General features: G+C 38.3%; 2 protein-coding genes across 3 annotated transcripts; one reads left to right on the plus strand and one right to left on the minus strand.

Moving 5' to 3' along the window:
• The first annotated feature begins 64,803 nt into the window (after positions 1-64,803).
• LOC119821440 (type 2 phosphatidylinositol 4,5-bisphosphate 4-phosphatase-like) lies at positions 64,804-65,617 on the plus strand. The gene is given in 2 exon segments (XM_038340444.1): positions 64,804-65,360; positions 65,363-65,617. Coding segments are annotated over 2 exon segments (774 nt in total). The 5' UTR covers positions 64,804-64,829; the 3' UTR covers positions 65,606-65,617.
• Positions 65,618-196,260: 130,643 nt separating this feature from the next.
• Positions 196,261-449,007, minus strand: Nyap2 (neuronal tyrosine-phosphorylated phosphoinositide-3-kinase adaptor 2). 2 transcript variants are annotated; one of them, XM_038340643.1, is made up of 6 exons: positions 448,787-449,007; positions 344,458-344,759; positions 292,128-293,213; positions 260,087-260,296; positions 232,719-232,822; positions 196,261-196,488 (listed from the first exon to the last, which is right to left on the minus strand). In XM_038340643.1, exons 1-6 carry the CDS (start codon positions 449,005-449,007, stop codon positions 196,261-196,263), a joined length of 2,151 nt encoding a protein of 716 aa, XP_038196571.1. The 2 variants fall into 2 exon arrangements, with proteins under 2 accessions (XP_038196571.1, XP_038196572.1); XM_038340644.1 differs by lacking the exon at positions 196,261-196,488 and having other exon boundaries at positions 232,689-232,822; positions 344,362-344,759.
• Positions 449,008-576,716: the final 127,709 nt, after the last annotated feature.

Consider the following 576,716-nt stretch of genomic DNA (forward strand, 5'->3'; position numbering starts at 1 on the left):
GGGCAAGAAAATATTCTTGCCTCGACTGATTAGACAAGCAGGACACAAAAGAAAGGGCTGACAAACATTGTCAAGACAAGGAGGGTCAGCCCTTCAAACTACCTACCTCACAGAAAAGTCCGTTGGATATGCTAAGCCTGTAGGCCAAAGACAGATGCCAGAACATTGCAGAGGAACTTTGGGTTACTGTCCAGGCAACCGGCTGTTCTTGTCATTACTCATAATTTTATGGAAGTCACTTCCTTGTACTTCCTGCTTACTCAGTTAATAATGTGTCCTTCTTGGGTGTTTGAAGGAGTTGAAGGCTACATAGTTATAGTTTTCCTTGTTTGCCAGATGCAGAAAGCAAGTTGTAATAGAAAATAAATTACATACAAGACATTGGGCTTATTAAGATAGGATAGATACGGAGTATTTTCTCTGAATTTGTCAAATGAAAATGGACTAGACTTTATTGATGTACTTATTGCTTGTATATCTTATATATAGTTAATTGTACTTACTGTATATAGATTTTCTAATATTAGTTATATTCTTTTTTATTTTAGACAAAAAGAAGAAATATAGTGATATTTTATTTCTGTTTTAATAAATAAAATTGCAAAAAAATCAGAATGGCAAAGCTAAGCCACTAGAGGTCAAACAACGGTGGCATACACCTTTAATCCCAGGATTTGAAATACAGAAGCAGATGGATCTCTGTGAGTTCAAGGCTAACCTGGGCTACACAAGATCAATGCAGAAACAAATCCAGGTTGTGGTGGCTCACACATTTAGTCCAAATACTAGGGAGTTATGTTTTTAATCCAAGATCTATAAGGAATATAAAATGGGAGGAGAAAGAGGCTTAGTCTTCTTTGTCTGTGGTCATCCAGCCTTGGTAGAGGTAAGACTTCTCTAGTGGCTTGGCTGCTTTGCTTTTCTGGTTTTCAGATTGAACCCCAATATCTACCTCTGGATTTTTATTATTCATGCTACAAACATTTAATTGGGGAGGGTCCCTTTAAGTTTCAGAGGTTTAGTCCATTATCACTAAGGTGGGGAGCATGGTGGCCTGTAGGCAGACACGGTGCAATAGCTGAGACTGCAGTACCTTGACTCAGAGGCAGAAGGAAGTCGACTAAAAGTCATACTGAGACAAGTCCTTTGAACAGGAGAACTCAGTGCCTGCCCCCACAGTGAAATGCTTCCTCCAACAAGGCCATGACTCCTAAAGCTGCCACTCCCTTTGGGGCCCATTTTTTCTCAAACTACCACAACATGAAAGGAGCATTCTTTCAAAAATTTCTCTTCTGGCTCCCTTTCTCTCTTTTCTGCCTCTATAATTTGCATGTTCAAGAGAAGTTTCTTATTTTCCATTTAGTCCAACATGAAAACTTACTATTCTGAAGCTACAAAGGAGAGAATAATCTATTCTATAAAGATATCAGAAACAAAACAGACACTTTTGGTAGTAAATGATAAGAGTAAGAAAACTTGATAGGTCATTCTAGGTGCAATAAACTACTGAATTCTCAACAGTTGTTCAAGAACATGATTTTACCCACCAGAATAAGGAAAGCAAAGATCTAGAAAATAGGATTACCACAATCCTAAAGTCAAGTCAGAGAACTCCCTTTGTCTGTTTATTGACTTCCATGTCCTCTATATCCTGAATTTTAACCCTCAGAGTTCACTGAGCAATTCGTTTAGCCTAAAGACTTCCCTTAAGGCACAATTTGAAATACTCCTTCCTTACAGAAAAACATTGTCCCTGGCTATGACGCTAAAATCTGGTATCCCTGGTGACCATTATCCCTACTCTGTCTCCACACTGCTAGATACTTCAGGCAAGCTATTTGGAACATCTGTTCTCAAGGACTGTTCTGGTCATTTCCTCTGTCTGAAACACTTTCTCTACTATGTCTGGACCTCCCAGGAATTCATTTTCATAACTATTTCATTAAACATTTTTTCATAATTTACTTTCCCTATTCACATTGCTGGTCAGCTTACTCATACCACTGAGAAATTTCATTTTCTATTTTGTAAAGTCATTGTTTGAAGAATAAAGTCAAAAGAAGATTTTACATTAATTTAAATAATCTAAGTGGACAGTGGTTAATTTTGTATTTAATATATTTTATATTGGAAGGTGATTTCCAGATAGTTGGTTGAATGATGTTTCTGAATATGTTTTTAAGTTTGTTTTTAAGGTTATATCCAGAAGAAATTATTCATGACTTTATACTGAAAAAAAATCTTATGACCTTTCCCAAAGGAATGGGGCAGCATCTGATCCATTACAGATCTAAATAGAACAGAAAACCAAAGAAAATGAACTCAGGATGCCTCACAGCTTGAACATGGATACAACTCCTCCTGGCCTTAGTTTTTCCTAAATGCAGACTATTAGGTGGACACTGGAGCCTATGGCAGCCTCTTTAGATTTTATACCTTTGGATGACACTATTTACTTTCCTCAGTAGCCATATTACAGAAGACAAGAGAGTGTAGAGTAGTAGTAGAGGCTGTCTGTCTATCTATCTATCTATCTATCTATCTATCTATCTATCTATCTATCTATCTATGTATCTATCTATGTCAATCTTTTATTTAATATTTCTCATGTGTACACTCTGAGTTCTCTTTATTGAAAAAATACAGTTTAATATTCCCTCAACATTTCTTCTTCTCTGTCTAGAAAAGAAATAATTATCAAAATAAACATTTTTCCATGTCTGTATTGAACTTTTCCTCTCTAAAATTATAGATGTGTTGACAATCTGAATATCTGAAAGTCTCTGATTCAGGGAAATTGATGGTGTAATTGTCATCCTGAGAATCTAGGGTAGGGGTGGAGTTGGTACAAATCCAAATGTCAGCAAGCCTGAAATTCTGAAGTCCACAGACAGGAGAGAGGCAGTGAATCCCAGCTCCAGTGGGAACAGAAGGAAGATGCTTTGGAGGATGCTCTCCCACGTTGAAGACAGAGTTTTCACTGTCTTCCACTCAGCCCATGTACATCCCTAAAACAGTCATCCCTGTATCAATCACTATCACAAGCACATCCCCAAATAATACCTAAAAGATTCTCCCAGAGTTCTTTAATTCATCAAGAGGACACCCAAAATCAACCAAAAGCAAGACTACCTGAACTTCATTAGTGTAGAAGTAAAAAAAAAAAAAAAAAAAAAAAAAAAAGATATAAAAACATCTCAACCGACTTACAAAGGTCAGGCCATAAAAGCGGATGAGACCAATAGAACCAGGAGGATGTTAGTGTGAATATATGTAATCCCCAAACAATTCTTGGCTCATTCTCACTTTGAATTCCTCTTTTCTAGGGTCTATAGGTGATACTAAGCATGTAGGAGGTAAAAATCTCTTGGCAGGCTATTCTAACCCACTTCTCTCTTTCTCTTTTGTCTTCCTTTAAATACAAGCCTTAATTAATTTAAATTTTGCTTTCAATACAGGATCATACCTCTTTTGTAGAGACATTAGAGTGTTTCAAGAACTACAGTGGCCAGGTGCTGTTTTCTGTTACTATGGGTTCCTGGTTTCACCTTTAAACATATTTTCTTTCTACTTTAACAACTTATTCCTCACTAATTACCCTATTCCCTGTCCCTCTGACTCACACATTACAATTGATGCTTTTTCCAAATATATTTACTTTTACTCCAGATTTAACCGATACTTCCTCAAAGTCATTATGTTCTTTCAAACTCCCCTTCCAAGGGCTGCTGTTATGGGCATGAATCATGATGCCTTGGTATTAGTAAACTTCCTTCTAATAGTAAAGGAAAAACAAAGACTACTGTTTATGTGACTCATTGGTCTAAATAAAACTTCAGTATAGAATATATTTTAAAATATATCATTAGTAGCCTGTGTGATGATTCAGCCTCCAATCTTAGTCTGCAGGAGGTAGAAACAGGAGTATGATTATAAATTCAAGATCATCTTTCTTTACTTTGTAAGTCCTAGGCCAGCCATATATATATACCAAAACGTAATGAATAACAAAAATGAAAAATTTATGAAGAAAATGACTGAGCCCCACATTGGAGCACCGGACTGAGCTCCCAAGGTCCTGATGAAGAGCAGAAGGAAGTAGAACATGAGAAAGAAAGTCAGGACCATGAGGGGTGTGTTCACCCATGGAGACGGTGGGACAGAACTAACGGGAGATCACAAACTCTAGTTGGAATGGGACTGATGGAACAGGGGACCAAACCGGACTCTCTGAATGTGGCCAACGGTGGAGGCTGACTGAGAAGCCAAGGACAATGGCGCTGGGCTTTGATTCTCCTGCATGGACGGGCTCTGTGGGAGCCTTGTCAGCTTGGTTGATCACCTTCCTGGACCTGGGGGGAGGTGGGAGGACCTTGGAATTAACATATAGTAGGGAACCCTGATGGCTCCTTGGCCTGGAGAGGGAGGGAGGGGAAGGGGAAGAGATGGAAATTTTTAAATAAAAAAAAAACCATGAAAAAAATTTATTTGTAGCGTTAAATGTCTTAGTCTATCAATATTTCTGAGAACATAATTGAGTCACAATGGTACACGTTAGTACATTAGTCCTTTCAAATGTGTTCTTTAACAATATTTGTCTAACCGCCATTGATATTTTAACTTATTGAACTCAGATTATGTGCAGCAAGGCAAGATCCTGTCAGATAGCGTGCATAAGAAACAGGAACAAATGGTTCTTCCGGTTACACAGAATTAGCCTTTTATGACCTTGCAATGAAATTCAATCTGAATCCAGAGCTACTGGCATTTTTCTATTTAATGATCTTTACAGTAATATAGCTGCAACGGATTCTTTTAAAGGATGGACAGTGTCTTCTGAAAATTTCTATTGTTATAGATGGTTATTTAATAGTGTAATATGGTAGTCAATGGTATGGACTGGGCAAAGAGACAGACCCACATTTAAGCCATTTCTTTAGGACCTCACTTAAAAAGGTATTATCCTCTTCAAAGTCTGCTCTGGTCACCTTACCCACAGTTCAAACCAGCTTACCCTTCTTACTATTTCTACCCATTCATCTTTCTCTTTAGTATCTTCCTTGCCAGTTAACATCTGGCATATTTTATGAGCCACACTCCACAAACCCACTAGAGTGGCTACCAGGAATTATGATCCCTTTTATTTATCACTCTTCTATTGCTTTGCTGTGCAATCTTTGGCACACGGGAGCAATAGATCCCATCTGTGAGTGGGATCCTGCTTCCTCCTCTCACTAGCCATGTGCTCAGGAGTTACTGAAGTGCCCAGTCTACAGTTACTACCATTCAGCACTGAAGGCATTAGTGCTCACCCTGTCATCATTTTATTAGAACTGATGGGAAATCATTCATCCAAAGTATTTTGCATAATCCCTGGTCCCATTCAGAACATATATACTTCATTTGCTGGCTACCGGCTTATAGCATCGCTGGCCCTAATAATCCCAAACTAGAAATTAGGCAATTGTCCAACAGTAGGCTGTGTACAGACATTTTGGTGCATTTGTATGTTAATACAATTAGGCATCAGCTTAATAATGGCACAGACTTGTATACTAATATGGATGAAAGTCACATTTAAACAAATATTTAGTTAAAGACATAAAACAGATGTATTGTCTATGGTATAAGAATTTAGCTTATTTTAAATCCTATGGAAAGGTAGAAATGCTATGTTGAGAAGCATGAAAATACTATTACATTTTATCATTATCACTGTCATTTAAAAATAAAACAAAGTACATTTATTCAGCAACAATATGCTACTAAAAAACAAGTTTCTCAGTGTTTTCAAATACCTGGCATGTTACTCTTTGAGATTCAAGGTCAATAAGTAAGTCTTCTCAGAAATTTTAAAATGGTGATTATTTTAAACATACCTTTCTAACAAACTTCACCTTATTGTTTGGATAGCTAAAACTGTATATTTAAAGAATAAAACACAATGACAAAGATAAAATATACTTCATGAAGATCTACAGCCTACAGAAGTGCTTAAATGATAAAACGTGGATCTCCAAGTAAGGAAACAGCTGCCCTCAGAAGCACATGTGGGAACTGTCCATGAAGAACTTACTTCGCTGCACTGAGAAGACAATATGGCTGGAGAGAGCATCCCAAGGTCTTACATGAAATATACTATGGATGAGAACACTTCAGTAATCATTTTTCTTGTTTTTAAAGTCCTTGTTTTGTCCCCCTTTCTAAATGTTTCTATGCCAATACATGATGTTGTTTTCTTAAATCCATGAGTACTTCATGTTTTAAATTTTGAACCAGGGTCTTAGAGTGGAGCTAAGGCTGGCCTGGAACTCACTATATAGCTTAGAGTACCCTGGGACTTTCAATTCTCTAAAATCCTTATTCAGTCTGAACAATGGTTGCACAGTGAAGTCATTAAAAAAAATCACTGACTTTTATATGACTCTATTCACATTTTTTATGTACAATGTATTATGGTAATATGAAATTTGTCTTGAAAAATATTAAAGCACAGTCTTAAACAACCCAAGATTTCTTTCACCTCTCATGTTGCCATAGATATCAGATGCTTTCCAACTCAGTTTTTCTCAAGAATGTCCCCTCTGAAGTGTGTTTTATTCAGAATAAGCTGTTTCTGTTTTGTTGCCATAGTGAAGACGCTTGTTCAAGTAATTTTTGCTACATTTAAATACCAGTTTTTAATGCTGAGATTTTTTTTCTAATGTCAAAACCATAATAACAGCAGATAATAAAACAGACATATTACTAATGCAAGCAAATATATTACCAAATGAAATAGACAAAAGTCCTATCCTAGGAAGAAATCTGAAATATTTATGACTCCATATGTTACCAGAGTTTACAAATATAAAACAACATTCCATTAAATTTTAATCTGACTAAACCATTCTTATTTTTTTTGTTATTTGTATGATAAGCCTCTGCCATATAACTTTTCATTTACATTCCTATGGCTACATGTAAATTTTATTTTGTAAAAGAGTTTAAGATTATAACCCTGCAAATACTGTTCCTGGCATCGGACCTTTATCTGCCCTTAGTAGCCATAGATTTCCAGGTGTGTAGCAGTTTGAGTGATAGATAGAAGGCAATAGAGAAATTTTATCTTATGTAACAAGCCACATTATCTTTTAGAAGCAAAATAAGTTATATGAATGCCACACTGCGATGAAATGTCTCCAATGCTTGCCCAGGACAGACAGCAATCCTTACCTGAAGATTCCCTCTGAGTCTGAATCTCTTGTCTGATTATCTAACTGCATCCTCTCTTTGGTCTAATCCAATCTTACTAAGTTTTTCCTTTCTTTTGATTAAGCACACAAGAGAAAAAATTCACTTACTATTTAATAAACCTCAAATGGTCTTCCTGTTTCTGTATGCCTGGCTACTTACCAATGAAGACATGCCACCCAAAACACTTCTTCATCTGAGAGGGACATCTCAACAACTAACCAGAAGTGTCTCCTTTTCCCACTCAACAAATATGGCTTTATTTCATTCTTCAAGAAGGAAAAATCTTCACCCCCACTTTGACAATGTGGCTATGATAAGAAGGACCTTATCATGGGTCTGTATCAACTCTAGGTTAGTGTAACAGGAAGGCCACTCATTTGTTTCTGGCTGTTTAGCCCCCACATCATCACACAGAAACTGTATTCATTAAATTACTGCTTGGCCCATTAGCTCTAGCTTCCTAATGGCTAACTCCTACATCTTAATTTAACCCATTTCCATTAATCTATGCATCACCATGAGGTTGTGGTCTACCAGCAAAGTTGCAGCATGTCTATCTCCAGCGGCAGATACAGGGTGTCTCTCTGGCTCTGCCTGCTTCCTCCCAGAATCCAGTTTTGTCTTCCCTGCCTACCTAAGTTTTGCTCTATCAATAGGCCAGGGAAGTTTCTTTATTCATTAACCAATGAAAGCAACACATAGACAGAAGGACCTCCCACACCAGGTTAGTGCTAAAACATTTAGCAGAAACTTAACAGGTTTAATGAAAGGATAGTAGTGTTTGCCCAATGCAACATAGAAAATTCTGAACTCATTAAATAATTTGGCTCATGATTCTTTGCAGAGTTTAATGAACACTAACCTTGAATGTATTTCTACTCCTTTCTGTATCTCTCTGCCCATATTTGTATGATAGAAGCAATTATAGTATTGTCTGTTGTTTCTTTTTTTTTTTTAAATATTTATTTATTTATTTATTTATTTATTATGTATACAATATTATGTCTGTGTGTATGCCTGCACGCCAGAAGAGGGCACCAGACCCCATTACAGATGGTTGTGAGCCACCATGTGGTTGCTGGGAATCGAACTCAGGACCTTTGGAAGAGCAGGCAATGCTCTTAACCTCTGAGCCATCTCTCCAGCCCCTTGTCTGTTGTTTCTAAAAGGTGATATGAGGATTAAGTAATGGACATTAAAGTGTTCGCACTATATACACAATAACTCACACTGTGACTTCCCTATAACCTCAGACTTTAAAAAGATGTTGCAATTATTCTTAAAAATCACTGCACTATCTTTCATGATTTTCCATAATTTTTCTGGATCCATTATTAAAGATAGAGTGACTAAGATGACATATTATGCTCCAAACATGCATATGCTAGGTTAGCAGTTTCTGATCTACAATTCTAAGTACTGTTTTGGGACAGAGATAGATATAACCCTGCTGGTGAAAGGAGATGTTGTTCACATTTTAAACACAGAGCCAAAGTAACCAAAGAAATTATTACATCAACATTATCTCTATAGTGATCAAAAGTTGTTGTTGTCACATGGGTCAAAGTGTCTTGCTAGTGGTTAAGCCACTCATTTCCTGGCACTGATGGTGACCTTTTATGCTGGAAGAGAGCCTTCCCTTGTGTCAGCCTCTGGTGACAGAATGTGACCCGGGATATTACCCTTGTTGCATCATGTGGAATGTGAGACAAGATAATTTAAGGGCTGCACCTGCTATGGAATCTTTAGTCACCACTGACTGCTAATTTGGTCTCAGGTTCACAGCCGCACATCTATTTGCGAATATGTAAATACAAAAATTTAACAGGCAAAGGACAAAGCTTACGTAAGTTGAACCACACATGACTTTCTATTGCGTATTAGTATCCTGAATTATAAAATAAGTGGCTATGACCCGATTGTTAGATTCCTTCAGTTCTGAGGTTCTCTGGATCTATTAAGATATGGAGAAATGTGTTGACTACAGAATAATTGATTAATTGATGACAACAATATTATATGGGTTTTCAACTATAATTATTCAGTGCATACAGGGGTCAATAAAAAGCATATTACGCAAAAATAGTTATAATTAGTATGATAATATTTTCCAAATTGACAAAATCAAAATAAAATAAGTCTTAACAAACTTCTTCAAAAAATTGATATGTGCATCAGCTACATATTGGAGAGCACTTAGTATTTTTCAGGTAAAAAAGACTTTCTAGACAGTTGCAATTTTAGATACTAGAAGCAAATACCAACTAGATTTTTTTTTTTTTTTTTTTTTTTTTTTTTTTGGTTTTTCGAGACAGGGTTTCTCTGTAGCTTTGGAGCCTGTCCTGGAACTAGCTCTTGTAGACCAGGCTGGTCTCGAACTCACAGAGATCCGCCTGCCTCTGCCTCCCGAGTGCTGGGATTAAAGGCGTGCGCCAAAATATCAAAAGCATACTCACAATTTTCTATCACTAAAGTTCTTACCCTCCATGTCTTCACCAAGAGTCATCAAACTTTGTCTGACCAGCGTCATAATAGTATTGTCTCAGGGCCAAACTCAAAGAGTCATTGTGCTAGAGGATGTAGCTTTTTGGTAGACATAGCTTGAGTCACACATCTGCCTTGTTTCTGAGTCCCAGTACTATTTCTTTGTTCCTTCTTTCCTATTTTTTTCATTTATTTTTTATTTATTTTACATTCCAACCACAGATTCCCCTCCAACCCATCCTCTTGTTCCCCCTCACCTTTTTCCCCAACCTATCTCCTTTAACTCCTCCCATGGGGAGTCAAAAAACCCCTGGCACATTAAGTTAAGCCAAGACCAAGCCCCTCCCCACTGCAACAAGTCTGAGTACAGCATCCCACTTTGGAATGGGCTCCAAAAATCTAGCTCATGCACCAGGGATAGATCTTGGTCTCACTGCCAGGGGCCCCTCAGATTAACCAAGATACACAACTGTCTCCCATATTCAAAAGACCTAGTTTAGTTCCATGAAGGCTTAACTGCTTCCAGTCTAGAGTTCATGAGTTCCCACAAGTTTGATTCAGCTGTCTCTGTGGATTAATAGTAGTTTTTTATGTAAGGACAATAGGCCAGGCACTGTCCTGGGTGCTGAAATGAGTCATTAAGTGACTCAGTCTTTCTTGCTCAGAAACCGCTGCAGCATGTCCTTCTGTATGCTGTAAATATGTGTTGCTTTTATTGGTTGATGAATAAATATGATATGGTTTATGGCAGGACAGAATATATCTAGGCAGAAAAGTCAAACTAAATGCAGAGAGAAAGAAGGCAGGATCAAGAGAAACATCAACAGTCAATGAAGGAGTAAGAAGCCAGATGCCAGATATTACTGGTAAGTCATGGGCCATGTGTCGATACAAAGATGACTAGAAATGGTTAATTTATATGTAAAAGCTATCTAATAATAAGCCTGAGCCATCCACTAAGTAATTATAGTTAATAATAAGCCTCTGAGTGACTAATGTGTCTCCTGGACTGGGCAAGATGAACAAAAGCTTCTAGTGACAGAAACCCACGTGCCAACAGGTGAAGAAAGAAATGATAAAGCACAACACTACAGTTTGCTGAGTATTGATGAGTACCATAAAATATTAAGGTGACTAACAGATAAGAGAGAGCTTGTTCTTTCATTTGTTTCTCTTGCATTGAATTATTGCTACCATCCTCCCCAAAAGATATTTTTTAGACAAAACATTTAAAGATGCAAGGAAGCAACCACATGATTACAGGAATGAGGGCATTGCAGAAGCAGAGAATGGCCAGTATAAAGGTCCCATGTAGAGGCAGCATGACTAGAAGGTGGGCAGTGAAGCAGACTGAGAAGACACACTTTTGGAGATGGATGGGGATACGATTTTGTAAGAAGGTCAAGGATGTTTTTTTTCATTTCTTAAAAATTATTATTGTTATTACAAATTTTAACCTCCTCCCCTCCTCCCATTTCCCTCCCCCTCCCCACATTCCCCCTCCCTCCCCTCTCCAGACAAAAGAGCAGTCAGGGTTCCCTGCCCTGTGGGAAGTCCAAGGCTTTCTTCCCTCCATCCAGGTCTAGGAAGGTGAGGATCCAAACAGAATAGTACACGCAGTAGAATCAAAACTCAGTGCCATTGTCCTTGGCCTCTCAGTCTCCCTCCTTGGATGGAGATAGAGACAGAAACCCATACTGGAGCATTGGACTGAGCTCCCAAGGTCTAAATGAGGAGCTGAAGGAGGGAGAACATGAGCAAGGAAGTCAGGACCACCAGGGGTGCGCCTACCCACTGTGACGGTGGGGCTGATCTAATGGGAGTTCACCAAGGCCAGCTAGACTGGGACTGATGGAACATGTGATCAAACTGGACTATCTGAATGTGGCTGACAAGGATGCTTTTTAAGATGCTTAAATTTCATTCTTAATGGGCTGGTTGAAGTGATTTTCAAATAGGAAATAAAGCTCTTAAAGAGAAGGGGTATAGTACTTTCTGGGCCTTTGATCTGTAATTCTTCTCCTTCTTCTACCCCTATTATTCTTAGGTTTAGCAAGAGACTTCACTCTAGCGGGGTTCCCAGGTATCCATGGAGATGTCCCCAGCTAGTTCCTTGGGCAGCTGAGGAGAGGGAGCCTGAAATGGCCCTTTCCTGTAGCCATACTGATGAATATCTCCTATATCACCATAGAAGCTTCATCTGGCGATGGATGGAGATAGAGACAGAGACCCACATTGGAACACAGCACTGAGGCCCAAATGAGGATCTGAAGGAGGGAGAACATGAGCAAGGAAGTCAGGACTGTGAGGAGTGCACCCACCCACTGAGATGGTGGGGCTGGTCTAATGGGAGCTCACCAAGGCCAGCTCGACTGGGACTGAAAAAGCATGGGATCAAACCTGACTCTCTGATCATGGCAGACAATGAGGGCTGACTGAGAAGCCAAGGATAATGGCACTCGGTTTTGATCCTACTGCATGTACTGACTTTGGGGGAGCCTAGTCTGTTTAGATGCACACCTTCCTGGACCTGGATGGAATGGGGAGGACTTTGGACTTCCCACAGGGCAAAGAACCTTGACTGCTCCCTGGATTGGAGAAGGAGAGGGAGGGGAGTGGAGGGAGGGAGTGGGAAATGGAAGGTGGGGAGGAGGCAGAAATTTTTAATAATAATAATAATGATAAAAAAGATGAAAAAAAGAGAAGGGGTATATTTAGACATGAAAGCAATGTTTTTGTTCCAGTGATAACTATGAGTTTCTACTAAACACATGGAAAAAGATTAAATATGGCACTGCAGTACAATTCAATGTAGTTAAAAAACTATTGATATATAAGAAAATAAATTCACTATTATGTAACACAATTCTACATTTCCTCTTTTGTGTAATTTAACCAGGTTTCTGCAATCTTCTGCAACTTATCATAGATTGTCAATGTTGTTGTCAAGTTTTATGAGGAGATTCTCTGCCACTGAATCATTTTGGAAGAGTCTAAGCACATTTATACTAATATAAATATAATTTTTCTTTCAAAATACTTCTCTAAGAATGATTTCCTGTCCCCTTTTTCTTAATATCTTCATATAATTATAGGAAAAGTTTCAGTCAGGACACTGTGCTCAAATATTTTCTACTTCTTTCATTACTGGATATATGCAGTATGTATACTGGTTCATATAGAATATTATAGGTTGTAAGATTATAATATACACAAGCCAAAGGAAGTGTTCAGTCTTCAGCAGCTTGTTAGAGGTGAACAATTCACTGTTGAATTTTAATTTTGTAGAATAGTTTTTTTAAACTTTTGTAATGGAAAAAGTATAATCCATCTGCCAAGGGAGTAGATAATTAGGCCAACACAGACATAGGTCTGAGAAAGTAAGTTAAAGGGAGATTAGGAAACAAGAAACAGGTATTATTTGATTCTACAAAGGTAAAGATAGCCTGCCCTTGGATTTCTGCTTGAGGCAACACTTTCTTTTCTTTCTTATGGTTCATCTTATCTAAGTTTGGAATCCTCAGCCTCAGTTGTAAAAGTTCCCATATAGAGATTCAGAAGATGGATGGAAAAATTTAGTGGGAGGAAGTTTCCAAAACTCAAGGGAACATGTCACTTGTTAGTGAGATGAAGCCTCTGAGAAAGGACAGTATTAGGAGAAGAGATACAGAGAAATAAGGGAATAAAATATAAAACAAATCTTATTCTGATAAGGTCATGCTTAAGTACGGGTTTAGCTGTGAAAACTCACAGAACTGGTCTCTTTTCTTATTTATCAAATAATCAAGTTTAACTGTGTTTTTCTGTATCAGCATAAAGAAAAGAGCTAGTTTGGACTGAAGAGATGGACCAGAGATAGACCCTGTCAGTGCATGCAGGAGGCTCTGGGTTCAACCCTTAGTCTCAAACTAAACAACAAAATCCAAAGGGAAACACAAAAGAAGCAAATGATACAATATATTGGATCTTTTTTTTTTCTGGAACAAGTTTCTGCTTGGCTTCATATCTAGTTTTATGAGCTGAGAATTGCATGCAAACATCTAGAGTCTACCATAAAGAGTGACTTGGTTGCCCTGCCTATTAGATATTACTCAAAGCATTACTTAATTGAGTTTTAAAGTTATTTTTCAATTCTAGATTTGAATCTAATAGAAATATTTTGGATTTCTATATTATAATTGCTTTGTAAAATTTAAACTGTATACATAGCCATGGTGGAGTATTTGATCTTTTAAAATTAATTTCCTGAAGGCTTTTTATCATACTAAATTTAATTTTAAAGTATTAGATAACCTATAGGTACAGAGAACATCATTGCTGGTATTAAACTGCCTTCACATATTGCAATGGTTTATAGCTGACACGTGTCATTTATGCAGGAGGGAAATTAGAGTATAAATTCAGTGTATTTGCTGTTTTACTCACATCCCAGCTGACTGCACAAAAAGCTACAGCAGGTTCTACCATTTTTAGTGACTGGAAGAGCTAATTTAGTGTAATTTAGTGTTAAATTTCGAACTCACAGAGACTGAGTTCTAGAAGTAGAATAAGTACCGAAGTCTAACCCTTTCTAGTAACAATGTTGTGATAATATTTCCACTCAGTGGCTTCTTTCTCGGGTACTCCTTTCCACTTAGGCAAAAAAACAAAACAAAAAAACCCCAAAAAACAAAAGCAAAACTGCTTTAACAACAAAATATTCTTTCAGGTGTGATAAATATAAATTCTGAGGACATTTAGTCACCACTGTGTATATTATCACACATATATACTCTGACATTTCTTTTTAAAATAGCATTTATTTATTTACTTAGTGTGTGTGAGAGAGAAACACATACACACACAGAGAGAAAGAGAAGAGAGAGAGAGAGACAGAGAGAGAGAGAGAGAGAGAGAGAGAGAGAGAGAGAGAGAGAGAGAACAATGGTTGGTTCTTTTCTTCCATCATGAGGTATCTAGGGATTGAACTCAGGTCATCAAACTTAGCAACAGCAGCGTTCTCACCTACTGAGCCAATTTCCTGGTCTTGCATTGAGATATTTCTAAATCCTAATGTAACAGATTAAAGAAAACCAGAAATTAGTCCGTAATGACCTCTTCCAGTTCCAATTAGCAAGTTTTGCATGGCCCCAATGTCAAAGGATGAACTGATTAAAATTCCATAAAAATCTTAATGATCATCACTTAGTGCCCACAATCCTTTTAAGACACCAATTGAACTTCTTCAGCAGTCTCTCACTTTATTTTGCTGTGTTTGTCTTTCCCCACCACAAGAGTTTTAGGTGACCTGAAAATGATCCGTCTCCAGTGCCCTTTGTAAGCATTTGGATTTCCTCCAAAGAATTTTGCTCTGAATAAATCATTCCCATTCACAGGTAGATGAATGCTCTGACTTCACAAAGTATACTTCAGAGTGGTTGGATTCAGTGCTTGCCTTTCTCACGGCTGTCACGCTGGGAAATGTAGAAGGCTCCAGAAGCTTTGGTGACTGATGTTGTTTTGCTTAACACACAGCGAGAATGTTGTAAACATGAAACTTTATATAATAACGGAGCCGAAGCTGGAACGAAGTGATGGTGGAAGCTTTCTCACTGGTTTGCATTTACACATCACCTAAAGGATGATGCACAAGTAACAAGACCAATAATTTTATAAAGTAGAAAGAAATAAAGTATATGCGTAAATAACAATCTGTCATCAGCTAGAGCTTACAAAGCAAGAAACCCAGCATCAGAGTCCAGCCTGATTGAGTTGACAAATTTATCATCTGCCTCAGTATTAAATAACATTCTCTGCTCAGGACCTGACCCATCTAAGGGGTGAACTTTATGGTTTGACATTTAGCAATTCTTGCTGGTTATGATTTATTCTTTTTCAGTAGGAAACTTGTGAGCACAGAAGGATTCAAAAGAGACCATCTTTCTTTACATTGTTCCAGACAGTGCTGTTTCTTAGCAAAACAGAGCTCAGGAAATACCCAGACTGTTCTCACAGCAATTTGATTCTGATTCCCCAAACACTGTGGTCTGGAGCAGGAAGCTCATGTCTAATAAAATTCCCATCAGAGCCCCTCACTTTACTGTTACTATGAATATTTAGTTGGTGGGAGAAATGAAAGCAGTGGCCATAATCTTTGTAATACCTCTTGAACCCTGATGGAATATTACCCATTTGCTTTATTGCTACATACTGTTAAAATGTTAGTAAATAGGCATGGGTATTAAGAGATAAACTCACCACCTCTTGTTCTTGAAAGCTAAAAATTCAAAATGGGTCTCTGTGGCACAAAGTCCTGGTATCATGAGGGCGACATTCCTTTTCAGAGCCATAGAGGGAATCCATTCCTACCTTCTAAAGGGCATCTGCATTCCTGGGCTCATAGCTTTTTTGGTCTATGTCTACAGACATCAAGGTCAAATTGAACCATTTTCACATTGTAGCACTGTTAAACTGACTCTTCTATGCCCTCTTTAGTGTGTAATGAAATATATAAGCTCAAGTTGTGAGCACCATTATTTTTCTTCTTCGGAAGGGGGGCAGAGAATTATTCTAAAAGCTGAGTTGGAGCATGTTCATTTTCTTTCCACCCAGAAACACAGGCAAATATGCCCACAAGGGGATACAAATTCAACAGTAAATTTAAGGAAAAATGATTTTGAAAATGCTTCCCATACTTCTAGTCAATTTCAAAATGTCAGTATTTCTACCTAAGAGAGACTGAGGAAAAAGACAATGAGAGTATCCATGAGTTCATATCAGGTTTCTGCTTCTATTGTCACATCAGACTTTTCTTCTGGACATGTGTGACAAAATATTAAGACAGGTCAAATTCATGACAAAATAGTATCAAGTGACACACAAATTTGCTGTTCAACACTCCCATCTCTCCTGTCCTTTGTAGATAGCTCTTCCAAGTAGAAAGACTCATAAAATGAAAAAAAAAAAAACTCTCAAAAAATAGTAGGCCTATTAAAACATATTCTTCTCAGGAGAGGTCATTTTGATTTTAAAAACGTGTTACTTTTAGATAAATTATTAAATGGACATAATGTTAATGTGAAAACATGAGTTCTATTAAAAGCTCTAAGGACTGCTGGCATGGAGTGAATTCCTTTCGTCTAAATTTGTCCCGACCCCATCCCCCACAAAATGAGGTATTCAAACTTTACCTCCTCAGTTTCTACTCACATTCTCCAGTTAACTGCGCTACTTTGTCATTAAATTGGCTAGTTATACTATATATACTATACTATGTATGATATATATATATATATATATATATATATATATATATATATATATATATATACACACACACACACTATAGAATATAGACACAGGCCGGGCAGCGGTGGCGCACGCCTTTAATCCCAGCACTCGGGAGGCAGAGGCAGGCGGATCTCTGTGAGTTCAAGACCAGCCTGGTCTACAAGAGCTAGCTCCAGGACAGGCTCTAAAGCTGCAGAGAAACCCTGTCTCGAAAAACCAAAAAAAAAAAAAAAAAAAAAAGAATATAGACACAGTATAGGGCATAACTTAACAAATGTCTATTTATGTGATTTAGAAGAGTGTTGTCAACACAGCATTTGAAGTACTAATTTTTACACCTCTTGTGCATATTACAAACCTTATAAAGATGAACGCTTCTGTGTTTGAAACAACTTCTTGAACCTTGGTCCCATGATTTTATTTTTTTTTTTGATACTTAGTTTTTGCCCTTGCTTCTAAAAAGCTTTTATTTGAAAGATATAAGGGTAAGATCATGTAAATGCCTAGATGGTTCTGTGTTAGTCTTTACTTGGAAATATCATGAATACCATATTGACCAACTCAGTTAGAGTGGCAAAGAAATATCAGGTAACAATGACAAAATATCTCAGTGGGCTAAAACCACACAAAGGCTGGTTTCTTAGTGATGGGGAGATTTTCTTCTATGTAATGACCTGGCAATTAATGATTCTTCTGACCATAGTTCTGCCACTAAAATCTGAGGCTTCACTCATTACCATTAGAGGCAGGAGGGGAAGTATAGATGGAGATGGTGGATGGGGGTGAGGGCTTTTATTCACAATTAAGAACCTGTGTTTTCTTAGCCCAGAATAAATCTGTAGCCCCTCATTTCCTGTGGAAACAAAAGCAAAACCTCTTCTCCAAAGTAACATATCTTTTGTTTTCAATTTTGAAGTCAAGGCATTTATAAAATATTTAATTTTATTAATCCAGCAGCATTTATATTCAAATGTCTTTTAGCAGCTGTTGCTTCTTCCTCAGCTGTCAAGTATTTCAAAGACAACATAATAATATATAGTATCCAGACTCTCTGTGTATTTTCCATCTTTACGTGGCTTTACTTTAAATTCTATTTCTTTTATTTTTACTTTTACTTTTTGGCTTTTTGAGACAGGGTTTCTCTGTGTATGTTTGGCTATCCTTGAATTCATTCTGTAGACCAGGTTTCCCTGAACTCACAGAGATCTGTCTGCCTCTACCTCCCAAGTGCTGGGATTAAAGGTATTTACCATCACAATCTCCGATAGGAACAGATGGTCCAGATGTCTAAGTTCTACATCCAGAACAGCCTCAAGACTGCTGGATGAGATGATCAAGCCTCACAGGATGCTCCAGTCATGACTAGATCATAATTCTAAATTTTCTTTAGGTCCCCAATTATCAGCACCCCAATTCAGCAGGCAGTAGCCTGGAAAACTATGACCACATTCCTAAAAAATGGACTATGGATATTTCCCTTCGTTTAGAATATTGATTACAAGTTGTTATAGATAATGATCAGGAGAAAAGCCACACAAAGAATATTAGAGTCAGAGTTCTTGTTCTTTAAGAAAAAAGGGGGGGGGATTGCTGTGGGACAATGGTTTTACCTGTTAAACATCTGTTTCTTGTTTAATAAAATGCTGATTGGCCAGTAGCCAGGCAGGGAGTAGAAGCAGGGCAACAAGAACAGGAGAATTCTTAAAAGAGGATTCTGCAGTCTGCATTTGTGATCCAGACACAGAGCTAGCAAGATGTGACTGCCATGTGGCTACAATAGAAAAGAATAATGGGCTAATATAAATTATAAGAGTTAATAAGAAGACTGAGCTAATGGGTCAATCAATTTATAAGTAATGCAAAAAAATGGAATGTTTGTTTATAAATGGCATGTGTTTCCTTTGGCCTCAGGTTCTTTTTTTCATTTTTGCTTTTGCTTTTGTTTTGTTTTGTTTTTCAAAACAGGTTTTCTCTCAGTAGCTGTCCTGGAACTTGCTCTGTAAATACCTCAAATTCAGAGATTCACCTGCCTCTGCCTCTTGAGTTCTAGGATTAATCGCATGTGCCACCACCACCTGACTGGTCTCAGGATTTTAATCTATCCATTTTTTAGCAATGCCTAGTACAAGCGTGAGAAACCAAATCATTCTGGGAACTAGAGAAAGGGAAAGGAATAAATATGTATGGGGGGGGGGGATACAGCTTTACCATATCCATCAGAGGTCAAGCAGAGCTAATCTACATATGTATCAAATGTTGCTTTAATTTTTATCTTTTTCCACATGCAATAAAGATTGTTGTGTTGAAGCCAGTCTTTTAGTAAGTCATTGAATCAATTTTCCTTTTTAAAAACGTCATAAACCCTTTCTATCTGCTTTGTAGAATAGTATATCAGTGTAATTTATAGTAAAAATGTTTTTGATTTATTGAATTATCTACTTAATTCCCATTTAGTCTGTAAAAACAACCATCATTTGAAACAACTGACACACACATTCATATGTACATTGACATATGTATTCATATACACACAATGATTTCTCCAAATTCATGGTCTCACTACTATTTCAAGCAATGAAAAATAACACTTTCCTAAATGTTGTCTTTTATGAGGCAATAATTTATTGGAACTTTTCTGATAGGGTTCGTGAGAAATATTAACATTTGCATGTCCAACATGAAATTAATAAATAATTTTTTCTTGTGTACCTTTTATATGTAGTGAACTTATTTGTACAAGCAAAGAAATACTTAAGGGAGGGAGCATGTAAATATTACTGCTGATTTTTCTAGTACAAACAGATTATCCCAATATTAAGTTCACATATTTCATCTGAGAAGTCAAGTCTGCTGCACAGTGGCTTCTATTGTGAGTTTGGGTACATGGACAGATCACACATGTAGTTTTTCTCAGGACCAAACGTCTCCTACATTCTCTCTACTTCCAACAACCTGCTCCTAGTGAATTATTTTCTTCATTTCTGAAATGCATTTTCTTGACAATTATTTTCAATGATGTAAGACCACCTTCTGGCCTGAAGCACATTTGTAGAGTCCTGAAATTAATGCCTCTGCCTTTATCTTCATGTTCTGTGGAGCACTGAGAAAATAAAGCTGAGGTCCATGAGCCCTTTTCAGAGGACGGGAGAGACGACACCCACAAATAGTGCATTGTACCATTTCAGCATGCCGAACCTCCTGGGGTGTCTCACTGTCATCCCCAGCAGAGCCTATCTTCCCCAGGACACGTATGTGGCTCTGAAACCTGAATAACTTGGCTTATGTGCATTTACCTAGTTATCACCTCTTTACAGTGTCCTGTGTATTTCCTAACAGTAGATACATGTTGGGCTGGGAAAAACACTAACGAATTTCCACATCCCGTCAGATTTCAATGCTCATGACAATGAGGAAGACCCACCTGTTAGGACACGGCCCTGGATGCCTTCTCCCAGGAACTGTGCAAGTTCTGTAAACATTCTCAATCATCCTCACCATGAAAAAAAAAGACTTATGGTAACAGAATACTTATTTGTCTTCGTAAGTGCTTGTCTGTAATTTAGTTTAATGACGCTACACTTTCTTGTGGTCTCTTTAGCCCTCCAGGGCCATTTGTATTGATTTAGCCATTCGGTTTGTCTCAGTAACAAACAGCCACATAAAACACAGCCTAGAAGAAGAGGAGCCTTCCTGGAGTGGGAAAATCACATTTATCAGCGAGCAGAACTGTGGGTTCTGGGAGACTTCTAGGAAACTCTTCTACATCTCTAAGTTTGTACATTGATGGCCATGCTCAATAAAAGTGTCTCAACCTTGTAAACAAATGCTTTACCTTTTCAGATTCAACAACCAACTTCTCTTGATTATACGAGCATGTGCAATTAGTTTGCCCTGTCAAACCAGGACGGTTCATAATATTTTGTTACTTAAGGTTAATACAAAGAAGAGAGTAGAGAAAAATATGGAGTAAGACCAAGTAACACAAAGAAGTTTTACAAAGGCATTGGAAATCAGCTAACAGGGACTCTCCAGATGGCTCTTCATGTTTTTTTTTATATGTAAACAATAATTTTCCTATTTTGACATAAACCAAAATGATACTTTTAGTTTAGGGCATTGATTATCATAGAGACTATGGTGATGGCATTTTTAGTTGGAGGTATCATCCTTAACTTAATTAACTATATAACTCAAATCCAAGGGAACTGGAATTTGAAATCACAGAAAGCCTGTCACTTTAAGAGCTCAGACACTCCATTGCAGCTTATTATCCATGACAGGTTTTTTCATTACATTTTAAGGGGTTGAAATATTAAAACATTCATTTGTATCCAGGTATCTAGTCAAAAAATGAGCTCAGCTACCAATCATGAATAATCCCCACATGAGTGCTACACTGCAATGTGAGGATAGGACCAGAAACTAAGATTCAGCAAATTCATGGCATATCATGTACAGAGAAGATGGGCAGAAAGACCCACATGCATGGAATAAGAAAATCATCTTGTGCTTATTGCAAATGGCCAAAGAATCATTTGGCATTGATTAAAACTATTAGAAGCACTGATAACGATTCAAATTAAAGACACTAAACTCAATAATCACTTACACAATATCTATGTATCCAGAATAGTGCAAGTACCCCTGAACTGAACAAAATGTGGCATTTTTATTTGGAGGCTTGAATTCTATTGGGAGAAACAGATGCACCATGAACCCTAATACTCTCTTGCCATGTGGGGACCAACAGATTTCACTGTTAGTTTACCAAACCAGTGTGTTGTTTGTCTCAACAAAACAGCCAACTGTTCCCCTTTTCCACCATCCAGATTCCTTGAAAATGCATGCTGTAGATTCTGGACACCTTCCCAAAATATGAGTTTCCAAGAGGTTATACACATGAACAACAAGTGTAGAAGCATAACTAAGTAAATTTACCCTACAGTAAATACAGTCATTTTCTTGTGCTATTCTGTTAAGCTAATCATTCAAAATTACAAATCACAACATATAGAAGTACCATGGTCCAAAAAAAGAAAATTAAAAAGTAAATAATTAAATAAGCAGAATTAGATGTGATTTTTAAAATCTTTAATCATGGTTTTCTGTAAACACTGAGCATAGTATTTTTGTTATTGATAGCCAAAATGTGTTTTCATTTTCCTTCTCTTTGTTTTTGGTAGGGATGATATCAGTAAAATAATTTCATTTAAAATTCTCAAATAAAAATTCCTGGAAGGATTTATGATTCCAGGCAATAAAGGAAATGAAATGGTGTCTCCATTAATCAAAGGTCAACTTGTATAGCCACAGTATGAAACTAGTATCAGGAATGATAAAAGAGCCTTGAAAATTATTCAGGATGGTTCCATGTTCCTGATTGCCATACAACATTCATAAGTTCATCAAACCATATGTGAAATGGTATGTATTTGAAATTCATTTATTAAGTTTTGTCTTAAGTCCACAATTAAAATACATAGACATTTCTGTAGATGAGAAGAAATGAAGTACTAGGATTTCAGTTTATTTTCTTGATATATGACAAGATATACTGGCCAATGACTTAACAGAATATAGCCAGGGTAAAACAGATGATAGATAGATAGATAGATAGATAGATAGATAGATAGATAGATAGATAGATAGATAGATAGATAGATAGGTAGGTAGGTAGATAGATAGATAGATAGATAGATAGATAGATAGATAGATTGATAGAAAGATAGATGGATAGAAACAGTAGGCAGAGTCAAGGAGAAACCATGTAGTCCTGCCAGAGACAGACACACTGGAACCTTGCCTGCAGGATACAAGCTTTGTGGTAAAATATAAAATAATAAAAGTAGGTTAATTTAAGATATAAGGGCAAGTTAGAAATATACTTAACTATTGGCCAAACAGTATGGCAAATAATAAGTTTTCTGTGAGTCTGGCAGCCAGGAATGAACAAGCAGCCTCTCACAACAATATATGACCTTAGCAAAAAACATCGTACTGAGTGTCAACCAGAGAGAAAGCAGCTAAAGAAATGAGCACCAGCACCCATGTAACATCTTCCTGCCTCTATTTCCTTCTCCCTGTCTCAATGGAGGCCATGCATCCTCTTCAGGAGAAGATAATTATTTCCACTTCTAGACATTCTGCCTTCCCTTCTTATCCTCTTTGGCTTTATTACATTTTTCCATCATTATACATCAAATTTTCCCCAGTGTTATGAACAGACTTCTGCAGCAAATGGTATAGCCTTAATCTTGGGAATTTTTTCAAGCTATGAGATGAATATATAAAAACAGCCTCATGTTTATATTTTAGACTGTGCTTAGCATGATTTTCATGATTGATTATGTAGCTTTTATAGATCATATGCTTAAAATTCTTAAAAATATATTTGTATTCTGTCTTCAAATTTTCCCGAATCATATATACATATGAGCATATACATATATACATATATACATATATATACATATATATATACATATATATGTATATATACATATATATATATATAAGCATAAATTCATCCTACACGATGAACCCTGGTATAAAAGAAAACGGCAAGTTCTCTGTGAAAATCACACAGTGAGAAACTGTTTCAGTGTTACATGCAACGGACTTGTGCCTGGTCCTGTAGATGAACCACCCAGCATCTTGGAACCAGAGGAGGGTTCAGTAGACTGCAGAGTAGAAAAGGATCATTTATTTGCTTGCATAAATACGTATTCATTCAGTCTGTTTGTGCATGAGCTACTTCTAGTCCCACCTCCAAAGACAAGATCAAACCCAACAGATTGCATGTTTTACAAAAACCACACACATCTAATTTCATTTTTACTAAAGCTCAGCTAAATTCCCTTTCCTCAGTTAAATTTCCTTCAGTTATGGATCCACGTAGTCCTCCCTATTTTCGGGAATACAGAGGAAATAGCATGAGTTGATTTAAGTGCAGTGTTGAAGAAAAAGTGACCTTTGTGTGAAATCCAGGTTTATGAATGTGCTTTGTTTCGTGTGAGCCGAAAACCAGCAATAAATACAGTATTAACATAAGGGGTTGCAAAGAACATTCAAAGCTTTAACAGGGGGAACATTTGAAATCACTTAGAGCTGATAAATAGCACTGTGAGCTATTCATTTGGCAATTTGTGATAAACCACAAAATTTTAAGAGAAACAGAAATCCTTCTACATGGGGATTACACTAGAGTCCTAGTAATTCACCTGGGGTCTCAGAAGCCTGTTTTAAGAAGGGGACATTTACCATGGCTAGCAAGAAAGCCACCTCAGTAAACAGCGCAATATATATGTCTGTTAGTTTGGGCATGGAACTAGGATCTGCATTCATGGATAGAAGTTTGCCTTGCCGTCCCCAAAATTCAAGTCTGTAAATGCGGAAAGGAGCCTGAATCAAGGACAAAAATCTTTGTGAAGGCTTTATCCCTTAGAAAGGGAGGTTTATAAAGATGTTTTAGAATTAAATGGAATTAAGAAATATTATAAATATACTCCATGGCAACGATTGTGTACTTTAATATGATCAATTCAATACTATGAGTATTTCACCCAGAAAGAAATCAGTGTGGGTTTCAGGTCACATTCAAATCTTAAGCTGTTAGATGTGAACCTTAACCCTCTGAGTTACCCTTGCCAGCACTGTCTCTGACCCATTTCCCAAAAGGAAGCCATAGGGTTGGTAGGGGCAAGGAGTACTCAAGAGTAATTGTGCTCCTCAAAAGGAGAAGATGATATAATATCTTTGTTTCTACATGGACACATGTCCTGTACATGATATACCACAAGGAGCTTGAGACACGATAAGCATCATGGGTTGGGATGAGTATACAAGTTTTATGATGTTTGAGGTTTTTATACCATGAGAGGATTTTTGTTTTGTTTTTTTAAATTAAATGCTATATCATTGAAAACACTTATTCACACCTAAATCAGAAAATTATAGAGTTTAAAATAATAAACTCATAAAATGTAACCCATATACTGAAATGAGTCTTTTTTTTTACAAGATTTATATACTCCCTGATCATCTCCTCAGAAAAAATAAAATTGGAAAAAAGTTTTGTTATTTTAAAGAGTCTGTTAGTATTTGAAGTCACTTTATGGTTTTTATTTTTAATCTTTTATGGCATATTGCTTTACTTTATTTTTTTACTGCTGTGGTAAACATCATGACCAAAGCAATTTACAGAAGGAAGGGTTTATTTGGGTTTGTGATTCCAAAGGGATAAAAAATATATAATGTCGTAGAATCGTGGCAGCAAGCAGCAGGCACAGTGACAGGTACAGGAAGTCAAGAGCTCACAAGCTTGAAACAGAGAGAATGAACTGGGAATGGTGGCTGAGCTATGAAGCCACAACGCCATACCCAGTGACATACTACCTCTAGCAACGCCATACCTCTTATTATACCCTAAACAGAGCTACTAACTGGGGCCCAGTTATTCAAACATCTGAGTCTACAGGGGACATTCTTGTTCAAACCATCACACATGTAAAACGCAATGTCATATTTGAAGACTTGGACCTTTCCTAAGTATCTTTTCTGAGTGTTCATGACTCCAGAAAGTTCGGACTTCAGAGAGTTCATGACCCCACTTTTTAAGGTTTGTCCTGCATGGAAGAGTAATTAGCCGTCTTGTGTTTGTTATGTCACCGTGCAGCAATTTGTATAAAATCATGAATATTTTTGTGTATTATCCATATCTGTTTAATAATTAGAGCAACAAAGAGATCCAAGAAACTAATAGGTATATTTTTTAAACTTGTATCCATTTTGCTCAAAGAATTATTACTTTTGGTATAATGTAAGTATATTTTGCCTACATTTTTATTTGGAACATGAAAATAACTCTTAACTTTTTCTCATTGCTGGTCTTTATTATAATTTCTCTTTCAAAATAATTTACTTTTATCAGAATTTTCATTCAACTCCTTAATAAATGAATTTAATTTTGGCCCAAAAAAGATCTATCGCACACATCCAACCCACACAAGTCCAATTTCTGTGAGCTCTCTTCAACTCCTTTTTAAATAGGTATCAAATGATATGTTTAAACTTTATTAAATATTCTATTTGCATTAAAATTCGTTATGCATTTGAATGGAATCTAAGGTTTTGCTAAAATCATTCCTAAGACTATAAAAATCCTTTGTCTTTGATTAGGCAATAAAGAGAAATATATGCTCTACTTATAACTTTACACTTCTCCCTTGGTAAAGATTTTTTTTGAGTCTACTGTCAATATACATTTTAAGAAATGTTTTCTTCCTTTCATTTCCATAAGACCCCATAGTGGGTTTCCAAGCATATCATTCTTAATGCCATGGGGGTCCTGGTTTGTGTGGCCTTAGCAGAAGAATGGGCTCATAAAAGTGAAGAATTCTTGAGAATTCATCCCCGCTGCTGCACAGAAGTGATCAGGACCCTTAAAATACTTGTCTTTAAATATTTTTAGATAACTAAACAAAACAGCATGGTCAAATAAAGTAGAGGAAAGATGAAGGGAGAGTGGCAGCTCTTTGAATGATAAATAAACTGTACTAGTTTTGCAAAAGTTATGTGAACATGTGCACACATGAACACACATACAGAGTCTTTCCTAGAGTGAAGGGAAATTGCTACAAATGGTTTTGAAGCTTTCTGTTCATTTTACGGTAAATTTGATTCTGGCACATATACTTCTCAAATGGTTTTCTCAATGTTTTACGTCACTGGTCTATACTCCCTTTACGTAATTAGTATACAATCAATGTTATGCTATGAAGAGATATGACAGCTATAATGAAGGTTATAAGTCAGTGACTCTTGAGACGGAAAGGTTCCTGGGTAGACCTGAGATGATTGCAAGGGCTCTTTAAAAGCAGAGACCTTTAAAAAGCACAGAGGAGAAGTCAGGCAGTTTTGAACTGGTTATTCGAAGAAGAAGCAAATGTTTCTATAGAGTAAACTTGACAAGGAACTGCAGGAGTCTACAGTTTGCTGGCTGCTGTGGCTGGTCAACATCAGAAGAATAAGGGCTATGGGGTGCTGCCTTTTCTCTCCAAACTTTAGTGAAACAATTTCTGTTGTCAATGACTTTGGAGTAAGACTCCAAATTCAGTTCCCCTCCTGATGAGGAAATAAAATCTACATCCTTAGTGAGGTCCTGAGCAGAGAGTTTAGGTACAATATCCCTAGATCTCATACCTCGTGGAGGAGAATTGTAATAAATATGTTATTTTAAGTTGCTGAATTTAAGGATAATTAAAAAATACTTCTTTTAGTAAAAGTTAAATACATGGTACAGATTGAAGATATCTATTCATGCATGCAAAACCAAGGTGACAGACATGATGCATGAATGAGGCTCAGGCATATTTGTTTCTTATCAGGGGTTTGGTATGGAGAAGCTATCTGTAAGGAAAAGCTTCAGTATGAATGACCTCATATTTCCTTGGCTGTTTGATCTGCTGAAAGAGAATCAAAGGGAAGTTCTGGATTCCAGAGGTCAGGAGCTCGGTGCAACAACACATCCCCCCATGGAGAAATTTTGAAGAGCATAAAAATAATGTCACAATGAATAGTGATTTTCCTTGTAATTCTTTCCTAGTTTTCACAATTTTGTAAGACAATCTATATTGCTTTAAGGTAAAGCCCCGTCCTGTGGGTGAAGAGGACAGAAATTGGCACCAGCTTTGGTGTTACGATGAGACTGAGGAGCGAACTGCACTGGGATTAGCGAACGTCCTTGATTTTTAAGCAGACATGTTTAGAATCAGCTCACTTGAATCATGACCTCAAATTGAGAGTGTAAAAGAGCTGAGTAAAATATTCATGACAAACACGTGTAGCTGTAGATGTGAGAAAAAGGGAGCCATGCTGCGTGATCCGATCAGAGTTGTCATCAGGGAAACAAGGTGACATTTGCTTTGATGTGTTCTCCAAGGCTCGGTGTTGGGATTCTGCTTTCATCTCCATAGTGTGATGAATTTGGCAAAGAAGAGGGCACGTGTCTCTGAGGAGCAACAGAGGAGAGACTGATGCAGTAACAGTAATCAAGTGTCCATCCCGAAACGATGCACAAGCATGCAAATTTCCAAGGAGATAAGTAATGTCAAGAGCACTGGGATATTTGGTTGATATGGTCAGCACTGTTGCCACAGGCAGATCTCTATAGAAAGCCTGCAGTCAAACGAGGATGCTTTTACTACCCTGAAGTGAGAGAACAAGGTGGAATTGCTGAAGCATGTAGTGTTTGGTGGCCGCTAACACTAACACCTTCACAACAAGGATGAATTAGTCTTCCACCTAGAGTTAGACTGTCTGCCACTTCTCCTGCAGAGGTGGCCAACTTTTGGGTTTCCTAGAACACATTAAAGAAGGAGTTACCTTGGGCCAAAGCTTAAAATACATCACCAGAAAGGACTACCAATAAGCACCAACAGCACAAACACTCTGTATTTAATTTTCATGGTATATACCACCATCAATAAGCAAAAATGCACTCCCGTAATAGGGGATTGGATACCCCTGTCAGAGTTATGTATTTCTATCCCGAATCTTTCAAGGTAAATCAGTGGTGCTGGTATTTGGAGAAACTCTCATTCTGACACTATCCCTCATTGTAATTTATCCTGTGAGGCACTCAGCACAACATTAAATGACAGGGTGCATATACACCATAAATTCATTTAGGCAGAGGCTCACTCTTACCAGTCTTATAATCCAAGCTACTAGAGGACTCCGTGACACATTTGCAGATATTCAATAAATACTTGGGAATGAATTAACTGATGATGAAGGATAAATAATAAATTAGATATATGGGAGATATTTTGTGTATATAATAACTCTTTGTTCTGCCTATTATATTCCGACTCCTATCTGGCCTGGTATGCCTCATTTCCTTTCTAATAAAACAGGGGAAAAGTTTGTATCCTTGGAGATTCTGTCAGTGTCTTCAGCAGCTTCTCATTTCAAAGACAATTAAACAGCTTGGTTCTGGAATACTCCGTCTTAACCGTCAGTTTTCTTTTCAACATTTGAGTATCTTCTCTAACGATATCCTGATGATATACGCTTCTATTCTTGAAGCATTTTTAAGGAGATGGAGTGCAATTAGGACCCTATTAGTATATAAATAAAATAAATATCAATACTAATAGGAAATATTTTTTCTGTAAATCTTAAAGTACTTTATAAGTTTCTAAAATAGCAATTATGCTAAAGTTTTGGTCATTGCACCATTTTTAAAAAAGTATCTTAGGAAAAGCAGTTCATTGCTCAGCCATCCATTACAATTATCTGCATGGAATAGTTACAAAATTATCATTTTGATGATAATTTTTATTTTTATCAAACCAATTTGACAAGATCAGCCAATCATTTTCCCAAAGTTACTGCCAAACTTCTGAAGGAACCTCGTTTTCTTTTCCAGTTACATAGGGTAAAAAAGAGAAAAGAATGAGGCATATGCTAGTATGAGTGCAGGGCAAACCTATGTATCCTCTGGGAGTTCCTAGTCTAGTCAATCAAAGAATTTTTAAGAATGAGCTCAGATTGAAGCTCAAGGACAATTTTCTTAGGGTATAAAACAAAACAGGCAAGCAAGGTGTCAGTATCAGCAGCTACCTGGTAAAGAAAAAAAAATGAAAGAGAGATGGAAAAAAGTCACGATTTTTAACCTGGCATGGAGGTAGAGATAGAGGAAGGACTTAGGTTCTGGCAGCATGTCCCTCCAAAAGACAGAAAAAAAAAAAAAAGAAAAGAAAAGAAAGGGAAAAGGAAAAGCTGTATTTTCTGACTTCAGTCTCAGGAAGGCTACCAGTCTCAGCCGAAGCTCAAATGGCCCGTGGAGACTATGAAGTAGGTTAGGAGTTCTGAGGATTGCAGTATCTCATTAAAAAAGAATTATTTTATCTGTGTCATAATGTGGCTGAGGGCGAGCCTGCCTTGCTCGGTCCGTCTGGTAGCCAGGTGATTGCCCTTCCCAACTGGAATGTTAGGTCTCTGCCAAGGCCAGATTCTATTCTCTTGACTAGGAGATTTTCCGTGAAAGGTTTACCCTAGCATTATCTTCCCTTTAAGGTGACATTTATACAGGATACTTAGCATTCTCAGTGGCTATATGTAGTACCTTGAGCATTTGATCCACTGATATTTAAAAATGTAGAATATCTATAATATTAGATCATTAGAAAACTATAAATATAAACCAGACTTTGGAAAAAAATTCAGAATTCTATAAACACAAGAGCATTTTGACTCAGTCAAAATGTATATCTATTTACTGATATCACTCAGGATATTGGAAAATTAAGACATTTTCAGAATAAGCAAGTTTATGGCTCTGGGTCCTCACTGAAGGGAATATTAAAGAATGCATTCTGTAGGGAGCTGAGTGGCGAGGAGCATGACTCCAGAGAAAGAAGCAATCTGCTGGTCTTAAGCAACCCCTATGAAAGGGGGATTCAACCCCCAAAAGCATCTTGACCCACAAGTTGAGAGCCACTGCTCTATGTAAAGGTGAAATACAAAATTTATGTGCAAACATTTTATTGATTTGTACTCATTATGCATACATAAGATTAAGATTCATAAAATAATTTTCTACAACTGTATCAAGTACACATATTTTGACATATTACATATTTCCCCTGACTCTCTTGTCTTTTTCCTCCTCCAATCTCATTTCTGTTTTTAGTTCACAAACCAGAATGTATACATATGTATGTATATATATGTGTGTGTGTGATATATATGTATGTGTGATATAATATCTATGCATTATTTGATGTACTAATAAAAATCCAGCAATAACTACAAATGGAAGATGCATTATATTTTTATTTTGAGTCTCACTTATTTTACTTATTTTAATTGCAATTATTTCCTAAGAAATAACCAATTTCTTTTTATGACTGAGTAAAATACACACACACACACACACACACACACACACACACACAAAAGATTGTTTTGTATATATTGATCTCTGACAGACATCTAGTCTGTTCCCCTAATTTGTTAAAAGAACATTGAGATAACAATGGTCTAAAAGTTTGTGTGTAGTATGTTGCCTAAAAATCTTTAGATATTTTTCTCAGAAATGGTATGGCAAGGCCACATGGTAATTCCAGCTTTAGATTTCTCTCTAGGAACCACCATACTGATTTCCATTAATGACTGAACTAATTCTCACTCCTCCCACCAGTTTATAAAGGGTTCCCTTTCCCTACATCCTCGCCAGCATATTTTATTACTTATTTTCTTTATGGCAATCATTCTGAGGGAGGAATGTCAGTGTAGTTTTAATTTTTATTTTCTTTCCAGCTAATGATATTGAATATTTTTCATGCTCATTGGCTATCTGGATTTTATCTTTTAAGATATGTCTGTGGGGGGCTGAGGTAATGGCTCAGTAGATAAGAGCACTGACTGCTCTTCCAGAGGAACCGGGTTCAATTCCCAGCACCTACATGACAGCTCACAACTGTCCATAACTCTAATTCCAGGGGATCTGATGCTCTCATATAGACCAACTTGCAGGCAATACAACATACATGAAATAAAGATAATTAAAAAAATAATTGCCTGTGGTATAGGAGGTCCTTCTGTTTATGTGTTGCTTTCATTGTTTAATCAATAAAGAAATTGCTTGGCTTGATAGGGCAGAACTTAGGTAGGCGGAGAAGACAGAACTGAATTCTGGGAGGAAGAAAGCAGAGTCAGAGAGCCACCATGGAACTGCCGGGTCAGACATGCTGAATCTTTCCAGGTAAGCCAGAACCTCATGGTGACATACAGATTAATAGAAATGGGTTAAATCGAGATGTGAGAGTTGGCTGATAGGAGGCTAGAGATAATGGGCCAGGCAGTGATTTAATTAATACAATTTCTGTGTGGTTATTTTGGTTGTAAGCTAACCAGGAGGCAGAGACAAACAAAGAAACCCTCTCTCCATCAACATGTCTGTTCATTTTATTAGGCATTTATTAATTGGATTATTTATAATTTTGAAGTTTTAAATTTTTTTTTTTTTTTGCGTATTTGTCCTCTGTTGAATATCCAACTAGCATAAATCTTTCTCCTATTCTTGGGAGTTTGTTTTTGTTTTTTCAAGACAGGGTTTCTCTGTGTAGTTCTGACAGGCCTGGAACTCATTCTCTATTTCAGGTGGCCTCAGACTCACAGAGATCTGCCTGCCTCTGCCTCTTGAGTGCTGGGATTAAGGGCACGCACCACTAGACCTGGTCTTTATCCCTCTCTTTATACTGTCTTTTCACTTGATCATTTATTTTATTTTGTGGTCAGAAGTTTTTAAATTTGTCAATTCTTGGTATTATTTCTACTAGAGTTCTTTTCAGAAAATCCTTATTTATGTCAATATGTTTAATTATGTCCTGTTTTTTTTCCTTCTGACAATTTCAAATTTCAAATTTTTCAGTCAGGTCTTTCATCCATTTTGATTAGATTTTTGTTCCTGTAGGTAAACTGTTGGAAACATGGATTTAGTTTCATTCTTAAAGACAGGGATATTCGGTTTGTCCAACACTATTTGGTAGGGACGCTGTCTTTTTTTTCAATGTGTGTTTGAACATCTTTGATTAAAACTCAGGTGACCATGGCTTTATTGACTTAATTTTTTTGTATTCTTTTCAGATTGCATTGTTTTTGTTCAGGAGCACCATTGTTCAGAAGAGACATCATGACCATGGAAACTCTTATGACGAAAATCACTTAATTAGAACTGGCTTACAGGTTTGGAAATTTAGTTCATTAGCATCATGGTAAGATGCACGGTGTAATGCAGGAAGACATGGTGTTGGAGAAGGAGCCCAGAGTCCTACATCTGGATCAGCAGACAGCAGGAAGAGAGAGACACTGATCCTGGCTTGAACTTATGGAACCCTAAAGCCCATCCCCAATAATACACTTCTTTCAACATGGCCACACCTACTCTAAAAGGTCACATGTCCTAATCTTTTCAAATGGTGTCATTCCTTATGAGCCTATTGGAAGGCGTTTTCATTTAAACCACCTCATACATGCTTGTTTTGTGCCACCATTATCTTGTTTTTGTTACTAAGGCTCTGCATTGTAACTTAAAATCAATTCCTATGGATTTTTGTTTGTTTGTTTGTTTTGTTCAAGGTTGCTTTGGCCATCTGGGGTCTTCTGTATTTCCACACTGATTTTCAAAACTGTTTCTTTATTTTTGTGACAATGTCATTAAAGTTTTAATAGGGATCTGACTGATTTTATAGATAGCCTTTGGTAAGGCAACCATTCTTGCTGTATTAATTCTACCAATCTGTGAGCATTGAAAATCCATTTTCTCTTCTATAGCATCTTGTTTTATTTTATTTTTCTCTGGTGTCTTAAATTTTTTTGTTGGAGAGCTGTATGATTGTCTTGGCTCAGTTTACTCCTAACCAAGTATTTTTCAAACTCTTATGAATGGGATTGTTTTCCTGTTTCCTTTCTCAGCATGTTCATTATTTCGTAGACAAGCTACTGACATTTATATGACAAAAATCAGTCCTTCTACTGGGCTGAAAGTGCATAGTACTTCTAAAAGAGTTTCGTTGGAACCTTTAAGATTGTATGTGATCTTATTGTCTATAAAAGGAGTAATTTAATCTTTTTAATCTTTCCTTTCTATTTGTGTGTCTCTTACCTCCTTCTCTTATATTATTGCCTTAGATAAGACTCCATGGGTCATACTGAATTATAATAGAGAATGTAACCACCCTTGACTAATTCCTAATTTTCGTGGAATGTTTTGAGTATTACTTCACTTGGTTTAATATCGGCTAAAGGTTATTAATATAATCATTATTATGTTGGTGGATTTGTTTTCTATTTTGATGTTCTAGTTACTGTTCTATTGCTGTGAATAGACACTATGTCCTAGAAGACTCTTCTAGCAGAAAGCACTTAGTTGGGGTCTTGCTTACAGCTTCGGAGGTTTAGACCATTGTCATCATGGCAGAAAGCACACCAGTGGCAGCATACAGATAGGAGCTGGAACAGGAGGAGGGAGCTGAATCTTGATCTATAAGCCAAAAGACAGAGAGAGAAACTGGTCCTTGCATGGGCTTTTGAAACCTCAACACTCAGTCCCAATGGCACATTTTCTCCAACAAGAATAAATCACCTAATCCTTCTAATAATATGAGAGTCTCACTTCCTAGTGACTAAACATTCAAATATCTGAACCTATGAAGGCCATCTTTATTCAAACCACCACATCTGAGTTTCTTCAAATTTTTATACTTAGTTTATATTAAACTTTGCCATCTTTTTGGCATCTCTTGAGATGATCACATGATCTCTGTCCTTTAGTTTATCTATTAATGCAATATTTTACCTTTATTGATGTACTTATTTTGAATCACCCTTATTTAGCTAGAATTATCCCCATTTTATATTGGTGAATGCTCATTTTTATGTGTAGTTCAATTTTTGTTTGCATGTATTTTATTAATAGATATTTTATTGAAAATTTTATTTGCATCCATGTCTATTAGGATGCTTAACCTATAATTTTTTGGTGTGTTTTTATCTGGTTTTCATATGAGGGTAACATTATAGAATGCGTTTGATATCATTCTTTCTATTTCTGTTTTTTGCTTAGTTTGAGGAACATTGATTTTATTTTATTTTTTAAATCAGGTAGAATGTGGCAGTGAATCCATTTAGGGCTGCATTTTAGTTAGTTGAGAGACCTTGTATTATTGTTTTAATCTTCTTGCCTAGTGTAGATCTATTTAAGTACTTTATATACTCTTTGTTTAATTTCTGTAAGCCATATGTATCTAGCAAAGTATGCAATTTCACCTTAATTTCCCTTTGTATTGAGACATTGTTTTTTAAGGTATGTCATAATGATCTCCTGAATTTCAGCAGTATATGTTGTAATGTCTCCCTTCTTATTTCAAATTTTCTTATTTGAAAAAACACACAACTCAGTATTTATATAGGTTTTCTTTTCTTTTTTTTCTTTTAAGGCTAGTCACTCTTCTTTATCTTTAAAAGATCTGAATCTTCATTTTTCATTGTGTTGTTATTTTTTCATTTTATTCCATTAATTTCTGCTCTGATCTTTATTATTTCTGCCCACTCCATAACTTTTCACTTAGTTTCTTCTTTCTCTAAGATATTGATATTCATCATTATACTAATTATGGAGTAATTTGTAAATTTTATAATATGGGCATTTGCAGCTATAAACTTCCTCTTAAAACCACTTTCATTTAACAGAAAAGCAGCTTCAACTATACTGTGCTTTAATTTTCATTTAATTCTAGGATAATTTTTTTGCTTTTCTCATGAAGTTTTTGAAATTTTATTTTATTTTTAATTATGTGTATACATTTGTCTATGTGGGCATATGTGTGCATGAGGGCCATTACTGGGAACCAGAGGTGTGGGATCCCTTTGGGGTTGAACTACAAGATATAGGTGTTGGGTGCTGAACTCGAGTCAGTTTGCTCATTTGTATATTTTTGAGTTAGTCTTTGTGTGTTTTCGGTTGGACTTAAACTTCCTTTGTAGCCGAAGCTGGCCCTGGCTGATCCTCCTGTCCCAACTTGCAGAATGGTAGGATGGTATGTGTGAACTCCATGCTCCACTTAGTTTTTGTTTTATTTTCTTTTCTCCAAAAGGGAAACTTTCAGAAGACCACTTCCACAAAATGGTGCTTCATTTTCTTTACTATGTTTGGTCTCCAGGATGATTCAAAACTGACTCTGTCATCCCAGATATTCCTTACATTTTAACATAAGCATTTGAAAATAATAGAGTTCTTCGCAATTCAGTACTATAGGAACCTACATGATTTACCCCCAGTTTCACTGAAAGCAGGTTAGCATCCTTTCCTGAGGTTGCAGTGAGGATTACCTGGCTCATTCACCTCTATGACTTCTTTATGGATGATTTGAATAGCTCTGAAATAGAAGAGCTAGAGAGTTACTGAACAAAACCCTATCTTTGAGTACTTTCTACATGTGGTTTCTCCAGCATGATAGCCTAAGGATGGTTTTAACTCATTTGTGTTTGTTCATGACCCCAAAGATTTCCATCTTTGGGGAATGGGAGGAATTGGTGGTAGAAGGGAAGGACAAAGGAAAGGATAGGAAAGCAAAGGAAAGGAAAGAGCTAGATATAAATGTAGTTGTGGTGCTGGAGACTGAACTCAGATCCTCTACATGAGGGCTATGTACTCTTAACTGTGAACCACGTCTTCAGCTCTTACTGATTCCCTTTCTCCAATTTATTCACCTTTCTGTTTTCCTGATTCTGGTAGGATGAAAGCTGGCTGACTACTCTGGTCTGCATCTGCTATACACACTCCCTGACCCAGTGGTTCCCCTCCTAGAAATATATGCAGCAGAAACACACACACACATATGATGGCAGACTGAGCATCCTGTTGGAAAATACAAGCAGTGCTGTGCTTAACCCATTCTCTCAATCCACATGGCCTTAGTTACCTACAAAGAGGATAGAAAGAAGAAGCAAGAAGATCTGTGTTGCATCTCATAGAAGTGACCTTAGGGGCCCCTTATAAGACTCTTTCACATAGCACCGAGGTGCTGGGCTTTGGGGCTTCATAAAGCCTCTCTTTATTAATTGTTTGCTTTCTGCCTCTGAGTGATGACACTCATAAAAAGAAGTAGCCTGCAAAGCAGCGTCCCTGTTTGCACTCACTGTAGAAACATTGTGGAGAACGCTATCCATCACATCAATATGCTCCGTGGAAAACTTCTCATGAGTTATCTTTTCTACATTTAACACCAGCAAGAAAGTTCTCTCCATTTAGGCACTGGCAGGCTTCCTTCTCTCTAATGAGAGCTGTGCCATTTATCATGTTGTCTCTTCTTCTTGCATGCCAGGGGATTCGGAGCCAACTGTGAAATGTAACCATAGTGACTGCAGCTAACCAGTCGCTAAGGTTAGCACACTATGCCTTTCTGTTTTCAATATTCCTAATTCATCATTCATGTTTATTAGCCCCCTTGGTACATGATTTGATGTAAGGAGTCATTTATAGATAAATTCAATACAAAGTAAATGTAAATTGAAATATTATTCTGCAATAAATAAAGAACGAAGCCAAATTTGATTCTCCATTATGCTGAGTGATGAAGGCCACTTGTCTGATAAAATGCATGATTCCATTTCTAAAACCTCCTTGCAGTAAAAAGCCATATACATTCAAGCAACAGATTACTGGGTATCAGAGGCTATAACTATGTAGGGAAGATCTAGCATGAGTGAGCTATTCTGGGGGGGAAATCTTGATTTTAGGAGAGCTTTAAGGTCGATCACCTTCCTGGACCTGGGGGGAGTTGGGAGGACCTTGGTCTTAGCATAGAGTGGGGAACCCTGATGGCTCCTTGGCCTTGAGAGGGAGGGAGGGGAGGTATGGGTGGAGGGGAGGGGAGGGAAGGGGGAGAAGGAGGGGAGAGAAAGGGGAGAAGGAGGGGAGGGAGGGGGGGAGGAGGAGGGAAGGAGATGGAAATTTTTAAATATAAAAAAAAATAAACCATGAGGAAAAAAAAAAAAAAAACTAAATAGAGTCTACAGTGGTACTCACAGTAATGTCACTTTTAATTTCTATACTGTATCATAATTGCACAAGAATTAACTACCCAGTAAAAGCTGATAAAGAACATGGTATATTCTAGATTTGCAACTTCCAAGAAATCTATATGTTTTACAAAATTAAGAAACATTTAGAAAGTTATCATCACTGTGCTTCCTGTCTCTACAGATGCATAGTTTCTCTCTGGATCAGTATCTCTACCAGAAGGTTACCTTGGTTACAGTGAGGAGCCATGAGGGAAACCATGGTGCACCATGCTCAGTTTCAGTCCAAAAGAAACAGTTCTGATATATCATCGACCAATGACTTTGATATGAGAATTTCAATGTGTGGATATTATACTGGAAATAATATTGATTTCACAATATTAGATATTAGCCAACTACATATGGAACCGACTATTTATATTTATCTGCTCTTGCGAGAACTCTGAGTGTGAATTACTTAAAAAATACTAGTAAGTAGTGTCCAGTTTGGTTGGACAAGTCATTGTAGAAAAATGTCTACAGATATTTATACTTAGGGGATGGAAAAACAACTTAGTGGGTCAGAGTACTTTCTTTACAAGTATGAAAACATGAGTTTGAACATCTAAACTTGACTTCAACTATAAGTCATTACTCAAACACACTGAGCGGCAGAGACAGGAGGGTCACTGGCACCTGTTGGCTGCCAGCTGAGGTCCAGGCTCAGTGAAAGAGCTGTCTAGAGAAAACAAGGCAGAGAAGGACACAGCAGGACACCCATTGTCCTCTTCTGACCTCCACAAGTGTACACAAGGCACAGGCATCTGCACACACAGGTGTAAATCTGCTTTGCACACACCACACACTCTCTCACACACACACATCCAAAAGAAAAAAAGACATATATTCAGCCTTGTGTAAATGACTATAGTATGAAAGGTATGAAGTATATGCTACGTGAATCCAATGGGGTTTACCATCGATTCCAGTTCTATTCAGAGAACGACAGATGTGCCTATGAGCAGAAGGGAATTCTCTCAGGGTGAACTCAAAATGTTCATATGGAAAGTCAACAGGACCAATGCCAAAATTGAGGCAAAGAAATATGGGTGGACACATTTTTTTCTGGCTCCCCAGTCCATGCAGGCATGCACGGACAGCATGGTAATAATTGCAGTGGCTTGGGCAAAACTCCGCCTATCTATCTCACCTGTGGTAGATTGGACTCTGTGTGGGTGGAGTATGACAGATCTGCCCCGTGCCTGGATGCAGGGGTTGGTATTTGAGATGCTTGTGACCAGATTCTTTCTCCACTGTAATGATCAGGAAAGGCATCTGATGAGAAGCTAAAAAGAACTTTTCAAGCCATCAAGAGCCGCGGTCCTGAGACCCTTCTTGCTAGCAGGCTGTTTGGAGACGTTCCTGAAGCATCGGAGAACTAGCTTCACATCTGCTGCTGGTCAGAGTTGATGCATCAGAACCTGAGCTACTTGGTCCTGTGTGGTTCTTTTAGAAACTGTTCAGTTAGATCCAGTAAAGCCATGGCGGCCTGGTTTGGTTCATATTGACCAGACTTTGGCAGCACAGAAATAGAAACTGTCTTCTCAGGGCACAGTCTCAGGGCCCTAGGATATTCAAGATCAGAAAGATATCTCTGAACGAGCCCTGTTGATTCTCAAGACGTAGGAAATACCTTTCATCTGCCACCAGGACACTGTTTACACTGGTAATGATGGGTGTCACATAATAGGAAGCACCAGATTGATCAAGATGACCTTATCTCTGGAATTTTATTGGCTATTTTATGTTGTGAATGTTACAAATGCAGTAGCCGTTTGCTCCCCCCAAATATCTGGAAATAGAACACAGGAGCTGAAAGCAGAAGCTGCAGCCAGGGGCCTGGAACTTTCACAGTGGGAGCAGTTGGCTCCTGGATGACATAGCATTGCTAGATTCTGAAAAATCTTTGAAGTGCACATGGCTCCGAAGAAACTAATAATGTAATCCTAGATGTCTGCATTTGTTTCCTTAGATACACAACACTGCACAAACAGCTCGGTTGAAGTTTTAGGCCAGTTGTGTGTAGCAACTTGGTTAAATTAAGGGGCTTTTGGAGAATCAAGAGATGGGCTGATAGCCCTTAAAGATTTAAGAAAGAACCACAATTGAAAATTATAACCTAGCCTGCTTACAAAGATATTTTTAGCTTGTTCTTCCCCTTGTAAACACAGTTCCCTATATTATTACTATAATATATTTTTCCTGATGACAGAGACTTCTCTTCCAGCAATGCTAGCATGAAGCTTTCCTGAGACCAAAGGCCCTCATAACATGTCAAAGCGGACAAAAGTGCAATAAAGAGTTAGGAGTAGTGTGTCACTCAGGACGAGGGTCTTTAAAGTGTCTACAGGAAAATGCTACGAATTTTCTTCAAATCTGCCCTTTCCAGAGAAACCTTTAGTGTCTGCAATCAAACGAGCTAACCCTGGGTGGAAAGGGAAAAGGGCCTGAGCCATGAAATTCAAGGCAAGTAATCAAGGAAAGTTGGAACACGCTGATGAATGGCTGTGTATTCTCACAGGGTGAGGTCATACATTTTTCCCCATGAATAGTGATCTCCCTTTTTACTATTGACTACATCACCCACTTTATTTGGGATTATTTTGTTTGGGTGTCAGGGATATTTGTTCCCGTGACCACCCTTCCCCCATAGAAACCAACATTTTATCTATAAACACAAGACGCCGTATCCTTTGAAGCAGGTAGCCCCAGAGCTGCTCAGCTGTTGCCCTTGACCTTAAGAGAACTTCTATTTTTTTATCTTTCTGTTTCTCCACCCAGATTCTATTTTTCTGCCAACCTTACACTGTGGCCGTTCTCATGAAGGGCTTGCCGCTTGTGCTGAATTGGCTAAATCGTACCGAATATTTGACATGTATTTAATAAATGTCATGTTGAACTGTAAGGAATTACTTTTGCTGCATGCATTACCCTTGGTTGAGCAGGCAGCTTCATCTAAGTCAGAGGAGAGATGTGTAGCAGTGTGTGTATATTTATGGATGTGAAATTAAAAAGCGAATAAACTGGAAAGTCTTATCTTATTTTCATTTTAGCTTTAGCTTTAAAATAGACACAAAATAAAACACGACAGTTTCTGGTTGGTTTGCATTTAGTTATTTGCCCCAATTTTGTTCTTCAACTGTTTTAGTTTTTAAAATTTCAGTAATAGAGTTTATATAAAAAAATAAATTTCCTAACACTTGGAATCTTGCTCCTTTACAATCTGGGGATAAGAAAGATACAAAGAGAAGTAAGAGGAAATGGTATGATCATAATCACATGTGGCCACGAAGCAATGCTGACCATGGCCTTTTCTAATATTAACTACATGCTAGTTTTATTGCAGTCACTTCGGTGGAGTTTTGGTCTGTGTGCACGAACCTCTGGTGTTATGAAAATCACAGGATCTGCTTGTTCTGCGACATAAAATGAACCAGAGAAAACTGGTTGGTGTTGCAGATGACACAAAAGCTTCTTTGGTGCCTCCTTGCTTTTCTCTCAACATGTTTGCCATGATTACTACACTTTATATTCAGTGATGTAAAATCTGAGAAAACTGGCATTAAGTATTCATAAGGTAAACTAACTAATTATTGATAAACAGTGTCCTCTCTGTGATGTATAAACATCGTTTAGTAAGAAAACTCCAGGTTTTTCCATTGCTCCAGAAACCAGAATATCTAACTTTACAATCTAAAGTTAGAAAATCGATTTAAAAAAAAAAATAGAAACCAGTGTAGTGTTGAGGACTGGACAACATAATAAAATTCTATGTAAAAAGCCAAGTAAATAAATGTTGATATATTAATATAATATATTAATAAAATGTTTTTTAACATTAGCCAATTTTGTAATATAAATCTATCTATCCAAATTAACAAAAGTTGTGTGTATTCATTATGATTAGAGGATTAAATTTAATGTATTCACATTGATTTCCAAAGTTGGTTATTAAAGCATCACACCTTAAAGAGTGATGCCCGAAGTCCAGCGTAAAATCTCAAAATTGTCAGAGACCAAGAGAATGTAGATGGACCATCCAAAACTACAATGTTCAAAACTAATACATTTTTCAGTCTCACAGCCAAAGACAGCACCTTGATTTTTTAACGTGGTTTCTTGGGTAATTCCAGCTGCTTAGTGTCCGGGCTCTCAGGACACAAATCTACATGCCACCTATGACTCAGGTCAAAGGGGTCACGGAAGCTGCTAGGGTATCATATAGAGTAAGGGTAGGGCTCCAGGACAGTGGTGTTGATTTCCCCTCCATGTTTCTTACATTCTACACCGCTCGCTCAGCCTTGGTAGATCTCCGGCTGGAAAAACAGACGTTAATTGTAAGTGTCTCTCCAGTGAACCGCAGGAACTGAGCAATGGATGTCAAGATAAGGTGGGGATAAGACAGAAGATCTCAGGTAGAGCATTTTCAGACACAAAGGAACGTCCATTATTATTCTTATTTATTCTCTCCCTCACTCTTCCCTTTTCTGTTGCTTCTGTAGCTCACTGATACCCTTGTCTTTTCTTTCTCTAACTTCTCAGAGCCCCACTTTCTCTCTTCTCACTGGTGTCTTCTCATTAGCATCTTTTCAGAACTGGACCATCCTTTATTTTTCCTGGGACAGCACGGGCTGTATTTGCTCCTTTAATGGGCAGGCTGTCAAGTGCCATTCATTTCCTTGAAATTGTGTTGAATCCAGGTAGCATGCTTAAAATAAGTCATATTTACTAACCTTGGTGATGTGCTAATTTAGACAGAGGTGTGGTTGGTGTTCATGCAGGAATTTAATTAGATCATGTCTACCTCAGTGAAGCAATAAAACAGTTAGGTCATTTTTCAATTGAACAGTGAGTTTTTGACAATAGATATTAATAGGAAGGGGCTTAAGAATTATATTTACAGTTGCTAGAGGCAGAACACACTTGGTAAAGAGCATGAGCTACACTATGGAGAATTATAAAATCTAACTTAAAGATTCATAACTTAGTAAGTACATAGCGATGTTACTTTAAAAATTAAATGAAATAGTGAAATATTTGGTTAAAAATATTCTCTTTCTTTCTCACTCTCTGTATATGTGTGAGCACACATGCATGTGCTCACTGTATAATCCAAATTCACCTAATCAGCTAAAGAAAAACTTACTTTCTCAAAATCAAACTGAGAAACACAAGCAATGCATGGTGCTTTCAAAAAAAGTTTTTTAGGGTCCTACCAAACATATATTGAGAACCAGTTTTTACTAACTCTGTTTCTGATTTGATGTCAGTCAGAATAAATGGCAACAGTCATGAAACAAACATATTAAAAGGCAAGGAGACTAGTCAAGAAGAAAACATCTGCAAAGAAAGAAAATGTTTTTGTCAGTAGGCTGGAGAATAAAGAGATTCCATTTCACGTTCCTTTGTACCTTGGTTTGAGTACACGTGCATTTGCTGCATTCTGCAGGACAACTTCCGAGAATGGATAGGTATCCTACTGCCTTCACTGCAGAGAAATCAGACTTTGGGCTCCAAGCACAGCACACCCCAACATGGAAATTATCATGCTCATTGAAGTAGTTGCAGCAACACCTGAATCAGTATATTATTTCTAAACCACCAAATTAATGTATTGTCAGATCTTCCACATACATTCAATATTAATACAGTATCTGAATACAGAGTAAGTTCTTATTTCTATACTATAGTACATTCAGAAATATTTTACTAATAAGAAACTATTTACTAATTCTTACTTTGGCCCATCAAAGAGCATTTCAAATTCTCCTAAGAAATACAATTGTTTCTTTGGTTACTACCTTATTTTATAGAGTCATTTCCCTTGGGTTAAATCACTATTATATTTGAAAAAGCATATCACAAACACATATTAAGATGTTGAATCTCATACTTCATCAGCTTGGATGTGAGTGATGGGAATATTTTCCAAGTGAAAAATGTTAAGAAGATCCAGTGAACATTATCTTAAATATCACTTCTCTCATATCAAGGGTTACACCTGGAAACTGTTCATCATCACAGAAGAGGCAGGGCTTCTTGGGATGTGGCTCATCAGAATGACTAATACAAAGTTATTTTTCTCATAAATCTGCTATTCTCCCAACCATCTGCTATTTTCATTTTTCCAGAAATCTAAAAAATACTGATGGAATGTTTTAATCCAAGTGTAGTTAAATTCGTATGATTTATTCCTTGGTCCCAAGATGACATTTCAGCCAAGCCTATAGTTGGTGTATTGCATCAGGTCGTTTTCTGCAATGAGAATCTCGGTGAGACATCTAGAGGCCGAAGACAGAACTGTTCAAGAATTCCATTACCGGTGGGGGTTCTCTTTCCAACACGTCAGGCCTGAGAACATAATTTTTAGATTTATAATAAATTACTAGAATGTTCTCTAGAGATTTTATGCTTAAAGCATCAAAAAATGTCCTTACAGGAAAGACAGTGTTCTTTGTGATTGACCATATATTTCGACATCTGGAATAAGAAAAAAACACATTGAGAGATTTTTTTATATTTGTATTTATTTTAGAACAATCTTTTCTTATTTTACATACCTATCCCAGTTTTCTCTCCCTCTCTTCCTCCCACCTCCCCACCTTTCACCCATCCCCTCCCCATTGATTCTTTAGAGATGGCAAGGCTTCCCATGGCAAGTCGACAAAGGCTGGCACATCACTTTGAGGCAGGGCCAAGACCCTCCCCTCTGTATCTAGGTTGAGCAAGGCAGCCCTCCAAAGGGAATGGGCTCGAAAAAGCTAGTTCAAGCAGTAGAAATAAATCTTGGTCCCACTGCCAGTGGTGCCACAGACTGCCCTAGCCACACAACTGTCACCCGCATTCAGAAGGCCTAGATAGGTCCTACGCAGGTATCCATGCTATCAGTCCGGAGTCAGTGAGCACCCACTAGCTCAGGACAGCTGCTCCTGTGGCTGTCCCCATCGTTGTCTTTACCGATTTACTCGTATTATCACTCCTCCATCTCTTTGACTGGACTTTGAGTGTTTGGCCCACTGCTTCACTGTAGATCTCTGCATCTGCTTCATTCAGTTGCTGGATGAAGTTTCTATAAGGGCAATTAAGTCAGTCATCAATCTGATTGCAGGAGAAGGCCAGTAAAGGTACCCTCTCTACTATCAGTTAGGGTCTTAGCTGGTGCTATCCTTGCGAATTGCTGGGAAATTTCTCGCTAGCCTCATAACGGTTCCCTCAATCAAAGTATCTCTTTCCTTGCTCCCCCTCTTTGCCTTTTCCCCATCTCAGTCATCGTGTCCCCTCATGCTCTCTTCACCACTTCCATTTTTCCCTTCCCCTCCCCTCTGCCCTCCCTTCTCCCCACCACACACACTCCCAAATTTCTCAGAGATCGTCTCTTTTTCCCCTCTCCAGGGGGATCAATGTATGTCCTTCTTCAGGTCCTCCTTATTACCTAGCTTCTCTGGGGTCATGGACTATAGGTTCATTATCCTTTGCTTTATGTCTAATATTTATTTATGAGTGAATACATAGGGTGCTTGTCTTTCTGGGTAAGAGCTACCTCACTTAGGAAGGTTTATTCTAGTTCCATCTATTTGTCTTCAAGTTTCAAGATGTCATTGTTTTTTGTTTTTGTTTCTGTTTTTGTTTTTTTCTGCTGAGTAACACTCCATTGTGTAAATGTATCAGATTTTCTTTATCCATTCTTTGGTTAAGGGGCATCTAGGTTATTTCCAGGTTCTGGCTATTGTGAATAATGCTGCTATGAACACACCTGAGAAAATGTCCTAGTGGTATCAGTATGCATCTTTTGGGTATATGACCAAGATTGGTATTGTTGTCTTGAGGTAGATTGATTCCTAATTTTCTATGAAATCATCATACTGATTTCCAAAGTTTGTACTATCACCAGCAATGGAGAAGTGTTCCCCTTACTCCACATCCTCTCCATCATAAGCTAGCTTCAGCATTTTTGATCTTAGCCAATCTGACCTGTGTAAAAGGGGTCTCAGAGTCATTTCGATTTGCATTTCCCTGACGGGTAAGGGGGTTGAGCAATTTCCTAAGTGTCTTTCAGCCATTTGAGATTCTTCTGTTGAGAATTCTGTTTAGATATGTATGCCATTTTTTAAAACTGAATTATTTGGTATTTTGATGCCTAGTTTCTTGAGTTCTTTATATATTTTGGAGATCAGTTCTTTGTCTGATGTGGGGTTGGTGAAGATCTTTTTCCCATTCAGTTGGCTGCCATTTTATCTTATTGACATTGTCATTTGCCGTACAGAAGCTTCTCGGTTTCAGGAAGTTCCATTTATTTATTGTTGCTCTCAGTGACTATGCTACTGGTGTTATGTTTAGGAAGTGGTCTCCTGTGCCAATGCATTCAGGGCTGCTTCCAATTTTCTCTTCTAAGAGGTTCAGTGTACATGGATTTATGTTGAGGTCTTTAATCCATTTAAACTTGAGTTTTGTGCATGGAGCTAGATATGGATCTCTTTGCATTCTTCCACATGTTGACATAAAGTTATGGCAGCACAATTTTTTGAAGATGCTTTCTTTTTTCATTGTATAATTTTAGCTTCTTTGTCAAAAATCAGGTGTTCGTAGATGTGTGGATTAATATCGGGATCTTCGATTCTATTCCATTTGTCCACCTGTCTGTTGTTATGCAAATACCAAGCTGTTTCATTACTGTAGTTCTATAATAAACGCTGATGTCAGGGATGCTGATGCCTCTGGATGTTTATTTATTCAGGATGTTTTGGTTATTCTGGTTTTTTTTCCATATGAAGTTGAGTATTGTTCTTTCAAGGTCTGTGAAGAATTGTGCTGGAATTTTGATGGGAATTGCATTGAATCTGTAAATTGCTTTTGGAAAGATTGGAAGTTTTATTATGTTGATCTTACCTAGCCAAGATGATGGGACATCTTTCTATTTTCTTATATCTTCTTCAAAGACTTAAAGTTCTTATAATATAGGTCTTTCACTATTTTGATTAGCATTACCCCAAGATATTTTATGTTATTTCTGGCTATTATAAATGGTGACGCTTCCCTGATTTCTTTCTCAGCTCTTTTATCATTTGTATATAGGAGGACTACTGACGTTTTTTTGAGTTGATCTTGTATGCTGTCACATCACTGAGGGTGTTTATCAGCTATAGGAGTTCCCTGGTGGAATTTTTGGGGTCACTTATGCATACTATCAAATCATCTGCAAATAGCAAAAGTTTGACTTCTTTCTTTCTAATTTGTACCCCCTTGAACTCCTTTTGTTGTCTTATTGCTCTATCTAAAACTTTGAGTACTATATTGAATAGATAGGGAGACCAGACAGCCTTGTCTTTAATGGAATTGCTTTTTCTCTCCATTTAATTTAATGTTGGCTGTCATCTTGCTGTACATTGCTTTTATTATGTTTAAATATGTTCTTTATATCACTGATCTTTACAAGAGATCATGAAGATCTCCAAGAGATGTCCTTCTTTATCAACAGAGGTGTTGGATTTTGTCAAATGCTCTTTCAGCATCTAATGAGATGATCATAAGGGATTTTTTTAAGTTTATTTATATAGTGGGTTACATTGGGTTACATTGACTGATTTTCTTATATTGAACATTCCTGCATCTCTGGGATGAAGCCAACTTGATCATGATGGATGATTATTTTTTGATGTGTTCTTGAATTCAGTTTGCAATTATTTTATTGAGCATTTTTGCATCAATGTTCATGAGGGAGATTGCTCTGTATTTCTCCTTCTTATTTAAATCTTTATGTGGTTTGGGTATCAGGGTAACTATAGCCATGAAAAAAGAGTATAATTATGTTTATTCTGTTTTTAATGTATCAAACAATGTGAGTATAGGCATTAATTCTTTTTTGAAGTTCTGGTAGAATTCTGCACTGAAACAATCCAGCCGTGGCCTTTTTTGAGGGGAGACTTTTGATGACTACTTTTATTTCCTTAAGAGTTATAGGTCTCCTTAAGGTATCCACCCGGTCTTGATTTGATTTTGGTATGTGGTACCTATCCAGAAAATTGTCCATTTCTTTTACAGTTTATCAATTTTTTTTCATTACAGGTTTTTGTTCTATGGCCTACATGGTGTCTGTTGTTATGTCTCCTTTTCATTTCTGATTTGGTTAATTTGGATGTTCTCTTTCTGTGTTTTGGTTAGTTTTGATAAGGCTTTGTCCATCTTGTTGGTTTTCTCAAAGAACCAGTTCTTTGTTTCACTGATTCTTTGAATTGTTATCTTTTTTTCTATTTTATTGATTTCAACCTTCAATTTGATTGTTTCCTGTCATCTACTCCTCCTGGGTGAGTCTGCTTCTTTTTGTTCTAGAGTTTTCAGGTGTGCTGTTTAGTTGCTAGCGTGATCTTTCTCCACTTTCTTTATGTAGGTACTTAGTGCTATGAACTTTCCTCTTATCACTGCTTTCATAGTGTCCCATTGGTTTGGATATCTTATGCATTCATTTTCACTGTATTCTAGGAAGTTTTGATTCCTTTCTTTATTTCTTCCTTGACCCAGCAATGATTCCACTGAGCACTGTTCAATTTCCATAAGTGTGTAGGTTTTTTTGCAATTAGTGTTGTTAGAAAAACTCTAACTTTAAGCCATGGTGATCTGGTAAGATACAAGGGGTTACTCCAATTTTTTTGTATCTGTTGAGATTTGCTTTGTTATCGAGTATGTGGTCAGTTTTAGTGGAAATTCCATGAGATGCTTAGAAGAAAGTATATTTGGTGTGGGACTATTGTCTGTATTCTGTCAATTATATTTTAAATAAATGCTGATTGGCCAGTCACTAGGCAGAAAGTATAAGTGGGACAACCAGACAGGATGTAGAGGCGGGCCAATGAGAACAGGAAAATTCTGGGGAAAAGGAAGCTTATTCTGCAGTTGTGAGCCTGCCACAGAAGAAGCAAGATGTGGCTGCCTCGCTGAAAAAGGTACTGAGCCATGTGGCTAACATAAATAAGAATAATGGACTAATATAAGTGGTAAGAAATCATCTGATTGATTTTAACTGAAATGTATTTTATTAGATATTAATATAGTTATATCTACTTGTTTCTTAGGTTCATTTGATTGGAAAGTCTTTTCTGAACCCTTACTCTGAGGTAATGACTGTCTTTGAGGTTGAGATGTATTTCTTGTATTCAGCAAAAGGATAGATCTATTCTGTTAGCCTATGTCTTTTTATAGGAAAATTGAGTCCATTGACATTAAGAGATATTAATGACCAGTGATTGTTGATTACTGTTACTTTTGGTGGTAGTGTGTGTTTCCCTTCTTTGGGGTTTTCTGGTGTGAGGTTATCTGTTGCATGTTTTTTTGTGGGTGCTACTAACTTCCTTGGGTTGGAGTTTTCCTTCTATTCCTTTCTGTAAGGCTGGATTTGTGGGTAGGTATTGTTTAAATCTGTGTATTTCATGAAATATCTTGTGGAAATCTATGGTGATTGAATGTTTTACTGGGTATGGTATGATGGAGGAGTGTCTATGTGTTACTTTCATTACTAATAAAGAAAACTGCCTTGGCCCTTTAAGAGAACAGAAAATTAGGTAGGCGGAGTAGACAGAACAGAATTGTGGGAACAAGGAAGCAGAGTTGGGGAGACGCTTCAGGCATTCGCCATAGTGAGACTCCATGCTGCTCCTCTCCGAGATGGACGCAGGTTAAGATCTCTCCTGGTAAGCCACACGTCGTGGTACTACCCAGATTACTAAATATGGGTTAAAGAAAGATGTGAGAATTAGCCAATAAGAGGCTGAAACTATGGGCCAGGCAGTGTTTTAAAAGAATACAGTTTCCGTGTAATTATTTCGGGTGTAAAGCTAGCCGGCGACTGGGCGGCGGGAACGCAGCCCGCCGCTTCACACTACAGATTGGCGCTCCAACGTGGTGACTAAATCCACTCAGGTTTTTAACCTGAAAAAGCTTTAAATAAAGGAGAGAGAGAGTTTAACACGGCTTTTTGCTGTTTGCCTGGACATGCTGTAGAGAGATCTCCTGTTTCCGCAATAGCGGCACAAAAAAAAAAAAAAAAAAGCTGAGTCATTTTAAAACGCAGCTTCCTGCGCTGTGCCGCCAGTGCAAACTCTGGCTATAAAGCATTTCAGTGGCTTTTATGGACTGGATGTTTGTGTGCCCGCTGGGGATCGGAAAGAAGGTTCTCTGAGACCATGCTCTGAGGCAGGAGTGGCTCTGGCTCTGCTCCGCCACGCTGAATTGTGCTGACCTCAGGCAGGAACTATCGTAATTACCATGATAACAGCGCAGTTAAGGTTTGGACTTGGCTGTAAACAGGCGGTACCGTATTACCCCTACCTGGCGCAACTTAAGTTTTTAAGAAGTGGTTAACCTTTTAAGAAATGCTCCTGGATAGTAAAAAATTACAGATTCACAATAGAAAAGATTCAGACATAGAAGGCCTTTAAATGGCTCACGTAGGCTTAAAAGAGAGAAAAAGAAAATATAGAGAATAAAGTTAATGCCTTAAAAAAAAAAGGTTAAAGTCTTTAAAGAGACAGAGTACAGATAGTTATAGATTAAAAGAAGTAAAGTGATAGAGTAAAAATAAGCCACGTAAAAATGGAAAATTCACAGAGAGTCTGGATTATGTATTTTGTTGTGTTTTCTTTGATTTTTTTGACTGTAAAGGAGCTAAGTACAGAGAGACATTTCATTATATGGGCTGCCAGTCTAGACCAGAATGGACATCTTTACGGTATGACTTCAGGATTTGGATCTAAGAACATGATGCTTTGGAAAAGAGTTTCTTCTTTTGTTTTCACAGAGGACGAGACTCTGTGGATTGCTTCTATCCCAATATGGTATGATAGACCACGCCCTCCTGAAAGGTTGCTGTGAACATCTTCAAAAAATTACTTCACTCAACTGCCAACTGAGAGGAACCTAGCACACAGGTTACACCATAAAAGACCTAAATAACAGCGCCCCCATTCAGCAGGAAGCAGTTTGGAGAGAAAAAACTGCGCCCATTTTCCCAAATATTGTTTATAAATGTTATTTTACATTTAAAGGGGGAGATGATATAGATATGAATAATTTGCATTGGTATGGATTTTAAGGTCAATTTGTTATATGTATATGTATTTCTGATCTTGATTAAGCTATTGTGGTTGTAGTTCATTTTAAAAACTGTAATGTATAATTAGGAAATATAGGTTGTTAATGGATAATCATTGATAATAGTTAAGCTTGTAGTCATGTTATTAGATTTTCTAGATATGTAGAGATATATTTCAGTTAGATAGACATTCTTCATATCTTTCAAAGACTGCAGAATATGGCATTTAATGTTTTAATAACTTAGGGTTTTTCATGACAATGAGACACGTCTGCTCCTGGCAGCACCAATCTACTTCGAGAGGAAGATGGGCATCGAAGAGGCTACTTATGGAGTTTGTTAGCCATTTGGGCAAGAAACTGCTCTTGCCTGGACTGCTACATAAACTGGACACAAAGAACCCGCAGAGAGAGGATTGCTGAACTTGCCTAAAGGTGAGATGGTCTTTTGGGGTTCCTGATTCGTGAGAGTCTGCGAGACGTTCTGCAGGACACAGCAGAAAGTGACTGAACTGTCTTTGGAATTTCCTGCTTCATGAAAATGTCTGCTGGATACTTATGGGCCTGTAGGCTGAAGATGGATGCCCCAACGGTACAGAGGAACTTTGGGTGACTGTCCAGGCAGCGAGTTGTCTCTGTCATTTCTAGAGTTTGAAAGTTGCATATGACTTGTTTACTTAGGTAATATTATATCCTTCTGGAGTCTTTGATGGAGTTGAAGAATAAATAGTTATAGCTTTCCTTAGTTATGATAAAAGATAAAATAGATCTAAATATTGTAACTGTAATTCTTGCTTGATAACTATTTTGTTACATGTAATTTTACTATGTTAAAGCCTTTCTTTTCTGTTTAAACAGAAAAAGGGGAAATGATGGAGGAGTGTCTATGTGTTACTTTCATTACTAATAAAGAAAACTGCCTTGGCCCTTTAAGAGAACAGAAAATTAGGTAGGCGGAGTAGACAGAACAGAATTGTGGGAACAAGGAAGCAGAGTTGGGGAGACGCTTCAGGCATTCGCCATAGTGAGACTCCATGCTGCTCCTCTCCGAGATGGACGCAGGTTAAGATCTCTCCTGGTAAGCCACACGTCGTGGTACTACCCAGATTACTAAATATGGGTTAAAGAAAGATGTGAGAATTAGCCAATAAGAGGCTGAAACTATGGGCCAGGCAGTGTTTTAAAAGAATACAGTTTCCGTGTAATTATTTCGGGTGTAAAGCTAGCCGGCGACTGGGCGGCGGGAACGCAGCCCGCCGCTTCACACTACAATGGTAGTCTGAACTTGCATCTGTGGTCTTAGTGTCTACAGCACATCTGTCCAGGACCTTCTTGCTTAGGAAGTCAGGACCACGAGGGGTGCACCCACCCACTGAGATGGTGGGGCTGATCTAATGGGAGCTCACCAAGGCCAGCTGGACTGGGACTGAAAAAGCATGGGATAAAACCGAACTCCCTGAACATGACAGAGAATGAGGGCTGCTGAGAAGCCAAAGACAATGGCACTTGGTTTTGATCCTACTGCATGTACTGGCTTTGGGGGGGGGGGGGGGCTAGCCTGTTTGGAAGCTCACCTTCCTAGACCTGGATGAAGGGGGGAGGACCTTGGACTTCCCACAGGGCAGGGAACCCTTACTGCTCTTTGGACTGGAGAGGGAAGGGGAGGGGAGTAGGTAAGGGGAGGGAAATAAGAGGCAGAGAGGAGGCAGAAATTTTTAATAAAAATAATAATAAAAACCTTTAATCCCAGCACTCGGGAGGCAGAGGCAGGCGGATCTCTGTGAGTTTGAGGCCAGCCTGGTCTACAAGAGCTAGTTCCAGGACAGGCTCTAAAAAAGCTGCAGAGAAACCCTGTCTCGAAAAACCAAAAAAAAAAAAAAGAAAAGAAAAAAAATAATAATAATAAAAAAAGAAAAACTGAATGTAATTCTGATAGATCTGACTTTGTATGTTACTTGGTCTTTATCCTTGGCAGCTCTTAATATTATTTCTTTTTTCTGTATGTTTCATGTTTAACTATTATATGGTGGAGGGACATTTTTGTTTGGTCCAGTCTATTTGGTGTTCTGTAAACTTCTTGTACCTTCATAGGCATATCCATCTTTAGGTTGGGAAAGTTTTTTTCTATGATTTTATTGAATATATTTTCTGTGCTTCTGAGCTGGAATTCTTCTAGTCCTATTATTCTTAGGTTTGGTCTTTTCATGGTATTACAGATTTTTCGAAATGTTTTGTATTAAGGATTTGTTGAATTTAACAGGTTCTTTGACTGATTAATCTATTTCCTCTAACATTTCTTCAGTGTCTGAAAGTCTCTCTTCCCTCAATTTGTGTTTTCTTTATTGCCTCTATTTCAGTTTTCAAGTCTTGAACTGTTTGCTTCACCTGCTTGATTAGGGTTTTTGTTTTGATTTGTTTTCTTAGATTATTAAAAGATGTATTGATTTGTTCCAAGTTTTTGTGTCTTTTCCTCGTTTTCTTTAAGGAATTTTTCATTTCCTTTTTATATGTCTCTATCATCTACATAAAGTTATATTTAAGGTCATTTTCTTCTACTTCTTGGTTAAAATCTTCAGGTCTTCCTGTTGGAGGACCACTAGAGTCTAGTGTTTCTATGTTGGCTTTTTAGTGTTTTTTTTTTTTAAATGTATTCTTGCTTTGATGCCTACCCATCTCTTCCTCCAATTGGTGCAGGCAATTTGTCTTTGTCTCTTGGTCCAAGCCCTGCATTAGGTGTCTGTGTCTCAGGGATTCTCTCTTGGACTGATTGTTGCAGCTACTGTTTGTGTCATAGGGAGCCACTCTTGGTCTGCCCTGTGCAGTTGCTATCTGTGTCTCAGGGAGGCACTGAGGTATCCAATGATGGATGGGTTTGGAGCTGGAGTTAGACTTGTAGACCAGAGGATCTGATGAGGAGAGGGTTAGGGCAGCCTGTCTGCAGGAGGCTTGCTGGATGACCAGCTAGTGCAACTGAGGAAGCTGTGGGAGGGTTCCAAGGTTGTGCCATGGGACCTAGGGCCTAAAGACTGTGTTGTTCAGCTGCGGGCTGGTCATTCACATCTTGCTCCACTCTGTGCAGTCACAGTCTATCCACACTCAGAGTTTTATATCTAGATATCGTTTTGTTCAAATTAAATATTATTCATCCTGTAGTGCATAATGTATTCTTTTAGTTGTGTCTTATAATGTGAAAAAATGCAAAGATAATCCTTGTTTTCATAAATATTATAGTTAAATGTGAAAAAAATTTCCTCTCAATGTGCTGGTGTATGTGTGTGTACTTATGAGAATAAAGGCAAGTGTATATGATATAGTGATAAGTATGTCAGAGTATACTCTCAAGTGCTGTTCCTTGCTTATACATTGTTTGAGGCAGGATCAGTCTCTCTGCTTGCCACTGAGAGTCCCAGGCTGACTAACCCATATACTTTTATCTCCACCTCTTATTTCTCCACAGGACCATTGAGTTAGAAATGAGTCTCCACATCTAGCTGTCTAGAAAGATAGCCCAGATGGTTAAGAATATGCAATGCTCTTCCAGAGGATCTGAAACTGGTTTCCAGCACCCATTTTAGAATGCTTATAACTGCCTATAACTCTGGTACTAGGGCACCTGACATTTTTGGCCTCTATGGGCATCTCTGTTTATGTGTATATACTCATTCATATATGAATATATATGAATATATATATATATATATATTTGAAAAATAAAAGCCATCTTAAAATCATTACATATATTATGTGGTTACAAGGTAAATCTGTAATTCATCTGATATGTCCTGTTGTAAGAAAAAGTACCACACATGAGAGATAGATGTCATGTTAGTGAGAGGAAAAGGAGCTTCTCACAATTTATGTGAGTTAAGTCTTAATGGTTCCTTACCCCGTCAGCTTGCATATAGTTTATCTCAGTAATAACTCACTCCTTTATTGTTAGGGAATCTCTTCCTGTTGACCCATGAGGTCTGGTCCAGACTCCATATTTCACAGTGATGTAAACAGGTGTAGAATGAATGCGACATTGTGCGGAAAAGGTAGAAGTTGACAGATGAAGATATCTAGTGTAAGGCATGAGTGTCCACTCTCCCCCACTACAGTTCAGTGTAGCACTAAAAGTCCTGTCCATATAACTAGAACCAAGTATTTAGAAAATCAAATCAAAATATCTCAGTGACTTAAATGTAACAGCCAAAACTTTGAAATGAGTAGAGGAAAACATATAAGAAAAACCTTCATGGTAGCGGTATCCATGATGTTTGGCGAAGTCTTCAATATTGTAAACACCAAATGTAAAGTAGGAGAAAGGTATTTATCTCTACCTTGAAACTCATACACAACAAAGAAGAATAAATAATGGAGAGAATGAGAGAAAATACTTACACTCTCTTTACCTGGACATAAATCGTATCTAGACTAGATATATGATTCATATACTTATCAGCAAAATGGCCACATTTAAAGGTGAGAAATTTATCTGAGCAGCCTTTTCTCAAGAAGATATGCAAATGCTGTCAAGTACATGAAAAAGGTCAACATTACTTATCACCAGCATGTGTTCAAGCCCTTCTTGGTATTTCCAATAAGTACTGGTGCTCTAGCTTCCGGAGGGAGGTATACTTCTGTCCTCTCAGCATGATATACATTTTTTCATATTGACCTAAATCATGAAAACCTGAGGACATGTGTAAGGGAGATGGTATTTCTTACCAATGGTACGTAAAATTAGGGATTGAAATTAGCTCAGACAGCTGCCAAAACGAATGATTCAATTTTGGAGTATCTCTATCCTTTATGAACTCACATTAAATCTTCCAAATGCTTGAAAATACATTTATCACAGGCAAAGAAATTTAAAAAAAAAACCCAGAGTGTTTAATGTGTTTATTGTTTTACACTCCCAATAGATTTCTGACTTGTCAGTGGTCCTCCCAGTCAAGGTTTTGTTTTGTTTTCCCTCACAGAGTAACTCAAAGGTGATTTGTGATGTCTTTGCAAAGCATATTGTTATTACAGACTTGTTTTCAATTTCATAATTAGAAGGTTCAATGGAAACATGAAATTCTCACGTTTCTATGGGAAAAGTCAGTTTCAATATTCTGAGATCACCCAGCAGGAAGAACTGGTCATTTAAAAAAAAATTCAGCTAAGTCATAGATCAGCAATAAGGACCACAAGAAATGCTTTGAATCTATAATAAAAACTTGAAATTATAACTAACGGTTGAGCCTCGTTGTGAGGAAACATTAAGTACAGAGACATATTAGACCTAAACCTCATAGCATCATTACGTATGATAAACAATACTGAGTTATGGTGTAGAGTAATGGATACAGAAGAAGACAGTTTGAGTAGGACGGATTCCTATAGGTAAAATCCAATCCTTATATTCAGTTGCTTGGCAGTGTTTTACAAAGCAAAGCAAACACACACACACATACAGGGGTGCTTTTGATTGTTGGAGGGGGCTTATAAGTTAATGTACTTCCTGAAGGAAATGTTTTATGAAGTTTAAGGTGATAAGAATCAGCATAACACTGATGGTGACCGGTGACAGCAAAACTCAGAAACTGAAAATGATAAGGAGTGTTTATTACGATCTTTCTTTCTAATACATTTGGTAACCCTAAGCAGGTCAAGCTCTTTAACTTGACATCAAGAGGCAGTGTCTTGTCCTTATTCTGTGGACAGCACATCTGCAGCCCAGCTGGCAATCCTGAAGTCACACAGCTGCTGTTGTGGTGGCAGGGTCTTATTTAAATCCAGGCTTACTCACCTCAAGAGTTTGACTATGTGCACCTGCATTTTGGTTTCATACCTTTGTCTAATTAATGTTCCCTCTTTCTTCTCTATGTGACCTACAACTAAATCCTCTAACGAAAGGAGCCTGGTGTGACTAGTCATGGCATAAGTCTTGAGTCTAGCACTCTGAATAAGGTTATGCTAATGTGCATAACCTACTGAATCTAGAAAATATGCCCAAAGACAGACATCTTACAAAAATCCAATTACTCAGCCAACAGAATGATCTCATAAGCTTCTAGAATCCCTATATCAGTTAGGAAATTTCTTCAAGTGGTGGTAGCAAACTTATCAATGTTTTCTGCTTCTCTTAACAGCTGCCAAGCATGGTTTCTGCTCTAAGTCAGAGGAATTTAGGGCTGGAGATTGTAAGTGTTTTAACAAATGGACTTAGTTCAGTTAGCTTTGCAGGATTAAGGAGAAGGTCTAAGAAAAACAACTCTATGTTCTCAAAGGTCATGAAACTTACATTCATTGGAAGTGCAAAGTTAAAGGATACATCTTGAATTTTTGTCAGGTGTTGTCTGTATCAATCCTGCAATTTTTAGAGTTAAAAATTCCTTTGTTCTGACTACAGCAAGTTGGGTGTTTTTCTTGGGAAATTTTATTTTGAGCAATAACCTAGAAATAAATCTCCTGATAGTTTGCCTAGAGATTTTTATTATTAAAAATGTAAAAATAAATGTGTTTATCAGTCAAAGGATTTAATCAAAATTAAATCTACAGGCTGTCATGTATAACTACAATGTTTACCTTATATTTTTCTTTGACAATGTTAAAGACAGATGACTCTCCACTCTCTGAAGACCACTTCCCACAAGGAGGAACCATATTTATTGATCACTGAAACTTGAAGCTTCCTGATATTGAGGTGTTATTTTTTATGAGACTATTTCTTTATCATTTAATTATTTCAGCTCTGAATTTGCCTCTGGGCTCTTTGAGTCGCTACAAAACAGCTGGTACATGACAAGTTGCCAGAGTTAACAGCCGCCCGTCACACTCCACTGCCAGCCATGACACCAATGATGAACGCAATCCTAGTTCTAAATGGGCACATTTTTTAACATCAAAAAACTATTCTTATGACACTGGGCTGTCAAGTAGCAAAGAACACACACACAATAACCTGTATCTAACTCACCATTTCTTTAATGCTTGCCACCTTAATATTGTCACTTAGTGATAACCAAAAGATCATTCATACTAAAAATACAGTTTTGAGCAACATATGTAGGGAAAAAAGCATGTTTTAGGAACCACTTAAACAATATGGCAAATGATAAGAAAATAACAAACAATAGATATACCATATAACACACCCAAGGACAATGAAGAATTTTAGTAAATTAAGAAAATAGTGTATTTGTGTATTACAAGAGCACTTGTAAAGAGCTATGGGAAAAAGACACAGATTTGATGGAAACATATCATATTCATTTTCTTTAAGTTAAGTATAGCCACACCCAATATCTTCACTAAAAATAAAAAAATAAAAACTCATCCTTATGGGTCAAAAAGTCTAATACTCTTAACCCTGCTATGGCTGGTGGTATGGACCATGTGGATGCTCAAGGTCCATGCTGTCCCTAGAAACCACGTGAAAGTCCACTTTCTGTGTGCCCACTGACTCTAAAGTTCAAAGAAGCTACTTTTGCAGTGCTATCAATGACATAGACTCACAATTGAGAAAGAGGGACACAGAAGACTTCTGTGACAAACCCTACCTCCACCCCACAAAAAATAACAGGCCAGACAAGAAAATCACTGAAAAGAACACTTAAAAATTTTGATAAGGATGATGAACTGTGACTCTGCATAAGTGAGGGCTTCTTGCAGAGGTGCAGGAGGGGAAAGCCTCAGTTTTCTTTTAGGGGCAGTATGAGGCCGAAAAATGTTAGCCTATTTCTAATTTGTCTGATGATGGTTGCTCAAAGTGGCTGACAAAAATAGTCGCAAGTCCCAACTCAGGATGTGATTACTTGATTCTTTTGGTATTAAGATAGCTCATAAAAGGAGCTCCATTCAATCCTGACTGGTGGTCAAGATATGCAAATGTGCTTCTGCTCCTTCTATTGTAACTATGAGGTCACCTGGAGAGTGACTGCCTTCAGGATATGTGGTCTAGAGCAGCTTCAAAGCCTAAACAACAGAATATATCTGTCTCAAAGTCTTAAAGTGATTAAATGTTTGAGTTGTCCTTTGTATCATGTTAATAAAGCCTTATGTAACATTCTCCCAACACCCCATTTATATTTCCGTATAAAAACATATGGAAAAATATACATGGGTGATTTCAGTATTCACTAAAATGTCCTCTTTGTACTTTCTATTGTTTCAGTTTTATTATTTTTATGTGTGTCCATATTCTTTACTTATATTTCAAAAACCCCACAACCTTACCCTAGAAAGAAGTGTTTTTGTTGAGGCTGGTCCACAACAGGGCTGACTACTGGGAATTTGATTATGCTGCAGTATATGTATGGGCAACACAAATTGGAGGTGTGTTTTTTGTTTGTTGCTGTCGTTTCCTCCTCCTCCTCCTCCTCTTCCTCCTCCTCCTCCTCCTCCTCCTCTTCCTCCTCCTCCTCCTCCTCTTGCTCCTGTTCATCCTCCTCCTCCTCCTGCTCCTCCTCCTCCTCCTGTTCCTCTTCCTCCTCCTCCTCCTCCTCCTCCTCTTGCTCCTCCTCCTCCTCCTGTTCCTCTTCCTCCTCCTCCTCTTCCTCCTGTTCCTCCTCCTTCTCCTCCTCCTCCTCCTGCTCCTCCTCCTCCTCTTCCCTCTTCCTCTTTTTCCTCCTTTTCCTCCTCCTTTTTCTTCTTTTTTTTAGAGGAGTCACAAGGGTGGAGAGTAGACCTAGAAGACTGAGAATGAGTATGATTGGGTACACAATGTGAAATTCTCAAATAATCAATAAAAATATTATATTGGGAAAACATTTTTTTTTCAAAAGGAAAGAATAAATAAAAACCACATTGAAGGATTTGGAAAGTCTGCATTGTTAAGTTAGCCATTATCCTTAAATTATCCTATAGGTTACATGAAATCTCAATAAAAGTCTCAGCATATTTTGCTGAAAAGGAATTAAGGTTATATTTTATATTTGGAAACCTAAATATCTCAACCTGTTGGGTTGGCTTCCTTTTTATGCTTTTAAAGTTCAAATCCCTACTTCCAAGGACAAGAAATCTATGAGGAAGAAGAGGTGAATAGATTGTAAAAGTCGGAGGTCAACACAAAACAGACCCCATGCTTTATTTATTTATCTATCATTTATTTATTTAAGATTTTGTGGGCTTTCTGTTTTATTCTGTTTTTTTTCCCCTTTATGTTTTGTTTCTTTTGGTTTTAATGTTTTCCTTTTGTTGTTTGCCTATCTGTTGAAAGAGTTAGAAAAATGTGAAGCTGGGTAGGTAGAAAGGAGAGAAAGATCTGGGAGGGTCTGGGAGGGAAGAAAACATGATCATAATTTACTGTATGAAAAAATATTAAATATAAAGTTCACTCTGTATGAATGTGGTATGCGTGAGTGTGTGTGTGTATATGTGTGTCTCTGTGTAAGAGAGAGAGCTGCATGAATGCATGAATGTGTGTGTTTTGTGAATGTGGTATGTGTGTGAGAGAGAGTGCGTGATTGTGTGTGTGTGAATGTGTTATGTATGAGTGAGAGAGAGAGAGTGTGTATATGTGTGTGCATGAACATGTGTATATGAAGAGAAAGGAAAACCTCAACCATCTGTCCCCTCTTTCCACCTTGTTCAGTGCTACTTACTCTATGTTAGCTGACATAAAACATATACAGATTCTACTGTCTCTACTTCCCCGAGAAGCACTGGGATTATAATGATTACTGATGATTTGATAATCACTTATCGATGATTTCTTTTCCTGGTTCCCCATGCCCAGATAAGTTCCTGCAGTACTTCCTCAGCAGGTTCTGAAAAGAGCTATTGTAAGGTGTACTCAGAACAGGCAACACATCCTGTCCTTCACCCTGCCCCAGGAAGGTATTTCCAAAGGCCTCCTCTATGGCAGTGCGCTTAGTCTCAGAAACCCTTAGGACCTTGATAACTCCTGATTCTGCATCACCTTTGGTCTTCCTGCCAATGTAGGTTTTCCTATAGTCAGAATGAGCAAAGGAGAGCCTGAGAAGGTAGGGCAGTGCAGTGGTAGAGGACGAGTCAGCATCCCCAGTACAAACAAAAAGTGTGACCTTGCCTTTCCTGTGCTCTGCATTTCATTGCCAATGTGCTCCAATTACCATATTTTTAGTGGATAAACTAGAAGCCTCACCCCACCACAATGAGCTGGTCTTTTTACATTGTATATTTCAAATGCCATATATTTATTGTTTTTTTTCTCCTCATTTTTTTTATTAAAGATTTCCATTTCCTTCCCTCCTCCTCCCCCTTCCCTCCCCTCCCTTCCACCCATACCCCCACTCCACTCCTCTCCAAGACAAAGAGCTATCAGGGTTCCCTTCACTATGTTAAGTCCAAGGTCCTCCCAGCTCCCCCTAAGTCCAGGAAGGTGAGCAACCAAACTGACAAGGCTCACAGTGAGCACATCCATGCTGTAGAGTTCATGCTCATTGCCGTTGTCCTTGGTTTCTCAGTCCTCCTCCACCGTCAGCCACATTCAGAGAGTCCGGTTTGGTCCCCCGTTCCATCAGTCCCATTCCAACTGGACTTGGTGATCTCCCGTTAGTTCTGTCCCACCGTCTCAATGGGTAAACGCACTCCTCACGGTCCTGACTTCCTTGCTCATGATCTCCCTCCTTTTGCTCCTCATCAGGACCTTGGGAGCTCAGTCCGGTGCTCCTATGTGGGGCTCTGTCATTTTCTCCATCCAATGCCAGGTAAAGGTTCTATGGTGATATGCAAGATATTCATGAGTATGGCAATAGGATCTGTACATTTCTGGCACCCTCTCCTCAGCTGCCCAAGGACCTAGCTGGGGGCGTCTTCCTGGACACCTGGGAACCCCTCTAGAGTCAAGTCTCTGCCAACCCTAGAATGGCTCCCTTAAGTAAAATATATAATTCCTTGTATATTTATTGTTTTAATTGTCTTCCCCAGTTGACTAAAAACTAGAGGCTTACAGTTTTGTTTACTATATCTGAAATCCCCTGGAACACAGTAGAGATTTGGTAATTATTGATTATGGAAGGAAGGAAGGAAAGAAGGAAGGGAAGGAGGGAGGGAGAGAGGGAGGGAGGGAGGGAGGGAGGGAGGGAGGGAGGAAGGGAGGGAGGGAGGAAGGAAAGAAAGAAGGAAAAAGGGAAGAATGGAAGGAAGGAAAGAAGAAAGAAAGGAAAGATGGGAAGAAATAAAATGAATTGGTGAAAGATTTTTTTTCAACACCCCCCCCCCCCCCCCCGGAACAAGAGAAAATTTCCAGCTTCCACATAAAACTAATGATTGACATTTTCCATAATATTTTTGCACTTTTTTTTAACCACAATTAAATTTGTTTCACATTTGAGTGTCTTTCTGAATACTCACCTAAAAAGAAATCAAAAGTAAATTACTTCTATCATTGAGATCTGTTTACTCTTCGGAAGCAATCAGTTTCCTTTTTATGAGGTTCATGTATGCTTTCAAAGAAAATCTCAGAAAGAAACAAATTGACTTGAAACACCATAATTATTGGTATTTTCCTGCCAGATGCCTAAGTCTGCTTTCTTATATCCTCCCTTATTCACACACACACTTTGGATTGGAATTCATGAATGCGAGTCTGTTATAAAAAAAGCACATTGGCTCTGTGCAAAAGGCTAGTGAAGCCCATGGTATCTCACAAATAGCCATCAGGTCAGGTTTTCAATTTAATTTTCAATAAGATGTGATTAATTGGTGTGTTTTGTAACCACACAAGAGGTCATGGAAAGTTAAATTTTTGAGATTTGTGTATTAGAACATCTCTCAGAGAATAATAAATGTGTCATTATAGCTATTTATTTTCACAGTAGATTTACCTGTTTAATTCATGGCAAGATATGTTCAGAGGACAACTTTTTGGAGATAGTTCTTTCTTTCTGCCATGTAGGTCCTACAGATTAAACTCAGGTCTCTTGGCTTGCAAGTACCTTAACCCACTGAACTATTTCACTGACTCTATGTACTTTGTAAAATGATTAAATGAGCTTCATTAGTATCATTATTATTATCTAATTTTATTAGACAGTAAGTAATTGGTTTCTTTTGGAATTATCTTAAGGCATTTTTTTTCATTATTTGATGCTTATTTAGAGAGCAAGAAACACATCATTATACAAAGTCCTTTCTATTCATGTACTTAGTCAACTTATAACCATATTACATAAAATGATTTCCTAAGTTAATAATTAGTTAAGAAAATAAAATGAGAAAAATGACTGGTGTAATAATCATATGTAGACTCACAGGAGATGGGATAACAGCCTTACCTACCTCCACATGAACACCATAGATGAGCTACTACTTAACTGCACCCACTTAGTCCTGAGCGGAGATCCCAAATGAGTTGTGTCTGGACATATGCATTTCAGAGGCACTGCATGAGAGACATTGCAGACGGCCGCAATGAACTAACACACACTGCCTATGGCTACCCGCTTTCTATGCAGATCATGCCTTGTGAACTCAGAGATGTTTGAGCAATTTGGCAAAAAAAAAAAAAAAAAAAAAAATCAGTGACAGTTTTACAGATTTTTCAAGAGTGGATTTTTCATGACATTTGGCATACCATTTTGTGGCTGTAAGGCTGAGACACTCACAATGATCTATCACATTGTTTGCACAGCCAGACAAGTTGAGTGTGCGCCTGTTTCTACTCCTCAGTACCTCAGAGAAAGCCTGATCGACTCTCGCCGATGCATGTAATCTTCTTTCTTTGGACCGCATGAGCATCAGCTGAATAAGAGTAACAGTCCAACTGTGCAAATCATTTCACCTTTGCTATATTCTAATGGCTAGAAGTAAAGGGCAGGGGTTGCCCATAGCCAAGCGGGGAGGGGGGGGATTTATACAAAGAGGTGTGTTTTAATCATTTTAAATTACATTCACTTATCCACAGATGTACTTGTTAATAAGATGTACCTAAGAGAACCATTTGGAATCTACAACCCCAAAGTGATCAAAGTGTGTTTCTAGCTTTCTTATCTGGAAATCTATGTCTTCTCTGGCCAGCTAGTGCTTATTTTAGCCCATCCATTCCAAATGGTTTTGCCTTATAAAGTGTTCTTAATTGTAGCTAATTCCTATTCTTGAATTCTTTGCTAGCAAAAAGGTCTGTGTCAAGTTTTTCACACAGAATTTGATATTTTTGTTAGTATACCTTCTGCTAAAAATTTCAGAGATGTTCATATAAAAAGGGATGTGCATCTTGTTCAAAATCTCTCTCTCCTCTCTGTCTGTCTCTCTGTGTCTGTCTGTCTCCACATCCTTGCTTTATAGCCTTGGATAGCCCTTGACTCAGAACCTATGGCATGCCTCAGCCTCCAGAATACTGGGACAACAGCCTTCCCATTCTCTTAATTTGAGTTTTCATTTTGGTTTTGTTTGTCATTATTTTCAGAAGCATACTTTATGATGAATCTGGACAATGGGCCAGTTTCAAGAGTAACCTTGTAAGCTGATGCAGGAGACAAATGTTAGTTGAATAAACACACACAAAGAAAGTTAAATCGTTACTGAAAACAGTGGGAGACAAGCCCACAGCTCCGTATCTGACAAGAGAGTGAGACAGGCTACCTTATTTCCTAAGTAACGCATACTTGGAGCAGATCTGAATGAGGAAGAAAAAGCCAATGCAAGATGGTAGAAAAAAGAGACAAATGAATACCAAGGGTTTCTACAGACAGGTTAATACATTGAGCACTTTCAAATATTTTTTTTGTTCTTTAGAATGGTTGTTGAACCAAATCAATCAGTGTCAGAGCTCAATAATCTAAGGGGTTGAATGTTACAGCGTGACACGCTCTGAACACCTGCAGATTACCATTTCAAACTCAGATCCTGATGCTGAAGAGGTGGTTCAGGGATTATAAGAGCATGCATTTCGTAGAAGACCAGAGTTCTGATTTTAGCACCCATGTAAGGTGGCTCATAAGCAACAGTAACTCCAGCTCCTGGGGATCTGACACCATCTCCTTCTAGCTTTTGCCAGCATGCACTCACACAAACACAAATGTCTACACATACACAAAATAAAATAAAAAAAAAAAATGCAGATCTAGGAGGCCCTAGCCGCGGCTCGGCGGCGGCAGCGCCGGCCACCACCTCCTCCCGAGCCGCAGCCCAGCTCAGCCTGCGGCTGCCCTGCTCTTGCTGCTGCAGCTGCTGCAGTCATGGCTGCTGACGGGGTGGACGAGCGTTCGCCTCTGCTGTCAGCATCCCACTCGGGAAATGTCACTCCCACAGCCCCGCCTTACTTGCAAGAAAGCAGCCCAAGAGCTGAACTGCCTCCTCCGTACACCGCCATCGCCAGTCCAGGGACCAGTGGTGTTCCTGTAATCAACTGTCGCATGTGCCAATCGCTAATCAACTTGGACGGTAAACTTCACCAGCATGTGGTTAAGTGCACGGTTTGCAATGAAGCTACGCCAATCAAAACCCCCCCGACAGGGAAGAAATATGTTAGATGCCCTTGTAATTGTCTCCTCATATGTAAGGACACATCTCGGCGAATAGGATGCCCGAGACCCAACTGTCGACGCATAATTAACCTTGGCCCTGTAATGCTCATTTGTGAGGAACAGCCCATCCAGCCTGCAGTGCCAGTCCAGCCAGAAGGTACAAGGGTGGTGTGTAGGCACTGCGGAAACACATTCCTGTGGATGGAACTGAGGTTCAACACTCTGGCAAAATGTTCACACTGCAAAAAAAAATCTCTTCGGTTGGTAGTGCACTTCCCCGGAGACGCTGCTGTGCCTATATCACCATTGGAATGATACGTATTTTCATTGGAGTTGGATTAACGGTTGGCACACAAGACTTTTCGAGGCGATTTCATGCAACCTACGTGTCTTGGGCAGTTGCTTATCTCTTAGGTTTGATTTGCCTTATCCAAGCTTGTTACTGGGGTGCAATAAGAGTCAGTTATCCAGAACACAGTTTTGCTTAAATCAACCCCGAATCCTTGGGTCTCGGGCATCCTATTCGCCGAGATGTGTCCTTACATATGAGTTCCAGGTGAGAGTGTCCAGTAGTTCTTGATAAGCTCTTCAAATCATTTATCCTCGTGGATTCCATCCTGCTTTATATAGTAGTTTCAAGACTTTGAGTCTTTTCTGAACAGATGCTCACTACAGTACATTATATGCAAGTTCATTTTGCTGCTAGGTTATCAGACTTGGAAGAATAAAGTGCGTCTTTGTTCTTTTAAATCATTTAGAGGTATTTCTGTGTTTGTCATCACATGTTAATCTAACACCAGTCTTTTATTATGTTTAAACCAGTAATGTCATTACTTGCTGATCTGTGACTATTCCCAAGAAGTGTTTATAAATGTTTCTACAATAGGTTCACATTTGTACTTACATTTTCAACAGGATTGCTTGCTTTAAAAATCTAAGCAATATGCTTTTTTGCTTGAACTGCTTACTGTAATTTTAACCTAAGATTATAGTTACCTTATTCAGGAAAAAAAATTGAGTGTACTTTCAAAAACTTGACATTCTTGTCAGAGAAACATTTCTAGATATTATATGCTTGTTTTTTGTTGTTTGTAGAAAGGTACAATATTTTGGTAGTAAATTAAAATACTTAGGATGAACATGCTTGTCCACAGTTGGATATGTTGGATAAATGTCTTTTCTCTAAGATTAGAGAACCTTTTGCCTTTCATTTTTGTCTTTTTATCTAGCATTTACAAAAATCTGGTTTATGGAACTTAGTGTTAGTCTGCTGGATGTATTCCTTTGTAGACTGGAGGAGGTATTGGGGAAAACATGCATTATAAGGCTTCATCATCTCATCACAGATACATTTACACTGGGCTGCATTCCCTCTCCTTAGATCATGGCAAACTTTTCTTTGTGAGATCCCTGTGTGCACATTTCCCTGTGCAGAGAACCTATGGCATTTTGCCTTAGCTGAAACACTAAAGTTAAAGATTCTCTTACTGTCTCTCAGCTGACCAGATAAAGAATGAGTCAGCTTACTCCAGGAAATGGATCAGAGGTAACGAGCTTCACGGCTTTCTAAGACGTCACCCGGGGTCTGTGGAGTCAGCTCGTGCACTGCCCACGTCTGCAGCCTCGAAGTACTTGAGAGTTAATGGCTTAAACTCTTTCAAATTGTTGATCAGACTATTGAGTGACCTGAGTAAATTAGTAGGTGATTCTGAGGGACACAACTAATATTTTAAGTTATTTACGTTCCTGATTAATATAAAAATGCACTTACTGCAAAGTTTGAAGTGAAATACATGTAAACCTCAAAGAGAAAATGATAAATGTATAAATGCAGTAGCTCAGGATTATATGTATCTTTGAAAATACACTAATAAAGATGATTATTCAAGAGTGAAAAAAAAATGCAGATCTACCTGACTTTAGTCCATGACAGCAACACTGGAAAAATAAGGCAGCAAACGAGGAGTGCTTCTTGGCTAGTCTGGCACCCGTTTTTCTGCTTATTGATTGTGTCTGGTACAAGGCTCAATGTGCTCACAAACAAGTGATGACAAAGAGATTGTACGTCATTGAAAGCTTGGGCACGTGCTAGCCAAAGAATAATACAGTTTGTACCTTAGTGACTCCTGAGAGGGAACATGCCAGGTGCCAGATGGTCATTATGGAAATCGTGCTTGCTCTCTATGCTATGACTATACTCTCTCAAATTCTAATGTTTTGTTTATTTTTATTCCTCTCCGTGGTTAGCAGTAAAATTTCCAATCTCCTATTAATAACTACTTGTTAGGGTGATCATCTATCATCTTAGAAAAAGAAAAATCGCCGGGCGGTGGTGGCGCACGCCTTTAATCCCAGCACTAGGGAGGCAGAGGCAGGCGGATCTCTGTGAGTTCGAGACCAGCCTGGTCTACAAGAGCTAGTTCCAGGACAGGCTCTAAAAAAGCTGCAGAGAAACCCTGTCTCAAAAAAAACCAAAAAAAAGAAAAAAAAAAGAAAAAGAAAAATCAAAAGTCCTTTGGGAGGTGGTAATTCCACAGATCCATATATATATGTGTGTGTGTGTGTGTGTGTGTATATATATATATATATATATATACATACATACATACATATATATACATATATACATATATATGTGATTCAATTGCAGAAACATACAAACTTATGATTTCTAACAAGGTCATGAAAAGAAGGCAACATCTAGAAAAAATGGGTGAGTGTGTCAAATCTAGGTGAAGGATACAGGGATTTGTCAGAGTGTGATGATTTATATAGGAAAGGCCCCCATAGGCTCATAAATTTGAATGCTTGGTTATTAGGGAGTGGAGCTACCTGACAAGGATTAGAAGATGTGGCCTTGCTTGAGTAGGTGTGGTCTTGGTAGAGGAAACATGTCATTGAGGGTGGGCTTTGGGGTTATAAATGCTCAAGCTAGACCCAGGGTCTCTCTCTCTCTCTCTCTTACTGCTATCTTTGGACCAAGTTGAAGAACTCTCCGTTACCATGTCTGCCCGTGAGCCACCATGCACAAAAGACCATAAGAATGCCTAGGGTCTGGGCCACCACCTTGGCCTTTTGGTGTCTGAGGGCCATTCCACTGCTGGAGACAAGCCAATCTGAGTGGCCGGTGTTGTCACCCAGGGACATGGCGATGTTGAAGCCAAGGCTAGGGCTGAGTTCCATGTCAGTGTCTATGGTCTATGGTCCTACTTAGGGTCTGAGCTGATATCTATGGTTCCTGTTACTATCAAAGGCCTTGCAGATACCTGAGACCATGTTGGTGCCTGAGAGCCTTGCTGCCATCAGGGCCATACTGATCTGGGTGACCTGTGCTGCCACCAAGGCCATGGTGACATCTGAGCCCAAGCTGCTACTGACATCCATGTCTGGATCCATGGTCCTGTTATAGCTGGGATCTGTGTTGATGCCCATGGCCAGTGTCTCCTTGGGTAGTTATAGAAACCATACCTGTTGAAATCTGAAGGCCGTGCTGAACTGACCCTGCCCTTCATTCGCCCTGTACTATCTGGCTATATCTCTCATGGGAGAGTGTGCCATCACACACACACTGTGGATAGATGACCCCACCCCCATCATAGGCATGGGTGAGCTGTCCCAGAGGCCCAGACTGACCTATTCAGCTACAGCCCAGACCATACTCTGGGTCTTAGGTTAGCTCATCCTACCATCTACCGTCGAGATAGGTAAATCATATATTTGACCATGAAAGGACTTACTGACTTTTATTATTTTAATATAATTGAGATTTCCAATCTAAGCACATGACCTAAAACACCCAATATTTTACCTAGACATTAAAAAATTCTCCCAGTTATCTATAGACATAACTGTCTATAGATATCTATTTTTAGAAGGGATAAGAGTTGCTTCTGCTAGATTTTATTAGACCTTGATAAAACACACAAATAACTCTTCAATTGAAGATTTATTATTTTTTCCATCCCCATGCATTACTTTTTCCTTAGGAAAATCTCTTTCCTCAATGAGAGATACCACTGGTTAGGCAATGTTGCCTTACCAACATCCATAGATGTTGCCTGGATGCCAAAACATGTGGCAGACCGTAATATATAGAACAGTAGTGAGCAAGGTATTTGAGACACTTGGATCTCTTTCTAAAATTCTCCTTTCTATCCTTTCTACTCTTGACCAAACTACTCCTTTTCCTCAAGTGTATCATTTATTATGTTGTTATTAAAAAACTTTGTGACATTTTCCCATTTGCCAATTCTTCTGTAACTCTCTACATGGTGAACCTTTGGTTAATGCCTAGCAAAGCCCCCATGCTTCCTAGGGTATTATCTTTTAAACCAATATTTGGATGGCATCTCTTTCTCTTGACTCCCAAACTACTTTAGATATCAATTGAATGAATTGTGGACATTCTTTGCTTCCCATGGACCAGTGGGTTTAAAATGTCAATAATATTTATGTAAATTGAGTAACATTACTTTAACATAGGGCTAGCTAATCAAACATAATAATGAGTTCTTTAATAGGCGCTGGCCCCATGTGACCAAGTTCTTAAGAAAATATTTCATGACCCACAATGCTAAGCTAGTATATTTAATGTTAGAATAATGTTCAGATTGAAATCCAGAAGTGATCAACTTCCAGGGGAATTTTTGATGGACAGATTTCAGTAAGGAGTAAAGTTGCGTATTCAAATATTATCTCGGAGTACCAAGTTCAAAAGCATATGGAGCTTTCTAGAAGAGTAGCTCCAATAGTCTCTATGGTATTCTAATTTGTAGTCTTTTTCCACCCAGGCATATTAATGGCATAAATGTTATAGTCAGCAAAAAAAGAAAAATATTCACTTCCTTGAGTAAATTAGGAAATGCTGCTCTTTGTACTTCACCCTGCTGACAGATTGAATCAATTAGGCCAAACCAATAAAATCTCCATTATCTTTAGTCAAAAATAATCTAGATTCATTAAAGACACATGGTCCGAAGCAATGCGTTTCTCCTGATTCTAAATCATGCCGGGACAGTTAAACTGAAGTTTCTTCTCGTTTCATTTTACTATGGGCAACATCCTTTCACCATGAAGACTTGTTTCTCTTGCTCTCCAACCAGTTAGCGACAGATGTACACATCATAAGACATGGGGATTCTTCTTGCAGACGGTGAATGGCACCATTTACTGTCTATTTCTACTAATTTTAAATAGAAAGTCTTGCTTTCTTGAATATGGGCCCATGGCTTCAGAAGCATTAGTAAAACTAGAGTAACCTGTCTAAGTATGATATAATGACTCTCTTTAGAGAACTCTCACATATACTTTCTTGTCTGTAAAAGTATTATAAAGGTTTAATATTATATCTAACCATGAGACACAATAGCGCTTTGTGCAGTGATGCAGACATAGATGGGTGTCCACATACTACAGTGTTTTTTTTTTCATTTTGCATACCAACCACAGTTCCCCTTCCCTCCCCTCTTCCCGCTCCTCACAACTCCTCTCAATTCACCTCCATCCACTCCTCAGAAACGGTAAGGCCTCCAATGGGAAGTCAACAAAGCCTGGAGCATTCAGTAGAGGCAGGACCAAGCCCTGCCCCAACCTCCCCCCATCAAGCCTGAGTAGGCATCGCACCTTTTGAAATGGACTTCAAAAAGCAAGCTCATGCACTGGGCACAGATCCTGGTCCCACTGCCAAAGGTCCCACCACTGCCAGGGGTCCCATAAACAAACTACTACAAAACTGTTGTTCACAAGCAAAGGGACAAGTTTGGTCTCATGCAGGCACCTCAGCTGTTGTCTTGAGTCCATGAGCTCTCACAAATTCCAGTCAACTGTCTCTGTGGGTTTCTGCATCATGATCTTGAACCCCTCACTTGCTCATATAATCCCTCCCCTCTCTTCAACTGGAAACCTGTAGCTCAGCCTGGTGCTTGGATGTGGATCTCTGCATCTACTGCCATCATTTACTGGTACATTTTTTTAAGTTTTGTTTCATTTTAATAAATTATCAAATACAGCTCTCTCCGATTAAATGGAATTTTAAACATATGGCAGTCTCATAACAAAGATGCTAAAGATGAAGCTGTAGGTAGTTTTTGGTATAGTTATCCAACATGTTGGTGTCACTAATGTTTTAACTGTGCATCTACCCAGAAACCTTGAAATATTTATAATATTAAGTGATAAACTTTATTGCTTCAGGTTGGGCTTTCAGTATATGCCACCTAGAATATTAGCACACAGAACACGTTAACACTTAGAGATTTTCTCTTTCTGTTTTTCCTTCCCTTCCTCCTTAGAAACCCTTGGCACAAGAGCTTTGGTGTGTTTTCTGTTGGTAATAACCACAGGCTGAAAAGTGATGGCAAAGTTTATGTAAGCAAGTCAGTCGGCTGAAAGAACAAGGCGTCCTAAGTCACATCTGAGGGAAAACAAACAAATAAGACCTCAGAGCACAGTCTTAATTACAGTGCAAATACACAAGTTGCCCATAATATTCCTGGGGTTTATAGGCTATACCAGCTCTTTTTGAGGCCCTTATATTTAAGAGTTTAAAGAAAATTTGTAATAAGAAAATTTGAAAATTAGTTTTAGAATTGCATAAAACTTGAGAACAGCTATTTCCCACAGATTCCTGCAGCTAGTTTCCATGTTATTAACATCTTGAATAAATACAATACATTTATAGGTAACTAACTCATTTATCTATTACTATAAGCAGAAATTTATGTTTTACTCAATTCTGTCCAGTTTTTTACCTTAGGGCAACATCATATCCACGGTGCCTATGGGATTCAGTTGTCATGCTATTTAGGCTTCCTTTATTCCATGTTTTTTTTTTTTAACTTTCCTTGTTCTTGATGGTATTGTGAGGAGTTACTTTAGTTATTTATTTTGGTGTACATCCCTCAGTTGGAGGTAGTCTGTTGTTTTTCATATGATTCTGTTACTATCTCTAGGGAATTAGAGCATAAAGTTATAATGATGTTGCTTTGACTTCCCACATATGAGTTAACTCTGATCAAAATTATACACACATTTAGTTATATACAGTTATATATATACATCTATATATAGTTATATATACATTTAATTATATATAGTTAGCTATATTTAAATTTTTTGCAAGAGAAACAACTCATTCTCTGGTCTCTAGTACTTTAGACACCTCTCTCTTTGAAACTTCTGCATATCTATAATAATTTTAAAATTAAAGTTTGATAGGGAAGTTGTTTTACTTCGTTCCATTACTTACTTAAGTTTTATTATTAACCAGTGAAGCGGGAGACTTTCCAGTGGGTAAAGCCTAGTTTCGCTCCCATGGGAAGTTGATTCTAGGTGGAGATATGTAAACTGAGCAGATAAACCTAAACCTGATTGACTCAGCAATAGAAGCTGCTCAGGGGAAATGTGCCAGAGTAATGGAATGAAAGGATGAAAGTTGTGAGCCAAATCTACACAACATCATCAGGAAAATCCAAACTCCATATGAATACATCAGGCGTGAATTACTGCTGAGAAATTTTCCTAGACATGCAGAAACAACAGGCCTTATTTGAGGAAAAATGTATTATACAAAATAGGATGAATGGACAACAAATTTATTTATTTCTTAAAAATAATTTTATTTCCCAAGATTATAATATAATTACGTAATTTCCACCTTTCCTCCCTCCAAAGCTTCCCCAATATACCTCTTCTTCCTTTATTTAAAATTCATAACCTCCTTTTGCTCTAAGTTTTGAGTAGCCAAATTGATTGCAGTATTATAACTTTAATCCACATTACACAGAAACATTACAAATTTGTAGGAGACAGGCTACTATGAATTGATTGAGAGTAACACAAGCCAAAGATAACTTAAACCAGTGCGAACATTACAAGAAAAATACGAAACATTTCTCAGAATAAAAAGAAAAAAAACTAAAATTCAATCTGTCCTCAAAGGGAACATGAAATCGATCCCTTGTTCCAGGTCCAAGTCATTAAATTTAAAGGATATTCTTGAAAAGACTTAGATTTTGAGAGAAGTCCATCCCTCGGTGGTTGAGTGAGGTTGGGGTGTAGTCAGGAAAGAGGGCGGTGAAGGCAGACATTCCCGTTCCTTGGGTTTGCTGGACTCCAGGCCACTTCTCAGCAGTCCCCAGTGAAGGAAAAAGATTATGTGCACCTTGGCATGTACTTTAGACTTATTTATGTCACATCAGTAGCTTTCCATTGCGTTCTGATTCATCTTTCACCAGACCCATGTCTCAGTCCATTTAGACTTACTAAATAGACCCCATTATTCAACAAAATCACAAGACTGTTTAGTCTTACCACACACTTAGATGTCTCAAGAGTCTGGCCTACCAGGAAAACCTACAAGGATTTAACCTATTGCCAAATAAAACTAAGGCTTATTTGAAAACCTTATCCAAACCATTTTTTGACATCTGTTACATGCAAACTAAATATTATATTCAGAAGCTTAGATTTTTTGGTTCAGATGATATAATCGTGTAATGAACTCAACAGATGTGTCCTGTAGTATATTACATGGTGATGTTGAAACTCCTTCATGTATTACCTTTTTCAGTATAGCATATATCTGTAATGAAAGAGAGACTAGATAGCTATTCCCTCAACCCATCTAGTTCCTCACTCCTCTTGGGCAAAGATCTAGGCAACACTTCTCACACAGAACCCTGTACATTGCCATGACTCTGTGAATAGGTTCTGTGTGCCACTTAAAACATAGCTGATACCTCACAGGATCCCCGTCTAGCTCTGCCTTCATATGTGGGCAGACTGTGTGGCCTGAGATCGCATTCTAACCATGCATATTCTAACCAAGCTACTTCAATCCCTGAATGACTGGGTGGAGTAATGGCTTCTCTTGCTCCAAGCGACCACTGATAATATTTCATGTGAGAGTGGCACTGGGATTTGTCTCTACTGCATTTACTGGCTTTTTGGGATCTTATTCTCTTTGGATGTATACCTTGCTCAGCCTAGATGTAGTGGGGAGGGCCTTGGACTTTCCGCAGAGCAGGGTGCCTTGCCCTCTCTTAGGATTGGAAGGGCGTGAGGTGGGAGAGAGTGGGAGGAGAGAGGGAGTGGGAAATTTGGATTGGTATTTTTTAAAGTAGTAAAATAAAATATAAAAAATAGAATACTATTCAGCTCTAAAGGAAAAATGTGATCACAAAATTTGCAGAAAATGGGTGGCCTTAGAATATGTAATATTATATAATATATAATATAATATTAAGTGAGAAACTCCTATGTGGACTCTAACACAAACAAATGCACATATGAATACAGTACAGCATGCAGAAAACAGAACAAGAAGGACTAAATGTTGAAGAATGGATGCAAGGAATGTGGACAAATTACAAAAGAGGATAGAAAAGGCTATTTCTTTAAAAGGGCATTGTTTCTCTGGTTCTAAGTCTGTTGTGGACTTCATGTTTGGGGTGATGGATGAGTGCATAGCAGCATATTTGTTAGAATCAGATCCAACATGAGTTCCACGGCTTCCATTGAATGATCGCTCTGCCTTTATTGAGTTCATACTTGGGTCTGGTTCATTTTGATGTTGATTTTTTTTATAACGATGAAGGGTTTTTATTTGGTGTAATAATAAAAAAAACTCCACTGTGGGAAAAATATTTCATGTGAATGAAAAATATGCTGCTTTTAAGGTATTAAAATTTTGTGATTTTCTTTTATAGCAGCTTTTTAAAAAATAAACATGAATCTCTACACACAAGGTTATCATAAAGGCCAAATGAAATAGTATATACAAAGTGTACACTAAAGTTGCCACAGAGAGTAAGACCCGCAAGAAACATGAATTGCTACAACGGACTAAGCTGTTCTCAATGTCAAAAGATGAACACAAATCAGACCAATTGGAGTCCCAGTTTCATTTTAACTTTTGAAAAGTGTTTTCCATTTTAGGTCAATGCTTGATTTTATGAATAGTATGCAGTTTTAAAAGTCATATTATCAAACTTGGCAGAAGCTCTTCTTTTTGTGGCAAATACGAACAAGCATTACTGTTCATCTATAACATCAGTGTTTCCAAGAGCAGTTTGTACCTTGCTTTCTTTTTTTCTGACTGTAATCAAATAATAGATCCAGGGAGGGATGGATAACCCAATTTTAAATGGAAGTGGCAGTGCACATCGATTGTAGAAAGTCATCCTGGTCATTTGCAGTTTATGTTCATGACATGAGTGCTCTTCTAAAAGGCACAATACAAATACCTTTTATATCACCAACACACACACACATACACACACACACACACACACACACGCACACACACACACACCTCACTAAGAAAATCTGTAAGCCCAAATTCCTTATTAGTCACCAAGAGTTCCAAATGGCTCACAATTTGAATAATGTTTTCCCTGCCTTTACTTTGCATTATCTAATATCAGGCACTGGGAAGGGAAGTGGTCTGGAAGGATAGCTCAGTCAGTAAAGTTCTTGTCTTGTCATCATGAGAACTTGAATTCTACACCCAAAACTTATGTAAAGATCTTGGCATAGTGGTTGTGGGTAAGATGGGAGATGTAAGCAGATATATCCCTGCAACTTGCTGGTCAGCTTGCCTAGCTTACATGGTAAAGTTCTAGAACAATTAGAGACCTTGTCTCAAACAAAATGTGGAAGGTGCCTAAGGAGCACTCTGCTCTGACTTCCATCCACATCTTCAACACATATGTTTTCATGCACCTATACATACATGTGCATCCACACACACATATGAATATAAATAAATAGATGTATATCCTTGCTCAGAATGTTGGCTTCAGTTGAACAATCCATTTTGCTTGAATGCATATAAAAACTGATTCTCAAGTGACTTATAGTATTTAAAAGTGAATAGATTTAAATTTCTAATCAAAGTTACATGTCTGAGAAATACAAATTTAATTTCCATAAAAGGAAGATGAAAGTTGATATAACTCAACAGTTTAAAGTGTCAAAGTCAGAATAACAGCTGTGTTCTGCCTCATTCTGTAGGTTTACCGTGTGGGTCAACCTTGTAACTTCGTTAATTAGTTCAGTACGCACCCATAGCCCTTGTCCTGCTCACTTCTTTGATGCTTTGATAAACACTGACCAACACCAACTTGTTTATAAAGGCTTTATTTTACCTCGTAAGTATAGTCCACCACCAAAAATCTCTCAAGGCAGTGATCCAAAGCAGGAATCTGGAGTCACGGACTGATGAAGAGACCACGAAGAACCTCTGCTTATTGGCTTGTTTCCCCTGGCTTGCTCAGCTTCCTTTCTTACACAACCCAGGCGCACTGTCTAAGAATGGCACCACACATAAAGGGCTGGGCCTTCTTACATCAATTAACAATGAAAAAAATATCCCACAGATATACCACAGGCTAATATGATGGAAATAATTCTTCACGTGAGAGTTCCTCTACTCAGGTATATCTAAATGTATATCCAGATGACAAAAACTAATTAAATCCTGAAGGATCTTATATAGAGAGCATATAAATAAATTAATCAAAGTTGTGCTGCTTATAATTTTCTATACATGTACAATTCCCTGCACTTATTTAGGGTGTTTCTCATATCCTAAACTGTATAGTTGAGAACATCTAGACAACAGGCTTGTATTTTGTTCGTCTATTACCAGCAATGTCCTAACCCAGGGCCAAAATGTTTTCTAGCACAATGTTTATTTCTTGAAAGAGAGAAAGACAATGAAGTGTTTCACAGAAACTGTTGACTGCAGAATGTGGGGCTCTCCATGAAACATGATCTTTATTTGTTAGAAAGAATCTAGTATTACCTAGTAACAAGTTAACACTGGAAATGAAAAGATTCCTTTGCCAATACTCTGATTTTCTTTACTGTCGTTATGTCTGAAACTAAGAGGATCATGGAAAGTTGTTGGCATACTGCCATGTATTTGTCACCATTGGTAACACTAAAAATCAAATGGCTGATGGCGCTCTTGTGCTCCTAAGCCTTCTCATGAACATTAATCCACTTCATTAAAGGGGAACACAATCGGATCTTTTTTGTTCTTTTCTTATGCCCAGTCTTTCACAGGGGATAGAATCATAAGCTAATGTACTTTATGAGATCATGTGGAACAACATCTTAGTTCTTCAGGACACTGTGTTCTCTGTAAGGTCACAGTGACATGAACAAAGGCAGCCTACATGACTAATAGAGAAATCTTCGCTGTCTCCACGCAGATACTTCAACGTGGATGTGACATTGGAATTCAAAACAAAATATGTTTCTGATTAGAAACGATTAAAATACTTCCTTTTTGTTTCAGGTACAAAGCCATTCCGCAAATCCTTCCTCAGCTTTGCTTTCTCCACAAGATAAGCCTTTGTGTTTGTAGAGGATGGCTTTAAAAAATTAAATCACATACCACAATTTTCTAGGTAATTAAGCAAAGAAACAAACCCAGTAAAGAAATGATAAAGCTAAAATTGTCAAAACTCTCTGTCGTTTCTACTTAGTTATGTGCATTCTAAAGAAAACCGTATTTTAAAAGTTAATCTACACTGAACACTAATTTGCACTTGAGTGATGGATAGCTAGCAATGCATTCACCTTGAGATGTTGTATTTTCTAAGTTGTAATTTCACCAATGCCATAAGTTTTCTAGTAGTCCAAAGCTAGATTTCAGAGCAAGGTTGTCACTTTCTCAGCTATCCTGAAAGCCTGGCATTTTGCCCTCCCTTTGACAGAAGATGTCAAGAGACTAATTCTTCCATCACATGGAACACTGAAATTTGGCTCCTAAATTCTCAATGTCATGTTCATGGTGCTTATGAAAATGCTTAAATAATTTTATGTCTGTAAATATGAAGTTGTGGTCAACAATGCATTTGTACATAATGGAGTATCATTTTAAACAACTACTTCCCACCTCTCTTACTCTGTGAATCTACCACTCTTTCTCATTGTCCTTCATGCTGCTATGTACAACATAGAAAATAGTCTTTGGGAGGTTAAGAGCACTGACTGCTCTTACTGAGAACTTGAGTTCAATTCCCAGAACCCTCATGCCAGCTCAAAACTGTCTGTAATTACAGTTCGAGGGAATCTGGTACCTGTCCACTGACACACATGCAGGCAAAACACAAATGCACATAAAACTAAATAAAAATATTCAAAAAGATGTTATCAAGTAATCATTTTAATCAGACCTGAATGTATTGTGTATAATATTCATAGAGATATGGGACTCTGATCATAGATTTTAATAAAAATAGCAAGCCTGATGGTCATATTTTGGGTTTTTTTCTTCCTTGGTGAATAGAACTTAATTGAAATATCAGTGTTACCTGATTTGCAGTGAGTGGCAAGATAGGTAGAGGCAACAGGGCTCTAGCCTAGTGGGAAGACGTGGCCAACAGGACTGGGCAGAAATTCCAGCTGCAGATTGTATTAGTACCAACCGTCTGCTACTCGGATGGACTTTCCACAGACAATAAGCCCCTCCATTGCCTTCATACAAGTGCACTTTCTTCATTCCTTGTCCCTCTGTCTACTCCAGACACAATGTGACTGTGCAGTGCAAATTCTTTGCTTGTAGCAGCTACGTACTTCAAGACATGCATATCTGAAGCCTTCTGTTGAATTTTCTCTAGTTTGCTTGTGAACTCCTTTTTATAAGAATAGCTATCAACTTTAGCACTGTCTTCACAGGGAACTACAGGGTTTGGTTGTGGATGTCTGCAATGTGCTTTTCTCTGAATATTTCTTTGTCCTGGCAGACAGCCTAATGCTTGTATCTAACTCGAGACCAAGTGTCCTTGTCCCTGCCAGTGTTTATACTAGTAGATGTCCTTGTGGCTCTTTGATAATCTAGGTTCTATTTATCCCTACTAAGATAGCTACTAAAACAGAAATCGGATCCCATGAAGTCTAAATCTGAGAAGAGACACAGATGAGGTAAAACAACAGAACATAGAAACTCATACAACTTACTATTAACAGATTCAAAGAGAAGAAAGCATACCATGGAGACTGATGGAAAGTAGCAAGCTATTGGTAATGGCACATTCAACTCTTAGGGGAAAGCCAGACAAGGAATGGATATGTGGATTGAGTGTGGATGTGACCGAACAACTTCGTTAAAGGAGTTAACTTGGCTAGTTTGGAGCAACATAAAGACGTGCTCAGTGGAACTAGATTCTACCTTTTACCATTCATTTATTAATTCCGTAGATATTCAGCATGAGACAGGGCAAAACTTTTCATAGAAAAGATCTAAAAGGATTGAAAGAGTTAATGAACAGACGTTATTTTTACATGGAAAATTGCTAATGTGCCTGATAGATTCCTTATATTTTTGAAGAAATGAGATACCTTTTTATAATCTGGAGGTAGCATGCAAACTCAGAAACCGGAGGCAAATGTGGAAATGTAAAACCATCAAAAGTCTGTGCAAAAAAGGACGGCATGAAGGTTGGTGAAGAGAAGTCTCCTTACCAGCCTTCCGTGTTCACATACCTGTAGTCCTAAAGTTCGGCAAACTGAGACTCTGCATGACTGAACTCAGCTTGTCAGTCTCAGCAGCAATGCGCTCCTATGTTGTCATTGGTCCCAGACCCACTGCGAGCACCACTTTTGACCTCCTGATTCTGACACTTGTAGAAATGACTTAACTGGGATTACAGGGTTGGAGTCAAGAATTATGCTGTAATATCACTGAGTAGACGCTTAAGTGGTGACTGTGTTTCCCAAGGAAAATCTTGGTGAACCCTGTGCATGTGTCTTGATCTCTCCAACCGCAATATTTGTTAATATGCCACATGTGACAGAACTAGTTTCTTCTCTGCCTTGCTGAGCCTCTCCACCAGCACAAAATAACTCCAATTAGACCAGATTAGACCAAAGCAAAGATGCCCACATTTAATGAATGCAGCGCTCTCCAGTGGCCAGGAGCATGGTGGAGAAAAGACAGAGAGGGAGAGCACACACAAAACCCACAACCACACGCTCCTTTTTCTGGTGCAAGCCTAAATAGCCTGACCCTCCATGGAGAAGGGTCAGCACTTGGTGGGCTTCTTGGAGGTGGTCCTGATCCTCACTGGGGAGGGGCCAGTGTTTGGCAGGCTTTCTTGGAGGTGGAGTCTGGGCTAAGGCAACTCCCATGGGGAGGTGCTTGGGTGACGCTTCCAACTCAATATTATGTTCCAGACTCTTTGGATATAAGAGTGTTAGAGTGCTATGGTCTCACTTTTGACCAAACACCCCAAAATCTGTGGCTATAGAAGCATCAGCTTGTCTAGCTACTTCCTGTGTGCATGGGGTGACATGGGAGAAGGGAGAGTTGGGAGTTGGTGTGCTCACACTAAGCACGAGGTGTGCATGGAGTGGCATGTGTTTTGCTGTCATCCTGGAGTCTTCAGGCAGGTGGCTAGGAGAAAAAAGAAAAATATATTATTATTGGCCCTATGAAATGGGGCTAAGCATGGGATGAGACACAATAGCAGATAAAACCATATTTTACTTGGCAGGTATCCTTGATCTAGTAGAGTTGGTACCAATGGTGAAGTCCCAGGAAACTTCATAAATGAAAGCAATGAGCTACCAGTACCTTCAAATGCTATTAGAGAGATCTGGGAGGGATAAATGAGCAAAAAATGAGACAGCTTTTTTTTTCTATGCAGGCAATCCCAAATCCTCTTCTTGGATTTTGGAGAACACCAGTTGTAGAAGCAATCCTTGCCATTAGCTGCTGAGTACAAGAGGCCCAAAGATTTTTCCTGGGGTGGGGGAGGAAGATTTAGTCTACCTGTCTTGGCAGGATGAGAAGAGAGAGTCCCCAAGTGAAGCATCCAGGAAGCTGAGGAGGTGGAAGGCCACTTTTTGCTGTGTGGGTAGCTATGCCAAACCCAAAGGCAAAGTCAGAGGCAGAAGAAACCGTGTGTCTTCTTGGAAGAGCTAAAGGGTGTTGTGGAAGCTGGCATGTCTGTGTTAGAAGCTTTTTTGTTAAATGCCATATTCTCAGATCTGCAAAGGCACTTGAGAATTAGGTACTGTTTCCTGTTACTTTAAACTGGGCATATAAGCTAAATTTAGGCATGTATTTTATCCAATAAGTTACAGTTTACCAATGCTAGTAAAGAAGATTAAAAGCAATATTTTAATAAGTCAAAGAATATTAGTACTCATGGGTACTCTTACTCCAAGATGGCGCTGAGATCAAAATGGTGGCTACCCACATGTTTGTATTTTTCTGGAGCTGTTATACTCTGGAGTTATAAGTTTTACTGATCTTAACATAAGCACACATGCATACAGAAACTTAAATTGAGCACATCATGAAAACACATTTACACACTTACACAGATATACCGTGGCCACATTATCCTTACAAACAAAACACTTAGAAACCTGTGTCAGCTGACAAACTTAAAATCCTGGTGGAGTTTAGTAGAGTGAGACAGCTAGAGGGGGAAGGGAAAGGCATCCAGAGTGAGACAACAGCAAACAGCGAGAGGAGGAAGAGGGAAGGTGGGGAGGGAAGAAGCAGGAGCATGTGGCAGAAACCATGGGCTTTTGGAGCCTTGTTTACTTAAGATGTGAGAAAGCCCCAATTTAAAAGGGTTTTTGTAAATGGCCGCCTAACAACATTTTAGGAATCAACTTGGAATTGCAAGAAAGAAACCATTAGAAAAAGCACATGCCTGTGAAACTCAAGTCTGTCACCGTGTGTCCACTGGGACAAACCTTGAGCCAAAAACTGGGCATTTTCCAGCATGCGGCCCTGTGCCCACAGGAAAAAAAACGAACCCTTTCTGTGGAAAGCCTCCATCTGTTAGGAAAAATCTTAAGAGCCTCTCAGCCAACACAAAATAACTCCAATTCGACCAGATTAGACCAAATCAAAGGTCCCACATTTAATGAATGCAGCGCTCTTAGGTGGCCAGGAGCATGAGGGGGTGATAAAGAGGGAGAGCACAAGCAACCCCCCCGACCACTTGTTCCTTTTTCTGGATTGAGGCTAAATACTCTATGGGAGTGGTTCTGACCCTCCCTGGTGAGGGATCAGCACTTGGCAGACTTCTTGAAGGTGGTCCTGGCCCTCTCTGGGTAGGGGTTAGTGTTTGGTGGGCTTTCCCAGAGGTGGAGTCTGGGCCAAGACAACTCACAAAGGGGGGGGGGGTGCTCTGTTGATGCTTTCAACTCAGTATTACAGATCTCGGTTAATTATGATGGTTAACCTTCCAGAAAGAGGCTCTTCTGAAAATGACTCTGTACCTTCTATGGTGTCAGCTTGATTCATGGATGATATTTTCTGTTGTTGAATGCACAGACCACTCTTTCTTTTTCTTTTCTTTTTTTTTTTAAGACAGGGTTTCTCTGGGTAACCTTAGCTATCCTTGAACTTATTCTGTAGACCAGGCTTGCCTTGAACTCACAGAGTTTTATCTGCCTCTGCCTATGGAATGCTGGGATTAAAGGCCTGCCTTTCCATTATCCAGCTGTTCAGACTACTCTTAACTCAGACTTCTGATGCTGCCTGTAGAGACCAAATGTTTTAAAAATAAATGTCTATGGGCATACCAGGCATCCATCTGCAGGAAAACAGCATGGATCTGCACTTTAGGCTAATTTAAGGGGTCTTTCGACTCTACTTCAGATTCCATGGCTACATTCCACTACTGCGTGTCTTAGGCAGTTTATCTATTAAGGGATGAACAAGATGGAGCCCGAAAAAGTTGACTGTAAGAATTAATACTTCGCTATTCTCCAAAGAGTTCATAAAAATATCTTCACTTTTCACTAGGCAGTGATGGCACACACCTTTAATCCCAGCACTTGGGAGACAGAGACAGGCAGATCTCTGTGAGTTTGAGACCAGTCTGGTCTACAAATATGTTCCAGGACAGCCAGAGACAAACAGTAAAACCCTGTCTGGAGAAAATATCTTCATTTTTCAACTAAAGTGGTTGGGAAATAATTGAAAGAATTTAGCTGTCTGTAACACAAAGACAACTGGGACTATTTAAATAAGCGGAAACTTGATTATTTCAAATAGTATGTAAAGGGGGTATTCTGAGATTGATAATGCAGCTCTACATATGACTTAGGATCTAGTTTCTGTCCAGTTCCCAAGTTTTAGATATATAATTAGCCTAGTTATGGAGGCTCAAGCATCTCCTTGGAATGTGGAGGTAATTATAATTTATTGGTCTTGTAGTGGAGGACCAAAACAGAAGCTGGGAAGAGAGACAGTTTATATTGCAATAAATACAGATGGTGCATGTGTTAAATGGTTGAAGATGAAAGAAAATTAGAGTTTGGAAACAATAGTTTAAATATAAACTTTTACAGAAAATTGAACTGCTTTTACAGAGAAAATGAAGTACAAATTTTGACATCGTATCATTTTTTCTTTTTATTTATTCTTTCTCATAAAATACATCCCATCCACGGTCTTCCCTCATTCTTCCCAGCACCCCTCCCTTCTCTTCCAGATGCACTGTTCTGCTTCCCTTCAGAATAAAAGCAGACCTCTCAACGACGTCAACTGGGCATGACATAAGGAGATGCAATAAGACTAAGTACAAACCCTCATATCAAGGCTGGAAAAGGCAACCCAGTAAGAGGAAAAGGGTACCAAGCATAGGCAAAAAAGTCAGAGATAACCGTGTTCCCATTGTTAGGAGTCTGACAAAGCGAAACAACCACAGTACATATGCAGAGGACCTAACATAGACCCATGCAAGCTCCGTGATTGCCACTTCAGTCTCTGTGAGCCCTGTGAGCCCTGCTTGGTTGATCCTGTGGTTTGGGTTCTCGTAGACACTGTATAATTTTTAAAACTTTACTGAGATGTCACAAATATCCAAAATAAAACATATAATATTAATATGCTTGAACAGTTTTGGAACACACTCTGAGCAATATGATTTCAAAGCTGCTCAGAAAATACCTACATGCTCCTTTCCTATCCAACCTACAGTTGGCACCAAGGCTCCTATTATGATTTCCTTCTCATGGCTTAGTTTACATGTGCTGGAGAGGTCATATAATTGAAATAACCCAGGATGTGCTCTTTGTGTCCTCTTTCTTTTGGCTGGCAAGCCCATAGTTTGCTCATTAGTATTCCTCAAGGCTCTTCTGTTTCATATGAGTGAGCCTTTGTGGGCACACAGTGGTTTATTTCCAGTTGTAGACTGTGATGGACATTTTGTTTGTGCTTTAACAAATATAGCTTGCCTGAGGATCAGAGTGTGAATCTAGCCACACTGGTTAGCCATAGAGGTCAGGTAGAGGTGGCACACACTTTTAATCCTAGCACTAGGGAGAGAGAGGCAGAAGGATCTCTGTGAGTTCAAGGCCAGCCTGGACTACATGAGCTTGAATCAGTCTTAAAGAAACAGAGCTCACACCTTTGATCCTAACACTTGGGGTCATATGCATTTAATCTCAGTACTAGGGAGGTAGAGACAGGAATAATAAGGCTGGGCAGAGAGAGGATTATAAGGTGGGAGGAGACAGCTTAAGGCATTTAGTCTGATGATTCATGAAGACAGGATCTTGCCCACTTTGATTTGAGGATTCAGTAGAGGTAAAAAGTTTCTCTAGTGGCTGGCTCCTTTACTTCTCTGATCTTTCAGCATTTACCCTGGTATCTGATTCTGGGTTTTTATAAAGACCAATTAGAAATTGTGCAGCAGTAGACAATGCGTATGATGTTGCTGTGAACTCCCTTTTATCTCTTTATTGGTGGGATGCCCTTTAAAATATTTTAAATATTAGTTCAAGTATTAAACATGGGATCTCACACAGGCAAGATGAATCCTCTATCAGCATGTACTGCCCAGAGCCTTCTGGTTTTTTTTTTTCTACAGCCTACTTTTTCATTTTTAATCGTGATATTTGCTCTATATAAAAGTTTAGCTTTGGCGCACTCGGGAGGAAGAGGCAGGCAGATCTCTGTGAGTTCGAGGCCAGCCTGGTCTACAAGAGCTAGTTCCAGGACAGGCTCTAAAAAAAGCTGCAGAGAAACCCTGTCTCGAAAAAACAAAACAAAACAAAAAAAAAAAAAAAGGAAAAAAAAAGGAAAAAAGTTTAGCTTTGGGTATGCTTCAATTGCATATTCTTCAATTTGGGTATCCATATCCATATTGGAGTGTCTTATCAGATTTGTAAAGTTTTGGGAAAATATACCATCCATATTTCTGGTCTTTTAAAACTCTCTAGAACATACATTTAATAATTTTGTGCTGCTTCACACATTAGGTTCCTCTTATTTTGCTGTTGAGAACTAATCCATGTAACAACAATATAAATCTAGCAGAGTAAAAACACAACCAAATTATTTGTTCCTTCTAATTTTCATGGATTTTGCATTGACTAGAGTTAGCTAGCTGGGTCCCATTACATACCACACTACTTAGGCAATAACTTTAGGTGGAATTACTTGCAAAAAAAACCAAAACTTTTTTGTTCATGTGCTGCTGGATGACACAGGTTATCAGCCAGAACACGTGCAAGTCCTTTGTACTCAGACTTGAGCTTCTTCATAGCATAGTGGTGTAATTTCAAAGATAGGTAATGGGGAGAAGAAAGTGAGATAACCTTGGCTAACCTAGACAGAGAAGTCTTGAATCCATCCCATTAACTACACTGTATTTATCAAGGAAACTACAGAGTTTCTCCTTGATGGAAAAGTAACATTAAAAAGATTGTGAGTGTATTTTAAGTTATCCATTTCTTTGTTCACTCCTTTCCTTAGGTTTTAGTTACCTATTTCCTACTGACTAGTTTTCAAGGTCATCGACCCATTATTATACTCTAGACAATCTCCTGCTAAACAAATGCATTATACGTTTGATTTTGTGTTTTGCATTTCTACCATTTCCATTTGGTTCTCTACTCTTTCCATGAACATTGGCTGCCCTTCTCCTATGTCATTTACTATATATCTAGACTCCTATTTTACAGACACTCTCTTAGAATCCCAATCTCTTCATAATTCCAGGGTCCACTTTACTTGACTCTTTTATTTCTTTATTGAGATTCATATTGCATGCTGTTATGAAATTTACACATGTTTGACTCCAGAGAGAGTCCCACTCTTTTTCAGTTAGATGAAGAGGACTACTAAGTGATATTGGTGAAGAATTTAACTCTTTACTTGGATGTTGCTCATTAGACAGTGTTCATCAGTCAGTATGATGCCTATGAACAGAGTCAGATTCTTTCCGGTGATAACATTATGTGTTTTACAAAAGCCAGCTCCATTTTTCAGTACCAGGGGAATTCTCTTTCCTTTCGCTTCTTATGCTAATATTTGGCTTAAAGTCTTGCAGACACACACATTTTAATTCAAGAATGCTCAGAACTCCTTAAGTTTTTTTCCGATCCTCTTTTTCCAGTTCCTGACCTTGCTAGTTAAAAGCCCGAGTGTATCAAGTTGCATCCTATGAACTTTCTTTACCTGGTCTTTCTACTACTTACAAGTAGTAGGGGGATTGAGTGTTTCAGTTGGATTCCTCTGGGGTTTTGGCTATATCTTTCTGTGCACATGCAGGGAATTATCATCCAGCACATAGGGGACACTCAATACACTAACTTAGGAGGACATCTGTATTTATTTTGCCTTACCTCCTATCTTAGGGCTTTTAATGATGTGAAGAGAAATCATAACCATGGCAACTGTTATAAAGGAAAACATTTAACAGAGGTGGGTGGCTTACAGTTTAGAGATTTTGTACATTATCATCATTATGGGAAGCAAGGCAGCATCTAGGCAGATTAGTGCTAGAGAAGGAGCTGAGAGTTCTTAGATCTTGACTCACAGGCTACAGGAAGTGCTATGAGATACTGGTGTGAAGTTTTTTTTTTTTTTTTTTTTTTTTTTTTTTTTGCCTGATAAGCCTCTCCACTGATTCAATAATCCAAATTCGACCAAATTAAACCAATTTTTTTTAAAAAAGGGCCAGGTTTAATGGATGCCAGCGCTCCCGGGTGGAACTCTGGGAAAACATGGGGGGGGGGGAGGAAAACCGAAAAAAGCCATGTGTTCATTCTGGGGGGGGGGTCAGTTTAATTAGCCTGTAGGAGTGGTCTTGGCAATCTCTGGGGAGGGGTCACTGTTTGGCGGGCTTTCTCAGAGGTGGAGTTTGGACTGAGGCAACATCCAGGGAAGTCTTGAAATGGAACTTTACTTTCCACCCTACATTCCAAAATGCATGTCAGGTGCTGAGGTGATACACCCAACCAATCTTCCAAGACTCTTTGGATAAAGGATGCCAGGGGCTGAGGTGATACTCCTAACCAAGCAACTGGGTGTGGCTTAAGCATATATGATACCTCAAAGCCCGCCTCCACAGTGACACACTTCCTCCAACAAGGCCACACCCACTCCAACAAAGTCACATCTAATAATGCTATTTCCTTTGGGGACCATTTTCTTTTAAACCACCACACTATTAATTTTAGTTTATTGGCCCCTATTTATTGTGGAAAATTCATAGGGAAAATTAATCCATGGGTACTGGACTCCTCAAAATTCTAATCCACAAGAAGCTGCTAAGGTTAAAAGGTTCCAACATTCGAGTTAATCATCAGTGTGATAGTGGGACAAGGCCAGTTCAGGTGCCCTCTACTCTGCTGCCCAAGGACCTAGCTGGGGACATCCCCGTGGACACCTGGGATCCCCTCTAGATCCAAGTCTCTTGCCAACCCTAAAATGGCTCCCTTAATGTAGATATCTTCTTCCCTGCTCCAATATCCGCTCTTTCTCCATCTCCATCCTCCCATGCCCCCAAGCACTCTCCAGTCTTTCTTTTTTCCCTTCTCTCTCCCCCTCTCCCCTTCCCCTACCCTCACTTCCACTCCCATGCTCCCTCATCAGAGCAACAGAATGAGCCCCCAAGGTCCAGTTGAAGAGCAGAAGGAGGGAGAAGATGAGCAAGGATGTCTGGACCGCAAGGGGTCGGTCCACCCACTGAGACAGTGTGCCTGTTCTAATGGGAGCCCACCAAATCCAGCTGGACCAGGACTGAATGAGCATGCGATCAACCTGGACTCTTTTAATGTGGCTGAAAATGGGGGCTGACTGAGAAGCCATTGATAAAGGCACTGTGACTTGTTTCTACTGCATGTACTGGCTTTTTGGGACCCTAGTCTATTTGAATGCAAAGCTTTCTAGGCCTGGATGTGGGTGGGGGGGGCTTGGACTTCCCACAAGGTAGGGTTCCCTGCCCTCTCTTAAGGAGGGAGGGAAAGGGAGGAGGAGGAGTAGGGAAGAGGGAGGGGAATGGGAGGAGGGGAGGAAGTGTAAATTGTTTAATGGAAAAAGTAAATAAATAAATAAGTAAATAGATAGATAGATGATAGATAGATAGATAGATGATAGATAGATGATAGATAGATGATAGATAGATAATAGATAGATAGATAGATAGATAGATAGATAGATAGATAGATAAACTTCCAATATTAGTTACTCTGGTTTAGAAAGAATTCTTTTTCTCTCTTCCATCCAGATGGCTGTAAGTCTCTTTTCTTCCATGAAGGGTTTGTCACTACTTTGAATTTAGTCACTCTTGTTTCTAACACAAATTTACACGTGTTTCTTTTATAGTCACTACTTCTCATTTTATTCCAGTTTTCTCCTTTTTATTTTTCTTTGTTTAGGACAATGTCTTTTTATTTCATCAAGGTGGACCTAGAACTCATTTTGCAGTGCAGGCTTATCTCAATCAGGAGATTACCCTGAACCTGACTATTAATGTTAGCATTGCAGGTGTGTGCCAACATGTTTGAATATTTCTCATGATTAGCATTTAATTATTTTTGTTTTGATATCTTCTTTTTTTGCATCGCCTATTATTTTCTCAAAAGACGTGGGTTTCCACCTTCATCTGGGGTGGTGCACTGACTCTTTTTCCCCAGGAAAAAGCTTGTTTTATAAGTTCAGATGATATATCTTCTCTCAGCTATACTCCTTACACCCTTTAAGGAAACACCGGTTGTATCGGTCTCTATATCCTTGACAGCATGGGATGCATCCAAATATACAATGAATCCAAGATTTGAAGAAATATACCCTGCTTAAAGTATTATCTGTTGTGACTTGCCTAAGAGATAGCATTGCTGGAGACTAAACCACGTGGCTGAATGTGGACTTCTCAGTCTTGATGCCAGATGGACAAGACCGATGCTCCATAAAATATAAATTAGGGACAGATGTCAGTAAAATGAACTGCACAGTTACTATCAAAGAGGTATGGCCTTCAGAACTGCCAGTAAAATAATCAAAATGGTCAAATTACTTCCTGTTTTTTTTTTGTAAGATGGATTTTTTTGTTTTAAATTTTGTTGTTTCAATACAAATAATTTTCTTAAAATAAAGGTAACTAAAAACATCGTCTCCAATTGGAAATTTTTAACCAGTTATTTTAAGCTAACATGAATAATTTCTCTGGTCACTATACCTTTCTTAATTATTCATTTATTAAATATAATATAATAATTATTATATAATTATATTTTATAAGTTTTGGAGGTAGTGGTGGTTAATTTTAATAGTCAAATCAATAGGATTTAGGATCTCCATGGGAAAAAAAAAACTTTGGGCATGTTTGTGAAGGATTATCTAAATTAGGGTAATTGAAGTGGGAAGGTCCATTGTATATGTGTTTCCAACCATTCCATGGGCTGGACTCTGGATGAATAGGAGAAAGACTGATGAACACAATCATTCATCAGTATTTGCTTTCTGATAGTGGTTGCAATATAACTGGCTATCTCAAGTTCCTGCCACTATGACTTCCTAAGTGTGATGGACTATATCCTGGAAATATCTCCTTAAGTTTCCTCAAGTTACTTTCTTACGATGTTTTGTTGCAAAACTTTTGATCTATAATCTGTCCTGCCTGTTAGTATTCAGGCATCTGTACTGGCCTCCCTTGGGATTTTAACAGGATACATCCTCACCTGTAGCCACTAAGAGCACCTCCTGTGCATGCTCACTGCATTCCCTGCTCTCCTCCCAGCTCTCGCTCTCTCTCTCTCTCTCTCTCTCTCTCTCTCTCTCTCTCTCTCTCTCTCTCTCTTTCTCTCTTTCTCTCTCTCTCTCTCCTCTGTTTCTCAACTTATTTATCTTTCTGTCTGAGCCCCATTTCTCTGCTTGTTTCTCTGTCTCTCCCCCACCTCTGCCTCTCTCTTCTCTTCTGCTGTTCCTGTTCCCAGAGACCGCTCTCCTGCTCCCCTTCCCTCTTTTTACGTTCCCTTCCCGCTATTAAAAAAAAAAATCCCTCCATAAGATTTCTTTCGCATGGTGTCTTTTTCTCTTACACAGTGACTTTTTAAATTACAGCACTGGCTGCAGAATATTCTAGGACAATGGTGCCACAAACCTTATATGAAAACCAACTGATGTCTGATTTGACTTAAAGTTCATTCCATTAGATGGAACCCATACCTGGCACTGCTTGAGTGACCAAGAACCAGTCTAGATAGCCCAGAGAGCTAGGATAAAACCAAATACTACTGGTCTAGAAAGAAAAAGTAGCAATAAAATGACTCCTAATGTCATTCTGCTATACCATAAGTTGGAGCCTTTTTCAGTCAGCTTAAGAGAGGCTTCCTCCTTCAGTGATGGGAACAAATCACAGACCCATGGCAAGACATTCTGCACAGGGAGAGACCTTGAAACACACAAATCCATCAAATTTCTCCCTTCAGTGATCAGGGAACCCATCCATGAGAAGAGGCAGAAGGAGTGGGGGAAAACAGAATAGAAAGGACCCAAAGAGAACAAGGTCCCCTAAAACAACTGAGCCAAACTCATAAGAACTCACAGAGACTGAAGCAAGATGCATAAGCCTATAGTTGTCTGTACCAGGCCTTCTGCATATATATTATATCTTTCATTTTAGTACTTTTATGGGATTCCAGAATGTGTATATGAGTGGGGTCTCTGTTGCCCTCTTGCTGCCTTCTGCCTTCTCTTGAGCTCTTTTATTTTTCTGATGGTTTGTTTTGTCTAAATTTGATATGATGATTTTCATTTTATCTTATATTTTATCTTGTTGCATTTTGTTGTTATCTTCTAGATGTCTCTTCTTTTCTAATGGGAGGCTTTAGAAAGGGAGTTGATTCAGATGGGAGAGGAGGTGAGGAGGAACAGGGAGGAATAGAGAGAGGGAACTGTATTCATCTTATATTATATGAGAAAAGAATCTATGTTTAATAAAAGGGGAATGCTTTTTAAAAGATGGTTGGTTGCAGCTAAGTAAACACTACAGATATCTAGTTTCTTCTTAATTAAAACAATGTTGTATTGTAGACAGCAAGGGCTTCAGCCTAAGATCAATAGATTGTGTGATTTATAGAGTCTGGGAGGTGAGGATGAAAGATTTTTCTAGAGAAAAAATAGATAACTTTCAAAAATGTTCATTGAGATAGGCATACCACTCAAAAATATTTCACAAATGCTCAGTGTATTTGAATGCTAGAGTGTTCCATTGTCATTTCGTAGTGGATGGTACTGGCTTAGAGAAAAGAACTCTGCAGACCTCCATCGCCTCTATGTGTTGAAGGCATCCCATGGCCCAGCAACTCTACATGTGTCAACCTCATGTCACCTTCATAATAAGATTAAGGTCGGTTGTAGCATTCTTCTTTAATGAAGGAATAATTTGAGGCTCAGAGATGTCGAGTTCCTTTCCACAGTCTTCATGTTTTTAAGTTCTGATGCCAGAATCTGAGGTCACCTTGCTCCAAACAGAAACTCTTCTTACATTGCCTAAGAAGCCTAGAAAGAACACGCTGCAACACGAAATAGGAGAAAGTAGAGGGTCACAAGTAACTGCAGACCTGTCAGCAATTGGCAGGAAAGGCAAAGTATTAGAGTAGTCTAATGTCATCAGGAGGCCACAAAGCTTGTTTACTCAGAAAACACTCAGTTCCATTGAAAAGCACTTTAATCTGTGATTTTTCCCCATTGTGAACCATTTCTATGAATTTCTCTCCATGTGGCAATACTCACTCATTATGAGCTTCTTGCTGCCAGCCAAACGCTAGATATTAATGGTCCTACAGGGTGCTGTGGGTGGGCTAGGAGTGTCTTTATAATATTAAAGCAATGAAAGGAAGGATAGTGACGCTGGGGCAGTAGGTATTAAAAGTAGTCTATAATGCAGAACAGAGATACTCATGGAAGATTCTGTGATGGACAGTAAGGGATGGGAGGGCTTATAGTCAGAAGAGCTACCGAGGGTGTTATAAATTGACATAGTAAAATCCTTTCAGAAAGCAATTCGGAAACTTGTCTGAAAGGCTATAAAACTTTTATTCCTTCTGACCCAGTAATATCTCTCCTGTGTATTTATCCTAAGGAAATTATTCAAAAGAGGAATACAATTGCATCCATAAAATTATTAATTACAACATTAACTATACCAGTACTAACTAGAAACCACCTCAATGTTCTGCAATCTGATAGTAAATTATGAATCTTTAAATTAAAAAGAATTATCTAGTTCTTAGAATTGTAATGAGGAATATGGGAGCCACATTATACATGCAATAGAGTTAATGAAAGTATAGACTAACATGTACTGTTATTTAATAATTGAGCTTTTTTTGGTTTTTCGAGACAGGGTTTCCTTGTAGTTTCTAGAGCCTGTCCTGGAACTAGCTCTTGTAGACCAGGCTGTCCTCGAACTCAGAGATCCACCTGCCTCTGCCTCCTGAGTGCTGGGATTAAAGGCATGTGCCACCACCGCCCGGCCATAATTGAGCTTTTCTACAAAAAAAAAAAAAAATAAACATGGGTAAGACTTTATAAGATATAGAAGAAAATTAAAGCATTTTGTAACACCTGATGGGGGACCTGACAGAATCAGTTTTCTATTGGTATATTGCCTCTCAGTGACACTAGCATCAGTATTCAAAGATAAACAAACAAACAAAAAGACACATAAAAGGTCTGTTATGTTCATTCTTTTTCCATTGTACTTATATTATATATATAATATAAGTACAATATAATATAATAATATATTATATTATATTGTTCTTATAGACAGACCTAATAGACACTAATGTTCATTACATGCTTATTTTATATTTTATTGCATTTAAATTTTCTGTGGTTCTGGCAATAATAATTCATGGATATTCTCTGCTAGTCAAGTGCTGTGTCACTGAGCCACATTACGAACCCCACACTGATAGGTTAAAACTTTCCTTCTCTGATGAGCCCACTTTGAATTCATTATGATTTTTTAACAATATGTGTATAGATCACTTTTCACTTTTCCTACTAGATTATTAGTTAATTTCCCTAATACTATTACAGTTTTCTTTTCCCGGTCAACATGGATTCTGTGAAAATAAAAATGAAGTATATACACTTGCTTTTAAAATTATTTATTTAATATGTAAGTTGACCAGACTACTCTAATCCATTACTACAGTTTTGGGAGAAAATCTCTTAGATTTTAGCTCTCTTCCTTTGTGCAGTCATGAAGCAATCCTTGCTGGTCACTCTGCACTACTTGTACTTTCTCGTATCTGTGTGTTTTGATTTAATAATTTGTACAACCCCAGTTGTGTGTCTCTAAATGTTCAAGTTTGCTTGTCAAGACCAACTAAAGCCCTTCTTCCAGAAAATTCGACCCCAGTTGACTAAGTCATTTTGGGAAATTCAGAACAATGTCACTTGATATTACTTAGCTGCAAGTTTTTGATACTATTTTACTCACAGGAATATACTTCTATAAACTTTGCTTCTTTATTTTAATAACAAGATACTTTTATCTTTAAGTAAATGAAAGAAATCTGAGTAAGATTAATAAGTTAGAGAAATTTAGGCAACTAATGAGGATGCTAACTGAAATGTTACCTGTGGTGGGTTTGTGATATGTGGCACACGAGACTGAGCATTTATTTATTCCTGGGTGGCACCAAATACTGTCTCATATTCCCACTGTAATAATCTGTGCATAAATGCCAAAGCTGTTGTGTAGAATTCCTTAGTCCTTATCTCTGTCCAGGAGATAGTATTACTAGACAAAGAGCCCCCCTCTAAGCACCTAAACTTCTTTATAAAGTTGAAGCTGAGGATAAATTTTTTATACACTTGTTAGAGGGAAGTTTGTTGATTAATATTTGCTGAATGCATACATCAGTTAACTTTTTTCGATGTATTACTGGTATGTATTGACATTTAAAACTCTGAATACTCTCCTTTTGAAATACTGTTTAGAAATCAAAAGATAGTCTATGTTGCTGTGTGTGTGTGTGTGTGTGTGTGTGTGTGTGTGTGTGTGTGTGTGTGTGTGCAGGAAAAGAAGAAATATAATTTCCTCATCTCTACTTTGTGCCTAGTTAGATGACTAAATATAAGGTATTTCTAAGGTATTTGTTTCTTTACTCATAATGATTCTTACAGTTTTTTTTTTTTTTTTGAGCATTGAATGTGAGATGAAAACTTCTGTCCGGGATTTTCAGGTATAGAATTCTCTTTGACATACACAGAATCACATTAAACTTCAGATTTTAAGGATATACTGGTTATTTATTCTTCTTTTTAGATACTATAGACAACTAATTACATCAGAATGTTTGAAAGTTCTCATGTTCAGTGAATAAAAATCTATATTCCACCTAGTATTTTTGCAAACAGACAAATATATTTGTGTTTTAGGTTTAAAATTATACCCATAAGATTAGGTATCCAGATATATTCAAAACCACCATTATAATGGTAACTATGATGCCTGTGGTCAGGAATATTCTATTAGTTTAAATGTATATGAAAAGAAATTAGTAACCACACGGCCATTCAGTTCCTGACTAAAAGATGCTGAAAGTTCAGCTTCTACCCTAAAGTGATGTTGTGGTTATATATCCTCTGGGTAAAAGGCTTAGAATTTATATGAACTCAACTGTTTTATTTAAAAAATCAGTAAGCATAAAAAATGTCATCCCTCTAAAAGAAATGTCATGCATTAACTAAGAAAAGGGTGTTTACTGATATTTTGGGGATAGTATTTCACGTTCCATTAAGGTCTTAGATAAACAATATCTTTGTCTGATTTGCCCTGGAAGCAAACTCAGCACTGTTTACTCAGGAAAAAGTAAATATGAAAGTCATAATATTAAAAAGGAGGATTCATGATTTCTCATTTCTATGCTACTTCCAATTGCCTTCTTCAGATCTTGGAAGATACGGCAGCTAGAAGGGAAAGTGAAAAAGATAATCCTAATACATGTAACTGCAGGAAAGAGATAGCAAATTCCATGGTTAGATGTGTCCAATTGTCAATTAAAATTTTACTTGACTTAGAAAACACTTACATGCTATTAGGCACTGTCACAAGCATTTGACTAGTGCTAATGAATATAATAAACTTGCCCATATTGGTTGTCATGGTTTTATGATGAGGATGACTGATGAGGTGTCTTCCTCAACTCAGACCATAAAACCTAATGAGGACTAGCTCAACAGAAACACCTGGGTTAAAGTCCCAGAATCTGACAGTACCCCAGTATTTCAATGTCCTAAGCATAGGACAAAAGGTGCTTCTCTCTTAAAGTTGAAAGAGGGGAGGGGAACTAATAGAAATGGACAGGAAAGGAACTTCCAAAAGGAGTCACCACAGCAGGGACCTGGAACATGAGAACACTCAACACAGTCAGGGGAACAGGCTTGTTCATCTATGATCTCAGTCGCTTCGGGTAGGGTGTTATTGGATTAGCAGAAACGCATTGGACAGGAACATAAGAACTTGAAGTAAATATACAAAGATATAAACTCAGATGGAGAGGGAAAACACACAGCAGGTGTAGCTTTAGTAATATCCAGTTCGACCCAAAAATGCATGCTCGAATACAGACCTATAAAAGACTGAATTATTACAGTCAAATTTCAGACAATGACATATCTGGTAACTATCAGACAGGTATATGTGCCAATAGCGGAAGCAGAAGAGGATGTCATCAACAGTTTCTATGCATCCTATGGAATGAGGTCAACAGGATGCATAAGAGAGGACAGAAGGGGAGAGGGGAGGAAATAGGGAAGTAGAGAAATTGTATAACTCAATAAAACCATAAGACAAGAAAAAAAGAATGGCATACTAATGTTTATAGGTGTCTTCAATGCAAGAGTGAGATCGGAGAAAGATCTAGAGTGTCATGAGAACATATGGATTTGGACAAAAAATGATAGAGGGCAATGACTGCTCGACCTCTGTTATGCAGATGATTTGGACAGATCTAACACAAAGTTCAAGTAGGCCAAACCACCAAGATGCTGGATGTGGGAATCTCCTAACAAATGCACGTACAGCCAAACTGACCATTCTGGTCATTAGGAAACACTTATCCAGCATCCAAAATAGTCTACCATTTCCTAATGCTCACTTAGGGTCAGATCATCAACTTGTTGTTATGGCCAACATTCAACTGAAATTTAGGAGAGGCACTCCAGGCAAGATGAATCAGAAGATCAATTGTAAACAACTGACGAATGCAGCTGTAAGTAGAGAGTAGAAGAAACTGCTGAAAACAAGATGAGGGAAATCGCTAAGCAGCCTTTTACAAATATAGAAAGCAAATGGGAGAAAATCAAAAAGACTATAGAGGAGGCTTCAAAGGAAATGCTTTGTTATGCATAAAGAGTAACACCAGTAGAATGGCTCTCTGTAGAGGCTATCAACCTGGAGGAAGAAAGAAGGAAGCGGAAGAGCAGACAAAGGGGTAATCCTTAGGCAGCAAAACATCACAACTATCTGTGCAGAGAAGTCAAAAGAAAAGTGAAGAAGGATAGAAAATTGATTAGATAAGGTATATGCAAAGAGGTCAAAGAGGCTAGACTCCATTAAAACACATCTTGTGTATAAAGCTATCAGATGGATAACTGCCAGATAAGCTCCTTAGATTCAAATTAAAGATGGACAAGGTCATTTATTAACAGAACCAGGGGAAGTAAAGCAAAGATGGAGATAATACTTTGACACCCTATACAATGATCCTAATGCTGTCAATGTATGTTACAAAGAGAAACACTTTGGCAGTCACTCGAACACCAAAGACAATGAAGAAATATTAAATATTGATAGGAGCAAGATAGAGGAAGCTATGAAGAAAGTGCAATGCAGGAAGGCTCCAGGAGTGGATGGCATCATGGTGGAGGGGTTGTATGTGGCTACAATAGGTTCAAGGGCCAAGGCGCTTCTCAGACTCTTCAGAGAGATACAGGAACAAGAAGTGATTATCACAGAATGGAAGCCCTTAGTCATCATTCCCATATAAGGAGAAGAACAAGCTGGACTGATCAAATTACAGGGGCTTTTATTTGTTGTGCCATAGCAGTAAGATATTCTCCTTTATTGTCTTGCAAAGGATCAAGGGCAGAACAGAAGAAATCCTAGCAGAGGCCCAGGGTAGATTCAAAACTAACAGGAGCACAATTGATCAGATCTTCACTTTGAGACAACTGGCAGAAAAAAGAAAAGACTTGTGTATCTGTTACATTGACTTCAGGAAGACATTTGATAGCATTTGTAGGAAATGACTTTGGGAAACAATGATGTTCTACAAGTACCTAGAGAAAATCATAAGAATACTAGAAAATGCCTATAAAGATACATTTGCATCAGTCAAAGTCTGGAGAACTAGGTGATCAGTTTAAGACAACTGTAGGAGAGTTGCATGGATGCCTCCACTCACCACTACACATAATATATTTCTGGAATTAATAATAGTAGCAGCTCTGGAGGATGAGGAGATAGGTGTGCAGATAAGTTGTGTGAAAATCAATAACTCATGTTTTGCCAAAAATACAATACTACTTGCTGAAAGTCGAGCTGCAGGCCATGGTAAATAGAGTGGTGGAAGTCAGTGAAAATATTGGTATATGAAAGTAAACATCGAGAAGACTGAGATACAATACACATGGGAAGGGCACACAAGGATTTTAACATTGTAATAAAGAACAGAATCTCAAGCAAACAGCCAACTTTGTCTTCTGGGAGGAAATCTCAGTTCAAAGGAGAGAACTATTCCAGATGTCAAGAGGCAGATAGAGAAAGCTAGGGCTGCATTCCAGGCACTAGAAAAGGTTTGGACAACAAGAGACATAACGACAACAACAAAGTTTCAAGTATATGAAACACCTGTCTTGAGCTTCCTTCTTTACAACCCAGAAACCCGGACAATAAAGCACTCCTCAGAACAGCAACTGAATGTGTTTGAGATGGCATGTTTCAGGAGGATTCTAGGTGTCACACAAAGAGATAGGGTACACAACAATGATAATAAGAAACACCTCCATTTACAGAAGGATACAGGAACAGCACTTAAGATACTTCAGTCATGTTATAAGAATGAATGACAGCAGATACCTGAAGATAGCACTGCTTGGAGGAGTTCATGGGAAAAGGCAAAGCAGAAGGCACAAAAAATGATGGATAGATAGCATAAAGGAAGACTCTGGAACCTTGAATATGACAAGAACACAAGCATGTAGAACTTCTCAGGATAGGAACAACTGAAGAACTGCCATAAACAGGCTGCCCGTGCATGCTTAAGCATTGCCAGGGCATAAATGAATGAATGAATCAATATAATTTTTAGAGTAATTGTCGTGGTTAGCTTTATGTCAATTAGACACAAACTGGAGTCATCTGTAAGGAGACAACCTCCTCCATAAAATCCATCTATAGGACATTTAAATTAATTATTGATGTAGGAGGACTCAACCCACTGTAAGTGCTGCCTCTACTGGTGGTCCATGCTTCTAGAAGAAAATGAGCTGAGTAAACCATGATGAGCAATCCAGCAAGCAAAACCCCTCCATGGCCTCTGCATCAGTTCTTACCTACAGGTTCTTGTCCTTTTTGAGTTTCCGTCCTGGCTTCCTGCAGTGATGGAATATAATGGTGGATGTATAAGTCCAGTAAACCCCTTCTTCCCCAACTTGCATTTTTTTTAGCCACACAGTTTCATTACAGCAATAGAAAAGCTAAATAAGTGCTGCTATGAACATAATTGAACAAATGCTTTTGTAGTATGATAGGGCATCTCTTCGGCATATTCCCAAAAGTGGAATTGCTGGATCCTGAGGTAGGTTGACTCCCAGTTTCCTGAGAAACCGCCACACTAATTTCCAAAGTGGTTGCACAAGTTTGTATTCCCACCAACAATGGATGAGTGTTCCCCTTACTCCACATCCTCTCCAGCATAGGCTATCATTGGTGTTTTTGATTTTAGCCAATCTGACAGGTGTAAGATAGTATCTCAAAGTTGTTTTGATTTGCATTTCCCTGATCACTAAGGAGGTGGAGCATGACCTTAAGTGCCTTTTGGCCATTTGAACTTCTTCTGTTGAGAATTCTCTGTTCAGTTCAGTACCCCATTTTTTTAATTGGGTTAATTAGAGTTTTAATGTCTAGTTTCTTGAGTTCTTTATATATTTTGGAAATCAGACCTTTGTCTGATGTAGGGTTGGTGAAGATCTTTTCCCATTCAGTAGGTTGCCTTGTTGTCTTAATGACAGTGTCCTTTGCATTACAGAAGCTTCTCAGTTTCAGGAGGCCCCATTTATTCATTGTTGCTCTTATTGCCTGTGCTACTGGGGTTACACATAGGAAATGTTCTCCTGTGCCCATGTGTTGCAGACTACTTCCCACTTTCTCTTCTATCAGGATCAATGTGGTCAGATTTATATTGAGGTCTTTAATCCATTTGGACTTGAGTTTTATGCATGGTCATAGATATGGACCTATTTTCATTCTTCTATGGGTTGACATCCAGTTATGCCAGGACCATTTGTTAAGGATAGTTTCTTTCTTCCATTGTATAATTTTAGCTTCTTTGTCTAAAATCAGCCAGAACCTGGAAACAACCTAGGTGCCCCTCAATAGAAGAATGGATAAAGAAAGTGTGGCACATATACACTTAAGAGTTCTACTCAGTGGTAAAAAAAAAAAAATGACATCTTGAATTTTGCATGGAAATGGATGGAAATCGAAAACACTTTACTGAGTGAGATAACCCAGACCCAAAAAGATGAATATGGTATGTACTCGCTCATAAGTGGATTCTAGCCATAAACAAAGGACATTGAGTTTATAATTCGTAATCCTAGATAAGCTAAATAAGAAGGTGAACCCAAAGAAAAGCATATATTTATCCCCCTGGATATTGGAAGTAGACAAGATCACCAGCCAAAAGTTAGGAGCACAGAGGTGGGGATGGGGTGAGGGGGAAAGGGAGATGGGGAGAGAGAAGGGAGAAGGGGAGGATTGGAGAGATCTTGGGACAATGGGATGGTTGAGATGGAGGAAGGGTGGATATGGGAACAGAGAAGAAGATATCTTAATTAAGGGAGCCATTTTAGGGTTGGCAAGAGACTTGGATATAGAGGGGTTCCCAAGTATCCTAGGAAATGTCCCCAGCTAAGTCCTTGGGCAGCAGAGGAGAGGGTGCCTGAACTGGCCTTATCCCATAGCCACACTGATGAATATCTTGCATATCACCATAGAACCTTCATCTGGCGATGGATGGGGATAGAGACAGAGAACCACAATGGAGCACTGGACTGAGCTCCTAAGGTCCAGATGAAGAGCAGAAAGAGAGAGAACATGAGCAAGGAAGTCAGGACCACGAGGGGTGCATCCACCCACAGAGGTGATGGGACTGATCTAATGGAAGCTCATCAAAACCAGCTGGACTGAGACTGTGAAGGAGCATGTAATCAAACTGGACTCTCTGAATGTGGCTGACAATGAGGGTTGACTGAGAAGCCAATGATAATGGCACTGGGTTTTGATTCTACTGCATGTACTGGCTTTTTGGGAGCCTAGTCTGTTCGGATGTACACCTTCCTAGACCTTGATGGGGGGGACCTTTGACTTCCCACAGTGCAGGGCACCCTGACTTCTCTTAAGACTAGAGAGGGAAGGGGAGGGGGAGGGAAAAGAGGGAGCAGAAGGAAAATGGGAGAAGAGGAGGTGGAAATTTTTAATAAGTAAATAAATTTTAAAAAAGAAATGCTAAATAAGATGAGTTGGTACTAGGAGTGGGGTATTACTATGACTGAATTGCCCATGTTATCTGGAGAGTATTGATGGTGGACTTTGTCACTTTGGACTAGAAAAGTCATTGAGTATTGAGAGTTCAGTTCGGTGTTCTTTAGGATCTTGTGAATAAGAATGTCAACAGCAGTACAGAAGACAAAGGTCTGACGTGTGAAGTTTCAGAAGTGAGCAAAATACTATCCTGGGTCAGTTGTGTTAGAAATGTGTGATTCTTGTTAGCTATGGCTGAAGAATAGACCATGATTAACAAGATACCAGAACCACTAAAGTGAAACCTTTGCTTTGCTGGGACAATAGGTGCTAATCAACTGGGACTGAAGAATAGCTATAATTAAGAATAGACCAGCATTGTTGAGGTGAAGTCTTCTGGGAAGTGTTTCCACAGGTCAGTATACGAAAGCTATGTTCCAGAGTAGCCAAGGTTGTACATCCTGTTGACAGTCAAACTTGGTGCTTTAAGAGTCACTAGGGGATACTGGTTTTGAAGCCTGAAAGGGGCATGGAGAAGAGCTGAGGCTTGGCACTGTGTGACAGGGCTAGAGTCCGTGAAGTAAGCCCAGGAGGGACTATTAGTGAAAGTGCAGTCCTGTTGCAGTAGGAGACTCCAGTATTTTGGAGATGCTAGTACCATGGAATGACCACCTAGACACATCAGGTTTGGAATGGGACCAGCTTGAGTCTAGAAGACAATCGTTGTGTATGTTGTAGAGGACAGAGCCACAGAAGTGATCCAGCTCCTCTGGAGGAGCCAGCCCAGAAGATAATGAGTGTATCCTAGATAATTCGACATTGAGGTATTTATAATTTTAAAGATTACTTTGTTCAGATTGTTACTATGCCCTCTTAAAGTAAGAAGGTATTTAGCTTATTTTTTTATTATACAGGAGTCTACAATTGTATGACTGAATTTAAAAAGAGACTTTGGATTTTTTTAAAGAAAATGAGTTTTAATATGTTTGATTTTGTAGTGATGGTAGGACTCAATATTTGTAAAATGCTTCATATTTTGATTTGATATTAGTATGTATGTGATTTTGGGAATGAACAAGAAAAGAAAGATTAAGGGTTGGCAGTGGTGTGTTTTTGTGTCAAGTTGATAAAGGGTAAATTGTTTGGGTTATTTCTTTGTCAACTTGATACAAGCTAGAATCATCTGAAAGGAGAAAACCTCAACTGAGAAAATCCCTCCAAATGACCCATCTATAAGGCATTTTCTTAAGTAGTTACTGATGCTTGTGTGTGTTGGGGGGTGTTCAGCACATTATGAGTGGTGCCAATCCTGACCTGGCATTCCACAGTTCTATAAGAAAACAGAGAAAGGAAACCATGTAGCAAAGTCAGTAATCAGCACTCTTCCTTGACATATACACTAGGTGCTGCTTCCAGGTTCCTGCCTGTATAAGTTCTCATCCTGGTTATCTTCAATGATGTACTCCTATGTCTAAGTGTAATTCAATGACAGGCTGGTATGTACAACCTACAGTTTTCATTAGGATGCAAGCATTTCTTTCTGATCATGCTGTGCCCTAGAACTGTCTTTCCTGCAAAGATCTGCTTCATTCCAATACTACCATACCTTGTCTGTGTTTGAGCTGGATCTCTTCACCATATTTTCAACCCCCAGTCACATATATATTTAAGGATATACACTTAGCATTATTGAAGTTAATATTTAATGATAGTTAGATAGCAATGTATTGAATCTAAGATATATCCTAATCATTTTTCTATTTGTTTTGTATCTTTCCTATTAACTTGGCATCAAAGTAGGATATGAGAGTGTGCTTGACCTAGGTTTACCATCTTCCCACCACCTAAAGGGAGGCTAAAAATTCCAGAGGTACAACTATAAAAAGGTCAATGAATGATTATTTTCCAAGTTTTCTAAAATTACATCAGCAATATGTTCTGATAAATGCAATTTTCTTAATATGCATCCTACAATAATGTTAGCAATTTCAAGGTACAACAATAATAATAATGAGAAATGAACCAAATGATTTATAAGATAAAGTTAAGATTATGCGTATGGACAAACAAAAGCTGTTGATAAAATTGCTGTCATTAATGTTCCTATTGGTATCTGTTCCCTTTGAGAAGAAATGTGATTTCTGAGTTTTGTGCTAAGATTGTAGAAAAAATAGAGGAATAATATTTAACATAACAAAAATAATACCCCCACTCACAGAAATATCAAAATGAAAGTCACATAATAAGATGTCTATGTGACATTCCCAAACAACCAGACATCCATGAGCGGCATTAGAGTCTTCTCATGTGGAGGCTGACACCTCTTCAGGGTGTCAGATGTCATTATCAAGCACCTTAACCAAATGCATGTCACATTTAATTGCATTTAGCACACACAGTTTTCATGAACAGGCTCTGCCCAAAAGTGCTGAACAAGGACATTACCAACAGATATGTGACATGGAAGGGGAGAGTTTACAAGACCTCCATCCTAGACAGAGGATTACAGACAACTATAAAACACTGAGAGTGGGTGGCAAGAACCACCAATTAGTTATCCAATATCACAAGGTTAGGCCTGGATGTTAATGGACTGCTTCTTTGTTCCCATCAACCCAGACCTGAATAATCACACAGAAAATGTATTAATTGCAACACTATTTGGCCAATAGTTTAGGCATATTTCTAGTTAACTCTTACATTTCTATTTCATTTCTATTCATCTGTGTATTGCCACAAGACTTTGGCTTACCTGAAAGGATCTAGTGGTGTCTTTCTCCTTCAGTAGCTACATGGTGTCTCCTTGATTCTGTCTACTTTCTATATATACATCTATTCTAGCCTGGCTATATTCTGTCAAGTCATTGGCCAAAATAGCTTTGTTCATCAATTAATAAAAGCAGCACATATACAGAATGACATCCCACATTATCTCCCCTTTTCTGTCTAAATAAAAACTAAGGTTTTTAGCTTTAATATAGTAAAATTACATGTAACAAAACAGGTATCATGCAAGAATTGTACTTACAATATTTAGTCTATTTGTATCTGAAAAGCTTCATTTCAAATTTATCTTTTATCATAATTGAGGAAAACTATAAATCTAACTATCTGTATTCACTCTTCAAAGACCCAGAAGGATATAATATTACCTAAGTTAACAGGAAGTACACTGTAAGCAATTTCTAAAACTTTAGAATTGACTGAGACATCTCACTTCTTGGACAGTCACCTAAAGTTCTTCTGTAACATTGGGGCATCCATATTCATCCTCCAGGCCCACAGTATCTGGTAAACTTTTACATGAAGCAGGAAATTTGAAGATTTATTCTGCCTTGTACTAATAAAGTCTATCAATTGCTTTCTTCTGTATCCTGTAGAATATCTGGCAGTTTCCTCTGTGAAGCAGGAATCCTGAAGGACATTCCCATCTTTTGGAAAGTTTAACAGTCACTTTTCTGTAGGTCCTGCATGCCTAGTTCTATAGCCTATCACCAAGCAGTATAGGCAAGAACAGTTTCTTGCACAAATGGCAAGCCTTGTCACATTGAAGGCAAATTCCATAACACATTTCTTTGATGCCCATCAACCTCTTGAAGTAGATTTGTGCTGCTAATGCAGATATGTCTCACTGTTTAGAAAAGTCAAAGTTCTTATAACATTTTAAATGCTATATTCTATGGGTCTTTGAAATGTTGAAAATTATCTATCTAACTTATCTAATTGAAATATATCTCTGTACTAGAAAACCTAACTAACATGACTACAAATTTGACTATTATAAAGGACTATCTATCAATCTCTAATTCTTAATTATCATTACATTTTAAATGAGCTGCACAAACACAATACATTAAACAAGTCCAGAAATACATATACACAGTGTAATAAATCAGATTTAAATTTGTATCAATAGACCAAGAGCTATACCAATGCAAAGTATTCATCTTGATATCATATCTTCTGCCTCTTTTAAGAAAAAGATTGACTGTGACCATTTAACCATTTATAATAAACCTCCTTTAAATGAAAAAAAAATTTATAAACAATTATTTTGAGAATTGAGGCGATGTTTTCTCTAAACTGCTTCCTGCTGTTTGTTGGGCAAAGTATTTTTAGGGTTTATGGAGTCTATGGAGGGTCTTGTTCCATCAAACCATATTAGTCTGGAAGGAATCCACATGTTCTCATTTTCTGTGGAAACAAAAGCTGAATCTCTTTTCCAAAGTAATATATCCTTAGACACAAGGATATGTTTTTTGAAGTCAAGATACTTTTATGTTGGTTTAACTTAGCAGCCCCCATAATAAAATGTCTCTCTTCAGTCAAAAATTTAAAGAAAACACAATAATATACATAATATAGACTCTGTGTATATTGCATTATTTTGTGGCCTTTTAAAACTTTTACTCCTTTAATCTATGTTTGTCTGTACTCTTTTATATTACTTTTACTGTTTTTTAAAGACTTTTATTTTTTAAATTATTTACTCCTTTTTATAACTGTTTATACTCTTTTTCTCTTTGTCAAACCTACATATGTGCTTTAAACACGGCATGTTTCATTTAGAAGTCTTTTATGTCTGAATCTGTCCTTACTGTATATCTGTAATCATTTTCTGACCAGGAGCACCTTTTTTTAAAAAATGCTAAGCAAGCATGGCTAGGACTAGTTCTATGTCCTGCCTGATGGCTCCACCCCATTTAACATGGCCACAGTATGTTCACCACCTCTCCTAGCCTTGCTCACCATTCCAGCTCCAGGAACACAGCAGGTCTATGTTGCCATTAAGCAACTAGCAACATGTTACTCACAAACCCAATTTAAGTGCAGGACTTTCCAAAGGAAACAGAGGCATTCATGCTAAGAGCATGAACCAGGAAGCTTTCGCTTAAAGAAGCCATACAGGTTTTGCTGTTTGCAGAGTCAGGAAGCCATCCCTTAAAGGAGCTGCACCTCTGTTTTCTGGCAACAAACATAGCCAACTGAAAAAAATATAGCTACTAAGAAGCTTCAAATGACTCCCATTTTGTGGGTTTAGAAGTCTTCTTTCTTTTAAAGCTTTTTTAGGTCTCACATGGATCACTGCCCCAGATGGTGGGTGCCATTGTAAACAGAGACTGTTCTTTTGTTCCCAGCTGCCTAGACCTGAATAATCACACAGAAACTGCATTAATTCCAACACTGTTTGGCCAATAGCTTAGGGATATTTCTAGCTAGCTCTTACATCTTAAATTAACCCATTTCTATTAATCTGGGTATCACCACAAGGCTGTGGTTTACTGGAAAGGATCATTCTAGAAAGGATTTAGTGGGGTCTTTCTCCTTTGGTAGCTACATGGTGTCTCCTTGATTCCACCTACTCTCTCTGTATATCTCTTCCAGTCTGGCTATATCCTTCCAAGCCATTGGTCAAAACAGCTTTACTCATCAACCAATAACAGCAACACATATACAGATGGACATCCCATATCACCTGGAAGCATACACATGCAAGTAACATTAAATGAAGAAGATTATAATTTTATATTTAAGAATATTTTTATATATCTTTATTCATATACATATAAACAATAAAATAGTTAAGAAAAATACCATGAATTTAAGAGAGAATAAGGGGGCTACATATGAAAGGTTGGAGAGAGGAAAGGGAAGGGGGAAAATTATTTAATTATACTATCATTTCAAAAAATAAAAAGTTATCATAAAAATGATCATAGATAGATTCCACATAGGAAAGTCATCATAAAGATCTTTGGATTTTCTTGTGACTTCTTTTTTTCTACAATGTTAATTCATATGCAAATCAAAATTAAACTTTATGGATTTTTCTGGTAAGAGATTTTAGGGGAAAATCCAAGTTTTTAATTTTTTCTTAATGTGGAAAATTTTAAATTTATTCATTTGTATCTAATGAGATGGATATATAGAACTGTAGAGAAATTGAAATTCTTGTATAAAAATGGGCCCAAGGAAACAATAAAAAGATAAATGTATGTGTTTTTAATTATTTATAGGTGGGAGAATAACTTATATATAATAAGCAGTCAGACTTCTAAGCACCTGTTCAAGTTTGTGCCGATTACCTACAAGTCAGCTCTCTTCTTGTAGGTCCTGAGCCTGCTACAGGAGGCACCCCAGTTGAACAAGGGCAGCTGTTGCTAAAGGACAGGTGTGACCTCTTGGTTGCTGTCTGTGGTATGACATAATCTTTCCAGATGAAAGAAAAGAATCATCAAACATTTGCTTCTTAGATACTGTTTGTTCATGCATGGATCTAAAATAAAAAGCATACTCTAGGAAATTTAATTGAGTTATATCAAGCCTAAACAATATTAGTGGGTTTTTTTTGTTTTGTTTTGGATATTTTGTTATTTTTTATTTGCTTTGGTAATCTGTCTTTTCTAAACAAGGTTTCTCTGTGTAAAAACTCTGTCTGTCCTGGAACTTGCTCTGAGACCAGGCTGACCTTGAACTCACAGAAATCTGCCTCTCTCTCCCAAGTACTAGGATGGTATGTGTCCCCACCTCCCAGCGACAATAGTTGTTCTTAAAGAAAATTAAAAAGAAAAAAACATGTGGCAAAATGTCTACAAAACGTCTACAAAGATACCATGTGAATACTTTTGTTTTTGTGTTGGCCTTATATTGCTGAGCATGGGGCTTCCCTTATGTATGGTTCATTTACTTGGTGAAACTTCATTGGAGAGTACTAGTTTCTCCTGTGCAACTAGTTGTCTATTAGAGATAGCTTCTTGGAAAAGGATGAGAGCTAGTGTCCAGTTCCCCAACTCTGTCTGGGACCTCATTTGAACTGAACCTGTATAGGGCCTGCTCTGTTTAGGCATTTTTAAATTTTTGTCTTACTTTTATTTTTTCCTTGTATATGATGGCTTCTAATTTTATGTTTTTATATATGTGTGTGCACATATGTGTGTTTCTTGTGTATTTTTCTTTTTTAGAAATTTTAGACTCATTGTTTCTTATCTTTTCTTTGCCTATTTAATTTCTAAAGAAAGAGAGAAAGAAAGAATGGAGTTGGATGAGTAAGAAGGTTGGAAAGATCTTGGAGGAGTTTCAGGAGGGGAAATCATGATCAGAATATATTACCTAAACATTATTTTCAATAAAAAAAGACATATGAGAATCTGGGAAGCTGGCTCAGTTGGTGAAGTGTTTATCACACAAACATGCAAACCTGACTTTGGATTCCCACCCTAGATGTAACCAAAAACCTCCTCATTGGTTTGGATCTGTAATCCCAGAACTGGGAATGTGGAAACCTGTGTATCCCTGAAGCTCACTGATTTGTGGCCCCAGTTGTATCAGGAGTTTCAGATTCAGTGAGAGATCCTGTTTCAGAAAATAAGGTACATGGCCTCTGAGGAAGACAAACATTGTCCTGTGTGGCCTCTACAAAACATGTGCACACGTGTTCATTCATACCTACATATAGATGCAAATACCCACAAGAACAATTATACATATCACATACACGTTACACACACACACACACACACACACACACACACACACACACACACATATATATATGCATACTTGCAAATAGAAAAGCAACTTGGATTACTAGTTTCACAAGGAGAAGACCTCAGAGATGGGATTATACAAGGTACAGACATTCATTGACCATACCCTTGTGGTTATAGCTTCACTTTCCAGTGTAAGATTAATAATAGAATAAGACAAAATACATTTCCTATCACTATCTCCACACTGACATGAAACCCCCCACTTCAGGGGGAAGAGTCCACATTGTAACTCTTAATAAATTGTAACCTTAATAAAAAATCAAGTCAGTAATGATACACAGCAGCTGTTCTTTCACTCAAATTACAGACATGAAGTCCAATCACCAGCTCTTTACATTTCTTACTATAGACACTTGATCTAGACTTCATACTTCCCTTAAATGTCCCACTGTCAAACCCATTAAGTATTGAAAAGACTTGCTGACCTAGGTAAGCTGGGTAAGGACCCCAAGGCAGGGGCATTGATTCAAATAGGAGACATAAGAAGAAGATAACAGCCCAGACTTCAGGGAACATATTTTTTCTTAATGTTTATCCAAAAATACCTTCAAAAATGAAGGAGAAAAATATATTGTGAGAACAAAGGTTGATAGATTTAAAATTGGGAACTAAGTCTTAGTCTTGTCCCTGTAACTACTACAAATAGAGAATGAATCTAGAAACTCTAATGTTCTTGTACATTAAATGATATGCATGTCATGTCAAATTTTATAACGGATTGCAACTCATTTTAAGACAACACAGGGATTTTCACACAACTAAATAACTGGTTCTTGACACTGAAGATATCAAACAGAAAGACCAAAAAATGGCAGGCTTACAGACAGGGTAGTAGAACAAACTTGATTATTCCTGCCAAGCTGTGTAACTAAATCAGCTTTATTTTTTTTATTTTTTATTTTTTTTTTTTCGAGACAGGGTTTCTCTGTAGCTTTGGAGCCTGTCCTGGAACTAGCTCTTGTAGACCAGGCTGGCCTCGAACTCACAGAGATCTGCCTGCCTCTGCCTCCCGAGTGCTGGGATTAAAGGCGTGCGCCACCGCCGCCTGGCAATCAGCTTTATTTTTAAGGCATCTTGAAATAAAATCTACACAAGAACATGCTAGAAATATGTCTCCTCGGGTAACTCAGTATAAATAAAATATTATGCAGAGATTGTGATCTTTTCTACATGGGAATATCCTGAATTATCCTTGCAACAGTTACTGGAAGAGCTTAGATTATCACAGTGAAGCAACAGTTCAGTGTCTCACATGACAGTTCTTAGTGAAACCAAGCATACACTCAGAAAAGATTCGAAGTATTCTTTTCTCTGACACATTTTTATTTTACGATCTTAATGTTTTAACAACAGTATGGTTTTATAATTTCATCTTTTAAGAGCCTCGATGCCCTTAGGTTATTGTTTTTATTCATTATTTTTGTTTCCTTTTTCTTCTTCTCCCCCTTCCCTTTAGCATTCCTTCTTTCATTTTTCTCTCCCATTTATCTTACATATTTTTCATGGTCCTGCAATGTGGTTTAATTGATGCCTTCCAATCTCAACTCTTCAACCTCAGATATAATCTCTACCTTAAATATAAAGTTTTCCAGACAGAGCCTGCAAATAGCTAATCTCTTAGTTTGGAACGTTCTTCTCCAAGCCTTCCTCAGTCTCATCAAAACTATTCTGTGTAACCACATATCAGTAACCATTCAGATTAAGATAGGACTGGTTGCTCCAAATCCCTGCCAAAATTTGGCCTGGCAAGTCACCTAAAAAAATAGCTTCTGGAGCAAATCTTTTAAAAGGCTTTTTCTCACAACTATTTATGTAGCCCTGCTAACCATTTCAACTGACCCAATAATTCTCCCCATTAATAAATATCCCCTTTAACACTTCTGGGAATCAACACTTCTTTTATCAATTTATTTATTGCACATTGAACATTTCTGTTTTCTTCTAAACCAGTGTGTCTTGGTTGTTTTTTAGCTTTCTCTGCCCTATACTAAGATATCTAACTTGGAATTTATATTATCTTACACTTGCAGTGGCTCATAGAAGACTCTTCATAAATCGTTCTTAAACAAAGGAAAGTGCAAGTGCAAGCAGATAAATTAGTGAAGACATTCTAAAAAATCAAATTGCCCTTTTTCCTTATCTTGATCTCCAGCATCTTTCAACATAATAAAATCTAGCCTTCATATAGCAGTGTAATCACCCAGCAATTATGTGACATATTTTTGGTTCTTTAATATTTTTAAGATTCAATTGTATCAGTGGAGCACAATTTATCTGCTAATGCTACTTCTTACTTTTATTTAAAGTGTGTGTGTGTGTGTGTGTGTGTGTGTGTGTGTCTGTGCTTTGTTTGATTTGATCTTTTTAGGACAGTGTCTAATTCTGTGGGGCAGGTTGGCAGGGAACTAACTCTTTGTTGAAGCCCGTGTTGCTCCAACACAGAAAATTATCTTCCCTGACTAGACTGGTACGGAGACACAAGGAATAATCAGACACAACTTACACAGTCATCATTGAATGGCATCTCGGTCTTTTCTCCTGACGATCTCCTGACTATCTCCCCACATTTATTCCCCAAACAACTTATATCCCATCACATCAATTGAGCAGGAAAATACATTAGGTTGTCTCCTAGGCAACCAGGTGAATGGCCTTTTGTCAAGTCCACATTTACCTGTTAGCGAGCATGCTAGCTGTCACTTAGGCCTGAATTAGCATCTCTATAAGATTTCCTCCAAATTACAAAGGAAGGAGCACCAAACCTCCTGACCATTAAGTCATCAGCTTTAGCCAACACCTCTCCCCGGGTGATCTACATTTATTACAAAAGAGAAAGGAGTAGCATATCTTGGCTATTGTTAGGCACAGACAGCTTGTCTGCAGAGCTACGTGACCACCTCAAATCGGGACTATGGCTATTATGCCATACAGCAATATGGGCCTACAACTCTTCAGCTGAATATGGCTTCAAACTAGTGGCAGTCCTCCTGCCTCAGCCTCCCAAGTTGTGGGATTTCCAGGCATGGGCAACCATATGGTATATTTCTTTTTTAGGGTAAATTGTACTGTTCAACAACAGTTGTCATTCAAATACAGAACTTTCATCCCAGAGGAATGAAATCACTCTGATTTTATGCTGATTGAAAGTGGTGGAATTCAGGAGATGGTATTCCACCGCATTTTAAAATGTGACTAACATACTATTTAACCACATAAACTGTGCTAATAAAATAAAAACACTTGGATTTCCAAATACTATCTGCTCAAATCAGGGATATCTAACAGAGTTTATCTGCTAGATAATATTGGCAAACATGAGTATCTTGCAATAAAATCTACAAATACTGGAGTAGTTTGCAGAAGTTGGGTAGAAATTGGGAGCTGGGACACAGGGAACTTCTATCCTTCATTCTTTCTCCATTAGATGCAAACTGTGTAGCCAAGTAGCCTAAAGTCTCTGGTGGGTCATACAGGCTACTATGAATACTATTTAGTTTATGAAACACATCCATTTTACGCATCACATTTTCCAGGAATCTAAACTTTATAAGTGTCTCTTTATATGTTGTATGTTAATTAGTTATAAACAATATACAGAGACAGCCCATTAAGAACGTTCCATAGATATAGACTCTCCCTAAGATATGTTATTAGTCCATTTATCTGAAGGTCTAGCTATCACACTGATGAGGCAATTAGATAAGATAATTTGCCTTCTTTCTTTTCCCGGAGTACGTTCCCATTAAACAATGAATGGATTGTAGAGAGGTTGACTTAACTTTTTCTTGCATACCAAATAAAACAAATGGAAACAGATATCAAATATATACACAAGTGCAGACATCAGAATGTTAGCTTTCTCTTTGTAAATTGAGTTCACTAAGGCTGAGTTTTCACACCTCCCCCAAATTCTGCCCTGCAGTAGAGCTTTTCCATGATTAGTCTTATCTTGGCCAGCTGGTTTGTTTTATTGTTAGAACACGGGCTTCATACTGAGGCATGAAGATCCACAATGTTGTTTACTCTTTCACCGACTCTTGACATGTAAAAATGCTTGAGCTGTCTTCCTAGACGATGAGAGAACAAATGAAGATTTTATATATATATATATATATACACCTTGCTGAGGCTATTCTAAATTATCATTCCACATCAAGATGAAGACTGGCTTGTATTGGAAGGGATTATCTGGCCGATGCTCCCTTTCAAGCTATGGTAGCTTCCTTAATCCTTAGCTTTTCCTTAGATCAATGGCCAAGATCAAAAACACTGATGACACATTATGCTGGATAAGATGTGAGATAAAGGGAACAAAAGTGCATTGCTGGTGGGAGGGCAAATTGGTACAGCCCTTTTGGATATCAGTATGGCGATTACTCAGAAAATTAGGAAACAACCTTTCTCAAGACCCAGCAATACCACTTTTGGACATATACCCAAAGAAAGGATGCTCAATCACACCACAGGACATGTTCTCAATTATGTTCATAGTAGTATTGTCTGTCATAGCCAGAATCTGGAAACAACTTAAATGCCCCTCGACCAAAGGATGGATAAGGAAAATGTGGTACATTTACACAATGAAATACTAGCAGAAAAAAATATGACATCTTAAAATTTGTAGGAAAAGAGATGAATCTAGAAAACACCAAATTGGGTGAGGTAACCCAAACCCAAAAAGACAAATATTATATGTAATCACTCATAAGTGGCTTTTAGACATAAAGCAAAGCAAACCAGCCTACAATTCACAACCACAGAGAATCTAAACAATGAGGACTCTAAGAGAGACATACATAGATCTGAACTATATGGGAAGTAGAAAAACACAAGATCTCCTGAGTAAATTGGGAGCATGGGGACCATGGGAGAGGGTTGAATGGGAGGGGAAGAGAGGAGAGCAGAGAAAAATGTATAACTCAATAAAATCAATAATAATATTTAAAAAGCTGCATCTCTCTAATATCTGCCTATGTTTCGCATAGCTGTGTGTGACAGCTCACCTCACCTGTATGTTTCCTTACGACATTTATCTTCCTTGAAGGATACCTGTTTGTTATCAAGTGTCTTAACAAATCCTAAATCCAGGATAATTTCATCTCAAGATCTCTAAATACATTTCCAAAGCATGCGTATTTCCAAATAAGCTCTCATTCCAAAAAGTCCTAGACATAAATTTTGTGACATACTACCCAGGAAGACAACTGATCAAACAAATCTACCTTTGGTGTGATGTTAAAATGGGCTTTCTACTACCTTCTGATGTCTAGACATCTGCATCTGCATATGTCTCTACCACAAGAACTAAATCTCTTTGGTGAAAAACCTAGATCCAAGAAAGTGAAGGATGCTGAGGGCCTAGCCTCTCTACTTACCTTTAAAATGGAGGTTTTCAACCTTAACTCACAGGCACGAGGGTCAAGAGCAAATGACCCTTACAGTCTGATATGAAGGAGGCAGCCTCAGAGAAAGTGACAGACATTGATCCAGTTCTTCCTTCAGGGGTCATGAGAAAGCTGAAATGGTGATGTCATTTTTGTATAATATAGACTGACTGGCATCACAAAAGAAATGAGAGAACATTCTTCACCTATTGTGGAGAAATAGGTTCATATCTGGATATTAGAAAAAAAATAACAGTACAGTTACCTGAAAGGATGAGAAGATGGCTGAAGAAAAATAAAAACAGAAATAACCACTCACATTGAAGGTTTAATAAAAGAAAGACAAGCAAAAAAAAAAAAATGAAGAGTGACTGTCAATGTAATCTGCTCATCAAACTTTTATAAGATTACTTCAGTGCCAAAGAGGATTACCATTATAATAATCATCGTTATAGATAATAAGATCTTGCTAAACCAAACAGTACCCTTAGCACATGTGAACAAACATTCACTGAGAGTTTTAGAACAAGAGTTGAGTCTTTTGCTCGGCACAGTACATGCAGTTATTAAACACAGAAAACAGGTGTTAGCATCTAGGTGTGCTGTAGGAATTCCTACAGCCATTAGCCTTTAAGTTACCCGCCCACTTGGGTGTGGCTGCTTATACTATAAATGCCTACGTAAAGTGTACGCTCTTCCAGCTGCTGGATTCAGTTCCTGTTCCCCATTCGTGCAGAGGACCGTAGTCTGTGAGTCTACCCCTAAATAAATAACCCTTTATTATACTCAGTTCTGAGCTAGTATGGGATTTCTTTTTTAGAGTCCATCGTCACAGGTATATCTGCTGACTCAGGAATTTTCACACTCACTTTGGAAAATGTCAACCTTAATTTGGAGCTTAGAATTCATATTTGCAAAGATACTATTTAAACTTCTTTGGGTTTCTGTTAGCAATGCTTTGCAAAAATAATTACTATGAGCTTGAAAAAACACCATGAAATTAATGAATTATTGAAGAGTATTCTGGAAAATACTCTTCCAGCAAATGCTGGTACAAATATCTTATTTGCTTAAACAGACTAAGTTATGTGAGAAAATCAATATTTTAATGTTAGTGAAGCCTCAAGTAATCCCATTTAGTTCATAGAGCCTTTGACATGTGGTTATCACCTTTTCAGAATGTGACACACATCAGACTCTTTGGCGTCTGTATTGTTTAGGGTAAGTGTATGGTTATTGTAAATGGCTCCCCTAATAACACTGATATAAGCAACCCAGTTTGTTTCTCTCCCAGAAAATTATCCTTCTATGATTCTGTGGCTTATGTGGTCAATCTGTGATGAAGAGAAAGTTATCTTTTGCTCTAATTACCTAGAAGCCACTAAGCATAGCCATAACCTCAAGATTCAAAGCAACTCATTGATATTTGAGGAAGCAGGAGGAGAACATGTCCTCGTTTTATTTGTATATAATATTTTTGTTTTGAAATTATAATGTAATTACATCATTTCTTCCTTCCTTTTTCTCTTTACAACCCCTCCCCCGCACCCTACTTCTCTTTCCTTCCTTCCTTCTTTCTTTCTTTCTTTCTTTCTTTCTTTCTAAGTCATGATCACCTTTTCTTTAATATGTGTTTACCACACACACACACATATATACATATATATACATATATATATATATATTCCAAAATGCATAAATACAACCTTCTTAGTCTGTACAATGATACCTGTAAGTATATAATCTCATGACTGACTCCCACTTAGTATTGGATAACCAATTTGAGGGTTCGTCTCTGACTCCCACTTAGTATTGGATAACCAATTTGAGGGTTCGTCTCTGACTCCCACTTAGTATTGGATAACCAGTTTGAGGGTTCGTCTCTGAGGAAGACTATTTCTTCTGTTTTCTGCATTTCTTATTGCCCATAGTATTTTGTATAGGGTTAAGGTTCCATAAGCTTTTCCCTTTCCATATTAACGTGTCAGTTGGTGTACTTATTCGGGTTTTATTTAGGCAGCCATGTTGATTACGTTTCCTGGATGTAGCCTCTTATATTTCTGGAAGACTCAATCTCGCTTCCTGTTCCTCTGCTTCTTACAATCTATCTGCCCGCTCTCCCCCTGTTACCCCTGAGGCTTATATGCAGAAATGTTGTAGATGTTTCTGTCATGCCTGGCTGCTGGAGGAAGTCTTACAGCGAGTGGTTACCCACCCACTGGGGTGTGGTCTCATACTGTATTTGTCAATGTAGAGCCTGTGTCCGCTCTCTTTTCTGGCCTCTTGGTTCCAGTTGTGGATTTTGGTTTCTGATCTCCGTTCAAGTAGAGGATTCTGATTTGTAAGTCTACCTTTTAATAAATAACCATCTATTTCTCAGTTCTACGCTAGTGTGGGATTTCTTTTAAGTGTCCTTTTTCATTTGGTGCTCAACATGGGGTGCCAACCTGTAGTGGGGAAGCCTGCTGATGATTCCCATTTGCTTGGCTAGATCAGCCCAAAATAACTACACAGAAACTGTATTAATTAAATCACTGCTTGGCCCTTTAGCTATAGTTTTTTTTACTGGCTAACTCTTACTTATTAATTTAACCCATTTCTATTAATCTGTATATCACTACAAGATCGTGGTCTACCAGCAAAGTCTCAGCATGTCTATCTCCAGTGGTGGCTCCATATTGTCTCTCTGACTCTGCCCTTCTTTCTCCCAACATTCAGTTCTGTCTTCTCCACCTACCTAAGTTCTGCCCCATCAAACAGGCCAAGGCAGTTTCTTTATTCATTAATAAAAATCACAGCACACAGAGGAGACTCTCACATCACTTTACTACATGTGTTGTAGATGTTTCTCTCATGCCTGGCTACCAGCACAATCTCTTGTTCTCTGCATTTTGATCATTTGTGGTTTTCTTCAATGGTCTCTGTACAAAGAAAGTTTTCTCTGATGAAGGGTGATATCTACACTTATTTGTAGGCATAAGGAGAAATATTTAGAATGTAGGTAGAGGTCATGCTGGCTTAGGAAAGCAGTGGTTGTAGGCTCTGCTCCAAGATCCATGACTACTAGTCCCAGGCAGTTTGCTAGGTTTTAAGCACTTTTTTGTGCGGGTCTTAAGTTCAGTTAGAGAGGTTTTGGTTACTGCTAAAGTATGGGTGTGACTGTTGCATACTTAGGGTTATCAGGCCATGTTGGTTGTTGATGTGTTCCATGGGTGTCATAGCTGGGTAGGACTGTTGGTTTCTTTCCTTACTTGGAAGCTTTCACAGAGACTTCTGGTACTAAGAAAGCTAGTTCTCAGGAAGGAAGCTTTCAGATAGATCAGGACCAACCCATGTCCTCTGGGCTCTGTGGCCAAAGGACATGGTATCTTCAGCAATTACTTTTCACTTCTGGGAGGCAAACAAGGAGCGCACTCCTTTGAAAAGATGTGATTTTGTTCTGTTTTTGTTGCATGTAAGGCATGAGAAAGCTTGTCGGTACATGGTTGCCTGAGCACCCAAGGAGTTGATTACTATGAAAAAGAGAAAGAGTCGGAGAATTAGAAGACCAGCAACCACTACTGTTAGAGTCTGGAGGGACCAGCTCACCATAAGGAAAGTTTCACTGTCAAAATTGGCAGTTTAGAACTGATAGAACTTTGTGGCTTGTCACTCAGAAAGAGGACATGAAGTTGGGAAAGGAATGTGCAAATGAATGTGGGGGGCAGAGAGAAGAAATGGGGTAAATTTGTTTATAATTTATTGTATCGTGCATGAAATTATCAAAGAATAATAAGACCATTTTAATGAAAAAAGGTGACTAGTATTTTATAACATCAAATAGAAAAATTTTTAATGTAGACAACAATTAAATAATATGCGTAGAAGAGAATTTATATAATTCTAGTACTTATAAAATTAAGAACATGCATTTACTGCTGAAAAAGTACATAAGAAATTGGAGTAAAGAAAAGAAAACATTAAACAATCACTAGTGATTAATATAGTATGGACATACATGATCAAACACACTAGTTAAAAAGCAAATTTAAGGAATAAAATATTGCTAAACTCTCATTATATTAAAATTAAATAAATGCTTTATACTTATTCTTTCAAACACCTGGGAAAATATACTCAATTGCTACTGGAAAAAGAGATACTGTTGCAAGTTTTGAAAATAAGTCTGGTAGCAAGTGGAAATTGTACGGTTTGTATTCCTTTTCATTTCATACCTAGGATTCTATTACATATTAACAAGAACCAGTTGAGAAACCCATGTGTGGTAAGGTACTCAACACAGTTATATTTGTAATGGTGGAGCCTGTAAAACAAGCAGTTGATGCTCTTTGGTGACTAGGTGAATAAATTACCAATCACTTATACCTAAAATGCTATATTGATGATAAAGCTGTAGTTCTAGCCTTTTAAGAACTTCAGTGAGGAATCTGTTCAGCAAATATGATGCAGCATATGGGACATATATTCTGTAAATGTATTTCCTTGATTCCTCCAGAAATATATGTTCAATTCCAATTCCTGAAATGGATGAATGTGGCATGTTAGGAACTGGATCATTGCAAATTCATGAAGTTAAGAAGAAGTTGTCTGAATTAGAGACTTGGTGTGGCAGGCACCTTACTCCAGGAGTGTAAGATCCACACAGCAGGGAATACCGTGTTAGGGTGGTGGCAGAGGCTGGAGGGAGGTGTCTGCTATAGAAGTGATTCCCAGAAATCCTGGAAGTTGAGAAGAAAGAATCAGACAAGCATGAAACAGGGTTTTCTGCCTCCAGAACAGGAAGAACATACATGTTTTGTGTTAAATCCTAAGCCCAAGAAAGCCAATATTGCATCCATGTTTTTCCACATAAACAAAAGAAAGCATGCAAAGAAAGAACAAATGGAGACTACAGCAAAATTCTGAAATTCAAGCAGAATTTAGAAAAGCAAAACAAGTCATCTTAGATGAACATGTATAACTATAATTATTTAAACATAAGTAACTTAAACACAAACAAGTATGTGAATTTTACTTTCAAACATTGATGTTTGCCTATAATTCTGACACGTTCATCTGAATTTATTGCTTTTTCTTCTTTGTTTCCAGTATGAGGAGTGAAAACTAGAATCTTATGCTTAAGAGAAAAAAATTCACCTACTGAGCTACATTTCCCGTTCCTAGCATGGCTTTCATTATGTGATAAAGTGTGCTACACTACATTACATTTTTAATTGAAACAAATATAAATGGATATGGATGAAAATTATTTCAAAAGTTAAACTTAAAGATTTCAGCATTCAAAGCCTTTATATAAATATGACAATAGTTTGCTCTTTAAAATACTTGACTATACAGTTTTTTTTTCTAGACAGGGTTTCCCTGTAGTTTCTAGAGCCTGTCCTGAAACTAGCTCTTGTAGATCAGGCTGGCCTCGAACTCAGAGATCCGCCTGCCTCTGCCTCCCGAGTGCTGGGATTAAAGGCGTGCGCCACCACCGCCCGGCTTGACTATAGAGTTTGTATATGGAGGTGTGTATAAATCTTACTACAATTATAAAATAAGTAACTAATAAACTTGAATAAATAAAGTAGTAATAAGAAACACTTTTAACAGTTGCTAAATATATTACTATATGTATTACAGATTAATACATCAAAATACTTTCCATATTTTCAAACAATTTTCATATTTTCCCTCTGATTTAGTGGAATGAGTATTCATTACACATTGTTACCACTTAGTAACTGATCCAACAAATTCTGAAAGAATAGATTTACTATTCACAGGTAAACAGGGAGGATGGTTGTGGTAGTGACTGAGCATTTTCCAATAATAAACTTTACGTCATCTTAGAATGCAAAGAGACACCACTAAATCATACAGACAGATACTGCAGATATCTAGACCAATTAGTTTTCTTATAAAGCTAGTGGCAGAGAACAGTCACCAAAGTTAATGCGTGTGTCATTATATCAGCCCAACTGTTGAGAGACGGTGCATAGATTTCCCAGGATATTTTATGTTGAACATCTTTTACTACATCAAGATGTCAATTCCATCCAGCAGGAAAGACATATCTACTGTGTGTTCAATTCTTAAACACAAGACACATCAGCCCTAAGAAGTAATAACCTAAAAGCAAAAGACTTAGATGATCTGACAGTTTTACCAATATGCAGAGTGATCGAGGTGCCCCTACAGTGAAGTAAAAATATTTTAATGGAAGTGTAATAATTGATCAAAGAGACACTCAAGCCTCCTGAGTCTGCTGTGAGGCCCTTCCAAGTCCTTAAATCTGCCATAAAGCTCTAATGGACACCGGGGGTGGGGGGGGCACTTCAAACAATTTATTTTACTTTAAGTGAATTATAGGATCTTAAATTACTATAGAGAGAGCCCAGTCACTTGCAATATTAGCCTGTGTTTTCTGGTTTTGATTGCATTATTGATTAAACTCAAGTTTTTCATTGTTAATAATTTTATGATAAGCAACAAACAGCTAACAGACATGTCAGTGAATAATTCCACCAGTAAGCAATGCTTGTTTATGAGCAGACTTGAAATTTTAGCATGCACATGGCATTTATAAACATTGGTTTCAGCTCTCAAAATGTTTTCTTGTTGTATCTTAAAGATTATCTCAAACTGGCTTTAAAATAATCTGACACATATATACTAGTGATGCTAATATAGACTATTCACCCACCACAAATTTAAGCCAACATGCTGGCATTTGAACAGAAACTGATAATTATGGAAATCTCTGAAAAGTTATTCTAGTTTCTTAGGAAACCTCAAATAGCCATTAACAAAGTAAATCTTTTGCTTTGGATAATATGGAGAGGTTACTTCCAGTTAGACTATTCAAATATGCAAATGGCTTCAAACTGCACCTCGACCAGACTCTTGGGAGAGACCTTCCATTAGCTACTATCAAAATATAGAAGACTATACTTAAACTTATTTATTAATGGATATTATTTATTAAATCAATCTACTTAATATTATTACTAATTATTATTGTATCTCTGTGTAGCATGCATGTGTGTTTGAGTGCATGTATGTCGTGCTACATATGACCATGTACAGAGGACAACTTGCAAGAGTCAGTGTTTCCTTCATTCCTGGGTTCCAGGATGATCTGAGTTGGCACCAAGCTGCCAGACCAGCTGAGTCATCTCTCTGGCTTTGAAGTCTATTTTTCCCCCCAGTCAGCATTTCTTTGTAGCTTTGTAGCTTAAAAGTCCATTTTTAAAACGGCAAGATGATGGAGAGGGAGGTATATCATAGGTGGTGGGGATGTGGAGCAGGGAACAGGCAAGGAGAGAAGGGAAACTGTGATCGGTATGTAAAAATAAATGAAAAGTTTATTTAATTAAAAAATAGTAGGATGAATATGACCAAAATACATTATATGAAATTGTCAAAGAACTAATAAATATTGGATAAAAAGAAAAGTAAAATAAAATTAGAAACTCAATCTCTTTCTTTTTAGGGGGGATGGGGTGGTGTTTTCAAGACAGGGTTTCTCTGTAGCTTTGGAGCCTGTCCCGGAACTTGCTCTGTAGACCATATGGCCTCGAACTCACAGAGATCTGCCAGTCTCTGCCCTCTGAATACTGGTATTAACGGTGTGTGTCACTACTGCACTTCAGCATTCAAACTTTTTTTTTGGTTCAAATGTTTATTGTATTAATCCTTACTTCCTTCATTTCAAATTTGACTTTTTTGAGATATCCAACTTCTTAAGAATCATATGATATTCTTATTTGTGAATTTTACAGAATCTCACACTAAGGTACATTATAGATCAACAGAGAAGCACTTGTCTCGTAAGTCCAGGGTTTGATCTCTAGGAATGCAATATGTATATAATGCATTATACATAATGCAATATATATGAGTTTATTTATGTATATGTGCCCAAAATTATATGCCATACAAAGTAAATTCACTTTAATTATCTACACATATTATAATATATATATATACATATATATATATTATTGCTTTTAAGTCTCCCACTTGATAAATCTCTGTCAGTCTACATGGATTTGATGTCATTCCCACAGTCAGGATACTGAAATACATCACTTGCGAAATTCCTTTTGTACCCAGGTCAAATTAATCTGCCCCCACATCACTCTTTCCTGGAAAACATAGATATGTGTGTAAATGAGAGTAATAGCTGTATAATAAAGAGAAGTGGAATGGAAAGCCATGGTCAAAGAGGTATATCCCTCTCGGGACACAGCTGATGCTTCTGAGGACTCATATTTTTTTTAATGTTTAAGTGTAGGGGCTATAGTCATACAGGGTAATTGATGACTTCTAGCTTCACATATTTGCTTACAAACCTGTTGCTAGTATCCATTAAAATTTACCACTGTCTGATCGGCTTTCGAGACATCTGATGTGGTATCCACAATAGGGCATAATTAATGAAATTATGCTCTCTGGTTCCAGATGCATTCCTAACATAACCTCAAAGGAAATTATTCCAATAAATTCTTTTAATTTGATGTGAACTAGCAGCAATTACAATTTTGATTTCATCCTAAATATCCTTGGAAGAATATTAAAAACTAATTATAAAAAAGGCAAGTGCCATGAGAGGCATTAAAGTGAGCATCAAAGTAAATATGAATTTGAAGAGATCAAAGGCGTTTTCAGCACTTGTACATGTAGTCTGATAACTAAAATATTTCTTACCTTACTTTAGGCAACAACTCTTTCCATTTGAGCAGTGTTTTATAACATTGAAATCCCCTAGTTCAAATGTCATTAAATTTTTAAGAGTATAAAGTCTCAGAAAATTTATTACTAGAGACAAAACTATATGACATACCTAACATATTCATTTTAACTATAAAGACCCTTAAAATATTAAGAAATAGGGAAAAGAAGAGAATATCAGGTCTAAAGAAAATGGAACAGTTGTGCTAACCTTAGACAAATGAGATGTCTAAAAGTTTATCAGAGATACACACAGAAATACATAACTCGATAAAATCCTCTAGTAACACACAACCATAGAGTTACATACCCCTGCAAATGAACATTAATATGTATGCTTTTAGTAAGACAAAAATTGACATCCTCTAAAATGAAATCCAATGATTTTACTGATAGAAATACTAGAAGCAATTATGAATATCCCTCATAAATATGTATGAAAATCTTAAAAGTTAATGGTTGTACACAATGAGGCACCTCTATCAACTTCTCCTCCAAGGCTTAGAGAATGGCAAAGAAGAGGAGGCAGAAAGAAGGTAAGGACTTGGGGGACGGGACTTGAGGACTTGAGGAATGCTCTCAAATTCTCTTTTCTGGATGTGCCATGGCCATTCCTGTCATGAAAACACAGCAGCTGGAGTTACCTACACAAAATCCAAGTTGAGCCAAGAATGAGGCATAGATGGGGAGGCACTCTCCAGGCCCAGCTGCTTGTTAAGGACAATTGGTCATTGATAGTTCCTGTGGGAAGGAAAATTATTCTTCCTAGAGAGTGTGGTCACAGGTTAATTTTCCCATGTTCCAATGTCCACCACCTTCACGTGCACTCCCTCCCCCACATTGGAAGCTGTAATTGAATTTAGAGAATTTTTCAGAAAGAAAGAGAAAGAAAGAAAGAAAGAAAGAAAGAAAGAAAGAAGGAAGGAAGGAAGGAAGGAAGGAAGGAAGGAAGGAAGGAAGGAAGGAAGGAAAAAGGAAGGAAGGAAGGAAGAATGAAATGAAGTAGGAAGGAATCCAAAAAGACAGAAGAAAGAAAGCCCTAAGAAACTCAGAAAGAGCTAAAGGATGGATGGATGGATTGGTTGTTGATGGTGAAGGAGAGAAAACCAAATAGAGAGCAACAAGAATAGGAGAGAGAGAGACAGAGGAAAAAGTGTTTAAATAGTAGTGTGATAGATGTGGAGGGGAGAAATGATGAGTGCCTATGATATTCCACATGTCTTTAAATTCTCAGTAATGAGATATATATATTCCTAAATACAAATGCCTCCATCTGTGTAATGTTTGTTTATAAACATATTGCTGGGTTAACCACCTTGGTATTAAATAACCAGTTTGTTTGTGTTCTTTCCTGGGGAAGACTATTTCTCCTCCTCTCAGCATTCCTTGGTTGTCTGTAGAACTATGTTGACACTTTGTGGATTTGTACCCATCCACTTTGAATACATATCATTCTTGTCCTCAATCAGGCAGTCATACTGGTGAGGCTTTTTGGGTATAGCTTCTAACATTCCTAGGAGACATGATCTTACAGCAAACTCCCTGGTCCTCTGGCTTTTGCTACCTTTCTGTTCCTTCTTCCATGATGCTCCCTGAGTATTAGGAGCAGGAGTGTTTTGCAGCTGCATCCATTGGGACTGTACTCCAGAAGTCTGAATTTTGATTGGTTGTAGTCATCTGTAGTCCTCATCGTTGTAAAAAGATTGGTGAGGGATGAGAACTACACTTATTTGTGGGGATAAGGACAAATGCTTAGACTGTAGTAAGTGATTATTCTGGTTTAGTAAAGTGATAGGTTCCCCTACAACAGCCATGACATCATTGGCCCTAGGTGATTGGCTAGGTTTCTAGAACCATGCATAATTTTTATCTTGACTTAGGCATCAAGTCCAGATTCTTAATGGAACATCTAGATAAAATATTTACTATTCAAATCACAAAATTCTATACTTCTATATCAGTTTCTGTAACCCTACTGAACAAATTTTCATCTTCATTTATCCAAATCTTATACATTGGGGTAAACTGAGTTTATGAAAAAAATTGTAATTGATGTATTGATGTATAGATAATGTAACTGATGCATGATGTGTAGTTAATGTAAATGATGCATTAAATTCAGTGTATACTTATTTACTACATGAAAGTGCAAAAGGACTCCTTAATAAATGAAACTTTAGAATATACTTTGATTTGTAAAATATCAAACTATTCATAATTTATAAAATACGTACACATGTAATTATCAACATGATACATACTAATATAATAACTTTAACCTTAAGTAAATATTTATTTCTGAGTTTTCACAATATGTTGAAGGCAGTAATGATGTTTATGGCCAAACTAGAAATTTCACACCATACATGGGAGTATCTGCCAAGTTTAGCTTCAGAAATAGAAAAATAAATTGTGAGCAGATCTCAATATTTAAATATTTGAGTGTACAGCATCATTTGTTCCAAAGTGTTAATCTCTTATATAATGAGGAAAGATGAGACTCAAAATAGCCATTTCAAACCAACCATAATAAAGTGCTCACGATAGAGCATGTCTTAAAAATTCATGACTTTAAAATCAAATATATTAAAGGAAATAAAGAAGGATTAAAATAAGTCCTAAAATACAATATACTTGAAGGCAGTCAAATACCATGCTGTATATTAATTTTGAATGTGAAAAATCTAATACTGTTTTTGAGTCAGTAGTGATAGTGAGAGGATTTTTTTTTTCAATCACTTTAGTGGGTATTAGGAAATAGTTAAAGTCATTAGTGATTGCACTTTAGTGAGCCCTGAGAAAGAGAGATCTGGTATGAGAAATCCTACCTTTTGTTGTAATCCTGAGCAGATAGCCAGTATCAGTGGCACTCTATGACTTCACTATATATAAGATTTGAATTTTAATTTCAATGTAAATCCATATTTCCTCTGGGTGTATAGACTGTTGTAGTATAGTTCAGATGTATTATGAATATAAGTATTGGTTATCCTAAACAGAGCAGAAATGCTTCATAATAAGTTTATTATGGACCACACGTTCTTTATTGAAAGGAAGGAGGGAGAGAAGGGGAAAGGAAAGAGGGGAATTAAGGAAAATGGAGGTAATGGAAGAAAGGAGGAATAGAAGGATGGAGGGAAGGGGAAAGGGGGTAGGAGGGAAGAGTAAGGGAGGAGTTGGGGTGTTCTTTATGAGAGATTGTGAATTGTCTGAAAACAAAACTCCTGGACACCCAGAAGCAAGAGAACTTTTCTAATTTTAGGGGAGTAGGCTTAGGGTATCTAGGGACTTTGAGATGACTTCGCACCATGACTTATGCTCAACTATCGTGGTTCCTACTTTCTTAGTAATGGTGATGTTGTAGTTGGAGTTACTATTGTGATAAAATCCTATGACCAAAAGCAAGTTAGAGAGGAAAGCATTTTGCTACCTTAACTTCCACATCATAGTCTATCACTAAACAAAGACAGGACAGGAACCAAAGCATAGCTGCAACCTGGAGGCAAAAGCTGATAAAGAGACCATGGACCACCAACCCAGGGATGGTATTAACTAGATTGGGCTTAGCTCTCCCCATCAATCAATAATTAAGAAAATGTCCTACATCTGATCTTAAAGGGACATTTTCCCCAGTTGAGGGTCCCTTCTTTCCGATGACTCCAGCATGTGTCAAGTTGTCAGAAAACTAGCAAGCACAGGTGACTTTTATAACCCTCCTCTCTCACCCACAGCAGGTAATTAGATATCAAAACTGTTTTTCTACCTTATGTTTACAATATTCCTTTAACTTTAAAGAGCCTGAAGGTAAAAGCATAATAAAGACATTCATTAAATTATTTAGTCAAACTGATGGCAACCTAATATAGTATATTTCACACTGCCTTTTCATCTTGGCAGGCAACTAATAAGACAGGTTTTTCTTTCAGTTCTAAGATTAATAAACTCAGTCTTCTGCAAAATAATACCCGAATGTGATTTGCATTGAAATATTTCTGCCTCTCTACCTCTAAAAGTATATATTGACTACTTCAAATCTATTTAAAATAAAAAAGGAGGTATATCGAACGCAAAACTAATTAACAAAACCAAAGGATAAACTTCAGGAATTTAAGTTAATTACCAGCTTTCAATAGGCAAAATAATGTATGTCCCTCCTGGAAGTCAAGAGTTAAACTACATGAGAGATATGGGGAACTTTGTAAGATCTTTGGTGCACATGTAAGAACTAAGTCATTAATAAAACCATGCCCAGTATACAGCTAAGTAAAAGCTTTTCTTTCCTCTTGCTGGCTGATAGATTCTATATGACATGGTAGTGCATTCATTGCTCCCATACCCTGATCTGCTTTGCCCAAAGACAGTGTGCAAGGCAGACTATGTTATAGAAACAAATTATCAGAGATAAAGTGTATTAAGACAAATTGGTACTAAGAATGTAAGGAGAAAATTGTGGGTACTCCTTTACAGTATTGTAGTATGTTCAGCATCTTCATTTACATTATTTCAAAAGCTGTTTGTGTCCATGATGTTATTGGCACAAAGGACCTAAGACAGAGACAATACTTTTGTGGTAAGGGCAATTCCTAATTCCTACTCTCACATTAATAGTGACCTTCATGACAGTCCACTGCTCTAACTCACAGTAGGTTAAAGAAGTTAAGGAGTTGGGTTGATTACTTTGCCTTTTCATTTCAAATTATGTGTGTTTTCAGCTCACTAGAAAGAAGCTTCCAAAAACTGACACAAATACAAATAGCACTGTTTATGAAAGAAACTATGAGCTTTCTGGTACCCCACCTCTCTTGTCCTAATAATAGGTTACCCTTTCCACATCTTGGCTCCACAGCGCATGGGAACATGTTTGCAAATTTGTGTGAACGCACCAACTGTATTGAATAGAAAGGAACGAATGTGTTTCTGATAAGAGGACATGTTTACTGCAAGAAATAAAATCATCTGAAAAAAATGTGAGGGGGACCTGAGAGATGTGGGTAAGAGCACTTGCTGTATGCACATGGAGACCTGAAGATAGATATCCCAGAACCTTATAAACTAGCCAGCCATGGCCATGCCATAAGCCCCCAACACTTTATGTTGATTCAGAACAGAAGGATTAGTGGGGTTTTCTACCTGCCAGCCTAGATCAAGGTACAGTGATGTATCCTGTTCCGGGATACATCCCTTCTCACCCTTGCACATACACACTGGCATGTGGACTTGCTCACACCCATGTGCATACATCAAACAGACATACACACACACACACACACACACACACACACACAAGATGTAAGAGAGATGGATAAGAAACAATTGACTAGAAGGTGTAAGAAGAGATTCTTAATGTGCTGGGAGTCACGTATAGCAGCAGTTCTCAACCTGTGGTTCGAGACACCTTTTGGGGTAGACCAGTCCTTTCATGGGCTCACATATCAGATATCCTGCATATCAAATATTTACAGTTTATGACAGGAGCAAAATTACAGTCATGAAGTAGCAACAAACGTAATTTTATGGTTGGGGATCACCGAAACATGGAGAAACTGTATTAAAAGATGGCAGCATTAGGACGGTTGAGAATCCCTGTCTTAATATTGAGAGCTCTCAGCTCCTTGAATGACAACGCAAAGAAGACAGGTGGCACCTTGTAGAGAAGAAGACAGGAGAAAATTCAAGCATGGTGACGCTACACATGTAATTAATGTTAACACTGGATGGGCTTATACTAGATTTTCAGTTAGAATCCCAACTCACTGCTTCTCAAATGTGAGACCTTGCGAAGATAATTTAGTTTCTCTGAGATTCATTTGCTTTATCTATAGAATATGATAATAACAGTATCTAATTCACCGTAGTCTTATAAGAATAAAACAGGAAAGTATTGTAATCTAACCATTGTATATTCAATAGTTAGAGCTTTTAATGTTATTTTAGGTGAGAGATGTTCATGCCTTTCAAATGGCCAGCTGAAAGGCATTCTTCATAATCAATATGCTAAATGAAAACAAGAATTTATTACACATATATAATCAAACAAACTTTGTTCATAATGCAATTCTAGTTTAAAATCAGATCTTCCAAAAACATTAAGTGAAATAAAACTCAGTGTTTTGACTTTTTTTTCTGTTTGGTCAGTTTGTTTTTTGTTGGTTTTGGGCAAAGTCTTAAGTAGCTCAGTTTAGATGGCACTTTCCCATTTAGCCAAGGATGACCTTAAATTTCTTCCTGCTGCCTCTAGCTCCCAAGTGCAAAGATTGTAAGCATGGGCCACCATACCCAGTGTGTTACTCAGTGCTGAGGACCACAATTAGGACTTTGTGCATGCTAAGCAAATGCTTTACCGAGTGAGACAGGTCCATATCTGGAATTTGGTCTTGCTCTCTCTGTGTTTACTTTGTCCTGCTATTTCTTATTTACTCAGAAACCCTCAAAATGGAGAGAATCAGAAACTGGTAAACATGGGTAAGCAGGAATTTGTGGTTGTTGGAGAATTTGCCTGCCAGTATGAAATTAGACAAATAAGAACACTAAAACCTCATATCTATCTTAGATGCCAGGAAGTTGTTTTAAAATTAAATGCTTTGAGCTTAGTTTGGTGTCCTATGATTTTGAGAGGTGGAGGCAGAAGGCCTGAAACCTAGAGGTTATCCTGATCTACACAGCAAATTCAGAGCCAGAGTAAGCTCTATATTAAGAATATTTCAAAATGCCTTCTGAAACATTCTTATTTAGAGCCATGTTCACATATACGGACTTACTAATTTTGACTTACCAGGATCATCAGGAGGCACTCATAATTATGACACTACTTGACCTTAACACTCAACATAATGTGATGAAACTTAATCAATAAAGATTAGGAAGGAGCTCGCAATTGGACCAGACAAGAAAAACCAACCATCAAGAAAGCAAGGCCAGCAACACACATCATTTTACAATGCCTAGAGTTGAAGGGTAACACATCCACAAAAGCAGGCCAGTCAAAATTCCAACAGGAGTAGAGGAGGGGCTCAGAAAGCCCCACTTTTAGCTGAAGACCTATTGGAAGTTGATAGCTTCTGGGAGAAGGAAAATCATTCCATTTCTGGGATGTGGCCCCTAATAGGTAGCCCATGTTCCAGTTCTTACATCTATGTACATACTGACAGTACTAAATGAACTAAATGGGTTGCTTTTAAAATAGCATATGAAATTGGGAAGTAGAAGGCATGGTTGGCTATGGGACAAAGAGAAAGTGAGGATTGGATTTGTCAAAGCACATTGTATACTTGTATGAAATTGTCAAAGAATGCATTTTTAAGTGTTAAAAAAATGTCTTGTCAAATATTTTCTGCATGATCAGCAGTATGAGGGCAGTGGTCCTATTTTATTTATCCATATCCATTAATATATTGGATAGAGAATCTTGATGGAACTGTAGCTCATACTGTGACAATTTCAGCCTTGAGGAACTCCAGCAACCCAAGTATGTTCTCACTGATTCCATCTAAACTCTCAGATACTGTATACTCAACTTCCCACATGGAACTTGTCCTGGTCTTGTGTTTAATCAAAGAGATGTTGTAAGGACTGGTCTTCACAGATAACCTTCTCTAGAGAAGAGGCTCTTCAGCTGATCCTCTCATTACCTGGTATAATAGGTTGAATTACAACCCTCTGAAAGATGGGTCTACATCCTAATTCCTTGAGTCTGTGAATGAATGCTGCCTTACTTTAGAAAGTCAAATAATCTGCGGAGGAATAGTCAGTCAGTGATGTTGAAATAAATACATCTTTGATTATCTGACTTGTTCTAAATAGAATTTTAAACATCATAAGAGAAGAAGACAGAGATATTTGTGACTGAAGAAACAGGCAGACTCAGAGTACCACAGTGGCAGGTTAAAGATGTATTCAGGAGTGAAGGGGTACCAGCAGTCACCAGAAACTGAGGTCAGAAGACAATAGATTTTTTTTTATAGGAAGGTGCATACCCTGCCAGTATATTCAGTTTCAACCTTGGACCAGAACTATAAAAGATCAGCCTTCTGTTGTTCTAATGTAGCCTGTTCAGAGTAATTTGTCACAGCAACCACAAAATCTTGCCCTCACCCAGCCTCTGTCCCAGAGCCTTTGAGTCTCATGTCCCATCTCAAGTGCATCTAAACTACCTTCACCAAAGCCTGTATTTCTGGCAGTGCTAAGATGGCTTTGTTTTTGCTTGGATTTGTTTAGGAAATAAAGTTTTGACTGGCGTGAGCTCCATGAAACACCCAAGGAGAGAACACTAACTATACTGGATATTCTGACTAGTTTAAAATGTTAACTTTCCACATTCAAGAATCACCTGAGAAGAGGGTCCCAGTTGAGGAATTATCTAGAATAGGTTGGCCTTACAGAATGCTATGGGTGCAGAGAGTCTACTTTCATTGCTAATTGATGTGGAAAGACAGGCTCCCCCACACACACCAGAATACAGACAATACCAAATTATGGGCAGAGTCCTGTACAGCATAAAAGTGAAGACAGCTAGAAGGGGCAGAAAAAAGAGGGCAGCATGAGTGTATCCTTTTCTTTTTACCCTTGACTGTGGATGTGCCATAACCAGTGACCTGCCTCTGTGACCACCTTGGAATGATGAACCAGAGGCTGGGTTTTGAAACTAAGCAAATCTTTGCCTCCTGTGTGTGTGTGTGTGTGTGTGTGTGTGTGTGTGTGTGTGTGTGTGTGTGTGTGTGTGTGTTTTCAGGGTATCTGTCATGGCAACAAATGAAGTAGAGCACTGGAAAATAAATGTGGCTTTGGTTTTTGTTTGCTTTATTTGTTTTTTTTTTTATTTGCTTTTATTTTTGCTGTCATTTATGTTAGTTTGGTCACCTAAAGGGGCCTTCAGTAGTTTGCATGTGATAGCCATACCTCCTCATTCATGTTCATGAGGAGAATTCTAAGCAGTTATTGGATAGTTTTGCTTATATAGCCCTTTGCCTTCTTCTTGATTTGTTTTGCCAATGTGGGTACATACTGGAAGTCTTTATAGCAATGGTACATACACAGGTTAATATATAAAAAAAGATAAATGAAGAATATTTATATAACGTTGACCTCACACAATGAGCATGTATATTTAATAGTCTATGCAAAGCATTTTCATATACATATTAAGAGAGTACCATCCAGTGACCCAATTAAATATGTTCTGTGACCTACAAGTAGTGGAACACCGTCTAACTCACTTTAACTGTCTTTGCCTCAGTGTGTCATTCAAGAAAATGGGATTATAGTAGTTTCTTGGTTTTTACTCTTGGTTCTTTAACTCTTTCGGGACTCTCCACCCAACTTCCAAATTAATCACTTTTATTTTTTTTAACTTATCAATGCCTGGATTTAGCTTGGCTTGTTTCTAGCCTGCTTTCCTTAACTTGAATTATCTCATCTACCTTTCACCTCTGGGCTTTTTCCTTTTTTTATTTCTGTAAATCTTAAATTCACCCTTACTCCATGGCTGGCTAGCTGACTGGCTGACTGGCTCCTGATATCCTCCTCTCCTTCTTTTCTTGTTCTTCCTTGCTTCTTAGATTTCTCCTTCTATTTATATACTCTGCATGTCAGTCCCACCTACCCATTCTCCTGCCTTGCTATTGGCCATTGAGCTTTTTATTAGACAATCAAGTACACTAGACAGGCAAATAATCACAGGTGCACAGAGCTAAACAAATGCACTGCAGACAAAAGCAACACATCTTTACATCATTAAATGTTCCACAGCAAGAACAAGTAACACACCTTAAAATAGTAGTCTACAACAAATTATAATAAACTAATAGTGGAATCATTAGTATATCAAGATCTAAGTATCTCCCTGGGTATTACTCACCAGAATTCATTTTTCTCACATTGTGACTATTTTCTAACTGTGATTTTATATTACAAGACCAACCTTACACACCAGACATAGAATTATATGGTGTAATATCCCATGAGTACAGAAACATTATTTCTTGATATCAAACTGAGTTCTCACCCTCAATCCCTGATTTCTTTTGCTTTCACACTTGTTTAAGAAGATACAAGTTTTGTGAAGAGAAATGTCATATGATTTTTCTTTTGTATTATAATTTCGTATCTCTCTTAATAATGTAGGGTCCTATTTCTAGTAGAGTTTTTAAGGTGCAACTTGAAATGATTGAATTAATGAGACTAAGCCTTCCAGCATGATGCCTTAACACAGTCCAAGGAACTAGCTATAACTTCTTGGACATCCTAGAGGCCAGGCAGTGTGCTGAGTGCTAATGATGGGGTGCGTTTGCCAAGCTTAGTCCTTGCCTGTGTCCCAAAAGAGGGAGTCAGAACTCCTGTGGAAAAGCTTTGAAGTGACAGAATGGCTTGGCCACCATGATTAAAGAGAACTTGTTTACAAAACAAACTTCAGGATTACAGGCAACTGCCTCAGTGACTTCAATGACTTTTTTTTTTTTGTTCTCTTTGAGTCATTGAACCAGATCTTTCCTTTCTCCCATTGAGTGAACCTGACCTAGACCACAATAGAGAAAGTCGCCCTCACAGAGGTGCTTGCCAACTCTGGAGGATACAATTAGTGGGAAACAAATTGTGGTCTCTAAGGAGCAGGTGGGGAATGATCAAAACCGAAATCAGTTTGGTGCCTTATCTCCTTTTTCATTCACCATTCATAATTTCTGTGACTATGTAATTAAAGAGGAGACTTCTTACTTCTCTTTCTATAAATATGGCACTGGCAGTCATGGGGTGTGCTGGCCCCAGTGACGAAACTAGAACTACTAACCCAGGAGGAAGGCCTCTGGGTATCGTGTAATTTTAAGACTTCCTCTCTTGCTTTTGTTATTTTTGTGTTGTTTGGCTTTAAAAATAGGACTGCTTTGTTTCAAAGGAGGCACTTATCACTAAACCACATTCACATTCTCCATTCCTGCAGGGCAGAAAATCTAGTCTCGTCTCAGGGGCAAGTAAGAAAGTTGTCTTGCTCAGCATTGTGTTTTGAGAAAGGAGCCCTCTAGATGAACACTGTAAGAGATAGTAAATAAATGAAATAAAAACAAAACAACAGCAGCAGCAACAACAACAACAACAACAAAAAAAAAAAAACATTAGGGCCACTGGTAAGGTGGCGTTTAAATCCCCAGCATTCATATTAAAGAGCCAGGATAAACACTTTTTAACCCCAGTATTGCAAGGCAGGGATAAGCGAACTCCCAGGGTTGGTTGCATAATTGAGGTTGGTGAACTTCCAGGTCAGTGACTCTAAATCAAGGCAATAGAGAAGAAAGGGATAGACCAAGAAAAGAATCTGATGCTTTGCAGATATGGCCAAATAACCTGCACACACACCTCAACATACACGCATACACGTACACAGAGTTTGTCTTTAAGTTTAATCTATTTTTCCTTCTGCTTTCTCGTAGGATTAATGTAATTCCATTTGCAAAAAGCTATGAACACGTCGGGCGATGGTGGCACACGCCTTTAATCCCAGCACTCGGGAGGCAGAGGCAGGCGGATCTCTGTGAGTTCGAGGCCAGCCTGGTCTACAAGAGCTAGTTCCAGGACAGGCTCCAAAGCCACAGAGAAACCTTGTCTCAAAAAAAAAAAAAAAAAAAAAAAAAAAAACCAAAAAAAAAAAAAAAAAGCTATGAACACATAAGCATATATGCATCCTACCAGCACATGCAGAGTAATAGCTTGGAATGTCTTACTCTTGATTTCCTCCATGGCAAAATTTGCTCTCCACATTCTCCACTATACTTAGTTACTCTTGTATCAGTTATTTTCTTTCTTATCTTTGACACAGGATGTTTTCGAAAGCTGAATGCTTATAGGCTCATGGTTACTTTCATCAGAAGAACGTAAGCACTAGATCTAGACAAGCAGAGACATAGCCTAGATTAGCATGCTGCTAATCTCATAGCAGGAGCTTAGTGAGTACTTGTTAAAAGAAATTATAGCCACACTGATGAATGTCTTGCATATCACCATAGAGCTTTCATCAGGCGATGGATGCATATAGAGACAGAGACCCACATTGGAGAACTGGACTGAGATCCCAAGGCCCAGATAAAGAGCAGAAGGAGGGAGAACATGAGCAAGGAAGTCAGGACAGCGAGGGGTGCGTCCACCCACAGAGACGGTGTGACTGATCTAATGGGAGCTCACCAAGGCCAGCTGGATGAGGACTGAACGAGCATGTGATCAAACCGGACTCTCTGAATGTGGCTGACAATGAGGGCAAACTGAGAAGCCAATGGTAATAACACCAGGTTTTGATTCTACTATATGTACTGGCTTTGTGGGAGCCTAGTCTGTTTGGATGCTCACGTTCCTAGACCTGGATGGAGGGGGGAGGACCTTGGACTTCCCATAGGGCAGAGCACCCTGACTCCTCTTAGGACTGGAGAGGGAAGAGGAGGGGAAGTGGGGGATGGGAGGGAAATGGGAGGATGGGAAGAGGTGGATATTTTTAATAAATAAATATATAAAATAAATTATTGAGCTGGGTGTGGTAGAGCATGCCTATAATCTCAGCACTCAGGGGGCAGAGGCAGGCAGATCAGTGTGAGCTTGAGGTCAAGCTGGCCTGCATACTGAATTCTAGAACAGCCATGGCAATATATACACTTTTGGTCTTATTTTTATAAGGTTTGGGTATGTATGTAAGATATGGGTCTTTGGGGGATGCTATACCAGAGCAGCATAAAGTGTATGACTTATGAACAATACAAATGTATCTTTGTTCTGGAACTCAAAAGAGTCTTCGTGGATTATAGAAGTGGTCTTGTGAAGCCTCACATAATGGAAACACAAAGGAAGCTCTTTGGATGATTTCTCATGAAAGCATGAGCCAGTCCAAACCACCCACCAAATGGCTGACCTCCAAATAACATCACATTGGAGGTAGGCTTAGATCTGTGAATTCTAGGGGAAAGGGACTGTGGGCTGGCTAGTTTTAACTACACCTGACATAGTCAGAACCGCTAGAGAGGAGGGAATCTCAATTGAAAAAAATGTCTTTATTAGGTAAGGATGCAGGGAAGCCTGTAGGGCATTTTCTTACTAGTGATTGATGTAGGCATGCCCAACCCACTGTGCCTGGGTACCAGCCTGTGTGCTATAAGAAAGCAGGCTGAGCAAGACATAGGAAGCAAGGCCAGTGAGCATCACGCCTCTGCATCAGTTCCTGCCTCCAGGTTCCTACTGTGTTTGAGTTCCCATCCTGACTTCTTCAATGGAAAGTAGTTATGGTGAAGTGCCAGCTGAATAACCCCTTTCCTCATCACGTTGCCTTGGTTATGGTGTTTCAGTACCGCAATGATAACCGGAACCAGGACAGAAATTAGTGCCAGGAGAGTGAAGTACGGCTGTGACCTTGTTTGGGGGAGGATTGTGAAACGACTTTGGAACTTTGCGCTAGAATAGTTATTATGTGTTCAAACAGTGGTAGGTTGTTTTGTGGGTGTTTAGAAGATAGGGATGTCGAGCAAAAATGCAGATAATGAAGGGCTAACTTGTGAAATTCTAGAGGAAAGTTTGAGAGTTACGTAAAGTCTCTATTAGGACCATTGCAATGTTTAAATTAAGAATCTGTTGTTCTGGTTATCAAGGATGAAAAATTGGCTATGATTAACAAGACACAAGAACTATTAAGTGAAACCTTTGCTTTGCTGGGGTGCTCATATCTGCCTATCTGTAGCTGAGTAATTAGCAGTGAATAAGACGAGACCAGCATCTTTGAGGAAAAATCTTCTGGGAAGCGTTTCCTCAGAGTTTGAACACAGAAGTCGTGTTCCAGAGGCAGCCGAGGTTGTACCTTGTGAGAACAACCAAATTCGGTAGTTTAAGAGTCACAATGGTGGTTATTGTTTTGAAGAGATGAAGGGGTCATGAAGAAAAGCTGAAGGTTGGCGCTATGCAGCAGGACTAAAGTCCCTGAAGAGAGCCCAAGAGATGCTGTTACAGAAAGTACAGTCCACTTGGAGCAGAAAAGCCCAGAATTTTGGAGATGGTAGTACCATCAGATAATCACCCAAAACCACAGCAGTGAAGGAGAGCCAGTCTGAGCCTAGAAGACAATCTGTGTGGGCTGCAGATAACCCTAACTGGAACTGACAGAATACAGTCTCAAGTTCCTTCCCTCTCCCAACTATTTTCCTCTCACATTGGAAGTACACTATATTTCAACTACCCCCAAAGTCATAATCCAACATCAACTTTTTCAAACATATTTTATTGATAAATTGGAAATTTCACATAATGCATCCCATCACTCTGTTTTCCTGCTGATATTTTGATTGTATTCTCTCTCTCTCTCTCTCTCTCTCTCTCTCTCTCTCTCTCTCTCTCTCTCTCTCACACACACACACACACACACACACACACACACACAAACCTGCTTGGAATCAGAGAGCAGAGCTAGCTACTAGCTGACCAAAATTAATTATAGAAGTTTAGAGGACTGTAGGAAGAGAGGAAACAGGGTTTGAGAGAGTGAGACAGGATCTCTGCCTTTCTGGATGGAGGAACAGAAGAGGTAGGAGGCCGCTGGTGGCTGCTCTCTGCTTCTCAGACTTCAAGAAAGCTTCATTTGTCAGAACCCAATCAAACTATCACAGCACTTCCCATCCCTCCCATGTCTGCTGTCTCATCCTTTTACTCCCCCACCCCAAGAATAAAAGAACATCAAATCCAATTGGTGTTGCCCTATACTCATTGGAGCGCAGTCAAACTCCCAGTGGCCCATCCATCAAGGATGACTGAGTCCTTCCCCACCCCTCTGCCAGAAGTCGTCAACTGTGAAGAGATACACTTCAGCATCTTTATCACAATTTTTAAGGACTCCCTTCAATACCTTCCTGACTGAACTGTCTCTTGGGGGGGTGGGCGTTGGTAACTGGGGAGAGGTTGTCAGAGAAGCCATCAAAGTCTCTCATTCTCACTTGTGAGTCTGTAGTCGTTGATACCAGTACAAAAGAAGCTTCCTTGCCCATAACATTCAGTTTTGGCATGGATCATTATGTCCACCTGCCTTCCAGAGCAGCACAGAACATGAACATCCATAGAGTATCAGGTGACAATATAGATCAGGAACATCAACACAGCCTCACGCAGCAGCACAGGCCACACTGACTTCAATTTTAAGATCTAAAGCATCCCTGCCATTGTGAGACTGGAAGAGCTGACCTAACTGGCTGCAGCACTCAGAAGAGCAGGCCGTGCATCTTGCCTTGGAAGGACAGTAGAACTGACCCTGTTGGCTGTGGTACAGGTGATCAGGTCCCACCAACCTGTGTGGGAGATCTGCCCCCCCCCTGTGGTAGAGTCAGTGAGGGAGAGATGACCCCTAGCCTTCCCCACCCCTAGGATGACCTAGTTGTTAGAGCTGGCATGGCTTCTCAACCACAGCAATCAAGAGAATGGGCCCTGAGCCTCACCTGCCTGGATAAAACAGCAGAGCTGACCCTGGTGGTGTGTGTGTGTGTGCAGGTCAGCCAGCCCCAAGGGCGTGAGAGCAGGAGAAACGGATCTGCTTCTTGCTGCAGGCTGCATTGGATGAGCTAGCTGCAGCAGTTTGGAGAACTTGCTATGGTGGTTGGTGGTGATGATGAGAAAATGGTATGTCCCCACGCCCTGGCAATATCCACGCCATCTATGATTTGCTGCATCATGCTGGACCTGCAGATCTAAAGCTGCAGGATCTCTGGGACATGATGCAATAACTGGATATCAAAGAGGAGTCCCAGTGAGGGTCCCGTTAACGATAGTGTAGCTTAAGTCAGAGGCCTGGGACCTGACTAATGACTCTGTAATGAATACTTATACACAAAAATGTTTGGACTAAAGGGTATACCATGTGACTCACTGAGCCACTACAGCTTCCTTGATAAGATTTTGTTTGCTTGTGTTTCTGCTTTGTTTGGTTTTAGTTTTAGGTTTTTGGTTTTTCCTTAAACATTTGATTCAATGAGTGGGATCAGGATGGATGTCAAAATCCACAAAGAATCAATAAAATCAATAAAAATTTGTAGAAAACCATCTAATGCCTCATCACAATATTGTTGAAGTCAAACATATTTAAATCTTAAGTATAGCCGGGCGGTGGTGGCGCACGCCTTTAATCCCAGCACTCGGGAGGCAGAGGCAGGTGGATCTCTGTGAGTTCGAGGCCAGCCTGGTCTACAAGAGCTAGTTCCAGGACAGGCTCTAAAAAAGCTGCAGAGAAACCCTGTCTCAAAAAACCAAAAAAAAAAAAAAATCTTAAGTATTGACCTTGAAATAAATTTTTATCCAGCTCAAACTATATGAGCAAACAAGTTCACCCATCCAAAAGACAAAGGTTTAATACAAACATCCCATTTCAAAGTGGAAAAACAGGAAAGAAGAAAGGAGCTTTGCATCCCAAGTGCAAACCCAAGCAAACTCTGGGAGACTTTAGTATCATCTCCCTCAGCACACAGCTTCTGATCCTACTGAGGGGGATTTGTGTGTAGGTGGTGTTGCAGGCTATTGGTAAGGAGGCAAAGTTTGAGTTCTCAGAGCTGCAAGCAGATGTCTCCTGGTGTGTTGAAAGACTACTAGTTCCACGCATCCAAGTATTCTGCACCATCAAAACAAACAAAAAATAAACAAAAACTAGAAGAGGGACACATTAATTGCTGAGTCACCTAATGTTATATTCCTTATGTGTTTTTGTTTCAGGTGACTGAGCATGCCAGCAGTCTTACCTAAACTAACTTCCTTTATGGTAAAAGAAACTTTTGTGTCATCTTCTGAACACACTCTCAATTGTTGATGTTAGATTTGCTGGTACTTTGCCAAACTTTGACATTCTAGATCCTTTTTGCCTAACAATTACATCTTTTGTTACTTTTCTACTCCCACATTTTATCAGAAGCAATTTCAATACTTTGCTTTGAAATCACTTTAGATAGAGTATACTCTATGGCCAGCTGGCTTCACCTATCACAAAATGCTGGAACATGAACACAACACAACAAACTTCTGCAACTTGACTTCGGAGAAGTGAGATGTTTTTCATCTAAGACCTGATAAAAATCCCCTGTATTATGCATGTTTCTATCACTACTCTTTCCACTATTACCTAGGCATCTTTAATATGGAGGATTTCTCTACATCTTTCTGTTTTTAAGCTATCATTAGAATCACCTTAAAAGGACTATTTAGAACAAAAATAGCTTTTGCTAGCATGGACTACTAATCTTCCAACCTTGCCTCATTATATACTGCTAAAGCTACTTCAAACTTTCCATTTCCATCTTAGAGCAACAAATCCCTTTTTGTTCAAATTTCTGTCTTCATCAACTTAAACTTTCATAAAAATATCATAGACTAGATGAACATTCAGCATGCACAGACATAAATTTGAAGAATCCTTGACATAATGCTCCAGATAAATATTTGTGTTGTTTCTCAGCTTATATGATGCTATTCATACCCTCAAAGAGATTATATAAAGAAGTTGAATTGTTCATGCATGGCATTAGGCCATTTTATGAATGAAATTTGTACTTTTATAAACAAGACTAGTCTTTGGTCTCACCCCTAGACAAAGATTTTTGGGCAACTAAATGTAGATGCAAGTTTCTCTATCACCAGGTACCATAGCCCTATAGTCCAAGATAAACACACAAACACTTTGGCCTACTGCTCAGGCTTATTACTAACTATTTCTTTCAAATTAAACTAACCAATAATTCTTAGCCACATAGCTTGGTACCTTTCCTTGGTAAGGCATTGTCAACTTGTTCCTCCTGCATCTTGACTCCATCTCTGCCTTTCTTCTTCCAGTGTTCTCCTAGTATAGGTCATCCCATCTATACTTCCTGCCTGGCTAATCAGTGTTTTATTAAACCAGTGAGAGTGACAAATCATTAAAGCACATAAGAGCATTATCTAGCAGCAATTAATGGCTGCTGGGAGAAGGGTGGTCCCTTATTGGTTCTCAAATGCAGAGATGTCAGCCCTGAAGTCATTTACACACCAATTACAAAAAGAGCCTAAGAAGGTCATTTATATGTTTATATTTGTGCATACATATACACATATGTAAAATAAAGAAAAGGAGGCCATCTATTTGAGAGTGGGTGTAAAATAGGAGTGGTTCAGGGAAGGTAGCTGGTAGAAGCTGGAGAGAGGAAAGGAAAGGGAAAGTGATATATTTCAATTAAAGCATCTTTGTTAAAAGAGGAAAATAAAACTTCTTCAGAAAACTGTAAATTAAAGAAGGAGCTGAAGAGGAAGAATGAGACTGAGTTCATTGTAGTAGTTTGAATGTAATTGGCTCCCATGATCTCATAGGGAGTGGTACTATTAGGAGGTGTGGCTTTTTGGAGTGGGTTTGGCCTTGTTGGAGGCAATGTATCACTATGGGTTGGGCTTTGAGGTTTCTGATGAAACCTCATCACATGTTTCAGTCGATGTCCTATTGCAAGGAAGATGTAGGACTTTCAGCTACTTCTCCAGCACTGTTTGCTGGCCTGCCTCCATGCTTCCCACCATGATGATAATGGCCTGAATCTCTGAAACTGTAATAAAGCCACCCCAGCTAAATGATTTCCTTATAAATGTTGCCATGGCCATGGTATATCTTCATAGAAATAGAAACCGTAACTAATACATTCACCAAATTCCTTCTACCACATAAGTAGAAGGAAAATATGGCTATTCCTGAATCAGGAAGATGTGAGTCCTCTTCAGACTGAGTCAATCAGTTCTTATATCTTCTTCATATCTTTAAGACTGAAAGAGAGAAAATCAGTTCTTTATAAGCTTCCCAATCTACAGTATTGCCACAGCATCCCGAGAGGATCAAAACACTGGATTCTGGTACATCAAAATTGCCTATAATGATAACTTTGAATATAGTAGTTATATAAAAGAAAGCTTTCCAATGGTACTGAAATTAAACATCTCTTAAAACCAAAGCTTATGAGCCATTAAGAATATTAGGGCTGGATATTCGAAAAATTTGTAGATAAAAATGAGCTCCTCTTGTCAATAAGCTGCTGGTTGCAACAAGTCCTACTCTTACCGTATCATCTACTTGGTTCTTTCTTCTGAACTTTTCCCCTTAAAACTGCATTTACCTTGATTACATTTTTTCATGTTAATTGTTTTAAGTGATGATACTTTAGTGATATTTTATATAATAACAAAAACTGTATTACATGTTTTAGATAATAAATATGAGTGGTTCCAAAAGAATATTTCGCAGTATTGAAAAATATTCTTTTGTGTCCAATATCATAGTTATTAGACATATGAAAATTTAAGATGTGACTAGTGATTGAGGAAATTAATTTTTAATTGTACTTAAGTTGATTAATTTTAATTTCAGAAAAAAAATATGACTACTAAATAATTAGAATGTAGCTAATGTAAGGAAATTAATTTTTAGCTTTATTAATTTAAATCTGTACTGTGGTAAATTGGTACCATTTTGGACAGTTCATTTATTGATATTAGATTTGAGGTCTATTCTCTGATTTCCTCTCAAATGTACACAGAAAACCAGTTTCCGAGACCAGGCAATGGTAGTTCTTATAGTTTGGGAAGTTAGTCTGGTACAAGGACTAAAAAGATCAACCAACCACCAAGTAGTAGATCATATAACTAAAACCGTATGACATTTCCCAATCACATTTGCCCAGAATCTTATATTTTCTTTACTTTCACAGTACAAGTTAGGCCATGACTACAACCCAAAGGGCCAAAGTGGGGCTGTTTCTCCAGACTGCAGCTGAGAATTCACATGATGCTGATACAAGTGCAAGGTGCCACGTGGAGAGTTCAGGGTCACCAGATGAACAAGGACATGGGAAAGAGCAAAGGAATCAAACAAAATGAAATTCATGAAATAGTTTTACTTAGGCAGTTCAGGAAAAAAAAACATGGTTTTACTCATATGGATTTAATATGTGCAGGAATCTTGCATTAGGAGATACAGTTATTTTTGAAGTTAGTAGAAGATTCTATATAAGAAAAAATAGTACGAGAAATTCAGAACTTCTAAAGATTTGGAAGAAATTTTTAAAATCACAGATATATCTGTTACTTTAGGCTTTTGTAGGTCATAAACCTTGGAATACAGAACATTGTATTTGAAATTTGAGCAACATGAATCCCAACTGGACTATTTTCTTCGATAGCATTACCCATTTACTCTCTTCTTGAATCTGAAGTGGAAATTAAATCATCGGTTTTCCCCACCAGTTTTCAAATGATGTGAATACAAAAGAATTAAACTCACCACATAAGGTGTGACCCCTTCAACTGTGACCTCTCTTTCACCTCTGCCACGTCACAGCCTTAAGTTAAACAGGTTGGCTTGCAACACAGATGACAGCTTTCAAAAAGAAGCACCTTTAAAGGCCATTTTAGAATACATTTAACAAAAGCTTTCTACAAACTCATAAGTGGACTTTGGAACCTAAGTAGTGGAAATAAAGCTGCCTATTATCATAGAATCACAAAATCCCTGGGCACAATCAGAGTGAAGTCATAACCACAGAAAGCAGCTTACTTCATTCTATCACCCTTCATAGGAACCTGACTTGTGTAAAATGTGTGCAATGGAGTCTTGTGGGCTAAAGACAAATAGCGTGTGCTGTGTCTTCCATTTCCATCCAGAAAGAATACAGTAATAAGATATAACTTTTAAAAATGCCTAAAACAAACACCCAAGAAAAAGTAGGCATTTCAAAAGTTGGAGACATAGTACATATTTTAATGTGGAGTCCATTGATGGAGATTGTAGAAGAGACCACCCAGTGTATTATCTAAACGGAGACATTTTTAAGAGACAGTGGTGCAATTTAGAAACTCTCACAGACCAAGCAAAGCCTTTAACCTAAGAATTATATGTGTTTATTTCGGAAGTGACTGAGTTTCTTCTGATACTCTGATTCTTCTCTACTACTTGATACAATCTATAGAAACCATTCCATTCTCACTGTCCTACAAGGGCATTTAGCAATGGATTCAGCTCAGTTAGATTTTTGTTGTCCTCTGAAGTCACGTAGGACTTGTGATACAGTCAACATATCTACATTGCATTTATCATTTGCTAATATTCCTTGTATGTTAATTCTATTTCTATAATTATAAAGTGAATTATTAAAATTAAGAACCTGTCTCCTTTTCAAAAATTCCTCTCTTAATACCCTAGAAAGAATTACTCAAAAAATAGCACACTATTGCCTCATGTTTTGTATTTTCAAATGCCTGTTCATGTCTTTGGCTCCTACAAGGTTTTCAAAGGCCACTCAGCAGTACTGAATGTCTGACACTGAGAGGAATACATAAATCTTTGGCTTCTCAACTAGATGGCAAGGTTACTTATATAGGCCACTATGTCTCAGTACTGAAGTCCCTAAGTGAACTCATACATAGCAATGATAGATAGAACACACCTAACATTGGCCACTCACAGGAATATCATGTTGCATACCATTTTAGAGCAACAGACAGACATGGTATAACACAACCATGGCTAGGAAGATCAGACAAAGAACATAGTGCTTAGATAATATAGAACCTGCCTCAATTTGCATTGTAGACCCAGGTTATTCAGTATAGGGAGGTTAAAGTTTTATCTAGTTATAATTTTATCAATAAAAGTTCAGAAGCCAGATATCAGTGTAAAAACCTGATTGATCAAAGAAGTAGAGAGGAAGTGACCACTGACCTCCTCTCTCTTTCCTCAATCCAAAAGGGCTGAGCATCTCTCTAAGCCCCTCCCTGATACTTCTTGTGTCTCTCTACACTTTCTGGGCCCTCCAAAATATCTATGACTAATTTTGGTCAACTAGTAGGTAGCTCAACCCTCTAATTTAAGGTATACTTTATTGCTAGTCTTGGGAATGTCAGGGTGTGGTCAAAATATCCCACAACATTTACTTCCTTTAAAATAAAAAGGGAATGTTTTTAACTCTGACACACTAAAATTATATACAATAAGAACAATTATGAGGTAATAATTACATTCAAAATGTCTAGGCCACTTACATTTAGCAATAAACCATTATCTATCCTTCCTTGGTGAGTCCAACATTTTGTACCTAATTCACTTTCTATCCTAACATGTTTTGCCAACCCAAAACTATCTTATTAGATCTCCAAACATTTTTTAGATAAACAAATTAACCTTTTTGTTTCTAAATCTTATATACTTTACAATTTTTTTTTGTAAATTTCTTCTATGAATTTGGTAGGAAAGAAAACTGTAACTATAACTATCTAGTCTTCAACCCCATCACAGACCCTAGAAGGTTAATAATGTTACCTGAGTAAACAGGAAATTCAGAGCAAACAATTTATAAATCTATAGAAACAACAGAGAGAGCTAGCTGCCTGGATAGTCACCCAAGATTCCTCTGCAACACGGAGGCATCTATATTCACCCTACAGACCCAGAATATCAGACAGACATTTCTGTGAAGCAGGAAGTTTGAATGACTGTTCTATTTTGTCTTAGCAAAGTTTGTCAATTGCTTTCTTTTATGCTCTGCTGTCATAATACGGTCAACAGTTGAAGCAAGGGTAATTTCTTGTCCAATAGCTAATAAGTTTTCCATAACAAAGGTTAATTATACATAGAGGTTCTTCAATGCCCAACATCCTTTTCTGAAGTAGATCTGTGCCACCAATAGCAGATAGGTTTCACTGTCATGATAAGTCTTATGGTATTAAAACATCTTAAATGCTATATTCTATAGGTCTCTGAAATATTTAAAGATCATATGTCTAAAATGACTCTATTTTTGACCATGAAAACATATCTAACATGGCCATAAATTTTATTGTTAGATGACCAACTATTAACCTGTGGTTCCTAGCTATCCTAAATAGTTTATAATAAGGACTATTAAATGAGTTGCATATGTACAATATCTTAAACAAGAGTGGACTATCCTAAATAGTTTATAATAAGGACTATTAAATGAGTTGCATAGGTACAATATCTTAAACAAGAGTGGAAACATATATAGTATAACAAAAATAACCTTTAATTTGTATCAATATAAAAATCTGTACAAATGTAAATTATTTAAGACTAGTAATTGCTTTTTCAGTTTAATAGATGATCCATTAGTCTTCCCTTTTATCCTATTTTTTTCTATATCCCCGTTTTTCTTTTCAGAATAAGATCCCTAAATTTAATGTCCTTTGCTTAATTCCTCCATGACTATGATGATTAACATGTGTCAAACAACCAGCCTAAATAATAATAACACTCCATAATCACAGAATAACCAAAAACACCCAACCCACCTCTTGGGAATGTAAGTATCATGTTCTTAAATTTACTTTCTGTTGTCTGAGGGTAATGACAACTTTAGGCGTCACTGGGAAAATTGGGGAGCTAACTGTTGTCTAGTCAAGTCTTGGTGTGATTGGAAAGTACAGAGCTTCTCTGGAGTCCTGGTTGGAGTCTATAAAGCTTGACCAAAGCTGATTTTTGGATGGTGTTTGTCAGCTTAATTTTATGATTACAATTCAGGTGGAATCATCATTGTGGAGCCACATCAGCATTTTGGAGACTTCAAAATTCACTATTAGGAATACTTAGAAAACTTAGACATTTTAAATGTCATATGCAGGAGATCTCAGAAAGAATAAAGGAACATTATTTGTTAAGCACATCTAGGGTACACACACTTAATTACTAGTTATCTGCTTCAGACTCAAGCCCAAAATTACATACAGGAAGCTAGGTGAAGACTATTTTGAGAATTAGTTATTGCTCTATATGACCATTGCTCTATATGACCATTAATATCATGACAGAAAACACACACACACACACACACACACACACTTATATGTGTGTGAAAAGTTTTAAAGAGTCAAAATAAAATCAAAAAATTATGAGATTGGTGGCAATAAATAGACCATTAATTTTGGTTTCTCTTCTGTCCTACTCTAGGTGGCTCTTCTGATATGAGACAGAGATTTTGGATTTTTCTTTATCAAGTTTGCTTGTGTTTAAAGAAGAGAGCCACTATCCAACTCCAAAACCAACTTTGATTTTCAATTAAATTGGGACTACAAATAGGCTATTTACTTTATATGTCTGTAGAGAACAGCAGAAACAAGCATTTGGGAAGATTTATGAAATTATATCCTGTTAGAATTGTGCTATACCATTAGACCAATTTACTCATTTTCTTGGGATTTTTTTCCCCTGGATAATTCACCCTTCTTCTTTAGATGTCTCATTTGTCCAGTCATCTTCAGATTCCTTAGTCAAATGCTTTTATTCTCCTGGAAAGACAAAACCAAAATGCTGCCCCAAATCTAACTTGTGAAGTTTCCCATTTTTGCAGAATATATCTGATCAGATGAAAGGCACTTGTTAGTCTTATAAGTAAGCTTAAAATAGAGGGCCACATTGATGAACTATCATCTCTTTTAATCAACAAGTCTTGTCTATTCAATTCTTTATCAAATCTGACCATATCCATAGCTTTATTTCTTTTGTGGAAACAAAAGCAAAATTTTTTCCTCAATGTAATACATACTCTGACTTCCATTCTGAGGTCAATACATCTTTAATGTATAGGGTTATTGATTTAATTTAGCAGTTTTTTCTACTATCCAATATCTTTCAACAGGTTTTGTTTCTTTCTCATTAGCATTTGAAAAATTTAAGTTAGTAAAGAATTGTGTAATATATTTAGGGGGGACTGTATCACTCATTTCTGATTATTAGGCCTACCTTATAAAGAATGATTAGATTTTTCTATAACTGCTTATCCTTTAGTATAATATATCTATAATATGCATAAAACCTTTTTCATTATACTAGAGACATACACTGGAGCATTGTCAGTCTTTAATTTGTATAAGTATTTTCATAATGTCCATAACATTTAATAAATGTGTAGTAGCTACAGAGTAAGCCTTTTAAGAACTCAAAGCAGTTTCTCATTGAAATCCTGAATATGTGTCTAGATTATGGTACATGTACTTCTGCATATTGAGCACCAGTAACTATATTAAGGGGTTATGGAAAATATAATAATAATAATAATAATAATAATAATAATAATAATTCCATAAGAATAACATATAATTCTGACTTTTAAACAGTATCATGGGGCTTTGAGCCATTTTACTTAAATTCTTTGACTTATGACCTGCCTTTCCTGAATTATTTGCCTCAATATATAATGTAGGGGCTTTAGAAATTGGTGTTCCTAGTACACTGTGAGGAAGGATTCAGTTAGTTCTTTTTATAAACAGAAGTCTTTTGCTTCAGTGATAGTTGTTGCTAATCTCTCCCAAGAAATTACTGCAAACTCTTTGCCAGTGTTCACTTTCTTCCCATAATGAGTGTATTTCTGCATTAGTAAATGGTGCCACAATTTCTGTTGGGTCTATTCCTTTTAATTGATAAATTGTTCTTTCAGAATCAATTTAGAAAACTCTTCTACATAGGTCGGTAAACTTTTTTACTCTTTTTATGTGATAAAAGTATCCATTCTAAGATATTATCTTTATTCTAAATAAGAATTCCTGCAGGTGAATGAATAGAAGGTAGCCTGACTGAGATACAATCAAACTCTTTATCCAAGCAATCCCCCATGTGCATTCTGTAATTTCTTTTCTACTAAAGCCAATTCTCTTCCAGCCTCAGCTGGCAATTTTCTTGAACTATTGTGTCTTTATCACCTTGTAAAGTTTGTAATAAATTTCTTTGATTTTGAATTGTCAATCTAATTGCAGGAAATATCCACTTAATATTTGTCAGCAATTTTTGAAAAATCATTGAGTTTGTAATTTATCTCTCCTGATTTGTACTTTCTGTTGTTGAATTTTCTCTAAGCCTAACTTATATCCTAGGTAATTAATATAATTTCCTCTTTATATATTTTTCAAGAACAACTTGTAATACATAACAAGGTAATTTTTTTACCTCTTCAAACATTTTCTCCTAAGGTTTATTATTCTGAATAATAAATGATGTTAGTAAGACATCATCCATATAATGGCAAATTATAGATTGAGACAACTTATGACTTATTTCTAATGACTTGTACAAAGTATTGAAACAAGATGTGGCTGTATTGCACCCAGTGTTGAAGAATTTTCTACTGATATCTTTTAACAGGCTGAGAATTATTAAAAGTAGGCACTGTGGGGACAAATTTTTCTTATTCTATTCTCCTAAAGATAAAGTAAAGAAGCTGTTGTAAAAAGAGCAGCAGGCTGCTTCCCACTGCCTGGCTCCTGGCTCCCAGCTAGCTTTACCTGAAATAATTTTTACAGAAACTGTATTCATTTAAACACTGCCTGTCCCATTATATCTGGCCTCTTCTTGACTAACTCTCACATGTTAATTAACCCATTTCCATGAATGTGTATTGCCACTTGACTGTGGCTTACTGGCATGAGTCTAATCAGCATCCCTCTCGGAGAGGAGAGCCATGGCGTCTGTCTGATTCTGCTTTCTTTCTAAAAGCATACTTTTTTTTACTACTCTGCCTATCTAAGCTGCTGTCCTATCAAAAGGCCAAGGCAGTTTCTTTATTTAACCAATGAAAGCAACACATAGAAAGAAGACCCACCTACACTATTTCCCTTTTTTCTGTTTAAACAAAAAAAGGCTTTAACTTTAACATAGTAAAATTACATATAACAAAACAGTTATTAAGCAAGAATTACAGTTACAATATTTATATCTATTTTATCTTTTATCATATCTAAGGAAAACTATAACTATCTATCTATTCTTCAACTTCATCAAAGACTCCAGAAGGATATAAAATTATGTAAGTAAACAAGAAATAAGCAACTTCCAAAACTCTAGAAATGACAGAGGCATCTCGTTGCCTGGACAGTCACCCAAAGTTTTTTTGTACTGTTGGGGCATCCATCTTTGGCCTTCAGGCCCATAGTATCCAGCAGATATTTCCATGAAGCAGGAAAATTCAAAAACAGTTCAGTCACTTTTTTCTGTGTCCTTCAGAATGTCTCGTAAATTCTTTTATGAAACAGAAACCCCAAAGGATCATCTCACCTTTTGGCAAGTTTAGCAGTCCTCTCTCTGTGGGTTCTTTTTTATCCAGTTTATGCAACAGTCCAGGCAAGAGTAGTTTCTTGCCCAAATGGCTATCAAACTCCATAAGCAGCCTCTGCGATGCTCATCTTCCTTTTGAAGTAGCTGGTGCTACCAGGAGCAGACGTGTCTCATTGTCATGAAAACCCTAAGTTATTAAAATATTTTAAATGCCACATCTGTAGCCTTTGAAAGATATGAAGAATGCCTATCTAACTGAAATATATCTCTATATATCTGGAAAATCTAACTAATATGACTATAAGCTTGATTATTATTGATGATTATCCATTAACAACCTATATTTCTTAATTATACATTACATTTTTAAATGAGTTACACAATCACAATACCTTAATCAAGATTAGAAATATGCATATACATGTAACAAAATTGACCTTAAACTTGTATTAATAAATCAAGATTTATACTAATGCAAATTATTCATATCTATATCATATCCCTTTTTAAATATAAAAAACATTTATTAACAATATTTGGGAATAAGGAGCAGGTAGTAAGGAGCAGGATAATGTGGAAAGCCTGCTTACCACTAGGGACCATGGTGATGTCCAGTCCTAGACTGCTGCCAAGGGCTATGTCTGGGTTCATAGTCCTACAGTAGCCGTGGCCTGTATTGATGTTCATGACTTCTGTCACCACCAAAGGTTATGAGGATGCCTAGGCTCTGGGCTGCCATATGTGACCAGTTGGTGCCCAAGGGCCATGCCACTACAGGAGTCATTTTGATCTGAGTGGCCTGAGCTGCTGCCCAGGGCCATGCAGATATCCAAGCTTGAGCTGCAGTCGAGGGCCATGTCTTGGTCCACGGCCTTACTTGGACAAAAGGGTCAACTGCATGATACACAGAAGCTCCCAATTCAACCAAGACAAATAAAGAAGGTGACAAAGACAGAGGAGCTGAGAGTTTTTTGTTTCTTCTTGCTTCTTTTTATTTAATATTCTTACTTGTATTTTTTATTTGGTTTATTTTTATTACTTTTTTAGTTTTCCTCTGAGGGACAACACTAAAAGTGTTCAGATATGAAGGGATTGAGAAATGAGTAGTATTAGAGTATATTATGTGAAATTCCCAAAATATCAATAAAAAATATGTTAAAATATAATGAAGTCTCAGATGAAAATACATGCCTTCACTAGGTGTTACCTAAAACCTGAATTTATTCAGAAAGTTATAACAAAAAAAAAACATAAACAAGGTGACTTTACCAATGAAAATGCATTTCTTAGAGTTCTGGAGACAAACTGAGAAAGTGAAGTTTATGTTGCTGGTAGAGTCTACGTCTGACAATTATCCTCATTGTTGCCGATAGATGCAGTAGGTTTGCAGTTTCTTAGGTGGCAGGGAGATAAGAAACTGTCTGTAGTCTTTAGAAAACATGTTAGTCCATAACGATCTAGTAACTTCTCAAAAGCCCTTCTGCCATACACTACAATAATGAAGACAACGTAAGTTTGAAGCACAAACTTTTCAACCTGTAAGAAGTACTAAAAGTATCTCACGCTCAGATTTTCTAGCTAATAGACAAAGATAGTAGAGTAGTCATGTAGTAGTCAAAGATTGCCAGAGAAATATAACTGTTGGCTACCCAGATACACAGAAAATAGTAGCAAGTTTGATTTATAAGATTACAATAACTGAGAAATTCATTGTTTACACTCTAGCATCCTGAGACCCATAGCCTATTTATTATTCCTCACTCTGAACACAAAGGTCTCAGATCCAAAAGAGGCAACTGTATGACTCACAGTCCAACCTCAAACACTTGGGAAGTGTGTGTTTATGAATTGGGGAGTCAGGGTGAATTTTGGCATATAAAACTTCCAGAATTCCAGAATTCCTGAGAAAGGGAAGATGGATGCACCTAACCCCACCACACGCACACACACACACACACACACACACGCACACACACACAAGTTCCCATGCTTTTAATATATTTACATTCTCAAAGGATTGGATAATACCCAACCACCTTGGTAAAGGAAGATTAACATCCTCAAAAACCAGACATGGAGAAATGTATTTTACCAGCAATTGGGTCTCTTGGGCCTGTTAAATCGACAAATCCAATCAATGGTCATAGAATACATTTTAAAATTAAATTATAAAATTAATGATACAAATTGTTCTAATCAGAAAGTCCCTATTCAGTCAGTTGTGGTGGCACATACCTTTAATTCCAGCATGTGGGAGGAAGAGGCAGGTGGATCTCTGAGTTCAAGGCCAGCCTGGTCTACAGAGTGAATTTCAGGACAGCGATGGCTACACAGAGAAACCCTGTGTCAAAAAAATAAAAACAAAGGAAGTCTCTCTTCAAAAACTGGTACTCACCATAGCAGTCTTATTTCTCTCCTTCCTAGAGAGGCATAAGACAATATTACAGCATATAGAGCCATGGCCAAGGCTTGTCATACTATTTTATTATCTGGTCAACCATTACAATTTTAACCTCTTTTGCCTGAAAATGAAACAGATTTAGTTAAGGGATATCCAGCACCTCATGCTGTGTCCTCAGTCTCCTTAGTGACTCAGTTTCCTGCCAGTTGACCTTCTCTGAGCTCTAGAATCTTGACCCCAGCTTTTCCCCTCTCGAAAGATAAACGTTCTGTCCTAGTGGTAAATACATCTGAAAGAGTCCCTACTCATCATTGGGGCTGGGGAGATGACTCAGCAGTTAAGACCCCTTGCTGATCTTTCAGAGGAACCAGAATATGGTTCCTATCATCCACACCCACATCAGGCTGTTCATAATTGCTTGTAATTATAGCTTCATGCAATCTGACACCCTCTTTTGACCTCCATGGACTTTGTACAGAGTGTAAAGGCATCCAAGCACAGACTTACAACAAATGAAACAATATGAAAACTGTAAAAATAATGAACTCAGTGGTCATCAAATTCAATTTCAATATGAAGACACTAAGTTTCAGAGAATTAGTAGTAGAAATAAAGACAAAAGCAAATGTCAATTTCTGAGTTGACCTCTGTCTGCCTCAGTTGACAGATTCTAGTTAGTAAAGAGTTTTACCTTTGTCAGTGTTAGAACTTACCATGTTCTGTCTTGCACTTCAGAAGGTGAGAGACTCACCCAAATATCCGAGTAAAGATTGAACATACTATTTTCATGCCCTAATCCATGGTTCTAAACGTGGTAAATACCCAAAGGACTTCTTTTCATTCATGTACCAAGTGTTGTTGAACCACATGGGCTTACAACATCCCAAGCTGCATAGAAGATTAGCATACTTAGATTTCAAGCAGGGTCATCCCCACCCATCATTAGGGGCTCATGCCGCTATCTTTCGTGAACAGGTTTGCTTTCCAGCCACTTGCCACCACATATGGGACGTTCCTTTATAGCTAGGTGACACTATAAGTGTTTCAAGAGGAGACCTCTCATAGTCTTGTGCTAACCCTTTGTTCTAAATTATTTTCTCTCTCCCATACATCTGTAGAACTCTCACAATATTTGCACTGACTTTGCCTGGGATAAATCTTGCTCATAGCTTGCCGGGAATAGGATCCTCTTGAGAGAAATTGGAAAGGACTGTGTATCATTGAAATAACTTCATTGTTGAGTCTAGTGCCCATCAAAATTTTACTGGCATTTTGCTCTGAATCAAGATTTAACAGGTGTTATTAATATTTACAAGAATTCTTATTTTTAAGAGTATCATTTCTTCAAAGTGCTCTGCATAAATGATGCCTCTTCTATGAAGCTACATTTCTTACTGATAGATTTGAAACTATTCTATTCATGTATGCCTGCAGCACATTTTTCTACAGCCTTGAGTAAAAACAGACTGATATTTTTGTTACATGTCCACAACTTCATATACCATATCAGGAGCCTGGCTGTACTCATTTTGATATCATGATATTAGAGAGTCAGGAAAATCTCTGACCAGAAAGGCTACCATAAACATTCAAGGTGAAGAGGAAAGGAGCATGTAACATGACAACAACCTACTACAAAGTAAAGAGCTCTCTGTATGTGATTATGTGGCCAGAAGAATCAGACAAGAATGTAAATGAGAGCCGGGTGGTGGTGGTGCACGCTTTTAATCCCAGCACTCGGGAGGCAGAGGCAGGCGGATCTCTGTGAGTTCGAGACCAGCCTGGTCTACAAGAGCTAGCTCCAGGACAGGCTCTAAAGCTGCAGAGAAACCCTGTCTCGAAAAACCAAAAAAAAAAAAGAATGTAAATGAGAATCTTTGGAGGCTAGTCATCAGTAACATTGTCTTTTCTTTACATAAATGTTTATACACTGTTTACATGTGCTTATTTTTTAAAAATATATGTTGTATTAGACTACAACATGTTTGAAATATAATGAAGTGCACTTTGAATAAATTACACATTTTAAATGACACAAATGTACTACATAAATACTTATTTAGGCAAAGAATGTAATGTTAAGATTTCGAAATACTGTATTATGTACATATGCTTGTATTTGAATGTGTGTGCATTGGCTGGATGCGTATGTGTATGTATGCATTCATCTGTGCAACTGGGTGTATATGTGCATCTCTGTTCATATGTTCCTGTGTCTGTATGTGATACTGAGGATCAGACCCAGGGTCTCACTCATGTCAGCTCCATTGTGTACATGAGCTACAGCCATGTACATGACCCAATATCAGTATAAAGTTTCAGAATGACAGAAATCTTCTCACTCATAATTATGGTACATTTCATCATGTAGGAAGTTTTCAAATTTGTTTGTATTAATTAAAGCAGCAAAGAAAACAAATCTGTTTGGATAGGTTTAGGGAGTTGGCTAAAGGAATGAAATACTACACAACTTCTCTCTGTATTGAGACCCCAGTATCAATTACACAGCACCAAGGCCATTATTTTCCTCTTTTGAACAAAGGTTCTTTATATGCTGCCCCCACAAATGCCCATTTTGCCTAACTCTGAATTTTCCAGTAAGGCTCATTTTGGAACTAGGTGTTAGTCCTGTATTCACAACTTAGGCACTGGACCTTTTTTGCTTATTTAAGGATTTTTTTTATTTTATTAATGTATATGAGTATTTTCCCCACATATATGTATATATACCATGTACATATCTTTTGTCTTCAGAGGCTAAAATAGGGCCTCCGGCCCTTAAAACTGGAATTACAGAGAGTTGTAAGTCACCCTGTGGGTGCTGGGAATCAAACTCGGGTCCTCTACAAGATAACTAATGCTCTTAACCACAGTCATCCCTTCATAAACCAGTTCTAAAAAAATGAGGGTTTAATTAAAACCATTTCAAAAAAATTGTGTTCCTTATTTCAGATGGAATGTTTTTGACATAGGCTGACTCCTCATGCTGCCTGGCTGTACTGAAAGAATGTCATAGTTGGGGTGGACTTCTCTTTTTAGCTTTTCACGGGCTGACCAACCTTCAATCATGTGGGTCTCGCTGGCACTTACTAGATACCTCAAAATAGATTTGTTCTTTTTTTTTTTATCTTGGAAGATCTTTTATAATTATAGCCAAAGAATAATGCTTAGAGTTTATATTTAAAAGAAGTATAGGTTAGGCAAGATTGAAGCTTTACTATAATGACTGTGCCGTCTCCACCCCAAAGGCTTCTTAATCCAACTTTGAAGTTTTCATGTTATACTTCCTTAGATGGTTATTCCAAGGCCTGTGAGAATAAAGAGAAATTCATTGCAAAATTAGGCTGAGAACCCAAGTATTAAGTTGTCACAGTTCAAGGAAATAAATCATGAAAGAACTGATTTTGTGTGCTTTAAAAAATCTCAAAAAGCAAACCGATTTATCTGTAGGGAGTAGTAGTATCTACATATTGGCATTCACTCCAGAAGAGCATAATTGGCAAGAAGAGTCATTTTACATGGTAGATGAATGATTCTTTAATTTTATGAGTAGTCTATCTGATGCTATCTCACAACATTCCCACATACAGTGCCTGAAATTACAGTAATCGAACACATGCCACTGCATTTGATATTGCATGTATGACATGGGTCATGTATCAGTTCATGGATGAGGTTTCTCATTCATGATTTGTATCGTGTGACAAAATATTTCATGATAAAACAATTTTTTCACTCTCACCATCTTTATTATTTAATTTTCTCAAATATTTATTAAGATAATATGGAATGTAAATTCATAGTTAAAAACAAAAGTTCTGGCTTTGGCTTCTGCAAAAAATGGTATAGATATGTGTGCCACATACCGCTGAGGATCATTATAAACCATATATGCATATATATGTTGGTTTTGAGCATAATAAGAAAATATCCACACCCTAACTAAAATCTCATCCATAATAAGAAAATATCTCTATCTCAATGAAAAACCATTTATCATACTAAGAAAAACAAATACTTCCATCTAAATAAAGTGATACAGTCAATACATTCCATCACCAAGAAAATAGAAATAGTAAATCACCTGAAAAATAACTGTAAGTGAGATCTAATTTTTAAAATACTTTAAATGGAAAAAACAAAATTAAGGACATATAAAATTATCTTCAACACAAATTCAAATGCTACAAAAGAAAATGAATTCATAAAGTAGAGCAAGGAGATAAATTTAAGTTTTAAAACAAAATGACAATAATAAAATGTTTAATAATATTTTTCGAAGGGTGTATCTTTTAACTACCCAGGACACTGAGGAGTAAGAGGTTTGGATTAGTGCCCATAGTCATTAAGTTGCTAAGAATCCCAAGTCCTATGATCAAACTTGGTGCAACATCCCCATGAGCTTAGGGAATTTTTCATTCATTGTAGTCTATTCTTTTAATTTATCCACAGAAGGAAACTATTGGTAAATCTCATCCTGCTCCTAGAACTAGGTTGGCAATACATATATAATGCTATATGGCAGATAGAATGCTACTAATATAGAATTGTATGTATGCATAGAAACAAATATGCTTATATGCACTTATACGTAGCATATGTCTAATAGGTATGTGTGTGTATTCAACTAAAATTTACTTTAAAATAGCCTTCACATTTCTCTTAGGTAGCAAATAGAATACAATAGAGTGTTTATTCAAATGGGATCAATGTTTATTTTTCTATGTTTATTCAATATATTTATATGGTAGATTACACTGGAATCTACACGGATGAGCCCAGCTAAGACCCAAAGCAGTAGTGGAGAGGGTGCCTGAATGGCCTTGCCCTATAGTAGATTGATGATGACCTTAAATGCCACCATAGAACCTTCATCCAGCAACTGATGGAAGCAGAGGCAGAGAGTCACAGTGGAGCAAGCACTGGGCTGAGCTCCCAAAGTCCAGTCAAAGAAATGGAGAAGTGATAATATGAGCAAAGAGGTCAAGACCATGATGGGGACACCCACTGAAACAGCTTACATGAGCTAATGGAAGCTCACCAACTCCTTTCCAACAGGGAAGAAACCAGAAGAGGACCAAACCAGGCCCTCTGAATGTGGGTGACAGTTGTATGGCTGGGGCAGACTGTGGGGCCACTGGCATTTATCTCTACTGCACGTACTGGCTTTTATGAAACCTATTCTCTTTGGATGGTTACCTTGCTCAGTCTAGATATAATAGGGATGGCCTTGGACCTTCCCCAAAGCAATGTACCTTACCTTCTCTGAAGAGTAGATGGGGGTAGGGTGGGAAAGTTAGGTGGAGGGAAGGAGAGGGAGTGGGAACTGGGATTGGTATGTAAAATGAAAAGAGTTAGCTTTTTTCTAAATAAAATAAAAAATTTCATTATTAAAATAAATAAAACATTCAATATAATGCCCCATTACTCTGAATTGCATTCTCTGTTCATAAAATTGTAATTAAATCATGTTTATCTGAGAACTGTAAAGGCTAATAAACTCATTTTGGCAACTTAATGCTGTGAAATAAAGCTATATGATTATCTTAATAGATAGTAAAAAGACAGTTAATGCAACGATGACTTAACATGAAAATGGAACTCACAATGTGGCAAAACACTTGGCAGCAGGTTTATATGTAGAATATATATGTATATATACATTTATTTGTTCTTATTGCAGATTTATATACATTAAATTCTCTCAATGAAAGTTTTCCCTGTGGCCATAACTAATTATTCACTTAATTTTATAATTACTGGATAATTTTTATTTTATATTAAAGGACTGGTACCAACATTGTTTATGTCTTTGAATAAATTATGCTCAGCATACTATGAGCAAGAAACTCCAGGACATTAAACTGAAACTCTCGAAGCTGGCATTCCTGTGTAATGCATAGCTATGATGTTTTTCCCTCTTGTGCCATAAAATACACTCTTTTACTTAAAAAAGAAAAGCCTTTGGAATCCTGCCAATATTGTTCTTCTGCTACTACTCATCCCTGAATATAGAAACATGCTAGCAGAAAAAGTCATGGTTCTAATGAACATGGATTACTTTTAAATGTTTGTTCCTTGAAATTTTCATAGATATATTTTATAATATCTATCTTTCACACACTTTTTTGAATACACACAGCACACCTCTTTCCCAACATCCTGTCCTTCCTTTCTTTTTTTTTTTTTTCTTTTTTGAACCTACTGGGTCCAATTAATGCCTCCTATCATATGTGTTTAGATATGCGGTCACCCACTGGAATGTAATCAGCCCAGTAACCCCTAAAGAAAAGTGGCTTTGTTTTCTCCTGCTGCCATCAACTGTCATTACACCATCAGGTAAGTGTGTCACCTCTGTCTTCTCTGTTGGAGTTTTAACTGGCTTGGCATTGTTCAGGTCTTACGCAGGTGCACACGAGTGCTGTGCCTTCCTATGGGCAGTAGCTGTGGCTTGTTCAGAAGACAGCATTGCTGACAGCCCTCTTCTTTTCCTGCCTTTACATTCTTTCTGTTTACTGGTTTTAAAAAATGTTCCCTTTTTTGGAGAGTGGAAGCTAATGCAGAAGTCCCATCTAAAGCTGAGTCCTCACTCTCGCCTATACTGAAGTTTTCCCTAGTTTTGAATTTCCTCGTTGCCCACCATCCACTGAAAAAGAGAAGTTTCTCTGACTGTGGTTGGAAGCAGAAAAAAAAAAAAAACAGTAAGTGCATTAAGCATAAATATTTAGAGGGAAGTTTGGCAATATGATCATTTAGCAAGACAACAGTGGGTTCTTCACTAGGACCCATGACATCCCAAGCCACGAACTTTTGAACAGGGTCACAGGACCAATCAAACATGTGAACTAACTCTCATGTTGCAGACCTCAAATACAATCAGAAAGTTGATGGTTAACCCTATAACTAAGTCATCACACTATAGTACCAGTGAATTGATCTTGCCTGAGAGGTTAGGATTATAGAAATGTCCATGGCAGGGCAAATTCATGGATGACTTTCTCGCCTAGGTGTCGGTTTAACCCTCACTTTGTTCACAAATTTAGGGAATGTGGATTAGCTTCCTAGGGCTGTAATAAAAAGTACCCAAACTGGGTGACTTTACAAAGGTAAAACAAATTCTCTGACAGTTCTGGGAACTAGAGGTACATAATAAAGTACTTAGCACAGCTGTTCTCCTTCCTATACATGAGGAGGATGGTCTTTGTCATTCCTTTCATAAACTCTGATAAATCCCTGGCTTGTGGCAACATGACATTAGCATCTACCTCATTCTTCACTTATCTGCCTATGTGACTTTTTTCCTTCTCTTGTTTTAAAGAATATATCAGTCACGGTGGATTAAAGGGCCACCCTCATTGAGTATGACCTCATCTTAACTAATTATATCTACAGTGAACTCATTTCCAAATAAAGTCACATTCTGGGGTTCCTAGAAGAATTCGAATTTTGGGAGAAACTTTATTCAACTTGAAATACAAGAATTAAATTTTTTAATTAGACTTTCTCATGAAATAATGTGAATAACTTTTTGAGAAAATAAGTTACCAATCTTTCAATTTTTTCACTCAACTACGGCTATCTTTAACTCCTGTGGTAATTCATTTTTGTTTTTTCCTGTCTCTCTATCAGATTACATAGTTGTAATTCTTTTTGCAATTACTGCATTGCTATCTCTGCAAGATTTGGCAGGTCCTCAGACACTAGAGGTTGCTTCAATAAGTGTGTGTGTGTGTGTGTGTGTGTGTGTGTGTGTGTGTGGCATGTTGGGAAAACAGAACAAAAATCCTTGGGGAAATTAGCACTCCTTTATCCTTTTGTTACCCAGGGAAAGAGCACTGCACTAGAGTGAGTGGTGTGACCCCCCAAGTGTCTCAAGAGTAAGTCTCATAACCCCTTGCAACTATTCAAGACTAATAAGCATTGTTCATTCATCTCCACAGAGTAAAAATCAATCTTGAGTCATAACAACCTAAAAGCCATAGGTTTTGTTGGATTTTTTTTTCACCAGGGAAGAAAAAGGAGACTCTTGAAATTTCAGGTAACAGTTTCATTTCCTGACTTCCAGGATTGAAATAATCACACATAGCACCAGTTTTAAAGAGCCAGGCTCTTGGTGTTTCCACAGTGGAGAGGGGCTCCCCTTCTAAAATTATCAGTAAAAACCGTCCACAGCTGAGACCTTCCTTCATTTCTTCATCATGTACCCTCATATACTTCATTTCTCCCAAACAATAAAAGTTGACATTTTAGTGACTCAGAGGCAGTTCTTCTATTAGTGTTTTAATTTATTTAAGCTAGAAGGAAGCCTTTGTTCTTAAGCAGCAGATCCCTTGCATAAACCTCTATGGAGTCCTCAGGCTTCCAGCCAGCTCAGGAGGACTCTGAGTGGCAAGATGACCCCAATATTCTCATGCTGCATTGGGCCTCAGACAACTGACAGATACCCAAGAAAGTCATGCTAGAAAACCGGTAGACTGACATTTGCTGTCATTCCCTATGATATAACTGCCATGGAGTGCTGCTCACTGTACTCAGAAGGGTAAAGGAAAGCTTTGCTGATATAAGAGGATGGCTCCCAAAGATATCAAGATACCGTGCTGTGTAAAATAAACCAGGCAAAAACGTCCCATGTCTGATTCCATTTACATAATGTTCAGGAAACTGATGAGCTTCTGAAACCAAGATGATTCAGTTTAAGATGCAAGTCAAGAAATTTTGGGCTAATTCAGATACTCAAGTTGTAGCCCCAGACATCCTAATTTTTGGGGGAAACTCTGGCAAGTAAATGCTTTAGGTCCTCCCCAGGTGATGTTACAAACCACAACTCCATGCTGCTAATTTTAGAAGCTTGGATACTTACTGCTTTTGCAATTGTATATATTAGTATAGCTTCCCCTTAAGTATTGTTGATATAATAACACCTCTTCGGTTTAAATCAAAGTATAATGAAATTACCCTAACCGAAGTAATACATTGATAGATGTGTAATGCCATTATCACCCAATGTAAGTTTGTTTATGCAAACTTTCTGTGAAGATCATATCGTGTTATTTAAGTTCATTCAGGATCTTGGATAAACACAGGTTACCCCATGTAATTCACGATGGTCTCAGATAAAACCCACAACTTTTTGATCAAACAATTTGGTTTAATTAAGAGTAGTTAATATTTAAATATGAATACTCCAGCAACCACCAAGAGAATTTCAGAGAGCAGGAAGTATACAGACAGTATCTACTATTTAGAAGTCGCCTCTAACCCCTCCTACTCCCAAGGAATTTTTATTATAGTGTTCAAGATGGGTTTTGTCTCACAGAACTATAGCACAGAATAGGTGTGACTTATTACCAACCATATCTATTGCCAGAGAAAGAGATAAAATACCCGCTATCAAGTAATGATTCAATTTGATTTCCCCCTTCTGCTTCTCTGGCATCAAATTCATCCATCACATTAACACCAGATTGAATTTTCTAACGTCTCAATCTCACCCAACTGAAACTATTCAATGATGCCTCTTCACCTATAACGGAGCAATGATGCCTAGTCTTTTTGCATGACATGGGTTATATCTGTTTCAGGATCTTTATCTTACTGCAGGCTGCTTTCTACTCCATCAATGTCCAATTCTCTGAGTCTCGATTTTAATTATTAAATTAGGGATGGGTGTAAAGGAAATCCCGTAGGTATATTGATTGTTTTATTTTTGGGTCATACTATCATGCTACTTGGTATTGGGAACTGTAAGTGTGAGACCCATGGCACAAGCATGAGATCTGTAAAATCACCTGGGTCTGGCTCTGGGATAGATTCTTTGCTTTCTGATTTAATGCTCTAATGTAAAAGCCACACATTTTTTTTTTTTAACAATTCACGTTTCAAGGTGAATTTGGGAGTCCCACGGGACAAAATAGTATACAAATTAGGAGAGGAGAAAATGCTGATGTATTGTACTTTTGTAGGTGTAGTGCAGAAGCTGCTGGAACAAATAAATACAGCCACATAAAAGTTAGCCCTACCTGTTTGCCCCGACACAGCCAAAGTCATGGGCTGCTCTCTTTACCTCTACCATGGTTCCTGCTCTGAATAAAAATGTTTATGTGGTGGTTTGAATGAGAATGCCCCCCATAGCCTCAAATTTTGTTAGAAGGGATTAGAAGGTGTGGGTGTTGGAGATATGTTGTTGTGGGCAGGATTTGAGGTTTCTAAAGCCCACACTAAGCCTGATATCTGTGAACCAGGATGCAAAGCTCTCAGCTACTGCTCCAGCCCATGCCTGCCTGCATGCTGCCACAGTCCGTGACATGATGATAATGATGGACTAACCCTCTGAAGCAAGCCCCCGACTAAACGTTTTCTTCTATAAGTTGCCTTGGCCATGGTATCTCTTAACAGGAATAGAATAGTAACTAAGACAACATGAATATTCTAAGACTCAATCACATCTTTATTTATTTCTACGAAGGCTTTTCCAAATCCTATAAGAATCCATTACTTTCTCTTCTGAGTCCTCTAAGCCTAGCAGGAAACTCTTGCAGAATGGATATTGGATATTACACACGTAGGGCTAAAGCATGTATAATAACTCAGTTGTCAGAATGCTTACCTTGTATACACAACATCCTGGGTTTTATCCACAGCCCTAAACAAACCTTACATGGTGGCAAACACGGTCAGTCCATGAGGTGGAGGTAGGTTCAGTTGGAGGCAGGTTCAAGGACAGTCTAGGATAGAGCCTCGGAGTAATCCCATCTCAAAACCAAGAAAAAGTGGGCTGAGGAAATAGCTAAGCAGTAAAGTGCTGATAATGTAAGAATGATGACCAGCGCCCATGTCCATGCTTGCCAGGTATGATCCAAGCACTCAGAAGCCAGAGGAAGGTGATTTCCACAATAAGTTACCTAGCTAAACTGTCTGAATCTGTGATTACCGGAGTCAAGTGAGATGCTTTTTCAGTATGTAAGGTGGAGAGTGATCAAGAAAGACATCTTTAAAAAAAATATTAATTTATTATGTATACAATATTCTGTCTGTGTATATGCCTGCAGGCCAGAAGAGGGCACCAGACTTCATTACAGATGGTGGTGAGGGCACCATGTGGTTGCCGGGAATTGAACTCAGAACCTTTAGGAAGAGCAGGCAATGCTCTTAACCACTGAGCCATCTCTCCAGCCCCAAGAAAGACATCTTGTATCAACCAGTGACGTCCATTTGCACACACTTGCACATGGGCCACACATATTCAAACACACACATACGCACCACACATTCTTACAGACACAGAAAGAATGTTGCAGAAGTAGTCAAAGATAACTGAGCCCTCACTGAGCGGTAGGTACTTTAAGAAAGGACTTGGGTTATTTTTGACCCTGAGCACAGTGCTCTCCAACATTTTGATTCCTGTTAATGAAAACCAAAAAGCTGTAGGCAAACGAACTTCTTTATAAACGGCAGCCAGAAGAGAAAGTCGGTGTAGCTGGCTTGTTCCAGACTTTCAAGCAATTTGCTGCCATTCATTCTGGTGGGACACAGTCATGCCCACATATCTGAGCCTGTCCTTTTCATCTTCCCGCTCTCCTGGCCTGCCACCTGTTTGCAGTCTCTTTTATGTGAAATTAAACTGTCTTAAATTCACTGGGGAGCAGATTCCTTCCACTTGATTGAATTTAATACTGTTGTGTTTACTTCCTGGCTTTCGGGAGAGTGTTTAAATCCAGGTGTTTATAATATGGGCTTCTTCTTCTGTAATTTCCCTCCTTCCCCAGTGTATTCCTTGAAACAGCTGGTGGCACATGTGTAAACAAAATCAAAATATTTGTTTAAAAATTTCTAGGATTTTAGCTTTACCGGATCTGTTTATTTTCAAATTGCCTATGAATGTTGTAATCAAGATTATATTACCAGAGAATCGTAAAACAATTGAAATGGGGACTATTAAGAAACATCACCTATTAAGGTATATTGCTGTAATTATTGGAATACTATTTAGGAGAGTGAATAAAGCTGAAGGAACATAGCACATTTTATTAACTGCCTTGCATTAGAAAATGAACCGAAACTATGAGAATCTGCTATGCGCTGTGAGAGTTTGCTGAAGCAGACACACATCTTAGGTCAGTGTGTAAGTTAGAAATGATTGAGGCACAGATTATCTAGAACATTCCTAAATTGCTCCTAATTAATGACTCTCATCATGCCTGATTCGTGTAAACTTAATGATCAAGAACTTTCACTAAGAAAGTGACTCAGTAGAAGGATAGGGATAGGGATGGAGGATATGTACTGGTGGGTAGTGGCCATGAGGTCAGTTTTCATGGTCAGTTACTGAACTCAACACAGTAACTATTTGTCATGAACAGCGGATGTTTGGGGCAGAATAAAGGGGGCATAGTTTCGGCCTGTGAGAATATCTAGATATGTATTATGCTGTGAAGGAGAGTAAGAAAATAGGGTGAAAGTCTGCAGTGGAAGGAGCAGGCAGGACATAGAAATGTAACCGAGAACATCAGAGAAAGCAAAAACTCTACATAACAATGGGTCTACGCATTGGGTTAAACTAAAAGCAGTGCTGTTCAGAAGATGGGCTGCCAGGAGATTGGAGGTCTGGACAACATCCTAGTATTTCAGTTTTTATATAAAAAAAAATCAAAGAAGCCTTGGATCTTTAGCAGAGAATCAAACTTGACAGCTAACAGAAAATATCTGTGTAGAAGAGGACAAAAATTAGGGAAAGAAAACAAGAGGAATCTCTGTTTTTCGCAGAGCCTCTCACCAATCCCTAGAGTATAAGTGTAGTAAACAGTGTCAGGACCAAATAGAGACCACACATATGAGCATGTGTGTGCAAACACAAACAATCACACACACCCACAAACACACACACACACACATTATTTTATACACGTACCACATTAAGCTTTTTCATCTAAAGATGTAGACATGATCCGCATCTGCTTGTCCACTGGAGAAAATATCCACACCTACCTCTAAGTGTGACTCTAAGGACAGCAAGGCCAAGGCTCTGTTAGGTCACACAGCTGTTCAGCAGAAGGTTCCTATCCCAGGGGCCACGACCCAAGTGCAAAACTCAAAACCACTTTGGCTGTTCCTTCACTTGCCTTGTGGAGTCTGGCAGCAGTGTGCAAGGATAGGCTAAGAAGGTTCAAGAAGCATCTGTGTGTGTCACGGAATGTATAGAAATAAAAACCAGCCAAGCACTGGCTTAGCCTTTGTAGGCTCTGACCATGGGATTGCACAGCCTTGTGACTGAATAGTTGGGCTTCTTGCTAATCAAAAGCACCTGAGTGGGAGAAACACAGAAGTCATTTCCTAATTGAAAACAGTTTAGGAATCTAACTAAATCTTGGAGTCCTTCCACCCTTACCCTCCCTAATAAAGTATGTGTAGCTCTCCCAGCATATGGAATAAAGATTAGATGGATGATAACATTGTGCTGAGCTATCAAGTATGCTGGGCAGGAAGGGCGCAACTCATCCCTTATTCTGGATTACACAGATATGAAGTCTATCTGGTATTAATTACTAAAAATGCTGGTAATTTGATCATAGAAAATCTTCCTGTAGGGTAAACTGAGTTTTCAGATGTCAACAGTGTTCAATATCTACAATATAATTGCCACATTTATCTACTGAGTTTCTTCATACTTTCAGAGAACACCGAAAGTGACATTCTTTGCTAGGTTCTACAGGCAAAAAGATAAATGAGACAGAGATCTTACCTTTAAGGAACTTCTTAAACGAAGGCAGATACAAATGGTTAGCAAATAGGAATTTTGAAAGAAGAATGACTGATGTTGCAGTACGAAGTGGTGGGGGTCATAGGCCAGCCAAACATGATTGCCTTCCCGTGTCTTCTGATCTCAGTATTCTTTTTTTAAACTTGGATAAGTGACTTTATCTCTAATGACAACCTTAACTTTCAGTAGAGTTCTGTTTGCAAGAACTTCTGAGCAGATCAATGCACACAGTTCTAATTTTTCTGGAAAGTCCACCACGTAAGTTCATTCCAAATGACTTTTTATCTACTATTCCCCCCAAATTGAGAATAGCACATTATCAGACACAAATCTAAACTCATGCTTATAAAAAATAAATTAAAGTAAGCTCCTCATGTATTATGAACTGCGAATCTCTGGCCCACTATCAATTAAGTATTATTGATCGTTGCATTATAATTTAATCATTTATGTAATCACATATGAATATTTTGTTGCTTTCATGTATTGCTTTGTATACAAAACAGATGAATGAAATGATAAATACAAATGATGGTGTTAATAAAAAATCAGTCATCATATAAACATGACTGAAGATGAGAACTTTCTGAAGAAGTTTTAAAAAGCACAGTAGAAGAATCTTTTCATAAATATAAAAAGAATGTGAATAACTTTGATGTAGAGGAATCCAAACAACATACTGTGTGTACATAATATTATATATATATTTCCCTGTGAATGCCTCAAGATTTATTACGTATATCATTTGAAATACATCAAATACATCCTAGTCCAACTTGTTGAACCAATGATTTTTTTATTGAGATCACTAACTTGAGTACATGTGACCGAAGTCTCAAAAAATATTTTGGATATTACCAAAATCCTCAATTCTCTCCATTTTATGATAGCTGCATCCCTGGAGCTCTCTGCACAACCAACCTGCAGCCAGTTCAATGGTACCCAGAGATCTCCTCCCAGTAGTCCATCTGGTCACTCTCCCCTCTCAGCAGTTACTCTTTGCTTCTACAGCACTGGGGAGAGGACCATCCAAATTCTTGTTTCAGCTTTCCCAGGCATGTGAAATTTATCTCTCAGTCTCAGGAGCCTCCCTTCTCCCTCCTGGAAAGTATGCTTCAGTTGGGAGAAAACCGCAACACGAAAGGGCTTCACTAGGACCCTGTGCCCATGGAAACACAGGAAGAAAAAGTGGGCAGATCACTCTCATAGAACTTTCCCACCTCAGTTGAGGTGCAAGACTAACTAGCCATACATCTTTTTACTCTTGATCAGGAAGCAGATGTCTGTTACCCAAGGAGGGGGTGTCTTTCTAGTGGAGTCAGCAAATGACATTGAGGACCTTAGAACTTTTAATTTCCTAAGAGATACCAGGACAGTGGGTCATGTTATGGCTTAAGCCCTTCAAAAGCCCCCCTTTGACACACTTTATATGTTGTTCAAAACAGGCAAACTCGGCCTTTATATTTCATTTCCTGTTATATCTTGAATCTATCATACTCTACAATTTCATAGTGCTGTTTTGGACATATTATGTAGAAAGTACAAGATCTGGTGGAGGGGGCGGTCTTGCTTTCTTCATCTTTGAAAAGGTTTATGTTCAGAGAGAAAATTAGGGTATTATATTCTTTTCTCCCATTCATCCGCTCGGGTATTATGAGTCCCGGACCACATGTAAACCTGAATAATTCAGAGGATGCCCCAGAGCTAAGCTAAGTCAGACCTCAGTGTGCTGCTGTGCCCATCAGGTTAAGCAGCATGTGCTACCAAATCTGTTGTTTCGTGAGATATATGGCCAGTTATGCCAATAAGATTAACCCCTACCAGATTGTCTCTGCTTCCACTCTTTCCCTATTTCCTCTAGTTTTTAATAGTCTTGGTTAAACAGGGATATGCCCACATTTGTCATACCGGTGACAGCATGATTCATTTTCCCAAGATGCTTGCGCCTATATTATCAGCAAGACAGGGATGCTTCAGAATTATGTTTAGAGAGACACCCCATTTCCTTGCTCCCTCACATTTAACTGTCCAGTCATACCCTTAAAGAACCACTCTGTACCACACAATAACGTAAGGCAATGTTTCTTCACCTGTGGGTCATGACCCTCACAGTATTCGCCTATCAAATTCCTGCATATCAGATACTTACATAATGATTCAAAACCGTAGCAAGATCACACTTATAAAGTTACAATGAAATAATTTTATGTTTGAAGATCACCACACATGAGGAACTGTATTAAAAGGGTCGAAGAATTAAGCAAGTTGGGAACCACTGAATTATGGGGAGGTAAGAGAAACATACCTTAGTCAGGGAAGAATTAAGGGATTAAAGGAAACTTGTACGTATGTGTGCCTCTCTCTCTGTCTCTCTCTCTCTCCCTCTGTCTCTCTCTCTCTCTCTCTCTCTCTCTCTCTCTCTCTGTCTCTCTCTCTCTCTCTGTGTGTGTGTGTGTGTGTGTCTGTATGTGTGTGTGTGTGCGTGTGTGTGGAGAGAGAGAGTGAGAAAGAGAGAGACTTAACAAATCTTAACTTAGATTCCCAAGTAGCTTGAATTTATCATTTTCCTGTTTCTAGTAAACACAGGTAAATATTATCAGAAAATGAGACACTCACCAGTTCTTTGCTCTGAAATAGTGTTTTCCCTCTTTAGGCCCTCTTTAAATCAGTGACATGATAGAAGCTGGTGTGTTTGATACAGAAACTATTCTGCAAGTACGAGCAATATCTGTTCACATTTGTTGATGAAATCTACGAGGGTGGCCCAGCTGTAAGCTTTTAAAACTTTTTTTCTTTTGACAGCAATCTTATCGGTTTCTCTGATTAAAGTTTATGCCTATACTTGAATGACTCATGTTCTTTCCTGCTCTGTGAGTCACTTGGAGGGATTTCTGCTGAGTTGGAACATTGCGTGTCAAGGGGCAGAGGTATTAGGCTGTGTGTACATGTAATTGAAGATGACCAGATGCACACGTGAGAACTCTTTGCTCTTTTACAGACCCCTTAGAAGGACCAAGAACATAACACAGGCTTTATAATTTTAGTATCACCCTCAACTTTTAAAATTTCCAAAGAACAAAACAATGTTGTTACAAGTATAGACAGGGAAATAGGATGATAAAAAATGTGGGAAACTTCAGAGGAAGTGGTGCAGAGGAAACCCCACCCAGCTCCTGACAGATCACTACTGTCTGTGAATCCATCTTCAAGGTCTATGTAGGAAATGCAAAGAAAAAAAAAGAATTGGGATCAAGAAATCATTTAGTATTTTAAAAGGTCATATTCCTGTGATGAATCTAAGACAGAGCCAAAAGATTGATAAACAAAATAATTTTTTATTAGTGCTAATAAGATTTTTTGGTCTGAAACATAAGATATATCCCTTTTTTTTCTACACTGAAGTCTTAAGCATACATCGGTATGCCCCTTCCCTTTGCCTTCTGAGCTGGATGTGGGTGTCTACAATGAGAGGGGAAGCAATGGGTGGAGAAGCATAAAAGAGGGAGACAAAATGCTAAATTTTTACACTGTGAAGAAGGGATGCTTTTTAACGATCTGTGTTAACTGCTAGAAAATTATTTTAAAATGATTTATTTTATTTTTTATTCATTTTACATACCAACCACAGTTCCCCCTCTCTCTTCCCCCAAACCCACCCCCGTTTGCACCTCAAAAAGAGTAAGGCCTCCCATGGGGAGTCAACAAAGCCTGGTACATTCAGTTTGTTAATCTCAGTATCACCAAACTTGGATACAGTGCATCCTTTGTGATGGGAACTGAACTGCATGCTGTAGGATGTCTAGGAACATCCCTGAATGCTACCCACTGGATTCCAGTACCCCTTCCCCACTACAAAAATAAATGCTAACTCAAGATAATGTGAAACAGTCTGGAGAAAAGTCACACTCTCCTGAGATCTGTAGGACTCAGTTGACTAGGTTTATTACATGGTTAACTCATCCTGGGTGTGGTGGTGCCCATCCTCTATCCAGCTTTTCTTCCCAGCTCCAAGGAAACTCATTGCAGTAGGACTCCGTCTGGTATCATCTTCATGTTATTGTTATAATGAAGGACTTGGAAAAAAGTTTGACAATGAACAAATTTTTAAACATCTTTACAATGTAGAAATAGATTAATAATAAATACTTTATTCTCTGTACTGCACAAATCCAACAAATAGAAGCACTATGAGCTATTTCCTTTCTCAGTCTCTGATATCCTGTGTGCGCTCTTTCTCTCTCTCTCTTTCTCTCTCTCTCTCTCTCTCTCCCTCTCTCTCTCTCTCTCTCTCTCTCTCTCTTTCTCTCTCCTTCCTTCCTAGGTCATTATTCCCTTTCACCAGTGACATAATACCTCTCAATGTCTTTTCTATGACCACATAATATATACAGGGAATTTCAGCTTAATGTCGCACTTCTGGGCCCCATTTTACAAAATATGTAGATGCTACATAGGTAAAAGATAGATACAGATAGACAGATATATACCATTGGCATTCATACCTTTGTCTTCGTTATACACATATAAGTTGTGTTGAAAGAAAATGAAATATACCATTTATTTTCATTGCTACTAAAATAGCCACAATCTTTTCCTACTATCTGAAGTAACCATTCCTAGCTGTCTTTATCTTCCACCAAATATAGGAACCCAAAGATCTCAGGCTGCTTGACTATGTAAAGGTTTCATTACTACTTAAACCATTTCCATCAAAGCCAGCATCTAAAATTCCAGTTAAATAGTTGTCCAGTTTTCTTCTTCTTAAGATACAAGCATGCTGTCCCTCTGTGGGACAACAGCTCCCTGCAAGGAAAACGGCTGGAGTTGTACGTGATACTAGATGTAAGGGGGAAGAATAACACATAGATTGAAGTGAAGAATCAACACAGTGCAGAAACATTTTCTTCAGTCCACTGGCAACATCTGCTTTATCTATAGTCACAATACTTAGAGCAAACCATGAAAACTGCATTGGGAGGAGAATAGAGTAGGTTGACGTGTTTGGGTGAGGTGCATTGTCTGAACTTGAAGAAAACATATTAATCATTCTCCAAATTTTACCTTTAACATGATTTTATTGAGCAATGTGAAGCCCTTCCCTTTTATAATTACAGACTTTTTCTGGAATTGCACCAATGACTTTATATTATAACCAGCACATCCCAGGGGTTTCTTGTTCTCCTTTAATATATTCAAGTACTTGAGGTATTACTGGCAGCCTCAGCACTGATCATGACTAACTCAAATGAAAAAAATTCAAGGAGTTTGATCACTCTAGACTAAGCCAATGATAAGCCAGATCTTGACACCCATTTGGCTGAGATTAGTGGCACTACTCTGGTTTTATTGCATCTTAAATATAATTTCCTTAGAAATGCTGCAGGACCTGACTGGAAAAACTTTCCACGTTCAAAATAATAAAGTATATCTGCCACAAAAGCATAACTATACGCCAAGATATGTGGGAGTCCCTACACCTTCCCAGGTGCTGTCAGAGCCAAGTTTGGAGCTAATGGTTATTTTATCTTTTCATCAGAAGATTAAGATTATTCTACATCTGTTCTGTAACTTTTGAAGTGCAAGGGATTGGTTCGCTTATGAGAAGTTCAGAGGAATCTAAATTATATACACAAGTAAGCTTTTTCTTAAAAAGATTTTACAGATCAGCCAAGATAGTTACACAATTACACAAGGCATACGTATCCACACAAGTTCATATCTATATCTATGTGTGCATAATTTATACTTCTATGTGTGTTACACATGTGATAGGTAGACCGTGATATTCTCATGGACATACCACAGCAGTGTTTGAATGCACTTAAATCAGAAGTTATACCAATCCACATTCGGTACAGTAAGTAACACCTACATCCATCATCTATCATTGCCTTGCTGGAGGGATGGGTTTGTCTATATGGAGTGTCCAGTAAGAGAGTCTAGCCTAAATAGCCTAGAACTATCAGAAAGGATACCTGTAAAATCTCACTGGTGAGACTGACCAAACAAGGGCGACACTAATGAGCATGTCAAACCGACCTGCACGAAGAACTATAGGTACCAGAGGAAAGATGTGAGTGGAGAGGTGGTCCTTAACAGGGAAGAGCAGAACAGTTGTTTCTCCACTGACAATCAGCCCTGAAAGCATACCTACACGTAACATTATATGAACTGAGTAGGTTATATTTGAGTAATTGTATACACATAGACGTGTATGAATGCAATAACAATTAGCAAAGAAAAAGGCCATTATTTGAAGGTAAGTGGGAGGGCATGTGGGAGGTTTGGAAGGGAGGAAAGGGAAGGGAGAATGTAGTCATTAAATTATAATCTCAAAAATTAAAAAAAAAACTGAACAGGAAGTGTCTTTCTGTTTCTCCTTCCCCCAATTCTATCATTCACCTTCCAATGCAATTTCACAAGAACGTTGTTTATTAACCATACACATTTGAGAAGAACTTATTTTCTCCAAATTTCAAAACTGTGCATCCCAGTGCCAACTGTATCTGGATGCCCTATAGCCATCAATGTGGACTTTCTGAAGCTCTTTCTAACAATATTTCCTCAAAATACCAATAATGTACATCCCTGGAAGCCAACAAAGATGCTGCCATTGTTATACGTACAGAATTTGCTTAATGAGAAGAATAAGTAATTAGCCGTAGTCTGTAAAGCTATGCTAATATCCTGAATATTTTGACAGTTCATCCTTTTCTCAAAGGGAGATTCTGGCCACCTTGTAAATTATTGCATCAGGCTTTCTCCAGTTTCAGGATTGCTCCTTCAGTACATTTTCCATAGGCTGCCAAATACCTATCAAAATATAAAAGTGGAAAGCCAATGCCACTATCTGATTAAACACTGAGTTGTACATTGCTTGGTAGTTTTGGTTCTGTTACATCTAACTAACTCTGTTTTCTTTTCCTAGTATAATTATAGCAGTACCTGACTTGTAGATGGAATTGTTTTATGTTTCCTGTAGCTGGAGAGGGCTGTAAGAGATTTTCCTTAACTGGATTATTTGAAGTAGGAAGATCCATCCTAAGTCTGAATCTTTCAAGGTGGGAAGATCTGCCTTTAATCTGGGCCACATCTTCTGCTAGCAACACATTAAAAAAATTTAAAAAAAAAAAACATGGAAAAGGAAGTGCTTGCTGTTTGCCTGCTTGTCCTCACTCTGCCAGGCAATTTAATTTCCTTCACTGTTGTGAACCTACTTCTTTGAGATTTTGGCATATACTAAAGACCAGCTTACACATTCAGCCCTAAGGACTGAACAATTACTGGATTCGTATACCTTCCATTGGGAAAGAGCCATTATTGGAATAGTTGAACCATAACATGTAAGGTACTCTAAGACATCCTATGTATATATTGGTATTTGGGGTTGGATATATATTCAACACACACACACACACACACACATTCACACACACATTCACACACACACATCCCAACAGAATGGATATATATCACATATATGTATCACACACACATATATGTATATACTATATGTACATACATAGATGTAAATAAATATATATTAATATTCTATCATCAATCAATTCTGTATGTTTAGAGAACCCTGATGAATATAGGGGCTTAACAGAAGAAAGTAGTTCACTCGGGGCAGGCAGCAGGCACCTTATGTTATACCATCCTTGGATAATATATGACTCACTCTGTTTGATTGGTCTCACATACAGGAGACATGTTTTAGCAATGAAGCTATTCTGCCATACTTATCCCACCATGATGAATTAATCCATGGGATTGAAACCATGAACCAAATAAATCCGCCCTCAAGTTAATGCTGTCAAGTATTTTGTCACAGCAATAGCAATAGCTACTAATAGGAGAAACGGGTACCAAGAAGTGGGGTGTGATTGTCATGAACTTGACCTTGTCATCGGTTCAATAGCCCTTGAAATTGGTCCCAAAAGGAATGTGAAAGAGTTCAGGACTTTAAGCCCCAGAAACCTGTTGTGGTTTATGGGTGATTCTGGTGGGGAAGTCGAGGTCAAGCATGGTGATAGAAATAAGCCCAGTAAGGACCACACTCATTAAAATTCACTTGGATTGCATGCAGAAACAGAGTGCAGGTCCTTCGTGTTACATTCTGGCAGAGGAACTGGCCGTGTTCTACTTACATCTTGAAATTTTGAGTGAGAATGAATTTTGAAGTTGTGGGTTGCAAAGCTAAAGCAACAAGCGGTGGCATGATTGGTACTCACTCCTTATCATGATTACAGCAAGAATGCAGGGGAAAGAGCAGAGCAGAAAGATGGAGACGTGCAGTAGCGAGAAGGAAGCACATGTATGTGTGCAAGTTTCTTTCTGTTCATGAGTTTGCATGGCGATGGCTACAGCCATCATCCATGGGCAGCAGACTCTGGCTTCTCTAGCGTTTCAATGAGGATTCAATGCTAGTGGTTCTTAAAGGAATGTCCAGGTCACCAGCTTGGAGATGCTGGGATATCCATCTTCCTTACCTCAGAAGTATTGTGTTCTTTGTTCAGAGATGGCCTTTGTTGGAATACCCAGACCCTGTCAAGCCAGTGAATATAACTTTATCACATATGAATAATGATATATGTATATATTATTGTATATTCATATAATAATACCTATTCTCCTCTACTAGAGAACTCTACTTCACTAGTGTTCAAACTCCATGCCATCATCTGTGTTTTGCTTTTACAAAACATCATCTGTGTTTTGTTTTGTTTTTCTTTTTTCTTTGAAGGAAGAGTGCTATGTTTTGCCACTGTGCCCCATACGCCAATTGCTACCCGTTTGTCCATGTCAGCTTACTTTCTACAAGGATATTTAGCTCACCTTATTTCTTGTTTGATCTCAGAATTTGCCGTGGGACAATGGTCTTGTACCCTGTCACTTATGGTATTTTAAATTGAGTAAGAATGCATTGCATTGTATTTACTGTGGCATTCTTTGTTGAACATTGTCCTTTATAGTAATGTGGCTTAATGTAATCCTATGATTTACACTCAATTGTTTAATTGTGAGATGGAGATTTCCTGTGTGATATCTTGAATCTATGACAAGAGCCTAATCCATACTCCTATATTTTTTTACCATTTATTTTTATTTTTACTATATCATACTTGTATACGATAAACTGTGTTCATACTTTTTTTCATTACCATCAAAGTTAATAGATGGTCAATTTGATATACTGGAAGTCAAGTGGAAATTTGTAAATAAAATGTTACAGTGTTATGACAGTGAACATATTTTACTGTATAAAACGGCATTGTCTTAATAAAATGCTGATTGGTCAGTAGCCAGTCAGGAAGCATAGACAAGGCCACCAGACAGGAATTAGAGGCAGGGCGATGAGAACAGGAGAATCCTGGGAAGAATAATAAGCTAATTTAAGATGTAAAAATTAGTTAATAAGCCTGAGCTAATAGGCCAACCAGTTTATAATTAATGTAGGCCTCTGTGTGTTTCTTTGGGACTGAACAACTGCAGGACCAGGTGGGACAGAAACCTCAGACAACAAGCATTTGTGTGACTTAATCTTCAGGTGTAAACATGCATTTCAATATGCTATAACTTCAAAGATATATGGTATGTTATCCCTTTCAGCAGCTAATCAATAATTCAATACATGTTTGCTAAAAAAAGCAATGCTACATGTATATGCATTTTTATGTCTTTCCCGAATGAATAAATGAGATTTTCCTTTATTTTAAAAAATGTGAATAGAAGAGTCTAACAGAAGAGAACATACTTTCCAGTACTCTAAAATCCTACCATGATGCAGATGTTCTAATGCTAGACTTGGCAAGGAGGCACACCCAGTGATTTCCCAGATACTCCAGACCCATTATGACCTACATCAAAGCCTCCTGAGATACTTTTGTTCTACTTGGATATCTGCCAAATACAACCATAAACAGAATCTTTGCCACACCTGCCTTATCTGGTTTCTAGAGTGTGACTTATATCTTTTGATATTAAAAAATCAGTTGTAAATGAAATTGTGAAAGGTACATTGAGAGACTTCAGGGATATTTGTTCTCAAGTATCTATAGTCAGGGCGTTTGTTCTGATAATCAATGAATCAAAATAGCATCCAGTACACAATCCTTGTGGAAGAATTTTCAAGTTTTATACAACCTAGTATTGATACCAAAGATAATTGTTCATTAATTTTTATTGTGAGTTTACCTTTTATTACTGAGCATTTATGTATTTATGTATTTTAAATTGAGTAAGAACACACTGCATTGTATTCATGGTGGCATCCTTTGTTGAACATTGTTTTTTATAGTAATGTGGCTTAATCTAATCCTATGATTAACACTCAACTGTTTTATTGTGAGATGGAGATTTCCTGTGTAATATTTTGAATCTGTGACGAGAGCCTAATCCATACTCATATTTTTTTACCATTTATTTTTACATTTACTATATCATACTTGTATTTAATGAACTGTGTTCATACTTCTTTCATTACCATCAAAGTCAATAGATGGTCAATTTGATATCCTGGAAGTCAAGTGGATATTTGTAAATAAAATATGTTATGGTGTTATGACAATAAACAAGAATGGATGTGATTATGAATTATGCCATGATTCTCAAGTGCCATCTTTAAAGAACCCCTAATTTCTATTGTGTTTTAGCCTCTGAGATGGTAATTGTGAGCAAACCTGGCAGTAGCCTTGCTCACATGGAGAGCATGAAAAAGACTCTGACTGGTGACTGAGCATGTGGAGAGAAATGCAGGGAGGTACGGGGCAACTCTTGAGGCAGAAGAGAAAGACTGAGAGGTGGGATTCTCACAAAAGGCTGTGAAGGTGCTGCAGCATTCATATCTGAACATGAGCAAACAATGCTTGGCCAGAAACAACCAAAAAAAGGAAATAACAATTCCAAATTCAGCTGAAAAAAATAAATGGCAGATAGGATTACAGCACTGAAATTTCATGGTCACAAACAGGAAGTTATTTTTTTAAACATATTGTGTGTCAAAGGTTACATGAGTGAATTTTAGGCAAGAATGGTATGATCTTATTAAACTGTTCTATAGATAATGTTTTAAAAAGTAGTATGAGTACCCCCCACCACGTGCACATACTACACATACAATATTAAAAATTCAGAGAAATTTTTAAAACAAATTGCATATCAAACAACAATATTCTTTGCATTAGGGCTAGCTTTGTTACTAATTCAAATAATCATGTTTGCCCAGATTACAAGCTTTGGTTATGGTTAGTTTCCAGAAATATTTGTGGGGTTTTGCTGTTGATGTTTTTATTCTCTATCATAATTATCCTTGTGGTATACTTTTTAATGATTTATTTTACTTTTCTGGATTGCAATATAATTACATTATGTCCTTCTTTTCTTTCCTTACTCCATCTAAATACTTCCATAAACCCAACTGCCTTCTCTGCTTCAAATTCATATATCTTTTTAAATAAACGTTGTTGCATGCATATATGCATAAAGACTTAATCTATGTAGCTAAAAATGAATTTTATTTATAGATTTTTTGCATTTCTTTTTATTATAGTCCCAGAATAATATGATCCTTAATATTTTAACTGTGTATAAATTCTCCCTGTCTTGCTTTCCTCTCTCTCCTCTCTCTCTCTCTCTCTCTCTCTCTCTCTCTCTCTCTCTCTCTCTCTCTCTCTCTCTCTCCCTTTTTTTTCCAGTTTTTCTTGCTCCTTGGGTAGCACTTAGCTTGTTACATATGAGCAAACTATATTCAAATCAAGTCAATATAAGCTGTTAAACATTTTATAAAATCTTATAGAGAAGATAGAAACTTGACCTTTCAAATCTCCAAAGTACACACAAAGTAATGGTTAAATAATAACTGTAGTTATTATTTTATATTTAATGTATGCATAATAAAAACTAATTTTTATGATGTTTTGATCAAATTGTGATCACTTTCTGTATTTGTAAGTTTACAGCTAAAATTGTTGTTAGAAGTAAAGGATAGGGAGAAAATAACACAAGTTTGAGGAAGAAATAAAAATATTAGTACATTGGTTCATAACATAGTAACTTAGCGATCTATACCTTTACTTCCTGACTAAAGGCACATCAAATATAGGAAGACATTAGTAGTCAAAGAGAAAAGGTACTAACTTATCTTATGTCTTGGTTTCTTTTCATGGCATGATGATAAAATACAGTGACAGAAGCAACTTCAAGGAGAGAGGATTTGTTCTGGATCACCTTTCGTGTTACAGTCCCTTACTGTTGGGAGTCACATGAGCAGGAAAGTGAGGGAGCTGGACTCACCAAGTCCATAAGCAGAACAAAGAACAATGAACGAGTGATTGATTCTTTCAGTTCCCCTCTTCCACTCATATAGTCCAGGATGCATAGCCCACTGAATTGTTTTGCCCATAGTAAATTGGTCTTCCGACATCAATTAGGAACCAAGAAAAATCCCTGCAAAGGCACGCCCAGAATACCATCTCAAAGGTGATTCTGGATTCTGCTTAGTTGACAACTAACACTTACCAACACACATGCTGTATTCAGCAAATCCCAGAGAAAGATTTACCACAAGGAGTTCATTGACATGACAAAATCTGAGAAGCTTTGAGATGTTCTGAATTCAGGGTGGAGACCTAGATGAAGCAACTGTGTAGTTTCAGTCTAAACATGTCCTCAAAAGAAATAAAGGAAGGAAGGAAGGAAGGGAGGAAGGAAGGAAAGAAGGAAGGAAGGAAGGACAGAAGGAGGGAGTAGGGACAGAAGGAAGAAAGGGAGGGAAGTGGGAGGGAGAGAGGGAGGAAGAGAGGAGGGAGGAAGGGAGAGGTGAAAGAAGATACCCAAGTTCAAAGGAATCTGGAGTTAAGAATTTCTTCTTATTTCCATCAGGGAAGTTTTTAAATGTTTCTCCCTTTAGAAACAAGAAATACATGTTAAATTTCTCAAGATTTCGTGAATCTGTTCATTCAACCATTGCATATGTTATTTATAACTAATTTGGTCACTTCCTCTTCAGTAGTATCATCATTTGTCTCATTACAAAATCATACATTGAGCCCATGGGATTAAAATCTAAAAGACAACATAGCAAATAAATACAAAGATGGTCACAGCCTCCTGACTTGGGGCAGTTAAATTTTATACTGTCTTCTTATAAGTAAATGGGAGACATAAACCCTGTAATTGAAGTGAGATGAACTCAGTTGCTTGCCTACAGTCCAATTGGATTGATGCTATTTATCATCAATCCAACCCATTTCATTCATTTTTAATATCCTCCATCTAAAGCCAAAATAAACATATGTACAACTCTAATCTTGAGCGAATTTCCACTCAAATGGTTATATTATTAAAAGGGCAAGAACAAATAAAGAAAACCTGGACACTTGTTCAATTGAACCAATCAAGCATTAGTCCAGCTCTCCAGGCTGATCCTGGGATTTTCACTCAAACAATTTATTGTTTTGCTTATCTGCATTGTATGAAGTCAAGACTTCCAACAGCTTCTCTCGATGACCTCCTGTAGTTGTGGGATTCACCATCCCACATTAATCCTATCTGCTTTAGTGTGCCCAGAACCCAGCCCATTCTACTTAAGAGAGATCTACCTGCATAACACTCATACTCAGATATGAGAAAACTAAGGCCCTTTACACCTGCTGGAGGGTGAGGATTATGTGTATCATTGCCATGATAAGAACAAATGAAAACCAAAAGAATACTCATGCTTGAGGGTGAATGTCTTTAACAGAGGAACAGAACAAAGAGCTTTTAAATATTAAAGCACAATAGATAAATTAATGAATGTACAATTTTTACTTCAATTTTGCATTTAAATATCTCCTTTTTTCAGAATTCCTAGACATTTAAATGTAAAGGGATTATTAATAATAATAATTATTATTATTACTACTATTAGTTCTGTATTGAGAAAACAAAGTACAACTGGCAGTTTTATTTAATTAAGTGTAGTCAATATACATTTCGGACTCAGAATAAACATACATTATTTCATTCATCTACTTGTTCTCCTATATTAACTCCTTTCACAAATACATATTTAGGAACCAATCTGGGTCAAACTGTAATGTAATCAAACATCCAAACACTCACAAAATAATTTTCATCTCAATAGATTGACTTTATCGATTATCTTTTGTTAGATTTATCAAGGCTATAAAATGTTATCTTTCAGGAATTAAGCAAAAGATATTTGGGTTGATTTATTTTATGTGTATGAGTGTTTTGTTTTGCTTTGCTTCATCTGAATGTATGTATACTACATGCATGCCTGGCATCTGAGGAGGTCAAAAGAGGATGCTGGATCCACGGGAACTGGAGTCACCAACAGTTATAAGCTACCATGTAGGAGCTAGAAAATAAAGAGGATAAATACAGGTCAGGTAGCCTGGGATAAGAAGTTCTAGAAGGAGCCTATTGTATTGAACTATGTGACACATGAGAAGTCTTAACCAGGACCTGAAGTTAGGAGAGGTTGAGGAAGGAACCCACCCACAATGGCTGTATATCACCATCAGCATGTCTATTGAATATGACATGCTAGATATGAATATGAGTCAATAGAACTCTCCAGAGGAGAAGAGGCAATAGAAGCTTGTAAGTCCATGTGTGTAAATATAAATATATGTACACACATACACACACACACACACACACACACACACACACGATTATGAAAGAGAAGTTATCTGACCCACCATCTAGAAAACCAAAAATGCTTCCATAAGATCCAACTGTAAGGCATTTTCACAATTAGTGACCAATTAAGATTACACACACAGACTTATTTTTTTCTTTTTTCCCCCATAGTTTATTTTTTTATATTTAAAAATTTCCATCTCCTCCCCTCTTCCTCCCCCTCCCCTCCCCTCCCCTCCAGCCATACCCTCCTCCCTCCCTCTCCAGGCCAAGGAGCCATCAGGGTTCCCTACTCTATGCTAAGACCAAGGTCCTCCCAATTCCCCCCAGGTCCAGGAAGGTGATCAACCAAGCTGAGAAGGCTCCCACAGAGCCCGTCCATGTAGAAGAATCAAAGCCCAGCGCCATCAAAGAATGATGTTGACCTGCTTTCCACCCTGAAAGCTGGGAGTGGATATTGTTTATGATTGATATTTTGCTATATGTAGGACCAGGCTCTTCCCATATTCCCTAAATTTTTATGTTTGTTTATTGAGACTCTTCCCAACTAGATACTGAGCATTGCTTCTTGGTAGATAAAATCCATTCTTATGAGAGAAGCCCTGCTTTAAAGAAGCCTAGCTACATTCTCTGTTCTCTTAAGGTCACAATCCTGATTCCCACAGGCTATTGCGTTTATCACAATCGTTCTTTCTAGACCCTTATCTTGAGCATTGTTTTGGAGTCAACATTACCTATCTTTATGAAAGATGTTGTATGTTTCCAAAAGGAATAGAATTAGCATTTTTTCTAAAATACTTCTTCTGGCTTAAGGACTGAAAGGTCATATAGAAGAAATGAGAATCCAACTTCTCAAGCAAAATATGTTTTGGGATGAAAGGACTAATATTTCTTGGCCCATTATAAACATAGATAGTGAGGTTTCAGGGGTAGTTTAAAAACTCTATCAGGGCCATTTTTTTAATTTTGAATTAAGGTTCTGTGGTTCTGGTTAGCTGGGGCTGAAGAATCAACCATGATTAACAAGATACTAAAGCAAAACTTTGTTTCCCGGGGATACTTGATGCTGGCCATCTGGAGCTAAAGAATTAGCAGTACTTAAGAAGAGACCAGCATCGCTGAGATAAAATCTGAGAAGTGTTTCCTGAGAACACAGAGAAGCTGTGTTCCGAAGGCTTGTTCATTGAGACCATGAGGAGCACCTGGGCAAAGATTTTGTACCAAACTGGAAGCTACATGTTACTCCTCTTTCCCTAAAGCAAAGTGGTGGGAGAAACATTCCAGAAGGGAATTCATTTCACGTGTAACATTAATGTCATTATACGTATACACATAGTAGTTCATTTAGAAGTTAGTAGTTTAATTAGGAAGAGACTCCTTCCTAACACTCATGCCACTAGATGGTGGGAGCATAGCAAAGTCTTGACGACAAGAACACCTGCATACATGTGGACTCACTTTGTGCGTCTGTGTGCTAAAATGGTGCGCTGTGATTGTCTAGCTTTGAGGGATATTGCCGTCTTCCCTATTGAGTCTGAGGTTTGGCACCACTTACTTCTTGTCAAACAACATTGTTCCCATTGCTTTGGGGATGGGAACCATGGCGTTTTGGAAATGGAAACTTGATTTGATTTCATAGGTTCACAGATGTAGGCAACCTGCCTGCTTGCATCCCTTATGTACATATTAAATATTCATAAGAACCATTAGCAATTAACTTTGTAAGGACTGAAGCTTATGTAAATTTGAGAAAAAAAAAGATTTTTAAAGAAAAGTCATCCACAAAAGTCGTGAATTGTATGAATGACATGGAAATACCCCATCGGTCTAAAATGAACGTTTGTCTATGGACCACTTCTCAGATCTCACAGCCGCTCCAACCTCACCATAGTAAAATAGCCTAGAAGGCAAATGAGAGCCAAAGACATCAGTCCAAGCTGACTGAAGGTAAGACAGGCTATTTCACACACATACACACACACAGAGAGAGAGAGAGGAGAGAGAGAGAGAGAGAGAGAGAGAGAGAGAGAGAGAGAGAGAGAGAGAGAGAGAGAGAGAGAGAGAGAGAGAGAGGAGAGCTTTCAATGTGATAGAGGACACTTTCCAACATCTTAGGCAGTTTCACATGCATGCAGTATGAAATTGGGCTTCAATGGGTGTGTATCATGCTGAATTCAGATGGTTGATTTACTTAACTGAAATCCATTAAAAATTTGTTTATTTCTCTTTACTTTCTTACTTTGTTTCATTTGCTCCATGTTAATTTCATGGCAGATTTAGTTGTTGTGGATTTTCTGTTCATATAATGTTTATCAGTAGCGAGGGCCAAGAATCTCCTATTCAGTGACTACAAGCACCTTTAAAAAATAAACTATTTTATTATTTTGTCTGGATGGGAGTTTGTCCTGTGTTCATGCCTGATGATAAGAGGTATTGGATCCCCTGGAACTGAAGAAAGAAGCTGTTGTGAGCTGCCCTGTGGATGTTGGAAATTTAACCAGGGATTTTTGGAAGAACAGCCTTGTGGCTGCTGGGAATTGAATTAGGGTATTTTGAAAGAACAGCCAGTGCTCTTAATGCCTGAGCCATCTCTCCAGTCTAGATCCATGCATCCTTAAAGTCCCTGTGTACTTTTGAATTTTAGAGACAACAGTATAAGGCTTTCATAACACTTACACAATTAGGCCAGGTCTTCATCCACGACATCGTCATTACAATATCCAGCCAGCTATAGTTCCTCAGTACATTAGGCCCATTATGTTCCAGGGCATTTACAGCCCCTATAAGCATCTGAAAATTCCCCCAGCTCGTTGAATAGTTGAAAGTTTATTTTTCATACCTCACTTTACCTGCTTTCATTTAAGTAACAAATCATTTTTAAGGCAGGAAAAGCAACTGCCATGAGGAATTATTAGAGAATATCAAGGCTAATTTTTGTATTTTTAAACATATTTCTTTGCTTCTTAGAGCTGGCTTTCATCATTTTATGCTGTTCAGGGCAATGTCTTTGACCAAATTCTCCAATGCTTAATTTTGTGAAAACCTAGTATTAATTAGAAAGGTGCTACACATTTAATTAAAAATGAGGAAAAGTTGTTCTGAAGAGTTCAGTATGCAGTCTCTGAGATGAATGGCAATTGCCTTAAAATGATAATCTAAATCCTACTATTTGATTTCATAATTTTCCCGCACTCTTACCTTTACCTGGATTCCTTACCCCTTTATGCACAGTCCCATGTTGAAGGCCATCCTTGTACCTGTCATGGGCCATTGGTGCTAGCTTTGGTTTGTATACTGCCTAATTCAGTGTTTGAAAATAGGAACCCACTTTCACCCAGTACACCCACTCAGGTTCTGAGATTGTTGGAGCATACTGCTGAAATCATCTATTGGGGGGCAGTTTTATATATGAGGAATAAAATTAAGCTTAGCATAATAGTCCATGTCTATAGTCCTAGTATTTTAGGAACGTTAAGGTAGGAGGATTGCTATGAAATCCTGGTCAAGGTGTACTACTCTGTCCCCCTCCGATCCCTGTCACCAGAAAATGATACTGGGTTAACTGGTTTCTATGAAGAAAGAGGGCACTTTCAAACTTGTGTAATGGAAAGAGTATCACAGGCTATGATAATTTAAGGGTAATTTAGAGTAACAAACAATTGAAGGAAAGTCTCGGGGGAAAAAAATCCATAGCTTCCCCAGGCAAGAAGACCATTTAGAATTTTACAGCTAGTCATGTCTAAGGATTTCTGGATTGTTTCCAATGGGCTGCATGATAATCTTCAGAGTCTTTCTCTCATAAGAGGAAGCATATGTGTTTACCGAGGACACCAAATGAGTGGTAAAACCCTTCCTATGGTCTCTGACCCAGAAGTGTCAAGTTCCCAGAGAAGGAGGACAGTTGGCAAAGCAAACCTCTTGTGGAAGAGGCCATAAATTATTACAGCTATTTGAACACTATCTAACTCTGCCACATCTGTGTTTTGTTTATCACACTTTATTATGACTCTTAAGATTTGAATCACGTAGATTAACTTGGTAACACAAATTTCTACCCCAACATGAGTCATTCCTATTATGTAAACTCTAAGAGGAGGAGGAGGGTGTCTATTTCTTGCGAAGGTTCCTACGCCCATCACTGACACTTTTCATGAAATATAAGTGCAATTAGTCATTAAGGGAATGCATTTTGTGCACTAAAACTCATTCCTAGTTGGTTTAATCTCATGTTCTTTGCTTTTTATTCTTGCTAAAGCTCTTACAGATTTCTAATATATCTTTGTTGAATGTATGCATTAATCAAACTACTCTAATAATTTTGACAATAATGTAAGGATTCTATAAATATATAAGAAAATGTATATAAAAATAATTTCCATGAAATACATACACTAATATTGGATTATAAATGACAAAGTATCATAAAAGTCTGACACAGAATTTGTTTTATATAATGAAAGGAGGGCCAGACATCTCCACTTTGAGGAATATTAAATCAGCTAGAATGTAAATTTTATAAGCACACTAATTAGTTTAGTATATCAGAGAATTTTGGTCAAACCTTTAGGGAATCCTTTAGGTCAATAGGCAGTTAGTAGTATATTTGTGTGTAGAAATTGGCTTAGGACTTTTGATGATGTAAGAGTTAAAACAAACAATCCTATATTCCCTTTCTGTAACCTACTATAGAGTATGGAAGACGAACGCTCTAAGAAGTAACCATTTAAGGCTTATAACATCAGGGAAGATATTCAAGTGTGATACTGCTGGAGGTGATGGGAGCTACTGTGAAATGCACATCAGCTCCAATTATGGAAAACCTGGCAAAACCCTAATACTACCATCAGTAATTATTATTGTGAGATGCTAATTGCTGAATACTATTTATGGCACTTTTAAATGTAAACATGTCCTTGTGAAATACAGGTTTTCAAATGGCATATGGATGAAGAATAAGGAATTAATTGCATAATATTTTTTCTTTCAATAGTACTCTTTTCTATGAAGTTCCATAAGTTATATGGATGACATGAAATATGAAAGGGTGAGCTCTTATGCTTGGTTCTGTAGCTGTAGTGTTATTTCTAGAAGAAACCTTATAATATACAATATATGGTATAAAGCAATTCTGTGACTGGCTTTCTCAGTACCACCTTTATATTATAGTTCATTGGGAGACTCTTGGCGAAGAAACAAAGAGAGAAGGAAGAAAAAATTTCTTCTGCTCCTGACTCCAAGCTCATGATAAATTCAGAATCTTTGAGTGTGGACCCTAGAAAGGCAAATCTGCCGGAATGAATGGAACATGTTTTCCCAAGTGAAACCATTATCAGACCATGATAGCCTTTCTCAAACTTCACTGCACATGCAAATCATCGCGATACCTTCCTGAAAGAGGTTCATAGTCCTCAATCCCCAGATCATTTGGGAACAGAGTTCAAGGTTTGCATCTCTAACAATCCCTAGGATCCTGCTTTAATGTGTCCAAGCTTCCATCTGGTTACTGACGCTCTGGAATATCATTTCCAAGATCTTCCTAAACATAGACAAGGAAGCCAGATGCCCAGTTGTGACTGCTCAAATGGGTGGTCTCTGGATGAAAACATCAGTGTATTCTAGAATTTGGACAACGGTGTTAAATCTCAGTCTTTATAATTCCAATACCCCTACTTCTTAGAGACCTCAAGGAAATGAGCACATGCAATGGAGTCTGAGACTCTCTGCTCTTATATTCTGAAACACATTAGAACCACCTGTGGCAATTATTTTTAAGTGGCATATGGACTTACCTCAGGATACTTCCTTTAAAATCTTTTCCCCCTAAGGTTCACAAATTTTTTGAGAATTTTGTACAATGCGTTTTGATCATATTCACCCCCAGTTGTCCCTAGATCCAGCCCCATTTCCCTAACCACCAAACTTTATGACTTTTTTAATGCCATCCCTAAGTCTAATTAGTCCTACCCATATGTTCTTGAATGTGTGACCCTCCACTCTTAAAGAAATCTGGCTCTCCTAGTAGCTAACGACTGTCAATAGTTTCTCAGCTAGGAGTGGGAATTTGTGCCCACCTCCCCTCTCCATGCTGGGATGTTGTCTAGTTTAAGCTTGTAAAGGCCTTGCCAACTATTGAGGGTTCATATGTACAACTACCCACCTGGGTCTTGAAATCACTACTGTTCTTTGTAGACACCCCATACCTACTCTTACTCTTGCGATCTGGCCACTTTTTCTTCCTCAATGATCCCTGAGATCTTTAGAGAGGAGATATGATGTAAGGATTGAGAATTCTGTGGTATCTTATTCTGAGCACCTGCCTTCTTGAGCTTGAGTGTTGTCTTGGTTAGTGTTTTAGTCAACTTGACACCAGTCACAATTATCAGCTAAGAGGGAAACATGACTCAGAAAATGGCCCCATAAGATTGGCCTGTAGACAACTGTTTAGGGACATTTTCTTAATAGTTGATTGATATGAGAGGGCCCAACCACTGTAGGTTGTTCCATCCCTGGGTAGGTGGTCATAAGTTGTATAAGAAAACAAGCTGAACAATCCAGGAGGAGTAAGCCAGAAAGTAGCTTTGCTCTGGGACTTTTGGCTTTGGTTCCTGCATCCAGGTTTCTACTCTGAGTTCTTACTCTGACATCCTTCAGTGATTGTGACCTGAGATCTGTAAACTTTTGGTCATGGTCTTTATCAAAGAAATAAAAACCTTAACTAAGAAATTGTTACCATAATTAGAGTGTTAGTAGGACAGGCCTGGCCATTTTGAGGGGTGTATTATGGAAATACTTTGCAACTTAAGTCTAGAAATGCCATTGAGTATGCATAGCTTAATTATCTTTTAATATTTTATTTTTTATTGAGCTATATGTTTTTCTCTACTTGCCTCTCTTCCTCTCCCTTCCCTTCCACCCTTTCCCATGATCCCATGCTCCCATGTTCCCAATTTATTCAGGAGACCTTGTCTTTTCATTATTGTAGGAACTTAAAAGATAATGCTGATAAAAGTACATACAAAAAAAAACTGGCTTCTGAAGTTTGAGAGGCAAATTTGAAAGTCCCTTACAGATTCTATTGGTGCCATTGAGTATTTTGAATTAAGAATCTGTGGTTCTGGTCGTCTGGGGCTGAAGACTTGTCTCTGATAAATAAGAGAGCAGAACTACTGAAGTAAAGCCTTTGCTTGGCTGAGACAATTAACACTGGTCATCTGGGGCTGAAGAATTAGCTATGACTAAAAAGAGAGCAGCAACATTGAAGGAAAATGGTATAGGAAGTGTTTCCTTAGGGTCAGATTACATAAGCTGTGATCCAAAGGGTGAAGGCTGTATCTTGTGATGTCAGCTGAGTGTGGTAATATGTAAGACTCAGCCAGGTGCTCTTGGCTACATAGGCATGCAGTGGTTATGGAGAGCAGTTGAGGCTTGGCACTGTGAGACTTGAGGAAGGCACAGGTCAGTTGCAACAAGACACCAGCATTTGGGAGATGACAGAAACATGACATAACCATGAAGGACAGCCAAAAATGTAAAGTGGAATGGTCTAAATGCCTTGGAATTGAGGATTATAAGAGGATCTCAGAACTATGGCACTGAAATTATTCTGTTGGAGTTTGGATTTACTTTGATTTGGTTGTGTGTGTACCTGCTTCTTCCTTGGAGTAAGAAGTAGTTAACTTGTTTTTTGATTTTTTTCTTTCTTTTTATTTATTGATTTTTATTGATCTCTACATTTTTCTCTGCTCCCTTCCCTGTCTCTCCCCTCCCCTCAGCCCTTCCCCAAAGTTCCCATGCTCCCAATTTATTCAGGAGATCTTGTCTTTTTCTACTTCCCATGTAGATTAGATCTATGTATGTCTCTCTTAGTGTCCTCATTGTCTTTTGATTTTACAGGAGCCGACAGTTAAGAGACTTTGAATATTATAGTTCTTTTGAAGAAACTTTATTTTTAAAGTGTTTGGATTTTTAAAGTCTATGGGATTTTTTTTAAAAGTTTGGAATATGTTTTATATTGATATTTTGATATTAATATGAGTTAATGGGGACTAACAAGAAAGGAAATGTTATTATTACTAGTGATGTATTTGTGCGTCAAGTTAACAAGGGGTTAAATTGTTCTGTTTTGTCAAATTGAAATAAGCTAGGGTAAACTACAACTGAGAAAATGCATCAATAAGATTGTTTTATAGGCAAACCTGTAGGCATTTTCTCAATTAGTGATTGATCTGGTGTATCTCACCTATTGTAGGTGGTGCCACCTCTGGGCAAGTGGTCTTGAGCTATGTAGGAATGAGCAAGGGTGGAGAGGGTACCTGAACTGGCCTTGCCTTGTATTCAGATTGATGACTCTCTTAAATGTCATCATAGAACATACATCCAGCAACTGATGGAAGCAGATGCAGAGATCCACAGCAGAGCATTGGGCTGAGCTCCTAATGTCCAGTTGAAGAGAGGGAGAAGTGAGAATACTAACAAAAAGGTCAAAAACATGAAAGAAAAACTCTCTGACAAAACTTACTTGGTGGAAGTCTTCCAACTCTGGCCTGACAACAAGGGAACAAGCATAAGACCAAACTAGGCCCTCTGAATGTGAGTGACATTTGTATGATTGGGACAGACTGTGGGGCCACTGGCAGTGAGGCCAGGATTTATCCCTACTACTTCTTCTGACTTTTTGGTACCCATTCTCTCTGAACCCTTGCTTAGCCTAGATATAGGAAGGAGGGCCTTAGTCCTGCCTCAAAGAAATGTGCTAGACTTTGTTGACTTCCGATGGATGTGGGATGGAGGAGTGGATGGGGAGTGGGAGGAAAAAGGTGGAGGGGACAGGAGGAAGGGAGGGAGTGGAATATGGATTTGGGAATGTAAATGAAGGAAAACATGGTTTTTAAAAATAAATAATAAATTATAATTTTCAAAAAAGAAAGAAAGAAAGAAAAATAAGGAAAGCAGATAGAGCAAGCCATGAGGAAACTGTTACTAGTAAGTAACAAACCTCCATAGTCTCTTCTTCAGTTCCTCCCTCTATGTTTCTGCCCTGAGTTCCTGCATTGGCTTCCCTCAGTGATGGGCTGAGATCTGAGAGGTAGAATCTTTTCTCCCTAAGTTGCTCTTGGTAATAAAATATAGATATTCCATAGTAATAGAACTCCTAAAGAAGAGAGGGGTCTTGATTTTCTTTCCAGCAGTATGAGAAAAATATCTCTATACAATATAATTTGAGGCTACAGAGTTTTCTCAGATTCTCCTATTCTAACCTGTTCTGTCACCGCCCATGTATGTGAATATACCTGCATATTAGTAAATATGCCTTGACTACAAATAACCATAAGAGAATGGATTTTGTTTAATAGTAACTCACCTGTTACTCTTAACATAGTCATACTGATGTCTAATTTCACAAAGTAGAGAACAGAGATTTAAAGGAATTTAGGATGATGAAAGCAATCTTTAATTTAAAATATGGACTATGGAGTCGGTTTTTTTTTTATCATAGACTGAGCTGGACATAAGATTGGAGCTTTGGTGGTGAGATGAAAGTGTCACTGGTAATTTCTTATTAAACCAAGAGGCAAATCATCACAATGAGCATTGTAATACCTGGAGGAGCTGAGCTAAACAGTGGCGATAGTTAGTTCCTCTTAAGAAATGTTGGTGGCCAAGTGAAGAAAGTGTCCGCCTTGAAGAGTGCTTGTTGTTCTTATAAACAACCCCTCTCACAGCCATCAGCAACTCCAGTTCCACGGGATCCAATGTTTTCTTCTCACCCAAGGGCATCGGGCAAACAAATATTTTACATATATACATGCAAACAGAATGTCCATACGGATAAAATGAATAAATCTTTTTTTAAAAAAATGAACAGTGGAAATTGTTACTGAGTAACTTTGAAAATATAATCAATTAAATTCACATTAATTTTGGTTATTAGATAAGTGGTTTATGAAGAAGGCATATAGAGACCATTAAAAAATACTACATACTTGTAAAGGATCAATGAGCCCCAAAGTCATGTTTCAGATATTCAGAAGTAGTTTTTATTGACATCCTGCCAACAGTAAACACGGACTCATTATTTTATTTAGGTTACTTCTAGAAGGATCCAAAGGATAAAATATGACTTAATACCATCCCAGTAAATATCTTATCTGAGAGCACGAGCTTAGGGTTACTGGTTCTATTCTTTAATACTCTAGTGTTAGATCTGACTAGTTTTAGGTCAAGTTGGAATAAAATGAAATGTGAAAGTACCTTCAGTAATGTATCATTTTGAGACAAAAACTAAGTCATAAGTAAGAGCAGCATAAGGGGTCACATGACTACAGAGTTAAGGCCTTTAATACTTACCAGTTTCAGTGTCCAGCAATTCATATAGCCTCACCAAGAAATCTAAAAGTTAAAAAGTATGCTTTTCTTTAAGTCTTTTGAAAATTAACATTTATTCTGTAAATTATTAAATGACACTGTGAAAGTCTAATATGTGTATAGAATGTTTAAAACTTATAGGCAACTCAATTGCCCTTTTTAATCTTGCTTCTTGGTGAATAATTATGAGAAACAACAGCCATCTAGTTTAAACTATTGCTTTTATTGTAATTACACGGGAGCACAAATAAATAAGCACAAAATATCATAAAATATTGTCAATGCACTAAAGAGAAATCAATTTGTTTTCAAACAACATCTGGTTACTTCAGTAGTATCAAAGTACATATATAATTACATATTACTAAAAAAATCAAGTACAAAATTAAGAGACATTAAAACATCAGTGTTTATATTATTATGTATATAGAAATGCCTAGGTATACATGAATAGAGAAATCTGTTATCTAATGCTTATTTGCACAAATATCCAGGCACATACCTGACATTGCTAATGAGTTATGAAAAATGCAATATGACATTCAGATTTTTAGATATGGTAAACTTCTTAATGTTGGAATGGATGTTAAATGATTTTCTTTAAAAACCCTGTCTTTTAAAAATGTAGTGTGATTATCCACTAAAAAACAGATTAGTTTATAACATTTTTCATAGCAATTTGTTTCAAATGTTTGAAAAGTCAAGAAAGTAAACATACAATTGCTAAATACGTAAACACGCTTTTAGTGCAAGATAACAAAATGTGACTGTACTGTGCTTTGATTCTTCTTATAATCACAGTGCACTTTACACAAATTGCTACACTATAAATGTTAAGAAGTCCAAACAAAAGAAGTGCATACTAAACATTGTCATATATATTATATACAGTATGCATTCTGTCTCTTGAGTGTGTACATGTTTAAATATAAATGCATGTAGGGTGGGCAAACCCAGTTATATTTGGGAGCAAAACTTTGAAGGAATATTCATATTTTTATTGGAGATCAATTCAGTGATACTTTTTAAAATGTTCTTCCTTAAATCTGTAGCTTCATAATAATAAAAGGAAATGTTACCAGACATTTTTCCAGATTATTATTCCAATAGAATTGACCCAAATATGAGAGGGCTTTAAGCCATCCAAACCCCAAGCCACAATGTCTACATGTAACATGATAAAACAGTGTTATCTTTTACTGATTTACACAGATAGCAGTACATATTGTAATGTACAGGTAGAAGCTTACACATACACATATGCTATACTTAGACATAAATTTAGTATATTTTCATCTTTTATTTTGACTGTACACTTGACCAGAAAACAACAAGAATGCTGCATAAAACCACTTAAAAGCTGCCAAACGTGTGAAATCACGTATAATCCAGTTGGCTTTTTATTTTGAAAATATTAATGATTGCCTAATTGAGTTTCCTAATTTTGAAAACCACATTTATTTCAGTGTTCAATTCCAAGTGCTTCTGAAACTGTCTAATCAAATGATACAGTGAATTTTTAAAGGAATGATGCATTATTAACAAACTTTTCAAATTATGCAATTAGCTAGTTATTATTTTGAACCAGGGAGGTGTTGTAAGTTTCCCTATATACTGTATGTGTCATTTCTCCTTTATTTCCTTTTAAATTTGGGATATAATTCATTAGGGGATCATAGTCTATCCTTTCTACATTCCTTTTCAAACTAAGACTTACAATCCCCCCCCCCAAATTACATACTCCATAAATTATAGGAATATTTGGCTTAATTTCAACCGGAAACATGATTAATTTATAAGATCTCCATTGGGAACCTGACTGAGTTTAGCATGTAAGTGATATAAAATATATCTATAGGAGCATTCTTCTAATGACTTTATTGAAACAGTAACTATCTGGGGCTGTTCCGGTGTGTTAATTTTCCATTTAACTTCTTCAAAGGAAGCCAACCTAATTCTGGGTGTAGATAAGACTACACATATGTCACATAGGTCTGCTTTCTAGAACCATTTGAACAAAATCCTGTTGCTTGACAATGGTTTGAAACTGTCACTATTTTGAAAAGCGATCTTATGTCCAAACAATTATTTTGTATTCAAAGGGTGTATGCATTTTAAAATAACACACTTTACCTCTTGGTGTTTGCTTTTCTTTCTCAATTATTATATAGCTGAAAATTCAATCACTGTTTACCCCAAACTTGCTTCAATAGCATGCAGAGGGAGATATTGGCAGTGTCTCTATAAAGTGTGATTTCTCACGTAGTGCTGGCTTCTGTGATGGGGGAAAACACAGTATTTTACTCTTTCCTCCCATCATTTCTAAGGAAATTCATGTCTTCTCTACTAAGAAGTATTTCACACATAAAGCCGTCTTGCTGACAGCCAATAAAATCCTGTTTCTATAACACCTGCTGTGAAAAGACGATTTGTCATGAGTATAAGTTCTCGTTGCCTGATAACATGCCGTCGTATGATTTGTTCTTTGGCATTGCTAGAAATATGAGCTTTATCGTGACATCATGTGCTGGCTGCAGATTGTCTTCTGACCAGGTGAAGTGTCTGGTTTATTGCCACCAGAGAGTAGCATGGTTTTCTCTAGCTACTAATGATGCTTTTCTCACAACAAAGAGAAACTCTATACAAAAATGAAGTTGACTGTAGAATAGCTAATTGCCACCATGGACAATTATGTATTATATATGCACAGATGACAGATCTGTAGTCAAATCCAGGTGAAGCCATCTTTCCAGATATTCCTACTCTTTCTCATGTAGAAAGAGGTTTTGAGAAATAAATGGAAATGGTTACCTAAGTTCAAATGTTCGAAACAGCTAACTCCTCCAAAAATAACAGGTTTGAAAAAGGAGTATGTGACATGTGGCCCTGGCATGAACTTAACAGAACACCCATGAATGGTTGAGTCCAACTCAAATCATTTTTAGTACCTCTGTTTCCTTCTAGACAAGTGACCAACATTAAAAATTACCTTCTGCCTAATTCAGAGTGATATGTATAAGATCAGCCAGTGACAACACACTTGGAAATATATTTCCTACACTTAAATGCCAAGAGAGGGCTCATCTTTACTGTAATAGCCAAAATGATAAGATCACAGAGATTCTGACAAATGGTGCTTTGTGTTTGATTGATAGGCTTGAATACATGAGGTCATAATAACTTAAGTCAAGATAACAATTTGGGCCAAAACACACTTGATTTTATCTTAAAACATTTTCATCACTCGTATGTCTGTGCTGTATTGATTGCTGGGTTTGAATTATAAATCTACATAGCTGGTAAAGGACAGCAACAGCATTCATTTAAGCAATTTAAGATCTCTCTGTGGTATCCTATATTTGTGACTTTGCCTTTGTCACCTCTTACTTATACAAGCATAACTTACAATTTCAGTAAGCATTTTATATATACAGTTTTCCCACTGATTGTTCACACACACACACACACACACACACACACACAACACACACACACAACACATGCTCCCACTTACCATTTTCCTTATTCTTTCAGAATTATAATTGGACATCAAAATATACATTAATTATAAAACATTAAAAAATTATGTTATAACATTTCAAACTCTCTTCAAGGAACTTTTACTGATAAAGAATTACTAGAACTTTTTTTATCAATATAGATTACAAAAATTCCTTAACTTCTTTTATATTTGGTTTTATTGAACAGCATGGAACTATTGCTGTCAATACCCTTACAAGAAAAACTGCTATAATAATAACTTCAAACACACTTTTTCCTCTCAGAAATATAATACTAAATTGATTGTTAATGAAGAACCACATACTGTCAATTTTAGGAAGCATAAATATTAATTTAAATATACAAAATATATGTGATAGTTTCCTTTGTATTTATCCGTGGCAATATTTATTTTTAACTAACAAGTTACTTTTAAAGATATATACTATTTTTCTTAAATTAAACTTCTTAACTTAAAGTTTACTACCACATAAAATTGAGTCCACCGTATTCTTTCTCTCCTGCATTTCCTTTACTTCCATAAAACAAAACAAAATAAAATAAGATAAAATAAAAAAGTGGCCATAACTCTTTGGTCGTGGTGTCATAATCAGTAAGAATGGATGTGATAGTTATGAACAGAAGATTATGACCCCAAAATGTAATAACTGGCTTAAAATGATTGGCAAGAAGTACTTTTCCATGAATGGACTTAAATTTTGAGGAAGGTTGGCATGGAGTATACTAAAACTTGGAAATTGCTATAGCTGAATGTTTATTTTTCAACTAATTGTGGGAGAATCATGCCCATGAAATGTTACTTAAAAATATCATGCCTATCATGCCTCTGCTCCCATTTCCTTGAAAACAGCTGAGCTCTTAAGGTTTTGTTTTTTTTTTTTTTTTTTTTTTTTTTTTTGTTCCTTCAATTGTCACAGTGAACCCTGGTCTCCTCCAATCAGATCAATGCTGCAAGGACACACACCCCTAAAAGTAATTTCTGAAAGAAAGTTTGCTGCAGGAATTTCCCAATATATCCTACAGCCTTCCATTGTAGTCTGACTAACATACTAAGTGCAAATACCAGGATATGAGACAAATCCTTAGGAAGTCACTGTAGCAAAGATTGTCCACCTCAGGGTAACATGAATGTGCAGACTAATATCATAATTTTGTTGATTTCCCATCAATCCCCTACAAACATAGAAAGCAGCAGACAATCTTTACAAACGTAATATTCAACCTCTGTATTGCTAGCACCAGATCACATTTGATGTGCTTAAATAGGACGTATACCTGTGAGCTCTTCCACAGAAGCCAGATGTGGGCAGGAGGACAAAGACATTCTAAATGCAAAAAATTAATAAGAAAAGGCATCCAGGGGTTACATATAAAAGAGATAACAAACCAGTTAATACCAAATTATATCATCTAGTAAACTTTTCTGTTATTTCTCCAACGTAAATATGTATAAGGAATATTATTTCAGGTGTCACCCATAAACTAGCAAAATATTTACAGTTTAATATTTTCTGGATTCAAAATAATCCACCCTCAGAGAGTGTACCTTAATTGCAAGGACAAACACATTTTTATCTTGGACTTGCCACAGTACCCGCAGATTCCTGTGGTATTCCACATCAACAGAGAATATATGTAACAACTAATTTCACACGACCAAGTCAACCTCCCTTGTATTAAGCAACGCGGAGCACATGCCAGTACACACTCATATGGCAGTATCCCAGAATACCGTTTGCTGTTTAGAATAGGGTGGAGGGCTGTACTTCTTTGTTCCCGCGTTCTTCTTCCAGCTGGGTAGGATGGGCATGCTATCCTGTTTGCAAAGGCCCTTTTCCGTTTTCTGTCTAGCTTTTATTTCTTTGCACAAGCAACGCTTTTTCTCAATCATCTCAAGCATTGTATGGTCTCCATGAAACCACTGCATGCATGCCACCTGGCAAAAAAGAAAGAGTGAATACAGAAGAAAAAGATGGAATGAAAGTGTATCTTTTGCACTGGGCGATAACTGCTAAGAAAACTCTCAGCTATTTCTACACCTACTTCTGAAAAAATTTAAAGGCAAACAAAGCAAAAATGAAGGCATAGTTGCTATAAATAAACATCGCACTTAAATTGGCAAATGTCATGATAAGATTTAGTAACAGTTTGAACATAAATACTTCCCAAAATATTTCTGAAGTACCCAGTAGGGTCAGCGACACGGCAGGGAAAGGAAAGGTGTTTATTTTCAAGCCTGATGACCTGCATTAACTTCCTTGACCGCACCCAGTAGGGGAGAACCAGTTTCCATCAGCGGTCCTCTGACCTCCACAGTTTTTGGTTTGTGCCTCCCCACCCATCTCCCCCCACGGTCTCACACACACACACACACACAATAAATTAGTAAATAAATGTTTTTAAAAAGACCAAATGCAGAAACAAAGTAACTTTATTTTGTAAACAATTTTCCAGATATTTACCAATTTTTAGATTAGTTCCATTGTGTTTTGTTCCCGATATATCTACATTAAAATATAAAAACTATTTTTCAGTGATATATTTTAAAGTTGCTAAGGACCATTTTCATTCTTGAAATATGTTTTAAATACTTGGGTTTGTTTCTAAATAGAATAGAGTAGCACATGTTTGTTGAATAATTCCACCTGCTGAAGTGACTCTGGATGTACATGCTAAGTGTTGGTGGATGCCCAAATATCCTCTGTTGAGCTATTTTTACTGTAGTTCTTGGTATGTCAGCAAACATATGAGATCACTGCCCTCTACAAACATGCTGATAAATACTCTAATTGTTTTTTTTTAATAAAAACTTAGAGAAGACAGTTCGTCAAGTCAGTTAACAAAGAAAGATCAGTATGTAGGTTGAACATACAATGATACGTATATTGCTAGACAGATACACACATCTCCCCTAATATACGTAGTGTTGTGTCTATTCATATTCTTTTGAACTGATTTTGCCACAGAAAGTTAGCAATGAGATAAGCCCATCACTAATCCAAACAAGGAAGCCTACATTTAATTGTTTATTCAAAGATCCCCTCTGATGGAAAGGTTAAAATAAACAAAATGAAGTCACCAAATGTAGGATTATGGCTTTAGGACAATATTTCAAACACATTTTTATCTAATTTTAATTTTACAGCTGAGTCATCATTGTAGTGGTTTAATGACTTAATCCACTTCTTACTTGCAAGAATGATATTTAAAATAAACACAGTACATTACTATGGTCCAGTACATGAAGTCTCAAGGGACAATATTTCCTGTCCATTAAAAAAGAACTAGGTAGTTGGAGATCATACAACTCTATAAGACTGGAAAGTTGCCAATGAAAGACTGCATTGTAAAACACATTTACAAATATATGTAGCCTAATATATAGGATATTCTTATGTTGCATTTGGTATCAATCACCTGATGAAATGAATGACTATTATAGAGTATGGTTGATGTGGAAAGATAAATATCTTTCATATTTATAATTTAAATAGGACATGCTTAGGTTCATGTTTAAATTCTCACATTAAAACCCAGTGCTACTGTTATGGGCATTTAAATATTAAGATCTTCCCCCCAAGTGGTTTTAAATATTATTTTTTACACTGAGATAATGATGTGAGAAAATTGTGTCGTATTAGAGACACAAGTTGTATACTTATCAATTTCATGAACTATGTAAAAATAGTATCTATAAGATATTAAACAACTTTTGTTTTCTTCAATCATAAAATATCTATATCCTGTTAAAAGACAGCATCAAAATAACATTCCATTCCTTTCTATGGATGAAACAGCTTTGGAGATAGAGTGTTAAAATTAATTTATAAGATAAGTCCACCAAAACATTCTCCTAGTTTAGTTATTTAGTTAAGTGACCTTGTTTATTATATACACAGAGAAAATAGTATATATGTTATATGATGGTAATTACATACTAAGAAATAATTATAAAGTAGCTATTTGATAATCATGTTCAATTATAATTGTTCAATTATTATGATTATACAGCTGTGGGACAACAATTCTTTTATTAACATGACTCAAGAGAGGTGGAATAAAATCATGGAATAAAATCAGTGAATTCTCCCACCATAGAGGTGAGTGGAAATGTTCACCTCTGTGTGTGAGCCACACAGTTACAGCGTCATGGTGCAATGGAGAGAGATGCTGGGGGTCACTTCTCATGGAGAAATCTGGTTCCCCATACTGGACCTTAGTTCCGTACCCAAATTCTTCTGTTGAAATCCTAACCTTTACCTTGATGGACTTAAATATGAGAACTTGGCAACAAGTAGCAGAAGTGAGTTCCTGAGTGGGACTTACCAAAGAGGTTCGAGATAGCTTTCTCCTTTAGACACAATGAGAAATGAGCAGACACAAGCTAGCAGAGGGAACTTCTAGTAAGTTCCATGGATGCACCCTGGTGTTGATCCTTCCAACACTTAGAGCTGTGAGAAATACTTTACTTTGTATGTAAATGACTGCGTTTATGGGATTTTGTTTTATTTTCCTATAGAAACCAAAACAGGCAAGGCGTCTGGCAAATTCAATGGTCTGTGGGTGTTTAATAGCTGTGAATGCCATTGCTAGCATGTACCATTGCATTGATAAACCTGGGTACCCGTGTCTTCTGTCTCTCTCCTCCAAGCCCTCAAAATGGATGAGAAAGGCATCAGTTAAACTTCATGTGAGAGAGTGTTTACAAAATACCCAGCAATACTCCTGACACCCTGTCAAGGTCATACAAAAGAAAGAAAGCTCCCCTAGAAACACCTGCTGTCTACACAAGGCTGAAGGGACTTCCTGACTAACTATAATTACTGTGCATTTTTTAGAAGGAGATAGGAAGCAGAAAAGAAATATAAATGCTAAGGAAAACGGAACAAAGGGCAGTCTTTACCTGATTATAATCTCTCAATGCTCATGCATTAGTTGAGTTACATAAGTTACAACGCTACAAGTTGCAAACCATGTGGGAGACAATGAGTATGCATTATTTTGGAGCCCTAAACATGATTCGCAGGTTGTCTTTACATCTAAAATTTACAGGGGTTTTTTTTTTTTTTTAAAGGGGAAAGGCTCTCTTTTCTAACACTAGTTTTAACTGACCTCCCTCCCCTCCAAGATCACATGATATATATTAAAACAAGAAAATTTAAATTACTTGCTTAGGACTTTTCTATTTGTGACATTGAGAAGCAATGTATCTCTGAACGTTCTGTGTGCATTATAAATTAGTATGTAATCCCCTAAAACATGCAGGTGTATAGCATATAATTTATTGGCATATACAGAACTTAACAACAATTAGTCAGTTCCATCTACATTATTTGTGGCTGGGTTGTAGGGATCATAGAATTATTTCCTTTCACTAAGGAATCAGTTCACCTTTTCACCACACTAGTTTTTTTGTTGTTTTGTGTTTTTTTTTTTTTTTTTTTGTTTTTGGAAAGAAAATTAAGTACTTTCTGAAACTAAATACATTTTTGTGAAATAGCAAACAGCAACACTGCCCAATAATAAGTCTCTTATCATATATTTTAAATTTTCCCAAACGCGTAACATAGGAAACTGAAACAGAATTACACTGCAATAAGCATTTGGAGCAATTCAACGTTAAATAAATGGTGTAGGAGGTTCTTCTGCATTTGTGTTGCTTTCATTGGTTATTAAAGAAACTGCCTCGGCCTAGTTAATAAGGCGGAACTTAGATAGGTGGAATTGACAGAACAGAATTCTGGGAAGAAGAGCAGAGTCAGGCAGCTGCCATGAATTTCCTGCCTGAGACAAACGTAGGTTAGAATCTTGCCAGCAAGCCACAAACACGTGGTGATACACAGATTTAATAGAAATGGGTTAATCAAGATGTGAAAGTTAGCCAATAAGAGGCTAGAGCTAATGGGCCAAGCAGTGATTTAATTAATACAATTTCTGTGTGGTTATTTCATTTATAAGCTAGCTGGGCAGCGGGATGCAGCCCGCCATTCCTTACAACAGATAAATGAGAAATAAAATTGATATAAATTATCTTTACTTAAATGTCTTCACTAACTAGCATGGAATAGTTATCAAATACTCGGGAGACAGATGCAATGTTAAGGAAATGCCTTCATGGCTTTGAAATAGAGTTCTACAGTTAGTAGAGACTTGTATATAACACCCAGTTTCTGAAACAGGAGACACCAGCTTGTTTTCAGACAGCCACTGGGAAGATTTTTAACAAATATCATTGGGTTTTTAAACAAAACACAAATGGAAAATATTTGACAGCACATGAAAATTATAAAATAAAATGACAGTATATATGTCAAGCACAAAAACATGATTATCTGTTATTCTACCATCTGTAGAGTGGGGTCACTGTCAGAGAGTTCGTGGCTCACCACGCATATACTAGTTATAATATGGTCATGTGTAGAAATAAAAGATCATTCTAAAAAGGAAAAAATATGACAAATTGATACAACAATAAATAATCACTGTAGTATGAAGAAATCTTAAAAGACCAAGTAAATGTTAAGCTAGACCTGTAGAAGTGGAGAGAGAAATGATTAACAAATGAATTAAACAGAAGAAAACCAGTGGAAAGCCCACATGCCTTTATTGCTTTATTGGTTGGTTACTGGGATCAGATCAAAGGACAGTTTGTTCTCTGGTCACACCTTTCCCTAAAGATTCTTTTGACTTAGTAAATGGTTAGTTGACCTTTAAAATAAGCACGTATTAGAGCTGTCTGGTAGAGGATGGAAAGCAGTGCGCATAGTGGTGTTATAATAGTTGTGAAAGCCTTGATTCAGACTAGCCTACAGTGGTTTTTATATGAATCGGACCCATCCAATAAACCAGAAATGATGAGAAACAGACTTGAAATCACATTGGAGAACTTATTAGGGTGTGTTTGCTGTGCATTTTACTGTCATATCCTTATAAGGAGAAGCAGAGTGTTGGCATTATAAAGTAGCTGGATTTGGACTCTGTATCCATGATTAATGTTAGGTGAGTCCATTCCTCTACTTTTGCAACCAACTACCTCTAATGTGTCACTCTGGTGACAACCTCGAAACAAACACTCAACAGTGATAACCTTTCCCTCTATCTTAGTCAATTATTTTTCATGTCTACTTTTCCAAATATAATTTGGAAGGATGTGCTCAACCCTATAAAGAATAGACAATAACAGAAACCCTCAATAAAACTTGAAATTGACAATAACACAGAGCCCAGAGGGCTGCAATCTTCTGAACTTGTCTGTCTATTCACAGGTAAGACTGCTTTATTTCATCGTTAATGAAACACAAGTCCTTCCAACATTAGAATAAAAAATGAGAATTTATCTATATATCTTCTATAAAGAAACATGCTTTGGAATAATACAGAGGTAACCCAACTTCCTAGGGTTTATGCTAAATATTTGAAAGCTATAGTTAACTTAAAACACCTGACTCCATAGTTGCTTTATGAATATGATACAATTTTCAAAAATATTAACCTGGGAGGGGGAGAGATGGCTCATTGGTTAAGAGCACTTGAAGCTCTTATAGAGAATCTAGGTTCAGTTCTCAAAACACACATGGTGACTCATAATTGTCTAGAACTCTAATTCCAGTGTATCCACTGTTTTCTTCTGACATCCAGAAGCACTAGAAGGACATGTAGTGCCTACACATACATGCAATAAAAATATTAATATACACAAAATAAATCTTTTTAAAAGTATAAATCATAGGACACTAAGATGACTATGGACTAATGGAATTTCTTTTTAATTTCTTGAAGACCAAAGTGAAACTATCTGCATTGATATCATGAGCTTGCACTCCCAAGACAAGGGGATGAATTATTCAATGCTAATGCCTTCAGGCTGACCAGAGGCTTTGATATGCCTTAATCAGTTGTGCACACAAGATATGTGTTGCTTTCTTGCTTGAATTATTATAAGAACTGAAGATGAAATAGAAAAAGTTCCAGCTTTCAGAGTTTGCCTTTTGTTGATGTTATTTTTTCTTTTTAAATAAAATTTTTCTAAGATAGAGTCTTACAGTGTATGCCAGGCTATCCTGGTAATTTCCATGTAACCTAGAATGACTTTGAACTCCTTTCTAAGCCTCCTAGTGCTGGAATTACAGGCATGTAACCAAGTCTGGTTCTTTTTACTTTTTTTTTCTTGTTCTGAGATGCTAGGAACTGAACCTGGGTTTCACACATAGCAGTCAACCTGTTTTTACACTTTGCCTACACAATTTGGTTTTTGTGGGACTCCTAACAGTCAGAGTGGGAGTGTTTCTGACTCATTTGCCAGCTCATGGGACATTTTTCCTACTACTGGATTACCTCGTTCAGCCTTGATATGAGGGTTTATGCCTAGTGTTATGTAATCTTATTATGCCATGTTCAGTTGATACCTCTGAGAGGCCTCCTCGTTTCTGAATGGGAACTGTGGATCTAGGAATGAGGGGAGGCGAGGGAAAACTGGGAGGACGGGACACAGCCAAACTTTTATATGTGTGTCTGTATGTGTCCCCGTGCGTATGTATGTATCTCTGGGTGGGTGTGTCCCTGTGTGTATGTCCCCGTGTGTGTCTGTGTATGTGAATGTAATTCTAATCTATTGACTGTGTACTTTTTAATTATTCCCTCATAGATCTTCCTCTTTTAACAATATGTTGACTCAGAAAATATGTTTAATGAAAGAATAACTGGGCAAGTCTATACCTGAGACATGAACTGGAATTTCATTGTTTATCCCTACCTCTACCCTTAGTTTTGATATATATCTATACTCAAAAAGTAAGAGCCACACCTTCATCTCAAAGTTGTTTTACAACATGAAATCGTGGCTGCACACTAATTTCTACTCTTCTCTATTTTTACATAAACATTCACCTTGATATACAAAGTCAGCTATGTGAGGCAGACAAGATATATTGTATGTTAAACCAAGTGTTTTGTTTGAGTATATATATCTGGGCTTTCATAAATCTCAAAAATAAAACCAATTAAAAAGTAGATATTAATGACTATCAAACTGGCATTGGAGTTTTAAGCTAACAAATGCTACGTATTCTCTCCGCTAGAAAAATGAAGACATTGTTTAACCTTCAGTTTTGTGGTAATACTCTTTAATCAAAAATAATATCACAAGTCACACAGAGTAGTGAAGGTTGCTTTTAACTTTCTCCCAAGCTCTCCTGGCCCAACACGAATTTTTCTTTAAAAATGACTTTTCCATTTCCATCAACCCCATGTGTTTGCTTTTTTGTTTTCATAGCAAATGGTATAAAGTAGATAAGATAAAGAAAATGACATGGTTTTTGAAATCAGAATTTACTATATATGGGACTAGTTGTTTATGTGTTCTATGACAATGTTTCTTTGTAAAACAAAAAGAGGAAGGCCTCATGTCTGTTGAAACAATTGAATTTCTGATATTTACTAAAAAGTAGACACAAATATATACATTATTCTATTTTCTTTAGATTTAGATCTTTGAGTACAGGAACCTTCTTGTTAATTCTTGTATCCTTAACTTCTAGAGAAAGAGAAGTAGCATACAATAAATGCTCTCAAAATTAGTGAATGGATGAACAAATATATAGATAGTTTATAGTGTTTCTGGTTGTTTGCAAGAAGGCCACTTTTGAAGATTTTTGTTTCATGAAATATTTCACTTCACTTTGAATCACTTAAATCCAACAATATCCTTAATTGTACCAAATTTTTAAATATTTTTCTTGGAAGATAGTCTTAAAGACAAATGAATGCAAATAAAATATGCTAAAAGATAACTCTATTTAGCCCAGAGACAGTCTTTGAAGATACAGTCTTGTTGCTCTCACTTCATACTCTGTATACAATATACAAATAAATCATCATCCAAAGGTGGGTAACTGGATTAACTTTTGTCTAAGAAAATTGTTGCTAGTGCCATCCCCCTGTGCTTGGATTTACATGCCTGTATGTGCACTCATGGTTATGTATAAATATCACAAATGGTTGTATTATTGAAGCTCTCTGCAGGCCATTCACTTGCTAAGTTCATGATAAACAAAATGAAAGTAGAAAGGGGGACTCTGGGAAAAAGAAAAAACACACCAACAGCTGGAGGAAGAAAAGTAATGGAGGATAATAATAATAAAAAGACATTATGTTGTAATGAACTTCAATCCTGTCTCTAATTGATATATACTAAAAATTAAATATAATAAAATAAAGGCACAGAAGTACAAGTGAATAGTGAATAAAATATGTACTAATTATGTCACTCAAGGAAAAGTCATAAAGTAAACTCTCCAGCACTGAAATTCTTGATTGACGTAATAAGCTTCAGGGACACAAGTTGGTAAAACTTAGGTCCCTTTGATCATGTGGCATTTGAATGAAGGATTATTGCAATAATAATAATAATTCTAGAACATCAATAATATAATGTAACAGTATTGCAAGGGGGAGTCGCTTGTTCTTCCCGGCTAGCTTAGCCCCAAAATAACCACATAGAAACTGTATTAATTAAATCACTGCTTGGCCCATTATCTCTAGCCTCTTACTGGCTAACTCTTACATTTTGAGTTAACCCATTTCTATTCATCTGTTTATCACCACATGGCAGTGGCTTACCTGGAGAGATTCAGCATGTCTGTTTCTGGCAGCTCCATGGCGTCTCCCCATTCTGCCTTTCTTCCTCCCAGCATTCAGTTCTGTCTTCCCTACCTACCTAAGTTCTGCCCTATCACCTAGGCCATGGCAGTTTCTTTATTCATTAACCAATGAAAGCAACACACAAACAGAAGGACCTCCTACACAATAACAGTACCAGAAATAATTAATTTCTTTTAACCTGTTTGAAGTAGTTGATGGGCACAGAGCCTGTATCAATTCCCTAAAGTATAAAAATTAGGCATGTGCTATTTTCAAATGATCTTGTTAAATTTGTAGTGCTTAAATTACAGAAGCTTCATATCCTTTACAGAAGATAGTATTTGGATTAGAATTCATGGAACAAAGTATAGTAGACACTGGTGCCTCTTCCATTAGTATCACACTACACTTTCTTGGAGCTTGTCATCATTAAAGTAGCCCGCAGCAGCAGCATACACATAGAGAAACACACATACAGTGTTGATGGTACTTATACCTTATACAGCCAATGGCATGGAGAGGTGTACTAAAAGAAGCAGCCGAGTATAAGGCTGAAAAATAACAAGATTTTATAATTAAAAGTACCCTGGAGGAAGGTGAAATGTTGTGCTGTTTCTTATTGTCATATTTCCATCCATCCTTTCATGATCAAGGTCATGAACAAAATTGCAGTACCAAGGCCTCCCAATGGGAACAAATACTACTGTGTCATTACCTTGCCTTCTTCATTCTAGACTCACAATGTTCATGTGATTACCATTATCTAGATGAGAAAATCCAGTTTAGAAGCTCCTAAAGATTATCTGTCCGCCTGTGAAGTAGATTCCACACTGGCAGTGAAGAGGTGGTAGACCCTAGCAGGGAAACAGCCTTTCCTCAGACGATTCTCTCTTCCTGCAGCTCATCACCCTTGCCACTGTCCAGCAGAATGTCCTGTAAAACCTATTGTGTTTGTTGATGGACTTTAGTATCCAAAGGTTATTGAACTTTGCTCTTGGGTGTACCACCTCCAACAGCTGATGTGTTGGCATTGAAAACACTACCTGCACTGGGCACCATACTTATGAAAACCCTGCTGCAAGTATTTTTTTCTTATTTTCTTAGCCATATCACAGTTCATTTCTCAATTTCATAGTAGCAAAAGTAAAAGGGAATTCCCCCATGCATGTTTATGCTTCTCCAAGAAAAATCACAATTGTTGGGGGATGACAGTGTCTTGATCAGTTTTCACAAATGTGCTAGCTGCTTGAAAATGGATTAAGAGACAAAGCCCAAGTTAATTGTTTCATAAGGAAAAAGGCCAGAGACTCATTTTGTAGAAAACTATGTATAAAACATTAATAGTGTTCAGCCATCATTTTACAAATATATTACCAATGCACATTGAGGCTGAAGAGAGCTTTGAGAAGAAGTGATGAGAAAAGTTGATGATGGGTACTAAGTTATGGTTAGGTAGGAGTTGTCTCTTAAACACTGCACAGTAGGGTGACTAAAGATGTGTCTGTTCACAGTATGTCCGAAATGGCTGCAAGAATAAAGGATGTCTGGCCATGAAGAAGTGGTAGATGAGATAATTTGGGAGATAGATCTATTTTTGTTGACTTAAGTAATAAAGCATGAATGTGTATGTTGATACAACATACAATACCCTGCTAATATGTACAATATGTATGCTTAGTTACTAGTTTAAAAACTAGTGTAAATATAACTTTAAAAAATAATATATTTTCTGTGCCTAGATAGAGGGCTCAATGGCTAAGATTACTGGTTACTTTTTCAGTGTACCTGGGCTTGATTCCCAGAATGTACATAGTTGCTCAGAATGGTCTATAACTCCTGCCCCAGGGTACTGCAGGCCTCTGTTGGCTTCTGCAGGCACCAGGGACACACAAGGTGCATGGATATGCATAAAGTCAAAATGCCCAAACACATGAATTAAATTTATTTATTAAATAAAAAGAAAGCTAAATGCTTGTTATGGCTATGGTGTTCTATTGCATATAGACTTTTATCACTTAGGGAAAAAAATTGAAGTGCAAACCGAGAAGTGTAAGTGACTGTATAAGCTTTAATGCACGTTATCTGGTGAAAGGAAATGATCAAATGTACAAGGAACGAATCCACCCAACCATGAGGGTAGGCTACACTCGGAACATCACACCTGAGCACAAAACATAGATACAAATTCAGGAAGCAAGCTACACGTTATAAAGGGAAGAGCACTATGCTGTTATCAAAACATGACGATATTCCAAGAGAGTCAATGTGCTATGCCATTTTCATATGCGCAATCAGTTAACAATTTGCTGCTCTAAAGTTTGAAGGAAGTTCTGAAAACCATCATGTCCAGGCATAGATGATGTGCCACAAGCTGTACTTATCCACAGATGCTATTACCTTCAAATGTGTATGTTTTACAGTTTGATTTGATTACAGGGATTTTAAATTTTTGTCTTTGGGAAGGAAAATGACTATATTTAATATAAAATATACTTTTCCAGTAAAGAAGACCCAACAGGATTCTCAAAAATTGAAACTTGCAATGACTACAGAAATAATTCCAGCTATTAATTAATTAAGCTTATTGTTTATAATAAAGAAAACCCTGAGAAATTTCCAAAATTAATTCATATGTTTTTCAGTGAGTGAGACATTTATCAGAGGAAAACTTTAAAGAGACATTCCCTGAAGGAAAGCGCAGTGTTACACGATAAAATTCAATTACAGGGAATGTATTGATGTTTTCACTAAGTGTATTCTCTTAATCACCTACATTAGCATTAATTGAATTGCAAGTTTAATTTCGTTATAAAATACTGGCTTTTGATAATGGATGTAGGCTGGACCCCCATAGTTGGAAGGAGAAGGCAGTCTTGCTAGGCAGGTCCTTTATGTAGATGGGGGTGGTTTGCAGACCTGCTGTTTACTAGTCCTGAAGGAGCAGACTGAGAATAACAAGTGGACTCTGTAAGACATGCTCATTCTTACAACTTGGAATTGAGCTGTGGAGACACAACATGCCTTTCTCCACTGAGATGCGCTGTCCGTCACAGGGAGATATATGTAGGCTATGGGAAGAGAAGCGAGCAGTAGCATTCACGGCAATCTGCTTTGGAGCCAGATTCACCATTATACTGGTTCTGTATGATTTGATCCACATATCTGAGCCTCAGGATGAAAGAGGCAGAAAGTCTAAGCTGTGGAATACATCAGGCTTGTGGTTTATATAAACTACATAATACTGAAAAATTTTGAACCTACCCAGAAAAACAGTAATTATTTGATAGAGATTCAAGAGAGGAGAAGAAGGTGTTTGGAAGAGGGGGTCAAAGGGAGCCAGGAATACTTAGATTTGAGGTTCTCTGCAGACCAGAGCAGCCAAAAGTCATCAGGAGCCATGCTTGCTGTCTTCCTGAAGAGCTCGATTTTCCCACTCATCGGTGTTGCAAGTTCAGCGCTTGGGCCAAGTGGAGCTACGTTTTCTTTTATTTTCTTGGTGACAAAACTTTTTGTATAGTAGAAAAATATGCGCTTTTGAATTTATCGATGTGAGAGCGTGGCAACTGCCCATTGCCTCTGCGTCAGATGTAGGCATCGATGTCTCTGCTCTGCTGGACACAGCGATAGAATAAAACCAAATGTGTAGCAACAAATTAAAAACTCAGTTCTGAACAGCTTATTGTGGTTCACAATCCACAAGCTGTGTTCAAAGAGGAGCCACCGTCCTTTCCTTCCTCTTCATCTCTTCCCTTCTCAGCTACTTCTGCGTTCCTTACTCAGTATCTCAGAAGACGTATTCAGAGCATCTAAAATCACACATACACACACACACACACACACACACACACACACACACACACGCACGCACACCATCCTGTCCGAGACTGATGCTGTCTGTATGATGGGGAGAGACAGGAAACAGCGGCTTCTACTTCGGTCCTAATTGAAAGGCTTTCAACCTGATTTACAGAATTGAAGGCTCTTATTTCCTGTTAACCTACTCTCATGAGGATGATTTGATGTGGTTTGTTCAAGTACACATGACTGAAAGGAATTTTTTATTAAATGGCAATGACTGTTTCTGGCACGAAGAGTCCAGGCTACCTTAAACATACCTCTTTTAAGTTAATGCTCACACAGAGCTTTTGTAGTTGTGACAAGCAGGGATGTTTGGGCCTGAAAATGATGGAAGTTTTTATGGCAAAAATGTACCTGGCATTCCAGGAACTGTCAGGAACCATCTCTCAAAGGACTCCCTATGAACCATGACTCCATTCTCCTCCAGAAATAAGAACCAAAGCTTTGCTCTCAGTCTTCCTCTAGAACCGTGTCCTGATGTGAAATCAAAGATGGAATTTATCACAGTAAGCTTTGGTTGGGCATTGTTTCAGGAGTGTCCCTGTGCCTTTGTCATATCTTGATTCCCCCTATCAGAAGTCACCTTGGCATTTCCTGTTTCTTGTCTCAGTATATTTCAGTTGAATTCTTCAGAAAGAGGTGTCAACAGAGTCTTAATGCCTGTAGCCATGATAGGAGGAACAGAACATGGAAAACTATAACCACAGAATTTATTCATGAAGCTAGGTGTCTGTCTAGCATTTGCCAAGGACCCTGTGATCAATAATATCACTATTATACAATCGGGTTACCAGGGAGATGATATGGGAACTTCTGCCTTCATAATCCCGTTGCCTACAGTGAGTCGAAGATTCTCCCTTACACACAATCTGAGCTCTGGGATTTGGAGATGGCCCAGGATGTAAGAGAGTTTTCAAATGCAAGAATAGAATTTCAAACTCCAACAGCCTAACAAAAGTGCAGGCATGACGGAGAGTATTTCCGTAACCCCAGTACTGTGTGGGTAGAGATGGGAGAATTGATGAGGACTGAGAACTGCTCACTCCCAGTCTTCTTCCTGGTTTGATGAGGAGGCTGTGTCTCAAGGTAAAACATGACATGGCAGGACACTTTCTATCAGATGCTGGCCTTTGCGTACTACAGATGCACAAAGACACACACGCACACATGCACACACACCCTACACACACATCTGAGTTCTCTCCATCTTCTTGGAAGCCACACCAATTATGGGTCACTCAAAATAAAGTTTCTTTCAGTTGAGACTTCTAGGTCTTCTTCCTAAAGTGCTGACTTATTTTACAAAGAGGAGGGATTCTGTTTGACAGCTGCTTAGCTCAATTTGTAAAACTCCAAGAAAGCGACCAATATAGCTCTGAGGATCATTTTTTCATAAGTAGTGCAATGACAAACCTCTTCCTTCCGGATTCAGACCTAGACAACCCTTCAAAAGAAAATGCAAGTAGGGAAAAGTGAAACTCATGACAAAGGCCTGGACAGGAAGTGAGTGTTTTGTAATCTGTTGTAGCTCCCAGGAGCTGGGTCAGGCCGAGCGCTCCCAGCGCTCCACACTTTAACCAGCTCCTCCTCAGTTTTCCTGATTTCGTCATGGATATTCTAACATTTACCAGAATAATGACAGCTCCAAAAGTATTCACGTATTTATCACATTGTGGTGAGAATGTATACTTTGCTCAGACAAAAAAAAGAACAAAATTACTCATGGCTGTCCTTGGACCATCCAGGAAATGAATTAAAAAGTTTGTATTTAATACTCATATTGTTTTGTCGATTATCTGCCTCAGCGCCAATTTCTGCTAACAATATAAATATACATTATTTTATAAATTGGTCAGGAAAAACATATTCAATCCCAAGTCGGCATTCCTTGGAGTTAGTGCATGATCATGAAGTGTGTTTTCTATCTCTCTTAATATGTCAGGCTTTGTCAGGGTTTAAGGAAGGGAGGCTTGGGGCAAAAACATCCCCTGCCCTGAGCGATTGTCTATCTAACTCCAGGGCAAACAAAGCTTTCCTGCTGCTCCTCCACAAGAAAGTTTCTCAGAGTGTCCCCTCTTCTTTTCCACCCTGCTGTCATCCCAGAACTTATATTAACATCTACAGCCATTATTGACTAGTTATTCCTTACTGTCACATACAGCCTCATTAAAATGATGTCAGTTCTATATTAAAGTTCTGTAGCTACATCTATCATCTCAAAATGTATTGCCATAATATTACTTTGATTAAAAAAAAATCTACTTCTTAAGATTGACCATGAACATGTCTGGAACAACGCCAATCACTGAATCAAGGGACTGTGACCCAGTGGCTGGGAGCTGGCATCCTGAAACTTCCACAGACTCTTGTCAGCGACAGAGTGCAGAGCGGCACCATGCTCAGCAGCTGCAGAAGACAATCGAATGAGGATAAATCACAGCCTGCTGAACAGAATAACCCCCTAACTTCCCACATGCTTGCACACTGACTTGGAATGTTTTTACAAGGCAGGGCATGCAGGACAGAGAACTTCAGACACATTTAGAAGTTTGAGTGGCACGCCTTCACCTCCACCCGGAGACCTCTTTTGCAAACTTGATGGGAACAGAGTTTCAGTGGCCAATTGACATTAGGACTTAAAGCATCAAAGCAAGCAAATGGCTTATCAGATGAATCCACCATCCATGGATGAATCCACACTGGAAATTCCAAGTGAAGGAATAAGTCTCACAATGTGCTAAAGGCTATACCAAATGCTTTCTAGATTACTGCATTTAGTCTAAAATATTAATGGAAACATATTTGCTAAACTGACTCCATTCAATTATAATTGACTTTACCAATAATATTAGCAGTAATTCTTACTGCTCACCTACTTTGGTCTAGTTAAGAACATCTCTCTCTTACAGGTGAAGAAACTGCATTTCCAGAGCTGAGAAAAAAATTTAAAAAAGTGTTAAGCCAAAGCTGACTGATTCTAGAAGCTGCACATCATTTCACATACAAACACATAAAAATATTACTAAAACAATGTACTTCAAAATCATGACCTTAGAAAAACTTAATACTAATAAGTCATGTGTTTCATATCAATTATCTTATGCAGGTAATTCCTTAAAATACTTATTTGTCTGTGCATGTTATGTGTGTTGGGGTCGGCACACAGATATGTCAAGGTGTGCAAATGGATAGAGATTAATTACAATAAAAATCAATGATAAACTGATTTTTTAAAACAAACTTAAGACATTAGAAACTAATATGTAAAAATATATTAGTGTGTTTAGAAATATTTAAATATTCTTTAAAATAGTTTTGATGTATCTTTTTTTAAAAAAAATTTCATGTATACGGGTATTTTGACTGCATGTATGTCTGAGTACCACGTGAATACTGTGCCTAGGGAAGCCAGAAGAAGGCCTTAGATCTGTTAGGACAGGAGTTACATGTGCTAGTGAGCTCCTATGTGAGAATTGGAAATAGAGCCGCGATCCTCTGGAAGAGCAACCAGTGCTCTTAAACCGCTGCATCATCTCTCCAGCCCCTACATAGATTTATATGAAGGTCATATGATTTTTTTTTTGAGCAGTGTATTTAAAAAAATATTTAAGGCAAGCAATGGTGGGTAAAGCTTTTGCCATGCTACATGATGATCCGAGGCCGAATCCCTCAAAACCCAAAGTGCACATGAAGTTGGTTATGGTAGCACACATTTGAATCTTAATAGTCCTGTGGAGTGTGGAGGGGGCCTTTACAGAAACTGAAGAATCCCAAAAATCTTTCAGGCAACGAGGCCTAGTGTAGACAAAGTGTAGGGGTGTGATCGATCGGCAATTATGATTAACCAGACTAGCTTTAATATATAATATTCAGCTTTAATAGAGGAAAGAAAAGGGAACTTACAAAAGCCAAGGTTCCAGCGAGGAGCGCAGGGAAACAAAAAGGGTAAAACCAAACAAACAGGGATCTTTTAAATGTATTTGGAGCCCCGGAGGGGTCACACCCCTCAGACAAGGGATTGGTCAGCTCCCCCATCAAGGAAGCAAGCAAACAAACAAACAAACAAAACAGAAAAGAAAACAAAAGAAAAGAAATAAAAACAAAACCAAACAAACAACAACAAAAACAAAACCAAACCCAGAACTTTGTGAAAATGTTAAGAGCTGAGGACCCACAAGCAAAATTGTCCTCTGACCTCCACCTTGGCACATGTATGCCCACATACAAGCACATATGTACCCATAAATAAATAAAAAGCTTCAGGAATTTCCTGTATAAAATAATATACATATAAAATAATAAATGATATGAAACATATTACTTGTCAGTATTAATTTTTCTAGGTCATAACTTTGAACTTGCTAGTGCTATTAATATTCCCATTTCTACATTTTCCCTTGACATAGAGTGATTGGGTTCTTACAGCATTCCTAAACTGTGAGAACATGCCTCTGAAAGTACTTGTAATCGTGTCCATGCCTGCTGAGCTATATTCCCTGATCAGCACTTGCCAAATTTCTTATACAATATATTCGATATCTTTTTCTACTGTGAAATCAGCACAAAATAATGTATTCATTGTCCTTTGAGTATTAAGCAATGATTAAGAAAACCAATGATAATGTCAACCCACTTTATCATAAGTTACCTTTATCCTACCCTCGTTAGGACTATAATTACAGGCTTCTTAATTACTACCATTTTTCAGACAAGGCACCGGAGTCACAAAGGTTCAATATTTTGTCCCTGAAACTCATCAAGGGGACAATTGAGGCAGGATAAAGCCTCGAGACTGCACATCTGCACATTTATATCTAACCTTGGAGCCTGATGAGAGCCATCTTCCACAAATTGGAATCTCCCAGTTGGCTTCTCTAGCTCCCCTCTCATGCCTTACAATACAGCTCACAAAGAGAACAAGTTCAGGAAAGAAAGAAACTCTATGTTTACTTTTTCTACTCTTTAACAAAATACTATGTAAGCGTATAAGGAGAGGGTGCCTCTTTCCCAGGAAACTACAGAAAATAACAGAAAAGAACTCAACCTCCAAAGACAGGGTCACTAATTTGTTCTAAATTTTCAGGCAGCAATGGAAACACCATCACTGTTAGGAAAAAAATGAATTATGAAGATCCACTGACTACCATGCTTGGGCTGTGGAAGGAGACATATCTTTTCCAAGTTTCATCATGGTAGTCATGGATTATCATTCAGCTTTCAAAATTAAGAATCAATTACTTTTATGGCAGCATATAAAGCTGGGGTTGTGTCCCTCACTTTGCTGAAATATCTTTGATTTCTACAGTCAGTGTGTTATTTGAAATATGACTTCCAAGTTATAGCTATTCTGGGTTTGGGCTGTGCCCCCATGTTAGAGCATTTGCCTTGCATGTATGAGGAACTAAATTATACCCCTTTCCGAATTACACAGTTTTTTTTTTTTTTTAATTCCCTTAATTCCGATGACCTTCACGTACTTGGTGAGTATCAACAAATTCCCATGCTCTTTGGTGACCAAATATAACCTCGGCTTCTCTAGCAACACACTGCTCCCAGGAGAAACTACAAGTAGATTAGATTTAGTGTAGACTGTCAACCTTATGTCCCGGTTTTCAATTGACTAACAGCCAGTCCTGAGGGTCTTCCTGGTCTCAACTAACCAAAGGGAAAGGCTTTGAGAGCTTGAGGTCTTTGGAGATGGAGGGCACATTACAGGTCTCAAGTTTCCCAGCTACTCCGTGTCACCCCATAACACACCAGTTCCCTCTGCAAGGAGCCCAGTCACAGTCTCAAGGGAGCAAAGACAGTCACAGATACTTCCCGGCAGTCACTCCCTGAGCAACATCCCTTCCCACAGCTCAAAGATGCTTCAGATAAAGGGAAACAAACACTTGAGACAGATGCAAAGAAACCGCTGCTATCTTTAAGTTAGCTTTACAAGTCATTTCGTTGAATGACACAGAATACAGCCCTTCTTAACATGACGTCTGGGTACACACTTTAAAGCCACATGTTCAGCCCTTGAATTCAAAGAGCACAAGTGAATATGGATTTATGGCCCCAGACTGTGGGAATTAACCACAATCTTCTCATCAAGTCCCCCTAGGAGAAAGGAAGGCTTAGCCTTATCCTTCCTTGGCTCTACCCAGCAGCTCTCAGCAGACAGCTAATTACCCAACTCCGGAGAATTAGACCCTAAGCCTTCTAGCGCCACCCAGCTCCTCTGCTTTGAATGCGCTCTGTGCACACCGCACACCACGTGGAAAATTCACCAGAGCTTCGCCATGCGGCCCAATTGGACTAGGGACAGAAACCTGCTTGACCTTGGACCCCACACAAACGGGAGACAGAACCATTGTTAGTGACTGCAGAGCAGGTGAAAGATTCCTAGCCTTTTCATCTTTCCACCAAAGAAGAGTCAAGGAAGAGCCAATCTAGTTTTCTAATTCCCAAAGAAGCCTCAGCTTTCTGACTCTCCTGAAGGTCTAATACTCGTTTAGTACTAGAATCCTATAACTGAGATTACTTGACGGTGGGTTTGACTCGCAAGAGGCCATGGTGAAGCCAACACCTCCTATCACTACCTGGGAAAAAATGGCATGTGTCACCGACTCATAATGACTCAAGGGCACCATTCATTTTTCTAAAATCAACGGGGCTTGGGGGTGTTACCAAGAAATTTCAGGAGTGTTGCTCTTTAGCCAGATTTCTGTCATTCTGAAACACGTGATACAGGATTACCGTATGAATTACTGCTTGCTGCTTCTTCCTGAGAAAGTGCTGCAAAACCCACTGCAGTATTTTGGGGAGAAAAGCTGAGCTGGTGGCATGTGAAGGAGGAAATCCTGAGGCAATACTGCCCTCTCGTGGCAAAATAGGAGTTTGTAAATGATGTGGCCATTTTACAACGTTTATCATCATGTGAAGCAGTCCCACTCAGTATGCTGTTTTTAAAACAAAATTTGTTGTTGACTCTCTCTCTCTCTCCCTCTCCAGTCTCTTCTCCCGGCCTCCATGCTCCCCTTGGGCTCGTCAACTCCTGGACGACCCCTTGTAACACTTTCATGACCTGTGTACCCTTCTTTCCTCCCTGAATCCCTCTTATTGCCTTAGAACAATCGCTTATCTAGTTTTATGGAATATACGCTTTCTCGCAACGTTCACACTGTGCATACACAGCCTGCGTGTAAATTGGGCTACTTAGCGATAAGAATCTCCTACAAACTCATGTTGCAAAAACCTGAAGATCCACTATCCCCCCCTTTCAGTTGCCTGGCAGAAAGAAGCCCGCGGATGCAATCTCACCGCTCCAAAAAACTATCAACGGTTTAAAGGCCCTCTGGTGATGGTTCCATGACCTCTCTTTCTGAAACATTTCAGGGTTTGCTCTCACATCTAATGAAAAATGCCACTTACAGTGGCATGGAACCGCTTCCTCTAGTCAAACATGCTTGTTAGTTTGAGGGGAGAAACAGTATCCATCCCCAGTGTTCCTTGATGCTCTTGGACAAGGTCAAAGCCAGAGAGGCAGAATGACAGCAACTGTGGCTGGGGTAGAGGGGCTGCTTGTGATAGATTCATAAAACCTTACAAGTAGGACCAACAAGACCCTATACTCAATCTATGATCAAAATGTGTAAAGCCAATGACTTTCTCTGAAGATCACGTCATTTTCTCACTAAGGCAGTTCCCTGATGCTCTCGTGAGCTTTATACAAACCCATTTCCTCCAGGGGTGTTTCAAGAAGCCAGTGGTTTTGAACAATTTTGTCTATGTATTTGGTCCTTTTCTCTTTGCCAGCCTTACAACTTGTAGAAGGAAGTGAAGTAAGACTGTTCAGTCTTTTTTTTTCTTCCGTCCCTTTAAACTCTCACGTTATTAAGTATTCCACATCTTTAATTATTAATACAGAAGTGGCTTATTGTCTTTAATTTCATTTTAGATTTCCTTTATTTCTGATTTCTGTTGTTTTGATTTTTAAAATTTGTTCTTGTTGCTTTTAATTATGTGTGTGGATTTGTGTCTGTGTGAGGGTATGTTCATGTGAGTGTAGGTGCCTCCAGAGGTCAGAGGCACAAGATCTCCATGAAGCTGTCTTTGCAGGTAGTTGTTTCCCACCTGGAATGAGAATACTATCTATTCTTACTGACGAGCTACATCTTCATTCCTATTTTCAATCAATTTATGTTTTTCAAATATTTTATGGCATCATATGTATGACATTTGCATATATATGTATATATATATATGTACATATTTATGTATGTGAATGTGGGTTCACTCATACCATGGCCCATGTATAGTGATCAGAGGGCAAACTCGGGCATCAATCTGGACCTTCCATCTTGTTTGAGAAAGTGTCTAGTCTATGACCATAACACCCTGAGAGCTTCAAACCTCTCTGATCTCACAAGCTGAGCAGGGTGGCGCTCATTCGAAGGGAGACATAGTCTCTTCGCTGCTCTCTCCAGGCTACATGGCTCAAGAAGTTAGAGGGTATCTATAGTCTCCCACTTCCATTGCTTCCTAGGCATTCTGGGGTTACAGATACTCACACTACATGTCTGGCTAAATGTGGGTTCTGGGGATTCAAACCTGTGGACTCCTCAAGCTTGTGCAAGCATTTTTATTCACTGAGCCTGGTGGTTTTCTGCTGAAAGGCTGTGTTTCCCAGCTTGCCTTGTAGACTATGGAAGTCATTTCTGTTCCTATAAGGGGCAGCATCTTACTTTCCTCTGTGAGGAAAAACATACAAGGTCGTCTGGACCTTGTTATGGATATGTAGGTCACTGCTTTCAGTCTTACAGAGATTTGAATGTCTTTTTGGTGTGAATAATATAGAAAAACTGTTTCTTGATGTTCTACTCTACAGGGCAGGCTGGCACTAGAGGTGGAATTTGCCCTGCCTGCCCTAGTCCCAAGCATGTTTATTTAAAAGTTTCCTTCAAAGTCTCTGTCCTGGGGCAGGCTAATCATCGGAGTCTGTGGCAGCGAGAAAGATAGAAACACAGAAGAGGACAGAAAAATACATTTTTCACTTGAGAACAGTTAAGAAGGAAACTATTTCCTACAGAAGTTACAAATGGAAAGGTGTTTACCACTCTGAATTTCCCCCACTCTATTTTCTTGGTTTTGCTTACTCTCTTTAAAGCTTCTGCTGAAACTTTTCTGTATTTTAGGATTTGCAAGTTCATGGAATTTTGATTCAAAAGGACTATATAGATAATCTTAATCTACTGTAATCTACTGTCTATATAACAGGGATTGCACTCTTGTTCATGAAAAGGGTATGTGCCTGATGAGCCTACCACATAGTTTGTTTTCATCTTCGTTGATTGCTTAACAGTCATGTGGCTTTTGGCCCTCTTTGCATGTGACATCAGCGTGGAAGCATACTATGTGACTTTACTGCCGTCTTGGTTACGATGATCACATGGTATCTCTCTACTTATCATTGTATCCCCTTCTTTCAGACTAAGGATGCAGCACTAGGCCTCCAAGATGCTTTGTTTTATATTAAGGAGGAAGCAACAGGTCTGTAAGACATTTTGGATTAGCATGGACTTTTGTATGATGGCATTTGTCTTTAGAATAAAAAAATAACATTTTTTTTCACAGACAGAAGCATGAACAAGTTCTATGTAACCCGTTCTTTTTACTATATTCATTAAGATTTTGCTATTTGGAAAAACGGAGTCACATAAAAACTGTAGTATTTTGTAAAAGAACATTGTAAAGGATCTGGAAATGGGGTTCCCAATTTCTCTATGGACTATATTTAGGGTTCAAAGTTTACTTTAATACTAAAAGACCTTTAATTCAAGAATTATTATTTTTAAGGCTCAAACTTGATAAGGATAAAATTGTAAAATCTTAATCTTATGAAAGATACCAACTTGTTTTAAACTGTTAAGGGCATTTAAAATATACAAGTTTATGGTCAGTCATGCTCAGTACAAATGTAATTCACTTACAAAGACAAGCTCGGAGGGGGAAGCTAATTTTTATCTCTTATTATGTAGTAAGTTTCTGCATATGTTGTCAAAATTAAGCCTAAAACAAGTAATTCAAAGCAAGTTTAAAGTAATCTTAAAGATTATTTAATGTAGGATGATATTAAAAATCAAGTATATAAAAATGGGCTGTGAAAGATTGGATGCTTGAGGAAGGTGAGGCAAATTTACAATACTCTTGCATGGCAGCCCCTGATTGGATGGAAGAAAGCTTTCAGGTTCTTGTTATGTCCTTATGTAGTAGTGGAATGAAGACACACAGGTAATAAAGTTTCCTTATCCTTCTAAAGAACTCTGGTACATGCTTCAGTCCGTTGTACAATTGCATTTAACTCGTGCCAATCTTCACATAAAAGTTTACATATAACTTTGTCTCTTGAACTTCCTCCACAACATTGTACAGTTATTACCTCCTGACATAAGTTATAGATCTTTGCCAGCTGTTAAGTTTTCTCATGGTCCCTGGGATGGACCCTCTTCTGAGGCACTCTGCTATTCCGCTTGTACCAAGAGATCTATATCCCCCAAAACCCCTAGAAGTAGTTTGGGTGACCTCGAAGAGGAGACAACTGGACCGTGGACCACCCAACTCATCCATCTTCTTGCCACCCCAGACATTGTCTTGGGGACTTGGAGCTAAAACAGCTGGACTGAAGTCTTCTTGCATTAATTAACATCTCTGCATCACCAGCTCAGGTGAGTTTCACATCCCTCAGGATGAGCTTGACTGCTGCAACACTCCAAGAGAAAGGACTAGATCTGACTACTGGGGTGGGCATTTTACTGTCCTCTACGAAGATGCTGCTTCCAGGCCAATACATCCTCACTCATTTGAAATGGGGTCTAGAGACAAGGACCAGAAAAAAAAAATCAACGACAATCCTTCTCCTATGCTTGGGGCTTGAGCTTCCTGTTCCCTCCCACTATGGCTGCCCACTGTGATCACTCTTTCTTCATTATTAGTCTAACATTCTATATCTACCTTGTCTTCTTTTAAATGTTTTACTTGCTGCACTTCACCCTAAACCCAAGCAAGATGTTTCACTCAAGTTCTCCCAGTAGCTCTCACCCTACAGCATCTCCATTTGTTCTTGAAGCCCGTGGGAAAAGACCTTATAAATGCCGTGGGGAAACTGGCTAGAAGGAACCTTCATCCCGTTCACCCCAGCCAGATGCAATTCTTTACATTAGTCCTCTAGTTTTTCCTGCCGTCCTCTTTAATCTTTTTGCATAGTATTTATAGTTCATTATTGCAGAATATACTTGGAACTGCAATTAACAAACAAAAATGGTAGAACACGTAGGGGAAACAGTGGCTTTTTCTTTGTTTTGTTGTTGTTCTTGTTGTTGCTATTTGTGTGTGTAACCACTGAATTGCAATAAACTTGTGGCTGTCAGATGCTCTCTAGTTTAAGCAAAGGCAGTCATGTTAACTTGGACAGTACTCTCTCCCCCTCTAGTGGTGATGAACAGCATAGGAAATTTGCCAAAGGCATTTTCTCTAGTACTCTGGTGGGAAAGATCTGTAGAGGATATAGACAGCCTAGAACATTGCACCAAGAGTGAGAAGAGAGGAGGTTCAGTCCCCAACCTTCTGTTACATGCTTTGTGAACATGAGATTTTGTTTGACTTGCTGCAACTTAATTGCTTCATCTGTTAGAACATCGATTTGGAGAAGTGTCATGGTTGCCATAAGAAAATACACTCATTAGCAAATTTATATAGATGATAACACATGAGAAAATAGGTTACCTTCTTTTTCTATATAAAATTCAAGAGATAAACATATTTAGTCAATGAGTTTGATCTTGTGGTGGACAGGTTCTTAAGAACCTTCGTGTTTGTCCCTTGGTGCTGAGAGAATTTAGAGAAAAGGTCTGAAAAAAACAAAAGAGCCAATTGACATTGTAAGCCTGAGCCCTGGCATCGCTGGGGAAACTACCCATAGGGCCTTCCTGCTAACTAAGGTGAGTTCAAATCTAACTGCAAAGGAATTGTCGGGCAAATCAAATCCAGAGGGGGAAAAAAGCAGGCCCTGGCCTTTAAAAGGTTACTTGTAGAGGTTCTGGGATTCTGTTACCAGCATTCATAAGATTCTCTCCCAATCATCTATACTCCAGTTCCAAGGGTTCAGTGCCCCCTTTTGACTCCAGTGAGCACAATGCACACACAAGATGCACATACACACTTGCAGGCAAGACATGCTTTTCAAGGTTCTTTGGAAAAAAGAATGCTTGCTTGAGGCAGGCGGATCTCTGTGAGTTCGAGGCCAGCCTGGTCTACAAGAGCTAGTTCCAGTACAGGCTCTAAAAAAGCTACAGAGAAACCCTGTCTCGAAAAACCAAAAAAAAAAAAAAGAAAAAAAAAGAAAAAAAACAAGAAAAAACAAACAAACAAACAAAAAAAAAAACAAGAAAAAAACCCCAAAAGAGCAAGGGAATCTATGGGAACAAAAACTAGTTCACACACCAGTATTCGATTCTGGATACTTGAAGGACTTCTAAGATTCAAAAATAAGCTTTAATCAGACCTTAGAATTGAATCTTTATCTGTTAGTTGATATTTTTAGGTTAGTGGAGGGGTTGAAAAGGATATTCTTGACACATTAAAATGTCCAGAGATGAATTATAATGAAAAGAATGTGAGTCTGTCTACTAGCATTCACATTTCCCTAGATTACCAATATTAAAAACAACAACAATAAAAAGCAAAGCAAGCAAATGAATGATCTTAGGAGTCCACCCATTTGGGGCTCTGTTGAGCTAACAGTTTTCCTCTTTAGTCATGTTAATTGTTTAGTTTAAGGCTCTCTTTTATAATCTTCTCATCATCTGATCTTTAAGGATTATGTACAAAGGAATGAGCATTTGAGTTCTAAGGAAGCAACTCGGCAAGTCACTGAAAATCCTAAGCAGGCCTGTTGCTTCATTACCTAGATGGAGAAAGAAGGACTATTCGAATGATTTCTAGGTTTTCAGAACTCAGATGCTCGTTCTTCATCCCTTCATGAGTTACCCCTGGTCTTTCTCTCTTCAGTGTCTGTAACCCTCCTGATGCTGGTGGCATGCTTCTAGCTGCACTGACCAATCACATAGCTTATAGATCTTCACTCCTTTGCAAACCCGATGTTTGCTGTAATGACCTTGTCTCCTCTCTTGTTAAAGTGTCCATCAAATAATGCCACTCCCTCCTTTTCTAAAGCTGCATTTGACCACCTCCAGCGACATCTCCAACAGTGGCAATTAATCCCTCTGTCTTCTGTGTATGTTCTTCTGAATTATACTGAACTGTGAGTGCACACACGTACACATCATCACTGGGCTTGTCACTGGGCTGAAATCTCTCTGAAAATAAGGAGCTGACTCAACTGTTTTGCAACCTAATGTACCTGTAAGACCATATGGTGGCAGCAGCTGAACAATGAGAATCTGCTGACTGAGCACGTGAAAGCCATTTGTAAAGTCCAACAAGCTACTGACCATTAATGCAAAATGTCATTACATCTACACGTGGTGGTTATCAACGATTAATCAGTGGCATGTAGGAAGCTAGGCTAAATAAGGGATAGGGGACCCAAGCAGTAGATAATTTTGCATGAAAATGAATGTTTTTCGCGCACAGGAGTTTAGAATGAGAATCAAAAATAAATAAAATGGCCCCAAATTCCTTTTCTCTCCCCTGCACTCTTGAAGAGTTCTCAGCTGCAGCTTTCCTGTCTGTGTCATAGGAGACTTTGCCATGTGGGTCCCAACGTCCTCCAGGGGCTTGCCAGAGCGCAGTCGAGGGGAAAGAGAAGGGGAAAGGCAAGGCTGGAAAAGGGTATCGCTTCCTTGCTCCCCCTTCTGAGTCTCACTCCACAATCCCATTTCTGAGATGGGGGCTAAAGCTTGTCACTCATGCTGGAACCTGGACAGTTCACGCTTACTCAGAGAGGAGTGGGGTAGGGGCCAAGGGCTGCCCTTTTCTGGGTGTTGGTTAGCATGGCCTCTCAGTGAGTCACTAAGAGCAAGAACGGAACCTGTCTGTAATCAGGTCAGTGGAGCATCAACCCCCAAATTGCCTGCCTCTGTGAATTTTCACTCTTTTTCAACTTTTTGTCTTTAAATTTGACTGCAGAGGTAATCTTTAAAATACTACAAGCACGTAACTGGTGCGTAACCACCCAAGAAGCAAGGATTCATGTGCCCTGGCGCCAGTCCTGTAAGTCTGTGACAGAGTAAAATTAAAAGGGGGGGGGGTAGACTGGGTCAGAATGAGGGAGAGGACAGCAGAAAGAAAAATTGCAGCTTCAGTAAACTTATCTGTATTAAAAGATAATATCTTGCAATGAATTATTAAAGGGAAAGTCCCCGCTCCACTCTGGGACTGGAGAGGTTTCCATACACTTTCATTCACCAGCCATCAGAATTAATGAACTGTCCCCAATACATATTTGTTTCATTTAAATATAGAATGTCTTTCTCTAATGGCACCGGTAACATGCTATCTCCTTTTGTTGACAAAGCTGCTTAAAAATAAACTTCATGTTCAGGAATGAGTTTGATGGAGATTTTTTTCCTCTGTGAATTGCAACATTGTGTTACCTCTCTCAGTGGGCATTGCGTTTCTATTACCTCCCTGGCTTTTCTTGGTCACCGTCAGCAAGCAAATGAACTCCTCCATTTACTAGCTGATGGAGGGATACGTGAGAATTATGAGAGCCACTGTCTGGAGTCTTTGTGCTTCTATTAATCATTATCACAGCATGTTGCAGGCTTATCTGTTATATCTTTATCATGAATCATTTCTTCAGTGAATTCTAATACAACTAGAATGTTCTAACTTGAAATATACATATTCCCTTCCTAAAGGAACCTGCACTCTAATGCAAATACTTATGGCTACTGCATCTCTGGAGTTCAAAAATGACTTTATGGAAAAATGAAAATGCTACTATAGTAATGTGATCTCTCTCCCCCATGCCTCTCCCCCCTCTGTGTGGGTGTCCCCACCCATAAAATATCTGACACATTTCTGTAAATTTAATACTCTTATAGTAAAGAAATTCAGCAAAAATTTCCCGTGTTCTTTGTTTGCATACAAGAACTTAGGTCACATACGTCAGGAGTAGTAGTGGTCTTTGTAACTACTGACACAGTTACCTGTCAGAAATAAAGGAACTGTTCCAAGACTATAAGACTCATGGTCAGACCTTGAGATGGAAAACATTAAAAATGAAGGGTATATTTTATCAGAGGCAACAGAAATGGGACCTAAAAGGGAAAGGGGAGAGTTCTCTTATAAACCTGGAAAGGGGGGCTTCATTAACAGGGACCACTTAAGGAGGACAAGGAGCTACAGCCATCAATGGCAGGATGATGTATATGGGTGGGTGAAAGAACAAAGGGGAACCCTTCAGACAAATCCTCTCAAATAAAAGAAAACATCTGACTCGTATCCTTTGTGGGAGGCAACGTGATTTAATTCAACATACCATACTTGACAGAAAGCATGGAGGAGCCATCAATTAAAAAGTGTTAAGCCAAGGTACATCATGGCTTCTTAACTGCACTCCTCAGGGAAAGGGGAGAGGGGGGAGAGAGGAGGGAGGGAAGGAGATAAGAAGACAGGCAGGCAGACATACAGACAGACGGAGAGAGAGATGAGTGTGGCCTGCTTTCTTCAGGCTTCAGGATTTGGTCTATGAGAGTGACAAGCCTCTTCAATGGATGGGTCTATGATATAAAGTGGCATCCTACAGCCAATGTTTACTACAATCTTTAGTCATTTATGATCATGGAGAAAAGAAGGAAGACACACTTAAGATAGCAGGAACATCTTCCTCGATGGCAGACTGCAGTTGACTCTGACCAGAGGCTGAATGGTTTCTCATATCAAAACTAGGAGAAGGTTCCCAGAAGCAAGGGCTATGCAACCTTTATAAACACCCTGAAGTGTTAACAGCTGAAAAAAGATTGCCTGATAGAGTGTGTGCAGTGGGCACAAGGAGGAGTGGAAGGATATGAATAAGTGGTGAGAAATTTAGCTGAGCAAGACCAGGACTAAGTCACTGAGTTCTTGAAATCCTTTGGGTAGTACATCCTCTGCACTGTAGGTGATGAGCAACTCTTCAGAATGTCACACAGGGAAGAACACATATCACATATAATCACTTTTTTATAGGAGTGAAAACAGATCTGGAATCAAGATTGGAGTGGAAGAAAAGGACTAGATATACTAGTCCTTCCATAAGACTGCACAGCTGTCTTCCAAAATACATCTGGATTCAAGAGAAAGAAATCCAAAGTACAATAGTGGTGTAGTTCGTTCCTCTCCTGACCTCCTGTACTCTTGATGCCTGTACTAAGAAGAGATAATTCCCTTCATTTCTATGCTCAAAAGAAAAATGATCAAGGGAGCCGCATGATGAACAAATGATTGACAGAAAAGATCATTGCTGCTTTCTGTCATCCAAGGCTAAGATGTGCTTTCAAATCCACTAACTTATTGTGTAAGAATTCAGAAATCCAAACGCTTGGGGATTCTACAGACTTGGCAACACCAAGATGGAGTGAATGTCTGAACTCCCCAAGGGTCCCGTTTCATTATTTAGGCTTCTCTTGGTAAATGGCACAGATTGGGGATCTACCCAGAGTTCACTTGAAAGATAAGTAACTTTGGCTCTCTGGGTATCTCTGGAAAGCCGCATTCCCTTTCATATGCAAAGCTGATGGTGTCAGGAAGGATTACTCTTGACACTCAGAGGTCCTTCAAATGATCTTCTCGTTTTCTAGGAACAGAGCTATTAAATGCAGCGTTTCAAATACCAAATACCATCCCTGTCAAAATAGCTGACAACCAGGGATTATTAACCAGCTCTAATGCAGCCTTTACTTCACAAAAACAAATGCTTTGAACTGTCAGTATGGCTATTTTTTCACCCTTTAAAGTGTCTGTTTTTGAGATTGCTGTAGAAACCCACAAATCAGGTAACCCTTAGTGAATACATTAATGTCTGTTGTGTGTTGGGACTAAATCTGTACTCATTCCCCTGCAGCTGATACTTTCAGGTCCAGATGTGAGAGGGGGTACACATTGTTTGCATAATGCGCAGTGTTTTGGGTGTGCTCAAGGTGTAAACTTCAGAGGCATGCACACTCACATACATATGAATGTACACCTATGCACACCCATACCAGAACATGCATACTTATAGACACATATGTCTGCGTGAACCTGGACACACTCTGAAAGCTCACACCCACTTGGATGAGCCCTTAGAAATCCTTTCAACAAGGTCAGAAGTTCCTCCTAACATGGATATGTCCTCCACAAGAGAATGTGACAAACAGTAAGTGACACCTGGCTCTCCTCTAGCTGTCAAGTAATTCATGCGTCAACAGGCTTGGAGATCACAGGGGGTGGATGCCATCCGTATGACCAGCAGCTTGTAAAACTAAGGACTAAACCTACAGAATGGGATTTGAATCATAGCTCTGACCCTGGAAAGGAGGCATGGCATTTGAACTTCTAGAATATTTGTTAACAGGTAACTACCTAGGACCTTACACAATTGCTCTCTAGCCAACAGCTTTCTGATTTCAAGTCCATCATGATCCCCCTTCACAAGAGTCAGTTTAAAAGGGTCTACCAGCTGGCTACTCAGGTAACAAAAATGTCCCAAAAGAAATGCTGCAGGCTCTACAGACTTTAGGGACTGTCTGAAGTCAGCTGTAGTGCTAAGAATAAAATAGCACCCAGAGTGTCAGGTATTTGAATGTTTGGTTCCCAGCTGGTGGCACTGTTTGGGGAGGCTTAGTAGGCATGGCCTTGCTGACAGAAGTATGACACTGGGAACTGAGATTGAGGAGTCAACAGCATGTCCTTCCTAGTCCATTCTCTCTTCTTGCTTGTAGTTCAAGAGGTAAGCACTCGGCAACCTCATCTGACTGGCTGCTGGTTGCTATGCTTCCTTGCCCCAAATAGACTCTTATCCCTCTAGAACCATAAGCCCAAATAAGCCCTTCTTTCTAAACATTGTCTTGGTTATGGTTTTTTTTTATCATTACAATAGAGGAATGACTAATACACCAGCATAAAATACCAATGGTAGCAATGGTCACTGTGGCCATCATTCACGTCATACACTTCCATCCCTTCCTTCTGCAAGAAGCTCTGTCTTTTACACCTAGCTCTTGTGTCTCTCCTGAGTTCTTTCAAGGGTAACACAAGACTGAGGACCCAAAGACAGAGTTACACTGACAACCTCATTTTACTCTCATTTCATTCTTGGGGATTCTAAGTCAAAGGCAGGACCCTACTTGGTTAAAGTCTTGGTGAAATTCTCCCTCTCCTATGGGAAGAAGTGATGATCACTAAGGGCAAGACCAAGAAAATCTGTAGTTTTAGTAAGCAGATGAGCGAAGGAGAGTGTGAAGAACAACTGAGAAAGGAAGTGTAAAGAAGGCAGCTGTGTGGGAGGCCTGGCTAAATTTAATAGAATGGCCTGGGCTTGCACATTGGCAGCATAGTCTAGTCTCGGAAGTTGAACTAACAGAGACCCTCTAGCTTTAGCTTCCCTGCTAATAGAAATACTATGTCTGCTTAATAAATTTAAGAGTACAAAGTACTGATCTTTGATGATATGGATATTGTTGTGGGATAATGGTCTGTATCCTTTCAATTGTATTTTAAATAAATGCTGATTGTCCATTAGCCAGACAGGAAGTATGGGAGGGACCACCAGGCAGGAAGTAGAGGCAGAATGACAACAACAGGAGAATTCTGGGAAGAAGAAAGCTTGATTGGCAGTCGTGACCCAGACACAGAAGAAGCAAGATAAGGTACTGAGCCACGTAGTTAACATACAAGAATAATGGGCTAATATAAGTTATAAGAGTAAATAAGAAACCTGAGCTAATGGGCCAATCAGTTTATAACTAATGTAGATCTCTGTGTGATTTCTTTGGGACTGAACAACTTCAGGAACGGGGCAAGACAGAAACTCCATCAACAGGATATGATAATATAGAATTCTGAGAACGGTGGCCATTGCAGGAAGAATACAAATGTTGCTTGCTTCATTTGGCATTCTGTTTCAACATGAGGGGCCATATTCCTTTGTAGCACAGAATAAAAGGGGATCACTAGAGGTTTCTATGTTTCTTCAGAAAGACATGCAGTGTATGACAGTATTTTTTTTATTCAAATAAAGCAAAATCAGTGGTTCTCAACCTGTGGGTCACGACCCCTTGCGGGGGTCGTCTCATGTCAGATATTTACATTATGATTCATAACAGTGGCAAAATCACAATTATTAAGCAGCAATGAAATAATTTTATGTTTGGGGGTCACCACACCAAGAGGAGCTGTATTAAAGGGTCATAGCATTAGGAAGGTTGAGAAACAGTGAAATAAAGCACAGTACAACTGTGAGCTAGCATCAATGTACAAACCTTTCCTCATGCCCCACTGGTCCCCTAAGTTGGAGGCAAAATTACCCACTAGATAGAAAGAGCTTCTTTTTTAAAAGGAAAAACTCTTAGGCTACTCGTTTCAAAGATATTAGTGGCAGAAAAAATCAGAAAAATATTCTTCCATGTGTTGAATTAAGATTTTGTTTTTAACTGCAATTTATTTCCATCTGTGGGAGTAGGGTAACCTTTTTGTTGAGACTCATTTTAGATAAAGATGATTAGAATGAATGGGAGATGTCATAAATCCAGATGAAATCAGCTTTATTTATTCATAAAGATACATAGCACTCGGGGGACATTAGATGTGACTCCTTACTTTTCCCCTGCTTTAAAGGTGTATTTGAAAGTTAGGCAGTAAATCTCTAATATAAACCTGCTTTGAAGTGCAGGTTGTAGTATACACTTCAGTTGCTAGGGGGAGCCATGTATCCACTTAATTTATTAACTTGCTCCAAGCCATGCAGGCAGATCTGTTGAAGTCCTATTCATTCCAGTTGTTAAATGTGTCTTCTACAACATGCATGATGTTTTTGAAGAGAACAAGATATTCGAAATCACAGAGTGGTAAATTTCAAGGCAAATTCTGACCTTAGCAAAACTGTGTTCCATATTTCTGCGCCCTTTCCCCTACCTATATAGTTGTAGTATTTCCAATGCATCCAGTTACCATTTAATTCAAATAGGACAATAAACAATATTCGATGGCAGGTGAGCTGAAATTACACCCGTGGTTAACTTACACATACTTTGTATCCAAAGCACACTTAAGTACAAGACAAGAAAAGGTACTATTGTCTAGCAAATTTGGAGTGTATAATCTCTCACAGTTCTATATAAGGCTGGTAATACTGGGATAAAGCAAGCAATCACTCTGTGTCTATCATGTTTGTAATACCACTGGTTAGATGTGCTCCTTTTAGAATTTTCCAGCAAGTTGGAAAACTGAATTAGTGGGAGGGTAAAATGATGTAAGGGAAGAAGAGAAAGAACTAATAATTTCCAGCAGTTATTACCTACCTAGGTTCATATATATATATATATATATATATATATATATATATATATAGTATCCATATGTATATATATGAAATCAACAATATTACTAATCAACTAATACTTCCAATTACTTTATAGATATTGAAAAAGGCTCAGAAAAAAATGTGTGACACACTTGAGTGTTCAGATCTAGCATAGGCTCTAGGATCTCATAAGCAAACAAAACCAAACATACAAACAAAAGCCTCTGGAGGGGCTGTGTCCAATGCCTCACACTAGAGCTCAGTTGCTGTGTAGGATAGTAAGGACACCCATTTGAGAGTACACAGAACAGGGATGCTTTGCACATGCCTGTGAGAGTCCTGTGTGCCAGAAGGAGAGATGACAGTGAATGGCACAGGGTTGTGAAAACTCCACCCCAGATCCTCCTGTACCTTCTGGGCTTTTCACACAGTAAAGAATACTCTTCAGTTCCTTTGTAATTTTTCCTGGTTACTTGTATTGACAGATTTGACTTCTGACCGTAAAGGTATAGAGGACACATCCAGTCCCAGAGGACTATAGCGCCAGCTAGCAGACACTCACAGCGTACTTGGTTTTAATTGCCACCTGATGGGTTTAAGTCTTCTCAGATAAAGTTCAAAATCGTGTTACAGTGTTTCATACCCAGAAGCAATAGACAGCAGACTGTTGGGACCAGCATGAGTTTGTTTGTTTTATTTAGCTCAGTAATGGATTTCCTAAGATGCTGCTCATGAGAGATAAACTCAAAAAGTAGCCTCTAACTATCTTTTACTTAAAGCATTCAAATTAGTGACCATGCAATATCTAAATTGTAAATATCCAATGACACAGTGGTTCATAAAATGTAATCAAAATCCCCATCATCTGAATTCCTTGTAGGGATGTAGAAATTAAATAATTGCAACATTTCAAGATCCAGCTGCCATTTAAAGGCAATTTTCCTTTATTTAACTCTGACATTAATTAGTCTAGAGAGCGCTACAGAAAATCAAAGCCTCACATTGTTTTTTAAATCATCAGACAGAACTATTGAGATCATATAGAAGATAGTGGAGATTTTCCTACCTGCAATATGCTAATACACCATCATCACAATGCATGGTTACAGGTTAGTTTATTCACCAGTAGTCCTATGACTAACATTAATTTATTCCATATTTCACAGAGCTAGATATTCCCACATTCAATAAATTTCATTGAAATAAGCCTTATTTCTGTGAGAGGCTCTTTGCTAATAAAATTTCTTTTTCAATTTGAAGTTAGTACAGATAAATACTTCCCCAACACAAGGTGACTTTGTGTAATGTTTGTGACTGTTTTCCATATCCCCTATTTAGGTTTTTCTGTATTTAGAAATACATGTGAACTGACCTCAAGGTACACTAAAATGAATGATAGATACTGTAGGCCAAGTTCCCAGCATGGCCCATAGGAATCTCGGCTGTGAGGGAGCTCGGTGTCTGATAGGAGGTCAGCTTTGGCTGCTGAAAAACCTATTCTCTTTTGGCCATTCTTCTGTTTCCATTTTATTTAACCATAAGCTCACAACCAGACAAATAACCATAAGCCACACATCACCAGACAATTGGGCTACAGAGAGTTTCTTAGCTGCATGTTGGAAGGGACTTATCTATATCACAGTCGTCAATAGTTTTACAAAGTTGGAGAGACAGTAGAGAAGAGGTCCTTCTCTCACACTGTGACTCAGAGGCAAGTGTCCCTGCCCTACATATTCTGTAAACCTTAAAGTAGTTAAGATGGCTCCATTTACTTACTCCATTTACAAAGGCCTTTAGTGGTTTAAATTAAGACACAAGGAACCCTAAATGATACTTGAGATGCACCTGAGAGAGACAAGTGTTTGGAGATATTCATGTATTCATAAAGTAAACACTGTGCATAGTTTAGTCAGACAGTACATAATGCTTCTCATTATAAAAAGTAATTATTATGCTTAGGTGTGACTTTAAAAGATCCTGACATTTAACATATTTGATGAATGTGCAATGAGCTGATCAGTTCTGGGAAGCGTCCTGGAGGGTCTCATCATTAGGTTTATATTGTCCCATTCTGTCAGAGTACCACGAACACAAATACAAGAGCTGAGAAGCAGAACATCTACTCCAAAAGTGGCACTGTCCTGCTTAATACCCATAATACCTCATGGCAAAATAACTAAACCTCACCAAGTAAGTTAAGGTATTGGTTTCCTATTGGCTTAGTCACAAAATGATATTTATGTGTAGTGATTGTCCTTGTCCTGAACTCACATTCACAGCCATTCACACAAATGAACATCATAACAACATGTTATGCTGTAAAGGAATAAATGGTATTTTAGCTTATGCTTTTATTTCTTATGTCTTTTCTCCAAATGATAATGAAGATCTCATTTGCCATGCATAGACACTTATATTCCCTTTTCTGAGAACGTTTCTGGTATCGTTGGTTAAAGAGAGAAATGCCATTTCTTTAAAAGTTGTCCTATTAATCTACAGCTGTTGGTAAATATCTAAGTTATCTGGTTAGCTAATTTGTTTCTATGGCCTAAGAATGAAGAAAGACTAGCTGCCACATTCAATCCAAAGGAGTCAATAAATATATGAATATTTATAAGAACATCAGTATTGACTTGGTCTTACAGTCATGCTTGAAGCTAAATAAAAATCTGAGTAAATTACCACAAATATCACAGCATAGTAGGATAAGAGCTAAAATATATGTACAGATTCATTGACAACATCTGTGCAAATATTGTGGACAAAACATTTAAAAGAAATTTACACAAAAAGTAGATAAATTTATCAAATATTGATAAATTTTCAAAGACAGTATAAAAGTACACAGAACATGGAAAAGAGAACGAATTTTTTTTTAAAGTAGCCACTATGCCCATACATAGAGTGCACATTTACTACAGTTATAATTCAGAATGATGGAAATCAGAGACAAAAACGATTCGGTAACAAACAGCAAAGAAAGTTCCACCAATCACAAAGAAGAAAGACATTCTCTTGGGAGATGAAAACAGAGATGCTGAGCCCCTCCCCTCCCCATCCACACAGAGAGAAATCAAAGCAAACTCAAACGTTGTCTACAGCAACACAGGACAGACAGGTGGGAGGCATTTGGTATGTTGCATCACGGGAAGTCAATCACGATTGGCTAACGATGATGGTACCTGGCTCTGTTGTAGATCACTGGCTTGTCTGAGAGGAGTCACTGAAGGAGGAGGAACTCCTGATGTAGATGCAGAGCGGCCTAGCTTGCAGCTTACTTTAGGTTCTGTGAACAAGGAGGAGACAAAACATTAGCTGAGAAACATTTGAGTTGGTGGGTTGGAGCTCTTCCTACATTCCTGGTTTGCTGCGTGTGGGCATATACAAAATGCTGCTGATATTGTCTAATAATTATGCCAGGGATAAAGATTTTCATAATTACTTGTTATCAAAGGCACTTTATTCAAAGCCGAGTTCCTGTGGAGTAGAGGCAGAACCCCTTCAAGTACAGGCCTTGTTTCCCTGCACAATTAACTACAATTACTTTCCATGGAAGAAAACTACCCCATTCAGGAGTAAAACAAGTGACTCCTTTTTAGTTCATCTTTAGTTTTGGTTCCTAGGAATCCATGACCTCAAAATGTCTTACCTACCCTCTCCAAGTAACTCCTCTCCTTTTTTATTTCTCTCTCTTTTTCCCTCCCTTCTTCCCATTCTTCCTCCCTCCTTTGATCCCCTTTTCTTTTCCCCTTCACCTCTACCTCCCTCCTTTCCCCCTTTCTTATTTCTATAATTATGTTTATCATGCTTTTAATATAACATTGTTTTCAACTTCTCTCCATTTTCTTTCTACAGGCTGACTGATAGATTTAGTGAGTGTGTGAGCGCATGCACATGCATGCGTGTTTGAAGCATGCACGTGGCATGGCGTGTACGTGAGTGGAAGACAGAGAAGACACCTTATAGGAATCAGTTATCAGTTTCTACGTTTGCCAGCAATTTTCTTTCCCACTAGGAAATCTCATAGGCCCTCCATTCATTTTGAGTTTTACAATTATTGTCTGAATCATTTGCAATCTTTTGGGTAATCATTTTATAACTACCATGTAAAAATGAACCAGGCTGAGCACAGTGACCACAATCTTTCTCTTGCCCTGAGAGGGTTTCCATTCTCTTTCAAGGAATGCAGACCCTACAGAGCAATCAAGCATTTGATTCATGACAGCAGTTGTGATGAGTTTCCCGAATGCCTACTGTATACACAGCCTCAAACATGGTGCAAAGAATGTGTAGGGAAGACATTGAGTATCCATACTCTGAGGAACTTCATTCTTTTTCACGGAGGCAAATGCTGCATTTATACTCATTTGGTGGTAGTTTAGAAGGGAATTAGAAAGAAGACACAGCACACTGCCATTCATTGGGTTTATGCCTTCTCGTGGGCACCTGGGAACGAGAGGACCCGATGATGCTGTATAATAAATAGGTGGCACAGTCTAGTGTGAGCAGGACTCGGGAGCTATGGAAGCGAGGCAGAAATTCCATTATTACAGGGTGCATTTCTATACATCCCAAGTAAATAGTAATACGTGAAATGTGCTATTTCTCAGGATATAGATCCTGAAGAATAGAGCTAGCAAGGGAGAAAAACAATATAAGACAGCAATTACTTGTAAAGTTCATAGAAAACACTGGTACTTTAGTTTCTGTTGCTGTGATATAATACTCTGATAAGAACAATTTACAAGGGAATAAAATTTACTCTGGTCCCAGTTAAATAGAGATGGAGGAGAAGCCACTGTCTAAAAAGCTTGAGGCAGTTCATCACATGGTGTTCAGAGTCAAGAAGCAGAGAGTGATGAATACCTGTATTCTACTCACTTTCTCCTTCCTGGACAGCCCAGTATCCCATCCCAGGCACTGCTCCTACCCATGGCAAATGAATCTTCCTAACTCAATTATCCCAGGGAAGAGAATTACCCACCAATATGGCCAAAGTTTGTCTCCAGGTGAATACAGATCTCATTATGCTGAAAATTAGGAATAACCATCACACCTGTATAATACGTGTCCTTGGTAGACACTGGCTTTTATTATCCCTGAACACACAGATGCCCATACATGTACTGCATACATTCATGCTTGCATATGTGTGTACAGTGAATCTTACCTCTATTTCCCTTCTATGTTTAGTGAAACTGACTACATTCCTCTCTCTTCTTTCCATCTACTGCCTACACAACCTCCTCTTTCTTTACCCTGTCCTGATTGCTCTCTCTTTGTCCTTCTATTCTGCACAGGGCAGCATTTCTTGCCTTCTGGCATTTTTTCCTTCAGACGCACACAAGATCTGAAGCTCTGTTCTCTCTATGTGCTCTTGTTTGGTCCTGGGGCTCAGTGCCTCTGCACAGCAGGTCATTCTCATGCCTCTGAAAGAAAAGCCCAGTTCCCTAATGTCTGACACTCACCTCCTGCTCCCCCCCCAGCCCTGGTTTCCCAAAGCATAGCAAGATTATTGCTTCCATTTTCCTGAAAAAATCGTGGACATTTTCAGCTCCTTGCCCCCACCCCACTTTATGTACATGAATAGTCTGGTTAGAACTTTGATTTGACTTTGCAAAATCTCTCGTTTGTCTTATTCTTACCTCTGAGATCTTCGTACTGGCTCCCATCATATCTATGCTCAAAACAACCTTGGAATTCATGTTAGACCGAATTTCCTAGATTGTCATTGGCTTACCTCCCTATTTAAATATTTGCAAAGATTCCATATTAATGTCACAAAATAAAAATTATTTCAGAAATCCTCTGCAATCTGATACCATTTAGTAATGTCTACTCTATAGTCCGTTATTTCCTGCTTTCTAGAACATAGACAATTCTTTCTCTGCTCATGGACGCACCATGATCTGCCTCTATCCTTCCCCTCACATTCTTCCCATGCATCAACTTTTTCATCAAATCAGGTCTCACTGCTTTCTATGACTGTAAACCATCTTTTGATACTGCTTCCATTCCCATCTTCCAAATTTACTTAGTATGTATTCAGTGCTTACGACTTTTGAGCATTTTTCTAGTTGGAAGGGACCATAAAGTAAATGTTTAAAATTATTATATATTTTTCTGTCATAGAAAATACTCTGACTCATCAACATGAGGTCAGCACATCTTCTACAACCAATCAAATAACACAGACTATGTTGTAAGACCTGGATCTGAGGTCTACATCTATCCCACATTAAGGCAATAATTGTCACTCAAGGCGTTACGACCCTCTAGGACTCATATCAGAAAACTTTAGCTTTGTGTGTGTGATTTGAATTGAGGGCACTTGAGTGAGTATATTATACATTGCATATATTATATGAGAACATAGATAAAATGTCACTGTGCTTACAGTCTAACCTAATTTACCAAGAAGCACAAATACTTAGGGAACTACTTAGGGAATATCATTTTTTATCACATGAAATCGCAGATAAAGCCTCCATCAGATTCCTGGTCAATAAGGTCTCTGCAAGAAACCAATGAGTCCCTATATCCCATTAATGGATTAGCATACCTGATGAGAAAGGTCATTATATTTTCCTTATGATAAGATCTTGCATTCTGTTTATTTACTTCAAGGTTTCTTTCATGATTATATTGATAATATTTTCTGATAAAAAGCAACTGTCTGAACTTTTTAACTGTCTAATATAACCTAGGATTAATTTCCGTTGCTGAGGTTTTCAGTCCAGCCTTGATTTAATTACCATCTTCTCAATATAGCCATTGATCGCTCTAGTTTTCAGAGCACATATCAATACCGTCCAAACAAATGCGGGATTTCATTATGAACAGGGAAGCCTTGCTTTGCCCCTGGAAGTCAATCCAGATCATGCTAGGGGTAGTTAGCCCACTTATGCATGTAAACCATCTGCTATCCATTGCTCATAGCAATTTATACTACTTGCCAGACACCCTATGGGCCAACTCTGGAGTCGGGTCACTCAACAGGCAAATGTTTGATACTAGTTTACATCATGTGGGTTATGACTCTACCTGCAGATTTAGACTGAGATTATTCCCATAAATCATTATGTCTGCATGTATACAGGTATATATATATATATATATACACACACACACAGACACACTATTCCTATCACACACACACCAACATACACACACATATGAAGCAACACTCATGCTTTGTTAATGATGTGAGTTTTATCCTTCATTTTGACTCCAATTGATGGCCTATAGCTCCAAATGCACTTGGAGTTTGTTGTGGTGTTTATGAGAGAAGATAGATGCCACAAATGCTTATACATCTGAGATTTCTAGGAAAAGAGAATCATACACCCTGAAAAACCTAGATAATTTTAGTTGTAACTTACCCTTGTAGAGATTGTCTAGGCTAATGACATCAAAATAAAATTGTCCAAAGTTCTAATAGCCAAAAACAAAAGATTCTCTCAGGCTTAAGCAATATATACCCAAGTTTTCTTTCCAATTTGAGTTTTAGGTTTTGGGGGTTCATTTGGGCTTTGGGAGCTCTAAAAAACAATAAACCATGCCTGAGAAGAAACATAACATAATGCTGTCCTGCTTCAAGAACCTTCATTCGGTCAAGAGGTTAATAGTGAGTAGAAGTAGTCTTTTAGTTACCAAGAAAAACGAGCTTTTCCTTTGAAAAGTCTACCGGTAAGGCTCTACAAGAGAAGCAGATGCTGCTTGTGAAATGTCAGTGAAGACCAGGCATGATGAGGAGAAGAGCATTAATCTAATACAGGTGTTCCAAAAAGAGACACAGAAGAAGTCAGGGACTTCAAAAGAGGAAGAAAAGGAAGGAGGTTACAGGTCATAACCACAAGAAGTTTCCAGGTCAATAGTAACCCATTTCCCCCCCTTCAGTTAAGTTCTCGGCGAATTAAAGAACTTGTTATTAGTTCTTTCTATTTTTTAAGTTTCAAAAAAACAAAACACAAACGCAACAGTCATTTCTCATCTTCTCCTTATAACGGGAAATGGATTTCTGCTCTTGACTGTGTCTCTGAGCACTGATATAGGAGAAGCTCTAAGAGGAGGCAGCTGTTCTGTCATGGAATGGTGGTCCATGTTTTCAGAAAGACAAACGACTACCTGCCCTATCTTAAGAGATAAGTACATTCTCTCCAAAATGAATGAATGAATGAATGAATGAATGAATAGATAATAGAAGATCTCACTTTCATCTAGCATCAAAGAAGGGAAACAGTCAAATGTGGGCACCCATCTTCCCTCCACTTTGATGTTCCTTTCAGCGGAGCATGTCCTAACAGAGACATATCCTGGCTCCCTAGTCAGCTCTGCTGCTCAAATCTGCCAATCAAGGGCTCAGAACTGCACTGAAGTTAGACTAGCTTGCCCCCCACTGCATCAAATTGTGTTTACTACAGAGTTTTATTTCTGTATAAGATATAATTATGTAAGTTATTTGAGATAAATTGGCAGCTTAATAACAGTGGGAACCTGTGACATGTTCCAAAGACATTTAAAACTTTGTTACGGATCATGGCAAAAAATATTAAGGTGAGCTGAATCTATGAACTAAATCTGATTTTCACACATGAATGCATGTGCACACACTTATTAATAAATTTTAATAATTTTTTTTTAAATATTGAGTTTCAACTAATCCTATTGACATGTGATTGGCTACTAGACAGGTCCTGAACACATGAGCCACTGATTTCACTGCCCTCAGTTTGAGATATTAAATGTGTGCAACAAACCTAGCATCATACACAAAATTGCTGGAAGAATTGAACAATCTAGTCTAGAGAAACTTTGCCAGCATAATGGCATCTTTTGTTTGTAAATTTAATAACTTCACCCCTTGTAACATTTTGCTTGGTTGTTACATTTTTATTATTGTTAACACATCAGAATTATGTGTGTATGTGTGCATGTGTGTTCATCTGTCTATCCATCCATCCATCCATCCATCCATCCATCCATCCATCCATCCATCCATGTGCACATGAGTATACAGGAGTATGTAATGAATGTGCACATATGTGTATGCATGTGGAAGCCAAAGGACAACCTCACTTGTACCTCAGGTGATTTCCACTTTATTTATTTATTTATTTATTTATTTATTTATTGTCACTAACTGCCCTGGAGGTCACTCATTAGGTCATGCTGGGTGTTCAGGAAACCTTAGAGGTTATCCTCTCTCTACCTCCAAGTTCTGGGATTATATGTGATGACCACTACACGAGCTTTTATTTTGCATGGGTTCTGGGGGTCAAGCTTAAGTCCTGATGCTTATGTGACAGCCGTCTTAATGACTGAGCTAACTTCTAAGTATGCATTTTCTTCTCAATAACAGATATTTTTGTAGATGTCTGAGCAGATGATAGTCCTGAGTGTTATGGCTATGGACCTGAAGAGAGGACAAATCTGAAATTGTTATCATCATTTTTGTGACTATGGAGAATTGGGGGAAAAATCATTGAAATGTAAAAATCTATCATGAAAGAAGATATGTCTCTTCCTAGTTTTCTAAGAAATTTTTCTCCAATGGGACAAGAAAGACATGTGAACGCTTAAATGACTGCCGGTGTCCTGAACCAGCAAGTTGCAGTGTTCTGGGAAGGGCTAAGTAATTCAGTCACTCTACTGAGATGAAATAAGAGTAGAATTTATGCCCTAGCAATGCTGAAGCACGCATGAGCAGCCCGTACATGGCAGTTCTGTTGAACTTGTCCATATTGGGTTTCATAGTCTATGTGGATGAGACTATGAGACTAACCAAGTCTCTTCCTCAAGAGGGCACCAGATCTCATTACAGATGGTTGTGAGCCACGATGTGGTTGCTGGGAATTGAACTCAGGACCTTTGAAAGAGCATGCGGTGCTCTTAACCGCTGAGCCATCTCCCTGGCCCTGTATGGTAATTGTCAGGAGTCTCAGAGACATGATAAAAACCTAAATTCCTAAGAACAGTGATGTGACCACACAGTGTGAGACTCGTGATTTGTAGAGAATGTAGAGAACTATAAGGGCTGTTATATGTAAGAGAAAGAGACTCACATGTATATATATATATATATATATATATATATATATATATATATATATATATATCTTGGTAGAAACATTTATTCCATTCCTTTTTGTGATATGTATGCTCAAGATCCATGGTCTTCATCTTGATATATCTTACAGAGTGAATATAAATCACTCTGTTCCCTGCATGGTGAGGCTCAAGGTGCTGTAGCTTCTTCCAGAGAGGCACGATAGAATGTAGCATGAACGTGTTTTTCTATGTCAGCCACTTTCAGAATAACACCCTAGACATTTACATCTCTTCAAATGGATGCAAAACGTGCTTTCACTTTAAAAAAAAGGTTTATTTACCTTAAATTCTTGAATAAATATGTACCAAACAAGATATGTTATCTATTGAACAAATACAAACTTTAATACTCTTTAAAAATACTATATAAGGCAAATCTTCTAGTTGAGACAAAAGCTCAAACACATATGATGAGTTGAGTCAGAATTGAATATATATTGCCAGGTAGGTAGAAATTTCATTTTGTGTTATGAAATTTAAAATATAATAAGTAAATGAGAAGCCACCTCCATTTCATCTCCTTGATTTTAGGGAAAAAAAAACATTTCTACTATTTAGAAAATATAGTATATTCTTGGTGTGGGAAGTGCTTCTGTTATGTGTTACTTTTATTGGTTAATGAATAAAGCTGTTTTGGCCAGTGGCTTAGTAGAATAGAACTAAACAGGAAAACCAAACTGAATTCTGGGAGAAAGAAGGTGGAGTCAGTGAGACACCATGTAGCTGCCACAAGGGGGAGACACATGCTGAAACTTTGTCATAAGCCATGACCTCATGGTGATGCACAGATTAATGGAGAATCATTAGTTTAGGATATAAGAACTTGCTAAACATATGCTTAAAGGTATTGGCCAAGCAGTGTTTTAAATAATATAGTTACTGTGTGACTATATTATTCTTTATATATAGTTCTTTCAAGTCAGGGCAGCCAGGAAACAAACGAACAACCTCCAATAGCATATTCTGCTACAGAATATCAAAATAGAAGAATGTAATAGGTTTAAATTTTTTATATCACTTAGCTTGCTGATGTTAAAACTTTCTGAAATATTAAAATTAAAATTAGCTGTAATTCTAATGACATTTTCTTTTTATTAGAGTGGATTTTTATTAGAGTGGGTTAATGAGCAAACATGAAAGAGCGAGCAGTTATAAATTTCATGCTCTATTAGAGACATATAAAGGGAAATGGCATGTTATATTTCAGTTGCCTAAGTCTCAATGCTGCTACCTTAATGACTTACAGACATCAACAAAGGTCCATATAGCTGACCAAAATCCATTTGCAGGAGCTCCACTCAACCTGGTTCCTTTAATGCTATTCTTGTTTATTCTGTTGCAGAAGGTCCAGAGACCCTAATATCTTTTAGGTATCAGAGAATAAGGTCCAAACTCATTGTTAATGAAAATATTAAGAATCTTAATTCACTGTGTTGATGGATGCATCGAAATGTCAAACATGATGTTCAAACCTGTTGTTTCTCAAGGCCAGCACAGCAAAGGTACCAAACAGTGCTGGTGCTGCGCTGTTCTCGTCCCACAAGCTTGGGAAGAGACAAATATTTTCTTAAGAATGAATGCAAAGATTCCGTTTGTTCAAAGAAGAAAGCTGATTGTATCTGCTCACAATAATGAGTTCAAGCTTTAGACAAAAATAAATTTGAAACTTGGCCCTATCACCATGAGCTTGAGAACACCCAATATTTGGAAGCTTTTCTTGTGAGATCAGTGTAGGTACTAATGGACGTTTTATATTGATTTTATAATGGGATCTCTCAACATATGGCAGAACGGCACTTAGGATAGTCTTGGTGAACTGATATCTTCTAGGCACGTGAGGTTATAAATCATGGTAAGTTAATGTTGTACATTGCAGGTCGAGAGAAAATGATGGATTTGAACTTGGCAAAAGTAGGGTAAATTTATGGATATGCAAAAAAGTGGTGACTAATATTTAAGACGTTCTTTGAGCTTCAGAAGGACCCTGAGGAGGAGTGTACACAATTATGTCAAAAGTTCATTTAAATCAAGATAATGAGAAACCCATAGAGACAGCTGACCCGAACTTGTGTGAGTTCACGGACTCTGGACTGACAGCTGGGGAACCCGAATGGGACCACAACCAGGCCCTCTGTATGAAGGTGACAGTTTTGTAGCCTGGTCTGTTGAATCCCTGGCAGTGGGACCAGGATCTATCTATCCCAGGTGCATAAACTGGTATTATGAAGCCTATTCCCTACGGTGGGATGCTTTTCTCAGCCTTGATGCATGTTGGGGAGGGGGCTTGGTCCTGCCTCAACTGAATATGCCAGGCTTTGTTAAAGGACTTAACCTTCTGAGGAGTGTGTTGGGGGAAAGGTGGAGAGGGGGAGAAGGGGAGGGAGGGTGAACTGTGGTTGATATGTAAAATGAATAAAAACAGAAAACAAACAAACAAACAAATGCTCTTCCCCCGTTAACTATCTGTCTATCTATGGCTGGATTTCCTTCATCTGTTTTACCCTAACATGATAATGACTGGTCTCTGATAGAAATCCATTGAGTATTTATGTAACAAATCATTTCAAATCATATTTTAAAGGAGTTTATATTTATGAAATTGAATTTTCTTCATTTCTAAAGTTTCCCATTCTTGGGGGAAAGTGCTAAAATACACTGTGCAACTTACAAACTAAAAATACGGAGAGCCTGAGAGAGCAAAAGAGCTTGAGAAGGCAAAGCAGGGAGGGAGAGAAAGAGAAAGGGAGGGTGGAAAAGGGAGAGGGAGGGAGGGAGGGAGGCAAGAGTGATTTGGAGTTTGTAGTTCCTGTTTTGAACAGTAGATGGCAGTGAAAGCATTAAACTTGCTGAAAGTCTCAACACCTAAGGTATATTAGACTGAGCTTTCCCTTTGGGGAAAATGACTGAGCCCCACATTGGAGCACTGGACTGAGCTCCCAAGGTCCTGATGAGGAGCAGAAGGAGCGAGAACATGAGGGAGAAAGTCAGGAACGTGAGGGGTGCGTTCACTCATGGAGACAGTGGGACAGAACTAATGGGAGATCACCAACTCCAGTTGGAATGGGACTGATGGATCATGCGACCAAACCCATCTCTCTGAATGTGGCCAACAGCGGGGGCTGACTGAGAAGCAAAGGACACTGGCGCTGGGCTCTGATTCTTCTGCATGGACGGGCTCTGTGGGAGCCTTCTCAGCTTGGTCGATCACCTTCCTGGACCTGGGGGGAGTTGGGAGGACCTTGGTCTTAGCATAGAGTAGGGAACCCTGATGGCTCCTTGGCCTTGAGAGGGAGGGAGGGGAGGTATGGGTGGAGGGGAGGGGAGGGAAGGGGGAGAAGGAGGGGAGGGAAGGGGGAGGAGGAGGGGAGGGACGGGGGAAGAGGAGGGAAGGAGACGGAAATTTTTAAATATAAAAAAATAAACCATGAGAAAAAAAAAAAGGTAATGTCTGCTGCTGTGGATTTTCAAAGAAACGGCAAGGGTGTTCTTTGTGAGTGGTATTGGTACAGTGGACCCATGGAGTCTTTCCAAAGATAGCCAAGTGCTGCCAATAAGAGGGTATCCCCAGAGGGCCTGGCAAGAGTCATGTGCCAGGCAGGGAAAGACCCCAGTTGCTGGAGTTATAATCAAAACAAAGGCAGCAGCACATTGTTATTCCAATGCTCAGGCAGGTCTGATCAATTACCGAGACAAACGGCAGGTTTAATCTTTTACTGAGACAAATGAAGTAAAGCTACATTCTCTATCAGCTGACCTGTCTACGACCGGTTACTTCTCAAGAGATGCAGTTGGAGAGTAGCTGGAAATCTAAGGTTTCTTCGAAAAGAATGAAATTATTACCAGATTGCATGTTTTTCCTGAAGTGTTCTGAGTCACTCTCTAGTATACAACATCATGTTCTGTGTACGTTTTTCATGGGAATCGAGTTTGGTTTACATTATAAGCCTGGTAAGTTAAGACTCTGGCTTCAAACTCTCTGTGGCTTCAGAGGCAGGTACTCTCACAGACATGTCAATGACACGCAAATCCTTGACTTCATCTGCTCCCGTAAATTTTATTAACACCTTATCTTTACTCCGAATTAAGTTAAAAATATAATTGTTTAAGAAAACTTCTAGAAACCTATTGGATAAACAAAGCCCAGTGTCCCATTTTATTGAATGGAGAGAAGGCAAGGGCAACAATGTTGTTTCTGCCAGCAAATCTTTGGGAAAGCAAGAACAAGTTCCTGGGTATCACACAGCCTCTTCTCGTCACTTCAGGCCCTGTGTGTCTCACAGATGTGTGGGAAGAGTCAGTGTCCAACAGAGTACCTATCACTTTTCTGTTTTGTGTTTTGTAAACATCAAAACACACTTGCGATCTGGTTGCCCACGCTTTCAAGAACAAACATTATAATACGGGGACACAATTACTTGATCAGCCACAACACATCAGTTCGTTTAAAAAACAGCAATTGCGCAGGCCGAAGAGCAAAGAACACATTTCTCCCTTGCTTTTGGAAGGCATGCCATTTGGAACAGGATATTTATCTCCATAATTCTGTTGCCTTTGTTTTAGGAAGATGATAAATTAGAGGCTCCAGTTGACCACATAAGCCTTGGGTTTAAAAAATCCATAAATGGCTTTCTGTCATTTTCAGGTAAGACACAAATAACCAATACAGGCTCTGAGCTGCCCCTCTGCTCTCCTCATGGTCCAGGATGTCCAACATGGAACATAGAATCTTAAAAACATAGCCCTTCCCGGCCTTAATTAGCCTTGAGGCCTTAGGTCTCTGCATCATCAGAATGCCAGATATTGGGCTCCAAAGGAAGTATTAGTTGGATGTCTACCTCCGCCATTAATTTCCCCATCTTCAACACCATTAGCATCTAGTACATACCTAACACTGGGGCACTGAATGAAATATGTGCATGAATGAATGGCTACTGGACATCGAAGTGGAAATAGGGGAATCCTGTCTGATTATTATAAGTCATTAGGTAAGGCCAACACTGAAATTCGAAAACATGAAGTCTATTCCTTGTTTGAAAATAAAACTTACCAAAGAATCCTGAAAATTACACACTGTTGTTTGAGCCTTAGTATTGTTAGAAAAAACATTCAGTAACACCAGCCCATGCATGTGTAGGCATTTGTGAAGCAGATATGACATGATATAAAATTATATAACAAAAATTCTACAGAGGTCAGTGGCTTCAATTCTGTAATGTGGGTTAAATACCATTTGACATAACTTTAAATACATTTTCTAGTTACCTTGGAGTCTATCTTTAGACTAGTATATTGAAGCATTTATTGGAACATATAAAACCTTAGCCTGGTCTACAAGAGCTAGCTCCAGGACAGCAGGACAGGCTCTAAAGCTGCAGTGAAACCCTGTCTCGAAAAACCAAAAAAAAAAAAAAAACCTTATATACAACCATAAGATATCATAGTTTCTACTGTTGTGATAAAACACTTTGACCAAAAGCAACATGTGAAGGAAAGGATTTCTCTCACCTTGCGATTTTCCACTATAGTCCAAAACGGAGGGAAGTCGGGACAGAAACATAAAAGGGTAGTAACCTGGAGGCAGAAACTGCAGCAGAGGCCATGGAGGGGTGCAGCTTATTTGCTTGCTCCTCAAGCCTTATCAGCCCAGTGCTGACATCACCAACAAATGTTAGGTTGACCCTGAAACATCAATTGTCAGTCAAGGAAACACACCACAGGCTTTCCCACAAGCCAGACTTGGAAGCATTTTCTCAATTGATGTTTCCTTTTCCAAAATGACTCTAGCAGGTGTCAAGATGACATAAAACCAGGCGGCACAGAAAACCATGTCATTCTTTTCTGTGCACAAATTGAGTTTCATTTGTCTAAGTCTTTCTATTATATACATCTTAGGCCAAACTTTGGTGTTTTTTTCACCCTGAGAACTGAAAACCATTCAGTTTGGGGCTGCGGAAATGACTCCATAGTTGAGAGCACTTGCTGCTCTTCCAGAGGACTTGAGTTTCGTCCCCAGAATCTAAACCAGGCAGCTCACAACTACCTGTAGTTCCAGAGACCTGAAGCTCCGCCCACCCCAGCTTCTGTATGTACTTGCGAGTAACTTAAATGTCCAAATGGCTTGATTAATGAGGAATTTGAGCATCATTTCAAGACAATGCGTCTCCTTGGCTGTTAGGGAATGTTCCCACCATAAAGGAGTCCAGTGCTGGATGTGCAATCTCTGAGTCCATCAAGGCAGGAGTAGGAGGAAGAGGAGAGATGTCAGAAAGGGTTTATTGACTGCATAGCAGAAGTTGGTTTCTCTCCTCCATGGCTTCAGTACGCATTTAAACTTGAAAATCTCTCTCCTTAGAGTGCTTTTCAAGGCCCACCCGGTGTCTTGGAATGGGTTTTCTACCACCTGGGGAACTCATGGCTTTTCTCTGTGTCTTTGCTTGTTGACCCAGCATTGTTTAGTGTCTTGAACCAAGACTTGAACCTTTGCAGAACCAACAGCGATGTGACCTACACGGCTCCCGAAAGATCAAATATCGTCTATGGAATCACGCTTGTGAAATGTTGTCTTCTAGTCATATTATGCGGTCCCCAGTCTTAATCAAAGTAACTGAAACTACCTCTGGGGACTAGAAAGAGGGTTGGAGAAGGCCCTTAGAGCCGCACCTGAGCATCGGGACACTACTTTCTCATTCTAGACACAGCTCCTCATGCATGCCCCTTGCATCTGTGTGTGATCTTGTCTGAGTTTCATGCTGCCTCAGGAGGTGCTCAAGTGTATAATAGGCGGGTAGTTTATGAAAAGGGGACTCCAACTATACAGCTTTAGGGAGGACATGTTTAGGTGTAATTTTTTGGTGATGCAGCTATTTGGAGATCATTAACAGTCCAGTCATTAACCTCTGTCACGTGATCCTGAGGCAATCCCAATTAATAATTATTTAATTATCTAGTGGATGGGTTCCTTTCTTTATTCTATCACCTGAGGTAAATAGAAGTTTGCTCACTTCTCTCCAAGAAATGCTACACAGCCACACCTTAAACAGACCTTTGGCCCATAGCCAAGAATAACTTCCCAAGCAGCTTTTCGTTCTGTGGATCTAGGCTGACCAGTTAACCTTTCATGGTTTTTTCCTTACTATAGACCCCTATAACTAAAAACAATATCAACTTCTCATTACAGATGGAATTCCCAAATACTTGTACTCTTGCACTGTATACCTTGTCACATACATACAGAATCAACATATTCACAGCCCCTATAGCACAACACATATACTCATTCACATACATAGGCAGGCACATACATACATAATCACACACAGCTACACACAGAATCACAGAAACATACACACACACACACACACACACACACACACACACACACCCTATAGCACATGTAACCAAACACCATCACACTCGATTACATGGTCACATATGTACCATTGATCTCACATATACATATCAATATTGTGACATACAATCACAATAAATCCACACAAGCACAATAACACACTAACACATAATCACCAATCACATGCATATAGTCACACCTCATCACAAGACAATTACATATATACAACCACATATACAAATTATATACAATTACACATAATCACACAAAAGTCATATGCACTTAATTATCGAGGATCTCTCTCTCTCTCTCTCTCTCTCTCACACACACACACATAAACATACACACACATATACACACAATCATGTATGTACAGACCACAACAAATCACACGTGCAAGGGTACAACCACGCACACAAATCACTCTAAAGTCACATCTTAATCACGCTTATGCTACCACACAAATTTTATACATATAAATCACACACAACACCATACAAAAATCACACAACCATCCACACAAAGTCAATCTAAAATCCTGTCTAATACTAGGCTCTGTCTCTGCCTCTAACTGCCTTCTTAGGCTACAGAGGAGGGTTCAGATAAGGACACCAATATTCATTTTGTAAATCTCTTTTGCAAGTTCTTCTGTGGCTTGGCTTTTTATCTTGGGATATGAGACTAATTATCTTATATTATTTTGTAATTAGCTTTTGCGTTTTATACCCTGCTTATTTCCATTCAAACTCTATTAAGAAACACTCTGACCACTTAAACTATTTAACATGCTCCCATTTCTCTCTTTCTGGTTATTTCCCAATGCTGTCTGAACAGTATCAGGAAAAGAAGAAATAATCTGATTTCTCTGATTAACACAAATTATGGAGACATAAGTCACAGTTTTCCACAGAGAAATAGTGGAACCACTGGGGATGTAGTCTCCATGACTCCCCAAAGACGCCACATGAGAAGACGGCCATGTGTTTACTGCTAGAATTCAAAAGGCTAAATTCCAGAGTGAGACAAGAGTGTGAAGAATCAAGCAGCAGAGACAAACAAATGCTTCCCAGGGAAATAACCAAGTGTGGGAACTGGAAAGAGAAGCCTGTGATGAAAGTGTTTTCTGGTGCAGGAGCCCACTGCACAGAATGGCAGCCTGGAGGGCTGTAAACACAAAGCGCACAGCTGTGTGGGGCGGAAGTGGAGGCAGGCAGGAAGCTCGAGGGCTGCCCACAGCCAAGTCCACATTACAGGGAGGTCTGCCAGCGTGCTTTGCTTTTCTTGCTGCAGATTATACGTGAACGAAATGAACTCCCAGGCTGGTCAAATACCATCCTTTGAAGAGAAAGATGATAAGGAGAAATTTGGAAGCGTAGATTTTCGTGTTCTTTACAAATGCGTTAATTAGTATGTTCTAATTTGCTTTATTTTCCCATCTTGTCACACCACAAAATTAAAACACTTCATTTGGGGGAAAGACAGTAAATTCAAATAAATCATGATTTCTTGATCAGTTATCCATGTTTGTCCCCTCAAACTTTGTGATTCACTACTTCATTGTGTTTGTAGTGGGCAGGTTTTTGTTGTTGTTGTTGTTGTGTTTTTTTTTTAAATTTTTTTTTGCTTTGCTTTGATTCTATTGCTCATACAGCTAGTTCTGTGTTTGTGTGTGTTGTGTTGTGTTTGTAGTTTGTGTGTGCTGTGGTTTATGTGGTGTGTGTGTATATTTGTGTGTGTTGTTTTGTGGTTTGTGTGTGTTGTGGTTTGTGTGGTGTGTATGTATATTTGTGTATGTGTTGTTTTATGGTTTGTGTGTATTTATGTGTGTGTTGTGTTTGTAGTTTATGTGTGTTATGGTGTATATGGTGCTGTGTGTGTATTTGTGTGTGGGATTTGTGTGTATTTATGTGTATAATGTGTTTATGGTTTTTATGTGTGTATTTGTGTGTATGTGTGTGTGCACATGCATTGATTTATTTTTTATGTGTCTGGATTGTCTGGTTAAAGGTCAGAAACTTCCGTTTCTCTCTGTTGGTTTCACCTGTCAGCATGTTAGTACAGGGTTACTCATACGCTGTTGGCAGGGTTGGAGAAAATCAGGTGTAAGTTCTCATGCTCCGTGAGACTAGAGCTCTAAAGTCCTGCTCAGTAACTTCCACCCCATTACATTGGTCACAACACATTCAAGGGATGAGAAATGAACCTTGCTTCTTGCTAAGAAGCTATTAATGCAGATATTAATAGTCCTGAATGCAGGACTAGGTATCAACTCCCCTAGTCCTAGCATAGCATGAAGATGCAATGGGGGGAAAGGAAGGGGATGTGGCGTGGACATTGTGACAAAACATTATAACAGTTAACACTAGGTTCTCGAAAATGTTTTTATCAACACTTCTACAAGTGAGCCTTAGGAAAGCAGTCTACCTCCTCGTGGTCATCTGGCTACTATTTATTACTTTGCTCCAAACTTAATAACAAAGTTTCCAGAAGTCCATGGAATTGCCTTCCCTTAGCAAGAGGATATGCCACGTGATTCTCTGGCATCTAAACCTCACATGATACAGAGTAAATACCAAATATTGTTTTCTTACTTAAGAAAAATATGATCTGAAAGAGAGCGAATGAGTACATGTCAAGTAAGAAATTCGTCAAAGAGGATATATGTATTGTATTTATAATATCTTCTTATGCTTAATTTCTTTTCAACAAAGTTTTAAATCCATTTCTTTTTATCATATAGAATAGAAGTAGTGTGATAAACTAAGATTACTTTTCTTAACTTTTTTGTGTGAGTATGTGGATCTCTCTCTCTCTCTCTCTCTGCGCGCGCGCGCATGTGTGTGTGTGTGTGTGTGTGCATGTGTAATGCATGGTTGCAGGAGTGTGCATGCTATGCCATAGGTATGGAGGTCACAGACAATTCTGGGAGTCTATTCTCTCCTGAAAGCTTTTTGGACCTAGGGATCAAATACAAGTTCTTTTAACTCCTGAGCCAAACTGACATTGCAAGATTACTTTTTGACAGCTATGTATAATATATCATGTAAGAACAAACTATAAGTCTTGCTTGCCTGTGATTATGTCTCGTAATCTCTTCTACTGATGCAAACTCAGGTGAATGAAAAATGGTTATGCACATGGTCTATATTTTTTCTGAAGCATACACACACACACACACACACACACACACACACAAACACACACACACACACCTTGGAGTCCTGTAATCAGTGAGTACATATGCGGTTAAGAAAATCTCTTGGATTCTATGTACTGTTCTCTCCAAAGAAATTAATCTGTCTTAATTCTAGGGAGAAAATTCACAGAGCTTTCAAGTCAAGTTGAAAGGGACTTAGACAGCATGGGTCTAGCAGCAACTTCACACAGGCTTCCCATCACAAATTTCCATGCATTTTTAACCCCTTAATGACACAGACAATGAAATTTCCTTTATCTTAGCTTTGAATGAGAGCAGAGTTCCATTATTCCTTCAAGTCACTACCACCAACATAATATTTTATTAATATTGTTGCCTCACATGATTTTCTTCACTGAAAACAGAAAGCAGGAATTATCGTCACAAGTACTGACACAGTCCTCAGTCCCAGGATTTTAAGATAGGGACCTGTTTGCTGCTTGTCTCCACTTGTGCACTTGGGAGTCTTTCTCTGTATAAAGGAGAAAATCAGTACCATCTTTGAGTTATAATATCAGGATATTCATCAGGAGACTTTACAGACCTTCCAGTACCACCAACAGTGACAAAAACATCATCATTTTCAAGAAAAAAAAGCACCTTCCTTACAAATCTATGGATGCAAATTCCATGTTCAAAGGTCATTCTCTTGGAGTTATTATGATTCTAGTCTAGAATCCCAGTTTCTTATTGCTCCGATGAACATGACTCCATTGTCCTAGATTGCTTTCCCACTTTCTGAGCTTCTTGAACAACTCTATCTAGTCTCCCTAATTTCCAAGAAGGTGATTGGAATGCAAATGACAGCTGCAGACACCTTCTGAGCCATGACTTGGCATGCAGAGTGTTGCTGCTGGAGCACTCTGTCTCCCTGAGGACAGCACATTGCCCCTGCCTAGCCACTCTTGTCTTGCTGCCTTTGTCGTCCAAGCCAAATTCCTGTCAGTGAAGACCAATGTCTCATCAGACTTCTTATAGAGAACTTTCCTCCACTGTTCTAAGCTGGTGGTTTTCTTTGCCTTGGAAGGAAGACTGCTGTAATGTTCAACGATCCACATAGGTAATTGCAGCATTTATATAAAATTTATTGTGTTCCAGGAGCTATACTCAGTCTGTTGCATATTTGCCTCAATCAACCCTATCACCTCTTGCATTTAATTTTCCTTTTTCATCTATTTTTATTATTAATTATCATTATCATGATTATTTGATTGTGATCCAAGCCTTTAACATCTGAGACATCTTTACAGCCACTGTCTTTAACTCTCAAAATCATTTGTCTTATAGAGTTAGCATACATCTTTTATAAATAAATCTCAGGAAGATGAAAGAGTCTGCAGTTCCATCACCAATACAAAACAGACTGAGGACTTAAATGCTAAGTTCTGCGAGCAACTACCATTGTAAGTACATATGTATTCAAAATTCATACAAAGTTCATCATACAAATGCGGCTTACAAGAAATAACACATTATCTTACTTTCAATAAAATTAGTTATCTGTCTAGTTTCATTTCTCTGAAATATGAACTCCTTTTGGGTACAGAGTGCAGATTCACTAGTGGAGGTAGACCACACATCCTGACAATGAGTTTTAAAATGGTAAGATTGCCGGACAAAAAAATGGGAACATGGGGGTGGGGTGGAATGGGGGGAGGGGGGGATGGGGAGAGAAAAGTGTTAAGTTGAGGATGGGAAGAGCTTGGGGGAATAGGATGGTTGGGATATAGGAAGGGTGGATATGGGAACAAGGAATTATATATCTTACTTAAGGGAGCCATTCTAGGGTTGGCAGAGACTTGACTCTAGAGGGGTTCCCAGGTGTCCAGGAAGACGCCCCCAGCTAGGTCCTTGGGCAGCTGAGGAGAGGGTGCAAAATAAAAATGGTAATAGCTGTCCTGCAGAGGAGAGTATACAATATTGCCTCTCTAATTCCTGGTTCACTCTGTTTACCACAGCAGAGTCTGTTAGCCAGAACAAAGAGCAAGTTGAAGAACAGAACTCTATGTCTGGAAGGTTGGGAGAACAATAATCTGTAAAGGAAAGTCCTAATGAAAGCTGGAGTCAAAAATTCCCCTTCCCATTCTCCCTGTCTATTCAAAGGTCTTGGTACTTCAGCAGGATTCTGTGAAAGATTTAACTGCCGTTCACTACTCACAAAAATCCTTACCTGCTGTCTTCTATTACATTCTCTAGGGCCACGTCTCACTCATCCCTATTCTTCCTATCATGGCTCTCCTAAATCTCTGTGACTTCTGAAGAATGTAGACTCCGAAGGTGAACTGTCGGTTGGCCCTTCTGGTTCTTTGGGACTCTCTCTGCTGTATGGTCAGACCCATGACTCCAGCCAGCAGTCAACCAGAAAGCTCATACTGACAACGCTCAGATTCTACAAAACTGGAGGGAGAGAGCCATCTGACTCAGAGACTTCTGACTACTATGGTATGTTTAAAACTCGGGAGCTGTTACAGGATCACAACCGAATCTGGAAATTTTGGATGCTCGTTGGCAAAATCAGGTTTGCTTCTGTGCTCTGGACGTTTTTCGTGATCTCTAAGACACCCACATACCTATCTGAGTCCTGAGATGCCTCAACTTGTAATGACTTTTCCTTCTCCCTGAGAAGTGTGCTTTCATTTCTGTGCTTCTAAGAAATGTGGAAATACATATTTCAGACTAATTGGCTTCCTAGTGCAAGAAAAATGATAAAATGATTTCGCCTGTGAGAGTGATACATATGTTTTTCGGCATGCTTCCTATGTGATCAAAATCACATCTGCTTTTATGGAAGGATCCTTTCCTGCTACAACTGCTGATATGCCTGTTTTTTTTTTCTTCTGAGAACATCTTAGCTACCATCACTCCCCTGTCCCCTTCTGTCACTGACCCATCTCATCACAGAGCCAAGCTATCCCTGACCCAACCCAATACTGACCTATCACATTACTGACACATTCCATCACGGACCACCCAGTCACTGACCTACCCCATCCCTGATCTAGCCCACATCTGACCCATGCTATTATCCAATCACTGACCCACTCCATCACTGACCTATCCCTCACTGACGCTCTAGGATGATAAACTCTGAAAGGTGAGGACAAAGAATCAGGGTGTTTTTAAAAGACCATTGCTCCTCTCATTTGTAGGAACTTTATTCTTGTTTAGGCATAAGTTATAGTCTAATAATTCTCCTCTCTCTCTCTCTCTCTCTCTCTCTGTCTGTCTGTCTGTGTGTGTGTGTATGTGTGTATGTGTGTGCATGTGCACAAGGAAGAGAGAGAGATTTTGCTTCCAACTCAAAGTTTTCTGTTTTTACTTCTAAAAATGTTCAAGTCAGGTCAGACCAACAGCACCAAGCTAAAAACCACTCCAAGCTTCAGTTCATGCTTCAGTTCATCTTTGTCTTATGTGCAACATTGTTCTTCACTCAACTGTTGATGACAGTGGTTCTCAGGAAGATCTGAAATCTCTGTGTATGTGTATCCTTTTTTTTTTTTTTTTTTTTTTAGTTTTTCGAGACAGGGTTTCCCTGTAGTTTCTAGAGCCTGTCCTGGAACAAGCTCTTGTAGACCAGGCTGGCCACAAACTCAGAGATCCGCCTGCCTCTGCCTCCCGAGTGGTGGGATTACAGGCGTGCTCCACCACCACCTGGCTTTGTGTATGTGTATCCTATTTAGTCCATCATCATTTGTGAAGTTTGCATCTCTTTACATTCTTAGAATTTTTTTTTTTTTACTATACAAGACTTAAACTAGTTAGGATAGGATAATTATTGCAAATATTTGTTATTATTGTATATTATTATTGTATGTTATATATTGTATGTTATTATTGTATATAATTTTCTATTAGACTTAGAACTCTCTTATTTAAACAAACGGGGGAGGTGCTGTAGGAAGTCTTACAGCTAGTAGTAACCTCCCCACTGGTGCGTGACTTCTTATACTATATATGCTGATGCAGAGCATGCTTCCGGCCTCTTTTCCGGCCTCTTTATGTTCCGGTTGCGGATATCAGTTTCTGTTTCAGCAGAGGATTCTGATTTGTGAGTTTACCCCTAAATAAATAACCATCTATTTCTCAATTCTGAGCTAGTGTGGGGTTTCTTTTAAGTGTCCGTTCCACATTAGATAATCATGAAAATAATGTATTTCAATAAAATTAAATTATGATCAACAATTCTGTGCCATAAAGAGACAGAGGAAGATCCTGGAACACAGAGACTATAGCACATAGACTGTTGTGCATATGTATGAAAATGAGCATGTGTCCACAGAAACAGCATTCAACAGAAGCTATAGAAACTGTAACTGACTGAAGTCTGATATTTTGTTAATAAGGTATTTACTTGTATAACTTCACCCCCACAACCCCTATTATATTCATGAGTATGTGAGTCCCAGTTCTCCACTGCTTTCAAAAATCACCCTCCGGGGATTTTCTGACTTACTAAACAACAGTAGTTTAATAAACTACTGTGGCAACCAGTGGCAATGTTAATTAGAATGGGGATCTCCTGACATGTTTCCTCTACTTCAGCAATTCCTCCATTCCTCAGCGGGGCTGTTAAGAAGAGCCATTCCGAGGAGCTAAACTACTTTGGGTAAAGTAATAGTTCATGTTAATGTGTGTATGTTCAAGCACACGTGCCAAGGTGTGTGTGTGTGTGTGTGTGTGTGTGTGTGTGTGTGTGTGTGTGTGTGTCTTTAAGGGGCACATTAGAGGAAGGAAACTGATGTGAGAGAGGAGCGTGTAACCCTTTCGCCCCTGTGAGGTATGGTATCACCAATAACTAACTATACAAGTGAAGGGAGAAGGTTGTGGATGACTACCCCAGCATTTCTAGCAAGGTAGTAGTGGCTCAACTTCCCAGCAACCCGAAGAAAATATTGAAGTGTGCAGAAGGAGAGGCAGGTAGGAGTGGCTCGTTCTCTTCTCTCCCAAAACAGCAAGTCAAAAAAATTTTTCTCGTGCAGCCAGTTTCCTGTTACAGACTCAGGCCATCTTGTAGGTCCATGAGTGTCAGGTGTTGTCTGGTTTGCTTAAAATGCCAAAGGTGAATGGGCTTTGCTTTCTCTGCATGAAATCACTGATGCAAATGTGTTTTCTAGAACATATCTGGTACATTTGAAACTCTTACTGTTCACAAACGTAAAGCTTAAAGCATAAGAAACACCTTTCCTCTTTTCCATTTCTTTGTCAAAAACAAGCAAAAGCTAACAAACCAGTAGAAGGGAAGACCAAGTCCTTGAGTAATAGCAATAACAACAGCTGTTGGGATCACACTTTCACACACAAAACTCGGAGGAGAGCTGACATTGAATTCATGCCTCTGCATTTGATTCTCCACTGTGGGTTTTTGTTGTTTGCATTTTGTTTTTCTTCTTAAGACAGGCTCTCACTGTGTCGCCCTACTTGGCCCAGAGTTCTTTCACAAACCAGCCTGGCACTGAACTAACAGAGACCTCACCTGGGATTAAAAGCTTGTGCCAGCACCAACTACATTTTGTGTTTTCTAAACTACAAAATCAAATCTTGACACTCCTCCCCCCCTTTTTTTTCCTATCTATGTCTAACTGTCTCAGAACCCAGAAAGGGCATAAGGGACCAAGAACACGTTTTCTATTCCCTCTGGTCAGTAGATAGTTTGTTGCTCTATAATCAGAAGAGGCTTGGAAGGTTGCAAACCACAATAGATGCTTCAGGAGCTTGAGGTGGAAGAGTGGAATGTGGAAGCTTTGCATACATATTTTATTTAAACTCTGAACTTGTTAGAAAGTGCATGCCATAGTGCTAAAGAACATAAGGAATGTGATTGCCAATTTCTGGGTGTAGTGATATTTTATTTATATTTCAATAAATAAAGCTTACCTGATGACCAGAAAGGCAAGCAGCCAGTCACTGGCTCTTACTTCTTCCTCAGTCCGAAAAGTGTGATCCTGCTTCCTGGAATCCTCAGAATGAGACTGAGTCTGTGAATTGTCTCCTCTTGTCTTAGAATCCTCCATAGATCAGAGAGTAAAGCAGCCTCCCTGGTCAGCCTTACAGACCTGGCAGTAATGGCATGCACCTTTAATCCCAGTAGCCACACTAGTTTGCCATAGAAACCAGGCAGTAGTGGTGCATGCCTTTAATTCCACCACTAGAGAGGGATATAAAATGGAAGGAGACAGCTCTCAGGTGCAGTCTCATCCCAAGGATTCTTGGAGGCAGGATCTCCATTTTCAGATTGAGGGAGAGGTAAGAGCCTGTGGCTGGCTACTTTGCCTTTCTGGTCCGGAGGCAAGCTTTGTCTATTAAAATACAAGTGAAAGATCACTACATTTGTGCAGCTTGCTGTGTAGTGAGAGTCGAGTCATTCACCACACAATTCTATCATCTTCATTCATAACAGCCTGAATTGTTTTCTAAAGTTCTAAATTGTAGATTCCTTGGATTCCCATCTCAAATTCCTTCTCTCTCACGTCTCCTCTGTTCTTCATGTATGGTTCATCCAGACTATGCTTGCAACCATTTCTAAGATCTCTAGTCCAGGCCTGCAGTGCTGCTGAATCTTATTCGTTTCAAAACTGCAATTCCCACTGTCTCCTGGCCCCTCGCTTAGATATCCAAGAATGTTTCCAAATTAACAGTCAGACTTCAATCCCCGACTCTCTCGATTATTCCTTGCTCCATATCTCACACACATATCTTTTTTCAGGCAATAGACCTCCTGTCACTCAAACTTAAATTCATCATTGAATGTTCCATAATGTAAAACAAACTACATTAATTTGTAACTTAAAATAAAGACTAGCAAATATTTACTATATAATGTTCAAAATATAACCCTGGTGTGGCAGTTAAGTGCCTATAGGTATGCAAGATTATTTACCAATTATGTCTAGTAGGTAAAAGTTCCCTCCTTTACTAAGGGAAAGAAAGGTCATGCTCCCTCCAGGGAAGGCCCTTTCCACTTCAGTCAGGAGTTGATCTTCTGATCTCAGTTCTGACCAACTGAATGAAATGAAAATTTCAGCCTTCAGTTTTCAGTCCATGGCTGGGAAAAAATAATCTTTTAGGAAAGCAGAACAGAGTCATGAGCAGGATAGATGGCTCTGAGGACAGAGTGGCATCCAAGAGCAGTTGAAGAAAACCTGTAGCCACACACCTGCCGACTCAGCACCAAAAGCACCAATAATATCCACCATGTGGACGACTATTAACTTGTGCTTTATGGTTCAAGTGTTTCTGGTTAATACAGGGTGTCTTTTAGAAAGATGCTCATCTACAATAGTTGATTCCCAGTAAACTGACCTCAGATCTTCACGGTAAATACATCGTGTGTGTGTGTGTGTGTGTGTGTGTGTGTGTGTGTGTGTGTGTGTGTGTGACCTGTAGATTTTCAGGTTTCACCAGAATGTATGCCAATTTCTTTCCCCCATCCTGGTGAGCCTCTAGAAATTATTGTCTTCTAATTTTTCTTCCCAAAGTCAATGTCTCCCAGAGAATTCACTTGTTTCTGCTTCACATCTTATTGCATACAGGAATTTCTGCAAGGTGTGAATAGTTGAATCAACAGAACATGAGCCCCACCACTGTGAGTAAGCATAATGTCATCGAGTGAGGGTCTTAAAGGGAGAAGGACAGATCCTTTCTCTCTTCTTGAGCTTAAACTTAGTAACTTCTACCATGCTTGGACATTGGCACTGTGGTTTTTAATCCTCTCAACTCAGATGATGTTATACTATTGATACTGTGTTTGAACTGCATTGGGCCGTGGGTTTTCCTGGACCATCAGCTTGCAACGTGCAGGTCTGGATCTTTAAAACATACATGATGATTTGAAGATATCTCTCATAATAAATCTCTTTCAGTACATTCATATCTATTGATTGTTTCCCTTTTGACACTATTGACTAAAATAAGCATTATAGCACAGTGGTATACTTGTCTACCAATAGACTATTAAGAACAGATATAAAGATATTTGATTAATCATTATCATCTATGGCCTTAGGATGCTGGTTGTTGCATCACAGGCATTTAGATCACAATTTTGTTTTTATTAAATATATCTGTGTTCTAAACATAACATTACGTACTTTAGATAGAAGTTGTAAAGTTTTAGATGAGTCTATGAAAATAGTGATAATCTCTATAAATTAGTTATCAGTCATAGCTGGTAAACATTGTCTACTATGATTATTTATATATTTTGTTTTTGAAAGTGTATATTCTTAGCTGGTAAATTTTGTCTATTATTATTATTATTATTATTATTATTATTATTTGTGTTTTTAAGTCAGGGTTTTACTGTAGCTTTGGAACTTGCTTTGTAGACCAGTCTGGCTTCAAACTCATAGAGATCCACCTGTCTCTGCCTCCCAAGTGTTGGGATTAAAGTCATGTGCCACCAATGCCTGGCTTATTCTTTTTTTTTTTTTGTTGCCTACTATTTTTACTTATATATTTCGCTTCTTACAGAATGCATAGAGAGTCCTAATTTACTTCTAGTTGTTATTATAAAATACCTTGACAAAAGTCACTTGGAGGGGAAAGAGTTTATTTTAGCTCAGAATACCTGGTTTGCAGAAATGTGAGGCAGAGACAACCAGTCAAGAGAATTTTAATGCATGCATGCTGACTACTTAGCTCACTTGATCTACCCAGGAACTTCTTGGCCCAAATCATGGAATGGTTCTACCTGTAGTGGGTTGAATCTTCCCATATCAATTGATGTAGTCAGGACAATTCCTGGAAGGCATGACCACAAACTAACCTGATCTAGACAATCTCTCAGTGACATCCTTTTTCCGTGATTCTAGAATCTATCCAGTTGGCCTGTGAGACTAGTCAGCATGTATAACTACCAGTATTTTTACTTTAATATAGGAATCATTCAGAATTTTTTGTAGATGCGTAGAACTTTTCTTCTCTTGGTTTTCAATTTGTTCTGTAAGATGAGTTCTTCACTCTGTACGTGGGATGGCTCTACCATCTAGCTTTACATAGTGTTGTAAATCTGGGAAGCTATGGCTGGGTCTTTTTCAAGAAACATCCCTCCCCAAGCCCAGAGATCACTAGCCTCCTCTATGTCAACTGTCCCATGTCAGAGAGTACATAGGCTAACTTCATGTAAATTGCTTTCCTGGATGAATATCAAAGTCGAAAAGAACATGAGAGGATTGGTCTTTTCTTTAGAGACCCAGCACTCTTTAGGAACAGAAACTGAAAGCTGCAGGAGGTTCCTTGATTATTCACTGTTTATTTTAATTGACAGCTCTCTGTGAGTCCAACATGTAGATGATTCAGATCAAAGCAAACTTATGCTGCTTTACAAAATCGATGTTTAATAATACTTATCTGTTAACCATACAGAATGGCATTGCCTATTTTAATCTCGAGACTTGAAATGGAGAGGTACATTAACGTTTTCTCTTTTGTTTTGGGTTTGAGAACTTCATGCCATGTCACGTGTCAATGGACTGTGTGATTCAATTCAGCTTCTCCCTCTAGTGTCTTCAAGTAGTTTTTGGTATATTTCTGTCCTGTGTTTTACTTCTGATCAAATCTCACTAGTTGCTTCAAATAGCTTTTTAAGAAAGAGAGCCGCAAACACTAATTCCCTCAATTCTACAAACTGATGTGGCTTTAGTTCAGGCTTATAGAGCGCAGAGTATTCTCGCTGTACACTGCTGCATGGCAGAGCTTCAAGTAGCACTTTATTCCTTGCCATCCCTGTGAGTCGCTGTCCTGTGGTATGCCGCATGGGTCAACCCTTTATTTATGTGTTTGGGTTTGGAGTCTGAATGGAAGCAGACTGGTGTGAGGTGATGATTGCCTAAGTGATACCTACTTAAGCACAGCCTTTGCATTCACAGAGTCATTTGGAAGACCGGTGTTCTGCTTACCTGAACTGTGGCTTCCTGCCAACAAGGTAGGGCTCACAGAGCATCTGCCCATTCTGCTAGTGACCACAGGTGGACCTGGGGTTCCATCCCATTCTTGAGCTTTCATTGGCTCTCTGGAGGAAGCTGATCCATAATGACCTCTCTCTTTGCTGTCCAACTTTGGTAATGGCTCCGTGCTGTGGCTTCGGACTTTGAGCTCTTCGGTGGATTCTGTGTATTAACAAAATTAATTGTTATTTGAGAATTAAATCCGTCCTGAAATAGTTTTTAGAAACTTGAATGTCATTTTAATGTGCTTGTAAGATACTACTGAAAACAGGGTTGTATTGTAGACCTTGGCTTTAAAATATAACACGGAAATGGGTCCCTTGGGGGATTTTCTTCTTCTCCAAGATGGGGGTATGTTAGTATCACCAGAATGAAAATCATTTTTGATATACAATCTTTTTTAATATACAATACCTCAATGAATCTTGACTCTTCTTTTTGAATCTCCCTTTGGTTTCATCTTTAATGAACTTTCCTAAGGAGTGTATTACCTTTCGTTTGCCTTTCTACTCCCTCGCCTCTCCTTTACTGTGTTGTGTCATGAATCCAAACCATCTATGCTCTAAGCAAATACAGTGGGTTTCATTAGCTGAAACATTTCCCACGATTCCTAGTGACTGGCCAGTCTTCTGCCACTTATTTTCATGTTTTCAATTCTTTCTGTCTCACAGATCCTTCCTTTCCCTGCATTTGCTCTGCGTCAAGCCCCCCTTTCCACGCCACCTGTGATTTTCTTTTTCAATACATCCTTTGCGCACTAGTCATCTCAAAGGCAATAGCTGATACATTGTCCTCACTCACAACAGATCCTTTGTGTTAGTTTTATCCTTCTGGTTTCAAGAAAATCTCATCTAATTTTTAATGATTTCCCAAACTTTTCATCAAAAGATAAGACCTTTCTCTACAGTTTTACATTCCTTATCTAATGAATGCCTTATGGATAGCACAAATTTAACGTTTCAGACACTGTATAGACATTTCTCACTTAACGAGTGGCTCTCCCTGGCCATCCATTTATCCATGTGAAGAGATTGTCTGTTCTTCTCTCTTAACCCAACAGATAAAGCCCAAATTCAAATCCATCAGGCATACAAGTCTACTGACTTTCTGAGCCTTTTATGCACTCTTCCTTACTTGATATCATGTCTACCTCAACCACCCTAGTTCAGACTCTTGAATTGAATTGTGTCTCTTTAATTGGTCACAGCTGGCTTCCTTGACTTCGTCTTTGATATCCAAGGTACGAGTGACAGCATCCCTTTAAAATACACATGTGACCATAATGTACTCCTGACAGGAAGACTTTGAAGAGTGTCCAGTTCACAACACAATAGCTGAGTTCCTTATTAGATCCTCCTTTATTAGCCTTCCCTTTCTCTCTTAACCATTGTACCCAAGGAACAGTGCCAAAATGGTCATAGCTTCTATCATGCTCTTCCACTCCTGAGCAAAACAATGCTGCCTGCTACGACTTCATGCTCTCTGCTCTGACTATCCTAAATCTTGTCTTTGCTCTAGTTGGGCAAGTCAACTGATGCTCAGTGACGTCAGTGACTTCTGAAGTGTCACCACTGCCAGGGTCATGCCTCCTGGTCAGCTGTACAGGAACATGGCATATCTGCTTTCCACATACCTACTTTCCTGCCAAACTCCAAATTCTTGAAAGTCACATGCTTTGGTTTTTCTTTTCTTAGGACTGGTTCCCCTATACGCAAACATCTTGTTTAATTAGTATTTTACTTAATTACTTGGCCTGTTTGTCCACTCTTCAACCATCTTTCTGCTATGTACAGGCAATACAAAATTTGTAATGGAACCAGAGAAGCAGCTGACGATAAATGTTCTAAAGTGGCATGATCTTGGGAATTTTTTTTAAAAAAAAATCTGATCATTTGATAACAATAATATATAACATTCATCGAATTAGAAGTCTAATCCATATAAAGATTTTTTGATAAATTAATAGGAATGATTTAAGACTGTATTTTTGTTTTCTTGTATTTTAATTGAGCTTCAATTGGTTCTCGGCTTTCAACAGGGTTAAACACAAATGTCATGTTTGGTTTCTCATTATCTTGCTGAATGTGAAAAAGAACAGCCTTCTGTGTATCGAGCAGCAATGGTCAGGCTTCTGAGGGCCTCACAGGGCTCTACTTGGCAGTGTTAGCAAGCAGTAATTATAGACAGAAAAAGGACGTGGTAGACAGAAATAGCCCCGTTGGTTATTGGGCCTGTGATTGGCAGCAATGATTGGTCAACACTCTGCTATTTGTTACACAGGGATGCTTTTAAGTAAGGGTGCAGTTTGTTTATGCAGTTAGATTATAGAAAAGCACCTGTGGGCCAGATTTAATTTCACATTTTTGCTGTTTTGCTCTCCGATTCCTCTGCCTGCTGTGAATCTCTGCCAAATGAAAGCCCTGAATAAACAGCCTTTCTGTTCTCATTGGTCTGGTCTTCTTTTATTTTCACACTGCTCTAGCCCCTTGCAGCTCCAAGAAGCCCTGAAGCTATATAAATACTAAAATTACACTTTATGCAACGAATAAATCAGTAAACTAGTCCAATCCAACCGCAATATCAGAAAGAGTTCAGGCCTCTAAAGACACCTGCTATAAAGTTAGATACACCGAACTCAAACATGACAAGTCAAAATATTTTAGTGATAGCATACTTAATCATAATTATTAGGACAAGAACATTTAACCAACACTTGCTATTCAGTGTCCTGAGACAATTAAATCAGGACCATACATGGTCAACATAGGCCACTCCCAAGCTGTTTACTCACAGTCTCAAAGAAAATGCAACTGGACTTCTGAACGCCGCTGCCTCAAATCTAAGGGCCCATATGTTTCTCCCGAATTACTCTTCCACAATCTAACTCAACTGCTTGGGTTTCTGTGCTGTTATCTCTTTATGGAGTAAGACTCCCCTCCTCCCCTCCGTCTCTTCTGTCCTTCTTGTCTCCTTCTGCCACCTTCTCTTTAACAGTTCGACACATACACAAGAGCCTCTGGAGCTGGAACTTGCACAAATATCAATAAAAAGACAAAGAGTTCAAACGCAAAGCTGCGTCCAATACCGCTCTCTCGGATATGTTCGATACAGAGGGAGAAGATTTGTAGAAAGGCATCTCCACCAAAGTTGGTTTCTTCATTCTTACTCACATTACTCTCCCGCAAATATCAGGGCACACTACTAGGCCTCAAGTCTCAACTACTTAAAAGCCCAATACAGCTTTGGGAGCAAGAAGGAACAGGATTTTTCTTCTTTGTCTGTTTCCTGTAAGTTCCAAGGGTTAGTTTCAGTAAATTTTGGCAAGTGTATTTCTAGAAACTTAAACAACAACAACAAAAAAGTGAAGAGTCTTCACTATTCAGGTTCAATTAGAAAGCAGAGACAATATATTAGTAAAAAAATTATCAGGGTGGTGGTGGCACACACCTTTAATCCCAGCCCTCGGGAGGCAGAGGCAGGAAGAACTTTGTGAGGTCGAGGCCAGCCTGGTCTGCAAGATCTAGTTCCAGGAAAGGTTCCAAAGCTACAGAGAAACCCTGTCTTGAAACACAAAAAAAAAAAAAGAAAAAAGAAAAAGAAAATTATAAGCATATTCTAGAGCTTCTGTTTTGTAAAAAATCTTTTCCCCGTGTACATATTTAAGAATTGCTGTCAGACAATTATCACATGTACTCACTCACAGGTTTTTTTTTTTTTTTTTGGTTTTTCAAGATAGGGTTTCTCTGTAGTTTCTAGAGCCTGTCCTGGAACTAGCTCTTGTAGACCAGGCTGGCCTAGGACTCAGAGATCCGCCTGCCTCTGCCTCTAGAGTGCTGGGATTAAAGGCGTGTGCCACCACCGCCCGGCTCACAGGTAGTTTTTAAACATAAAGCAAAGAAAGCCAGCTTACAAACCACAATCCCAGAGAACTAGGACAACAATGAGGACCCTAAGAGAGACATACGTAGATCTAATCTACATGGGAAGTAGAAAAAGACAAGATCTCCTGAGTAAATTGGGAGCATGGGGACCTTGGGGGAGGTTTGAAAGGGGAGGGGAGAGGTTAAGAGGGGAGCAGAGAAAAATGTAGAGCTCACAGAGACCCACATTGGAGCACTGGACTGAGCTCCCAAGGTCTTGATGAGGAGCAGAAGGAGGGAGAACATGAGCAAGAAAGTTAGGACCGTGAGGGGTGCGTTCACCCACTGAGATGGGGACAGATCTAAAGGGAGATCACCAAGACCAGTTGGAATGGGACTGATGGAACATGTGATCAAACCGGACTCTTTGGATGTGGCTGACGGTGGAGGCTGACTGAGAAGCCAAGGACAATGGCGCTGGGCTTTGATTCTATGGCATGGACGGGCTCTGTGAGAGCCTTGTCAGTTTGGATGCTCACCTTCCTGGACCTGGGAGGAGTTGGGAGGACCTTGGACTTCCCATAGTGAAGGGAACCCTGACTGCTCTTTGGCCTGGAGAGGGAGGGAGTGGGGGTATGGGTGGAGGGGAGGGGAGGGAAGTGGGAGGAAGGGAGGAGATGGAAATTTTTAATAAAAATAAAATAAAATAAAATGTGGCAAAAATCAATTAAAAACACTTAAAAGTAAAAAATTGCTTTCAAAACCAAGTAAGTTTTCTCATTAAAATAAAGATAGAACTCTTCAAAATAACTGTCAGGAGATATGTGGTAAGTGGACAACTGAACTAAGAACTAACTGGATTTAGACAATTAAATTAAAAACTACACAATTAAGAAATATTATGGGTTCAAAGAAATCTATTCAGGAAGCAAATACAATTACCCATATCCAAATATTTTGATGTTTAAAATCAGTTGCAACCATTTTTTGTTTCGTTTTGTTTTGTTTTGGTCTTTTGTTTTGTTTTTACTTTTGTTTTAAAATAAATGACTTTTATTTTTTTCCTTGTACATTTCACAGTCAGTTTCTACATAACTTCACACAATCTTAAAAAAAAATTCACATTTGGTAAATAGTCTATACCCCAAGGAGGTTGTAGCTGAAAAGTCACTTCAGTATATGTGCAAGAGTAACTTGTGTGAAATCAATTTTGAATCTTATAACATAAACTAGCCACAAGATCTGGTTGGTGGTGGTGCACAACTTTTATCTTAACACTTGGGAGGCAGAGGCAGGAGGATTTCTGTGAGTTTGAGGCCAACCTGGTCTACAAAAGCTAGTTCCAGGACAGTTAGGGCTATTACACAAAGAAACCCTGTCTCGAGAAAAAGAAAAACCAAAAATGAAAAAGTGTGTGTGGGGGAGATTCTTCTTATACACTGTGTGGACACCTTAAATAGAGTCATGGTGTCTCAGCGCCCTGTGTAGCAGCTCCCATTTGTAGAAAAGCAATGTCTGTGTTCTGCACACCCTGTTCATCCAGTGGATGACCGTGCTAATGGTGATTGGGTGACTGATAAAGAATAGATACTTATTTCTTATATTTCTACAGCCTGAAAGTCCATGACAGGAAGGACACAACTAGCGACAGCCTTCAGTGCGTCGCCATCCCTTCGCAGAAGGTTGACGGGAAAGAGAACAAGCAAGAAAGAGGGAGGGGGAAGTGAAAGGAGGGAGGAAGAGAACACAATGAGAGACGAGGGAAGGACAAAGAGGAATAGAGAAATAAAGAGAAGCAAACACCGTTTTATAGAAAGCACACTCACATGAAACTTAATCCATTCCTGTGACACAGCGTTAATCTATTCACAAGGGAGAAGTTCTCGATGCCTCACCTGTCTATCATCCGTACTGACAGAGGGTTTAGTAAGGGACACATGCCAATCACAGCAGTGTGCTTGTTTCTGAAGCATTCAGAACCAGCTTCTTTCTGTTTATTTAGATAAACACCCTGGTGAATGCACAATGAGTTTGCCTATCTCACCTTGGTCATGTCTTCGTTCTAACACAAATGAACTCCCGTTCTCTCTGTGACCCTAATCTGAACTCTAATTGCATGTTATTGTGTCTTTCCAAACAGTGCTGTGTGGAGCTGATCACTGCCAGACAGAGAGAGTTTACCTCTGAGTCTAGACAACTGTGGGGTCCTTTTGTGACCTCTGTCAGCTCATTTCCTGAATCTCTGGAGGGACAGGGCAACAGCACTCCTGTCTCCACAATCTGAGGGCAGTGGGGTGAGGGGCAAATTTTTATTTCTCATTGTTCCTTCACTCTTGTGTGAACCCTGTCATTTGGGGTCAGTTTTGATATCCTGGAGAGGCCTTCTCTTCAAATGTACATATATATTTGCAGCATTTGAACTATCCAAGCACAGATTTGTAAACATATTAGTGCACATTCCCCCTTCTATAAAAAGCAGTCTAAAAGTAAGTTTGTTGTATTTATTTATGTTTATAAAGAACACCAGCTTAGTCATCTGTGGATCTGATGGTTTTAGATAAATTGGAAACTCCAAGTTTGTTTTAAGAGGGTATAAGATGCCGGTATACAAGAAGAGGCCCATTGAAGCAGAGTTTAGTGTGCCCCAAAGTCTGATGGATTGGTTTTAAAGATTGGGCCTAATGTATCCCAGAGCTGCTCATCAACTTGCCATGTAGCCACAAACGTGGTACTCCTGATGCCTCACCTTTGCCTCTCAGATGCTGGATCTACAGGTGTGTACAATGTTAGGACTTATGAAATGCCGGAGACAGAAAGAACCCACAGCTTCATGCTATGCAAGCACTCCACCGGCGGAGCTCCACTCCTAGCCCAACTCTAACCCTCTGAAGCAGCAAAAACACCTCAAAGTCCTTCTGCCACTTGCCCAAGCTCACAAATGGAAATTGTCAAGATCCTCATAGAGAAGCAGGGTGCTGGTGGCACCGCTGAGCTCAGCACTCTGCAACTCTGCCGCTGATGGAGGAGCCAATTGTTCTTTTCCCCTTGGCACAATGAAATCAATTTAACCATCATGTTTACTTTCCCAGGAAATTTTACTTATCCTTCCACTTAGGACCACATTTGTCCTAAAAAAAATTCTTAGCTGTACAAGCAGATGCTTTAAGCCTGTAACAGATAGAGGGCCATCAACACCACATTACTCGTATCAAAATGTCATATACTAAGTTCACCAAGTAGCACTGAAGGATCGAACCGTTATAGTAAAGCTTGCATCAAGAAAGGCTAACCGTGCTGGGCAGAGAGACAATTTACTCAAAGAATGCCAGTTACAATTGCCTTTGTGGTCACAGTACAATAGCTAAAATGATCTCTGGGTAGAGGCTTCTCACAAAATCCACCTTCCTCTCTTTGTGGCTATCCACTAAATCCACCTCTCCATTACTCCTTGCAACAAGAGAGAATTCTATCACAACACTCTAGCCAGCACTAGGTGGGGGACTGGTGACTGCTCCTTCCAGCTGTGCATATTCAGGTTTTTGCTTCTCCTGCATAATGGAATTTGTTGAGGTATTAAAAGCTGGCAGCGCCTGCACATGGAAACCCGCCATTAACAGAGGCTCGTCTTTCAATCCATTAATTGATTGTCTCCTCTTCTGTGATAAAATCTTGGTCTGGAACATGCATGACCTCAGGACCTGCTGCATTGTATTAAACCATAAATTAGGAGGTTGTTAGTTTTGCAACATTTGAACTATCCAAGCACAGATTTTTAATATATTAAGTAGTTCACATTTTCTCCCTCTATAAAAAGCAGTCTAAATGTAAGATTGTTGAGTTTATAATGAAAGAAGAGGTTTTATACATATAGTGACAGAAAAAGTATTAAGGAACAAAAAGAGGTAGGTTGCCAAATAAATCTCAAAGGTGTTGGCTAGCAAGATGACACTGGCAGCACCAGCCTGGAGGCTGGTTAGAGCCCTAAACCCCAAAGAAATGAAGGAAACTAACTCCCAAATGGTATCCTCTTCCTCTACATACGTGACACGGCACATATGCACAGGCAGTCACACATGCCCTTCCCCCAACGAACAGAAAGCTCAAGTTTTCAGCTTTGTTTTCCTCCTTACGTTAGTTCTGGGAAAACTCCTCTATGAAATGGATAATCTTTAGTGAATATTTAAGAAATAATTTAAATTCTGTGGTTTTAGTAAATTTATAAAAAATATACAATGGATACACTGGAATAATCATCCATCTATTTAACATATATCATTCACATGAATAGGAGTGTTACCACACACCCGAATTTTTTTTTTATAGTTTTCTATTCGGACTAACAACAAAAAATCACATCAGTAAAAAGTTAAAAATGGCTTTTCTGTGGTATCAAAGGTCCATATAAGATTCTTAGAAAATAAAAGAAAAACTGAACAGTTCAACGTGAAAATAATTTGGACATAAGTTACATCTTAAAGACAATTTGATAAGTTAGATTTTCCCAATGCCGCTGTGGGTTTGAGATGATCAGTTGATACTCTGCTCCATTCTGTAACCCCCAGGACTCCAAGAAAGTAACACTGACCATAGTTTTAGATTTCCCAAATAAAAAGACAGGCTTGATGCAAAATGTTTCTAATGATCCTTCTAAGTACCACATGCCCGGACCTCTATCCCAGTTCTTGAGAAAAGTACAATAGGCCACGCTTCCTGCCATAAATCTGCTTTAAAATACACTTCTAAATGTACACGCCTTGCTCCATCTGCCTGAACATTTTCAAGCCAGGCACTCTGATTTTAAGCAATAAGACAATGAACTGTTATCACGAGCGTTGTGCCAAAAGGGCTCTCTAAGACAGAAAGAAACAGTTCTATGACGTAACACAGAAGTCAAGTTCTGATTACATTCACAAGCAGGGATGGTCACTGCAATGTGACTGCATCATCCTCATTTTATTGATGAGGACACCAAAGCCCCACTCTGGTATGTTTCCAAGAAACTGACGGCTGAGCAATCAGGCTTAGATAATCTCTGATGGGGCTGACCGCAAATGTTGTGTTAACTCGGGTGTACCAGCTTTTCTTTCTGGGATTGCATTGCTTGACTTGTGACTGTGCTGCGTCATACCATACTGGACCACTTTCCAAACCTCAAGTGCTATCATGTTTATTTACACTTTACTATTCCTTGGTTTCATTACTTAATTTGAGGCAGCTGTACCCTTCCACCCTCAGCGTTGCCTTATGGGGTCTGACTCCTTTTCCATTGCACCTTCATAATGAAGAGAGAAATATGTCCCGCCAAGAGTCCGTGTCGATCACACTAATGCCCATCTCTTTTCTACACTGCTCCTGCTCTTGCCTGGACCCATAACTTCCTGCATGAACAATTCTCAGATGACTACCAGATCCTTGGCTACATTTTTGCTAGAAAGCCAATGCATCTGAGAATCAATACTCAGATGTACAGAAAGTAGGAGAGTCAAAATAGGGAAATGTCTCGCCTCATCAAACAGGCCAGGCCAGACTTTCAACAGCCAGGTAGAAGTGCAAAGGTTCGGGAATCACAGTATTTACACTTCTTGTTGCAAAGAAGGGTCATGTGGGAAGGAGGGCTAGCTAAACCAAAATATAAAGAAGCTACAGGAGGCACAAATCAATCAAAATGGGGACATGTGGAGTTACCCAAGCCAGAGGTTCGTGATTATGCCTGCTTTATATCTGCTCTCAAAATACCTACAGAACGCTAGGTGTCCCCACACAAACATGAGTGTGCCACCAAGTTCTAACATAGCCTTTGCAAAGGGTTGTGTAGTCCTGATGCCGAGGCTTAACTATGAAATAGTTATTGGTCTTTGATCTATTAAAAGTGTTTGTGTTTAATGCAGGTGAACTTGTGGCTCTCTGCAAAAAGAAGACTTTCTATTTGGAATTAGGATTCATGGGAACCTAAGTCCTTTACAGAAGTCGTGTTTTATGAGCATATCTCCTACTAATGTCCATTGTTTTTCAAACTACATAGCTAAGCCTGTTCTAAAGAGGGTTTTAAAACAATTAAATACTTTCTTGTCATCAATGGAAGATGAGTGCTTTTATAAATAGAATGTCTTTCCTTCCTGAAGCCAAAACAATCCCACACCCAGAGTCTAGAAGAAATGAAGCAAAACCCTGGAAAAACTGACATGAACAGACTTTTTTAATGGCTATAATTTTGGTTATTCTTCAATAATAAATTTAAAAAATTCATCTTCATTTGAATAATTTATACTCAATAATGTCACAAGAAAAATGATACAATAAATATCATTAAAAGGAATTCAAATGACTGATATTTTTGATAAGGAAAAACATAGAATTCTATTGATGCAGCTACCATCTCTGTTTTTGTCTACTTTTAAGTGATCAAAGCAGAAGAATCCTTTGAACAGTAGGAGAAAAGGAAATGACTAGGGGAAGGAAGGACTCTAGTAGAGGGTATTTTAGGAGCCAAAAGGACTTTGGTGATGGAGGATGATTTTATGTATCACCAAGATTGAGTTTCTCTGTATTGGAAATTGCTAGTAAGTATTGATAAATCAAAATCAATGTTCCTCTTCCAGAACCAGTTACCATATAATGTAGAAAAGGCCTAAATACTCTTACAAGATATAAAACTGGTATTAGCAATGCAGAGCCTGAGTTAATACCTGCAGTCTGGGAACGGGGTGCAAAAGGTCCACATCCTTTTGCGTATTTTGATGTGGGGAGTCCCAGCCACAGCGTGATATAGTAATAGTGTTGCAGAATTGTCTTTGGAGTTAAAAGCACTAGAGTACCAGGTAAGAATTAGCCCCTAATTAACTCTCAGGCCTTGGGCAACACTGTTCTCTTCTGAACACTCATGTTCTTATGTGTCAAGAAGACATTTAGACTCCCAAGGGTCGTCAAACCCAGGTGTCCAAGGATAAGTGTTAGGATAGAACCCACATTAGATACTCTGGTTTCTGGCTAAAGGCTTGGGGATAGTTTTTTGTTTTTTTTTTTTTTTTAACTCTTCATGCTTATGCTACAGTTAAATTGAAATTTCTAGACTTGGTCCTCAGTATGGTGTATTTTAAACACTTTCATTACTTCTAATATGAAGAATCAGTACCACTGTTGAATATTACAAAAAATTTTTATCACTGCTTAAAATAATTTGGATTGTTCACTTGGATAGGTCCCTTTTCTTTTATAGTTTTACCCATTTTTAGATGAAATTATCCTAATTATTATTTTTTTTCACAAGCGAAGGGAAAAAGTAAAAAAAAAAAAAACCCACATAGGGACTTAATATATTTTATGTTTTAAAGAATATTTTGGAAAAAAGTTATAGGAAAAGAAAAAAATGAGTACTTCAAAATTGAAGATAATCTCTATAATTTGTTTACTTTCTGTTATGATTAGCCCTCAAATTCTAATATAAGGAAAGATTAGACTGGCATATCTAAGAGCATGCAAAGGCACAGACTGTGAGGATGGTTTCTCATATTTCATTGGCTGCTTCATCTACGCTCTCTCACCAAAGAAAAGGAGGGCAACTGCAAGGAAGACAACTCCGTTAGAACAATGACAATCATCACAAGAGAAAATATGTAGCTGACCTAAGCCAGCCAAGAAAAATGTCACTTAACTTTTCTTAATGTTTTTGGTTCTGTATGCCTATGTATTTTTTTTTAAAAGAAATGTCATAGTTTAATTTCTTTTAATTTTTGAAGAAAAAGAAAGATTTTCAACTGTGAAGTGTGAAGTGTGTGGGCAGTTGAATGGAAGCACAGGTGTGACCAAACTTAATTAAGACTCAAATCATTTTAACAAACAGATGGCAAAACCCTTCACCCTAGAAGGATTAGAAACATTTAAGCTCTAAAAGTATTAATTTATGAGAAGAAAATACCATTTCCATTATTCCTGAAAGATGTGACTCTGAAAACACATCCATAAATGTTTCTGAAAGAAACATTAAATGGTAAGGAGAATGGCACCCCACTATAATCGGTAAGAGGAGCATTTAATATCTGTCAAAGCAAGAAACAACTGGGTGTTACCTGGACACAATTACTATTACAAATGTATGGCCACAGTTGAGGGAGATGGCAGTGACATTCATATGAAAAATGTCACAAAAAAGAAATAATGACTCCTCCAAAGACAATACCACTCATGGGTGCAGGACTGAATGTTCACAGAATGGTTTTTTTGCTGTTGTTAATTTGTTTTGTCTTTGTTTTTTCTGATTTTAATTTACTGATTTTCTAGAAAAAAAAAAAACGGTTGGAAAGAGTCAGGGTGTTTTGCAACCATTGCAAGACAATATAAAATATGTCAGAGGATCTACAGATAGAAATGTACATTTAAATTCAAATAGGGTGTATGTGAACTGGCTTTTGTCTTTCTCCACAAAAGGATATTTTAAATGAAATTGATAATGCGCCCCTAGAACCAGAGAGATACATTGGGAGAAAGAGAATCAGCCTCCTTCCTAAGGTGTTCAGACTTAACTCTGCCTGTCCCCTTTCCCCTGCTTGTTTGCTTAACAGTGATGTTGTCTGCCAGGTTTTCCCTCAGAAAAGTGACATCTCTCTTAAAAATGTAACTCCAATCTTCATTTCATTTTTTAAAATTGCCTTACATTGTGACACTCAAAGAAAACATAAGAGAAAACTATAAATGACAGCTGAAAATGAGTTTTGAATTTAACAACAAAGCATGAGCAACAAAAGCAACAGGAAATAAATTAGAATAGATTGAAACTGGAAAGTGTATGAATCAATGGGTGCAATAAACAGAGTGGTTGTGCAGTCTATGGAATGGGAGGCGATAGCTACAGACCGTGTGTCTAGAATGTATTAATACCACACTAGGAGCTGGGGAGATGACTCAGGGAGTCAGAGCATACAAGCATACACTGTGTAACTTAGAGGACATGAGTTCACATCTCTAGCACTCCTGTAAGACCTTTACATGACCGTGGGTGCCTGTAACTCCAGTGCTGGGAAGCAGAGAAAAGGGACTTTAGAGCTGGACAACCAATTTAACTGAAACAGAGGTTCTGGCTAAATGGAAGGTACTATTTTGAGGGAATAAGAAAGAGAGTGGAAAAGAAAAATACCCTATGTACTCTGCCTTCTGCAATGTATACCTGGATTATATATAGAACCTCCATAACTCAATAGGAACCTCAAGTTCTCAAACCATACAACATTATGGGTAATATTTTGGGTATGTATTCCTCTAAGGATGATATGTCAATGCCTAACAAATGCCTAGAAATCATCAACATTATTGATCATATGGAAATATACATCAAACCTGAAATATAAAACTTCAGGACCATTGGGACTTCTATTTAAAATAAAATAAAAAGAGTTAACAGGAGTGTGGAGGAAGCAGAACTATTGTGCATTACTGGTGAGAATAAAAAAATAGTAGTCACTTCAGAAAAGTCTGGCAGGTCCTCAAAAGTGAAACAAAGAATTTCTACAGACCCAGCAACTACTTCCATATTCAAGAACAGAAACCACAGGTTCAATCAGCTCATTATATACCCATGTTCTTCAGAACACCGGTAACATAATGAAGAGGTGGTAGCATTCCAAGGGAGTACTGATGAATTAATAGAAGTGCTTTATGCATGGTCCTTAAAACAAAAAATTCTGCAGGGTTGAGTCTTAAAGGCATTGAGCTGGGCAAAGTGTTCCAGGCATAGAAGGAAATTATAGTATGCTTGCATTTATGTGAGTTAGCTAAGTAGTCCAAGAAACCACAACAGTAAATGGAATGCCATCAAGACAAGATTAAGAATTATTGTTTTGTGGAAGGGAGTTTCAGTTTGGAAAGAAAAAAAAGAAGAAAGAAAAGGAAAGAGAATGAGAAGACGACGAAGGAGAAGGAGAAGGAGGAGAGGAGAAGAAGAAGAAGAAGAAGAAAAAGAAGAAGAAGAAGGAAGAAGAAGGGGAAGGAAATAACTCTTAACTCATAAGATGTTCAATGGTGATGGCTACATACCGTGGTAGTTTACTATTATTCAACTATATACTTAAAATACTAAAATCATAAGTAGAATGTTACACAAACTTTACCATAGTAAATAAATACTTGTATATGCATTTATCTGGTTCTTAGGATTGGCATGAACAAATGGGAGTAGGAATGCTGATTTCTAACTTTGAAGTTTGTCTTTCACCTTTAATAGAAATTTCTGGGCCTTTGAAGGGCTCCCATGATCAATGTGCCAAGTGACTGAATTTATCCTCTTTTTCCCTTCAGTCTCTCAGTTGAGATTAATGACTGTGACATTTAGCAGGAGGCTGTATTTCTAGGATCTAGGGCCAAGAGTTCACATTAACCCTCTATGTGGATGCACATTAACCCTTGAGGGGTGTCTCCATGCTCCCCCATGGGGATCCCCTGTTCAGAAGCAGATCTCTATGCTCCTCAGTGCAAGAAGAACCAAGACTTCTCCATCTAGCTGGCACTGATCTTGCTCTTACTCTGAAGACCTACACTTGTTAAACAGAAACCACTTCATCTGTAGCTGAACCACAGCCCCCTGGGTACCCAGACCTGTGGTGTGGCTTCACCTCTCTGTCTCCAAATCTACTTTAGCATTCTCTGGTGTTAGACTAACAAGAAAGAAGGGAAGACAGAGGGAGAGGGAAAGGAAGATATAAAAAGAAAGAGGGGGTAATGAAGGGGGAAATAGGAAGGAGAGAAGAAATGATAACTGAAGCCCAGAGAAACATATTTCACACCAACCCAGAGTATGACCTGGCTTCCTTAAATGTCAGCTCCTCGCAGTCTTTTGAAACCCATCATTGATTTCACAGGGAACTAGGTCAGAGCTGCTTTTAACTGGGGAATCTGCGTGCTGCAGGTTTCATTTCACTGTGAGAAATGGGTATTAAAAATTGATGTGTAATGCAAGACTCTGCTTAATTAGCATTTGGATAAAGACTTAGTGAGGAATGCCACGGTAGTTAATAGAACAAGTAATGGATAAGTGTTTCCCCAACTGCTTTTGCATCTGCAGCTTTGCCCTAATAAACATTATTCTGGAAGGCCAGTCGGCATAAAAGCTGTCTCTGTGCCACCTAGATTCTATTTTGGAGTTTAGTATTATCCCTATGCCTTTGTGGTGGCACACATATTTTAAAATAAAATGTGTTTGCTAGCTTTTCTGAGAGGTTTTTGTTTTGTTTTGTTTTCAAATTCCAAGCTTAACATTAGAGTAGGGGAGATTTAATATAATGTTTAATATTTAATAGAATATATATTTAATATATAAAGAAAATAACAATATTCATGATATTTGAAAAACATATAAACAGGTGGGGTTTAGAGACTGGGATACTCCTGGCAGCATGAGGCTTGTACCTGTATATAATGAGGACAGCCTGATTGTCTCGGATGTGCTATTTATAAGGAGAGTCTGTCTATGTGATAGCTCTCCGTTTCCCTCCACCTCCTTTCCCCTCTCTTCAAGTTCCTCTCCTCTCTTCACCTCTTTCCACCTCCTTCTCCACCTCCCCATATCCCCTCCACCCTCTCCACCTCCCCATATCCCCTCCACCCTCTCCACCTCCCTATACCCCCTTCACCCTCTCCACATCCCTATACCCCCTCCACCTTCTTCACCTCCCTATATCCCCCTCCACCCTCTCCACCTCCCCTTTCCATCCTCTCCACCTCCCTATACCCCCTCCACCCTCTCCACCTCCCTATACCCCCTCCACCCTCTCCACCTCCCTATACCCCCTCCACCCTCTCCACATCCCTATATCCCCTCCACCCTCTCCACCTCCCTATACCCCCTCCACCCTCTCCACCTCCCTATACCCCCTCCACCCTCTCCACCTCCCTATACCTCCTCCACCCTCTCCACCTCCCTATACCCCCTCAGCTCTCTCCTCCTCTCTCCATCCTCTCCATCTCCCCCCATCGTCTCCACTCTCTACACCTCCTTCTGCCTCCCTCCATCTTCAAGGTTTAGATTTCATTCAGAATCCTGAAAGCTGCACTGTTCCTACGGGGGCAGGAAATGGCTTAGTGTAGGGCCCGGGTCTGCCCTTGTTCCTGGGGCTCATCTTGAGGACAGTTTCTGGTCAGATGACTAAGCATCCTGTTTGTTCCTGTGCTCCCTCTGCCCCGCCTGGTGATTTGTTGTAGGGCATTGTTGACTCTATTGTTGGTATGGTAATTTCCCACCTGCCTAGGTGGGAGTCCTTGTGCAGCAGTTAGATATGGTAATTTCCCACCTGCCTGGGTGGAATTCCTTGGGCAGGAGTGGGGTATATAAGATTTTCCCCAAGGCTAAATAAACGGCATTCGGCTGATCTCCTTTCGAATGACCCAGGTCTCTTTGTGTGTTCTTTCAATCTCCAGGCCCTTGTCCGACTCGTAAGGTACAGTGGCGCGCGAACTGTACCGAGGGGGTAACACAGAATCGGGTGTTACAATTGGAGGCCCCGCCGGGATCATCAACTACAGTCGGAGACCCATCTGCGATTTCGGGAAGTAGGGATTCCTGAGAGATCGCCCTCGGAAGTCTGGCCAGCAGGTAAGAAATTGAGTGGTGAGGGTGTATTGGTTATGGGTGCAAGTAATTCTGTTCCAGTGTTAAGGGGCCGGTTAACAGGCCAGTTGTTAAGTCTTTTGGAGAAACAAGGCACCGGTATTAAAGTTGAGACAGCACAAGAGATCGTTAAGACGGTTTTAGAGTTTAGTCCCTGGTTTCTACATGCAGGGGGTTTTAATATTACTGATTGGGAGCAGGTAAAGGCTGACCTTCAAAATGCTCTAAAAGAGCGAGGGCCAGAAGAATTCCCCTTAGCAATATTTTTGCTATGGTGCTTAGTCAGAGATGCTCTTCTCAGTGATGATGTTAAAGTAAAAGAGCAATTAGAGAATTTGAACAAAACCCTTGAGGAGATTCAGGAAGTAGAGAATCTGTGAGTTCTATTAAGAGTTTTGAGGAACAGGAAGTTAAGAGTATTAGAAGGGATATAGAACAGGAAGAAGAAATTTTAGAAAAGGAGATCGCACTGATAAAAAGAAGTTAGAAAAAGAGGAAAGGAAGGAAGCAAATAGAGATGTCTCCATGAGACCTCCACCGCAAAATACATTTCTTGACACTTCAAATCCTTATACCAGTGCTTCCGCCCCTATAGACTTAGAGGCAGAAATTCGAGAGATCCAAAACAGATTAAATAATCTAAGTAGAGAGAGGCAGATTTATCCTGTTGTGGAAATTATTGATCCGCAAGGACAGAAGGTCAGGCAGCATAACCCCCTGGCCTTTAAGGATATTAAGCAGTTAAAAGAAGCAGGTATGGACTATGGAGCTCATGCTCCTTTCACTATAGCTTTTTTGGAATCCTTTGCAGAACTCAACCTTATACCCAATGACTGGATGCAGCTTTGCAGGGCTTGTCTTTCAGGGGGAGATTATTTGTTATGGAGAGGTGAAATGCAGGAAAATTGCAAAAAGACTGCACGGAAAAATGCCGAGGCGGGTTTCCCCCAGCATAACCTTGACAAGTTAACTGGTGAAGGACAGTATGCTGGTTTAGCAGCACAGATTGCATATGATCCTTGTCATATGATTTTTGTCAAGAGGTTTTATGCCCCCATAGAGATGGAGATTTAAATGACTTTATCCGGTTAGGCTGGGACATTGATGGCACTCACGTGATGGGTAGGGTAATTGTTTCTGCCCTTAAGGAAGGTCAAAGTGAAGCCAGGTTAAGGAATTGTTTTCAATATGGAAGGTCAGGACACAACAAAAGGAACTGCCCTGCAGGTAAAGGGATGGTTAATCAGCCCAGGAAAAAAGCCAGGTGTAGTGGCACGTGCCTTTAATCCCAGCAACTAGACCCAGCAACTAGAGACAGAGACCAATAGAACTTTATGAGTTTAAGACCAGCCCGGTCTACAGAGTGAGTTCCTAGAACAGCTAGAGGCAGGATGCATAGTGACATCCACTTCTCCTTGGAATACTCTTATCTTTGTTATTAAGAAAAAGTCTAGTAAATGGAGGTTGCTGTAAGATCTTAGAGCAGTAAATAATTATGGACATTCTACAGGGAAATCCAGACCCAACCTCCTTTCGTGAATTGACACCTCAGGAAAGGAAATGTATTACTTTAATTGAGAAAAAGCTTGCCTCTGCTCATACTCATTATATTGACTATAGTCAGCCGTTGCTATTGATAATTTTTCCCTCTCAGCATAGTCCTACTGGAGTTTTTTGGCAGTGAGGACCCATCCAATGGGTACATGAACGCGTGTCACCTTTAAAAATTGTTATCTCGTACCCATCAGCTGTGCTACATGTTATTCAGAAAGGGCATGAACTTAGTTTGCAAACCTTTGGAATGTTACCTGATGAGGTTATTATGCCTTATACCCAGGCAGAAATAACTTGGTTACAAAATTTTGCTGAAGATTGGACCTTGTTTTTATGCACTAATCCCTGCAAGTTTGATAATCATTATCCTTCTGATAAGTTGGTCACCTTTTTCAAAAATCATCCGGTATGTTTCCCTAAAGTTATTTCTTTGCAGCCTCTGGCAGGGGCTCGGAATGTGTTTACTGATGGATCTTCCACAGGGAGAGCTGTGGTAGCCTCCCCTCCTGATTTTGATATTCAGCCTGTTGATACTAAATCTGCTCAGGTGGCTGAATTGATCGCTTTACAAATGGCCTTAAAGAAATATGCTGATATTCCATTTAACCTTTTTACTGATAGTCAGTATATAAGCAAAATTCTTGCACCTTTGGAAACTGCAGCTTATATTGCCTCTGTATCTCGAGTCCAGACGCAGTTATTGGCTATTCAAACTTTGCTTTGGGCCCGGTCTGTTCCCATTTACGTAGGGCATTTACGGGCTCATACTGACCTCCCTGGTCCCTTGAGCGAGGGGAATGCATTGGCTGATCAGCTTACCCGCCAAATTTGTGCGGTTAGTCTAGAATCTTATGAAGCCGCAGAAAAAGCTCATAATCGTTTTCATCTCAATGCTGGGTCGTTAAGATTTCATTTTAAGATATCTCGAGAGCAAGCCACTGACATTGTTAAAAAATGTTCTCTGTGTTCAGAACTTTTAACTGTTCCCCATTTGGGAGTTAATCCTTGTGGGCTTGCTCCTAATCATTTATGGCAAATGGATGTTACCCATGTTCCTTCTTTTGGGCGTTTGCAATATGTTCACGTAACCGTGGATACATATTCTCATCTTATTTTTGCCTCAGCTCATACAGGAGAAAAATTACATGATGTTAAAAGTCACTGTCTCCAGGCCTTTGCCTACATGGGAGTTCCAAAAACTGTAAAAACTGATAATGGGCCAGCCTACACCAGCTCTGGCTTTACTAAATTTTGTTCTGACTTTTTCATTTCCCATAAAACGGGAATACCCTATAATCCTCAATGACAAGCTATAGTGGAACTAGCACATCGTATGCTCAAAGCCTATCTGCATAAAACAAGAAAGGGGGAATATGGTTCCACCCCCAGAGACCATTTGTCTTTTATTTTATACATTTTAAATTTTTTGACTGTTGATGCTCAATGTCATACCGCTGCTGACTGGCACTGGCGGCCAGATTCTTCCGGGATGCCTCATGTTAAATGGAAGAATCTAGCAGATGGCACCTGGTATGGTCCAGATCCTGTACTGGTGTGGGGAAGAGGGGCTGTTTGTGTTTTCCCACAGGATGCTGACAATCCAATATGGGTACCTGAGCGCCTGGTGCGTGCTGTGGATTTTCCCGTCCAGAAGCCTGAAGACAGGACAGAGCCAAGAGATCAAGTAGATACTGGCTTGTCAACTGAAGAGTTGCTGGGATCCTGAGGAGCTAGCTGTTGTGGTCCGAGTGCTAAGGACCTATCTACCCATCCCGTGATAATGCAGCCATTACTGTGGCTGCCAGAGCAGCTAGAGCTGCTGGATTTTCCATTAGTCAGTCAGTTGCTTCTGCTTGCACAATGGATACCCTCTCAGGGCAGGTTGCAAATGCCTTGGCCATTCAAATTGAGCTAAATTTACAAATGTATATTGCAGTTAATTTTGCTACAGTAAAGGCTTATTGCTGTTTTTCATGGACCCTGGAGTATACAATTTACTAATTGGCTCTTGAGATTATTCTAGTTTACTATACCAGGGTTCCTTTCACCAGTGCTGAGACCTTACTTAAAGGACTCCAATTTGGGCAGATTTATTAAGCAGGCACAGTCTCCTAAGGAATGCTTATATGCACTGGAGCATCATCTTCATGGTTTCATGGTGCCAGAGCCAAAGGCAAACTCAGGTCAATGTTGCCATGTGGCAAGTCCTCTTAGCAATTGCCCCAGAGAATCTTTCAGCACAAATCTGGCTGAACTCGGTGATGGGTGACTAGTGAGCCAATGACGGGAAAGGTTTTTGGGGGGCTACCCCAACCTAAGACAGGAAATGTGTTTTGACCTGGATGCTTTCCCATGACGGGTAAGGGGTATTGCCTGATGTCCAATGCCACCCAAGACAGGCCTAGTCATAATTTATATAAAGGGGGGACCTGTAGGGCCCGGGTCTGCCCTTGTTCCTGGGGCTCATCTTGAGGACAGTTTCTGGTCAGATGACTAAGCATCCTGTTTGTTCCTGTGCTCCCTCTGCCCCGCCTGGTGATTTGTTGTAGGGCATTGTTGACTCTATTGTTGGTATGGTAATTTCCCACCTGCCTAGGTGGGAGTCCTTGTGCAGCAGTTAGATATGGTAATTTCCCACCTGCCTGGGTGGAATTCCTTGGGCAGGAGTGGGGTATATAAGATTTTCCCCAAGGCTAAATAAACGGCATTCGGCTGATCTCCTTTCGAATGACCCAGGTCTCTTTGTGTGTTCTTTCAATCTCCAGGCCCTTGTCCAACTCGCGTAAGGTACAGTGGCGTGCAAACTGTACCGAGGGGGTAACACAGAATCGGGTGTTACAGCTTAGTTGTCTGCAGTTCTTTATGTCAGGTACCAGAATTATTCTCTTAAGATGTCAGATCCTTCATCCAGCGCTCACTGAAGAGGAAGACACACAGACAATAGCAAGGATCTCTGGCATCTTCACCCTTTCCCATTTCAGTCTTTTCGAATGAACTGCATATTCTTTCTGGATATATCTAGGGTCCTGTGACCACCCTTCTAAAGTATGTAAAAATTAATGTTTTATAGGATGCTTCCAAAGATACATTTTTTAAAATTGCAACATGTTTTAAGGTAAATTTGGTGGGATAAAAGTCTGTCGCTTTCATTTGTCTTCCCTAAAATAACAAAATTTATCTATTGTCCTGGGCCATTGGACTGATCTTTTACATACATAAAATACACACACACACACACACACACACACACACACACACACACGTATATCCATACCTACAGACACATACACAGTTTGAGTCCCCAAACTATTTTATAGTACATTAAGGAAGTCTTAAAGCTGGTTGACCAAATCTATTCTAAACAAAACTGTGAAAATGGATAGCCATACTTACCTTTTCTTTTTTTCAGTTTTCTAAAATCTCAGCATTAAGCAGGCCATACTCAAAGCCACCTGCAGCCCAGCTAAGCTCACCAACTGTAACGACCACTTCCATCACTCACTGGTGAAGACCTGTGCTTTCTTTTTCATAGAACTTATATCAATACTTACTTGTGCAGAGACAACAAGTATTTGCATTTATTTTTATTGTTGGCTGACTGTTTTCATCTCTCAATATGTAATTATACTGATTCTTCTTTTGGCTAATGCATATCTTCATACTTAAATATGTAAATTACTTGTACATAAAGTATGTATAAATTATGTAAGTCCGAGTCTTCGATGTTTTCTTTTCTTGGATCATTTGGTTCTTAACTATCTTAACTAGTGGTCATCTTGGCTTCCTATGAGTAACTTACGTTATCAGTACTTCATAATCATGATATCTTAGATGGCTATTAAAAAGTTTAGGTTTGAAAAAATCAATAACTCCATCATTATCCACCGATGGTGCAAAATGCACTCATGAGGACTATAAACACAGAATGAGAACAGCATATGACCCTTGTATTCAGAAGCTGTCGTCTAATTCAGAAGGTTAGATATCCACTCATTCATTCAGTCAATGGGGCCAATGCACATTTTAAAGATGCTCCTGATCTGTAAGTATACTAGCTCTACAACAAAACCCACTCACATCACATGCCCTGATCCTGCCTTTACACATGTACCACGTACACATGACGGTGACAACACCATTAGTCCTGGCCAGAGGAACTTGTAGCACATAAAGGAAGAGGGCTCCAACAAAGAAAGAGGGAAGGAGCTCACGAAGGATCCATCCCTACAGAGGATGCTCTGTGGTACAACGGTGACAGAAAAGCCTTTACAAGGAAAACATCACAAGGTCAGCTATGTCAGGAGAAGTGTATTAACTTACTTTCTATTGCACTGACCCAAACCATTTTGGTTTAGGAAAGGTTTATTCATCTCACACTGCTGTGTGTCACAGTCAATTACTGATGGAAATCAGGATGGGAACACAAGCAAATATCATTGAAGAAGGCTACTTACTGGTTCATTTCCTTCTGCTTGCTCTGCTACTTTTAAAAATGGTGCCCACACACATCTTCCTAGGGACAATGCCAACGATAGTGGGCAGGGCCCCCTTATATCAATTAACAGCTACGAAAATGCCCACAGACATACTTTCAGGCCAATGTGATGGAGGCAATTTCTCAACATTTTTGCTTTCTCAGTGACTCTAGTTAGTGTCAAGTTCAGAAAAACTAACCAATGCAAGCCTTAAGGGAATCAAGATGGAAAATAATCTAGAGTCAGAGAACAAGTAGGAAAGCTTATATGATTTTAGGTTGAGTAGAAAGAAACTGAGGTTAAGATACAATAGGACAAAAGGCAAGAGATTTCATTGACAGATAGACTGCTTGATCCCACTGGGCTCACAGTCTTTTTAGGTGTCATCAAGTGATGTTGCCTGTGACTCTGAGTAGAATAAAACAAAAGAAAAACCACAGCTGAGCACATTGTATTAAACCATGGGAAACCAAGAAGTTTGGAAGTCAACCAGGGTTCTAGATCATGAGAAAGAAGCCACAAAAGAACTTCTTTTAGTGTATGAGGAAAGAAAATTACTGTAAACCCGAGAGCCACTCAAAAGTACCCATCAAGAATGAGGGCAAAAGTCCATGCCTGTCAACTGGAACTTATGGAGGTTGAAGCAAGAGGATCCAGGGGTCAAGGCTAGGCTGAGTTACATAGTGAAAAACCATCTTAAGAAAATCAAGAAAAAAAATAAAAAGAATAGGAGAGCCAGGCACTAGTGGCTCACACCTTTAATCCCAGCACTCGAGAGACAGAAACAGGTGGATCTCTGTGAGTTCGAGGCCAGCCTGGTCTACAAGAGCTAGTTCCAGGACAGCCAGGGGTGTTACAGAGAGAAACCCTGATTGAATGGGAGACAAGTTGTAGATGCCACATACAGAACATGCCCTTAAGTAAGGATCATTGCCTAGATGTAGTGAGTCTTTGCTTTTATTGTTTTCTTCCTGAAACATCAGTGGGACCTTTTACTAGTCAATACTAAGCCAAAATGAATTCTTCAACTTTAATAAATTAAAGGAAGATTATTAATAAGCTAGCAGATCACTAAACTAATAAAAGAGCAGTATGCAGTGATTTATTTAAATTTCCTAGGTTTTCAATGTCTCAGGACATTGTGCCATTGACAAGCGTTCAACTTCTGACAGCTCTCTCTGGGTGATAATCACTAACAAATGGCTAATAACCAATCAGTCCAAACATTAAAATTAGTATGCAGCTCTAAAGGCAAATTTGTCATCCAGAATGTGATACTCGAATAAAGCAATCTCTTGCGGGATGCTATCAACTGAATCCTTCTAGCCATTTGGATAGCTTAGTTGTGTCACAAGAACAAAAAGACATTATGGGAGTATTCATTCACAGCACCATGTCTGTGTTAGGCAATAAATGAGTGTCCTGATCTGGTTTATACTTGTTTCAAACTACTATTATTGATTGTTTCATAGTCACATACACACATATGTATATATTGTGCACATTGATTATATTATCCTCTCTCATCTCTACTCCTCATGAATTCCTTTTTTTTTCCAACAAATGCCCTTCTAATCATCGTGGTGTGTGTGTGTCCCATTACATATAATAAATGCTACTTGGACGGCCATGAACGAGGGTTATTTTTATTTGAGCAAGGTGAACTTGAAGAGGCTACCATGAAGGAATATGAATCCCCCTTCTTATCCAACCCTTAACTACCTGGAGCTCTTTAAGGCTGTTGATTCTCTCTTCATTCTCTGCCTTGCTTAGTATTATTAATCCCATTTATAACAGGAAGATGCACGCAGAAAATAGAAAAATGTTATTTCGCTGAATGCAACTAAAATTGGACTAGGAGAAAATGTAGGTTAAGTTTTTTTTCTCTGTTATCCATGGTCAGAAGTAAAGCTCAGCTGTCTCAATTGAAACACCCCCTGCCCCCAACCAGGTCAGTCGTATACCTAGCTAGATAGTATGCATGGATTCAAAATCCATGTCATCTGCACTCCTCCCTCTCCTCTCAAGCACTCGTTAGGATTTTCATTTCGTTCCTTTGGGAATAGCGGTGGCCCAGATTCGCCAGTTGATTGGCTTTTCTACTAGGAGTGGAATGTTTAATTAACCTAACTCCCATCAGCAAGCTACAATAATGAGCTTGCTTCAACCACGAATCACCATGTACTGCTCCATACACCTTATTAAATTTGAAGTTGTTACTCATTTACAAACTTCTGGAGGAAATAATGGTTTTCAAAAAATATGAAAAGCTTTCAAAATATTTTATAAATGAACTCGGTTTCCTCCGAGAATGCACAAACATTCAACCAGCTAGTGGCATCTTAATAGTTCCCTGGGTTTCCGCATGGCTTCTTTTCAGAGAGATTAAATGACGTGCTTGAAAAGGGTTGCATTCTTCTTTCTACTTGTGCTCAATAATGCAGAATGTTTAGCAGATTGGAATTCCTTCTTTAAAGTGTTAAATCGCTCCCTTACTTTTATAAATGCACCTTTTTAATTCTAGACATCCAAAGGGATCAATTTTCACAGCTCTTTCATTGGTACAGGCTCTGATGATGATTTGACATCTACAGAATGGCTTACATTTAAATGCTTCATGGTTATAGTCGTTATATTTTTTTATTCCAGTTAAATATGCCTGGAACAGAATGGTTCTTTAAATCATGCCACTTAAGAGTGTAAGCAATGGATTCAGTATTCAGAATCACTACTCTTTTTGAATGACTATATTGATTTCAATGTGAAATTTTCTAGGTCACAGAAGTCTGTTTTTTATTTTTATTTATTTATTTATTTATTTTTTTGACAGGCGTTAATTATATTTTATTTGGCTTTACATACAGGGCTACATGTTTACTTTTAGAACATGGAATCACACTAAAAAAATTCTTCTACATCATTGTTTAGTTATTAAATAGTTTCCCTAATGGGAAAACAAGTATTTTTTTCCTCATTTATTTTCCTCATTTTTTTTTTCTCATGGTTTATTTTTTTTTATATTTAAAAATTTCCATCTCCTTCCCTCCTCCTCCCCCCTCCCTCCCCTCCTCCAAACTTCATGGTCAAATATTTCTTATATGATTTCTCCTGCTCAAGTTCAATAGTCTTCTCAAGTTATAATGTATATTCACTCAAGTTCAATACACACACATATATTTGTGTGAATACACGCACACACAATATATATATATATATATATATATATATATATATATATATATAGCTTTGACTCTGAGAAACACAGCAGACCAAGGTATTACAAGAATTAAAATAACTAACTGCAAGATATAGCTCTTTTCTTACCTTTCTTTTGTCTTAGTAATGTTTTTGTTTACATTATGAGACATTAGAATAGGTTACAGATCAATCCAAAAGTACAAGCAAAGCACACAAAAGCTAACTATCTATGTAAAATTCTAAGTTGACAGATTCTGGGTAGAGACTCCAGGGTAAAACTGACACTGTTTTATGGACTTTATAGGAATCCATGGAGCAAGTGAAGGCTTCTAACACAAAGACTCAGAGGTTTGTCTGGGGTTCGTCAGGCCACCCAGAAGTCCATAGAAGCACAAAACACATAAGCAGTAGAGAGATGAGAGATGAGTTTTACCACCCAGGATTTTCAACTGTAAGTTGGAAAAGCATGGCATAAAAGCCTTGTCCAAAGTCCCAACACTTTGTGGTAGGCCAAGATGGAAAGTACTTCTCATGGCATCTAGCCTTGTTCTAAATCCCTAGATCATTTAGTTAAGTAGAGGCCACGCCCCAGCCACTATAATATGGCACAAGGAACTTACCTTCTTATTTAAACATAGCAGTTTATTAATTATACTTTTTAAAGATTTCAAAATCCATGATAGTAAATGAAACACAGATAGTAAATTTTCTGTTTCATCTAACTGATGAGGAACAAAAGAAATCAGTTGTAGTATATTCCACTGGTGTGACTTAGGTATGACTGAGAGAGTCTGTTTTTAAATAGAGCACTGTAGTTTGTTTCTGAATCGAAAATGTGACTGGATTTTAGAGTCTAAAGCAGCACGGGTTCTTCTTAACAGAGAGAATTGCTGCTTAAATTGCTGACAAGAAATTGCACTTAAAGATTCAGCAGCCAGTGAATATAAACACTGGGGATAAACATGTCTACTTGAATCAATCAAAGACAGCTGCAGCGTACCCCCAGAAAGGTGAGCAATTATTTATGAAATTATGTTTTCTTCAGTGATTCTGAGCTGTAGTTCTAGGATAAACTGAACAAGGAAAACAGACAGAGTCACTATCCCAATTAATTAGGAGTCACATGAATGTTCAAAATCAAGGAATTTTAGTTATCTTTCACCTAACCTTACCACCCTGAATATGGGGTATTTTAGCTTTAATAGAAGACCGATTAAGCAGACTGGCTCATTCTTAAAGAACTGTATATTTTCTCTCATTTTAAAAGCAAATGTCAGCGTGGACAGACTCACGGGTCTAGGGGACAAAGAAGGTGGGGATGAGAGCATTTACTGAGGGTGTGTTGTTCTTCCTGTGTTCACCTGAGTCAGTGCCTGGTCTTCTGTTGTGGGATGATTGTCATTGCCTTTAGCCGTTTTCTTGTTGCTATTGTTATTGTTTGCATGTGTTTGATATATGTGTGGTGCATGTACGTGTGTGTGTGTGTGTGTGTGTGTGTATGTGTGCGCGCGCTCGCGCACGCACGCAGAGGCCAGAGGAGGAGATTAGGCTCCTCTTTTAGCACTCTGCTTTATTTTTCTGGGACAGGGTCCTCACTGAACCAGGAGGGAGGCTGATAAGCAACACCCTCCCGATATCCTCCTGTGGCTCCTGCTATAGCATTAGCATAAAAGGCACATGAGCACCTATTCCCAGCATTTTATATGGGCGCTGGGATCTGAATTCAGGCTGTCATGCCTGTGTCACAAGTTCTCATAGCTGCTGAGCCACTTCCCTAGCCATAGCTGGGGTTTGGATCAGTGTCTTAATTTCCCTTGGGGTAGTCATGGACTGTCATGCTACTGAACAGTGATGACCATGAGGTCAGCATAGTGGTGACCATGAGGTCAGCACAATGGTGTTCGTGATATCTTCAGTCAAATATACGAATTCTAGATTTCTGAGGTTCATGCTCAGGACTGGAAACCTGACTATCTCTATCAGGTTAGTTTGTGAGCAGGTGTCTGAGAGAATATTTTTTTAAAGATTTTTTTAGTGTGTTTTGCCTGCATGTATGTTGTGTGCCACATGTACACCTGGTGTTCATGGAGGTCAAAAGAGGACACTAGAACTCCTGGAACTAGAATTAGGGATGGTTGTAATATTAATGATAGAAACTGAACTCTTGTACTCTGTAAAAGAAAGAAGCATAGTTTCCATTTCCTCTAAGTATCTTCAGAGTACATATTAGAGTACTACTCAGAGGTAAAACAAATGACATCTTGAATTTTGCATGCAAATGGAGGGAAATAGAAAACACCATCCTGAGTGACACAACCCAGACCCAAAAAGATGAACATGGATGTACTCACTCATAACTGGTTTCTAGCCATAAATAAAGGACATTGAGCCTATAATTCATGATCCTAGAGAAGCTAAATAAGAAGGTGAACCCAAAGAAAAACATAGTTATCTTCCTGGATATTGGAAGGAGATAAGATTGCTGGGAAAAATTGGGAACTTGGGGGTGGGGTGGGATGGGGCTCAGGGGAGATGGGGAAAGAAAAGTGTGAAGGGGAGGATGGGGAGAGCTTGGGGGAATGGGATGGTTGGGATAAAGGAAGGGTGGATATGGGAGCAGGGAAGTATATATCTTAATTAAGGGAGCCATTTTAGGGTTGGCAAGAGACTTGACTCTAGAGGGGTTCCCAGGTGTCCAGGGAGATATCCCCAGCTAGTTCCTTGGGCAGCTGAGGAGAGGGAGCCTGAAATGGCCCGATCCTATAGCCATAATGATGAATATCTTGCATATCACCATAGAACCTTCACCTGGTGATGGATGGAGATAGAGACAGAGCCCCACACTGGAGCACTGGACTGAGCTCCCAAGGTCCAAATGAGGAGCAGACAGAGGAAGAACATGAGCTAGGAAGTCAGGACCGCGAGGGGTGCACCCACCTACTGAGATGGTGGAGCTGATCTAATGGGAGCTCACGAATGCCACCTGGACTGGGACTGAAAAAGCATGGGATAAAACCGGACTCTCTGAGCATGGCGGACATTGAGGGCTGCTGAGAAGCCAAGGACAATGGCACTGGGTTTTGATCCTACTGTATGTACTGGCTTTGGAGGGGCCTAGCCCGTTTGGATGCTCACCTTCCTAGACCTGGATGGAGGGGGGAGGACCGTGGACTTCCCACAGGGCAGGGAACCCTTACTGCTCTTCGGACTGGATACGGAGGGCAAGGAGAGTGGGGGGAGAGAGAGGGAAATGGGAAGCTGGGAGGAGGCGGGGAGGTGGCGGAAATTTTTAATAAAAAATAATAAAAAAGAAAGAAGCATAACTGAGCCATCTTTCCAGCTCTCATGAGGGATTTTCTTGGTCATTAATTGTTCAGAAGGGAACAGCTCACTATGAGTGGCACCAGACCTTAGGAATTGCTCCTGGGTGTATAAGAAAGCTAGCTAAGCATGAACCTTTATGCACGTGAACTAGAAATCGAGCCCAGTCAATACTGTTTCTCCACAGTTTCTAGTGTAGCTTGTTGAACTGAAGGCAGGAATCACAGCCTTATCTCTGACCAGAAAATTCACCTTTCAAATGCATAAAGAGGAAGAAAAAAAACAGATACCAACATCTCTAGAATGTAAAATAATACTTAAATATTACATCAAAAAAACCTAAATGACACTTGAGTCATGAATCTTTCACTACTTTATGTCACTTGTTCTATGTTTATGATGATGTCAACAGGTGCCTACCAATGCTGTCAGGCTGAGATAAAGGAAAGATGTCATGGAAGGTAGTGAAGCAACGATTAGTAGTTAACTTGTATTTATTAGCAATTTGGTTTCTGTGCATCACATAATATTTCTAAGGGTTCTTCTATCTTTTTTAGCATAAACTAATATGTCTATTTTTCTCTATAGCCAAGGACAGTTCAAGTTTTAATTATTCATTCCTATGCTTTATTTCTCTTCCCTCTCATTTATGTAGAATAAAATGTCAGGCCTAATGAAACTCAGCATGACTTTCTCTGAAGTGTTGTAACACAACCAATAGATGATGGAAAAGAACCCAGTCCTTGGCTCCGAAAGCCTGCAAAGGTCCCATGTCACTCCTCCATGCACATGCTTTGTTCTTGAAGAATGCAAAGCCCTTTCAAAGTCAGAGAGTTGTGTTTCTGCTATACGGCACATAGATTGATACTAGCAGATGGATTTCTCCCCTGAAATAACTTCATTAGTTAATTGTTCCTCTATATACAGTTTTTCTAGCTAATTGGTACATCTGCCAGCTGGAGGTGTTAAGGGTTCTCCAAGGAAACTGATAGGTAGGGAGAGAGCCCAAGAGTTTCACCAGTCCAAAGTGAAATGCCTGATAATGTCACGGGGGAATTGGATATTTTAGAAGTAAGTAATTCATTCACATTTTTCTCTTTTATTCTAAAAAATTTACTCACCATGGATCTGCCTTTTAGTGAGTAGTTTTTAATTCTTCTCTATTATCCCAACTTCTGCATTAGACACAGTATCATCCCAGAGAGACAACCAATGGTTTTACTAGACACAGACATTGTCAAACATCCCTACAGGCAAAAACTGTTTGAATTCTGAACAACTGTTCTATAGACAGACTGCTCCTAAGAATTTCGAATGTGTGTATGAGTGATTTGAGATGTTGAGATGTTCTATACATATATAGTTTTGTTTCCTGTATCTAACATGAAATATAGAATCCCCTTAATTTTTAAATTCTTAAAATAATGTAAAGATAAATATATATGTAAATATATTTGCATATATATATGTAACTCAAGAATGTTGAAGGCATTAAACACTACTGCTTAGGCTCATAAAAAGATGTGGGAGAGTATCACTTGATCAACTAATGCATTTATAATTATTTCCTGGTAAAGAAAGGAAAAGCCATTTATAGTTACCAATGATTATGGGTTACTTGAGAATGCCATGGTCATCCCCAGCATAAAAAGTGATAGGGACTTCTTTTCTTCCCCATTTAAACAGTAGAACTACATAAGAAGATAACCAGATTGCATGGTGGACTCATTTGACATATGATGATTAAATCAGTTTAAATGACAAAAGCACGATTAAATCAAAACAAACAAAAAAATTAGTGTGACTAAATTATCTAGGCATGGAGACAACTGACCCGGAACTGCATGGGACTGTTTACAGGCTTGTGGTGTGAGCTATGGAGGACTCATGAAAGAGCTAGTAACTCGGAAACTGAAATTTCTGGTCTTTAAAACTCACTGGCAACAGTTTTTTATACCTTAATTATTTCATATAATACACACATCAATGGATCCAGGAAGAATAACTTAAACATAAGATTTAAATTTTATTTAAGATTCATATTTTGTGTGTGTGTGTGTGTGTGTGTGTGTGTGGTGTGTTGGTGGTGTATGTATGTGTATCCCTGTGTCTGTATGTCTATATGTGTGTGTGTGTGTTTACTATGTGGTGATGTTTGTGGTACTGGTGGAATGTGTAAGTATGTGTGTGTACACGTGTGTGCGGCTATATGTGTGTCTATGTGGTATGTGGTATGCTGGTGGTGCTATTGGAATGTGTGCTATTGGAATGTGTGTGTGTGTGTGTGTGTGTGTGTGTGTGTATGTGTGTGTGCTGCCTGTTTGACCACATGTGTGCAGATACCAGAGTTCCTCCATTAGGAATTAGAAGTAGCTATGAACCAAGCTATGTGCAAGTCCTTTTAGCTGCTGAGCTCTCTCTCCATCCCCTCCCATGGTGTATAGCAGAGAACAAAGTGTTCTCGTTGACAGTGGACGGAAACCTGTGATCATATGAAGTGTGTAGACGGAACCATTCTTTATATGAAAGGAAAAGAAACCTCAAACTTTGTCCAGTTTGCTGTCTTTCCTGCAGGATTTCCTGCAGAAAATCTCCAACAACTGAGTTATAATCTTAGTTTTGTCTTTAACTATTCTGGATGTACATGTTTAGGTTCCTCCAAATCAAACCTTTTGCCTAAGAAATGCATGGTGTTTTCCACTAGACCTTTTGGGGCCATTGTAATAGTTTCAATTTTAGCCTTAAGAAACTCACATCTTTTGGGGAATAGAATATATTACAACTGGGCAGATTGCCATTTTAATATTTGTGGTGAGTGCCCACTCAGAACGCAGTAATTTTTTTAGCGAGTGCCATAAATTTTAAAATGTCATTACATGTTGACATTGAAATTAAAAAGCCTCAGAAGCAAGTCCCCTGAGCTTTGCAGGCATGCACCGATGGGGCCTCATTTTGGTTTTGAGGCCTGTACAAGATAAGATTGCTCAACTTACTCTCTGCAGGCTCTTTGGACCTTCTGCCGCTGGATGACTTCCTCAGCAGGCTACGCCCTGAGGTAAAAAGGCTGGTGAGCTCCTCCAAAGGACTGGTTGGTGTCCGGGACCTGGAGCCACTCTGCGCAGCGCTGTAGGTGTTCACTGCGGCGTTGACCATCTTGGCCCCATCTTGCGACACGGGTCTCGGGGTCGAGTGAGGCACTGAGGGAGAACTTCTTGAGAGGCTGCCAGAATGCACAGCGTCATAGGGGGGAGGCCTCTTGAGACTCAAGGGTGTCAGGGACCTCCCCATGCTGACAGGGGATGGGGAGGTAGAATGACTTTTTGGATAGCCATGAGGAGATTGGGTTCTGTACAGAGTGGATGGAGGCGGAGGAGACGAGGAGAGCACAGGCGCTGCAGGCGCCGGGCCCAGGGCTCCGGTCTGCTCTTTAGTGTGGCTAGAGGTGTGCGATGGCAGGGAGGATGGACATGCTCCAGGTGGCTGCTTCATGTAAGACACGTTTTCCAATACAGGAAGCTTTGTGACCTCCAGAGGGGTCAGTGGAGACTCATCAGAATTGGGGGAGCAGTGCACTGGGGCTGGTGGGAACACCAGCAGGGGTGGTCTATGAGAAAGTAAGTTGGGGAAGGGTGGGGGTATGTCACAGAGAAGACCCTTAGGAGTACATGGTCCTGAAGACTTGAGGAAGTCCAAGTCAGGCACCGTGGGAGTAGCACACTGCGAAGAACAACTGTGATGGTCAAAGTCACATTTGGAATCATGACCGAGGTCGTCGAAAATGGGGTATTTCATCTCTTCATACACAGCCTCACTCTGGTCGTCTTCTTCCTTCCTGAAGTCTCTCAGAATGTTACCCACCATCTCGATGTACACAGGCTCCTCTTCTTCCGGGTCCGCTGCAGGGCTGCAGACCTGGGACAGAGATGAATCTCGTGGGAGCGAGGTCCTTCTTGGCACATGCTTTTTGATGTAGGTTTCATCGAATGACGTGCTAAGCTGAGTGTTGGGATTCCGTTTTGGTTTTGGTGGGGGGATTTTCTTTGAATATTCGTCACTATGGGGTCTTGGCTTGGCGGACACTGAAAGAAAAATAAAAAGGATTGAGAAGTAAAACATGAATATATTGAAAAGCTTTCATATTTGACCTGTGCTTGGGTTTTCTGTAATTCTTTGAGGCAAAGAGTAGTCAACTTCATTACTAATTTGAGTCTTTGATTAAACCGCAAACTCATGGTCAAACATGTCCCATAGAATATCTTAATGGTAGAATTATACCGACTCTTAATTTTGGACTAATTATTATCTAGCTACTCATTCAACACTGATAAAGGCATTAGACCGGGGCAGTAGTTATTACTCTGCCTTGGGATTATCAATGAAAAACTTAAAGGTGAATTTTCTTGGATAACGACATGTAAAAATAAATTTGGAAAAGTGAGACTGAACTAGATGTCGGCAGGGAGAATATGATGTATGTTCACATAAATTTTCACAAAATTAACAGAAATTGAAATATTTTACTGGTGTGCCTGTAACAAATGCCTTCACCTTTTTAGGATAAAAATAAAAACATCACACTTTGTTGAGTTTAATCTCTGTGCTGTCACAAATAAATAGTGCCTATGAAGATGGATCCAAGACTTCAGAGAAACTGCTATGAAAATCTTATGAGTCTAGACGCGTTAATCTCCTGATCCTGCTGCGGTTTAGGGCCCATTCATCTACTTTCCCCAGCAGATATCTTAAGGCATGCCCAATGCTCTCTTTGGGTAAACTTACTAGTGATGTTCCACTCTCAATTCTGAATTCCCTGGAGAGTTTTAAAGAAAAATAACCAAGGGGTAATGAATAAGCTTCAATAACTGATGGAAACTGGGAACTTGTGACAGATGCACTGCTCTACAAATCTTGATAGAGAACAAACTTCTTGACTCCATATTGAAAGGTAGATCCAGGTGAAAATTGTCTGCAATTAAAACTTGTTTTATGAGGAAAGATTCTGGACTCTTGCTACGGATTTATTACCTTGTTGTGTTGATTAATACTTATATGGATTATCTCATGACACAATGTGGCAGACCTAGTGGCTTAAGTAGATGCCAGTACATGAGGTCAGCTGACAGCAGAATTTACAGTTGCCAAACTTGGACAAAGCTAACCAGACTACTCTATGATTTGCAGACTAAGAGGGCTGTCGAGACACCAATAAGGAAACTTTGATTTTCTTCTTTGCTGTTTTCAAATCTCATAGCTTTCGACACAAAAGCCTTTAAAAATTTACTAAAGATAGGAATACTTCTGAGTTCTGAGTATGTGGCTGCTCTGTGCATGCATTGTGTCTTTAAGGCAAAAACAATCAAGTATTCTACTACACACTTCATTTGGCTGGATTTATAATTTCAAGGACTCTCTTCCACTTGTCCATGATGATAACTGTACTCATTGCAATCAGAGGGTTTTTTTGTAATGCATCTAGATTTTTTCTTTAAACCTTTCTACTAAAAACTAGCTGTCATTTCCCAAAAGACTAGCCTAGTGAAACCCTCTATTTCAAAACATTAACAGTCTACAGACATAATTAAGTAGAAACTAGTTAGCTAATTCCTCTTTAGAAATAGCTCTTCTTTTCAGCACCCAACTTGGCATGAATTTTATTATATTAAAAAAATAAAATCAGTTTATGTACACACAACACTTACAAATTAAGATAAAGTAAAGCTATCTATGAACAAGGCTAAGTTAGTACTGGCAGTCTAGCAAAGCTACCCATGAACAAGGCTGATTTTGTGCTGGAAGGATTTTTGAAAGAATGGAAACTTGAATGAAGGAAAATCTACCCAGATCATTCTTTGAAGTTTACTTCCTGTTTTCTTCAACCACAGGGCATTACCTAAACTAATGATGCTGGAAATAAATTTCCTTTGGCTGTTGGGCTCAGAAAGAGTATAAGAGTCAGGGGCCCTGTGGGCCACTGATTAATCGGTGCCTACAGTAAGAATGGTGCTATGAGGTGGGTAACTTCCCTGGGTAGGAACAATCACATTCAGATTAAGATTTTCATTCTTCTCTCTTAAATATTATCCAGATCATTGGGGAAAACAGGATTTGTATGTTGTCCAAAGTACCTGAGTGGACAGAGAAACCTTGAGACAACATCCTTCTTTTCCACACAGATGAGAAGATAACCTTTGGAATAATTGGGATCAATGCCTGCATTTTCCTAAAATTATGAACAAATGACTGTTTTGTTTGCAAAAAGGCACAAAAATGAAATAAAGATCTTTTACACTCATGAAATTAATGAAGAAATTTCCTATTTCAGAAGAATGTATTGTATAACTGAACTAGAATAACCAATTTTAAGAAATATGGACAAGCTCATGATATGAAGTTCATGGAGATAGTTTAATTTTGAACCAATTACAGAGAATTTGTACAAGGAAAACCAAAGATGATACAAGAGTCTCCTGGTATCAGTGAGATGATCAAACCTGGCAGTTTCCATTGATCTTTGATCCTCTAGGACACTCATATATTCTACTAAAGACCACAACAAGTATCATGATACTGGGAGACAGAGCTGTGGTTGACATGTAAGCTTGGCAGAAGTCTTGAGAACAAAGGGCCTTTGTAGTATTGAAAGAGTCTCTTCCCTGCTCCTTACTTGTCATATCAGAACACAGAGGAAAGTCATCCTTCTACAAGCCAGGCAGAAAGCCCTCAGTAGAAGCTAAACACGCCATGTCTTGATCTCAGACTGCTGGTGTTAAAGACTATGGATAATGGAACTTCTGTAATTTAAATCATGCCCCCATTTTGCTGTGTCACCCTGAGGCAGCTAAGATAAAGTATGTATTTATTGATCACTATGTGAATATGTAAGAACCCTTTATAGTTAAATGATAGGTACCTATTTGAATCTTATCCTCTCGTATTAGGATTATATGAGTACCTCTATTATTTTAAAATTTAGTACAGTACATCCCAAGGTAGCATTTAAATTTATTTTCATCCTCTGTCTCACATCATCTTATCTTCTTCAAGACAGCATGTTTTTGCTCCACAAAGCACTATTCAGGACAAATATCCACCCAGGAGCAGGCTTCTACCACCAGGACATTAATCATGGTTCCTTGTGATACAATTCTCCAACCTCTAATTTATGGCCACACATAGACTGCCTAACTCTCACACACTTACTGGAGGTTTGCTGCTTGAATTGACAGTTGTTGCAAGATACCTACATCCTGCACTTCCTTGGGTCATGGCCAGTTCTCTAGCTGATCTTTCCTGGGAAACCCTTGCACACCAAGAGGTAAAGCCTCTTTCTCTTCCCTTCCCTGATGGGTGAAGACTGCCAAAGGCTAGCAGGTTTATCTAACTCTAGTAGTTCTTTCCCCGTTCCTCCAAATTAGCACTGTGCAAAGTTTGAATTGGGAGAATAGGATTATGTAGAGAGTAAATTGTTAAATAAATTACAAATAGTTCAATTCATTCCCTTGATACTGGGGGGGGGGGGGAGGTGATTCCTATATCTTTGTTTCATAACCCCCCAAAATCTCATAATTCATTTTGGGAAGTAAGATCAGAGGCAAACATATTTCCTAGGGATGCAGTTTTTTATTTGTACACATATCACAGGATCGATCAATGACGATATATTTCAACTGTCATATTTTTAAAGTTTATCTATACATGGAAAAGTCTTAAATTCTAGATAACATTATCCCCCAATTTATTTCATGTTTAATCTATTTCTGGTGAATCTAAAAGTAAAGAAAATTATTTCTTAGTATAATTTTTTTCTGAGGCCCTTAAAATAGTCCTGTGCTACATATACAGATATTAAATTGTTGCTAATTAAAGGCACACATACAAAAAGACAATAAGAACTGCACTGCAATTTTCAACATTTAACTGAATCCAACCATTTTAAAAAAGGTGATTTTATAATTTTAAATGAATTTTAAATTGTTTCTAATAAGCCCAAAGATAGAAGCAATAATTCCTGTTCAACTTGAGAACACACATTTTAAGGCTTAAAATAGTATAATGACACTCTCATTGAACAAGCAGAAAGTGACATTTTTGAAATGAAGTACCTGAACACAAAGGTTATGCATGGCTTTCAGTCATGCCTAGATGATCTGTCGTTCACAGTTAATTTTGGAAATTCACCATGTCCTTTGTCAACTTATCCTTCAGAAATACATTTTGTAAAAGAGTAATATAAAAATATGCTTTAGTGTCTGTCAGGGTGCATAACTTGTGAGATAAAAAAGTAACACAGCACAGGTTAGCATTCCTTCTCATGGAAGCACCCTGTGGTAATAGGATTCCAGAGTTTGAAGGACAGTTAGAGACTATTCACTCCAGACACTCATTCATTTAAATTTTGTGTGTGTGTGTGTGTGTGTGTGTGTGTGTGTGTGTGTGTGTTCGTATGTGTTTCTATAGTTGGATTTTAGAAAGTCTCACAGGTCTACATAATGCATAGTGGCCATTCTTACTCTACTCTCTCCATGACCCACCTATCCCCACTCACCTCTCATGTTTGTGTCTATTATTTTACATGACTCACTGAGTTGATCCAGGGCCTTCCCTTAACCATGGGTTTTGAACTATCTTTTAGAGCCTGGCAGTGGGCACACAACCGAAATCAATGTTTCTCTGTCTCCAAGAATCTATCAATAACCACCAGCTCAACAGTAGACATAGGGGCTTCTGAACCCCTCCACTTTCCATATCTGACTGTCGGCAGGGTCAGTCTTCTGTGGACCTGGTGTAGATATTCAGAGTTGTCAAACTCTGTGTGACTACTATAAGTAAATATGTATTTTTGCTTGCAATGTATGTTTTAAGAAAAGAATATTCCAAGTTGCATTTAGCATTCTATACCCTTTGAGACAAGCAAAGCAATAGTGGAAAGCTATATAATTCATCATTTTATCTTTGGTGTGCTGTAATATATCATTTGAAATGGTATTCATCCACATAACAGGCAGAACCAAAGTACTTTAAATCTCATTGTACAGATTTATTCAAGTAATAATTCAACCTGGGAAATAATGTCCACACACTGTGTGATTCTGGAACAGGTTGATTTTGAAGGTGAGAGACACATTTCCCACTTGCGGGGGGAACTGTGCTCACAATAACTCTCTTCACAACTCACAATGCCACAGCTCTGAGAGATATTTTTATTTTCACAGTCACAAGCTCTAAAATACTATCAACAATTTTTAAAAGACGTTTGTTAGGGGATGGAAGCTGCAATGTCCTTGATCTACTTATAGGAGGAAAGAGAAAGCATGATAAAGGTACAGGGTGCATCAAGGATGATGTTGCAGGATGCATGTTACAGCTCCAGACAGGTCACAAAGCAAGCAGAGAACTCAAACTAATGTTCAAGTGGATCAAAAGAAACCAAGCCTACCTACTGGCTTAGCAATGCATTCTGACTTTTAAAGACTGGAAGCTGAGGGAGGCCTGAGGGAACTTTTGCTTAACATTAGAGACAGGATCTTAACCTTCCTGTGATCCATGACACTAGGCACACAAGCTTTAAGACTGTTTTAACTCACACTCATGTTTTCCTTCTCCTTCCCTGCAACACACTTATCTCAACATGTGTGTTTACGCATGCTTTTGCAAAAATTGCTAATTTTTGCTTCACTCTTCAATCTACTGGTTGTAAAATAAATTTACAGACTATAGCTTTCACTTAAAAAATTAGAATAGGTTCGATGATGTGAGCTCACTTTACATGGTGAGGGTCAAGGTTGTTTCTTGAAATCATACTTTTTCTGAGGTATATAGACACTCCCTATATCACACATAATTCTTACAGGTTGTGGTAAGAAATATTTAAAGAATTTTAAATCAGAAACAAATTCTAAAATTTATTATTAAAAGTAATAGTTCCCTTTAGTTCTATGTGTGGAGGTTGTTGTTTCCTAGTCAGTGAAGTCTATTTCCTCCCTGCTTCCAGGAAATCCACCCACCATGTAACATGACTTCTAACCTCTCCAAGATCACTATGCTGGAATAAAGCCCAGGATGACATAGAGAAAAGAAAAAAAAACAATACCAAGAATGAAAATCCAGTTGAATGAGTCCAGTAAAGTTGGTCTGCTCTTCTCCCTCCACATAAAACCTGAGAAAACTTTAAAACAAAAAAGGATTCTAGAGAGAAAAGAATAGAGTCAAGTATGGCTTCTTGGTAGCAGCATTGTCTCAGGTGGGCTCTGTGCGCTAGAATCAAGCAAAGGCACAGCTCCTTTAAAAGAGGCTTCTTTACTCAGTATTAGTAGCAAAAACCTCAGAGCTCTTTTAAAAGACTCTGCCACCAAACACTTAAATGATGTTTATGAGGAGTCAGTGGCAGACTTCTTAGTGGTAGCCTGAACATAGAAAGTTCACAAAGTTTTGTCAATTAATGTGACTCCTACCATTACATCTATCATGAAACTAAACTCCCAAAAAGTTAAGGAATTGGGTGGATCCAGCTGCTAAAACCAAAGATATAATATCGTTCATGTGGTCATGTGGTCAGAAAAAGATCAAGATAAACAGTAAAGACAGAGTCAGATTTAAAAAAAAAACCTCTAAACGGTTTATAGTATATTTTAAAATATGTGTAGGTTTGAAACAGAAAAGAAAAAGAATAGAGAGAGTCCTTAAAAAAGAAATAGAGTAGTTAAGTTAGGTGTAGTGGCATACACCTTTAATCCCAGCACTTAGGAGACAGAGGCAGGTGGATCTCTGTAAGTTCAAGAGCAGCCTGGTCTACAGAGAGAGTTTCAAGATAGCCAAAGATACACAGAGAAACTGTGTCTCAAAAAAACAAAAAAATAAAAATAAAAGAAACAGAGTAAAAAATTAAAGCTATACAAACATGAAAAACACACAGAGAATATGGATATTGTATGTTATTGTGTTGTCTTTGAATTGTTTGACTGCCTAGGAAGGAGAAACAGCTGCTAAAAGACATTTGATTACAAATGCTGCTGGATTAATTCAACCTATACATTTTGAAAATGCTTTGACTTAAAATTTAAGTCAAAAGATATGTTACTTTGGAGATGAGGTTTTGCTTTTGTTTCCACAGGAAATGAGAGGCTGTGGATTCATTCTTAGTTAAGAAAAATAAGGTTTTATCAAGGAAGACACCCTGAAAAATCTCCATTGGGAATGAATGGCCTAGTTGATCCAGTTTCAGAGCACCTCTGCTGCCATTTCTTCTGAGTTCTGTGTCCAAAACAGCTTCAAGGCTGCTAGCTGAGATGATCACGCCTCACAGAATACTTCAGTTAGGACTTGAGCATAATCCTAAATTTTCTTTGAGTCCCCATCAGATTATCAGTACCCACAATCTGTAGGAAGTAGCCTAGAAAACTACACTCACATTCCCCATAAATGGATTATAGATGTTTGTCTTTGTTTGGAGTGTTGGTTGCAAGTTGTTAGGGATAATAGTCAGGAAAAACACTAAACAAAGATTAGATTCAGAGTTTCTCTTTGGAAAAGAAAAAAGGGGGAAGTGCTGTGATATTATGCTCCTGTACCCTGTAAAGATTTGTTACTTGTATTGGTTTAATAACGTGCTGGTTGGCCAGTAGACAGGAAGGAAGTATAAGTAGGGCAACCAGAATAGGAGAATTCTGGGAAGAGGAAAAGATCAGTCTGCAGTCACCAGACAGACACAGAGAAAGCAAGTTAAGATTGCTTCACTGAGTAAGGTGCCAAACCATGTGACTAAACATAGATAAGAATTATGGGTTAATTTAAGTTGTAAGAGCTAGTTAATAATAACTCTGTGCTAATAGGTCCAACAGTTTAAATTTGTTTTAAGCCTCTGTGTGTTTTATTGGGGCTAAACAGTTGTGAGACTGGGCAGTATGAAAACTTACGTCTCCAATAATGAATGCCAATTGATGCTGGTCCAGCCTAAACTAGCTTTGGGACACAGAAGCTGTAGAGGGTTGAAGGACAGTGTGTTGGAAAGCAATACAATTGTTGAGGAAATTGCTACAGAAGGTGAAAAACTGGGAAATTTGTTGCAGGATGGGGAAAAAATAGGATCACTGTCATTTGCCACCACATAGAAACACAAAATATACATCATAAAACTGAGAGATTCAGAAAGATACAGAGGTGTGAATGGGCTTGTTTTAATGACACAGGATAAAGAACAACAGTACTGAAGATATTAAAAAAGGAGTTGCTATATCTTTATGCAGAATTAAAAGGAACTGTGTCTAGTACTGTACTTTGTTTGGAAGCCTACTCCACTCAGCTAAACCTTCTAAAAGAAAAGTGGGTTGAGGCTGAAGTCAAATTGAGAGCCTTGCCAGGAAAATCTGACCATGAAGGGTTAAAAATCTAAATTAGGGCTACACAAGCCATTGCCGAAAACTCTAAAATATGTTAGGTCACAAATACAGGGATTTTAGGACTTTAAGTAATCTATAATAACTCAACCTTATCCTCATGTAGAGAGGGACATAGCTCAGTCTGGTACTTTGCTTTTCATTTAATGAAGTGAAAGCTTATTTGATTTATTGATAGGTCTTTAGAAGTATAAATGTGGTTTACAACCCACATTTGCTGGAAGTAATTGAAAGCTGAAATGAAAGTATACTTTGGGAACAAAAATTTATAAAGACTACAAGTCAACAGAAAACTACTCACTGTAGGTACTAGGCCACCACCTCTTGTGGATAAGAGAAGGTAACTTGGGGAAAGAATTTTAGAAACCAGGAGGCAAATAAAAAGCATAGAGATCATAGACCCTAATCAACAAATATTTTCTGCCCTCAGAGTTTAGACAATAGCTACAGGTTATTTTTGAGATGCTGGGGATCTTTGAATTTTAGCTATCTTGACTTATCATTTTCCTTTGTTGTTGTTGTTTTGTGTTCAAGAGTATATATGGTAGGTTCCTCAATCCTTAAATGCCGGAATGGTGGGTTCATAATAGTAAATATAGCCAGGGAGCTCTCCCCAAGAAGCCATGACAGAGGAGACTCATTTCAAGTCAATGTTATAATACAACAAATATCCCAGGGAAGGCTTGAGAATATTTTATCAGCTGGCACTTTTTAATATAGAAAGAAAATTGTGGGAAACAAACAGTCTTCAATGATAGCCACTCTGAGTTCCTTCCTTCCTATTATGTAGCCCATTTTTCGGTATGTATAGGGTATCTCTTCCTGAATCAAGCTGGGCTTGCACTTCCAATAGAACATGGCAAAATGACTTATGGTGTTTCAGCCTCAAGTACTCTTCATACTTCCAACTTATATTCAGTGACACATAAGTGTGACCAAATGAAAGACCCTAAGTAATGCCACAGAGATCAGAAGAATCATTCTTATAAGCTAAATCAAATTCTGTAATAATGAGAAATAATTCATTATTGTCTTATCATCTATGGCATTTTGGCTCTGCTCACCATATACAGCCATTGATAAATGAAATAATTCAAAATTAATATCCTGTGTGCGTGCAGATATCTCAGAAAAATGCTATTGCCATTTTCAAAGAACTAAGGTACATACTGTTCTCTGAGGATGCAGAAAACATTCTTCCAGAATATAGAAATTAAGGAAGTAATATTGCTTCCTGAATATTATCATATCACCACAGGTTGATTCAGAGAAGCAATATTAAAAGAGGTTACAAACTTTCTGGACCAAAAGCCTAGATTAAAATCAGAGTGAAGGTATTAACATAAAAGGGAAGAGCAAATGAGAATGGAGCTAGTTCTCCATAAATAATGAAAAGCAAAAGACTCACAGAGCATAGTCTGGTGGTCGAACAGAAGTTCCCAGCAGCTCTGGATATATCAAGTATATCTCTGCTATGGGCACAACATGCTGATTTAGATTTAAGTAGGTATCTTCATAATTCTATGGGGCATTTGTTCCTTAACTTGAGATTAGCTTCCGTATATTTTCATAATCTTAATTTCTAACGTGTATGCAGATGCTTTTGATTTAGAAACCAGCATAGTTGAATACTGCCTTCAGATAGCCATTTCTTTTGAGCTTGGTTACCATGGTTCCCACTGACTGTATATGACTTTCCCTCCATCATTAAGTCAAAATACTGTAAGTGAAACTATTGTATCTGAACATGTCTGGCTCCTTTGTGTTATTCAGACCTCAGCTTATAGTCACCTCTTCGGGACCACCCTACTAGCTACCAATGTGAGCTCCGTTTTTTGCTTTCGTGGTTAGTTCAAGTGAGGAAGGGGTGACTATGTAATTAGTCCCTTCATCACACTAAGTTCTACTCTTTATAGGATCATGAGTGTGTATATTAATCTTGGTCTAATCACTACGATAAGTAAGTAGTCTGGAATAATTACAAGCATGTCTGTGGTAAATATTTTTCTACTGTTGAGTAACTGTGAGACCTTTGACATTATTAAAGAAAGCTTTAAGAATTCATGTATTCTCTACTGACCTTAAAAAAGCCATGCATGACCCTAGAGCTTCTTATTTCTTTAGACATTATTTGACTCTATAAACAAGGAGATGCTGAGACCAATGAAGGGCAGTAGCATTTGCAAAGGATTGGTGTAATTTAGGGGGGTGCTTGTAAGGAACACTGAGATTGTACACGTAGCAGAATAAGAGGAATTAAATATTTTATCTGCTGAAAAGGAAGACTGACAAAATGAAAATGTTCCTTTTTCTATCACTATCAGACTCCGAGGAAAAGCCTGCAGCATGAAGAAACAGTAAAAGGGAAACAAGTTGGATTCTGTAGAGTCTATGGGTTTGTTAAGCCTTGTCAAAGACCAGGAATCAGGAATCCAAGTGACGATTTCCTGGAGAAAACTTTCTTTGTTGGTATGAAATTTAACATATCAAAGTTACTACAAACAAGGGCACCAATGTTCTATCTATTCTTTTATAGCTACCATCCCATGTATGACAGTGAGATTTTACTAGAATCTCTGTATAGTAGGAAGAATAATACAGGACATAAGACAGCCAACCTGATCTCTACTTATCCAATAGTACTCCAGACTACAAACTCATCCCTAAGCTGAATTAATATCTTTGTCTTTCCCACTGATATTTTTCATTCTTCATGTGTCCTTCACATGAGCTAAAGTAGGCAGCCATTTTCTCAAGTTTCTCAGCTGTGTGTGTTCATAATCCACTCAGTCATTTTCTTTTCTACTGCCTTCCTGAGATGAAACTGTTTCCCTCTCTAAGGTACAATTCAAAGGACACAACCTCTTCCCTTTCTCCTTATATTACTTACTATTATAATTACTGCTTCTTTATTTTGAAATTTCTCTTCCCAAGCCCCTAGAATATCAGCTTCTCTCTGTTAGGCCTTATGAGCTTTCTGAGAGCAAAATAAACTCCCCTTTTAGTTAATTTTTTTCATTTATTTTATATATCAATGACAGTTTCCCCTATGCCCTCTCTTTCCATTCCCTCCCCCACTTCCCATCTACATCCCTATCCCCATCCACTCGTTTCTCCATTCAGAAAGGGGCAGACCTCCCATTGGAGTCCACACATCACGACACATCAAGCTGAGGCAAGACCAAGCTCCTCTCCCCGCACCATGCGTGGTAAGGCAACCCAGCATGGAAAATTGGTTCCAAAAACCAAGCTCATGCCAGGGAGAGGTCCTGATAAGACAGCAAGGAGCCCCACAAACAAACCAAGCTACACAACTGCCACCGAAATGTAGGTGGCCTAGATAGGGTCCAGGAAAGCTCTCTAGCTGTAGGTACAGAGTCTATGAGCTCAAACTAGTTCCTATTAGTCTCTGTTGGTTCCCCCATCATCATCTTGACCCCCAAGCCTGGCTCATACAATCTCTCCTCCTTCTCCAGAAGGATTCCCAAAACTCCGCACAGTGCTTGGCTGTGGATCTCTGCATCTGTTTCCATCAGTTACTAGATGAAGGCTCTCTGATGACAATTGGGGTAGTCACCAGTGTGATTACAGGGGAAGGTCAGTTCAGGCACCCTCTCCACTATTGCTAGGAGTCTTAGATGGGGTCATCCTGGTAGATTCCTGGGAGTTTTCTTGGCACCAGCTTTTCCCCTAACCCCAAAATGGCCATCTCTATCAATATATATCTTTTGTTTCTCTCCTGCTCCATGCTTCCCAGAATGAATTCAGTTTTAAAAATCCTCTAAACTTAACTTAGACTTGCTTCCAATAGGCAGTTGGTCAATAACTACTAACCAATAATAGTTCACTAGACAGTAAACCACAAATGTATTATTTAAAGTTTTCAATTCCCCTTTGTTATAAATGTTTGTTTTTTCTGCTCCTTTTCAATCTTCAATTTTATAAATGAAATTTATCTTCCAGCAGTTTTTGGAAACAATTTTAACCATGATATATATTTATAAATATTATTTAAATAAATATTGAGACACATTGCTACAGCTTTCCCAACTATGAGTGCTGTAAACAGTTTTTGCTCTTAATACTAATCACCTATGTCCAGGAGCCAACCCAGTACCAGAAACCTCAAGTTAGGCAAAACAACACACAGTGAAAATTTAGGAGTATCTGAGTTATTAAGTCCATTTATTTATTTATTTTTTTGCTTTGACCAAATACTTTTAAGCTATCTACTAGCTATCTTTATAAATCAACAGTAGCTGTCATTTGTTGCATCTCTGCCATCAGTGAAAGAAAGTCACCAAATAAGTTGATTTCCTGTTTTGAGGGGGAAAATAGGATAACATCAAAGTGCCCTTGGGAAATGAATGGTGCTGAGCACCCAATAGACGCTCAGTTAATTTGGATTTCACCCAGGAGGATATTATGTTAAGGGAACGAAAGATGGAAGAGAAATCCGATTAACGATGAGAACATTTCTCCTGTCCCTGGGGCGGCCAACCCTGTAGAAGCCAAGTCCCTGCAGTTCCACAGATAGGGTCTCCTGGGGATTACCCTTTGTAGGTTCATCCTGGTTGTGATATAAAGATAGAAATGTTTGTGATCTCCGTAAGTATGTGAGATCACAGGGAAAGCAGCTTGAATTTCCAAAGCTGCAAAGCATTTTTCAACTTCACTGAAGCTGTGCTGATGTTTGCTAACATCTGTAAAGGAATTATAACTTCAAAGATTATGGCAATATCATTAATACTGCTATCATTACAGAAGTCATATATTTGGTGCCTCATTTCTATCTGATAGTACCCTTTAAGGGGTTATTTCTTGTAATTCTCATCATATCCCAGTACAGCAGACACCACTGCAAACTATTTTCTGTTCTGATATTGAAATTCAGTTCTAAAAAAGTTGACTCACTTTCCCAAGTTCAAAATCTAGTTTTAAATCCAGGTTGTCAAACTCAACTTGTCATATGGTCAAATAATAACTTACCTATAAAGATGATGGTTCATATTAGTTTTATAAATACAAAGATAAGAGTTGTTATGTACATATTTCTTTACAATTAAAACATTCCCTTCTACAGGGTAAATGGTGATGTAATACTTAGAAATAAAACTCATGCAACTTTGAAGACCCGAGGAGCTTAAAAAAATTCAAGACCCAGAAGGATCATCTCCAATGCTATAAGAATCGTAAACAAGAGCTGGGATAAAGGACAGACTCCAAGAGAACTGCCTGTAAGTTGGGCAAAGCACACCAACGATGCCATTTTTTGTGAGTTGTTATGCATGCTGCAGTAGGCTTTGCTGTGAGGTCGCTGCTTCTGAGATGTTTGAGTTCCTGTAAGTATTTTTTTCTTACTTTCATGTTCGTATAAGTGCACTCATTGGTTGACCAAGACGAAACTATTTCTTTGGTCTATAATCTGTGATTAACAGACATTTGTCTGCAACTCCCTAAGAAAAGCTACACAACAGGAAGGTTTTAGCCATAATTAACATAACTCTTTCATGAGTTCGATTAGTCTTAATTTGAATCAATTTTGGCAGTCTATAACCTAGGAAAAGCAAAAAAATAAATTCATTAAGCCTCATTGAACTCAACTGTCAAAAGAGCTAGCAATGTTTCTTTGCATGACCAAGTGATGCTGTTGGAGTCTTTGATGGAGTTGAAGAATAGATAGATAGTTATAGTTTTCCTTAGTTATGATAAAAGATAAAGTAGATATAAATACTGTAACTGTAATTTTTGCATGATAACTGTTTTGTTATATGTAATTTTACTATGTTAAAGTTAAAGCCTTTCCTTTTTGTTTAAACAGAAAAAGGGGAAATGATGGAGACGGGTCTTCTATCAATCTGTTGATTTCATTGGCTAATTAATAAAGAAAACTGCTTGGCCTAAAAAAAAAAAAAAAAAAAAAAAAAAAAAAAAAGATTCTAATTAGAAGGTGTCTGTCATACTGTCTGGGACATAGAAAAGACTGAAATCACAGAAGCAGCACCATTACCAACCATTGCCACTTTTTCTATAAAACTCATTCTGGTTGCATAGGAAACTGTATAATGAGAGCATGTGCTCTTACATACACTACACATTTGTTTAACATGGAGCTATAAAAATTAATTGTGCCAGTATAAAAAAAACACCAGCTCCAGGAAATTGTAAAATGAGTGATTACCTAGCTAAACATAAATTTTATGTTCATCGATCATTCAGATCAATATTCTACTCTCTTCATACAATAGGTTTCAATTTTGTGAGCATCCATATTTTAGAACTCAGTTTGGAATGTTCTTTAGAGACCATTTGCTATCAGAGTGATGTCAGTGTTCCTATCCTTAGTTTTTCTCTTCTTGATGATCTTTCAATAAAATGGAAATTATAATAAAATATTTTTATAAACACTGAAGCACAGATTCTTGGTAAAGATTTATAGAATGGGATATAGCAACAAAATACATATAGAATTCTTTGACAATTTTATATATGTGTAGAATGTATTCTGATTACTAACCCCTTCCCTCTCTTATATTCCTCCACCCCTACCATCTTCCCATCTCCTTCCTGGCCAGTACCTTTCCCATATTCATCACTTTGGTTCTGTTTTGTGACCAATGTAGTTTAACCAGGGGTATCTGTGTTGTCATTGGATTAGGACCACTTATGGAATCTGGACGGTATCACGGGATTATGGGCAATGTAGTCTTTACTCAAATAGTTATGATAGTTGAACAAGTTATCATTTGTTATGAGTTTAAATTCAGGTTTTAAGGAAGGGGATAAAGATGGTGAAAAGTGGGGACAAGGAAAGACTTGGTGACTATGAACTGTCCATGAAGAAGCTGCTTTCAAATCTATGTTCTCATAATTCAAGTAAGAGGGCATGATAAGAAGGTATAGCAGATCATATGTAATATAAAAAAAATGGGGAATAATAGTGGGACCTAAAGGTTTAAGAAGAAATGGGGATGGGGGTTGGGAGAAAAGAGGAGTATAAGGTTGATTGATCAAAACTAAAGATACATGAAGAAGCCTTATGAAACCCTATTACTTTATAATCTAATTAAAATACAGTGTATTTAAAATAAGGATAAATTTGAAAAAAAATCCCATATTAATAATAACATTCATAGGAGACACATATTAAATAAAAAATGAGTGTTCTAGGCAAGGAATACTTCCTAATAGTTATTGGACATAGAAGTCCCAGAGGTACTCAAAACACTACTGGCTATTGCCATTGCTTTTGATTGACAATTATAAGATCCAATGGCCTTATTGCTAAAGACACCACACATTTTGCTTTCAGCGTACAAAGAAATCAATTTCCAACTGACCAGGGAGCTTTCCCTGCTGACTAGACTTCATAGTGCTATAAGGTGTTGTGTAAGTGGCTTCCAGAGAAAAGACAATGATGATCATATCCTACAATAAGCCCCACATATTACAATACAGTCTGCCAGGCAATATTGGTACAATAATAGCATGACTCTTTATGAAGAGGGGACTGGTCTCTTCACTAGATTTGAAGTTTCCTTCATAGTAGAAAATTTGTCCCTAAAACCATAAACATGGGCAAAATACAGGGCTAGGGAAGTTATGGGCTAAAGGGAAGAACCAATTGATGTTGGTTTTCTTAATGGTCATGCTATCAAATTTATATGCATTGATTGGTGATTCCCATAACCTTATTCATTGATGCTTCTTATTGCAGTGGACAGTAGTTAATACAGAGAAGCATTTCTATTCAAAGGGCTGAGACTAAGCAACTGTGAGTGCTCAGCAATACTAGAACATCTATATCAACACATCCCAACCACGGCTAATGAAACAACTTGGAAGAGGGAAATAAAAGAATGCAAAGTTGTTGATCATATATATGATCAAGACATGTAATAGTTCCGGCATGCAGCTGAAGAGAAGAGGGTTGGATCCTGAGACTCCATCCCTAGCTGAAGACCTCTTGGTAGTTCATGGAGGCAGGAGAATCTCTTTTCTTTAGGAGTGTGACCACTGAAGGGTAATGACCTTGCCTGATTTGGTTTCCCATGTACATTTCAGAAGTATTAATTGAACTCATTGTGTTAAAAATAAATTTAAATAAGTATAAAAAGAGGACATGAAGTTAGGAGGGACAGTGATGAGCAATTTCTGGGGAGAGATGGAAGAGAAGGTAAGCAGTGGATATGATGAAGATATGCATGGATTTTCAAAGAATGTCTTAAATAAAAAGACCAGGAAGATGACATGGATACTGAATCTAAATCATAAATAAAAAGAAACTAGGATACTTCTTGCCTTAGTTGGGGTTTCTAGTGCCATGAAGAGACAACATGACCATGGCAACTATTATAAAGGAAACATTTAATTGAGGTAGAGGCTTGCAGTTTTAGAAGTTTAGTTATCATCAGGGAGGTGAGCATGGTGGCTTATAGGCAGACATGGTACTGGAGAAGGAGCTACTATATTCCTGATTCACCGGCAACAGGAAGTAGACTGAAACATTGGCCATGGCTTGAGCATATATGAGACCTCAAAGCCCACCCTCACAATGACACACTTCTTCCAACAAGGCCACACCTGCTCCAACAAACAAAGCCTGACTCCTAATAATACCACCACCTATGAGCTTATGGGGGCCAATGCATTCGAACTATCATACACTTAGTCTACAACAATGTATTCCTTGCAGGGCTTTCCTGAGTCCTTAGTCACATCTTGGACTTCTAACTCAATATCAGGTTTAACTATTATCACAAAACTTTAACTTCACCTTATAGACATTTTAATCAAAGGTGAAAATATAGAGACATGAGGATAAGCTTAATCTGAACATATAATTTCTAAGTCATATATGTGCATATATCTATATCATATATATGCAGAAACATTTTTCTTTTTGTTCATTTAGATATAGAGAACCTTTATAAGATTTTAATTGTCCCATTAAGTTAACTCTGACTCTGTCGGGAACATACTTCTCTATTTCACTCTTGGCAACATCTTGGGCTCAGGTTTGAACCTCTAAAAGCCTATGTGTTAAAGGTCTAGCTATAGACCATGGCTCCATTTTGTGGTGATAGTACTGTTAAGAACTGAGATATAAAGAAAGGAAGTTAGGTCACCCAGAACATGCCCTTGAAGGAGGTATCAGGACTCTGGTCTTCCTCTTTCTTTTGTTTCTTGACTAACACTAATCAAATGACCTTTTCAGCCACATGCTGCCACTTTGATCTACCCTGCTGCTACAGGATCATAGACTTAAATCTCTGCAAATGACAGTGGTGATAAATATTTCTTCCTTTTCAAGTACTCTGTCATGGTGATGGCAGCTGACTGGAACACCTTGGCATAATAGGATGAAGAAGGTTTTCCACTGCCTTCCTAAGCCAAGCATCCCAGCGCTTGCTTCCATGGTAACCCCTCATCAGACTGAAGCTTCTATTTCAGGAAGTCAGACCCCAGAAACACTCCCATTCAGGGATCTCCTGCCAAGTGCTCTTCCAACATCATGTGCTCCTCTTCAGCCTTTCCTTCTTAGCCTTCAAATTCCAGGTTCATTTTTAGTCAAGGATTGCTTCATAAAGGTCATAGAAGAATAATGGTCATTGAGATCCCTTTCTTCTTTTGGTCACCATCTCTAGAGACACATGCATTGTGTTACTGCTTATTTAGTGGCATTGTTGTTCTTTAGATAAACCATCTCTTCCATACCTCTACCATCTTGCTTGATGTATGCTTTAAAATAGGAGTGTAAATTTTATAAAGTGACAAATTGCAAGATAAAAACTTTCATGTTACCCCTTATTTCTGAACATCCTGATATGAATTTCAATTCAACAGTATGGTTTAAGGAGTAGATTGAGTATCTTATATAGTCATCAGGTACTGATACAAACAAATGATTCTCTGTGGTGTGAAAAGCTAAGGAGTTTTTGTCACAACTAAAATAAGGGAAAATATCCAGGCAAAGGACATAGAAGCTAAGCCTGCTTCTTAGGCACAAACTAAACAAAGGTGTGTAGTGTTGGAAAAGTACAGCTTGAGAGGAAATTTCTCTGAGCAGGAACAGGGTATGGGGTGATGCCTTGGGCTGCTCAGCGGGTACAAGCTCCACAGAACAAACGAACACTTGAGGTAATTGGCATCTGTGCTGCCTCTTCCATTTTGGCGACTCTGAATGTTCCCAAGCAAATTTGCCCCAATCATGTTTTCCAAATACCAAAAAGACTCACAGAAGGAAGACAAACTGTTCTCAGCCAATAAGAATGTAGTGTTACCTTGGAGATAGGCTTCCTTGGCAATCAAGTCTTTGTCTTCAAATTCTTCCACAATCACCCCGCAAAGAACACAGAATTTAGAGCCGAGAATAAGAGCATTTCAAAGACACAGCCCAGCAAGTGGCTTGGAACAGTCACAGGACATCCTGATGGTAGGAGATAATGGAGACACTGGGCACATATGGGGAACTAACAGGAAGCCGCAGCCTCTGGATGTCTGAATTTTCTGTGCACTGTTGTAAACAGATTCCACTGGGAAGATTTGATTCTGCTCATTTGTGTATAATTGGTCATACACCCATAGGAGACAATACCAGCAATTGTTCTTTTTCCCACACTGAATTTGGCATTTAGAGGAGAAAACAAAACACTTACAATTGTTTGCGATTCACCAGCGAGTGAAATTCAAAACTGACAATATGAGCATGAAAAGTACTCATGGGTCTGAACTGACACCCCCACCCCCTCTAACCTATTTTGTCCCAAGATTTCTAACAAGCTTCTCTTAATGTTCTAATCCTCTAGCATACAGGCAAGTCCAGAACTTTACAGAAAACAGGAAGTCGGACCTATGTCAAATGATGGAGTTTTCAACAAAGGTTCACGTGCATTTCGGGAGATGGTTGAAAAGCTGTTGTACTAAATTCCAGGACGCAATGCACTAATGCAAGTGGCTGATTAATTTAAAAATAACACCATATTTGCAACAACAGGATGCCATTAACAGCCTACTGAAAGAAAAACCATCTTAGACTTAAAAGAGAGTGATTTTTGCATTATACTCACGTAGATAAATTTTTACCACCTCAGCCCCTTCTAAAGCCCCCTGTTTCCTCCAGAACCACACTAGTATAATAAACTGTAATCTTCCCTGCTCTTTTTGGGGTCTCCTCTGGAATAGTCACAGTGAAAGCTCTGTCTGACTTCCTCTTCCTACTATTCCCAGAGTCTAGCCTGCGGATTGTGACATTTCAGGTGAGCTAACAAACTGTTTAATGGATGGGTGTAGTGGCTCATAATATGTGATTCTGAGTCTTATGTCACTGGGCATGAACTAAACCCCATTTATCAGTCCAATTTTCTCTTCCAAATTCACTATGTCTCAACCACACTGGTCTTCTCCAAGTCTTAAACTGTCAGCCCTGTTCTGGTCTTAGAATCTTTACACTTGAGGGGAGCACTCCCTCTGCCTATAGTTTCTTACTGCTGACATGTACATAGTATCCTCCTTTGCTTCTTTTGAAATTCTGATTAAATGTCACCTAATTATTGAAAGGATTTTGTTTTCCTGATCATTTTATCTAAAAATGGCCACTCCTCAGCCTATCTACCATGCTGCTTGCTCACAGCCACACTGGCTTTTATAGAATCCATCTCTAATTGCCTTCTTATTTATTTATGTTAACTGGCTTCTCTCCACTGAAACATAAATTTCCCAATGGTGGGGACTAGCTTTTAAGCATGACTATATCCCCCAGGCTGGCAGTAGCGCCATCACCTACTAATTGCTCAATAAAATGTTGCTGATGCCAATTTTAGTATATGTGCTGCCACATTGGAGCACCGGACTGAGCTCCCAAGGTCCTGACGTGGAGCAGAAGGAGGGAGAACATGAGAAAGAAAGTCAGGACCGTGAGGGAACCTTCATCTGGCGATGGATGGAGATAAAGACAGAGCCACACATTGGTGCACCGGACTGAGCGCCCAAGGTCCAAATGAGGAGCAGAAGGAAGGAAAACATGAGCAAGGAAGTCTGGACTGCTAGGAGTGCTCCCACCCACTGAGATGGTGGGGCTGATTCATTTGGAGCTTACCAAGCCCAGCGGGACTGGGACTGAAAAAGCATGAGCTAAAACCGGTCTCCCTGAACATGGCAGACAATGAGGGCTGCTGAGAAGCCAAGGACAATGACACTGGATTTGGACCCTACTACACATACTGGCCTTGGGGGTCCTGGCCTGTTTGGATGCTCACCTTCCTAGACCTGGATAGAGGGGGGAGGAACTTCGACTTCCCACAGGGCAGGGAACCCTTACTGCTCTCTGGACAGGAGAGGGAGGGAGAGTGGAGGAGGGAGGGGAGTAATTGGGAGGCAGGGAGGAGGCAGAAATTTTTAATAAAAAAACAAAATAAAATAAAAAAAAAGTTGCTGATAAATTCATGAGGAACAATACATAAAAATGATTTTGAAAGATATGTTGTTGCAGGTATCTCTGACATGTACAGATATTCATATACAGAAGCTAGCTTGAAATATGTGGCCAATTTATAAATAGCATAAAAAAGGGGAATTAGAATGGAACAAAAAATGGTATATATTAAAACCATATCCTCCACTTCTTTATACACACACACACACACACACACACACACACACACACAAACACACACAAACACACACACACAATCCTTATATTTTTGCTGCATCATTATGCTTGCAAAATTCTGATCATATGACAAATCTTTTTCTAAGTGATGTTTGCTCAAAGGGGCCTCTATCCCAACTGAACAATTACCCCCTCTAAAAATACACCAGTCATCTGAATGAAGATGTTACTCAATTGCCCAGAGCCATGCTTTACAATGATAGTGGGTGTTTGAAAGAGACTACAAATGTTAACATACCATTCAGTCTCACATTTCAAATTTCCGACAAAATACGTTGTGTTTGCTTACAAATTGTACCTACAGGCATGCATCTCAAGGAGAGACTCAGCTATGTGTGAAATGATGTCCAAGGCCCTATATCTCAGTCAACTTCATTCTTTCAAAAATAAATTAGAAAACCACAAGTATTGTGTTCTTAAATTATGAGACATAACTAGATAATGATGTATTTTGTAATATAAATGCTGCCATTATAATATGCTAGCTCACATAGAAAAGTGGCCATGACTTGAAAAATTACTAACATGCTTGTGTGCGTGTGAATGTGTGTGTGTGTGCGTGTGTGTGTGTGTGCGTGTGAATGTGTGTGTGTGTGCGTGTGTGTGTGTGTGCGTGTGTGTGCGTGTGTAAGGATGCACAGATAAGTACTGGGGAATGCTGACATTTTCCTATAATAGACAGTGGGCATTGGTTGTTCTTTATGTTCATACTGTAATCTTTATAACACGAGAAGCCTCTATTTTTGAAATGTATGAGTATAGTAATATAAAACAGTAGATAGTGGGTAAGGCATGGCCCTGTAATTCATGCCATACATTCTTAATTAGGGAAAATACTGCACATCAATATTGGTTCTGGAGGTAGTAGTGAAATATTATTTCATGTGTAAAGCAGAAATATAAATATAACACATAGATGGTTATTGGAGAGAATAGATCTTAAAAGGCTCCCCATGGGAATATTAATGACAAAATTTCTAGGGAGTCTTTTCATTTTCTGTTAAAATATTTTAATCTTATGCTTATGGGATTTTTTAAAGTTATTTTTACAATACTAAATTTTCTTCCATTTATTTTCCATTCAATTTTCTTCCTCATTTCTGGTAAGCACAAACTCAAATTCACCAACAGTCTCCAAAGAGTAAGCACGCCTTGTTAAATGCATGAATGTTTCGGAAAATATGTGAAAAAGGAGGTCACCGGACCACAAAGGGCAAGAACTTCAGTTTAAGGAAGGATTAGCTTCAGATACAGTAAGCCACTTCAGCCTCCTCCAAAGCAATCCTTGGAAATACTTCTGGTGTTTTCTAATTGAGGTCAGACAGTGGGAAGCTCTTCCCAGTCCCAGACAGAGCACTTCTCTTGGCCTTTTTGGCATTGAGACAGTGTTTCCAGCCTTTCCTGAAGAGCGCTTGCTCAGTGATAACGAGAACTGGGCTTGGCACATCTTTCTTCCATGGCTCTCATACTTAAGAAAGTCAGGATGGTGCTTTGAGAAGCACGGTATCAAAGACAAGGCCCAGATCAGCTCCCCGGAGCCAAGGCAGCTGAAATTAGAATATTGCTGGAGTTTCCTCCCAGCCAAGAACCATTTTGAATCCATTCAAAGCAGAGAAATACATGATGCTGAAATACACATACACCAGACACACACACACACACACACACACACACAGAGAGAGAGAGAGAGAGAGAGAGAGAGAGAGAGAGAGAGAGAGAGAGAGAGAGAGACAGACAGAGACAGAGAGAAATACACAGGGAGAGACAGAGACAGAGAGAGACAGAGACAGAAACAGAGATAGAAAATTTGAAACAGGTTTATACCTCCTATAATGAAAATTTTCTTCAGTGTATCCTAAAGTGTCCTCAAGATCTGCCTTAAGTTCTAGTCACAAAAGCCCATCCAGATGGAGTTTTCCAGAAGCACCCACCCCCACATTGACCAATTTCTTGCTTGGAAGCTGACATGCGTATATAATCCGACATTGCCAAGCTCTGAAGATGGAGGTCATACATAAATGGTTATGTGTGGTGGGCAGAAGCCAAAGGCATGATAAGGATTCTCCCTGCTGTCTCCAGACACAGCCAGCCATGCTGGCATCTTTATTTTAGTTCAGCAAGACTCACATATACATACATACATACATACATACATACATACATACATACATACACACAGGCAAAACACTCATAAAATAGAAATAAATCTGACAAGAGATTTAAACAATAAGCCATCAAATTTAAAAATTAGATTATGTGACTCATACGAAAGTAATGGCTGTGCACAGAAACACAAGAACAAGCATAAGGGTGTTTAAGGTGGTGGGAGACACACTGTGCTATACTCATTTGACTTCTGCTTATCGTTACAGGAAAAGGAAGAGCAGCATCCTCACCAACCCCCTCCATTCATATTTCTTACCAGCAACCAAGCGAGCTCATTTTGAAATTCATTTTGACAAATTTCTGTTGTCACACAGACATTAAATGCTTTATCCTGTATTTCTAGGGAGAAGAGGAGGAACACTACTCAAGCTTAGTTTTCTGCAGTGGGGATGGCAATCATAGAAGCATTTGTAGGCATCTTGGTTAAGTTCCGAAGGGCATGCTTCTGGATGCTCAGGAAAGCCTCTCCGGTGCTCACTGGCACACAGGCCATGTTTTCCAGTTTAACGTGTATCATGAGCAGTCAGCAGGGAGCACAAGTCTGGAGACTGTAGTTGTCACTATTAAACAATTAGGTGGTGACCAAGACTATGACTCAAAGGTTTGAGAGCTCGGAATCCACGCCTGTGAGGGCGACACTAGGAGAGGCTCTTTGGTTCATTGATTAGCTCGAATTTGACTTTACCTTTTCCACATACAAGTTGCCAAAAAAAAAAAAAAAAAGGGAAAGGAAGCAAATTTAACTCAGGTGTGCATAATATATATTTAACACATGAGAAACAACATGTTTGTCTTTCTACTCCCACCCTATGCTATATTTATTTTGGCTGCTTATATCACCTTCCAAATGTCTGGTAAAAACACAAGTTCTTTGGGGATACAATATGAATATGATTATTTACGACCAGAAATTATCCTGCAGAAATGATTTCAAGGCCAGCACTTTACTTGGAGGTAAGGGCACTTGCCACCAATCCTGATAACTGAAGTATAATTCTTAGGGCCCACGTGATATAAAGAGGACACAGTGAGTTGTCCTCTGACTTGCACATCTGTGCTGTGGCAGGCACACACCCACTCACAAAAAGATACACAAATAAACAAAGTAATTAATCTATAAAGGTAAAAATGCTTAAATGGATTCCAAAAGTATTAGCCTATTTTCTATGGAAAGCAGCTCAAGATGAAAGATAGGGAAGAAAACTGAAAAAAAAAATGCCTACAGTTTCTGTATTCCACTTTGATGTTGGGTTTAGAAAGCTGATTATCTCGCAAATGTAAATCAGAATTCTTCTGATCTGAGCACTAGCTGTAATCAAGGTAAATGTTTTCTGCTGACAGTTTTAGCGTTTTCTTTGGATTGGGGACTTTTTAATATTATTCCAATAGTTCATATTAATGCCATAGTTGAAAGCAAGAAAGAAATGCTTGAGCTACTTTAAAATATATTCTTAGGCTTATTATTTGTAATATCACTTTGAAATAAGAAATACGGAGCACAAAACAAATTAATCATGAAAACAAGAAATAAAATAACCACGGGTTAATAAAATGTCAAAATTATTTTAAGAATTTTGATTCTAGGAGGTACTTTTTGGGTCTTAAATTTTGGCTAAACATTGGTTTTATTTCTTCAAATCTTCATAACCCAGAAATGGAAGGCATGCATACTCTTTGGCATTGGAACTTTGAAAACAATGGCTCTAATAATAAATATAAAAAGTGATAAACACACATGTAGACTTTCATAGACAGTGGTGTCATAGCTAGGGATATGCCATATAAAGTCACCAAGACTTCCCTTTCCTTTTCTTCCCTCTTGATGTCACCGAAGGGACAGAAAATACAATGGTTATAAAGATTGGCCAGGTTTTTAAGAGTTTATTACTAAGGTCCTGTCTTTCCTTTCTGTACTAGACCCTGAAACTCTGGGTTGGCACCTTGAATATCATGCACCTGTTTGTCTATAGTTGTTCAAATAGTTAAGAGAAAGGAGCTTCTCATTTCTCTATGCTGTATTTCTTATTTACTAACAGAAACACCTGCTTCTTTTTTCCAGGATCTTCTGTCAATCTTCAAACAAGTTTCATCACACTTGACAAACAGTGGCAGCATCAGCTTCAGTGAAGTACCTTTCTCCTGAGCTACCTATGCCTGAAATTTCCTCTGGGCTTTTATGGTGAAATAAGCATAATCCTTTGCTTTGAAATGATATGTTAGCTTGACCCGCTGTAATAGAGAACTGCTGGCTGGGTGGCTCATAAACAGCAGAGATTGATTTCTCTCAGTTCTAAAGATAGAAATATGAGATCAGGGTCATGCTTGCAGGCCTCTGTGACAAGGGATATGGGACCTTTGCCTGTTTTCTTCTGGGCTGACTGGACCAATGTTATGGTTCATCAGTAAAGGGTACCACAGAAAACTGTATTAAAAAGGGCTTTATTTTTTTTCACAGTCCCCGCATCTCATTGGCCAGGCACCTAAGGACATACAGGCAGCTTCCCCATGTCTACCTGTAAGTTCTTTGGATTTCTGAAATACCTCAAAAGCCTTAGATACCCACTGACCCAAATTCATCTCTTACTGGAGTGTATCTAGTTTGAAACTTCTGGTTAACAGTCTTCTCCAGCATGGAGACTGGATTTCCAAAGTCTTCTCCAACACTGAGAATGGATTTCCCACAAGTTCTACCTGCATAGCTCCCCCATGGGAGATGCCTTTACAATCTAGGATTGATATTAGTGCCTTCCCAAGATGATCTGGTCCTGAGCCCTGAGCTGGAGGCTGCTCTATTTCAGTCTTGATGCGCATTATGTTTTTATTCCCCACTTTCATTATACTTTGTTCTACTTTCTGCTAATCTCATTCTGCTACTCAATCCTCAGTTGTAGATTCTTTACAGAAAAATTCCCATTTTCATCTCACTTTATTATTCTCATCTCCTGATTTGGCCTTATCTGAATTAATGTCTTTGGTCAAATGTCACATTACAATTACTTTTAGTCTCTCTATTTAAATTCTGCCCTCTCTACTTGTGAATGAATTTTTCTTGTCCTGGATTCTTCCTTTCTACATACAGAGCTTGTATCACCTTCCAGCATACAAACACATTTATAGATTTAATTTTTTTATTTAGTCACTGTTTTACTTCTCATAGAATATGCTCAATAAAATAGCTAGTGGAAGATCACATGAATCATGTTACCTGCTTCTGAAATAAATGATGCCTTTGTTCCAAAAGGAACTTGGGCTTGTTCTTAGTAGTATCTGTATTTTCATGTCCTTTGTGACTGAGAAGGTAGCTAACCCTCTTCTGCTTGTCCTAGACTGATTCAAGAAAGACACAACCTTTTCCTCTCCTGTCAAATGAAAATGTTGTCTCGACACTTCCAAATTCAGTTGACTATTCCATCAAAATAAGCAATTCTGTACTCTGTTGTTTTAGGAATGTGGCAATTAATTTTACATGCAATCTAATTGTATTCATTGTCAAGCTGGTTTGCACATGTTGTTAAAACAATGACTTTTACAAACACTGAAATAGGGTAGTATCTCAAATAAGAAACAAATCTATATTCTGTTAGCTTCTTTGATTTGAAAGCAAATATAGATGGTATATGTTTTCTTTTCCAATGTTTATATTGTGTGTAAATTATCTTGGCTGATTTCCATGGCCAGGCACAATTTGGGAAAATATTTAATTGAAATATATATAAAAATATGAGGCTGGAAAGATGGCTCATAGGTAACAAGCCTGCTGTTTATGTGTGAGGACCTCACTTCAGGTGCTTAGCAACCATGTAAAACCCAGGGTGATCTGGAAAACATCTGTATCCCAATGCTGGTAGGTGGAGGGTGGAGACAGGCATAACCATCGAACACACCATCCAGCTAGTCTACTGAAATCAGTGAGTCCCAAGTTTGGTAAAAGATTATCTCAAAATGTAAATGAAGGAAAATCAAAGAATTATTCAGCTTGATTTCTCATTTTCAATTGTGTGTGTGCACAGATGCTAACACGTGTGCGTGCATGTTCTTACACTAATACACACACACACAGACACACACACACGGCAAAGTCTAGTTTTCGCTTCTCTTGGGAGCACCTACACTTTGTGAATATGTTTACTTTTTGGAATCATCTCTGTGTTTCATCTTTGTGAACTCAATATTCTTTCAATATAGTTTACCTCCATATATTTCATGGAGATGAAAGAACACAAGAGATAAAATAAGTAACTGAACTCTTCAGGTAAAGATCATAGCTGAGAACAGACCTTTGCCTATTTGTAAACGCAGAGCTATAACTCAGTTTGGCTGGCCAGATCTCCTAGGGGATAAGCCTTCCATTCAGTCACACTGGGTTTTTTCCTCTTAAGTATTTTCCTAAAAGCTATTTCTGAAGCATTTTGCCTTCTTATTTTTAATATTTTAAACACTTTCTTTAAGAACTGAGTTCTGATTCTCCTAGTCGGGGCTGGATGTCTTCTATCTGTACTTTGAATATGCCTTTTTTTCTCATCCCAGAACTCTGAACCCTGTTCGTTGTCAATGTATCTTTGTGCTTAGATAGCTTTTGATAACTTTGAGATGAGGGGATTTTTTTTCCCACTGCCTATCATTGTGCCTTATACATTTTAGACCCTCAGTAAATGTTTATTGGATAACAATACTTCCAGGACATCAATGAAAATATTATAGACTTGAGACTAAACTTTTACTAAGAAAAATAAATACCAAATAAAGAAACTAAAATGAATACACTTTAATGTAAGAATAAGTTTGACTTCCCTAAGCATCTCCCCCATCACTAGCTTTTAGCTGTTGAGTTAGATGAAGTTATCAGAAAGCAGAAATTTGTGAAGAGTTCTATATTTCCATGTTCCTCATCACGTGAAAATTTAGTATATATTAATAGCAAAGTATAAACTTAAAAAGGAGCTATTATTAAATTAGCTTCATCCCACTTAAAAAATTAATAGAAATCAATTCATAGTCTAGAAACTCTCAGTACAAGGGTCATAAAGTAAAAGCACTCATTCTACATTAAGTGTTTTCTCTATTGAGGTCAGTTATAAGGAAGATGTGTGCCTGTATATAGTCATTCTGCCTTAGCAACTGGCTTTACACACTCTCCTGAGGTAGGAGTTTAAACTGCTCAAAATCTGGATGCCTATAGAATAGAAAAGATACTTAACTATGCAGAGTCAACCCTGTCTCTAAGAATAATCAGAGAAGCTTCCTCCTGCAGTAGATGAGAACAAACATGGAGACCCACAGCCAGACAATATGCAGAGAATAAGACTTTGGAACACTCAATTATAAATGGAATGTATCCATCAGATTCCTATTTTGGGGGTTCAAGGTAACCTTTGAAAGAAGAGGCAGACAAAGTGTAAGAGCCAGAAGGCATGGAGGGTAGCAAAGAAACAAGGCTCTCTAAGCAAATTTAAATCACAGAGATAGGCAACATGCACAGGGCCTGCATGGATCTGCACCAGATGGAGTACTAGAGCTGAAACAAGTGAACGCACACTCCTTTCCCTAATGCAGGTAGCCTGACTGTGGATCCTCACTTCTCCCCTAACTACTATACCCCTGTCTCACCACCGTCTGTGTGGTAGACCACCTGCTGCAGCCCAGCCCACCATTCCCCCTGTCATCAATTCCAACTTAACACACAGACCCCTACTCATCCTGTTATCAGAGCCCCAAACTCAGCACACATTCCCTGGGACTCCACCAGTCAAGCCTGCAAGAGAAGATAGTAGGCCGGCTAAGCAGGTATGAAAGCTTCATTTCCTTACATTTCCCCCTCTTCTCCAAACTTAATCCCCTGGTCTCATTACCAGCTCTACAGCAGACTACCTGTTGGGACTACTCATCTACCTCTGTCCTCGTTCCCAAGGACTAACAGGTCCTGGTAGAACACCTTGCTTTCTTTCCTCCTGTGAAAACTTTCAGGACCTCCACTTCACTAGTCTATCCCTATTCCAAGTGTCAGCTCCCAATACCTAGAAAAAAATTTATGCAGAACCTCCAGTGGCTACTCCAAGCAGAATCCCAGAAGAATCCCTATCAAGAAACAGACAGCTAACACATACTCCATAACACAGGGAGAGCAGCAGAAATGAGGAACAAAAAAACAACTGAAAGTCAAGACCAGATACAGCATTTAGAATTGCAATCACCCCAAATCCAGATGCTAGATTCTGGTGTTAAAACAGAATTAAAAAGAGCCAGGAAAATATATCTCCACTAGAGGCCAGCAATCCTACCACAATAATCTCTGAAACTCACAACACAGCAGAAGCATAAGACAAAGGATTTAAAATATCCTGTATAGATATGCTAGAGGTCCTTAAAGAAGAAATTAGTGAATCCCTTAAAGAAATCCACTAAAATATAACCAAAGAGTGCAAGGGGAGGAATAAAAAGTTCAAGACCTGAAAGGGGAAATAGAATAAATAAAGAAAACCCAAACCGAAGGAAATCTGGAAAAAAAATTAGAAACTTGAACAGGAACCACGGTGTCAAACTTTACCAACAGAATACAAGAGAGAATCTCAGGCCTTGAAGACAGGATAGAAGAAATATATACCTATGTTAAATCTAAGAATATCCTGGCACAAAACATCCTGGAAATCTGGGACATTGTAAGAAGACACAATCTAAGAACAATAGGACTAGAGAAAGGAGAAGAAACCCAGGTCAAAGGCAAAAAATATTTTTAACAAAATCACAGAAGAAAACTTCCCTAATCTAGAGAAGTAGATGACTAGAAAGGTACAAGAAGTTTGCAGAACACCACATAGATTGAACCAGAAAAGAAATACCCATCTGTAAATAACAATCAAAACACTAAATGAGCAGAACAAAGAAATAACATTAAAAGCTTCAAGGAAAAATACCAAGAAATATTAAAGGCAAAACTATTAGAATAATACTTAATCTTCTCAGTGGAGACTCTTAAAAACTGGAAGACCCTGGAAAGATGTTCTTCAAACTCTAAGAATGAGAGCAGAAGGACAGAGGGAGAAAGGGAGGAGAGCAGAGAAAAATGTATAGCTCAATAAAACAATAAAAAATAGAACTTACCAAGGTCAAATTAAGAAAAGACAAGCAATTTAAACAGGCCTGTAACCCCTAGTAAAATATAAGCAGTCTTTACAATCTACTAACTAAAAAGAAAAAGAAAGAATGAGAAAAAAGAAAGAAAGAGAGAGAGCAAAAGAAAGAAAGAAAGAAAGAAAGAAAGAAAGAAAGAAAGAAAGAAAGAAAGAAAGAAAGAAAAAAGAAAAGGAAAATCCATGGGTCAGATGGGTTTAGTGTAGACATCTACCAGACTTTCAAAGAAGGGTCAACCTCAATTCTCCTCAAAATAGAAAAAGAGGAAGCATTCATTGCTCAATTTCTTTTATAAAGCCACAGTTACTCTGGTACTCAAACTACATAAAAACCCAACATCAAGGAAAGGGAATTTAAAACCAGTTTCCCTCATAAACATAGACACAAAAATTCTGAATAGTACTAGCAATCCAAATCCCAAAACACATCAAAAAGATCATTCACCAAAAAAAAAAAAAAAAAAAAAAGATCATTCACCATGAACAAGTAGGTTTTATTCCAGATATGCAGGGATGGCTCAACATACGTAAATAATATGGATGGCTCAACATATGTAAATAATATATAGAATCAACTACATAAACAACCAGAAAAAAATAATCATTAGACTTAGAAGAAGCCTTTAATCAAATCTTACACCTATTCATGATAAAAAGTCTTGGAGGTATTAGGTATACAAGGGACATTCTTCAGCATAATAATGTCAGTTTATAGCTAGCACATTGCCAACATCAACTTAAGTGCAGAAAAACTCAAAGTCCTTCCACTGAAATCAGGACAAGACAGAATGTCTACTTTTCCCACACCTATTTAATACAGTCCTTGAAGTCTTACCTAGAACAATAGGACAACTGGAAAGCAAAGGGAAATGAATTGGAAAGGCAGAAGTCAAAGTGTCTTTATTTGCAAGCTATATGATGTTATGCATAGAAGACTCCAAAAACTCCATGAGTTAACTCTGCCAGCTGATAAATACTTTCAGCCGAATATCAGTATGCAACATTAACACACACATACATGCACAATCAGTAACTTTCTTATTTACAAATGACAAATGACTGAGAAATAATTCAGGAAACCAATACCTTTCACAATAACCTCAAATCATATAAACTATCTTGGGATTACTCTAATCAAACAAGTAAAAAAACTTGCATAATAAAAATGTTAAGACATTGAAGAAGGTTAGATGATATCAGAAGATGGAAAGCTCTCTTGTGCTCATGGATCTATAGGATTATTATAGTAAAACTGGACAGCCTACCAAAAGCTGTCTACAGATTCAGTGCAATCTCCATCAAAATTCCAATATTATTTTTCATAGATTTTGAAAGGACAATCTTCAGTTTCATATGGAAACGAAAAAAACCCAGGCTAGCTAAAACAATTCTAAATAAGAAAAGAACCTCTGCAGGTATCACCATCCCCATCTTCATATTGTACTACAGAGCTATATTAATAAAAAACTCATAATATTGGCACAAAAGCAAACACATTGATTATAGAATCAAATCGAAGACTCAGATATAAATTCACATAACCTTGGACACCTGTATTTTGGTAAAGAATCCAGAAATATACACTGGAAACCAAATGCAGTATTTTCAATAAGTGGTGCTGAGAAAACTGATGGCTGCATATAGAAGAAAGGCAAAAAAACTCAGCTCCACATGGATGGAAGACCTCAACACAAAACTAGATACACTAAACATAATATAGGAGAAAGCTGGAAATAGCCTTGAACTCTTTGCACAGGAAAAGACTTTCTTAACAGGACACTGTTGGCAAAGGCACTAAGATCAACAATATGACTAATTAGGGACTTGAAGGATAATGTCATTTGGAAAAAAATGGTGGTCTACAGAATGGGAAGATTTTTACCAATTACACATCCAATAGAAGGGCTAATCTCTGAATCGCATAAAGAACTTAAGAGAATATATACTAAATAACCCAATTAAAATGGGGTACAGATCTAATGATAGAATTGTTAAAAGAGGAAACTCAGCTAGATAAGGAACACTAAAAGAAATGTTCAAGATCCTTAGTCATCAGAGAAATGTAAATCAAAACTGCTTTGGGGTTTCATCTTATACCTGTCAGAATCACTAAGATAATTATTTAATATAAATGAATTCTCATGCTGGTAAGGATGTGGAGTAAGAGTACCACTCAACCATTGATGGTGGAATTCCAAACTTGTATAGCCACTCTGCAAATTCAGTGTGTTAGGACCACAAGAAAAGGGAATCGATCTACAAGATCCAGCAATAGCACTTTTGGGCATATATCCACAGGATGTTTATTCTTACCACAAAGACATTTGCTCAGTCATGTTCATTGCTGCTCTATTCATAATAGCTAGAAATTGAAACAACTTAGATGTCTCTCAATAGATGAATAGATGAAGAAAATGTGGTATATTTACACAACATACTCACCCATTAATAAGAATGAAATCCTGAAATTAACAGTAAATAGACAAAACTAGAAAAAAATCATTGCAAGTGACTCAGAAATTAAAATATGGTGTGTATTTGTTCAGATGCAGATTTTAGCTGCCAAGTCAATGGTAAAAAGCCAGAACAATAAAAGTTAGGTTTAGTGTAAAGGGCAAGGGAGGAAAGATATATCTCCCTGGGAAAGGGTAATTGAATAGCTGGTTATGTATGGACAGGGATGAGATGGAATTGGAAAATCCAGTGGGAAATGGAAGGGAAGATGGGAATACAGGAGGAAATTTGGAGAAATACACTTAAAATTAATGGCCCTTTCAGGGGCAGTATGAAATCAAATATAGTAGAAACTTCTGAAAATATATACCTATATGAAGGTAATGTAAAAGAAATTGCCAAATAATGGGTGACAGAGTGCCCCAGTTGGGCATATCTGGTCATAAAATGGAGCATCCCATACCAGGAATGGTACTATAGGTTGTTCTCCACAAAACAATAGCCAAACTCTTTTGCTAAAGACAACATTAACAGAACTCATTGAACATGAATAAGTCAAACTAGTGCCCACATTGAGCCTTAACTCCTACATGCTAGAATGTTCAGTACAGAAAAGTATTGTTCACATTACTAATGGAATATTATAAACAACAATCCAGCTACAAACCCTCTGATCTACATTGGTACCCTACTTTCCAGATATGCTAGAGCAAGGGTGCCACAAGGGTGAGGGAGTAAGTATCCTATTCCACAAGATAGAACTTGTTCTACTAAAAAACAGCAATGAGTTAAATACATATGACATTGTTTTATTCATCGATCTGTTTGTTGCTCAGCCATCATCAGAAAAGCTTTCTTCTGAGGCAGAAAAGAACAAATACAGATCCTCAGCAAGACTAAACACAGAGAATGAGAAACCTTGGAACGTTCAGCACTAAATAAGATGCTTCCATCAAGTTCCCCTCCCCCACCTCAGGGCTCAGAGAACCTTCTGGAAGAGGAGGCAGAGAAGTGTAGTACATAGAGGGATAGGGACACAAAGGAACCAAGGGTTTCTAAACACAACAGGATGGACACACACATGAACTCAAGAGACTGGGAAACATGCAAAAGTTCTTCATGTGTCTGTACCTGATGAGGTCCCAAAGCTGAAAGAAGTGGGCATGTGGCCCTGTTCTTTGTCCAGAAGCTATGTCCCATTAATAACCACTTGGAATGAAAATTTAGTTTTCTCTAAGGGAGTAAGTATCACTATGGAAACAAAACTACTCTGAAAGGTAGGCTGCATGTTCAGTAGTAGGTGGCCAAGAGAAAATAAACTCAATGGTATCTTTAGAGGTTTTTTTGTTGCCTAAAAATCATGTCCTACAAGGAATTAATTATTCATTTATTTTTACTTTTATTTTTTATTTTACTTTATTTATATCCTTTTATCTCTGTTTACCCTACAGTTTTTTAAGTACACATTATAGCTTCCATTAAGTGTTTTTATGAGATTTCTGAGTGTGCCATTGAGTGGATCTCTGAAACAATATCTGTTTCTTGTGTCTCCTTGAAGTTTTCCTTTTCTTTGTTTTGTCCTATTTTCATATGTTAATTTTAGTTTTCTCTAATATTTTATTTTATTTTATTGTATTATTATCTTTTAGGAGCCTGTTTGTTTTCTAATGACAGTGAGAAAGGGGATGGATCCAGATGGGGCAGGGAAGGGGAAGAAGAGCTGGGAGGAAGAGAAGGAGGCGAACCATAATCATCAGGATATATTATGTGAGAAAAAAAATCAATTTTCAATAAAAGAAAAATATTAAAATAAATAAATAAATAATATACTGCCATAGAGCTAAAATGACTCAATAAAATTCTGAAATATAAGTTTTAAAAAAATCAATATTAGCATCTAATTGGCATCTAAGGGAAAGAAGATTCAATTCTGTGTTGCATGTTAATTGAGAAGCACACTTTCCATTTTAGAGATTGTAATAGTACAATTTAAAATTCTTTGATTTGTATCATTCAGTTAAATTAACAGGTACAATGTGAAATAACGTATTATAGCCTGTCAATTGAATCACTTGTTGCTGCCCATATTGAATTTGTGTGTTTAATCGAGATTCAAAACACCCAAAGAAATACAAAGGTCTATATAAACTTAAGAATGAGCAAAACAGTCTCCTCTTTGAAATCATTCTGATGGTTAGTATTTCATAAACAAGGCTGGGGCAAGGACCTGATAGATGCACAGCGAACTAGCTGTCTGAAGATCAGGATTTCTATGCCTTTCCTCACCATGCCTGTGTTCTGTGTACCTTAAGTGCTTGACCTTCTTTCTGTAGTAAAGATGCCTGAGAAAAGGCATCTTCTCCTGGAAGAGGTATTTGTGAAACTGAAAAGAATCAAGAAATAATACCATCGGAATTCCCTGTGAAGCCTTACTGTGTGGCAGGCATGAAAGATGCAAAGAGAAAGAAACAAGAACTCAGTCTCTATAGGCTGTTTATACTCAATAAACTATAAAAGGTAATCAAATATTTTAAATAAACTGAATATTAGATCCAATGGAAAAATACACAAAATAGAGTTTAATCACAGAAAAAATACCTATATAAATGATTACAGAGAAAGTAGCAGTTGGGTTTAGACATTGTAGAAATAAAAATTTCCCAATCAGAGTAATTTATTTAAAAAAAAAAAAACCTCTAAGAAGGGGGAATTTTCCTCATAAGGTAGGAGTAGGATTGGCTTATCTAGAGAAGGCCATACTTTACATCTGGTGTGAGCGTCATGATAATGCTTTGAAGGTACACTGGGATCAGATTACAAAGGTCCATGCTTTTGAATTCACCTCTGGGTGAAGAGCACAGTGACATGATCTAATAACATCATGGGAGTAGCATGTCGAGCGAGGAAAGCCTGGAAAAAGCAAGGAGGGTTCACTTAAGAGGGTCAGACTGTGGGTAGACAGTCTGCCTACAAATGTCCCTGTGAAGAAGGTGGCAACCAGAGACTCATAAGAGATGTAAGTGGATGGGAATGATGAGACTCAGACAGAGGCCAGACAGACGTCAGGGCTGAGGCAAAGAGAACAATCTAATAAAGCTTTATCACTTGAGCATCAAGATGAACAGCATGGAAAAAAATCATGGGGTCAGCGTAGACATGGGCAGTAGGAATCCTTGATGGTACCTCTGAAGAGATACATATGGATATTCAGTTAAGCATCTGGAGGACAAGTGTAATTTATGACTTTATGTATTCAACACAATTAGAATGAGGAATGGGCAGGGGGGCAAAGAGGACAAAAGAGCCTCAGTGTAACACAAACTCTCTTTCTCTATCACACACACACACACACACACACACACACACACACACGTCTATATGCAATGATAATTAATGAAAAATAAACCATGAATTTGAAAGAGAGTAAGGAAAGATATATGGCAAAGTTTGGAGTAAGGAAAGAGAAAGGAAAAATCATTTAATTATTTAACCTCAAAAAGAGATAATATTTTTAAAGTGGTCTGCGACAACAGCAATAGGAAGAAGCCAGTATAAAACCATGAATGATGTACCATGGAGAAATGTGTTTGGGTGAATGGTGAATCACAGTTCTCAGTGCTAAAGGGATATAGCAAAGGGTACAGATGGAGGCAATATCGTGGAGCAGGAAATCGGATGTAGTGATGTAACAGGTGAGAGCTTGCAGTAAGCATACACAGAAACTCTTTCCACAGTCATCTGAGCAAGGAAGAAGGAAGAGATTTGGCATCACAGTTAGCAGAGACCTCCTGGTTAATGAGTTAGCCCAGTCCTAAGGAGGTGGAGGAGAAATGCACTCCGAACCATTAGAAAGATTCCATCTCATTACTGTAGACTATAGGCACAAGACTGAGGGCACTAGCGGACTCAAAAGCCAGCTTCTAACAACGGTGGTTTCAGTTCCTGTGAGGACTCAGGCACCACTGGGAATCTGGAGGAATAGAGGAAAAAGCGGGTGGTTTTGCAGAGATAATGGGGTAAGGAAGTGGATCTCAGTGAAAGACAGAAAGTAATTACCATCATCCCTCCACTTTTCTTATGAAAATGATATTAATTAACAACTCATTTGCTTTCATATCAATGCAAAGAAGATGTAAAGTGTTATCCAAGTCTAATGACAGAAAACTACAGAGACCACGAGGAGATTTAGAGCCCTCTCCATTCACTTCATGCTGCACGGGTCTGATCTTCATTTAGCCCTGATTAAGAACTGATATTTGGAGAGAGATAAGAGTGGGTTAGGGGGATGAGCGTGATCATAGCATGTTCTACACATGCAAGTAGCTGTCAAAAATTAAGAAAAAATGGTGCAATCATTGCAATTGAGAAGTCATATAACAAGATCACAAACTTTCATCATTATCATCAAAATGTTATTGGCAGGCACTCATAGATCAGAAGTCACAAAGCATTGCTTACAAGAAGCAATTCCAAAAGTTCAGTAGTATGGAGTAACCCATGGACCAAAGCAGTATGGAGGACAGTTTCTGCATTCAAATTTGATGCTGGGCCAGCCTTACCTGGTCTGTAGCCATCTGGTGTTTTTAGTTTTTAGTGAGAAGATGACTATCTGGCCAGGTAATATACTTACTCAAGAGATTTGACAGATTAGGGAAGTCAGCAGTGGAAGTTCTCGCAGATTGATGCCTACAGAAACTACAATTGTAATAACTGGTTCATTTTCATCAATGTTATACGGTGTGTTCTAATTCTTAGCCTGATTGCTTCTGAACACAGAAGTATCTTCTAAACAAATCTGAAGCCACTGTTAATAATATTTTCAACTTCCAGGCAATAAAATAATCCAGTTGTTTTGCCACATGGGTGTTTGGTATTATATGGATAAAAAGAAAGGATTTTTCTCAGCAACCCTTTAACTTCTATGGCCATTCTGCAGGCTTGTGGCTTATTTACTGTATTCAAATCTACTTTCCAAATATTGACTTTTAGTATCCAATAATTGGACAGCATGTGTGAAAGCATCACGCATCTACTATCACTGAGCTCTCAAGATTCTCACCCTCAGGGGCATACACCTTGTATGATTTCCTCTCTAAGAAGAAGCTAGGCTGTGACTGTGATGGTACTTTATGCCTATGATTAAGCTACAGGGTATGCAAATCAACAAACTGATTTTTCACTTGTAGCAAAGGTTTCTAGCAAGTTGACTGATTAACCAGCCCTGAATAATCTAGATGCGCCTGTACTATTCAGGTGAGATCTTTCAAAGGGCCAGGTCTTGGGGATGAAAGTAAGGTGTAATGACCTAAGTTTAGATCCTCAGAGTCTGCATAAAACCCAGTGCAGTGGCATATGTGTCTGTAATCTGCCTACTCCTTTGTGAGGCTGTTAGACAAACATGGAAATCTTGGAAGGAGATAGGTCAGATAGCCTGGGAAACAGGAGAGATTCTTCCTCAAATAAGGAGAAAATCAAAGACTGATATCCGAAGTTATCACTCGTCTTTCAGATATGTACATTGGCATGTACACAGCTGTATTTACCCAGAGAGACAGAAAGACAACCAGAAAGACACACACACACACACACACACACACACACACACACACACACACACACCACAGCACTTTAAACATGCACACGCCACAATACATAAACTTAAAAACAACAACAACAACAAAAAGACCAGGTGTCTCTGAAAGGGAAGAATCAGCTGGTTTGGACTTGTCTGTTCCCTTGAACATGCATGTGATTGCATGCTTTAAAACTGCATCAATATAATTTGTAACATAAACTTTAGCAGGAATCATAAGCCTAAGATGAAACCCCAAATCGTGTTGGTATGCTTGATGACAGCACTGAGGGACACTGAGCAGATTTGTCTAATGTATAATGCGAAGTAATAACACTGTGCTGTATTAAGCCATGATATTTGGATGATTTGTTCCCAGCCAGCAATAGAAAATCCTTAAAAATCCATCCCCTCATCACGATAGACCCTCATCATTTGAGCTTGTTGACACATGGAGGAAGAAGTTATTCCTGTCAAGAACACAGATCTTGAACTCTTCTGAGTCTGGGCACTGGGAAATGTTATGTTAGTGGCATACTCAGTAGAAGATAGTGGAGCAGACCATTAATAAGGCAGCTAGTGTTTTGTATTACAGCCCCAGGCACCCAAGAACAGAGAGAAACACACAATGCACAAGGATTTGACATACAAACGATTTCATTCATGAGCCTTGGGGTTCATTTAGAGAGCAATCACATAGAGTAGTTTTACAGTCCCATCTCCATCTGAACAGTGCCTGACTGACAGATGGCTTTTACTCGAGAAAGCCAAGAAGCATGTAATTCTGCCAACCTGGAAAGAGAAAACCAGGAAGGGAGACCTTTCACGAAGAACTCTCCCATGCAAACAGGATGGAGAGCTCTCTACAGGTTTCTTTGTGTTTTATTACTGAAGGCTAAGTGGGACTTAGTGCACTTCTTAGAAGCATGCTGTGAAGGACAGGAGCTTCTTGTTATGTTCAGAAAGACAGTAAGAAGGTCATTGGCAGTTATCCCAAGAAGTTTATCAACAAGTCACAGCTGTATCCTTTACAGGAAAAAACATCCTTGGGAATTCTATAGGCTTTTACACACATTTTTAGTTTTGGTTGACACACTCCCTAATGATGGATATATAGGTAGGTAAGTAGATAGATGGATAGATAGATAGATAGATAGATAGATAGATAGATAGATAGATAGATAGACAGACAGATAGATTGACAGATAGATAGATGGGAAGGTATTAAGTTGGGAAAAAAAGCCTGTGAATCCAGACGAGGCTCAGCAGATACTCTGAAGACTTAATCATCTATATTTTCTGAGGCTATCTCATTTCCTCTGAAAGCTTCACTGGAAAATGATGTGGGATTCCCCTCTGTATGCTATGAATATGCTTTATTACTATTGGTTAATTAAAAAGCTGCTTTGGCCTATGGTGAGACAGAATATAACAAGGCAGGAAATCCAAGCAGAGAGAGAGGAGGAAAGAAGACTGAATTGAAGAGACACCCTACAGCTGCCCAAAAAGCAAGATGTGAGGTAACAAGCCATGACCCTTACTGTACAATATAAAATAATAGAAACTGGTTAATCTAAAATATAAGAGCTAGCTAGTAATATACCTGAGTCTTATGCCAAGCAGTGTTGTAATTAATATAGTTTCTGTGTGATTGTTTGGGTCTAGGCGGCTGGGAAACTAAAACACTGTCTTCATTCACTGGAAAAGCCTAAGAAGTCTTTGTATGAACCAATCTGTGCTATAAACCTAGCTTATTCTGAGGGAAGAAGGGACGCAAGGATATGGAGCACCTAAGATGTGCTATACATGATCCAGGTGCTCCTTGAATGAACACCACCTCATACTTTCTGCCAACAGGTTTGCATTATACCTGATTTTCTGTAGCTAATTAACAAGTCACAGATTTGGCTGTTTTTTTTTTTTTTAAATCAATACTATTTCTTAACTCACCCTGTTACAGATCAGAACCCTGGGGACATTTAGAATCCAAAAGGCTACCCTGCCTGCTCAGAAACAGGGATCTTGGACATTGCCAGCAGCTAAAGAAAAACAAACACATGGATTAAAATGTGAGAAACTATTTCTTCCTTAGCTAAACAATTAACTGCACAGGAAAAATAAATAACTTCTATGGCTGTTAAGGCAGGTTTTCTAGTATCCAGAATCCTTTCTTAATTCATTGCTTGCTCTGTGATCTGAATCAAGTCAAAAAGACTAAGATGAAGAATTAGACACAAGGTTGACTATAAGTAACAGGATTAATTCTTTTAGTGAAATCCCAAATACAACACAGTAGACATATTCTAAGTCTTTATTGAATACATGAAGGTGTTAAAAAAATAACATTATGACGGAGTCCACTTTCCCTTCTCTGACAGCCTTTAAAAAGCATTTTGTTTTGGTTTTTAAGACACTGATGCTACACAGAAGTTCTTACTCATTGCTTCTGAATCAATGATACATTCTAGATCATTAGAGACAACTTGCAAACATTGCAGAAAGTATTGCCATTGCCGAGTGTGGGTCAAAAAATAATAATAATTCCACACTGGGTGTAGAAGCCCATGCCTTTAATTCCAGATGTAGCTGTGTGCCCCTCCCCCCGCCTCATCCTCCTGTCTTTGGCGCCACAAAATCCCACAGCTCAGCCTGTTTGGGCTCTGGGGACCTGGAATTGAGTGCACCCAGGCCGGTGGGAGGTCCCCTCCTACATTGGCCTGCCTGGGGCAAGGTAGGCCTTTGTCAGAGAGCTGCTTGGCCTGCAAGGGGACCTGACAGTCTGCCAGAGGATCCATCATTCTTTGGGGTGAGTGAGGAGTGAGTGCCCGAACCAAGGCAGCTGCCCGGAGAGGGACCACCGACATTCCACAACTCCCCCCCCCCTCCGCCACCTGCACACTTCCTGCTCTTCCTGCAGGGATTATTCTCCCCAGATACTGCCTCTCTCTTCCTGTCCTTTCCCAGCTTGCACCCAGAATCCTTTACCCCCCTCTCCCCCCGCCTCATCCTCCCGTCTTTGGGGCCACAAAATCCCACAGCTCAGCCTGTTTGGGCGCTGGGGAACTGGAATTGAGTGCACCCAGGCCGGTGGGAGGTCCCCTCCTTCATTAGACTGCCTGCAGCAAGGTAGGCCCTTTGTCAGTGAGCTGTTTGGCCTGCAAGGAGACCTGACAGTCTGCCAGAGGATCCATCATTCATTGGGGTGAGTGAATTTAATTCATTGGGGTGAATTGAACTTCTAAAAGAAGACCCAAAGGGGATTATTCAGTGGAACAAATGGGCAGGCGCCAATGCAAGAATTCCTCCAACAATTTGAAAAACAACATGAAAGCACCAGAACCCAGCGAACTTATAACAGGAGGACTTGAACACACTAATCAAGAAGAAGTAGAAAAAATTGACTTTATGAAAGTAATAGAGTCCCTTAAACAGGAGGTGAAAAACTCCCTTAAGGAAATGGACGAGAAGAATAACAAAAAGTTTGAAGAATTGAGTAAATCCGTAAACGATATCCTAGGAAACCAAGAAAAAACAATCAAACAGATAATGGAAACAGTGCAAGACTTGAAAACTGAAATGGAGGCAAGGAAGAAAACACAACCCGAGGGCCAACTGGATTTGGAAAATCTATGTAAACGAACAGAGACTACAGAAACTAGCATAACCAACAGAATACAAGAGATAGAAGAAAGAATCTCAGATTCTGAAGATACCGTAGAGAAAATAAATGCACTGATCAAAGAAAACAGCAAATCCAACAAATCCTCATCACAAAACATTCAGGAAATCTGGGACACAATAAAAAGACCAAACCTAAGAATAATAGGCATAGAAGAAGGAGAAGAAATACAGCTCAATGGTTCAGAAAATATATTTAATAAAATTATAGAAGAAAACTTCCCAAACCTAAAAAAAGATATTCCTATTAAGGTTCAAGAAGCTTACAGAACACCAAATAGACTGGATCAAAAAAAAAACATCCCCTCGCCATATTATAATCAAAACACAAGACATACAGAATAAAGAAAGAATATTAAGAGCTGCAAAGGAAAAAAGTCAAGTAACATATAAAGGTAAACCTATCAGACTAACACCTGACTTCTCTATGGAAACCATGAAAGCCAGAAGGTCCTGGATAGATGTTTTGCAGAAACTAAGAGACCATGGATGCAAGCCCAGATTACTATACCCAGCCAAGCTTTCATTCACTACAAATGGAAAAAAACAAAATATTCCAGGATAAAAACAAATTTAAACAATACATAGCCACAAATCCAGCCTTACAGAAAGTAATAGAAGGAAATTCACAAACAAAGGAGTCCAGTATTGCCCAGATGTAGCTGTGTTTACAAAGGGAGCTCTAGGCCTGCTCAGGTTATAGTAGACATTGACAAAAATTAAATAAATTAAATTAAATTCCACCAATCATTTCTGAAAGAGGGCATCAGAAACTAGTATGATTATAATAATTCAAAAAAATAGTTTCTCAATTGTTTTGTAAAGAAATAGTCCTGAGGGATATGTATTAATACCTAATACCTATACTCCTTAATGTATTTCATAATATAGAAACAGAAGAGTCATTGCCAAATTCCTTTTATGAAGCTACAGTTACCCTGATACCTAAACCACACAAAGACTCAACCAAGAAAGAGAATTACAGGCCAACCTCACTCATGAACATCAACACAAAAATTCTCAATAAAATACTGGCAAACCTAATCCAAGAACACATTCGAAAAATTATCCACTATGATCAAGTAGGCTTCATCCCAGAGATGCAGAGCTGGTTCAACATACGAAAATCTATCAATGTAATCTATCCTATAAATAAACTGAAGGAAAAAAAATATGATCATCTCATTAGATGCTGAAAAACCATTTGACAAATTTCAACACCTCTTTATGATAAAGGTCTTGGAGAGATTAGGGATACAAGGATCATTCCTAAATATAATAAAGGCTATTTACAGCAAGCTGACAGCTAACATCAAATTAAATGGAGAGAAACTCAAAGCCATCCCACTAAATTCAGGAACATGACAAGGCTGTCCACTCTCTCCTTATCTCTTCAATATAGTCCTTGACGTTCTAGCAATAGCAATAAGACAACATAAGGGGATCAAGGGAATTCAAATTGGAAAGGAAGAAGTTAAACTTTCGAAATTTGCAAAGGATATGATAGTGTACATAAGCGACCCCAAAAACTCCACCAAAGAACTCCTACAGTTGATAAACTCCTTTAGTAACGTGGCAGGATACAAGATCAACTCCAAAAAATCAGTTGCCCTCCTATACACAAAGGATAAGGAAGCAGAGGGAAATCAGAGAAGTATCACCTTTCACGATAGCCATAAATAGCATAAAATATCTTGGGGTAACTCTAACCAAGGAAGTGAAAGATCTATCTGACAAGAACTTTAAGTCATTGAAGAAAGAAATTGAAGAGGATACCAGAAAATAGAAGATCTCCCTTGCTCCTGGATTGGGAAGATCAACATAGTAAAAATGGCAATTCTACCAAAGGCAATCTATAGATTCAATGCAATCCCCATCAAGGTCCCATCAAAATTCTTCACAGATCTTGAGAGGACAATAATGAACTTTATATGGAAAAACAAGAAACCCAGGATAGCCAAAACAATCTTATACAATAAAGGAACTTCTGGAGGCATTGCCATCCTGATTTCAAAATCTATTACAGAGCTACAGTATTGAAAACAGCTTGGTATTGGCATAAAAACAGAGAAGTCGAAAAATGGAATTGAATAGAAGACCCAGATCTTAACCCACAAACCTATGAACACCTGATTTTTGATAAAGGAACCAAAAGTACACAATGGAAGAAAGAGGGCATCTTCAACAAATGGTGCTGGCATAACTGGATGTCAACCTGTAGAAGAATGAAAGTAGATCCATATCTATCACCATGCACAAAACTCAAGTCCAAATGGATTAAAGACCTCAATATTAATCTGAACACACTGAGCCTGATAGCGGAGAAAGTGGGAATTACTCTACAACTAATGGGCACAGGAGACCGCTTCCTACGTATAACCCCAGCAGCACAGACATTAAGGGCAACATTGAATAAATGGGACCTCCTGAAGCTGAGCAGCTTCTGTAAAGCAAAGGACATTGTCACAAAGACACAAAGGCAGCCTACTGAGTGGGAAAATATCTTCACCAGCCCCACAAATGACAAAGGTCTGATCTCAAAAATATATAAGGAACTCAAGAGACTAGACTTTAAAATGCTAATTAACCCATTTAAAAAATAGGGCTCTGAACTGAACAGAGAATTCTCAACAGAAGAAGTTCAAATGGCCAAATGACACTTAAGGTCATGCTCAACCTCCTTAGCAATCAAGGAAATGCAAATCAAAACAACTTTGAGATACCATCTTACACCTGTCAGATTGGCTAAAATCAAAAACACCAATGATAGCCTTTGCTGGAGAGGTTGTGGGGTAAGGGGTACACTCATCCATTGCTGGTGGGAATGCACACTTGTGCAACCACTTTGGAAAGCAGTGTGGCGGTTTCTCAGGAAATTCGGGATCAACCTACCCCAGGACCCAGCAATTCTACTCTTGGGAATTTACCCAAGAGATGCCCAATCATACTACAAAAGCATTTGTTCAACTATGTTCATAGCAGCATTATTTGTAATAGCCAGAACCTGGAAACAACCTAGATGCTCTTCAGTGGAAGAATGGATGAAGAAACTGTGGAATATATACATATTAGAGTACTACTCAGTGAGAAAAAACGATGACATCTTGAATTTTGCATGCAAATGGATGGAAATAGAAAACACTATTCTGAGTGAGGTAACCCAGGCCCAAAAAGATAAACATGGGATGTACTCACTCATAATCGGTTTCTAGCCATAAATAAAGGACATCAAGCCTATAATTTGTGATCCTAGAGAAGATAATAAGAAGGTGAACCCAAAGAAAAGCATATAGTTATCCTCCTGGATATTGGAAGTAGACAAGATTGCCAGGCAAATAATGGGAACTTGGGGGTGGGGTTGGATGGGGGCATGGGGAAATGGGGAGAGAAAAGTGTGAAGGGGAGGATTGGGAGAGCTTGGGGGAATGGGATGGTTGGGAGATAGGAAGGGTGGATATGGGAGCAGGGAAGCATATATCTTAATTAAGGGAGCCATCTTAGGGTTGGCAAGAGACTTGACTCTAGAGGGGTTCCCAGGTGTCCAGGGAGATGCCCCCAGCTACTTTCTTGAGCATCTGAGGAGAGGGAGCCCAAAAAGGCCAGATCCTATAGCCACACTGTTGAATATCTTGCATATCACCATAGAACCTTCACCTGGCAATGGATAGAGATAGAGACAGAGCTCCACATTGGAGCACCGGACTGAGCTCCCAAGGTCCTGATGAGGAGCAGAAGGAGGGAGAACATGACCAAGAAAGTCAGGACCGTGAGGGGTCCCTTCACCCTCTGAGACGGTGGGACAGAACTAATGGGAGATCACCATGACCAGTTGGAATGGGACTGATGGAACATAAAATCAAACCAGACTCTCTGAATGTGGCTGGCGGTGGAGGCTGATTGAGAAGTCAAGGACAATGGCGCTGGGCTTTGATTCTATGGCATGGACAGGCTCTGTGGGAGCCTTGTCAGTTTGGATGCTCACCTTCCTGGACCTGGGGGGAGTTGGGAGGACCTTGGACTTAACATAGTGTAGGGAACCCTGATGGCTCTTTGGCCTGGAGAGGGAGGGAGTGGGGGTATGGGTGGAGAGCAGGGGAGGGAAGGGGGAGGAAGGGAGGAGATGGAAATTTTTAATAATATTAGAAAAATTAAATAAAAAAATAAAAAGAAAAAAGAAAAAATAGTGACTTCACTTGTAGCTTTCACTTCCTTTCTAGTTCTTCAAAAAAAAAAGAAAAAAGAAAAAAAAAGAAATAGTCCTGAGGGATATGTATTAATACCTGAGTATTACAAATAGATTATCATTCCAATTTTTATTTATATAGATATTTTTATTTTTATTATTATTATTTTAACATTCGAATTATTTTAGGCCTGGGATTGGAGAGATGAATCAGTAGTTCGGAGTACTGGTTGCTCTTGCAATGGCTCCAGGTTTCTTCCCAGCACCCACGTGGCAACTCATGAATATCTATAACTCGGGTCCAAGTAATCCAGTGCTGTCTTCTTACCGCTATGCCACTGGGAATGCACATGCTATACACACACATATGCAGGCCAAAACTTATAGTCATAAAATGAAAATTGAATGAATAAAAATATTTACACTTTGTCACCTTTACTGTGCATGTTTTTAATATGCCTATATTGTATGATAGCTAAATTGAAATGACTAATTTGGATGGCTTCACATAGCTTTTCATGGTGAAAACATTAACTCTGGGCTGGAGATATGGCTCAGGGTTTAAGAGCATGTGCTGCTCTTGCTGAGAAGCCAGGTTTAGTTTCTTGCACCCACAAATTCACTCACAACCATCCTCATCTCCAGGGAATGCATCCTGTCTTTCCTTTCCATCGTTGTTTGAATATCTGTGACGGAAAAACTATTAATGACATTTAATATTGTATTAAGCTTATATCCCTTTAGCAATTTATTTTCATCATATACATCACTAACATTGACACACCAAGTCATCATAAAGCTATGAGGGAGGAAAGTTAGCATTTGTATTTTGGTACCGTAGATGTTATCTCAAAGTTTACAAAAAGAAATCTTGTTTGGCACTGGCCTCTTGATGCTGTGAGCAATCTCTTGACTGTTTCCAGGCAGTGTTTCGCTTGTGTTTAAAGAGGGATTGGTTCTCTAAAGGCAGGATGATGGCAGAGGGGAAACTAAATAGCTGCTTCTTTGGTTGAATGACTCACAAGAAGCAGCTCATATGACCTGTTGTTCGTCCTAGAGAACTCTTTTTCTTTTATTCCGTGACAAAAACAACCTCCCCAGAGAGACAAAAACAAAAGCAAGCAAGCAAGCAAGCAAACAAGCAAACAAACAAAACACCCCAACCATCTAAATATTTGTCGTTGGATTTAGTTGCCAGTTTATGGTAGCCACTGAAAAAAATCTAGAGGCATTCCTGTGGTAGAAGATCCTTTTCAAATGGCTAATGTATATTTGAATGTGATAGAACAACTTTTAAACACTAACTCTTACTCTTTGCCTCTCTGTGATTTGTGTGTGTTCAAATTTCTTTCCTTTTCTCGATTCTGAAAAGCTACTTTTGCTCAAGTCCACTTCCTTTTACTTTTATTCACAGGGAAGTCATAATCCTCTCTTTAAATAGCAGCTGGTTACCATGGAAATCATTCTAAGGCCCCTGAATCAATATTGTGATTCTGCTGACATTTCAGGTAAGAAGAAAAGACAGGCTAAGATGTATAAAAGTCACATTTTCTTCTGTTAGAATGTTGACAGCACAGAGTTGGTAAAGAAAACATGGGCTCCACAATAAGCCCCAATGAGATCCTGATGATAAAGAACTGAGGATTCATAACACATCAGCCTACATATATAAATAATGTGGGATTTGAGGATGGATATATGTGCACATGCTCCTGGACTCAAGAGTTTCCTCCCATCTCTCAACTAGGCCCGGATTCAATCCTGCCCTTATTATTCTAGTAACATATAGAAGACCATTGGGTGCAAACGGCTTTGCAATTGTTCCTTTCTTATGAGCTCCAAAGAGAACGGTAAATTTGCATAACAAAAGCTGTTTTTGCCATTTATTGGATTTAAAGCATCACGCCCATACAGCTGATGGTTTTCCAGTCTATCTTGAGAGATCTTTTCTGAAGAGAAATATTGAATTTGGGCCTAGTGGTCTTTAAGTCACAGACTCCCTCAAGTAACTTTTACGTCTAACTTTCTGACTTAAGTCCTTACCACAGACACTGAGTCATTTTCTCATGTCTGCCTTAAGAAACAAAAACAATTACTAATGGGCTACTCTCTGCTTGATAACTATCCCTGAGGAGCCCTTGATCCTTAGTGAAGCTACCTGAGAGAGAATGTTGGCTTTCAGGATCTGGTCACTCAGTGCATTACAAGTGGAATTAGATGTGTTCCATTTCAAAGTGATTGACAGTCATCCAGGTATTGCTTCTAAGAGCAGGTGTTCACGACTGTGCCCCTAGTTTCACTCTGTGTATGCCACCTTCCCCTCCTCTTAGCAGGGCTCCTCTGGTGTGTGTGTACTGTGGTCCTTTTGTAGTTGGATGTGTGGCACAGCCCTTTCCATCTCTGCAGCCTAAATTATCTTGAAATTTTCTATTTTCAAAGCTTGATTTGAACTTGGGATCTCCCCATCTAAGTCTCCAAAATGCTATGAATGCACATGCCCTGCTATGTATACCTTTCCTTTAATTTTTGAATCACTCTGGATTATGTTTAGGCCTCATCACTCAGAGATTCCTGTCCTGACTCTTTAATTTTTTTTGGCAAGCAACCTAATATAATCGATTATGTGGTTCTGAAAGTAGAAACATAGGAGAGCTGGATTTAGACATAGGATCACACAGAATAAAGAGAAATGAAAGACATTTGATAAAACTTAGGAACAATGATTAAAATTTGTAAAAGTCCCATCCCCCAGCTCTTATTAATAAAAAAAAAACTGAACATCTGTTGCTTCTAAAAGCATAAACATGCTGTGCACAAGGTGCAGGACACATTTCTTGCTTAGAATCATGAGAAAAAGGATACAAACTCTAGAACTGAACAAACAAAATATTATTAAAGAGGGAAACTGTCTTTTTAAAATTAAAGGATTCGTTCTATTTCCAGGCATTTATCTACATGATTTAACATTTCACTGAGATTATGTTTGGGCAGCGAGAAGGAGAAAGCTGTGAGAAGAGTGGAGGAAAAGATGACATGTTACCCACAGGCATCTTATCTCTCAGACCACATGTGAGCTCCTGGGCCAAGAGGCACGCCAGAACCTTCGGAAAGAACTGGAAATCTCCAGCGAGCTGGACGAGAGCTCAGCCTGTTAAGCGCGCGGGTCCGTGTGATTCTGTCACAGAGCGGTTCTGTGTCCCGTGTTTGTGTGTGTCTGTGTGCTGTGTGCATATCACCATAGAAGCTTCATCTGGCGATGAATGGAGATAGAGACCCAGACTGGAGTGCAGGACTGCGCTCCCAAGGCCCAAATAAGGAGCTGAAGGAGGGAGAACTTGAGCAAGGAAGTCAGGACCATGAGGAGTGCGCCCACCCACTGAGACTGCCGGGCTGGTCTAATGGGAGATCACTAAGGCCAGCTGGAAGGGGACTGAAAAAGCTTGGGATCAAACCGGATTCTCTGAACATGGCGGACAATGAAGGCTGACTGAGAAGCCAAGAACAATGGCACTGGGTTTTGATCTTACCGCATGTACTGGCTTTTGGGGAGCCTAGTCTGTTTAGATGCGCACCTTCCTGGACCTAGATGGAGTGGGTTGGACCTTGGACTTCCCGCAGGGCAGGGAACCCTGACTGCTCCTTGGACTGGAAAGGGAGGGGGAGGAGAATTAACAAAGGGGGAGGGAAATGGGAGGTGGGGAGGAGGCGGGAATTTTTAATAATAATAATAATAATAATAATTAATAATAATAATAATAGAACTGGAAATCTCATCTGGCAAAGAATTATCAGATGAGAAAAAGATGCCATGGTTTCCTCTCGTTACAAACAGACCCATAAGGTGGTACTCTGGTGTTCAGGGAAGCTACAAACTCAGGCATGGGCAGGGTAGAAGAAAGACCACAGGGCTAGGCAGAGGTCTATTGTTGACTCACCACTGGCAGCATTGGAGACCTTGAGGCATGCCTCATAGCTGACACACAAACCCTCAAATGGCTTGAAACAAGGGGCGCAATGCCGTGTTCCCCAAAATTAAAATGTTAAAAACTTAAGCTCAGTGTACTGGTTTTGGGGGAGCTGACATGGTGACTTGGGAAGGTAACAAGGCTCCAAGGTGAGAGCTTTCATAGACAAGATTATTTAATATTCCTAGACTCAGTGCCATGTCATACAAGGCAAGATCAGAGGACAAGATTCCGAAGCCTCGAGGGGAACTCTATTCCAAGATCACATTGGCTCCTGAGCTTTTAAGCAGAGCGAGAGAAATGAATTGCCACTCTTCGTAAAGCAGCCAGCCAAAGGCAATTTGCTCTAACAGCCTGAACTGGGAGAGCTGTGTCAAAGCTCACTTTGTATGCCACTTCAACCAAGAAGCTTTGGGGAAAAGCTCAAGTAAGCCACAGGCTTCCTTATTCAAGAAGAACCAAAAGATTTGTGAGATATTAGGCCAAATTTGTATTCATATATCCACAGTAGCTATGTTTGATTTGTGTATCTCATAGCTGAGGGAAAAATTACTATAAAGGAAGAAATAAAATTTACAAAGCAGAGACTGAAATAATCAGCTGCTACTTATACACAAGGAAGGAAATGATGTAAAAATTGGTTATTTCTGAAAGGCATGATAGTAAATTTTTCTTCATATATTTTCCACTTTAAAATCTCCACCATAAAATATTCCAATAATCACCCAGCATGTCTTTTAACTATGTAAATAGCAAACTAATACAAGCAAGAAAATATAAACAGTAGATATACATCTAGACAAAACTAATTTTTGAATGATTGAAAGCCTTGAAGGGGCCATAATGATGACACATTACCTTGTCCATTTTTGTTTTGTTTTTAGCTGAGGACTGAATTTGGGGCCCCACCCATGCACCTGCAAGCCCTCCACTACTGAACTGCATCACCGGTACTATCTGGGTTTCTCGTTGAGCATGTTAAAAGTACGATCAGGGATCAGGTGTCATTTGACACTACACCCTTAATGTTTCTTTTCTGGGACTCAAGAGAAGGAAACAGGTTCCCGGAAGCTGAAGCCCTTGGAGATGACTGGGAAGTGGGCACAGTGAGTTTACCTTCTGGCCTCTCCAGAGGTCTCCCACTTTTACTGGCTGCAGTGCTGTTGACTGTCTCGGATGAAGTGCTAAGCTTGGTGCTGGGGTCTCGCTTGGGCTTGGGAGGTGGCTGTCTCCGGGATCCACAGCTGCTGTCGTCCTCTGCGCCCCCAACGGAGTGCAGGGACTGAGATCTCACAGTGAATCCGCTGGAGCAGGGATGTGGGAGTCTGTCTTGTGGAGCAGGCATCGTCATGAACCCCATGCGGAAATGCTTGCCCGCGTAGCTGGCGTCCTGGCCTCGCCCTACTTCTCCCCCTATGCTGTAAGAGAAACCAGAGACCACTTGTGAGGAGAAAAACAGCCAGGATATACTTGAAAGCACAGACACCACCAGACCAGCCTTTTCATCAGAATTTTGAGAGGTGAACATTCTCAGTGGTGAAGAAGTACACCATTTTGCAAGGGGTTGACACTTAACCAGTCTTAAATGACATGAAAGCAGTCTATACTTTTAAATTCTGAAAGTAAAACCAAAACAATTTGATTAGATCAGAAAGGTTAACATGTACACCTTTATCTCCCGATGGACTTACTATTCTATGGGAGAAAATCCTACATAACAGAGTTTATCTTCAACCACTCATTTTTTTAAGGACTTGAAGTTGAATCTTGTCTCGTGGCATTAAAAGTAGACAAAAATTTGGTGACTATATTCTCTTGATCAGCTCCTGTTAAATGACTGGTCACCATTCTTTTCTTCAAAACCATTCCTAATTGCCTGCTTAACATGTTGAGAAAAAAATGGCATAAACACAAGCAGACAAGGTTCTGTTAATAAGGACTGGAAAGAGAGCATGAAAAAAGCAAAGGCAAAGACCAGAGAGGATTAATATTGCTGCAGGAAGAAAGAGGGAACAGGGGAGAGAGGAACAAAGGCAGACAGGGTGGAAGAAGGGAAAAGACTAGAAATGAAACCTGAAGATACAGCAAGAAGAGAAGAAGGGAGTGCGGGAGGAAGAAAGGAAAGGAAGAAGGAAGAAGGAAGGAAACATCTAAGAAGGGAGACCGGAGGACAGTTGTACAGAGGAAGACAGGCCAACAAGGGCAGTGGAAGAAGGGGTGAGCAAACAAGTTTCTTTCTTTCTTTCTTTCTTCCTTCCTTCCTTCCTTCCTTCTTTCTTTCTTTCTTTCTTTCTTTCTTTCTTTCTTTCTTTCTTTCTTTCTTTTTGAGACAGGCTTTCTCTGTAGCTTTGGAACTGTCCTGGAACTAGCTCTTGTAGACCAGGCTGGCCTAGAACTCACAGGGATCCACCTGCCTCTGCCTCCCAAGTGCTAGGATTAAAGCTCTGTGCCACCACCGCCCAGCTGAGGAAACAAGTTTCAAACTGAGGACTGAATTGTGTGTCCTTTTGTTCTCTAGAAACATCCCCCCCCTCTCATGATGTTAAAAATGTGGTACCAACAAGCAGCAAGCCCCACCTCATAGAGCAGAAGCATTTAACGAAGTATAAAAAGACTTCATTCTGATGTGACTCTACTTCCTAAATATTGAGTATGTAAAGGCTTTTCAAATTTAATATGTTTTAGGTTTCACTAGGGAAAATACGAAGATTTAGAAAAATGTAGTTTGAAGTTCAGTTAATTACAGAGGAAATACTTCTTAGGGTATTTATACTGTACACAATGGTGACTCTTTATGAAGAAAACACCATGAATATGTATGTGGACTTTTAGAGGAGAGATTTTCCTAGCACTTTCTCTATCTACCAAGATCATCCACTAAAAGGAACAGCTAAAAGAAAAATCATGTATATAGTATTTGTATTTCACTGAAACATGTGAACTTGTGAAGAGAAACTCGGGTTATTCAAATTTTGTAAGCCTGCTGAATCTGCCTTTCTAATATACAGACTTATTTAGAAATAGTAAACTTTGATTTTATCTTGATTTTTGATGCAACTAAAGTAAGATTTGAATTCTATTTATTGTGTTTTTCATACCATTATGATATTCATCAGAAATTTAAGATTTCAGGCTGGCGAGTGTATCTCCATAGTAGAGCACTTCTTTTATATGGAATTTCAACTTCAAACACCAATAAATAAGTAAACAAATGAATAAATCATTTTTGAAAATCAAATTCCAACAGGAACAATATTGAGAACTGAAATGTTTTCCATCTTCAGCCAGGGCAGTGGTCCTTACCCTTCCTCATGCTGCGACCCTTTGATACAGTTCCTCATATGATGATCCCCAACCATAAAATTATTTTCATTGCCACTTCATAACTGTAATTTTGCTACTGTTATGAATCATAATATAAGTATCTAAGTTGCTGAACTCTGGACTTCTGAGACATACATGTACACTGTGGGAAAAGCCAGAAGACCCAACAAGATCCTTACAGTTTGATTCTAGCACTTACAACAATAATTTGCTACTCAAACACAGCTCTTATCTCTGTCATTTCTTGCTTAATATTTTGATTTATTGTTTAGACAGTGCATACGCCATCTTAGTAACATGGATGGCAAGGATAAAGTAGGGCAGTAGACATGCAAGACTCAGGTGGTGTCAGCATGTCAGCTAAGTGGATTTTCATATAGAGACAGGAAACAACCCGTTTAATGTTTCTGTGCATTTTAATTTTGTGTCTGCTTCAAGACCATCAATCAAGACACAAATGAGACACTTGCAGAGAGTGTTTTGTGGAAAAAACCATTAAGAATTTCTGGGAAAATGGGCTTAGTGGTGGGGCGAGGAGTCTTGAGCATATGGGAAGATTTCACTTGGTGATGACATGTCTTTGAAGATGAGATATTTGATTTCATCTAGCTTTGCCCTAAATTATTTCCATCTGCATGTCTCTTCCTCGTTTCCGTTGTTTCACTGAACAAAAGCTGCTTTAAAGATTTATTTAGACAGCTGCTTCTTTGCCAGGAACATGCTCACCTAGGGAGATCTATGCACGTGGTTAATGCACACAGGCCTTTATGAGACAGTTACTAGAAATAATTGTAGCAGCAATTTATCGGTTACCTTTGACCCAAATAGAGCCTGCACCTTTTCCCAGACAGATAATAAGCCCTGCTGCTTGGTGTCAGAATTATCTATTTAACGGCATGAAACAATTTTGTGTAATGCTGCTTTTGCTCATAAATATCCTGTTATGCACAGTAACACTTCTTCCAAGTGAAATACAATGTGTGCTTCAAACAATAGCAGGTATAAAGATGCGAGTTTAGTTCCACCTGGCAGTGCATACCTAATGAAAACAAGACTGAGTGTGAGTAACATGTACAGAGGCCTTTGTTCAAGTCAAGGTTAAGGGCAAACAGTAAGCATAATGACACAGCTGCTTGCAAGGGATTTAGAAGGGTGTTGAGTCTAAAGGACACTGAAGCTTTTAATTAGTTTCTGAATCTGTGTTTTTTTTTTTTTTTTTTTTTTTTTTTTTTTTTTTTTTGCATGGCTATTGCAAGATATCCAATCCTAAGGGTAACAGAATCACAACAGTAGAATTGCATCAGTGTCTGTCAATACGATCTGTGAGTTTGGGCCTTTAGAAATTCATCCATTTATTTCTAATGTTGTCAATCCAGAACCCTAAAAAGGAGGTATCCATCACTGAGAATACCTGCTACAAAGTGTGGGAAGAAATAAACACAAGACAAAAATGCCACAGATTTAGGCAGATCTATTTGGGTTATCATGAAGTCCCAATGGTTTATTAGCTGTAGCTCTAGCCCACATTCTGTCTCCATCCTATAATCAGCCACTTTGGGGTCATGATGTTCTGACATAGAAAAAGCAGCCATGACTAAAACATAAGGACCCCCCTCCCTTAAGACTGTTGTTCATATGTGGTGTGTAAGCTTTGGTTTACATTCTGCTAATTGCAACAAGAGATACATTCTGCAGCAAGAAGATGCTGCAAGTGATACTTCATTGTGTGGGTATGCATGCCTCTTTCTTAAGTAGGGAATTAAGCACCTCATGTGATAGCTACAGTAGTGTGTGGTTGAGATCTTCTTGATGAGAAAACGTACCATGATGGGTGAAGTGTGTTGAGGAAATAACCATTGGTCCCTAGAAGTTTTGGGTGTGTTTCCAATTTGCTGTTGATTGTCTGTGTTCTCGAAAACACACAGATGTTGGAAATGCAATCCTCAATTTAACCGTGTTGGTAAGTAGAGACCAGTCATAGATATTTCATCAGAAAGCATTCGTTCATGTGAAAGGATTTATGCTGATTATAAAAGGGCTGAAGGTTTGCAGTTTAACATCTTATGATCTTTGATCTTTTCTCCTGTGATGCGTTAGACAAAAGCTATAAAGAAACCAGAAAGCCCTCACCATATGCAGCCCTTTGATTTTGGACTTTGCAGTCTTTACAACCGTGAACCAGTCTGAGTAAGCTCCAGAATTAGTGGGAGACTTTGTCTCAAAAAAATGAAAGAGAGAAAGAGAGAGAAAAGAGAGAGAGAAAGAGAGAGAGAGAGAGAGAGAGAGAGAGAGAGAGAGAGAGAGAGAGATGCAATGATAGAGGAGGACCCCAGATATTGACACATGGGCTCCACAGATGCAGGTACAGGTGAATCTGCATAGACATAATGCCACACAAATAAATCAAACAGGAAGCATCCATGTAGTGGACAAGGCTATTGACCTTGAGCATTGGGAGCAGAGAAGATGGCTTTTCCAACCAAGCAGAGAAAAATATACTTGGAACATGGGTAACAGATAGTTTTGGGTATTCCTTTAGAGTTTTGGTTGTGAGTCTTTACCTTTAATAGCTGAGCTATCTTTCCAGCCCTTTGGGTGTCTCTTGATACTCCCTTGCTCACTTGTGACTTTGAGATGTCACATGCAGCAAACTTGGCTCACGGAGGTTGCAGTCACAAGACTTTCCAACTTTTCCTGAAAGAGACTAATCTTGTGACCACCAAGGCCAGAAAATGTATTCACAAGGGTCTGGTTAATTAATGACTATACATGAGGGATTGACTGCGTGTAAGTTGCAGCCTCCATGCTAGCAGCAGTGACTTTGAACACAGTTTATCACACTGACTGCATCCTTTTTGATTGTCCCACAGGAGGACTCAGATGGGAACCAGCAAAGTACTGTTGGGTCACTTGGGCTGCATCTTGGGGACAACAAAAGGCAGCGTTGCAGGTGTATAGTTCAGATATGCTTCAAGAGGAATTCTTAGAGGTGAGCAGCTCCTTCCAAGCATCCGGCTATAATATTCAAACCAAACTGACATGTGAGGTGTGAGAGCTTGCTTCTGCCCCATATGGGGAAATCCATCTCTCTGGGTTCCCATAGCTATAGCATCGTCTCAGGTTCTTTCTGTACAATTGTCTCTCCTTCCTATTCTCCTTTTGTAGATAATGGAAGGGTACCAAGGCCAAGCCTTGCCTCACCATCCCTGTATCTCCTTCATCTCTCTCAGACAGGCTCCTCATTAAACTCAATATAGGCTTCCTTGGGGACTCTGATCTGATATGACATAGTGAAGCCAAACCATCTTCAGACCAGAAGGTTTCACACAAAACTCTACGAAATTACCATATTGCAAAGAAAAAGACAGTTTTGAAAGGAAAAAGACTGGGAACAACTCTGTCTCTATTAAATCAGGCCAATGACAGAAGCACAGAGACACTCCAGTGTGTCTGAAAATGACCTATAGCTCATTATAAAAAAATTAAAAAGAAATAAAGAATTTGATCAATTTAATTTTTGCTATATCAGGGATTAACTGTAAGGCTTTGTTTATGCAAAGTCTGGACTCTACTAATAAGTGGGAGCTGCAGCACTCATTACAATATTAATGCATACATCCCCGGGTGGATATTTAAGATGCTAATGATACATATGACATATGAACTCATATGTAGAACCACGAGTAACAGAGTTTGGGCAGAAAAGCACACACTGGACAGATGAACCTCGAAGCCTGCATACTGCAACATAAAAGCACTGGCACTTTGTACAGCTTTACTATTAGAACCAGTAAACTTTCTTTGTGCTGATCCTCCTCTTTCTTGGATGCATACCTTTTCGTAATAACCTATTTCTCCCTCTGACGCAGCTGTATGATTATTCAGATTCTCAACTGGGGACACAAGAACCTGGAGATCCTCGGAGAGATCTACTGAACAACATTGTCTATCACTGCTAGTAGAACCTGTGAAATTCGGAAGCCAAAAGAGCAACAAATAGAAAACCTACAAACAAATGTAAGGCTCAGAAAGGAGAAATGCTTGTGCAAATAGGGCAGTCCCCTGTTTCAAACTGAACATATAAAATGATGTTGGGCTGGTGAAGAGCCAGCTCTGCTGTAGGACTTCTTGGCTCCAAGTCAAAGCTACGTGGGCTGAAGAAAAAAAGTCATTTGCAGTAAGACACCAGCACTCAAGATAGACTAAGCCTGACACATCTCATGTTATAAAAATAAAAAACAAGTTTCATAATCTTGAATTTAAACAAGTCTGTTTCTTCTCACACAGTGGAAGTAAGGCAACAGGATCAAGTTGTCTTTCATCAGCATGACCACTATAAAACATGGAGAATAAAATGTGACTTTATTTATATAAGATATCAGATTTTTCCATAAATAATGGGTCACATGCATTTAAACTTCTACCTTGTAGCAGTTAATTTTAATTGTCAGCTTGACAGGACTTATAATCACCGTGGAAACAAATCTCTGGGCTTGTCTTTGAGGGAGTGTTTCTTGGCTATGCTGATTGAGGTGGGAAGTCCTACCCTAACATGCGGGCAACACCAGTCCTTGTGTTGGAGTTCCCCAATGAAAAAAAAAAAAAAAGCAGCTGCCTCATGCTACTGCCACCATGACCATGACTTCCTTCCCATCATGCACTGTACTGTGGAATTATGAGCCAATACTTCCTTAAGTAACCAAATATTTTCTTACAGTTATAAGTGACTAATGCATACAATGAAGGAACTATTGACTGATGGACAAACCTGGACATCTGAGTGATATATAGACACACACACATACATGTTTGTGCATATATAAACATAAATATACATACATATATACATACATACATATATATATATATTGTGTGCATGCATTCATTATATATCATAAGATATCTCACTCAGTAACTGAATATCTTTAGGTCCTGAATTTTTACAAAACCCACTTTTTAAAATTTATTAAATGCTAGTATTTGTTCCATACACTCATCACTTATGCCTGTGTACACCTATAAGGACCAGTGGCCTAAACCTGATGTATAGTACATAGTCTATAATCTTAGCTTTAAAGTGCTTTCTTTTAAGCCCCATCCTTCTGAATTATCTTCATAAGATCATTGCTTGCCTGGTAAATCCACATGTGTAAAGTGCAGCATATGGTACCACAGAATGCAAAAAAAAAAACCTTCATGAAATGAAAATCAAAACAAAGTCTTATATTTAACTGCAAGTAGCAAGACTGTCTAGGTAAATAGAGCCCTTCTGTGCAGAACATTCTCAAATATTTGCTTCATTTTCCCAAATCACTTGTTGATTAGGATTGAAAAAGAAACTTGAGTAACAGGAACTTTAAAAATGTTCTGATACACAGGATCACCAAGGTGCTCATCTGCCTGCCTGTCATGATTGCTCTGTTTGAGAAAGGCTGGTTTTCAGATAGAAGCAAAGTCTCCAGAAAGGTGAGTTCCTTAGATCAGACGTCAACTTTAAAAGTGACAAGGGTATGGATTCTGTGCATAATAATTTTGAGGCAAACATTAGCAGTATTTTGCAATAAAAACTTATTTAGGAAGAACTGGGAGAAAGAAAAGAAAGGAATCCTAGTCTCTTTGCCCATGGATCCATGCATTGTTTTTAGTCTATCTAGAAAACCAGTAAGCAAGCAGAAGGACTAGTGAGGGATTTGCTTTCTGCAGGGATTCTGTAGAGCTAGGCTTAGAAGTCATTTTCTGGTACTGATTCCAAGTGTGGTATATTTCTACCTTTGTGAACACCTGAGTCACGGGGGCATTGTTTTCTATGTGTGTCTCTGGTAACAGCGCTAGGACACTTCTGACCAGAAAGTACATGAATCCATTTGAAAGGAAAGAAGCCACAGCTCTATAAAAGACAAGTTTGCCTGGCGGGTAAGTTGATCACTGCCCTAGTTAGCAAGGGCTTCTTTCCCACTAGGTATTTCACTGTGAATGCGTCATGAATGCTAAGGTACCACTTCTCTGACTTCATTTAGGTAAGGATCCTAGAGAGTTTGCATTTGATGCATTCTTCCTCTTTCCTTCTCTCTGTACCCACAAGACTAAAGGCTAATCCTGTTTTTTTTTGTTTTTTTTTTTTTTTTCTTCTGAGTCACTGCCCAGCCCACTCTAACCTGATCAAGAACTGGGTGTCTTCCTGGTGTGATCTACAGCTGCACTGGTCTGTGTTTAGGAAAATTGGACATGGGTAGTGCCATGAGGCTAATAACCTCATATACAGATGGGTAATGCCTCAAATCAAAGTCAGAGAAAAGCAGAAATGGTTAATCATGTCTTCCTCAATGTCTGGCAACTGATAATTGGGTAAACTCATATCTGCATAGTCGGTGTGGCCAGATAGGACTGGTCAGCATGGTGGCTGCTCCCAGTACCTCATCTACAGCTTTGTGAGAGACTCTTCTCATTCATGACTGCAGTTACTAGCTGTCTTAGTTTCTCTTCCCGTTGCCGTGATAGGTTACTGTGAGGAAAGGAACTTCAGGGAGAAAGGATTCATTCTGGCTTCACAACTCCAAGTATGCCCCATTTTCGTGGAGGGGCTAAGGGAGTTGGAACTTGAAGCTTCGGTCTGTAATTAGGAAACAGAGAAAAATGAATGCATATACAGGATCCCCATAGAGAACAGCAAGACCCATAATGAGTGAGTCTTCCCATGGCACTCAATAGAATTCGGACAAAGCCCAAGATATGCCTAGAAGCTAACTCTTAGGTGATTCTAGGTCTCAGAAAGTTCACAACTACAAGTAGCCACCATATTAGTAAATCCTTGCTCAAGGAAGAGAAAAAAAACAATGCAAGAAAGTTTACCTAGAAAAATAGCCAGAAGAAGAGCTTCTAGAGTTAACATATGCCATTTATTTAGAGGGTTAGTATTTTCCCCTCAGGTCAAGTTGGGAGTAGAGCTTCTGGTCACCACAAATGGACTAGGGATTGGCAAATGCTTCATCTTGGGCAAATCATGGTGGACCCCAATCACTCTGTTGGAAGTTACGGACTTTGTTTTGCATCTGGAAGGAAATTAGTGGGATTCCATGATCCAGCATTCTAAAGAGACTGAATCTACTTCTGCTGAAAGACTCTTTAGGCATGCCAACTGCTAAATTTTAGTTCGTTGAAACAATCATATTGAAGTTTCCTAGCGCCTGTGTTGCAGGAAGTCCTAACTGGCCCAAGATGATTTTCTCCAGACAGTTGTCACTAAGGAATGGCTGATAACAGAAAAGGCAACTGGTATCATAAAAGAGCCAGAATGAGAAAAGGCAGAAAAACAACACAGCTACTAATGTATTGTCCAGAAGCATTCTTGCTGTTTTCACACTAAGCACAAAAATAATTAACTGCCTGGTACATTTGCCCTGTATATGTTTTTTAATCATGCAGTCTACTTTGATGTGGAAACTTGGCTCCTGTAAAATTAAGTTGTGCTCATATTTTCTTCCAAATTATTCACTCACCATTACCCATAATATCTTCCCTGAGCCCCACTTGCTCATTCAAAGCTATACTCCGTGGCTTTCTTGCCTTAGGCTCAAACATTCATATCCTCTATGATATCTGTTTTCTGCTTTTTTGCTTCTAATATCTTCACTCTCCTTGGTTCTTTTCCAGACATCAATTTCCTGTGTCTGGCTGTTTGTTGATGCTTTGTGGATGCTTAAGCCAGGTGTTAAAATGAGGTTTTTATATATCATTTCATTCACTGTTGTAATAAGCTATTACAGAAAAGATAAGATAAATCAAGGGAAAAAAAAAACAAAATAAAACAGAAAAAAATGTCACGAAGATAGGAAACTGTTTCCATTAGTTCCAGGTGTATTATTTAACATTATCAAGCATGAAATTTCTTTCTCCTTGCTAGAATATTTCAACTACATGCAAAAATTTTGTATCTTAGAAATAATAAAAAAATGTGCATTCATCTGTCTATTTAATACATATCTAAATTTAGGTAAGAGGTGTGTATTTCTCAATTCTCAATTATTAATACTTATATAATGGTTAGACATTTTCCAGGGTTGTTATGATACATTTAAATGGCACAAGACAATTATGAATTACCTACCAAGGTGTCTGGTATAGGTGCTGGCGAATGAATGTTGTGCCAATCTCAGTCTGCCAAAACTCGTAATCTGATGCTAACCTCCAGACTGAAGCATTTGGAACTGGTGGATAACTGGGTCCAGAGAATGGAGATGTCTTATGTGGGATTAATGTCTTTGTTAAAGAGACCTGAACATCTCTCCCTCAATGCTTCTGCCATGTGAACATGTAGGAATATATAAGCTTTCTGTGGCCCAAGAAACAGGATCTCTGTGAACCAGGAAGCAGGATCTCTGTGGACCAAGACTTCTGTGGACCAGGATGCAGGCCCTCTCTGTGATCTCGGGAGCTCTTTATGAACACTGAATCTACTAGAGGCGTGATGCTGGGTTTCCCAGCCTTCAGTACTGTGCAAAATAAACCCATTTATTTTTTTCTCTTCTTCCTTCCTTCCCTCCTTCTTTTCTCTCTTTTTCTTAGTACCTCAGGAAAACTAAGAGTCTATGCATATCTTATACAAGTCTCTAACATTTCTTTCCCTCATTCAGAACTTCTGAAGAGTCAGGCCGATGATACGGTTCTTATTAAAGGCAGAGAAAATTCCCTGATCGTCTTTAACACTTACTGAAAACATGACAAGTGCTTTTAAGATTAACATATGTAATTACCTATGCCACTTCAGAGTCTAAAATTAAAACATTACTTATTTCCATACACAAATAAGATCTCCATGCTTCTTAAAGTGCTGTAGCTTGGAGAAGAGATGGTACATGGGAAATAATTTGTGTATTCAGTTTAAAAGTTCACACCATAGGAGATCTTTTCCAGCAATTTGACCCAAAATGAGGAAGTTCTAAAAATTGTTGTTTTGTGTAATAAAAACCAACATAAACTTCAAATATGGTTTGAGAACCTGCCAATTTTCTAGAAATAAGCTTATCTAGCCATATGTAGCTTTCTTTTCCATTCTAGAAGCAGAAACTAGACAGAGAAAGTTAATGTAATGGCCTTGAACTTCCTCTGCAGAAGGAATGTTTGAAGTGCTATAATAATTGGCTAGGCTTGCTAGAGTATAATTTTTAATCAAATGGGACATCTCCATTGGAGAACTTATTTCAGTTGTTAACTATTTACCAAAGGAAAATACGAATCCACATCACATTTGGCTGGGCAGCAAACAAAGGTGATTGACCAATAATCTCAGGGAACAACAGACTATAGAACCAGCATGAACTCGGCATCATGTGGCCAGGCATGCTCTTAGAGGAAGGAACATGTACATACAAGGAAAGCAAGCCTTGCGGCCTTAACCACCACTGAGAATCCAGGAAATCCCATGACAGGAAGTGGCTTTTCAGCTCATGCAGAGCATGAATGAGCCTTCTCAGATGCAGACATTGGGTGCTGACACATGGAATCAAGGGAGCTTGAAAAATGTGACATAGCTAGCCAGGCAGAACTTCATGAGACCTGCTGCCTTGTCGTTCTATTGCTGGCACAGAGCTTGGCTAAAATGGACAATTATTAAGGATACACTAAATGGATGAATGAGTATATACATATTTTGGAATAGTCAAAAACAAGTCGTAGGAGTCATAATCAATGAGCTATGTGTTTTTTTTACTTAACAATTTTTTCATTTCTCTCTTTTCCCTCAGTGTCACTTTCTCCATTAATGACCTAGGAGAGAGAAAAATCTTTGAGTGTTCACTCACTGTTCATCTTTTCTCAGAACCAGTGGCTTCACTGCAGAGATGAGCATAATCCCTTCCTCCTCATCCCTCTTGACCCGCTTTGGCTTTTACAGCACTCATCACTCCAGGACAAAATTAATGTCATTGCCACATAGCTGATCTTTCCCTCAGTGATGCCAGATTCATGCTTCCAAATGCAAATTTGCTCATGTCGCTCTAAGTAAGAACCCTTGGAGGGCTTTTCTCTTTCTTTGGCATAAAAATTCACACTTTTCTGTAATATCTGAGGCCTTTTAAGAAATGGAACCTCCATAGAGAACCCATCTTTCCCCTTCTTGCCCCTAAGAATCTTCTAACATAATGCATTTCCACTCGACCACTCTTTCAGCCAGTTAATAGAAAGAACATCCAGGCTCAACCAGTTGTCAGTTTGAGCCAAAACCACAAAAGATCAGGTCATTTATGACCCCAGCAAGCAGTTGCACAGCCCCTCTCTGATGTTCCTTTTGACTAAATTATGCATAAGGTTTTGTCTCAATGTAGTTTCTTTGAGGAAACCTTCCATCTTCAGATGTGTTTCATCAAATCTAAACTCCTTACCTATTCCCTGCTCTGCCAGAGAATTCTGCATCTCCTGTTTGGAGACAGAAACAACCCAACTATCCTTGTATCATTTCCCAAGTTCTCTGTGTCTTAAATGTCAGCACACAACGTCACTTTGTCACCTCCTTAGCTGGTCTCCTCCACTCACCATCCAGCCCTCTGCAAGCATGATTTCAGCAAAAAGACGGGAAGACACAATTCCAGAGGCAAACGGGACTAGTGTCCTCCAAGAAACACACTAGCTATTTTCAGAACCATCCTGGTTTTAAGTTCATTGGTATTGGCACTCTCCAACTGTCATTGAAAAGGAGCAGCGAAGGCTCTGTGAGGCATGCAGGATTAGTTAATCATTATTTTATCATCTGCAAAAGTCATATCTTCAAAGGCTGTTTCCCATATCCCGGTGGCAAATTTGCAAACTTAACGCACCTAAAATTCAAGCTCTGCTACGAACTATCTCTGTGTCCTCGGGGCCATTAATTGTTTTTTTTTTTTTTTCAGTGTTATCTGGAAATGAAGATTGTCAACATATGACTGTCATATGGTTTTTATAGATAATTTAGATGCCTACGATAACACAGTGAAAGCTCTAAACAAATCTTCTCTGAGCCAATCTCTGGAGTGGATCTCATTCTCCTTCAGCTTTGTAAAGTAGATTAATTGACAGCCATGGCATTCCGAGAACAGCAGCCAAGTGTCTGTTCTTTGTTATGCCCACACACTTATGCTCTCGAGATGAAATTGTATGCTTATGAGAGTGAGTTACGCTTGTACTCAAACCTCAATGCAGCTTGTACAAGATCCTTGGCGGAAGAATATAGTTTGCTAATAGTGGTAACATACAAGCAATGTGGTGGATTTGAAAAGAAAATATGAAAGTAGCAGATGTCATGATCTTTAGCACAGTTTCGCTATTCACTATTTCCAAAGTAGTGTCTGTCGCCACCAGTCAATAAGTATCTAGTGACTTTCCAAGCTTAGATCATCATTTGTGACACAGCATTTGACGCACATAAACAAATAAACATTTATTTCCATTATTATTGTTGTTGTTCTTGTAATTGCTTTATGAGAAAAACAAGTAAAATGTCTACTCTATTTTGCAGAATCTGGATTTTCCTTAATCTTGGCCAAAAAAGGATCAGCATGACCCAAAGTTATTTCTGGCTTCAAATTTCACAGCCAGAAAAATGAGTTATCTTGGAATTTGTAAAGCTCCCAATTATACTGCCAGACATTCATTGACCTTCTAGCAGAGAAATGGTATAATTTGCCAAATAAAATCACAGGACTGGAATGAAGCAATCTTTAATGTCAGCTCTGTCTCATACAGAAGGTATCTCTCCTCCTCAAACATTTGTAGGCCCATGGTGACTTGCGATTTAATGAACACTTTAAATTTCTTGGGTGAAAAGCTTAAAGACTACATAGAAGTACCAGAAGATTTAGTGTACTTGAGCATGGTAAAATGTTTCTTGAAAAATCCATTTCTCAGAGCTCAGAAATATTTTTAAAGTTTAGACCAAATTATGATGGGGAGGGAAAAATGTGCCTCAAAATTAAGAAAATCATGGAGATGTATTAAAAAAAACTGTTGAGGACTAAACAATATACCAGCTTCATAAAAAATAATTCAATGTCTTCCTAAAGGATCAGTGTTAAGATCCACCTTGCTTGCAGTTAAGGTATTGCTGTAGATTCAAATGGACACACTTTGTGATGATTGAAATACTGAAGCTCCCCAGGTTTCAGTCATTTGAAGCATGAGTGCTTCAAAATCTATTTCACTGAGAAGATGATGTATTCCGGTGATTTTCATCACTCCGGTACCCGATTCCTCCTATTGTAACTGTGTCTTCTGCAGCACCACGTTGCTCTCATTCATGGAGACTAAAAACTTCCAAGTTCTTGTTCCGTTCCAAGAATTTAATGCCCACACTGTGGCTATATAACCATCACCACCATATAATAAATCTTTCCTCTTCGATCTAGCATTCACACATATGGCCTGTTTTCTAAACTGTTGCCAAGGCATTGTATTTGTCTGCCTGTGCAGAATGTATTGGTTACTTTTCTCATTGCTGTGACCGAATTCAGGACAGGTGGCCACTTAAGAGAAGAAGAGGTTGTTTTACTTTATAATTTAAAGGAACGCAGTTCATCAGAGCAGGGTATGCATGACTGCAGGTACAAGATACGGCTCTTTAAATCATGTCTACAGTCAGGACACAGAAAGTGAGGAATCCTTGGGCTTAGCTCAGCTTTTTCTTTTTATTCAGCTGATGGCCACAGCCCAGGGAATGGAAAATATTTCCCACATTAGGGTAAGTCTTCCTGTCTCAACTCATCTAATTTAGATGATCCTGCACAGAGGTGCCCAGGGACTAGTGTCTTTAGGCATTCTAGACTCTGTCAGGCTGACAGACAATGCAAATCATTGCAGCTAAGCACTTGGACTCTCTCAGTTTTCCCCAGCAATGGTAAAATATTCCTAAGAAAGAAATAGGATAAAATCTTCCTCTGTCTTTAGTGCCTTTGGGCTTATACTTGAGACTGCATAGCTCCTCTGTAAGGCAACTGAGACTTGGTATGACCCAACTCGGTCATCTTTTGCATTTTATTCTCAACTCAAATGATTCCACTGCCCTGGATTCTTAGTTCCTTCTGACTACATCTCCACTTTAGAAAAAAAAGTATCTCTCATTCATCAAAGCCTAGGTTGAATTCCACCCCACCTCTGAAGCTTCTATCAATTATTTCTTTCTTCTTTGGTCTGAATGTCTTATCTATTGTCACTTTGTGTTTTTATGATAGCCATCCTATGCAAATTTAAAATTCTAGAATTCTGTAGGAAGAAGATCAAATACAACCCTTTATCTCTTACATATCCAAAATGCTTCTTTAATATAAAAAGGAACTTTTACATGATCAGGTATTTAAATGAAACCCAGGCCCACATTAAAACAAGTTTATAATTATTATGACTAGTTTCCAGACATATGTTATATTATAGTGTTTCAACTGTCTAAAATGTATCTTCATTAGAATAAATATAACAAGCCAAAATATTGTAAAAATGGAAACATAGCTTAGAAAAAAGCAACAAGGCAAAAATACAGAGAATTGTATGTCATCTTGAAATCTCCAACTTTTAGAGAGAACAATAAAGCCACTCCCTTTCCAGGAAAAACCTTCAAAATGGAAAAGGCAAGTAAATCGTTGGTGACCTGTGTCTGCAGAAAACAGACTATTGATCACACACACACACCATACCCCTTCTATAACATGTATTTTGTCTCCATCCTAGTTAGGAAATTTTGTTTCTAATTCTATTCCTGAACTATGTGTGATGATTAATAAATTTATTTCCAATTCATTTCATTTATCAAATAAGGATAGTAATGTCTTACCCAGTGATCCTTCAGGATACTTGTGGTATTCAAATGAAAATGTAAACAAAGGTCAGACTTTATTCATGAACCATTTTTCCTATTTAAGAACAAAGAGTATTTTGCAAATATTTTTATTGCACACATTGCCATGGTAAACACATGGGTTGAGAAGCATACTTCCTGGCACTTTTGAAGTCGATTAAAAGGTTATTCGTATAACTGTAAAAACAAAACTCTGTCCTTCACTCTTATAATCAATGACATGTAAATATGAATGGTAAGAGATACTGCTTTAAGTGTCAAATATTTATTCATGGATGCTTAGTTCCTGTAAATGGACCAATGACCCATCTTTATGCACAACAGGTTCACATCTACTTAATGCTCCCAAATGGAGTAATGGAATAGGCTGAAATATAGATGTCATAGACTGCCTACTCAGAGGTCAAAAGTCTGGCGGCCTGCTTTACTGGAATGGTTTTCCGGGAACACTGCACTCTCCATGATTAGTTTCCCTTAGACAAAATAATTGAATCTAATGCTCTTGTGTCAATGAAAGCACTTGGATAATCTGCTTTATGTGGGAACCCCTAGGGGCTCCAGGGTCTGGTATTAAAACTTGCCTTTGATTAAACCTATCTTGCCCCATACATTTTTATACATACCAAATTAAAAGCTTTTATCACAGCATATTAGCCACAGTTTTAAGCCCATGATGCTTTTAGAAATAAAAGGAAACAATTCCCTGTTACGATGGGTGTGCTGTCTTTGTTGTCCTCTTTATATTTATCATCTGGTATACGTTACACACAACAGTGCAACAAGCCAGTGCTGACCAAGAGAGAAAGATACATGTAGTAGGAGGCCTCTTGTTTATTCAGATACAAACCCCTCAGGCTTTACAGTGTAGCGAAGAACAAATCTAAATTTAAGATCTAGCCTATTAAAATAAAACCTTCCTATGGACATCGAAAAGGGTCATAAATACGAATTTATGGCTACCTAATTGAAAATGAAATTTCTCATTGACTAAAGCATGGTTCAACTGAAGAAGGACAATTAATTAACTAAGTGAGTCTCCAGAAAAGGGGTTTTAGGTTTGCTTTAGCATGTATAATTGTCATTTGTAGCTATTCGTATCAATTTTCTCTTAAATAGCATTCACAAATCTGGAAATATAGGGACTGAATCTAGCAAGGAATGGCCAAAAGAAATTATCTTTGTATCTTACCTAAAAGAAAAGAGATAAGTTTAAGGTAATTGTGATCTCTGGGATCTGCTGTGTTCTCTACAGAGGACACCTTTGCTTCCTACACTGCCCTCAGCACTGTGATCCTAATGTGAACCTTGTGATTGCCAAAATGTTACCATCGCAAAACTTCAGCTTTCAGCATCTGCAGGGTTGATTCCCAATGCTTTGTCTTTCCCACTCACTTCCTCTCTTTGTCAACTCAACTTTGCAACTCATTTGGAATTCCCATCTCCTCTGTGTTCCTCAAGTATGGCAGCACATGTCTTTCCAGGTCCAGCTTATGTTTTCCAGTCAATTGCTATTGTCCCTGCCTGGCATGTCCTCTTAGTATGCTGTTCTGTGTGCTCCAGTGCCAAGGGATGAGCTGACAATGGTGTCAGCTGCAGAGGTCAAGATTAGCCATTTTTTTTTCTCTGTAGAAAATTCCCTAAAGAAGCCAAAATACTGGATACCTCTAAAATAAAGCATTCCCTTGCCTCAGTCCCAAAGAGCATGTAATTGAAACTGTTTTATTTACATGGCAATGCTATATATATGTTCGTTTTCAATCTCTAACGGTGCTCTTGAAAGATATTATGTGACTGATGACTGAATACCTGGTTGGGTACTTTAATTTGGATTACCTGTGCTAGATAGCATCCTAGGCCATTGTCATTCAACAGCAGTGTACAGGATATACTATCACAAAGGCTTAGAAATGAGGTGAATAAGATTGTCATTGTGAAAAAAACAGTAGCAAGAAAAAAACCATGAGTTTCTCCTCTAAATAGGGAATGATGGGATTGAATAAATGATACACTCTTCTGGTGCTAGGTATCTTTCCATTTTTTTCAACTCTTCTCCTTAAAACACAGAATGCATCTTTCTGCCTATGGGGCTCAGCCTCTCTGAGGATAGCTATTCTATAAATGCTTCCTACTTCCAGAGCTTTTAGACCTGTAAAGAAAACAGATTGTGCCCCGAGTCCTTCATTTCATTGCAAAGTATTAACTTTTGGATCCCAAAGTAAATTTTTTTGATTTTGTTTTCATTTGGTTGTTATGATTTGAGATATGATCAAACTTGGCCTTTAACTTCCAGCTTCAAGGAAAATCTCTTGCCTCAATTTCCTAGTTCTGCCCTTAGTGGAATGCCACCTGCGCTTAAATAATCACTATTGAAGCTGCGAAAGACTAGGTGGCTTTTTTTCCTTACAATTGTTTAGCTCTTGATCATGGGAAACATGATTGAAACAGCATCACTAACTGACCTGTTAATATTTAGCCACTAATTACTAAGTTATGCCCATATGTAAATTTTTACAATAAAGAATCTACATAAACTCTACTAATTTCACTCAGCATGATAGTCAAACCTATTATTTTGACTATATTAAATGAAGTAAGAGTGCATACAATTAATGTTATAGTTTTTAGTATTATTCCTTTTGTACTGAAAATATAATGGACAACATACATAAATAATATCTTGCGTCATCTCTTGTCTTACCTATCACATTTTTGAGAAGACCAAGGAAATAAAAAATAAGATCATCCACAAAAATAAAGATCAAAATCCTACAGAGATGGACACACAAGTTTTGGCAGTAGGTCCCAATCTATTCCACTCCTCCCCACCTAACCCCAACCCCCAAACATCATTAATAGTAACATTCCCCAAAATGATGCCACAAAGTTCAGAACACAATATGAAACCACTACATTCTACCGTGACACAGCAAATGCATACGAAAGATCTGTTTGCAAGCCATCTCTTCCAAATATTTCTCAAACTATAAACATAAATTTCTGGAAGAAATAGAATAACATACCTGGATGCCTGGTATCTTTCCTGAATAAAACAGATCTGCCACGGAGCTAAAATGGATGGTATTTGGGACAAGAGGGTGAACCTTGCAGAGCCAGTGGTCACTTGGGAGTACTGTTTGAACGACTGATCCTGGTCAGATCAGAGGGCTGGATGTGATTAATTGCATCAAGGCAACTGACTCATTCTTGCCTCTGCAAGTCATTTTCAAAGTCAAGGGAAGCGGCACTTCCCATTTCCCTTCAGTACAGTGGCTGTTCAAGGCACATCAGGTGACAGAAACTTTGGTTCACAATCAGCTTTTTGGGGAAGACAGAGCCATTGAGTAATTGTCCAATGCAATGGAAGACCGTGATCTGTGTGTCACATTTTCTCACACGGAAGGAACCGCCAGTGTCCCCACCAACTTGGATTTATAAAATCCTTTCCTTCAGAGTGCTGAATGCTGTCAAGCATCTTATATGATGTATCGCAACTGATGCTTGGCCACTTTACAAATCAAACCACCGAATAGCAAAGAAGGAAAGTAAGTGTTGCAGAACTGACACTAGCAACTTGGAGGTAACTGAAAATCTGAGTTTGATTCATGAGAATGCAAAGACTTGAGTTGGAGTGACTTGCAAAGTCATTAGGAAGATTTCCCAAAGTTTGCCTGAGCTGGATCCTACTGACATGGCGAGGAAATCTGGGTGCCTCTTCCCAGCCAGCTGCAGTGAGACCTTGAAAAAGGCTGCTGTGGAGATAATTATACCATAGACTCCAGCAAAGTCCTCTAATCAGGTCCTTCCTTTTGTCTGTATAAAAGTCATTGGTAAATGCTTTGCCAGCTTTTAACAAACAGTAACATCATGCAACCTGATTTCCAAATGGATAATGGAAGCAGACAGCGAGACCACTGGTGGGGAGCTCAATCAGGAGGCTGCAGCGCTAATTAGCACAATGAAGGCGTAGAGCTGGAGAACACTGGGAGAGACAACAGGGAGTTCCCTTGGAAGTTTCGGGCGAGGTAGACAATTTCACTTGCTCTTTTAGGAAAGTATAAAAATCCTTATGTTTTATATAGTTTATTGTTCAGGCTGTTTGCACTGTACATACAAAGACAAACTAGGCTGGAGGTAAATCTCCCATCCCAGATCTTAAATGATGTCCTGTACCAACTCAGACTTGACACTGAGACAGTGGGTATAGGTGTTGTTCTTTACTGTAATGATGTGTGTTTGTAGGTTGTATTTAAAGTCATTTTTTTAAAGACAAGTCTTATTTCTCCTGAAACTATTCTTTGCAAAATGAACTTTGACATGATGCACCATGTAACTAATACCTAAAGAAAACAACTTACATGTATATGAAATACACTTATTCTTTGTGTGATATGTTTGTTACACAATGTCCTTATGAATATCATGTATAGTATTATTTTACCCATTTATAAAGGATAAAAGGTGTTTTGGTTTATAAGTAAACTGATGGCGTCAATGTTGGAACACTACACCTCTAGGATAATCTATGTCTTTGGGGAGATTCCTGTCATGTATTTGGTTGGAATTCAGAAACAATGATCCCCTATAATTGATTTCATTGTGTAAAATAATGTAGAGATTAAATCATTCATAGAAGTAATAATAGTGATAAAAAACTAAAATTCTCTATAGTTTAGGCACTACCTGATGTATGAACAAACTCTGCACAGGTCTATAACCAAGCAATTATAATTATCCCATTTATCTCAAATGGAGAGATGAATTATAAAGATCCAGTCCCCTGTCCTAAAATCTCACAGCTCACAATTGGGTATTTTCTGAATCACATTTGTTAAACCAACAGCTTTATGATTGGACATAAAAGAATTAAAAAAAACAATACTCTGGGGATAGAATCTCAAAATACAAATGTAGTATTGGATGCCTGAAAGTTTCTAGTCCTATATGATAACCTGTTAGGACAACGTTACCACTGACAGACCTGATTCAGATCTTCCAGTTACTTAACATAGATGCTGTACTATGGCATGTTGGGTGTACAGTGACATTGAATGTGCTCCTGAACTAAGTCTCTCAGAGATATGCCTTTCCTTTTGACTTCTTCTACATGGGTTGTAGACTCAGGTCATACCTCTTTGATCCATTCCACTTCCTTTACTCCAGCTTAACATAAAATAGTTCCAGATTCAGATAGGAAGTAAAGTTCCAGACCTGTATGGTTGGATTAAAGAGAGAGATAGGGTGGGGGCAGAGACAGAGAGAGAGGGGGGAGAGACAGAGACTGAGAGAGAATGTATAGCAAAAATAAAGATAATAAATGGTCAAAGCATGAACTCTTCACAGCTTAGGAAATAGTTCATCTCCTCATAGGAAGTATCCTATAATCAATTATTTTACAGGGGATAAAAATCGTCACTTTGGTAGCCAGCCTACAAGTATCTGCTACTAAGATTCATGGCAAATATCTCTCATGGCCTGAAATAGCAGTAGACATGGGGACAAGATATCTATCAGTCAACTGTAGCAGACAGATTTGGAATGCAAGTGTGGGAAGAAGACAACTAATTCTTTCCAAAGACAGTTCACTGCAGGTTAAAACTATGAAGAACATTTTTCATAAATGCATTATCCTTGCCTGAATTTTCAACATTTTTGAGAGATTGTCAAGGCATAACCACTTACAGTCTGATTTAAAATCCATAATGAAAGAAAAAGTTCAGCAAACACAGAGTGAATGGACAGAGTTCAGCACAAAATGTGATAGCAGATAACATAGAATGACAGACTCCGAAGTCCAGAAAGAAGGTAGATGATCCACTAGCTATAGGATACTTTCTTTCAATACAATCACCGTATATGACTGCTAAGCAGAGTAGGGACCCAATCCTTTGTCCCCCAAACACTGACAGTCAATCCCCCCAGAGAGCAGAAAAGAAATAGGCTAAGAGCAAAAGTACAGATGAGATTATCTTTTCCCAAGTACAATGGGAACTAGACACACTAGTATTATTTTCAGATGGAGATTGTTCCCTGAAAACATACTAAGCCACCCATCCTTGTCGTATAAGGCAGAGCATACTACCATACTAATGATATTAATACCTGTATTGCCTAACGTATATAGGTTCTTCCTGAAGTCTGCATAGCAATAAAGGTGTACCGTCAAGGGCCCAAGGATTCTTTGCCTAGACCACCACTAATGGATGCTTCGGAGAAACTTTGTCAAACTATGGCCACTCTTAGTTGTCCATCCTTGTTGGTCTAGCCACTTCTTGGATATCTGAATTTGTTAGTAAATTAGTTCCCACTGTTGGCTTCTCTGTTAGCACACTCTAAGAGATGTTATGTCTTTCATATCTCTTTAAGGAGCAAGTTCTTCAAAACAGCTTCCTAGATTTCATAAAATGTGCCAGTCATTGTTGTGTAATTAACCTAAAGATAAAATGCTATATGTAATACCCTCCTTCCAGTAGAAATTTTATATAATTCTTTTTTCTTTTTCTTTTTTTAAAAAATTCTATGGTAAGAATTCTTTAGGTATCATTAAGAAAGTACATTGTATAGGTTAGATAATATTTAGGAGACTCCAAATTGTATCCATCATGATTTATACTCTGTCTCCACATCTAATGCTGGGCTAGGAAAATAACCTCTTTCATAAATTACTGGGTAGACAATGGATCATATGAATGATTTCTTAATATCTGCCAAGAGTGTTATGCTCTTTCCAGGAGGAAAAACCCAAGAAGACACAACGTCTCCATCCATCCAACCTGTGGGTACTCAACCCCACTCAAGGTGGTGTCAATTACTGTCAATACTTTGGACAATGTTTTTTAATTCCACATTTGAAAAAAAGGCTGCATCTTACTGGTTATTTATACTAGATACCTCCATCTATTGGACCCATTCCTCTAGACCTCTGCTCAGACTCAGGCCAGCCCAGACCCCCTTTTAGTTGATGGTCTACTGATCCATCAGTGAGGCTCTTTGTCTTGACTAGTAACACCTTGGCTTTAGCCTGTTCATCATTTCTTCCACCCAGGAGGCATATCTGAAGAATAGTAAGCATAACTGGTGATATAGAATTTAAACGAGTCCAACAGATGCATTTACATATACAAGAAAAATCCAGTTTTTTTCCAAAGCTGGTCTGTCTGCTCAATTAGCAGTATCTGTTTTGGACCAATGATTCTGATCATCATCCACAGAGAAGTCTCGGATTTTTCTTCAAAGGATAATGATTATGAGTCTCATGCATCCTTGCTAATGGAGCCGAGCAGGAGCCTTTATGTTGTAAGTAATCAAAAAACTACCTTTGGGATATCACTGCATGCTGAATGCAAAATAACAGAACAGGATGGAATGGAAATGAAGTCTCCAAATTAGACTCTGCCGAGAATCTCTGGAGCATTTGGTTTGATGACTCTCCGAAGTATTCTGGCAAGCCGAAACCCCCGTATTGGTGGAGGCATGAAATACAGCAGCTTCATGGTCAAGTCAGCAGGTTTTCTGGCTGTAAGTCACATGGATTAACAGTATACAGAAATATGGTGTGAAGAGCCAAGAGCCTGTCATAGTTCTTTGTATTTCTTATTGTGTTTTGGCAGGAATCTCATAGAAGAATATTCATCCTCTGGGAAAGGACTAGTTAGTTATTCAGTGGTTCTTACCAATGGCTCTGCATTGTATCAACACAGGGTAACTTTAAAAGGATTTCCTGTAAGATACATCTCCAGAGGGTTTTATCATTTGGTCTATGTCAGGATTCTAAGGTACTAATGTTCAGCCAGTTTTCTAGGATTTTGTTTCAGGATAGTCAGGGTTAAAAAGCTAAATCGTGTGTGAGTCCAAGTCTCATGATTTTAAGAGCATGGCACCTTGTTTTACTGAACATCAGATTTGACTGGAGGACCCTGTTTCTGGGTAAAGAAAAAACTGGGAATTTCTGAGCAAGACACAAGCTAGTACTTATTTATTAAAAGGTAAAGAGGTTATTTGTTATCCTTTTAGTGGACAAATAAGAATCCATTCTCTTATTTGATGTAGAACTATTAACGACTCAAAAACCCCAGAAAGAATTCAAGCAACTTGTAAAAGATGAAAATAGAATTTAGAAAGGCCCAATTATCCTGTGAAGATATGGACTTGTGGTAGGGTTTGCAAGACAGGAAACATGGCCAAGAGCTTCTACTGAGAGAAAAAATTGTCAGTCACCATGCATTCTATAGAAATAGGTATGACAGCTCTTCCCCATGGTTTCTCAACAAGGCAGAGCCAGAAAACATTCATTTCCTTGATTGAGAGGCACACTTCCCTGTCTACTGTATGGTTTTGAGCTGGATTGTTCCTGAGAGGAAGTCCTAGTTTTGCTGTTACTGACAGCACCATATTTAGAGGCCATCATGGTGGAACTGATCTATGACAGTTAAATCCTTTAGTTCTGTAGACTCAAAAGACCCTCGCAAATCAGCCCCGCTAGAGAGAAACAGAAAGTCGGTTGCCTGCTTAGAAAGTTTGAGAAACAAAAGTCCTATCAGAGGAATGAAATTAAAATTCCATTAAGTTTCTATGATTGACTTACAAAGTGAGCAACCTAACTTTTTCCTCTAAATTAAATAAACAAAATCTGCTTATTGTATTTTTAAGGCCAAGGATTATCATCATTTCCTGGCATTTATGGCTTCATTAGACACATGCTGCCGAGCATTTATTTTTTTTTCTCTCTCTCTCCTTTGAGCTGTGGAGAACAATTAAGATTTTCCTCTGTTGTTCTTTTTTTTGAAGCAGCAGTGCATTATAAAATGGAAATCAATAATTTTTTTATTTAATTACTACAATGGTCAATGGGTTGGTTGGAAGAAACTTCCAAGGAGACTAAAGAGAAAACATTATTAGTGCCAAGTCTAAGCTTTCTTTTGTTTTTTTTTTTTTTTGTATTGATTCTTATTGAGCTCTGCATTTTTCTCTGCTCCCCTGCTTGCCTCTCCCCTCCCTCTTCAGCCCTCCCCCAAGGTCCCCATGTTCCCAATTTGCTCAGGAGATCTTGCCTAAGCTTTCGTTTCTGACAATTAGTACCTGTGTCGCTGGACACAGGCTTTGAGGTCTCAGATGCTCAATCCAGGCCCAACGTGGCAGTTTTCTTCCTGCTGCCTGTGGATCCAGATGTAGAACTCTCAGCTACCTCTCCACACTATGATTGCCTACATACCACCATGCTTCCGTCCACGCTGGAAATGGCCTAATCTTCTGAACTGTAGGCCATCCCCAGCTAAATGTTCTTTAGTAAGAGTTGCCATGGTCAAGGTGTCTCTTGATGGCAATAGAAACCCCAAATAAAACACTGGAACAAAGAGATGTGCAGTTGTGCACAGAGAAAAATATTTGATTATCTGTTTGACATGACTTAAAGTATAAAAATGTGGATGTTTTATCCACTTGATCACAGGGCTCCATTGTTTAATTTAATAGGGTCTGTTAAGTTAGAATTTTTCCATAGGGAGAGCAGAAAAGAAACAGCAGGCTAAAGCACAAGTCATGGGGATCTGTGAAGAGCATCCTGCACCTAGGATCTGTATCTCAGAAGGGTCCCTTGTGCATGTATTATCCACTCCCTTTACTTCTGACCAAAATTGGAGTGGGGTGGGAGCAGTGCATTTTCAGAGTTTATCCCAGGACAGAGAAAACATCCCTGTTCTCAGAGTGAGAAAAATGTCAAGAAATACAAAGCCCGTGCATTCCGCAGGGTGCCCAGGGGTAGGGAAACCATAGGAAGCAGAAGACATTGCAATCTGGCATTGATGAGTAGATAGCTCTTTGGGTTTTGCTCTATCAGTGATTTCAGAAGTGCTATTCATGCTTTTCCTATCTCAGGGTTGATGTTCTATATTTGACTAGCATTTTTTAAAGGGCAAGACTCCTTGTGTTAGAATGTTTTTTGTATCTAGGGAACCGTTGAAGGTTAGAATACATGGAGGAATAGATAATCATTAAATTGAGATATTCTACCCAAAGAAGAGGGCCATGAGAGACTGAATTTCAAAAGGATGAGCTTAAGTGGGAAACGAGAATTTCATATCAGAGCTTCTCTCAGCCTCCTTTAATGTGTCCTTTAATTTTCTATGTTAAAGTAACTATGATTACTTTGATATCAGATGATGAGTTTAGACAAATGATGCCCAGATACACACCCAGAGGCTATTTTAGGAGTCCTTTATGAGAAGCAAATGTCTCCACGCAGAGAGTCAGTGGCATTTGCAAGCAGAGATCATACTTACCTGATACCATAATCCCACCTTCAAAGTGCCTAACAGACTAACAGCAAATACTACCATTCCATTGCTCACACAGACCTTCAGAGAATTCTCAGCAGCATCGAAGCTTGCCACATCTACCACCTACAGACATGTTAATAGTTGGCAGTTTTCTTTTCAGCTCATCTACTTCCATAACTCCCACCCTTGGTTATCTTTCCAAAGTGAGCTATTGCCAGAATGAGAGCACGGAACCTCTTCTAGACAACACTGGCTATCTTTCACGTCTTCTATCTAGACCAGAAGTTTCTCAAGAATCTAGGGCTCTTCTCATTGCTGTGGTCACGGAAGACGACCAGCAGGAAAATGAAGGTGCAGAAAGTAATGACTACTCCAACTCCAGCCTCTTCATTTAACCCAAAAGTTGACATGCCAAAGCGGAATGAAGGGAAGGAATAATCCAGAGTGGTAGTTCTTAGCTAAAACGTGGGGAATCCTTACCTCCAGGTAACACTTGGCAATGGCTTGGGGTGTTTTAGATTGTCATATTTTGTACCAAGGGATGCTATTTATATTTACTGAAGACAGGTTGTTACTGAAGACATGATTGTGTAAAACATCCTAAAAACATACAAAACCATAGCTGCACAAAGGATTATCAGGCCCCAACTGTCAGTCATGTTTCTAATGAGAAGCCTCCAGCATAGGCTGGTGTGCTGATAATGTCTCTCTCTCTCTCTTCTGCTTCGCTAAAGTCCTTTGCTTGTTTCCATTAGAGTCAGGTCATGCTGTTCCCAAAGAGGCAGGTGAGAGCATATATGCTCATTATATTTTTCCCTTCAAGTCTGAGAACAACTCAATCTTCCAGGCCATTTACTCTGCTTCCTTCTTAAATAATTTGTCAATACAAAAGGCTGTCTAGTCAAGGTAAGTAGAAACTTGACAGCAACAGAAATTACTAGATTGTTTGAAGAGACACTGACCAAATAGAATAACAATGTCAGTACAAGTCAAAAGCAGGGTGGTTATGTTATGCTTCAGAGAACCAAAACTCACGCAGAAGGTTTGCTAAAACAGAAAACAATGATCCTTCAGTTTCTGAATCAGTAAAACTGGACCACATGGAAGCCACAAATGTCAGTACCAAGTCGCCAAGTGCTAATGAAATGTTGTACTCCTACCTAAGTACTGTTTCTCATGGGATTAATAAGCTGGGGAGAAAAACTATCATTCTAAGCATTCAAAAGGATGAAGCCTATGAACAGAGCTAGAAAAAGAAAAGACTAAGTTGGACAAAAGCTTGTAATTATTGCTGGATCTTTAAACTCATCAGAAACGTGGTTGAGATAGCTGAGCGAGTTAAGGTGCCTGCCACTAAGCTTGATAACCTGAATTCCATCCCAGGTACTCACATACAAATAAAGAACTAACTCCACCATCATTCCTCTAACCTTCACATGGGCTCCATGACCCTCCCCCGTTACACACATACCACAAGAACATATGTATATATGAATTAAATAAAGTAAAAAGAAGAGGAACACATATGTATCACAGACAAGTGGATTCACTAAGAAGCATCAAGTTAAAAAAAAAGAATTTTTATAAATATCTAAGGGATTAATTTCTGTAGTGATCAGGACAGCACACTGCAAATCACAACTCCAAAACATGGCTTGACAAATGTAAGTCCATCATACAAAAAATATGGAATTATTGAATAATTATATAAAAATTACAACCAGGTTGGCTGTACTTATTTATCATTTTTCTTATTTTTTTATGAAAAGGTGAGATATTCAACCCTGTTCTAATTTCATATAATCAAAAATTCACTTTTCAAGAGAATAATTTCCTGTGTCTGAAATTTGGTGACAGGGTAAACCATTTTCCCAGGTTAAAAGTTATTTCACCAAAATATTTTCTTGTCCTCTTATTCTGGGAAATAAAATATATTCAGAATTATTTCAATTACCTACATAAAACTAGAAAAATAGCTACTATTTTGGGAACTAAATTAAATATTGACTTAGTAGAAATTTCCTTTATGATATATCTCTAGCACTATTCATTTAGATTGTGTTTATATATATTTATGCATTAACTTTATACCCTCTGTAAAGGTATATAATACTTTGTATACAAGCATTACAAATAATTATAAACAAAGGCACCTTGGCCATTGTTTTCCCTGAGCATCTGACATTTCAAAGAATTTCCAGGATGGGTAAGAAGCTCGCATTTTCCATCCTTATAATCTCTTTTCAAACTAAGGTAGGGACATAGAAACTGTGCTTTGTGGTAGATTAGTTCAATTTCCTCACAATTTTAAAATATATTTTAAGCACAAAAACTGAGCACATATATAACTCAATGAATTTGGACACCTATAGGAATGGAGCTATCCATGAAAGGTGAATCACAAAGCTATCCATGGCCCCTCCCAAGTCTCCAAATTATCATTTATTATACTTGCACTTGTGATAAACACATCTAATATAAGGTCACAGTCCTTAGTTAGCTTTCAAATACACAGTACAGTGCTGTTTACTGTAGAACAGTGTTATTCCTTGGTTTTTAAACATTTACCATCGATGAATTTTGTAGTTTTCATTGTCTACATATAAAGTACTAATGCATAAAACCACACAGGTACACTATAGCAACGCAGGTATTCAATGAACAAAACCCCAGCTCTCCTTAGAGGTGGGTAAAGTATTTACCAGCTGTCAGAGGAGGTCCTAAACAGTCCACAGAATCCCTGAAATAATGGATCCTCCGGCTTCACCCTTCTGCAATGGAGCATTTTCTCCATTTCTTCTAATCTCTTGTTTTCCCCATTTTCAGGAAGACTGCACATTTGTTTACCTAAGTCATTTGTTCAGGATAGATCTGTCTGGGGAAAAAGCCACCTAGGGAATGCAGCTAGGAGACAGAGAGGAGGGAATTTGATGATCCTAGATGAGGAGAAAGAGATGGCAGCTAAGCAGCAAGAAAATAAAATAACACTCTGGAAGGTTTGGTTTCGTGTTGCATCCAAGTAAAGAAACAGTAAACCATCATGGGATCTCAGCAGTGTCTTTCAATTGAAACGATCACGCCACTCATTGTCTGTGGCTATACTTTCCTCTTTAATAGTCTGTGGCATACTAAATTAGATGTGAAGAATATTTAATATTAAATAAACAGTATCTTATTGGTGTGATGCATACTATTTGCTAGCAAGGTAAATCTGTGAAAATCCACAGAAGAAGGCAGACACAGTTGAAACAAGAAACACCACCATGCAAGTTTGGGGTGTACTGTATTTAATCTTTACTTTAGCAGACATCACAGACATTCATGAATGCAGAGCATAAGGAGGTGAAGCAAACAATTCAAACTTTTATAAGGGAAAAAACACACAGAAGGATGTTTTGCTCTTTAATGTATCCTTTAATATAAAATGGCAGGCAGCGAGGCTTAAAGGGTTTCAAATCAAATTAGCAAGTTACTGCCAGAATCTTACTTTAAAGGGACAGAGTAGGATAAAATGAGAATTCTCACCATGCTTTCTATGTATAGGCAAGAGATCTTTTGGATCTGTCTGCTTTGCAATTTTATTCTCATTGCAATCTTCTATGTGAATACTAATTATTGCATTTCATCAATGATCATAGTGGTCACTGCATGCTTGCGTTGAATGTGTCTTTGTGTATTTGTATGTTTGTCTGTGTCTGTGTGAATGTATCTGTGACTGTGTGTGCATGTCAGGTACGTGTGTCTTTGTGTATATCTGCATATGTATGCCTCTGTGTATGTCTTTGAGTATGTTTGTTTGTGTTCGCTGTTTGCTATTATAATTTCTCTACTTTTATAGATGAAAATACAGTGATTTTTATTTGTGTTTTAATAAATGAAGCTTGCCTGAAGATCAGAGAGCAAAGCCAGCCACATTAGTCACCCATACAGGCTAGGCAGTTGTGGCACACACCTTTAATTCTAGGACTCAAGGCCACCATGGGCTACATGAGATTGAATCAGTCTAAAAGAGAAACAGAGCTCATACCTTTGATGCCAGCACTTGGGATGACAGGCCTTTAATCCTAGCACTAGACAGGAATACAAGGCAGGAGTTCAGTACCGTCTTCAGTTTAAAGGTTGAAGCACTGTAGTCTGTAGTCATGTTGAGGACAGGATCACCCCTTTGTTTATCTGAGTATTGGTAAAGGTAAGAACTTTCTATTGACTTGGTTGCTTTGCTTTTCTGATCCTCAGTATCTATCTCTGGGTTTTTATTAGCCATGCTCCATGACATCACAAAGTTTAAAGGCTCTGGATTTAATTTGTCATTTTTAAATCTAGCACTTGGCAAAAAGTTTGGCTAAACTCAAAATTAAAAGAATTTATTGAATGAGTGACAAATGGTTGTCAAAGAGAGAGAAGGGGGAGGGAAGAAGAGGGAGAGAAAGAGAAAGAGAGAGAGAGGGAGAATAGACACAGGTCTCTCAGAGTCTCATTTGGACCAAGATTGTTATCAACTTTATCTACTTTATATATTAGTCATCAAAAGCATAAAGCATTTTGCTTTCGCTTTTGAATTTTCAGAAACATGGCTTCATATCATTGAATGAAGAAGAATGGTGACTCAGAAGTGATCACAGCTGCAGTCGGCTGAGGTTACAATAATAATTAACTGGTAACTGGTACCATGGTTGTGTTTTCCATACTGTTGTTTGCTAACTTGTTCATTTCTTTATTAAACAAAAATAACAAAAAAACCTGTGCACACTTTGTATGAAAGCTTGGAACAAAAACATAAGCCCAATGAAGTCATTGATTAACTGAACTTAGGATAGTATTCTTAATTATAAAACATTTGCAAATGAGTAGAAAATTCATTAAATTAATTGACAACTAATGAGGAAAGGAAATAGTACTCACTATAACTTCCTCATTTTGTGAAAATAACTGATCATTGAAGAAAACACTGGTAAGTCCAAGCCACCAGAGAAGCAAGGATACCCTGACTATCTCTTGAAACATGGATTATATATAATGTGATAATGATTTCTGAGGAAAAGACACTCTAAAGAAAGAGGAACCTGGATCAGTAGCCTTCAGCCAAATTTCCCCAGACATTATGTCATAAAAATTAAGAGTGATTCTGAAATTTAAAAGACGAGTCAACTTCAGGGAAGAAAAAGAGAAAGTTCTGGTTTGCAACATTGCATTAAACATACCAAAGACATTGTGAACCAGAAGGAGTGTACAGCCTAAAGCTAAGAGAGTTAATGCTGAAGCAGGTAACACTTACTACATGCTATCCCAACTAAAATTTAAAATTTTTGTTCAAAATTAATAAGTGAAACACATAAAACCCAAAACCTGATCACACATTGCCCCAATCATGGCAAACAAGTATTTTTTAACTGTCGACTTTTTAACTTTTTAATTTATTTTTTAAATTTCATTTTACATTCCATTCCCTGTTCTCCCCTACACACATAACCCCCCACCTCCTCCCAGTCAACCCCCCATTCACTCCTTCCAATGGATAAGGGTTCCCATGAGAAGTCAACAAAGTCTGGCACATTAAGTTGGGGCAGGACCAAACCCTTTTCCCTGCATTAACGCTGAGCATGGCATTCCATCATTGGGACTAGGCTTCAATAAGCAAGCTCGTGCACCAGGGATAGATCCTGGTCCTACTGCCAGGTGCCTTGGAGACAGCCCATGCTTCACCACTGTCTCCCATATCTTGATAGAGAGGGCCACTATGGGATTAGGGAGAAACCTGCTGCTAGGGAAATTCCCAAGAATCCACAACAATGTTCCCAGCTAAGACTCCTAGCAATAGGGAAGAGGGACCCCAAACTGGTCTCCCCTGTAAGCCAAGTGGTGAATACCGCAATTATCATCATGGAACTTTCATCCACAACTGATGGAACCAGATGCAGATATCCACAGCCAAGCACCAGGCCAAGCTCCAGAAATCCAGTCGAAGAGAAGAAGGAGGGAACATATGACCAAGGAAGTCAAGATCAGATGGAGGAATCTACAGAGTCAGCTGAACTAAGCTCATGGAAACTCAGACCAAACAAGTTTTAAGTCACCTTTACAGACAATGTTATATATGGGGTTTTGTGTAGTGCTTAAAATCTTCAGTGGGTTTGTTTGGCCAGTCCTTTTGATCTTCTGTTCAGGTGTCTCCTTGATACTCCTTCAGCCATCTTTGCATAGTCTCCTTTGTGTCAGACAAAACGCTTCCTCTCCTATAAAACCTGCATGCTTCTGCCTCAATGCCTCATATTATTTAGTTTTCCCTTTGCAAGAACTTCGTTGGTTCCACTGAAGTACAACTTCCTCTAAATAATTCCCCATGCATGAAATATTTCTTACGCCCACCTATTAAGGTAGCTATCTTCTTCTCCTGTATACCCACACTGTGTTTTCAATTATTATTGGTATATTCTATGTTATAGTATAGCATCTATTTTCAGATTCATTTTATTCATTTGAAGAGTCATGAATCACAGAGAAAATCTTGGTTTCTAAAGCATGTGTTTAGCCAACCCTATCCTTTCCATTAACTTCTGTAAATAATATCTATTGAATCTAAACATAAAATTAACAAATTTATAAATCTTATAAAATTATTCTCTAAAAATTAAATATGTCTTAGATTATTATAAGCATTTACCATTTTATAACAGTTTAGAATGTATAAAAAGTAATATCTATTTTGCTTTAACTTTTTTATCAACCTTTTTTATCAAGGTTTCATGCTTGAAGTCCAAGTTCATCAGTAGACAAGTTAAAGAATTAGAATTTCTTAATATATATATTTCCCTTTGGGAGTGGTTGATAATTGAAGAGAGGAATGTGGAAATGGAAATAGAATAGTATTTGCATTAGGAAAGTTCTTTAATACAAAACAGGGATGAGGGAAAGGAAACCACAATGAGCTAAGTTTTGGTGAAATTATTCATTATGAAAAGAAATGAGATGCTTTCCATATCTTTGTTTTGGGGGGTTTTTGAGACAAGGTTTATCTGAGCTAGCTCTGGAATGAGCTCTTATATAGCAGGCTGGCCTCAAACTCACAGAGATACACTTGCCTCTTTTTTCTGAGTGCTGGGATTAAAGGCGTGTGCCACCACTGCCCTGCTTGCTTTCTGTATCTTAAGAGCTCATTTTAACTTCTAAATACCATGAAAGATGTCCTTAAGGAAACAGTAGTTACACTATGTGACATTCAAGGTGGTCGCACAAGCAAATGCATTTGGTAATTACTGATAAATTCAGAAAAAAATAGAGCCATAGTATTTTTAAATTCTAGGCATTTTCAAAGTGTATTGAAAGACATTTGGCAAAGCTATTATTATTATTTTGGCTGGACTATGAGTACCAGCCAAATGTTGAGCCGTTGGCAAACTACACTCTTTAATTAATGAACCATTGATATGCATAAAGAAACTATCTTTTAACTCTCCCCATGGGTCATTTAGGGTAGTTCAAATTGCCTGAACTTTTTTCATATAGTTATTTGCTAAATAACTAGGTCATATTGTTAGACTTGTGATATATTGAAGTGTTCTAATTTAGAACAACTTGTATGTTAAATTGGAAACAACTGACCTAAGTTTATAAGAATAAGAGACTCTCCTGCAAATGATGGAAAATTCAAAGTGATGGGTTTGATGAGAGTAAATTGGTTTCACTGGTTCATTTTCTGGCTGAAGGGTAAAGAGAAAAGAGAAACACTACCGTTTGGAATTTCCCCGCGCCGATAACACTTCTCTTCCTTGGATATTCTTTGAATCAATTATAAATCTATTTCTCTCCCTTGACTATCAATCACATCTTATTGAAATTTTAAAACATAATCCACCCCAGTGATAGATATCTGGATCCATATCTTTTCTTTTCTTTCTAGAGATAAAACTTACTTTACAGTCCAGGATACCATGAAACTAATGATTCTCGAGTCCCAAGACTTTTTTTGTTTGCTGGGATTATAGCCATACACTGCCATGCTTGACAGTAAGCCACATTTCTTTACTCTTTTCCTTTACTGTACAATGTTTTTGTGAATTGGCCATGAAAACTATCTTCTGTCATATCCACCATGTCTTAACCATACTACTATATGGTGAAAAGAAATACTTTGAAATTCCCCTTTTCTGTCTTTCTGTATGTCTCCTTCTGCCCCATCTGCCTGTATCTATCCATCCTTTGTCCCCTCCATTTTTCTTCCCTAGAAAAGGATTTTGATCGATTTTCTTTAATTACTCCAATTCCACAGGTCATATCTAGCTTTTATATCTTATACTTTTCATAAAAAAGCTCTCCTCCTCACCCTCCCCAACTCTTTCTCCTTCTCTCCCTCTACCTCTTCCTCCAGTTCTGTAATTGGACCTAAGAAAACTGCTCTACCCGTAATCTACATAGCCAGTCATTTTTTAATATTTCTCTTCAGACAAGTTTTCACTAAATTGATCAGGCTAGCTCTGAATTCATTCTGTAACTCAAGTTGGCCTTGAACTTGAAATTTCCCTGCCTCAGATTCCCAAGTACTGATCTTACTATACCAAACAGTCAATATTTTTAAAACTTGAATTTTCCCCCAAGTTTGAGAGTTAAGGTTATACTGCTAAGAATAAAATGCAACAAGATCAATGGAGTGATTAGAAATAAGTATTCTATTTCCAGGCTACAACATGTAACTTTTTGGATTTCTTTCTAATAAATATGTCTGTGAGGAAACACACACACACACACACACACACACACACACACACACACACTTACATAAAGACACACACAGTGTATTTTTTTCACTAACTTTACAAACTCATAAACTGGATCACCTTATTATCACATTAGTAAATGGGTCATCAGCAGTTTTGTCTTGGAGTCACCTCAACTTTGAAAAAAAATGGTTTAATAAAATTTACACAAGTTTGTATATATTCGTTTCCATGTGGCTGTGCATATGTGTAGGCACACATAGATGTGGAGACCAGAGTTGAATGTTAGGCATTACTACTTGAGAGCCATCCACCTTGTTTCTTAGAGATAGAGTATCTTACAGTGACCTGGTATTTGATTATTAGGCTAATCTTCCTGGTTGCAAAGCTGGAGTGATCACCTGTCTCTATTTCTCCAACTGGGAATAAAAAGAAATGAATAGTACAAGTGCAGATGTGCAAATGTCAAAAGATGATATGTAGGAATTGATTCTCTCCTTTCATAATGCTGTTCCCAGGGATTGAAATCAGGTCAACAAGCTGGGCAGTAAACACCATTACTCAATGGGTCATTGTACTGTTCCTACACCAGTCTTTTCATATAGGTTCTGGGGCTCAAATTTAGGTCTTCAAGTTTGTACAGCAACACGTTATCAGCTGACCTGTCTTCCCAACCCCCAATTGTTTTGTTAATGAGATGATAGATAGATGATAGATAGATAGATAGATAGATAGATAGATAGATAGATGATAGATAGATAGATAGATAGATAGATAGATAGATAGATGATAGATAGGTAGGTAGGTAGAGAGAGAGAGAGAGAGAGAGAGAGAGAGAGAGAGAGAGGGAGGGAGGGAGGGAGAGAGTTATATAGTACGCCTCTAAGGGAATTAGTCAAGGCATTTCACATACTATATGTAGTGTATGAAACAACATTTTGGTGTGGAACAGTTCTGTATTCAATCACTTACGTTTTAAATAAACGCTGATTGGCCAGTAACCAGGCATACGTGGGACAACCAGACAAGAAGTAGAGGTACGACAATGAGAACAGGAGTATTCTGGGAAGAAGGAAGCTCTCCCCACAGTCTTGTCCAGACACCGAAGAAGCAGGATGTGACCTGCCCTGCTGGAAAAAGGTACCGAGCCATGTGGCTAACATAGATAAGAATAATGGGTTAATATAAGTTATAAGAGCTAATACAAAGCCTGAACTAATGGGCCAATCAGTTTATAACTTATGTAGACCTGTGTGTGATTTTCTTTGGGATTTACTGGCTGTGGGAATTGGGCAGGACAGAAACCCCAATAAGCAGGTTCTCATGTTACAACATTTAAGAAATTCTAAGTAATACAGCCTTTCAAGTCTACAAAATCAAAATTTTCATCTTAATAAGGTACCCAAGACATTTTTACTTGCATTTTTAAGCTTGAGAAACATCAAACATACAAAATGTGCAACTTATATTGCAAAGTTTTATTTGTATTACATACAATATATTACATGTATTATGTAATATTTCTTTACATGGTTCCTTATTTTTCTGAAATCATAGGCAGTAAAGAACAACAGAAAGTTCAAATAGGTTAATAAAGATATTTAAATTTTCAGTACATTTCTGAGGTTTGTTAAACATAGCTAACTTTTTAAAACATAGTATTTAAATTCATAATTTGATAACTCATTGGGGAAAACAAATTATGATATAATGCACTCTGACTACTGTAGTTATCCCACTATTTATTGCATCTTAACATGTAAAAGGAGACTGCGTGTTCATTTCCCTACCACCCAGATCAGAATAATCACACAGTAACCATATTAATTACACCACTGCTTGGCCAATGACTTGGGCATATTTTCAGCTAGCCCTTACATTTTAAATTAACCGACTTCTATTCATCTTTGTATCACCACGAGGCTGTGGCCTACCAGTAAGTTTCCAGGGCCTGTATCCTTTGGTAGCCACATGCCATTTTCCTGACTTTGCCTTCTTTCACCCAGCATTCAGTTTAGTTTTCCAATCTAGCTCTATTCTGCCCTGTCATAGGCCAAAGCAACTTCTTATTACCAATGGTTAAAAAAAAAACACATTCATAGCACACAGAGGGGAATCCAACATCATTTTAGGACAATTTTATTTGCCTGTTATAATGCTATGTAATGGTATAGAGACTGGAGCACAAATTATAATTGGTCTTAATAATAAAACCCCAGAGTCAGATATTGGGGTGAATGCTGAAAGATCAGAGAAGTAAAGGAACCAGCCACTAGAGAGACCATTTACCTCTATTGATTTCTCAGACTGAAGGGGCCAAGATCCTGTCTTCACAAATTCTCGGACTGAATGAGCTGAGCTCCTTCCTCTCTCCTCCAGCCTTACATTCCTCCCTCTACACAGCCATATTCCTTTCTGTCTCTGCCTCCCTAGTGCTGAGATTAAAGGTGTGTGACTCCACCAAATGACTCAGTTCCTCTTTTAGACTGATTCAATCTTGTCTACATCAGGGTGGCCTTGAACTCCTCCTTTTTCTTTGTCCTTCCAAGTGCTGAGATTAAATGTATGAGATACCACTGCCTGACCTCTATGATTAATTAGTGGTTAACTCTACCCTCTGTTCTCCAGACAAGCTTTGTTTGTCAGAAACAAACAAAATATCACCACAAGAGATTCTTTTCTACCCTATGGTCTGTGACCACCAGTTGATACTTTGAAACCAACTTTCATTATTTTGTTATACAATGGTAATCTACAGACATTCACAAATCAAAACTCACTTTATTGTTTTGAATGTCTGGATTCAGAAAAGTGATAGAGAAATTGATAGCACAGATAGGTTCTAAATATGATGGCATACATTGTTTTAGGGAGAAAGAGAGATGGAGAGGGATAGAAAGAGAGAGAATCTTAAAAGATCTGTTATATATTTGCCAGGACAATACTGCAAAGAGCAACTTCAAATAGAACAATAAACAACAAATAGAAATCTGCCATAATCTTTCTATAGAGTGTTTTCATTCATCCACTGAAGTTAATCTGCTTTGCAGATCTTTTGTTGACTCTTAGTTTATACTGAGTTTCCTTCAAAACTGTACTGATGTTCTCTAGTGCCATTAAATCGTGAACCATCCTAGCATGTGTGTTCTGCCCCACGTGTGTATTAGAAAGTCACTTAGCTTCTCCGGTCTGGCAGTTCTTGCTTGTTTGTTTGACTGAAACATGAAGAAATTGGAATCACTACAACAGAGGAATATTCTAAACACATAGCTTCCTTAAATGCTGAGACAAGTGCCTTGTGGTTTCTCAGAGAGAAACAAGTTCAGAATTGAAAAAAAATCCCAAATATGGAATATGGCATAAGCATTATATGCAAAATACTGGCTACTCTGTACTACTTCTGGATGGTCAACAGAGAAATAGTTGGACAGTATCAGAAAGAGCTCTTTAAAGTCAGATATGTGCCTTATATCACTTCAAACATCAGATCCCACATTTGAGAGTTTAAGTGGTTTCTCAACCTAAAATTGGTGAGATTACAATACACAAGGAGATGTCAACATAAATAACCTCACTTTTAAGAGCATGCGGATTTCTTTTATTATACAATTTGGAAATTCTACTCACAAAAATAAACAAAATAAAGTAGCCTTGATTTTCTCTTTATTTTTGTTTATGTTTCAATATCAGCATTGTCACTAGCTAACATTACACAGAAAATGTCAAATTCCACAGAGAGGACAGTGGAACAAAGAAGAGCCAGTGTCCCAAGGGAGAAAGGGCCTCATTGGCACTGCACGGTGAGTCTTGTTCAGAAGAACTAGGCTACTTATAAAAAAATTGATGTGGGAGGGTCTTCTGTTTTGTGTTGATTATATTGGTTAAATAAAGAAACTGCCTTGGCCCTTTGATAGGACAGAAAATTAGGTAGGCTGAGTAAATAGAACAGGATGCTGGGTAGAAGACAGTGAGGCAGTCACCATGAAGCTCCGGCCCGAGATGGATGGAGATTAGAATCCTCCCGGTACACCACGACCTCGTGGTGCTACACAGATTAGTAGAAATGGGTTAATCAAGATGTGAGAGTTAGCCAGTAAGAGGCTACAGCTAATGGGCCAAGCAGTGTTTAAAAGAATACAATTTGTGTGTTGTTATTTTGGGTGTAAAGCTAGCCCGGTGAGAGCTGGGCGGGACGAAAAGCAGGACTGCTCATTTATATCACTACAAAAACCCCCACAACTGTCAGTTTGTACATGCTTATTGTCCTCAGGGAAGTGAAATATCATCAAATGCATATGATTACTATATTTGATTAACTTATCTCTATCTTCTTTTTTCCATACTTAAGGTGCAGTTTTTCTCCTCTTTCTAAAATGTCTACCATAAGCAGGAACAAAGATAATACTTTTTTTAAAAAAATCAGTAAAGGGCTCTTCTAGAAAACAGACTACTGATCTACTTGGAATTCAAGAATCACACCAAGAATGTTGAATGCCTCTAGCTATATAGACTCACACTCACAAGTGCATTCAGAAAATGTCACAAAAATGATATTTTGGGGGAAAAATGAATAATGTTATATTTATCTATTACCATCAAGGATAGAGATGTTTCATTTACTTATTTCCAAAGAGCTTACCAAACAATTCATGACTTAGAATTTAAATGTAAAACATGTAATTTCTATTTAGATATTAAGACTTTTGAAAATTAGAAAGTTAGACTTTTATACATCTTGATAATTCAGCACCCCTTCCAATTTGACTGCTTAGGACTGTAATAAAACTGCTAATTCTGAACAGAGTTGGAAAATAGATGAATGTTTTAGGGACAATTGGATTTTTATGCTTTTGGCCACTTCTCTATGCGAAATGGGACAGTTAGTTTCACATGGAGCTTGTGTGCATGCATAACATAATGCCTCATAAAGCACTTCTCCCATGACCTGGAAGCCAGCACCAATGTACTGCAAATGCTTGCTCAGCCAATGCTACTGAACAGGTGACTGCAGGAAGCATCCATGTAAGACTGTTCCACTTATATGTCAATACGTGCACAGTTTACTGTCCTCCTCCTCAGATTAGAATAAGCTAAATGACTTCAAGCAGATGTTAAGTACAACGATATCTTAGTGCTCTCTTATATAGAAAGGAAAAAAAGAGTTTGATAGAAAGTGTTATTTCTCAAATATGTAATAAGTAACTTTTAGACAACTGACATTTTTTACCCTACATAGTAATATCCGTACACACATCTATAACACATATATGTATGCACATACATATGCAGGCTCACATATCACACACATGTGTGCATATGTGTGTGTATATCATACACACACACACACACACACACACAAATACAATCTAACACAAACACACACCAGGAGATGAATCGTTGTTAAAGTATGACTTTTAAATTAACAGTTACAAGACTTGAGGAGAGCCATTTTACAATACACTCAGTAATGAAGATGTGGTCTCTGACAGAGATTTTTTTTATAACTTGTCCAATATTTGTTTACTGTCTAAACTCAATAAAAACACGCTTACAGTCCCTCTAGGATGAACTGAAAGTCAACACTTGGTGAAAATTTAGTTTTAATATGAGAAAGTTTCCACAGGTAAGGATGCAAATTCATCACCTTTGCCATGACTTATGGTACTGTCCCATAAAAATACTTTATGAAAATTTACGTAAATTTTTACACATATGATTGTGTAAAGGTATGTTTGTTTAAAATTTTGCATGATATTTTTGCAGTCCATTCCGCTAAATGTCATCATGTGTGTTCTGTTTTCATTTTTGTTTTTAAATACATCCTGAGAAAAGGGTTGATTAGTAATATTTTAGAATATGAGTGATACAAGAGATCTGATGTTCTGCATTCTGTGGGAAAAGAGAATCCATCAGCATTGTGCCTGCACCCCTCATTGAGAAATACTTTTATTCCAGGTGCTTCCCACCTACAAGAAGTGCTGAATGAACTTCTCTTCAAGCATGGCAAACATTTTAGCTAGACCAACAGAATTCAAAACAGCCTGGACCGACCATATATGCCAAACTGCACTTCTATTCTGAAATTTGGGGCTTCAAATTATTCTAATGAATACATCAAAGTGCAACATAATGATATTTCACTTTCATTTCTAGTAACTAGGCAATTAGTTCTCTCTCTCTCCTCTCTTTCTCTCTCTCTTTCTGTGTGTGTGTGTGTGTGTAACATAGCAATAAGCAAAAGTAATGAAAATAAAGAGCTGATTTTATAGTAATATTTCAGAAGCAGCTTCTTATCAGATGCATTCTACATGTGTGTACATAAACACATGAACACAAACATATTCACACACATATACACACAGACGAACACACATGTACACACACCCAGGCACACATACAGATACGCATGTGCGTGCACACACACACACAATCATAGGCAACATTAGGAAGTGTCTATTTTCTATACTCTACTAATTTGGGGCTAGTTAATGGAAGATACATGGGGCTGTCACTCCCTAGTTACAGAGGACCAATAAATAAAAAGCTGCAATAATTTTACTGTGAAATCATCAGAATATCTTCTAGCACCATTTTCTTCAGGTTGTGTAAGCAGACTCAACAGACAGATAAAAAGTTCCCAAGGATAGATCCAAAAGTATAGAACCTATAATCCAGTTCATGGTTCTCATGGAAGGAGTGTCATCACTAGGAGTGACCATCTTATCCTGTCATTTTCAAGTCCCTATGTACCCATTCTTCTTATTCTTCATCTCTCACCAAACAGATATGTTCGCCAATATTTTAGTAGGATAACTGAATTAGTCTTCTGCTTTGGAATCTCTCACAATGCTTCTTTTAACAGATCTTTCATTTTCTCGTTGATCTTTTCTGCTCTAGGTATAAGTTCCTTTATTAATCAGCCAACCACGACCTTAAGTGGACCACCAAGCCTTCCTAGAATAAATGATCCTTTCAATTATAACAATGGTTTGAATAATAATTTTTTCTCCTGTGTACTTTTTCTGTTGTTTCTCACTTTGTTTATTCCTTCCTTTATTCTTCCCTTCTCACTAGCCCGAACACAACACAACATATTGAATTTCAAAATCATTTGACCAAATCCACGTCTAAATTTCTGAATAATTCATTAGTTTGTTTAAATTCTTGTGTCTCCCTAGTGTCAGAGTAACAACTAAGCATACAGCAGGAACTCAGCAAGAATGGATTGCCTGATTAAATGATTTCAACAAACGAACACTTTCCATGTAATTTAGCTGTGAGGTTTTGTGTGTGTGTGCATGTGTGTGAAATAGCATAGTGTTATTTTTCTTTAATTACTATCCTAAGAAAATCTGAATGACATTATTTTATATTCCAGAGTCACGGAGCCCAGCATGGTATGAACACATGAATGGAAAGTCAATAAATGCCTTGCTAATATCTAATTAAAAGATAGGAGGAGTCTTTGACAGTCTCTTCAGAGGTATTAAAAATTAGTGGATGGCTATTTCAGGCAAGAAAAGGGGCAACAGAGAAAACAAATGAGCCAAGTAGTTGTTTGGCCAATGCTTTGTATCAAACAAAAACTATTTCCATAGTATGAAAGTTTAGAATATCTGAAGGAATTAGAATTAACGAGACACTAGCTCTGCTTTATATTTAAATATATATGTTAGTGCTAAATGACATTTTAAACAGGAAAATCCTAGAAGCAACTCCCACTGCCTCTAACCTCACTTGGCAGAACTCCTAATCAGTTTCACAATGGGGAGCAGAGCAGGACTCACTCCTGGGGTCTGAAGCATGACACAGGATGCTGGAAATAAGAGAACGGAAACATTTCCTGCTCCCTAGTAGCATTTTTACCCAAGCTATCACTTTATCCCCTATGTGGTTGCCAAATTCTCATTTTCTTAATCTTAAAAATAAAAAAAAAGGTGGAGGGTGATTTTCACCTGGTTTTCATGCTACCCCCAATACACATGCATACACATACCATGAGCAAAATTAAGAATTTGTTCCTAGCCCTGTTCAAAAAAAATAAGGAAATAAAACCACAGTATTTATGAAGAAACATAAATCTTCTGCAAACGCTGAAAGACACAATGTTTTGAGGAAGCAGTATATTTGGGAGGAATACTTGGGGGTTATATGTAGAGCATTTTGTTCAGTTTAGTCTTGTGTGCTAGCCAAAGAACAAGGTAGTTTAGGACACCAGGACACTATTTGCAATATAGATTAATGGACAATTTGATTCCTTCCATTGTAGATGAGTTTTAATAAGCCTGCTGATTGCTTCTCAAGAGTGTAGTTGTTTGTGCATAAAGAACTAGTGGACGTTAGAGAACAGAACTTTATAGGAACTCAACAAAGGGCAGGAGTGTCGAAATGTGGAAAAGTGGAGTAAGCTCACTGATCATGATTGGGAAGTGTTCAGAATTTGTCCTTTGTAATGCACTCATGGAACATCAGAAATGATTCCTTTTTTGAGTTATGTACTTCATGACACATAAAGTCATTGTAGGATATATATAGACCCAGAAAACACCAGGAATTATTAGTTAATTCACAAGTCTGAGACAAGAGAGAAATTCTAGAATTCAGTAGGGCTGAGGCAAGGGAATGAAGTTTGAAAGCACTACCTGGATTACTGTCAAGAGTCATTCAAGGCCAGTGTGAGCTACACAGTAAGCTACTGTCATAAAAGGGAGATTGAAGGGATGGATGAGCGGGTAACGAGCTTGCCAGGAAAGCTTGAGGGCCTGAGTTCAGATCCCCAGCACCCACATAAAAGCTGGGACTGACTGAGCTTCTGTAGCTCCAATGCAGGAGAGAAGTTTCCCTGTTGTTGATGGTCAGCCAGTATAGCTGAAATGGAAATCTCTAGGTCCTGCAAGAGAAGCTAACTCAACAAATACAGCAGAGAGAGATACTGGAAATGCCAGATGCTATTCTATGACCTGTACACAGGCAAGCATGTATACACACATATGAATATAACCACCATTGCACATGCACATGTGTGCACACACACAAGATAAAAAGCAAAATAGACTATTTTTACACACTTCATCCTATGCCAATTTCTTTCATAAGCACACAAATAATCACCTCAAGGAATAGTAGGTAGCATTTCAATGAGTAATCAACCAGGAGAAGACATGGCAGGTAACATGCATGACAGAGGTCAAGGTCCCCAAATCTCTATGCATTCTCACTGGCCACCTCTTTGCTTTGTAAGCCACAAGACATCTGTATATGGTCTCCCATGCTACTCCTGACATGCCAGAATCCCTTAAGAAAAGAAGCATGCAGTTTACTCTAGCACAGAGTCATCTTTCTCATAGTCTGCTCATTTACCAGAATTAGAAACTCTGCATTAATAAATATTTGCTTTGTTATCAATTCAAAAGGACCAGCAACAGTGGATGCAAAAGCCTTTGTAAAAGCAATGCAGTCAAAATTGGATTTTGATGAAGGCACTTGATGGCTCACTGCTGTCCAACTTTAAATAAAGTTGTCCTATTTCCTTATCAGCTTGTCATCAGGACTCTTGTATTACTTATTCTTTCTTTCCCAGCCTTCAAAACATTTCTATCCCCAAACCTCATTTATAGGATTCTTTCCTTCTTCTCTGCAACTTCTCTTACAGTCTTTCTTCATATCTCCAAAAAATGGATGATGATAAGTTGTGACATCTACTCACAAAGCAAAGTTTGGAAGGGAAATGAGATGTTGGTCAGAGAATACCTCCATGAGCAGAAGGGGTGGAAAGGAAGCAGTGATGTTTTGGCGATGGAACAGAACTCTGATGGAGTCCCAAGGACCAAGAGTTCAAATACATGAGCCCATGTGGGAGGTTCCATATTCAAGGAATAAAAGAGGATAAGTCTTCCATGAAATAGTACCTTTGCTTATACCACATTTTAGGAACCAGTGTGTTCTGTCCCCTTGTCCCAGATCCAATAGATTGGACACTTATAGTATCTGTCTTGGTTATTTATCTGGTGCTGTGATAAAACATCACGACAAAGACAACTTACAAAAGAGAACATTTAATTTCAGTGTACGATTTATGGTTTCAGAGGGTTAGAGTCCATGACGGCCAGGCAAAAGCAGAAGAAGGTCAAGAATAGCTAAGAGTTTGCATTTTGATATTCAAGTTGGAGGGAGGAAGAGATGGAGAAAGGGGAGAGAGAGAGAGAGAGAGAGAGAGAGAGAGAGAGAGAGAGAGAGAGACAGAGACTGGAGAATAGGGAAATTATTAGGCAACTTCAAAGTCCACAGCAAGTGACACAACTCCAGGAAGGCTGTGCCTCCTAATCCCTCCCGATTACTTCTGCCAACTATGCACCATACCAAATATTCAAATACATGAGACAGTGAAGGGCATTATCTTTGTTAAATACCAGATATATTGGTGTTCAGGATCGGAGGACTCCATGCTTCTTAGTTTCAAAGTCACTAGGATGGGGCCAGTTGTTGTTCCCCTCAAACAGCATCCCCAGCTTTCTTGAAGTGGTGTGTCCTGCTCACAATCCATGGTCAGACCACCCATTTGCTTAACCAGCTATAGATTCCTGTTCTTTTTTATCTGAGTATGTTCTGGGTGTCCTGAGAAAGACCTCGGTGGAGGACTTTTAGGAAAGGGTGAGATTCTGTGTAAGAAAAGCCTTCAAAGGATTTGATTGAAGAGATTTTATCCCTATGGCACACTTTGCCCAAACAGCACAGTTTAACGTTGGTTGACAATAAAATCAGCTCAGCCATTTCAGTAAGGAAGCTCTGAATTTACTGGGGCGGGTTCACTGCTACAGACAAAGCTGAACATGACAGTTTTAAAAAAGAAACAACTCCGAATATGATACCAAATCATTAATAGTTAAAATGTTCATCAGAAATATTTCAACATTACAAATATGTGAAAATACATGATTGATTGATGGATAACCTATTCAGTTTGACAGAATTACTTCTACAATTTGTGCACCACTAAATAGTCTTCTGAAAAATCATCCCAAATTCCAGCAATGGCAGTGAGTCTGAGTTTTATCTTATACTCCAACAACTGAAAGCAGACTCTACCAGCTTGCACCTTGTGCTGATAGCTAAATTCAAGTCAAAGCATGTGAGCTGCAGGTGTGAGCCTGCTGGGTTTATTTAGAGATCGCATATGAAAATGTGCACGAGGACTTGAGTTCAGATCTCCAGCAGCTACATGGAAGGAAAAACTTAGGAGCATACTCCCACAATACCAGTGCCAGGAAGACAGATTTCTGATGCTTTCTGGCTAGCTAGTCTAGTCAATCAGCATGCTGCAAGTTTAGCATGAAATCCTAGCCTATAAAATAACATAGAGAGTGACGGAGAGATCCCTAACATCAACTTCTTATCTTTTCGTGCACAAATATCTGTATCCACACGAGCACACACAGACATACTTATGCCACACATACACACTTGCACACACAAAAACAGTAGAAAGCAAAATGTTCCTGAAAGCTCAAGTGTTAAAGTTTGGGGCCCAACTGCTAATCCTATTGAGATATGTAATTAAATCAGGAGGCCTAACCTTATAGTGTGTCATTTCACTGATGAATTTATAGAAGATGAGGCCTGGTTGAAGGAAGAAGGTCACCAAGGACACTCTGGCAGCTGTATCTTATCCCCAGATCTCTCTGCTTGCCTCCTCCTTCCTAACTCTGACCCCTGGACCCAAGAGATGGAGCAGCTAGCTTTGCCACATGTGTCTACTGTTATGATGCTCTCCATTGGGAAGGCTCCAAACAATTGGAGCTGGCTGACCTCTAAAATTGTAGACCAAGGTATGTTTTTACCTTTAAGTGGATTTTCTCCAGTATTTGGTCATAGAATGAACAACTCACTAGCACATTTATTATACTGCAAGCAGAAGTCAGGCAACAGACTCAGCTTTTTCTCATAAACCCACCAATGCTTGCTCATTTCTCCTATTGCCTGTCTTAGCATGCATGTTATATGCCTAATGCTAATGGTTTATTTGAGCTTGAATCTCTTGCTACAGATGATGATAAACAGCAACCAGATAATTTTAATCTTCTAAGAATATATCAATTACTAGGATGAGTTGGATGAAACAATATAAAATATTTCAATATACTTAAACTATATATCAAATGCTATTGAAACAGAAAATAATTCTTTAAAAAATATATGTACTAACTGAATCCATTTGAGCAGTTACTAAACGAGATTCTGATCTGACTGTCAACAATTACTGACAATACTTTCCCTGTCTTGTGTTCTGATTATGCTCTGATTCAGGTCATTTATATTTGCAAAGTCAGAGAATTCAGAGTGGCTTATGGGAATCACATTTCTTTAGACATGGTCTGGAAAAATATGACCTAATGAGATCAGGAAGATGGATGGCAGACATGCGTCTCCTTTGACCTGCACACAACATCACTCGTTATAGAGACATTTATTTAGATACTAAAATCAGAGGCTGGAGTCTTCAAGTCTGGGTGGGTATATGTCATCATGAAATAGCTAAAACTTATCAAGACACAGAAGAAAGATGGATTAAGTTGTTGGGATGATGCTGGAAGCCAGGGGAGGTTGTAAAAGAATGCACAGCAAAAAAGCAAAACCTGAAGACAGAGTGTTTAATTTTTCAAATCTAAATTTTAAACCTGCTATGACTTACATCTTTAGACAGTTTCTCCCCAAGTTTATTATTAACTGCTTTCTTGTTTATTTACTCTTAAGTATCTATAGAAACATATGTGCAATAGAAAATAGAAGGAAATAATTTTTAAAACTACATGTATCAAGTATATATGTACATATATCAAGTATGTACATAACACACATTAATATTCACAAGTTTCACTAGATATTATATTTTACATGACATAAATGCAGACTTCTAATTGGGATTTAACAGTGCTGAAACTATGTATTTCTAATTAATTAATGTTGATATTGAATCACATCATTTTGCTATAATACAGGACAGGAAAAAAGTCCTATATTTTTAATTAAATGAAGCAAGTGATGGAAGGAGCCTCGTGGGTAAGAATGCTTGCTATATAAATATGAGGATTTAAGTTTGAACTTAAGCATTTGCATACAAAAGTGGGTGCAATAGCATGTTCACCAGTGACACCAACTTTATAGGACACAGAGCTAAGAGGATTGCTAGCACTTGCTGGACTCTAGCCTATTTTCATGTTCAATTAGAGACTCAGTAGAAAAGAATAAGATACTGAGTAAAAAAAGAACAGGCATATAAAATCTCTTCCTGGCCCCAAATGCACAGATATACGCAAGTACACACATACAAACAAAGTTTATAATTGACTCTTCTTAACTTCTTAGTTAGCCATAACACAAAACTTGAAAAATTTTAATGAGGAGTTGGAGGAGGAAGAAGTGTGATCAGAATATATTGCATGAAAATTTTTTTCAATACAAAAAGAAAAAAGAAAATGTTTTAAGTATAGAATAAGTGATCATTCCAAGCCTACTAAAACATCAATAACTATACATAACATCAACTCTTTTTAAAAAAAAAAACACATGGTTCATTGATTTTATCAATATACTGTCTTCTATACTAAAAAGGCTGAAATTGTGGGACCTATAATTGGTAGGTAGAAGAATGCACAGATTGGTAACTTTCCCATGGTACTCTTCAAAATAAAAAACATAATAGAAGGTACAAGACAAAAATCAAGACCTAGATATCTGGGACTAATGATAACAATTAAAGGTGACAAGGCTTTCCTTCTCCCAAACGTAGAGAAAGACCACTGACTTCTTATTCACCATGCCTTTGTATTAGTTACTGTTCTGTCACTGTAATAAAACGCCATGACCAAGACAATGTTTGAAAGGAAGGGTGCATGGTTCTGAAGAGATAGGAATCCAACATGGAGAAACAGCAGGAATAGTGGCTGGAGCAAGGCTTGAAGAACCTACATCTTAAATCTCAAATCCAAGGTAGAGAGCACACTGGTAAGGCAAGAGGTGTGAGAACTTCGATCATCATCTGCCCCCAGTGGCATAATGTTTTCCTTAAGGCTATACCTCCTAAATTTACCTACATAGCTTCTCCAACTGGGACTCAGGTATTCAAATAACTGAGCCTATGGGGAGCGTTCTCTTTCTAATCTCATGCTTTATTCTTTAAGAAGTCTTCTACATTTTGAAGCTTATTCCTAGGAACAAATTTTTCTCCACTGATCCCCTCTCACCATATTTGACAGTTGATTCTCTTTATGCTGTGTTTCTCGTTTTCTGCACAACGTTCAAATGATACTTCATAAGGACTGATTGAAAAATAAGGAAGTATGTGTATGAATTAAAGTCACCATAAAATAGGTAAAGATTTCAGTGCTGCCACATTCTTATAGGAAGTCATCACAGTATGTTTCAATGGTCCTGGAGAATTACAATATAGGCTTTCGTGAGTCAGAAACTACCACAGCCCATCTAGAGCTCTACACTTGCAAAACAAATGGGCAACTTGGTATGGCATTTGTTTCGGGGGAATCCACCATTTAGCTTTAAGCAGAATGATCTATCAGTGGAAAGCATTCAGTAGATATGTGAGCAGCCCCCACCGTACTTGCCTGTAAATGAGTACTGATCTTTCCTTTAAGAAAATAAATCTTGTTTACTTGTCTAAATTGTGGATAAAGCAATTTCTCTTCAATTTACCAGAATAGGTTTTGGTCACATCCATATGCACAGTGAATTCATAATACAGAAGCTACCTGTTCATGGTTTATTTTCTAAAGGCCAAATTTGAATTTCAAAAAGGTGGGGCAGCATAGGCAAATACTTTTCCCCTCTGGCTGTCTTACTCCAGAAAGAAAATAAAAAAGCTGAAATAAGCATATCCATGTAGTTCCTTCCAGTGCAACAGCCAGAAAACCTAAAAATGTTAATACTTAACTTCGTATGTATGGGGAAAATATCGAAGCTATAAAAGAATTTGCTTCTACTTCTTAGCATAAAACTTTGAAACTATAAACATAAAACTGAATATGATTTTATTGGGTAAGCCTTTCAATGAAATGAAATCTAAGAATTCTACACATTAGAAACCTGACCGATTTCTGATCTTTTAGAACTTTTTGTAATTGAAATAAATCATTGGTAGAAACACAAGCCACTAAAAGTGCTAGAACACTCTGATCACCAATATATCAAATTGATTAAGAAGTAGTAGCTATTTTATGAAATTAAGATTATTTGTAGAGGTGATGACCCAACCACTTGGAATGTATCCAAAGCTAGTGTAAGTGACAGTAGTATCTATATATTCAATTGTGTGACATATTGAGATCTATTCCACAACTGAAAGGAGACGAATGAGACAGCACCATCCTAAATCTCTATACCTACGTGCACTGTTAGCTCTCTCCAATTATAATCACTTTCAAAAAACCATATTCACAAATCCCCAAGTATTAGTAGGGAATGAAAAACTCATATGATTAAATCATGTTTTTTTTTTTTATTTTCACTTTGGGATATACATATCTACTTTTCCATTTCGTGATCAACTTGTAGACATGGTTTATCCATTGATAGAAGGAGCCATTACATTTTTTCTCAACAGATGCTAAAAAGTACTTTCTAAGCACTCGATAGGGGTAATCTTCTCTATAAGCAATCGGGGAATGTAAAGATGGATAATTTACCCTATCTACAATCCTAACCCCAACTCCAAGTACAGCACTGTACTAGGTAAAATAAAAACAGTTATATAGCAAAAGAATACAACCGACTTCTCAAATATGAAATAGATGTTTGAAATAAACATATTTTAACACTAGTACTAGCAACAAGTTAAAATGTGAAGCTATATTTGGTTGAATTTTAGGTGGTTATGGGACAAAGCAGAAGGTACTACAAAATATTCCACACTTCCCATTTGTTCTACTTATGTAGCATAATACCAGAGAGTGTATATGTCTGGGCCATATAGAGAGAATGTGAAAGAGACTAAGTATTGGCTTGTGTACTAGAAGCAGAGATCATCACCAAAACACTTGATATTAGGACTCAATCAGAGTGTGCCATCCATATTGGAGAAAGGCATGGCTGTTTTCTCTCTGTGTGCTGGTCTTGAGGAAAAGAAATAGATTTAAGGATCAGTATAAGCCAATAAATATGTTAAAGATTCTTGACTAAAATAGTAATAAGGAAATAGACATTTATATTTCAGTGAGCTAAAATATATTTCATGAATTTTAATTTGCAGATGCTAAAGGTGGAACGAAGTGAGTTGAAGCACTCCTTTGAGCACCTGCCTAGCACAACTTTGACAGAACAGGTAACATACAAGCTCTAGCAGGACACAGAATCTACTAGAATGTTTCTGGGTGAGGATCAGCACTCAGAAATCTCCTTTTTAAACTAAAGTTCCATTATTGGAGCCCATTCCCTATGGTGGAATGCCTTGCTCAGCCTTGATTTGGGGGGAGGGGCTTGGTTCTGCAGCAATTAATGTGCCAGGCTTTGTTGACTCCCCAGGAGAGGCCTTACACTTTCTGAGGTGGGTTGCAGAATTGGGGGGGAGATTGGAAAGAGCAGGAGGGGGGAAGGGAGGGGAAACTGTGGTCAGAATATAAAATGAATAAAAAGTTTTTAAAAGTTCCCATTATTTCTAGTTCTAAGCAAACAAAACTAGCCTTCTTATATTAAAATTAAAATTCTTTAATCTTTTGAAAATAAAAGCCATTAGATGCCTAGTAACATTGACTTTATAAAAAAAAAACAACAGAGTAATCTGAACTCTAGATTTTGATGTGCATTCTGAAAACAAGCTACAGAAAATGCTTAATTTACATATACTTCCCAAATACACCTATCACTGAATTTACTTTGACATTTGTGTATTGCTTTCATTTTTCCTTAATATCAGTGAAAATTAACTCTGTTGTACTAATTATCTGGTAACTAAGGAAAAAGAAAGCCTTAAAGGTCAAATGAATTGTCAAAATTTTCTTAGAAATGATTCCAAATTGTCCCTGTCTTATCAAAATCTTTTCTTGTACAAAAAAAAAAAGTATATGAGTAGCATCTCCACAACGGACCCATCTGGTTATGAAAGGCATGTTTCCCCCTTTGTGCTCTTTAATGCAGGAAAGCAAGTGTTTCATTAAACATTATCTTATTTCTACCAGCCTAGAATATGACCTTTAGTCTTCATTAACATGAAAATGGATCGAATTTATCTCTGTGTATTTAAAAATGCACTCTTGGGGCCAATGAAATGGCACATAGCATAATTAAGTCATATGTTCCATCATAATTATTATTAGCTAAGCACACTCATGCTTGTGGAAACTGACAAGAGTCCATCTTGTTTGGCAGACCTTTGGGTTAAGATGTCTCTCTTTTTCCTTGTTTTTGGGTTTAATTACATTGAGATTTTAAACAGTATGTGCAGAAGTGCTTTCTACAGTTCTAGAAAAAGAATCTTTGCCCCTGAGGTTGATGCCCTGGAGCTGCAGTTACATGTGGTTGTAAGCCACCAGACATGGATGCTGAGAAACCATACTTTGGTCCTCTGTAAAAAACAATAAGGAACTACTGAGCTATCTTTCCAGCACAATAAATTTTTAGTGTAATATATTTTTAAATTATTTCCTTTAATAATATATTGAATTATATGATTTCTCCTTCCTTTTCTTCCATCCAAGCTTTACAAACCCATATACCCCTCCTTTCTCTTTTTTAAATTCATGGCTTCATTTTTCATTAATTGCATATATATGTTTTTTCCAAATATAAAATGCTTCATCTGTATAACATCACTTGTATGCATGTTTTGGTGCTGACCATTTGGAACTGGCTCAGCAGTTGGTGTGCTTTGCCCAGGGGTAGACTATTTCTCCAGCTCTCAGCACTCTTTAGCTGCCTGGGCAGAGTTGCAACCTCCTAGCATTTCCTGAATACACATTAGCATCTCTATTGGTTGAGAGGATGGTTAGTCACTGTATTATATTCTATCCTACACTGTTTCTATATCTGAGTAGCATCCAACTTGAAAGGGGTAATACAAGTCAAGCAAAGTGTGTGCACAGCAATCCCTTTGGAACAGTAGTGGATCAGGGTCTGGAACACAATAGTGCCCCTGTAAAAGCACTATAAGTCAATAAAAAAGAAAGAAACAAATAGAAGACAAAGGCAGTCAAATTCAGTTTCTCAGCCTTAGAGTAGCAAAACCCCTGTGCCAGTCAGCCGGACAAGGGTCAGACTTTTGGTCTGTGAAACATACAACATGAGTAACAATGACAAGCAATCCATCAGAAGATACAGTCTCATGAACTAAAGTGTGTGCAAAGATGAGCCATATTGATATGGCCATTGGTTCAGAGCATTGCCCAGAGAGTAAGGCAAACCAGGATAAATGGGAGATGTGCAATATGTGACCAATGTCGTTCATTTGAGCTCTCCACAGAAACCATAATTAAGATTGGTGTGTCTTCTAGAGACCAGTGGATGGATTTATTGATTGTCATATATGAACCAGTGTTTCTTGAAATCCTAAAACCACTCATTTGGCTCCTGATTATGAAAATGGACCCATCACAAGACTCTAAATTTTATTTTCCAGTGATAGGCCTTTGTTTCACTTTGTCAATGAAAACATCCTAAGGACTTGTTCAGTGATCAAGTTTAGTGATGGCTAAACCGTTCAATCAATCAGCACTTAGCATCTCAAACATTTCCATGGGTATTCGTATCACCATAGAAGGGTAAGAGTATTATTCTGTAGGTGGAAGTGGGCATAGAAGATACCCTGACCCGCCAGTGTTTTCTGTCGTCCTATTTAAGATCTGTTACTGTTTTATCATCCTTATATAAATCCATTTAAAAATATAAACATAATAAAAGGAAAACAGCATGGTATTCTCATATACATACCCTAGTTTCCTTGTGGGTAAAGTCTTAAGACAACGATTGTTATTAATCTAGCCCAAAGAAATAAAATAAAATAAATGTCATGATTAATTGTGAGGCAACATCGGTTATATTCAAAGGCTGCAGCCACTCCCTCTCATGTGGGGGCATTAAATGGTATCTCCTGCTGAGTGGGCGATGCATCACTATGAACACGGGTATGAAAAGGGTGCTAGGTCAGCAGTGTGCATTTTGAGTGTATGGGGCATGGGCAAAAATTAAAAGGTATTCAGTGAATGACAAACATCATGGTTTTCTAAAGCCACTGTAACAAGTGACCACAAATTTGGAGGCTTAAATCAACACACAGTAATTTTCTTAGAGTTTGGAAGTTTTAGAGTCTGAAAAGAGGCACCACTAACCAAAATTAAGACATCAGCTTATCTTTCAGGCACTTTCAGGAAAAATCTGACATTTGCTGTTTCTACTTCTAAAGCCTGCTTATGTTTTGGTTCCCTCATCCTTCCACCATCTTCAAAGCCAGCAGTGGCAAGGTGAGTCCTATCAGAGGCCCCCAGGCTGACTCACAGCTGTCCTCCCCAGTTAAGTAACTCGCAGCTAAAACAAGTCCACGCTCGAATTTCCGAATAATCCCCTTAGTTTGCAGTCAGGAATTTAGAAGGCTTCAGCCTGTGATCAGTATCAATTTCATTTTCCTTCATAATGTAAAATATATCTGCAAACACATTCTGGGAAATGTGATGTGGACATTCCTAGAAGCTATTTTTCTGTCTACAAAGAAGGTAATAACATTATTAAGACTTGAATTCCAAGCCAGGCAGGTGGCACAGAGGAAGTAGAACCCAGAGAATTAGGAGCTCAAGGCCATTGCATAGCAATTTTGATGCTAACCCGAGCTACCTGAGACCTTTTCTCCAAAAAAGAAAAAAAAAAAAACTGACTTTCTATACTATGAAAATAAATCTACTTTTTTATTAAAAAGACACTTTCTTTGATATTTATTCTTAGAAAACCTATTAGTTAAGTTTTAAGCTATGTATTATGACATAAAAAATAATAACCATTTTCTAAAATTAACAGCTTTGAGGCTACAGGATTATACTCTGGACTTCTGTGGAGTCATATTGCTTATGCACTTTCAGAGTTAATATTTTCCAACATAGTCTCCACCTGAGAACTGATAAGACATAACAGAATCCCAGGGCCAAGCTCACTGAATCAGAATATGAGCTTCTAGTCGTCCTTCCCCCGGAAACACACATACCAGTTTGGGAGCAAGATTAAAGTCTGAGAAGCATTGATACAAGTACTAGTCTTTGACTTAATATAAACATTTGTATCAGCTGTCAATATGCTACCCTGCTTGTTTCACTGTCTGAAAGGCCCTCATTAGTGTTTGGGGTATGAAATTCACAGCTTTCACGATCATACTCTTATTTATCCAACAATGAATCAACATTTATGTTTCAAATCATTGGCAGAATTTAATCTGTAAAACCAGAAGCTTTGCATTCCGAGTTTCAGCTCGAATCTGCCTATATTTGGAAATGAAATTCAGACACAGCATACAGCTGAATTACATGCCTCCTTTCATCTCTGAGCAGGGTGTGCTAATTGAATTTGAAAGTCTCCTAAAATAATTCATAATGGTTAGTTATGAGTGAAGTTAGGTAATGTATTGAAACAGTCATTTTGTAACTGCCTTCCAAGACCAATAATGATGCCTAAGCTAACGACCAGGCTCTCTACCTGCCTTCCTGTCTCTTCTCTCACTTTAGATTTTATGACCTTTAAAAAGATTTTTAAAATTTATGTATATGTGTGAATCCTTGGAACTGGAATCATAGGGTTGTGTGAGCTGACAGACATGGTTAGGGGAACTACACTCAGGTCCGCTGGAAGTGCAGCAAATGCTCTTAACAGCTGGGTTATCTCTCCATGCCCCAATTTTATTGATTTTTGAACTTGATTTGAAGAAGAAATAAACCAGAATAGAAAATAATAAGAGACTGATTAAAGTAAATCATTAGGTTCTCTTGTGCTTCTTAGCTTATAACAAATCAAAGTGAAGGGGGAATTCCACTTATCTTTAAGTATTTAGGGGATAACAAATGAAAGAGGAATACGAACTATAAAGGAAAGCCTGATGTCTATGCAATGATATTATAAAGAAAGATGTTATTCATCTTATGGAATATTTCCAGTCTTCTAGGAGAGATGCTCAAGCAATTATTGAGCTACTCTGGAAGCTAGAATGTCATCCTCACCTCACCCCCTTCAGGTGTCCAACTTTGGGTCGAGAGACCAATGCTGATGCACACTGCAGAGGGGTACACATTCTATATGTGGATAGCAGTTATTGAATACCTCCGGCATATGCCGCATGTCACTGGCAATATTTGCCCTGTTTTAGTAATGCACGACCACTCCTTAATCTATTTTAGATTATAGAGTTGTAAAAAAATTTGATCTCTCATCTCACCATCAAAATTGGTACGTGATAATGTGTATGAAATGGCATATTTCCACAGTTTTTAGAAATGAGAATTTAAGCCAGGTGGGGGTGGTGCATGCCTTTAATACCTGCACTCAGGAAGCAGAGGCAGGCAGATATCTGTGAGTTCAAGGTCAGTGTAGTGTATAAGAGCTGGTTCTAGGACAGGCTCCAAAGCTACAGAGAAACCCTGTCTTGAAAAACCAAAAAGAAATAAAATAAAGTAAATTAGAAGCAAATAAATAAAATAAAATGAGAATTAACATTTCCCTGCTCCAAGTTTAATACTTATCAGTAGGAATTACATACAGTATGTGTGCATATTGTGTGTGCGTGTGTGAATAGCCTTTTATGTCTTATGTTTATGTGTGGTATATGTTATGTGTGGATGTGACTTATGTGAATCTGCTGTCTATGTTTATGTATATTGTAGTATGTGATATGTCTCTGTGTGTAGTGTATTGTGTTGGTAATGTGTGTGCTTCATGTGCAAGTATGTATATATGTACTTATGTATGTATATGTGTATATAGAGACTGTTGTGGCTGTGGTACATGTGTGGTGTGTGTGTGTGTGTGTGTGTGTGGTTATTTTGTGTGTGAGTACGTTGCGTTGTATGTGTGTCTTTGTCAGAGGAAAACAGGTAAGAGATTGGATATAGTCTTCAGTCATTGACAGGATTAAACAAATTAATATAAAGCAAGTTAAGTGAACTTAGCTTAGGAGAATGTCATGATGTGGTTGATGAATAAACGTACAAATGAACGGGCATTTCATTCCTATGAGCATATTTTATGACAGAGTTTTGAAACAAAGAAACACAATATTTGATCCATTATTTTTATTTAATATTTCTTAAATGCTGCCAAATTAGTACCTGAGTAAAAATGAGTAATGGAGGTGATGTGCGATTTGAAATAGAGTTAGCCAGCGGCTCCAATCTGCTCTAAAGTGCTCCACCTGTTACTTTAAATTACAATCTCAGTAATGGTTTCCATAAAGAATACATCATCTGCTAGCTCTTATTAAATACACGTGGTTTTAAAAGGCAGAGCAATAATTCCCAGCCTCTAAATAACTCTTACAGGTAATGATGGCGCATTGCCAAGTCTAAATCATCAGAGTAGAAGAAAAACCTTATCATCTTCCTTAGCTACAAAAAAATATTTCTATATAAAAGCATTAGGTTTATGTTTCCCCTTGTATGCTTACCATACAAGACAAACACAAATATTGAAAAATCAAGTACATAAAGGCTTTCATCGTTCTCTGTGGACAGGGACAGATGGAGCTCTTACCGCACTGTGGCCACCTGGTGGGTATAGTTGACTCTTCTGCCCCAAGCCTGCCTCACTTTGCCCTCCCATTCCCTCCATTTTCGAGAGAGGCCACCATAAGCTGCTCCTACTTCCATTGTAGCTTCATTCATTATATTTTTTTCAAGTCACTCTTATTAGGGACCACATTAGTTGATTTATTTTTTGCTACCAATTCTCTCATCCCTTTACATGGCCCTGGTACCTATGTTCTGCTCTTTGAAGTGCTTCCCTTCCCAACTCTAAGTGCTATTGTCTCACATGCCCCATAGATATTCTCATAAAGAGCCTTCAGGTTGGGTCACATATGGGAGATTTCTGGCCATAGCAGATGGTTGAAGAAAAGAATCAGTGAGAGGCATGACTAAACAAACATTCTTTTCTCCTTGCCCCCAACCTGGGAGATGTTAGATACCCTACAGATCCTGAGGGATGGAAAGAGGCAGCAGGTATGTGCATTTAGAGGTTTAACAAATGCAAGAATAATGCTACTGGGGGCTGAGGAATTAGCTTAGCTGGTAAAGTGCTTGTGGCTTGCTCTGTAAGTGCAAGCACCCAGGGTTACTCCCGAGAACTCATATGTAATATAATGTACCTACACACATGATCTTGCATGAACATCTGCACACACACACACAAACACACACACATACACACACACAAACATACACACACAAGGTTAACTGTCTTCACCTTTGGGGTATTTGCATATTTATGAGCATCATGTGTGTATGTGTATACAATTACACTAATTCATTTGCCTCAGCATCTTAGTGCATTTTACAATTGAAGTAACCAACTTTAAGGGGTGCCAAGTGGCATAGCTCTCACTGTTTTCTAACATTATGTGCCGTTTCTCTACGTGCCTTCATTTGAACCTGAACACGCTCCTGTTGCTGCTGCTTTTTTTTTAATAGATGCATCTATAGGCATGTGTATGATGTGTGTGTGTTCATGTCTGCAAGTGTGTGCATGTTGCCTGTAGAGGTTGGAGGACAGTTTCGGCTGCCAGTCCTTGATTTTATCTTGCTTAAGACAAAGGTTCTGTTGTTCACTTCTGTGACCCCCAGGGTAGATGGTTTAAGAATGTTAAGAGCTTGTTATTCCTCCCATCTCACCGGAGAAGTGCTGGGATTACAAATGTGTGCTATTGTGGATGGCTTGACATGGACCCAAGCTCACATGGTCGAGCTTGCACAGGGAGCACTTTTATCCACTGAGCTATCCTTCCAGCTCACCTTCCCATGTGTCTCTTTTCACTGAGCTAAAACATCCCACTAAGACATTTTAACTTGGGTTTCCCGTTCTTGCTAAAGCTTTAGCCCATCTTTTCAGAAAGAAAAGCACTTTTGTGTTTCTAGGACTTTAGAAACATCCACGAAATCAACTTCTCAGGTAAGAATGTTAACAGAGAAATTTAATTTTCTACTAATGCTGTGTTGTCAGCCTACAGCCACCGTTCCTGACTCCAGCATGCACGAGGCTGCTTTCTGATCCACATTTGACTTACCAACACCAAGGCGTGTCATGGATAATGGATTATCCTCCTGTGGATTTTAAATTCCCTTTTAAATTTTCTCCTGAAATTATATATGATCTTTTTTTGTTGGTGGTGTTTTTCAAGACAGTGCTTCTCTGAGTAACAGCCCTAGCTATCCTGGAACTAGCTCTGTAGACCAGGCTGGCCACAAACTCATGGAGATACGCTTGCCTCTGCTTCCTAAGTGCTGGAATTAAAGGTGTTCACCACCATCTCCCAGCAATTATACATATTCTTAAGGTAGAGATCAAGGCAATGTGTTGTCTTCCTTTGGTTTCTCAGACTCCACATGAAAAAGTACTATCTAATGCTTATTTAGGAAATGTCAGATAACTTACACTAATTAAAAACTATGTGTCTTCAAGTCAAGCCCCACACTCAGAAATGGCTGACGAACAGAAATCAGACTCCATTTGCTTTTAGTGGCATTATTTTCTTTATGAGAGGACAATAATATGAAGTTGGCTACAGGGAGCAAGGATTTGTAAGGAGACTGGGAAAGGGAAAATATGATAAATATGCTGTATGTAATTCCCAAAGAATAAATAAAACACATATGCAAACACACACATCTTGCATGCAGCTTAAGTGCTTGTATAGGCAGCACATTAAAAGGGTTCATGCTTCAAAATTAAAGCCTATTATGTTGAAATTTTATTTTATATTATATAAATTTAATGTTCATGCAATGGTGCTTATATTGTGTTTTGTAATATGTAAAGAAAGAGCCTTACAGCTGGACAGGGTGATTCACAGTTATGATTTTAGTACCCAGAACGCTGAGGAGAGAGGATTATCAATTTACAGCCTGGGCAATTAACTGTGAGACCCTGTTTCAAAAGAAAAGCATGAGTTCTTAAACGGTGTATGATCTCTCCAATAATATGAGGTCTTCATATTCACTCAGCTTATTAGACTGTGTGTGGAATACATGACTTCAGTCAAGTCTCCTAATGTCCTTGTGCATTGTACATCTACAGTATAAGGAAATTTAGATTCCAAGCTAACTGACTGCTGGTAAGGGAACATCAAATATTTCAATGCAGTTCTTTTACATTATTTTTGGGCTTTACCCATTTCTGATTTGTTATTTCATGAGCAGGAGATTTTCTGTTATTTGTTAGGTACACGAATAAGTACTGATTTCTGCACTTAATACTTTTTGCATGTATCTTTTCTCATTTTTATTAGTTCTTTGAGAATTGTGTGCATTATATTCTTATCCTATTCACTGTCCTTTTCCAACTCTTCCCAGGTCCACACCCCATTTCCCTACCCACTCAATTTTTTGGCTTTCTCCTCCTCTTTTTCCTCCTTCTCCTTCTTTTTTATCCCTTAATCCTAAAGGGTACGTCTAGATCACATCTTCCTCCCAGGACTCTAGGATTTTTCTGGAAGAGGGGGTGGGGGATGGAAAGATTATAAGAGCCATAGGTGGCAAATGACTACATGAAAACATTTTCCAGTCACAGCAGGGCAGTTACAAATATGAATTTACAGTAGTTGAGATATGGACATGTCTTATGTTAGCTCAATCGAGACAAAAATCCCATAGTTGGAAGAAGGAAAGTTAGTTTATTCTTTCAGAGCAGAAGATGACCATATTCCCATGGAAGGTCATATATTCAAGAGTGGACGGCAGCACCATCCATACTTGATGTGTTTAAAACCTATATTTCTTATTTCTTAATTATTAAAAGATGTATTTTACCTGTCATGTTGAATTCGACATGATTCCGTGAGGTACTACAGCAAAAACATCTTCACTGGCTCCAGAATTCCTTGCAATAAACACAACTGTATCCTTTTACTTCTCAGAGTGGGTGTAGATTTGAGTATACACCAACCAGGAGAGTAATGAAGGAGAAACAAAGCTCACAGTTTGCAAACTGATTTGAAAATTAACAGCCCAAACTTAGAACTCCATCACTGAATCCCCACTGACTAATACCGACTCTGGAGCGTGACGGGGACAATGGTTTGTCACCGCTCAGTGCGTCTAAGTAGTGAGGATAATTTGAAAGCTTAGAAACTGCATCTTAAATGGGGGGGTTCTCTGGAATAGGAAGGAATCTACCACTGCTAGGGGCTTTAAGCCTGAATGTGTATATACATCCATAGGAGGCCAAGCACCCATTAATTAAGCTCCACAAGTCAATCATTTTGAGGCCTTGTGATCTATAACTTCACTATACGAGGTTTGTTTTAGAACTATTTGCTCTGTATATCTCATTTATATGCTCAGTGCAAAGAATGAATACAATATTCAAGTGTTCCATCAAAAGAAAGCTATCTGTGGATGGGAAGATGGTGCAGTGACTTAGAGAAGTTATTGCTATTGCAGATGTTTCAAGTTTGGATTCCAGCATCCATATGATAGCTAGCAACAATCCGTAACCCCAGTTGTAAGGTATACAGTGCCTTCTTCTGGTTTCCAAGGACACTGAATGCATGTAGTGTACACACATATGCAGACAACACAACACACACAAAATGAACAAATGACAACAGCAAAAACCTTAAACAAAGATATCTGTTAAAAAAAAAACACAGGCAAACTTCCATACCCACTCTCTTTTTTAGGTTTAAATGATCGCCCTATGTTCCTCTAATCCCTTAATTATCCTCAGTCCCTTTCATGCCGATTATCTATTGCAATCATTTGTGACCATCGCTGAATGGCTCCTGTCTGCAAACGCAGTAGGTGGCATGGTAATTTGTTTGAGCAAATCCAGGCCCTCTGCACTCAGCCCGCTCTCTGTACTTCTTTCTATAGACACGCTTTCTTGCTTTGCATCCGACCATGCTGGATCTCTGGTACCAGCTCTAGCTGTGCAGCAGAACTTGGTCAGCAAAGCTGGAGAGGCCAGTTTCGGGTGGGGACAAACCAGGGCATCTTCTCAGGTCCCTTTGTTTTTCCCATCACAAGTTCTATCCTCTGAAATTTCTCTTCAAATGGAATCCACACCAGCTCTCTTCTTATACTAAAGGACAGACGCAAGAACACCAAGAGCATACATTGACTTCTTGAACAGCTGCTTGGAACTGCTCTCGCTGCTGTCGGGATCTTCTGCTATAATCTTTCTGTCAGGGAGCTATAAGTTCATATTGCTTATATTGAATTAAGCATAAATGATGCAGTGGGATGTAGAATCCATTGATTTTGCCATTCCCCAGTGATTTCTAAATTCCTTGGGCTTTGGTGCTCTGAATACCACAGATTTATTATATTTGATCTTTCAACCTCTCTTATCCACCCATTTTGTTAGATTTCTTGATATATTCTTGTATATAATTGTATATTTAAAGAATTGCCAACAGAGTTGAGGTTTTAACCATCAGCTTTGGATTATAATTACCTTTCTCTTGTTTCTATTGTCTTTAATGTTCACTCCTGCATTAGATTTGTTTGGATTGTAACAAACTCTTTGGCTCATAGGCAATTCATAATGCCTTAATACAGAACTCTTTATATCTATGCATGAGTATCAAATGTCATAGTCTTTTAAGATAAATTAATCGGATACAAGATTTGAGTTATTAATATAAATAAAATAGATAGAGGAAAACATAATCAAATCAAAAATACAATTTACATAAAATAACCTGAAGAAAATCAAAGTATTTGTAATAAGAATCAAAGGGCACTAGGGTCCAGCTTATAGGGGTCAGCAAACTGCTCAGAAAATACCAGTTGCACAAATGGTTTTCAAGAAGCACCCCCCCACGTGCACTAGACTAGTTCGCTGTCTTGTTGGACTCTTTGTAGAACATCCTCTAAATTCTGCTGTGTGGTGAGTGGTAAGCCATCTGGTAAGGAGTTACCAGGAGGTATCTTGCTCTCCCCATTCTACATTGGGCTATAGATTCACACAGTCCACGGTAGGTCTATGAAATCACTTTCCTCTGGTTTAGTATGGACTTCTCAGTGTAAGAGCAGTTCACCGCCAATCCCTTGGCCTCCTTGGTCGACTTATCTTGCTGAACTAGAGACACTGAGAGTGAACATCACTGTGATGTTGCTACTATTGTCTGTGTAAGTAATAATCCTCTGAATCCATTTGTCTCTTTGGTCTCCTTAATACCCAAAGCTGACAGTTACAGTACTAATACTGTAGCCCTATTAATTACCCTGCTATTGTACATAGACTGTTTAACACCCAATAGAGGAATTTCAATTTATTTGACATGTATGATACTTTTGGTACATCAGTAATTCACAACTACATTTCACAATGAATTGAAAGCATTCAAATAAAAACTTCTCATTTGGGGGCACCACAATAAGGGTTCTTCCCATTTCTGATATAGTTCATGTTAGTAATCCTACTCTGTGACTCTGTTTAACTAGTTGACATGATTATTTTAGATTTTATTTGTTTTATGTGTATGTGTGTCTTGCATACATGAGTGTGCGCGCATGATGTTCATGCCTGGTGCTTACAGATGTCAGAAGAGGACTTTGGATTACACAAGACTGGAGTGAAGGATGACTGTGAACACTATGTGGATGTCAGGAGTTTAACCTGGGACCTCTGCAAAAGAAATCAGTACTCTTAAGCACTGAGCCATCTTTCCAGACCTTTTATAGACATATTTAAATTAATTATAAATGCAGATGATTTTTTACAAATATATGTTTTTATTTCCTATATTCAGGAGAGTAAAAGTGATATAGTGGAAGAATGAAAGATGGATGCATGAATGGATGGATGGATGGATGGATGGATGGATGATGGATGGATGGATGGATGGATGGATGATGGATGATGGATGATGGATGGATGGATGGATGGATGGATGATGGATGGATGATGGATGGATGGATGGATGGATGATGGATGATGGATGATGGATGGATGGATGGATGATGGATGGATGGATGATGGATGGATGGATGCATGAATGGATGGATGGATGGATGAATGGATGAATAAAAATGAGTAACACCTAATATTTTTTGTCTGTTTCTCAAGATCCATCTGATTTTTAAACTATTAAATTACTAACTCATATCAGAAGCATTATGGAGTTTGTGCAAATTTTATATTTAAGGATATTTAAATCCTGAAATAGTATGTAACCCAAGGAAGAGATTAAAATTATTTTGAATAAGTAAATCAATAAAATATTTTATAAAAAACTAGCAAGGAAAATTATCTAGAGTTTGTATTTACACGTTAACATATCTTTCTAATTAAATATAGTTCATTTTCAGTTTCCCCTTTGTAATATTTCACATCTTGTATTAACTTTAATTTATTTTAGTTTTAGCCCTAATTTAGATGCTCATTTTTTAAGCCCTTGTTGCTTAAGTGTCAGCTTAAAAAGTATCATAGATTGTATAAACCATATATCGTGATTATTTGCATCTGAATTCAATTAATGCAAATTCCAATGTACAAGATTACACACACAGACACATATTCTCCATGAAAATGCAAAGAATCAGATATTAAAATGAGTCAGAGCCATTTAATGTTAAATTTACATGATTTTTGTGATTTGCTAAAACAACATTTTCTGTTTGTTTTTTTTTGTTGTTTGTTTATACATTGACAGTCTGGTGAAGGTCATAGTTTAACAACTAGCGAAAATGTAAGTTGACATTCTCTACTTAGAGTCTTTGCCCTCTGACATTATGAGCAATCTCAGCTTGATTTTAATGCCTTCTGCAGCAAATGCCAGTCACATATTTCTAAAATATGTTGTTTTTTTTTCTTCCAACCACAATGTTTTCTGGGGATTAGCTACATGGTTATAGTTGAAGTGGTAATAAGAGTATATAGACAATGATTTTATTCTCTGCTCCATATCTCTCAAAGTCTTGAGGGAAGGGGAGATGACTAGTCTGGATCTCGGTCCTTCTTCCTTTGGGTTTCAGAAGTTGGTTTACAGAGCTCAGTCATGTAAGCGAGAAGTGTCTTCTCGCCTGCTACATCACACCGTTGTCTACACAGCAATCAGAAGAGTATTCACTTTTCTGAAGACCAGTTCTTTTTCACATGGTCCTGTCGCTTGGCGAACAATCAGTGGAGAAGGTGACAGTGTCAAGTCACTGCCAGTAACATTGACTGGAATGAACTAAAATGACTACAACCTTTATCACCATAGAACACATATGCAAATTAGCCAAACGAAGAATTACAGCTCTCAGGAAGTGATCTGTAGGGAAAGTTGCCTTTAACTTTTGTTTGCTATATTTTGGTATTACTGTGTATATATACAAACTGAATTAACTCATTAATTTTAGGATATGTATCTCCTATACAAATCCCCAAGAGAAAGCCTTTATTTTTATTTTATTTATTTATTTATTCACCTATCTATTTATCTATTTATTTATTTTTGGTTGTTCAAGACAAAACTTCTCTGTGTACAGCTCTGGCTGTTCTGGAACTCCCTCTGTAGACCAGGATGTCCTCAAACTCACAGAGTTCTGCCTGACTCTGCTTCCCATGTGCTCGGAATGAAAGCGTGTGCCACTACCATCTGTCAAAATTTTATTATTTAACAGAGTTTCAGTTTATCAAAAACAGGAAGCCATTTCCTGTTTATTTCAAATCTCATGAAGTCAAAATTCCAAACCTTCAAGAGTAACTGATAGAAAACAGGATAGATACAGCAACATCACTAAGAAGCTGGTTGGCTAACAGGAACTACTTTTTGGAAATGCTAAAAGTACAACAACAACAACAAAAACCCCATGAAGGTTTATTTGCTGTACAATTTTCCTGAATATGAAACATAAAAACAAACAACATAAGCACCAAATGTGGTACATTTTCCAACTATAAAAAAATCAGCAAGCTTCTATAAACATAGGCCTTCTCCGAAGGACTAGAATTCCCTAGGACACATTGTTGAAAATGTTATTTATTTTTGTTAAAACCAACTAGATAAACCTCACGGCTACTAAACCTGTAAAAACTCAGGTAATTTCCTTACAAGTTATATACCACACTAATGATCTCAGATTTACACTGTATTTGAGCCAGGCAATTACTAACTTTACCTGCTGTTCCACCCCCTGCTTGGAGTCCTCTGCTCAGATACGTACTTCCCTTACAGTATAAGCTTATCCGTTTCCCTCATGAATTCTTATTCCCTGCATACTCTCTTTTGTCTTCATCAGGTTTTCAGAGTTGACTTTTTTGTGTAATCTCTGCAGGTGTGTGTAACCCCTCCACCTCGTTAAAACCTGTACTTTCATTTAACTCCCTATGTGTCTGGAATACTCAGTCCTAAACCCTATTTCATTTTATTTTTTGTTTCGATTGCTTCTATTGATGTCTGGTCCCTGGCTTGTCTTCTCAACATTAACTTTAATGCTTCTTCAGTAGTTCTGCTTTTTAGATTATTATCTACCTTTAATCAATTATTGGCCTTTATGTTTAGTTGTTTATGATCTTTCTCCAATCTTTAGGCCCCCAAAATCTCCTGGCATACAGTATGAGTTCTGATCAAGTCCGGCTAATTGCCCATTCCTCATTCGCGTTCTACTTTTTACTTTAGCCTTAGCTTAGTTTTAGGACCTTCGCTCCTTGCCTTGTGCCACCAATTCATTATGCTTTATGGTGCTTATGCAAATACTATGCACGTGATTTTTTTAATACTTTTCACTAATTCAGCTATGTTCATTATTAGTCTACTGACAGTAAATGGTTCATTAAAATTTTTGATTTTTCTTTATAAAAGTAATCTATAGTGAAGAGGTTATAGCAGCTTTTAAAAGTATCACTTATGATAAAAGTCCATTACAAAGCTGGAAAGACTGTTCAATGGTTAAGAGCACTTGATGTGCAATTATGAAGACAAGAGCTCAGACCCAAGAACATGTGTAATATGCCAGTGTCAACAAAATACCTGCGACCCTGACTCTGAAGGATCTGATACCCTTGAGTCACCTCTGTGCATATTCAGACATGTGTGCATGCATACACTCACAGAGAAACACACACACACACACACACACACACACACATCCAAACATAAATTGTTTTTAAAATGTCATGGCTCAACACTTGCTTTCAGCTACAGTTTTAGAGTATTAAAAACAAGGATAAATAAAAAAAAAAACCAATTGCCTAAGTATCTTACAGTGTTCAGATCCCGCCCTTGTAAACATTTCCCTGAAACCATAACTTTTCGGATATAGTAGACGATTCTGTAATTTACTGGATAGTTTTAAAGCAACCACATCAGAACTTATCTATTATCACGTGTGGTAGTTTGTTTGTAAAAGTTTGTCCTTACAGCCCCTTCCTTCAGAAAATGGAATTAGACAAAGTAACAGTATAATTTAATAATAACAAGACTTTTGCTGGATGTGGTGACATGTGCCTTTAATCCCAGCATTTTGAAGGCAGATGGGTCTCTGATTTAGACTAGGTCAGCCAGGTCTATTGAGTTTCAGGTCAGCCAGGACTATACAGAGAATTCCTGACTCTAAAAAACAAACAGAAAGTCTTAAATGTGCACATAAGTTTCCTCTACTGAACCATTCCTTTGTAGAAACTTGAAATCTATTAAAAGGTTATGATGCATGGAATATCTGTTTCCTGTGGAGATAAAATCATGGTTAGAGATGATGTTGGCAATATCAGACATAAATGAACAAAATTTAGTAATATAAACTAATGACTTGCATGTTTTTTCTTTACCCTGTCTTATTCCTTATTGGTAGAATAATATTTTCAATATTTTGGTTCTAGTCAATGAGCCAGAAAAGTAACTTTATAGTATTAGAATATCATCTAACTGTATACTTATTTTATTGTAAATAGTAGTGAACTGTGGTCAATAAATAGTTTTATATTTCTTTTAAAGTCATTGCTAACCAAGGCTATTATTTGGATCGAGCAGGACAAAAGGTGTCTGTAGCAGTTGTGGGACTAGAGGTCTGGTCTTAGAGAAGAATGGAGCCGCTTCTGTGAAAACAGTCCTTCACCTGCAAAGACAGTCTCTCAGTTTGACTCAGTCCCAAAGTGGCATGTTCACACCTTTCCCAGAACAACCTCACTAAAACCCACTCAAGTAAATGGAAGTTCGTCTTTAAGTAATTCATTTGGCAGGAACAGGCCATTTGGATGCCAATTTGAAGAGACAGAAATAGGGCAGGAGCAAAGAAGACATGTGAGGGAAGCTTCTTATTCTGTGTCAAGCCACAGCATCATTTAGTTAATAGTTTGACTCTAAATATCACAGCACAGACCTGATATAATAGAACACATATGTATTTCAAACATAGACACTACAAGGGTAAAACCTTCTAATGAACACACAGAAGTCCAAAGGATTTCATTCAGAAAGACCCAATGAAAGCCAGATATATTCTGACAGGATGTAATGGCAATGCTTGGGGAGTTCACCAAGGTCAAGACCATGAATCTACTCCTAGACTTCCTTTCAGATAAGCAAATCTGTATTTTCTGTTGGAAGCTTATGCTACAGGTGCCATTCAACCACTTATACATTTTTTTTTTTTTTTTTTGGTTTTTCGAGCCAGTTATACATTTTTACTTTCTGGTCTTAATGACAATGTAGTAACTGTAGGGAATTAGACACTGAACAAAGTGTGTATAAGTTTGATGGCAGGTATTAATGACTTTTCCAATGTATAGTCAACTGATCTGAGACTTAGAAAGGTTAATAATATGGTCCAAGATTAATTATCTGGCTATTAGCTTAATAGTTCTCTGAAATGAAACTATCAGATTCCAGAACTCACATATCATCTTAGTGAAATTGTACCCTCTGCTTTGCATGAAAGGATCAACCAAGATCCTGCTGAGATCTGGCCTCATTAATGGTTAGACTTGATTTATTCTAGGAAAAACATCTACTTCATCAAGTTGAACACTGGAGATCACTCAGAGTGAGCACAAGTATGGGAAAGTAGAGGAGTTGTCTGCTGTTAGCCCTGTAGGATGATTCCCTCACCGTGAACAGCTTACTACTTCAGAATATGGTGCTACAGAAGAAGGCATTCAACCTGGGGCACAGGAGTTTGTATTTCAATGCCTGAAACCCAAATATTCTTATTGCCATAAAATATAGCAATAATAAAGCTATATTAGAAATGATTTGCATTTGGAATTCAACATAGATATATGGCTCACTATGCTGAAATGAACTTATAGAGGGGAGCACTAACCACCGAGATTACTTCAAATCTCAGACTCTTACATCTCCATGATAAGCAGCCAGATTTTGATTGACATTCCTGAAAAGTGTCTCCCATCAATCAGAAAGTCAAATCACTCATAGAGTGCAGTTCTGAGAATTCTCGACAGATCGTGTCTGTATCCATCAGAAAAATCAAATATTTTGGGAGACTCTGGGTTGGGTAAATTCAGCCTCTAATGCTTTATAATTCAGTAGCCCCACTTACTGCCTCAGATGTAACAATGCCTCACCTAAATGAAAGCACCTTTCCCCCATTTTCAAACTTTTGTCATGCCACAGGCCTGTGCCTTATGCTGCATTCTTTATTCCAGAAAACTCTTTTTCTAAATTCACGTCATTTCTCTTCTCCCAAGTCACTCTACCTAGCACACAATAACCCCTGCCCTACATTAATAATCCTATGCGTATTCAAATATAGTTTTGGAGTGTTGATAGATATATCTTAGCTTAAGTGAACCACAAGTCATGGAGGAAGGTGATATGTTTTGTTTCCATGTGTGTTAATCACTGAGACGAAGTCATCATACTTCACAGTCAAAGCACACCACTCTCCAGCATGCATGTTGCAGCATGGCCAGAAATTATTAGCACGTCTTTCCTTTCCTCATTCTTTCATTTGCTATTAGAGACCAATGGAATCTCTAGATCTGAAAATGGAATCAACCCCCTGACATCTTCATGATGCTACTTGCATGGACTTGGTCAGATAACATCAGAGAAAATAACAGCTGGACTCTGGAGTGCCACAGCATCATGACAATTCTCTCTTCATCGTTAACTGACCATAAGACAGTGAGATCCACTCCACTCTGGGTCTTGCCATCCTCCTGAATGTCTTGATGACCATGGAAATAGATCCATACAAGATTCTTGTTTTTCTTGCCATCTTCCCTGTAAAAGATATCTGCTTCTATTTAACTCTGGTGACTTACTTTCAAAACCAAAACTTATAGACCTTTAGTGATCCAGCATACACCACACTGACATAATCATCAGATATTTAATTCAGCGATCGTAAACTCCCAGCATTTAGTTCTCCCAGGCATTCCGCTAGCTTATCCTGTCTGTCTGTGCTTTAACATGAATGGATCTCTGATTTTCTCCCTAGCTGTGAAACCCTTACTGACTTAGTTCTCTTAATTTGTCTGAGATTCCAGCCTCTATAACTTTCCAAAAGTTAAAAGAATATATGTTTGTGCATCTATCCTTTCCTAGACTTAACCCAATATCTCATGCACTGGTAGAAAATACACCATACTGGAACAACATGTTAGTATTCTATGTTCATGATCTCCTAATGTCCTTGGCACTTAGTGATGCTACAACACCTTTGCATCTTTATCCATATCTGCCTTTGGTGCTGGACACCAGGATGCCAACCTTCCTTGCAATCCCCATACAATCAACTGACACTCCTCCCTATAGCATCTGTGCCACATTGTTAAAATATTTATTTATTCTCTCTCCTTCTCCTGCTCTTGGTCTCCCTCACATCTCTGCCCAAGCCACCCTACCCCTCAGTACAGGTACATTAAGCTGGGGAAAGATCAAGTCCCTCCTCCTGGCATTAAGGCTGAGAATGGTATCCCACCATAGGGAATGGGCTCCACTATGTTAGCTCATGCACCAGGTATAGATCCTGGTCCTGCTGCTGGGGGACCCTCAGATAATCCAAGTTTCACCACTGTCTCCCACATTTGGAGTGCCTAATTTGGTCCTATGGAGGCTCCACAGCCATCAGCCTGAAGTTGATAAGTTTTCACGATCTTGGTTCAGCTGTCTCTGGAGATTTCTCCATCATGATCTTGACCTCACTGTGCCAACTTACATTCACACCTATGCACATACCACATCACCTAGCAGCTGCATTCTCCTTCAGCCAATCTCACTCTCCTCATATACCATTCTTCATTTATGTTGAATTTTTTGTGTTTCTGAACATGATATATTTATGAATTCTTCCGTATCTTTTACTCTTTGATCTACAATATTCTGGTCCTCAAATTTACCTTGAATAACTTTTACTGGTCAGATTGTTCCTAACTTTTTTTCCACCAGAACACTTTCAGATTTGGATGTGTATGGTATATATTTCCAAAGCATGAACATTCCTCCATCATAATTCTAGGCACAAAAACATAATTGAACGGTACAAAAACATAAGCGAAATACTAAAGGGATGGATATATCATTTGCATGGTGTTTGAAGGAGCCTTGTTCTTCTGATGGCATTATTACTTACTTGATGTCTTATACATTGTATATGCATGTGCTTGTAGAAGCCAGAGAGCAACCACAGGTGACACTATTCAGTGTCTGTCCTTCCTTGTTTTTGACACAGGATCACTTACTTTAAGCTTGCTGCTTAGGTAGGCTAGCTGGCCAGGAAGCAACAGGGGTCCTCTTATCATTGCCACCTCATTTCCGGGATTATGTATTTGCACTACCTCATCCAGCTATTTAGGTAGGTACATGGGATAGAAGTCTGACAGCCATGCTTGAAAGGCAAATTGCTTACCAACTCTTCTACCTCCCTGGTCCCTAATGATATTATTTTAATATCGATTGACCTAAATATGATTGCCATGTTGAAGTATATTTCTTTTATCAGAAATATGGAAAAATATAAGCTATTATCTTATGATATATCCTGGTTATTTTGTTTCTAAATTAAGCCATTGAAAAGCCCTATATTGAAACAACATACATCTATTAATGAATTTACAGTGTTTGCCAATATTTGATTGGTAAATGAGCCTGTAGCTATAATGTTGTATCAGAGGCAATGCAGTGTGAAGAACTAGAGGTTCTGTCTACTTTTGATGAAACTAAGTTATATAATAGAACATTTTCTTCTAAATTTGTCTCTTCAGGCCATGACAATAATATTATAAATATATGAAAAGTTATCACAGCCTTATTTAATATCTTGGGTTTTAGGGTGAGAGTCACAAATTCCAATATCACTAAATATTTAGATCAAGACATTAGGAATTTTATCAAAAGGGCATTGAGTGCTAGAGTAGGAAAAGTAAAGTTTCTAGGAGACATGAGTCAAAATGAGATATGAGTCTTCATATGAAGGTTATAAAAAAAAACAAAATCTACAGTGTTATACTTCAACCATATATACATTTTCTGTGGTAAGAGTAAATCAGAGAAAAAGAAGAAGAAGCAGAGTGACTCAGGAAGAAAAGGCTGGGGCAGGACAGAAGGAGGGAGGGAGAAAGAGAGAGAGACAGACAGAGACAGAGACAGACAGAGACAGAGACAGACAGAGACAGAGAGCCCATTACAAAGTAGCTAGTCAAGTCTTACAATTATGTAGTCAATAATTATTTAAATTGCAGCCCATAATTTTAATTTGCTTATATACTCAGAACCAAAATGTTTTTAGAATCAGAGAGTCTAAAATCAAACAGAGCTTAATTTGGAATACTTTGAAAAACTTCCAAGTGTATTGATGCCATTCCTTACCTAGCTTGTATAAACCCTGACATCCTTGGGTGCAAAGTTGTTTAAATCTTAATCATGCATGGAGCACGAATACATAGCCCCGTATCTAAAGAAAGTAAAAGATCTCAATTTTCCTTGATTGAATTCATGTAGCATGGTATAAAAGTACCCTCTTTAGTTTTCTGAAAAAGGACAAACAATTTTCACAGTGTGGCTTTTACTTTGATTAGCAAACAGGCAGGGGAAATGAGACGGAACACTGTGATCACTGACAGTGTGCTCTCAAAGCATAGAAGGTCACCCATGGTATGAGAGTCAGATGTGACCAACTTTATTTGTAGGAAAGGACATTTTGACAGTCTCTTGGCTCAGTCTGATATACACCATTCCAAAAATACAGGTTCTTGTTGTTCTCTGTAGATGATTAAAGCAGAGAAGCAAAAGCCCCTTATACCATCACATATTGAGTCCTCCATAAATTATACCCCTGTTTGTTCTTTTCATATAGTCTTTTTAAGTGGCATTGGAAGGGAAAGCTATTGAAGGGCAAACACTCCACTCCACTTCTGATCTTAAAGCTACAGCTACTTAGCTTTAAAGATAAACACCTAATGATGTGATTATTCTATTTTATAATTCCTGTGTGCAGTCACGTTAGCTGTATTTTATTGTCTGTTTCAAGGCTCAATTTTCCTTTGCATGGCGTACTCCATTTATAAGGTCTATCAAGAGAGCATCTGTGTCTACTCAAGTCGTATGCTGTCCTGGTAATTATGTCTGTTCCCTCAGCCCAGCTAAAAGTCCGTGGTTGAATAAATAAAGACCTGATGAAGAGGGAGCTCAGAGTATTATGCTTTGATGCTATGAGCAGTTGAAGAAAGAGTGAAGAATAGTGCAAGGGGACAGAAAACACTCACAGTGCAAGTGTATTTTGATTTGAGAACTAGTAATACCCCGTATATATTTATAAAAAGTATACAAAAAGTAAGAACAGTATGTGCAGGGGCAAGCAAGCAATTTGCAGTACAAAAGAAAACAATATGAATCTGTTATATAGACGAGTATGGAACAGAACTTTGCCTTACAATTCTGTTATTGACTCCACAGTGGATTTCCTGTCTCGACTACCAACACCTCATTCATACGAATTCAGGTAAGTTGACTCTAAACTGTTACGGATTGAATTGTGTATCCCTGTGGTGTTTTCAATAAAAGCTTCCCTTCATAAATGCTTTGACCCTTGAATAATTCATTCCCAGTTGGCTGTGCTGCTTGAAGGGGCTTAGGAGGTAGCCTTTTGGAGGAAGTGCCTCACTGAGGGTGGGCTTTGAGTGTTTAAGGATTCAATCAACTCTCAGTTTGCTCTTTCTCCTTGGTGTTCACAGCTCCAGGTGTGAGTCTTCAGCTTTGGCTCTAGCCTCCATGCCTGTACTTGCTACCTCCTGTCTGGGTCATAGTATCCAAGCCTCTCGAACCGCTAACCAAGAGAAAGCCCTGCTTCCATAGCTTGTCTTAGCCATGCTATTCCATCACTGTAAAATAACTAAGGCTGCCCACAAATTTATACGGGGAAGTCCTGACTTCCAGAGTCTTTACAATTTCACTCTAGAACCAGATAGACTCCGAAACAAATATGACTGCTGTCTTTATACAAAAGGAGGTTTAGACAGGAGCCCGCACAGAATAACACTATGCAAAGATGAAGTTGAAGGTCAGGATGATGCGTCTGAAATCTAGGAAATGCCAGGGATTGCCAGATAAACCACGAATACCTAAGAACAATTAATACAATGGGTTTCTATAGTCCTCGGAAGGAAATGACTGTGTTTCATCTCCAAAATCAAGGGTTAATACACCCCCATTTAGTAAGTCAACCAGTCTGCAGGCCTTTATTTTGCTAACCTTAGAATATTATATATTCTGAATGCCATACAAAACTTCGCGTGGCTTTGATGTTATAGGAAAACAGAAAGAATAAACAGTATCAGGGAAGAAATACAATCACAAAAGTTACTTTGGCCACAAGTGTTAGATGAACGAAATGTGAGATGTGCAGGCTGGAGAATGGAAACAGTAAACAATATAACATAAGCCCCAGCATCTAATGCTTAGAAAGTAATCCATAAATAATTACATATTAAAATTATAAGTGCCTACTATCTACCACACTCCAGTTCTTATTTATTTTTATTTGTTTCTGTTCTATGATGGGGATAGCATCAGTATATCTATTTACAAATAACTAAAATGACCATCAAAGAAGGCAAGTAATGCAGCTTGAAATTAAACTGACATCTGCTTCAAACCAGAGCTTTTTTCTCACTATTGTACATAGTCCTATATTAATTTTTATATTGCATATTACATTTAATATATAATATCAATATCTAACATACAATCTTGATATATGTCTGATATGCCACATATAATGTTATAGTATATATTATATATTGATTAAGTGTATGTATGGTTGTACTTTTGTGTTCATATAAATAAGAAAGAAAAATAAAGCAAAGAAGATTTATTGCCAGGATACCAATTCCTCCCTTTAAGATACTGAGTTGAGGTAGATACTTTACAAGGAAATTAACTAAAAGGACTAAGATGCAGAAAACTTACAAGCATTTGAATAATTTGGAATAATATAAAATTCATTCTGTTTAAGTAAGACTAATGCAATAAACCATCAGTAGCTACAGGCACAACATTTGAAATTTAAATACTTGACCAGACAAATGAAATTTAGCACATAAACTTGTTTAGAGTCACTTGCGCTACTTGTGCTGAAGTCTGAGACTGATGTAGAACATTATTTGATCCTTAGGGGTCTCCAACTCAGCCAACTCTCATTGGTGATTACAAAACCAGCAGTGTCATTAGACTTACATTCTGTTCTACATCTCTTCTCATGGGCCACTTTCCATTCTAACTTGATCCCTCATTGCCTTAGATAGAAAATAAAATGAAGAAATGCTCTCATTTAGTGATGACTGGGTTCATAAACTTTCAGTGCTTATTTGATTATGGAAGATTATCGAGGACGAATAGTCCCTCTGCCACAAGCAAATTCAGAGGAAAAGAAAGGATAAAACAAAAGAATACAATGCAAAGACCACACTCATAAAAGATAGTTAAGTCCTACACCATGCGCAGCGGTGAACCAAGATACACAAAGATTACAAGCATGAGAAAAAGGGTCCTGTCATATACCAGTATACACTTCAATATCATCTCAGAGACTCTCTTGGGTAGCTCCATAAGAGCTTCAGAAAACAGCAGTGTTTTATCCAAGGAAAAATTTATGCATGATTGCTGTCTCATGCAGATATACAAGTGTGGCTATATTTGAAGAATCTCAGTTTTGTTGATCAATGTATTTTGTGTGTGTGTATATATATATATTCTGTGTATGCATATAGATATGTATCATCTATAACAATGGCACTGCCTCTATTATGAATTAGCAGTCTATGTGTAAAGGAGAAGATTATTAAAGTCCATTTGTAGGAGGAGCCTGCTTATTCATAAGCATTCATCTTCATCCATGCTTATTAAGAACATCAACTAGTGTGATAATACACTTCCATATTCATATTAGACACTCTTACAAAGGGGTTTTCAATCTGTGGGTCAAGACCCCTTTGAGGTTACATCAGATAACCTGAATATCAGATATTTACTTTGTAATTTAGAACAGTAACAAAATTATAGTTATGAAAATAGCAACAAAACAATTTTATGGTTATGGGTCACCATGACACAAGGAACTGTATTAAAGGGCTGCAATATTAGAAGGTTGAGAAGACACTGCTCTAGGGTCTACTAATAATAGCATAGGTGGAGTAGGGAAAATCAGTTGGTATTGGCAGAATACATGAACATCTGTAAAATAAAAATGTTGTTTTGTGCAATTTTAAAAACATTTTGATCTCAAAACATTTTGATTAAATTACACAAGTATGATGCTTCTGGATTCTAGGTTCAAGGTTATCTTGCCCTTTATTGCAACAATTAAATTGGCTACTAAGTGGATTTTCAAAAGGTGGAAAAAATATGTGTGTGTGTATGTGATATTATTTGTGTTGCCTTTTCTATCAAACAAATTCTCACCTGCATTATCATATCTAAAAATATATGAAATATTACCAACTGCTGCCTTTCTTTAAAATTCTAAAAAGATTTAAAACCGATCATTATTATAAATATTTATCATCGTCCAAAGTTTATGCAAATTCAACGAATTTGCTCACTGATGGAACCATCCTTCAATCCTTCCTGTTGGACTCTTCAACATGTCTGTATTCTCAGCATATTATAAGTGAATTTCTTAATGCATAAATGCATTTGCAAATGAGTTCCTGGAACATGCTAATGACATTTTGTTTTGGACCATTTCCAAAATGATTTCATGCTAACAAGCTAATGAGAGAGAGGGAGGGGAGAAAGAGAGAGAGAGAGAGAGAGAGAGAGAGAGAGAGAGAGAGAGAGAGAGAGAGGAAAGAGGGAAAGAAGAAAGAGAGACTGGGAGACAGACAATTATTCAATGGCTGTTAACTAAAAATATTTGCACATAAATTTGATTACTTGGTACTTGGGGAAAAGCATTGGAGTCTGATTGACTAACACTGGAAATTGAAAAAGGACTCCCTTGAAGTTCAAAGCTTTATCACAAATTACAAAATCATTAATTACTCTACACAGGAGCTAGGGAGTTGCCCGTTTGTAAAGTCTACTGCCTTTATGTCTTTAAAATCAACCTAGAAAAGCAGAGTCCTAGCAAGTAACTAGAAAATTAAATTTTGTTAATTAAAAATTATGCAAACAGAAAGTCTGAAATACTGCCTAAAGTCTACCATTTGTTGATGAGGTATGATTTCTCTGTAGTAGTAGCATATGGACATCAAGAAATTGTGGTGTGCTTAATCTAAGTGGATTACAACACTGGACAGATATTTGAAATAACTTTTGTAAAACACAGCCATCATTGTGAAGAGATAGAATACAAAAGCACCGTAGATTTTGAAGCACGTTTGGCTTTTTTATTTTCCATGTGTGTTTCTGTATCAAGTATGGTTCACGGCCTGTTGGGTTCCCATCACTGACATGTTGATTATTGAGAACCTGGGTCTCATTTACCTTCTCTGCAGAGCAGAGTAATAATCACATGTAATGTGGGGTCTCCTGGTGCATGAGTTCTTAGTGCAATTCACTGTGTGGTACCAGGCTTACTCTCAGTGTGATATAGATCAATAAATGTATGGTCATCCCCAAGAAAAGCTTCTTAAGAGAGCAACAGAGTTAACAGTTAATAAATGCAAAAATATGTTTTTACTATATAAATAACTTTGATGAAAAGAAATAATAGCTAAGAAAATAATCTCTCTTTGTAAAATTGAAGAAAGAAATCTCAAAAACTGTGACACATTCTGTGCATAGTTAGTGATTTTTCTCAGTATTTTGCAAAGACCACATGTGAGTCATGTTCCTAGACATCAACAGTGACATTAATGAAATCTTAAGCATTGTAAAATGCCTTTTTTTTTTCCAGTTGTAGACATTTCAATAGAAAACCTTATTTTGAGAAGACCTAAGTTGTTGAATAGGTCTTTAATGATTGCATTTCTTATCCTACACAAGGGAAAAAGTATCGGCAACAAAGATGCATGGAGGGAAGGAAAAAGAGAAGGAGTGGGGAGAGAAGAAAACAGATCAGATGAAACCAGAGAGCTATGGAAGTCAGAATCACCCAGTGTATGAGCTTACACTGACACATTTGCCTGGACAAGCCTGCTGGCTTTATGTTAATTCACATGACCAGGAGTAATCTGGAGCAGGTGTGTGTGTGTGTGTGTGTGTGTGTGTGTGTGTGTGTGTGTGTGTGTGTGCGTGTGTGTGCATCTGCACGTGTGTGCAAAAAGATCTTTGGCTTCAGATGAGCATGCAGCATAGGTGATGTGGATATTATTAGGGGGTGTACATAGTGAACAGCTGATTTCTGTTTGCCTAATGCCCTTCTAGAGCACAGAAGCATTAGAATTAAAATTAATACTGAAAGAAAATCACAGCAAAACCAAGCTTCTAGGAGGTTGGTTTAAGCATCCAGCAATTCTGCACAGGGTAATCTTAGATACTACAAGCAAATTTGCTACATTCATGTGTTATATTTCTTCAGCTATATTTTCTCTTAAAATAATTGAGGTACAGTCAAGTTTATCAACCACAGATTCTCTGTTTCTTCTGCTATGCTGAAGTTCAGATTATTAAAATTTCTATCTTAATATTACTTTAGAAATTAATTTTTCAGCATTTTGCAATATAGACATGAGAAAATAATCAGGGAAATGGCAAGAAATTCCAACTATGCCATTTCTTTTTGAGAACCCAAAGCCCACAGTCAAACATTATGCAGAGAGATACTCAACAGGAGGTCTCCATCAGAAACGTGGGAAAGATTTTCTGAGGCACAGAAGATGGAGCACACCAGGAAGCATGGCCCCGTCAATCAACTAATCAGGGTTCCTATGGGCTCACAGAGATCGAAGAAGCAAGCAAGGGCCCTGCAGGGGTCTGAATCAGGCTCTCTACATATATGTTATTGCTGTTAGCTTGCTGGTTTTGTCGGATGCCCACCAGTGGGAGCAGGTGTGTCTCTGAGCAGGTGTTGCCTTCTCTCAAGACTCCTCCTATTCTGTTGTCTTGTCCAGTCTTGATACAAGGGCTTTCCTCTTGTCTTATTGTATCTTGTTTTGTTGTGTTGGCTGTTGTCTATTATAGGTATACTATTTTCCACAGGGAAACAGAGGTGGGGGTGGATCTGGGAGAGGAGAGATGGGAAAAGGCGCTGAGAGGAGTGGATGGAGGGGAAGCTGTGGCTGGATTGTATTGTATGAGAGAAGAATCTACTTTGAATTTAAAAAAAAAAGAAAAGAAAAATGAAAATCTGAAGACAGTGTCATAGGTTTTTACATTACAGATTCCCTGAAGTCCAGATCTTTGGATTCAGTGGCCCTCTGGGTTTTCCAATTACCCAGAAAGTCCTCTCAGCTTTTTTTTTGTTGTTGTTGTTTTTTTTTTTTTTGTTTTTTTTTTGTTTTGTTTTGTTTTGTTTTGTTTTTCGAGACAGGGTTTCTCTGCAGCTTTAGAGCCTGTCCTGGAACTAGCTCTTGTAGACCAGACTGGTCTCGAACTCACAGAGATCCGCCTGCCTCTGCCTGCCAAGTGCTGGGATTAAAGGCGTGTGCCACCACTGCCCGGCCCCTCTCAGCTTTTAAAACACCACACATCCTTTTGAATGGTACTTCTGGAATTCTGTTAGGTTGCTTTGGAAGTTGCTCTGCTTGGTTCAAGAAGGAGCAACTGATGGGTAGGCCACTATATGTTCTTTGTTTTTACCACCACGTCATTGCCTTCCTTCTCACTCTTGTTTTCTTGCCTTTTCTAGAACTATTCCTTGGAATCAGGTACACATGAGATTTAGGCTGAGGCAAATAATGTAATCTGTCTCAGGGAAAAATTATCTAGATCTGAGATAGAATATGGAAGGCATTTTAGGACAGTGCATGCGGCAAGCACAAAGTCAATGCCAACTGCCACTGTAGTGTCTTGGTGGCTACTTACATTTCTCTCTTACTTTATGAAAGCTCCTAGAAACTATTTGTCCTAGTTTCTGCCCCTGAAGTTTTATTGTGAATAAGGATCAAAAATACAATTAGACAACTTAACAGTGACTACAAATTAAAGGCACAAAAGTAAAAAAAAAATGGGGAAATTAAAAGAAAATATCAGGTCATTTGAAGAATTAGCCTCAATGGAAATAATTAGATAAATTCTATGAACTGATAAACAAGAAAGTTAAAAAAACATGACCCACTGGCCAAATATAGCCTATCATATGATTCAAAGAATAAATTTCATTGATGCATGCTAGCCCGTGTAGTTAGGTATTGTTAGGTGTGGTTTTATGTACAATGGCATCACTAACTATAACTTAAATCCTATCATATTTAAATTCTAAAACCATCATTGGTTTGGGTATTAGAGTAACTGTGGCCTCATAAAAAGAGTTTGACAATGTCTGTTCTGTTTCTACTATATAAAGCAATTTGAGGAGTATTGGTATTAGCTCTTCTTTGAGATTCTGGTAGAATTCTGTGCTGAACCATCAGGCTCTGGGATCTTATGGTTAGGAGACTTTTGATGACTGCTTCTAGTTCCTTAGGATTATAGGTCCATTTAAATTATTTATATGGACTTAATTTAATTTTGATTTGTGGTACCTATCCAGAAAATTGTACATTTCCTCTTCACTTTCCATTTTTGTGGAGTACAGCTTTTTGAAGTATGACCTAATGATTCTCTGGATTTCCTGAGTAGCTGTTATTATGTATCCTTTCCATCTATGATTTTCTTAATTTGGATATTCTCTCTTTGCCTTTTGGTTAGTTTGGATAAAGGTTTGCCTATCATGTTAATTTTCTTAAAGAACCAACTCTTTTGTCTCATTAACACTTTGTATTCTTTCATTGTTTCTATTTTACTGATTTCAGCCTTCAACTTGATTATTTTCTGGAGTCTACTCCTCCTGGGTGAGTCTGCTTCTTTTTATTTTAGATCTTTCAGGTGTGCTGTTAAGTCACTAGTGTGAGTTTTCTCTAGGTTCCTATGTAGGCACTTAGTGCTATGAACTTTCCTCTGAGAACTGCTTTCAAAGTGTCTGATAGGTTTGGGTATGTTGTGCATTCATTTTCATTGTATTCTAGGGAGTCTTTAGTTGACTTTTTTATTTCTACCTTGACCTAGTGGTGGTTCAGGTGAGCATTGTTCATTTTCCATGAGTATGTGGCCTTTCTGCAATTAATGTTGTTGTTGACGTATAACTTTAAGCCATGATAAGATAGGATACAGGAGCTACCTCGAAGTGTGTGTGTGTGTGTGTGTGTGTGTGTGTGTATGTTTAGGCTTGCTTTGTTACCAAGTATGTGGTTGATTTTAGAGACAGTTTCATGAGGTACTGGCAAAAAGGTATATTCTTTTGTGTTTGGTGGAATGTTCTATAGATGTCTCTTAAACACATCTGAGTCCTAACACCTGTTAGTTCCTTTATTTTTCTGTTAAGGTTCTGTCTGGAAGACCTTTCCTGTGTTGAGAGTGGAGTGTTGAAGTCTCACACTCTTAGTGTGAGAAGTTCTAAAGCAATAAGAAAACAAAAGGAGATCAAGGGGATAGAAATATTAAAGGAAGAAGTCAAACTTTCACTATCTTCAAATTATATGATAGTATACATAAGTGACCTGAAAAATTCTACCAGGTAACTTCTACAGCTGATAAATACCTTCAGTAATTGAAGGGATACAAGATTACATTTACACAATGGAGTACTATTCAGTAGGTCAGGACTGTGAGGGGTGTGTTCACCCATTGAGACGGTGGGACAGAACTAATGGGAGACCACCAAGTCCAGTTGGAATGGGACTGATGGAACAGGCGACCAAACCGGACTCTCTGAATGTGGCTGACGGTGGAGGAGGACTGAGAAACCAAGGACAACGGCGATGGGCTTGGACTCTACAGCATGAGCCTTGTCAGTTTGGTTGCTCACCTTCCTGGACTTAGGGGGAGTTGGGAGGACCTTGGACTTAACATAGTGAAGGGAACCCTGATGGCTCTGTAGCCTGGAGAGGGAGGGAGTGGGGGTATGGGTGGAAGGGAGGAGAGGGAAGGGGGAGGAGGAGGGGAGGAGATGGAAATTTTTAATAAAAAATGAGGAAAAAAATAAGTTAAATAAAAAGAAAAAAATGACATCTTGAAATTTGCAGGCAAATGGATGGAACTAGAAAAAACTTTCTGAGGAAGCTAACCAGACCCAGAAGACAAACATGGTATGTACTCACTCATAAGTGGATATTAGACATAAATCAAAGGATAACTAGCCTACAGTTTATGACCCCAGAGAAGCTAGGTAATAAGGACAACCCTAAGAGAGACAAACATGAATTCCCCTGGGAAGAGGAAATAGACAAGATATCCTGAGAAAATTGGGAGCATTTGTGGGGAGAATGGAGGACAGAAGTGGAGGAGGAGGGGCAAAAAGAGAGAGGGAACACAATGGTCAAAATGGGGAAAGGACAGAGAGAGAGAGAAAGGAAAGAGATACTTTGATTGAGGGAGCCATTATGGGGCTAACATAAAACCTGGCACAAGGGAAATTCTCAGGAGTCCACAAGGATGACCCCAACTAAGAAACTAAGCAATAGTGGAGAGGGTGCTTGAACTGGCCTTGCCCTGTATTCAGATTGATGACTACCTTAATTGTCATTATAGATCTTTCATCTAGCAACTGATGGAAGCAGATGCTGAGATTCACAGCTAAGCACTTTGCCTAGTTCCCAGAGTCCACTCGAAGAGACAGGGGAGCAATAATATGAGCAAAGGGGTCAAGGCCATGATGGGGATACCCAGAGAAACAGCTGATCTGAGCTGGCGGGAGCCTCCTGACTCTGGACTGACAGCAGGGAAACCTGAATAGGACCAGTCTAGGCAATCTGAATGTCGGTGACAGTTGTGTGACTTACGGAGTCACTGGTAGTGGGGTCAGGATTTATTCCTAGTGCTTCAACTGGCTTTTTGGAGCTCATTCTTTTTGGAGGGATACCGTGCTCAGATAAGGGAGAAGGCCTTGGTTCTGCCTCAATGATGTGTCAGACTTTGTTGACTCCCCATGGGAAGCATTACCCTCTCTGAAGAGTGGATGGTTAGGGTGGAAGGAAAGTGGGGGTACCTGGAGGAGGGAGAGGAAGTAGGAACTGGGATTAATATATAAAACAAGAAAAGATTGTTTTCAAACAAACAAATAAATAAGTAAATAAGGATGATAAACGCCATCATAATAATTGACAGTTTTTGTAGGTAATAAGAACTCTGAAGATTTATTCTTTGTTTAAAATAAGTTTATTTATTATTTTAGAAAAAAGACCTCTAACCAAAGAGTAGACTAGAGAGAGAACTGGAATCATCCTTTGTACAGTTTTAAGTGAGAAGGATGGTCACAGTATTGGGTTGCTGGGTAAAAAACTCTTTTGGCTATTATCTGACTCACTTAAAAATTGCCAAATTGTTGTCTCTCAAAGGTTGATTGGGTTTCTAAGCCAGAGTCTGATCATAATTTGGCTCAGCTTTGATTTCATGTCTGGAAAAGAAACCCTAAAAAAGTTTTATTAGAAATGAATAAAGTTATTCAGGAAGTTTCATAAGAGCAAAAAGATAAGGATGTCTTAAGAGAGAAACCTTTTGTTCTATGGTCTTTTGGAAGTTCTTAATTTTACATTTTAGATTTATCACCTGCTTTCTATGCCCAACAAAAAGTTAAAATAATCAGGCTCATTCAAATCGGTAATATTGGGAAACCAGCCACATTTTAGTTTTAAACCTTAAGGATTCCCTGTATGAATACAGAGAAAAGTTTGCCTTTCCAACTTCTTGGCATTCTATATTAATCAAAAGCTGATTAAAAACAGTATAAAATATAGGTATCATTCTTTTAAGGACATAATCTCTTTCTTATTGATGTATTTACTTAAATAACTGGTCAGGAAGAGATTTTATAAAATAATTTACTGTAAGGCAAAAATGGCTATCATCATCAGGGCTATAATACTATGCTCCTTCTGTGGGTCCTCTTAAAAGAGACAGACAATATGCAAGCCAAATGAATAGTTTTGTAATTTTGTTATTTGTGGCACATCAATCAAAGGAGCTCTTCCCAAGGGGAAGAATTTAATAAGTATTTCCTGTTTTTTCTTTTGTTTTGATTTGTTTTGGTTACCATGTTACTAGGTTCGGATACGTGCATATGTAAAACCCATGATATGAACATTTGGTAAATCATCAAAAGTAAACATTGAATGCTCGCACCTTATATAAGGTGGTGGATAGTGCAGGTCCAGGCCCCTGCTTTTGCAGAGGGGCGTGGTTTGGTGCAGTAGAGCCAACAGTTCCTCTGGGCTCTTGCCTTCCATTCCCTCGCTGATGGCTGATGAATGCCATTGTTGTCTCAAAACCTTCTCAGGGGTCTGCACTGTGATGAGCACCAGACTCACGTTACTATGAAGACTGTGCAGCCCAGAGAGCCAGTAACTTGTTCACAAGCACATCTCCCAATACAGGTAAAGCTCTGGCTCCAAAGGAAACCTGACACTGTAGACCATACTGTCACACTATGAAGACATTAAATAAGTATAGAGAGGAACGGAGAGTCGTGAGAACTGGAAGTGTGCTGTGCAGCTAATTCCATAGGGGAGACTAGAACTTTTATGCTTCATTATTCACTCATTCCTGGAAAACTATCTGATTTTTGCTTTATCTTAATGATTCCCATTAAAGTAAATAAAAACAAGTTTGTACTTCAATCTCTCTGTCTTTCCTCTCTCTCTCTCTCCCTCTCTCTTTCTTCCTCTCTCTCTCTCTCATACACACACAAAGATGTGATTATACTTTCTCATAATCTTGCCATCAAACAGGAAATTAGACATATATTAAGCATACATAAGTTATTAGTATAATACTACTATATTATAAATGATTTGCCTTTGAAGTTATCTTCATCAAAGTGTCAGTTAATGTCTATTGTAATAAAACTCTTTCTGGTTGAATAAATTAAATAATTCTGAAAATAAAATGTACTTCTCCTTTGATGGCTCTTTATACAACAGGTAGCTTACTATTGCATAAAACAAAAATGCATGCATGTCTTAAATATATTACACAATTATCCTAGAAAACAATTTATTTTCATTCACAAACCTGACAATAGAAAGTCTCCTTTAATTTCCCGCTTTCATATTGTTTCTCATTCCAGTGTGTGTCAAGAATTTAATTGTAGCATGAAATTAACCAGTTATAAAATGCTGCACTCATGCCCTTGCCTTCTAAAGCAGAAAGCACTAAATAATTTGCTTAATGGCCTCTAACTTGGGACCTCAATTTAATAACTAAAGTGCCCTTACTCATTGGATGAATTCCTGGTGAGAAGTGCTCTGTGTGAAATCCATCAAAACACTAATGGATCAAAAACACACACAAATCTACACACATGTACCCAATGACACAGAAACCCACATATGCATACACATAAATGTGCCCACTCACTAACAAATATACATACATACACACAGAAAAGATACATATATACATACACACATGCACAAACAAAAGCACCTACATATATTTATATATCCATACATACACATGCATGTATACAATATGCATATATACAAGCACAAATACAAACATACATGCACACATGCCTAAACACACATTTACACAATATGCCATATACATACACACATAAGACACAAACACAGTATACATACATACATATGTAAATAGAAACATACACATATTCACATATAAATATGCATACCCATTAATATACACATACACATGTATATATACATACGCAAACTAATTCTATCCCCACAACACACCATAATCACATTCAAATAAACTAAAATATGAATATGCACTTTGACATACCGAACTGTTAAGCTTGAAGCAAATCTGTCTGGCTGATGACTGTTCCTTTTGTGTGAATTTGTGAGCTGCTGATCTTTTAGCTGGAGTGTAGATATGCTTTATTGACTTAGTAGTTGGATGAAAATGACTACTCCACATATGTGAACCCAATATGTTCCTGTCTCCTTTTTATAAAAGTTCTCTCTCTGAAAAAATAATCCATTGTCCTAGCTGAGAAGGGAAGTGGAATGTACCTGGGAGGAGGCAGGGGAAAGAAAAAATCTGTAATGTATGAAAAAAATAAATAAAAATCAATTTCTATAGTTCTAGTTGCAAAAGGTTTAGCTTCTAGAAAGCAATGCTACTAGAAGATAAGGAATACAAGTTTAGATATTAACTTGAAATTAATAACAGTTATTCTATACTTTTGCAAAATTGCATTAATTGCTTTCCATAACCATGCTGTTATTATAAGCATGCTGGAAACCTTGAAGTAAGGGTGTGGATATGCCTTTTAAAAAAACTGAATAAAATTTCTTGACTTCTCCTCATTTTAATAGATTTATTTAATAAATAAAAACTTCTGTTTTCTTTTAATAGACTTATTTCCATCTACTGCTTTAAGCTTATGAAAAACAAGGAGAAGGAGGGAGGGAAGGGGGAGAAGGAGGGGAGGGAGGGGGGAGGAGGAGGGAAGGAGATGGAAATTTTTAAATATAAAAAAAATAAACCATGAGAAAAAAAAAGAAATCTAGCTTATTGTCACTGAGGTGATAAATAAAAATCTTGAACTAAAAAAAAAAAAAAAAAACAAGGCAGTAAGAGTGGAAGAAGATAATGAAATAAAAATGAGCTTAACATAAAAGGAGTACATTGTAAATTGATATAATCTTAAACATTTAGATAGATTGTTTATGATTTAGACAGGAGAATGCTAGTATTTGCTTTGCATGTATGGGTATTTATAATGATTGCATTACAGACATTTAATGGTAAGGACTTGACATATAAGTACATAGCAAACTCTTGAATTCCAAAGTTAAAAAAGAAACATTTTAAATATCTACGTTCATTTTTAAATCACATGATGTGGGAGAATCCTTCACTGTGCTTCTAACTGTTGTATTATTATGTAGTCATGTGCTTTTGACAGAGAATGATAGCTTGGGTTTGGATAATACAAGCTAAGACTAGAAAATATTTACAGGATATGTAAAATGAGGTATTTAATTCATATTACTTGTACAGGATGAGATAATTAATTTGATAAAACTTGAATTTCAATGATTCCTGTGTACATTTTTAACACAGAGTAACATTTTTAGTGCAAATACTGCATCATTTTGAAATGAGTTCAAAAAGCATGAGGGTGATAGTCTTATCCCCAAAGTCTAGATATGAATGCAGATGAACTTAAACATTGAACAGTGTCAGTCTGACCTTAGATTCCTGGTAGTGAATTTCAGTGATCATCTTAAGAGTGATATCATGTACATACAGATTAAAATGACTTCATGTGTCTACCTGACATAGTCTTATAAGTCAACATATATTACATCTGATAATGCATTCATGACTAATATGGTTTTTTTATTAACTAAATGTACCCCATCAAGGAGTTGAGACTATTATATCTACAACATGTTGTCTTGTTGCCTGCCCAAGCACAGCGCATCCTGACTATCACCAAGCAAGAGGCTCAAGCTACATGGTTAATCATTGCTTCACGTTGATCCTCATGATCCTGATCATTACAAATGGGTACTGATATCACATCCATGCATTTATCACTTCAAATTGAACACTCACATGCTTGTATATGACAGCTTTGTGTTGCTATGTGTGGGTTTTTCTCCGTCTCCATATGCTCACAATGGCCTCTGCATTGTGTTCCCAGGTTCACCCTGACACATTAATTCATACATGCCATCAAACCTGCATTGAACTCTTCATTCAGCTCCGGGGTGGCAGAGGTCATTCAGCTCTTGTGTTAACTAAATCAGAGTCTGCTTCAAACCAAGATTGCCAATTGCATTGAGCTGAAGAAGCTCTTTGCTAGAGGGAACTTACACAAGGGGCTCTGTTGATACCTTTAAGCTGACTTCTTTTTACAATTCTAAGTCACACTGAAATGGAAAGGCTTGGGTAGATAAGGTCACTGCATTAAGGGCAAATCCCCAAGCAGTATTCCTGCCTAAAACCCAATACCACTCTAATCTTTCACTCCTCTACTTTAATACAATCGTATAACTGTGAAAGCTTAGTGTTTCCACCTCATTTCAAAATACTCTCTTACATTCACAATATCTCCTTGGAGACTTTTAATCTTTTGCAAAGTGACTGAACCCTTTCCCTTTGACGATAGGTTCATGAAAAGCAGGTGCTTGTGTTTTCAGGGCGCATGTGAAATTGATTGGCTCCTTTAGAAAAATCCCATGGTGTCAATTCAAGCCAGAGTCTCACAAAAACACATTGTATTGGGCTTGGAAGAAGTATCTGTTTATAACAATGAGTGCTCCTGACAGCCGCTCATGGGAAAAGGTATTAGTCATGGGCCTCATCATTAAATGCATCATTCACGGTTAGAAAACAGGCTACAACTATGTAATTCAAATACTCAAGGAAGCAAAAGGTTACTCTGTTTTCCTTCTTCTCCTTTCTCATCCTCTGTAACTTAATGGCACCCGGCAGTGGATGGAAGTCTACACTGTGGTATTAGTCTCATTGTAGTCCTCAAACTCTATGTTGACTTCACTTTTCCTGATTTCTTTTTAGCCGACACTTGACAATAGTGTTCAGCCAGACTATGCCCTGCAGCTTATTTTTGGTAGATTGCTTACAAACACCATCCTTTATGTTATTAAATTTCCCTCCAGCTAGATATCCTTTGTCTTTTACAGTCTTCTGTTACACCTGTCTAGTCTAGTCTAACTCTGTGGGGAGAAAATATTGGCATGAATCAGAGAAAATTCAGCAAGGCATATATTGTGGGTATTGTGATTGAGTGGCAGCCGACCGACACTTAGCGAACAATTTATCTACCTGAATTGGGCTAGACATCACTAATGCACATGGCAGATTGATTGTGTAGCTTTAGTGGATGTATTCTTTATTAATGAGATTCAGTATGATTTGCTAAAAAGCCTTTTACTGGGCAGTAACTTTTATCCCCTCCCCCATCTCTCTTTATCCCATTTAATCTGTTGAACTACGTACCATGTTTTCAAATATGTTCTGCTCTATTTTTGTTTGAAGTACCAAAGCTTTTTAAATAACTGCAAGAGAACTGAATAGAACAATTACAAAAATTTAAAAAGATATATTAAATTGGAATGGATTATAAAATGGAAACCTAAAAAATAAATTTAAACCCCAATGAATCATTAAGAAGTTATAAAAGCTCTCCCCATCCTCCCCTTCACGCTTTTCTCTCCCCATCTCCCCTTGCCCCCATTCCAGCCCACCCCCAAGTTCCCAATTTTTGCCCGGCAATCTTGTCTACTTCCAATATCCAGGAGGATAACTATATGTTTTTCTTTGGGTTCACCTTCTTATTATCTTCTCAAGGATCATGAATTATAGGCTCGATGTCCTTTAATTATGGATAGAAATTGATTATGAGTGAGTACATTCCATGTTCATCTTTTTGGGTCTGGGTTATCTCACTGAGAATAGTGTTTTCTATTTCCATCCATTTGCATGCAAAATTCAAGATGTCATTGTTTTTTATCGCTGAGTAGTATTCTAATATGTATATATTCCACAGTTTCTTCATCCATTTTTCCACTAAAGGGCATCTAAGTTGTTTCCAGGTTCTGGCTATTACAAATAATGCTGCTATGAACATAGTTGAGCAAATGCTTTTGTAGTATGATTGGGCATCTCTTGGGTAAATTCCCCAAAGTGGAATTGCTGGGTCCTGGGGTAGGTTGATCCCGAATTTCCTGAGAAATCACCACACTGCTTTCCATAGTGGTTGCACAAGTGTGCATTCCCACCAGCAATGGATGAGTGTACCCCTTACCCCACAACCTCTCCAGCAAAGGCTATCATTGGTGTTTTTGATTTTAGCCAATCTGACAGGTATAAGATGGTATCTCAACGTTGTTTTGATTTGCATTTCCCTGATAGCTGAGGAGGTTGAGCATGACCTTAACTGTCTTTTGGCCATTTGAACTTCTTCTGTTGAGAATTCTCTTTCAGTTCAGAGCCCCATTTTTAAATGGGTTAACTAGCATTTTAAAGTCTAGACTCTTGAGTTCCTTATATATTTTAGAGATCAGACCTTTGTCAGTTGCAGCATTTGTGAAGATCTTTTCCCAGTTAGTAGGCTGCCTTTGTGTCATAGTGACAGTTGCCTTTGCTTTACAGAACCTGCTCAGATTCAGGAGGTCCCATTTATTCAATGTTGCCCTTAATGTCTGTGCTGCTGGTTATACGTAGGAAACAGTCTCCTGTGCCCATATGTTGTAGAGTACTTCCCACTGCTTGGGATATAATGGAAGGGTGGATATGGGAGCAGGGAAGCATATATCTTAATTAAGGGAACCATCTTAGGGTTGTCAAGAGACTTGACTCTAGAGGTGTTCCCAGGTATCCAGGGAAATGCCCCCAGCTAGTTCCTGGGGCAGCTGAGGAGAGGGAGCCGGAAAAGGCCAGATCCTATAGCCATACTCATGAATATCTTGCATATCAACATAGAAGATTCACCTGGCGATGGATGGAGATAGAGACAGAGCCCCACATTAGAGCACCGGACTGAGCTCCCAAGGTCCTGATGAGGAGCAGAAGGAGGGAGAACATGAGAAAGAAAGTCAGGACCGTAAGGGGTGTGTTTACCCACTGAGATGGTGGGACAGAACTAACGGGAGACCACCAAGTCCAGTTGGAATGGGACTGATGGAACATGCGACCAAACCAGACTCTCTGAATGTGGTTGATGGTGGAGGCTGACCGAGAAGCCAAGGACAATGGCAATGGGCTTGGTCTCTACGACATGGACGGGCTTTGTGTGAGCCTTGTCAGTTTGGTTGCTCACTTTCCTGGACCTGGGGGGAGTTGGGAGGACCTTGGACTTAACATAGTGTAGGGAACCCTGATGGCTCTGTGGCCTGGAGAGGGAGGGAGTGGGGGTATGGGTGGAAGAGAGGGGAGGGAAGGGGGAGGAGGAGGGGAGGAGATGGAAATTTTTAATAAAAAAATGAGGAAAAAAGAACAAATGCCAAGCCGGGCGGTGGTGGCGCACGTCTTTAATCCCAGCACTCTGGAGGCAGAGGCAGGCGGATCTCTGTGTGTTCGAGGCCAGCCTGGTCTACAAGAGCTAGTTCCAGGACAGGCTCTAAAAAAAAAAAAAAAAAGCTGCAGAGAAACCCTGTCTCGAAAAACCAAAAAAAAAAAAAAAAAAAAACAAATGCCAAATGTAAAAAAAAGAAGAAAAAGAAGTTATAAAAGTATAATTATAAGAAAAAGATGAACCAGTCTAAGAAAAATATTTAACATCTAGATTAATTAAGTTCTCAAAATGAATGTTTATACTAACAAGGCTTATAAACTCATCATCAGAATTCTTTATAAATAAATACTTTTCATTGATCTGCTAAGACATGTTAGGCTTTACAGACTTCAAAACAAGAGAGTAATTATTTAGACAAGAAGCATCAACTACATGTAGCTTCTCTATTTGCTTAATCAACCAGAGGCAATGGGGCAGAGAGAATAATCTTCATTGAATACGACCTTTTAAAATACTGATACCTTTCCAAAAATGTAAGGATGGATCGTCTCAGAACATTGTGTCACCTGAAAGACTACTGATTCATAGCTGGAATGGGAGGGGAGTCCAAGGAAAAGGACTTGTCCTGAGTTCTCTACATGTTCTTGGGCTATTACAATCACTCCATTCTTTTAATTTCTTTATTGCCATCCTCTATTACACTTCTTTTTTTTCCTTTATCTTTTTTTATATTTTTTATTAAAAATTTCCACTTCCTCCCCTTCTCCCACTTCCCTCCCCTCCCCCAGCTTCTTCTCCCCCTCCCTTTCTAGGCGAAAGAGCAGTCAGGGTTCCCTACCCTATGTCCTCCCCGCTCCCCCCAAGTCCAGGAAGGTGAGCATCCAAACAGACAAGGCTCTCATAAAGCCCGTCCATGCAGTAGAATCAAAACCCAGTGCCATTGTGCTTGACTTCTCAGTCAGCCTCCACCATCAGCCACATGCAGAGAGTCCGGTTTGAGCACATGCTCCATCAGTCCCAGTCCAACTGGCCTTGGTGAGCTCCCATTAGATCAGTCCTACAATCTCAGTGGATGGACGCACCCCTCTCGGTCTTGACTTCTTTGCTCATGTTCTCCCTCGGGTTTTTCTTTTTTTTTCATGGTTTATTTTTTTATATTTAAAATTTCCATCTCCTCCCCTTCTCCTCCCCCTTCCCTCCCTTCCCCTCCACCCATACACCCCCTCCCTCCCTCTCCAGGCCAAGGAGCCATCAGGGTTCCCCACTCTATGTTAAGACCAAGGTCCTTCCAACTCCCCCCAGGTCCAGGAAGGTGATCGACCAAGCTGAGAAGACTCCCACAGAGCCCGTCCATGCAGAAGAATCAGAGCCCAGCGCCATTGTCCTTTGCTTCTCAGTCAGCCCCTACTGTCGGCCACATTCAGAGAGTCTGGTTTGGTCACATGTTCCATCAGTCCCATTCCAACTGGAGTTGGTGATCTCCCATTAGTTCTGTCCCCATGGGTGAACGCACCCCTCATGGTCCTGACTTTCTTTCTTATGTTCTCTCTCCTTCTGCTCCTCATCAGGACCTTGGGAGCTCAGTTCAGTGCTCCAATGTGGGGCTCAATCATTTTCTTCATCTATCGCCAGGTGGAGGGTCCCTCACAGTCCTGACTTTCTTTCTCATGTTCTCTCTCTTTCTGCTCCTCATCAGGACCTTGGGAGCTCAGTCCGGTGCTCCAATGTGGGGCTCAGTCATTTTCTTCATCTCTTGCCAGGTGGAGGTTCTTGGCCACGTCTCACCCCACCCTCAAGATATTGTTCACCCTCCAAATAAAATGCATCATTTTTTAGCTATTTATATATTCAACTATTAATGTACACATCATCATTATTTTTTAAGTATATATAAAAGAATGACAACAGGCATCCTTGGAAGTTAAGCATTTCCCCAGGAAAATTATAAGAGGCTCAATTCTCCTACTGCATGCACTGGCTTTGAGGGAGCCTAGTCTGTTTAGATGTGCACCTTCCTGGACCTGGATGGAGGGGGGAGGACCTTGGACTTCCCACAGGGCAGGGAACCCTGACTGCTCTTTGGACTGGAGAGAGAGAGAGGGGAGTGGGGGGAGGGGGAGGGAAATGGGAGGTGGGGAGGAGGCAGAAATTTTTAATAATAAAAAATAAAATAAAATAATAAAAAATAATTAAATTTAGTTAATAAAAGCATCCAATTTCAATAAAGCACAGTCACCATAAAAAAGAAGCTCAATTCTCCCTATGTATAGCTTGTACACTTTGTCAAAAAGCTGGACATGCCTGAGTTACAATTACAGCACCAAAGAAAAGCATGGGGACCTTGGGGGGGGGGGGTTGAAAGGGGAAGGGGAGTGGTAGAGAGGGGAGCAGCAAAACATGTAGAGCTCAATAAATATCAATAAAAAATGTATAGAAAAAGAAAAGAAACAGGAAGAGTTCTTTTCCCAGGCAAAGGGCAATTGGGAACATGGCAGGGCCAGCCTTGTCAACTTCCTCTAGTACTTACAGAGTGAAGAAATGTCTTGGGAGGAGTTGATGTTCTGGGATTGAAACGGTGCTGCTTTCATGAAGAGGGACACAAGAGCAAAGCATTGGAAGACTTTGTTTTCAATGTGAGCACTTGAGACATGTGGTAGTGGTTAAACATTCATGATTCATTACTGATGGATTCTCCTTAGCTACAGCAAAAATGTTGTAGCAGTTGAATAAAAAAGATGCTTTTCCATCAAAAGAGTGAACATATTAACAGTTCATACTTGAAGAAGACAAATGTTCAAGGTAATTCCTTTTTAAAATGTGGGAATTGGTTATCAGATTGCACTATGGATAGCCTGTGTTGTGTTGGATGATGTTACATTGCCACGCTGGGTGAGTTCTTCCCAATGTGGTGCGACAGACTAGCAATCACACTCTCCATGAGAGGTAGTTTCCTTTCTCTAGGCTATCAGTTTAATAATTAGGATGCAAGCCCATCAAAGACTGACTCCTTTTGAATATATCTATATAGCTAATTTTTCCTCCTGTAATTTTTAAGACATTTTAAGGAAAAGAACAAAATACATGGATATGATAAAAACAGGACGAAAAGTTGGAAGTTTTTGCTGTGTGTGTCATTTGTTAATCTTCAAAGCAGAGATACTTCTATATTGTTTTTTTAGCCTTGATGGAAGTATAACAACTCTGAACATGGAACTATATACAATGAGTAATGGAGCAGTCTTAAATGGTAAAAAAGGGAAAATGGTGGGTACAGAAGTGATGTGGGATGTCCTCTGTATATGTGTCGCTTTTATTGGTTAACAAAAAAGCTGTTTCAGCCAGTGGCTTAGCAGAGTACAGCTAGGAGAAAAGCATAACAGAGATATATAGAGAGAGTTGGTGGAGTCAATGAGAAGCCATGTTGCTGCCAAAGGAGAAGGACTCCGGAAATTTACCAGTAGGTCACAGCCTCATGTTGATATATAGATGAATAGAAATGGGCTAATTTAAGATGTAAAAGGTAGCTAGGGAATATGCCTAATCTATTGGCCAAACAGTGTTGTAATTAATATAGTTTTTATGTGATTATTCAGGTCTGGGTGGCTGGGAAACAAATGAGCAGTCTCTGTCTACACAGAAGGAATCATAGCAACATCAACAACAATGCTTACAGTAATAGAGGCTGCCAGCTATGGGCAGCTGTGTGGTGGCTGCCCTCTAAGCCAGTGGGCCCCACATGGTGCATGAACCTAGTCTTTGATTTAAACATTGGGCAAAATAATTATTTTTTCTTGATAAAGAATAAATAAGTTTAAAAGTAGTTTAATGACTTCATATGGCTCTTAAGAAATATAGCAAGTAAAGACTCCAATCTCATCTTGTATTTAGACACTCAAATTTCAACCCTCTTAGGCTGTGCTTCACTCTGATTTCATACCCAGCAGGTCTCCAAATTTCCCCCTTACAATGGGGCATAAATTACAGGTTTATCAAATGACCTTAAAACAGGGAATGCGTCCTATATACATCAATTAGCAGACTAATTATTCCATTCTCCACAGTTGCCAAAAGACTGTACATGAATATCACCAATTGTAATAATGATTGAGTCTATTCATTTATAAAGGCATTGCTTCCACTTGAAAGTGTCAAGTGTCATACAGGCCTCCGTTTGTGTTTCATCTTGCTTCTTAAATTACAGCATTAGGATTGTTAGTTTTAACATATATGAGAAGTCTTCCAATGCATAGCTCTGAGAAGTCAAGATCACTGACTCCAATAAACACACAAAATCAATTCCTCTGAGCAATTATCCATTTGTTCTAGTTAATGTAGATGCTCTTAATGAAGATGCTCTTCCTCATTTGCTCTTCAATGAATATAAGTTTCAGATTCACTGAGTGAAACTACTGTATTATACATTGACAAAAATGTTAGGAGATTCTATGCCCAATATTTTATTATCATCATAATATTAATAATAATAAAATCTTTCTTTGAGCTTAACTATGTATGCATGAATTCATGCACCTGTTAGCACTGTATAACTATTTGAATGTCTACAAAACTTTTCAACTTTATACCTATAAATTGTTGAAAATGAACCATAAACAATACAAATATTATTAAATCACTGGAGGCCCAATAGGCACCTGAAACCATATGTATGACACCTTACCTCCAGGCCACAATCTACCACCAACTCAGAGTCATTCTATAGCTGGAGGACCTGTCTCCATCCTTTTTGAACCAGAGAGCATATAAAAGACCATTTTTCAGTTATAGTAATCAGATTTCTCATTCTTCACCTCAAAAGCCCCCAGAAGCTATCCATGTTATGCCAGTTTCTGTGAAAACAAATCATATCAGTAACCCCAAGCTCCCTGAAAGTCCGCTCACCACCTCTCTTAGCCGGATTGTCTCACCTTCTCTACCTCACCTACTCAGTCCTGTTCTAATCACACCCTTGATCTTGCTTTTCCTTTTTCCCACAAACGTGCTCCTCTGACCTGTCCTCCTGGTGTCCTGTCTTCCCTTAAGTCTCCTGCTCCAGACAGCATGTCTCCCTCCTGCCCACTCAGCTCTTGGTTCACGTGTGTCATGCCATGTAAGATAGCCTGAGCAACCTGGTTTAAACTATACTCTCTCAATGTCTTAAAATTCATTTCCCTCTTTGTGGAAAACTCTGTCACTTCCTTAACCTAGGCATGGAGAGTAATGCTTGACATAAAAGACGCTCAATAAAGGAGTAATGAAAAAAGCAATATAGACTTCAAAGAGCTATGTAGTACATTAGCCTGATAGAAAATCCTCTCCCCTCAGTCAAGTTCATTTTCATTCCACTGAGCCACTGCATTTCTTAGCCTGACAAAAAAAATATACTGAGCACTTTCGTTATCCTATGATCAAAGACTAAAATGTAATTTACTAATTAAAATAATGGATTCTAAATATTGGTCTACTTTTTGTATTTTTAAAACATCTACCTGCTACATCATGCTGAAGGTGCTTCTTCTTTAAGACAAAGCAAAGGAGATTCCCCTCCCTGCCACCGGCTTGGCAAACAGACCGTGTCCATACTCCAGCAGAGGCATGAATATTTCCAGGTATGAGAATCAGCGGGAACAACTTTCAATTAGCGGCATATGTCCCCGGCAGAAATTCATAGGAAAAGGTTTGATTTTCTTTCTACCAACTTTCGATTATAATTAATTTCAAGGTAACACACACACTTGTGATGCATACATTTTCTTCAGGCAAGCTCAAAGTTGGACGGAAGCCTCAGAGGCCATTTTATTGGCCTGCTCTGGCAATTTCATTACATTAGACACATTCTCCGGGAGCTATATCACATTTAGTAGGAAAAAAATAAAAATATTCACTGACATATTTTAGTTCCCCAATATCCTTTTCTGCATTTGTTATTTTTAAACATTTTTTATAAATGCCATATTTACATAAAAGGTTGCAAATATTCTCTCATAACATAAATTGTGTATTAAAATAACCTTAGATAGGAAATAATATCCAAAGCCTCCCTAATAATCTGTAAACAATTTAGCACTGGGTATTAAGGAAAGGGTACCTTCACTTTTGCAAAGAGGTCCCTTTAAGTTTCCCAGTTGTCTCTGAGTTAGGTGTCCAGAAGTCTGCTGCTTCCCCAGCATCAGACAGCTCACCCTGGGAACTGCCCTGTCTGGATGTGGCTCTGTTCAAAAGAGTTCCTCCTCTTGCTAGCATCTGTCTATTTATTTCAAATACAGAACAGATACTGATTGCCTTAAAGCATTCTAGGACCATGCAACATAAAGCCTAGTTGTTCTGAAATCATTCTGTTAGAAGTGGAAGTAGGCAAAACCTTCTCAAGGGAACTGTAAACCCCATTCTTGTGGGCTCTAATCTCTACTGCCAAGAAAATAAAAAAAAGTCACCATCATAATAATATTGCAAATATTAGCATTGTATATATTGCAAGTGGATGGTTTGTAAAATATGTATTAATCATCTTAGGACAGTGGTGACCCTTGCTGAAAACAGTGGGACAGCACACCAACACCATTTGCCTACCATAAAGGTGTTCTTAAGTATTTGACAACGCTAACTTCCACCGTCATCCCTGGAACACCTTTAGTAAGCTGCTCTACACGTAGCCATCCTTGTAGACATTCTTTCTGGCTCAGCAAAGAATAACCACCAAGGGTTGTTCAAGGCTGCTTACTGAAGTTTTTCTTCTAATTCTGGGGTTCTATGAATTAAAATGAAATTCCTATGCATTTTGTTACTGTTAATGCCTGGCTATCTCATTCAACTCAGAAAAAAAGACTGGATATGTGGTTTATAACACCCAAACCAAGCAAAACAGTTTGTGGTACTCTGCAATGCTTAATAGGAAAGTGGTTTGGATTAATCACAAGGACAAGAGGAAGCCAAAATTAGAGAGGGTCATTAGGAGATTCTGCTGTTTAATCTCACTCTGGATCAACACATTAACCTTGTTTTCTCGGCCTGAACACTAAGTCCTACAGTAAAATTAGGTCAGAAACTCACATCAGATCAGATAAACAGATTCATGGCAGCCCAGGAACTGGCAAGCTGCTATGGCCAAGGGCTTCACTCCAACGCTCATCCAAGCCTAGAAGCAATGGCCAGCTATGGGCTACCCCTGTGCTACCTGTAGATAAACTCTTTACACTGGAAGGCTAGCTGTAGGGCCCTGTGTTTCTGAACCTTTGTTCATTTAGCTGTCTTCACTTTGCTCATGGAGTGATGTTTTTAAGTATCCTTTCTAATGCAAATATAGGAAACTTTACATTGCTGCATGCCTGTGTTGAGAACAAATGCCTCGGGAGAGCTCTCTGTGACATGAGTGGATGCTCATGCTACACTGAGTAGGTTTACCATTCACAAAATGCACATCAATGCATTTTATCTGTTACCACAACGTTTTCCATCATGTTGTGAGTATAATTCAAAAACCAAAACTTACTGAATTATTTGTATAAATGACCATATGTCTGTGAATAAGCATTCTCAGTGTCGCTATAATTTTATTTCAACAAAACAAACTGATTTACAAATTTGGTATCATCTCCATGTCCTTTTGTGACAGTAGTAAATCAGTACATGAAAAATAAATTTAAAATTCCTATTTCTTATTGTAACTTTCTCCCTAAAGGTCCAAGAGAGACTATAGTGGCACTCCGATTCCTGGTGCAAAACAGGAAATCTGAAACTCTGCAATCTACACAGTTTTCAAGTGTATATACAAATATACAACTGCATGCCTTTTTAAAAGGAGCCATATGTAATCTAATTCTATTTCAGACTGTCACTTTTAAAGAGGAAATAAAACCTCATATAGATCCCCTGAGGGCATCCGTGGGGAATAGAGACACTGGTAATCAGCCTAAGTAGTCCTTTGTGTCAGAAGCACTTTGCTGAAGTCAAGAGCAGTCTTCCAGACTCACAATGTTTGGAGAAATTTCACAAATGCAACATTTCTTTCATTAGGAGAAAAACAACCAACTGCTTCCTACAGAGACGACTATCCTTGAAAAGATGTAAATATTTATTTTCTTGTTGCTTTTCACTTAGCAATATGTCTTACATTGTTTTCAGGATAACCAAATGTGAGGACTAATTCCAGAATTCAAAGTGAATTTTGCTCTAAGGGAATCCCAGAAACCAGTTGTACCTGTGATATAGAAGATGGCCCTCAGATTGTTCATCTTCTTGAGTGACTGTCCTCATTTGATGACCTAACAAGGGGTTACCTATAAAGACAGGACCTCCAAGAAAGCCTGTTCTCAGAGGTGCTTGCAGATACTGCCCTTCAGGTCACCTCTCATTCATCACTTCCTTCCTTCTTATTGGCCACAATCAAACACGCTAACCGCCAAAGATTGTTTCTCACCTTTCTCCATATTTATGAATAACTAGTGCATTCCACACCATCTTAAATGAAATATCTTGTTGAAAGGTAATTTTGCATGCTTGTTTTTCTTGTGGGCTACTTGATAAAAATAAGTCTTATTTACTGGTGCCAGCACAAAACCATTGGGATTTGAAATAGCAGAGACAATGAGCCACTGAAATGGTTGTTTTCATTGTCTGTTAATTTTCTCCTCTATGTGTTTCTCTTTTTCTTACCAAACGTCACTTGAAACTGTTATGAAAAGCACTAAGAATGTCATTCTTCTCTTTATTTAGTATTTCGTTTTTACCAGCAAGTCTTTTCAGTAAAGCCTGTATGACAGATAGAAAGGAAGATACAAGGAACTTAATAGTGACAAGGGCTCAAGTTAGTTTAAAAATAAGGAACTGGGCTTAGAAAAACCTCAGTGACTTAGATCATAGAAAAGGCAAGGGAGATATTGTTTGTCTAAGGGCTCTGTATTAAAGCTTCCCAGCTTGAACACAAAAGACGTTTCAGCAGTATGTGGTCCAGAAAGCCAAGCACATGAAATCCTATTTCCATGTTTTAAGCATGCCTTGGCAGTCTGCACATTTTTGAAATTGCAACTGGCGCAGTTCACAGAGAATTACCATCAATGCCTTTTCAAGGTCAAATGTGCAGCCTTTTAGAATTTCTGGCATTTATGTCCCATGTATTAAATCACAGAATATATTTTGAAGGCATTCAGCAGACAGATGAAGTAATCTTAATTAATTAGATGGTATTTTTAATAACTTAGTGATTTTTTATTTGATATTAATTGCAAGGTAAAAAAAAACTGAAATATATGTTCAGTTTGAATGTGGGTGTTTTGTTTTTTCCAGGGTTCCAGGATCCCACAAAAGTATATTTGAACAGAAACCAGTTTATGCACTTTCCAAAAGACGGACATTTCTCATTGGGAATATTGAAGTGATATGATAAAAAAGAAAAGAAAAGAAAAAGCACACAACAAGGAGAGATTATCATCATTTGAAAATGCCAAACCTCTGGGATACTGTTTCTTACATGAACAAAATTAAACTGAATCCAGACATTAAAATGATACATAGACTGTACTGTTCAAGGAGATGCCTCAGCCAGTCCTCTCCCAAGGCAGTGAAAAGGGCTTTTGGACTTCTCCTCAAAGAGAGGCATTGCTGGTCTGGCTTTGTTCATATTTTTTCCCTCTCTAAGCACCTCCCCAATCACATTCAAAGGCATCTAAGCCATTTTGCTTCACATGGGTTTTCACATGGGAAAAGAAAAGTGATTTGGAGAAGTTTCAACAATTTTGGGCTCTCATAGGATCCTTATACTTCCAAGATATTTACACATTAAATTAGAATCCCAGGAAAAGGATTTGGAGTAGAGTTGAATAAAGAAGAACTGAGTTATAAATAGCAAGGCATAAACCATTTAATTCCTAAAATATTCAACTATTATTGGGCAAGAGTTAAATGTTATTTTGAAAATGATCATCTTTCCCTAAGGCTAGAGGATGCCCCATCATTCTTACTGAATGCCAGCTTCGTCATTTTTACATTACCAGTTACTCTCTTCTGGGTATGAGGGACTCTCAGATGGTTTACTTCTGTAAGTCTTTTGTGACTTCCCCTTTTAATCCTAGACTGCGCCAGGCCTGCACCTTGATCCTTTCCCTGGCATAATGTGTTACACTAAGAGCTGTCCCAAGCTTCTGTTCCTGCCCTGCACCTGTAGCTACAATGAAGCTTCTGGCAAAAGAAGGGTATGTAAGTGAGTCTGTCTCTGCTTCTTTCCCTGCAGGCTCTCCTCCAATGCTGTGGTTCTGGCATTGTTCAGTCTTCCTTTGGGGCTTCCTGACTGCACTTACTGGGTTCTTCCACTGTCTTTATCTTGTGAGGTATGAGGTGCCCTGGGGAATTGTCCTGGGTTTTTGATCATTTTAAATTTTAAGTCCTAGCTATCTTTGTTGTCCTGTAAGTACATGATTTAAAAGCCTATGGGAGACTAAGATGTTTCTTCCTCTTATCACATAGAAGTCTACCCAAAATCCTGGGTCTTTTATCCAAGTTTCCATCCAGAATCTCTACCTGAGCAGCTCAAAGCCTTTCAACATTTGCATATCAAAATCGACTCCCATTCCCTGTTATTTGCCTAAAATTTGCTTCACTTTTGGCCTTTGCCATCTCATTAAATAGAAATGCCATCCTGCTAGTTCAAGCAACAGCACCATACAGAGGAACAACAGAAGGCCACGCAGAAGCTCCTTGCCTGTCATTCTCCATACTCAATGTCTAAGTCTCGTCAATCCAGAAGTTCATATAAGTTCAAAATGCACCTACTTTACCCAGTTTTACCACAGCCATTTTAGTAACAACCCCCATCAGTTCTAGTAAGTTACTCGGTGCTAATTCTATCCTCAAGCTATGCTAGAGTCTAATGTCTTAATATGTTTAAGTCCAATGTGCAAGATGGAAGTCAACGCAGACCATTTTCAGGTTTTTTTTTTATTTCCAGTAAGTACGATCTGTGCTTTGTAACACAGTAGTAGAAAGCAGTTTGATTAATCCAGCAAAATGAGCACAAGTTCACATATTCAAATCGCTGTCACGTTCCTCATCATATATTGGCATGGCTTTGATGTATCTCTACCTATCAGGATATTGCTCCCAAGTACCTTAGACTTCAGATTTACACCCCATTGTTCATGCCTCTTTAAACACATGCCAGTAAAGCACTGGAAACTTAGCCACTTCTGTTGTTACTGTGTTTAGATATTTATGCAGAATCCTATTAAAGGTTAATCATAAAACCTGGAAGCCAGTGGGACGGATGTGTATGCTGTGATGCTAGAAAGAGCCAACAGATGTTACCATAAATAAGTCTAGTCGTGCACTTAGAAAAAGCAATTAATTGTCGATTTGCAAATGCAAGTTTGCAAAACTTAAAGTGCAGTACTATTATGCTCTAGACATCATGTAACTGATCCTCTTTGCTTTGAATTTTTTAAAACTCAACATTCAAAATTAAAGTAAGACACTCATGCATAAGTAGAAGTCTCTCAGAAGTGCTACATAAGAAAAAAACTGTTAAAAGATACCTAGCATACTACAGCAAGGAATCAATTTTAATTTAAACTGGGTAAAATTTTAATAATTCAAAAGTAAAATAGTATATTCTTCTAAAACACCCCTTTCTAGTTTTATCTCTTCTTCCTTACTCTTTCACCCCGCCCCTCCTTTTCCCTCTGTCATCTTCCTTTTACATGTAAAATATTTTCTTTACATTATTAGTTTCGTGCAACATCGCCTTGTCGCTTTACAACCTAAATAACTGAACTTGAAAAATTCATTTTCATTCCCTTAATATCCTAATCTTCCCAGAGAATATGTGGCTAACATATTATATGAAAATATTTTATTAACTATCTCAATATCCCATCACTGGTCCGCCATGCAGATAACTGAAAGGAGCATTTTCTACATTTTGCATTTTTTACTTAAAAAAAAAAGGAACCACAATAATAAAACCGAATTCCACAAAGCTGGACAGAGTAGCACATCAGAAAACAACCTGATTTATTTTTCTGTAAAAAGCAGAAGTTGTGTGCCTTTTGTGTGCACACATTAGGAGCTTAACCTCTATTTGCACGGTTGCTGTCTGTGGCTCATTAGTTTGGCCCTCTAGGTGCTGCATCATGAAAGCAATTTTGTTTGAACAAACTTGGAACCCCTTGGTATCAAACCAAGAGATGTAATCTCCATAAAATTTGCTCAGGAGTATACACCAAGGATTCCCAGATCTTCAGAGGCACATACAGGTCTAATTAGTCACTGGTCTTGGTCATATTCTAGGGAGAAGATGCACTCTCTTTTAAGGGCAGAACTATGAACATTGGCCATTAAAGGTGGACATTCTCATAAAACTTTGGCTGTTATAAACGTGGCTGAGCTTCCTGGTGTTTTTACCAACAAGTTGTTCAACACAAGCTTTTATAGAGAGAAAATTGAATGCTCTCCCCAGCCCATCTGTACCTCCATATGCACAAAATGCAAGCAAGTAACTGTTGTTAACTAAGGTCAAGATCTGACAGCAGGAGGGATGAGCTTTTGGTAGCATCCAGGTGTCCCTTTTACCATGTTCCCCGCCAAGACTCTGACCAGCCCCTTCTGGACCAGGTGTCAGTAACACAATCTTAATAGGAATTGTAAACTCCCTCATGCAATGCACTGATTTACACTTACCGTTTGATTGTTTCTTCCTGTCTTCGTCGTTTCTCATTCTTCTCTTTCAGGTAAGCCAGGTTTGTTTCATTTCTCAAGCGATCATTCTCACGGGCAATGTCAGATGCGTTTTGAATAACCAGACCATCATAGGCTTTCATCCCCATATCCTCAATATACTGGAGAAAAGTGTCCAAAGGGTCTTCTTCAGGATTAGCGCTCATCATCTTGGAGGGTTTCATGGAAACGGGATACTTCCTGAAGGTGGACAACATATCATACCCTTAGCAAGGGTGTTAAGGCTCGTTCCTAAAATTGTATTGTTCCAAATCTCAAGTGAGTTATCAGACACCTCAGGATATATGCGGCTCTGGTGAGTTATGACCCTTAAGTTAATGATTACTGAGATGTCTTCATGGGTTAAGGTGCTTGCTGGCAGGGCTATGAACCCAAACTCCAGCTCCAGAATCCCTATAGTAGAGGAGCATAATTGACTTGCTAAGTTGACCTCTCATCTCCACATATGCACCATAGCACACGTGTACTCCCGCACTGTAAATAAATTGATGTATTTCAAATGTATTTAAGCTATGGTGAGTTAGTATAAAGTTGTTATAGAATACCATTAAGGAAAATCATAGCATTAAAAAGGATTATGTCCCATTCATATTATATTAGACCACTACGTTCCCTTAAGTGAAGATGAATTTTCTATAAATAATACAGATTTTTACATTTCAGGTTTTCCAATAAAGAAAATGCCTCATTATAAATTACACATTCCATGAGTATTTGAAATAACATGAAACATGTGTTATTTGAGTGTCAGATGCTCCATCGAAGCATCAGCATTAGCAGTACAAAGAACCAGAGTTCTTCCCTGCCACCTGATAATGTATAAACATTGCGTCTGAAGGGAAATATCTGGTCTGCATCACTACAGTCATAATTTTGTTTCTTAAAACATGTTGCTATAATACCATAGATCCAAATTTTGTATTTTCATTATCATAACGACATTTCCATGTATACTAAATTAAAATTATGTGATGTTGCAAAAAATGAATTAAATTTTCCTTAAATATGTAAGTGAAAATGTATACATCTACATTGGCCATACAAAAGGTAATAGCAATCAAGAAAAAAAAACATATTGGCCGTCTAATCAGTATACTTCTGTGACTCTGTGTTATTTTCAAAATGGCTCTCTATAATCGCTTTCTATCATAATTTTCTATGATATATATTGTGCATTGTCAAGCTACACACAACCTCAGCAGTTTGGAAATACTTGCTTTGATATTATTATAGTACTGCTAATTAAAAGTCTGCAAACTTTAAACAACTTAAGTTACAGATGCAATAGCTTGACAAATCAAACCCAAATCAAGCCATCGTTTAAAAGATGGTATTCTGACCTGGTGTATTTAGCTCTCGGCTACAAGGGAATGACAAAACTCCCACTACCTGCTGTGATTTGTAGAAGAGATGGCTGTGAAGGGTTTAGAATAGCACTCAACAGTAATATGCAAAATAAAGCACTCTAAGATCATGGTAATGTTAGTGAAGATGCTTGGTGACGATGTCTATGTGAGGTGAATGTGTGAGTTGGTGGATAGATGCATTGATGGATGGGTAGGTGGATGGATGGTCAGACAGGCAAGTTTTAGGAATCACTGTGTATTTCCAAGCATTCAAGACAAGGTAGGCAAACTGCCTTAACAACAATAAAGAACAAAATTACGTTTGTGTAAATTAATCTTCTATATTATTAAAACTTCTTTAATTTCCTGTTCACTGTAATGTAGAAAAGTGGGACAAGTGAGTGGAGTGTGGCACATGTCTGTCATTTTTAGAGACCCTTTCTCCAAATACACAGACATTTATAAAGTATTTTACAGCTTTTTGCTTCCCTTAAAAATCACAGAAATGTTGATCAATCCATCATCCACTTACTGAAAACGTCAAGAAGTTTCTTTGTTTAAGTATACATCAAAGTTATTCTAAAATGAAAATTATATTTCATAACTTGGGTTGTAGTCAGAGAAATCTCAATTCATATCAGAATTTGTTAGCCTTTTACCTATCAGTTAACCCGAATTTGAATCTCTTGTTGAACTTAAATATTTCTTTCTCAGTCTTTGATATTTTAGAATCTGTAAGTTGTTTGTTGGCTTTGTATTAAATTTTTTTATGTTTTGCTTAATATCTTAACTCCAATGGCTTAGAACTGAGTAGTCTTATAAATCTAACTTTAAAGTATATTGAAGTATAATTCAACTGTATTAAGAACACATACTTTAGTGGCAGGCACCTGGGCACTTAGAAAAGAAGAAAGTTCCATGATGGTAGGAAGGATTCAGAAAAGTATCTTCCAGCTATCTGAAGCATTAATGTTATCAGGAATTTCCCTGCATCAAGAACATCTGCTGTAAGGACTCTGGGCTAAAAAAAGATCATCTAACTTTGTGACAATTAATCTTGCTTAAGTCAAGCGGGTCAACTCATGTTATAAGCATGCTAGAGGTAACACCTCAGGCTAGAATGATTCCTTCCTCTCTGCCCTCCAGCAAAACTGCACTTTTCCCAGATTCAAGAAGCATGCTTACCCAAAGGGTTATATTTTATTTATTTTGTGGAGGTTTTTCACCAACCCTAGTGATTCTTACACAATTTACATATCATACTCTTTAACAAAATAGTTGACTGGTTTTGATCATTAATTATCATTACCAATGGCATTTCGAGTTACATGGGGTTTAAATTGCTGTTTTTCTGAGAAAATGTGAAATTATATTATTGCAAAATATTTATACATGGAAAAAGTGCTTTTTAACTTGCAGGGATTTTTTTAGATGAAAATCAACTGTATCATCAAGTCAAACTCTATATTATGAAAATGGGTTACATGTTTATGTATGTGCCTATACCCACCTGCAGGAAGGTAGTTGGTCATATGATCACCCATCTATTTAAGAATCTTTTAGGCACTTGCTACAAACAAGGTGCTGAGGAATGCCAAAGTATAATCATCTAGATGACACATGGCAGAAGAAGACTAGAATAATAATTACATCTCATCTGACTCTCATACTGTTTATAGCGCTAGCTGGCCGTGAATTCTTATTGCCACCATTTTTGAGGATAAACAGGTATAGCATCTCAACATTGACACACAGTCTTTAAAATAAGATTAGCAGCCTGTCAATGATTAATGTTTGCTGGTTCCCATGGAAATTAGTTTGTAACGTACAGGGACTCTGCAAAAGTCCTTGCCATGGCGGTTGGAACGGACTATGTCATAAGAATTTGGTTTAAAATGTATGTGTTCAGTAAGCTCTGTAGCAATATTGCTACGAAAGCCTTTCACAAACTCCTTTTAAATCTAACATTTTATTACATTCAGCTGTGGATTTTTTTAATAGAGGGGAATATGATGTCATAACTTCTATTTAAAGGTCAGAGGACGTTTTGAAGTGACTGGCTTTTCTGCCCTATCATGTGGGGGGTCATGGGGATCTAACTCAGGTTGTCAGGCTTGGTGGCGAGTGCCTCTATCAGATAAGCCATCAGTCTCCTATTGGTGTTTAAAATATACTTGTTTTAAAAATTATTATTATTTTATTGTGTGTATATGCATATATATGTGTGTGTTTATTTGTGTTTGTATGTGTGTGTGTTGTGTGTGTGTGTATAGGTAGGTATGTGTGTTTGTATTCAGGCTTGTTTTCCACAGCATTAATTTAGTGGTTAAACATCAACTCTCAGTAGTCAATTCTCTCCCACCACCTGTGGGATCTGATGTTGGAATTCATGTCATAAAGAGCCTCACACACAAGAGCCTCTACCTCTGAACCATCATGCAGGTTCTACCAATTAACAACTCTGGAAATTATTATACTTAACAACATGGCTCCCTGATAAACTAATTTTACTTTGAAACACATGGATAGAATATTTAAGACAATATCACTTCCTTCTTCACATTCATCATATTATGGCAAAGTTAGGAGACAACATATTTCTTCATTAATAAAATAATTTACCAAAAGCCTTAGGCATGCCACTTCCCACTATCTAAATCTAGAAAACAATGGCCCTGGGATCTATGGACTACAGTGCTCGTTCCATCTTAAACCTTCCGACTTTGACTTTCCAAGCTGAAAGATGTTTCAGATGAATGCATCACAGTTCTCTTATAGAAAATTGAAATATTTCAATCATCTACCTTGTTACAGCTGCTACCATTTACTGTAATGAGCAAGAAAATCCAGTACATCATAAATCTGTTTTCAGAATGCATACTTATATAAGATAAATGCTGAGTTAGATATGTTTCATCAAGCCCATCTAAGACTTGGATGTAGTTCCTGCCTCTTAAATTGTAATTCTCTTTAAAAAGACACAGAATGTCAAAGTTGATTTCTTAGGAAGTGTTATTAAAATACAACTGGGTTCTTGTGTTCTATGTAGCATCTTTAGAGTTTTCTCAGTAAGCGACCACCTCCCTTACTTGACTTCTAATTAGATATAGAAGCAATAGAATGCATACGACTGAAGGAGAATCTCTGCCTTCTTATGGCCACCAACAATTTTGTACACCAGTTTTTTTGTTTAAAATCAACAAGAGACTTTTCTTGCCTATCTATACTCTTGGAGTAATGCATCTTCATTCTAAGAGTAGATATGCTTTCTTTGGAAGCCCTGACACCGATCCAAACAGTGCAGGGCTATGTATGTGTTTATTGGAATTTGTGGCTAAATCCGAAAATCACGTCAGCAATTCTCCTGGGATAGTAGGTTAAATGACAAAACCAGAATCCCATGCAATACACAGTGAAATCTGGGTCTTTATTTTATGACTTCTGATACTTCCATGCTTTGTATTTTCCAGCGATTCTGCTAATTTAATATTTAAATTACTGTGCCTATAATCATGTCTGATTTTACCAAAGTTACAAATATTAGATTAAATATTAAAGTGGCTATTTTTTTCAGCTTTTCATTTTTACATTTCACTTTTTGTTACTTATAACCTGTTGACCACACCCTTCACAAAGATTTCATTGTGTAATATTGTGACACTTTCTAAATTTGAGAATTGACTTAACTAAAATGTACTAATTAAATTCTTAGCATGGTCAAGAAATATAAACTGAGGATTTAAGTTTGAACTGAGTTTTCTCCATGTATATTTTATACAAGCATCATTGTTCCTGAGCAGTGCTGAATGAAAAGCTGATAGTGATATTAATTTGTCAAAAATGTTCACATAGTAATAAAACTCTTCATTACCAAACACACAGCAAAATCAGGTAGGTCCAAATAAAATCAATGGAAATATAAAAGTATAAAATTGCCACTTTCTTTTTTTTTCCTTTTTATAGCCGATACTTTAATCAAGGAAACTTGAATGCTATGCCATTCTGTAATGCTGAGTGTTAAAGAGAAATTTAAAAATAGGGAGCGTTTTTGAAAAATAAATGCATACAAATTTCCCCAGGATCGTGTGTTTATGTAGCGTTTTCCCTCCACCAATGAAGACACCCACTGTGTTAATTGTCAGTTCACAGGGTGTGTTTATTATAGCACCAACTCATGGTGAGATTCAGTTCCTCAAAGACACAGGCTGGTGTGTGAGAGAAGTCACACAGAAAGAGTCAAATGAATATTTAGGCTGCCTGGCTCTTTCTCATCTATGTCTAAGAGTCTCTCATCTCTCTCCCCTTTGTTTAAAATTCTGAACTAATTCCTCAGTTAGTGTAATCTCCTGCATTGTTAACCCACCACTCTAGCTCGCTCAGGGTGGACCTGATGGATATGAACATCCACTCAATAAGACTGAGCCCTGTGATAAACCTGATACTTCCACTTACCCAGGTAAGAGTCTCATATGTACCAACATCCTCTGAGTGAACCAGCCCACTAGCCTCCTGGGCACTTATACTCTGTTGTTTTTCTTCCTAAACAATTTACCCCACATTTCTAAAATTAATCTGTTTTCTATATGAGAGGTACAGATTGGTGTCAACTTCTTTAGTCTTGATTTTGTCACCTATATTGAGTGATCCAGAATGAAAGACAAAACTAATTTGGGAGTGAATTGTTTCTGCATATTTAGTGTCTCATAAGAACATCTAAATATTGGACCACAATGCATACTGAAAGATATCTCTATGACCAGAATAAGGTAAGGTTCATTTTAGGCTGTTATCATGATGTGATTTGTGATCTGTTGAAGCGACCTAATTCAAAGAAGAGAGCAAATGCCTTGATAAAGGCTGGATTCTTGACCCTTATTTTATATTTATGTTTCCAGATTCCTCGTTTCTGTTCTTTATATACTTTTGAGGTTTTCAAAGGCTATTTGTCTTAATGCTATATAAAGTTTTGGAATTTGAGTTATTAAAATTTGATTCTCCCTCTCATTCTCATCATTGCATCTTTCCTGAGATGGAGAATCCTAGAGGTTGGTTAGGTCCAAAGAATGTTTCCCCAGGTGATCTTGGCTATTTTCGTTTTATTGTGTTATGTTGTTAAATGGTACAGCATTATAAAACCTATTTTCCATGATTTGAATCTACTTACACTAATCTAAAATCACACACTAAATGGTGCATATGGAAATATAAGTATTTATTAATCAGGCTCCACACACATATGTTAAATGCCCATGCAAATTCTTGTCTAAAATTTGCTAACTTCATAGACTAGAACCAAATCAAGACTAGCTAGCACAGTTAAAGCCCATAAACCATGCAAACCATGTCAAAATTGTTTCTACAATCAGAGACTTACAGACTGTCAAATACTAGTGTCAGAGATTTTGATTTGTGCTTGGAATCCTCTCCCTTACCCCACAAATGCTCACATTCATATTCCCATTCTCAGTGTTCTCAAAATGCAGCTGTTCTGCACAAAATGGGGAGAGAAGTTACCACCAAGAAAGCCTGCAGGACTAACTACAAAGGCACTGATTACTTCTTTCTCAGAAAGCAGATTTCTTTACAGGGATTTTTCTCCAGGACCCCCCTCCTCCAAATTGGGAAATGGGGATAAATCATGCAAATGCAGTAGCATCATGTATCAGGCATCTCCCTAACTTCCAAAAGATTGGCTACATCCTCTCTAATATTAGAGGCTCAAGCAGAGTGCCAGTGGCTAAGGGACTTTGTGGAGCCTTGGGCCAATTGGTTCCAGACGCTTACAAGGCAGTATTGGCAAAGCATATGGGGTCAGTTTAATAAATTGCTGACTGGAGCTACAATGGAAACCATCTAATTGAGTTGATAGTCTATGACTGATTGATCGATTTTCAAGGATAGCCACTATTCTTTTCCCTGAGATTTGACACTTGTGCACAACTTTACAAACCACTCAAGTTTTATATCTCTGCTTGTCCCCTGTAAAGTTGCAGCATTTCCCACAGGTCTGTATTCACAGTTTCCTAAATATTAACTGCCTTTCACAGAAGTCCCTCCTTCACAGAGCTGGACAAAGTATGTTCTACTTTCAAAAACAAAGCATTTGTACATATCTGGTTCTTGTTTGTTCACTAATATTTAAGTTAACACTGAACAATATATCAAATAAATTGGACCATGTCCAGAACATGAAAAATTGGGAGATTAATTTTGTTCTTGCTCTCTATTCATCATTCTATAATAATTGATTATAAATTTGTGGCTATTAAAATTATCAAAATTATACCACGTAACCTCTTTCATTAAATGCCTTTAAATTTTTCACTATGTTGATAAAAAAAATTTTAAATGTACTCCTTTAGTACCAAAACAACTTTAGTATTTTTCAAGACAGATGAAATTTTTTAAATGCAGTATTTTCTCAGACATGCAATACCTACATTTCAAGTATTGAAAGTATTCCTGGGTATTTGGAAAATCAGAATGGAGATACACCAATGAAATAAGTACACGTCCCAAGTAAAACCAGTCCACCTAAAGTTCTCCAGAAGATGTACATTTGGACAAGACTAGTGAAATCTTCCTCATAGTGACTGATATTAAAACACATTTTCAGGAAAATGTTTATCTGGAGTCATCCATAAAACAAGCAGCTTCAGTTTCTAAGTACATCTAGCAATTTGGATATCTTGTGGTAAAGCATATATCCTCTTTCTGAAAATGCAAAATCAGGCTCTCACTGATGACACCAATGAACTGAGCCTGTTGTAAAATCTTTATGGTATGGAATTAAGACAAATAGCAGCATGCACAACTTGAATAGCAATTAATGACATGGAAATACTTTAAATTCTTGTTATATTTCAACACAGCTTATTTTACTAATGAAGATCTATTTAACATTTCCATGGTAATCACTAAGTGGGTAAGGGATTAAAAATAGCTGGGGGCTCATGAACACTGTGGATGCCCGTGCTATATCTTTATTTCTGCTCCACCTAATCAAACATGCAAAGTTCAGCATTAAGTATCCCTAACTAAAATACATCCTGTTTCATAACCAATTGCTTCCTCTATTTAGTTCTAGATTCAATTAGCATGCTTATAGAATCTGAAAAAAAATGAGATACATACCAAATTTAAGTCCCCAGGGAAAGCTAAGTGCAATAATCAGGAGGTGACTTGGGTCTGTCAGAGCCCTCTCTCAAGGCTGGTCGGGGCAATTCGGTAGGAGTGATCCAGCACCATAAGAAACAGACTTGTAGGTCAGTTCGGCTTTTCTTCAATTAAAGTGCATTATATCTGGATGGGAAAAGTGTCGAATCCAAGATTCTTCATCACTAGAGACCAGAGCATTTTCGATGTTCTTTCTATTGGATAAAATGCCCTTTAAAGTTTGCTAGGAAGATGCTGTGGCAGAAGACAGCTGCTTGCCTCCTTAAATCGACATTCGGAGAAAAGAGGGCATAGCTAATGGGTGGGGATGAGCGCACAGCCCCTCTCCTTCCAGGGCCAGCAGGGAAGAAATTGAATGATTTTACCCACTTTGCTACACAGATGATTACCAGACCCGAAGCAGCCACCAAGCTAGCTAAGGTAACTCATTTGATCATGTTCTGCAAAGACAAAAATAAATGGAAACAAAAATCAGACACATCCTCTCTAAATGTCTCCTTCCAGCCCCAAAGAAGATGCTCTTTCCCGTTGCATACATACAGAAGGTTTGGAGAAGCCTAGCTTGTAGCATCATCCCTCCCCCATGACAACCAGCTTGCTCTGGTTCTGGGGTGTGCTCTCTCTCTCTCTCTCTCTCTCTCTCTCTCTCTCTCTCTCTCTCTCTCTCTCTCTCTCTCTCCCTCCTCCCTCCCGTCCCCCGGACTCCCTCCCTTTCTGCTTCTCTCTTCTCTCCAGCTGCCTTAGTCTGTTGATGCTGCTGCTGCTGCTGATTAATCAGGGATTCTGGAACAAAGAACCTACCTTCTGAAATAAGCAGTAATCTTTCTCCTCTGCTTCTGCAATCCGCCTGCATTGAAGGGCAATGCTGCCAGCATACTAGCACCTTGGATAGTTCCCACACCCTAGGCCCTCTGCAAAGGGAGCCTGAAAGACTGAAGAAACAGCAAGACACCCGAAAGCTGCACCGATTTCGGCTCCCCGGGGGCTCCCATCCTCATTAAAGGCCTCCCATCCAAGCAACAGAACGCGTCTCTTTTATCTAACTGAGCTAAAGTCTGATATGTGAATAACAAAATCAAAAGAGGATAAAGAAACCTTTCCATTTATATCCACTATTTATCTCTAAATCCATCCTTTTGCAAAGAAAAATTAAAATCCATCAGAATTATTGTTCTTATATAGAGAATATTTAAGTTATGAGGCTTTCCTCCCAATGGGGCTAATAAAAATGAGCAACAACTTAAACGGAACTCTCGGATCCCAGTTTGGTGCCCTTATTTGATATCAATTTTGCCTCCACCCACCCTGCACAGCAGAGCCATGCACACAATTACTGCTGACGTACTTCAGGCTGCTGCTTTCAGAGAGGGGGGGAGGAGCCTTTTAACCTCATCAAAACAGCTTGATGCCACCTGCTCCCATGGCATGAGAACAAAACTAGCCCACTTGGAAAGAACGTGCACAACGCACGTACACAGAACAAAGGTCTCCCTGGGACCGCAATGTTTTAACCAAAGTAAAATGTACAGTGATTATGGCATATGGACTCCCCACTCCTTCAGACTCCTGCAGACACGCTTTAAAGTCATTCTATTTCTTGCCTTTCTCAAAGAGCTTCTGTATTCTTTTCTTAATATTCCACTGAAGCTGTGTGTATAATTTATGTTATGTGCTATGATTGACAGATGTGTATATACTTGTATCCACACATGCACAATATATTTATATACTCATGTGCGTGTATATATATATATATGTGTGTGTGTGTGTGTGTGTGTGTGTGTGTGTGCGCGTGTGTATGTGACATAGACAAATTTTCAAGCTTGTTTTTCCCCAGAGTAAATGATGAAAATAGATTTTAAAAAATATGTTAAGTTTGTATTTGGTGTAACATGATAATTCCTGGGTCTTATTCTGCATAATCACAAGACAAGAAGAAAGATAAAGGAATGAAGGAAGGAAGTAGGAAAGAACGATGAGAGGAAGGGATAAATAAATGAGTACTCTGGTAAAACAAATAATAAGATCAGTTTATGCTTCCTATGGGCTAAAAGGATTTTTGCATGAGAAAAATGTGTCCACATTATTGCACAGACCTTTCTATATTTTTTTCAAATCACTCTCCCCCAGCAAATTTTATTGTAAATGGCTGTTGCTTGCAGGCTACTCTCCTTCTAATTAAACATCTCAATTCATAAGTAATTCCATAAAATATCCTTATGTTCCAATAAACCATAAAAGCACTATTCTTGAGGTCACCTTCCCAATACTTAAATGACAAGTAGGACTGTGCCATGATTTCATATGTTTTGCTTTTTGAGTTTAACTTACAAGTATCTGGAGAGAAATAAAACCAACACATTATATTGCAGTGTATATCCTTAATATATATTTCTCTACGTAACTTGACATTCTCTAATATACATTTTATGGCTCACCATGGATTTTCAGGTCTCTGTGTGTCTAGCTTTTGAATGGAACAGGATTCCAGTAAATGTAACGAGATGTCCTGGAAGACTAGATATATGCAAAAAAAGAGAGGGGAGTATAAGTGGGGAAGGAAAAAAAGAGGTCATATGTCTTTGTCAAATTACTTCCCCTCTCTTTCCCAGCCAGTTCCCTCTCTTGTGTTAAAACCTTAGCACATCTCAGTAAACAGACTCAAGTACCACTTACAACTTGCAACAGCACCCATACCGCAATCAAGAGGTTTTCTAATGTGTCATTATTTTTGGTAGTAAAGTGCTCTTATAAAAGTTGTCTTTCATCTCACAGCCAAAGTTGAAAAGTTGTCCTTTTTTAATAAGGAGATCATATGACAGATGTTTTGGGGAGTAGAAATATTTTTACCATGACTGATAATTTAAGTAGGCTTAGATGGATATACTTTGAGCTATAGAGAGTGCTAAAAAAAATTGAAACCCCCCTATGTGTATGGATAAACAGTACTCAGCCAAATGAAATGACTTGCCAAGAGTACCACCAGCTAAATCAGGAGTAGAAACCAAGTCACTGAGTCTTACTCTCATTTCTAACACAGTGGGTTTGTCACTTTGACTCCATGCTAGAGAAAAATTCCCACACAATGATGTGCATGTGTGTGTGTGTGTGTGTGTGTGTGTGTGTGTGTGTAATGGTTGATGATTGCCAAGCATAAAAGGAAAGGTTGGTTTTAATCTCAAAGAAGATAAACGATAAACATTGCACACAGATCTTAAAAGTGTACATTTCCAGTGTTGGGAAATTGTATGCTGTTGGCGGCCCCTTACTTCTTTCTTTTCTATCTCCTTCCTTATTCCCTCCCTCCTTTCCTTCATTTTTTCTTCTTTTCTCTCTCTGACTCTTCTTACCCCTTCCTTCCATTTCTTCTTCCACCTCTTTTCTTTCCTTTCTCCTGTCTTTCCAATGTCTATTTACTTCCTTTTTTCCTTGTTCTTCCATAATACAGACTGAAGCCTAGAAATGATGTTCCACCATTGCCCATATGCTCCATCCCATACGGCCTTCAATCTGGCCACCCTTTACTCATTGGACAGCTTTGTATCTGGAGATGGATTAGTGTGTAGGGTTTTGTGTCACCTTTGAGGTTCTGTTCCTAGAACGGTTTCTTCAAATGACAATGAGTAAAACAGAAATGACCTGTTGACAGTATTCAAATAATCTAAGAACCAAATGAAGCTTCATATCAGGGAAATACACATCAAGAACAATTAAATTTGAAAATCTTTATAAGGATAAAGATGTATAAAGGACCAAAATCTTAATATTTAGCTATGTGATGATTTTTTTTCCTATCTTCACAGAGTGGCTAAGTGGTGTCTCTGGTATTTCTAGGAATCCAGATATTGGATGTCTTGTGAATGAAATTTTCTAAAAGTTCTTAAGTCAGGGTAAAGTCACCTCTTTTTGTTATGCTGCTAAATGGATTTGGTGTTTTGTGGGTTAAATAGATTCCTTCAATAAACTCTGGAGGAGAGGAGAGTTCTGGAAATGTGTCTTATACTGTAAACCAGCCAGATAGGTGGAATACATTTATGTATCAGAGTGACATATATGATAGAATTAATAACTGGCATAAAACAATCTAGCTGCCTAAAATTTATCTCCAAACATTCTCTGAAGTTTTGCCATAGTCTTTAGCAAGCCCTTTTTAGTAATTTTGTGTGGTTTGTGTTCCTTCTCTTATTCATTTCAATCAGTTTAGGAAGATACAACCCTGTTATAACAAAGTTATTGCACTAAGTCAAAAGCTAATATTCTTCCCAGCGATTAGGTTGTCTAAGCCAACCAGAACCAGCAGGAAAAGAAAGTTTTGAGAGAATAAGAACCATTTACCCTTCTTTATTTTGTGTGTAAAAACTTGGATGTCAGCAGAAGTCAGAAAATGACCCATATAGGAGCTAGCGAGCTGTGTGTGGTACAGCTACTGCCCAACCCAGGGACTTGATGACTACATAGTGACTAATAGTATAGTGACACTCACAAACTACACTTAGAGCACCCAGGGACACACTGATAGTCTGCAGTACATTCACACGGTAAGACAGGTAAAAAAAAAAAAAAAAAAAAAAAAAAAAAAAAAAAAAAAAAAAAAAAAAAAAAAAGATACCAGACCCAGACACCACCGCATCGTTTGAGCAAATGGTTATGTTTTAGTGAGGGTTTACAAATATAGATGTTTTCATATCTATTTTCAGAGTTTTAAAATTTCTAATGAAAAGACACCATGCGACCAGTGAAGCAGACACCTGTATTCCAATTCTCCAAATTCTCTCTTCAAATGGGTAATGTCTACTCCCGATTTCTTGCCCTTCAAAGCCTGCTCTAACTCACTACAGTGAAAAATGTGTAATTGCTGTATGCTTTGTGAAATACCCAGTGAATGATTAAAATTAAAGTCATGAGAGTTTTGTCATACACTGCAGAACATACACTGCCTGTTTCTTCATGTGTGCCTCTGTAAAACTTCTCAAGGAATGCCATTTGGCTGTCTATCCCTAGAGTCCCAGCACAATGACTACATCCCACCACGGTTGAAGATTTGCTGAATGGAGACAAAACTCCAGGCCTCAACAGATGGCATATTCTGCACACAAGTACAAAATTCAAAGTACCTATGTGATGAACATAAAAAGATCATCTTAAGGGTGAATTTATAAATGAATATTTGAAAATAGAAGTAAGAAATCAAACCCTAAATGCTTAAGGAAAAATCCACCATTTGCCACCAGAAAATTCAAAGACTTCCAATATGAAATTAACTAGAAACAATAAAGAACTCCACATGAATAGTCACTGAGTGTACAAACATGTGGCTTCTATTTAAAGAAGACACTAATATTCTTTTGAAATACTCTGTTAGGGATAAAGTTTGCAAGAAAATACCACATTCTGTATGCCTTAGACATTTCTAGTTTCCAAGGCCAAGGTCAAGGTGTTGGTAGACTTTTCTCCTAATGAGGACCCTTTATGACTTGCTGAGAAAAGGGGCTGGTGTCTCTTCCTCTCCATATCAATCAACAAATCAAGTCTCTCAGGTCTTTACTCTCTCAACATTATCTAACCTAATTACATCTAAAAAACCCAGTGCCAAAATATTATTGCCTGTGGGAATAGAATATGTGTGTGTGTGTGTGTGTGTGTGTGTGTATATATATATATATATATATATAGAGAGAGAGAGAGAGAGAGAGAGTTGCAGTGTATAATGGAGGTATGAAGGAACTATTGTGGAGATAGAAGTGCCTCTTCTGCAATAGGTAGAATCAATTTTATAAAGTTATATTTTTATAAATTCATTATAGTCAAAGTGACTTAAATTTGAATAAAATTGATAATGAGGGAATTTGATAGCTATTGGCAAATAAGTACTTAACAGAGTATTAAAATACCTTATAAAGCTACATTGATTTACTTGTACAGGGTAAGACTGTAAATCAATAGAAGAGGTTAAAAAGTCTAAGAAAAGCATGATAGGTGTTATATTACATGACAAGCATGCATTTTAAGAATGAAACTAAACAGAGAAATGCAAATGGATGCATAGATAGATAGATAGATAGATGCTTCCTAATTCATGCTATAAAAATGAATCTAGACACTTCTAGATAGAAGTGTAGTATATACAGAACCTCCCTGCGAATATTATTTCTGGTTAAATATACAGAGGTCTAGGTCACTTCACAGACTCTTTAGTCAGTTTGGGATGCTATAAATAGATCCCATAGAATTAACACTATAGATTGACTGTCTTAAACAACAGAAAGTGATTTCTCCTAGTTTCGGAGAATAGGGGCCAGATATCAGGTTGCCAATAACGTCAGGCTCAGACAATGGCACTCTTCAATATACTCATATAAGGGAAGAGGTGACTATGGAGAAGAAGAGACAAAAAGATGACAGACAGGCAGGCTGATAGGCAGGCAGACAAACAGATATATGATAGATGTTAAATAGATGATAAATAGATTCATGGTTGATAAATGGTATGCAAATTCATGATGAGGATAATTGATAGACATTTATAGTTGATATATTCAAGATATAGATAATATAAAGAAGTGACAGGGGTAAATAAAGAGAAAAAAGAAAGGAAGAAGGGAAAGAAGGAAAGAAAGAAAACCTAGAAATGGTCGATAAAATTATTACATAAAAGTCAAAAAAACCTGAATGAAAAACAAGAAAAATAATCCATAAATATTCAACACAATTAAGGAAGAAATATTACAGGGTAAATTTAACTAAAACCTGTGAAATTATTTGTAGTACAATATATATGAGATCTACCAGTTACACTTGTCTATAATATTTTTAAAAATCATTATATACATACAACAAACAATCTTTGAAATAGTAGACGATATAAGTACCAGAACTGTATCAATCATTAAATAAGAAAATAAGATGGGAAATAAGTAGAGGAAATGATGATTAATTTTAATAAGACTAAAAAGTAAATTAAATCAGCAATGAGTTAGGTTTTAATAACTGTCATACTGATGTAGAGGAGGAAGAATGGACAGTTATGTGAGCATACTCAGTTAAAATGCACGTCAATCTGATAGCGTTTTAGTGTTGCAGTGGGTACAGTCAGTAAAACATTACTGCTACTTTAAGTATGAAATAAGTGCAAAGCTCTATGGTTAAGGCATTTTGTGCTTACTAATAGCAACAATTTGAAAGCTCCCTGCTTATATATCCTAGAAGATGCAAAGTTTAATTGTCCCAACACCTATAAAAATACCTTCGTTTCCCTGAATGAAGATATTACGAGGAGTGGGGCATGGGCACTGTCTTTACAAATGCCACATCCCTGAACTGCTTGCCTTCTTCGTATTCATGTGACAATGCACAAGTCATGGCACCTCTCCTTGCCTTGGCAGTGATAAGAGTATAAAACCTGTTTATTATAAAGATTAGTAAACATTTCATTCCAGTATATCATGCACGTTGACTGTTTTCAATCTCATTACCTTCTCCCGTGCCTCCCTCCAAACAGCACCCTACTGTCTAACACATTTCATAACAGTAACAGGAAGCATAATGGAAAAGACAGCTAATATTAAATATGTCTTTGACATGTTACCACTTGGTTATGTTACAAAATTCAAACAGCATTTTTCTTTCATTATCTCACTTGAAATATTACTTCACCTAATTTTCCATAGCCTAGCATTCTTGGTTTTCCTCCTATTTCAGGGCCCTCCCCTTTTTTGATATTTTTGTCTTTTTTTAAATTTTTGAGTTCTAAATTTGGGAAGCCCCTGATCTAACTATCATTCTTCATGTTCTCTGATTTTGATTTCTCTTTCTGATTTTCTATTCCAAAAAAGAAAATCGACAAAGTCACTGGCCATACCAACCACACTAATTTTTCAAAAATACATTTTACCATTTGTTTACATATATTGATTGTCTTATTTATGGTTTCTATTGTAGTGAGGAGACATCATGACCACAGCAAATCTTTTGAAGAAAACATTAAATTGAGGTGGCTTTACATTTTCAATGGTTTAGCCCATTATCATCATGGTGGGACATGGCAGTGTGCATGCAGATGTGGTGCTGGTGAAGGAAATGATAATTCTATGTCCCGATCTGAGGGCAACAGGAAGTGAACTGAATCACTGGACATGGCTTGAGCATACATGAAACCTCAGAGCCCACCTCCACAGTTACTTACTTCCTCCAACAAGGCTGTATCTATCCCAACAAAGCTACACCTCCTAATAGTGCCATACCCTATGAGCTTATGTAGGCAATTATATTCAAGCTACCACATTGACTGTAAGTTTTATAGTTATTTTTATTTTTGAAATTTTTTTTTTCAAAATGAAAGACCCATGGTGACAGGAGATTTGCATGCATTTGCTTCCTTTGCATCCCAGTTCACACTTCAATACCTATGGATAGGAGACATTAAACAAAGTAATTGAAAAACTAATTTCTATGATAAAATAACATACCAGTGCAAAACATATAATAATAACAGTAATTATGTACAAGAATAACGCTCACGACAACAACACTGTCAGCAAACACATTTGCAATGTTCACCGTGTGCTGTGCTTTCATTAACTCACCCATTCCATAACCGCACTGATCTCATGAGATGGGCACTCTAATTCCTCTCATTTTACAAATTGGAATCTTGAGGCAAAGAGAATTAAATTGATTTGCTTGAGGTTATACAACTATTATATGCACAGGGAAATGCTTAATGCAGAAAAAATGGTAAGGGCTAATTTTTTAATACTGGATAGTGGTGTATTTATACTTCTTAGAAATGGATTTAGGAGTTGTTTCATTTTCTTCAAGTATATACTAATTTTAAATAATTTGATAAGGCAATTTGAAGCAAAATGCAAAATTCTAACTTCCACAGTGTCCCTCTGAAACTGTCCCCTTTGGAAACTGGATTTTCCTTTATTTCTGCAGTAAGAAGGCTGGAATAGGAGGTTTTGTAGGATAGAAAACTTACACTGTGTTATTGAGCTGGCATTGCAGTAAAGAGGTAACTCAAGTAAGCCTGGGCACACTGATCATATAGAATCATAGAGATAAGAAGAAAGAAGTTGACTTCAGGTGAAAACACAACTTGTCTAAGGAAAATATTGAAAACTCAGTTCAGGCTCTGCTGAGCTGGTGAAGGCTTGGTTTTCTAGTTCAGTTTTACATGATACAGAGTGTTCTCTTGGCCTCCCTTTCAACTTCTGCAGCATCAAATACTCTAAATATCAAGGGAGAATGGGAACACTGTAGTATTGCTTGCATTCACACAGAGTGAAAAAGTATTTGAAAACATCCATTAGTAATTAAAGGGATGGAAGAACCAGTGAAAGCTAGAGTGTACAATAGCGTCCTTGAAAGTCTGGTTTCTTTACCTCATTTAGATCATTTCATCTAATTATAGTTACCTGAGGGAAGTTTAAGGCAAATGAAGAAGACTATGAATAGTTGCTCATTGAATCAAAACTGGAAACCTCAGCACATTCACGAAACTTGAACATAAATTAAAATAATTTATTCTTCTCCTGAATCTAGGTTCAAATGCGACATATACTTGGACAAAGTTTCAAATTCCTCAAATTCTCTTGCTCCCTCAAACCTTCCACCTACATGTTAAAGTCACCATTGCCTTCACTCCAAACAGTTAGCATCGAGGGCTGCAGTCACCTGGACGTATACTTCCACTGTCGTCCCCGTCTACAGAAATTCGAGCAATTGTTTGCCTCCTGTGTGGTTCAGCTTCCTCACTCATATAGACGTAATCATATCTGCCAGAGAGCGCTATGAAAATTAAATAAATGATAATCTCCAAAACAAACATTAACTCCTATAACCCCAGTTTATCATCTTTCATGCATTCTATTATATATCAGTGCCTTGACAGTACACTTAATGGTGTGTTTATTTTCTGTTTATGCTATTATAATAAAATTATAAGGAGAAGACAACTCTATTTCAGGAGCTATGAATGACAGGCATCAGAAAATGTCACTTAAGGAAAAATGTTTAAAAGGGGACCAACAGATCTCCTTCCTCCCCATTTTTCTCTTTCCTCTTCCCTCCTTCCCCTCTCATCCTCTCTCTCCACTCCTTCTCTATACTTTTCCTGTTGCTAGGAAAAAGCACAGTTTTTAATGACTCAAACAGTATAACAGAAGAAGGAATATATTTGAGAAAACATCATTTTTTTGGTAGAAGAATCACACACAGACATGTAATGTGCAGGTCTTGAGTGAGGTAAATGGAATACAGGTGACATCTTCATACCCATTTTGTGTACCAAATGGACTAAAAATGGGTTGCATTTTGAGACCTTTGCTAAATTTTTAGCAATATACTGATACTAGAATAAGTTAGTTCAATAAACCTATATTTGTTCCAGGATAGTAAAATAGGAGTTATAGCCCACTCTGACTGCATCAAAAGACCACAGTCTTATCAAAATAATAGGTACATTGCTATAAGGGCATCATACTACATTAGATAGCACAACATGAAAAAGCATTTAAAATTAATTTTTAAACAATTTCTTAATTGAATATATGGGAATTTCACATCAAGCACCCCAATTCTGCTCACGTCCATTCCTTATATACCTTCCACTCCTCCTTGCAGAGGCCCCCAAATGAAAATTTTTGAAAAAAATTAAACCAAAACAAAAACACAAAGAGCAAAACAAAAAACTAAAATAGCAAAAACAAAACAGAGCAACAACAAACTTCTTTCTTTCTTCCCTCTTTCCATCTCTCCAATGTCTTTCCAAATTCCAGTAGCATTGGGAACTGTGGTGTGCTTAAAAGTATACCCTTCTGTACAGTCAGCTTTACTTGCAAATGTTCATTGCAATGAGTCACTGGTCTGATTCAAGGTCTCTGGCTTCTGGTACACAACATCACTGGATCCTCACTGAACTCCTCTCGGGACATCCTTCAGTTGCCCCAAGTCATGGAGATTCTGTAGTTGTCTATTTACAGGGTTCTTCACAAGCTCCAACAGTTCCTGGATGGTCCAAACTCAGACTGTGGGTATAAGTGGTAGTTAAGATGGTCAATACAGGCCATTAGGGCCATCTGTCCCACTCAGGTAAGGGACAGAGCCAGCTCCCCTATGCCCATGCTATCAGTGTCAGGTCTCCCAAGGCCGTGGTGAAGGATGGGACCATCTCTCCTTAGTTTGCATGTATCTCCCTTGACAGTCAGGGCCAGTTCTCTCACTGTAGCATCCAGTGAGGGACAGGGCCAGCTATCCCAAGAACTAGCAAAGGGCAGAGCGGGCTCAGCATCACACATAGTTACCATGGGTGGTCCCATGAGGGGACATGGGCCAAAGAGATGGCTCAGCCGTTAAAGGCTAGACTCACAACCAAATATAAAATCAATTTTTAAATATATATTTTGTATATAATAAAGGAACATGTAATGTGTGGTTTAAATGATGTATGAATGATAATGATGTTAGAATCCATTGTTGGACTCCTGTGTGGCATTCTTCCTTCTTCTAGGCCCCCATGGGACAGGTTGAGATCGGATACAGCTAGTTTTGGAGCTCTTCATCTAGGAAAGAGTACGTCGTGGTGGAATGTGTTTCTCAGCATGCTCTTCTGAAAAATCACCTAGTGAACCATTGCTGCAAAGTGTATGGAACTGGCCTGAGATGGAATGAGTTTCATAGAATTCTAGTTCCCCTGGATCCCTGTTGGTTGAGTTACCATCTGAAACTTTTAATTCACTAATGGTGCAGTTAAAATAAGACAACAAACACAGAAATATAAAACTGGATTATGAAGATTCAAATTTATTAAATTCCTAATTGCAGCCCATGAAATATGGAAATGTACAAATATATACACCCTGACACATACATGTGTGTAAAATAGTCGATGCATCACCATAATTCTAATTTTTACCGGTTTGTAAACTTCATCAACTTGAAGTTGGGTAAAAAAGTATTTATGTCTTCAATATGATTATGTCTGTGTCTTTGTGTGTGTGTGTGTGTGTGTGTGTGTGTGTGTGTAAGAGGAGAGAGAGGGGAGCGGGGAGGGGAGAGAGGAAGAGAGAAAGAAAGACATGCTTTTGTGGGTGTTAGTGGCAAAGCATGACTGTGAAGGCCAGAGGACAAGCTGTGTGTCCAGTTTTCTCCTCTTCCCTTCATAAGGCTTCCAAGTATAGAACTCAAATCATCAGGTTTGAGCAGCAATCACATTTCCTCATTTAATAATCATTCTGAGTTTTATTTTATTAGATGGATTTTGTGTGAAGAACACAGTGTAGCCATCCCATTAGTGAATTGAAAATACAGGGCCTATGTATTAGAACTCTTATGTCTCACCATAGTTATTCTAAAAATGGAGACTGTTAAGTAAAATACTTAAACCATTATCTATGATAATTTTCTAAGTGTTTTTAAAGACAATATACAAATGGTGGATTCTTATAGTAAGTAGAAACCAAAACCCAAGTATATTACTGCATGCAGATATCTATATCTCAAAACCATTGTGAAATACTAAAGGACCATACATATTTCCGATTTGAAAATAGTTGAATGTGGGGTATTCTTAGCTTGAATTTAGCTGATTTCCAACCATTTAAATTAATGGTATATATTAAACAGAACATTATTTTTGCTATGAGAAATGTATTTAAATATTGGCATATTACATCCTATTCTGATTGAAAGTAGTATATTTTTAGAGTCTGCAGACATGGTTCTACAGTAAAAAACGAATAATATTCTTTCAGAGAAGCCAGGTACAGTTCCCAGACTAATATTGAGTGTCTGTTTCCGGGGGAACCAATGCCCTCTTTTGGTTTCTGAGCACACAACAGTCATGCGAACAAATCTACACAGAGAGAAGCAAAAATAGACATAATTAAATTTTTTACATACAATGTTTTTTTGCTATACAAAGATCTAAAGCTGAAATTTGCAATAATTATATGTAACTAATAATTTACATGATTTAAATTTTTCATCGATTATAGTATTTTGTACTTCCAAATATATGCATCTATATATTTTCCAGATTCACTTATCTGTCTTTGCATATATAAAAAGATAAAATGAGTTAATTCAATATCAAATCTTGAGTTGATTCTCCTGCCAGTTTTCTACCTAATTCACATTAGAATTTGGGGAGTTTTCTTTTTCTATTATTTAATTACCTGTTGGCATTGAATGATAAGGGGTCAGTTCTGTGTTCCCAAAGTCAATCATTCTTGTCACAGAGTCTTCCTTGATTTATGAATCAGACAACTTCATGGTAGAAGCCAGAACTACGTCAACTTGGAGAGATGAAGCTGAGCTACTAAAAAATACTGTTGCAGACTGAGTCCAGGCTAAAACCTAGCACTCATGCCATAGGGAATAAGACAGATTTTATTCTGGTGTTAAATATGAGTGACTGTGGCTTGGGTGAATAAGCTCAGGTTACCCTAAATATTATATTCCAGTGTGGTAACACTTTTATGAAGGTTTTACAAGAATAGAACAAAAAAAGTCAAAATTCAAGATACTTTTATTATGTGGGTGTGAATATGAAGCAAGTAGGTAAAAGCAAAGTGGAGACATCTCTAATACAGGTATTAAAATAATATCTGATTACATTCTCAGCCTTTGGGTTGGTACCGGCTAGAAATCTGTTAGTTTATTCATTAACATATTTTATTTAATATTTATATATGCATATAATGGCTTTTGAACAAATCTACTCCTCATCCCCTCTCTTTCAGTTCCCATAAATTCCTTCCACCACATTCTCGCACATATTTCATATATTCTTTTTTTTTGTTTGTTTTGTTTTTTTTTTTGTTTTTTTCGAGACAGGGTTTCTCTGTGGCTTTGGAGCCTGTCCTGGAACTAGCTCTTGTAGACCAGGCTGGTCTCCAACTCACAGAGATCCGCCTGCCTCTGCCTCCCGAGTGCTGGGATTAAAGGCGTGCGCCACCATCGCCCGGCTCATATATTCTTTTTTAAATTGGCATAAAACCACTGTCTCATTTTATCGCTACCTGTGCAGATGAGTGTAGGACCCTCTACTAGAGCGTGTTAGTATCTCAGGGCCAGAACCTTGAAGATAACTGACTCAGGTTTCTAAAGGACTTACCAATAGTTCCAAGGATAAATGTCCTTCAGATACTGGAGTGAGCAAAGAATATCCAAGACAACCCAAGATAATTTGGCTCTGGACCTGAAACATTTCATTTTTCTTCACTTACAAAAATCCTAATGAGGTCATAAGTTCTATAGCAGAAATCCAGCTTCTTTTCTGGGAAACTCATTTCATAATTCCTTTACCGTTCGTTGATGGTCTGAACAATCAATGGTAAGAGGGCTGGGGTAGGTGCACATCAGAGAGAACTAAGTACAAGGCTCAGGTGCAGAAAGCAAAGCCTTAAATGATTAATCATTCTCTCTCTCTCTCTCTCTCTCTCTCTCTCTCTCTCTCTCTCTCTCTCTCTCTCTCTCTCTCTCTCTCTCTTTCTCTCTCTCTCTCTCATTATGACTTGAATTCTTTTCAGTGTAGACTAAATGAGAAGTCTCTGGGCATAGAAATACATTTCACTCAATACCTCTAAATGATTATGGTCATGGTCCTTGCTACTAAAAGGAACTGCCCATTTTTATTTGACTTCAAGAAAGAAAGGAGAAATCACCACCTGAGACTTGCATGAATCATCACTACCCAAATCTTACCAGTCAGAATTTAGACTCCCGGTCAAATTTAGCTGCACAAGAGACTTAAAAAGTTGTCTTAAGCAGGACAGCCATACATTTGAAGAGCCATATGAATTTCAAAGAACCACTAACGCTAGACAATTACTGCAGAACAGACATGATAGGGATAATTCTGATGCTGATAGATTGCAGTAACCAACGCAGAAGCAGAAGGATCAAAACTGAGTGGGTTTCAAAAGAAGCCAGAGAACATTAGAAGACATGCTGTCAAGAAAAGAAGCGATTTTGTTATCACAAATAATGCTTTTACTTTCAAATCTTTTTTTAATTAGCTGGATAATTAAAATAACCGAGACCCTTTCTGTTCGGTTCTCTTAAATGTTTTCATTTTAATTCAAAAGACTAAGGAGTGTCCTTTTCAGGGAAGCCATCAGCTTATTTACATCCAGAGAAAACTTTGTTCTGTTGACTAAAAACAAAAACAGACAAGCAAACAAATAAAATCTTGGGTTCTAGAAATGCATTAGCTGTGAAGGGTTAAGAGGTAATAGCATTTACAGCTCTTACAGGGAACCCAGGTTGAGCTTCCAGCACCCATGTCTTCTGGCTAACACCCTCTCATACCTCCAGTCCCAGGAGTAACTCAAGCTTCTGGCCTTTGGGGGGACCTTCACTCATGTACACATAAGCACACCTCACCCCACACATATACATAATTAAAAATTTAAAAATAACCTCTTAGCCAGGAGGTGGTGATGAGGCACTCAAATGCAGAGGTAGGCAGATCGCTGAGTTCAAGTCCAGCTTGATCCGCAGAGTGAGTTCCAAGACAGCCAGGACTGTACAGAGAAACCCTGACTCAAAGGAACCCAACAAATAAAGAAATAAAATAATTTCTTAAAACACCTGTTTTTTTTTTTTTTTCAAAACATTTGCTTACTCAATTAAACAGAATGTATACTGATTCCCAACAGGGTGAAAAGCAGGGCATTTGACACAGGAAAAGTTTCAGGAACAAATGCAGAGAGGAAATTTTGTCTATGAAGCTGTGTTGACTGCCTTCTTCCACACACCTGAGTCTTTCAGTCATTCCCAACCCTCTCTTCTAAGAAATCACTGGCTCATTCCACATACAAACAGAAAGAAGTCCCCTTCAGGGTTTCGAAAGGCAAAGATAATCCAAGTGCTAACCAGGTTTTTGGTTGTTATGAAGAAACAGTGACTAAAACCAACTCAGGGAGGACAGGGTTTGTTCTGCTTACAACTAACAGTTCCCCATGGAAGGAAGCCAGGGAAGAAGCCCACATAGGAACCTGGAGGCAGGAACTGAAGCAGAGACCACAGAAGCAGGACCTGTCAGGGTTGGCATCAACCAAACCCACATCAATCTTTAATTAAGAAAATGTCCCCAACCATTATTCCCTACAGGCCAGTCCATTGAGATTCCCTTTTCCCAGAAAATTCTAGTTTGTGTCCCGTCGACCAAAAGCTACCAAAGGTACCCTCACAAAGCTTATCAGTAGATATGCCTCCTTAATGTGATGCCAAAGATATTTTGTAACAGAGACTTTTTTTTTTATTATGTCCTCCTAAATATCTTTGCATTTTAAATCTGATGAACAATCCTTGGTTTCACCTCCTACCAAAATATCTATTGTATATTTTAACGGGGAGAGGATGGCTGCCATGTAGCTAAATTGGAAGCCTGGGTATTTTTAGTGCTTGGTGAAAAGACTTACATAAAGAACAGCTCTATTCAGTCTACTGGGATCTTCTTATGTAAAAGGCCTGGCAAGAGCGTAAGGTATTATTACGACTCTAAAAGCTCCTCACTCTGTAATCATAAGAAAGGCAGTACTCCGGAGAATACCATGCAGTTGCATGGCAACTGAATCCTTGTGGAGTTCGTTACCATGCAGCAGAGAGCTTGTGAGTGTTTCAAATCAACCCAGCCAAAAAGAACACCTAGACACCAGCAGATAAACACCCACCTGTGGCACAAGGACACCTTCTCCTGGTAAATGAATAGGACTGAAGATGAAGATGTAGCTATTTCCTGTGATGTTCCTGAGCGATGGTTACCAGGGCTTGGTTTGGCAAGTTTCAGCTCCTATTTTTTTTCTCACTGTGAAAATGAGAACACATGCATATGATTGCTAGCAACACTGGGATGTCCGTAGGCATGACGTGTGTCACTTCAAGATGATTCTGGAAATGGAAACGCAATCCACTGGCCTGTAACATTGGTCTGACACCTCAAGATCCATTCTTGTTTAAAAAATAACTCACATACACTTTATATTGGGCAAATTATTATGTTTTATTTGTCTGCATTGCTTCTCTCTTTTCAAAACTTAATAGCAGTTTTATTTAAGTGCAATGTCCAATCTGTGCTAAGGAAGGTTAAGTAACTGATACACAGTGAGTGTTTATATGCTTTTACCACAGTAGCACCAAGACTACAATAGGCTTAAGCAAACTGACAAAGAGACTCCTTCCTAGATTCTTTCAGAAATTTAGGAAGAGAGGACCCTCTCTGCTTCTCTGACTTAGTGGAATCTAACCAGAATATGATGGCTACCTTTTCTTTTGTAGATTGTAGTTGGAATACACACACACACACACACACACACACACACACACACACACATATACACTCTTTTGGAACTTTTTCTCTTTGGGGGCCCACCACTCAATCCCAAATAAATCACACTGAGTCTTATTTCTACTTATGAATGCCCAATCTTAGCTTATTTCTAGCCAGTTTTTTTATAACTTAAATTATTCCATCTACCTTTTGCCTCTGGGTTTTTATCTTTCTCTATCCTATATACTTTTTTTAGTGTTTTGAGACAGGGTTTCTCTGTAGCTTTTGGAGCCTGTCCTGGAACTAGCTTTTGTAGACCAGGCTGGCCTCAAACTCACAGAGATCTGCCTGCCTCTGCCTCCTGAGTGCTGGGATTAAAGGAGTGTGTCACCACCACACATATATATATATACACACACATACACACACACACACACACACACACACACACACACATATATAAAATCTTTACTTTTTATAGCTTGTTGTGTAGCTGGAAACTGGCTCCTGACGTCCTCTTCTCTGTCTTTTCTCACTCCTCAATCTTCTCTTCTCAGATTTGTCTTCCTATTTCTTCTCTCTGCCTGCCAGCCCTGCCTCTCCTTTCTACTGCCTTACTATAGTCTGTTAAGCTCTTTATTCGACCAATCTTATAGGCTGTTGAGCTCTTTATTAGACCAATCAAGTGTTTTAGATAGGCAAAGTAACACAGTTTCACGGATTTAAGCAAATACAACATAAAAGTGAAAGCAGAAATGATCAGATGCTTAACAAAAAAGGAATCTCACACTAGCTCAGAACTAAGAAAACAGATCAGTTTTATTAAGGGCTAGACTTACAAAGTCAGGATTTTTACATGAACGATGGACAACGATCAGATCCAAAGCAAACTGAACAGCCAAAACGGGGCCCAGGGGAAAGCAGAGAGAGTAAGGAAGGGGCCAGAGGTGCTTCCACATCCAGGTAAATATTCCATGAGGCCACGCCCCAGCAGGCAGGTAGGTATTAGCTGTAACCTTCCTACAGCATAAAAGAATGCAGTATATCTTTGCTTCATTAGACAAATATTCCACAGCATAAATAAATACAACACATCTTAGAATAAAATTCCACAACAGTCAATAAAACTTCCTAGAAAGAAGCATAACAGGGGAATACAGGTCAATGAGAAGAAACATGTAGGCCACCAACCTAGCATCAAGTGGTCAGGACCTCATGAAAATGAAGAGCTGACCACCATGAGGCATCACCTCAAGAAGCAAGCATTCAGGGCACTTTCCAAAATTGCTCTGTTTGGAGAAAGAAGTTAGACAACCCCTGCATCAGAATTGCCTTGTCCTGAACAAAAAGACAGCCATGGAAATGGAAGGCCCCTCAAAGTCAACCAAAGCCCAAACAACAGAAGCACCCCCACTGCCAGATGAGGATATGGAGGATCTTGAAGACCAGAGAAAAGTCTCCATCTGTCCCACCAGAATATTCTCAATGAACTTAGCCAGGCCTGGTGGAGCAGCTCTGTGGTCTCAGCTACTTGGGGAGCAGATGCGGGAATCCAAGTTTGAGAAGAGCCTTGAAAAGTTAACAAGGCCCGTCTCATCATTAAGACAGAGGAAAAAGGGAGGATGGTGAGAGGTGGGGCTACAGCTCTGTGGGATAGCACTTACTTGGTATGCATGAGGGCTAAGGGCCACTCCTCAGTACCACAAGGGGAAAGTAAAGATTTAGAGGTCTCCATGGGAAGTAAGCGGGACGTACTAGCGTACAGCAACACAGCCCTTGCAGTGATAATATCAGTTACTCAGAGTCTCTTCTCTTTAGGCCACCTGTTCTTAGGCTCTGTTTATATCAAGACATGCCAGGCAGCCTTTAATCAATTCTGAGGAATTTCCATCATATGTGCCCCTTCAGCCCAGCAACATGGCTGGGTTGTTTAGGCCTTTACTACTTAAGGAGCTGTGAGCACCGCCTTGATTCCATGACAGGATTGAACTTTTCTCATCCTGTTCCCATGAAGCACGCTTCTCTCCTCGCCTTTTTTTCTAAGATAACTGGCATCATCAAGGGCTTCTGGGGACACCCTGGGAAGTCTTCTGCATAAAGCTTTTCTCTACCATGCAAAACTCCTCTGCAGTCATAAAACTGAAAGCACAAAGAAAACATGTTTGGAAAAGGAATAAGATAAGTGGAAAAAATAGAAAAAGTATAAAAAAAAATCAAATTGCAATCTTGTGTTGTTTCTACAAAATAGCTAATATCATTGGATTGTCACAACAGTAATGATGATGGGCAAAATATTTAAACATTCTCAGCTAATGAAGATCTCCCCATGTCAGTCACAGTTCAATGGTGTGCACACTGCAAAGGCAATCCCAAATAATTATCTTTATTCAGCGTTCAGCTACAAACACTTAAATATGCATATGGTATGCATATCAACTTAGTGGCCACTTGAAAGCACACACAACCTTAACAAGTCGTTTTATTTATTCTAAAGTATTCTCAGTAATTAAGTGTTGTATGAAGATAGTGGACATCAATACAAAACTTCCCACGAGTTTGTCTCCTACTCAGGAGTTCTACAGTGCAGTTTGGTTGGCCTCATGCTTCGTTGTTTCCCCAGGACATTCACAGCACCATGAGTTCAGAGACTGACATTAATCACATTTTAAGAGAAATAAACAAAATGAGTCAACCACTCATTTATGTTTGGCAATGGATTAGTTCCATCCAGAACAGAGGAACGCAGTTTACAGGAATCAGAATCTCTGAATCCTTTCCTTGCATCCACTCCTCTCTAATGATTTAAATTGGAGGCAGGGGGCATTCACATATCACTTGGTCTTGATACTGTCATTTTTTTTTTAGCGTTTTAGATCATTCATGCAATCTCCAATAAACACTGGATTGATGCTTAATACTGTATCTAGAGTGAACAAGACCGCAGTAATCTGCTGACGCTGGCGATGGAAGCTCAGAGTAAGTGTGACCCTAGAAAGTTGCAGGGACAAATAAGAACAATCATGACACTTGTTGCCCTGGGGTCATAAGCAGAGGCAAGGCATGTGTGGGCCTTAAAATTGAACAGACTTGTTGGAACTTGAGAGCTGTATACAGCTGATGGAGAAGCGTCACCATGATATCATGTTTGTTCAGTCCCAAACCCCTAAAATGGCAGTGCCACTGATAATGTCCTAAATGGCAGTCTGTGTTCAGCTCTGGCCAGGACTCAGAAGGACACTATGCTGGCACATTGATGACTGATACTTCTTAGCCTTCTCCAGAAACCTGTGAAATGAGTGTGTGTCTGCTCAGAAAAGTTACTTCCCTTATTGTCCGCTACTTCCAGCAGACGGGGCACCTAGATATATATCAAAGCCCCACACTAATCTCCAGGCCCCTGAGGTCCCTATTAACAACTTCCTGAAATGCCTGTCAAATCGCCAGTTCTTCTAAACTTAAACTTCCAGGCTGTCCCAGCCTACAGCCCCTTCTCTGCCATAACTACCTCCACTCTTTATAACCAGCCAGGCTTTCTCTGCTTTTTTTGCCTCCTTATTCTCCCCTCCGCCCATCACCATCAGAGTCTGTACACCATGACAACTTTGGACTCCCCCAAATGCTTATAGCTATTCTTTCTCTACCAGTGGAGAGATAGCCACATGGCAGTTACATATTTACAATAACTCTTCTTCCTGTCCATGGAGAAGTCTAGTTCTGTGGTACCATTTCACCCTGCCTCCAGTGCTGACTGCTCAAGCAAGCTCTTCTTAATCATGGAACCATCTCTCCAAACCCCATCTTTTTCTCTCTTTTGTTCTTGTTTTAACATTTGAAGGACATACATTATATTCGCCTTTTCTGTGTCTGCCTTATTAATTTTAACGTGATATTCACCAGTTCTATCCATTTTGCGGCAAATGATTGGTTTTGACATACTTGAATATTTTCAGTCAAAAATGCATCGTAAAAAAATGAGACTTGTAGTTCTTAGAGAACTGTCACAACAAAATTAGTGTGGGAAAACTATGTGAAGGTCTCTTGCAAGAGAAATGGGAAACTACAACCAACAGTAAGCCTCATATCCATGAGAGATTATATTCCTTCAAATTGTGGCTTCTAGGACCAACTGCTCAAGCAACAGGAGACTTCACAGCCTCACTTACCTTACCTGCTGCTTTTCCCATATGCAGCCTCAGATTGTTGTATTTTTCTTTTTCTTTCTGTTTTTTTTTCTTGTAAGTTGGAGCATGACAATAAGCAGAATATGCTTTCAACTCAAATATTTCCATCCCCTCGAATACAAACCAGGGTTATACATAGCTTTCAGAAAGTTTTGGTTTAACAAAAACTTGAGCCTGGGCAGCTCTGATCGGGAGTCCTGAATAGAAGTACATATGACTGCAGTTACAAATTCTGTCAAAATTGTTGGGCTCAGTGGACAGGGCAGGGCTATGGTGAATGTGTATGCCAAAGTCTCCTTCAAGGACAGAGCAAGGTAGGATTCGCTCTGTTACAATCACACACACACCATAAAAATGCTTAATGATACATTTCACAAGGGTTTTCCATGAAAAGCCCCATGTGTCTGATCTTACAGTAGCAAAGCTAATGGACCAGCATTTGGAGAGAGATTTATTACAAAATTTACAGGGAATATATACCAATGATGTGTATACTATATTGAGCATGTATAATGGCTGCGAGCCACATGAAGTGTTTTACAGATCTGCTCAACTCTCTAACAGGTCTGACAAGTAGCTAGGTGCAGCCCCAGTTACATAGACAGGGGCATCAATTTAAAAACAGCATGTCAATATGTTAGGATAAAAGCAAAACTGTAACCCAAACAAGGACATGCAAAAAGTGATGACCAGCAGCACTTTAATTAAGAACAAATAAAAATAAAATAATCATTTCCAAAACTGTTAAAGCACTGACTTTGTAATATGTTTACCACGAGACTTTGCACACTCAGACCCTAAGGAAGCACAGACAGCTTTTTGAAAGTAGTTGTGATTAGTTTTGTCCTTTGACAAGTTCATACCTGTATATATGATACTCTGCTTCCTCTTCTTTTTTCTCCTTCCTAGTCAAGCTCCTCTATGTCCACAGTCCCTTTCCTGGATTCATTACTCTGTTTTGTCTTGTCTCTCTTTTACTTAACCAGGGCCATGGGTATGATTATTGGATTGGAACAATGCAACGGATCAGATCATTGTTTTGCAGCCTAGTCTAGTCAGTACAACTGAGACAATGATGATATCTATCTCGGGGTCTTTCAGTAGCAAATACTTTATCAGTGAGAGCCCCTGAGGTCCTGAAATCCTGAAATCCTGAGCCCAAGAGCTCCTGAGCCCCTAAGGCCCTGAGCCCGTTAGCCCTTGAGCAACTGAGCCCCTGAGCCCATGAGCTCCTGAGTCCCAAGCTCCTTCACCATCCATAACTGAGATCAGGTCTATTTTTGTGCACACCCACTCCTTGCATTTGAAGCTACTGTGAATCTATTAGTTGTGATGTCTGTGTATCTTGTCCAGAAGATGGCTATGGTGGCTAATCTTGATCGTCAACTTCACTGTATCTAGAAACAACTAAATTACAAGTTGTTAGGCACTCCTATGGAGGATTTTCTTGATAAGATTATTAGAGGTAGGAAGATTCACCCTTATTATGTGTGGCACCTTCTGGTCAAAGCCCAGGTGGAAGGACATGGAATAAGGAAACTTGGTTCTTGGCCTGTTTACTCTCACAGGTCTATCTTTGTAGAGAATTCTGGTAATACTAAGCTTTTCTGTTCGCAATTTTACTTTTCCATTCTTTCTTCCCTATTTCACAATGTTCTCTAAGCCTTAGCAGGAATGATATAAATATCTTAACTAGGAATAAACCTTCATCTGCACTTAGTAAAGAAATAATTGTGTGTGTGTGTGTGTGTATGTTTCTAGTGTAGTGATGTTCTTGATCAATAATGCCCATGATATAAATATGTCACAAGAACAACAGGAATACATTCTAATATCTTATATTATAGTGCATTATAGTGCATAATATTGATGAAACATACACATTAAAACATGTATCTTTTTTAGTGATATCTTGCCATCCTGGAACCCAGAAAAGACAAAGTATCAAAGAGATAGTATTGAAAATGTTATACCCAGGTTGTTATGTTTCTATACACATGCATACCTATCACAATACTTAATTTACCTATATGCACTGTAAATTTTTAACACTGATAAGTAAAAATACAAAAATTATAAAAATAAAGTATAATAGTAAAGATATTTTTAAAATATTTTAATTCTAAACTGCTGGACTCTGGAAAACATTTGGAGCAAAGGTCTATCAGTATTTCCACTGTCCTTTTCTCATGCACCTAGTGATACCTGCATTCCTACAAATTTAGCAATAATCTAATGGATCTGTTTTATATTATAAAATTTCCATCAAATACTTAAGATAGAAAAACAGCAGTCTACATAGTAAGGAAGGCCTGGTGTAATAAATATTCATGAATATCAAAATATTCTGGCCCTATACAATATCAAATTGACACCAGAGTTTCCTCACTATTGGCTAAAATCTTTCTCTTGAATTTATTATCTAACATTTGAGTGAACATAATTTGTATGAGTTTGCTCACACAGTCAACAGAAGAGGAATTGGAGCCCAAGTATGCATGAGTTCCAACATCTCAGGGTAGAGATAGTTCAGTATAGTTCCATTTGGTTTTCCTTATCTGTTCACACTTCAGGGTGCCTCATGTTTCTGGTCTCTGATGTTGGGTACTGTAATGCCTATATGCTGGCAGTGGCTATTACATCCCTGCTACTATTCATTTCTATAGATTAGATAGGCTTCAACTGGGTTCTACAGAGTAGTCTAATATAGCTGAAATGTAGAGGCCTGACCTGCTGCTATTGATACATAAGATAGCATTTGATGGTAGATTAACTTTATAAGTATTGTTGAAAAGATGACAAAGTATGATGTCATTATCATTTCAAAACACATCTATAGTCTTTTTCCAAGATCAAGGGAAAACGTAGTACAGTCTTCAACTTCTCTCTTTCTCTGTCCTTCACTAGTGCAGGCACAGGCCCTTGATGAGATTTTCAGCCTAAATATCTGCCATATTTTCAATATTTACCCAAACATACTCATTACTCTTCAATATCACAGCAAGAAATTGAAAGAGAAGAACAGCTGCTATGACACTAGAAAGGGTAATTTGCTCCCTAGCAGTGGAAAATAAAGAGCCAATGTCTTTTTATTTGCAGCATAATTGAATACAGGGACCAGAATAATGTTGTAAATTTTTGGATATAGAAAAGAGCACAATGACACACACACACACACACACACACACACACACACACACACACCCCACACGCACACAAAATCATTAAAATCGTGAAAACACAAAGGGTACTTCATGTAGAAGAGCAGGGATTCAATGGAAAAGAGATTTAAAAAGAAATTATAATGGTAGAATGTGATCAAAATTGTGTATATGAAGTGGTAAAAGAATGTATAATTTTTAAAATACATTTTCAGATTTTGTGTATGTACTCGTGAGTATTTATTTGTGGGGGCAGAGTGTTGTGTCTCTGCGTATGTTTGTGTTCAGGTGTCTTCCGGGTCCAGATAAAGGCATAACCTTTGTTGGAGCTGGAGCTCCAGGCATCTGTGAACGACTAGACTTCAGTTCTCAGAGGAAAAGAACTTTGGTTTTCTGCTAGCGTATCAAATACTCCTAACCACTAAGCCATCTCTCCAGCCCTAAAATAAGATATTTATAGAAAAAAGTGACTGTGCTGGATTTTTGGGAGGGTTGTTTGGGGATAGGTACATAAAATATATTTCATAATAAATGTAAAAAATGTTGTGAGGCACTACAACTTCCAAATAACTATTCTAATACTTCCTTGAAACATACAGACTTAGAGTACTGTAACTTGGGTACGTGTGATAATATTTGCAACTTCTTTACAATAAAGCTTTAATAAATTTTAAAAAGAAGTGAAAAAAGAGGTGTTGGTTAACTAAGTTCATATAAATGAACCACTCTATTTATTTGATTTTGACTTAAAAATATCTGAAAACTATAAGTTTGAGAAGGTAGTCCAGATATTAGTTTAGTCTACTTGTTCCATTATTGTTTTAATCTAGACAAATACAATCTCATCACCTTACTAGGGAAATATAAAACATCACACATGTATGTCTAGTTATTTGCTATTCAAATCCTCATGTTATTTTCATTAAAGCTGAGTGTGGGATTCATTAAAATTTAACATGTTCATCATGTTTAGCAGTTTTTATTCATTAAAAGTAAATAACCCCTGTTCAGTGACAAAACTCACAAGATCGTTTTCCCCTTAACCAAGAAAACACAGAACGATGTTGAGAAAAACAGCTAGAGCTTATCTAAGGTATTTCCCATGATGGTCATTTGGCTTTGATTTACAGCGTCATTCACTGTGCAGCAACTTAACTTTTACATAGGAATTGGGCTCTTGAACACTTTATTTAGTTTTCTAGGGGAATATAAAAAGTTCATCTCAGAAGCCAGTATGAAAAGGCAACTTCATAGACAAGCACAGTTTTTATTGATTCAGACATTATGGAGACAAGTACTCATTTTAGCAAGTATGTTAAAATTATATCACCTATGATGGTCTCCTCTGATTCTTTCATTTCATTCTTTATCCTTCAATTTCTGATTATTACAGAGAAAAGCCTGAATAAAAGAAATTAAGACTCCTTTCAACTTTGTTGTTTATTCTCTTCTCATATGTTAGTCTAAGACCTGAGTGGAGAAGAAAACATGCTATATGAAAGCCACCATGCAAATCAAGTTTGGCTGGTCTGAGGCATTTATGACAGCACTCCCAGGAGAAGAAAAATATATTTAAATTTACTCTTAATGAGTGCCTTTGTTAATTTTCTTTTGCTCTGATAAAATGCCATGACCAGAACAACTTACAAAAGAAAGCATTTAATTGGGACTCTTAGTTCCAGAGCATTAGGATTCATGACCATAATAGTGGGCAGCATAGATACAGGCATGGTGCTGAAGCCATAGCTGCTAGCTTGCACCTCATCAAAAAGCACAAGCAGAGAGATAAGTAACCAGGAATGGTGTGGAGTTTTGAAATTTTTTAGAACCTTTATGATACAACTTACATTCTTTTCCAAACACTTCCATCAACTGGAAATCACATATTCAAATATATGAGTTTACTAGAGCCATTCCTTTTTATTTATTATTATTATTTTTTATTTTATTAAAAATTTCCACCTCCTCCCAGCCTCCCATTTCCCTCCTTCTCCCCCAACTCTCCTCCCCCTCCCTCTCCAGTCCTAAGAGTAGTAAGGGTTCCCTGCCCTGTGGGAAGTCCATGGTCCTCCCCCCTCCATCCAGGTCTAGGAAGGTGAGCATCCAAACAGGCTAGGCCCCTCCAAAGCCAGTACATGCAGTAAGATCAAAACCCAGTGCCGTTGTCCTTGGCTTCTCAGCAGCCCTCATTGTCCGCCATGCTCAGTGAGTCCAGTTTTATCCCATGCTTTTTCAGTCCCAGTCCAGCTGGCCTTGGTGAGTTCCCATTAGATCAGCCCCACCATCTCAGTGGGTGGGTGCACCCCTCGCAGTCCTGACTTCCTTGCTCATGTTCTCCCTCCTTCTGCTCCTCATTTGGACCTTGGGAGCTCAGTTTCTAGCCATAAATAAAGGACATTGAGACTATAATTCGTGATCCTAGAGAAGATAAGTTAGAAGGTGAACCCAAAGAAAAGCATGTAGTTATCCTCCTGGATATTGGAAGGAGACAAGATTGCTGGGCAAAAATTGGGAACTGGGGGGGGGGATGGGGTCAAGGGGAGATGGGGAGAGAAAAGTGTGAAGGGGAGGATGGGGAGAGCTTGGGGTAATGGGATGGTTGGGATAAAGGAAGGGTGGATATGGGAACAGGGAAGCATATATCTTAATTAAGGGAGCCATTTTAGGGTTGGCAAGAGACTTGACTCTAGAGGGGTTCCCAGATGTCCAGGGAGATATCCCCAGCTAGATCCTTGGGCAGCTGAGGAGAGGGAGCCTGAAATGGCCCGATCCTTTAGCCATACTGATGAATATCTTGCATATCACCATAGAAGCTTCACCTGGCCATGGAAGGAGATAGAGACGGAGCCCCACACTGGAGCGCTAGAGCCATTCTTATCCAAACCACCACAAGGAGTAAAGCATGAAGACCTCTTCTCCTGTCACCAGGTGGATGAGGAGTAAGCACAAAAGTGTGACTTTCTCCCCATGACATTGACCTAGGAGGCCTTCCTGTGGCATTCCTCACTATCCGTTGGCCAGAACATGGTAACAAGTCTGTTCATAAATGAAAAAGGAAACATTAGGAAACAGTAGAAAGATATCTCCTGGACCCACATGGGAAGGAGTCATTTCTGATTACCTGTGAGCCAACAGAGAGAGATGGTAGAACAGTGTGAAGTAAGCTAGTCTGGGAGAACTATGTGGCTGGCATTTAAGAATAGAGAGAGCAGTCCTGTGAAGAGTGGGGATACTGGTAATTATGAACCTGACAAGATATGGTACGACATGGAGACTAGCCTCGATGTGTGCTTTCCGACTAGATTAACTGTGAAGTACAGTCCATTCCTTGTTTAAATTGCTTTTGTCAGGGCATTTATCACCCCAATAGCAAATTGACTAAGACAAGGAGGAAATAAACTCTCTGCAGATTAAGTGTTGTGGCATATATTTTAAAGGTGAGTTTTTAACATAGCTTAAGATGGGGTAAATTAATAATGAATTTCTCTCCTTGCTCTCAGTATCTAGAACACTAAATATGAATTGCTCTTATTTTTAGTACTGGTATATAGTTTCTTTAACTGTCATTTCCTATAGACTGGTATTTATGGAATGCTAGAGATGATATTTAATTAGCAACTCATTGAAACAAAGGACAAATCAGTTAAATGTAAATAATAAATAATGGTACAATGATATAATAGTCACTAATAACATGCTCAGACTAATATTTTGTTTTCAACTGGACCATTTCATTTATCTAGCTCACAAAGTGGGGGAGGTCATGTAGCAGTTAAGGGATTTAGATGAAATATCATATAGTAGTGGCTTCCTTGCACTGGATCCTTGCATTTTTCCTTTTTTAGGACTAGTACGTTACAAATGAACTTTATTTTTTTATCTTGGTTTAGTCTACATTTTTGAATTCACATGTATTGTAAGTCTGAAGAGCAAGTGCTTTGTAATGGTTTATGTGAGAACATGATTAAGCCATATGCAGATACTTGGTCAAGTATCATTTTGCATGTTAATAGAGAGTCCTTCTGGATGAGATTAATATTTTAATAAATAAGCTACACAAAATTGTCTTGACTAGGAAAGAAGGTCTTAACTAATCAAGGAAATATGAATCAAAAAAGGTTAGGTAAGAAAATAATTAAAGAAAAAGAAGGCCATGTAATTGGAATAGAATGAAGAGGGGTATATGGTGGGGGAAAGAGGGAAGAGAGAAATGTACTTATAATGTCATTTTTTTTTAAAAAAAAATTAAGTTCTCCTGATTATCTAAGCTCAAGTTTTGGTCTTTTCTAACCATCAGGATCAGACTTAGACATCAGATTCAAACTCAAGCATGAACTCTTTGTATGGCTCTAACCACTTGGATTTTGGGATTCCTGGAGTTCAGAGCCTTGGCACTCAGGTTAGAATCTGCTGGAAATGATACATTTGCTCCTGTGTATCTCCAGATTGCTAACTGCAACTCTCGGAAATTCCTCAAATATATAATTGCCTGACCCAATTTTTTTATAATGATGACAGAGAGGAAGATGAAAGAGAAGGAGGAAGGGATGGGGATGAAAGAAGAAAGAAGGAAAAGTAGAAAAGGGAAGAAAAGAAGGAGGAGGAGAAAGAGGAAGATGATGAAGATGAGAAGGAAGAGAAGCAGAAGGAGGAGAATCAAAAGCAAGAGGAGCAAAAGCAAAAGGAGGAGGAGAAGAAGGAAAAAGAATCTACTGAACAAATAGCTTTTATAAGGGGCTGCTTGTGTGTTCCTGGATGTCCCCCACTTGTTCATTTCCCACCATCCAGACTCCTGAAATAACCACACAGAAACTGTATTAATTAAACCACTACTTGGCCAATTACTTAAGTGTATTGCTAGCATGCTCTTACATCTAGAATTAACTCATCTCCATTATTTTATATTTAACACAAGGCTCATGGCCTCCCAGCAAAATTTCAGCATGTCAGTCTCTGGTGGTGGCTCCATAGCTTCTCTGGCCTCCACCCCTTTTTTTCCCAGCATTTAGTTTAGTTTTCCCTGTCTAGCTCTGTTCTAACTTATCAGGCTAAGCCAGTTTCTTTACTAATCAATGGTATTCACAGCATATGGGGGAATCCCACATCACCTCCCCTTTTCTGTTTAAATAAAAATGAAGGCTTTATCATTAACATAGTAAAAATACATATAACAAAACAGGTATCAAGCAAGAATTACAATATTTTTTATCTACTTTCTCTTTATTCTTCAACTCCATCAAAGACTCCAGAAGGATATAATATTACCTAAGTAAACAGGAAGTGCATTGTAAGCAACTTCCAAAACTCTACCAATGACAGAGTCATTTTGCTACCTGAACAGTCACCCAAAGTTCTTCTGTACCATTGGGGCATCCATCTTCAGCATACAGGCTCATAGTATCCAGCAGACTTTTCCACAAAGCAGGAAATTTCAAAGACAGTTCTGCCTATAGTGGCAGTTTGTCATTCACTTTCTTCTGTGTCCTGCAGATATCTAGCACTCTTTCATAAAACAAGAATCCTGAAGGACTGTGTTACCTTCTTTAGGCAACTTTGTAGTCATTTTTCCATGGGTCCTGCATGCCTAGTTCACACAGCATACCATCAAGCAGTCCAGGCAAGAGCAGTTTCTTTTCCAAATGGCTAACCAACTCTATAAGGAGCATCTTCAATGCCTGTCATCCTCTTGAAATAGATTGGTGCTGCCAGGAGCAGATGTGTCTTATTGTCATGAAAAGTCCTAAGTTTTTAAACATTTTAAATGTCATATTCTATAGTCTTTGAAAGGTTTGAAGAATACCTACCATCTGAAATACATATACACAGTATAACAAAACTGACCTTAACTTTGTAGCAATCAAACAAAATCCCCTGTGGTGGCACATGCCTTTAAACCCAGCACTTGGGAGGCAGAGGCATGCAGATCTCTGTGAGTTCAAGGCCAACCTGGTCTATAAGAGCAAGTTCCAGGATTGGCTCCATAGCTGTAGAGAAACCCTGTCTTTATAAACAATCATTTTGGGAATTTGGGTGCCAATTTGTTGTTTGAAGGGCTGCTTGTTAGTTCCCAGCTGCTCAGCCCTGAAATAATTACACAGAAACGATATTATTTGAATCACTGCTTGGCCAACAATTTATGCATAATTTTAACTAGCTCTTACTTATTAATTTAACCCATTTCTATTAATCTGTGTATCACTACATAGCTGTGGCATACCAGTAAAGTTTTGGCATGTCTGTTTTGGTTAGCCATTTGGTGGCAGCTTCATGGCTTCTTTCTTTGACTCTGCCTCCTCTTCCCCAGCATTCAGCTTAGTTTTCCCTGCCTAGTTCTGCTCTACCCTATCAGTGGTCCTAAACAGTTCCTTTACTTACCAATGGTATTCACAGCATACAGAGGAAAATCCCACATCACATCCCCTTTTCTGTTTCAATAAAAAAGAATAAAACTATAGCATCTCCATTTGTCATAAGTAGGTTCTTTCTGCAATCTTCATGAACTTGTGATTGAAAATCAATCACAAATATGAAGGAAAAATATAAAGGAATGAAGCATTATTGATTTGTGAGCAGAATCAAAAATTAATCTTTTTATTAATAAAATCATAACATGTCTATCTGCAAAAAGGGGGCAAGATAAAGAAAGGGAATGATTTAAGGCACAAAGTTGGAATTGGCAAAGCTATTTCTGAGAAGGTAAAGTGTGGGCTTGGTTAGTTTCATGTCTACCCACTGATCATTATGCATTCTATGCTTTAGTATGAAATGCTCCTTAATCCACAATTCCTTCATTATCTCTACCTCTCAAGCTTTTGCATCTAACGCATGCTCTCATGAGAAGTAGCCAGAAAGTCCCAATAGAGAGGCTCATATTCTCTTCCCTGCTGACCAGTATATCTACTTGCAATAGTACTTGTCTGTTTCTTCTGTACAGACAAATACTATTCTTCCATACTGTCCTGGTATGTTGCTCACTCTCTATGTTTACCCAACTGCAAATTTGTATCTCTGTGGTAATAAATTCTAAGGAACAGGAATCATGTTTAGGCTGTATTAGCCTTCAAATCTTCAAGTCTAAAGACTTAAAACAATAAAAACTACTAGTATATCTTTAACTAGACTCTGAAAAGAATTGGTGAATAAAAATGAATAACAAAGAGTAAGAGATTGATGAAAGATCAATTAGTAACTAATAATCATGACTCTTAAGCCCATAAATATTAGTTACTTTCTCTTGCTGGGATAAAACACTATAATCGAGAGAAGTTATAGAAAAGAGAGTTTATTTAGGCTAACAGTTCTAGATGGTGAGAGTCTATAATGTCAAAATGAAGACACTATGGCAGAAGCAGGAAGCTGAGAGCTAACATTTTAAACCACAAACAAAAAGCAGAGAGAGCAAACTAGCAGCAGGAAGGGTTTTACTCTAAAAACTCGCCTCCAGGAACTTACTTCCTCCAACACATAGCTACACAAACTAAGTTTCCCAAACTGTGCCACTAGGAAATATTCATATTCCCAGGACTGTGTGGGACAGGTCATTCAAACCACCACACCATGAATAAGTGAAATACAAATGAAAATAGTGGAGGTGCTGCACATTTATCCATGCTATGCTGGAGATGAGAAAACTTCGTAAATTGTCACTATTCCTAGGTTGCTCAGACCACAGTTCTAACAAAGGGTGTGTTGGGGAATCCAGCTCAAAATGCCATAAACCTAGGAAGGAAATCTTTGGTGATGTTGAAAACAAAAGTGGTATCAAAGCCTGTGTACAGCTCAGTCTCAGAGAATCAGGAACACCCCTGCCACCAGCCACAACTCGAGGTTGCACTCAATTCTCTGTTAGATTTGTTCTTGGAAGGTCCTCTCAATGCAATGACCTGTCAGGTCCACAGTGACATGTGGCTCCACCTGCAGTTATCATAGAAGTCCTCTCCCTTTCCCTTTGTCCATGCAGAAATATAAGGGAGCCAATATTTGTACCATTGTAAACCACACTGAGTTATGGGGTGGGATGGAGAGCATGGAATGTGATATGGCCCTTGTCCACATTTAGGTCACATGTGATTCTTAGAGCCAGGACTAGGCTTAACCCTACCTGAGGGCTGAATAATGATCTTCCAAAAGAACACTAGGGACCTCCTATTAGCAGGTGGGGATATAAGAAATCACAGCTATGTCTCCTGCAATTCCATTCCCACAGTGCTATCTCTTGGGTTTAATATATAGAGTTTGTGGTTTGTCTTCTTACTTGCATTTTTTTGTGGTAGAAACTATTGTGCAAATGCTTCCTTTAGTGGCTTTTAGTTTTTTGACAATTCTTCTATTCTTTTTATTGGAAATTACTTTGAAATGGTATAAAACCTGGACTATGTATTAAATTGAACTATAGAGAAGCAATACATATAATTCCTACTAAATGAATAAACTAATATTTCTATAAATGAGGCTAATCTCTGAAGAAACAGGCCCAAAACACATTTCTACTGTAATTTGTATATTTAGTATAGAATGAAAATAGCATTCTTAGTAGAAAGTGATAGAACTATATCTTGTACAATTCAGAGTTATAGATTGTTGGATGATTCTATTCACACTTCAGAAAATCTTGGGGTGCAATTGTCTTAAACCCCCCTTTGAAACTTGGCATTACTGAATGGCATTCCAAAATATTCACTTGCTTAATTATGGAAGATTTTGCTAGGCTTTTATTCTATGTAATTTTAGAGTCAGATTGAGTCCAGAAATTCGTGATCAGTAAATAACTCAAAATTACTCTTGAAAGGCTCCAAATGAGGCAGTGTTTTGAAGTGAAAAGAATAATAGAGCCTCATAGTGCATGTTGTATTTCTGTACTTAACACCAGATCTATGTCACCACAGGCAGGTCAGTTAAATTCACTGGGGTTCTTTGACCTGAAGAATGAAGAGGGTTGATGTGGTGTTTTGAAAACCCTCTTCTAAAAAAAAAAAATGTAAAACTCAATATCGCTGAATGCATGTTTACTCTAACTTAAAGATTGTTAATATTAGTATACTTTATTTTTAAAAAGGACAGATCTACTAAAAAAAGAGTTTCATCCTGATATTATAGAAATGAGTATATTGCCAGTGCAGAAATTATCAAAGCAAACTTTTGAGATCCAGTTAGATCAAATAGCAGATTGTCATGAGTTATCTCAGCAAACTGCCCACATCCAGAATGACTGTGTTCAAAAGTAAAACGTCAAGTTTTAGGTCAATGATAACCTACTGAGAGTTTAACACAAAGCAGAAACTTCCACAGGACACATTCTTTATACCACGGCAGGTAGTCTGAATAATAGCTTAACGTCCTTCTCCCTGTCTCTTTAATACTCATCTAATCCTGCCCAAATAATGATAAAATCTTTAATTAATTCTGCTTGGAGCTTTGAGATACAGTTTGTTTTGGCTTCATAAAATATCCATGTTCTAAAATTTCTGCTACAGCCTGACTTAAAATTTTCCACAAGGAAGAACAAAAAAATACTGTCTGGGAAACCTAAATATAAAATACAATGATTATCTATATATTGCTCTTATAATACCTACAAAAATTATTCCTAACACTCTGAGAACAATTTATATTATTCTATCTCGTTCTCGATTGGCCTTCATGGGAAGAGGGCTACATGCAGTATCTCTTAACAGTCTTTCAACATAGAATGCTAAGGCTTAGAACACAGTGGATGATTATACACACACACACATACACACATGCACACACATTCACATACACACACACACGCACACACACATATATAGTCAAGACAATGAATGCAGGAGAGTTTATCTTAGATTTAACATATTTAAGTTTAGGAAATTTTTTTTTCTTTCTGTTAAAGATCTGTATTCACTCGTGTTTTAGTATTTTGATAAGGAAATAAATATAATTAAATATCATAGGAATGTGTGATGACTGTTTATCCAGTTACGTTATTACACAAAGATCAATTCTAATAAATGCTATTCTATTTGCTGACTTAACAGGAAGGTGAGAATAAAAGTTGCCTTCAAATTAAATGAAGTAACTTTCTTACTAAAATGTCACCCAGGATATTCTATAAAGTTTCAAAATCCATTTTTCTCCTGTAAAGGAAAAGAACTAAATATAAATACCTTTGAAGCGAGAGTGTGGTGACAGAGTTGGATGCAAGTTACTGAGGTCAGATTCACTGTGCTCAATTTTTTGTTCATGAAATTTTTCAAAGTACCTTTTATAAGATAAAAATTTTTTAAATGCAATCCTTTGCAAATTCTTACTCAGTCTATAGGGAAAATGGCAGGCAACTTAGAGACTGTCCAGAGCCTTGAGAGTATAGTACAATTGTTGTGTAATTAGACATCCCTGCTAATTGCAGTCTAATCTCACACTAACCATCTAAGTGACTCCAGAAATACCATAACTCAAAACCTTGTTTCCTGATGTGTAAGTCTGTCATGGAAGACACAGAGATAGGGTGGTTGCTTAACATTGATTTTTCTCCCACCACACCAACTATGCATACAGGGAATTAACTGGCTGTTAATTCATAGTATTGCTGTTAGACATGGCATGTTAATTTAAAAAAAAAAAGCAGTAGGCATCATCAAAGCAGTTTGGTACCTCCTGACACAAGGTAAGTAGGGTGATGTGGTCTCAAAAGAACTAATTCCTGGACAGATACTTTCTGGGTGTGAAATTTCTTCTTATAACAGAGTCAAATGAATGGATTTTTCTTATGCTATATTTGGAAGGAAATTGCTTGGGCACAGATAAGTTAATATCTGCATATTACTAGAACCTTTTTATAGAATGGGATAAAACTGCTTTTGAATTGCTAATCTACCTCACAGATGTGAGTGTGTTGTTCTAAATCCCTAGGGAGACAGGGATGTCTCAAAGTTATTGCAGTAACTCTTGGATAGATATATACAAGTGTTATGGGTTTCATAAAATTCACTTATTTTATTAATAAAGGTTTTATTTATTTTGAATTTACACTGTAATACTTGTTAATATCATTTTTGTAAATATCTATTATAAATATATTATCACACCATTAGCAGGAAGTAAAGAAAAACATTAATTGAAAAAAAGCATCTGAAAGAAAGCTGATGATTAAAACATAAAATATTAAAAGGATAAAATATAGGGTATAAATAGTTTCTTAAACCATTCTGCTTGAAACCCTGTTTATCTCTATTAAGCTAAATGATGCAGGGGGTAGGGAGGTGGGTCTGGTCCTGTCTCAACTAAATGCGCCAGGCTCTGTTGACTCTCCATGGGAGGCCTTAGCATTTCTGAGGAGTGGATGGACATGGGTTGGCGGAAATGGGGGGTAGGGGGAAGAGGGGGTCAAGGGGGAACTGTGGTTGGAATGTAAAATGAATTTTAAAAGATAAAATGACATATTCAAATTAAACAGGCATAGAAACAGCTACCTCTGTCTGTAGGGAGTTATGAGTGTTTATGCTATCTGCACTATAAAACCAAGCATATCTAGGAAATACCATTAATTTGAGTGCCCCATCCTACATCCCAAAGGACAACTCTGCTCTCAACATACTGTCTTGCTACCACAATTGCATCTTAGTCTACTTGTCACATTTGCTGAAACATCTATTTAGAATATTCAGCTCATAGGGCTGTTAGGCGAGACTGCTTGTTCATTCCCCTCTGCCCAGAACCGAAATAATCACACAGAAATCTGTACTAAATGCAATACTGTTTGCCCAATAGCTTCAGTGTATTTCTGACTAACTCTTGTATCTTAAACCAACCCATTTCTATTAATCTGTGTATCACCACATGGCTGTGGCTTACCAGCAAGGTCCCGGTAGGCACCCGGGGAGGCGTCTATCTCCTGCAGGCAGCTACATGGCTTCTCTCTGCCTCCACTGACTATCTTTCTCTCTCTCTCTCTCTCTCTCTCTCTCTCTATATATATATATATATATATATATATATATATATATATATGTCTTCCAGCCTGGCTATATTCTGTTAAGTCATTGGCCAAAAGCAGCTTCTTTATTAACCAATGGTGGTAAAACATATTCACAGCATACAACATACATCACTTCCTCTTTTCTGTCTAAATAAACAAGGAAGGCTTTAACTCTAACATAACAAAATTACATACAACAAAACAGGTATCAGGCAAGAATTACAGTTTGAATAAAAAATGTTCTCTTAGGTTTTAGGTATGTAGTCATCCGTGTTGACGTCAATTTGTTGGAAGAGACCACTTGTTCGTTTCTGACTGCCCAGAACCAAAATAATCACACAGAAATCTGTATTAACTGTAATATTGTTTTGCCAATAGTTTAAGCATATTTCTGGCTAACTCATATATCTTTTTTTCTGCATGACAGGGCTTCTCTGTATCTTTGGAGCCTGTCCTGGAGCTAGCTCTTGTAGACCAGGCTGGTCTCAAACTCACAGAGATCTACCTGCCTCTGTCTCCCAAGTGCTGGGACTCATATATCTTAATTAACCTCTTTCTATTAATCTGTGTATTGCCATGTTGCTGTGGCTTACTGGCAAGATTTTGTGGGCTCCGACAGAGGCATCTGTCTCCTGCAGGCTGCTACATGGCTTCTCTCTGACTTAGCAATTGGCCTAGACTCACCTAAAGTGTCACCTCCTCATCCTCACAAAATTTGTAACTTTCTCATAATTTTAAATTCTGTTTTACTTTTAAGCCTAGAGCTTCTTAGTCTCCAGTTCTCGGAAAAATCTCACACCATGCACACAACTCATGAAAACATGAAGAAATGGCAAGCTTTTGTTTTTCCCCATTTAAATATTTTTGTTACTATCATGTGTGTGTGTATTACTCTTATCTACTCCCCAATCCTCTCTTCTAGTTCATCTTGGACCCCTAGCCCTTACCAGCTTCATGTCCTCTTTTTCAAGTACTTATTTATTTTCATAGTACTGAGAATCTAATCAGTGTTTCAAGCAAGTACATGGTTGTAGGATCATCCTCTGAAGTATGAACAACAATGTCAATTGATTCAAACCAAACACAAAACAAAGATGTCGCCCTAGTTAGCTTTCTATTGCTGTGATAAAATGCCCATAAAGAAAAAGGGGTATATTTCAGATTACAGCCCTAATGTTATATCCATTACTGAGAGAAATAAGGACAGGAACTCAAAACAGGAATCTGGAGACAAGATTGGGGAAAGTGAATGGGAGGAGAGGAGGGAGAGAGGGAAAAATGTGGTTGGTATGTAAAATAAACAAATAAATAAAAGAAAAATTAAAGAATTCATGGACTATATTAAGAGTAGAGAGAGTAGACACACCTATATCACCCTTGATTTGAGTAAAAATATTTTCAGTCTTTTAATTGATAGGTAGATGATAAAATATAGATAGATTGATGGATAGACAGACAGACAGACAGACAGACAGATAGATAGATAGGTGAATAGACACAAAGACAGAAATATAGATGATAGGTGGATAGAAGATAGATAGATGATAGGTGGATAGACAGACAGACAGATAGACGATATGTGGATAGACAGACAGAGTCACAAATAGGTACATAAATGCTAGAAGATAGATTGATAAATGATAGACAAGTAGATGATTGATAGATAGATAGACAGACAGACAGACAGACAGACAGACAGACAGACAGACAGATAGATAGATAGATAGATATTGATAGTGGTAAAGAATAATCTTCAGCATATTAAGCAAATGTTATACTACTCAGCACAATGTTGGCTATAGATTTGTTGTGCATAACCTTTATATGTTGAAGTGTATTTCTTAATTTCTAACTTGTCCTTGAAATTTTACTTTGAACATTGTCAAACAACCATATATAAATATATTGAGACTGTCATGTGATTTTCATTCCTATTCATAGTTATATAGTGTAGAACATTTATTGGTTTACATATGTTGAGCTACCATTGCATACCTAAAATGAAATGATGAGATCATTGTGTATAATCTTTCAAATGTATTGTCAAACTCAATTTGCATATATTTTACTGAAGAGTTTTGTATCTGTTCATAAAGAAAGGGGATTCAGTCAACAACAACAAAGAATACAAACATAAGCCATGGAGGAATGCTGCTTACTGGATTGCTCCTCATAGTTGTTCAACCTGATTTTTATACCTCCCATGACTACTGGTGCAAGGGTGGTACCAACTACAATGAGCAGAGTTATCCCACATCAATCATTAATTAAGAAAATGCCCCACAGGTTTGACTGTAGGTTAATCTTATGCAGGCATTTTCTTAAGTGTGGTTCCCTGTGAGGTGAGATTCTCCTCTGCATGCTGTGAATGCCACTGGTTAATAAAGAAGCTGCTTTCAGCCAATAGCTTAACAGAATATAGCCAGGCTGGAAAATATACATATAGAGTAGGCAGAGTCAGAGAGATACCCTGTAGCTGCCATAGGAGAAAGACACTAGCTTCCAGCCAGAACCTTGCTGGTAGGCCACAAGCCTTGTTGTAAAATATAAAATAACAGAAATGGGTTAATTTAAGATGTAAGCGCTAGTTAGAAATACACTTAAGCTATTGACCAAACAGAATTTCAAATAATATAGTTTTTGAGTAATTACTTTGTGTCTGGGCAGCAGAAACCAATGAGCAGCCTCCTACTACATCCCTATTATCAAATAAGTCTAGTTTGTTAGTTTAAAAAAACAATGAGGATAATTGACCCTCTGTCAACAGGACACACGAACATATTGCTATTAAACCATAAACTTTTCTTTCTTGTTGTCCCCAAGATGTTAGATTAAATATTAATAGGACAGTATGAAACAATATAACTGTTTTAACCACAATAAAACAAAATATCATATGATAAAATAAAACTATTACAATAAAGTAGAGCAAGGCAAGCCAACAGAAGAAAAAAGACCCAGCAGGCACAGAATCAGAGACTCACTTATTTATACACTCAGGAGTACCATAAAAATACTAAACAGAAAATACACACAGGAACAGAACCTTGTAGACCCTGTGCTTGTTGCTTCAGTCTTTATGAGTGAATATAAATTTTGCTCAGTTGATTTAGAGGACCTTATTCTCCTATTGTCCTCCAACCCCTCTGTCCCTTTGTTACCTCTTGAACAGGGTTTCCTGAGCAGTGAGGGGAGGGATTTAACGAAGACATCCCATTTAAAGCCATGTGTTGCAAGGTTCACTCCCTGATTCTCTCTCTCTCTCTCTCTCTCTCTCTCTCTCTCTCTCTCTCTCTCTCTCTCTCTCTCTCTCTCTCTCTCTCTCTCTCTCTCTTCCTGGCTGGAAGAAGTTTGACACCGAAGATGTGACTTTAAAGTCTGTGTTTTCGTCCAAACTCATCTTTATTACCAGTCTCACTACCTTCTATCTGCCATGAGATTGGGTTACCACAATCTTCTGCCCCATCACTGGCCTGGAACAAGATGGCCATGGTGTGTATCCTTTAATACTGTAAGCCACAGTAATGACTATATATGTTAGATAAGCCAATTTGGGTATGTGATCACTATGACATAAAACTGACTAATACAGTTGGTTAGAGTTTTATATCCTCTAACACATTTGGCCTTCATCCAATATGATACAGAATTAATTAAATGAACTTTCTTCTGTACTCACATGTTCTTCTTCCTGTATGAAATCTCTAAGTCAATTTCAAAGAACGTCAATGCATAACACAGGGGTTAACTGAGCACATATTCTTAATAAGAACAAAGTTATACCCAATGCCTCAAACCTAATATCCTCTTCATGACCTTATCTTCTTGTCTATGTGAAATAGGTTCCTCATTTAGATGGGTCCAGCAACAAGTTAAATGAGGTAAATTAAGCTATAGGAATGCTAAATTCCAATTAAATCTTAGGAAAAGACATTGCTGGGGTCAAATTAGAATAGAGTAAATGGAAGGAGTAAACCCAGAAAATGTGCATTATAATTAGGGGCTATATTTAAACTCAAACTTAGTAATTATCTGTTAAGAATAGGATTCTATAGCTCTCCCAGTGACCTTGAACAAATGGGATAATTCTTTACATTTAATGTTTCCCCCTCTGAAACCAGATACTATTTTTCGATTACTTGCCCGAACAATGATAGCTAATAATCTTCATTACATATTCTAGGGTCTTCCTATAATTTTTGTACAAATATAAATCATTATTACTTTGATAAAAGCTAGTAATAGCTTGGTATACACACACGCGCACACGCACATGCACACACATACACACACACACACACACACACACACACACACACACACATATATATATATATATCAACTCAAATAAATAGATAATTACCCTTCATATTAGCACATAGAACACATGAGCTTCTGTATTGTTTCTTCCACAGAACCTGGTTTGTATTGTTCCAATATATGTCTTTTTCATCCTAATCATATCTTTAACTTCTGAAGACCTTTCTATATTGTCTTTTCACCCCTATTTTCACATCTGAAACATCCAATATATCATCATTAGGAATTTTTTATTAATATATTTTTAAGATGGTTAGTAACAGTTTTAATTTAAAACCCTATGTGTTGCTATTATGAAAACAAGTCAAAATAATTGTTATGGGTAGGGGAGGATAGCAATATAAGAAGAAACATGTGAGAAATTGCCATGAAAAGCACATAACAGGAACTGGAAAGATAGTTCAGAGATTAAGTGCAAGTACTTAGCCTCTTGTAGATTAACCAGATTCAGTTCCTAGAAGATATGTCAGGTATGTGACAAACACCTGGAATGGAAGATCCATCCCTCTCTATAATCAGGGCATCTGCATGCACTTGGTGCACATAAATACACAAGGGTACATGTACACACACATGTATATATGTTAAAAACAAAATACACAAATAGACATATAAAATCACACAAAAAGTATTTTTAAGAGAGTAAGACGTAGCAAGTTGAGAAAAAAATTGAATAGCACATATTTGCCATTACAGTTCACACTGAGACTCTGGAATCCAGTCAGAATATTAGAAGCAACAAAGTTAAAGAATAATTTCTTTGATTGCTTGAGATAAACCTTAGGAAGCTTACTATATTCTTCAAGTTCCAAGCCCCTGGGCCTTCATTAGATGATGGAAAATTAATGACAATAACCAATGTGGATCAAAGAAAGGTCTGATGGGCACTATGTTTGATTCTAAGAAGCATTCATCTTTAAGGAAGTATAACTAACTTTAATCCAACTGGGAAATACAAATAAACTATGGAATGCAGACCAATGAATGAACAGATTGACATTGAGGAGAACTAGAAATATTATTGACATCTTAATTGAAGGTGTGTGTTTCGTGTTTCCTTATGTGTGTTTGTGTATGTAGGTGTATGGCATTTGAATGTGTGCATGTGAGAGTGGGTGCTCATCTCTGCAGGTATGTGTAGAAATCAGCAGTTGGTATGACATCAGGATGATTTTCTAAATAACTTTATTCATTCACCTTTATTTAAAATTCAGAATCTCACACTGAATCTGAAACTCATGGTACTGGTTTGACTTGGTGACCACTCATCCTCAGGATCACAAGATCACCTGTTCTATCTCCCTACCACAGGGATTGCAAGTGTATTTATCAAAACCAAGCATTTTTATTTTCCCATGAGTGCTGGAGGTCTGAACCTCAGTCTCCACAGTAAACACGGCAAACAATTCACCCCCTGAGCTCCTCTTGATTATCTGAACCCAATTTTTAAAGAAAAGAATGGACAAACTTCATCTAGTAGATATACATGAGAATGCTGGGGTTTTGTGAGTTCACCATGCTGCTGTACTAGTATGGTTGTAATGGAATACTTTGATAGTATTGGATGGAGGAGGTGACAGGATGAGGCTTAGAAGCATGTGTTTGGCTATCCTATGCCTTGAGAAGTTTTGAAGTTGGTCCTGGACTATGTGATGATGTTGAGATTTGTGGCATCATAAATTTAAACTTGGGGGAATGCTATGATTAATATATATATATATATATATATATATATATATATATATATATATACCAATGTTTTGTTAAATGGATTGGTGTGATAAAACCAATAATTGAATTCATTTCCATTTTTTATGTCTATCAGAAAATTTTAATAGTGCTATACTCTGCACTTTCAATAAGTGGACATATAAAAATCCTCCCCACAAGTTCTTATACACTTGAGTTTGACTATTGACTTCTCCCAGACCTCTGATAATCCTTACACTAAGATATAATGCCTTATTTAAAGTAATAAAATATAATATTTGTCTGCACAGCAAAGATATTACTTACTGCAAAGTTTAGGAAAATATCATTTTTAGTTTTTACTATTTTAGAATTAATTAGCATGTTTACTTTTTCCTATTTTAGAATTAATTAGTCTTCTTTATAAGTCTTGCTATTAAAAACATTTTATTTGAAAATATTTTAATGTATACATATATATAGCATACTTACCTAACTTCCCATTAATGTAAACAATAGTTAGTGATGCCTTCGAGTTTTAATCTTTACTGTCAACAAAACCTTTTAAAACCATATCAATATACTTTCTTACCTAATTAAAACAATTAATAGATAGTGCTCACTTGAAATATTTTTAGCAAGATTGATAAGCTAAATATAAATTCTCTTTTATATTGTAATAAACACCTAAATGAAAACACTATAAGAGTAATTTCTATGGCTAGTAAGTTCATTCAACCTGTAAAGATACTTGCTATCAAACATACTCCTAATTTTTTTTTCTTTAGACTCCACAGGTTCACAACAGACACACACATACACACATAACTCTCACATCTGTGTGAGCCCCCCCACAAATAAATAAATAAAAATATAATATATTTTTTTAAAAAATAGCAGGTTTTGTTGAAATAACCAAGATATGAAAACATTTAAAATTGTCTAGCATACTACATGAGAACAACATGTCTGTTCTATTCATACATTGTTGTGGAATATTTGTCTAACTATACAAAGATGTGTTGCATTTGTTTAATCATGTAAAGATGTGCTGCTGTTACACCTTGCATGCCTAGGGCACCTTATTGGGCTAATAGAAAGCTGAACCGCCAATAGTGAGGGAGGAGGAAGAGGTGAGACTGTGGGCAGGGAAAGCAAGGAAGAGGAGCAATTTAGCCTCAGGAAAGAATTAAAAAGAGATGTTGGGGAGACACCAGAGGTCAGACAGACAGACAGACAGACACGGAAGAAGTAGGAAAGTAGGACATACAGAATAAAAGATATATAATTCCTTGTTCCCGTATCCACCCTTCCTATATCCCAACCATCCTATTCCCCCAAGCTCTTCTCATCCTCCACTTCACACTTTTCTTTCCCCATCCCCCCCTCCCCCATCCCACCCCACCCCTATGTTCCCATTTTTTTGTCCGGCAATCTTGTCTACTTCCAGTATCCAGGAGGATAACTATATGTTTTTCTTTGGGTTCACCTTCTTATATAGCTTCTCTAGGATTTTTTACGAATTATAGGCTCGATGTCCTTTATTTATGGCTAGAACCCAATTATGAGTGAGTACATCCCATGTTCATCTTTTTGGGCCTGGGTTACCTCACTCAGGATGGTGTTTTCTATTTCCCTCCATTTGCATGCAAAATTCAAGATGTCATTGTTTTTTACCGCCGAGTAGTACACAGACTTGACTCTAGAGGGGTTCCCAGGTGTCCAGGAAGACGCCCCCAGCTAGGTCCTTGGGCAGCTGAGGAGAGGGTGCCAGAAATGTACAGATCCTATTGCCATACTCATGAATATCTTGCATATCACCATAGAACCTTCACCTGGCATTGGATGGAGAAAATGACAGAGCCCCACATAGGAGCACCGGACTGAGCTCCCAAGGTCCCGATGAGGAGCAAAAGGAGGGAGATCATGAGCAAGGAAGTCAGGACCGTGAGGAGTGCGTTTACCCATTGAGACGGTGGGACAGATCTAACGGGAGACCACCAAGTCCAGTTGGAATGGGACTGATGGAACAGGGGACCAAACCAGACTCTCTGAATGTGGCTGACGGTGGAGGAGGACTGAGAAACCAAGGACAACGGCAATGAATGAGAACTCTACAGCATGGACGTGCTCACTGTGAGCCTTGTCAGTTTGGTTGCTCACCTTCCTGGACTTAGGGGGAGCTGGGAGGACCTTGGACTTAACATAATGAAGGGAACCCTGATGGCTCTTTGTCTTGGAGAGGGGTGGAGTGGGGGTATGGGTGGAAGGGAGGGGAGGGAAGGGGGAGGAGGAGGGAAGGAGATGGAAATCTTTAATAAAAAAATGAGAAGAAAAAAAAGAAAGGTAAAATGCCCTGAGGCAAAACATAGATGAATAGAAACAGGTTACATTAAGTTTAAAAAGCTAGTGGGATAGGCTAAAGCCAAGCATTCATAAATAAGTCTCCATGTCTTTATTTGGGAGCTGGCTGGTGGTCTAAAGGAAATTTCTACTACATTGCATAGCTCAAAAAGCTTTGTCGTGTGTGTGTGTGTGTGTGTGTGGGGGGGGGGGGGTGGGGTTGTTCAATGAATGAATGGGTCTTCAGTCAAACAACTAGCAATGTAAATTGATCAAATGTATTATACTTATAGCTGTTGCTACTTCCCAGCAGCTTACAGTTAACTGTTTTCAATACTTATTGATAATTCTAAAAAAATTTAGGCACTGATCATACCCTGTGCACTAAGGCTCCTTACTCCAGAGCTCTGCCTACTGCCCAGACATCACCTATACTTCATATTAAACATACCACACTAAGATATAAAGGCTCCTCCATTCAGTAAAAGCTATTATGGACTCAATCATCCATTATTTCTAGTTTTATTTTGTGCCTGGAGTCAATCTACATACTTCACATGTGAATGTAAAACAAAAAAAGGAAAAAAAAGGAGACTCCTGTGAACTTTGTCTTCATTGAAATTATAGTCTATTTATTTTTTTTTTCATTTCACTTACAGAAGTAGTTTATTGCTGTTCTCGAGTTCAGTGTCACATCTCCCATTCGCAATGGACACACCAAGGGTCAGCTCCAAGGCAGAAGACCCCAATCCAGGGCCTCCGTGTGCATCACCTCCATCTCGTCCCCCAGGTCAGTAGCTTTATTTCTCCTTCTGGCATTTGAATATCTTCCAGAGTTATGGTTTCCTCTTACAGTGCTGTTATTGCTTTGAAGGTGAGCAGCTCTGTCCATGCTGAAGAGAGTAGATGCTCACAGCTTTAGAGATAAGAAGCTCATGCCCTCCCTTCTAGTCAGTTAACGTGAGACATGGCAGCCCTTCTTTCCAGCTTCAGTCACAAGACCCTGAAGAAGGGATGCTTTACATCTACAAGGAAAGGGATGCTTCTAGCAGAGAGACTCTGTGAAGCGCCTTGCCTGGTCCACACTTCCCTACAGAACACAAACACAAAGACTCAGCTCCACAGCATCCTAGCACTGAGCACTGGTGGAATCAGCACCCTGTCTCCCAGGAGATTTAAAATCTGAGGGAAAGAATTGGGAACAAATGTTGAAGACTGATCAGAGACAAATATGAAGGATATGATAATTTAGGGGTGGATGATAAGAGACAGACAGTGAGGCAGAAATTAAGTCTAAAATGGCTATGGTATAGTATCAGATTCTGTGATGTAACTGAGCTTCCTTATAGAATACCGTAATGTGTACATTTAATCTTTCTATACTGTGCCAAGAATGTGAATCACAACTTTTTAAAGATGCTTGTCAAAAACTATTAAATTAGCAGATTTTTTAATCAAAAAAATGTTTGAGTCACCAAATGAGCTTCATTATGATCTGTACAAAAGGTCTGGGAAAAGTGGGGGATATTAATAACTAGAGGGAAGATTTGTCAGAGCCAGTTATTTGTGGTAGGCACAAGAAAGTCTTTGTTTTCCCTGTTTATACCTGTAAAAGTGGAAGGGATATAGTCTATTTAGAAGGGGACATTAAACAACCAATTAAAAATGTGAGAGACTTAGGGAAATAAAAGTGGTGTGGATTCAATGGTGCAGGCCTGAGGTTAATTTAGGGAGTTAAATAAAGACCTAATTACTTGTAGTTTGTTTAGTTTTGCCCCAGTTTCTTATTTTGGTGGCTTAGTGCTGAGCCTATGTACTCATTTGTTCATTCCACCAAAGTCAATCAGTTTGATAGCCAAGGCTATTCAGATGAAGCTGAGAATAGCCATCAAAGTGATTGCAAATATTTCATTTACTGCAGAGACATTAGATTGATAGCATGGGGCTTTTCACTAAGACTTTATATTTAAACTAACACAGAAACAATCTATTTTAGAGATGAACATAACAAATTATCTGAATAATTTCTTCTCTCCCATTTTCTAAGCATGATTCATGTTAATTTTTCTGCATCCAGTTTTACAGTGTTTTGACAATTAAGCCAGTTTGGAAATGAAAAGCATAATGTTTCCTTACTTTAACACAGATCCAACGAGTAAAGTTCATGTAGCTCTTTTATCAATCAGAGTTTAGAGCATAACTGCTAACTTCTAGAGGATATGATGTGGTGGGAGAGGGTGAGGCACATTTTCTGTCTATGCAAAATCAAATTAAATGAAGGTAACACTATTACCTTATCTGTTACATTTTGTGATTCATGTGCCTCATGTCATTTTCCAGCCATATTATCATTCCTCTTTCCTTGGATGGCTCTGATACTTAACAATGGCTTAATTATAGTTAGTTAGAATACAAAGAGGACAAAATGATTATACAGGATATTTAATTTCCCCATGTTGGCCATAAAACAAATTTTGTCTCAATGCTGGTTTTAATTATGGTCCCAGCTCTATACCATTGCATTGGAAAAGTGGTTGGCACTTTTTCTTTAACAAAAAATAGATTTATTTGTTTTTATTTATCTTACATGTATGAGTATTTTGACTGAAAATGTGGTGTGTACTACTTGCTTGCATGGTGCCCCAAGAGCTCGAAAGAGGGGGTTGGATTCCCTAGAACTGAAATTACTGATGATTGTAACTACCATGTAGGATTAAGAAATCCAACCTATGTCCTCTACAAGAACAATAAGTGCTCTTAACCACAGAACCATCTCTCCAGCCCTCCATCTCCATTTTTGAGACAAGGTAGCCCACCCTGACCTTAAACTCATTATGGCTGAGACTGATTTCCCCCAATTGGTAATTACAAGTTTTCACTAGCCTGCCCTGTTGATGCAGTGCTAGGGTTTCCAACCTGCAAGCCTAAGAACTGAGCCTCATGCCAGCCCTGCATTGCCTCTCTTGGCTGTATATAACAGTCACAAGTGATGTATGGGTGCTGGACCTTCCCCACTTGTCGTTATGGACAAACTCACTACTTTCCTTTTCCTGTTGTGATCCCTGGCTAATTACAGCAACTGAAGGCTGGCTAACCTCGACAGAAACAGCAAAAGCCACCTTCCTCCCCACTCCTTTTTCATTACTGGAGAAGCTACACACTAAAACACTTTGCAAGTCTCTCAATGTGGGCATCCAGGGCTACCAGACGGTCAGGCAGTAACCTCTATTGGGAGTCAATGCATGCAAGTCACAGCTCTGGACACTCTTGAGATTATCACAAGGGTCCTAAAGTTCCTCAAAAGATTCTACCAACAGGATCTCTTGGAGCCAATGACAGTGATCAACTCCAGGATAAATCAGTGACTTTACAAAGGAGACCTTTGTAAAGCTAGGTAAGTATGAGTCTGTGATCCACAGGCAACATTTTTCAATAGTTCCTACTTAAGCTTCCTGCTTGAGTTCCTACCCTGACAACCTTCAATGATCTACTGCATCCTGTAAGCTAAAACTTAGTCACTTTAGATCAGTGTTTGTTACAGCAACAAAATGAAATTATAAAATGATGTTTAAAATAGTCTAAATTTGATAGTGATGTAACCCTGTGAGCATAACATAGTTCACTGTTAATACCTTTTCAAATGGTAAGTTATATTATATGACAAGTATATCATGAATGAAGCTGATAAAATATCTAATATTCTGTTTCTGTGAAATTTCACCAGATAATAGCTAGAGTGGCACAGTTCTGTCTTGAGTAATCATATTTGACTGTTTACAAAATTCAGTTTACTTATTTCTCTTAGACAACATAAAAAGAAAAAGGCTTTGCAAGCTGAGCTTTAAGAGTCTACATCAGATGTACCTCACACACAAGCTTTATTGAAACACAATTTTTAATTACACACCTGCATTCAATTATCCAAAGTGCAGACAAAACATGTATTTGCTCTTCGCATCCACTGCCTTAGAGACGCCCCGCCCCAGAGTGCCTTTCTCCCTGTCTGTGCATGTTGGTTCCTCCGTACTTACTTTCATGCTTCATCTTTGCTTCAAATAGCTCTGAAACAAACTGTGCTCTTACTCGAACAATATGCTTAGAGACGGCAAGCACAGCAGTTCACTAAGGAACACTAGAAAAATTCCTCTTCTTGTACAAACAGAAGTACATAAATGCTACTTTAAATGTATTGTGTTACCTTTAAGTAAATCCTACAAAAATGTAGGCATTTTATGATTGGCTTGCTTTCATCTTTTTCAAAATGACCAAAAAGAAGAAAAGATTGGTTTTTAAGAGAGGATTACAAAAATCTAACAAAATTTAGATAATTTAAAACAACCAAAACTATTTAATAATCCTAGCAGTAGAAATAAACTAAAAACTGAAGTGAGGTGAAATGACAAGCTACCCAGCGCATGGGAGCTGTTCTGCTTGCACAACTGCAAGAGAATTTCTAAGGCTGGCCTTTGTTGTCCCAGAACACTTTCTCAAATTGATTTGGTTCTAATCCAAACTCAGTGTTGTTAACAACATGTGCATTGGTTTTCTTAAATTTATTATAATTTCTATTCATCTCTAGTTTGTAAAGCTATAATCCAAATTGATTTCACACTGAATGCTTAGTTTAATTCAAAGAAACTAATAAAATTAATAAAAGAAATGGGTAGTAGTTCAAAGAATACCCCAATGACCAACTTGGCGTAATACCCTTTGGGTCACAGTAGTCCAGATTTTTTAAATGTAGGATTAACATAAAGAGTGGTCTGATCACTAAAAGCAGCAGAAATTCTCAAAGACGGAAATCTCTTGGGTTGCCAATAATGCCCTCATCATTCAACCATTGGCTCATCCTCAAGTCTCTTTCCTGTCTTCTCTCTCATTTGTCAGTCTCTAAACTTCTTCAAAGCTCTTTACGTAGGCTTCCCGTTTTCTGTATTATATCTTGGAACAAAGCAACTCTTTTAGGGGAATTCCAACTACTCAACTCTAATCCAGACCCATTACTGAAATTCCAAGACTCATGCTAACACTGATCAGACTTGTCTATTTCATCACCTCTGTTCCTTTTATTAACTTTGGAGTTTCGATTTGACCCTGGAGTCAAGTTGTTTCAACTAGTAACGAATAAAACAGCATCATTAGTGTGTTCTCAGTAAGCCAAATGTACCATGATCTTGTTATCTAAGAATCTGAATTAGAACCACATCAAGTTAAGACACGAGCAGAAAAGTAAAGTATCATGTTTAAAGCTAAATTTTTTATACTTCCACCTTCCTCAAATCCCTACTATCTTAACTCCTATTCTGTACTAGATGCTGTTATGATTCCCTGACATAAAAATGCTAGTTATTATTCACATCGTTTTCCTTTTTTGTTTTTATTCTTATAGCTTTTAACAATTTTCCATTAAAATTTTGCATAACAATTTGAAATTTTGTTTCCATGAATATTCTTTTCTGACTTCTGAAACTTCAGCTAAAGTCCATTTTTAAAATACTAAAGAATTTTGAGTTTAAGTAAACTAGAGTATTGATTAATTTCATAAAGTTCTTTTATTCTCTATTTCCTCTTGAGTATGAAATGAAGTCTTTAGGAATAGAGATGAAGTGATGGGCAGTATAGACAATAGTTCAAACATGGTACTGACAAGTCATTCATGGAACTGTGACATAGCAACATTGGAAGATCAACTTGTCATTTCTAGAAGGCAAAAAAGAGAAAGCCATAGTTGACTCAATAGAATTGGGGGACAATGTCATCTAAGGAGAAACTGTGAGCCGAAATAAATCATTTTTTTCTCTTAAATTCCTTTTTATGGTATTTTGTAACAGAAATGAAACTAGGACAATAGGAATAATAGATCTCATTCTTCCTTGGCCTCTCAGGTTTTCAAAATTAAAAATTAGTTAATAAACCTGAGCTGATAAGATGTCTCAGTGAGTAAAATCACTTGCCACCCAAGCATAGTGACCTCAGCATAATCCCCAGAACACACTAAGGAAAGAGAGCACAAATTATTGGAAAAGGTCCTCTGAGTATATATGCATATGCACAACTGTGTACAGATATGTGTGTGCAACATGTTAGCAATTGTGTGCACATGTGTTTGTGCATGTGTCTGTGCTCATCTATTCATCACATTATTCTGTCAGTTATGAAATGTTATATAAATATGATTCAAACCACTTTGTGCCTAGCCTATTTTGTTCAACACAATAATCTAAAGATCTATTGAAGATATTTTTGTATCTAAACTTGAGTTCTACTAGTTGCTGGGTATTATTCCCTTGAATGATTATACAGCAATTTGTTTATCTATTCTTATATTGATGGATACTTGGGGCGTTTCCAGTTTCTGACTCTCTTGAATACAGCTGCTGTGAAAAATCTCGCATAAAGGTTTTGCAGACATGTTATTTCATTCCTCTTGATTAAAGACTGAGGATTGCAATTTCTCTTTCACAAGTGAGCATCTGTATGGCTTCATCGCACAACAGAAATGCTTAGCCATTTGCAAAGCCACATATTGCCTTACATCCCTGCCAGTCTAAACTGCTGAGAAATCTCCCCAGTACTGGGGCACTCTTGGTATTTTTACTTTTATTCCTCTAATAAGACTGCTGATACTTCATTTTGCTCTCAACTTCCTGTTGACTGTATTAATTACCTGGCTGTGTGCTTATTGGACAGTTATAAATATCTTTTGAAAATCATTATTTAAGGTTTTGTCTGTTTTATAAATTGATTTATTGTCTTCTTAATTGCAGTAATTATGTATTTTTGGATTCACTCCCTTGAGCAGATACATGGTTTTGCAATATTCTCTCTCAGCTGTAACTGCTTATTAATTTAAAGATCTGTCAGAAGTTTAATTTAAACTAATATTTATGCTTAAGGTAATTATTTTGTTCTCTGAGAATTTTTTGTAGTGAAAAAATTTAGATTTTCTTAGAGAAGCAACTAATACTTCAAACTCAGATAGAAATTTATGGATTTATCTTAGAAATTTAAGTTTATGATCAAATAAATGTTTTTTTATTTTCAGCGTATGACTTTTTACTTTATTCATTAAGTTTATTCCTCTATGTCCTATCTTTTCATGCTCTAGTCAGCAAAACTCTGTCTTAAACTTCATTTTCATATTGTTTACTGGATTGTATAGAGTAGTACTAATTTGCGTTTACTGGTTGTATTTACTCATTAAATGAACTCATTCAATCATTCTAATTTGTGTGTTGTATGAGTTTATGTATGTGTGGTCCTATACTCCTTAGAATTTTCTCTGCAAAGATCATGTCATATGCATTGTTTGGTTGCCTAACTGAATGCTTTTCATTTCTTACCGCTTAATGGTCACAGCTAGGACCTTCAATACAATAGGACAATACTCAGCAAAAATGGAGAGAATGCACATTTTACCATTCCTGATCTTAGGATGTTTATTAATACAACTGTTTCCATCACTGTCAGAAAAATTCTTTTCATATACAGGCTGTACTTTGAAAGGGCTTTTTTTCCAAGCAAATTCATGGAAACAAACAAAGAACCAGGCAAGGGGTGCAGCTGTAGGGGAGGCAATGAAGGGAGATGCCAATGCAGGAGAGCCAGAAGCAGTGGGATCTCTGGAGACTAATGGATGGCCATTCTAGCCAAATCAGAGAGTTTCCAAGTCACCATGAGAAAGTCTGTCTCAAACAGTAAGGTGGATAGTTTTGGAGGAAGGATACTCAAGGCTGACCTCCAGACTCCACACAGATATACATATACACAAAGATGTGCATGTGAGGTGAAGCCATGTGGACTGGGACTCTAATTTGTGGGAATAAATTTAACTTCTTAAAAAATTTTGGGAGACAGAACATAAAATATTCTCGATTTTATTTTTGGACATTTTCATATTTCTATCCAGGGTTCTATAGTTCTAAGTTACCAAGTTCGGTGAAATGTTTGGCACATATTTGATCATAAGAATGTTCACTTCTGCCGGGCGGTGGTGGCGCACGCCTTTAATCCCAGCACTCGGGAGGCAGAGGCAGGTGGATCTCTGTGAGTTCGAGGCCAGCCTGGTCTACAAGAGCTAGTTCCAGGACAGGCTCTAAAAAAGCTGCAGAGAAACCCTGTCTCGAAAAACAACAACAACAAAAAAAGAATGTTCACTTCTTTTAGGCCAGTAGTAATGTTTCCTCCTCCACACCTAGGTTCATAAATTTTAGTTGATTTCCACGTTTGTGTACAATCTAGGTTGAATGCTGCCTTTCTTGTTAATCTTCACAAAGGAGCAGTTTTTATTTCATTTTACATTATGTATCTGATTTATTTGCATGGCTAAACTTTGAAATGATTTTTTCATATGTTCTTTGCGTTTAATTTGTTTATCTTGACTAGCTTATGAAGTTTGAAATTTATTGACTTTAAATTTTTCTTTAAAATAATATCTGTAACTGTAAATATAGCTCCAATTAAAGATGCTTTACCTGTGTCACACACAATATTTTGCATTTACTTTTTGTTCACCTACTAGTATTTCCAATTTTTCTTAAAACAATTATCTTGAACCCATTAACTATTGCAATTATGTTGTTGAATCTTCACATTTATTTCCTAAAATTTTCTTACCGATTGATTTGTAATTTAAACTTTTATTATTAGAGGGCATATTTTGAATCATTTCCTAGTTATAACCTTAATGAGACTTAGTCTACAGACTTAAATATGGTCCTTTCCAGAGTACATGAGAAGGTGAATACGGATGTCTGACCTATTTGAAGTAGAGTGCCTTCAAACTTTAGCATTTCTTTGCTTATCTACCTGGCTGTTCTTTCCATTTGCAGGCCCATCCCTTTGTTTTAAAGAGTATCTGTTGCATATAGGGTTGTGACTTTAAAGATTTCTTTTACTTTTATGTTGGAAAGGTTATCTCTTACCTTTTTGAATTCGTTCCTTTGGATTAAAAAAATAATTATTCCTGCTCTTATAGTTGAAGTGCTGTCTGCCAAGACTGTTTCCCTTCCCATTGCTTTTATATATCTTAAAATCCATATGTCAACTATTGCTTCATATATTTGCCGTTTTGTTTTCTAAGCTACAAGCAATTGTTCCAGAAAACCTTGACATTGTAGGGATGATCCCCTCACACTGACTGCTTTTCATGTATCTCCTCTGCAGTTCCAGCTAAAGATATATTAGCTTATTTGATAATGTGGAACAAATATTAGAAGCTCTGCTAAGTTTTGTCTCTTTCTGACTTTGTTTTCAAGAATATTTTCCATTTTCTGATTTAGATCATATATTTCATAGATATAGCTCATTTACTCTTTCTCTTGATGTCTTCAATATGATTTTAGACAAATTCAGTACATTTTGCACTTTGTTAGAAAATTTTCTTTTTTTTTTTTTTTTTTTTTTTTTTGGTTTTTCGTGACAGGGTTTCTCTGTGGCTTTGGAGCCTGTCCTGGAACTAGCTCTTGTAGACCAGGCTGGTCTCGAACTCACAGAGATCCGCCTGCCTCTGCCTCCCGAGTGCTGGGATTAAAGGCGTGCGCCACCACCGCCCGGCAAAATTTTCATATTTTTGAGATTTCTATTTGACTGCTGGAATTATCTATGACTGTTGAAATCATTATTTCTTTAAATTGTAAAATGTAATTAATTCTTTTTTCATGATATTAAAATAATATTCTCAGAGGTAAAAAGAGGACTTGAAAACAGAAAGCAACAAAGGATCTCAAGTCGTATCAAGAGCTGAAGAGAAATACTTTAAGAAAGACGACTGTCTTAGTCAGCGCTTTGTAGTGGTGAAGAGATCCCATGGCCACAGCAGTTCTTACGATGGGAAGCGTTTAATCATGTCTTATTTACAGTTTCAAAGATTTAGTCTATCTCATGGCAAGGAGCATGGAGGTATGGAGGTAGGCATGGCTCTGGAGATGTTTAGAGTTCTACATCCAGATGCTCAGGCAGTAGGAAGAAAGAAATGATACAGCTCTTTGGTTGTGTAATAGCAAGTGCTCTTAGGATAGAATGATTGCGGTATTAGAAAGAGCCTGCTATTTGATCGCTAGTGTTTTGAGAATGAATTACATAGTAAACATATGAAAGAGATAGAGATATCGTAAGTGGATATATGACAGATGATAGATAGATATAGATATAGATAGATGATAGATGATATATAGGTGGTAGATAGTTGACATATAGATAATAGATAGATGGTAGACAAACAACAGTGTATGAACGAGTTCTATTAAATCTTTAAATTTTCTAAACTTACTTAAAGAGCATGTGAAATCTTTATATGACTGTTTTCTAAAAATGTTATTTTATGTTTATCTATTTATGTGTATCTGTCTGTCTGTCTGTCTGTCTGCCATATCCTTTATGTGAAGGTCAGAAGACAACTTTCTGAGTCCTTATCTCTTTATACCATGTGGGTCCCAGGAAGCAAACTCATATCTTCAGGACTGACAGCAAGTTCTTACCCACTGAGTCATTTTGCTGGCCTTTTTTTTCATGATTTGTGAATCTTTTCCTTTCTGTAAGTTTGCAATCATACAGAAGGTTATAAAAATATTAATTTTATTATAAATAAACAATTTTGTTCTTTGCTCTTTTAGAGTCACAGAAGTTAAGAACAAAACTACACACCTCTTTCTCTGTTTCCCAATTTATATGTTACTTAATTCTTTGACAATTTTATACATGTACAAAAATATACTAGTTACTCTTCCCTCACACACCCTCTCTTATCTCTTTGTCCCTCCAGCCACACCTTCAATCCCTGTCAATCCCTTTCCCAGATTCATGATTTCTGGTTTGTCTTGTGACCTGTATGATTTAATCAGGGCTATGCATGTGACCACTGGGCTGGAACTTTCCATCAGTGCCCAAGTTAATGATGGGTATGTAACTGAAGAGGGTGACTCCATCTCTACCGAATCTATCAGTAGGGAATAATTCAGCAGTGAGGGGTGAGGTCTGCTGAGTTCCTGCTCCACCCATGCGTGCTGTTGATAGACCTGCTCTTGGGAAGACCCAGTATAAGAATCTAAAACTCTTGTGAGTTTATGATTGCAATGGTTGAGTCTTCTTCCCAAATCTGACATTCCATAGCCCTTCCCCTAAAAATGGAGTCTTAGATTCTTTATACCCATTTCTTCAATGTCCTCTTATCTTTACAGTGGAGGTATAAATGTCTTAACCTCATTAGTCACTCATTTTAGCTCCTTATGCAGTCATAAGTCTCTGCATTTCCTAACAAGAGCTAAAATATGGAAGCATCCTAGATGACCCTGGACTAATGGTGAATAATGAAGTACGGTACATATAAAGAAAGGAATTCTATCACCATGAGAATAAACAAGAAAAATAAGGGTGCATGGAAAATACTGCCAAAAACATGGGGGAGCTAACACAGCCAGGGGTGGGAGAGAGCATACCACTGCATAGTCTCCCTCAAATGTGGACCCAAATCTTGAATATTTAGCTCGGTATGTTCAACTTGAACCAAGTAGAAACCGATAACCTAGAAAGGGGCCATTATGAAAGGAAATTCGTAAAATATGTGGGGTGCATGAACATAGGCGATATGAATAAATACAGGATAGGAGAATGCTGGGGATAGAAAGATTTAAACAGAGTAGAAGATGGGAGATAAAGGAGAGAAGCCTGTGCTGGATAGAGTTAACACAAATGGTGGCACATTAAAAATACAGAGGGGAAATCTGTAATCTTAAAACACAATTTAAACTGCAATTTATAAAAATCATTAAACCTTTGCCAGACTGGCAAAAAGTTTCTACTGGAAGCTGTGGGTTGTTAAACAATACACAACTACCAGAAATGAAATACTTTTTTTTCTTTGTCTTTTTCTTTATTAAAGATTTCTATCTCCTTCCCTCCTCCTCCCCCTTCCCTCCCCTCCCTTTCACCCATACCCCCACTCCACCCCTCTCCAGGACAAAGAGCCATCAGGGTTCCCTTCACTATGTTAAGTCCAAGGTCCCAGCTCCCCCTAAGTCCAGGAAGGTGAGCAACCAAACTGACAAAGCTCACAGTGAGCCCGTCCATGCTGTAGAGTTCACGTTCATTGCCATTGTCCTTGGTTTCTCAGTCCTCCTCCACTGTCAGCCACATTCAGACTCTAGAGGGGTTCTCAGGTGTCCAGGAAGACGCCCCCAGCTAGGTCCTTGGGCAGCTGAGGAGAGGGTGCCAGAAATGTACAGATCCTATTGCCATACTCATGAATATCTTGCATATCATCATAGAACCTTCACCTGGCATTGGATGGAGAAAATGACAGAGCCCCACATAGGAGCACCGGACTGAGCTCCCAAGGTCCCGATGAGGAGCAAAAGGAGGGAGATCATGAGCAAGGAAGTCAGGACTGTGAGGAGTGCGTTTACCCATTGAGACGGTGGGACAGATCTAATGGGAGACCACCAAGTCCAGTTGGAATGGGACTGATGGAACAGGGGACCAAACCGGACTCTCTGAAATACTTTTTAATAAGTTTTAGGTCAGGTAAACCACAGTGACTCCCCAAACAATACTGTATTCTGCCATCCTCTTGGTTATCCAACAGAACTGGATTTTAAAACCCTACTTCTAAAACCTTCATCACACATCTTGACTGCATGATACAGAGAAATCAAGTTGGAGCTGGTGTGGAGCCTTCTTATCTGTCAGCTAGCATTCATGTTTGGGAAGCTACTATGCAGGCTGCTTAAGGAGAAAAGGCAGAAATGGCATTATCCATCTTTGACCCTATAAACTATGAGAACAACTTTTGGTAAGGTGTGTTCAACATGTACAATAGTAGCACTGTCCGTACATGGTTAACCAATAGCTCTCTGATAGCTATAATGGCCATTCCACAGGATAGAACTCATTTTTGAGCTATGAACTTGTTGAAACCTAATCAGAGGGATGTTCCAGATCCTAGGACAAAGCATAGCTTAACATTTTAAATAGACAGGGTTTCCCTGTTCCTTTCGGAGCCTGGAACTTGCTCTGTGTAGACCAGGCTGACCTTGAACTCATAGAAATCCATCTGCCTCTACCCCCAAGGACTGGGACTAAAGGCATGCACACAACCATTGAGATAAATATGTCTTCTAGCAATATCAGAAAAACAATTAAGAGGCTATACAGAAGGAAATATCGAACTTGAGTTTTAGACCTGGCAGAAGTTTGGCTGTGATAAAATAACATCAAATTAAGTTTTTGCTGTGACTAAAACTGTATTTAAATTATTTCAGTATTCTACTGAGGAAAAAATTAAGTAAACAAATGTCACAGACATGATTTCCCAGCCACAGCATTTTCTTTCATGCTTCAGGTATTTTTTTTTTTTTTTGTCTAAATGGCTCAGTCCTTTGATTTCGTTTTGATATGGGAATGAAAGGCACATGCAGACTGCTTTATTTAGCTCTTGATTAAATTCAGCAATTTGACACTGTCATTTTCTCCTTTTTGCCCATTAATGTCACAGCACAGAATGAGCATGCATTCTGCTTTAAGTTTCAAATTTTAAAAGCCATTCTGCTTAATTTCTGTCCTTAGGAAATTTTATAAAATTTTTCTCTCATCTACAAGGTTATGTGGCTTATCAGTGGTGTTGTATTCTCCCTCAAAAACATTATGAAAAAGAAACTGTTTTAAAACTTCAAAACCTTAGCTGAGATAAGTCATATAATTTTACATTTTCTAACTTGTGTGGCTACAAATATTTTCCATTCCACTGGTTCCCATGGACCAGTTTCTCTTCACCCATGGGGCCGCTCTCACTAGCTCCTGAGGTCGCTTATGAAATAGCCATTCTGAGGTTTAATATTAATTATGTACTCTTTGGCGTATTAGCTCAGACTTCTTATTAACTAGTTCTTACATGTTAAATTAGCCCTTTTATACTACTTTATATTTAAGCACGAGGCTCATGATTAATTGGTAAGATTCTGGTGTCTTTCTTTCTCTGCAGCTGCATGGCGTCTTCCTGACCCTGTCTTGTTTCCTCCTTTATCTCTGCTTGGATTTCCTGTCTTACTACATTCTGCCCTGGCATAGGCCAAAGCACCTACTTTATTAACCAAAGGTAATAAAACATATTCACAGCATACAAAGGAGCATTCTACATCATTTCCCCCTTCCTATCTAAATGAAAAGGAAGGTTTTGACTTTAGCATAGCAAAAGTACATAAAACAAAACAGGTATCAAGCAAGAACCACAGTTACAATGTTTCATCTATTATTAGCACATATACATTATACTAGACTTATCATGACATTTTCACATTTAAATACCATGTATTTTTGAGTGTTTCCTATATGCACACTTCATTTACATCAGTTTCTGCCTTCCATTATCCCCTCCAGTTCCTCCCACGTCATAGCCAAATTTCCTGTCACCACTTTCTTGACCTCTTCTTTAGCTATTAGTGTTACACGTCTGTGCAACCTTCTGCATCCATTTGATGTTGCTCACATATGTGTTTAGGGATTACCATTTGGAAATGGTTAACCTGTCACTAGGCTTACCCTGAAGCAAACTGTCTCTCCCTTTCTCCACAGGCAGGAATTGCCTGTAGCTGCTCCTCTAGGGATAGGGCCCAATCATTCACATGTCAACTAGTGGTATCATTAGGCAGACCATGTTTTAGAAACCATGTTTTTGAGACTGTATGGGTGCCACTTAGCTCCCATATACAGAAGGTACAAAAGATCCCTGATCCTCTCGGTCTTACAATTTTACTGTCCCCTCTCCTACAGTGTTCCTCAAGACTTAGGGGTAGGAGTTGTGTTACAAATGTATCAAATGGGACTGGACTGCACCCAATGATCTCCTGTTCTCTGCATTTTGACCAGTTGCGGATTTCTGTAATAGATGCTGTCAGCTTCAATAGGAAATTTCTTGGGTGAGGATAAAAGCTACACTTGTCTGTGGATATGAGGATGTTTTTATAATGTAATTAGAAATTAAAATGACTTAGGAGATCAGAAGATTTGAGTCCCCTCTCTAGGGTCCAGGATTTTACCACTGGGTAACTTGCTTAGTTTACACAGTATCAGACATGATTGCCAGAGTGGGTGAGTGGTCTTCAATCCAAATAGACAGTTGTCGGTTACCCCTGAGGAATAAGGGTCACTGCTGCACCATTGGGTATATCTCACTAGTATGGCCATTGCTATGGTTAAGAGGTTTTACACTAGAAAATATTTTACTGAGTATGGTAACTTAGACCCAGAAAAACGCATACCACATGTTCCCTTTTGTTAGTAGATCCTGGCTCTGAATCTTTAGATGCAAGTATGTATATGCATCATATATATATATATATATATATATATATATATATATATATATATATATATATATATATATATATATACACACACACACATACATACATACATACACATATACATATATATACTCACATTTAAAAATATTCATATATATTCATATATAGATGTGGTTATATACATATATTACCAGCTGTAACTGTTGAAACCAGGAAAATTAAAAGGGACCCAGGGCAGTGAGCTCTAGAGAGGGGGGTAACGGGAAACAGGAACTATGAAGGGGAAAATGTGTAAACAGGGGTGGGACTTAAACTGAGGTCAATCTTGGGAAGATCCTACAGAGGGAGAGGAGTGAAGAGATAAATGACACTAAGGGCTGGGCGGTGGTGGCGCACGCCTTTAATCCCAGCACTCGGGAGGCAGAGGCAGGCGGATCTCTGAGTTCGAGGCCAGCCTGGTCTACAAGAGCTAGTTCCAGGACAGACTCTAAAAGCTGCAGAGAAACCCTGTCTCGGAAAACCAAAAAGAAAAAGAGAAAGACACTAAGGACACTAAAACGCCTTAAGGAAACCTTGTTTTGTGTTTACTTAAAAATTCATATGTAATATATATTAGTATGTGTGCATACATGCAGAGATAGTTTGATAAAGTTGTTGTACTTGGGGTGATATTGCACCCCCTAAAATCTGTAGATCATATAACAAAAACTCCAATGACATGCGTTGAATTGCTGGCCCAGGGAGTTCAAGAGACTCCCAAAACATTATAGGTGATTACTGTTGCCCTTGACTGCTTCCCAGAGCTTAATGGTAAAACCCTATTGCTGAACTTACCACACAGTTTAGAAATGGGATTGGAGGAATCAAGCTAGAATTCAGTTTGGTTTGGTTTCTCTAGAGTAGAACCAACTATAATACTGTTTGTGAAGAGTTGCAAGGTTGTACTCATTCAGATTGGCTAATCTTCTGAGCTTGTCAGAACTTTTCTGCCCACATCCAAGTTTCACGTCTATGTTTATGGCCTTCAGTCACATGGTTTCTCCAATGTTTTAAATTTGGGTTTCAATAGAAGTGATAGCACCTCTTCTTATCACAACTATTTACCACGTTTTTACTTTTATTACATGTCACAATTGCAGAAATAAAACCCTGCAAAGGCACTTAACAACAAAACAACTTAATGTGGGAGTGAACAGTGATAGACACTTAGTTGGGTAGAATTCCTCTTGGAAGTCAGCCTTGGGGCAGCAACCAGAGTCCTCTTGCACATATTATAGAGGGATTATAGAATGCAGATGAATTTGGTTAGTCAGTTAAACACACAATGTTTTTTTTTTAAAACCTGCTTTTTTGGTGTCTTTAAGGTCATTTATTTTGTATCGATGTTATTGTCAAATACATAATTTCCAGAATTATGCTTTTTGAATTTGTGACACATGGGTGTTATATGTATAAAGCAATGAACTGTGTCTAATTAACTACTTTACATAATTAAATGATATTTCACATAAGAATATTTAAAACTATGATCAGTCATCCCTTGCAGATAAAAACTGATAATATTTCTAGAAATGGTGTTCAAACAGTTCTTTTATGGTGATCTTCATGCAGGCATTCTCAGCAACCTCTGTATTTGGTTCTGTAAGAAAGGTCCTCAAACGTGGTTTTTGTTTGTTTTCTTCTTTCTGCTTTTAAAGTATTTATATTTAAAACATTATCATACAATATTGCAGAGTGAGGTCAGGATCTCAGAATGGGGTAATCACAATCAGTGTTTATTCTTGAAAAAATTTCAGTTAGGAAAAAAAAAACATCATTCTGTTAAAGGGGTATAGGTTTTGATGGTATAAATGCTCTAATTACGGAGTAACTCTGTCAAGCCACATGATACTGTTAAATGCAAATTTGTAAAGGGATGCTAACAGTCTATCTTGTAAAGCCAGCATGCTTCTCTTCCAACAGATGGATCTAAAACGTTCCACCCCCAGGACACTGCTAACTTTAGTCAACTAAAATGGTCTCTGTGGTAAAAGGTAGGACTATGGAGGTCACAGGAGAAGTTATGCATCTGTGAAACATATACACAGCTTAGTAACCTGTCCTTACCTTATTTAAATACTTTGCAAGCAAAGATCTGTGGTCCTTAAGCCTCCATATGGAATGTGCTACATTCAGAACAGCTTGCGGTTTTTCTATGAATTCTTTCACTATGAATCATGTCATCAAGCAATAAGCATTTATTAGTTTGTATTGAGACAGTTGGAGAAAACTCATGAAACATTTAATCATATAAACTATTTATAGAATGCACATCTAAACACAATTTTAATTTATCAAAGAACAGGAAAACATTGCAGCATAGGAACTGAGTCTGTTTTTAATTACTCATGATAAAATAAGGAACTGGCATTTTGTAATTTTGTAGGACAATGGGTTCTGACTTATGAACATGTCGTGCATCATCATTAAACCATTATTAATCAACTGCTTGTGCAGATTTAAGACTGACAGATACTGCAGAAAACTACCAGGACCACCTGATTGCACACATCTTTCCTTAAAGTCCCCAATCATGGGCTACATATTCTAAATCAGCTGCTGTGCTTGTGCATCTAATAACATATGATTGCTGAATCTGCAAGATGCACTCCATGTGCTCCATCACACAGGACGCTTGATGTAGTAAGGCAAACTGAGAAACACAAATATTTATAATTTAAATGACCAAGCTTTAATAGTTCCTTTACAAATTAGCTTATCAACCATCATATGGCATGGATCTCCATCAAAGCTGTTAGACCAATTCAAGCAGTATATGCAGAAAATCATACACATTATGTTTACCTAGCCTACACAAACATGGAAAGAAGGCCACTTAGTTCCTCTAATTAAAATTTCAAACCCATGCACAGTTTGGCTGGTACACACAGTGATAAGGAAACACGGGCATAGTTTAATTCATTCTTCTAAAGTGCCAGCTTACAGGCTTTCATTGAATCCAATCCAGGCTCAAAAGCATAATTGATGACAGCTCAAATTCTCAGGCAACAGCCAACGACAAACACTGAATCTGTTGCTGTTGGCTTTGTTTGGGTTCAGGTGCAAAGCCCTTACCATATGGTATCCTAAAGAGAGAGCTTTTGTTACAGTGGGCGGAGGGGGGCAGTGTGTGTGCGTGTGCGTGTGTGTGTGTGTGTGTGTGTGTGTGTGTGTGTGTGTGTGTAAGATTGCAAGAATGAACTCATTGCATAGAACCACTACAGACCATAAGCTGCTGGGTTATTAAAGTTACATAGCACATCAGACAAATAGAAGCATCTATCTAAGACATTGCTTCATCAGTGAACACTTTATTTGTCCTTTACACCTTGTTTTCTTTTCATGACCAAATTGTTGTGCATTTATAATTAATGAGATGACACTGTATTATTAATACAAAGTTCAAAACAGTTTGCAACAGACCAGTATACTTTGGGGGAAGATATATACCTAAAATGTTTTTTGAATAATCATTTCCTATGAATGTTCAACTTTTTTACATATGTGAAAAATATTTAGTTCAAAAGGGTAAACAGTTTGGATTAAATTATAATGATTAAATGATTTTGAAAGTGACTGAATACCGAAGAAACAATTAAATAACAATAAACTACAGATTCCTATGATTGATTCACATCAAATTTAATAGATTTGAAAACCTCCACCCGTAAGTTCCTTGTTTATGCTACTAAAACTCTAATTGCCCAAATACCATTATCACTAACTAACCAGTGAAACCTTATGACAAATAGCAAAGTCTCTACACTCAAGAACAAAAAGTTTCATGTTTAGCAGGAGCTCATTAGATGTGGCAGTAGTTATTGTAGTCAGTATATGATTATTAAACAGAATTGGTTTAGGATTAAAAGCTCCTACCACGAGAGCTGCAGGCTATCAGTGGCTGATGAGAAAAGGAGAACCATTCTTCTCCAGTAATAAGTTCCTTGATAAGTTGTCCAATCCCAAGTAGTTAGTCCTTTAAAATGTGTCCATTAAAACAACATTAATGGACTCAGTGGGTTACACACACATGTGCATATGTTTGTAATAATTATAGAAGAGTACATAATGCTGAGATGGGGGGAATGGAACATCAGAGGAGTTGTCCCTCTCTAAGAGAGTAAGGGATTGAAAAGATGTAAACACAGGAATTCTAATATGGAATTCCCCAAATAAACTATAATGAAAGAAAAGTCCAAGAATAACATAAATCCAAAAATGTTCAATGAAGGAAATAAATCTTCTCAAGATTTTAAACAGTGGATAGACATATTTTACATACAAAAAAATAGATCCTGAACGGCCTTCCAGGAAAGACTCACAATATAGAGAAAACTGGAAATGAGGAAGAACAGACTGGGTGACTTGTAATGATGCCGTCCCAGAGAGTAATCAGGTAATTCAATTGGCAGGCTTTCCAAGAAACTGGTTTCTAGATGTTTTCAGACCTGATGTCATCAAGAAGTGTTTTCATTCAAAGCTAAGGTTATTGACAACTCTCTGCAACCCACTGATGGCATCTCATTAGATTCTAATGATTAGAGCATTATAGTAGCCACATTAGGAGTCCTCCACTTTACTATATTTTTGCATGAGAAATATTTCAAATTTTTAATTGGGATGGGATATTTCTAACTAAATGAATACTTTAATAGAAAGAATAGTTTTCACATCCTTCAATAAATCATAGGAGAAACGTAACCCCATGTAAGCTCACATAACAGGTTTATCCAGCACTGATTAAGTTTACAGTAGTGGTTGTTATTATTTAATGTAAGCAAGCTAAACAAACATACCAAAATTCTAGAAATATGTACCCTCATTCACATCAACAATTATCCTATAATTGACAGCATAATTAATAACACATCCCAATATAAATCCATTAACTAATAAGGAAATATAGAACAGTAAGCTAAATGTTATGTTGTTTTGTAAGATAGCTTCTTAGAGAGGTACTTTTCCCAAAAGAATAACAGGTGGGTTTCCTCTTGCCATTACTGTATAGTACCAGGAGTACACAAACAAAAAATAATTATTCATTTCACATCTATTAGATTCATCTGTGTCATATTCTTCTTCTAGACTGTTCTGCATCATGTAATTTAAAAGACCATGTATATAGGGTGTGGTTGAGCCAACAGGCAACTTCTGGTGCTCAACTAGATTGAATCAAATCCCTGCTAAAATGCACAGCTTCTTAATGAGTTCATCTGAGCCCTTCTCCAGCACTGACCAAGATCTAGTTTGGAAATATACCACCTTATACACATGGAAAGTGTGCTGATAGACACTCTTTCTAAATGATCTTTCTGCATGATAGTTACAGACAAAAGATTTCCACTGGTTTTCAGAAACTTGTTCCACCAATACAGAGCAGACTCTTTAGTGTGTTTCATTAACTGCTTCTTTGAAAGGTCAGTCAGGGCTGTGCAATTTCTCCTGTGGGATATTGAATTTGACCTTTGAATTGTTGTTACCCCTTCCTGCTAATCCTGCCTCCTGGATACACTTTTTCCATGTGTTTCAATGGAGCATGGTTGGTGGCAACACAAATAAATTACTTTTTGGTGATTTATAAAATGTCCCTGATGCCTGATGAGGTATTTCACGACAAGGGAAATCATTATGTACTTCTTATCTACAGCTTTGCCTTATTATTCAGCCATTTATTTAAAGTATTGTTTATGACCCTTGGCTTACAATTGAAATAACCCTGGCAGCCTTTGCCTTTTTTATTTTCTATTAAATGCCCATGCCCTATATCAAATAATTAAAACAGGATCTCTGGCTGATTTTAATGCTGTTGCTTTTGTACACTGGGGCCAGCATGACTTGTCTAAGTCTGTACATTTGATCATCTAATTATTGTCCTATAAAATGTATGGCTGGGAATAGCTCAGTCAGCAAATAGTTTGTCACACACGCATGAGGACCTGAATTAGATGTCTAAACAATTATCAGAGAAAAAAATGGTGTGAGGGTGCATTTTTATAATCTCAGCACTGGAGATATGAGATGAAAAGATCCGTGGAGCTCCCTGGGCAGCCAACCTAGTTGAATTGGAGAGGCCCAAGCCCCAATGCAAAATACAACAAGGAAAAGACAAATGAACAAAGTCTCCCAAAACAAAGAAGAAAACTTCAGGTCAACTCATGGTTGACATCTGACCTCCACACACATACCCAGATACACACTCATTTGCACACATGAACATACACACAAAGGTAAACATGCAAACAGATTCCCATTGTTTCTTGGTATGATAAGCCAATAAACAAATTCTTGGTCCAATGCAGAGGGCTTTGTACAATTCTGATCCTAGGATGTTCATCTCAGCCATTCTTTCTCACTCCCAACATCTGCTTTGTTTTCTAGATGCCCACATCTCCCCACCATTGTTTGCTTTATAAGATGAGAAGCTGAGAAGGTTATGTACCCAGACATATGACCATTATCTTTTGTATTGCTACCTATCCTTCCCTAGCGCAGAAATTCCTACCACAGATTCTGCTTTTTAAAAGGTTTATTTTGTTTTTAATTATGTATTTATGTGTGGGTATCTGCACATGAGGCAGGTTCCTGAGGAGGTCAGAGGCATCCTAGCGGAGCTTGAGTTACAGGCAGATGTAATTTACCTAACTTGGGGGCTAGGAAAGGAACTCAGGTCATCAGTAAGAGCAGGAAGCGCTCTAAACCATCTACCTGTCTCTATAGCCAGCCAGCCAAATCTTTTTTTTTTTCATCAAGAAGCTGTCATAGTATTTTAATAGAAATCATACTGCACTTGTATGGCAGTCAAGGAGAACTGACATTCTTTTTTTAATGAAATATATGTAAAAATTATACATATTTATATTTTATATATGTATAATTTTTTATGGTTTATTTTTTTGGTTTTATTTATTTTTTTCTCATTTTTTTATTAAAAATTTCCATCTCCTCCCCTCCTCCTCCCCCTTCCCTCCCTGCCCTTCCACCCATATCCCCACTCCCTCCCTCTCCAAGCCAAAGAGCCATCAGGGTTCCCTTCACTATGTGTTTTTTTTATATTTAAAAAATTATATTTAAAAATTTCCATCTCCTCCCTTCCTCCTCCCCCTTCCCTCCCCGCCCCTCCACCCATACCCCCCTCCCTCCCTCTCCAGGCCAAGGAGCCATCTGGGTTCCCTATTCTATGTTAAGATGCAACAAACCCCCCTGGCCAGCAGGGAAGAACGACCACCGAGTAGAGGATTCTTCTCAAATCACGCTTTATTGGAGCCTCTTGGTTGTAGGGAGAGCAGGAAGCGAAGGGCCCAGAGCACTAAACGGCAGCCGCTTATATAGGGAGAGTGGACACGGGTCATGCCTGGATTGGCTACTCGCTCATCTTTCGATGCCCCCGGCCACGGGATTGGCCAAGATTACTGTGCACTACTGCGCATGTGAGAGGTTCCATCTACAGCCTTGCCTAATATGGAGTTGTTTACTCGGTGGTGCAGGGGCTCGGCACCATCTTGTAATGGCGGCCAGCAAATCGGCTCCCTGCATTAAGACCAAGGTCCTCCCAACTCCCCCCAGGTCCAGGAAGGTGATCAACCAAGCTGAGAAGGCTCCCACAGAGCCCGTCCATGCAGAAGAATCAGAGCCCAGCGCCTTTGTCCTTGGCTTCTCAGTCAGCCTCCACCATCGGCCACATTCAGAGAGTCCGGTTTGGTCTCATGTTCCATCAGTCCCATTCCAACTGGAGTTGGTGATCCCCTTAGTTCTGTCCCACCGTCTCCATGGGTGAACGTACCCCTCACGGTCCTGACTTTCTTTCTCATGTTCTCCCTCCTTCTGCTCCTCATCAGGACCTTGGGAACTCAGTCTGGTGCTCCAATGTGGGGCTCAGTCATTTTCTTTATCTATCGCCAGGTGGAGGTTCTATGGTGATATGCAAGAAATTCATCAGTATGCCTATAGGAACTGGCCTTTTCAGGCTCCCTCTCCTCAGCTGCCCAAAAAAATAGCTGGGGGCATCTCCCTGGAAACCTGGGAACCCCTCTAGAGTCAAGTCTCTTGACAACCCTTAGATGGATCTCTTAATAAAGATATATGCTTCCCTGCTCCCATATCCACCCTTCCTGTATCCCAAGCATCCCATTCCTCCGAGCTCCCCCCATTCTCCCCTTCACGCTTTTCTCTCCCCATCTTCCCTTGGCCCCATCTCGCCCCACCCTCAAGTTCCCAATTTTTTGCCCGGCAATCGTGTCTACTTCCAATATCCAGGAGGATAACTATATGTTTTTCTTTGGGTTCACCTTCTTATTATCTTCTCAAGGATCCCGAATTATAGGCTCGATGTCCTTTAATTATGGCTAGAAACCGATTATGAGTGAGTACATCCAATGTTCATCTTTTTGGGTCTGGGTTACCTCACTCAGAATAGTGTTTTCTATTTCCATCCATTTGCATGCAAAATTCAAGATGTCATTGTTTTTTACCACTGAGTAGTATTCTAACATGTATATATTCCACAGTTTCTTCATCCATTCTTCCACTGAAGGGCATCTAGGTTGTTTCCAGGTTCTGGCTATTACAAATAATGCTGCTATGAACATAGTTGAGCATATGCTTTTGTAATATGATTGGGCATCTCTTGGGTAAATTCCCAAGAGTGGGATTGCTGGTTCCTGGGGTAGGTTGATCCCGAATTTCCTAAGAAACTGCCACACTGCTTTCCAAAGTGGTTGCACAAGTGTGCATTCCCACCAGCAATGGATGAGTATACCTCTTACCCAACAACCTCTCCAGCAAAGGTTATCATTGGTGTTTTGGATTTTAGCCAATCTGACAGGTGTAAGATGGTATCTCAAAGTTGTTTTGATTTGCATTTCCCTGATAGCTAAGGAGGTTGAGCATGACCTTAAGTGTCTTTTGGCCATTTGAACTTCTTCTGTTGAGAATTCTCTGTTCAGTTCAGTGCCCCATTTTTTAATTGGGTTAGTGCTTGAAGTTCTAGCAATAGCAATAAGACAACATAAGGTAATCAAGGGGATCGAATTGGAAAGGAAGAAGTTAAACTTTTATTATTTGCAGATGATATGATAATGTACATAAGCGACCCCAAAAACTCCACCGAAGAACTCCTACAGCTGATAAACTCCTTTAGTATCGTGGCAGGTTACAAGATCAACTCCAAAAAATCAGTCACCCTCCTATACACAAAGGATAAGGAAGCAGAGAGGGAAATCAGAGAAGTATCACCTTTCACAATAGCCACAAATAGCATAAGATATCTGGGAGTAACTCTAACCAAGGAAGTGAAGGATTTATTTGACAAGAACTTTAAGTCTTTGAAGAAAGAAATTGAAGAGGATACTAGAAAATGGAAGGATCTCCCTTGCTCATGGATTGGGAAGATCAACATAGTAAAAATGGCAATTCTACCAAAAGCAATCTATAGATTCAATGCAATCCCCATCAAGGTCCCATCAAAATTCTTCACAGATATTAAGAGGACAATAATCAACTTTATATGGAAAAACAAGAAACCCAGGATAGCCAAAACAATCTTATACAATAAAGGTACTTCTGGAGGCATTACCATCCCTGACTTCAAACTCTATTACAGAGCTACAGTATTGAAAACAGCTTGGTATTGGCATAAAAACAGAGAAGTTGACCAATGGAATCATATAGAAGACCCGGATCTTAACCCACAAACCTATAAACACCTGATTTTTGATAAAGGAGCCAAAAGTACACAATGGAAGAAAGAGGGAATCTTCAACAAATGGTGCTGGCATAACTGGATGTCAACATGTAGACGAATGAAAGTAGATCCATATCTATCATCATGCACAAAACTCAAGTCCAAATGGATTAAAGACCTCAATATTAATCTGAACACACTGAGCTTGATAGAGGAGAAAGTGGGAAGTACTCTACAACAAATGGGCACAGGAGACCGTTTCCTACATATAACCCCAGCTGCCCAGACATTAAGGGCAACATTGAATAAATGGGACCTCCTGAAGCTGAGCAGCTTCTGTAAAGCAAAGGACACTGTCACAAAGACACAAAGGCAGCCTACTGACTTGGAAAAGATCTTCACCAACCCTGCAACTGACAAAGGTCTGATCTCTAAAATATATAAGGAACTCAAGAGACTAGACTTTAAAATGCTAATTAACCCAAATCTTCTTCTAAAAAGTGCTCTCCCTTTTGGTGTTCAAATCTTACTTCAGACATCAGATCTTCTCCAAGTTTCTCGGACAGAAGAATGAACTATTATTCAGCGTCACAAGTCCTGTGCAGGCAAGCTCCAAATCTCTGAGGGCTCGGTAGAACAATGCCTTTTGGAAGGACACAGGGATTGGCAACTTACCTTGGAGATTCGCTGGTATAAGCAACGTGCTATTTCCGCCCTATGCTTCATGAAAATGAAGATGATACAGATGCTGATGCACTGCCAAATCGTGCATTAGCACCACAGCATGGCCTCTCTTATACAAGTCACACATTAATTCTCCTGTTGTAAATCTGCCTGTCAGCCTAAAAGAGCACTGTAAGCCCTTCACAACATCCTGTTCATCTTTCTCTTCCATGCCCTTCCAAGCCAGAGAACTGACTGGCTATAGGAAGCTCGGAACTTGTGCGGCGAATGCGTGTAGCTATGAATGAAACGATAATGTGCCGCCATTTTATAACCTCAGAATCTTTTCTCTGAACTTCATCAGAAATCAAGCTAGACGCGGGATATTTTTAATTATCTATAGCCAAAAGCCTCTCTCCATCAATAACATGTGTGGGTGTTTTTTTTTTTAATACTTTAAACAAACAGGCCATTTTAGTGCACTTAGAATATCTGTTCCAGTAAGCACTGTAATTTACTTCTAAAAAGACATTTTTACAGGTAATGCATTTAAATCTTGCTATTGCATATGGTGTTTGTGCTGTATCTAAACATTAAACATTTTTAATACATGCTTAACGTTTGTGTAATTTAGATAATAATAGTAATTGTATATATTAATATTTTTAGAATGCACATACTTTTAGTACTGTCAACTTGGCAGAATATAGAAGAATCCAGAAGACAAGCCTTTGAATATGCTGTTGGGTATTATCATGATTGTATGGATTAAGGTAGGAAGACAGCCCACTGTGAAAGGGACTGTCCTCTGGCTAGGATACTGATCTGTATTCATGGAGTATGGGAGCCATCTTCAACATGATGTCACTACTCACTACTTCCTGACTGTGGGTGTGTTGTGACCAGATGTTTAATGCCCCATGTGCCTTGACTTCCATGACTTTGTGATGTATGGTACCTTTAAATTACTAGCCAAAAACAAAAAACAAAAAAAAAACCTCTTTCTCCCTCAATTTGCTTTTCTCAAAGTGTATTATCACAGTAACAAAATTGTGACTGAGACAACATGTGGCTTACTCTTTTATCCATTGAAGCAGACCCCAAAGAGGCAGTGGTGACATTCTACACGGAAACCTAAGAGCCAAGGCTGCAATACTTTGTTCAAATTTTGAGGGAGGAAAAAAAAAAGACAAAGAGCCATATGCAATATCTTACTACCTTCAATCATCAAATATAATGGTGCAGGAACACAATTTTAATGTATTAATTCTATCATTAACTTAACTGCAACATTTAAGACTGAATTTCTGCTAAGTAAGTACTAGGAGGATTTTCTTATACAGGTCTTACAAACGTACAGTATGGAGGTCTGTTCTTTCTCCACAGAGTCAGACCCTAACTAAGGCTCCACACAGTTTCCTATTTTCCCAGATTACTCAAACGGAGAAGGTTGCTGAGCCTGATTTAACCTTTCTGTAACTTGCCTGATAGCCACAGCCTGGAAATTATCTCCAAAGCATCTTGATTTTATAATTATAAGTTTGGCTTAGTTCTTTGAGGCATGATGGTTCTTTAAAGCATCATTTAGAATTATAGGCATTTCTAGAATTCAACCTTTACAATGTTTCAATTTACAGCACGAAATTACTGTGAGGATAAAATCAATGAAAAGTACTGGATCTGGTCCATGGCTCATAAATATTCAGTAAACTGATGACGATGGTGGTGGTGGTGGTGATGATGATGATGAAGATGATGATGGTGATTTAATCTAACCTCTTCATGATTCAATGATTCAGTAAGAAACCTGTTCAGAATGAGAAAGTAGCAAGGACTTAGATGAAAAGGGTGGCAGAGAGCCTCTATAATGAAAACTTACTCAGAGATTGCTCAAAGGTATTTTGCAAATATTACCATGATAACCCTGACATGTAAGGTTAAAAACGTGGAGGAAACCAGGGTTCCCCCCTCCAGCTCAGGGTGATGCATGTCTTGCTCCACGAAACAGCAGCAGCAGCAGCAGCAGCGTTAGGAACTCATTAGGAAGCAGAATCTTGGGCAACTCCCCAGACTGAGCAAATTGCAATCTGCATTTGACAAGTGGCCGAGTGCCTCCTAATTTTATTAATGGTGGAGCAATGACATTGAACCCCATCTAGAAGTAAACTGAAGATCTGAGAGGTGAGTTGTGCAGACTTCAGCCATTCTCCATTATTCATTAGATTAGAGACTCTGAACAGATTCTCAAATGCAATGTAGCACTTTAAAACACGGGTTCAGTTTGTTTTCCTATCAGTCATAATGATGGAAACAGGACAAGAGAGCAACATTGAAAAGTATATTTTAAATGCAAATGTGAGTGGATGTACGCATGGCTTTAAAACTTGCATCTTTCAAATAAAATTGCAATAAAAGAGACAGAAAATTTCTAGGGCAACTTTGAAATAGTTAAGTTTTGCTTTTTATAATTATACATATTACATATGTAATTATAATATATATGTATATATAAAACATTACATTTTAGTGAATATTAATTCTCAGATGGAGATCATACTCATTCCAGGATAATAAACCTGAAGGGAGAGACTATTTTGAATTCTGATTACTTCGCATGGCTAGGTCCTTAACCATCTTAGTTAGTCATTTAAGACCTTAGTTTATCAAAACTTAGATTGTGTAAAAGTGACTACTTTGCATTTTGTGAGTAGCAAATCCATTCAGTGGTAAAGATGATCTTGTTTGTTAATCTTCGGTGTACTGTAGTAAAAAAAATTGTTGAAGAGATGACCCCTTTCCTGTTGAAGCCCGTGTGGCTCCAACATATAAAATTATCTTTTTCTAACTGGACTGGTATGGAGACGCAAGGAATGATCAGGCACAACTTACATGGTCATCATTGAAGGGCATCTCAGGGCCTTTTCTCCTGACGATCTCCTGACGATCTCCCGCGTTTATCATCCAAACAGCTTATATACCATCACATCAATTGGGGGGTGATGGGGATACATTTCGTTGTCTCCTAGGCAACCAGGTGAATGGCCTTTTGTCACATCTGCATGTACCTGTTTGTAGAGTATGTTAGCTGTCACGTAGGCTTGAATTAGCATCTCTATAAGATATCTTCCAAATTACAAAGGAAAAAAAGCACCAAACATCCTGTTCTTTGTTAGGCAGAGACAGCTTGTCTGCAGAGCTATGTGACCACCTCAGATCAGGCCTATGGCTTTTGTGCCTGGTAGCCACACCATACAGAAATATGGGCCTACAATGTTTAAAAGTGACTACTTTGCATTTTGTGAGTAGCAAATCCATTCAGTGGTAAAGAAAATCTTGTTTGTTAATCTTTGGTGTACTGTAGTAAAAAATGTTGAAGAGATGACCCCTTTCCTGGTGTTTTAAAGTTGGTCTGGCCAACTAAAAACAAAATACAAACAGGGTTTTATAATAAGGGCTCTGTATCACCAAGCACCATGGCCTTACTTTGGAATTCAAACTATGATTGCCTCTAATTGTTTCTCAAGCAAAAAAATGTTAAATAATGCTAAGCATAAAAATGGTGAAATACCCATCATTTGAGGAAAGATTAAATTCTCTCAAGCACCATGAACTTATTTTCTCAGTAGAGCTTTGGAACTAGATATAAAAATCTGAGCTAGCATGGTTCTATCCCTTGAATTGTGACTGACAGCGGTGACGTGTTCAGGAGAAGCAGATTTGGGAGCGGCCCCTGTCACTCTCAGTGTAACATAATTAAGACTGGCCCAAAGCCCAGCCCGTATGTAGTAAACTAGGAAGTGGGCATTTTATAAGTGAAAATGGGAAGTTTGCCTACATACCTGGCAGCATCAGTAAATCTACGCTCCATCACAGAGTTAAAACAGAACCCAAAAACAGGTGATGTATAAATGGTCCAAATACTGAGTAAGCCCCAGATGACCTGAGCACGGAGTCGATAATAGGATAATAGCATTTTTCCTCCTCTTAGAAGTGATTACCGCCCTTTATATATATTTTCCTGTAAATCATACGCAAATTATAATTTAGTAAATTTGGCTGTCAAAGTCAAGACTGCATTTTCATTATGTAATGCTGGTTTGAAAATATTCTCCCTGTAGAGTGATTTTAGTTACTTTAAATGAATCCATCCCTTCAAGTTACTTTAAAAAAAAAAAAACCCTGGGTTGTAACCAAGGTCTTCTGACCTATTTCTCACAAAATTATTCATCAATAAAATGTAGGGCTTAATTTGTAGCTGTCATAATCACCTCTCCCTCCGTCACCGTCTCTTCTCAGCAGGGATCTCGGGGGATTACTTGTCACTACTGATTTTCTATCACTCAAGGGATCCTTGGAATATTATATTTGATAACCATCCCAGACCTGATTAGATGGCTGAGATAAGAGTCTTTTATCCGAGCACCTCAGCCAAGTAGAGGCGTCATCTGGAGCGGTGAAGAGCGTGTCAGAGTGCCACCCATCATTCTTCTATAATCAAAGTCTGGGGTGAAAATCTCTAAATTTTTTTCTGAATGTTGTAGTTAATATGCATCTAATTTCTTCCTCTCTCCACCATGAGGCCTCATGAGGATCTAGAAAGATGCTCTCCTTTCATATTTCATTCCCTCCCTGAAGGCTGTTTGAATTAAGCTTTTCTTATAAATACCTGAAAGGATGACCGGTCTTAAAATGACTATTAATTATGTGGGCTCACATGTTTTCACTAATAGCCACAGCCTTGTAGAATTGCATACTTGTCTTTACAGAGTTTTGTTTGCAAATCAACATTTTACGAAGTTATAAAAATATGCTTTAAAACAACCCAGAATTACCTTTTACAACCTTAGCTCTAATCATCGACTGCCAAACATGACACTCATTTGTCTCCATGCTATCCCTTCCTTGTTTGATTTTTTTTTCCTATTTTTGTGTCATTATATTTACTAACAAACACAGGATCCTATTGATGTACTGGGAAGCTTGCAGAACAGAATCAATCAAATTACATACAAAAATGCCATTAGTAACTTGATTAGTGTCAGGCAAGAGAAACCCGTAATTAAAGAAAAGGGGGTAAGATTAGGAGAGGTGCTAAAGTAGGTAGGGTTGAGCTGAGCCCTTAAAACAGGAAATTATGTTTGAGAAATCCTGTTTGAGCTGAGGGCTAAACAACAAATGGGAGGGACCTAGGCAAGGAACAGGATAAAACCACCCCCAATGCAATCAAAAGGTCAATTGCAGGAGACCCTAGTAGGAGACAGTTAGGCTTTGCCTACATAGAATCTGTGCAAAGAGAACCCAGACGTGATCAGCATGGAACTGCACACACAAGGCCTTAGAGAAAAGGAGAGCTCTGCCTCTCTTCTAGGAGTGGGATGTGGAGGCATTTTAGAACACAAGGATAACAAAAACGGTCATTTGAGAAATCTCTCTGGCTTTGTGTGGATGGGGATTGGTATTGCATATCTATAAGCAAAGATTGTGGATGTTATTAACAGAGGGATTTAGGGAACAGAGAGGGTGGTGGATTTGCTGAATTTGAAGAAAAAGAGTTGGGAGAAGTTGGCAGTCTTCTTGAGCATGAAGCTCTACATTTCAGATGTTGCTTTTACCTCATGTTAGATGCCTGGCATTGTGAACTCACACTTGATGGGTTTGGTCCAGTCCTCCCTCTTCCTACTGCTGGTCTCTAGCAATTTCTGGGGGACAGAAAACCTCATGCATTGGCATTCACACTGATCCCCTTCCCTCTTTTCCTTCAAAAAACCTTTTGATGGCTTCCTCTTTTTTTACACCCATTCCTTTGCACCTTTAGTTTTTTGTTTTGTTTTGTTTTTCTTTTTTCTTTTTATTCATTTTCATTGAGCTCTACAAGACTAGCATTAAACAAAGGTTCAGAAAAAAATTATTTTAGAAAAAATTATTCAGAAAAATAACATTTACCAAAGTACTCGGTTCCTCTTTGGCTTGTGTTGTTCCCCTCATATCCCCCCTTCTCAAACCCAGGTTAGAATGTCCTTCTTCCTCCTGAAATACTTTTTTCTGACCTTTGTTTATTGTTAGTCTTAATTTAAACCCTAGCTCGTTCATTGTTGCCGCAAATGCTTTTTTCTATGAGCCCAATCTCAGCTTGTGCACCACTCCATTTTTATTCCTTTTTCTATAGAAAGAGTTTCAATTTAGAACTAAACTAGAAATCGCTCAAGAATAGGTTTGGGGGCTGGCAAGATGACTGTGGGTAAAAGCATTACTCACTTAGCATGATGACCTGCATTCAGTACCAGGGACCCACATGATAGAAGGAGAGAACTAATTGCAGAGAGTTGTCACAAACTGTAATTTTAAAACTAACTGGTTATTTGCTTCATATTATCCAGAAGTAGAAGGATATGTACACAGAACTAATGTCACATTCTCAAGTGTATACCCAACAGCAGCTTCAGAAATATCCAAGTTTCCTACACAAGGATCTTTGAAGAGAGGCTAGAAAGGAAGCCAGGTGTTTCATAGCATGTACTTAAGAGACTGGGTTTAGTTCTTAGCATCCATGCCAGATGTTTCACAACCTTCAATTCTAGCTCCAAAGTATCTGGTGTTCTCTTATGGCCTTTGCAGGCAACTGCATTGGTGTGCACATGCCCCATACAGGCACATAAGCATCCAGATAATTAACAAAAATTGTTTTTACTTATTTCCAAAGTAGGGAGAATTATGTTCATAACAAACAGAATAAAATGAGATGCTTTGTGGACTTGTATGAATGGAATGAAATGGATGGACTTTATACCTAATAACTTCCTTGTTTATTATAGGAAAGCTAAACCCATTTATCATTCTAATTACATAGCAATATAGTTACATCATGTAACAAATAATTTAGAAGTAGAAAATGTTGCATATACTTTCAAGAAGTAATTAACACACAAATATTTTTTTCATTTTTTTAGATTAAATAATTAAAATTGAGTATGGTTAACAACAATAAATTTATAGTTCAAAATAATGGTAGAAGGAGATTTTTAGTTTTTATTGAAAATAATTTTATACAGTATATTCTGATTAGTTTCCCTGCTGTCATTTCCTCCCATATCCCCCATGCTTTCTCACCCATCCAACTCGACACCTTCTTTCTCTCTTTAGAAAACAAGCAAGTAAATAAAAGCAACAACATAATAAAATAAAACAAAGAAAAGATACAAAAACACATACACATGAAGACACACGTGTGCACACACATACACAAACTCTTTTAAAACACAAAATCAGAAATCATAATATATAAGCAGAAGACCAATAAAATAAAAAATATGCCCAAACAAGGCAATATGAGATAAATAATGCCCAAATAGAACCATTGAGCATGGGGCCAACCCTTAACTGTGGTTTGTATACCCAATGATGTTCCATGGGAGAAAACTAATTTTTCTTGTGCAAATGCTTGCCAATTTGAGGTGTCTTCTCAGTTACGGAAGGAAACTTGTGTTCACTTTACCCTCCCAGCACCGAGAAACCATTTAGCCTGGACCTGTGAAGGTCTTGGCCACACAACCACAGTCTGTGAGTTTGTATGTGCATCATAGATGAGTTTCCCTGTTGTGTCTGGAAGGCACCATTGTCTTGGTGCCACCCACCCTTTCTGGCTCTTACAAACTTTCTGCCTCCTCTTTCACATAGTTTCCTGAACCCTGAGGTGAGGGACTAAATAAAGATATCCCTTTTATGAGTAAATGTTGCAAGATCTCTCATTCTCTCAATATTGTAAAAGATGATTTCTAATGTCCTCATCACAAAAAAATGGTAAACATTTGAAATTAATATGACTATGCTAGGCTAGCATAATACGCTATTGCACAAATTATTTTTATACCTATGTGTTGAAACGTTAGACTATTCTTTAAAAGTATAATTATGTCAAATAAAGCTTAAAGTTAAAAATCAAGAGCACTACTTTTCTACATAAACATTTACTCTAAATAGTTAAAAATCACTAAAATTACAGAAAATTTAGTGAAAAATTGACACCTAAGTAATCAAGACAAGGTTTACTTCTGACCTGTGCTAGCACAGGTGAGACAAGGGACAATACATCTTGTGTAAACTGACCATATATCCTCCCTTCTCTACAGAGCAGTCAAAAATCTCACAGATCTGTAATTTGCTGGTTCTTCATTCCCATGAGCCTTGATGCTGAACTCTATGTCTTGCCTTTTCCTGATACTGGCCATTGCCTCTGGTGTTGCCATCCTTCATTAAAGATCATACCACAGAGGGAGTGAAGAAGAGGTGCCACTGTTTTCAGGGTATTTGCCTTACTTCAGAGTAGGCAAAGATGCTATGTTTGTTACTTATATCATTGGTACTAAACACCAACAAAAGCCACTTAAGGAAGGGCTGGGTTCTTCTGGTTCATTGTTTGTGCTATCCAGAAAAGGAATTCACAGTAGGTAAGAAGGCTGGTCACATCGTGTCCATAGTAAGGAAGTAAAGAGGGATAAATGCTAGTTCTTAGCTTACTCTCTTTTTATTTTGAATCCACAATCCCAGACCATAGAATGATGCTCTATGCAGTCAAGATGGTTCTCTCCACATCAATAAATCTGATCTTCACTATACCTCAGAAACATTTCCAAGGTGATCCCAGCTCCTGTCAAGTTAACGATCAATATTAATTATCACAACTGCATCCACTGAAAGAATCTCTTGCAAACTGTACCCATTCCACCCAACTCTCTTGTTTCCCATATTCATCTTCCTAGGTGCTCTGCCTGTCAACCCTACCAGCCTGTGTTATATATCCATCCTCTTCTCTTAGAGATTTGACCCTGTCACTAACTTAAGTACTTCTCCTTTATTCTTTTCATGTTCTAAATTTTAATAATTTAAAGTGGTATAGGACAATTCTATATTCTGTCAATTATGTTTTAAATAAATGCTGATTGGCCAGTAGCAAGGCAGGAAGTACAGGCAGAACAACCAAACAGGAAGTAGAGGTGGGGCAAGGAGAACAGGAGAATTTTGGGATGCAGTCCTGCCCAGACACTAAAGAAAGAAGATGTGACCTGCCCTGCCAAAAAAGGTACCAAGTCATGTGGCTAACATAGATAAGAATAATGGGTGAATATAAGTTATAAGAGCTAATATGAAGCCTGGGCTAATGAGCCAATCAGTTTATCATTAATATAGACCTCTGTGTAATTTCCTTTGGGGCATAATGATTGCAGGAAGTAGGCAGGACAGAAAACCCAACAAACAGGCCCTCATGTTACAACCTTTGTGTCTTTCAATGGATCTATACCTTATTTTGTTTCAACTGTTTACATTTTTTAATATTTATCTGATATTGTTTTCTTGTTTTTAAATATTTTATTAATTCTTTGAGAAATTCATGCAATGTATTTTGGGCATATTCATCCCTGTTCTTCCCAAATCAACCCTACTGCACCCAACTTCCTGTTTGTTTGATTTTTAAAAAATATTCCATCCAGTCCAACTTGTGCTGATCATATACACCTGGTCATTTACTTCTGAGTGTTGGGCCATCCACCAGACAGTGATCAACCTGCAAGTTTCGATACCATTAAGGAAAACTGTGTCTCCCACAAAAACCTATAGATGTAAGTTGTTCCTCAGTTAGAGGATGAACACTTTTCTCCACAATTAAAAACACTATTGAGTGAACTTACAAGCCATGACCCCTTTGCTCTACTTTTCCTCAGTAATTTTGAACAACTCTCTCCTTTCTTGAATTACAGTACACACTTTAGAGAATAACACTGGGCATGTGGCAATTAACTAATTAGCTAATTAATACATATACATTAATACAATAATACATATATATATAGCTGTAAGTAAATATTTTCTTCTAGTGTGATTATTAAACTTCTATTCTTTGATGTTCAAAATTCATCTATTAATGTAGAAACAAGTCAAAGTCTTTTTTCATACTAACCTTGTTTTATTTTTATGACAAGTTGAGTTTCTTTTTCTATTCTAGTTTTGTTTCTAATTTACTTCTCTCTTTTCTTTGACCATCGGTCTCATGGTAACCATTTGTGTGACATACATTTAATGCATTTATACACACTTAAAATTTATCCCTTTGTTATTTTATCCATATAGTGCCATTTCTAGTATACACTCATTTGGCAAAGTGGTCTAACATGTTAATTCGGATGTTACTTTGTATTCCTTTTCTATTACGAGTGCAACAAATTGCCATAGACAAAGTGACTCAACCCAATAGAAATGTATTATTTTATACTTTGTGAAGTCACACAAAATGACTCTAAGTGGGCTAAAATAAAAACCAATATTTTTTCTACCAATGTATTTTATGTGTGTGTGCTACAGGGATTATGCATACATGTGTGTGCATGTTTGCAAATGCGTGGGAGTATCTATGAGTTCAGGTATGCACACAGGTTCTAGGACTTGATCACGATGCAATACATAGGTTCTAACTGGTAAATAGAACCTTAATACAATCAGAAAGTACCTGACATCTGTGCCACTCTTGCCCCAGTAGACACATCTTGCTGAGCCAGTCATTAGTTTAGTCCGCAGGATTTCCAGCCAGGTAAGGCTGATGATCACTTTTCTTCTCCAGTAGTACTCCAAACACCTTCAACCACTGTGAAAATTAGCCAGTAGGCATAAGCTTCCAGCAAGTACTAGCTTAATTTTTTCCATTTTTTATAATTCAGGTGTGCAATATTCTCAAGTGTGCAATACCCTCAGTAAGAGTATCTTACTACCAAGTTCTGAAAGGCAACTAAAAGCAATGGCAGTAGCATGTAATGGTTTAGAAGTCTATGGGACCCCACTGACCAGTAATTCCAAAAGAGGTAACTGTCCCAGGAACTAAGCTTTTTATTTGTTGGCCTGTAATATCTAATACAAGTACTTTTGCCCCATTGTACAATAACTCCACTTAAATGCCTCTTTGTTTTTTGAGATTATTATGTAATTACATCACTTCCCCCTGTTGTTTCCTCCCTTCACACTTTTCCATGAACCCACCCCACTCCATTTTAAATTCATAGCCTGTTTCTTTAATTGTTGTTATATGTGTGTGTGTGTGTGTGTGTATTCCTAAATATGTAAATATAATGTACTCAGTCTTACCTTAACTTGCAATGTTACCTGTATTTGTGTGTCCCCAGAAATAACTTATTTGATATTAGATAACCAAGTGGGGTGTATTCCCTACAGACCATTTCTCCCACCCTCAGCATCCCTTGGTTGCCTGTAGTTCTTTGGGTGATGTTTCCGATTTTCACATTATCATGTATGTTGGTGTTGTCCCTGTTCAACTCATGTTGTCAATAGCAATATATATATATATATATATATATATATATATATATATATGAGTATATGTTTCAGGAAGCTTCTACAGCAGTGATTACATAATAATCTCGAAAAATAAAAATGCATTTAAATGGAGTTATCTGCAATGGTGTAAAAATACTTATATTAGATGCTACAGGCCGACTAAGAAAAAGCCTAGTTCCTGGGGCAGGTTACCTCTTTTGGAATTAATGGCCAGTGGGGTCCCATAGCCCTCCCTGTTCTACTGTAGAAGGGAGCATAGCATTTTTGCAGGTCTCTTTTCTAATTTCCCAGGTAGTGTTACAATCACCAGTATTTCTCATCCCTGTCAACTTTGTTGCAGTGACTTCTCAGTGAGTTCTTCTTACTCCTTCATTTCAAATACAGCCTACATGACTTAACTTAGATATTTTATTAAGGTGTGCTAGCATCCCTTTGTGCTTACTGTATGCAATTAAAAATGCTTTAGCAAACAAAATATTTTCAGTCTGTGTAGTCACATCCCTTTGGGTACACGCTGGCTTGCAACCTCCCCTGTATTGAGGCCACTATCCAAATGCTGCTACTTGTTACATTCTTTTCCCATAAGAAATGCCTTTCTCTCCTCTCAGCACATGCTGAACTCAAGCTTCAGTGTGCACACATGCTTCAACCATAAACCCTGCTCTGAGTTCCTCAGCCACAAATGACAACAAAAGCAAAAAGAAACCAGAAGATGGCCTAGTGAGAATAAGAAGGGTCATCTGTGATTTACACCCTATTCCTCTTCCATGGCTTCTTTTCATGGTGTCCTATTCATGTTATTCCGTTATATGAGCAAGTCACTTTTTTAATATTGCTCAAAGTAGGATTATAAAATCACCCAACATATATTATATACATACTTATCACATATTCAAATCCCCATTTTCAATAAAAGGTAATGTTTATGGGTCCCAGAGATTGGAAAATAGATATTCGTGAGAGATATAATTTTTCACAGGAATTAAACACAATTTCAGGACTATTTCATATACCTGTAGCCTCTAAGAATTTACATCTATTATAGTATTTTATAATAAAGACAAAAATTAAAATTTTAGATCCTTGTTACACAGATACATATTTTATCATAACTATTATTTACAAGATAATTTAAGATATATAGTGTAAAAATATGTTAAGAATGTCTTCTGTGCTGTCTGATTTGATCCTTACCATTATACCCCAAATTCTTTCCCTTTCTATAAAATTCTAGGCTGTTAGTTTGTTTCACAGAGATCAATTATATTACAGATTCAAGAGAAAATTTGTGAAAAGCTTCTGATCATAATTTAAAGCTATAAACTGTTTTCATTGTTACTTAGATACTGTATTTTTTAATTGGATTTAATTTTTAATTGGATTATTTGGGATTTTGATGTCTAATTTCTTGAGTTCTTTATGTATTTTGAGGATCAGTCCTCTGATGTGGAGTTGGTGAAGAAATTTTCCTATTCAGTAGGTTGCCTTTTTGTCTTATTGACTATGTCCTTTGCTTTATAGAAGCTTTTCAGTTTCAGGAGGTCCCATTTATTAATTATTGCTCTCAGTGTCAGTGCTACTGGGTATATATTTAGGAAGTAGTCTCCTGTGCCCATGCATTTAAGGCTACTTCCCACTTTCTCTTCTATAAGGTTCAGTGTGGTCAGATTTATATTGAGGTCTTTAATCCATTTGGACTTGAGTTTTGTGCATGTGAAAGATATAGATCTATTTGCATTCTTCTACAGGTTGACATCCAGTTATGACAGCACCATTTGTTGAAGATGCTTTATTTTTCCATTCTACAATTTTAGCTTATTTATCAAAAATCAGGTGTTCTTAGGAATGTGGATTAATATCTGGGTCTTCAATTCAATTTCATGGGTCAACTAGTCTCTTTTTATGCCAGTACCAAGCTGTTTTCATTCCTGTAGCTCACATGGAAACAGGAAATAGACAAGATAGATTGACAAAATTGGGAGCATGGGGATTGGGGAAGAAGGGAGGGCAGAAAAAGAAAAGGAGGGACGAAAAAAAGGGGGAGAAGAATTTAAGGGAACAGGATAGTTGAGATGGAGGAAGGACATAGATGAAAGCATAGAAAGAAATATTTAGACTGAGGGAGCTATTATGGGGGCTAGCAAGTAACCTGGCACTAGAGAAATAACCAGGAATCCACTAAGGTGACCCCAGCTAAGACCCTAAACAATAGAGGAGAAGGTGACCGAACTGGCCTTGCCCTGTAGTCAGATTGACGAATATCTTAAATGCCACCATAGAACCTTCATCCAGCAACTGATGGAAACAGGCAGAGACCTGCAGCGGAGCACTGAGCTGAGCTCCTAAAGTTCAATTGAAGAGTGGGAGGAATGAGAATATGAGCAAAGAGGTCAAGATCATGATGGGGGCACACTGATGTGGGAGTGTCATCTCTTTATCTGTTGTTTCATTGGTTAATTAATAAAGAAAACTGCTTGGCCTGAGAGGGAAGAATTTAGATAGGTGGAGTAGACCGAACAGAATGCTGGGAGAAAGAAGCCGAGTTAGGCAGTCGCCATGACTCTCCTCTCTGAGACAGACGCAGATTAAGATCTTTCCTGGTAAGACAGTACCTCATGGTGCTACATAGATTACTAAATATGGGTTAAAGCAAGATGTGAGAATTAGCCAATAAGAGGCTAGAGCTAATGGGCCAAGCAGTGTTTAAAAGAATACAGTTTCCATGTAATTATTTCAGATAAAGCTAGCCGGGTGGTGGGAAGCAGCCCACTGCTTCTACTCCTACAGCACACACTGAAACAATTTACCTGAGCTAATGGGAGCTCACCAACTCTGTCTGGACAGAAATGGAACCAGCATAGGACCAAAGTAGACCCTCTGAATGTGGGTGACTGTTATATGGCTGGGGCAGACTGTGGGGACACTGGCAGTGGCCTAGAGCTTATACTGGCTTTTTGAGCATCCATTATCTTTTGATGGATACCCTGCTCAGACTAGATATAGTAAGGAGGACCTTAGACCTTTCCCAAAGCAGTGTTCCTTACCATTTCTGAGGAGTGCATGAGGGTTGGAGTGGGGGAGAAGGTGGAGGGAATGGGAGGAGGGAAGGGAGTGGAAACTGGGATTGGTATATAAAATAAAAAAATTAGATAGATTAAATTTAAAAAATCATGGGTTTGAATGGTGTGGATAAAATTACTAGTAGTAAGAAAAGGAGGAGGAAGAGGAGGAGCAATTTGGGATCTTGGGATAGAGCTTATGACTTTACTCTACCACTAACCTGCTGCCCCACCCCTAACGAAATTATTTTAAAATTTTCTTCTAATTTAGAATAGTAAAGAACTAGAAAGAAACAGATATTGGAAGGAAAACACATCAATGGAATACTAAATAATTGTTCTGGGTCCTAAATGTTTTCTTAATTCTTTGAGGATAGCAGAACTCTTCACTAAAAGCATGTTCAATATTAACAAAAATGTGAGAAATAATGTCTTAATTCATTCTTAAAACACCTCTGTTTTAAGTCTTTCTATGAGTTAAAGATAAAACATATGCTCCCACCTTATTTATATGAAATTAAACATAATGTTGTACATGTAGATAGGCCAGACTCAAGTTATCAAGCAAATATATTTGACTCTTTGAGATAAAATGCAACTATTCCTTTAGTAATAGGTCAAAACATTACACCCAGAATTCTCTTTGATGAGTTCCATCCTCTTCCTTCCAGTGCTCTCTTACTCTCAGACTGTACTGCATTGGCTTACACATCTCATTTACTCTTCCCAGGAAGGCTTTACATCAGCCGGGAAGATCATGGAGGCCAGGAGGTACTGCTGTGAGTGACGCAGAGACCAGATGGGGAAAGCAAAGCAGTCAGCAGTCTGTGACACTCTTCCAGAAGACCCCAGCGTAACGTCGTCAAAGACTGCACACTTCAGGATCTGCTCCTGGATAGTGTAAATGTTATCTATCTCTGTGGAAAAATGGAACATAATTATCATGGGAAGACTGTAATCTAAAACAATGTCCTTGTTGAAATAAGATGAATTCAGCAAGAATAAAACGAAAGGGGTTTTCCTGTTTTAGCTTGAGCCAGTGATTGCAAAAAATGAGCTTTCTCTTTAATTCCATTGACTATTAGCACAAAGGGATTTAGACATGACAAGTCTCTGAATATTATGTCACACTGACTCACCTAGAAACACGGGCCTTTGAAGAATTGTTTCAGAGCCCCCTCTGTCAGCAGTGAGGGAAACAAATACAGAAGTATCAATAAAAACTCAATTTTAACTCTTCCACAAAGACAGACCCACTAGCATTTTCATAAAAATTGTTCCATGTTTTAAAAGCTAGGCATTTATTTTCCTTTGTATCAGATAGGTTCTCAGGAGAAATGCATCCTAAGAAACTCAATGAATGCATTATTTATATGCCTTTGTCTTGTGGTCTGTAGTTTCTGTTTAGTCACAATGACTAAAACATTGGACCTGACTGCAGAACACTACTGTTTGGTGTTCTCATGTATTTTATCCATTTAAAAAGCCTAATAATGTCACCAAATTGCATCTCAGCAGCCGTGCTGATCAGAATGCTTTTTTTTTTATTTCTTTACTTGCCTGGAGGAAGCTTCCATGGGCAAGGCTTTTGCCCCAAGTCTGAAGTTCTGCAAATCATTCTGTTTTGCAGGCATTGATAAGGTGCAGGGAACAGTATTAAAGGCAATTCATCCCTTTAGGAAGTTAACTGTCAATTCGGTAATGTACTCTGCCCTGTGCATACTTTACGTTTTTTTTTCTTGAAGCCTAATACATACAAATATGTTCATGGTTCATGAAAGTAGCCAGCTGCCAAATTAAAGGGCTGCTTGAGGTCATGTGATCACTGGCCTTTTAAACACAACCAAGTCTCCTATCTTACACAATGGAAACTGGGCAAATGTTGCCTTTGAATTTTTTTTATTGATTTTTATTGAGCTCTACATTTTTCCTCTGCTTCCCTCCCTGCCTCTCCCCTCCCCACTTCAACCTTCTCCCAAGGTCCCCATGTTCACAATTTCCTCAGGAGATCTTGTCTTTGAATTTGAATGTTGTCTTTCCCCCATACTTCCCCAGACCTGTCCCTTGCTCATCTCTTGATCAGTGTTCTGCTTCCTATTCATGTGGTCTATGATCTCTGAGCCTTATACTAAGACTGGAGTCTCTAGGCAACCTGTGGAGGACTCAATGTGTTCATCACGTGACCAGCTAAGCATGTGACATTGCTGGGGATGCAAAGGTTAGTTTAGTTCTGTGACAGTGGAATATGCACAAAGTAAAGACAAGTCTAACAGTTCACTGACATGAGACTAAAGGAGGATTTCAATGGTGCACTAAGGCCATCAGCCATTCTTTGGGAGCAAATTCAGAACACTTTAAGGAAGAGGCAAATCTTGAAGGAGCAGCGGAGGGCCACTTCCCCCCACACAGCTAGATTTACCCAAAATAATTACACAGAAACTGTATTCATTTAAACACTGCTTGGCCCATTAGTTTCAGCCTCTTATTGGCTAACTCTCACATCTTGCTTTAACCCATATTTAGTAATCTGTGTAACACCACGAGGTGGTCGCTTACCAGGAAAGATCTTAACCTGCGTCCGACTCAGAGAGGAGAGGCATGGTGACTGCCTGAAGCATCTGCCTGACTCCCTTTCTTTCTCCCACAATTCTGTTGTGTCTACCCTGCCTACCTAATTTTCTGTCCTATTAAAGGGCCAAGGCAGTTTCTTTATTAACCAATGAAAGCAACACATAGACACTCCTCCAGGCAAAGTTTTATGAAGACAAGCGTGGGGGGAAAGAAGGGAACAAAGACAAAATAAGATGGTACACAGTAGCAGGGATCACGCTGGCCCTGTGGGTGTGAAGAAGAACTGGAACTGAGTAATGCTGAAAGCAAAGTCAACTGTTACCAAACACACTAGGATCTATGTGTGACGGGATAGCAACCTAAAGTTAATGCTCAGACTTCAAGCATTTGCAATCAAGATTTGACCCTATGAAATGATGATAAGTTAATGCAAATATATGAATAGCCTGAAAACAAATTTTTTTAACTTTTTTTCCAGTTTATTTATTTTTGATTAAAAATTGCCATCTCCTCCCCTCCTCCTCCCCCTTCCCTCCCCTCCCCTCCACCCACACCCCCACTCCCTCCCTCTTGAGGCCAAACAGCCATCAGGGTTCTCTACACTATGTTGAGTCCAAGGTCCTCCCAACTCCCCCAGGTCCAGGAAGGTGATCAACCAAACTGACAAGGCTCACACAGAGCCTGTCCATGTCGTAGAGACCAAGCCCATCGCTGACGGTGGAGGAGGACTGAGAAACCAAGGACAACGGCAATGAATGTGAACTCTACAGCATGGACGGGCTCACTGTGAGCCTTAACCTTCACCTGGCGATGGATGGAGATAGAGACAGAGCCCCACATTGGAGCACCGGACTGAGCTCCCAAAGTTCTGATGAGGAGCGGATGAGGAGAGATCATGAGAAAGAAAGTCAGAACCATGAGGGATGCGTTCACCCACTGAAAACAAATTTTAAATAGTATTTATTTCCTACTTTTCTCCTTAATGGAAACACTGCTATTTTTTTAATCTCTACCAAAAATTAGACTTCAAAAATATGTGTTTCCCAACCGAAGCCTCTTGTGACCAAAATAGAACAGGAAAACAATTACACACACTAATGTTCAAATCTACTGGCTATGAAATAGCTGAAATGGAAATTCTGGCCAGCAAGCACATTTTCAGGAATAAATAAGTATACTGTTCTTCCTAGTGATCGCTGACACTCTGGTGAGCTGCAGTCATATGCCAGGGGAGGGTTAGCTCTGACAATCTGTTCAGTTTGCTAGGCTCCAGAATCAATGGGGTGAAGTCATGCATATGGCCCTTGTCACTGAACATGAAAATGACAGAAGTCAGCACGCTGGCAAAGTTATCGGCCGTTCATTTGCCCTCCTGATGCGCATTGTGTGGGGCTTTTGTGCCCAGATTTGCCTCTCAGTTGATTTTTCTTTCTAGTCTGTTTTTAAATCAGGGAAGCAGCTCAAGTACACCTAAAATAAACAGTTACATTTACCCAATCAATATGTAGTTTTGATTTGGGTACATTAAGTGATATAGCCCAGGATTTCTTAAGAATCAGAGGCTTGTTTGGTGAAGATTAGAATGTGAAATTTGCATCTTCTATGACTACAATGCTAGAAAACATACCTCACAATTCTCAAGGGAAAGCAAATTACCTAACATATTTAAAATAGACAGTCAAATTAATAATACATGTATAATACTCTTTGGGCTACACACAAGTATCAAAGTAGGAGGAAAATCTGAAGAGAATAAGAGTTCCAGTCAGAGAGGAAGGGGGCAGGGAAAGCAGAATCAGGAGGTAAAATAACTATATAAATGTAGAAAATTATTAAACAATTAAAAATTAATTTTTAAAAATGTGTGTGTTACAAGATATGTACAGGCTCAAGCTAGATAAAATTTCAATATGAAGGGAGCAGAGTCCCATCCTTAGCTAAGGAGCTGTTGACATTTGATAGATGATAAAGAGGGAGATACAGTTTTCTTTAATGGTATGAACCCTGATATATTGCCATACTCCAGGCCAGGCCCCTGACCCAGGAATACTTGACCAACACAAACAAGACTCCACGGTTTGAGAGAGATGTGAGGGGAGAGAGAGGTAGAGAGAGAGAACTCCATATTAGGTTGACAAGGAGGTGGAAGTACATCTAGAAGGAACTGGTAGAGAGAGATAAACATGATCAAAATACAATAAATGAAATTCTCAAATAATTAATAAATAATAATAAAATATTTAAATAAAATATTTAAAATTTTTTTTTAATGTGTGTGTTAGCTGGGTATGGTAGTGTTTACATTGAGAGGCCAAGGAATGCAGACTCCTATGAATTGGAAGCTATCTTGATCTATATAGTGAATTCAAAGCTTGCCAACGCTATATATTGATACCCTGCATTTCAGCACTTCCCAAAAGAATTACAAGTTTCTTGAAATATTCTGAGAAGGAACAATCTCACACTTTCTCCTACAGGACAGTCAGTGCAGGTGTCATGTGACAGAAGGGACAAGATGAGTTATAAAACACTTCTAAAATAATGAAGCTGCTCCTAATTATGCCTTCACGTATGGCCAAGCAACATTGTACTTAGCAGTGTCTTCTCTCAGCCCTCACGAGGCTGGAATAGATCACCTATATTTTACAGTTGGATAAACAGGAACCCAATCAAGCTTAAAATCACATGGTGGGAGAGCTGGAAGAAAAGCCCAGAAGATCAAATTCCCAGTTAGGGGCCAAAATCATTAGTGTTGCTCTAAATACATTGCTCTCCTTGGCTTCAATGAACTTTGACCCTAGACAGTGGGAAGAGAGAGGAGGGAGGGAGAATGGTAAAGAAGACAGATGGAGGTCAGCTGTGCACTGCATTTTCTATGTGTGTGCAGTGTGGCGAAGACAGCCATGAGTCAGTCTGGCACTGCTTTAGAAGATGAGCTGTAAGCATCACAAACACACTTAACCACATCCTCTCCATCTTGCCCTCCCCCCTTCCCCACTCCACTCCACACAAAAAAATGAAGAAAACACCATTAGTTTTATCATCTCAATACTTGGAACAGTTATTTAAGTTGTTTGGATTCAATTTGCTTATATTTGATCATCAGAAATTATTATAACTCCTTCCACATAGCACTGTTATAGCAGTTTTAAAAAAAGGTTTCTCATGCAAAGAATGCCAGCTTTGCCACTGTTTAGTCCTGTCCAACAATGTGTACTAAAGACGTTCCTGGTTTTGTTGCCATTACCCTGGATGGCAGAGACTTCTCTGTCAGTTCTGGGATCACAACAATGGTTTTCAAAGTAGGCATTACTTATCCAAAAGTTAACATAAAAAGAAGAAATTAGCCAGGCAGAGGAGACACACATCTTTAATCTCAGCACTCAGGAAGCAGGCAGATCTCTGTGAGTTCCAGGACAGCTTGGTCTACAAGAGCTAGTTCCAGGACAGTCTAAGAAGGCAGGCCAACACTGGACCCTCTCTCCTCTGTGATATCCCTGGGGCTCAGGCTCATGGAATCTATCCAAGATCTTCTACCTTCTTCTCCGCTATCTCTGCTTGAACCCAGGTCATTTCCATGCTATTATTTTTAGTGTGAATAATTCAGAAGGTTATTTTACACTGTGTATTAAGTACCTAATTCAATGTCAGTATAAATTAAAGATTTAATAAGGCCTGGATCCTATCCTTCTTCTCTGCTTCTGTCAAATTGGGTCTTTTGAGATTTGGTCTATCCTTTTAGTTCTTTCCATCATTTGCTAAAACTGGGCCACCTACTAAGGAGTGGCTTGGAATCTAAATAGTGTGCTTGCTACCAGGCAATAGTGAGATGCATGCATGAGTCTGTCCACTAATCAGCTCAAAGTTGGTGGAAGAGACACTGAGCTTGACTAACTTCTTTGAAATATTAAAGAAAAAAAACATGAGTGTTTAAAAGTTTCAGGAAAAGAATTTATGAAAAATACCAGCTTGGGTAGAAGAAATATGTTTGAATTTGGCTTTTATGGAGAAATTGTTTTCAAAATAGCGACTGAAGAGATAGGAACATCTAATAGAGTAGGCAGAATAGTCAAGTAGAATGAGAAACATAAAACTACAAGGAAATCATTGCATTAGATCAGAAACGGAGGCAAGGAATGGTAAGAGCCAAGAAGTCTGCCTGTGCTCTTCTCTAAGCTATTCCACGTTGGGAGGAAGAAGAAGGCAATACAGATGATGCCTTCAGGTGTGTTAGCTATTCTACTCAAGCATCTTTTTGCCATGACAAGTGTTGGAGTAAAAGGTATCAATAATTGCTAATGACTCTTCCAATATTCAGAGAATGTGTGAAAATCAGAATGCAAAAGTGATATACAATGTGTGTTCTTGTATCACACTAGCTGAAAATTATGCTTTATCCACCATCCTTGGAAGTAAATTGGTTTATGAAATTAATACCTTAATGTAAATACTTTATTAACAAGGACAACTTTCTTACAAGTAGGAAAAAAATAAATGGTGATTTTTCTCAGTGAGAATTCATAATAACAAGTAAACACTATGATCGTCAGGTCCAGAGAGATAAAAGAGTTTAGCCTTTACCAGATCCCGGCATTCTGATAAGTCACTCATGAAAAGACAGCTGAGCAATTGCTCTATAATGTTGTGACTTGTAGCAACACACAGTATTTATGTCCTAATTCACAAGAATTTATTCAAGCCATATAGACTGTTGACTCTCCAGAGGAGATATTCAGATCATAGGTGGCTCCTTTTTCTTTGTGGCTTTTTATGTCTGGCCCAGAAGCTGTGTTCCATTTGTCACAGAAATTACTCAATGATCCATGATTAATCATGAGATTGATTTTGTTATTTTTATGATACTCTGGCTTCCAAAATCCATTGAAAAATAGAGCTCTTGGACTGTAACACTTAGAAAGGCAGAAGGAAGAAGTAAAATGAGTTGAATGATGTCCTTCAAGGGCTGCTGAGGGTGGATGTGCCCTGTTTTCCCAATCTGCTGTATGCTTATGTTGAGGAAACATTTTGATGCAATTACTTACATCAGAACCCATATGTATGCATATGAACATATTGATCTCTATGGATTGAACAAATTGCAATTAGATAACATACATGCTTCATGTCATGCTGTGTGTGTACATATCTGTGAGATGTGATTCTAGCTGTTACCAAATATACTGTGATTATCATAAATTTTGGTTTTCTGCATTGTCTTTGGCCATCTATGAGTACAATTATGTTTATTGGTATAATGTCCAGTTAGTGGAAAAAACCAAAGAAATGTATTAAAGATAAACAAGCAAGACTTTCTCTAACTTGATTGCTAAACATGGTCGCTGTGGTAAGGACTGCCCATGACTTATTTATACTTTCAGGTGTCTCTATGTTCTTGCTAGAAAACTAATATCCACCCTCATTTTGAACTTTGAACCCACGGGAATTAATGTTTTATAACCAAAAGAACATCTTGCCTGGTCTATAAGCCAATGCAGCATTGCTGGAGAGGTAAGGCACTTCAAAACATATTTAACCGGTGACAAACAAAGAACAGGTAACTTTTCTTGCTTAAGTTGACTCTTTTTTTCTTTTTTTATTAAATTATATAATTTTACAAATTTTCACCTCCTCCACTCCTCCCATTTCTCTTACTCTCCCCCATACCCCCTCCCCCTCCCTCAGTCCAAGGAGCAGTCGGAGTTCCATGTCCTGTGGGATGTCCAATTTCCTCCCCATCCATCCAGGTCTAGGAAGGTGAGCATCCAAACAGACTAGGTTCCCCCAAAGCCAGTACATGCAGTAGAATCAAAACCCAGTGCCATTGACCTTGGATTCTCAGTCAGCCCTCCTTGTCATCCATGTTCAGAGAGTCCGGTTTGATCACATGCTCTATCAGTCCCAGTCCAGTTGGCCTTGGTGCGCTCCCATTAGATCAGTCCCATTGTCTCGGTGAATCGACCCACCCCTCATAGTCCTGACTTCCTTGTTCATGTTCTCCCTCCTTCTGCTCCTCATTTGGACCTTGGTAGCTCAGTCCAATGCTCCAATGTGGGTTTCTGTCTCTATCTTCATCCAATGCCAGATGAAGGTTCTATGGTGATATGCAAGATAATCATCAGTGTGGTTATAATAAAGGGCCAGTCCAGGCCCCCTCTTCTCAACTGCTCAAGGAACAAGCTGGGGGCATCTCCTTGGACACCTGGGAACCCTTCTAGAGTCCAATCTCTTGCCTACCTTCAAATGGCTCCCTGAATTAAGATATATACTTCCCTGATTCCATATCCACTCTTCTTCCATCCCAGCTGTCCCATATTCCCAAGCTCTCCCCATCCTCTCCTTCACACTTCTCTCTCCCCATCTCCCCTTACCCCCATTCTGCCCCCACCCCAAGCTCTCAATTTTTGCCTAGCAATCTTGTCTACTTCCAATATCCAGGAGGATAACTACATGTTTTTCTTTGGGTTCACCTTCCTATCTAGCTTCTCTAGGATCATGAAATATAGGCTCAATTCTATGGCTAGAATCCACTAATGAGTGAGTACATACCATATTCATCTTTTTGGGTCTGGGTTACCTCACTCAGGATAGTGTTTTCTATTTCCATCCATTTGCATGCAAAGTTCAAGATGTCATTGCTTTTTACCACTGAGTAGTACTCTAATGTGTATATATTCCACATTTTCTTTATCCATTCTTCCATTAAGGGGCATCTAGGTTGTTTCCAGGATCTGGCTATTACAAATAATGCTGCTATGAACATAATAGAACAAATGCTTTTGTAGTATGATAGGGCATCTCTTGGGTATATTCCCAGGAGTGGTATTGCTGGATCCTGGGGTAAACTGATCCCGAATATCCTGAGAAACTGCCACACTGATTTTCAAAGTGGTTGCACAAGTTTGCATTCCCACCAGCAATGGATGAGTGTACCCCTTACTCCACATCCTCTCTAGCAAAGGCTATCATTGGTGTTTTTGATTTTAGCCATTCTGACAGGTGTAAGATGGTATCTCAAAGTTGTTTTGATTTGCATTTCCCTGATAGCTAAGGAGGTTGAGCATGACCTTAAGTGTCTTTTGGCCATTTGAGAGGACACCAGAAAGTGGAAAAACCTCCCATACTCTTGGATGGGTAGGATTAACATATGTAAAAATGGCAATTCTACCAAAGGCAATCTACAAATTCAATGCAATCCCCATTAAAATCCCAAAAAAATTCTTCACAGATCTTGAGAGAACAATAATCAACTTTATATGGAAAAACAAAAAACCCAGGATAGCCAAAACAATCCTATACAATAAAGGAACTTCTGGAGGCATTACCATCCCTGACTTCAACTCTATTACAGAGCTACAGTAATAAAAACAGCCTGGTACTAGCATAAAAACAGAGAAGTAGATCAATGGAATCAAGTAGAAGACCCGGATATTAACCCACAAACCTATGAACACCTGATTTTTGACAAAAGAGCTAAAAGTATACAATGGAAGAAAGAAAGCATCTTCAATAAGTGGTGCTGGCATAGCTGGATGTCAACCTGTAGAAGAATGAAAGTAGATCCATATCTATCACCATGCACAAAACTCAAGTCCAGATGGATTAAAGATATCAATATCAATGTGAACACACTGAACCTGATAGAAGAGAAAGTGGGAAAGAGTCTACAACATATAAGCACAGGAAACCATTTCCTATGTATAACCCCAGTAGCACAGACAATAAGGGCAACATTGAATAAATGGGACCTCCTAAAACTGAGAAGCTTCTGTAAAGCAAAGGACACTGTCAATAAGACAAAAAGGCAACCTACTGATTGGGAGAAGATCTTCACCAACCCCGCAAGAGACAAAGGTCTGATCTCCAAAATATATAAAGAACTCAAGAAACTAGACTTTAAAATGCTAATTAACCCAATTAAAAAATGGGGTACTGATCTGAACAGAGAATTCTCAACTTAAGTTGACACTTTAGTGTTGTTCCCACTTCTCTGAGTCCCTCCAAACCTTGTACTCCATTTGCCATTGGGGAGGCTAATTTAAGAATTGCATTGGTTTTCTGCATTTTATTCTATCAATTCATCCCTCTCTGATGTTTCTCAATGCTCTCCACCCCAGATAATCTATATTCAAATCTTAGACTCTAGGTTTGCTTCTGGAACAATCTAGAGCAAGTATGTCTGTCTAAAATAGTTCTGTCTATTTTCACTATATGTATGTCCAGATTATGTTTTCTTGAGGGCTTTCAGGGTCAGCCACTCACAAGATTCTGATTTACAGTCCTTAGTTCAGACACATACAGGCATTTTGGCAGACATTCTTCCCAGCCCACCTAGGCTGGTAGCTGAGTTTTGTTATCAAGCAATGTGAAATCAGTCCTTCACTCTGGAAAAAAATTGCTGGCGACATTTATCATTTGATCCATAAAAAGTCTAGTTAAACTCAGATGACTATGTTATCACTGTGTAATTTTGTTTTATATTACATTTATAAAGTGTCTTTTTTCATTGATGGATGAACAAATAAATGATAAAATCAAATTAAGAAAGGGAGGGTCTGTTCTGGCTCGCAGCACATCGTCATAGGCTGAGAAGGCACAGCAAAGTTCATGACAGCTGGAGGAACACATCTCTGGGAAGACTAGGAAGCAGAGTACAAGGTGTGCTGGTACTCATCTCATTTCTTGCATGCTTCATTTTTATTCAGTCCTGGACTACAGACCACATGACACCACCCATATTCTTTGTGAGTCTTCCCTCCTCAGCTAATCCTTTGTATAAACACCCTCCCAGACATGGACAGAGGCCTGATTCCTGGATGATTTTAAGTCTAGTTCAGTTAACAGTGAAAGTTATTCAGCACAATGAATTTGTTGTCACTTAAGAAGCCATTCTGGTTTTGCAAACTTAAATATCCCATGTCCTGGTGGTAGGCATGGAGCCAAAGTTTAATATTGGTAAGCACTGAATTGCAAGATAGTGCATAAGAATGTAAACCTGGAATGCCTTACAAACAGAAGTCATAAACCCATTAGAAATTGTTAGACACCTGAACTGCTCTCCCTCAGAAAAACCAGTAGAACACTTGAGTGCAGGAACTAAGTAATATTGGAGGCACCAGTAAGTGAAACCTTAGGATTAACAAGAGGTCAAAAGAAATTAAAATGAACAAATCACACACACACACACACACACACACACACAAACTCACACATGCATGCACATACATATGAAACCTAAGATACAGACTTGACTTTGAAATCTGTGAGAGTTTTTATTTTTTCCCATGGCTAAACTTGAGTTGAAGGTAGACCTTTCCTACCAGAACATCTCAAAAGAAACTAGTGTGGGAAAGAATGAAAATCATCCATTGTGTGGACTTAGTTGAGATGTGGGAGTTTAGAAGCCAACATGCAATCCTAACATCCTTCACTATTTGGTTAGTGTGTTTTCTTTATTACTCAAGAATATACCTGCTTGTGTATTTTCTCCAAAATATTGTCCTTTGAGAATAAGTAGGGAGTGTTTCTACTGACAAAATGAACTGCCAATTATAAAATGCTTACTATGTGGTTGTTGGTGGAGACTGCTCATTCATTTCTGAGTGCCCTGACTTTAAATAATCACACAGAAACTATATTATTAAAATCACTGCTTGGCCAATCACTTAAGTGTGTTGCTAGCTAGCTCTTATATGTTAAATTTCCTATTTCTATAATTTTATATTTTACCACAAGGCTCATGGCCTACTGGCAAGGTTCCAGCTGGCAGCTCACGTCTTTCTCTTCTGGCAGATAGATGGCATCTCGCTGACTGTGCCTACTCTCTCTCTACCTCTCTGGATTTTTTGCCTGGCTTTACTCTGTTAAGTGATTGGCTGAAAGCAGCTTTTTTTATTAACTAATGGCAATAAAATAAAATACACACAACCTACATCACCTCCCACAACAAGTGGTGTCTCATAATGTGCATATGTGTTTTCAAATACTTGCATCTCAGTAAGTCTATAATCTCCATGTTCTTCAATGACATGACATAACAGAAAAAACTTCTATGACAAAGACACATGTAGTGATGTGACGAGCAGGCCTGCTTTTCATCTCATCTGGATCCCACATGGCTAGTTTTACATCAGAAATAACAACACAAAAATTGTATTCATTTAAACACTGCTTGGTCCATTAGCTCTAGCCTCTTACTGTCTAATTCTCACATCTTGATTAACCCATTTCTATTAACGTGTGTAGCACCACGAGGTGGTGGCTTATGGGGAAGGATCTTAGCCTACATCCGTCCCAGGTTGGAGAATCATGGCAACTGACTCACTTCCCTTCTTCCCAGAATTCTGTTCTGTCTACTCCACCCACCTAAGGGCTGGCCTATCAAATGGCCAAGGCAGTTTCTTTATTAACCAATGAAATCAACACAAAACAGAAGACCCTCACACATCAGACACATATGTGATAAATTTCTATTTAGTGGTTCTGGGGTACAGAACACATCAACCCTCAAAGACTAACTTTGAACTGTGTACACTTGACTCACATGATAACTATAACATGTTCCCAGCATTTGACAAGAGGAAAGCAGGACTGTAACAACCCAGAGATTAATGACACTACCTCTTTCAGTAAACAACCATCTTCACGGATCAAGAATCACTGGCAAATGATCCTTTGTTTATTGTTCTTGGGTGGGGGGCTCTCTCTGTCTGTATAAAATCCTTTTGGAAAACTACATCTGCCTCCAGTTAAGCAGGATGAGATTTTATTATGTAAAAAACCCAAATGAAGTAGAACATCACTTAGGGAAAAATAAAAGAAAATGGAAGGAGATTAGAGTCTTTGGATTTGGCCTTCTTGCTTCATGGTCAGCTTCACAAGTTGTTCTTATTCATATGTTTGAAGTGCCTTCTCTCCTCATTGCCCCTACTATTCAACTGCAAAATTTGTTCAATGCAATATGTCTTCTTCTTGACACCCCTCACACTGTGCACAGATGAGATAGCTCTTTGTGCATTATTCTTTACCATGGAAATAATGAGCTTAGGCACTTACTGTGCAGTCTATGAACTTTATAGAGTAAACCATTTGCAAGTGATATTATGCCCAGCTCTGCCTCATCTGAAAACTAAGTTGTTTGTAGCATTGAAGATTGGAACTGACACTAAAAGCATACAGTGATTTAAGAGGCTAGCTTGATTCATGCACAAGCATTGCCAGTCAATAGATGGGTGGAGATTGAAAGAAAGCTTGGAACATCTTCACGTTTCCACTGCCCTACATCTAAAACAAAGAGTTTTAGATTAAGCTGATGTGTCTCCACTCATACACACCTTCTAATGAGACTACAAGCAATTAACCTCTGGGTTTTCAGCCTTGTCAGAGAGTCTATCCATTTCCCCCCAGTTTTAAAATAATGCAGCAATACTGGCATGGGCTGCAGCGAGTCATGGTGTAAGATGATAGCAGAAACTCCCCCGAGATTGCCTGGACTCTGAAGGACAAGAGTACCTTAGAAAGAAAACGGTGTTTCCTAAACCATGTGAAGGTTCCCACCAAAGCACTTGCTCTGTTCCACCTCTTCAGGTTGGTGGAAGAAGCAGCATCTGTTCTTTGTCCAGGCTTTATTGCAATAGATAGCCTTTTCACTCTGTAACACTTTGACCCCCCCAAAGGACCAAGTCTAAGACTGACCATAAGTAAAATGTTGGAATTAGGAGTCTATTTTTCTCTTCTTCCATCCCCCTCATTTGGAATCTTACCCACTTTTATTCCGAATTTTAGAAGAAAGCTCATTGCTACTTCCTCCCTCCCTTTCTGGTACATCAGAAACCACAAGAATGCTTTCATCCTTTCAGCACATATTAATATTATCTGTTCAATATTCACAAGCCATCCTCTGCTGTCCCTGGAAAGACAATTTAGTAACAGTCGTCACATTTCAGTAGTCTGATGTCAGATATCTAGTGAATGAAAATTATGCCAGCTTGTACCATGGACACTTCATGAAGAATACAAAATTATCCTTACTGTAAACTAGTTAATTCTACAGTATCTGAGGGCAGTTAAGAATGAGAATAGCAGAATAAAATGTATAATAGAGTTGTACAGTTAGTGCAAAAGACACCCAACATACCACAAGGAACCAGGGTTTTCACACATTGAAGTTTTTAGAACAGGGTTTGATCTGAATATTGGTATAAAGTAACTAAATTAATAAAGTGCAAGATGTTGAATACAGAACGAAAGATCTATTTAAAATAGAAGGTGCAAGATTAAGCATGGTAGTTATCTGGAATCAGAAGTAACACTGTTTGAGATTATCAAAAGGAGGGGAACCAGAAGAGGAACCAACTAAGGCTTAATCCTACAGATTATATTAAAGATCAGTCTTACCATATACATCATGGCAGCATCCCAACACTAGTGTGGTGGTAAGATGTGGAAGGGGAGCAGAGAGATAAACGAAGCTGTAGTGAAATCATTTGAAAATGATGTCAGATTAAATAACAAGGGAAGGATGTAGATTCTGGGCATAGTTAAGACTTGGTGATCGATTGAAAATTGAATCATTAAGGGGAGAAAGACATGAGGGAGGGAAGTATTTATGCTTCTTACTTCAGCAGGAACTCAGTCATTCCATAAAAGGAAACAGGAAGTACAGGAAGGAAAAGACAGTGTGGGAAGGAAATGTGAGCTCAGTTGAAGTTTAGAAACTAAAACCATGTAAGTTAAAAAAATATGCTAAGAAGTAGATTATGCACATTACTAACATGGATGTTTTCTGGTGTGATAACTTCCATAAAATCAATAGAATGATAGAGGATAGGACATAAGAATAGGAAAGAATGGCAAATATGTCATTTGCACATCATAGCAGTCTTAGAAGTTCAACATTTCAGAAGAAAAGGAGTGTCAAAGAGCTGTATCTAACAGATATGTAGATTAGAGAAATGTATTAGTTAATGTTCTCTAGAACAGCATTTATAGAATATATATTCTTTAAAATTCCTTTCCATATATAAACATATGCACACATACATGCATACATATATGTATGTATGTATGTATGTATGTATGTATGTATGTATGTTATGGTCCAGGTAGTCTAACAATGGCTGATTGCAAACATTAAGTTTTAATAATCCAGTAGCTATTCAGTTTGAGACTGCATTGCTCAATAAGACTTTATACTAGACTAGTGTACTCTAGAACCCCAAAGAAGTTGTCTCTGATGCCAGTGAAGGAAGGACTTGGCAGCAAGTGCAAGAGCAAACAGAGAGAGCATGCACATAAGAGAGGGGGGAGATGAAAGAGAGAGATTCCTTCTTCCAGATCCTTTATATAGGTTCTCAACAGAATATGTGGTCTAGATAAAAGGTGGACTTTTCCTCCTGAAAGATATGAATTGGGAGTGATCTTCCCACTTCAAATGATTTAATTAAGAAAATACCTCTCATTAGTGTGTTCAGTCTTTTGGGTTTTAGTGAATTTCAGATATAATCAAGCTGACAACCTACAATAGCAAACATAAGAAGTTTCATGAGCTTGGCTGTAGTGGTGCTTCTTTTTAATCCCAGCACTAAAAAGGCAGAGGCAGAAGGATCTCTGTGAGTTTAAGGCCAGCCTGGTTTATAGGGCAAGTTCTAGGATAAGCTCCAAAGCTACACAGAGATACCCCAGATCTTAACCCACAAATCTATGAACACCTGATTTTTGATAAAGGAGCTAAAAGCACACAATGGAAGAAAGAAAGCATCTTCAACAAATGGTGCTGGCATAACTGGATGTCAACCTGTAGAAGAATGAAAGTAGATCCGTGTCTATCACCATGCACAAAACTCAAGTCCAAATGGACTAAAGACCTCAATATCAATCTGAACACGCTGAACCTGTTAGAGGAGAAAGTGGGAAGTACTCTACAACATTTGGGCACAGGAGACCGCTTCCTACGTATATCCCCAGTAGCACAGACATTAAGGGCAACATTGAATAAATGGGACCTCCTGAAGCTGAGCAGCTTCTGTAAAGCAAAGGACACTGTCACTAAGACAAAAAGGCAGCCTACTGACTGGGAAAAGATCTTCACCAAACCCACAACAGACAAAGGTCTGATCTCCAAAATATATAAGGAACTCAAGAGACTAGACTTTAAAACGCTAATTAACCCAATTAAAAAATGGGGCACCGAACTGAACAGAGAATTCTCAACAGAAGAAGTTCAAATGGCCAAAAGACACTTAAGGGCATGCTCAACCTCCTTAGCAATCAGGGAAATGCAAATCAAAACAACTTTGAGATACCATCTTACACCTGTCAGAATGGCTAAAATCAAAAACACCAATGATAGCCTTTGCTGGAGAGGATGTGGAGTAAGGGGTACACTCATACATTGCTGGTGGGAATGCAAACTTGTGCAACCACTTTGGAAAGCAGTGTGGAGGTTTCTCAGGAAATTTGGGATCAACCTACCCCAGGACCCAGCAATCCCACTATTGGGAATTTACCCAAGAGATGCCCAATCATATTACAAAAGCATTTGTTCAACTATGTTTATAGCAGCATTATTTGTAATAGCCAGAACCTGGAAACAACCTAGATGCCCTTCAGTGGAAGAATGGATGAAGAAAGTGTGGAATATATACATATTAGAGTACTACTCGGCGGTAAAAAACAATGACTTCTTGAATTTTGCATGCAAATGGATGGAAATAGAAAACACCATCCTGAGCGAGGTAACCCAGGCCCAAAAAGAGGAACATGGGATGTACTCACTCATAATTGGTTTCTAGCCATAAATAAAGGACATCGAGCCTATAATTCGTAAAAAATCCTAGAGAAGCTATATAAGAAGGTGAACCCAAAGAAAAACATATAGTTATCCTCCTGGATATTGGAAGTAGACAAGATTGCCAGACAAAAAATGTGAACATGGGGGTGGGGTGGGATGGGGGGATGGGGAGAGAAAAGGGTGAAGTGGAGGATGGGAAGAGCTTGGGGGAATAGGATGGTTGGGGTATAGGAAGGGTGGATAAGGGAATAAGGAACTATATATCTTAGTTAAGGGAGCCATTCTAGGGTTGGCAGAGACTTGAATCTAGAGAGGTTCCCAGGTGTCCAGGAAGACGACCCCAGCTAGTTCCTAGGGCAGCTGAGGAGAGGGTGCCAGAAATGTCCAGATCCTATTGTCATACTCATGAATATCTTGCATATCACCATAGAACCTTCACCTGGCATTGGATGGAGAAAATGACAGAGCCCCACATAGGAGCACCAGACTGAGCTCTCAAGGTCCTGATGAGGAGCAAAAGGAGGGAGATCATGAGCAAGGAAGCCAGGACCACGAGGAGTGCTTTTACCCATTGAGACGGTGGAACAGATCTAACGGGAGACCACCAAGTCCAGTCGGAATGGGACTGATGGAACAGGGGACCAAACCGGACTCTCTGAATGTGGCTGACGGAGGAGGAGGACTGAGAAACCAAGGACAATGGCAATGAACATGAACCCTACAGCATGGACGGGCTCACTGTGAGCCTTGTCAGTTTGGTTGCTCACCTTCCTGGACTTAGGGGGAGCTGGGAGGACCTTGGACTTAACATAGTGAAGGGAACCCTGATGGCTCTTTGTCTTTGGAGAGGGGTGGAGTGGGGGTATGGGTGGAAGGGATGGGAGGGAAGGGGGAGGAGATGGAAATCTTGAATAATAAAATGAGAAAAAAAACAAGAAAAAAAGAAGTTTTATGAATGTTGAATTTGGGTAAGCATCTGGAGATTAATAACAATGATCCAAGAGAAGGTGAGTATGTTTGGGTATAAGTAAACATAAAAGAAAGAGAAAATGAAAAATGAATTTGCTCAAAAGGGGAAACCTCTGTCATATGTAGGTAACACACTTTCAAATCTTCACTATAAGTGATAAAAAAAACATCTGGAATTCTTTCTACTCAAAAGAGATTTTAATGTTTTACTATTTTGGTTTGCTTGAATTTTGTTTAATTAAATATGACCAGAGATCCAATGTGGAGGGAGCAGTTATAACAGTGCTGAGAAATCCAAGGATGAAGGAGAGTCAAGAAAAACTGTGGATAGTGGCAGATGGGAGATGTAAAGGCACGAGTTTTAAATAGACTGGGAAGTATATGCTGTGACTGGAAGTTAGAGAGTAAAGTGAGTATCAGTGAAAAAGAAATATGGGTAGAATCTAATCATGAGACTACATCCTCCCCCAAAGTCTTCACTTTTGTGACACTTCTGGTGCCAAGGTTTTCAGCACATATGATGGTGGTGGGATACCATTGTGGGCATAGAGAGAAACCAAAGTCTCAAGGGTTACTCAGTGATGAGGCAATAAATTTGAAGCCAATGTCAACTAGTAGTACTGAGAGAGCGATTAGAGCTTTGTATTTTGAAAGATACCACTCTTTTCACTTGAGCTCTTATTCACAAAAAAGCCTGCAGACAAAAGTGAATGGTACATTGATTTGAGCATTGAAGAACTGTTGGATGAAAAGAAACCCTAAAATGATGGCGGAGACTCTACGGTACATCCATGTCATTGTACTATACCTCCAGACAGAAAAGTGGGAGAAAAGGCCATTTTTCAGAGTGAAAAAATGGAGGATTCATTTAGTAGGCAGGAACTCATAAGACAATCAAGAGTTTTTCATGAACCCCAATTTTAAACTATTTAGATGATGTCATATTGGCTCATAAGAATGACCAAGATTCAATGGGAGTTCATAAAAAGTACTCATCACTTGGCCTATTTTTACAGAGAACCACATAAGCATGGGTTGTCCTAATCCTTTCAAAGTTCTATATCAATTCACCATAGACGATGTAGCTTACAAATGGCAGAAGTTTATTTCCCATGGTTCATCACGGTCAGGTTTACTAAGAGTCCTCTTCTGGATGGTCAAATTATTATTTCATTCTTATATTGAGGACAAACGACTAAGATTTTCTCCAAGACCCTTTTGAAAAATCACTAATGTTATTCATTCAGTTGCTCAGAGTTTCATTCTCCATATATAATCAAATTATGGGGTTCCAATTTCAACATACAAATGTAGAGTGGACAACACAAGCATCCTGAGGAGCAGGAGCAGTGTTGGAGTGGCAATGTGTGCAAGTCAATGTGTGCAGGTCAATGTGTGCAGGTCAATGTGTGCAGGTCAATGTGTGCAGGTCAATGTGTGTGGAATAGAGTCTTACACTTTTCTTCCTTATGCTATGATAAAAATGCCCTGATGAAAGCACCTTAAGGGAGAATGGGTTTTATTCTGGTTCAGAGTTTAAGACTATAGTCCATCATGGCCGGATGTAAGACAGTAGGAGCTTGAAGCCAGGGGTCACCTCCTATCTACAGTCAGGAAACAGATGATGCTGCTTAGGATCCCAGCCAGGGAATGATGCCACCCACAGTGGGTGGATGATTCCACTTCAATTAATGTAATCAAATAAGCCCTCACAGGCATTTCCAGATGCCCTATCCCAGATTACTCCAGGTTCAAGTTAACAATCAAGACTAGCATTTGTCAAATAGAAAATGATGACAATTCTCTGGATCTTTTAGTTCAGCGGGTTATTTCCTGAAACTAAGCCAAGAAGAGAAAGAAAGATACAGAAGTATGATTTGAAGTTATTGCAGTATGTGTTTCATAATCACAGTCGCTGAATTTATCTAAATAAAGAATAGGCATTTACCAAGGTCTACAGATGAGTAGGTTAATTAGAAATAAATAAACACAACCTAGAAGGGGGAAAGCAGAGAAAGTAACACCAGAAACCTCAAGAGAAGAAAGCTAGAATTTCTTTCTGATTCCCCCAGACTTAAAATTTAATGAAATAAAATCAACAGAAATGTATTGCTAATAGTACTATGCTGGGTGTTTAATAATGAACCATTTAATCCTTTACTTTTTCTTGTCTTGTAAAACAAGTTGAACATTTAAAAATTAAAGCTTCCCTCAGGAAAATAGAACTTTGCTTAAAATTTTCCCCTTTGGATACCCTCCGTAAAAGCTTGCTCATTTGAAGGTTGCTAGGGAGTTGCTAGGGGATAGTGTACACGGAAATGTAAGTTTGACTTTACCAGTGATGATCCAGGATGAAAGGAAAAATGCTATTTTCTCTAGGAGGCTGACAGCAGTCTCTGAGCTTTCACTCCTGTCTACATTTCAATGTCTGCACCTACAAAGTGTCCAATAGACAGCTGTCACATGGAATAGAATCTCTGTGAATACCCCTTGTTTTGGAAGATTTATGTTAGATTTTATTAATCATCAATTAGCCAGCTCTAATTTTTATTTGGTTGCGGTGCATCAAGCTTGGTTGTGATTAATCTCCTCCCATTTCTTGCCTATGGGTAAAAAGGCAAGAAAATTCTGAGCATGGAAGGAGAAGAAGACAGCTGCTGATGGACCAGGTAGAAAACTCTAAAGTCCCCCTAAAATGACAACCTGAAGCCCATTATCTTGTTATGTCTGGCTAGCAAGCTGCCCTTGCAGGAGCGCTTTATAAGCTATTTTCGAGTGTCTGCTCATATAAAGACATGATAAAGGCAATTCCCAGTAAACACTATTTGTGCACATGAGCGTATGAAAGCATCCTTCTTCTGTCAGTTTTAACTTCATCCGTGTGTCCTCAATACACTCTCCCTTTCTACTAATTCCTGGACTCAAGCAAATTCCACACTTCTTGAGGTCACTTGAGGGCACCATTCTTTCTATGTCACGAGTTTTTCAGTCTTCTTTATTAACATTGGTTTCTAGACCAATATGTCATCTCTTAAAGCCAGAGACTTCTCGGGTGTTAATTTGTAGCTGTCTTCACTGCGAAGGGCTAGACAAACACAGTGTTTGGTTAGACCTCGAGATTCTCTGTAGCATGTTGTCACTAAGAATGTAAAGCTCTCTTCTTCCGGCCAGATATGGACTCCACTCCTTCCATTTCTGTTTTCATGTCTCCTTTCTTATACCCCAAAGACAAGCATCCAAGAGAAACATTGGTAACTGTCCCCACCTTTCCTCAAGGTCCACATAAGACACTAGTCCCTTTCACCCCAGCCCCAGGAGATACCTTTAGTGCTAAAGGGTGTGTATGCCGGGCTATGCAGAGAGCAAGGTCAAGCTGAGTCCCTGTGAGACTTCATGTTAACACAGTTATCCTAAGCTTTACTTAGACCTTTAGGCATTGGTAATATTTAAGAAAATTTATAAAACAATTGATAAAATATGAGTAAGATGTATAAGCACATTAATAATACATAGCTTTAGTTGGGTTTTTGTTCTTTGTTTTGTTTTTGATTTGGGGGTTTTAGTTTTGATTTTTCAAGACAGGATTTCTCTGTGTGGCCCTGGCTGTCCTGGAGCTTCCATTGTAGCCCAGGCTGACCTCAAGCTCAGAGATTCTCCTGCCCCTGCCTCCCTAGTGCTGAGATTAAAGGCGTGTGCCACCAGTGCCTGGCATACATTAAAATGTCTATGTTAGCACTGTCACACAAACATAAGATAGACATATTTCAAAGCATTTTAATATTTTAGTTAAAGTATTTGGCAATAAAAATAATCTTACCCACTATAAAATTCTAGAGAAATTATAAAATTGAATCTCCAAAAGCTGATGTAAAAGTACATGAATAGCTGATGGTTCTCTGGAGAAAGGAGGATGCTAAACAGAAAATTATTAGATAAAATTAGGAAAAATAGATGCATTATTTTGAAATTTTGCATTTAGATTTGTGAATAAATAAATGATTGAGCACTAATTTTATAATCAATTTGCAGGAAAATATGAAAATTCATGAACTAATAAACAAATCCTTCACTTATTGTTTTTATTTTTATTCAAATGTGTTTTGTTTCTGTCCTTTCTGTATGTAAACTGTTCCTGAAAGGTCACAAAAAGGAGGGGCCCACTGGATCACCCTGGAACTGTTGCCTGTAGTTACAGGCAATTTTGAGGTACCCTATGTGTATTAGGAACTGAAAGGAGTCTTTTCCAGGAACAGCATGAGCTCTTAAGCACTAAGCTATTTCTCAAGGTCCAAGTTTCACTTACTGCTAAAAAAAAAAAAAAAAAAAAAAAAAAAAAAAAAAAAAAAAAAAAAAAAAAAAAAAACTATCTTGTGCTAAACACCTCAAGCTCAAGTCTCTTGATGTATTTTCTCTGATGTCATGAAGTGAATTTTGAGCTATTCCAAAGGCCAACACCTATACGTCTTTACCTGTGAGCCCACCTTATGGTGGGCTGAAAATGTCAGGAAACAGAGTCTCCTCTTCCACCAGCCAGCAGTTCAGGAAAGTCGGGACCACGTGATCTAAGCACACTTCTTGAGTCTTGTCGGGAGGCCACAGCTAAATTTTTCAGCTACACGACCGTAGAGAAGTCGCCAGCCTTGCTCAGATAATCTGGTGAGTGTGCATACCTGCTCCCATCTCACTTCCCCATTCTCTCACCAGCATTTTCCAGGATCGATTACCAAATTCAGGTTTGTTCCCACGCTCTACTCCAGGACAGTTCCTAGGAAACCAAGTTAAGATGTGTCCACAAAGCTTGTGGAGCGGGGAGAACAAACCACAAAGGACGAAACGATAGCTCACTAGAAGCCACCTCATCCGTACCCACCGGTGTCAGCACTGAAGGGAGAATTTGCTTTCTTCTGTATCAGTTCATCCAAGTTCAAAAACAAATTCTTAGCGTAATAAGACATGTCAAAAGACTCTTTCCACAGTCTGTTAATGAGACCACAAGTTGACAAAACCATGTGAAAGGAATGGTGTTCAGGTTTTGGCAGAGGATTTAGTTCTAAGATGTGTGTGCTCTTTGCTCATGGTGTCTTCTTTATTACTGCTGTATCCACCCATTCATCAAATTAAGTTAATTAAAACATACTTGATTTATAGCATCCTCTAAGCTACCTACGCAGGCAGAGACTAGAAACAATCATTGAGAAGACACTGGATGAGTGTAAGGAGGAAGGCTGCTGATGGACCTCGCTGGGTTCACTCTCTGCTCCCCTTCACTCATCCTTCGGCCGCTGAAGGTACACAGTCTCCCTGCCCTGGCGCTGGTGCTCATCACTGCGTAAGTCTTGCTCTCTCCTTCTCTGGACCTAAGAAGGACTTCTACTCCTCCTGAGAGATGAGAGTGTATTTCTGACTTTGACATGCCTATTTTCATCACATTTCAAGATTCCGTTTAGTTTAATGGTGTTTTCAACGTTGTTCCTCATATCGTTCAATAATAACTCATTCTCTCCTGTAACACACTATCAGCCAGGCTACAGCACAACCATGTTCTATGGCTCTATAGTTCAATATCATGTGTCAACAATGCTGTTTTACAGTTCATGGACTCAATAAAACTAGAGGCACTACAATGCGTTCCAGAATCTGAAGGTTAGCTTTTCACACACATGGGGGTCTGAATTTTTACTTTTCTGTAAAAATTTATTTTAACTTCCTTGCTCATGATCTCCCTCCTTTTGCTCCTCATCGGGACCTTGGGAGCTCAGACATTTTCTCCATCCAATGCCAGGTGAAGGTTCGCTGAGTAGTACTCTACAGCATGGTCGGGCTCACTGTGAGCCTTGTCAGTTTGGTTGCTCACCTTCCTGGACTTAGGGGGAGCTGGGAGGACCTTGGACTTAACATAGTGAAGGGAACCCTGATGGCTCTTTGTCTTGGAGAGGGGTGGAGTGGGGATATGGGTGGAAGGGAGGGGAGGGAAGGGGGAGGAGGAGGGAAGGAGATGGAAATCTTTAATAAAAAATGAGGAAAAAAAATTATTTTAATTAATGAAAATCATTAATATAAGTCAGCAATTCATAATTTTGTTTTGTTTTTTGTGTGGGGGTATTTATGTATATGTGTGTCCATGTGTGTATGTGTTTGTGTGTGTATATGTACATGTGTACAGAATACCTTTTTTCATAATGGCATCTTTTCCTCTTGAATTTTTGCCCACAACAAATGGCATGAACACTTAAAGATCTGAAGTTTGTATCCTTCTCAAGACACCCACTATATGAATCATTAAAGACATATTAAACCTTCTAGGGTCTGAAGTACAGAAAAGAAATTTTCTTCCTCACTACCAGACCTTAAAAGGGTAGGTTCATTCATGGAAGTCAAATGACCCAGGAATTCATTATGGCTTGATGACTGGCTACCTGCCAGGATGTTCTGGCATCTACAGCAAAGTGCAGAAATATCTCCAAACCATAATTTATAGATGTCACCACAGCCAATGGTCAAAGCTGCTGCTGAACTTCAGGTCACAGGAATGCCAGGGAGTCAGTGAGACTTGTATCTGGAGAAAGAGAAATTGACCCCTCATTCTGAAGGAGCGTCACTTATTCCCGAGTACTAGAAACAAGGTTAAATGCATACTATAACTACACAGGTATTTTCCATTTATTGTGAACTGTTAAAAATTAAATTTACTTGTATTTATATATGATTCCCTTGACCTACTGTCACTTTAAGAGGATAGATGTGATGCAATAAATGCATTGGTCTCCCTGGTACACACGTATTTAGCTAATCTCTTTGGATTTGTGATGGGTTTGTGAGATCAAATGAGTCTAAAGTGGTAAGTACTCTGCAAATGTAGCATGCTCTCTTTTTGACTTAAATCTCTTCATATGCCTGATGGCTGTGTTTGATTTCATGTTACAATATTTGAAGCCCAGTGCACACATGCTTAGTCTTTGCATTGACTCATGACTAATTATATATATATATATATATATATATATATTTCTTAAACTGGAAATGCTTTGAGAAAACTTAATGTTATATGCCAAATGAAGTGTTTTTTTTCAACCCTGGAAATATTAAGGTATGAAAACTTTACATTTACATATTTTATGTTTTCCAAGTATCTTAACTGAACAATTTGTAATCTATGTTTACAATTCACTTAAACAAAAAGAGTCCAGGAATATAAAACTCTGTTTTCCAAGTGGGCCAGAATAGGGCGAGGAATTTGTCCAAGATCAAAGCCTTTGTGGTAAAACATGGGCTGAGCTAAGCATCCGTGTTGCCTCTTCTTTGTGCTTCTTAATATAGGTGACCTTCAAATAGATAACCTTCTACTCTCATAAATTTACATTTAATATGTGTAATGAATATTTATTGGTTTTCCAGGTGGTGTTTTAGAAAATAAGTTTTTAGAGAGACAGTTATTTACTTAACAGTAGAGAGAACTGCTGCATGTAATTTTTCCATGTTTTTAATTATAGTCTGCATGTAATGAATTTGCCTTTATCATATACCATTGAGTTGTTTATTAGAAATGTTTTATCAGGCCAGCAATTCAATTAACTATATATATAGTTACCATTAGTGACTTCTAAGATTCCTTGCTTTTAATAATGGGAAGCAAAGGTTTTTGTGGCTCTTAATATACTAGATGTGACAAAACATTTGCTAAATGTTATTATTTAGCACAAAAAGCCAAGAATGATATCAAGCTGATGTAGGTGTGTCTTCTATCTATCTGATTATTTTATTGGTTAATTAATAATGAAACTGCTTGGCTTAATAGGTTAGAACATAGGTGAGTGGAGTAGACAGAACAGGAAGAAGGAAGTGAAGTAGATGGCTCAGACAATTGCCCCGCCTCTCCTCTCTGGGACAGATGCCTTGAAGCCAGCCACCAGGTCAGACGTGCTGAATCTTTCCCGGTAAGATGCCACTCGTGGTGTTACACAGATTATTAGATATGGGTTAGTCAAGATGTGAGTAAGAGGCTGAAACTAATGGGCCAGGCAGTGTTTAAAAGAATACAGTTTCCGTGTAATTATTTCGGGTAAAGATAGCTGGTGGCCAGGAGCCAGGTGGCGGGAAGCCAGCCCTCAGCCCCTCACTACATCAAGTACATCAACAATTGCCTGAGTAAAAATGAACAGAGTCACTACCAAATCTGGAGCGTTATAAAAAGTTGTTTAGTCCCTGGCTGGAAATAGAACAGCTGTGGTAGACTATGTTATCTGTAATCCACAAAAAAAGTCCCCCACTGATGTAAACCAAACATATGAACTATTTTAGCCTAACTAATATAAAAAAATGGAACTCTAGCCAATGCAGAAGAGGGACAGTTCTCTCCTTTTTTCTTTGAGTTTTGCATTTTTCTTTTATTTTTTAACTTTTTCATGGATTTCACATTATACATCCCAATCCCATTCATCTCCCTGTTCCTTCATATCTGCCTGCTGCCCTTGCAAACTACTCCTCACACACAAAAATAGAATAAAGTTTAAATAAAGAAAAACAAAAGGCAGAAGCAAAAATAGACAAACAAGAAACTCTCAGCTTGGAAGACACAGTGAGTCAATAAATCTTTGCTCATAAGTATTCTTTGGAGGGAGTTATTGGTCTGGTTCCAGGCCTCTGGCTTTTTCTACACTCCCGATACTGGGGCCTCACTGGGACTCCTCCTGAATATCCTGTTGTTTCCTTGTGTCATGGAGATCCGCAGGTCCAGCCCTTTCACATGCTCCAGCAGTTCACAGATAACATGAATGCTGGGGTGGGCCAACTCAACCCTGGATCTGGGTCTAGGTAGTAACTAGATTGGTCAGTCTGCGAGCATCATCATCATCATCACCAGGGCGAGCTCTCCAGCACTGCCCCTGCTAGCTCATCCACTGTAGCAGGCAAAAAGAAACAGGGCCTGTTGTTTTGATCTCACACCTTTGGGGTCAACTCACCTGTACCCATGACCACCACCAGCAAAATCAGTCTCCATGAGCTACGCTGCTGCAAGAGCCAAACAGACCTGAGTATTCTGTGTTACCGCCAGGTGTCATGGTATCGTAAAACAGTCTATGTTACCATTGAAGAGTGTGACATTGAAAACTGAGTGAGTCTCAAGTAGGGCACTATGGGAAAAATAATAATTGAAGCAAAGTCAGACCGATGCCTCAAATGAAGCACATGGTTTAGGACAAGTCAGGATCTGGAAGCAGGCCAAGAGTAAAGCAACAGGGAGTTTCAGAAGTAGGACCTTGTGTGGCATCGGAGCCAGGAGGAACGCACAAAGGAAGATGACAAGAATTCATTGATCCTTTGTGCGTTCAACCCAGCATTTCCATGCTGAGCAGCATAGGACTGACCCTCTGAGAGTCTGAATCTATCACTGCTTCATTTAAACTTTATATTTAAACTTTAACACACAGGAACAATAAATCATTTCCTCATTCATGAGATATTGTTTCTGTTATATCAGAAAATAATAGTAACAGATATACCATATGCATGTTAGAGCATGTATATTTCTTAGCAGTTGTGTAGAATTGTATCCTCATGAAAGAGTATGAAGTCAGTGCTCAAGCATATGTGTGACCTTGAGCTTTGTTGAATAACTAGGAAGTAAAAGGTATTTACAAATTGTTTTTCCTCTTTTGTGATTTTTATATAATTAATTTTTAAAAAAATGTTTTGATACATAGTTATAATGTGGAAAATCAGCCTAATTAATAAATCTATGACCTCATGTGCCCATTTTCCATGATGAAAACATATAAATTATACTCTTGAAAGTTTGAAGTTTTTTAAAAAGTGTATATATCTTTGTATCATATATAAACATATACATATATGTAATGTATATAATATATGCATGAATATGTGTATACACACATATATAAGTATATATATACTTTTGAATCATATTCAGGTTCATTTTAGTTAGGGTTATTATTATTGTTTTGTTGTTAATGTGCATTAATTGTACATAATAATAGGGAGAGATGCAGTGTTTCAATCCATGGCTTCTACATGCACTGAGAACTCTTACCTCGTTTAATCCACATCCTGCCCCTCCTTCAACCTCCAATAATCACGATTTCTTCATTCAGGTCATTTTTCTTTTCAGCTTCCACATAAAGAGATAGCATGCTGTCTTTCTGTGTCTGGTTTATCTCACTTAATGTCTTCAGCCTATCCATCTTGTGGCAAATAAGAAGATTTCATTTCTCTACAGGAAAATCTCTGGAAATTGTCCTGAGTGGAAACAGTTGATCCGGTTGGTAATCCTGGATCAGAGAAAAGGAAAGAGAGATAAAGAAGTATGGAAAAAACTAGTAAACCGTCTGGTTTGGGCTTTGGTTTCTTTTTTGTTTGTTCAGTAGGCTCCCACTCAAAATCATTTCTCAGAAACAGATATGGAAGCATCTGTCTGTATGTTACTTGTATGCATGCGTTCAGGACTGACCTCTTGGTATTGGATACCCAGTTGGTGTGCTCTTCCCTGGGGAAGACTATTTCTCACACCCCCAGCATTCCCTGGTTGTCTGTAGTTTCTTATGAAGGGTTGAGGTCTAGGGCACTTTGCCTTATCCATGTTAGCCTATCTACTGTTGTGCATAGTCAACTCATGCTTGGGAAGTCACATTACTGAGACTTTATGAATATAGCTTCTGATATTCCAGGGTGACAAACTCAGCCTCGCAACCTTTTTCCATTTTTTTTCAAAATTATTTTTGCATTTTTTATGTTCTAACAGTTTAATACTCTGTATAATAAACTTTAGCAATTTCCATCCTCTGTCTCTTTCCTTCCCCACTGCCCCTCCCCATATAACTAGCACACTTCTTCACGAGCCTCCCTCCTATGGTCATGCTTTCCTTTTGTGTGCGGTTCACTGAGTTACTTGGCTAATCTTTGATAGGAAGACACTCAGTGGAATAAGAAAAATATATCTGTGACTGTACCACTTATGAAAATAACACTTCTCTACAACAAACATTAACTACACATGGTTCCTCTGGGAGGGATGGGATATCACAAGTCTGTCCCTTCTCCAGGATGAAATGTTTGGGTCCTTGTGCAAGTCTTGTTCTGCTAACCACAGCTGCGGTGAATTCATGAGCGCCACAGTTTGTGTGTGCATGTTGTCAGTTTGCTGGTGTGTGTGTGTTTGTCTGCTGTCAATTTGCTGGGGTTCGTGTGTGTATATTTTCAGTTTGCTGGGGCTTATGTGTGTGTATCTGTGTGTTGATGGTTTGCTGGGGTTTGTGTGTAGTCAGTTTGTTGGGGTGTGTGTGTGTGTGTGTGTGTGTGTGTATGTGTGTGTATTTTCAATTTGCTGGGGTTTGTGTGTGTATGTATATTTTCAGTTTGCTGGGGCGTGTGTGTGTGTGTGTGTGTGTGTGTGTGTGTGTTGTCAGTTTGCTGGGGTTTGTTTTTTTTTCTGGAAGACATCATTTTGCTGCACATTTTTCCATCTTGGCTCTTACATTCTTCCTCGAACTAGCGTATTGCCTTACAGCCATCCCAGCTGAAGCCAAGGATTCCACCATCATTCATTCTCAACATTGGGGTAGTTGTAAGTTTCTGCATCAACCAGCACATGCCGGAATAAGAAGCTTCTCTGAGGAAGGCTGGAGCAGCACTAAAGTTTGAATATGAACAGCAGGACTCAGGGGCAATTTGACACCGTGACTCTTCAGCAAAACAATAGTTGTAGGTTCCTCGCTAGGATCTGTGACCTCCACAACCAAGAACTTTTGCTCAGGTTTACAGAAACAAGCCTGAATTCCCTCCAGAGGATCAGGCCTCAGATGTAATCAGATTGTGATTGGATACCTGTAGCAGGATTTCTAATTGATCTTAATAATAAAAACCTAGAGTCAGATATTAGGGCTGAAAGAACAGAGAAGCAGAACAGATAGCTACTAGTTCTTACCTCTACAAAATCCTCAGACTAAATAACATATCCTATCTCTACAAGTCCTCAGACTGAATGCAATGTTCCTATCTCCTCCCACCTTATATTCCTTTCTCTGCACAGCCATATTGCTTCCTGGCTCCACCTTCCTAGTGTTGGAATTAAAGGTGTGTGACTCCCAAGTACATGGATTAAAGGTGTGAGCCACCACCACCTGGCTCTGTTTCTCTTTGAGACTGAATCAATCTAGTGTAGTCCAAGGTGGCCTTGAACTCATGGAGATCATCTACCTCTGCCCCCTGAGTGCCAGGATTAAAAGTGTGTGCCACCACTTCCTGACCTCTATGGCTAATTAGTGACTTGCTCTATACTCTGATCCTCAGGCAAGTTTTATTTGTTATAGCACAAACAAAATATCACAACTTTTCCCTTTTTTGTCTAAAATAAGAAAATAAGGTTCTAACTAATATAAGAAAAACTATATATAATAAGTACAAAACTATATACAATACATACAGTCAATAAATACATCAGTAATGTTTAGTCCATAGAAATTTGACAAATTCAGAGAAAATACTCCATTATCTATTCTATTTTGGTGAGTCCAAAAGGTTATACCTAATACACTTTTTCTTCTAACTTGCATTACTAAAACTATCTTTTAATGTCTCTCAAGCCTAAATACTTCACACGTGTTAGTGGAAATGTGGTGATATTTTTAATATAAGACTTATTTTGATACATAATAACTCTTAGCACCAGTCAAAGATTTCTTTGAAGAACTTTCTACCCATCATGGCACAATACTTGTTAAACCATAAGCAGCAATTGTAACTCCTGAGCTATAGTTGCTGACCTGATCATGAACCCCTTGTCTGAATTCTCTCAACTCACAGGGCCTAAAACAGGAGTTCCTCTTTCACTGGGGGAGGGCGATGAGCACATTTTGTTCAAGTAATCTTTCACCGTGGAAATGAAAACGAGGAAGCCGCAGTTAAAGTTGCTCCTTGCATCCACATCACACTCATGCATAGTAAAACATGCTGAAAACTGAGCAAATAGAAAGAGCTTCTTCAAGCCAATTGCAGTGGAGCTGCTAGGAATCTTAACTGATTTGGGCTGCTATATATTTTTTAGACAAACTATTTCATAATTTTCTTTCTTTCTTTGAAATACAGTATGATGTTTTCCTTTGCTTTAACTATAATCCTAACTTTTGCAAGATATAAGCAATTTCCTTTTTGATATGGAAGATGCTCTGTTGTCTAATTTGGTCTCTGACTTCTGAGCTTAAGCCATACTCTAAGTAATGAGATCCTATGCATACAGTCTCACATCTACCTAAGTATATGTGTATTTTCTTTGCTAAGATCACAGTAGATCAATATTTAGAAGAAAAGGAAACCTTTCAGAATGTCTATAAAACAAAACAATGTTTATAACAACAAATTAAAAATGGTATTACCTAATATTCATTGCAATGACTTTAATATTCCATAGGAAGGTCTAGCAACAGATTAGCTGATGCACACCCAAAATAGGTCCTGTTTTTCTTGTAAGTATCCTTATTTATTCTTGATAAATAAGAACATGCTCTTAACTTTAAATAGCAAGCTTTAAGGAACTGTAAGAAATCTAGTCAAATTGAATAATACAGAAAGTGAGATTCATGAAGGTTAAAGAGCCTCTTCCTGGAATTTCTCAACTACTGGTAAAGCAATGACAAATGAGGTCATGGAATGATAGATTCATTTTCATTATTTTTATTAAAAATGTTCCTCCTCCGGGCAAGAAAGATTTCTGAATATTGACACATCAATCTCATTAATTCAAATATGTATTCTGAAAACATTTGTAGCTTTTTTCATTGTGTTCCTGTTTTCCTTGAGACCTGGTGGCAAATAAATTTTCCAACCAGTGGCTACGATAGAAAATAGTCTTACACCTGTCCTTGTGGTGTCTACAGTATTTTGCTAAGTGCCCCCCCCCCCATTGCATCTATTCTTGGAAGCTGTCATATAATGCATATGGCCACATTCACCCCTCTACTCCCCTTTCATCCTCCCCCACTCTCCCCCTCCAATCCCTCTTGCCCCCTCCCCCCCACAATGTCTTTTTGCTTTATTTTATGGCTCATTCAGTGTCACCAGGATTGTGTGCAAGATTGTGTTGATCTATGTGCTGCAGCACGGACAACTCACCAGTGGTTACACCACTGAAGACCCTGACTTCCCCTCCCACCAGCACAGATAATAACTACCAACAGTCCTTCAGGAAGAGGGGCAATGTGTTTCTTAAAACTGAAGAGGAGGGCTGGAGAGATGGCTCAGAGGTTGGGAGCATTGCCTGCTCTTCCAAAGGTCCTGAGTTCAATTCCCAGCAACCATATGGTGGCTCACAACGATCTGTAATGAGGTCTGGTGCACTCTTCTGGCCTGCAGTCATACATACAGACAGAATATTGTATACATAATAAATAAATAAATATTTTAAAAAAAACTGAAGAGGAAAAAATGTGTAAAATAATAATTAAATAATGAGCGCTGCTAAGGAGTTCTGAAAAAGACATAAGGAATCATCTCATTATTTACTTACTTAGATTATATGTAATACAAGTAAGTCTAGACGTATACATATATGCTTATATTTGTATAGTTCAAGTGAAATTATCCCACTTGGGCTATCAAGACTCCCTTCCAAGAGCCATAGACTATCTGAAAAAAAATTGCCAAGTATGACAAAACTGCTTTCAAGCTTTTAATTGTAAGAGTTTAAGAAACTCCTAAAACTATACAGGCTATTATTCCTGCCCTTGCTTGCCTCCCAGAGGTCGAAGGTAAGGTCCTATTGCTGAAAGTACCAAGCATTTTGAACATCAGGCTTGGAGGTTCCAAGCTGAATCTGACCCAAAAGCTGGCTGGGGACTGACTTTCATAATACTGGAAGGTGCTATCCAATTTCCAAGGGAAGGAAATGAGCAATAATCCTACACAAACAGGTACAAAATCTAAGAGTCACAGTGATGGCTACCATGTCATTACAACTTTAATGGTGCAAAAGTGGCACTAATATTTAGAGGTAAGCAATAGCTCCCTAATTGAATTTAAGGCCCGTTCAGTCTAAGGAAATCATGGACAGTGGTACTGGAAACCTCACAAATCTCCCTAGGTTAGTGAGGTCATGGATCCTAGTGGAGAACCCACTTCTGCTCCTTTCTAGGTCCTAACTGCATTCTAAATATCTATCCTTATACCCTCAGGTAAGTGTAGTTCTTGACCCTCATTAAAGAAACTTCTCTGCATAACAGAAAGAATCCATACAGACAACAAGTGGTCAGAATACACAGAACACAAGTGTTTCTGCCATGCTCAGCCACAACTGATGCATTGACAACAGAGTTCCTGCACCCAAGTCTCATGGAAGACTAGGAAGAAGGAGCAGAAAGATTGTTAGAGGCAAAGGCCCAGGAAAACTGCTGGAATAAAAAGGAGGTTCCACCTATTATAATCCAACAATATGACTTTCTAAGCAAGATCTGAAGAAGTGTACCCATAGACATGCTAGCATGAAAGGGGGAAAACCCTGGTATCCCAACCATAGATAAAGACATGCAGGCAACTAAGAAATGCTGACAGTGGGAAGGATAGTTCTTCCAGGGATGAGTTCCTTAATTGGTTATCCAATACAATGTGGCTAGCCTTGAATCATGAATACAGGAAACAGATTAAGCAGGCTGCATTTATATATTTAGGCGTGTGTGTGTCTATAAAACAATAGCAACTAAAGAAACGGAGGTCATAAATTCAAGAGGGAGCATACGTCAGAAGCCTGGAAGGAGGAAAAGCTAGGGGAAATAGTGAATACTGAATGTATATGATCAAACCTCCATTTATTTAGTGCCGTGAGGATCATTTGTTTAAAGTGAGTGAGTTTTGCATATTAATGTGGTAACACAAATGTGCGTGCTTTATAAATAATCAATTTGCACTTTCTGGTGTTCTACATGCACGTATGCTTAGAGGTGAAGAAGAACATCTTTAAGATGCACTGCATACTTTTAGAGATTTCCCATTGTTGCGACCAAAAATGTGGCTGTTTCACTAATTTC

This window comes from Arvicola amphibius, chromosome 8, assembly GCF_903992535.2.
Source record: "Arvicola amphibius chromosome 8, mArvAmp1.2, whole genome shotgun sequence".
Lineage (NCBI taxonomy): Eukaryota > Metazoa > Chordata > Mammalia > Rodentia > Cricetidae > Arvicola > Arvicola amphibius.

Coding starts and splice junctions, on each gene's coding strand:
- Nyap2 (XM_038340643.1), bottom strand. CDS start 449,007: ATGAAACCCTCCAAGATGATGAGCGCTAATCCTGAAGAAGACCCTTTG. Junction 293,214..344,457: donor ACCTCTGGAGAGGCCAGAAG/GTAAACTCACTG, acceptor TTTTTCTTTCAG/TGTCCGCCAAGCCAAGACCC. Junction 260,297..292,127: donor GTCCAAAGAGCCTGCAGAGA/GTAAGTTGAGCA, acceptor GTTAATACACAG/AATCCACCGAAGAGCTCAAA.